Genomic DNA, 540177 nt, shown 5'->3' on the forward strand with positions numbered 1-540177 from the left:
GAGCTTGCTGACTGCACGATGAATCCACCACTCCAGTGGCCATTTTTCTTTTTTTCTTTTCCTTTGTTTTAACTTTATTTGATAAGATAGATAGAGATTGAGAGGGGAGGAGGAGATAGACATGGAAAGAAAAAGAGATATCTGAAGATCTGCTTCACCACTCATGAAGCTTCCCTCCCCCCCTGCAGGTGGGAAAGGGGGATTCAAACCCAGGTCCTCATACATGCTAATGTGGCACTTACCCAGGGGTGCCACTGCCCAGCCCCCATGTCAATTTCTAAAAATGCAAAGTGATATGACAGAGCAGGTCAATGGTCATTTGGGGAGGAAGGGGACAAAAGCATGAAGAAACAGCCAGGGTTTGGGATTTGACTTCCGGAGGCGGAGCTACGAGCAGCAGATCACTTTCTCTCCTCTCCTCTCCTCTCCCGGATCAACTAGGAATACCAAAGGAGACCACCCGGACCGAAACAAGACAGGACTAGAATGACCACAGAAACCCAGTAAATCACCCGTGAGTACAAACACACGTGGCTGGTGACAGAGAGGAGAGAGGGGCCTAAGGAGAGATTAAGTGACTGCTAACAGTTCGACAGTTTGTCAGTGGAGACACCACCTCCAGTCTGCTCCACCAACAAGGGGACAGCTGAAGGGAGGAAAGGACTCCCCAGAGACTCACCAAGTACAACTCTGAGTCTCCATTGCTACTACCCTCAGAATCTGGAGCAGCAACAGGAGGGACACCAGGGCACAGAGATCTAACCGGGAAACTCAGGAGAAGACCTATACCTCGGTGGCATAGCTGAAGGGCTATGAAAGTCTCTTTGCATAACCACTGGATTATCTCTGCCACACCCTGCTTTATCTCTTGGTCAGGAGTCATTGATTAAGCCAAGAAGCCTATTGATAGTTTAAAAGCCCTCAGGCTACCATAGCCTACAGGGGAAAAAAAAAAGGCTTTTACACCACTGAACTCCAACTCAGGGATTGAAAAAACTGTTAACTTATATAAAATGGTTAAAACAACAAGAAAAAATAATGGAGACTCGAACCAGGACAAGAGTCCAGCTAAAAGTCCTCCAGAGGGCGAAGCACAAAACAACGAGTTCAACATCCAAACATTAGCTAAGGAAATAATAACAGGAGTGAGTAAAGAATTTGAAAAAATTGTAATCAGAACTGCAGGAACAACAAATGAGAATATGGAAGAAAATTCTAATAATCGCATGGTTATTAGAGAGCTGAAAGCTGAAATTGCTGAGCTAAGAAGGCAACTAGCTGAACAAGCTAAAACAGTATCAGAGCAGGGCAACAAAATAGATGAACTCCAGAAAGCAGTAGAGGGCAGAGAGAATAGAATCAATGAGGCTGAAGACAGAATTAGCAAGATTGAGGATGAATTAGAGACAACTAAAAAAGAAGTAAGAGATCTCAAAAAGAGATTAAGAGATGCTGAAAACAACAACAGAGTCCTATGGGATGACTTCAAAAGAAACAATATACGCATTATTGGCTTACCAGAGGAAGAAAGAGAAGGGGAGGAAGAAAGCGTTCTCCAGGCCATAATAGCTGAAAATTTCTCTAGTCTAGACAACACCAAAGACATAAAGATTCAAGAAGCCCAGAGGGTCCCAAACAGAATTAACCCAGACCTAAAGACACCAAGACATGTCATACTTAGATTGGAAAGGAATAAGGATAAAGAAAGGATCCTCAAGGCTGCAAGAGAAAAACAAAGAGTCACCTACAAAGGAAAACCCATAAGATTAGCAGCGGACTTCTCCATACAAACACTACAGGCCAGAAGAGAATGGCAAGATATCTATCGAGTGCTCAATGAGAAAGGCTTTCAGCCAAGAATACTATATCCTGCTAGATTGTCATTCAGACTAGATGGAAGCATCAAAACCTTCTCAGACAAGCAACAGTTGAAGGAAGCAACCATCACCAAGCCTGCCTTGAAAGAAGTTCTGAAAGGTTTCCTATAAACAACCAGACCACCACAAATAGAACATATATCAAAACACTCTAAAACTCTACAAGAATGGCGTTAAAATATCTTCAATCTTTGATATCAATAAATGTGAATGGCCTGAATTCACCTATTAAAAGACACAGAGTAGGAAGATGGATCAGAAAACACAACCCAACAATATGTTGTCTACAGGAAACTCACCTAACGCAACAAGACAAACACAGACTTAAAGTGAAAGGATGGAAAACTATCATTCAAGCCAATGGCCCACAAAAAAGGGCAGGAACAGCTATTCTCATATCTGACATGATAAGACTTTAAAATAGATAAGATTAAAAAAGATAGGAATGGACACTACTTAATGCTCAGAGGATCAGTCAATCAAGAGGACTTAAAAATTATTAATATCTATGCACCCAATGAGAAGCCATCTAAATACATCAAACTTCTACTGAAAGAGCTACAGCAATATATTAACAGTAACACAATCATAGTAGGGGACTTCAACACCCCACTATCTCAACTTGACAGATCATCCAGGCAGAAAATCAGTAAAGACATAAGGGAGCTAAATGAAGAGATAGATAAACTAGAACTATTGGACATTTTCAGAGTCATTCATCCCAAGAAACTGGAATACACATTTTACTCAAATCCACATGGATCATTCTCAAGGATAGACCATATGTTAGGCCACAAAGACAGCATCAGCCTATTCAAGAGCACTGAAATCATCCCAAGCATCTTCTCAAACCACAGTGGAATTAAACTAACACTTAACAATCAACAAAAGATTAGTAACAGTGCCAAAATGTGGAAGCTCAACAGTACACTTCTTAACAACTTCTGGGTCAAAGAGGAAATCAAGGAAGAAATCAAAATGTTTCGAGAGTTCAATGAAAATGAAGACACAAGCTATCAAAATATTTGGGACACAGCTAAAGCAGTCCTAAGAGGGAAGTTCATAGCTATACAAGCACACATTAGGAAACAAGAAAAGGCACAAATAAACAGCCTGATTGCACATCTTAAAGACCTAGAAGAAGAACAACAAAGGAACCCTAAAGCAACCAGAAGGACAGAAATTAATAAAGTTAGGGCAGAAATAAATAACATTGAGAATAGGAAAACCATACAAAAGATCAATGAAAGTAAATGTTGGTTCTTCGAAAGAGTAAACAAAATCGACAAACCTTTAGCCAGACTCACAAAACAAAAAAGGGAGAAGACCCAAATAAATCGGATAGTAAATGAAAGAGGAGATATCACAACAGACACTGCAGAAATTCAACATATCATGCAAGGCTTCTATGAACAACTATATGCCACCAAGTTAGAGAACCTGGAAGAAATGAATGATTTCCTAGATACCTACCAACTTCCAAAACAAAGTAAAGAGGAAGTGGATAACATGAACAGGCCCATCACAGCTAATGAAATTGAAACAGTTATCAAAAATCTTCCCAATAATAAAAGTCCTGGACCAGATGGTTTTACAAATGAATTCTACAAAACCTTCAAAGAAGAACTAATACCTCTACCTTTAAAAGTCTTCCAGAAGATTGAAGACACTGGAATACTCCCTGCCAGCTTCTATGAAGCCAACATCACCCTGATACCAAAAGCAGACAGGGACAAAAAAAAATAAAATAAAATAAAATAAAAAAAAAAAGAAACAGCCAGGGTTTGGCAGCTATGTTCACAATCCTGGTTATATTAATGGCCTTCCAGAGTCCATATGTACATATGTATAGATTTGTCAAAGTTTATTAAACTGCATACTTGTTTTGCAGTGCTGAGCCTACACATGCATGACTCCACCACACCTAGACCAAAAGTTCTTTATATTTCAGAGAGAGAAAGAGATACCATAGCATCACTACACCATTCACAGAGCTTTCTCTAGTGTCATCTCTGGTGCTTCAGTATGGTACCAGGGCTTGAACCTAGGGCACAATAAGGCATGACACAACCAGGTGAGTTATACCCTAACCCTGAACTTTACACTTTTTAATGTGTCATCTTTTGTTGTCACTTATGCCTCAATAAAGTGGTTTTTCAAAATCAAACACTGTCAAGCTCATTTGTTCAGGTGGCTGAGGCGCCAGACCACAGCCCCAAGAGAGGGGCCACCAAACCACGCAGGCATGAGTTTGGCCCTGATGTAAAGGTGTTCTTAGAGTGTGACTCTCTCATAACACTTAGTTCAGCATTGAATCATACCTTACTCCAGACTTTTTTTTTTTAATGTTGGATAGGACAGAGAGAATTGAAGAGAGGAGGGGAAGACTGGGAGAGGGGGAGAGAAAGATAGACACCTGCAGACCTGCTTCACCACTTGTGAAGCTACTCCCCTGCAGGTGGGGAGCTGGGGGCTCGAACCAGGATCCTTACTCTAGTCCTTGTGCTTTGCGCCACCTGCGCTTAACCAGCCGCGCTACCGCCCGACTCCCTTATTCGACTTTTATTTGCTTTTAAAGAGCTGTACAAATAAGACCAGTGACATAACTCACTTGGATAGTGAACTGCTTTGTCATGTGCATGCTCCAAGTTTAAGCCTGGCCCCTACTGCATTGAAGGAAGCGAGAGGGGGTAGGGGAAGGAATAAATGAAGGAGTGCAAATATTTCAGTAGTCCTCTGAAACTTCTCAAGAACTATCTCCTTCATTTGACTGAAAGCCCCAGAGGCAAATGTTTGAGTCTCTCTCTGCCTTTGAGAAACCCAAGCCTGTCATGTTCACAAGCAAGAAAAGGGCCCTTACATTCTAAGTCTATTAGCTCAGGTATTTCAACACAGGCTTGGAGAGTGGGAGGGTAAGAGGCTGCTATGTGAGAGTGTCTTTTGTCTTAATATCATCCTGACATCTTGAAGATGATCTATGTTTTTTCTTACAAGCTGGGCCCAAGCTTGTCTTTGACAGAAACAAATAGCAGCTGGGGAAATAGCTGGGAGAGTGCAGGACTTGGATGCCTGACGCTTCAGTTTCAATCCCTGGCACTGTATGTCCTGGAAAGGTGCTGGCTTTTCTTACTTTCTGTCTCTCTCTCTTTCTCTCTCTCTCTCTCTCTCATTCCGTCACATGTACAATTCTATATTATCACATATGAAATAAATAAATTTTTGTGGTCCAGGAGGTGGCGCAGTGACTAAAGCATTAGACTCTCAATCATGAGGTCCATGAGTTCGATCCCTGGCAGCACATGTACCAAAGTGATGCCTGGTTCTTTCTCATGAATAAATAAATCTAAACTTAAAAAAAAAAAAAAAAAAAGAAAGAAAAGAAAGAAAGAAATTTTCAAAATTAAACAAATAAGAGGCCAGGTAGTGGCATACCCAACTAAATGTACTCATTACCATGTGCAAGGACCCTGGTTCAAGCCCCCAGTCCCCACCTGCAGGGGGAGTCCCTCCCTCCCTACCTCCCTATTTCCCCTTACCCTGTCAATTTCTCTATCAAATGAAATAAATTAAATGTTTTTTTAGAAATAAAAATAAATAAATGTAAAAGAATAAAAAATAGGTACTTTCTTCCCTTGATCAAGTTCAGTCATGCATCATACCAGCGTGAAAATGATATAATTTTAATTAGAGAAATATTCCTGACAAGCACACACAAAGAGGGAAGGATAAGATAATCATGACAGAACTGCAGGAATAAAGTATTAGATTTGAGTAGCCAAGAGGTGGCCACTCGGGAGAAAGAGGTTGCAAGTTCAATCCGTGACATTGCAAGTGTCTGTGCACTCTCCCCTCTCTCCTCCTTCTCCTTACCCCCTCCCAAGAAAAATAAATAAATCTTTCTTAAAAATAAAAGGTTATGGTTGAAAGCACCAGCACATTCCTTCATGTCTGTATACTTCTTTCTCACCACCCAAGCAAAGTCTGGTGACAGTTACATATGTAAGACTTACACAAGCAGCATCACAATGTGTATACCTTCCTGCAGTATTTTTTTCTGATGAATATGACATCTAAAACTCTTCTTAGATAATGCAATTGTTGAAGTCACTGTTGGTGCCCCTCTCCATTCCTAGGACCAACCTCTGATTTTCACAGCTCTGGAAAAAAAACTCAGAGCGCCTACCCAGGACCACCTTGCCTTTTCTTCTCCACTGCTGCCTGCCAGCAGACAATGTGTGGGTGTCCAGAACAGCAGTTGGAAGAAAAGGGAACTGGGGGTTTTCCAGGTGACAGTGCCAGAGGCATTCTGGACACTTCTCAGGAGGTCCTGGCAGAGTCCAGTACCTAATTCCCACAGTGGCAACTTGGATAATGAATTCACCCTCATACTGGTTTCTCCTCCTTCTGTCTCACCTGCTGCATAGGATCCCTCTCCTCAAAACAATCTCCATTATTAAGTACATGACCTTGAGCCCAGTGCCTGTTTATTCATTTTTAGTGCTCTGTATTTCATTTTTAATGGCATGATTTATTTTAAAAAGATATGCCTTCAATGGAAGAATGAACCCAGGACCTTGCATACACGCCATACTCTTGAGCTACCTCCGGCCTGATCTTTTATAGTGTTTTTAGAGAGGGAGAAGGCAAGGGAGAAGCCTCAAAGCACTGTTCCACTATCCAGTGTTTCACTGGTGCTATCCATCGCGCTCCCATATGGTGTCGGATCAAAGCCAGGGCCTAAGGTATGGTAAGGCATGTGCTCTATCTGCTGAACTATATCCCCTGCTCCAGAAATTTAAGTGATCTGCTTCACCACTTGTAAAGCGACTCCCCTGCAGGTGGGCAGCGGGGGCTTGAACCAGGATCCTTCGGCCTGTCCTGTCCTTGTGCCTCATGCCACGTGAGCTTAACCCACTGCACTACCACCCGACTGCCAAAAATATATATTTTAAAATCTTGACCTTTTTAAAAATTAATTAATTAATTAATTTCCTTTTTGTTGCCCTTGTCTTTTTATTGTTGTTGTAGTTATTGTTGTTGTTATTGATGTTGTCATTGTTAAATAGGACAGAGAGAAATGGAGAGAGGAGGGGAAGACAAAGAGAGGGAGAGAAAGAGACACTTGCAGACCTGCTTCACCGCCTGTGAAATGACTTCCCTACAGGTGGGGAGCTGGAGGCTCGAACTGTGGAACTGTGATCCTTATGCCAGTCCTTGTGCTTTGCGTCACTTGCGCTTAACCCACTGCGCTACCGCCCAACTCCCCCAAAAACATTTTTTAAAGAGATTATCATGGAGTGATAGAATACAAAATTAAATATAGAATACAAAATTAAATATAGACTAAGTTACTAAGTATATAATGTGATATACACATATAGAGAGAGCATACAAGGAATGGTAATGATTCCACTGTTACCTGTGGAGAGTGAGAACTCTCTGCTATGGGTAATCACTGAGGAGTCAGTCTTAGGACAAATGAAACTGTGGGGGTAGGTAGCATAATGGTTATGCAAAGAGACTCTCATGCCTGAGGCTCTGAAGTCCCAGGTCCAATCTTCTACATCACCATAAGCCAGAGTTGAGCAGTGCTCTGGTAAATAAATAAATAGATAGGAATAAAATTCTAAAGGAGGCGGGGGAAGGACAAATGAAACCAAAAGCACTGAGACCCAAAATGGCCTGGGGCCTTCTGACATCCATCACGAAGCTTCTTGATGCCAGAAACCCACAATCCCCTTTGTCTGGGTTTGTGGACATGAGCCAATCCATTTCCTGGAATGTGAACCAAGACCTTGCACTGACAGGATTTTTACTGCCCCTCCTCTCCTTGAATGTGCTTCCTGTCATACAGTGTCTTAGGGGGTCACGGTACCATTTTTCCCAAGCCCTCTTCACTTCTAAACTAACTTCACATCTGACACCCCCTGCATCTATCTCATCATTACCATTCTACCGTGACCCTTCCCATCAGAAAAGTGTGTTAGCAAGCCTGGAATGCCTCACAAAATTGAGCTCGTTAAACCTCCACACCCACTCTTTCAGGTAACAACTATGATTACCCTCAGTTTACAGGTGAGAACACTGAGCCAGAGAAATCAGGCAGCTCAATCTACAGTCAAACAGCAAACCCTAAATTCAGCCCCAGAGCAGCCTGACTCTCAGGTCTTCACTCTTGACCATGCTTCCCTTCTCCAAGGGAGCAGGTGGTGCCCTGGGCCGGCACATGGATAAACAATCCCAGCTCAAAGAATACCATTCATTCCTGGAGGCCAATCTCAGGCGTTCCTGTGGCCCAGTTTTGGTGTGTAGAACTTTTGCAGAAACCACAGGACACGCCAATCACAGAAATAAAATTGGTTTTGTGAAGCATAAGTCAGGTTGCTTTGCTTTGTCTTAACTACTTATAATCAACATGAACTCCAAGAGAACTTGAAATTCTAGTCTGACTTTAGGAAAATAAGATTGGTTACCATTACATAAAAAGTTAACAATGGGGCAGGGGTAGATAGCATAATGGTTATGCAAAGCGACTCTCATGCCACCATAAGCCATAGTTGATCAGTGCTCCAGTTAAAAATAAGAATAATAAATAATAATAAGAGTTAAAGATGAACTATTGTCTTGTACTATAAGAACAACCACACAACATTAATATACTGAGAGTTTCTCTAAAATGGCTTCAGACTGAAATAGATTTTGTTGCTCATTTTAGAAAAAATATGGAGGGTCGAGTGGTAGCGCAGCGGGTTAAACGCACATGGCGTGAAGCGCAAGGACAGGCAGAAGGATCCTGGTTTCAGCCCCCCCCCCCCGCTGCCCACCTGCAGGGGGGTCGCTTCACAAGCAGTGAAACAGGTCTGCAGGTGTCTTGTCTTTCTCTCCCCCTCTCTGTCTTCCCCTCCTCTCTAGATTCCTCTCTATCCTATCCAACAACAACAGTAATGGCAACAATAGCAACAACAAGGGCAACAAAATGGGAAAAATGACCTCCAGGAGCAGTGGATTTGTAGTGCAGGCACCAAGCCCCAGCAATAACCCTAGAGGCAAAAAAAAAAAAAATCATATTGTTAAACTATCACTTTCCAGTATTTGCTTTTGTTTAATATTTTATTCTAACTAGAGCATTGCTCAGTTCTAGTTGTGCCAGGAACTGAAACAGGAAGGCATGAAAGTCTTTTGCATAACTGTTATGCTACCTTCCAGGCAAAAATAACGCTTTCTAAACACTTACTTGTGAAACACACACACACACACACACACACACACACACACACACACGACACAATAGTTTTGTGGTTTCCTTTCTGAAACTGAATATCTGCTCTGTCATTTCTTATACTCAATTTGCTCTGGTGATTGCCCCTCCTATCAGACCAGGAGCTCCCCAAGGTCAGTACCACACCCAAACTCCCTTTGTACTCTTAGCTCCTGGGACACAATAAAGACTAGAAGTATTTGCTCAGCAAAGCATCCTTCCACTCTATGGTCATGGTGGTACTGTCTCCTTGATCACAGAGAGGATGCTCTTCTCCCAACTCTTCATCTGTATGAATGGGTCAGACAGAAGCGGAACATGGGACTAGGTCACTCCAAATGCCTCTATGTTTTTGGCTAATTGTCCTTTTTAACCAAAAGAGGCCGTTTCCCGCTGGGAACAGGCAGCAGCTGGAGCTGGAATGTCACAGCACTATTTGAGGGTTATTTATGGTTACCTTCATTTACCTACTGGCACAGCTTTTCCATTATAATAATGGCACAACATCTCCTCTGCAAATACATTTGTTTTAAAAATGAGTCAGCAGTGGATGGGGGGAGATGTTAAGTGAACATGAACTAGAAACAGAAATAGGAAAAAGGCAAAGCTAATAAAGGTAGTTCCTTGATGAGGAAATGAAGTTTAGGGAACACAGATCTAGTCCAGTTCTCTCGTTTTAGAGATGGGGAAACAGGCTGAGAGGAGGAAGGTCCTCCCAAGGTCTCAGTGATATCAGAAGTAGATCTGGAAGAAAAGAAAGAAAAAGAAAAAAAAAAAGGTAGATCTGGGACTAATATCCAGGTCCAAAATCTTGCCACATGCAGTTTGCTCTAGGTCTTTCTTTTAGCCAGAGCACTGCTCAGTTCTGGTTTATGGTGGTGTCTGGGATTGAACCCAAGACATCAGAGCCTCAGGCATAAAATTAACTTACATAATCATTATCCTGTCTCCCCAGCCCTGCTCTGGGCCTTTCCCAGGACCAACATCAGGTCTCTAGAAGCCTTTCATGTCCACACCTGTTGATGTGACTGATTATGCCTGACTGATGGTCAAATTGAATAACTGACAAGCAAAAGTCATTGTTTAAATTTTTGCCTTGCCACATGGAAACAGTGCCTGGCCTGACTAATATCTTCCCATAGTTAAAATTAAAGATGTGTGTTACTCACTGGATCTAACACTACCACCACCACCAACTCTGCCTTTGGGAAAGGTTTTGGCTGCTCCCTACCCTACACCCCCCTCCCCACATACACACATATCAATAGCTGACCTAAAAATAATGCTTCCAAACAAGGCTGCAGCATTGGATATTTGGCCCAGTCATGAGCACAGCAGGCTACATATGTGCAAGGGGTAGGCAGCAGGTAGTTACAGAGGACATTGATGACAAAGACTAGGGCAACCCAGAGAAGACCTGGAAATAAAACCCTCCCTCCTGCTTCCCTCCCCTCACCTAGATCTGCAGCTGCCAGTCACTTCCTCAAGTCACCATGCCCAGAAACCCTGATCCTATTGGTACAGGATATGACCAAAGGTCCAGGTTCCAATCACTGCTATAAAAATACTGTCACAAGGTTGGACAAAGCAGGCTTCAGACCACACCCAAGACAGCAAAATTCCTGGTGAGTGGTAGATTCCAGACATGAAAGGGCAGGGGCTAGAAGAAAGAGAAATCGATGTCAAAAGTCCCTGGGGGTAGGTGTGGGGAGTAGGTCATAGTCCCCTTTGTTCCAAATTGAAAGTTACACAGGGGACTGGATGGTGGAACACTTGGTTGATCATGCACATTATCATGTACAAGGATCAGGAATCAAAAGCCCTCAGTCCCCATCTGCAGGGGGAAATTTCACATGGTGAAGCAGTGCTACAGGTATCTCTCTCACTCTTTATCCCTTCCCTCTCTATTTCTCTTGATCAGAGAGAGAAAAAGAAAGACTTCCCCTTCAGTTAAAGAGTCCTAGGGCCTCAAGAATGGCAGAGCATTAGCAGAACAGCTTTAGAAAGCAACATCATGCAAACACTAAGGTAGCAGAAGAAATCCATAAATCAATTCCTTTTACTATAGCAACAAAAACAACAAAATATCTAGGAATAAACCTAACCAAAGAAGCAAAAGAGTTGTATACTGAAAATTATGAGTCACTATTCAAGGAAATTGAAAAAGACACAAGGAAGTAGAGAGATATTCCATGTTCATGGGTTGGAAAAATTAACATCATCAAAATAAATACACTTCCCAGAGCCATATACAGATTTAATGCAATTCCCATGAAGATCCCAACCAATTTTTTTAGAAGAATAGAACAAAAGCTACAAATGTTCATCTGAAACTAGAAAAGACCTAGAATTGCTAAAACAATCTTGAGAAGAGCAGAACTAAAGACATTATACTCCCAGATCTTAAATTGTATTATATGGCCATTGTGATCAAAACTGCTTGGTACTGGAACATAAATAGACACAATGACCAGTGGAATAAAATTGAGAGCCCAGAAGTAAGCCCCCTACACTCATGGGCATTTAATCTTTGACAAGGTGCCCAGAATATTAAATGGGGAAAAGACAGTCAAATGGTGTTGGAAAAAAATGGGTTGAAACATGCAGAAGAATGAAGTTGAACCACTATATTTCACCAAACACAAAAGTAAATTCCAAATGGATCAAGGACTTGGATGTTAGACCAGTGACTATCAATTACTTAGAGGAAAGTATTGGCATAAGTCTTTTCCATATAAATTTTAAAAACATCTTCAATGAAATGAATCCAGTTACAAAGAAGATAAATTAAAAATAAACCAATGGACTACATCAAATTAAAGATTCTGCACAGCAAAAGAAACCACCACCCAAACAAAGAGATGTCCCACAGAATGGGAGAAGATCTTTACATGTCATATATCAGACAAGAGGCTAATAGCCAAAATATATAAAGAGCTCACCAAACTCAGCAACAAGAAAACTAATCACCCCATCCAAAAATGGGGAGAGGATATAAACAGAATATTCTCCATAGAAGAGATCCAAAAAGCCAGTAAACATATGAAAAAATGCTCCAAGTCAATGATTGTCAGAGAAATGCAAATAAAGACAACAATGAGATGCCACTTCACTCCTGTGAGAATATCATACATCAGAAAAGGTAGCAACAACAAATGTTAGAGAGGTTGTGGGAACAAAGGAACCCTCCTGCACTGCTGATGAGAATGTCAATTGGTCCAACCCCTGTGGAGAGCAGTCTGGTGAACTCTCAAAAGGCTAGAAGTGGACCTACCCTATGGCCCTGCAATTCCTCTCATGGAGATATATCCTAAGGAACCAAGCACACCCATCCATAGCAGCACAATTTGTAATAGCCAAAATCTGGAAGCAACAAAGGTGTTCAACTCAGATGAGTGGTTGAGCAAGTTGTAATATATATATATACACACACACACACACACACAATGGAATACTACTCAGCTATTAAAATGGTGAATTCACCTTCTCTACCCCCATCTTGGATGGAGCCTGACGATACCATGTTAAGTGAGATAAGTCAGAAACAGAAGGATGAGTATGAGATGATCTCACTCATAGACAGAAGTTGAAAAACATGATCAGAAAAGAAAACACTAAGCAGAACTTGGAGTTGGTGTCTTGCACCAAAGTAAAAGACTCTGGGATGGGGGGTGGGGCACAATTTGTGTCCTGGAATACGATGGCAGAGGAGGACCTAGTGGGGGTTGTAATGTTACATATGTACGAACTGTCGTAGTTTACTGTTGACTGTAAACCATTAATCCCTAATAAAGAAATTTAGAAAAATTAAAAAATAAATTATTCAAAAAAAATTTTACCACCTACTTATGCAGACATAGATAATACAAGTTCAGTTTGGAAAAAAGTGGGTATAATTAGCAAGTACAAACCTAACAGTAAAACAAAAATTATGTTAAAAAAAAAAAAAAAAACAGCATACTAAAAACTACCACATCACGGGAGTCGGGCTGTAGCGCAGCGGGTTAAGCGCAGGTGGCGCAAAGCACAAGGACCGGCATAAGGATCCCAGTTTGAACCCCGGCTCCCCACCTGCAGGGGAGTCGCTTCACAGGCGGTGAAGCAGGTCTGCAGGTGTCTATCTTTCTCTCCTCCTCTCTGTCCTCTCTCCATTTCTCTCTGTCCTATCCAACAACGACAACAATAATAACTACAACAATAAAACAACAAGGGCAACAAAAGGGAATAAATAAATAAAATAAATATTAAAAAAAAAAACAGTAAAAACTACCACATCACAAACCTCAATAGCAGCTAGCATACTGAACACTTTCTAGGGCCAGGCAGGTACTAAGGGCTTTCTTCACATGCACATTCTCTCTATACCTCAGATAGCTCAGTATGGCAGAGCACTGGACTGTTAAGATATTGCATATGGAAAATGGGCTTCAGGCTAGGGAAACAACACAATCCCCAGTACCACCATAAGCAATGCTTTGATCTTTCTCTGTCTCTGTCTCTCTCAGTAAAATAAAATGAATATAATACTTTTTAAAAGGGGAAGGAAGAGAAGGAGAAGGCAGCATTGACAACAACAGGCTTCCAAATATGAAACCAGCTGTGGGGGGGCAGAGGCAAAACTCGGACTGTAGAGCAAGCAAGTAACCTGGATGATGTTATAGATGTCCCCAAAAGAGCAAAGACAGATGGGAGTGAAAGGCATTCTCAGAGACAAGGAAGAATTAAAAACAGAAAGAAGGGGAGCCTGGTGGTAACACACCTGGTTTAGCGCATGTTACCCGTGTTCAAGCCCCACCTGTTAGGGAGAAGCTTCATGAGCATTTGAAGCAGGTCTGCAGGTATCTTTATTTCTCTCTCTGTCTCTCCCTTTCCTCTCAATTTCTCTCTAATGTAGGAAAAGGGAGCAGGGGCAGACAGAAGGAGCAAAGTAGTTTTTTAAAAATCATATCCACTCATCAACAGAAGTTGACTAAGAAGATCTGAAAGGGAAACTAAAAGCAGGACCTGATCAAATTGTAAGTAGGGCACCAAAGTAAAAACCCAGTGGTGAGGGGTAGACAGGCAGCTTCCTGGGCCAGTGGGGGGTGGGAGTGGGCGGGAGGGATGGGTCACAGACCTTTGGTGGTGGGAATGGTGTTTATGTACACTCCTAGCAAAACGTAGACATATAAATCAGTAGTTAATTAATATGAGAGGGGGAAAATCAATTGTATGTCTCAAAGTTTCTCAAAACACAAACTGAATCTTTTTAATATATAGGCTGTGTATTTGATATGCGGACTCTCTCAAAAGCCTAGACCAAGTAGATTAGAAGCATCCAATAGCACAGCTATATACAAGATACTGGATACTGACTGTACAGCAAACCATAACAAAAGGACTTTTCAAAGTTAACCCAATTAACAAATAATGTGATGATAACATTAACTATCGATTGTCTTTTTGAACCCTAAGACAGCAGGAACCTCACATCTCCACTATAGAGCCCCTACTTCCCCCAGTCCTGGAACCCTTGGATAGGGCCCACTTTCCCGTATGCGTCTCCCAATCCAAACCAAATAATATTGCATCCGCCGATCACAACCTAACGAATGCAACGATTGCCACCTCAACATGCTTCACCTCAGACTGTGTCCAGAGACTTCACGTGTGGAATGACAACCCTTCAGCTTCATTACTCGGGTGAGACCTTTCCTTTTATAGTACACTCTAATTTCATCTCAGGTAGTTCACTTTCTAACAAAGTCCCATAACCTAGATATACACCAGTTTCTGTGAGAGAGAGCTTATGTTTACACGTACCCATAAACTACTGCAAAATATATACCTGAAAGCAGAAGTACACTAGAGTTTGCACTTCCTCTCCACTATTCCAAGCTTGGGATCCATGATTGCTCAACAAATTGTTTGGCTTCGTATGTTAACTCTCTTTTCAATCACCAGGTTCCAGATGCCACCAGGATGCTGGCCAGGCTTCCCTGGATCGAAGAACCCACCAATGTGTCATGGAGCTCAGCTTCCCAGAGACACACCTTACTAGGGAAAGAGAGAGGCAGACTGGGAGTATGGACCGACCAGTCAACGTCCATGTTCAGTGGGGAAGCAATTACAGAAGCCAGACCTTCTACCTTCTGCAACCCTCAACGACCCTGGGTCCATGCTCCCAGAGGGCTAGAGAATGGGAAAGCTATCATGGGAGGGGGTGGGTTATGTAGATTGGGTGGTGGGAATTGTGTGGAGTTGTACCCCTCCTACCTTATGTTTTTGTTCATTAATCCTTTCTTAAATAAAAATTTTTTTAAAAAATAAATAAATAAAAATAAAAATCATATCCAGCAGCTAAGCAGGAAAAAGAGAAAGTAGAGCCTGTTTTCCATCCTCACAGGAAGCCTGGCTAGAAGACCCGGAAATGCTGCTGGCTTGAAGGCCCTACCTAACAGCTACTCAATAGCCCAGGCCTCTTGAAACAGCCCATTAAGTATGAGGAATCTAGTAAGGCCAGTGTCTGGGTGTGTTCCCACCCACCTCTCTCCCCTTCCAAGATAATTAAGTCACTTCTTCCTGTAGGTTTGAGGTGACCACCACAGGTCCAAGAATGAGGAGAGTAGGATGAGGAGAAAGGAGAACTGGTGCAAGTAGCATGAATTGTTAAGAGGGAGAAGGGGAAGGAAGGGAAAGATCAACATTCATAGGACACTTAGCATCTGTCAAGGACACAGCCAAGTGATTAACAAGCATTGTATCAACCTCCAACAAAACAAAGAGTGAAGATACTGTGAAAGTCTAAGATATTGAACCTCAGAGAGTTCAAGTCACTTGCCCAAGTCCTCCAGCATCTAAGGAGCAAGTGACTCTTATTCTCAACCCCCATCACAAAAAGTAATTCAATCTGTGTCCAGAAGTAGTTTCCATTCCATCTTGTTTGCTTCAGACATGGCCGAGTCAGAATGAGTCCGTGGGCCTGGTGGGTAGGGAACTGTTGAGGAAATGATATTCCCAAACAAAAACCAATGCCATGAGGACCATAAGGCTGCACAACAGTGTCAGACTTCTAAGTGTTCCACAGACAGGCAAGAGTAACCCAAAACACTCAACTATATTCTCTCAGGGATAAGTGTGAGATATATTTAAACTGTTAGTAGAGTCGAACAACTAAAAGGTAAGTTTCTATGCTGGCTTTACCATAAGCAAGGTCACAATAGTTACCAGATATTTTTTTTAATTTATTTATTTATTTATTTTTCTTTTGCCAGAGCACTCTTCATCTCTGGCTAATGATAGTGTCAGAGATGAAACTGGGAGTCTCAGGCATTTAAAAGAAGTCTTTTGAAGGTGGGGAGATAGCATCATGGTTATGCAAAAGGCTCATGTCTGAGACTCCAAGGTCCTAGATTCAATCCTGGCACCACCACAAACCACAGCTGAGAAGTGTTGTTTTTTTTTTGTTTGTTTGTTTGTTTTTTTGCTTCCAGGGTTATTGCTAGGACTCATTGCCTGAACTATGAATCCACTGCTCCTGGAGGTTACTTATTTCCTTTTGTTGCCCTTGTTGTTTATTACTGTTATTGTTATTATTGATGTCATCGTTGTTGGATAGGACAAAAAGAAATCGAGAGAAGATGGGAAGACAGAGAGGGGGAGAGAAAGATAGACACCTGCAGATCTGCTTCACTGTCTGTGAAGTGACCCCCATACAGGTGGGAAGCCGGGAGCTCGAATCAGGATCCTTAAGCCAGTCTTTGTGCTTCAAGCCATGTGCGCTTAACCTGCTGTGTTACCACCCAGCCCCCGAAAAGTGCTTTTTATCATAGCCACTATGCCAACTTCTCTGCCTAATAACTCTTTTTTTTTTAATTATCTTTATTTATTAGATAGAGACAGCCAGAAATTGAGAGGGAAGGGGGTGATAGAAAGGGAGAGAGAGACAGAGAGACACCTGCAGCCCTGCTTCACCTCTCATAAAGCTTTCCCCCTGCAAGTGGGGACCAGGGGCTTGAACCCAAGTCCTTGTGCACTATAATGTGTGCGCTTAACCAGGTGCGCCACCACCTGGCCCCGTAACCTTAATAATAAGCCCTGGTAATCCCAGTCAAAACTCATCCTAAAGACTTTTTAATTAATGGGTGAAGGGTAGATAGCATAATGGCTACCCAAAGACACTCTCATGCCTGAGGCTCTAAAGTCCCAGGTTCAATCCCCCGCACCACCATAAATCAGAGATAAGCAATGTCTGGTTAAAAAAAAAAAAAAAAAAGACTTTTAATTAAGAGATTGAAAGGAGCAGCCTGGGAGGTTTGCAGTGATTAGTGCTGGACTTATACATCCTGAATTTAATCCCCCACCTTCGTAAAAAAGTGATGCTCTAGTTCTTTCTCCTTGCATGCATGTGGGCACTTGTGCATACTCTTGTGCTCTCTCTCTCTCTCTCTCTCTTTAACAAATAAATATTTGAGAGAAAGGGGGAGAGAGGCCAAAAATAGCTGGAAACCCCACCTCCCAGAATACTATAGTTCATAAAACATACTCATACACAGGGAAGTTTGCTAACCATAGTGAGCCTCAACTAAGTTTCAATTGTAATGCTGGCCATAGCTCAGCAATAACTCAAGGGGTACTTTTGCTCCAATCATTAGGATATGCCCACAATGATTTTACAAAGCATTCCCAATCCATGATCTCTTTTTTTTTTTTTTGTTCCCTAAGTTTGCGGCTCCAAAGTCAATGTTCCACACCACCATAAGCTAGAGCTGAGCTTGCTGTGGTAAAATAAATAAATGTAAACTCCCAAAAAGCAGAGACCCAGGCAGCAGCACAGCAGGCTAAGCCCACGTGGCACAAAGCGCAAGGACTGTTATGTGGATCCGGGTTCAATCCCCTACGAGCGGGGGGGGGGGGGGGTCGATTTACAGGGGGGGGGGTCGATTTACAGGCAGTGAAGCAAGTCTGCAGGTGTCTAGCTTTCTCTGCCCCTCTGTCTTCCCCTCCTCTCTCGATTTCTCCTTCACTCTCAATTTCTAAATGTCTCTATCAAATAATAAAATAAAGAGATTTCCAAAAAAAATTTTTTAAACTCCCTAAAAGCAGAAAAAAATAGGTTGCTGTTTATGAAGAACTGCAAATGCAATTTTTAAATGTCAGAAGTACGTATCAGAAGTGAATTGTGAAAGACTTTACTAAACTGATGGCTGTGCTTCATTTAGGGAAGCAGTCGACCGAGAAGATAAGACTCCAAGCAAGGGTCTGAGTTGTACATTGCTCTACCCATCCCATTTCCTTATCTGTATAATGAGGATTACAACACGAACTACATCTCAGGGTTGCGATGAGGTTTCATCACTGAAGAGCATTTATTCAAACACCTGGAGCTGACATGCACTCAAGCTCTATGCTCACCATTATTAACAAAAACTCTTACTATGACTAGCTCGGCTCTCAGTGACTTTCTAGTTACATTCACCCTCTGAGCCCCACACTCATGACAACTAGGGAAAAGTCTTGTTCTCTAACAACTGGCGCAAATCACAGGTGTTCAGAGAATGGCAGTGGAGTGCTGAGTTCAATAGCTTCAGTCACTGTCTCAAAAGGAAACAACTCTGCCTGGATCCCCATATCACTATCGGCTGTGATACTGTGAATTTTGCATTTTTCAAAAGTAAATATTTTAGGGGCCAGATGGTGGTGCACCTGGTAAAGTATACAACTTAACATGCACAAGAACCCGGGTTCAAGCCCCCTGGTCCCCACCCTGCTTCCCAAGTGATGAAACAGTATTGCAGGTATCTCTCCTTCTTGATCTTCCCCCTCCCTCTCAATTTCTCTCTTTCTCTAGCCAAAACAAACAATATAAAATAATCTGAAAAAATAAATTTAAAAAAAAATGGGTTAATGGGTCTGTAGGAGAGCTCACTTGGATAGTGCACCTGCTTTTTCAGGTTCAAGTCCCATCCCAACTACAGGAAGAAGCTTTGGTACTGCAATGTCTTTCCCTATCTCCCTCTGTCTCTTTGTCTCTCATCTCTAGTTTTTAAATTTTTTTATTATCTTTATTTATTTATTTATTGGATAGAGACAGCCAGAAATTGAGAGGGTAATGTGTGTGCCTGCCAGGTGCGCCACCACCTGACCCAGAAATTGAGAGGGAAGGGGATGACAGAAAAGGGAAAGAGTAGCCTGGGAGGTTGCGCAGTGGATTCTTAACCATAAGGTCCAGAGTTCAATCCCCAGCAGCACATGTACCAGAGTAATGTCTGGTTCTTTCTCTCTCTCTGCCTGTATTTCTCAAGAATAAGTAAATAAATAATTTTTTAAAAAGAAAGAAAAGGAAGAGAGACAAAGAGATACCTGCCACACTGTTTCACCACTCACAAAGCTTTCCCCTTGCAAGTGGGGACTGGGGGCTTGAACCCAGATCCCAGATCCCAGATCTTGAACCCAGATCCTTGTGCACTGCAACATGTATTCTCAACCAGATGCACCACCACCTGGCCCGTCACTGTCTCTGTATGAAAAATAAAATTGGGAGTTGGGCAGTAGTGCAACGGTTAAGCGCACATAGCACGAAGCACAAGGACCAGCGTAAAGATCGCAGTTTGAGTCCCCGGCTCCCCACTTGCAGATAAGTCACTTCACAGGCATTGAAGCAGGTCTGCAGGTGTCTCTCTTTCTCTGTCTTCCCTCTGTCTTCCCCTCCTCTCTCCATTTCTCTCTGTCCTATCCAACAATGACAACATCAGTAGCAACAATAATAACTACTACAACAATAAAAAGCAAGAGCAACAAAAGGGAAAATAAATAAATATAAAAAAATTAAAAGAAAATTACTTCACAGCAATGAGGCCCCAGTGATGATGATGATAATAATAATAGTAATGATGGTAATGATTATAGCAAAATAAAATGCTTGAGGCTTCCTGTTAAAACAAGGGGGGAGAACCTGGGGTTGGAACAAGGCTGGGGGTGTCCAGGAGAGGGTGTCATACCAAACCTCAGGTGTGGCTCCCCAGGAATGTCAAACAAGAGTGCCAAGGAAATGAGACAGGAGAGGTGACTCTGCAGGAAACGTAAGGTGATACTGAGATCGCTTCTGGCCAAGGCCTCCCCAGCAAGTAGGCAGTGCCCAGGTGCCAGCCTGCCTCCTGCAGTGCAGCGAAGTGGACCAAGCCTAGCTCAGCCAGCTCAGCCTCTGAGAACACTGCATGGAGGGTTAGAAGACTCTTGGAGGCCCCCACTCCAGCAGCAGCATATCCATTTGTCTTCCTCCTGACAGGGGACCTTATCATCTGAGGCCCCCTGGGGGCAGGTCCCATCTCTTCAGCCACCAAGGGAGCAATTGCTCTGCTCCTGAGCAAGAAACACTGGGCCTAGTCACTGCTGCTCACAGGCTACAAACTGCCAAATAACCCTAGTTTCCTTGGAATCTGACAAAGCACTTCAGGGCATCAGGGTGATGCACACAAACAGGGCAGTGCCAGTGGAAACAGAATGTGCTGGAATTCATGGGGACAGCAGAGGCATCCTTTCAGACCCTAGCCTCCCCAGAGGTCTGCCTTGACCTGGAGCACACGCAGTGGAGAGCAATACCATTCCTGTTTGTAAAAGGAAAGCACAGGCCTGCATGTCTTTTTTCATCTCACAACCTGGACTTAAAGGTAGCAGGGTATTTACATAGCCCCAGCCACTGATCCCCACCCATATCCCTATAGGGCAAATGCCAGAATTCCACAGTCTTCCAAACAACCCCAACCTCTAAGGTAGCCTTTCTATCAGAACGGAAATTCCAGAAAAGTTGTCTGGCATGGCCAGAGCAGACCAGCCTTATGAAAATAACCGGGAAGGTGACCCATTTAGTCAAAAAGAGCTTTCAGATCTCCATGAGAAAAGGAATTCATGCCAGCATAAAGGGCCCTCACAGAGGGAGAACAGGAGTGCTGTGTTAACGCCCAGACTTTTCAACAGCCTGCCCTCACCCCGCCCCCACCCAGGGCTTTCTGGGGAAGCCCTGAACACCAAGAAGCTGCCCAAACCAGCTCTCTCCTGATCAAAGCGTGGGAGAAGATATGGGAAGGATACCAGTTCAGTTCTGGAACCCACAACCCAGTAATGGGGGAGGTGGGGAGGGGGCAGGACAGGACAGTGGGCCCATCCACAGGGCTCCTTAAATCTGAATGAGAGCTGCTGGGCTGCACTGGGAACACTAGTCACCTGTGCCAGGGCTGCCAGGCTGATCAAGGCTGAATGTCAGTCAGGAACTAAAGGCTCAGTAACTCACCAGCAAACACAGCCCAGCATACCCTCTTGCTGGTTAATGTTTAAGGTGGTGAGGTGAATTCATTTCTGCCAGATTACAGCTATGCCCAGGGCAGCTGTCACTAAGGCATAGCTGGATCTCTCTCTCTCTCTCCCCGACCGCCTCTCCCCCCCACTGTCTCTTTCTTTCTCTCTGCCTTTCTCTCTCTCTCTCTGACTGCCTGCCTCTTTCTCTCTGCCTTTCTCTCTCTCTCTCTCTCTCTATCTATCTATCTATCTCTCTCTCACACACACACACAAACACACATCTGATTTTAACCATGGACACTAGCTTCTCATAAGGCCCACCTTGCCCTGCAAAGTTAGTTGGTCCCTGCCATCCAGATCTATGGTAAAACCACTGCCTTAGGGAAACCAAACTAAACAAAGGTCAGGAAAGAACCAAAGAGAAAAGTCTCCTAACTATAGCTCCACAATGCTAGGGAAATAAGGCAAGTGGACCCCCAAAGAAGTTGCTTTGGAGAAGGTCACTTCAATTTCACTTTAATCAAGTACAGATGAACTAAAGTCATCAAGGAAAACAAAATCAAGCAAAACTCAGCTGGAGGCCAGTGAAATAGCTCACTCGGATAGTGAGTGTATTGTTTTGCTACATACTTGACCAAGCACTTACAGGATTGAATGAAGTTTTGAAGCTCTTTCATACTCTGTCTCCCAGTCTCTATTTAAAAAAAGATAAAAGAAAAAAAAAAAGGAGGAGATGGCATAATGATTATGCAAACAGACTGAGGCTCTGGGGGGCCCAGGTTCAATCCTCACACCCCCTGCACCACTATAAGCCAGAGTTGAATGTCTGCCTTGTCTGTTCATCTGTCCCTGTCTCCCTCTCTCTCTCTCTTTCTCTCTTTCTCTCTCTCTCTCATAAAAGTAAAATAAAACAACAAATCTTAAAAAAAAAAAAAAAGTAAATAAGAACAGCAGCCAGAGAGGCTGCTGAGCAATAAGACACAGGACTTGCATGTACATACAAGGCTCAGAGTTCCAGCCCTGGCACCACATGTGCCAGAGTGATGCTCCGGTCTTCTCTCACATTCTGATAAATAAACATGTTCTAAAGCCATAGTAGTAAAAAGTCTATCACTTAAATATACTATCAGTTTACAAGTACGACACTCAACTTTTCCAAAGAAATAACTTAACAGCTCAATACAGGCAGGCATTGTGCCTGGAATATGGAGTGAGAATGATTTGAGCCTATTTTCTCATCTGTAAAAAGGAAATGGGCAGAAAACTGCTCACTTTGCAGTGTTCACAATGAGAGTTGGAAAGCATGGAGGTGCTCAGGGCAAGGCCCGGAAGCAAGCAGTAGAGGAAAGCACAGATATTACATACAAAGAGGCATGTGCACTCCAGTACACAGGACATCATCAACATTCATTCTGTGAGTTTTTATTTTAACTAGAGCAGCACTCAGTTCTGGTTATGGGTACTGTCTGGCACTGAACCTGGGACCTCTCTGTACAATCATTGTGCTAACTCCCCAACCCCTGTGTACAATCTTGGAGCCAAGGAATTTGCAGGAGGACAGTATCTCCTTTAGGAACTCTCTACCTGTCCCAGGTTTGCATGGTGGGAGAGGGAGAAAGCCACATGATATGTCCAAATAACTCAAGTCTTACAGCAAATCTTGACTGATTAAAAAAACAAACTGCATCTTTGCCTAGAGGACAAGAAAACATTTTTTTTTCTTTTTTGTGGGACTTATTTATTTTCATAAGATAAACAGAGCTCTGCTCAAGTCCTGCATATAGTGGTACTGGGGCCTGAGGCATATACAAGTCTTGGAACAAGAAAATCTTTTTAAAAAAACATTTTTCTTCTGTTTTTTATAAAAATAATGATTCTCTTTTATTTTTGTTTCAATTGAGGCCAAAAAAAAAAACAAGGGCCAGGCAGTGGCGCACCTGGTTAAGCACTCACATTACAGTGTGCAAGGACCCAGGTTCAAGCCCCTGGTCCCCACCTCCAGGGGAAAAGCTTCAGGAGTGGTGAAGCAAGGCTGCAAGTATCTCTGTTTCTCTCCCTCTCTATCTCCCAGTCCCCTCTCAATTTCCCTCTGTCTTTATCTAACAATAAATAAATAAAACTATTAAAAAATAGATGGAACTGGAGATGATTATGCTTAGCAAAATAAGTAAAGAGATAAATGGATGATTTCATTCATATTGTTGTGGTTATTAATGTTGTTGTTGCCAGATAGGAAAGAGAGAAATGGAGAGAGGAGGGGAAGACAGAGAGGGGGAGAGAAAGAGAGACACCTGCAGACCTGCTTCACCGCTTGTGAAGCGACCCCCCCCACACAGGTGGAGAGCCGGGGGCTCAAACTGGGATCCTTACACCAGTCCTCAAGTTTCTAATCTAGAGACCTGAAATGCATGAATTTGCAAACGGGGTGGGGGGGTGGGGGGGCAGGCTGGGTGGCGGCACACTGGGTTAAGCACACAAAGCGCAAGGACGCACACAAGGATCCAGGTTCAAACCCCCACCTCCCTGCAGGGGGCTCACTTCACAAGTGGTGAAGGTCTGTAGGTGTCTTTCTCGCTCCCTCTCTGTCTTCCTCTCCCCTCTCAATTCCTTTCTGTCCTATCCAAAAAAAAAAAAAAAAAATCAAAGAAAAAAGATGGCCACAGGAGCAGTAGATTCATAGTCCAGGCACCAAGCCCCAGTGATAACCCTGGAGGCAAAATTAAAAAAAAAGGGGGGGGGGAGAAAGGGAGAAGCAAACAGTCTCTAAGATTTTGTGAAAACTAGTGGTTATCATTGAGAGGGTAGGGGCACAGAACTTTGGTGGTGGGTGTGGTGTGAAACTATGCCCTGCAGTCATAAAAATCACAAATGAAAAATGGCTTGAGAAAAAAAATAATTCAGGACACTAAGTGGAAATGATTAAAATTCCTACTAGTTCTCTCCTCTATGCTATATCTACCTACTCTCTCACCTGTCTTATCTCCCATGCCATAAAGAGAACCACTGGGTCTTCTTTTCCAAGAAGCTCTCACCTCAGAACATGAACCCAGTCCCCCATAAAAAATGAAACAGGAAAAAAAAAAGAAAAAAGAAATGAAACAGGACAACAAGGGCAACAAAAAGGGAAAATAAATAAATATTTTTTTAAAAAATGAAACAGGCACTTTGAAAAATACTAGGACCTGGAAGAACAGATTGCTGCTTATTATACAATAACCTAATCTGATGATTACTGAACATGTTTAATGAATAACTAGACTGACAAGAAAGAAAAATGGTTTCTACTAGATGTGGTGACCCCAGCAGGAGTTTGGGACTATTAGCATACAAATGACCTCACCCTGAGGAGGTGCTTCAGAGAAGGGAATGTATAAAAGCAAGGGACTTGGAGCACATGGCTCTCTTTGGCTGGCTGCTGCTGCTGCTGCTTCTAGTCAGAAGCTTCTTCTAGTCAGGTATCCACCATGGCTGCTTCTCCTGGGAACTGAACACGTGTGACTCTGCTAGCCGGTAAACTTTTAGACCCCTCTACAGCCATGAGCAACCTTTACCAGAGCTTATAATCGTTTATCTTATGGGACTCAACTTTGATAACCATATTCAGACTTTATAGACCTAGCATACGCTTAACCCTTGATGCTAAGTGCTTATTTTGCCTTTTACCTGTTCCACCCTAATAAACCGTGTATTGATTAAACCAGTCCCCAGCTCCCGCTGTGAATTCTTCTATATGCGCCACAAGCAGCCCCAACCCCCACACCTCTTTTTAAGTTAATTTACAACAACTAGAAAGGCAATTTTATTTACTAAAAGATCAGACTAGAGCCACTGTTTAGGTTGAAATGGATTCCCCTGAATTCATTCATCTGGTTCGTGGAAAAGGGCTATAAAAAAAGGTCCAGCTTCTTAAATGAAGATAATGAGAGAGAAGAATAAATGCAGAATAACAACATGGAAAAGGAAATGGAGAAACTCCAGGGGTTTCTAAAACAAGTATGTGTACCCCAAAATACATGAGATAATTCAGAAGAATATATCGGGGGAAATCTCTTTGAAAAAGTAATTAAGCCAGGCCAAAGAAACAGCTCATGTGGGATAGTGCACTGCTCTGCCAACTGTTCAAACCCAGGTTTGAGACCACCACCCACCCCTGCTTTGAAGAAAGCTTCGGTGCTGTGGTTGGTCTCATTCACTCTTTTTCTCTGCCTCTCTATCTCTATTATAGAAAGAAGAAAGTAAAAAAAGAAAGCTTTACTAATGTTTAAGATATAGTCTGGCAGTATATATCATATATACTCTGTGCTGATAGTTAATGTACTTGTAGAAGGTACATGAGGAAGAGGCACGCCCAAACCTCTTTTTTCTGACAGGAATGGTTGGACCTTTGAGAGATCTCCAGGTTGGATTACCTATCTCAGCTGCATTCACCTACCCCATGCTTCACTGGCTCATGGAAGACAACAGATTGGTAGCTTTTTGTGAGCCAGCCCCTGCCTATCTCTCCACCACCCCTCTCTGACTCTTACTCCTTGACCCCCACCTGACACATACTTTGCTCTGGTGCACAGCTGGCAAAGTGTTCATCTGTCTAACCCAAGGTGAGCATTAAGTATCAGTTTAATAGCCACATCCTCCACGAAGCCCTCCAGACTACCCACCTCAGTCTGGGAGAAAGTGCTCCTCCCTTTCTAAAGGACTTGTTTAGAAACTCAAACTCACAGCATGGGATGTAGGTAACAGTGACTGGGAGCTAGCTGCAAGAAGGGCAGAAGAATCTCAGGCATCAACCGAGATCTACTGAGTCAGACCTATATTTCTAAATGATGGCCCCAGGGGATTGCTTGTGCCTGAAGGTTTGGAGAGGACACTCCCTGTTTAATTGTCTCTCTGCACTGAGCAGTCTGAGTTTCGACAGGGACATGCTTCTCACTATTCTTGCAGCCTGAGCACCTAGTACAGGGTGTGGCTCACAATTTACCTTTCATAGGTTCACTGAATGAGGAAAGAAAGAAAATGCCACTTTCAGGGGTCGGGCTGTAGCGCAGCGGGTTAAGCGCACATGGCGCAAAACTCGAGGACTGGTGGAAGGATCCCAGTTGGAGCCCGGGCTCCCCACCTGCGGGGTGGGGTGTGGTGGCTTCACAAGCGGTGAAACAAGTCTGCAGGTGTCTCTCTTTCTCTCCCCCTCTCTGTCTTCCCCTCCTTTCTCCATTTCTCTCTGTCCTATCTGGCAACAACAACATTAATAACAATAATAACCACAACAGTGATAAAAACAAGGGCAACAAGAAAAATAAATAAATAAATAAATAAAATACATTTTAAAAAGTGGCACTTTCATGAAAGGTCCCAAACTGGAAGTCGGGCGGTAGCACAGCGGGTTAAGGGTTAAGCGCTAAGCGCATAGTGGCGCATAGTGCTAGGACCGGTGGAAGGATCCTGGTTTGAGCTCTGGCCCGTCCACCTGCATGAGAGTCGCTTCACAGGCGGTGAAGCAGGTCTGCAGGTGTCTGTCTTTCTCTCCCCCTATCTGTCTCCCCTACTCTCTCCATTTCTCTCTGTCCTATCCAACAATGACGTCAACAACAACCACAACAACAATGAAAAAAGAAAGAAAGAAGAAAGAAAGAAAGAAAGAAAGAAGAAAGAAAGAAAGAAAGAAAGAAAGAAAGAAAGAAAGAAAGAAAGAAAGATCCCAAACTGGAGAAGGGAATAGCTGACACATCAGGAGACAGAGACAGAAATGCATAAAAAAAAAAAATCTGTACTGGCCAAAGCATACATGGAAAACAAGACAAAGTCCTGAACTTAAGTATGAAAACCAAGGCCTGGGAGAGCACAAGACTTGAATGCTTGGGGTTCTGAGTTCAACCTCCTATCCATCCCAAGGATAGGAGTGACACTCTGACGTCTCTCTCTCTCTCGTGAAACTCCCTACTTCACATGAAATAATGGAATCTTTTATTTAAAAAGGTACAATAACATTCATGAAATGTCAGCATGGTACTATAACTTAACCTAATGAAATAATCCTCTCTGCAGCTCTATGCTAGAACTATCAGGTGCCTTCATTTTACAGGTGAGGAAAGTGAGATGCAGAAAGGACCAGGGGGCCAGCACAATGATTTGTGCAACAGATTTTCTTTTTTCTTCTTTTTTTTCAAATCTTCTATTTTTATTTTATTTATTATTGGATAGAGACAGAAAAATTGAGAGTGGAGGGGGAGGTAGAGAGGGAGAGAAACAGAGAAACACCTGCAGCCCTGCTTCACCACTTGTGAAGCTTTCCCCTGCAGGTGGGGACCAGTGTTTTAACCTGGGTCCTTGCACACTGTAATGTGTGCACTTAACCAGGTGCACCACCACCTGGCCCCGTGCAACAGATTTTCATGTCAAAAGTACGAGAGGTCCCAGGTTCAAACTTAGCACCACCATAAGCCAGACCTGAGCAGTACTATAGCATATATACATGTGTGGCATACATATGATACTATTTATACATGTCATAAAAGTCATTATCCATTTTTGCATGGAAAAACATAGAAAAGCGCATCATGACTTTTCTGACAGCCCAACACATGTGCGTGAGAGAGACAGGTAGATGGAGCACATGAGGGTTAGAATACTGGCTGCCAGGGGACCGGTGGTAGCGCAGTGGGGTTAAGTGCACAGTGGGGTTAAGTGCACGTGGTGCAAAGTGCAAGGAGTGGGGTAAGGATCCCGATTCCAACCCCCTGTTCGAGCCCCTAGCTCCCCACCTGCAGGGGGGGTTGCTTCACAGGTATTGAAGCAGGTCTGCAGGTGTCTCTCTGTCTTTCCCTCCTCTCTCCATTTCTCTGTCCTATCCAACAATAACAACAATAATAAAAAAAAAAAATTTTAAAAACAAAGGCAACAAAAGGGAAAATAAATAATAAAAAAAATAAAATAAAAAGAATGCTGGCTGCCTAACTTGGACCCATTCACTAAACCGTCTGGCTGCACCTACTTTAATATGTATGTATCATTTATTTATTTTAATGAGAGAGACACCAGAGCACTAATCAGCTCTGACTTATGGTGGTGCTAGGGATTGAACCTGGGAACTCAGAGCCTCAGGCATGAGGGAGTCTTCTGTATAAAGGCTGTTTCCCCAGCTCCCTGGCTGTACCTACTTTAGTTTACTAGATCGGGCATGTTCAGGGTCGCATAGCCATGAACTGTACCTACTTTAAAAAGTGTGCAGGAGCAAGGTGGTGGTGCACCTGGTTGAGCGCACACACTACAGTGAGCAACAACCCTGGCTCAAGCCCCTGGTCCCTACCTGCAGGTGGAAAGCTTCACAAGTGGTGACGCAGTGCTCCCTCTCTATCTCCCCCTTCATTCTTATTTCTTATTACTGGCTGTCTCTATTCAGAGACAATAAATAAAGATAATTTTAAAAATTGAAAGAAATGGTCCGGGAGGTGGCGCAGTGAATAAAGCATCAGACTCTCAAGCATGAGGTCCTGTGTTCAATCCCCGGCAGCACATGTACCAGAGTGATGTCTGGCTCTTTCTCTCTCCTATGTTTCTCATTAATAAATAAATAAATCTTTATAAAAATTGAAAGAAAAAAAGAAAGAAAAGAAAAAGAAAGAAAGAAAAGTGTGTGCTGACTCAAAGCCATTAACAGAGAAACAGGCTGGCCGGGGGGTACCCTGGCCATAGAACACTGCACACAGGCCCAGGGCTCTAGGCTTAAGCATCTGCTGTCCAGGGAGTCCAGGGAGTAAGGTAGCCATCTTGGACTGTTCCCACAGCTGCCCCTCTGACACCCACCATGGACTGCACAGCCTGGCCTCTGAAGGTGCAGGGCAGGGGGAGACCTCATCTGGTTCTGGTCCAGGCCCTCCTCCAGCAGAGGCTCTGCTGACGGGCACTCAGGCTCTGCAGGCTGCTGGAGGAGCTCCACGGAGGCCCAGCCACCATCTGGAAGTGATTTGGCTCAGAGATTCCTAAACAGGGTGGGAGGTTGGAAGGACCAGCCTCTGGAGCAGCTCTTGGAAACAAAGCGGGTGTGAATGGGCTCTGGAGGCAGCCCAAACGGAACCAGGGGTCACCCCCTTCCAAGAAGGGGGCTCGCTCTGGGTTGTCTGTGACGCTGGCTGTTACAGAGAGCAGAGTCAGCACTAGCCAGTCAAGTTCGTTTCTCCAAGGTGACACCAAGTGAAAAAAGCCTTTCTTCCAGTGTGCAAACCCTCTAGCTTGGTTTTTGAGAAGATGCCTGACTTATTGAACAAACACTAGTTGAGCACTTACTAGGTGCCACAGACTACTCTGAACACTTTAAAATACATTAATCTGTTTAATTTGTATAAGAACCTCTTTAAGGAGGTAGTGATTGTCCCCAATCCTGATAAGGAAACCAAGGCAGAGAGGCTTCTTAACAACTACTTAGTGGCAAGTGGCATCCTGTGCTTCAAAACCATTCTCCCACAACTTGTTGCTTTGTTGCTAAAGACCCACAACTTGATAGTTCTGAAAAAGCAAGCAACTTTGCTACTCCCAAAGCATTTTCTGCAGTCACACCTACAACCAAAGGGCCACACAGGCCACACTTGCAAGGTCCTGTCTCCACAGAATTTCGAATCATTTGCACAATTGGTGGAGGTGGGACAAAAGGAAGGAAAAGGAGCCTCTGGCACAGTGACCCACCACCCTGGAAACTCTGGTTACTGGCCTAAAGTCTGGGAAGCCAAAGACACACCCTGCCCACACTGGGTGCCTCAAATTAGCCCTGGGGTCAGGCTGCATCCTCTGAGGACAGCATGCCTTTTCCTCAAGGTTCAGACCAAAACATGCTGGCCAGACTGGCCAACAACCTTGACTATTCTCCCTGGGCCAGGAAATCCCTTTCTCTCCATGCTGGCTGGGGAAAACAAACTAAAGAAAAGTGCCAGCTCCTGGTGGAAAACCAGAAATAAATATGCTGAGGTCTCACTATGAATTGCCTAGGATCTAACGAGAAACTTTAGGGAACAGTCAGCTTTGGATGCCTCAGAGGGAGCCACATTAGACTCAGGCATGGCTGGCCAGGGTGGGCCATCAGGGATTCTAGGCAGAAAAGCCACTGACCTCCAGCAGCTTCTGCCCAGCTCATATCTCAGAGCCGGACACCTAAACACAGCACTAATAACCCTCATAGTGAAGATAGTTGGCGTACACAAAACACTGTGCCAGGGCCAGTGGGATAGCTCACTTGGACAGTGAGCAGCTTTGGTATTGTGCAGTCACTTTCTCTGGCTCTATCAAAAAAAAAAAAAAAAAAAAAAAAAGTAGGGATACAGCATAATGCTTATTCAAAAAGACTTTCATGCTGGAGGTTCCAAAGTCCCAAGTTCAATTCCCCACATCACCATAAACCAGAGCTAAGCAGTGCTCTGGTAAATAAATAAAATAAATGATAATAATAATAACATGCTCATTCAAAGCTAGCTCACCCCCCAGATGGTGAAGGAAAAGCACCAGCCAAGGTAGCAGGGAACCTATAAAAGGAAGAGCAGCAGGGCAGCCAAGCCTGTACAATCTCCTTGTCACAAGATGCAGACTAACTCAGCTCACAGGACACCATGGCACCACCACCACCCCACCAACCCCATCAGAGAACCCCAGGACCAAACCTGGAGCTCACTAAGACTCGGGACATCCCTGCTTTGTCCAAGGCCACAGGCTCACAGTGGGCTGAATGTCCAGCTGCCATCCTAACACTCGACTTGTAAAACCTAGTGTCACAGGGGCCCTCCAGTCGGAAGTGGGGGGGGAGGGGGTTTGTATGTACTTATTCTACTCCTGACACAGAAAGGTGTGTGAGCTGACGCTGCTCCATTTCAACAACAGGGTAGATCTGGGATCTAGTTACCATTGACTAGTGGTTGGCTGAAAGTTACTTTACTCCTAATTCTCACCTCTGTTGAGGAAGATAACAGTACTAATGGTGGCCACAGTAAAAATAGCAATGGTTTAAAGACTGTGGCCAGGATGAGGGTTTGCTGAAGCAGGTCACTCACTGTGCAGACCAATAATCCAAGATCTAACAGGGTGATCAACAGGACAAACAGGACACCCAGCCATGGTGGTGGGGGAGGGGGAGACCAGATTGAATGTTGCTGTCAACATAAGGCATTGGAAGCATGAGCAGTGAGAGCTGGAGCTGAAGTCCAGGCTGGATGTGACTTTTTTCCAGAAGGGTCATGACCCAGAACCACCCCAGGAGCAGAGGGGAGAGACCTCTGGTGCCACCACTCCCCTGGGAGTCCTGACACTTGGCAACTCTCGCTCCAGGTCTTTCCAGCTCTTTCCAGAAGCTGGAAAACCAGTTTGCAGTGAGATCTTTCTGGAGAGCAGCTAGGCAGCCAATGACCAGAGACCTAAATGGACCTCTGACCCAGGAAGGCCACTTCAGGGGAGAGGGTCCAAGAAATTATTTAAAAGGAAGAATAAACAACAAGGGCGACAAAAGGGAATAAATAAAAATTTTTTTTAATTAAAAAAAAAAAGGAAGAAAAAGACAGTAGAGCTTGGGGTGGCAAGAGAGCCACAGAAAAGACACTGTCAGCTGCCATCAGTCCCCCATAGAGACAGCAGAGGCTGACTAGTGTAAGTCAGGGAGAAAAGTGGTGGAGCGCAGAGAAGCAAGCCTGGGGCACTGACGGGAAGCCAGGCTGGGAGCACAGCAGCGTCCACACACAGTAGTAAATCACGCAGGCCAAGATTTGCTGGAGTGTGGTTTCATTTTTATTTTATTGTATTTTATTTTAGGAGATTTCATGTCATCTTTGGATATTTCTGGTTTACTTTAAGCATCTTTGTTCAGCTAATTAAATAAATACACATTTTTTAAACAAAGAAGGGATCCAAGTAGAGCCCAGCCAGGCCTGCAGATTACTCAGAGGGGAAGCTGGTTTCTGAAAAGTACAGAATCCCAGGATCTTCCTTCATCAGAACAGGAGCTAAGGCCCCAAAAGAAGAAACTTTTCCAGCACAGAAGCCACCCTTGGTGCCCAGAAGACAGAAACAGTCTACCTGCCAGGACAGGTGTGGGGGAAGGTTGGGGTGAGGCCTTAAGGGAAGCCCTTTCTGCTGGAGAAAGTCCCAGCAGTCACAGCCACCATCCTTTCTTCATGTCACAAGGGTCAGGAAGACAACTTGGACCCTGGTCTGGCGTACACACACACACAACACACACACACACACACACACACACACACACACACGCAGGTGCACACCCAGGCTGCCTTGAGGCTCTACACACACAATACTATGCACACCCCCCAGTAGCCTGCGACCCTTGTGCAAAACCCCAGTTCATCGCCCTCAGCTCCGGACCCAGAGGAGCCCAACACCAACTCCTTCCCCCTCTCAGGAAGACCCTGGTGTGGGGAGAACGGAGAGAGGAAAGTAAGGTCTCTTTTTAATTGTCACCCACTTCCTGCAATTCTCAGGGCTGGCCCCTGCCTACTGCCACGACCTAGGGCTAGCATCTGAACACTTAATAAAATGGGTTCAAGAACAGCCCCGCCCAGGACCGTGGAAGGGCCAAGAGAGTACTCAGGAGGCAGCCGGCCACACCTGCACACCGGGGTTCCCCGGGGGCAGCAGAGACCAGAGCTGCTGCCACCCCTAAATTAGAGCAGGAGAGCCGGCTCACCCCGAGGCGCTGGCCACACTAGGTTGGGAGCCGGCCGGACACAACCCCCGCTGCTCCCCCTCCACCTGGTACACCCATCCCGCCGTAGGGGGCCAGGCCCCAGGTCCCCGCCTGCACCTGGCGAAGGAGGTGGGGGCAGAGAGCGGTCGCTCCCCCAGGTCCCTCAGGCCTCCCTGGTGGTCGCCCAGCCAACGCCCACTGACCCAGCTGGCCCCAAACTGCGCGGCGGGTTCAAAACATCGACGGGGGACCTCTAACCAGGACTCGGGCCAGGTGGGCAGCTCCCCAGCCCCCCACCTCGGGCAGCCCAGGGCAAAGCAACGCCACATCATCACCTCTCCCCCTGCCCTCAGCATAGCCCCCCAAGATGCATAGTCGGGAGCACCGAAGGGGGTGGCCAAAGGTCCCAGCCCCTGGAAGGGCCCCCGCAGCCACGTCCCCATTCTTGGGGACCAGAGTCCGAGGGTCTCGGTGCCCAAACTCAGCCAGCTGCCTCTGGTCGTGATGGGGGCGCGTAGTGGGGTGCCCCAGCCCACCGCGGGGGACACAAACCGGTGGGGGGAACCGCACAGCGAGGAATCCCAGCCCACCACGTGGGCGCACAGGTGGGGGGGGGCGCGCAGCTGGGAGCCCCAGCTCACCCTGAGGGGTGCACAAACTGGGGGCGCACACCTGGGAGCCCCAGTCCATCCCGTGGGGCACTAACTGGGGATGTACAGCGCGGAGCCCCAGCCCACCACTGGGGGCGCGCACACAGGAGGGTGGTGTACTGCTGAGGTGCACAAACTGGGAGTGTACCCGCGGGAAGCGCACACTGGGGGGTGTAGCTCCAAGAGCCCCAGCCCAGGCGGGGGCGCACGAGCCGGGGCGGGGTGACCAGCCTCCGGGCCCGGACACTCACTCACCGATGGACACGAGCTTAATGCTCTCGCGGTCCAAGAACTCGAGTGCCACCGACACATTCTCGAGCTGCATCTGGCGGAAGGTGGGCCGCTGGTGGTACTTGCGGTACATGCGCTTCTGGCTGAGCACCTCCAGCAGCGCAATGAGCCGCAGCCCGTCGCTCAGGTCGGTCTGCAGGTTCCCGATACGCTTGTTCACGCACTTGAGGTGCTCGTTGCACCAGCGCGTGAATGTGTTCTGCTGAATCTTCTTCCACGGGGCGTCCTCCGCCAGGTCCTTCTCGGTGACCGGCATCCTGGCGGCGGAGAGGCGATGCGCAGCGAACTGCCGGGATCTGGCTGAGATGGGAGGCCCAAGCGCCGGGGAGCGAGAACCAAAGCGCACGGGGAGCGGGGATCGAACTCGCTGCTAACAGAACCGCGGCCGGAGCTGCTCTGCGGTCGCCAACCCCTAGCCACGCGAGGCGTCTGGCTCCGCGCCTGCGCACCGTGACGGCCCGCCCTTGAAGCCCCGCCCCCTCTGGGCCTTCCTGAGGGAGTTACTACTGCGCCACGCTCGCCCCCTAGCGGCCGAAGAAGCCACTGCATGTCTTGAAGGCCTGGGTGCAGGCACGCTGAGTGCTCTCACCTCCTGGGCAGTATGTAGTTGGCAGGGAGACTGGGTTGCTTAAGGTCACCCCACAGAGTGAGGGGCCGTGCAGAGACAGGAGACTGGACAGAATAGACGGGAACTACAGAGTGGATCTGGAGAAGCGTTGGCAGGGGGCGTTGCTCGCAAATGAGATTCACTGGGGGTTTTCATTAAGCTCCTTCGATGGTTGACCCTAGAGGACACTGATCTTTTTTTAAAAAATTTATTTATTTTCCCTTTTGTTGCCCTTGTTTTTTATTGTTATTATTGATGTAGTCGTTGCTGGATAGGACAGAGAGAAATAGAGACAGGAGGGGAAGACAGAGAGGGGGAGAGAAAGACACCTACAGACCTGCTTCACTGCCTGTGAAGCGACTCCCCTACAGGTGGGGAGCCGGGGACTCGAACCGGGGTCCTTACGCTTTGCGCCATGTGTGCTTAACCCCCTGCGCTACCGCCCGACTCCCAACACAGATCATTTTACCATTCATAATAGTCAAACCCATATGGGGCCAATAAAATAGTTCACCTGTATAGTGCACCTGCTTTGTCATTTGTATGACCCATGACAAAGCCTGGCCCTTACTGCACTGGAAGAAGCTTTGGTACTGTGATGTTTTTCCTTTTTTTTTCTCTCTCTCTGTCTCTATCTTTCTCTCTCTACCTGGAGAAAAAAAAAAAGGCCTGCAGTGGTGAAGCCCTGGCAATAACAAAAAAATTGAACTCATATGAATTATAATGTTATCAATAGTATTTAGTGAGATCCTGCTGTGTACAGTGCCCTTCTAATGCCTATCAACAAGTGGTAAGCAAGGTGAATTTAATCTTTCACCTAGAGGAGTTAATAAGTGAATAAGGGGAAAGTACCAGTCAGCTACCATGCACAAATGAAGAGTGGTGACAGACATGAACCATAGTGCTTGTCATGTCAGTTTCCTATTGATATGAAAAATCACTAAAAAAAAAAAAAAAATCTGTTAAAAGAAAAGAAAAAGAAAGAAGGGGAATTGGGTGGTAGCGCAGCAAGTTAAGTGAGGGGCGCAAAGTGCAAGGACGGGCTCAAGGATCCCAGTTCGAGCCCTCGGCTCCCCACCTGTAGGGGAGTCGCTTCACAGGCAGTGAAGCAGCTCTGCAGGTGTCTATATCTCTCTCCCCCTCTCTGTCTTCCCCTCCTCTCTCCATTTCTCTCTGACTTATATAACAATGATGACATCAATAACAACAATAAGAATTACAACAACAAAGAAAAATAAGTGCAGCAAAAGGAAAAATAAATAAACAAATGTTTTTTTTAAAAAAGATAAGAAAAAAGAAAGAAAGCAATACTGGGGCTGGGGAGATAGCCTGGTGATTATACAAAGATCCCAGGCTCAATCCCCAGCACCACCATAAGCCAGTGTGCAACCCAGCTTTGAGACTGGCCTCACTGTATTGAAGAAATCTTTGGCACTGTAGTCTTTCTCTCTCTCTCCATCTTTGTCTCTGAAAAAGTCACCCAGGAGCAGTTAAGTCCTAGTGATTACAAAATAAAATATAAATAAATAAATAATAAAAGCAGGGTGATAGTACTGTGGAAAGGCATAGGACGTGCATGCCAGAGGCCTCAGCTTCAACCCCCAGCACCACCATAATCCAGAGATGAGCAGTGTTCTGATCTCAATCTCTGTCTTTGTCTCTGTCTCCCTCTTTTATGAAAAGTTACAAAAAAAAAAAACTTCATCATTTAGCCCTATAGATTAGATGTTTCATTGAACTATATCAAGGTATAGGCAGGATGCATTCCTTTCCGAAGACTCTTAAGAAGAGTACATTTCCTTGCCTTGTCCAGTTTCTAGAATTTATAGAATTTCTGTAATTTCTCTTTTTTTTAATGATTTATTGAGGATACAGTTATGGACAAGACAGTTGTTACATGGATATGCTTTTTAAAAATTTTTTATTATTTATTTTCCCTTTTGTTGCCCTTGTTTTATTGTTGTATAGTTATTATTGTTGTTATTGATGTCATCATTGTTGGATAGGACAGAGAGAAATGGAGAGAGGAGGGGAAAACAGAGAGGAGGAGAGAGAGAGAGATACCTGCAGACCTGCTTCACCACCTGTGAAGCAACCCCCCTACAGGTGGAGAGCCGGGGGCTCGAACCAGGATCCTTGAGCTGGTCCTTGAGCTTTACGCCACGCGCTTAACTTGCTGCGCTACCACCTGACTCCCCTTCTTTCTTTTTTCTTTTCTTTTAAGAGATTTTTTTTTTAGTGATTTTTCATATCAATAGGAAACTGATCCTTAGGCCGGTCCTTGTGCTTCACACCACGTGCACTTAACCCACTGCGCTACTGCCCAACTCCCTGGAATTTCTTTTTTTTTTTTTATTGTTGTAGTTATTATTGTTGTTGTCGTTGTTGGATAGGACAGAGTATGGTCTCTCCCTCCATTTTCACAGGCTGATTCTTCACTACTCCATCCTCTCTCTGGTTCTCCAGTCACATCTTCCTTTCTTTTAAGAACACTTGTGATTACTTTGGGCCTACGTGATTAATCCAGGCTATTTTGACATTAGTTGAATACACAAAATGCACAAGTAGGCAGGGAGCAGCAGTAAGGGGAGACTGGGAACCTGAGTTCCTTAAGTCCAATGCCTTAACCACTCAATCATCCCAGTGACACAGGAACCTGAGTTCCTATGGTGGAGGGTAAAATATACTGTTATCTAGCTTGGGGAAATGTGGAAATCTACCTCTATGATAAAAACAATTCTTGTAAATCAACATTCCCCCAATAAAGAGATGCAGAAATTGCAAAAATAAATTAATTAAACATTTTAATCACTAGTAAAAAATTAGCTAAACTTGTTTGAACTTTTATATTTTTTATTAGTGATTGAATAGTGATTTACCAGATTACAAAGTAACAAGTGTATTGTTCCATACCACACCCACTACCAAAGTTCTGTGCCCTCCGCAACAATAACCATCATATGCACATTAGCAACTTAATCTTACCTACTAGCTTTATGCATTAATTCTGCCAGCTACCACAAAGGCCATGTGTTGAGCACCTGCTCTGTACTCAGCCAGGTTCTGTGTAAGGTGATAGGACTCAGTAGAGCCGAAATAACTTGAAGAGCCGCACCTGGCATTTACTGAGTATTTGTCCTGCCTGATCCCAAGAACTGTGCTTTGCAAAGACCTCGCTATTGGCCCCATTTGACAAAAGTTCATTGAGAGTTTAGGTGACTATGTCTGCAGAGCCCACTCAGAGCTGGAACCCAGTTCTATAAGTCAAGTCATGGTGCCCTGGGTCCAAGAGTGGGTATCTAAGCCAGGCTTGGGGAGGGAGGGCGAGGAAGGTAGGATTCTAACCTAGGACTGGAGTAGGACAGGGTGGAGGTCATCCAGCCAAGTGATTGTCCAGGAGACCCAGAAGATGTATGGTGTAAGGAGCTGTAGCAGGTCATTTGTGTACAACCCTAAAGTGTTTCATTCAACAGACTACATTGCTCACTGGAAATGTCCAAGAGTCTGGGAAAAGGACATAGTACCTGGCCTAGCCTTGCCCCAGGCCTAAAGCAGGGATGCAGTAAATTTAGAGGGTTCATTCCTCTGCTAAATAACAAATTCCAGAGTTTGTATTCCCCTTAAGGGCCCTCATGCTGTCCCTAGCCTGGGCCTCACCTTTAAGACATGATCTGAGCTCAGCTTCACTTGAGGCAGTGGAGATAACCTTAGCCTCCTGCTTGCTCAAGTCTCCAGGCTCCTCCCACTTTCCTCCACCCAAACTCATCCATCAAAACTTGGCGGCCAGAGTCTCAATCCCCAGGGGACCTCCTCCCTGGGCAAGGGAGACTGGCACCAATATGATCCACTCAGTTCAAATGGGTAACTGAACTGAGACACCCCCATACCTAGGGTGAGTCTGGCAGACATAGGTTCATGGGACAGCAAGGGGATTCCAGAGCCATGATGGAGGAGGGTGGCCAATGGCTTCAAGGACAAGGAGAGGAAGCAGATAAAGTCTTCAGGTGGTTCTTTACCAATATTTGATCAAAGATAAGGGTCAAACAACTCCAGTAGGGATTTCTGCAGGGAACACTGTAGCAAGCACATTACACACTTTTGCCTGACATGCCATCACTTAACAAATACCCAATCTCTGTTTTCTTTTTTTTTTCTTTTAGGGGAGGTGAGCCAGGAATCAAACCCAGAACCTCATAACTGCAAAGCTTGTGCTCAGCCAAGTAGCCACACCCCTGGCTCTACTTTCTAAACAGTACCTAGACTCCTCTGAGCTCTTAGCAGAGCTGCCCAGAATGGAAGGGTGTGAAGAGGGACAAGCATGAGCTTGGAGGCAAATTCTGACTATCCTGGCTTCATGGCCTTGAACGAAGATCGCTTGAGACCACAAGACAAGACTAGGACTGCTTTGGGAATCCACCAAGTCACCAGTGAGTGAAAGAGAGACACCTGCAACACTGCTTCACTACTTGTGAAGATTCCCCTCCCCCAACCCAGGAGGCCAAGGTCTTGAACCTGGGTCCTTCCTCATTGTAGCATGTGCACTCTACCAAAGGCACCATTGCCCAGCCCCACGAAACTATTCTCTCTCTCTTAAAATAATTTTATTGGGAGTTGGGCAGTAGCTCAGCAGGTTAAGCGCAGGTGGCACAAAGCGCAAGGACCAGTGTAAGGATCCTTGTTCGAGCCCCTGGCTCCCCCCCTGCAGAGGAGTTGCTTCACAAGGGGTCAGGCAGGTCTGCAGGTGTCTCTTTCTCTCCCCCTCTCTGTCTTTCCCTCCTCTCTCCATTTATCTTTGTCCTATCTGACAACAATAATAACTACAACAATAAAAAGCAACAAGGGCAACAAAAGGAAATAAACAAATAAATATTAAAAAATAACAATTTTATTTATTATTGGATAGAGTCAGAGAGAAATTGGGGGGGGGAGAGAGACAGAGAGACACTTGCAGCACTGCTTCACCAGCTGTGAAGCTTCCCGCCTACAGGTGGGCATCAGGGGCTTGACTCAGGTCCTTGCACACTGTAATGTGTTCGATTAACCATGTGCACCACCACCTGGCTCCCAAAGCTTCGCTCTCAACGCGCATGTGCTGATGTCCCCCATCCTACTCCTCTGTTACTACCTGATAAACCAAGTTAATCAACTGGAGACCCACACAGACTGGAGGCCCTCACAAAAGCCCTGATGTCAGGATCCCCATCCCATATGTGAAACCCATCTCTACCTTCTTCAAGAACCCAACTCTGTAGAACAGGTCCCAGGTAAACCTCCATTCTGTGGTTTCTTGGCACTCTGGGACCCACTACAAAGTTTACAAGTATAAACTATATGCTGTAACAGTAACAACACAAACTTCTGTTTCTTTTTTTTTAAATATTTATTTTATTTATTCCCTTTTGTTGCCCTTGTTTTATTGTTGTAGTTATTATTGTTGTTGTCATTGTTGGATAGGACAGAGAGAAATGGAGAGAGGAGGGGAAGACAGAGAGGAGAGAAAGATAGACACCTGCAGACCTGCTTCACCGCCTGTGAAGCAACTCCCCTGCGGGTGGGGAGCCGGGGTTCGAACTGGGATCCTTATGCCGGTCCTTGTGCTTTGCGCCACCTGCGCTTAACCCGCTGCGCTACAGCCCGACTCCCAAACTTCTGTTTCTTAACTGTTATCTCGTGTGTGTGTGTGTGTGTGTGTGTGTGTGTGTGTGTGTGTGTGTGTGTGTGTGTGTGTGTGTGTATGAGTGTGTGTGTGTGCTGGCCTTCTGGGGAGTGGGAGGAGGGTTGCTGGGGGAGTGGGCATCCTCAGAAATGGTTGTCAAAGGTAAATGTTTTGAAGGCCAGCGATCCCAGCAGCCATCCCCATCCACTCTGAGTTAAGGGGGTAATAAAGTAAAATGAAATGAAAAATAGAGGGCAGAGAAAATAGCATCATCGTTATGTAAAAAGGCTTTCATGCTTGAGGTTCTGTGGCCACAGGCTCAATCCTCAGCACCACCATAAGCCAGAGCTGAGCAATGCTCTGGTCTCTCCCTCCCTCTGTATCTTTAGTCTGTATGCCTCTCCCTTTCATTAAAACAAAAATCAGTAAAATAATAGAAAGGAAGAAAGAAGGAAGGAAAGAAGGAAAAAAGGAAGGAAGGGAGGAAGGAAGGAAGGAAGAAAGGAAGGAAAAAGGGTCAGGGGGCCAGGTGGTAGCACACCTGGTTGAGCACACATGTTAAAATACACAAGGACTGGGGTTCGAGCCCCTAGTCCCCACCTGCAGGGGGAAAGCTTCCCAAGTGGTGAAGCAGGTCTGCGGGTGTCTCGCTTTCTCTCTCCCTCTCTATCTCCCCCTTGCCTCTTGATTTCTGGCTGTCTTTATCCAATAAATAAGTAAAGATAATAAAAAAGTTTTTTTTTTTAAAGGATCATTTGAGAGTGTTGGAACTTCGCAGGAATGAAGGCGGTGGTCACCATTCACTGGACATCTGTGAGTGCTCACTCACCAGAGCCGGATATGGGCCTGTGCAGGCCAGGACTCTTCCCTTTAGGCTTTTCGACTGAGCCAGGCCCACACCCTACCCCAGTCTAGCTGAAAAATCACACATACACACACACACAAACACACACACACACACACACACACACACACACACACACACGTATATGACTGGGCCCTCTCCCCCATCCCCTCTGGCCTTGGTTTCTTTGGGAGATTCAGGTTAGTATTATTCTCCCAATTTGTCAGCCCAGGGTTTGAAATCTTGGAGGTGTTTGTCACCACTCACTGAGCTGCCACAAAGGTGGCTGAGGTTAAGTGGCCTGGGTCACTCTGTGAGTCTCAGGTTCAGAGCTCAGCTCTGTATCTTCTTACACTAAGACCTGCAGCCCAGCGATCCTTCTGCAGAAGCAGAGACATGTGTCAAGTGCTTTCTGTGCCGCTGGCCAGCTGAGTTGCCACTGAGCTCTAGCCTGGCTTCTCCAGTCAGTCCACACAGCTTAGGCTCAGATGCGGCCCTTGGACACCCAGAGTCAGAAGACATAGTTTCACAAGCTCTGAGAGTGACTCATGTGCTCATTAAAGCTGATAAGCACTGTTACAGCACTTCTAGCCTTCAACACTTTTTAAAAGAAGAATGTGATGATTGGGGGCTGGGAATGTGGGCTCAGTGGTGTAGCACGAGTCTTACGTGGGTGAGGCCCTGGGTTAATTCCTAAGCACATAAAGTTGTGGGGCAGTGATTTCGAAAGAAGAAAAAGAATGTGACAGATTGGCCTGTGAAATATTGATAGGTCGCTTGGACACTGTGCTGCTTTGCCATGTGCAGGACCCAAGTGCTATGGTCTCTCTCTCTCTCTCTCTCTCCCTCTCCTTCCCCCCCATCTCTGCCTCCCTCTATCAAAAATAAAATCAAATAAAATGAAAACTATAATTTTTGTGTATGTAAGAAATCCTTTATTTTGAAAAGATGTGTGTGTGTGTACATGCGTATGTGTCATTTTTTTTTTTTACCAGTATTGTTCTGCTTAGGTCATGAAGTCTTTTCTGCATAATTATAAATAATATGCTATCATTTTTTCTTTTCTTTTTTTTCCTCCGGGGTTATTGCTGGGGCTCAGTGCTGGCACTACAAATCTGCTGTTCCTGGTGGCCATTGTTTCCACTTTATTGGAAAACACAGAGAGAAATTGAGAGAGGAGGGGAAGAAAGAGAGGGAGAGAGATAGACACCTGCAGACTTGCTTCACAGCTTGTGAAACATTCTACCCACCCACCCCAGCCCCCCACAAGTGGGGTGTTGGGGGGGCTCAGACCTGGATCCTTGCACAGGTCCTTGTGCTTAGTACTGTGTGCACTTAACTGAGTGCACCACCACTAGGTCCCCTTAATATGCTATCTCATCTAAGCAAGAAATGATTTTATTGACAGAAAATTAGTCTTTCCATACTTCTGCCTTAGTAAGTTTTGAATGCCTGTTTTTACACTATTAAGTCAAAGGAAGGCCAGATTACTACTAGCCTGTCCAGGCTGTATGTCTCAGTTGTTTGGGTTTTTTTTTTAATATTTATTTATTTATTTCCTTTTGTTGCCCTTGTTGTTTTATTGTTGTAGTTATTATTGTTGTTGTTATTGATGTCATTGTTGTTGGATAAGACAAAGAGAAATGGGAAGAGGAGGGGAAGACAGAGGGGGGAGAGAAAGATAGACACCTGCAGACCTGCTTCACCGCTTGTGAAGCAACCCCCTGCAGGCGGGGAGCCGGGGGGCTCAAACCAGGATCCTTATGCTGGTTCTTGTGCTTTGCACCACCTGTGCTTAACCTACTGCACTACCGCCAGACTCCCTCAGTTGGTTTCTTAATATCCATAGTAACAACAGCAGTAATACAGAGACCCTTGCAAGGATTGATAGGAAACAGCCAGGGTAACCCCTAGGATACAGAATCACAACTTTCACTTTCTACCTAAACAACTTTAAGGTTTTTCTGCTGTTTTTTTTTTTTTTTTCCTCCTCCAGGGTTATTGCTGGGCTCGGTGCCCGCACCATGAATCCACCGCTCCTGGAGGCCATTTTTTTTTTCCCCTTTTGTTGCCCTTGTTGTAGCTTCGTTGTGGCTATTATTATTGCCCTTGTTGACGCAATTCGTTGTTGGATAGGACAGAGAGAAATGGAGAGAGGAGGGGAAGACAGAGAAGGGGAGAGAAAGATAGACACCTGCAGACCTGCTTCACCACCTGTGAAGCGACTCCCCTGCAGGTGGGGATCCGGGGGCTCGAACGGTTTTTCTGCTGTTTTTAAACAGGCCCTTTTGGGGAGGATTGTAAAAGGGTGATCCCCCCCACACACACACACACACACATACACACACCTCTCCCTTAAGAAAGCAGTTTCCTTAAAAGCCTAGTGCTAGGGAAGCAGCATAATGCTTATACAAAGAATCTGAGGTTCCAATGTCCCAGGTTTTATCCCTAGTACCACCATAAACCAGAGTTGTAGTAATCTCACAAAAATAAATAAATAAATAAATAATAGTATAACTACCATATGATCCAGCCATTCCACTACTAGGTAAATGCTCAAGGAAAATTAAGACATTTGTCAATAAAAAAGACTTGCATCAGTTACAAAAGCCAGTCTTCCCACCATCTGCACTCCCTAAAAATCTTTGGTCCATACTCCCAGAAGGATAAAGACTAGGGACCCTTCCAGTGGAGGGGACACTGTATAGAACTCTGGTTTTGGGAATTGTATGGAATTGTACCCTCTTACACCACAATCTTGTCAATCACTATTAGATCACTAATAAAATTAAAATTTTAAAAAGACTTGCTCTTTAATGTTTATACCATCTTCATTTGTAATTGCGCTAAATAGGAACCACCCCAGAGTTCCATTAACAAGGAATTAGAAAAGCATGGTTGGGAATCTGCGGCAGCGGGTTAAGCGCAGGTGGCACAAAGCGCAAGCCCCAGCATAAGGATCCTGGTTCGAGCCCCTGGCTCCCCACCTAAAGGTGAGTCTCTTCACAATCAGTGAAGCAGGTCTGCAGGTGTCTCTCTTTCTCTCCCCCTCTCTGTCTTCCCCTCCTCTCTCCATTTCTCTCTGCCCTATCCAACAATGACGACATCAATAACAACAACAATAAAACAAGAGCAACAAAAATGGAATAAATAAATACTAAAAAATAAATAGATAAACAAAAATCAAAAAAAGAACAGCATGGTCACACAGGCATGGGGTAGTTAATCCTCAGCAATACACACAGGGGGCTGAGAATACACAGAACCTCAAAATAATTGTGCTAGGGAAAAGGAGCCATGATAGTGTAGGATAGCATGCATATTCTGTGACTCTATATATACAGAACTCTAGAAAATGCAAACTAGTGAGGTGGGTAGAGGGCAGCAGACCAGGCAGTATCTAGGGCTGGAGGACTGGCTGGGGAGGAGTGAGAGGGGCTGATTATTAGAGTATGAAGAAGAAGGAGGAGGAGGAGAAGGAGGAGAAGGAGGAGAAAAAGAGAGAGAGAGAATGCAAGCAAATCTACTTTAGTTTTATGGGCAGAAAAAAGTAGTAAAGAGGACCAGGGAGATAGCATACAAAAAGGTTCTGAAGACTTTTTGAAGGTTCAATCCTCAGCATCTTCATAAGCCAGAGCTGAGCAGTGCTCTGGTAGAAGAAAAAAAAAAAGTATAAAGATAAATTCAAAGGCACACCCACAAAACAATGTGTGTCCTTCCACTTCATAACATATTAGTCTTCTAAGTCTCCCTACCTATCATTGCAGAGAAAGGACTATGCTTTTTACTTAGGTTTGTTTAAGGCTATCCCTTCCTTACCCTTTTGTCCCCTACTAAGTGAAACTCTGCTGAAAGGGCATCAGATAAGGTTTCGTACACACAGCCTCTCCCTGCACAGGTTCCAGACTACAGAGAATGTGATGACATGTTTACTTGGAGTAGACTTTGGCCAGTAAGTACACTCTCAACTCTGCAGCAGACTCGGCCCCTGAAAAGAGACAGGCCCTTAGCACTTCCCAGAGGCCAGCCTCCCTGTGAGCGCTTTGTGCAGGTCTTCAATGTGTGTGGGGCTGGGGAGGAGAGTAATGGGGGGGGATGGCAGGGCGCAGATGCTTTTCCCTTGGTCTCCCCAGAGCCCAGACTGGGAACACTGGAAGCCATAGAAACTGGTGGAGAAGGAGCAAATGAACAGTTAGAATATGGTTGGCCAGAACTACTAACTATCTACAAAAAGGAGACCCTTCCCAACTCTTCGTATGAACTATTCCAGCCTTTAGGTTCATGATAGTCAACAATTTTTTTGGCTTTATATGTTAACCCTTTTTTCAGCCACCAGGTTCCAGATGCTAGCTAACATGATGTGAATCTAACTTCCCTGGGCAGACAACCCCACCAATGTGTCCTAGATCCCCGATTCCCCAGAGCCCTGCCCCACTAGGGAGAGAGATAGGCTGGGAGTATGGATCGACCTGCCAATGCCCATGTTCAGTGGAAAAGCAATTACAGAAGCCAGACCTTCCACTACATACTCCCAGAGGGATAAAGAATAGGGAAGCTATCAGGGGATGGGATGGGATACAGAGTTCTGGTGGTGGGAATTGTATGGAGTTGTACCCCTCTCATCCTATGGTTTTTGTCAGTGTTTCCTTTTTATAAGTAAGAATTAAAAAAGAATGTGGTTGGCCAAGGGAAAGTGACTAGCTCACTTGATAGTGTTCTGATTTGCTAAGTGCATGATTCAGGTTTGAACTGGCCCCCACTTCACTGAAAGAAACTTTGGTGCTCTCTGCCTCTTTTTCCACTCTTATAAAATAATAGTAAGGAGTCCGGCTGTAGCGCAGCAGGTTAAGCACATGTGGCGCAAAGCACAAGGACTGGCTTAACGATCCCAGTTTGAGCCCCCGGTTCCCCACCTACAGGGGAGTCACTTTGAAATTGGTGAAGCAGGTCTGCAGGTATCTATCTTTCTCTCCCCCTCTCTGTCTTCCCTTCCTCTCTCCATTTCTCTCTGTCCTATCCAACAATGGTGACATCAATAACAATAATAACCACAACAATAAAACAACAAGGGCAACAAAAGGGAATAAATAAATAATAATAGTAATAATAATAGAGGGCCTGGTGATGCTACCCCCAGTTTTGTGCACATGTTACCATGAACAAGGATCAGGGTCCAAGCTCCCAAATTCCACCTTTAGGGGGAAGCTTCACAAGCATTGAAGCAGTGCTGCAGGTGTCTCTCTTTCTCTCTCTCCCTCTTCCCTCTCAATACCCTAACCCTAATCCTAACCTCTCTGTCCTAGCAAATAAATAAAAGAAATAAATAAAATAGCTGTTGGTAGTGGTGGGCTCATGCATACACTGAGCCCCAGTAATAACCCTGATAGAAATAAAAAAATTAAATTAAATAAAGTAAGGGAAAAAAATAACATAATAATGCATTTTTACCAAGCCTGAGGAGGTCTCTGAGCCCCCCTGTCCTCCAGGTGTGAGAGATTTGCTTGACTTTCTCTGCATTTCTCTTGGCCTAGTCATGTGACCCCAAGTTGTCCCATGACAGATGGAGTCCACTGGGGCCAGCTGACTTTCCAGAACACAGAACTGCCCCAGTGATAGCACAGATGACCATGCCAAGTACTGAACAGATGCTTGCTCTCTGCTGCCATATTTAATCATCATGTCTCTGAGGGAGGGAGGGAGGCCCAGAGAAGTCAAGCAAGCAGCCCAAAGGCCTTCTGGGAATAGGACTAGCTTCAGATCCCAGGCTCTGAACCCTGACACCAAACTCAGGAAGCCCATGGAAAGTTCAGGCATGAGAAAGATTCAGGACTCAGATCCAGATTCAGATTCCTGCTCTGAATCCAGGAGATAGCTCACTAAGGAGAATACATGCCTTCCAAGTTCCTATCTGCCTTTGACGAGGATGTGGGAATTAATGGTAACAGCCTCTTCATGTGGTTCTGAGCTGCTTCCAAAATATCATAGGTAGCAGGGACTGGGCACACAGCAGAGGATCAAGAACTGGTAGCTGTGGAGTTGGGTGGTAGCACAGTGGGTTAAGTGCACATGGTGCAAAGCGCAAGGACCGGCTTAAGGATACTGGTTCAAGCCCCTGGCTCCCCACCTGCAGGGGAGTTGCTTCACAGGCGGTGAAGCAGGTCTGCAGGTGTCTATCTTTTTCTCCCCATCTGTCTTCCCCTCCTCTCTCCATTTTTCTCTGTCCTATCCAACAACGACAACAACAATAATAACTATGACAATGAAACAATAAGGGCAACAATAGGAAATAAATAAATAAATATGTTTTTAAAACCTGGTAGCTGTCAACACCATTATCCAGAACTTAACATCATGATGTAAAGTTGTTTCTAGTGGCCTTGCTGAGTCATAGTTATGGATGTTCATGTGGTCATTCCTTATTCCCTCAACTCTATCCTCAAAAGTCCCCTTCTCTGTGAATCCTAAACCACCCACTGCATACACAGAAGTTTTCCTACCTCTTGCTTGGCAATAGCTTTGCCTTCTTTTGTGTTTTGCCTTTCTCTTTGACACACATCACCTCCTAGAATTTAGTTCATCATCTAGACTAACTATACAGTATTTCTCCTGTCTATATTGTCTTCCCAAACAATTCCCAGAACGTGCCTGGCACACAGTAAATACTGATGTTGAATGAGAAATTGAAACTTCAGTGGAGGTTTTATTTATCTTTTAATCCATTTAAAAGTTTTTTTAATTATCTTTATTTATTTATTGGATAGAGACAGCCAGAAATTGAGAGGGAAGGGGGTGATAGAGAAGGAGAGGGACAGAGAGATACCTGCAATATTACTTCAGCATTCAAGAAGCTTACCCCCTTCAGGTGGGGACTGAGGGCTCAAACCCGGGTCCCTGTACATTGTAACATGTGCATTCAACCAGGTGTACCACCACCCGGCTCCCTTCACTGGAGGCTTTAGATTGATATTCAAGTTCTGTTTCTCTCTAGTCTTGTAACATGAATCAAGTTGTTCAATTCCCAGGAGCCTCACTTTTCTTGGATTGAGAAAGAGCAATAATGTCTCTGTTCTGAATAGAATCAGAAGAGCCTAAGAGACAGGGGAAGCTGTACATGGAAGAAGACTCATCTCCAAACCCTCCAGTAAGAGTTGCTGAGTCTCTCCTCATGCCAGGCAGAATGCACCAGAAACCTGTGTCAACAGATGTGTCAACAGATACTTGCAATCTAGCTGGATAGTAACACTGATCATAACAATTTTATCAAGCCAGATACTTCACATTAATGGTCTTATGTAACACTAGGAATTGTGTGCCAGCAACAGCCCACCTTTATAGTCAAGGAAGCTGAAACAAGAAACAAGAACTGATTCCATGCCAAGGTATATACCCCAGAGATATAATGAAAACATATATGCACACAGAAGCATGCAAATGTTTGTAGAATCTTATTCATACTAGCTCAAACTGGAATGTCCATCAGTAGGTCTGTAGATAAGCAAAAATGTGATCTATTCATTCATACAATTGTTGGTATGCTTCTAAATTCTGCTTATAAGACCTTCTGTTTTGATCATCACATTATGTTCACTTGTATTACTTACGATGTGGTCTATTTACATAATCACTGTTTTACCTGGGTCCCGCCCTGCCTGCAGGGTATTGGTTTAATCCCCACTGGTTAGATGGAAGCTTTCTATGTTCTGTTTGCGCTCTTTTTTTTCCTCCGCCTCCTCTCCTAGTCATTTCCTTTCACTTGCCACTTCTGGTGAAGAGATGCATCAAAGGCGATGTATCTGATTAATAAACGAGATACTGCTTCCCAGCTCAGCCATGAGTCCCTGGTCTTCTCTCTCCTACCTGTGAAGCTAGCCCAGCCCGGCAACAATGAAATGTTATTCAGCCAAGCTAAGGATAATGGTTACTTAAAAAGCTTTCAAGCCTGAGGCTCTAGTAGTCCGGTTAAAAATAGAAGAGAGAACGGAATACTATTCAACCATAAAAAAGAACAAAATACTGACAAGTACTACAACTTAAAGGAACCTCAAAAACATGTAAACGAAAGAAGATGGGCATAAAAGTTACATACTGCTTGACATACTCTATATGATGCAGCCATAGTAAGCAAATCCATAGGAAAGGAAAGAAAGCAGAATGGAGGTTAGCACGACTGGGGTAGTGAGAATACGGGGTGACTATATAATGGACTTGGGGTGTTTGGCGATGTGATGAAAAATCTTTGTTAGGTAGAGAAAGCTGGTTTTTGTACAATAGTGTGAATGTACCACTGACTTGTTCACTAAAAATATTTCACTTTAAAAATAATATCACAAGCTTCTCTTCCCCCTGTCCCCTTCACCCCCCTACCCTCCACACACAAATGTCATCTACTCCCCTTTTAGAAGCAGAATCTTTAAAAACCCAAAGCTCCCTTACTACTAACAGTAATAAGACAAATTTCAGGCTCCTTCCCTTGTAATTACACCCTGAAGCTCTGAGCCTCTGCTCCCAGGGGAAGCCTTAGGGAGGGAGCTTTTTGTGGGGAAATTTGGCAGAGGATGGGGAGGGGAGGGCAGAGTTTTCACACATAATAATTATGTTAAAGACACAGTCTATATTACAAACAGAACCAGACCAACCCTCATTTCTCTGACACATTTGTGCTATAAACTAATGTTTAGCTTGGTCTGCAAATTCCAAGGGAAAGGAAGAAATAGGCTTATAGCCAGAATGTGGAAGAACACTCTGGATGGGAGAAGTTTTAGAAGTCCAAAGCTAGGGAGTCGGGCAGTAGCACACTTGGTTAAGCGCAGGTGGTGCAAAGCACAAGGACAGGCATAAGGAACCCGGTTCTACCCCCTGGCTCTCCACCTGCAGGGAGATCTCTTCAGAAGTGGTAAAGCAGATCTGCAGGGTCTATCTTTCTCTCCCCCTCTGTCTTCCCCTCCTCCCTCCATTTCTCTGTCCTATCCACCAACAATGACATCAATAGCAACAACAATAATAACTACAACAATAAAACAATAAGTGCAACAAAAGGGAATAAATAAATAAATATTCAAAAAAAGAAGTCCAAAGCCCAAGCCAAATAGACAATGAGCATCTTTCCATTCTAGACACAAAGATGTTTCAGTCTCAAAATAGCTCACCTGCATAGTATGCCTGATTTGCCACATGAGCTCCCCAAGCTTGATCCTGACCACCCCTGCCCCTCACTGAAGGAAGCTTTGGAGCTGTGGTGTCTTTCCCTCTCTTCTGTTTCTCTTTCTGTCTGAAAAAATCATCCTGTAGATGTGAAGCCCAGACCCTCCCCCCAAAAAAATTGAGACAGAAAGGGTGAAAGGACTGTTATAACTATGATATAAATAGTACTAATACTGAGCAGAACTAGAACCTAAACTTGGGCTGTATGGTCAGAGTTCTGTGATGTTATAAACTACAATATATATATATGTATATGTATATGTATATTAAGATATATATGTATATGTATATATATATATATATATGATAACAGGGGTATGATTGCATACCACTTCCACATTCTGTGCTTCCAGTCCCCTCCAATGGTAACCAACATATTTCTCCCCAGGTCATAAATATGAGTTGACTATATTGTTTTTTTCTTTTTTCAAGTTTATGCATTTCAATTCTCTATATTTCCCTTATGAATGAAATCATCCTTGCTGTAGCTGTCCTTCACATCCTTACTTACTACACTAAACATAAGCACTCTATTGATGATATGTTCCATGACTTTTTCTTTTTTTTGTATTTACAACACTAAAATTAGTGTTTTTTGAGCCACCTGCACTTAACCCGCTGCCCTACCGCCCGACTTCCCTTCAAATTAGTGTTTTTTTTACTCCATGGTTAACAGCTTTCCCTCCCTCCTCCAATTCTCAGTATAGGGTTTTTTTTTCCCCCACTATTACATTTTTTTGTAGTTCTGTAGTTTCCATTTTATTATTTTTAAGATATTTTTATTATTTTAGTTTATTTCCTTTTGTTGCCCTTGTTGTTTTATTGTTGTTGTTATTGATGTTGTTGTTGTTGGATAGGACAGAGAAATGGAGAGAGATGGGGAAGACAGAGAGGGGAAGAGAAAGATAGACACCTGCAGACTTGCTTTACCACTTGTGAAGTGACTCCCCTGCAGGTGGGGATACGGAGGTTTGAACCAGGATCCTTATGCCAGTCCTTGCGCTTCATTCCATGTGCACTTAACCCACTGCGCTACCGCGACTTCCTATTCTTTTTTTTTTTCAATTTTACACTTTCCAAATGAAATAAATATGTATATTTTATTTATTATTTTTTTACTTGAGCATTGATCAGCTCTGGTTTGTGACAGTTCTAGGGATTAAACATGGAGCCTTTGGTTCTTCTAAGCATAAAGTCTTTTTGTATAACCATTATACTATCTCCCCCAACTCTGAACCTCTTATATGGTAATTCCCCTAATCACGGTTAGTAGTTAAGCCCCCTTGAACTCCAGGATTATTTTATTTTATTTATGTGTTCATTTATTTATTTTATCAAGGATCCATCAGTTCTGTGCACCCTATATCCCACTATGGATTTCCCCCAGACCATGAGACTCCAAAGTTATCTTTGGAGTCCTGGTCAACTTTGCCTTGAGGGGAAAAGGGTACTCCTTCTAGGCATTTCCAGGCTTTCTCAGTTCTCTGTGGAGAGCTAGCTGACACTGGCTCCCTGCCTTCCTGCCACTGCTTTTCTGTTTACATGGGTAAAAGACGTCTATATTAAAAACCATATTAAACGCAACAAGTGCCACCCCAGCATTCTTCACTTCACACTGTGTCCAGAGACTTCAGGTGTGGAACGACAACCCTTCAGCTTCATTACTCGGGGGAGACCTTCCTTTCATAGTATTCTCTAATTCCATCCCAGGTGGTTCACTTCCTAGCAAAGTCCCAAAACCTAGATATAGACCAGGTTCCAGGAGATAGAGCATATGTTCACACATATCCATAAACTAGGGCAAATATATACCTGAAAGCAGTAGTACACTAGAGTTTGCAGTGAGTACCCCCCAACACTTCATCTCCACTATTCCAACCTTTAGGTCCATGATTGTTCAACAATTTGTTTGGCTTTGTATGTTAACTCTCTTTTCAGCCACCAGGTTTCAGATGCCATCAGGATGCCGGCCAGGCTTCCCTGGACTGAAGACCCCACCAATGTGTCCTGGAGCTCCGATTCTCCAGAGACCCACCCTACTAGGGAAAGAGAGAAGCAAACTGGGAGTGTGGATTGACTAGTCAATGCCCATGTTCAGCGGGGAAGCAATTACAGAAGCCAGACCTTCCAACTTCTGCAACCCGTGACCTTGGGTCCATACTCCCAGAGGGATAAAGAATGGGAAAGCTATCAGGGGATGGGATGGGATGTAGAGATCTGGTGGTGGGAATTGTGTTATGTTACTTATTTACTTCCTTGGAGGACATTTCCTTTGTTTCATTCCAAGAAGTACAATACACTATAAAGTATGAGGGACACTGATGGCAATAGCTGACATTTATTGAGTATTTCAGAAAGACATACTGTTTTAAACACTGTACATAATATAAATTTATTTAATGCTCATAAAAAGTCTGAGGGGAAGTTTTGTCATTTTAACTGCGGTGGTTGAAAAAAACTAAGGCACAGAGACATGATGACATTGACTCAAGGACACACAGCTTGCTGCGTATGGAGCAGTCACAATCCAGATCTAGGGGCTGGGTGGTGGTGCACCTGGTTGAGCACACGTGTTACACTGTGCAAGGACCCAGGTTCAAGCCCTTGGTCCCCACCTGCAGGGGAAAAGCTTCACAAGAGGTGAAGCAGGGCTGCAGGTGTCTCTTTGTCTCCCTATCTCCCCCTTCCTCTCAGTTTCTGGCTGTCTCTATCCAAAAAATAAATAAAGATTTAAAACAATTTTAAAATAGAAAAAAAATCCAGATCTAGTCAGACATCCTTCTTTATGTTCAAAGAATAAGGGGTCATTGTGGGTTGCAGGTGGAAGGTCTGACTTCTGTAATTGCAGGTGTCTGTCTTTCTCTCCCCACTCTGTCTTCACCATCTCTCTCCATTTCTCTCTGTCCTATCCAACAATGACATCAATAATAACTACAACAATAAAACAACAAGGGCACCAAAAGGGAATAAATAAATATGTATTTTTAAAAATTGGGTGGAAAGTGATCCAGGAGGTTGTGTAGTAGATAAAGTGTTAGACTGTCAAGCATGAAGTCCCTCATGATCCTGGCAGTGTATGTGCCAGAGTGATGCTCTGATTCTCTCTCTCCTCTCCCAAAATAAATAAATAAATAGACAAATAGTATTTTTGCAGTTGGGTGGAGGTGCACCAATAAGGCTCACGTTACAGTACACAAGGACCCAGGTTCAAGCCTGCAGTCTCCACTTGCAGAGAAAACTTCACAAGTAGTGAAGCAGTGTTGCAGGTAACCCCCCCCCCATCAACAGGTAGAAAAAGAAGGAAAAAAATGAATTAGGATGCTGCTCGAATTAAGGAAATGGGCACAAGAGAGCTCGTTACGTGCTCCCAGTCGCACAGGGAGTGAGAGCAGAGCTGGACCTCAAACCCAAACACTCTCAGTGCCTGTGCTCCTCCCACTGCCCCACACTACCTCTATCAGGATTCCCTCAGGTCCTGTGCTGTGGCCAGGATAGGTCATTTCAGTTCCTCTGGGGGCTCAGCCTTGCTTCTTGATCTCTGCACTCACTGCTCCTCTCTGCAGCACTGTTTCCTCAGAGTTACTCCCTCATCTCCCAGCTCAGCAAGAAGCAGCTCTTTCTTAGGAAGTCTGTCCCTGTCCTTCTCTGCACTTGCAGCAATGACCAGTTACTTAATATGTGCCCTGCCGGAGCCCTTGACACTGGGGTCCAAACCAGCTCAGAGATGCCTGACATAAATACTGTGAGACAGAACAACAACACAGGGGCTGGGTGGTGGCGCACCTGGTTGAGGGCACACATTACCATGCACAAAGACCTGGGTTCAAACTCCCTGTCCCTACGTGCAGAGAAGAAACTTCACAAGCTGTGGAGCAGGGCTATAGGTCTCTCTCTCTCTGTCTCTCTCTCTCTCCCTCTCTCTCTCCCTCTCCCCTCAATATCCCTTTTGCCTCCCAATTTTTCTCTGTTCTACTAGAAAACAAAGAAACAAAAAAGAACTTCAAAATATTAATTAAAAGAACAAAAATCAATGAAAAGAGCTCATGATTAGTTTCTCCAAGAGAAGATCAGGTGTGGGCAGAGCTGACTGGGAACAGGGGCAGGGAGGCAGGGGCAGGGTGAGAGAGGTGCCAGCTCACCTCCTCTAGCTCCCCTCTTCTCTTGGCTTGCTCTTCTGTCTTCAAGGCCCACAGGGTAGCCTCTCCAAGCCTCTTCCTCCCTGCCCCTCTGCCCTGTCACATAGTACCTTCTGCTTCAAACAGTTAAGGTAAGGCCACTCTCATAGGGACTGTTGCAATTATACCAAGCCACCTGGATAATCTAAATAAAAAATAGAGGCTGGGTGGTGGCATACCTGGTTGAGCACACATGTTGTAATGCACAAGGAGCCAGGTTCGAGCCCCCAGTCCCCACCTGCTAGGGAAAAGCTTTGCGAGTGATGAAGTAGTGCTGCAGGTATCTCTCTCTCTCTCTCTCTCCCTTCTCTACCAACCCCTTCCCTCTAGATTTCTGGCTATCTCTATCCAATACATAAAATAAAGATAATAAAAAAATTTAAAATAAGATTTTAAAAAAAACATAATTTCCCCACCCCCAGAACTATGACAGTGGCATCTGCAAAGTTTCTTGTACCACTGAGGGTGACAGGTACAGACTCAGGTCTTGCTAACCATAGGATGGGGGGGCTCCAGGTCATTGGGAGGCCTGCTTACCCTGGAACTTGCTGTGTGACTAAGAGGCCTTCCTTCCCCATGCCTTGGAAGGCAGAATTCAGGAGGGAAGGTGGTAGTGTGGGGAGCAAAAAGTAATCTGGGCTGCACTGGCTGGAGGTCAGGCTCAGGTGTGGGGATGCCTGGCTTCCTGCCCCAGCTCTGTCAGTTTCTAAAGTCTAAAATGGAGATGATAATGATCCTGGCCTTCTAGCACTGGCTGCTGAAGATCAAATGATTTAGAACATGTGAAATGTGAGCAGGTGCACTGTCATCCCAGCTGATCTGCTTTGCAAAAGGACTCCAAGCCCAGGACTCATGAAAGTCATTTATTTGGATCACATTATCTATCTATCTTATCTGTCTATCTCCCTATCTGTCTTTCTATCTATCTATCTACCTATCATCTTAACCCCAGCACTGCTCAGCTCTAGCTGAAGGTGGTGCCAGGGACTGAAATCTGGGACTCCAGAGCCTCAGGCATGAGAGTCTTTTGTAGAACTCTTATGCAAGTCATCTATTTGGGAAGTGATCTCAGGCAGCACTGACTAGTGGAACAGGCTAGGGAAGAAGCCCTAGAGGGCATGGAGATGGGGAACTTCCTATCATCTATGGGCTGAGGGAGAAAGGGCTTCCAGTTCATTCCAAGGCCTGCTGGCCTATTGCACATGTAAACAGAGTGTGGGGAGAGGGTTAAGTGCACATGGTGCAAAGTGGACGGACACCTGTGGGGGGGGGGTCACTTCACAGGCAGTGAAGCAGGTCTGCAGGTGTCTGTCTTTCGCTCCCTTTCTCTAGATTTCGCTCTGTCATATCCAACAACAACAATGATAAAAAAAAAAAAAGGGTAACAAAAAAAAGCAGAGTGCAGCATTGTGGCTACCTAGAAAGCTAGCTTGTGAAAGCCACTTACCCAGAGACTCAAAAGTCACTGGGCAAAAGATTCAGCTCTCAAAGCCAGAAGTAAGTTGCACTGGCTGAGGGTGTGAGCCGGCCCTGGGTATATACTCCAGGTGTTACATTAAGGCATATCTGCCTAGGAACCTCAATGCTGGTTCCAGTGTGCAGAGACTACAAGCAAAGTGGCACAAAGTATGTGTCTTTCTGCTTAGAAAATGGGCAAGCCCAGAACTTTGTCAGAGGACTGAGCCTTCAGTACCCGTCCAAGTAGCTAGAAGAGGCTCTTACCCAGTGCTGCCTATTACTTTGTCCAAAATCTAAGTGTCCTACAGGCTGAGGTGGAGACATTAACAGGCCCCACAGAGCAGGAAGGGGGGTTGGTGAGGCCTTGACGGCAGTATGTAAAAAGCCATTTGCAGCCAGGTCCAGAGGCTGCCAGGCATCTGAGGGTGAATTTCCTGTGAGACAGATCTGCCACGTGTCCAGGGACATTCAGGGAGGTGGAGTGTGTGAAGGCCCTAGCTGGGGTGGAAGGGTTAAAGGGTCAGGGCTGGGAGGAAGATGACCTTTTGAAAGAACACAGGCCACAAGACTGTGTAGGCCTGGGTGTAGTGCAGTCTTGGTGTGGCTTTTTGAGATAGTTCAGGCATGAATAACACTCAGAATGAGGGAGGAGGTACAGAGGGAATGTTCTAAGAGGCAGAGGCTGCTCTGCATAAGCTGTGGCTCCAGGCCTGGAGCTCCTCTCCCCCAGCAGTGAGGGAAGAAGGCTGCTACTCACCTCATAGGCCCATTAGTGGGCACTGTGGGGGTGGGGGGAGTGGGCCCAAAGCAGGTGCTTAGTACCCTGGGACATCGCCCCTCCTTTACCTCCCCAGTCCTCAATCTGCTATAAGTCCTCAAGGGGACTGACTGACAGAATACAGTCTCTCAGAGCTGGATTGACAGACCTTAACACCATTTAAGACTTCAAAAAGAAATGGATTTTGAAATGCTGTTCCAACCCTGGGACCCCAATCCACCTCAGGATCCATTGATAAGACCTCATCCATCCTCTTAAAGACAGAAGAGAAGAATTTGCTATCCTGTGTTAGTCCCCCTGAGTCAAGGAGCCAAACAGGCTAGGATTCTGATTTTGTCTCTGTCATTCACCAGCTTTGTGGCACTGGGCAAGTTACCTTACCTCTCTGGGCCTTCACCACCTTTCTCTCAGTAAGTGAGTTGATAGTAATGGTTCCCACTTGGTAGCATTTGCAGTGACTAAACAAATCAGTTTGAGGAAAATATTCAACACAGTGCTTGGTATAAATGAGACTGTTGATTCCTCCAGCTAATATGTACCAACTCATTGATTCTGAAAGGAGTCAGGTTGGTCTGGCCCAGCATGCCATGGTGGAGCTTGAGTTCTGACTAACTTTTTAGAGCCTCTCCTAGAAGAGCCTCTCCTAGAAGAACCTTTCCTAGAAGAGCCTCTTCTAGAAGTTCCGTAAGTCAGGAACTCTACTTGGTTTGTTGGTCTTTTGTTTGTATGTTTGTTTTTCTGGCACAGTCAGTCCACAAGTCCTGTAGAATGTTGATACTGAAAATATCACGGTTTTATAGATCCAGGAGCTGCAGGTAGAGGTGTCACTGGCATAATCATGGTTCCCTCGTAATGGCAGCATCCAACACATAGTGTCCAACATGTCTGTAATTCTCCTCTTCCTCCTCCTCCTCCCCTTCCTCCTTTTCCTCCTTTTTCATACTTTGTTTATGAGAGAGAGAATCAGAGCATCATTCTGGGATATAAGACGCTAGGGATTGAACTCAAGACTTCATGTTTGAGAGTCCCAACACTTTATTCACTACACTACTTCTCAGGCCACCAGTCTGCAATTCTTGAGAACCTTCAAGCTAACAGGCCTTGGGCTGGGTATCAGGATGGATAGAAGAATGTATGTATGTTTGTATGTATGTATGTATGTATGTATGTATGTATGTATGTATGTATGTATGTACATACGTATGTATGTATTGGTGAGTGGATGGATGCAAACATGTATGGATAGGTAGATGATTAGGTTCCTTGTAGAAAGGATAACTAATTAGATGAACAGGTAGGTGGGTGGATGAATTAATGAGCATGCGCCAGGCTGAAGGACAGTGTTTGGTCCTGTGGGGAGTGCCGAGGTGTGAGGCATCCACAGCTGTGTGGCCTCTAGCCTGACATTATAGGCCTGAAGAATCTATATCCTGTCCCTACCCTGGGCGGAGTATTTGCTCTCCTCTTATTTCCACACTATAGTTAGCATGCAAACACTCTCAATTAAGGAGGATAAATTCTAGAAAGTCAAACAGCCCTTCCCTCACTGACCAGGAAAAGTGTGATGGGGTCTTACCTGTGACCAGCTACAGGATCCTCAATATTGTGTCCCTTACCCCACTCCAAATTACCGTCCCATCTTTTACACACATTTTAAAATATGTAGCAAGACATTATGCTCACAAGTCTGCCATTTCATCTCAGGGATTAACAAATTCTGAACTTTATCTTCCTGAAAGATAGCATTCACCAAAATAGAAATCACATGTACTCTAGCCTCGTTCTATTCATTTGGCAGTTTACATTTCATGATACTAGCTATTATTTACTTTTGTACTTGCTGGAGGCTATGGCCAACCCCTTGCTATAGAGTAGTACAATAATCCACTAGCCCATTCCTCCTGGTCATACCGCTGGGTGGATTCTAAGTGCTCACTAACTCAAAAGAGTGGACAGTGTGGTCAACTTGCCACCTTTGTGTAAAAAGGGTACAGCAAAGTATGGATATGTACATGTATGATCATATAATGCCTCTGAAATGATTCAGAAGCAAGCAGTGCTGTTATTTGAGGGAACAGAGAGAAGGAGACATTGTTCATCTTGTATCCTTTGCACTCTATCCATTGTAAATCATCAAGTTTTAGTCTTAAAGTAAATTAAATCAACATTTTATTTATTTTTTTTTCTTTTTTAATATATTATTTATTTATTTACTCTTTTGTTGTCCTTGTTTTTCATTGTTGTTGTAGTTATTATTGTTATTGATGTTGTCGTTGTTAGATAGGACAGAGAGAAATGGAGAGAGGAGGGGAAGACAGAGAGAAAGATAAACACCTGCAGACCTGCTTCACTGCTTGTGAAGCGACTCCCCTGCAGGTGGTGAGCCGGGGGCTCGAACCAGGATCCTTATGCCGACCTTGTGCTTTGCGCCACCTGCGCTTAACCCGCTGAGCTACAGCCCGACTCCCTAAATCAACATTTTAATTCTTTAAACTTTTTCAAGAGGACAGAGAGAAATTGAGAGTGAAGGGGGAGATAGAGAGGGAGAGAGCACCTGGTTCAGTGCATGTACTACCAGACACAAGGACCTGGGTTGAAACTCCTGGTCCCCACTTGCAAGGAGGAAGCTTCACAAGCAGTGAAGCAGTGCTGCAGGTATCTCTCTGTCTCTCTCCCTTTTTATTTCCCTCCCACTCAATTTCTCTCTGTTCTATCAAATAAAATAAAGTTTTAAAAAATGTTTTAAAAAAATCTTAAAAAGAGAAAGGGAGAGAGGCAGAGAGCACTGCTTCACTGGTCATGAAGCTTCCCCCTGAGGTAGGAACCAGGGGCTTGAACCCAGGTCCTTACATATGGAAAGATGTGCTCTCTATCAGGTGTGCTACCGTCTGGACCTAAATTAATATAATAATAGTATTATTAATAATATATTAATTTATTTTTACCAGAGCTTTACTTAGTTCTGGCTTATGGTAGTATATGGGATTGAATCTGGGACCTCAGAGCCTCAGGCATGAAAGTCTGTTTGCATAAGCATTGTTATCTCCCCCACTCCCAAATAAATATTTTTAAAATCAAAGTGGAGCCAAGTTGCTGCCCTCCCTCACTGGAGGATGGCTTAGCTTTATTGACTTACATCTGAAGAGGAGAGTTTGGGAAGTTAAAAGCAGTAACTTTGGGAGCTGAGAGGTAGTGTACCGAGTTAAGTGCACATAATGTGAAGTACAAGAATTTCGGTTCTAGCCCCTGGCTTCCCACCTGCAGGGTGGGGAGTGTCACTTCACAAACAGGTGAAGCAGGTCTGTAGGTGTCTGTCTTTCTCCCCCCTCTGTCTTCCCCTCTCTCAAATTCTCTCTGTCCTATCCAACAACAACAATAAAAACAGAAATAACAACAATAACAATGGGGGGAAAATGGCCTCCAGTGGATTCATACTGCAGGCACTGAGACCCAGCAAAAAACCTGGAGGCAAAAAAAAAATTTTTTTTTAAATGGTGACTTCGAAGTGGATAAATCTCACAGACACCACCTGAATCAGAAGTTCAAGGTTAGTGTCACCTATGGTGACTAGTGGGTGTCAGGGACACCTGAGAGAATGTGATGAGAAGGGTACTTCTCTGTGGTGGTCTCCCTAGGAACCTATAACCCTAGTTGGAACCCTATAACCCAGATCTATAACCTTAATTTATAACCTATTACCTTGGTATATAGCCTAAAACCTAAATCCTTAACTTATATTTCACTTCTATAACCTACAACCATGATTAATAGCCTATAACCCTGATCCCACAATACTGATCTATAACCTATAACCCTGATATATAGCCTACAGCCCTGATCTATAACCTATAATCCTTATCTGTAACCTATAACCCAGATCTATAACCTATACCTTGATCTATAACCTACAACTTTGGTTTATAGCCTATAACCTGAATCCATAACTTAATAACTCATATTTATAATCTACAACCCTGGTCTATAATAAGGATCTATAACTTACAACCCTGATCTATAATATACAATCCATATCTATAACTTACAACATTGTTTTATAAATAACATATTTATTCATTTTTAAATATTTTATTTTAAAGAGAGAGACAGAAAAATGAGAGAACAGCGAGAAAGGAGAGAGAAAGAGAGAGATGCCAGAGCACTACTTAGCTCTGGCTTATGGTGGTGCTAGAGGTTGAAGCTGGGACCTCAGAGCCTTAAGTATGAAAGTCTTTTACATAACCATTGTGCTATCTTCACAGCCCTATTTATTTTTATTTTCTTGGACAGAGACAGAGAGAATTTGAAAGGGAAAAGGGGAGATAGAAAAGGAGAAAGATAAACACCTACAGCACTGCTTTAATCATGAAGTTTTCCCCCTGCAGGTAAGGGCAGGGGTTGTATTCAGACCCTTGGGCATAGAAACATGAGCGCTCAACCTAGTGCACCACTGCCTGGCCCCCTACAACCTTGTTTTGTAACCTCTTTCACCTGGAATGAAGCTGCATACTTCACCTAACAGCCCAGACTGGGCACATTCTACAGCTTACCAGTTTTCCTTTTCTGATCATGAAGCTCTGTCCCGGATTAGAGATGAGATATGACAATCAAATAACCTGTGCTTCTCTGGATCAAGTCTTGAAATAAAAAGAGGACATTAGTGGAAAAGCAGCTGAAATCCAAATCAAGTCTCAAGTTTCCTAATACCTTTTTCTGTAAATCTCTAATGATTCTAAAATAAAAGTTCATTTTTAAAAATGAAGTTTTAGGGGTTCAGGTGGTGGTAGACCTGGTAGAATTAACTGAATGTGTAAGAACCCAGGTTCAAGCTTGGTCTCCACAGCACTGAAGGAAACTTCAGTGCTATTGTCCCTCACTCTTTGTCTGTCTGTCTATCTGTCTGTCTGTGGGAGATAAAAACAAAGCATTTAACTTTACCATGAGCCTCTTGGAATGAGCCCCCCTCCCCACCCCAACTCTCCACCCCCCTCCATGAATGTGATGAGTCAAGGCAGGGCAGGGACAGTTCCCACATTTTCATCAATTCTGTTGATGAAGATCTGATTCAAGCCTGGTGTTTGCCTGGATTGGGTGAGGTTGTTTCAACAGGGAAAACGGTTTTTATAATGTAAATAAAGTACATTCCTTACTGTTGAGGTGTTGACTCATCTGTGCATTCATTCGGTATAGTGTCTGGGTTCTCTTTGGTGGAAGCAGGGCCATGCTGAAGGTGTCTGCAGGCTAAAGTTTTGGTGGCAGATATGCTACTGGCCAGCAATGTACCAATTCCAGTGGGACATATCTGTTGGTAAAATGGGATGATGATGTCTCTTATATGGAGCAGGTGAAAACATTTTACAACAACTATGAGATCCTGCTATAGGCTAAAATCAGGGTGCAAAATGTGAGATTAAGGATGGGAAAATGGGAGCCAGAAGGATAACACAGTGGTTATGTGGAAGACTTTCATGCCTAAGGTTCTGCCGTCCAAGGTTCAATCCCCAGCATCATCATAAACCAGAGCTGAGCAGCACTCTAGTTAAAAAAAGAGAAGGAGGGGGGTCAGGTGGTAGCGCAGCAGGTTAGGTGCACGTGGCACAGAGCACAAGGACCAGCATAAGGATTCCGGTTCGAGCCCCCCAGCTCTCCACCTGCAGGGGAGTGGCTTCACAGGTGGTAAAGCAGGTCTGCAGGTGTCTGTCTTTCTCTCCCCCCTCTGTCTTCCCTTCTTTTCTCCATTTCTCTCTGTCCTATCCAAAAATGAACTACATCAACAACAACAATAATAACCACTACAAGGTTACAACAAAGGCAACAAAAGTAGGGAAAATGGCCTCCAGGAGCAGTGGATTCATGATGCAGGCACTGGGCCCCAGCAATAACCCTGGAGGCAAAAAAAAAAAAAGGAGGAGGAATGACTATAGCCCAAAGCAGTTATCCTCAAGGTATGCTTTTGTGAGGAGGATGCCTCAAATTTATGTTTGAAATTCATGAAAATGTGACTATATAGTCTGTACAGGACACACACTTAGGGTTAGAGACAGCTTCATGTTCCTGAGATCCACACTGACAGAATTCTGTGCTTGCAAGTGTCCAGCACTGGATTTAATGGTCTATTGCCACCATCTTGAAATTCTTCATAGTTTCTGATCCAAGGCCCCAAGTCTGCATTTTACACCATGCCAACCCTGCTCTCAGTGTGTATGTGAAGGCAGCGTGTATGTGGAGTTTTTAGGGGCAGTAAGGAGCTATGAACTGGAAAGAAGGTATGAAACTGAGGCCTCAGGGTAAAGTGCTTAAAGATAAGGTGACATGGCAGGTATGGCTTTAAAGGAAGGCTGAGAACAAGGCTGTACTGGGAACATTGCCATTTTACAATTCCTAAGAAACCATCTATAAAACCCTCATTCCTGGGGGAGAGGTAGTTATGCAAAATGACTTTCATGCCTGAGGCTCTGAAGTTCCAGGTTTAATCCTTTATACCACCAAAAGCCAGAGATGAGCAGTGCTCTGGTAAAATAAATAAATAAAAATTAAATAAATAAAATCTTCATTCCTGCTGGAGTGGGCTGGAGTTCTGGGGAGTAAATGTGTACATATATCACTGCTATTCATGTCCTACCTACATCCTGATGCGGGAGGTGGGGCTCAGGAGCATTTCTTGGGTGCACATAGGATTCCAGCTACCATGTTGGGTGATTTCAGCAAAACTATATTATGAATAAGCGCCCCACCCCCTCCCTCTCTCCTCTCTCTCTCTTTCTGCCTCCAGGGTTATCACTGGGGCTCCATGCCTGCACTACAAATCCACTAATGCTGTGGATTTTTTTTTCTGATTTTTTTTAGATAGGACAGAGAGAAATTGAGAGGAAAGGAGGAGATAGAGAGGAAGAGAGAACAATAAACACCTGTAGAGCTCCTTCAACACTTATGAAGTGACACCCCTGCAGGCTGGGAGCCAGGGCCTGGAACCAGGATCGGGTCTTTGCACTTAGTACCATGTGCACTTAATCTCTCTCTCTCTCTCTCTCTCTCTCTCTCTCTCTCTCTCCTATTTCTTTGGGCTTCCAAATCCCAAATTTAGGAAGCAGGGCCAAGTTCTGGTTCAGAGCTCATGTCCTGTGGGAGCCCAAGGAAGAGAACGCTTGCTAACACGGAAAGCTCAGAGCTCACACTCAAGCCTCAGCCTTTTGCTTTGCACCTGAATGCTACCTGGCATCTGGTCAGACATTATCCCTGACAACCTCCATTGGGCCCCATGAGGGCCCTGCCCAGCTCCACCTCCTCATCTTTGCCCTCACCTGAAACTACCTCTCTCTAGATGTTCGGTCCATACCCTACCTAGTACCTGGGACCAAGGCCAGATGCAGGAAGGTCCATTGCCATCGCTGGCTCTCTGTGCCCACACAGCATGCTGGATGATGGACAGACAGGGTGCCTGGGGCTCTCTTTTAAGGCCTCAGTGTTCATTTTATAAAATAAAACAATTATTTATTATTAATTATTTTGAGAGGACAGAGAGAAATTGAGGGGGAGGGAGACATAGGGAAAAAGAGAGATACCTGCAGCACTGCTATACAGCTCATCAAGCTGCTTCACTGAAGGTGGAAGCTTCACTGGGAGCTTGAACCTGGGTCCTTATACATGGAATGTGTGTACTGAACTGGGTGTATCACTGCCTTGACCCTCAGGCCTCAGTGTTTTTTTTAAATACTGTTTTTTAAAATTTTTTTAAATTTATTTCCTTTTTGTTGCCCTCGTTGTTTTATTGTTGTTGTAGTTATTATTGCTGTTGATGTTGTTGCTGGATAGGATAGAGAGAAAGGGAGAGAGGAGGGCAAGACAGAGAGGGGGAGAAAAAGATAGACACCTGCAGATCTGCTTCACCGCCTGTGAAGCGACTCCCCTGCAGGTGGGGAGAATAATGTTTTTTTTTAATATTTATTTATACCCTTTTGTTGTTTTTTAATGTTGTAGTTATTGTTATTGTTGGATAGGACAGAGAGAAATGGAGAGAGGAGGGGAAGACAGAGAGGGAAAAAAAGATAGACACCTGCAGACCTGCCACTCCCAACTGTCCCTCCCTCAGACCTTGGGTAGGGCCCTACCACTCTTTTCTGTCCAGATGGTGGGCACTCACACCTCCTAAGAGGAATGTTCTTTTTTCTTCTTTTTTTCTAAGTTATACCATTGCAATGAAGCTCTCTCTCAGGTGAGCTATCTTGCCAGCCAGCCTCTATCCTTTGTCTTTAGGTTTCAGGTAACTACTTTTTCTTTCTTTTTTTGTTTTTTTTTTATGAGACAGATACAGAAAGACAGAGAACACTGCTCTCAGTTCTGGTTTATGGTGGTGCTGGGGACTGAATTAAGACTTCAGAGCCTCGGGCATGAAAGTCTTGTTTGCATAACCAATATGCAGTCTCCCCAACCCATGTAGCTACTATTTACTAAGCAAAACCCATACTCCAGACTCAACCTTCAATATCAAGATACAAATCCTCTGAATTTGAAGTCTTTATTATCTTTCTTTCAGAGGGTGTTGTGCTTAGCTAAATTACTGCTCAAGTCACACAGTAGGACACAAGTCTTCAAATAGGACAGTTGCTGCCACCTTCCCAAGAGAGAACAGGATGCAGACTTTGCAGGGAGGTGTGTCCCTGCCCACAACCTGCTCTGCCTCTTCCTGCCTGTCCTAGCTGACACCAGAGCCCAGATGTCGGCTCTGTCCCCCACTTCTCTCCTTAGTTAAGGTGGCTGTGAATTAGGGGAGCACAATGCCTGGAATTTGGTGTGGCCAGTCCTGCTGCGATGTGCTCTATGGGCAGACATACAATGTCAGAGAAGATGACTTAAATGCAGAGGCCAAAAGCTCTGGGCCTTACCCCTTCATGTTGTCTGGTTACTTGAGTGGCTCTGCATTCAAGTTCTAGATCCATCATTTCCTAACATGTGACATCAATTCCTTCTTATTGTGTTATTTATTTATTTTAACTTTTATGTACTTAATATATATATATGGAGAGAGAGAGACTACAGCATAGAAGCTTCCTTCAATGCTGTGGGGGCCAGGTTCAAACTTGGATCATGCACATGACAAAGCAGGCAAGCCATTTGAGCTATTTCATCTGCCTCTTCTTCTTTATTGTATTTGAAAATAAAACAACTCCCCAGTACCATCAAAAGCCAGAGTTAAGTAGTGAAGCAGAAGGAGGAGGAAGAGAAAGAAGAGGAGGAGGTAGAGGAGAAGGAGAAGAAACAACTTTGAAAAGGACTGGAGCACTACTCAGCTCTGGCTTTTGGTGCTGGGGATTAAACCTGGGATCTCAGACCTCAGGCATGAAAGTCTTGCCAAACCATTATGCTGTCTCCTCAGCCTTCCCTGCTCTGTTAAGCTCTGTTATGAGGACTTGGTGGGACAGTTGTCCCAGTTTTTGCATTCACTAATAAGTGGGGGCAGCAAAGATAGTGTGTCTACCATGTAACAGACTTGTGACTCCTTAAAACACATGTAACTTGTCATTACCCACATTTTCCATAAGCATCCAAATTTAGAGAGGTTAAGAAATCTACCTGAGGCCACACAGCTTGGGCAAAAGGTTTTGGCTCTGACTGGTGAGGGGCTTGGAGTGAGTGATGGGAACAAGAGTACTAAGTAGAGAGTAATGAAGTCCTTTGGAGGGACCTGAGTACCTGATGAAAGTTTGCAGAACCCCCTCAGAGGCAGATCCTTGCATAGTTATACCAGCTGGAAGGGAGAACACGGGAATGGCAAACTGTCTGAGGTGACTGTGTTCCCCCCATTTCTCTATCACTCGGGGCCTATTGTCCAACTTCAGTAGCTGGCATTTACTCTCTCTGAGCTGCCAGCACTTGCCTGGGGCACACAGAAGGCCTGAGCTCCCCCTCGAGGGGGCACAGGTGCTGGAATGTCACTCCCCCAGCTCCCTGATCCTCACTTGGTTTTGTTTACGTACTGCAGCCACTCAGTGCATATACACCACAGTCTGCATCTTCTGGGGGGTCTTGCAAACACACACACACACACACACACACACACACACACACACACACACATCTGTGCTTCCTGAAGTTTACTTCTGGGAACATTTCAGCCAGTGGTTCTCATATCAGAGAGCATTTTTACCCTCAGGGGTCTGGAAACTTTTTTTTTTTTTTAAATCAAAGCATTGCTCAACTCTGGTTTATGGTGGTGCTGGGGATTGAACCTGGGATTTTTGGACCTCAGGCATGAGTTTTCTTGCATAACCACTGTACTGTCTCTCCAGCCCCAGGGACATTTCTGATTGTCATGGTGAAGAGCAGGGAGATGCTACTAGCTTCTGAGGGGACATACAACTAGTCACAGGGCAGTCCCCACAACAAAGAACAATCTGTCCCCAAATGCTAATGATTCTTAGGTTGAAAATTCTCATCTTAACAGAGATACTGCGTGATCTTTTCCTAGTGATAACTCTGGCACCCACGACCTGGCAGGGTGTGGATAGGCTGGGTAGGTGAGAACTAGTCCTTGGAGCTCAGGCTTTTGCCATCTCTTCCTCCTTCCTTTCCACCTCCCAGCCATTCTATCTCAGTCCCTCTACAGGATCCATTGCAAGGCCAGGCAGGGCTGAGCCAATCAGAAGCTTTCTCCCATCAAAAACCCTCCTCAGGCCATGGTGATTGGTTTAGGGATGGCATTCAACTAAAGATAAAACAATCAAAGTTTACTCTGGGAATTTTCTGCCTGGTTCTTGCTACTAGTTGAGACTAAGGGGCCTGGGGGGTAGAATGGGGCCCTGTGTGGGACGTCAGAGCCCAGAAATGCTGCGGAGGCAGGGTCCTGACGACACAGATAGGGTTTGGTGACATGACTCAGAACCTTTCCTTTTATGGAGTTGCTGTTCTGTCTTGACTAACAGTCCTGTGTCTCCCACTGGGTTGGGAATTTCCTGCTCTTTTATCTCTGCTCCTCCCTCCTGCCTCCTCCCTCTTCCAAGGTTTGCCCTGTACCATATCACCCAAATACTCATCCATGAACTCAGATTGCTCACCGACTGTCTGGCCTATGAGACACACCAACCAATCTCTCACCACATCAAAGATGATGGGATTTCAACTGGGCAACACCGATGGGGTGGTGATCTGTTTTTACTTTTTCAAGGACCTGATGGACCTTTGGATAACGTCCAGGTATACCACAGAACGTCTGTGTCCAGTCTCCAGCTCTGCCCGGCATGCCTGCCTATTCTGGCTTTCCAAGTGCCATGTGTATGAATTTTGGGCTGGTCTTAGATTCTGAAATGGCTGTTTCCTGGCTGTGCCAACTTGAGCAAGTTACTTCCTCTCTCTGTTTCCATAGCATACTAGTAATAAGAACACCAGCTCTCCAGGGACATTACTGGAATGACAGACAATACAAGGAGAAGGCAAACCCCTTGGTCTATAATCTGGCCCCTCAGCTGTCAGCACATCTGGGGAATAATGATATTCAGAAACTATTTTCTGCTTGAACAATAAAGACGGGAGGAGGGTGGACAACTCCCTCCTTGCTAAGCCAGAATGAAGCCAGACACACTCCCAAGGGAACCCCCCACCCAAAGGCCAGCTGGTGCCTGGCAGTGTGGGGCCTGGTGTTTGCAGGCCACCCCTGGCACACCCAGCCCCCCACCCCTGTGAGTCAGCCCCACTCCTTAAGCAATAGCAATACCCACAAGTCACTTCCTGGCGGCCCCAAACAAAGGCCTTGGACCCACAGTCCAGGAACTAGCTCCTTATCTTGCCTCAGGACTGATAAGTGAGCTGGAGGGTCTGAGTCAGCCTGGAGGAGCAGTTTCAGGACTCTTCCCCAAACCCCCAACTCCCAAGCCTCCCAGCTCAGCCTGAGGGCTCAAAGCTCCTCTGGTCCCCTCCACCCCACTTCTCAAGCCCCAAAATCCAGCATCCCAGCAGGTCCACCACTAAACCCACCCTCAAATCCAGACAAAAACAGCTCAAATATTCTCTGCAGGAGGGACAGCAGGGCGTGAAGTGCAGTGCTCCCCATTTCTTATCAGAGGATAGTTCTTCAGGTGCCAGAGGGTGTGGGGCTAGTGCCAGGAAGTGAGTGAAAAAGAAGGGAAAGATGAAGGGAAGGGCTGTCAGGCCCCTCCCCAGAGCACTGAATGAGGAGGAGCTCTAGCTGCAGCCCCACTCTGCTTGCACCATTCTCTAGCCAACAGCTAGAGGCCTTCCTCCTTTCATCTGCTAATAGACCTTGTTCAAAACCCTTGTCTAGCTCCCCACTGTCCTTGGGGACAAGGTCATTTGCCCCTGACTCCCTTGGCCTCATTCCTCTGAGGGAGCTGCTCACAGTTCCTGGAAAGGAGGTTCTCATGCCTCCAGGCCTTGGAGACAGGGGTATCAGAACTTGCTGAGTGAGTGGCTGAGGGATTAAGGGAACACTTCCTGGGCAGGGTGACATTTGACCTACCCTAGTATTCTGGTAAGAATGAGTGTGTTAGGGAGCCAGGCAGTGGCATACCTGGTCGAACTCATGTGTTACTACATTCAAGGAACTGCCTTTAATCTTCCAGTCCCTGCCTGCAGGGGAGAAGCTACTCTCCCTCTCTAGCTCCCCTTTCCCTGTCAGTTTCTCTCTTTCCTATCAGAAAGGCAGAAAGAGAGAGAGAGAGAGAGAGAGAGAGAGGAGACCCAGGGGAGTCTCCCAAATACCAGCAGCTCCAATTCACCTAGCTTCTGCCCAGTGGAGGAGCCTGGCCACTCTGACCTGACACTGTCCCCTGGTCCCTGGTCCCCTCTGCACACAAGCTGAGACCATCATCTAACTAGGGTACCTGGCAGGTGGAGGAAAGTGTGCAAAGCATGAAGGTGATTGTGATAGTCTGAGCCAGGCCACCTCTCGGGGCTTTTGGGTCCAAGGAGAGAACCAGGGTTAGAGAGCTGGGGGTGGGGGTGGGGTGGGGGTGGGGGGACAGAGCCAGGCCAGGCCAAATTTTCCAATTATTCCTGGCCTCCAATTTGTTTCTCAGGGCTGGTGGGAGGAAATTCTCTGCACAAAGACCGGAGGTGCTCTGGGACAGAGGTGGACCTCATGGAGAGCCTGAGACTATCCACCCAAGGCTCCCTGGGAAGCAGAGACTCCATGCTGGCACCTCTTCCCCTTCCAGGAGCAGCAACGCAGGATGTCACAGAGGGCGAGACCCAGGCCTGGACAGAGTGGGGGCCTGCTTCAGATCACACAAAGCTTTGGACTTCCAATTCAGCTGCCTTACCCCCTTCCCCCTGCCCCCGCCCCAGCTTCTTTTTCTTAACATTCCCAACCACTGACTGAGTGCAATATGCCCAGAAAATAATAGTTTTTCACCAATTATAGGGTTTTTTTTTTTTTTTTACAAGAGCACTGTTCAGCATTGATTTACGGTGGTGCCAGGAATTGAACCTGGGACCTCTGAACCTCAAGCATGATAGTCTGTTACATAAAGTTCTGTACTATCTCTTCAGCCCTACTAATTGTGGGATTTTTAAAAAATATTTAATTTATTTACTCATGAACAATGATAGGAGAGAGAGAAAGAATCAGATATCACTCTGGTACATGTGCTGCCAGGGAATTGAACTTGGGACCTCATGCTTGAGAGTCCAAAGTCTTATCCACTGAGTCACCTCCTGGACCACTGTGGAGTTTTTTTTTTTAATAGATTTTTTAAATATTTATTTATTTATTTCCTTTTTGTTGCCCTTGTTTTATTGTTGTTGTCATTGTTAGATAAGACTGAGAGAAATGGAGAGAAGAGGGGAAGACAATGAGAGGGAGGGAAAATAGACACCTGCAGACCTGCTTCACCATCTGTGAAGTGACTCCCCTGCAGCTGGGGAGCCAGAGGTTCAAACCGGATCCTTATGCCAGTCCTTGCGTTTTGCGTCTCAGGCGCTTAACCCACTGTGCTACTACCCAACTCCCCTAATTGTGCTTTTATTACATTACATGACATTATTATTATTGTTGTTGTTGTTATATATATATATATTTTTTTTACCAGAGCATTGATCATCTTTGACTTATAGTGGTGTGGGGGATTAAACTTGAGACTTCGGAGCCTCAGACATGAGAGTTTCTGTGCATAACCATTCTGTTATCTATCCCCGGCCCTGGCATGACTTTACCAGTCTGCACTGCTTTATCTTGTTTTATTTTAGTTTATTTATTCTGGGTATAGGCAGAGAAAAATTGAGAGGGAAGGGGGAGATAGGGAGGACAAGAGAGAAATATCTGCAGCAAAACTTTACTACACATGACGCTTTCTCCCTAAAGGCAGGGACCAGGAAGGGGGAGTGCCTAACAGGGTCCTTGAACATAGTAATGTGTGCTCATCCAGGTGCACCAGCACCCAGCCCCTGCATTGTTTTTTTATTCAGAAAGAAATACACACAGAGACACACCACAGAACCTTCTACCGGAGCCATGCCCAGGACAAGGCACAAGAACCTTCTACCGGAGCCATGCCCAGGACAAGGAACCTTCTACCTGATGAGAGACCCTCCTGATTTTAAACAGCTCTATTGAAGAATAATTGACATGTCTTACCATTCACCCACAATAGATACATTTTTTGATAAGGAAACTTACACAGCAGTTCAACCAACACAAACCTGTTTTCAAACATTCCTTTTCCCCAAAATATTTGTATCATTTATTTAAAAAAAGCAAGTTTATTTATAAGAGAGAGAGGGAAAGAGAGAGAGAGAGAGAGAGAGAGAGAACCAGAGCATCACTCCTACATATGCAATATCAGGAATCAAACCCAGGAACTCATTTGTGAGTTCATTGCTCTAGCCACTGTGCCAGCACCTAGGTCACAGCACTTCTAACAGCTCTATTCCTCATCTGTGGTCAGTTCAGTCTTTAGTTCCAGGCAGTCACTGAGCACTTTTCTGACTCCATAATTTTACTTTTGTTAGAAATTCCCACCCTCAAAAAAGAAAGGGGGTGGTGGCAAATACTGAGAAGAACAGTGATTTCTCAAGGCCTGGATAGGGGGACACTCTGAGGGCAGGGAAGAGAGGGAAGTGCTCTGGGAGAGACCCCTGAGGCTCACAGTTGAACTCTGGGGACTCCCACAGCATCCCAGGGTAAAAGTGAGCCCTGGGCCAGGAAGAGCCTTGGTGGCCCAGGTCTTCACTCCTCAGACTGCAGCCCCAGTGCTTCTGCCCAGGACCCACCTGCACTCACTGTCACACCTGCAGGCTGCAGAAAGGAAGGGTGTTCAGGTGCAAATGGCGGTGCTAGGTGCAGGTAGGCTCTGCCAGGCTGGGTATGGAAGGCTGGTCTGGCATCTGCTCCAGCCTCTGCCCTGCCACCAGCTGGGCCCATGGAAGCTGCTGGCTCTGGCCAGCCAGTTCTCATTCTGGCTAGGGAGGCTCTTGTTTTCAAAGTTCACCTCTAGGTCTGCCAAGCTCAATATGGGTGATGGGTAGTAAAAAGGAAATTGCCAGTCACACTGATTTATAAGTGCTGAGGAAATCAACTTCCAAAGCAGACCTGGAGCATGCTACCACAAAGAAGCTCATTCATGGGGCTGGCAGGGTAGAGAGGCCAGGCTGGGGCAGCTGGTCTCTGCCTATTACCTAAGCAGGTGAAAAGCCCAGAGGCCTCCTGCCTACGGATCAGTAACTTGTTGTGTTTTCTTCTTTTTTCACTTTCATTTTATTCTTATATTTTATTTCTTACTGGGGCTCGGTGCCGGCACTACAAATCCACTGCTCCTAATGGTCATTCCCTGCCCCCCCCCCCCATTTTATTGGATAGGAGAGCAAGAAATTGAGAGTGGAGGAGGAGACAGGGAGAGAGGGGCCAGGTGGTGGTGCACCTGATAAAGTGCACATATTACAGTGCACAAGGATGCAAGTTCAAGCCCCTGGTCCCCACCTGCAAGGGAGAAAGTTTCATGAGTGGTGAAGCAGAGCTGCAGGTGTCTCTTTGTCTTTCTATCTCCTCCTCTGGTGGAGGTGATGTCATGGCTGCTGTCAGACAAAGTCTGAGCAAGCCAGGACCAAACTGAAACTATTCATCCCTTTTGTATAATGGCAGAGGTGACATCACGTCTGTTGCCAGACAAAGTCCAAACAGACTGGAATCTACTGCAGAGCAGGAAGTTCTAGACTAAACTGAAGATTTTTTTTTAAAATATTTAATTACTTCCTTTTTGTTGCCCTTGTTGTTGTTGTTTTTTATTGTTGTTGTAGTTATTATTGTTGTTGTTATTGATGCCGTCGATGTTGGATAGGACAGAGAGAAATGGAGAGAGGAGGGGGAAGACAGAGAGGGGGAGAGAAAGATAGACACCTACAGACCTGCTTCACCACCTGTGAAGTGATTCCCCTGCAGGTGGGGAGCCAGGGGTTCGAACAGGGATCCTTACGCCGGGCCGGTCCTTCTGCTTTGCGCCACGTGCGCTTAACCTGCTGTGCTACTGCCCAACTCCCCTGCTATTTGTTTTTAATTACATTGATAATTTGAGGACTTATTGGCTATATTTCAAATACACAAACATTACCTGGGGACAATAGAAGGAGATCCCTGGGGGAAGTACATAGTGACAACAATTATGGCAGTGAGTGTAACAAGACTAAAAATGGCCTATGAGCTGAAGCTGCTGTACCCATTGGGAGGCTTTCAGAAAAGGAGCTACTTATCACCACTACAACTTCTCAATCAGCTGGACTTAGACCAAAAGCCAGAATTATGGGTGGCTTATAGTATGAGTAGCAGACTGTGGTTTTCACCTAATTATATAAAGAGGCCCTATTGCTTACCCTCACCCACAACCCCCCTGCTTCCACTTAAAGGCATCCATGATGAATATAGAGGATATGTAGTTAAATAGCTGATGCTAGGATACGTGGGTAGAAGTTAGTAAACTTTCATTAGCTTAAAGTTAGTGAACTTTCATATATGTAAAGGTTAACCAGAAGAGAGCTGCCATGGTGTGTGCTTACTTTACAGCACAAGATTTCTTTAGGTGGATAGCCTATTATTATCTAGTTAGTCCCATCCAAGAATGGGTTAAGAAGAAAAGCTATTAGATTTAGCTCCAGGGAAAAATGTTTATTCATACAAAAGGTCAGAACAGGGAGATGGTCAAAACACAGATGGTCATTTCAAGGGAACTTTCAAGGGGAGATTTACCAGGAAACTTTCAAGGGAAAATTTAGGCTACTCCAGACCCAGGAAACTTTCAAGGGGAGATCAGGATGCCCCAGACCTAGGGAACCTTCTAAGGAAAATATACCTATAATAATAATAATGTTGTTTAAGGTTATTCTCGATGTTAATGAAAACAATCATATATGATGTCATCTGTATCCTTGATGTTAATGAAAACAGTCTTACATGATGTAAACTATATCCGGGCAAAAAATGTTTAAAAATAAAGCTCTGCAGAGAGATGGCAAAGACACTTCTCTCCTGCACCTAAAGCAGCTGATGTGTCACTCACCTCTTCATCACCGACTCCCCCTTTCCTTCAGGGACTCTGACTTACTTTTGCCAGGGCCAACTCCCAGCATCCCTCTCTTCTCAACTTTTCTCTGTCTCTATCCAAAAATAAAAATCAAATAAATAATATATATATTTAATATTTATTTATTCCCTTCTGTTGCCCTTGTTTTATTGTTATAGTTATTATTGTTGTTATTATTGATGTCGTTGTTGTTGGATAGGAGAGAAATGGAGAGAGGAAGGGAAGACAGAAAGGGGAAGAGAAAGACAGACACCTGCAGACCTGCTTCACCATCTGTGAAGTGACTCCCCTGCAGGTGGGGAGCTGGCGGCTTGAATCCAGATCATTATGCCAGTCCTTGTGTTTTGCGCCACGTGAGCTTAACCCCCTGTGCTACTGCCCGACTCCCAATAAATAATATTTTTTAAAAAAAGAGAGAGAGGCAAAGAGTAAAGTAAACACCTGCTGGTCTGCTTTGCTTCTTGTGAAGCTTCCCCCCTGCAGGCAGGGAGCTATAGGTTCAACCTGGATCCTGGCATGGGTCATTGCACTTATTACTATGTGAGCTTAACTATATATGCCACTACCCAGTCCCCTTATTCTATTTTATCTTATCTTATCTTATTTTATTTTATTTTATTTTATTTGAGAGAGAGAGAGGGAGGGGGAAAGGGTGAGGGAGAGAGAGATACCAGAGCACTGCCCAGCTCTGGCTTTTGGTAGTGCTGGGGAATGAACCTAGGATCTCAGCACCTCAAGCATGATTGTTTTTTGCATAACCACTATACTATCTCCACAGGCCTTTACTGTATTTTCTGGGGACTGGAGTCAGATCCTGTGTTGACTTATTCTTCTCTTTTACTCTGTTATATGTGGTATTGGGGATTAAAATAGGAGCTGCAGGAATGCAAGTTTGATGTTTTACCCGTTGTGTTTTTTCCTTTCTTTCTTTTTTATTTCTTTACTAGGGAATTAATGTTTTATAGTTGACAGTAAATAAAATAGTTTGTACATTCAACTTTTCCCAGTTTTCCACATAACAATACAATCCCCACTAGGTCCTCTGCCATCATGTTCCAGGACCTAAACCCTCCTCCCCACACCCCCAACACCAGAGTCTTTTACTTTGGTGCAATACACCAACTCCAGTCCAAGTTCTGCTTAGTGTTTTCTCCTCTGATGTTTTTTCCTATGAGTGACACCATCCCATATTCATCCTTCTGTTTCTGACTTATCTCAACATGATATCTTCAATCTCCATCCAAGATGGGCTGAAAATGGTGACATCACCATTTTTAATAGCTGAGTAGTATTCCATTGTGTATATACACCACAACTTACTCAGCCATTCATCTGTTGTTGGACATCTGGGTTGCTTCCAGGTTTTGTCTATTACTGTGCTGCTATGAACATAAGTATACACAAAACTTTTTGGATGGGTGTGTTGGGTTCCTTAGGATATATCCCAGGAGAGGAATTGCAGGATCGTAGGGTAAGTCCACTTCTAGCCTTCTAAGAGTTCTCTAGACTGGTTCTCCATAGTGGTTGGACCAACTGACATTCCCACCAGCAGCGCAGGAGGGTTCCTTTGTCTCCACAACCTCTCCAGCATTTGTTGCTACTACCTTTTCTGATGTATGATATTCTCACAGGAGTGAAGTGGCATCTCATTATTGTCTTTATTTGCATTTCTCTAACAATCAATGACTTGGAGCATTTTTTTCATGTTTGTTGGCCTATCAGATCTCTTCTATGGTGAATATTCTGTCCATGTCTTTTCCCCATTTTTGGATGGGGTCATTTGTTTTCTTGTTGAGTTTGGTGAGCTCTTTATATATTTTGGTTATTAGCCTCTTCTCTGATGTATGGAATGTAAAGATCTTCTCCCATTCTATGGGACATCTCTTTGTTTGGGTAGTGGTTTCTTTTTCTGTGCAGATGCTTTTTTTTTTTTTTTTTTAAATATTTTTATTTATTTTATTTTATTTTTTTATTTATTTATTTTCCCACCGCCCAATCTCCATATCCCACCCCCTCCCCCGACAGCTTTCCCATTCTCTATCCCTCTGGGAGCATGGACCCAGGGTCATTGAGGGTTGCAGAAGGTAGAAGGTCTGGCTTCTGTAATTGCTTCCTCGCTGAACATGGGCGTTGACTGGTCGGTCCATACTCCCAGTCTGCTTCTCTCTTTCCCTAGTAGGATGGGTCTCTGGGGAAGCTGAGCTCCAGGACACATTGGTGGTGTCTTCAATCCAGGGAAGTCTGGCCGGCATCCTGATGACACCTGGAACCTGGTGACTGAAAAGAGAGTTAACATACAAAGCCAAACAAATTGTTGAGCAATCATGGACCCAAAGCTTGGAAAAGTGGAAAGGTAGTATTAGGGAGGTACTCACTGCAAACTCTAGTATATTTCTGCTTTCTTACTTTGGTGCCATATGTGCAGATGCTTTTTAATTTGATGTAGTCTCATTGGTTTATTTTTGTTTTAGTCTTCTTTGTAAAGGTTAACTTATGAAAGAGGCTGAGAGAGAGAAAATGAGTGTGCTCAGGACTCAATGCCAGATCCATTGTCCTGTGTCCCTATTGCTACATTGATTTTTTCTGCAGTGAGTAGATGCAGGAGGGAAGCGGGGCTTTCCAGAGTATCTAGTAGGACAGTCTTCCTTATCCCAAAAGGAACAGAGCTATGAATGGGAGTGACTAGGATAATTCTAACACTTTTTTTTTTTTTTTAATCAGAGCACTGATCTGCTCTGGCTTACGTCAGTGCAGGGAGGATTGAACCTAGGACCTTGGAGCCTCAGGCATGAGAGTCTTTTTACATAACCATTATGGTACCTATCCCCCACTCCCACCCCGCACCCCACCCCACCCTACCCCACCCCACCCCCGTCCACAATGAACACTTTTCTAAGTACTGTCTTATGGGCTCTGGACTGTTATCACCCCAACTTCACAGATGAGGAAACTGAGCCCCCGAAAGATGCAGGCATGCCTAGGGCTAGTGAAGGAGTGGTAGTAGAGCTGGGAGTTGAGCCCTGGAGATTGGCCCCATTTACATTCAGCTGACTTCTCTGCCGGGAGATGCCCTGTCTTCCACCGAGTTTTACCAATTCTAGGGTGCCAAAAACTGAACGAGGATGACACCCACGTTGCCTGTGCCTCTACTCTTTCTAGCACTACCAAACCCCAGATGAAGCCAGGTGTGAGAAATGAGCCTGAGAAAGTAGCTGTTAAGGGTTATATTGAGGGGTGGGTGGGCGGTAATGCAGTGGGTAGTAGTGTAACGCAAGACTGATGCAAAAATCCCGGTTGGAGCCCCCAGCTCCCACCTGCAAGGGAGTCGTTTCACAGGCGGTGAAACAGGTCTGCAGGTATCTGTCCTTCTCCCCCCCCCCATCTTCCCCTCCTCTCTTGATTTCTCTCTGTCCTGTCCAACAACAACAATGGCAAAATGACAATAACAAGGGCAAAAAAATGGGGAAAATGGACTCCAGGAGCAGTGGATTTGTGCAGGCACCAAGCCCCAGAAATAACTCTGAAGGCAAAAAAAAAAAAAATTGAATTGTGGGGTTGAGGGAGATAGCATAAGGGTTATGCAAACAGACTCTCATGTCTGAGGCTCCAAAGTCCCGGGTTCAAACCCTGAACCACCATAAGCCAGAGCTAAATATGCTCTAGTTTAAACAAACAAACAAATTATGTACTCTGCACCCCACCCCTACCCAGGAGATGTTAAAGTCCTGACCCCTGGGTGAATGTGACCATATTTGGAAGCAGGTTCCTTGCAGATGTGATCATGCTTAGATGAAGTCACAGTGAATAGGGACAGCTCTAAATCCAGTGACTGGTGTCCTTATAAGGAGAGAAGTGCAGAAGCTCCCATGACACTTAGGGAAGAAGACTACGTGATTGCAGGCAGAGGCTGGAATGAGGTGTCTACAAGCCAAGGAACTCCAGGGACTGCCTACCAGCGCCAGGGAGAAAGAGCCAGGGCCTCCGGAAGGAAACAACCCTAATGACACCTCGATTCTGACTCTTGGCATCAGGAACTGAGAAAATCTGCTGTTTTAAGCCACCCAGCTGGTCATCAACTGCCAGGGCTAACCCAGCAACCAATTATAGTCCTCACCTTCTCCAATCTTAAACTGCACTGTCATTTTACTGGTCCTCTTATCAATAAGTAAAATAAAGTTTGTGGGGCTTGCAGAAGTGGCATAGCTCTCACATGGAGCAGATTCTGGGTCCCATCCTTGGCAGCACATGAGAGTAGTAAATGAATCTCCATGAAAGGTGGAGTCATGCTTTCACTTTCCTCTCCTTTTCTCTCCTTCCCTCTCCTCTCCTCTTCTTTCTTCCTCTCTTTCTCTCTCTTTCCTTCTTTTTCTCTTTCCTTCCTTCCCTTTTAAAAGGGGGAGTTGGGAGGTAGCGCAGTGGGTTAAGCACAGGTGGCACAAAGTGCAAGGACCTGAGTAAGGATCCCGGTTTGAGCCCCCGGCTCCCCACCTGTATTAGAGTCGCTTCACAAGCAGTGAAGCAGGTCTGCAGGTGTCTGTCTTCCCCTCTGTCTTCCCCTCCTCTCTCCATTTCTCTCTGTTCTATCCAACAACAACGACATCAATAACAACAACAATAATAACTACAACAATAAAAAAACAACAAGGGCAACAAAAGGGAATAAATAAAATCTTTAAAAAAGAAAGAACATTTTAAAAAATAATTATTTAAAAAATTTATTTATGTGGTCTGGGATGTGCCGCAGTAGATAAGGCACTGGACTCTGAAGCATGAGGTCCCAGATTCAATCCCCAGCAGCACATGTACCAGAGGAATATCTGGTTCTTTTTCTCTCTCCTCCTATCTTTCTCATAAGTAAATAAAATATTTTTTAAAATAAATATTTTATTTATTTATTTGATGAAGGGTGATATTGATAGGGAAGGGGGAGATAGAGTGTGAGAGAGGGGTTGGGTGGTGGTACACCTGCATACACATTACGATATGCCTGGGTTCAAGCACCCAGTTGCTTCCTGGAGGAGGAAGCTTTATGAGTTGTGAAACAGTGCTGCAGGTGTCTCTCCTTCTCTGTTTCTACCTCCCTTCTCAATTTTTCTCTGTCCTATCAAATAACAGTGCTTCTGGTGTGTCTCTCTTCCTTCCATGCTCAGTTTCTCTGTCTCTATCCAAAATAAATAAGATATTTTAAGAAATGAAGAGAGAGAGGGAGAGAGAAAACACTGCTTCATCATTCAGGAAGCTTCCCCTCCTGCAGGTTGGAAGCTCCAACAAGTTTGAACCCAAGTCTTTGCACGACGTAATGTGTACGCTCAAACAAGTGTGCCACCATCCAGTCCCCCTCTCCCACTCTAGCTCCCCTTTCCCTGTCAATTTCACTATCTTTATCAAATAAATAAAACATTTAAAAGAAGGAATGAAGGGGGAAAAAGAAGAGAAGAGGATAAGAAAGGAAAGGAAAGCAAAAACATGGCTCCACCCTTCAGGGTGACAATGTAACATGTAATGTCTACGCTACCAATTTCACCACCACCTGGCCCCACTTTCTCTTCCTCTCCCTCTGTCTCTCCCTTCCTCCCTTCATTCCTTCCTTCATTCCTCCCCTCCTTCCTTCCTTCCTTTCTAGCATTTCAGCTGTTTCTTTTTTTCAGGTAGAAAGGGAGAAATATAACTAAAATATGCCTACTAACTATCTACAAAACAGAGACCCCCAACTCTTCATCTGAACTACTCCAGCATTTAGGCTCATGATTAGCCAACAATTTTTTTTTGTTTTTCAAAGATTTTAAAATATTTATTTATTTATTTATTTATTTTTGTTGCCCTTGCTGTTTTATTTTTGTAGTTATTATTGTTGTTGCTATTAATGTCATTGTTGTTAGATAGGACAGAGAGAAATGGAGAGAGGAGGGGAAGACAGAGAGGGGGAGAGAAAGATAGACACCTGCAGACCTGCTTCACCGCTTGTGAATTGACTCCCTTGCAGGTGGGGAGCCAGGGGTTCAAACCGGGATTCTTATGCCAATCCTTGCGCTTTGTGCCACCTGCATTTAACCCGCTGTGCTACCACCTGACTCCTGATTAGCCAACAATTTGTTTGGCTTTATATGTTAACTCTTTTTTTAAGCCACCAGGTTCCAGATGCTAGCTAACATGATGCCAACTGGACTTCCCTGGGCAGACAACCCCACCAATATGTCCTGGAGCCTCGCTTCCCCAGAGCCCCACCCCACCAGGGAAAGAGAGAGACAGGCTGGGAGTATAAATCGACCTGTCAACGCCCATGTTCAGTGGGGAAGCAATTACAGAAGCCAGACCTTCCACCTTCTGCACCCTATAATGACCTTGGGTCCATACTCCCAGAGCGATAAAGAATAGGAAAGCTGGGAGTCGGGTGGTAGTGCAGCGGCTTAAGTACATGTGGAGCAAAGCGCAAGGAACTGAGTAAGGATCCGGGTTTGAGACCCCAGCTCCCCACCTGTAGGGGAGTCGCTTCATAGATGGTGAAGCAGGTCTGCAGGTGTCTTTCTTTCCCCCTCTTTGTCTTCCCCTCCTCTCTCCATTTCTCTCTGTCCTATCCAACAATGATGACATCAATAACAACAACAATATTATTGTTATTATTATTGTTATAACTGTAACAATACAACAAGGGCAACAAAAGGGAAAGTAAATAAATAAACATTAAAAAAAGAGTAGGAAAGCTATCAGGGGATGGGATTGGGATACAGAGTTCTGGTGGTGGGAATTGTGTGGAGTTGTACCCCTCTTATCCTATGGTTTTTGTCAGTGTTGCCTTTTTATAAATAAAAATTAAAATAGAAAAAGAAAGGGAGGAACAAAGACAGAGAGGAGAGACACCAACCACAGCACCAAAGCTCCCCACAACCACCACCACCACTGCAGTGAGGACTTGACTTCAACCTGTGCATGGCAAAGTTGGTACCTTCCCAGGTGAATGACCTCTATGACCCTGTGTCTGTTTCACTCTAAAATAACTGGTGTGTGTGTGTGTGTGTGTGTGTGTGTGTGTGTGTGTGTGTGTGTGTGGCAGGCGGTGGTATATGGGTTTAAGCGCACATAGCAGCAGCACAAGGACTAGCCTAAGGATCTCGGTTTTAGCCCCCAACACCCCACCTGCAGGTGGTTTGCTTCACAGGTGGAGAAACAGGTCTGCAGGTGTCTATCTTTCTCTCCCCCTCTGTCTTCCCCTCCACTCTCAATTTCTCTCTGTCCTATCCAATAAAATGGGGGGGAAGCCAGCAGGAGCAGTGGATTCATAGTGCAGGCACTAAGCCTCAGCAATAACCCCAAGGCAAAATAAATAAATAAATAAATAAATAAATAAATAAATAAATAAATGTGTGGGCAGGGAAGTGGTGCAGTTGATACAGTACTGGACTCTCAAGCATAAGTTCCTGATCCCCCATAGTACATGTGCTGAAGTGATGCTCTGGTTCTCTCTCCCTCTTTCATTTGTTTGTTTATTATTTTTTTACTATAGCACTGCTCAGCTCAGCTTTTGGTAGTGATTGAAGTCTCAGGCATGAGAGTCTCTTTGTGTAATTATTATGCTATCTCCCCTGCTCTCCCTCTTTCTCACAAATGTAATAAATAAATAAATAAATCTTGAACCAAAAATAATTAGAAGGTAGCTCACCTAGCAAAGTGTGTGAGGACTTGGGTTCAAGTCCCCTCTTCCCCCCTCCCTGCATCTCCATACTCCCACACCATACAAGAGCCCCAGGTATACATGGCACTTAGAGAATCTCCAAGAATGTTGAAGTTGTGCTGTGATATCTCTCCCCTCTGTCTCTTTTCCTTTCAGTTTCTCTCTTTGTCTGAACTCAAAAGGGAAAAAGAAATCTGCTGTGACAGGAGATGCCAGGGCACACGTGGTGTCAAGAATTAAACCTAAGCCTAGCCTTGATCATATATATATTAGTGAGAGAAAACCAAAGTTTGATCACTCTGGGATAAAAACTCAGGACTTCATGTTTACTAGTCCAGCACTCTGTCCACTGTGCTACCTCCCCAGCCACCAACCTTGATCCTTTTTGGCAGCCTCAGAGATGGAAGGCAAGAGAGGGGCAATGTGTTTCAGCCTAACCACATCTGAGGAGTAGAGAAAATACAGACCTGGGATGGGAGACGGCATAATGGTTATGCAAACAGTTTTCATGCCTGAGATGCTGAGCTCCCAGATTCAACCCCCAGCACCACCATAAACCAGAACTGAGCAGGGCAAATAAACAAACAAACCCAATCTAAGGGTGTTGTTCTCTCCTCAACTCTTTTGTGCAGTGACACAGAGCTGATCGTCACACAGCCCACCAAGGAGAGTAGATTAACAGAAAGAAGTGTGGGGGTCACAGGGAATGGGAGGCAGGGGTCCTCTCCCTTCATCCTATAGCTCCTCCAGGGCTGGAGTGAGATCTAGGAGATGCAGAGACCAGGTCTGAATCTCCTCATTGCTTCACTTACTCACTCACTGTATGGCAGGAGCAAGGATCTAAAGGCCAAGTGCCCTGAGTAGAAAATGATCACTATGCTGCTAGTACCCATGAGTCTTGAAACTTTACATCAGGCTCAACCTGACGCTGTTGACTGGCTACGGAAGAAGGGCAAACACTAGAAGAAGAATTAGTGGACTCAGGTGAGGAAGCACTTAGCACAGGGCCTGGCTTACATAGGAACTTCCCTAAAGGCAGCTCCCTTCACTTCCCTGAGGAAATCATTCTAGCAAGAGGAAAAAAACAACATAAGTCACCCCCCACAAAGAGAGAAAAAGATAAGGAAAGAAAGAGAAAAGAAAGTGGAAACCATGGACTGAGGGGATAGCAGAATAAATAAAGACTTTTATTTATTTTTATTTTGACAGGACAGAGAGAAATTGTGAGGGGCAAGGAAGACAGAGGAAGAGAGAGAGAGAGAGAGAGATCTGCACACATGATTCACCTTTTGTGAAGCTTCTCCCCTGTAGGTGGGGACCGGGGTTTGAACCTAGATCCTTGAACTTGACAATGTGTGCACTCAACCTGGTGTGCCAACACCCAGCCCCTGCAAAAGACTTTCGTGCCTGAGGTTCCAAGGTCCCAGGTTCATTCCCCAATACCACCATAAAGCAGAGCTGAGCAGTGCTCTAGTGTGTGTGTGTGTGTGTGTGTGTGTGTGTGTGTGTGTGTGTGTGTGTGTGTCTCTCATTAAAAGTAAATAAATGGGGGCCTGGCGGTGGCACAGCAGGTTAAACACACATGGCATGAAGCACAAGGATCAGCACACGGATCCCAGTTCAAGCCCCCAGCTCCCCACCTGCGGGGGGGGGGTGTGCCGATTCTTGGGCGGTATCTATCTTTTCTCCCCTTCTCTGTCTTCCCCTCCTCTTTTGGTTTCTCTCTGTCCTATTCAAAACAATGACAACAATAACAATAATAACAAGGACAACAAAAATGGGAAAAAATGACCTCCAAGAGCAGTGGATTCATAGTGCAGGCACCCAGCAATAACCCTGGAGTAAAAAAAATAATAATAATAAAAAGAAATAAATAAGAAAAATAAATAAATAATGAATATATATTAAAATGAAAACAATCTTTTAATCCAAAATAAATCTGCATTTCACTAACCCCATGACACATTTTTTTTTTTCTGTTCACATTTTAACATCTCAGTAAGCTAGATGTGTCTTACTAATCAATGACACCTTGGGGTCCAACTGGTAGCAGTTTCCCTTCAGGGTAGAATGTTAAGTAATGGTGTCTCACTCAGAGGCAGGTCAGACCTATTAAATGCTATCTAACATTCAGACATGCTCGCTGCACAAAGCGTAGATGCACAGAAACCTATGTAATAAAGGGGCCCTTGAATTCCTGTCTTCTGAGTGAACCAGCACCACCTGGTGCGGCTTGCTTTGTGTGAAAGTTCTCATTGCTATTTCTGTTCTCTTCAATTGCCCAGCAAATCTTCCCTCCCTAGGCCAGGCACCCACACCTCCCCCAGTTTACCAATGCCAGGGTAACACAAGACCCAGGATGGGAGCTACATGTCATAGATTTAAATTTCGAAATCAGATGCCTTCCCCACCCAGACCCCTGCCCAGCCCCATCTGGAGGTCACTGCCCAAGCCCCACCAGGAGATGTAGGACAGAGGGAGGTGGTACTGAAGCCTTTTAAAATGTATCTGCACTGTGAACTTCTTACTTATCCTGCTTGCAAGTGACAGGAATCAGGGAGGGGAAGGGCTTGAGGAGGGGAAGCAGTAGGGAATCAGAACATTCATCTTCTGCAATGAAAGGTCTTGTTTTTATATTTTTAAAGTTTATTTGACAAGGCAGAGTGAAATCAAAAAGGTGTGTGTGTGTGTGTGTGTGTGTGTCCATCCGAGATAGGGAGGGAGAGAGAAAGAAAAATACAGCACTGCTTCACTGTTCAGTGCTCCTTCCCCCCTGCAGGTGGGGACCAGTGGCTTGAACCCAGGTCCTTGTGAAAGACAGGCTTTTAAAGCCATGGTGTGATCTGGCAGATCTCTGTTCCATGTCCACATTACCAAACTGGGAAGGAAGAGGCAAGTCTTTGTGAACCCATGCTGACTCCATGAGCATGTGATGTGGATCTCAGGCCAGTAGTTTTGGGGAGCCACATTTTTCAAAGGGGAAGGTATAAGTGGCAAAGCTCATCTGACTTTCCCTCATGGAACTAACCTGGAATTTAGAAGAGTCTATTGAATACAAGCAAATACAGGACTCTTCCCCCAGTGCCCTAATGCCTTCTTCTTCTTCTTCTTCTTCTTCTTCTTCTTCTTCTTCTTCTTCTTCTTCTTCTTCTTCTTCTTCTTCTTTTCTTCTTCTTCTTCTTCTTCTTCTTCTTCTTTTTCTTCTTCTCCTTCTTCTTCTTCTTTAATATTTAGTCCCTTTTTTATTGCCCTTTTTTTTATTGTTGTAGTTATTATTGTTATTACTGATGTTGTCATTGTTGGATAGGACAGAGAGAAATGGAGAGAGGAGGGGAAGACAGAGAGAAGGAGAGAAAGATAGACACCTGCAGACTTGCTTCACTGCTTGTGAAGCTTGTCCTGGGGACTCGAACCGGGACACCAGTCCTTGCGCTTTGTACCACCTGCGCTTAATCTGCTGTGCTACCATCTGACTCCCTGCCCTGATGTCTCCTAAAGGGGTGCCCTCACACCTATCAACTACGCAAAATCTTGCTTTGCCAGCAAAGGGCAATGCAGGGTGAATCCTCAGTGGACTTCAATCCATTACAGCAGATTTGGGGAGTCAGAAGGAGGAAAGGAGGAATTCTCAGGGGAGGTTGGGGACCTAAGCCTCTATGATGAAGTCAAATGAGTTGGTTGAGGGTGAAATGAACTGATGACTATCCTGGGGAGATGTGAATATGTAGCCTTGTGACAAAACAACTCTGTAAATCAACATTTCCTCAATAAAGTGATAATGAGATTGAAAAAAAGAAAGAGAGAAAGACAGAGAAAGAAAGGAAGAAAGAAAGAGAAAGAAAGAAAGAAAGAAAGAAAGAAAGAAAGAAAGAAAGAAAGAAAGAAAGAAAGAAAGAAAGCTATTGTGCTTTCAGCTCATCTCCGCAGGGACCATCTGTGGACCACAACTCCAACAGAAGATTGAAAGAGAGACCAGGGGAGGCAGGAGGGGAAGCCACCAGCCTGACAGCCGACTGCCTATGAAAGAGCCGTCTGTCTGCCTGTCCTGCACGTCTGGAATTTTGTATGAAAACAATGAATGCTGGGAGGTGAAAGCCTGTTCCCCAAAGCAAGGTCACCACACACACCCTCCCCCACTTTATAAAAGACCTGCTTTGTTCCCAGCAAAGCCTGAGAGGAGCTGGGGGAATGGGCTGAGGTTTGCTGGCCTTCAGGTGTTAGGGGCTGGCAGGCCAACTCCTCAGAGGGGGCCAGCCTGCAGAAAAGCCAGGAGTCCAGCCAGAACCCAGGGTCTTGGCCTCCAACAGTCCTCATAACTGCTCTTCCTGCCTCTATAGTTCACAGGGTGCTTACTCAGACATTTTCTTCACAGAGGAAGTGCTTGGTGAAACACAAAGAATATAGGTTCCTTCAGCCACTCTCCTACTGCCTGAGGGGCTGGTACCACTGCATGCCAGAGCTGAGTCATATTCTGGTCCTCTCTTACCAAGAGAAGCCAAGTAGTATTATTACCACATTTTACAAATGAGGAAACCAAGTCTCCTTGTACAGGTCCCCTTTTACTCAGGTAGCAGTAGCAGAGCCAGAATCCTGTCTCCTTTAAAGTTCCCAGAGTGTGAGTCCCAGCAAATGTGATGTTCACTCCCCACAGGAGGCCTGAAGGAGGGACGAATGCCAGCTCTAAACTCAAATTATGGGTGATCCGCTTGGCTTCTTCAACCATCTCCTCACCCCATAAGCAGATGTTTATTTTATTTTAATTATTTTTAAAGTTAAAGGTAGATAGAAATTTAAAGGAAGAGGGAGAAAGAGACACACCTGCAGCATTGCTTCACTGCTCCTGAAGCTTTCTCTCTGGAGGTAGGGACCAGGGGCTTGAACCTGGATTTTTGCACATGATAACATGTGCGCTCTACCATGTGTGCCACCACCTGGACCCGATATTTGTTTTATAATCAGATGAAATGTATCTTCTTTGTGCCAACTACTGCTAAAAGAACAGTGGCGGGGGTGGGGGGCTAGGTACTCTTCTCGGGGATCTCTGAATCCCAGAATATGTGGAAGCCTGATTTCCAGAAAGATCTGGGGACCAATACTTCAGACCCTGACAGCAGGAAGTTAGGCCACAGCATAGACTACATTCAGGATTGCAACTCTTGACCCTTATGAGAAGCAGCAAGGATGGAATGGAGAGAAACTTTCCTCTATGTGTGCAGCTGTGTGCCTCCTTTCTTTACCAGATTCTGGGGCTGTGTGGGCATCAGAATGCTTCAAGGTGGACCAGGGAGATAGTACAGCGGTTTACTCAACAGGCTTCCATGCCTGAAACTTGGTGGTCCCAGGTTCAATCCCACGTATTATAACAAGTCAGAACTTAGCAGTACTCTGGTTAAAAAAGAAAAAAAAATTGGGGGTGGCCTGTGGCACATCAAGTAAAATGCACATGTCACCATGTGCAAGGACCCGGGTTCAAGCCCCACCTGTAGAGGGAAAGCATCATGAATGGTTTAGCAGGGTTGCAGGTATCTTTCTCCCACTTTGTCTTCTTCTCCCCTTCCATTTTCTCTTTGTCTCTACTTTAAAAAAAGAAAAGAAAGAAGAGCGACCAGGGGAGATGGATTTGTTGTGCAGCAAAGCCCAGCAACAATGTTGAAGGCAATAAAAAATTATTTTTAGGTGCTTTATGGACTGAGAATGGTTCACTTAACTGATGCCACCTTCCCCAAATTATGCTGAGCTCTGGAGCTGTGATGAGACGCAGAATGTCATTGAGAAACTACAGAGAGAGTTTTCCAAGAAGTCCATTGAGCTGCATGCTGAGTTGGCACGGGTTTCTATTACCTACAAGTTCTATTAATAGCTAGGGAGAAAGGAACACTGTGACAACAACGGGAGTAAACCCTTCAGATGGATGAGACTTCCTGGGCTCATCTCCCAGCTGTCGCTGTCAGTAAATAGTGTATCTCCTGGTAAAAAGTGAGAAAATCAAGAGCATGCCCTTATTTTTAGGAAATCAAGTTGACCCTTGAATAGTTGAAAACTGAAGTATAGCTTTAAAAAAAGTGACAGAACGGAGTTGGCAGCGCAGTGGGTTAAGCGCAGGTGCAAGGACCGGTGTAAAGATCCCGGTTCGAGCCCCCGGTTCCCCACTTGCAGCAGAGTTGTTTTACAGGCAGTGAAACAGGTCTGTAGGTGTCTATCTTTCTCTCCCCCCCCTGTCTTCCTCTCCTCTTTCTATTTCTCTCTGTCTATCTAACAATGACAACATCAATAACAACAATAATAACTAAAATAATAAACAAAAAACAAGGGCAACAAAAAGGAAAATAAATAAATATTTAAAATAATAATAAAAAAAGATTTGGGAAGTTCTGCTACTAGTTCAACCAAGCAAAGCACATGGGGGGGGGTGTTTGTGACAAAGAGATTAGTGACAGAGAACATCACTCTGTATCTTATGTACACAGAGCATGAAACTCTATGCATGTTCCCAAGTCCTGACTCTACCACCAAGTCATCTCCCGAGCTGCAACATTTGTGACTTGAAAGAAAAAATCTCAATCTCTTTCTCTCTTTCTTTCTTTCTTTCTTTTTTTTTTTTTTTATCAGTAAGCACACTTCCCCTAGCCACATGGCCTGAGATCAGACCAGACTGTTAGCAAGGACTTTTGAGGAAAGAATCTTCTACCCACAGAGCTGGTGATGCTCTAGACTCCTACAGTGCCCTCTGAGCACCAAGGCCAAGTCAAGCCAAGAACAGAGGGCAACCGGGTAAAATGGCTGGGGGAGACATTCAGAAGGAACACACAAACTGGGAGTTGGGCAGTAGCGCAGCGGGTTAAGCACAGGTGACACAAAGCTCAAGGACTGGCGTAAAGGAATACACAAGCAATCCTGCCTTCCAGCAAGGGGCAGGGTAGGGAGTTTGTGATCAGAGAAAACTGGGTTCCTGTCCAAGGGTTTTGACTTTATTCTTGGGCTGGTTTGTCTACTTCTTTTCCAAATTGCACATTTATTTTCAACTCGATCATGGCTCTGCTTAGGCCATCCTGTTCATCCTGTAGAGTGTTTTGATTGCACACAGTATCATCAACTGCTTGGCATTCCAGCAAATATCCAGAGAACCAAATCACTTGTAGGTCAATTTTTTAAAAGAATGATGTGTCTTATCTTTGAGGATTCATGAGATAAGCAGTGAATTAATGTGTGAGTCAAACAAATGATTTTCAAAGGTATGCCATATAACAGGACAGACACTAGTCATTATAAAGTCTCAGCTTCATCAAAACAAAATCAGGACACCTCATAGCATATAAACCACAGCACCTCACAAGAAGAGGTGCCTGTGTAATATGGAGCCTTCTTCATTGAAACACTTCACATGTCCACAAGAAGATTGGATAGGAAAAGAGGCAGTGTCTGGGCACAGGGTAAATGTCTCATGGTTTCAATTTCTTCCCAGCTGCAGTGGCATGAATGATAACACCTTCTCCTCCACCATTAGGTTATAGGGCACACTTGTTGGGGCATACACCTCCACTTTGGAATACAATGCTTCTCTGGGATGTGCAGGTTAAAAGGAATGCATAGGTTTATCTATCACACAGTCTTATGAGCAAATTGGCTCAACCCAGTCACTAACAACTAATTTTGATATGGCTTTAATTATTTTAGTAGCATCTGGAACTTGGTGGCTGAAAGGCACTAAGATGGAAAGCAGGACAAAATGTTTAACATACAGGTCCAAGAAGGATTCAGAGGACCTAGTGGGGGTTGTATTGTTATATGGGAAACTGGAGAATGTTATGCATGTACAAACTATTGTACTTACTGTTGAATGTAAGACATCAATTCCCCAATTAAAAAAAAAAGGAAAACAAAAAAAAAAGTTTAACAAACAGGAACCATAAAGTAGGAATAGAACAGATCAAAGTAGGGACCTTAGGGTGGAAGGAAGCTAGGAAGTCTATTTTAGGAATATTCCTAGGAGAACATATTTTAATAATCTTTGCTTGAGCTTGACAGCTAACATAGGGGTGGACCAGAAATATTGTCTGGGAAGAAGGTGTCAGAGTTGAAAGTAGGACTTGAAAGGATTAGGGAAGAAGTTGCTCACAAACTTAAAGAAAATATATAAATGCAATTAACTGCCTACCACATCAATCTAACAAGAGGCCCATATCCATTCATATTAAGCACTGGAGCCTGTACAACCTTCAAGTCCCTGTCACCCTGACCTCATATTTCATGATCATAGCTGGGAACATTCTAGGCAGCACTCACTTTAGAACCAGTATTCCTTGGGTGGTAGAGTAGGCTGAACCTGCCTTCCTTCAGAGAGTAGGGCATTTCCTACCATTACTAGTCCATATTGCGGGTATGGTTCTGAAGAAGCCACAAGAGGGCTTATGATGATCCCAATGGATGTGACCAGTGGATGTGCCAGGTTTATTTTTATGGTTGTTAATTTTCTTTCTTTTTTCTTTTAATTTTATTTATTTAATTTTTTTGAGAGAGATGCAGAGAGAGACACACACACAGAAAGAGAAACACCAGAGCACTGCTCAGCTCTGGTTTATGGTGGTGGGGGTGGGGGTGGGGGTTCTAACTTGGAATTTAGGAGCCTCAGGCATGAGAATCTGTTTGCATAACCATTATGCTGTCTCCCCACCCATTAATTTTATTTCTTTTGGTTTGAGTTCCCTGCCTGCAGGATTCCACTGCTCCAGGAAACTCTTTTTTTTTTTTTTTTAATCCAGATAGAGAGTGAGAGACAGAGAGCGATGGAGAGGCATCACAGCACTTTGCCACCACTCATAAAGCTTCCCAATTGTATGGTGCTCCCATGTGGTGCTAGGGGCTCAATGCTGGGTCCTTCTACATCGTAAAGTACCAGGTGAGCTATCTCCCTGATATAGGTATTTTCTAGATAACAAAGTTTCACTTAAAAAATCTTGTGGCTCAAAAAAAATATATTGTGGCTCAAAGTGAAACTTGGATTGAATGTGATATATTGCAGCAAAGCAAAGGGCTCTGGGAAAGAAGGGAGAGAGATGGGGTGGAAGGGGTATTAGGGTTCTTGTGCATGATGGTGGGAAACATTGGGAGTGAGAGTGTTTTGCAGATCTTGAGGAAATAAGTGTTTGTGCCCACATGGCAATAATTTTACTATAATAAACTATCAAACTATTAAAACCCCCTCCCAATAAAATGATTTGAAGAAAAAAAATCTTTTTAAAGATTTATCTTCCAGTGATAGTAGAGAAAGAGAACAGACCATTATTCTGGCATAGGTGATGCCTGGGATCGAAGTTGTGGCCTCATGTCTATAAGTCTAACATTCTAGCCACGAAACCACCTCCCAGGCTGTAACAAGCATGACAAATGACAACTCTAAACTAATAGCCTGCTGTTTACTAGAAGTCTGACTGATAGCATATACATCTGATTAACAGTCTGTATATGTATCATATATTATATTAATCTTAACATTTTTTATTATTTATTTTCCTTTTTGTTGCTCTTGTTTTATTGTTGTTGTAGTTATTATTGTTTTATTGTTGTTGTTGATGTCATCTTTGTTGGATAGGACACAGAGAAATGGAGAGAGGAGGGGAAGACAGAGAGGGGGAGAGAAAGTTAGATACCTGCAGATGGGCTTCACCACCTGTGAAGCAACTCCCCTGCAGGTGGGGAGCCGGGGGCTTGAACCGGGATCCTTATGCTGGTCCTTGCGCTTTGCGCCACCTGGACTTAACCCGCTGTGCTACTGCCTGACTCCCTCTTCTTTTTATTTTTAAATATTATTTATTTATTTTGGTTAGATGCAGAAATTAAGAAAAATGGGGGAGATAGAGAGGGAGAGAGACACACCTGAAGCACTGCTTTATCACTCATGAAGCTTCTCCCCTGCTGGTGGGGACTGGGGGCCTGAACCCAGGTCCCTGTGCACTCAGCCAGGTGTGTCACTACCCAGCCCTCTTGTATTCTTCTAATAAAGCACTCTAGAGAAAAAGAAAATTTTATTAAGCAAATCTGGGGCCACGTGGTGGTGCACTTCATTGAGTATACATACTACAGTGCGCAAGGACCAGGTTCAAGGCCCTGGTCCCCACCTGCAGGGGGACAGCTTTGCGAGTGGTGAAACAGGGCTGCAGGTGTCTCTCTCTCTCTATTTCCCCCTCCTCTCTCAATTTCTGGTTGTCTTTATCCAATGAATAAAGATTACTTAAAAAAAGGAAGATGGGGGAGTTGGTTGTAGTGCAGCGGGTTAAACGCATGTGGCGCTAAGTGCAAGCACCTGGCATAAGGATCCCGGTTCGAGCCCTGGCTCCCCACCTGCAGGGGAGTTGCTTCACAGGCGGTGAAACAGGTCTGTAGGTGTCTCTCTTTTTCTCCCCCTCTCTGTCTTCCCCTCCTTTCTCCATTTCTCTCTGTCCTATCCAACAATGAAGACAACAATAATAACTGCAACAATAAAACAAGAGCAACAAAAGGGAATAAATAAATAAATATTAAAAAAAAAAAAGAAAAGAAAGATGGGTCCTGAATCGGGGCAGCTTGGAATCAGCTTGGAATGTTCATGACCACAGAGTGTGAGCTCAGCTCTACAGGAATGCAGAGGTCACATAAGCTCCTAAGGTGAATATGGGCACCAGATCAGATCAAATCGATGGTGATTACAATCAACAATATTTATATACCTTTCCCATATTTGGGAGCTACTCTCTTCTGTGATCCAGCTTTCTGGTCCTTTTTTTCAGCCATGACATCATCTCCCAGATAATAACTTGGATCCACCTGCATATCAGATGTCAGACTCAGGAAAAAGTACAACAAAACAAATTGTATAGTCATCAGCCTTTTGGAATATAACTAAAATAGGCCTGCTAGCTATCTACAAAACGGAGACCCCAAATTTTCATCTACAATATTCCAGACTTTGGGTTCATGATTAGTCAACAATTTGTTTGGCTTTATATGTTAACTCTTTTTTCAGCCACCAAGTTCCAGATGCTAACATGCTGCCAACCAGACCTCCCTGGACAGACGGCCTCAAATGTCCTGGAGCCCCACTTCCCCAGAGCCCTGCCCCACTAGGGAAAGAGAGAGACAGGCTGGGAGTATGGATCAACCTGCCAATGCCCATGTTCAGTGGAGAAGCAATTACAGAAGCCAGACCTTCCACCTTTTGCACCCCATAATGACCCTGGGTCCATACTCCCAGAGGGATAAAGAATAGGAAAGCTATCAGGGGATGGGATGGGATACAGAGTTCTGGTGGTGGGAATTGTGTGGAGTTGTACCCCTCTTATCCTATGGTTTTTGTCAGTGTTTCCTTTTTATAAATAAAAATTAGGGGCTGGGGGAGTTGGGCAGTAGCGCAGCGGAGTAAGTGCAAGGACCAGCATAAGGATCCCGGTTGGAGCCCCCGGCTCCCCACCTGCAAAGGGAGTCGCTTCACAGACGGTGAAGCAGGTCTGCAGGTCTCTTTCTCCCCCCCTCTCTGCCTTCCCCTCCTCTCTCCATTCTCTCTGTCCTATCCAACAACAAAGACAGACAACATTAATAACTATAACAATAAAACAAGGGCAATAAAATGGGAATAAATAAATACATTTAAAAAATTAGAGGCTGGGTGGTGGTGCACTTGATTGAGCACACATGTTACAATGCACAAGGACCCAGGTTCAAAACCCTGGTCCCCACCTGCAGGGGGCAAGCTTCACGAGTGGTGGAGCAGTGCTGCAGATTTCTCTCTGCCTCTCTTCCTCTCTTCCCAACCCATGCCTCTTGATTTCTGGCTATCTCTATCCAATAAATACCTAAAGATAATAAATAGAAATTTTTTAAAAAGGGAAAAACAAAAACAAAGAAACAAGGAGTCAGCCAGGAACGGTGGAATCCCTGACACAGAACAAATAAATAAAATAAAGTCATACCAAATAAAAAACTTACAAAGAAAAAGAAGTATACACATGCTGAATTAACTAAGGAGTTTAGCCAAGGGTTTCAGAAAAACCAAGCAAAAGGTCCATGCTTCTCCTTGTGATAATACCCCCCAGGAACTGGAGAGGATTTTGATCATTATCCCTCTTCCCATGTTTTGCTCCGGACTCTCTTTAAGTTTCCTAGTATGGATTTGGACAAGTGTTTTGGTGATTAAAGGCTGCAGTAAATACTCAGAGACTGAGTTCAGAATCTTCACAAGGGACTGTAGGAGATAACATGGAGGAGGCGTTTGGGTACCTGGAAGCAAAGAGCTCGTGTTTAACAGGGAAGAGAAACCATGCAAGTTGATTCCTGGCATGGAAAGTACTTGGACTGTGGAATGTCATCTTCTTGATTCTCTAAGCTTAGTCTGCAATAATCCTCTCACTTCATTAGAGAAGAAACAAAAACATGCCAGACAGGTTTCTTTTGGTGGTAACCTGATTGCCTTCTTTCCACTCAAGCTTCTCAGTAGAGAACAACCATACAAATTTTAAATTAAAAAAATGAAACTAAATATTCTCCATACTATTAATGCTGTGATACATACTTTCCCCCCCAAAAGACCGTTAATCAATGGTTTCATTATATTCATTTTATTCATTATCTTTTTTTTTTTTACCCCTGCATGCCTGCACCCCACAGCTGGAACTCAGGGAATGCCCTCCCTCACTCATCAAGCCAGTAAGATTTGACACAGGATCAGAGGCAGCAAAACATATTCAGGAAGATGCCCTCCTCCCTTGAGAAACAAAGGTGTGACCCAACAGGAAACAATTCACCCTGTCTCTTCTTTGGATCCTTTGATGAAATCTGAGTGCTGACCTGGGTAACTAAGCTCTGGGTAACCAGACAACAGACATGCCCCCTCTGAACAGGGGACCCAAAGTATTGCTCTGTGGCATTTTGGGTGGGGGCCACAGGTATAACAGTGCATTGATCTTGGGCAGCTGGGACTCTAGACACCCTATCACCTTCAGCCCCTTTCTATGGCTTTCCTCTCCCTCAGTAGACAGGGACCTGGGAGTGGTCACAAGCTGTCTGCAGCTGCCTGAGTGAGGAGGAAGGAGAGAGGCCCAGCAGAGCTTCGAATTGCTGTCAGGGAGCTCAAATGTCAGCCCACAGATGGCCCTTGGCTGCTGACAAGCCTTGCTGTCAGCAGCAGTGGATATTAGCACCGCTAGATGCTAAGTGGCAGCTCCCAGACATGGCAGCTCCCAGACAGGAAGTTGAATCTGCTTCACTCACCCACCCAGTGGCCCTCTAACAACTAGAATCTCAGGTCCTGCAGGCATCTGACCATCAGGCCTTAAAAAGAAAAAAATTGTTTTTATTTATCTCTCTCTCTCCTCTCAGAATAAAATAAATATTCATTATCTTTATTTATCTATTGGAAAGAGACAGCCAGAAATTGAGAGGGAAGGTAGTGATATAGACAGACACCTGCAGCTCTGCTTCACCACTCACAAAGCTGTCTCCTTGCAGGTGGGGACAGGGGACTTGAACCCAGGTCTTCGCATACTGTAATGTGTGCACTTAGCCAGGTGCACCACCATCTGGTCATTCTGCTGTGCTACATTCTTAGATTGTTGAAAAGTATGTGCTTCTCTTCACTTCTGTTCAATTTATCTATATAGGTTATATGTTGTAATATTCATTGCCCAGAAGTATGTTTTATACCATACAGCTTTTTAAAAGAAGTAGAGATATTTTGTATATAAACCATACAGATTAAAGAATGTACTATGAAAAAAAAGAGAGATAAAGAAAAAGCAAGGATTTGGGGGTTTGGCAGTGGTGCACCCAGTTAAGCACTCATGCTACCATGTGCAAGTGCTCCCCTCTTCAATTTTTCTTTATCCTATCAGAATACAAAGGAAAAGGGGAAAAAATAAAGGAAAAAAATGGCTGCCTTGTGCAAACACTAAGCCCTCAAGTGATAACTGATGGAAGATGAAGAAGGAGGAGGGAGGGAGTGAGGGAGGGGAGGAGGAAGAGAGAGAGAGAGAGAAGGAGGGGAGGAAGAGGGAGAGAGGAGAGGGAGGGAGAAAGAATAGAAAAATGATTTTGGGGCAAAGGAAGTCCTAGGCAAAGTTCAGGGAGGCTCTTTGGGAGGGGCACAGAGAGGCTACCTAGAAGTGCCTCAATTGGGGGTCAGGCTGTAACACAACAGGTTAAGCGCACGTGGCACAAAGCACAAGGACCAGCATTGAGGACCCTGGTTGGAACCCCCGGCTCCCCACCTTCAGGGGAGTCGCTTCACAGGTGGTGAAGCAGGTCTGCAGGTGTCTATCTTTCTTTTCCCCTCTCTGTCTTATCCTCTTCTCTCCATTTCTCTCTGTCCTATCCAACAAGGAACTACATCAACAACAACAATAATAACCACAACAAGGCTATAACAACAAGGGCAACAAAGGGGGGGGGAATGGCCTCCAGGAGCAGTGGATTCATGGTGCAGGCACTGAGCCCCAGTAATAACCCTGGAGGCAAAAAGAAAAAAATAGTGCCTCAGTTGAGTCCTCCTGATAAATCCCTTTTTTTTACTGAAGCCAGCCTGTTGGGTCCACCCTGCAATGGGACAGACTGCACAGTCCAAGGGTCTAAAACCAGTTCTGTCTCAGCTGCTTTTCCCACTTGAAATTCTTTTTCTACCAAAGCCTGTTCTTTCTCTAGGTGGCTCTAGCCTCCATGAAACCTCTCACACACACCCACACTATTTTACCTTCCCCTTGGTATACCTTCCCTTCATATCCCCAGGAAGTCCAAACTATCCTTGAGGTATGCCTACAAAATCTTTTTTTTCTCAAGCTGCTCCCTGAAGCTGTCATTTGATCCTGAAAACGAGTTTCATCTGTTTAAGAAGGTTGCTGAGATGTTTGATGCTCCTCCAAGATGCAGGGACAGGAAGCTGTTCTGAACTGACCCATTCCATAATTCTTATGACTGGCTGTTCAGAGCCTTTCAGGGGGATGTTCTTGAAAACTCTTGCTCCAACAGACACTCAAAAGGAGGGCAGCCTTGTCACTGACAGGGACAATGAAGGGAACCAGGCTGTCTGGAACAGTCAGTTTGGGAAGGTGCACTCAGATCACTGCAGTTGTGGTGAAAGGAACTGAGCTCTGGGTAGCATAAAGAGCAGAACAATGACTTGAGCAGTGAGGAGATAAAAAGACTTACATGGCCGCTAACCTTGTGAGATTATGTGTCCCCCCTGTGCTCAACCCCTCTGTAGAGAGAGAGACTTACCTGGAGGGACTCATCTCATAGGTTAAGCTCTGCCAGGCTCCACCATCTCCTCACAATATTTCTACACCTTTCCCTATCTTTCTATCTAGTCACCGCATTAGGATGGGTCAATGTCTGTAAAAGACTCCATCTGTGACAGAGGAATAGTAGTGTGGGGGTGAGCAGAAACCTTTTGGGCATAAACCTGAATGATAAAACAAAACAGGGAGGGACAAGTAGGGGAGCAGTAAGAGCCAGTGTGATGTCAAGGGAAGGCTTGGTATGCAAAGGAAAGTTCCCTGTCTCTGGGGGGGGCAAGGGTTCGTAATGAGGGGGCATTTCCTGCCTCAAAGGGCAGGACCTGTAGGTGGGAGGGCATGGCCTGCCAAGCAGAGAGGCTACTTGGCATCATATAGTCCTCAAGGCAACAGTCTGCAAAGTCTATGAACTACTCAGGGTCAGTCTTTGAAAAGCCAGCAGCATGAAGGGAAGGAAGCTGCTGTAAAAATTGTGTAAAGTGTCCAAAGGGTAAACCAGCAAGTCCAATAGAAGTGTCATTCCAAAGTAGGCGACTAGGGTGAGAAATGGCAGGGGATGAAATGCTGCATGAAGAAGGTCAGCTGCTGGAATTCCGCTTTTCTATGGAGAGTGAGCAGGAACCGCCAAAACATGACAGGCAAAGCAGAAGCAGGAAGGACAGACAGGCAGTAAGAAAGGTCTGTCCTTGGAGTCTGTGAATCAGGTTCTTTAGATCACATCAGGTGACATCTAAGGTTTCAGGGGGTGTGCCACTGTAGTCGTGCCATCTAGTGGGTGATGTCAGAGTGTGCAGGGGTCCAGATGGTTTTTCCCGGGATTCCTGTGAAAGAAACACAAACAATCTGCTTCTCATGGTTAGCAGGGCATCTGATTTGAATTTATTATAGAAATAGAAGTTTGGTGCCTTAGCCAACTGAGTATTGGGCGATGTATCTTCCCTATTTATTTATTTATTATTATTATTTACTTAATTGAGCCTAGGCATTTGGTGGGTCTTCTCAACAGCCATTTGTCTTTGGGGGTAGTAAGAGATGTCCGTGGCATGGGTGATGTTATAGAGGGAAATATCTTTAAATTGTTGGCTGACAAAGGCAGGCCTATAGTGGCAAGACGAGATACATCAGTTAAGTATAGAAGAATATGTGAATGTTGTTAATTCACGTAAGTTGTATATGGAGGAACTTTTTATAGTTTAATACCTTACCATATGAACAGATGATTCTTCATGTGAAGGCTTGATAGCTGTAATCACTTACTTGTGAAGGAAAAAAAAAACTTGTAACAAGTTAGAGGTTTATTATAATTGATAGCTTGATGATTATAATTGGTTTAAGTATCTTTATGATTTTGTTTAAAGGTCATCTAATGTGACCTCTTGTTGCAGTCTCTACAGCAGGATCTTCAGACCAATTTTAGTTAAAATATATATTTTGATTTTTTAACTATTTTTACTTTGGACTGTAAACAGACTCAGGTTACTTAGAGAGTTAACGCATGTTAGTGAAAATGGTTTTAACATTTACAGTGCCAGATTGATGCCAGATCTGTTGTGGAGTAATTTCCACAAGATAGCTTACAGGGCACTTTTGGGGACCCTCCAAAAGTGCCCTGTATAGAGAATTTGTATTTTAGTTTTGGGGATTTATTGTCACATTAAATATTTAGACTTTACCTTAAATAGTTAGTTACTTTTAGAAAATTAATTTTACCTTGCCTGGTAGTAATGTAGCTTCAAGGTTACACTTTATTTTTTATTTACTTTTTATTTTATTTTATTTATTTATTTTTTAATATTTATTTTATTTATTCCCTTTGTTGCCCTTGTTGTTTTATTGTTGTAGTTATTGTTGTTGTCATTGTTGGATAGGACAGAGAGAAATGGAGAGAGGAGGGGAAGACAGAGAGGAGGAGAGAAAGATAGACACCTGCAGACCTGCTTCACCGCCTGTGAAGCGACTCCCCTGCAGGTGGGGAGCCGGGGCTTGAATCAGGATCCTTATGCCGGTCCTTGTGCTTTGTGCCACCTGCACTTAACCCGCTGTGCTACAGCCCGACTCCCTCAAGGTTACACTTTTAACCGTTAAGTTAATGTTTACCAAACTTGAAACATACCCATAAACATTTAGTTATAACACACTGGAGGAGAAAAACTTTTGTTATGAAAACATATCATTTTAAAAACAAATTTAGATCCGTCTTTACTCACACAGTTTAAGACTAAGCACATATATATACATATATATATATATATATATATATATATATATATATATATCAAGACTTATATATAAAAATCAAAAGAGAGAAAAAAAAAATTTTGGAATGTTTCTGGACATCTCCAGAAACCTTGGCTGCGTCCAGCATTTTTATATAAAGTCAATTAAGTTTTAGAGTACTCTGAGCAGATGGGTCATACAAAAATTTTAGTCATTCAACACACTCACTCACAAAACACAACTAGCCAGTCATAACATAAGACATCCAGAGAAGGGGTAGGAGAGAGGGCTCTGTGAGCCAGATTTTCCAGATTCCGCCATGTCGTATTATGGATCCTGGGATATATCCTGCATCTAGTCCTCTTGTAGTATTTCTTGTTCTTCAGGGATAGCAGTGCCATCATGTGGGTACTGTCGGACATGGCGGGCAGGAATCCAGACAGGTTTGGAGTAGTTCTGTGGGAAAACACATGTGAAAACCCTCCCAATGGTCAATAGGGGGTCAGGCCCTTTCCAAATTTTATCAAGTGGGTCTTTCCATTTGACCTTAATAGCTGGGAGGGTAGATGGTGTTGGCCAGTGAAGAATAATAGGAGGTAAGTCTGAGTTATTGTAAATATTAAAGAGATTTAATGTAGTTAAGGCTTTTGCTAGCTGGATATTGGGGGGGTACATTCCTCCTTTATCTTTGTTTAATTAAGCCTTAAGGGTTTGATGGGCCCCCTCGACAATGCCTTATCCCTGTGGATTATAGGGAATGCCTGTGGTATGAGTAATGTGCCAGATGGAACAAAAATCTTTAAATTGTTTGCTGGTAAACGCTGGTCCACGGTCAGTTTTCAGTTGAAGAGGTAAGCCCATTACAACAAAACAGGAGAGCATATGGCTTATAAGCTATTTAGAGCTTTCTCTGGTCTGAGCTGTCACCCACAAATTTAGAAAAGGTATCAATTGAGACAAACACATATTTTTGTTTGGTATGTGAGTGACATCGATTTGCCAAAGAGCATTGGCTGTTAAGCCTCGGGGGTTAACCCCAAGAGATTGAATAGCAGGTGTTTTTATGAGACTTGCACAGGAAGAATATGTAGCAAGGATATGTTTCAACTGTAGCAAAGAAACATCAGGAAATTGAGCTCAAAGACCTTTAAGATTAACATGGGTTAGGGAATGAAAATCAGCAGGATCAGAGACAGAGACTAGGATAGTTCCTGTGGAGGCAAGGTGGTCAGCTGCAGCATTCCTTTCAGACAGGGAACCAGGAAGAGGGCTGTGGGAACGAAGGTGTTGAATATACAGTGGTTGGGTTCGAGAACAGAGCGTAGAGGCGATTTGAATCAAGAGAGGGGAAAATGGGTTGTCATCAATTCTCACATAAGAATGAACAAGCCATGGAAGTAAGTTAACAGTGTACACACTGTCAGAAAAAAAGGTTGAAGGATTCTAGTACAGCTTTTAATGCAAGGAAAACAGCATAAAGTTCTTTGTATTGAGGGGAATTATCAGGAAGCTCAGTAAAGAGAGGTTTAGGGGATTGTTTGTCTGGGTAATATATAAGGGCAGCAGCTCCCTTTTTTCCACCATCAGTGAAGACTGTAGGAGCAGAGGGGATGGGATCTCGTGAGAAAAGTTTAGGTACTAGTAGAGGCAAAAGAGGTAAAGAAGCTATCAATTATTAGAAGGAAAATGGTTATCTATTTGTCCTGGAAACCCCATGAAGCTTATGGCAAAACAGGAATGATGGCGTATGAGCCACTCAGTATCTGTGAGAGTAAAGGGAAGAATAATTAAATCCAGTTCTTTCCCTAAGACCTGCACAGACCTATTTCTTCCTTGGCGAACCATGAATGCTAATGCATCTATCTCAGTGAGGAGTCTTGGAGCTCCGCCTACTGGTGTGTGAAGCCACTCGAGAACCCCATGGTTCTGCCACAGTGCCCCCACTACTGTGGGGTGGAGTTAAAGATTAGAAGGTTTACTGAAGAGGAGGGGGAGAATCGAACAAGGTGCATGTCCTGGAGGGCCTGGTTAACCCTTTCCAGTGCCAAGGAGGCCTCGAGAGTTAACATACATTTTGAAGAGGGCTGCTTGTTTCCTTTTAACAGGTCAAACAGTGGTTGGAGGCAGCTAGTAGGCAGATAGAGATACTGCCTAAGCCAATTTAAATTTCCAAGAAAACTTTGTAAAGAAGCAAGAGTAAGGTTAGAAGGAAAATTAACACTAGGTTTTAAGAGACGAATTTGCGTTAGAGAAATCTCTGAACCTAAGAAAGATATTGGAGGAATTAGCTGTATTTTCTCAGGAGCTACATTAAGGCCACTTTTCTTTAAGGCAGGAATCAGAAAATCACGTAGGGCACAGAGATCTGTATCTAATTCTCCCCATATTAAGACATCATCCATGTAGTGAAAAACATTAAGGCCCTTATGAATATATGGAAAAGGGGCAGATTTAACAGCCTCTTGACGAATTGTAGGACTATTGGCCATGCCCTGGGGCAGCACCACCCATTCAAATCTATTGGCAGGGCTGGTGCTATTAATAGAAGGAACAGAGAAGGCAAAACGTTTACAATCTTGCGGATGCAAGGGAATAGAGAAAAAACAATCTTGTATATCAATAGCTATGATTGGAATTCCCATGGGAATTGCAGAAGCAAGAGGCAAACCCCTTTGGGGGGAGCCCCAGACCTGCATGGTTTTATTTACCTGTTGTAGAGCCAGATGTTGTAGTGCGCAGGCCGCAGAGAAGAGAGAGAGGGTCCAGAGCGAAGAGGAAACACAAATCTTTATTCGCGCTGGCACCTCAGAGTTGGGTGTTAGAGAAGCAGGTTGGGCCACGTGGAGGTAGAGAAAATGGCCGCCTCACGCAGTAACCTTTCCTGCGTCTGAACACCAGAGTGGAGCGCTGGCAAGAGATTGAGGTGCGGAAAACGAAAGGTTTTTATAGGAGTAGCTTTCGCGAGAATGGGAAGGGGGAGGAGTAACCATAGCACTCCAGGATAGGATGATCACTCTCGTGAGAATGGGAGGGGGGAGGAGTAACCAGAGCACTCCAGATATTGCGGGGATATAGACAATGTCCTGAGGGCACAACATGGCTAAACAGGCACTCCGAGAATGTCCCAACTCTCGCGGGAACTAGCAGTAGCCTGAGGGGACAACATGGCAGATGTGAGTGCATTGGCACAATTTCCCAGCATTTACCGCATGGAGATCTTGGAGGAGGCGCCATTTTCCTGAGCGCTTTTTAATCACAAAGACAGGAGTATTCCATGGGCTTCTGGAATGACGAATGTGTCCCAAGGACAACTGCTCTCGGACGAGCTCTTTTAAAATTTCTAGCTTATCCCTAGGCAAAGGCCACTGTTCCACCCAGACAGGCTCATTAGAAAGCCAGTCTAAACAGGGATTTTGGTTATGAACAGTGGCAATTAGTATTGGGGGTGCTGATTAGATCTAGTCTCACAGGAGCGGGTGTTACACTCTGCAGAGGCATCTGTGGATATCATAACATCAAGACATTCCATAAGATCCCTGCCCAGTAGGTTGGTGCTAATATTAGCTACCAAAGGGCAGAAGTGTCCAGTAGTCCCTTCAGGGTCTTCCCACATGAGCGAATCTCTTGTGAGAAAGGCTTGGGTCAACCCTCCAACTCCGTGTAAACGGGGTCCTGGGAGGAGTTCCCAATTCTGGGGAACCTCTGCTTCCCTTAAAATCATCTTTTCTGCCCCCGTGTCAATCAAACATTTAAAAGGAATATTGCCAATCCTTACTGTCATTGTAGGGTGACCTCGTTCTAAAACAGGAGTGGTCCACAAAATATCAGGCCCCAAATTTGTACCATTCAGGGGTGTGCCATCTTTACTTGGACCAACAATCTCTCCTCCAATGAAAACCTTTCTGACATCTTGGACAAGGTGTTCGTGGCCTCTGGCTCCCTGACTGAAGGTGGGGTTGCCCTGACTGGAGGCGTGGTTGTCCTGACTGGAGGCATGGTTGTCCTAACTGGAGGCGGGGTCACGGCTTATCTGGACATTGGTTACGCCAATGCCCTTGGTGACCGCACTGAAAGCAGGCCCCATTTTGATTATGTGGGGTAACTGCCTAAGCCTGTGTCATAATGGGTGCCCCATAAAAGCCTGGTCTAGGTTCCTGTGTCGCTAAAATCCAATTATCTGGGTGTTGGTGCTTAAGACTGAGGCATGCCTGATGGAATTCTGGAATCATGCGATCCCAGACAATAGAACACAGACTTCAGGATTATAAATCTTTCTCTCTAAGTTTGACCGCACCCTGGCAATAAAGTTAGCTAGGGATTCATCGGTTTCTTGGTGAAGGGAGTTAATGGGGATTGAGGCCTCTCCTGTGGATGGGATTAACCTCTCCCATGCTTGCGCAGATGCGTACCTGTTCAGAATAACTGGTTGGAAACTTGGCTTCTGCCTGCTGAATTCCAGTTTCAAACTCTCCCGCTCCAAACAATGCATTAAAATTCCATTCTAGCTTTTTGTGACTATTTTTCTGGGATTGTTTTGAACATTCATCACAAAAACATGCCTCCCATTGCAGGTAGAGGGAGTCTGGGAGTGCAGCAAGAGCTAAGTCCCTCCAATCTTGGGGGGTATTAAGGTGCTGGAAAAAGCCTCGTAAAATGGACTTGGTCCATGGGGCATGAATTCGGTCCTCCTTCACTGCCTGCCTGAGTTCTCTGAATTATTTGGAGGAGTATGGATGCCACACCTAGGGTTTTGTTTATTGGGGGCCACATTTACTAGGAAGGTGTGGACTTGGTTTGATGACAAGGTATCAGTGGGGGAAGGAGTCACAGAAGTGGAAGCTGCTGGGGAAGTGGCTGCTGGAGAAACTGAACAGGTGTCTGCTGGAACAGAACTCTTGGGGCAAACTGCAGAGGAATTAGGGTGCTTAAGCGCCAAGAACATCTCTTTTAACTTTTGTATCTCAGCCTTAAGGTCTCTTAATTATGAGGTATCAGTGGGGGGAGGAGTCATGGAAGTGGAAGCCACTGGAGAAGTGGCTTCCGTAGAAACCAACCACGTGTCTGCCGAAACAGAAGTCTCGGGGCAAACTGCAGAAGGCTTAGGGTGTTTAAGTGCCGAGAGCATATCCTTTAACTCTTATATCTCTGCCTCAATGTCTCTTAACCTTTTGGCAGGGCGCCTTATACATGTCCCGAAAGTTGCAAACATAGCCAAGAGAACCCACGGTGCAGCTCCAATTAAAGCATCTCCAAGATAGAGAGCCTGTCCCATGAGAAAAGAATAGAGTGTTTGGGACGCCTCCTCGTAAAATGGAAGGAAACCCATGGTGGGGGGAAACGCGGGGCCGCAGAGTCAGGCCGCTGCCACTTACCTGTGTCTGGGCGGCTTTTCCGGACCTCAGGCTGGGCCACCCTGCGGGGCATGAGTTCGGGACACATTGGGCACCAGGTGTCACTTGTGGCAGCGGCACGCAGAAAAAGGAGGTTTGGAACAGAAAGGGAACTCAATCCTTTATTTGCACTGGCACCTCAGAGTTGGGTGAGAGAACAGCAGTTTGGCCCAAGTGGAGGTAGAAAAAATGGCCGCCTCGCGCAGCAACCTTCCCTGCGTCTAATCACCGAAGCGAAAGGCAGGCAAGAGAGAAAGGGGCAGAAGAAGGAGGGCTTTTATGGGAATAGCTCTCGCGAGAATGAGAAGGAGTAACCATAGCACTCCAGGGTAGGATAATAAGTCTTGTGAGAATGGGAAGGGGGAGGAGTAACCATAGCACTCCAGGGTAGGATAATAACTCTCGTGAGAATGGGAAGGGGGAGGAGTAACCAAAGCACTCCAACTATCGCGGGGAATCGACAGTACCCTGAGGGCACAACATGGCAGATGTGACTGCATCTGCACAATTTCCCAGCATCTTCCCCTTTCCTTATATCTAATGCCTGTTGAGGCAAGAAATGCCCCAGAGGCAAGAGAAGCCCACAGAGGCAGGAAATGTTCTTTAGCTGATAAGCCTTGCCCACATAGGCAAGAAACGCCCCCCTCAGGCCTTCCCTTGGCATGACACCGGTTCTTGTTGCTCGCTTACTTGTTCCTCCATATTTGTGCCAGTTTCTTTTTTTAAAAATGCCTGTACGATATAGGTTTCTGTTCACTCCACACTCCTGATACTAGGGTCAATTAGTTAAAAAGAAAAGGGGGGCTCTCTGTGCTCCTGCTCCTCGGAAGCTGTTTCTCTCTTCGCAGCGCCAGCCTCCTGAGACACCATGGTGAAGGTCGGCGTGAATGGATTTGGCCGCATCGGACGCCTGGTCACCTGGGTTGCATTTGACTCTGGAAAAGTGGAAATCATTGCCATCAATGACCTCTTCATCAACCTCAACTACATGGTCTACATGTTCCAGTATGACTCCACTCACGGCAAGTTCAAGGGCAGTGTCAAGGCAGAGAACGGGAAGCTTGTCATCAATGGAAAGCCCATCTCCATCTTCCAGGAGAGAGACCCCACCAACATCAAGTGGGATGATGCTGGTGCTGAGTATGTCCTGGAGTCTACTGGGGTCTTCACAACCATGGAGAAGGCTGGGGCTCACCTGAAGGGTAGTGCCAAGCGGGTGATCATCTCTGCCCCATCCGCCGATGCCCCCATGTTTGTGATGGGTGTGAACCATGAGAAGTATGACAATTCCCTCAAGATTGTCAGCAACGCTTCCTGAACCACCAACTGCCTGGCTCCACTTTCCAAGGTCATCCATGACAACTTTGGCATCGTCGAGGGACTCATGACCACAGTCCATGCCATCACTGCCACCCAGAAGACCATGGACAGCCCCTCTGGGAAGATGTGGCATGATGGCCGAGGGGCTGCCCAGAACATCATCCCTGCCTCCACCGGCACCGCCAAGGCTGTGGGCAAGGTCATCCCTGAGCTCAATGGGAAGCTCACTGGCATGGCCTTCCTTGTGCCCACTCCCAACGTGTCTCTGATGGATCTGACCTGCCGCCTGGAGAAAGCGGCCAAGTATGACGAAATCAAGAAGGTGGTGAAGCAGACTTCTGATGGCCCCCTCAAGGGCATCCTAGGCTACACCGAGGACCAGGTCGTCTCCTGTGACTTCAATAGTGACACCCATTCCTCCACCTTTGACGCTGGTGCGGGCATCGCCCTCAACGACCACTTTGTCAAGCTCATCTCCTGGTATGACAATGAGTTTGGCTACAGCAACCATGTAGTGGACCTGATGGCCTACATGGCCTCAAAGGAGTGAGCCCTCTGGATGGATCTGCCACCCCGGGGAGGGAAAGCAGCCCTTGCTTGCGGGAGGGGGTCCTTCCCCACTCATCCAACACCAAGGATCTCCTGGCCTCCAGATTCCATCCCAGACCCTCTGAAGGAGGGGAGGGGCTCAGAGAGTCCTGTATTATCACGTAACATCAATAAAGTGCACGATACCCTGGAAAAAAAAAAAAGGGGGAATTGTTGGTATGCTTCTGGTTCTGCTTCTGGGATCTCTTCTGTAACATTGGTTTGGTCTCACTCCCCCCACCTCCGGGAGATTTGGTTTAGCCCTTGCTAGTCTAGCACTTTTCTCTTCTCCCTGTCCCCTATCCTATATACTTCCTGGGTTCCGGACGCTGCCACCGGAGGAGAAAGATGGAGGAGCACATTGTGTGGTGATTAGGTTTTTGGACTGTTTGCCAGCTCGTGAATAAAGATTAAGCTGTGTTCTCAGCTCAGCCACGAGTTTCTGGTCATCTGTTACCCGCCCGTGAAGCCAGCCCGGCGAAAACAACAGGAGAGGTTGGCATCACAACTTATTTGGCAGAATATCTTGTCCTGAACTGACACAGAGTAATTTGTAGCCTTTATTTTTTTTAAAGATTTCTTTATTTATTGCATAGACAGCCAGAAACTGAGAGGGAAGGGTGCAGTTAGAGAGCCAGAGAGACACCTGTGGCCCTTCTTCACTTGCAAAACTTTTCCCATGCAGGTGGGGACCGGGGGCTCAAATCCAAATCTTTGAGCATTGTAACATGTGCTCAACCAGATGCACCACCACCTGCCCTGATTTGCAGCCTTTATTATCCCACTTCCTTAAATACTCATGACTCACTGCAGACAGTTTTTATTTTCTTTTTCTTTTCTTTTGCCTCCAGGGTTATCGCTGGGGTTTGGTGCCTGCACTATGAATCCACTGCTCCTGGAGGCTATTTTCCCCATTTTGTTGCCCTTGTTGTACTTGTTATTGTTGTTAACAGTTAAGTATTGCTATCTCATACCCCAGGCTCCAAAGTTCCAGGTTGAATTGCCACCCCCAACCCCCACCTCCAGAAGTCAGAACTGAGCAGTGCTTTGAGCAAAAAAAAAAAAAAAAGTAAATACATTTTCAGTTCGAAAACTCATCTAGCTCCCAAAATGTCATTATGAATTATAGGTCATTATTAGGTTCATCTGCTTCTTTGGTGTAGAATGCCTTTGATGAAATGGTGAAAGTAAGCAGTACCTGCATGCGTACTTTTTTTTTTTTTTTTGCTTCCAGGGTTATTGTTGGGGCAATAACCCTGCACTGTGCCTGCACCGTGAATACACTGCTCCTGGAGGCTAATTTTTCCCCCTTTTGTTGCCCTTGTTTAAGGCTGTTGTGGTTATTACTTATTGTTGTTATTGATGTCGTTGTTATTGGATAGGACAGAGATATGGAGAGAGGAGGGGAAGACAGAAAAGGGGAGAAAAGATAGACACCTGCAGACCTGCTTCATCTCTTGTGAAGTGACTCCCACCCCCTGCGGATGGGGAGCCAGGGGGGATCCTTACACTGCTCCCTGTGCTTTGCGCCATGTGTGCTTAACCCGCTGCGCTGCCGCCCGGCACCCACTGCGTGTAGTTTTTAAAAAATATTTATTTATTTATTCTCTTGTTTTATTGTTGTAGTTATTATTGTTGTTGGATAGAACAGAGAGAAATGGAGAGAGGAGGGAAAGACAGAGGGGGAGAGGAAGATAGACACCTCCTGCTTCACCGCCTGTGAAGTAACTTCCCTGCAGGTGGGGAGCTGGGGGATCAAACCAGGATCCCTACTCCGGTCCTTGCGCTTTGCACCACCCGTGCTTATGCCCCCTGCGCTACCGCCCAACTCTCGCATGTGTACTTTTTTTGGCCTCCAGGGTTATTGCCTGGGCTCGGTGCCTGCAGCATGAATCCACTGCTCCTGGAGGCCATTTTTTCCCTTTTGTTACCCGGTTGTTTTACCTTGTTGTGGTTATTATTATTGTTACTGATGTCGTTGTTGTTGGATAGGACAGAGAGAAATGGAGAACGGGAAGACAGAGAGGGGCAGAGAAAGATAGACACCTGTAGACCTGCTTCATCGCCTGTGAAGTGACTCTGTAGGTGGGGAGCCGCGGGCTTGAACCGGGATTGTTCCAACGGTACCCGCGCTTTGCGCCACGTGTGCTTAACCCACTGCACTACCGCCCGACCCCCCACGTTTTAAAAAAATATTTATTTATTCCCTTTTTGTTGCCTTTGTTGTTTTATTGTTGTAGTTATTATAGTCTGTCATCATTGTTGGATAGGATAGAGAAATGGAGAGAGGAGGGGAAGACAGAGAGGGGGAGAGAAAGATAGACACCTGTAGACCTGCTTCACCGCCTGTGAAGTGACTCCCCTGCAGGTGGGGAGCCGAGGGCTCCAACTGGGATCCTTACACCAGTCCTTGCGCTCTGTGCCACCTACGCTTAACCCGCTGCGCTACCGCCCAACTCCCGCGTGTGTACTTTATTATTATTATTTATTTAAGAAAGGAGACATTAACAAAACCGTAGGATAGGAGGGGTACAACTCCACACAATTCCATATCCCTTCCCCTCCCCAATAGCCTTCCCATTCTCTATCCCTCTGGGAGTATGGACCCAGGGTTGTTGTGGGTTGCAGGTGGAAGGTCTGGCTTCTATAATTGCTTCCCCGCTGAACATGGGTGTTGACTGGTCAATCCATACTTCCAGTCTGCCTCTCTCTTTCCCTAGTAGGGTGGGTCTCTGGGGAAGCAGAGCTCCAGGACACATTGGTGGGGTCTTCAGTCCAGGGAAGCGTGGCTGGCATCCTGATGGCATCTGGAACCTGGTGGCTGAAAAGAGAGTTAACATACAAAGCCAAACAAATTGTTGAACAATTATGGACCCAAAAGTTGGAATAGTGGAGACGAAGTGTTGGGGGGTACTCACTGCAAACTCTAGTGTATATATTTATATTTATAGTATATATATTCACTGTATATATTTATAGTATATATATTCACTGTATATATTTATAGTATATATATTCAGGCATATATTTTGCCCTAGGTTATGGATACGTGTGAACATATGCTCTAACTCACGGAACCTGGTCTATATCTAGGTTTTGGGACTTTGTTAGGAAGTGAACCACCTGGGATGGAATTAGAGAATACTATGAAAGGAAAGGTCTCACCCGCGTAATGAAGCTGAAGGGTTGTCATTCCACACCTGAAGTCTCTGGATATAGTCTGAGCTGAAGCCTGTTGAGGTGGCACTCGTTGCATTGATTAGGTTGCGATCAGCGGATGCAATATTATTTGATATGAATCGGGAGAAGCATGCGGGAAAGTGGGCCCTACCCTAAGGTTCCAGGACTGGGGGAAATATAGGCTCTTTAGTGGAAATGTGAGGTTCCTGTTGTCTTAGGGTTCAAGAAGACAATGGATAGTTATTGTTATCATCACATTATTTGGTAATTAAAGTAAAACAAAAAAGTGTTACTGCTTGGTAAAATGAAATGTTGGCACCCTTCTGTCTAAATCTGGCTTATAGCTTGGGACCACTGCTCCACATAGCAGTGATGGCCTAGCTGATACCTGTGAGCACAGGGCCTGAGGCCACTCTCCAGAGAAGACTGAAAGGTCAGGAGGCCAAGAGGAACATATATGCTCAACTCACTGAGCTCTTGAGCAGACTCAGAAACACTTGCACAACAGGAATTCCTTCTCATTTTCATAGCTTCTCCTGCCAAAGCTGCAGTTGTCTGGCATGTTGTCACACCCTGTCTGGGGCCTAGATGCTGAAAGTCTGTGTGTAATAAGGTCCTCTGTCCAGAAGAATGATGACATGTTAAGGGGAAAAAAAAAAGTTTAAAGATGGTATGAATGCATCCAAAACATCCATTATTTTAATTTTATTTTTTTGCCTCCAGGGTTATCACTAGGGCTGTGCCTCCACTACAAATCCACTGCTCCTGGAGGCTACTTTTGCTGCCCTTGTTGTTTATCATTGTTGTTGTTATTATTGTTGTTGTTGTTATTGCTATAGTTGTCGTTGGATAGGACAGAGAGAAATGGAGAGAAGAGGGGGAAGACGGGGGGAGGAGAGAAAGATAGACACCTTTAGACCTGCTTCACCACTTGTGAAGTGACCCTCCCTGCAGGTGGGGAGCCAGGGGCTCAAACCGGGATCCTTATGCCAGTCCTTGCACTTTGCACCACATGTGCTTAACCTGCTGCACTACTACACAACCTCCTTGTTTTATTTTTAATTTATTTGGGAGAACATAGAGAAGTTGAGAGGGAGATAGAGGAGAGAGATAGAGACACCTATAGCACTGCTTCGTGGCTTGTGAAGCTTCCCCCTGCAGATGGGGACTGGGGGCTTGAAACTAGGTCCTTGGAGTATGGTAATGTGTGCTTTCAACCAGATGTGCCACCACATGTCCCCTCAAAACATCCTTTAATGACAACACAATGCAGGGGTCAGGCTGTGGCACACCTGGTTGAGAGCATACTTTACATGTGCAAGGAACCAGGTTTAAGTCCCCTCCTCCTGCAGGAGGGAAGCTTCACAAGCAGTGAAGCAGTGCTGCAGGTTTCTTTCTCTCTCTTTGTCTCCCCCACCCCTCTCAATTTCTCTCTATCCTATCAAATAAAATAGTAAGAGAAAAAAAAAAAAGGAAAAAATGGCCACCAAGAGCAGTGAATTTGTAGTATTGGCAATAAGCCCAAGCAAAATTGGGTTACTTCATTTTTAACTGTAAAACAAGCCCCATATACAGTCTGCTTAATGGTAACAGACAGCAGTCTTTCTTTTAAATGCAAAGCAAGGAAGACAACATAGGAAACATCCATCATCCCAAACAAACCAATGTAACTTCTGCCACAGGTGCTTCCTTAGAAAAACAAAAACCATTCATTGTCATTAAAACTAATGGTCTTCCCTTATGTTTCTTGCTCTTCCTCCTCCTCCTCCTTCCTCACTTCTCTAGATTTCCTTTCCCATCCATCATCACAGAAACAAATATATGTAGTATTTATAGCATCACAAAGTATACCTTGCCTACACAGACAACATAAAATGGTTCTGCCTTTATTCAATATTGAGCTCTTATCAGTTGATACAGCCAAATCTATTCTTTTTTATTTTAAAGATTTGTATTTATTTTAACAAGGTGTACATGCACACGCACACATCCAGAGCACTGCTCAGCTCTGGCTTATGGTAGTGTTGGGGATTGAACCTGGGACTTCAAAGGTTTATGAAAGTCTTTTGCATAATCATTATGCTATCTCTTCAGCTCAGATTTGTATCAATATTTATTAACCTCATGAGAACCCAAAGCACTGCTCCAGCATATACAGAATTGGAGATCAAATCTGGGGCCTCAATTGTACAAATCCTATACTCTAACTGCTAAACCATGGCACCACCCCAGTCCATGAATTTCAACTGTTGTACAATATTCCATCATATAGCCACATTCAATTCATGTTTCCTAACTGCTAGGTACTAAGGTTGTTTCTAAGCTTCTGCTGTTCATTCATTGCTCTGGTGAGCAGGATCCTTACATTTCCCGTATGCATAAACACATTTCTTTAATATATGCAACTAGAAGAGATAATGGTTGGTCAAACTTTTTAAAAAATATTTATTTATTCCCTTTTTTTTGCCCCTGTTGGTTTTTTAAATTTTTTATTTATTAAAAGGAAACATTGACAAAACCATAGGATAAGAGGGGTACAACTTTTCACAATTCCCACCACCAGATCTCCGTATCCCAGCCCCTCCCCCGATAGCTTTCCTATTCTCTATCCCTCTGGGAGTATAGACCAAGGATCATTGTGGGATGCAGAAGGTTGAAGGTCTGGCTTCTGTAATTGCTTCCCCACTGAACATGGGCATTGACAAGTCAATCCATACTCCCAGCCTGTCTCTTTCTCCCTAGTGGGGAAGGGCTCTGGGGAAGCGGAACTCCAAGGCACATTGGTGGGGTTGTCTGGTAACATTTTTTGTTTTTTTTAAATTGTTGTAGCTATTATTGATGTCGTTGCTGCTGGATAGGGCAGAGAGGAATGGAGAGAGGAGGGGAAGAGAGAGAAGGGGAGAGAAAGATAGACCCCTGCAGACCTGCTTCACCGCCTGTGAGGCGACTCCCCTTCAGGTGGGGAGCCGGGGGCTCGAACCGGGATCCTTATACCGGTTCATTGCGCTTTGCACATGCGCTTAACCTGCTGTGCTACCACCTGACTCCCGGTCAAAGTTTTATACCTTTAAACCATGTTCAACTGTTCTCCCAAGTGACCATATCAAGCTATAACCCCACCCAAAAGGAATAATTCCTGTGTTTTATTATTATTTTAAAAATTAAAAAAAATTATTTATTCCCTTTTGTTGCCCTTGTTATTTTATTGTTGTTGTTATGATGTCGTCGTTGTTGGATAGGACAGAGAAATGTAGAGAGGAGGGGAAGACAGAGAGGGGGAGAGAAAGACAGACACCTGCAGACCTGCTTCACCACCTGTGAAGCGACTCCCCTGCAGGATCGCTCATGCCTGTACTTGAGCTTCACGCCACATGCGCTTAACCCACTGCACTACCGTCCGACTCCCAATTCCTGTTTTTCTATAGTTTCTTTGTTCATTCATTTTAATTGGAAAAAGCATATTGTTCTTGGGTATGTAGGCGCTGCACTCTACTACTGAGCTTTCTTGCTTCTATACCTTTGCTAACACTCGAGCACCTTAAACTGATTTTGTTTTGTTTTCTCCTTCCAGAGCACTGTTCAGCTCTGGCATATGCTGGTACTGGGAACTGAACCTGGGACCTTCCATACATCAGGCATTAAAGGCTTTTAAAAATTTATTATTATTATTTAACTTTTTTGCCCTTTTTGTTGTTGTAGTTATTATTGTTATTGATGCCATCGTTGTTAGATAGGACAGAGAGAAATAGAGAGAGAAGGGGAAGACAGGGAGGGGGAAAGACACCTGAAAACCTGCTTCACCACCTGCAGGTGGGGAGCTGGGGGCTCAAACCAGGATCTTTACGCAGGTCCTTGCTTCCCGCCATGTGTGCTTAACCTGCTGTGCTACCGCTCGACTCCCCATTAAAGGCTTTTATGCTAGCTCCTCAACCCCTTAAATTGCTCTGTGTGAACATTTATTTGAAATATCTCTTTTTAAAATTTATTTTATGGGAATTGGGCTGTAGCGCAGCAGGTTAAGTGCAGGTGGCGCGCAAAGCGCGAGGATCCTCATAAGGATCTGGGTTTGAGTCCCCAGCTCCCCACCTGCAGGGGAGTTGCTTCAAGGCGGTGAAGCAGGTCTGCAGGCGTCTGTCTGTCTTTCTCACCCCCTCTGTCTCCCCTCCTCTCTCCATTTCTCTCTGTCCTATCCAACAACGATGACATCAATAACAACAATAGTAACTACAACAATAAAACAAGGGCAACTAAAGGGAATAAATTTTTTAAATTATTATTATTTTTTTGCCTCCAGGGTTATTGCTGGGACTCGGTGCCTGCACTACGAATCCACTGCTCCTAGAGACTATTTTTTCCCTTTTGTTGCCCTTGTTAATATATATATATATATATTTTTAAAGCACAATATAAAGTAAAATAGGGCTAGGGAGACAGCATACTGGTTTGTACATATATAACATTCTCCAGTTTCCCATATAACAATACAACTCCCACTAGGACCTCTGAATCCTTCTTGGAGCTGTATTTTCCCCACCCACCCACCCCAGAGTCTTTTACTTTGGTGCGATAAGCCAATTCCACTTCAAGTTCTACTTGTGTTTTCTTTTCTGATCTTGTTTTTCAACTTCGGCCTGAGAGTGAGATCATCTCATATTCATCCTTCTGTTTCTGGCTTATTTCACTCATGATTTTTTTCAAGGTCCATCCAAAATCGGCTGAAAACGGTGAAGTCACCATTTTTTACAGCTGAGTAGTATTCCATTGTGTATATATACCACAACTTGCTCAGCCACTCATCTGTTGTTGGACACCTGGGTTGTTTCCAGGTTTTGGCTATTACAAATTGTGCCGCCAAGAACATATGTGTACACAGATCTTTTTGGATGGATATGTTGGGGTCCTTAGGATATATCCCAGGAGAGGAATTGCAGGATCATAGGGTAGGTCCATTTCTAGCCTTCTGAGAGTTCTCCAGACTGTTCTCCACAGAGGTTGGGCCAATTTACATTCCCACCAGCAGTGTAGGAGGGTTCCTTTGACCCACAACCTCTCCAGCATTTGCTGCTGTTACTTTTTCTGATGTATGACATTCTCACAGGAGTGAAGTGGTATCTCGTTGTTGTCTTTATTTGCATTTCTCTGACAGAGACTTAGAGCATTTTTTCATGTGTTTCTCGGCCTTTTGGATCTCTTCTGTGGTGAATATTCTGTCCATGTCCTCCCCCATTTCTGGATGGGGTTATTTGTTGTCTTGTTGTTGAGTCTGGCAAGCTCTTTATATATGTTGGTTATTAAACTCTTGTCTGATGTATGGCATGTAAAGACCTCCCATTCTGTCAGGGGTCTCTTGGTTTGGGTAGTGGTTTCTTTTGCCGTGAAGAAGCTTTTTAATTTGATGTAGTCCCATAGGTTTATACTTGCCTTAGTCTTCTTTGTAATTGGATTCGTTTCATTGAAGATGTCTTTAAAATTTATGTGGAAAAGAGTTCTGCCAATATTTTCTTCTAAGTTTCTGATAGTTTGTGGTCTAACATCCAAGTCCTTGATGCACATGGAATTTACTTTTGTATTTGGTGAAATACAGTGGTTCAGTTTCATTCTTCTGCATGTTTCAACCCATTGTTTCCAACACCATTTGTTGAAGAGACTCTGCTTTCCCCATTTAATAGTCTGGGCCCCTTTGTCAAAGATTAGATGTCCATAGGTGTGGGGCCTCATTTCTGGACTCTCAATTCTATTCTACTGGTCAGTGTGTCTATTCATGTTCCAGTACCAAGCAGTTTTGATGACAATGGCCCTATAATACAATTTGAGATCTAGAAGTGTGATGCCTCCGGTTCTATTCTTTTTTCTCAAGATTGTTTTGGCAATTCTAGGTCTTTTCTGGTTCCAGATAAACATTTGTAGCATTTGTTCTATTCTCCTAAAAAATGTGCTTGGGATCTTGATGGGGATAGCATTAAATTTGTAGATGGCTCTGGGTACTATATTCATTTTGATGATGTTAATTCTTCCAACCCATGAACATGGAATATCTTTCCACTTCTTTGTGTCTTTTTCAATTTCCTTGAGTAGTGACTCATAATTTTCAGTATACAAGTCTTTCACTTCTTTGGTTAGGTTTACTCCTATTTTATTGTTTTTGTTGCTATAGTAAAAGGAATTGATTTCTGGATTTCAATTTCTTCTAGCTTAGTGTTTGCATAGAGGAATGCCACTGACTTTTGAATGATAATTTTGTAGTCTGACACCTTACTGTATTGCCTGATGATTTCCAGAAGCTTCTTGCTGGATTCCTTAGGTTTTTCTGTGTATACTATCATATCATCTGCAAATAGGGAGAGTTTGACTTCTTCTCTTCCAATCTGTATCCCTTTAATTCCTTGCTCCTGCCTGATTGCTATGGCAAGAACTTCCAACACTATGTTGAATAGTAATGGTGATAGTGGGCAGCCCTGTCTAGTACCTGATCTCAGTGGAAATGCTTCTAGTTTTTCACCATTGAGTATGATGTTGGCTATAGGTTTGCTATATATAGATTCCACTATCTTGAGGAATTTTTCATCTATTCCCATTTTTTGTCATGTTTTGATCATAAAGGGATGTTGTATTTTGTCAAAGGCTTTCTCTGCATCTATTGATATGACCATGTGGTTTTTGGTCTTGCTTTTGTTGATGTGGTGGATCACATTGATTTACGTATATTAAACCAACCTTGCATGCCTGAGATAAACCCCACTTGGTTATGATGAAAAATCTTTTTAATATATTGCTGTATCCAGTTGGCTAGAATTTTGTTCAATATTTTAGCATCTATGTTCATCAGAGATATTGGTCTATAGTTTTCTTTTTTGGTTGTGTCCCTGTCTGCTTTCGGTATCAAGAGTGATGTTAGCTTCAGAGAAGCTGGCAGGGAGTATTCCAGTGTCTTCAGTCTTCTGGAAGACTTTTAAAAGTAGAGGTATTAGTTCTTCTTTGAAGGTTTTGTAGAATTCATTTGTAAAACCATCTGGTCCAGGACTTTTATTTTTGGGGAGATTTTTGATAACTGTTTCAATTTCATTGGCTGTGATGGGCCTGTTCATGTTATCCACTTCCTCTTTACTTAGTTTTGGAAGTTGGTAGGTATCTAGGAAATCATCCATTTCTTCCAGGTTCTCTAGCTTGGTGGCATATAGTTGTTCATAGAAGCCTCGCATGGTATGTTGAATTTCTGTGGTGTCTGTTGTGATATCTCCTCTTTCATTAACTATCCAATTTATTAGGGTCTTCTCCCTTTTTTGTTTTGTGAGTCTGGCTAAAGGTTTGTCGATTTTGTTCACTCTTTCGAAGAACCAACATTTACTTTCATTGATCTTTTGTATGGTTTTCTTATTCTCAATGTTATTGATTTCTGCCTAACTTTAGTGATTTTTGTCCTTCTGGTTGCTTTAGGGTTCCTTTGTTGATCTTCTTCTAGGTCTTTAAGATGTGCAATCAGGCTGTTTATTTGTGCTTTTTCTTGTTTCCTAATGTGTGCTTGTATAGCTATGAACTTCCCTCTCAGTACTGCCTTAGCTGTGTCCCAAATATTTTGATAACTTGTGTCTTCATTTTCATTGAAGTCTCGAAACATTTTGATTTCTTCCTTGATTTCCTCTTTGACCCAGAGGTTGTTAGTAAGTGTACTGTTGAGCTTCCACATTTTGGGACTATTACTAATCTTTTGTTGATTGTTAAGTGTTAGTTTCATTCCACTGTGGTCTGACAAGATGCTTGGGATGATTTCTATGCTCTTGAATTGGCTGATGCTGTCTTTGTGGCCTAACATATGGTCTATCCTTGAGAATGATTCATGTGGATTTGAGTAAAATGTGTATTCCAGTTTCTTGGGATGAATGACTCTGAAAATGTCCAATAGTTCTAGTTTATCTATCTCTTCATTTAGCTCCCTTATGTCTTTATTGATTTTCTGCCTGGATGATCTGTCAAGTTGAGAGAGAGGGGTGTTGAAGTCCCCTACTATAGACTGTGTTGTTATTAGTATATTGCTGTAGCTCTTTCAGTAGACGTTTGATGTATTTAGATGGCTTCTCATTGGGTGCATAGATGTTAATGATTGTTAAGTCCTCTTGATTGACTGATCCTCTGAGCATTAAGTAGTGTCCATTCCTATCTTTTTTAATCTTATTTATTTTAAAGTCTATCATGTCAGATATGAAAATAGCTGTTCCTGCCCCCCCTTTTTTTTTTGTTATGTTTAGAAGTTTCTATTTTAAGGGAGTGATTTTCTAATTTTTAATTTTTTTAAATATTTATTTTTTTATTCCCTTTTGTTGCCCTTGTTTATTGTTGTAATTATTATTGTTGTTGTCGTTGTTGGATAGGACAGAGAGAAATGGAGAGAGGAGGGGAAGACAGAGAGGAGGAGAGAAAGATAAGACACCTGCAGACCTGCTTCATCGCCTGTGAAGCAACTCCCCTGCAGGTGGGGAGCCGGGGTTCGAACCGGGATCCTTATGCTGGTCCTTGTGCTTTGCGCCACCTGCGCTTAACCCGCTGCGCTACAGCCTGACTCCCTCCTGCCCTTTTTTATGGGCCATTGGCTTGTATGATAATTTTCCATCCTTTCACTTTAAGTCTGTGTTTGTCTTGTTGAGTTAGGTGGGTTTCCTGTAGACAGCATATTGTTGGGTTGTATTTTCTGATCCATCTTCCTACTCTGTGCCTTTTAATAGGTGAATTCAGGCCATCGACATTTATTGATATCAAAGATTGAAGATATTTTAACGCCATTCTTGTAGAGTTTGAGAGTGTTCTGATATATGTCCTATTTATGATGGTCTGACTGTTTATAGAAGACCTTTCAGAACTTCTTTCAGGGCAGGCTTGGTGATACTTGATTCCTTCAACTGTTGCTTGTCTGAGAAGGTTTTGATGCCTCCATCTAGTCTGAATGACAGTCTAGCAGGATATAGTATTCTTGGTTGAAAGCCTTTCTCATTGAGCACTCGATAGATATCTTGCCATTCTCTTCTGGCCTGTAGTGTTTGTGTGGAGAAGTCTGCTGCTAATCTTATGGGTTTTCCTCTGTAGGTGACTCTTTTTCTCTTGCAGCCTTCAGGATCCTTTCTTTATTCTTATCCTTTCCATTCTAAAAATGATGTGTCTTGGTGTCTTTAAGTCTGGGTTAATTCTGCTTGGGGCCCCTCTGGGCTTCTTGAATCTTTATGTCTTTGATGTTGTTTAGACTAGAGAAGTTTTCAGCTATTATGGCCTGAAGAATGCTTTCTTTCTCTCCCTTTCTTCCTCTGGTAAGCCAATAATGCGTATATTGTTTCTTTTGAAGTCATCCCATAGGTCTCTGTTGTTGTTTTCAGCATCTCTTAATCTCTTTTTGAGATCTCTTACTTCTTTTTTTAGTTGTCTCTAATTCATCCTCGATCTTGCTAATCCTGTCTTCTGCATCACTGATTCTATTCTCTCTGCCCTCTACTGTTTTCTGGGGTTCAACTGTTTTGTTACCCTGTTCTGATACTGTTTTGGCTTGTTCAGCTAGTTGTGTTCTTAGCTCAGCTATTTCAGCTTTCAGCTCTCTAATAACCTTGAGATAGTGTTTTCTTCCAGAGTCTCATTTGTTGTTCCTGTATTTCTGACTACAATTCTTTCAAACTCTTTACTCACTCCTGTGATTATTTCCTTAGCTAATGTTTGGATGTTGAACTCGTTAGTTTGTGCTTCACCCTTTGGGGGGCTTTTAGCTGGACTGTTGTTCTGCTTAGTTTCTCCAATATTTCTTCTTGTTGGTTTACCCATTTTATGTATTATGTTATGGGTTACCTCTTTTAGTACTTTTCAAATTACTGATCACTATTTCCTGGATTGACTTGTGTCTAAGTAAGGTAATTAAAGGGTTCATAGTGATGGAAGTTAACAGTTGTTTCAATAGTTTTTGGAGCTCAGTGATTTAAAAGCCTCTTTTTTTTTTTTTTTTTTTTTTTACTTCTCTGTAGGCTATGGGAGCCTGAGGGCTTCTAAACTATAAGTAGGCTTCTTATCTTAATCACTGCCTCTTGACAAAGAGATAAGGCAGAGTGTGGCAGAGATAGTCCAGTGGTTATGCAAAGAGACATTCACAGCCCCACAGCTATGCCACCAAGGTATAGGTCTTCTCCTGAGTTTCCTGGTTAGATCTCTGTCCCCAGGTGTCCCTTCCTGCCGCTGCTCCAGATTCTGAGGGCAGTAGCAATGGAGACTCAGAGCTGCACTTGGAGAGTCTTCAGGGAGTCCTCTCCTCCCTTCAGCTGTCCCCTTGTTGGTGGAACAGACTGGAGGTGGTGTCTCAACTGATAAACCGCCAGACTGTTACCATCCACTTAGTCTCTCCCTAGGCTCCTCTCTGTCACCAGCCATGTGTGTTTGCACTCACCGGTGATTTGGTGGGTTCCTGTAGTTCTAGTCCTGTCTTGTTTCAGTCCCAGGTAGTCTCCTTTGGTATTCCTAGTTGATCCGGGAGAGAAGAGGAGAGGAGAGAAACAGATCTGCTGCTGCTCGTAGCCTCGCCTCCGGAAGTCTTAGAGTTCTACTTCTAACAGACTGTCCCCCATCCCCTTGTCTAATTTCAGATAGAGACAGAGCAGAAAAGACAGCAAGAGGAGATACTATGACACCACTTGACCATCCAGCAAGAGGAGACACCATGACACCACTTGACCATCCATCCATGGGGTTTCTGTTGGTGCTGTGCACAGTATTCCCAAGTAAATCCAGAATATCAAAGCTAGGTCCTCATGCATATTAAAATGTGCACTCTACTGTGTGAACTATGCCCTGGCCCCTATTCCCTCTAATTTATAGAGGAGGAACTGGAGAAGACAAATGCCTGACAAATGGTAAAGCCAAGATAACAATATGATCTGCTTAAATTCAAATACCACATTCTTTTCACTTCTAACCTAGTCCCCTGAAGGTAGCACCTTGAATAATTCTTAAATATATCATTATAGGGTTGTTCAAGTCTTAACTACTATGATTAAAATTTCTTAATGACTCTACCACTACCACTGAGTAATCCTACTTTAATCAACCTGGAAATGAATTGAGCAAAACTGGAAGTATTGCTTATGAATAGGCTCATTTATATTCTTGAGAAAAACTGGCACTAACTACAAAATCCCATTTATTTTATTTGAACAAAGTAAATATTGATATTAGACTTTACATTTAAAGAAACTTTTCTGGCCAAGTGAATCACATTTTAACAATAACTATAGTAAAAGGGGTAAAAATTAAAGCAGTAAGTTAAATAAAAGGATAATAAATTTTGAGGAAACAACTCAATGTTTTCTTTTAAACTCTGAAGAACAACAAACATATATAAACACACACACACACACACACACACATATGGTTGCATAAAATGTCATTTGGGTAAAAGACTTAACAATTCAATAGCATAATCAGCACTAAAAATTTCAATGATATTCAACTCAAAATGCACATGGAGAGTAAAGTTATTTTATTAAATCATGCACATCACGTGTGTTAGTGCAAATAGTTTAATCTGTACTCCAGAAATTCTATTGTACTTTATATCTTTACAAAATAGATTTAAAACAATTATTTACTTTAAAAAATGTAATTCTGAAGTTAAGCATTTCAGAACAATATTTGCAATAACCTATATACAAGAGGTACTGGGTACCACTGGCATATTAGCATTCTGTGGTGGAGTGGCTTCCTGCAACAGAAAATGATGAAATGAACTATATATGACAGCATTTTCTACAATTCATTTGTGACTAATTCCTCCATAAATCTAGTAATCCTCCCAATAACAAATCCCAAATATCTTAAAATATAACTTTCAATGTATAAACAATGACTGCCAAACATCACAAGGCAAATTATATCCTAAATTTCTATTTCAACATTTGGCTAGACCTGTGGATTGCCACAGAAAATTCAAACCAATTTACTGACATTCCCTCCTACTCTTCACTGACTGAAAATTTTTAACCATTTGATACTTTAGAATATTGACATAAATAAACTTTATTGACATACCTGTGGTGCTGCACAAAACCATACTAATCTCTCACTTCTGTGTTGTAAATTTTTAACATCAAACAGTGTTCAGGTGCTTCATTGTGCATGGAACACTATTATTCTTGGGAACAGTGCTCATTAACAGAATTTCCCAGTTAACAATAATAAAAAGAAAATAACCATTTGCATACCCAACCAGTAAATCTGTTGGTAGGTAACAACAGTTCACTTCCAACAATAATTAGCTTTGAAGTATCATAACCAAATTAAGTCAGTAAAAGCTTATCTAAAGAGATAATTCTTTCTTCAATTAAACATGCTTGGAGGAAGAGATGATAGAAAAAAATCATGCTTTCTAAAATGTTGTGTATGAGAAAGTAACCTGGCTTAAAAGAAAATATCTCTTTAAATACATGAGTTTTAATAAATTACATTCTAATTGACTCAACAGTTTGGTTTACTACACTGAAATTGTGTAATTACTATGCTTTTGCTCCCAGAAATACTTCAGTTTGCTCAAGAAAATACACACTCTCATGGAAAGTTTTTCAAAGTTGATGTCTTCCACATCGTCGAGTCACATTAAGGCTGAACAAGCGTGCACATATTCCCCCAAATTATCACCAGAACAGAATAGTTTCCAAGTGTATTTCTTAAAAAAAAAAAAAAAAATCCACACAAAGTTATCTCTAAGTCTTGTTCCCAATAGCTCAGTGGTTTTATAACAAGTAAAAATGGCGTAAATATGTAAAAAATATATATATATGCGTATATATTTCAAACTGATAGGCACTGAGCACACAGGGCCTCTCTTCCCATGTATGAATTGCTTGACTGGTTTGGGTAGTTATCAAATCAGAAAAATGAATGATCTGGCCACTATAATTCAGAGTAATATACCCATAAATTTAATGTTATAAATAATTTGGTGTACCAAGAAGCCTACTTTAGGCCACCATAATGTTCAGAATCTCAACACACTAATTTAAAAATTACATGAAAAATTGCAAGCAAGTTATTGCTTACAGTAGAATAAAGTCACAATTTATAGCCTCTTTATAGACAGAAACATCTTATATAATTTAAAGCAATGACCCTATAGCTGTGTTCTTGTACTTCTGCTGTTTTAAGAGGTAAAAAGGAAGAAAATGGTTGTTTGTCCCCAGCATGAATGTGGTGCCAGCTTCTAGAGGGAGGACGGTGTACAGACTCAAGAAACGTTCTCATGGAGAAGCTCTGGCAAGGCCTGGCACGTACAGTACAATGGCTGTCACCGCCACCAGGGCAGCCAACATGGGCATCCAGGGCCAGGGTTTCTGTGTGGAAAGAAACCAAGAATCAGTATCACATTCTTCCCCTCTGCTTTCATACCTATTAGCCCCTTGGTTCCAGAGAGTTCAGAATACTTAACAGAATATTAGAAAATCCTTAACTTTACAAAAAGAATACATGTTAGAAAGAAAAGAAGATGAGGGAGTGCAGTTGTGAGGAGAGCCCCAACAGCAGGAATTCTTTTAGTGGACCATTATGTGTAAGTCTGGTACATTAGGAAAGTCTTAGGGCAGCTTTTAAGTTTGTTACAGTTAAAGCCTATTAATGACCCCCCTGTGCTTAGCCTGTTCTATTTTCTCTGGTACCCCTACATCACAACTAACTGATATCATAGAAACCTGGATTATGTTTCTGCTAAAAATGCTTATTTCTTGATGAAAACCAGACTTGACGGTTGGGTTGGAGGGCATGGTGATCAAGCATAGACGGGCTGCTCCCAGTTAACTTTTAGAGGGCTTTGCAGTATCAAGTTGTTGTGAGTGATAGCTTTATTTTCACTAGAGAAAAGTCTCACTAGTCTTACTAGTGAGAGTCTTACTGAGACTGCTTTTCAAACAATATTCTAACATTGCAGGTCAGGGTTCATATGACACAGCAAAAGTTTATCTTCTTGTAAGTAAGTGCATACTTTGGGGATTGAGACCATGAGTCAATGGTCCACTATGTCAATCTTGTGTCTTTTCATATTTACAGTAAGTGTAAATAAGAACAAGTTGCAACAAAGAAACTATGCTAGAAAGAGAATAGGGAAGAAAGCTGGCTGAAAATTTCAAAGAGGCAAACTCTTCATTTCTCATTCAAATCTGGTTAAACATATAACTGGAAAGGGGATACTAATATTGTATCAATTCATAATTTACTCCAGTACTCTAGAGACAAAAGACTCAGTTAAAGGTAGCTTATTAACAAATGGTTAGGTTGGAATTAATTCATGGTTAGCATTACTACAAAGGAAACAAGACAAAATGTTATATGATTAGTTGATCATTCAGTTCATTCATGACAAAATACATGGCATACTAAATGAAGGGTTTGCATCAGGTAACAAAATACCTGCGTGGTTTGCCATGCACTATATTACAAATATGGCACAAACAGGTGACGGGGACAAACAGACAAGGACTCAACAGCAGTGCTTGTACCTTTCTCTACCACAATGGACCGAAACACCAAAACAGGAAAGCCAGGAATAGGCCGATGAATACGGCTGGGACAGGCTGTAATATGGAAGGCTAAAGAAGGGAAGGGACATTAAAATCATTTTATGCTATTAAAAATCAGATAAGATGATTTAGGCCCCAGAAGGGTTATGGGGGTGAAGCGGTGAGAAAGACTAAAGTATAGTATTCAAGTTTTACAGTGATTCAGATATTTTAAAGACATCTAACACAATCCAGATGTATAAGCTAGCACACAAGCAGTTTAATAGGAATAACTGAAGGGAATGGGCAATGTGATTGTCCCTAAGGCCCTATTAAAATGTAGCTAATTAAGGCAGAGCAATGACAGCACCTCACCAACTAAAACTCTGCTTGAGAGTAGATTTATTTTGCTCCATATCCAGAATCCAATCTTTAACACTGTGCTTGCTCCTTTGCAAATGGAGTTTATCTCTCTATACAATACCCCTACACATACTTTTTAAATAAAATATTTTGTTCCAGATAGCACTACATTTAAAGTTTAAAAATAAATGATTTGTGGTATGTGCTAAACCAAGCAAGAGATCTAACATAAGAATGATAAAAGTTTATTAAATAGACAGGCACCTGAGTCTCAGAGCTCCCAGGTATGTTATTAGAATATAATTATTTTATTTTATGATTTGTTTTTTTATTGCTACTAGGGTTATTGCTAGGGATTGGTGCCTGCACAATGAATCTTCCACTCCTGACAGTCCTTTATCCCCCCTTTATTTGATAGGACAGAGAGAAATTGAGAAGGGTGGGGGAGAAAAGGAGGGAGTGAGACAGAGAGACACCTGCAGTACTTGTTTCCCCCCTGCAAATGGAGACCAGGGGCCCTAACCCAGGTTCTTTAACACAATGGTGTGTGCTCTCAAATGAGTGTGCCCAGCCCCCAGAATATAATTTTTAAAATTGGAAAGAAATTACTATATCGATTGCTAATACATAGTAATATTTTAATATTATATGTCCAATATCAAGTAAAAGGAAATTCACCCATAAACTATTGGTATCATTATAAATAATAGCAAGGTTCTTAGTAGTATAGGGGGATTCATTCTGATTATGTTAGATGTCTTCAGAGGTTACTTCAGTAGAAAGTGGACTCAAATTCCAGAATTACAGGGATATGAACTAACATAAAATAAAAGCAGAGAGAAATTACCAAGCCATTAAGATCTGATTTCAGAAGAGTTTTATAATCTATATTCTTTAAATAAATACAATCTATTTTTCTTTAGAATAAAGCTTCCACATCCAACTTTATCAACTTCAAAAAGGCTTCCACCTAAGCAGTGAACTTTTTTTTTTTTTTAACTCAAAAATGCTTTCTAAAGCTAAAGCAAAGGACAGCTGGACATAACTCATAAGCATTCTGTGTGCAACTCTGTGTAACTGGATGGCCATGCAATGTTTTGTATTTGTGCTGCAAGTTAAGCAGAGTGCCTTCCTTCATAGGAAGTGTGTGACTCACACCAACTGCAGTGTCCAAGCCATGACAGGGGTCTGAAATAAGTCAGAGCACAACCAACCACACTGAACATCTATCAGTTAGGGCCCACAAAGGCAATGATAACCAAAACATACAAGACAACATTTATTTAGTATAACATCTTTTTAGAGACCATTTGTCTTTCCAGTAAATAAAAAGCAAACCAAACTAGTATGATTAAGCTCAATTCATACTCAAATGTTCTAATTTCTCTCTCTCTCCCTCTTTCTCTCTCTCTCTCTCTCTCTCTCACACACACACACACACACACACACACACACACACACGCCTCTATAGAAACTCACCAAATTTTATCTTAATAGTTAGAGGAGGCCAAAAAGACAGCAGTATTTAGGAATGTGCCCTAGTGAGAATATTATTAGTATAAAGAGAAAATCATAATTAAGTTTCTGTTCTTTGATACAGTCAACTGCTAAGGAGGTGGGTCCCTGATGGTATAAAACTTCATTTCCCAGAAAGGGAAGAAAAACAAGAGTCAGATGGCATTTTAGTGATAGAACTTCAGATCCATCTGGGGGAAGCTGATGGTCCCTAGGTAAATTAAGTTTCTTACAAACAAGGCTTATCCTTAAGGTAGTCTTCAGGCTCTTCTAAAGTTAAAGGGGCAAATTCTTGCTCAAATTTTTGACACATCATGATTCCATCAAAGAACATAATGAAAAAAAAAAAAAGAACATAATGAAAAGTTTAGTTCAGATGTACTAGAAGTCTCAATTTCTCAAATTTGTGATAAAGTCCTCTTTAAAAAAGTCAATTTTAGGGCTCTCACCTGTCTCTCAAACAAAACTAAGTCAAGCTTGCAAAGACTTACATTATTTCCTTTGTCTCGAAGCAGCTTCAAGTTGTCTTTACATTGTTTGAGCTCATCTGTGATAGACTGCTTTTCCTGCTCAGTCATTTCAAACTTCAACTTCAGTTCTGAGAGTACAGTCTGTGTCTTTTCATACTAAAGGCAAAGAAAAAAGAGTGTGCAGACTCAACATGCGTACGATGTTATGGTTCTAGTCAGGTTTAGTCACCTGCAACACCAGCCTTTTTTGTTTTGAGGATAAGAATCATTTGTACTAGTAATAAGTCTTTAATATTAACTTTATTCTATGTGAAATATTTCTGGGCCTGGAATTTTTTTAAAAAATGAAGAAAAGCCACTATTTTCTTATCGGTTTCTAATCTCAAAGGACTATTCTCCCCTGCCCTCTACTGATTTAGAAGAGAAAAGTAAAAGTTTAAACTGAGCAAAAGAAAGTAAGTGAAGAAAAACTCTATATACTAATTAAATGACATGGTTAGGAAGTCTGTTTTACATCCTGGTTAAGCAGTGTCAGTTAAGTTATATTGGTCTGGAAGTAAAAAATACCCATTGCCAATGGGCCTCCCTCTACCTAGCAATGTGAAGTATAATAGTGTATTGGAAAAGTGAATTTTCTAGGTAAATGAAATAAAGAAATATATCTAAGTACCAACTACCCTGATGAGGAATTTTTATCTCTGTAATTGAAACATAAATATCAATTAAAATAATTTAAATATTTGTTTTTGATAGATATTTTTCATAGTGAATCATGCTACTTTCTGCTCTGGAAAAGTTTACTCTATACAATGTGACGTTCAAATGCACTATCTACCCACTGGACATAGCTGAGGCCAACGTAAAACACAGTGTGATCTTCTGCTAATTTAATACCCTGAGAGGCAGGAATTCTAAATTGGTTTCATTTCTAGATAGCGCATCTTACATGCAAGTTGGACTCCCAGTCAAAGAGCAGAGACTGTTCTGCTGCTGGCTGTGCCTTTGCCTCGGCCTCTGCTGTCCTCCTATGCCATCTCTGAAGGTTTAGAAGGAAGACAGAAAGACAGGGACTGAGTACAAAATACATACACCATAGGTCTGGCATACCAGGAAAGTTCCTCTTCTCTAAACACAGCTCACAAGGATGAAAAGTCTCTCATTACTTCCTGCCTCTAGTCTAGAAATTCTTCAGGACACTTTCATATAATAATGCTTTTGAATAATGGGGTGATTAATTAGGAACTCATCATTATTCATTCTAAGATGTATAAAAGGATACACATATATAAAAACATTAGACAGAAAAGGTGGAGGTAGAGTATTAAATTTAGTAGAGAGATCACCAGAAAATAAGAACTTTTGGGTATAGAGGGAGGTAAAATATGAAAGAAACTCCTTGCTGCCTAACAGCACTGCCAGAACAAATCAAAAATAAATGCCAGGGAATGAATTAGGAAGTAAAATTCAGGAACATCTTGACAGATTTCCTTGGTGAGGCCTGTGGATATTCTTCCAGAAAACAGAAGATCCTCAGCAAGCTGCCAAAGCAAATTCAATGTACCTAGACTGGTCTTTGCACCTTAGAACACAATCAATTCACAATGATTTGATTCTTGAAGAAAATTAGAAGATGCTTAGCAGACTGATATTTGTTCTTATTTTAGTTTTCTGTCATTCTTATAGCCACCCCAGCCTTTTCACAAAAGTTTTAATCACTTCTCCATTCTAGAAGTTATGAAACAGAAGATGCACTATTTATGTATACATGTGAGAGGGATGGAAAAGACTGGTTCCAGGGATAGATGGATGGCAAAGTCAAATTTTCCTGAGTCAGTCTTTGCTATGAAAAGACTGTTTATGTCCAGTACTTCATGCATTCTTAAATTAGTGTGTGTTTTCTTTTTTAAGTCAATTACAAAGATGATGAAACACTGTTTTCTTCTAATACGGAAGATTACAATTTACTTTTCTCATGAACTTTTTATAGAATGCTTAAATAAAAGCTGTCACATATGTAAAATTTAAGTATATGAACAACAATCAGCTGCAGGCTTAGTTTCTACACCTTGCTTGGACTATCACCCTTGCTCTCTCTTACTTTTGAACTCAAGAGATGAGAAATAAACTCAGTTCTGAGTAAGAGCAAAAATCATCACCAACACCTGGGTTCTCCTTCACAAAAATAACTATATCTGAGTTTGTATAGCTTATATCTTGGCATATCACAGTGCTGAAAATGCATAATTAAGATACTGTCCACATTCTATCATAGAAGAGAAAGGAGAACATGGGGAAAGGTTGAGAAGAAATATATGTGCATTAATAAAAGATAGCAATTGATTTGCAGTGGATCACACAGATTAAGAACTTCATTAAAGAATATTCTTGTTATAGACTAGCACCCAACACATTGACATCTGGACAAACAGAAAGAGAAGCAATTTCACATTACAAAGGAGTATGATGACTACACATAATTTCACAATGGAAAACACTGAACAAGAAAATAGAAAAGAAACATATTGACAAGATCAGACATTTTTTTTTTAAATGTGCTGCATTTAATGCAATCCAAAGGCTATCAACAATTTAGGAGTTGTGACAACATGCCACTGCCATCTGTGGAAACAGAGCATTTTGCACTGATTACTCAGTGACTAAAAACAGGCAAGCAAATAATGCAACAAAATGGCTTAATGCATTCACAGTACATACAGTAGAATCAACTTCCAATCACAATATTCTTCCCAGATTTTGAAAGAATATAGCATATGGACTGGAAGGACACAAAGTGCTTACAGTATTATACACTAAGAGATTTACTTTGGCACAAAATCTGTGTTCCAACTAAATAAGATGAGATTTCTCTCAAAACATATGTCCTTAGCAAGAATATAAAATGAACATATTACAAAAGCAGTATGTCCACATATAAATTAAAAAATGTTACAGTTATTATTTTTTTTCTTTAGAAACAGACATGAAGACAGAACAACAGTAATTACTTTTCCAAGTTCAGGATACTACAAGGAAAGAAAATGCAAAGAAAAAGTGCACTGATTAAACAGATCTTATAAAACCAATTTTAGGAAAATTCATCAAAAGAAAAAGTTGTCTTCAACTTCTTTCAACTTATAATGAATCCTTTATTTCAGAGTCTACCACAGGGATAGTCCCTGACCAGTAGATGGCACTGCCTAATGCCTTCTCTATCCCTATGCTAATGCCTTCTCTATCCCTAAACTGGCTAGGAGTCAATGCAGGAAGCAGCATAAGGCCAGTAAGAATGAACAAAGCGCTGACTACCTTGACTGTCATTTTCAAGACTTTTGCTCAGGAGAGTGGGTGGGGGTTTCCACTCCAAAGTCAACCCTTTCCATCTTTAACATGATTAAAAAAAAAAAGTCATTTAAGTCAAGTTTTAAGCAAAATGACATGAAAAGTGAGCGTGCATATTTGTGAAGGAAGTGAGGGAAGTAAACAGTTCCAGAACATGGATATCCTACCTCGCTATGAGAGTATTAAGTGGCTTTTTAGATCAGCTGCATCTGAGTAGTTTAGATAGCATTATAATATAATCTAGTTTGATTTCCAAAGTATTCTAAATTAAATATGATATCACTTTTGAAAGACAATGAATTGATCCAATATAAAAGGCTTTTCATATATGTCAACAAACTAGCAGAGAAAAAAGTCTTAATGCAATTTTGCATAATCATGTTACTGAGAAAATCCTACTGATGGATTCTTTATATATGGACCTTGGGACACAGCTAAATATCATCAAGCAAAGATGTTCTAAGTATCAACTTTGTGACAGGTAATATGACTTTGACTTCCTATTACTTCTAACTAGCATGAATATTTGATTTGCTTTTGGCTTTGAGTCCAAGCATAATTGGGCTCATAATGTCTTTTCGCTTTACCTCTTTTTGTACATCCTTTGCTTGGTTTTCAGCCTTACAGAGAAGAGTTTTTAAATCAGCTGAATCCCGAAGATGCTGTTCTTTTAAGGATCCCACTTGATTCTCAAGCTCTTTCCTGGATATCTGAAGGATGCTGAGATCACTGGTAAGCTCTAAACTCTGCTGCTGAGAACTGCAATAAAAAACATAACAGATAGTTAATTCATGTAGACAACTATACACAGAAGTCCAATTTTATATACATTTCTTTTTTTCTTTAATTTTTACTAATTTATTATTGGACAGAGACAGAGAAAAATTGAGTAGAAAGGGAAGATAGAGGAGAGAGATAGAGAGACATCTGCAGTCCCGCTTTACACTCGTGAAGCTTTTCCCCTGCAGGTAGGGACCAGGGGCTTGAACCTGGGTCCTTGCACACTGTAATGTGTGCACTCCACCAGGTGCACCACCATTTGGTCCTTCGTATACATTTCTTAAAATAGGAATGAAGTGTTATTTCAGAGGAAGAAAGAAAAGCATTAACAAGAATAAGATATTTTCAATATATAAAAAGCACAGTACACTTAAAAAAGCTTAAAGTTGTGGCTTATTTCCAAGTCATCAAATATACAGAAAGACTAAAAATTTAAAACCAGAAGTAAAAAGTAATTGTGTATTTCTTTTTTTATTTTATTTTATTTTATTTTTTATTTTATTTATTCCCTTTTGTGGCCCTTGTTGTTTTATTGTTGTAGTTATTATTATTGCTGCTGTCATCGTTGTTGGATAGGACAGAGAGAAATGGAGAGAGGAGGGGAAGGCAGAGAGGAGGAGAGAAAGACAGACACCTGCAGACCTGCTTCACCGCCTGTGAAGCGACTCCCCTGCAGGTGGGGAGCCGGGGCTCGAACCGGGATCCTTATGCCGGTCCTTGTGCTTTGCGCCACCTGCGCTTAACCCGCTGCGCTACAGCCCGACTCCCTGTGTATTTCTTTATATCATAAAATATTAACTATATTTCTAATGAAGGGGACAGGAACACAGAATTTTGGTGGTGGGAATGGTAACTGTACACCTGTTATAATTTTGCAAACTAATATTAAATCACTAATGAAAGAGTGTAAAAATATTAACTACATCATAAAAAGATTCTATGTAGGTTTCCTACAGGAAAAGAACACCTCATATTTCAACTATTTTCTTCTATGTTTAAATATCTGTAAATAGGATGGGAGACAGAAATTCAAAGCCTACAAACTGCAGTCAACTCAAGTAAAGATAGATCTACTCAATTGAGAAGACATACCAGGTCAGGGGGAAAACATAGGACAAAGAACTAGGAGGTTGAATTCTTTTTATATATATATTTATTTTCCCTTTTTGTTGCCCTTGTTGTTTTTCATTGTTGTTGTTATTGATGTTGTTAGATAGGTCAGAGAGAAATGGAGAGAGGAGGGGAAGAAATGGAGAGAGGAGGGGAAGACAGATAGATACCTGCAGATGGGCTTCACTGCTTGTGAAGCGACTTCCCTGCGGAGCCGGGGGCTCGAACCGGGATCCTTAAGCCAGTCCTTGCGCTTTGCGCCACGAGCACTTAATCCGCTGCACTACCACCCAGCTCTTAGGAGGCTGAATTCTAATCACCTTTATATCCATGAATTCTGAACTTCAGTTCTACCTCAATTTATTTGTGGGAAGATGAGCATGTCACTTATCTGGTGCAACTGTATTCACTGAATAATAAGCATTTCATAGATTTATGTCAGGCACATCTTATAGAGACACAAGTCAACATAAGGAAAGTCTCAATGCCCAACAAGAGGGTTGAACAAGAGGGTTCAACAGTTTTGAAGGCGGTTTTTGGGCTTAAATCCTATGATTACTTTTATAGCACAGTGTAAAAAAAAAAATCCAGTTTACACCAGGAAAATAGCTTGACTGGCATGAAAAGGAATTCTTTTTTTTTTTAAATATTTCCTTTTGTTGCCCTTGTTGTTTTATTGTTATAGTTATTATTGTTGGATAGGACAGAGAGAAATGGAGAGAGGAGAGAAAGACAGAGAAGGGGAGAGAAAGATAGACACCTGCAGACCTGCTTCACCGCCTGTGAAGTGACTCCCCTGCAGGTGGGGAGCCGGGGGCTTGAACCGGGATCCTTATGCCGGCCATTGCCCTTTGCGTCAGCTGCATTTAACCCGCTGCACTACTGCCCGATGCCCATGAACAGGAATTCTTTGCTTAATTCCTTCTACTTCACAGACAAGAAAGAACAAAAGAACTGTAGAGCATACTATGTTAGAGAATCTGACTCCAATCTACAACAGAAATAGCTAGAGGAGGATAAGGCTTTCAAGATAACAGTTTTAAGTTCTTAGGATGGATCACAAAATTCAATACTCAATGCAATAACTGAGATACTATAAAGTGCTATAAGCAAATCCCATTTTGATCATATGCTTGCTAGGTTTTATTTCTTTCTCTTTTAAGCCAATAAAATTTTATCACTGACTATAGCACAACACTGTGACTGTAACATTGCTTTGATGGTATCCTTAAATATCACTTAAGGGGAGTCGGGCAGTAGCACAGCGGGTTAAGCACATGTGGCACAAAGCACAAGGACCGGTGGAAGGATCCCAGTTCGAGCCCCCAGGTCCTCACCTGCAGGAATTTTAACAACAATAAAACAAGGGCAACAAAAAGGAAAATAAATATAAAAAAATTTAAAAAGAAAAATAAGTAAATATCACTTAAGATCTTAAAAAGGCATGCCAAAATTTAAGAAAAATAACACATTAAAGAAGTTCTTGGGTGAGGTGGTGGAGTACTTGGTTGAGTGCACATGTTAAAATTCACAAGGACCCAGATTCAAGCCCCCAGTCCTCATCTGCAGTGGGAAAGCTTCACAAGTGGTGATGGAGTACTACAGGTATTTCTTTGTGTCTCCCTCTATCTCCCTGTCCTCTGAATTTCTGGCTGTCTCTATCCAATAAATAAGATTTAAAAAAAAGTTTTCTGTAAAAACTCCATCTCAATATATTTTCCTGTATTGTTTCAGAAATAACAAATTTATGATGCAATAAATAAAACTATTATTTTTTATTATTTAATTTATTTATTATTTATTCATTCCCTTTTGTTGTCCTTGTTGTTTTATTGTTGTTATTGATGTCATCATTGTTGGATAGGACAGAGAGAAATGGAGAGAGGAAGGGAAGACAGAGAGGGGGAAAGAAAGAGAGACACCTGTAGACCTGCTTCACCGCCTATGAAGCGACTTCCCTGCAGGTGGGGAGCCGAGGGCTCGAACCAGGATTATTATACCAGTCCTTGTACTTTGCACCACCTGCGCTTAACCCACTGCGCTACCGCTCAACTCCCATAAACAGAACTATTATTAACTCTTACAATTTATAGGTATATATACATCTTGGAGGCTGACAAATGGTCTATCATGATGTTATAAATAAATAACTGTATAGTTTTTATTACCAAATTAATGATATCACAAGTTATTGTGGTCCCCCAATCAGTTCTGTCAAATATATTTTCCAGTGCACTTGTTAAAGATGCCATGTATTTAAGTCAAAATGGTCAAAGAATAGCTTTTCAAAAAACAGTACAGAAGATTGCCATGTAAGCCTTATTCAGCCATACTAAGGCTGCTTCATTGAGTCTGGGAAAAAAAAATGGTACTAAAGAGTGAACGATTATAGTATTTAGTGGAAAGTTAATAAATTTAAAGAACAGTCAAATTAAGTTAAATTTGAGTCAGTTTTGGGGAAATTCTGACAGTGTTTAGGTTGATATAACACAAATCCAGAGTTACTGTTCACAAACAATTCAAAATAAAGGTTTATAATGGAAATGTTAACAAGTCATACTATTACAACAACACCAATGGTTTATTATACTACAACCAGGTTGTAGCTGATATGTACTTCTGATACTGACTGCTCAGAAAATTAAAGCTACAGAGTTATAAATATGAAGTACAAAAGCATGACTACAGCAAGCTAAACATTATAATTGTTAAAAAAAAAAAAAAAGAGATTTGATGTAACTTTTGTATTTATTTATTTTCCCTTTTGTTGCCCATGTATTTTTTTTTTTACTTTTTTAAAAAATATATTTATTTATTCCCTTTTGTTGCCCTTGTTGTTTTATTGTTGTGGTTATTGATGTCATCATTGTTGGCTAGGACAGAGAGAAATGGAGAAAGGAGAGGAAGACATAGAGGGGGAGTGGAAGACAGGGGGAGAGAAAGACACCTGCAGACCTGCTTCACCGCTTGTGAAGTGACTCCCCTGCAGGTGGGGAGCCAGGGGCTCAAACCGGGATCCTTATGCCGGTCCTTGTGATCTGCACCACCTGCGCTTAACCCAATGAGCTACCTACTGGCTCCCTAAAGCCTGTTTTCTAAAGAAAATAAACATGATTTAAAAAAAAATTTTAACACACACACTCACACTAGACCACCACTCCAGCACATGCTCTGCTTGGGATAGAACTCAGGACTTCACACAGTCAAGTCCTGTTCTTTACACCTCCCTAATAACTTGACTATTGAGTACCTTCCATAACAGAAATGTATCACCTTTATATGCTAAATTGAATACAAACATTACTTAAAGTATGGAATGGCTCAATTCTTTAAGGAAGAAATAATTTTAAAACTCTACAGTAAATGTTGCTGAGAAAACAAGACTCCATTAAAGTTGCTGGGGGTGATAGAGGGGAAGAAAAACAAGGTACTAGATAACAGAAAAATTTGATCAATCTTAGAGAATTCTTGACCTTATATATTATCATAGCTCTGAAACTCAGAGCAAAATTCCTATCTTTCAAATGCATAAATTCCTTATTCTAGTCATTTCCTTATTAGTAAGAGATCATGAGTATGAAAAACAAACAAATAAACAAACCAAAAATATTAGTGTTTGAAATTTATTATTATTATTTATAGGACAAGCTCAATTACTAATTGTAGACCTTTGTTACTTGTTTGTTTAGGAGCTTTGGAGGAACACTGAATGAATTTGTGGTCCATGAAGACACCAGAAGGAAAATAAATGTAGGTTGACTGTGGGAGCAGAAACAAAATGGCAAAATATTCATTTAGTATGGCTAGTTTGTCCCCAAACCAAACAAACCTAACTGAACATTTTGCTCCAAAAAGGTAATTAAGTGTCAACATTTAATTTAGGAGAAATTGAAGACAAAAATATTTGAAGCTAAAAAGGAAATCCTTGCATACTTGTGCAATTCTTTTTCTTGTCGCTGAAGTTCTGATGATAGCAAAACATTTTCCTTTTTTAGAGAATGGCATTCAGTTTCCAACACATTCCATTCCTTTCTCAGTTGCTCTAGTTCACCTAAAATAGTTCCAAAACCAGTCATTAACATAAGAACATACTTTCTATAATTATTGAGAAGATAAAGAACATACATTTCCCCTTTAAAACATGCAATTTTTACATGATTATCCTTTATTATCTTGTGTCTATACCTCAGGGAAGGTCCACCACCTTAAATTTGAGTAAAAAATTTTACCCACTTTTATAAGATTACAAATCTTTGACAAAGTTTAAGTAAAAAAATAAAAGTTAGATAATAAGTTTATGATAGAACTGAAATTATATTTACCTGCAGACATTTATCTACAGATATGATTAATATTTATAGTCCCAATATAAAAACACTGCTTTATAGAAGCAATGGCTATCAAGAGAATAGCCAGAATGGCTTATCTTGTTCAAGTTTACCGTCAAGAATTAAGAACTTTATGTAAAATTCATTTGCTCACTCTGTAGCCTTGTCGCTTCCTCTTTCTGCTGGTCCTCGCACTGCTGACATCTCTGCTGAAAACTATTTTGCAAACTCGTGATCTCTTTCTCATATTCAGATGCTGCTTTCCGCCACCGATCAAGCTCAGCTCGCACCTTCTTAAGTTCTTCTTGTAAAGAGGCAATGTCAGTGTCCCGTTCAGAGGCAACCTTTTCTGCTGCTTGATGAAGAAGCAAAATCTCATCTCGGGCACTAAGTAATTCAATTCGAGTGCTTGTGATTTCACTGTCCTTCTGCTCCCGGAGATTCTCAGTATCCAAGTGTAACCTCTGCAGTTGGGCTACAAGAGCGCGCGCGCGCGCACACACACACACACACACACACACACACACACACATTAACCATTTTATTAGAAATAAAAGAAGTGTCCAGTTACTACACAGCACAGGTTGCTGGAGATGTTTGTTGCTTTTGATTAAACTACACAAGCAATCTATAAAGATGTCAACAATAAGGAAGTGAGAAAAAGTCAAAATGGTCTCTACTACCCCCACCCCAAACACACACATGAATAAGTTCCAAATGTTCATTTGGAACTTATTCATCTAGATTTGTCTATGCATTTATGTGTGTGTACACATAATACATAAGCATTATTCTCTACCCTACTAGAGATGATCATCTTAAATACTATAAATAATAGTTTATAAAGCAATTCTCATTTTATTTGATTAGGCTGGATTCCTAGACACAGATTGTTTGATCAAATGGTAAGTATTAGTAAAATCTGATGTTCTTGATTCTATGTGCTATTCAAATTCCTTAAAGAACTAGTCAATTCCTTAATGCTTTTTCACAACTTCTTTAAAATTTTCTTCAGTCATTGTCAGTCTATCTTTACTGAATATCATATATTTATTTTATTATCACTGATATTTTCCATTACACTATATATCTCACACCTACTTTACTCCCAATCCTAGTAAATACGGAAGTACTGACTACATCAATGGATTGCTAAAATGAATGACTTTTACTTAGTCAAAGAGTTATATTTTTAGGAATATGGTCTTGTGCTCTCTTGACTTGAACTAGATATAATTTGTACAGATCTATACTGGTTCAAAAATAACAAACTAGCGTGGTTACTAGAAAATGAGAAAATTTAGGTAGATAAATTTCCCTAGGTATAAAATAGTTAATTAAAGTAAGAGGATTTAGGACTGGAAGAGGGAGGACTTATCCCATAAGTAAAGATTAAATAAAATATTAAGAGGTCAGATGGTATACCTATTTGAGTGTACATGTTACCATATGTAAAGAAAGACCTAAGTTCATGGCCCCACGCCCCATCTGCTAGGAAGTAAGCTTCATAAACAATGAAGCAGGTCTGCAGGTCTCTCTTTCTCTTCCCCACACCCCCTTAACTTCTCTCTATCTTATCAAATAAAAGGGTAGGGGGGAGCTGGCCACTGGGAGTGGCTAATTCATCACAAAAGAATCAGGCCCCAGCAATAACTCTGGTAGCAATAAAATAAAAATGAAATATTAAGTGTGTAAGAAGCACACAGTGTTTATAAAGGCTCAAAAAAAAAAAATCCTACATAGATCAGATGACTATGGTTTGTGGATAGAGTCCTGAAATAGACATGCTAGCACTAGGGCACTCGATGCTTAATTAAGATTGCTTTAAGACAAAAGCAGTACTATGGTATTATAGACCTCTAGAGAAAAAAAATGTCTATACAAAGTACAGGATGGATATAGATTTAAATCAGATTTATAGAAACTAATGGATGGGCCAAGTGGTGGCACACCTGGTTGAATATACACATTATAGTATGCAAGGACCCAGATCTAAGCCCTTGGTCCCCACCTGCAAGGGGAACCTTCATAAAGAGTGAAGCAGTGCCATAGGTATCTCTTTCTCTATCTCTCTTTCCTTCTTAAATTTCTTTCTGTCTCTATCTAAGACAAATAAATAACAGTTTTTTTAAAAAAGGAACTAATGAATAATGACATTAAACTATAATATGCTGACAGTTTTCAACTTAAAAACAAATGCCACCTGTCCCAGTAGTTTTAGTTTGACTATAACATAACTAAAACTTACAAGTAATTCAAGTGGCCCATTCAAAAACAATATGCCCAAAGACTGCCTTTTCTCTGGAAAAATATCATAGATATTATTCCATGTCTTCACATTTCTTCTGAATTTGCTTTGAGCTTCTTTAACATGTGATCACTAATATTTTCTCTATTTACCTCTCCAACTAAAAGTTTAAAATAGCACTGGTATCATTGTGACAATGAAAACTAATTTTACTTTAGGAATTTTACAGTGATGTATGGAAAACAAAGACCGCTCTTGGAATATTTAACAGTTTCAGTCCCATAAAACCAGGAGTTTCAGTTAAAAGAAAATTCTTGACAGCAGGGGTCTTTACAGCCATTTTTGTAATGACCCTGCAATAGCCTGCACAAAGAAAAAGCTAAGTAATATATCGGCAGGAAAAGCAGCCTGTATCAATGAAAGCAACAGAAAGACCACTGTCCTACTCCAAGTGTCATATATTTTGTTTCTGTGTAAGTATATTGTAAGTATTTAAAAAAAATGTCACCAAGTTTTGACACAGAACAGTTCAAATTTACTTGCTGCTCAAAGGCTGTCTTTGTAATTTTCACACAACCAAGAAGATATTTTGTCAAATCCATTATTTACATCCCTATTCTTCCCAATCTAAGTGTCCACTACTCTCTGTAACTTTGTGTTTTTTTAAAAAACCATCAAGAGCTCAGAGTCTAAGAAAGAACCAAAGCATGAAAAATGAGAAGCCTCTTTACTAGTTTTCTATTCCTTTTAAACCACAAAAGCAAAACCAGTTAATAAAAACTTCAAATAGCCTTGGGTGCTCCATACCTTGAAGAACTTGTATTTGTTTAGTGGATTCCTCTACTTGATTTCGATAGGCCTTTCTTTCTTCTTCCAAAAGAGCTGGAAAAATAAGGCAGTATATCTAATTTTATGAGTTAATGAAAGTATTTTGAATCGATCAGGTAAAAATTCCTAAGACATTCCTAAAGTTTAACAAGAAAATAAAAATTAGATAATATTAGTTGATTAGATAGAATTAGATAATTCAAAGATTTCAGAAGCACAAAACAATGGTATATAGTAAATGTATTAAATTGAGTAGTGGAGTGTTCTAGACTTTTGTATCACCAAAATCACATTCTGCAAACAAAAAGCATTACTGACAATTGTTAATCTGCACTTTGGGCTTAATTTTTTAAAAAAAAGACCTAAAAATCCTCATGTTTTATAACCAAGCATATAGTAGATACTAAGTAACTGCTGTTTGGCAAATATTTTTTTTATTATTCTTTAATAAATTACCTTGGATCCTCCAAAAGGTTCAAGCTAGTGAACACAAACTCAAATTTCTTCAAAAAGCAGAAAAGTATTTAAAAAAAAAAAAAAGTACAAGTAGTTTTAAGTCTCCTTGGAATGTGAATCTTCCTCTTGGCCAGTAAACTCATCTTAAAGAACAGAGGCATTTACTTTCTTTTTCTAGTTACTAATTGACTACAACCTGCTATTTGCTGTGTATGATACAGAAAAGTAAGCTCTAGAGAACAGCATATACTCCACTAGGCTATGACAGTACAGATAAGTTAGCAACTACTGGGTAGTCAGAAAAGTCATGACTCATTTTTTTTAATATTATTTTTTTATTTATTTTCCTTTTTTTTGTTGCCCTTGTTTTTATCATTGTTGTGGTTATTATTATTGTTGTTATTGATGTTGTTGCCAGGTAGGACAGAGAGAAATGGAGAAAGGAGGGGAAGACAGAGAGGGAGAGAAAGATAAGACACCTGCTTCACCGCTTGTGAAGCGACCCCCTTGCAGGTGGGGAGCCAGGGGATCCTTACACCAGTCCTTGAGTTTCGCTCCACGTGAGCTTAACCGCTGTGCTACAGCCCGAACCCCGTTATGACACATTTTTTATAGAAAAATACATGGTGACTTTTCTGACAATCCATAGAAGAAAAGTAGTTGGGCATTAAAAGATATACCATAACTTTGTCTTGTTCTTCCCAGTTTCTGATGAACACACTATAAAAATCAAAGAATATAAATTTCCCTTATCTGAGTAGCTAAGATTACATGTAATGGGAAAGTAGAAATGTATACACTGTTAGTATGAAGTGGAAGGACCTGCACAAGGATCCTAGTTCAAGCACCTGGCTCCCAACTTGCAGGGTGGGAGGGTCACTTCACAAGCAGTGAAGCAGGTCTGTAGGTGTCTTTCTTTCTCCCCCACCTCCATCTTCCCCTCTCCTCTCTCCATTTCTCTCTGTCCTATCCAACAGCGACATCAATAGCAACAACAATAATAGCTACAACAATAAAAAAAAAAAAAAAGGGAAACAAAAGGGAAAATAAATAAATAAATATTTTTTAAAAAACTTAAAAAAAAAAAAGCAAATGTCTCAAATCACACACCTAACAAAACTGTAGATCTTAAATAAGATAACATGTCTCTGGACTCTACATCTGGGGACCATTCAATCATGGTATGTTACTTCCTTTTCTCCTAAAAAATCAAAATAATCTTGATCTCACCTTGAAGTTCAAAGCATTTTTGTTTACTTGTTCTAGCTAGCTCCTGGGCTTCAATCAATTCCTTGCGAAGATGCTGAATTTCTTGTTTTGATTCAATTTCTGACTGTACACCCTGCAAGTCATCTGATAAAATATGTTCATTTTAAAAGCAAGAGTTAGTATTATAGTATAACTACAACCAAAGATTAGTAATTTGATGATTAGATACACATAGTTAAGCAACATAACACAAATGAGTTAAGTAACATTTAGAAGCAAATAATACTAAGCTTTTTAGTCATTTTACTCTGAAGAAGGAATACAAGTACAGTTAAATACATATTAGTAATTCATCACAACAGTAATATAAAATACATTAATATATACTACATTATATAATTCATGTAGAGTTTATATAAGGCTTCAAATTTAGCGATCTGGGAATAGTGCTATTTTTCTTTATCAATTTTGGTATTTCTTGATAATAAATTTAGAAATTTCACTTGGAACTTATCTGGAAATGGAAAAAAGAAATAAACTTCTCTCCCTCCAGCCATTTTTTTAAAAAAATTATCTTTATTTATTTGATAGAAACAGTCAGAAATTGAGAGAGAAGGGAGAGTTAGAGAGAGAGAGAGAGAGAGACACCTGTAGCACTTCTCCACCACTTGCAAAGTTTTCCCCTTGAATGTGGGTACCAGGGGCTTGAACCTAGGTCCTTGTGCACTGTAACATGTATACTCAACACCACCTCGCCCCTGCCATTTTTTATTTGTGATTAATAATGGTTACATGATGATAAGATTTAGTTCCACATCAAATCCACCACCAAAGTTCTGTACCCACCCTTCCAACAATAACCACTACAGTTCTCTAATCTTATAGAGAGTTTAAAAACAAACTTTCTGTAAGAAAAAGTATTTCTGGGCCGGTAAAATAGCATACTTGGACGGTGCACTGCTTTGTGACCCAGGATTGAGACACTGAAAAAAGCTTCAGTGATGAGTTCGCTCCCGAAACCCTCATCCATATCTAAACTGGTCATTATACAGGAATTCTAAGGAATATTTGGAGGGAAGTATTGAAATGTCTAAGTATATGTATATATTTTTAATTTTTTCTTTATTAATTTTAATGAGAGACCAAAACCTGATCACCACTCCACCATATGCAGTGCTGAAGGTGCCAGGGGATGAAACGCAGGACCTTACACATGCACTCTACTAGGTGACATAGCTTCAGTTCTGAAATGTTAACATTTCAAGAATCTGAATGAAGAGTATATAGATGGGGAGTTGGGTGGTAGCACAGCAGGTTAAGCGCATGTGGTGCAAAGTGCAAGGACCAGCATTAAGGATCCCAGTTTGAGCCCACAGCTCCCCACCTGCAGGGGAGTCACTTCACATGTGGTGAAGCAGCTCTGCAGGTGTCTAACTTTCTCACACCTTCTCTGTTTTCCCCATCTCTCTCCATTTCTCTCTGTCCTATTTAACAATGATGACATCAATAACTACAACAACAATAAAAAACGAGGGCAACAAAAAGGGAAAATAAAAATTAAAAAAAGAACACCTTCAAAAAAAAAGAGTATATAGAAGTCTTCTGGTTCTAAAACTTTTCTGTAAGTGAAATAATATTAAAAAGCTAGAGTGTTCTACATATATGTGCATATAAGTAAAGATGATGTCATGGAACATTGACTATTGAATCTAGGTAGTAGACATATATGACAGTTTGAAGTACTCTTTGACTTTCTTCATGTCTGAAATTATAATTTAAAAAGGTCTCTTGCAGAAGTCAGGCAGTAGCGCAGCGGGTTAAGCGCATGTGGCACAAAGTGCAAGGACTGGTGTGAGGATCCTGGTTCGAGCCCCTAGCTCTCCACCTGCAGGGGGATCGCTTCACAGGCGGTGAAACAGGTCTGCAGGTGTCTATCTTTCTCTCTTCTCTGTCTTCCCTGCCTCTCTCCATTTCTCTTTGTCCTATCCAACAACGATGACATCAACAACAATAACTACAACAACAAAAACAACAAGGGCAAAAGGAAACAAATAATTTTTTTTTTTAAAAAAAAGGTCTCTTGCAACACTAACACTAATGCCAACTATCTTCGAACAACTTATAACCACTTAAACCTAAATTCCATCATTAACTTATCTTGTCCTTCTGCATCCTACAACATTGTGAAACCAGAGCAATTCTCTCAGATCAAGAACCTGCAGATTCCCTATTATATCAAGTTCAGATACCTTTATCTGACTTTTAAAGTTTTCTCTAATTCAGTTATGATTTATTTTCCATTACTAATAAATTCAGATCTTATATTCTCTTTATAGCGAGTCCATGGATGCTTTCCTCACTTAGCTTTGCTCATCCATTCTCCTTGAATTTTATTTATTTGTTCATTTTTTGATAGACAATAATTGAGAGGGAAAGGGGAGAGAGACACCTGTATCCCTGCTTGACTAAATGTGAAGCTTCCCCATTATACTAGTTGCCTTCTTCTTCTTCCTCCTCCTCCCCTCCTCTTTTTTAAATACTTTATTTATTAATAAGAAAGATAGGAGGAGAGAAAGAAAGAACCAGATATCACTCTGGTACATGTTTTGTTGGGGACTGAACTCAGGACCTCATGCTTGAGAACTCAATGCTTTATCCACTGTACTATTTCCTAGACCACTATGCTGGGATTCTATAGGGGAATCAGAACATATGGTTACCTTTCATGGTTAACATAAGACAAATTAAAATCATCACCTTCCTTATCAGAAAAAAAAAATCTTCTTGTAAAAATAAACATTTTGATTAATAATACCATCATCCTTTTAGTCATTCAGGATCATATGTTAGATTTATATCTGACTTTCATTTCTTTTTTATATTCAGTTTCTCATGCTTATGGATTTACAATGAGATACTACAGGTTAGGTGATAAAGAAAGGAGAAGATCCTGAGCTAATTATTTTTCTCTTGTTTAAATTGCCATAGCAATCACCCTAGCTAAATGATTATTTAGCCTCCTAGCTGAGTGCCTCACTTCCAGTCTCTATCTGTCCATCCATCCATCCATCCATCCTCCCACCCACCCATCTCCTATAGATATAGATCTGATCATGAAACTTCTGTCTTAGAAGCCACTTAATTTTTTCAGTTACAGAACATCAAAGTCATTTAGTGAATTTTAAACTTGTCACACTAATGTTGTCTAGTTTGTCTCCACTATTTATTTTGTCTGAAAGGTTATCTTAAACTTTTATTTTTACTTGTTGGTATAATCAGGGCCTTATACATACAAATTGCACAGCTCCAGGCCACTTTCACAGAGGCAATGAGGAGATAAGGCAGTTGCTAAGCTTCCTCCACTGCCATAGCATCTTTCATGTGGTGCTGGGGTTTAAACCTGGGTCATGTGCATGGCAGTGTAGGCTCCTTACCCAGTGAGCTCTACCTTCAGTCCCTTAAGCTTCTCTTCTTATAGTTCTACTCAAAGGGGGGGTGGGGGGGTGGGGGGAGTGGGGGAGTACCCATCTACAGATATGTAACCTCTGAAAGACAACAACTAAAAATATAAAAAGGAACAATAATAGTGTCACACTGGAAAAAGAACAGTTCCTTAATAACACTTATGTAGTAGACCTAAGCATGCAGGTGGGTCTAGAATCTTGACCAGTTTCAGTATAAGTTCTTTGTCACTGAAATACAGTATGACACACTTTCAGGTTTATATGAAATGATACTTTTCCCGTGAAGTTCAAACTATCTTTCTTCCAAAACAAGCAAATGAAAAATAGTCATATGCCCTATTTTACCTTTCACCTAATGACGTCAAGCACCAAGAAGCAACTTACTGTCTGTACTTCTCTTATCATTGATTTTAGTAGAAACAGTCATTACAGATCTTGAAGCCACTGGATTGCCTGACACACTTCCCCAAAGAAAGCATGCATGAGTTAGATGTTACCTGAACTAAATTTTGGTTTGTTTTTTTTAACCTTTTTCTGGTTTCAAGCATGTAAAAATCTGTTGTCTGTACCATGATCTTTATTTCAATTCCAGAAGTTGCTTGAAGCAAATGATTGGTTGAAAATTATTACTATTTCAAGAAACACTACTATTTTTTAAAATTTTTATTTATTATTGGATAGAGACAGAGAAAAATCGAGAGGGGAGAAGGAGACAGAGATGGATAGATGCCTACAGACCAGCTTCACCACTTGTGAAGCTTTCCCTCTGCAGGTGGGGACCAGGGGATTGAACCCAGTCCTTGTGCACTGTAGTACACTGTAGTGTGCCACCGCCTGGCCCCCCAACACTACTATTTCTATCATTGTTTTACTGCCATCTTATCGTGAATAGTTACTTTATTTTCCTAGCCATAGATGACTAGCTGACAAAAGGTAACATATGGTAACTCAAAAAGCAGACATAAGGTTTAGTAAGAAAAATGAAGGAGTTACTTAAATGCTGCTTCTTTCTAGAGCTCCAAAGGCTAGTAATACAATGGCCTAATAATATATATTACCACTAAAGAGAATTTAGTTATCTTACTGAAACTCATTACAGACTACAAAGCATAACTAGATATAACAACATATAATCAACCCATCAGAAACCTAGTAAATGTCAGTGATTACACTACAGGACTATTAACTAGAAATGAGAATATTTCAGGGAGTCAGGCAGTAGCGCAACGGGTTAAGCACACGTGGCACAAAGCGCAAGGACTGGCTTAAGGATCCCAGTTCGAGACCCCACCTGCAGGGGAGTCACTTCACAGGCGGTGAAGTAGGTCTGCAGGTTATCTGTCTTTCTCTCCCCTTCTCTCTCCATTTCTCTATCCTATCCAACAATGGCATCAGTAATAACTATAACAATAAAAAACAACAAGGGTAACAAAAGGAAATAAGTAAATATTAAAAAAAAATGAAAATGTTTGCAGATAGATATCATGAGGAGATGAAAACTGTACCTATGTATCAGTAACTGTACTTTACCACTATCCTTCCCAATAAAATGATAAAAAAGTAGAAGGAAATAAAGATAAAAAAATAAATTAACTAGAAAGATGAGTACCAGATCATCTCACTCATGGAATGAAAGAAGCAAAGACAGTAAAGGTAAAACTTGAACTGGGGGGGGGGCCTGAGGTCCTGTTTCATGATGAATAAAGATTTAGATTCGGGGAGAGATTGTCTTCCAGTCACCTAACACAAGAAAATGAGTTTGTACCTATGTGTCAACAATTATACTATAAACCATTAACCCTTCAATAAAGTGTGTGTGGGAGTCGGGCGGTAGCGCAGCGGGTTAGTACATGGCGCAAAGCGCCAAGGTTCCACATAAGTATCCTGGTTTCAGCCCCGGGCTCCCCACCTACAGGAGAGTTGCTTCACAAGCGGTGAAACAGGTCTGTAGGTGTCTATCTTTCTCTCCCCCTCTGTCTTCCCCTCCTCTCTCCATTTCTCTCTGTCCTATCCAACAACAAAGATAACAATAGCAACTACAACAGTAAAACAACAAGGGCAACAAAAGGGAATAATTATTTTAAAAATAAAAGTGTGTGTGTGTGTGTGTGTGTGTGTCGGGATTAAACAGCTCTCTGAAAAGGAAAACAAGTGTATTAAACTACCACTTAATACTGGATGATCTCACAAGTGGAACTTAAGAAACAAAGACAGAAAGGAAAAGCACATGGTGAAACCTAGACTGAATATGGTGTATTGCACCAAAACAAGGGACTCTGGGCAAAGGAGGGGTGGGGATGGGGAGGGCACTCGGGTCTTAGTGCATGATAGTAGAAAAGAACTCAAAAGGTAAGAATGTTTTGCAGATATCTATTATGGGGAGATGAAAAACCTATGTACCTCTGTTTCAATAGCTGTACTGTAACCATTATCCCTCCCAATAAAATGATGAAAATTAGAAGAAAATAATAAAGATAAAAGAATAAATAACATTTAGGATTATGGTAACTGCCTCTTCAGCATAAAATCTCTAGAAAAATATGCTTAGAAGCTGGGAATATGTATTGTAGGGTGAGGGAGATCAGAAAATAGGCAAGTTTATAACTACTATCAAATGATAACACAACAAACTGGAGATTCTTTGAAGAAAATTAATAGTTTTACCTTATTCTAATCTATGTTAAATATAGTAATAAGTTCTATCAGAGACGCCAGGACACACACACACACACACACCAAACCTGCATCTTCTACTACTTTGTCCTTCATAACTGTGATCAATTTGAATTATTTTAAGCTTAAATATTTTTTGAAGCATTCAACATAGAATCATTTAACTTTTATTTTCTGTTACTTTCAGAAGCTATCATAGTTAAAACTTGGAACTTCAATTAACAAGTAGAACTAAAGGTGACTCTTAAAACTCGGTTCAAATTATAATAAAATATATTAAAGTACCTTTCAATAGAGACACTTTAGCAAGTGGTTCATTTAGGTCTTGCTCATCCATTTGGGCGTCTACAATGAGGGAAAAAATATGATCATGAATTCTACTCCGATCTACTAGAAAACTATTATTATCAAAATAAATCATTGCAATTAAACAGCTACTACATTTAAATAGTAGTTTTAACAATATGTCCAAGATTTAAAAGAGTGACTTGGTAAATGGAAACAGTGTTTTCCCCCAAACCCAAACTCTGAAATCTCCACCCTCATTAACCTGCATACCCAAATAGCTCAGTAAGTAACATTAATACCTGCAGATTTATAAACATCAGACTAACTAAAATTTACCAGTAGTTTTCAAAGAAAGCTAAACTCCCAAGTAAATTTTCTATGATGATGATGATAATAATAATAGTAATAATAATCTACTGCCTTTTAAAACTCTCTCTCTCTATATATATATATATATATATATGCATATATAAATGTATTTTACCTGTAGTGTCGTCACTACTTTTTTCCTTGCTTGGACTCAAAGTATCTGATAACTCAGATTCCTTTGCTTTTGCCTGGTTTTCTATGAAGAAAAAACAAAACAGTAGAATCTTGTCACATTTTAAATAACATTTTAAAAAACTGCTTCAAATATAAATATATATGTGTATTCTACGTCTACTGGTAACTAAAATACTTTCAAAATCAGCTGAGGTAAACGAATCTCTTACTTCTTTACATTCTAGTCCAAAATGGAATGCTGGTTATTACACACAGCTCATATTAAAGTAAAAGGGGGATTGTGCCTGCTGTGCAGAATGCTGAGGCTTTAGTTCAAGGTTATTCACTGTCAATTAGAAACAAAAATCAAGGGAGTCGGGCGGTAGTGCAGCAGGTTAAGCACAGGTGGCGCAAAGCGCAAGGACTGGCATAAGGATCCCGGTTCCCCCGGCTCCCCACCTGCAGAGGAATCACTTCACAGGTGGTGAAGCAGATCTGCAGGTGTCTATCTTTCTCTCCTCCTCTGTCTTCCCCATCTCCATTTTTCTCTGTCCTATCCAACAACAATGACATCAATAACAACAACAGTAATAACTACAACAATAAAACAACAAGGGCAACAAAAGGGAATAAAGAAAAAAAAAAGAAACAAAAATGAAGCAAGTTTTGAAAAAGTATTCAGAGAACTGCAACAAATAAAGTTAATTTCACAGGATAAGGCAGACAATGTATAAAAATGATGAAAGTAAGTAGCTCTATTATATAAAGACAGGAGTTAGGCTAAGTAGTAGTTATAATCATAATAAAACTAAAAGAAAAAGCACTTGTTACAACAGATCAAGAAAATATAACTGACCACACTGAGAAAAGGTCTATTTTTTTTTAAGTTTTGAAATTATTTGCGGATAGTATACTGCCTGATTTTAGTGAATTCCAAGCATACTTTTCAAAGAACAGCTCTCAAAATATCCTGTTAAATCCATTAATTTATTAATAAAGATTGGCAACTAATTATGTCCTAGATCCTCATCTATAATGATAAATTTGTGCATATACTATGGCATACACTGGAAAAGCATTTGTCGAAATGTTCATTTTACTGTTAATATTATAAAATCTCCCTTTGCCATCAGATTTCCCCCAGGCTTTACCCCTAAGGTCTTAGCTATAATATGGTCCTTGCATTAATTCACACATGAAGTCTATTTTAGTAAGGTCAGTCTTTTTACATGGCTGAGACATCCTAGGTTGTGATCTCAGCATTCTATTTGGTTTATTCACTTTGGTAGCTACAACTTAAACCCCGTCACTTCTGAAGGAGTCTTCACTTAGAGAGCATCCTTACATATACTCTATGTCATCTGATTTCCTTAGGAAAAGAAGTAGTGGTGGAATGTCCATTTACATTTTTGGTACATATTTCTATAAGCAGTACATTCAAGTGCATAACATGTAAAATAACTGTATATTTAGCAGTTCTATATGCTCATTAAAGAAATTAGATATACACACATAGAATGATATAAAAATTAAACATGATTAATTATAAAAGTATATGTAACAGGAATACTTGTTCATTATGAAACAAAAAATCTAAGATATATTTGAGTAAAAATAGTATCCGTTGAAGAAAGTATGATTATGATCTTCTTAAACAGCAAATAGGTACACATTAGTTATGGATTTTTAGTTGTATATATTTATTCATGTCTAGAAGAATCTACAAAAGAAATACTAAACAATATTTCTAGATATAGAACATGACATTTACTTTCTAACTTCACATAGCCATATACTGTAAAAAAGAAAAAAAAAAGAATCACTACAAATTGTAAACAACTACAACATGAGGCATTTTACATTTTAAAAGTAATCAGAAACATCCAAAACCACCACTTTTTACTAATTATTTTTATTCTCTGAATAATTTATTGGATAGAACCAAAGAGAAATCAAGAGGGAAGAGGGAGATAGAGAAGGAGAAAGAGCGACACCTACAGGACTATTTCACTAATTGTGAAAGGTTCCTCCAACTCCTGCAGGTGGTGTGTGTGTGTGGGGGGGGGGGGTTGAACTTGGGTTCTTGCACATTGTAATATGTGTGCACAACTGGGTGCACCACCAGTCAGCTCCTAAAAGTACTACTACTAGATATTTAACAAAATATCAAAATATGACTATCCCATGTAAAAACAACTCTAGAACTTGTAGTTGAACTTATGAAATGGGCAACAAATTCCAAAAAGAATTTTTTTTCTTACTATTTTGTTTTATAAAAATTTATCTTCGAAGACAAGGCCCTTAGCTTAGAGTTGAAGTCATGACTATGAAGGCTATTTGAAGTTAGAAAGTAAATGCCATGTTCCTCTATCTAGAAATAATGATTAGTATCTCTTTTGTAGATTCTTCTAGATGTGAATAAATATATACAACTATGGGAATACAATCTGTGACTTTGTGTATTCATCTCTGAATGTTCTACTTTAGATCACAAAGTTACAGTCTCAAGTAAGGGAGACTAATATACCTATATAAAAATGAAAAATTCTGGGGAAAGAGAAAGAAACATGAGAAAAATCAATACCCAATGATGATAATACTCAAGACAATTTCTTCAAGTTATTGATATAAAGCAGAATATGTTTTTAAAAGCATTACAGCTTAGAAGGAACTCTTCTATTTAGTGCGAGTATATTTGTGAAAAGGTGGGCCCACATTTTCCATTAAGATCTTAATAACCTGTATCTCCATGCGAACATGAATTTTTGCCTGTCTTGGTAACTGCTATATTCTGCACAGAATAGTACATAGTAGATGCTCCAAAAAGAGAATGATTGAAAGGAAAAGTCTATTTTGAGTAATGGAAGTTTCAGCAAGTCAAGTCCACTACTTCTGCATCCTGATATTATAGCTACTAAAACAGACAAACCACATCTACTAAAATAAAGTACAGAACATCACAAATGGGTGGTAGAGTACCTACTTTATGTCTGTCCATCTGCCAACATCTATTCTTGATGCAGCTATGATACAGCGAACAAACTTCTAACTAAAAACCACTACGGGGTGGTCTGGGAGGTACCAAAATAGGTAGCTAAGTATGTTTGCAAGTATGAGGATCCAGATCTGATCATATACCAGAGTGATCCTCTGGCTCATGTTCATAGAAAACTATGAAATTTATAAAAATAAATCATTATTGGGACTGGGAAATAGCTCACCTGGCAGAGCACACATTTACCAGATAAAAAAACTTGGGTTCTAGTTCCCAGTACTACATGGGAGCACCATGCATGGTACTATGCTTCATAGATGTGTTGCAGAAATCATCCCCAAACACAAGACCAGAGCCGGTTTTTGGTTAAAGAGAGGGGTTTATTACACCGGCGTGTATAGGAGACTCAGGATTATTGCAGGAAGTTCTCTCCATTACCTTGTCCAAGCACCCAGTTTTATTCTGTTACATTGCAGTTCCCCAGCCCCTCAAAGGGGGTGGAGGGAACAGATCAGATGGACTTATTTCATTATTTCAAAGTAAACAGGAAACAAAGGCAATCTTTCACATAGTTACAATACATGCAACTGATCCTTGGCCTTGGTGCAGGCAGAGATAGGGAAGCCTAGTATGTATCAGTCCCAGGCTAGCTGGATTCTTCCCTAGTTAGTCATCTTTATCTTCAAGCACTATAGCCTTGGCCTGCTGGCTTAGGTATGGAAGGGGAGGAGGGGTAGCAACTACAGCCACTGTTTTCATTGCTGTGAGGACAAGCACAAAGAAAACACAGACTTAGGCTATATGTCCCTACATCACAGAGGAAAAACAATTCTCTACCAGATATACAGATTAGAATATCTACATAGGGTAAATCAGGAAAGTGTGCACTGTGTTCATCTAGTTTCCTGTTTCAGATGGAGAAGCAGTGCTATGGTATCTGTCACTCTCTTTCCTCCCTCTGTCTCGATTTAAAACAGAAAGGCCCAGGGATCATGAAGACAAGAAGCCTTGGTGGTTAAAAGTAAAATTCACTACTAGCTGCTTTTTTCTGTATTAAGTAATCATTACAATAAACGTTGACAGTATGTAGAACTTAATGAAAGAACAGCTCCAAACCATTGTAAATTTTAGTACCAAAATTGTTCTAAGTTAGGAAATCAAGATGATAATTTTCATTGTTATATTTTGAGTAGGCATATCAATAGATAGGCAAAACAAACATGGTCAACGTCACATCACCTACTATGGGAACAATTACTTGGAAAGAAAAGATGACTGGAAAGAAAAGATGACTGGGACTAGGGTAGATGCTCAGTGAGTGGAATTCACCTTTCCTGAGTGGGGCTCTGGGTTTGATTCCTAGCACTATACCAGAGTTCCAAAGACAGAGATAGGTGAAACTCCATAGATGGCAGTGTTGTCTTGATGTCTCCCCCTTCTTGTTTCTTTCCCTTTCTCTCTTAAAAAGACTAACATTTGCTGCTGAACAACAGAACAGTGTTTCATATTTTATAACTACCATCTCATTAAATTCCCACAATAATCTTTTCAAATAACTTCAGTATCATTTGGAAAATAAGAAAGCAAACAAACTTAATGTCTTATTTTGTTGTTGTTGTTGCTTTAAGTAAGAAAGATACAGAGAACAATGCAGAGAGAACACCAGAGCACTGCTCAGCTCTGGTTTATGGTAGTGGTTGGGGTACATCACAATTAAGCTGTTTCCCAAGCCCAAGAAAGCAAACTAAATTAAGTTGCCTGAGGACAGGTAACTAGCTAGTGAATTCAATCTGGAGATGAATCCACTACTAAACGTGGAGATGAATACCAACTAAATTCTTTCTTCTATGTCCACCCCAAATCCTACTATAAACATGTAATGGCTGGAAGACGAGTTAGGCTAAAAACAGAAAGAATGCCTCAACCTACATTTTGCATTAAGTGAAATAAAACAGAAATACTAAGACTTGTTATAGCTGGCAATCAGCAGTTTCTAGCAACTGATATTCTCACTGCAGAATATAAAACATCTGCAAAAACATAACCAACAAAAGCATTTTAAAAAGTAAGATAATTAAAAATCTAATTTATTTCAGTTATCTAATTTGTTACCAGAATTAGTGTATTTCTCTGCATAGTAACTATTGAAATACTAGTAAAATGTTAACGACTAAGACAAAAATCTGAGTATATAATTTTTTTATTTAGAAAAATTTTTATTATCTTTATTTATTGGATAGAGACAGCCAGAAATCAAGAGGGAAGGGGGTAAAAGGGGGTGATAGAGAGGGAGAGAGACAGAGAGACACCTGTAGCACTGCTTCACCACTTGCAAAGCTTTCCCCCTGCAGGTGGAGACTGGGGACTCGAATCCAGGTCCTTGCGCATTGTAATTGTGAGCTCAACCAGGTGCGCCACTGCCCCACCTGAGTATATGAAATTAAAAAAATATAACTTGTAGCACTGCTTCACCACTCACAAAGTTTTCCCCCTGCAGGTGGGGACAGGGGGCTTGAACCTGGGTCCTGGTGCATTGCAACATGTGCACTCAATCAGGTGCAGCACCACCTGGCCCCATAGAAATTTGTGCATCTATTATTATTCATAAAGGATGTACTGTATTTATCTGTACAGATTCACTTGCTATAATTTAAGAATACTCTTAGTGATTGACACTTGTTTTCCTATGTAGTTTTTTTTTAATATTTATTTATTCCCTTTTGTTGCCCTTGTTCTATTGTTTTAGTTATTACTGTTGTCATCGTTGTTGGATAGGACAGAGAGAAATCGAGAGAGATAGGGAAGACAGGGAGAGAAAGATAGACACCTGCAGACCTGCTTCACCACTCCTGAAACGACCCTCTTGCAGGTGGGGAGACAGGGACTTGAACCACGATTCTTATGCTGGTCCTTGCACTTTGCGCCACCTGTGCTTAACCTACTACGCTACTGCCCAACTCCCCCTATTTAGTTTTTTAACAACACTGAAACTACCCTGCATGTTTGTCCATAATATTGTTCCTTAAGATGAAAATCCAAAAGTGAAACTATTGGATCAAAAAGCATGCTCTCTAAAAGCTTCAATACACAGTTTATACCAGGTTTCAAGGGTAATCAGTAAGACTGCAAAAATCTTTTTCAATAATGGCATTGCATAGCTTCAGACTAATACAATCTAATTCAGAATGCATTAAATAGAAGCACTAAAAGTAGCAAGCTACTTCTTTAATTAAAGAAAGCACTGATCCCCCCACCCAAGCTCTACTTCTATTTCAAAGCATTGGCCACTAAACTAATCTGAACAGGCATTTAAGCAGTGAAGTAAAAGCTATTTTAAAGTTTGTTCTCATCTCACTTTAATATGATGAAGTACATTGCCATATATACTAAAAATAGTTCACTGTTCTGAAACTCAATGCCTGTTTGCCAGAACAATATTAGTGATTCATATTCTATGCATTCTTTTCCCAAATATGGCATTTGCCTTGCATAAATCTTAGAATGAAAGTTAACAGATATTTGAAATAACTGTCCTTAAAAGAAAAAACAGGCAGTTATTTTCATAAAACAGAAACACTAATTATTACAAACTTTTATCTTTGTTTAGTAGAGCAAAATGGACTCCAATTTTAGTTTTTGTATCGGCATGTTATAATGAAAGTCCTAGAATAATAATGACTGTTTCACCAAATTTACTCACCCAACTTCCCTTTGTCTAAAAGTGATCTGACAGTAATGATGCTTTAAAACTTATATTTAGTCTGTGACAATTACAATGGAAATGAGTTAATAATAATAACAGCAACAAAAGAGGGGCAGAAAGAAAAAAATTAACAAAATAAACTGCTTTGGACAATTATGGGACTAGTCATTATAAAAAAACTTAAATGGCTATATACTTTTATTTAAATCAAATGCAGAATTTAGAAATTGCTGCATAAAAAAATTAATTAAAAAATTAATTAAATTAAATTAAAAAATTAAAAAATTGTCACAAGAAATGTTAAATGCATAATAACTCCCTAAGTAAAACGCTAAGCATTTTTTAAAGGTATTGTTTCATAAAAGATTTATACTGTGCTTGAAATTTTGAGATCAAAGCTGAATATAATGCTGGATATAAGACAGCAATTACAGCAGATCTTCAGCACCTGAAGAAACTTACTCCAAGTATTAATTTTCAAAACCTATATAATACCTATTTAAAAAGAAACTTTCAATTACATTATCCTTCTTAGATCTGAATTACCAACTATTTTACAGTATTATCAGATACAGTTAACTCAATGCCATTTTGTGAGCTATCAGAAATAAAATGTGACAACAGTATGATTTTTAAAATGTACATCAACCATCATCCAAAAGAGTAAAAAACTCAGACAATATTTCACAGAAACAGGAGAACAGACATACCTTTTGAAAGCTTTGTCTCTTCTACCACTTTGGTTAGATGCCCCTCGACAATCAGCTTCTCTGCCAAAGAAAATAAATGTTAGTAACAAAGCCCAAACAAAGCAGTACTCCTCTGAGCTGGGCACTGTAACACATTCCATGACCAAATTTAAAGATGATGGCATTACTCCCATGACTAGACTTGGGAACACGAACACACACACACTTAAAAGAGAACTAAAAGAACTTGAACTATAATAGAGCAGTCAGCTTAATAAAGAAATCTCAGGATAGGATGACAATATGCATTTTATTTTTATCTTGTTTTAGAAGTTAGATTTTTTTTTTTTTTTATATCAGAGCACTGTTCAGCTCTGGTTTATGGTGGTGCGGGGGGTTGAACCTGGGAAAAGTTAAATCATTTTTAAAAGGACTCAGGAGAAAAAAGTCTAAGAGGGTATTTTATTTAAATAAGGAGATAAAACAAATTATGTTTTTGAATAGTTAGCTACCCACTATTTATCCAATTCAGTATATGTTTCATTAAAATGAGCCCTTTTAGAAAAGCTAATATTGAAAAAAAAAACATTTTAAAGTGTTTTGTCTTATAGGGGGAATTATCTTTAAATATATAATGTAGATCTGAAGTCATACTTTCACACCCAACATTTCACTTAGTAGGATAGTTTATCTAGTTTGTATATTCCATATTTAACCCTGTGTGTCAGCTGGTTGTCTTCAACTTGCACTTCTATAGTCTGTGAAGTAATTTATCTATTCTTACTTTTCAACTTATTGAATTTGGCCTATAGCTACCACTAATCTACTCCTCGACAACCATAACCTCCTAAGTGACAAATCCCTTAGCTCCTTAACTTTCATTTTGTACAAGATCTTTGCTGTATATGACAAAGTCTCCTTTTAAAAAAATGAATAGAGAATTTTAAAACGCATCAGTCAACAAGACACTTATATGTCTTGTATATGTACTTTATAGTAAGCTGTTCTATACATTCTGATTTACTCCACCCCCTATTCCTACATTTAAACTCCTAGAAACAACTTTCAGCTGTTAACCATTTTTCTAATATTTACACTTATACTTCTAAATAATTTCTTGCTATTTTTTCCATTTGAGACATTTACTGAATCTCTTAGAGATGATTAGATTCTTATATTCTATATTAGTTACATTTCATTCATTTATAAATATTTGTTATGACTATTATTTACATTAGTTATGAAGTAGACCATGATCTTCTTTTACAATATTTTGTATTTTGTTTTGTTTGCGAGTCTACTTCACATACCACCCAAGTTCTTATAAAGCTAAAAAGCTCTCAATATTGTCAACTATCAGGTGAGCTAACCCATTATAGGTATCTCTCCCTCACCCAAGAACTTTACTCTTCCTACACTCTAGACATTATCCTTTGCAAATCTTCTCCCAGTTCCAAGGTCTTTCTGTTTTAATGTAATTTATTTTCTGATAATTTCCTGGAAAAGGTTAGATAGAAGATAAATGACAGGGCTGGGTGGTGATGCACCTGGTTAACTGTACATATCACCATGTACAAACTGCAGGGGGCATGCTTTATGAGCAGTGAAATAGGAATTTTGAAAGCATTTCTTAAAGTTTTCTAGTTTAAACTAGAGGGTAAGTGTAATGCCAATCTGGTTCCTATCCCTTAGTAAGCAGAAGAAAGACATTTTGTGTTCAGCAATGCCTGGTTTACCTGTCCATTTTGGTCACTCAGGAGAACTAAACAATCTAATTCCCTACCATGGAAAATGATTCATGACTGGTTCTAGCCAGGGCAGATTTTCAACACCTCTCTATTCCACTACCTCAGAACCATACTTGTAGGCAACAACATAAGATGATAAAGCCTGAGTTAGCTTAAATCCCTAAGTAAGAATGTGTTTGCTCCCTCACCATGAAATATGAATTTCATTTATGGATATGAATGAAAAATGCATGCAGAATTAAGCCACTAAGATTCCAAAATTTATAAGTACACAATAATTTGTTTTAATATGCCCTGTATGAGATTTTTTTTATTTCTCCATGGAAGTTTTCAGAATCACATCTTCATCCCTGTTATTCATAATCCCAGTATATGGTCTTTTTTTTATTTATTTATTTATTTATTTATTTATTTATTTATTTATTTACTTTACCTCCAGGGTTATCACTAAGGCTCGGTGTCTGCACCATGAATCCATTGCTCCTGGAGGCTAATTTTCCCCCTTTAGCTTCCCTTGTTTTATCGTTGTTTTGGTTATTATTGTTGTTGTTACTGGTGTCGTTGCTGTTGGATAGGACAGAGAGAAATGGAGAGAGGACGGGAAGACAGAGAGAGGGAGAGAAAGATAAGACACATGCAGACCTGCTTCACCGCTTGTGAAGTGACACCCCCTGCAGGTGAGGAGCAGGGGGCTAGAACTGGGATCCTTATGCCAGTCGTTGTGTTTTGCCCCATGTGCGCTTAACCCGCTGCGCCACCACCCAACTCTCGGGTTTTTTTTTTTAAGGTAGAATTCATGTAACATAATTAATTTAAATTAAAAAAAATTATTTACATTAAATAATTCACAAACCTCTATTAAGTTCTAAAACACTATCCCTCTTACTCATTAAGCATTCACTTCCGGGAGTTGGGCGGTAGCGCAGAGGGTTAAGTGTACGTGGCGCAAAGGACCGGCATAAGGATCCTGGTTTGAGCCCCCATGTCCCCACCTGTGTGTGGGGGGAGTTTGATTCACAAGCGGTGAAACAGGTCTGCAGGTGTGTATCTTTCTCTCCCCCTCTTCTGTCTTCTCCTCCTCTCTCTCCATTTCTCTCTGTCCTATCCAACAACAATGACATCAATAACAATAGTAACTACAACAATAAAACAAGGGAAACAAAAGGGAATAAATAAATATTTTACAAAATTTACTTCCTGGAGCTGGGTGGTGGTGCACCTGGCTGACTGCACACTTGTTACAATGCGCAAGGACCCCTGTTTGAGCATCCAGTCCCCACCTGCAGAGGGAATGCTTTGCAAGTAGTGAAGCAATGTTGCAGGTCTCTGTCTCTTCTTATCACCACCTTTCCTCTTGATTTCTAGCTGTCTCTATCGAATAATTAAAAAAAAGATAATAATAATAATAATAATAATAGAATTTACTTCCTAAGGGGGTGGGCAGTGAATACCTGGTAGAATGTGTTCATTACAGTGTGCAGGGTCCTGGGTTCAAGCCCCAGATCCCCATCTGCAGGGAAGAAGCTTCACAAAAGGTGGCTGGATCAGTGCAGATGTCTTCCCAACCCTTGTCAATTCTTTTTCCAAAACAGATTTTAAATTTTTTTTGAATAATTTATTTTGCATTATCAAATTTCCCCCTCCTCCACCACCAGCTATCATTTTTTTTGTTCTCTATGAATACCTTTCTGGGTTTTTCATATACGTACAATCACATAGAATGTGGCTTTTTGTATCTGGCTCAGTGTGTGGTCTTTTAAAATACATTATGTTGAATATCCAGTACAGTATTTCGGTTTAGAAACCATGATAATTTCTACTTCTTTATCTTATTTCACTGATAAGTTCTCTTTTCTTCTTCTCTTTAATTTTAAGGAACTAAAAATAATTTGTATTAGATTTCCAGAATAAATCACCCAATTTTCTTAAAATTCTCCTCCTTTATTTCTTAGGGGGAGGAGGGAAACCCTGTTTCTTTTTCATTGTTTTCTGGATTTCTTCTCAATGTCCTCTTCTAATCCCCCTATTGATTTTTTAAAAAAATCTAGTATCATATTTTTAGTCTTCAAGAATTTCAATTGCACTGATTCTTTAAAATTGTATCTTTATCTTGTTTCAATCACTAAACAGCTTTCTGAAAAAACTGTTTTAAAAAAATGTTTTCTACTTTGGACATTTTTTCCTCTGGTTATATTTTTTTTATTTAAGAAAGTATTAATTAACAAAACCATAGGGTAGGAGGGGTACAATTCCACACAATTCCCACCACCCAATCTCCATATCCCACCCCCTCCCCTGATAGCTTCCCCATTCTCTATCCCTCTGGGAGCATGGACCCAGGGTCATGGTGGGTTGCAGAAGGTAGAAAGTCTGGCTTCTGTAATTGCTTCCCCGCTGAACATGGGCGTTGACTGGTCGGTCCATACTCCCAGTCTGCCTCTCTCTTTCCCTAGTAGGGTGTGTCTCTGGGGAAGCGGAGCTCCAGGACACATTGGTGGGGTCTTCAATCCAGGGAAGCCTGGCTAGCAGTCCTATCCAACAGTGACATTAATAACAACAATAGTAACCATAACAACAATAGTAACCATAACCAACAACCTCGGTCCTATCCAACAGTGACATCAATAACAACAATAGTAACTATAACAATGATAAAATAAGGGCAACAAAAGGGAAAAAAATAGCCTCCAGGAGTAGTGGATTAAATAGCCTCCAAGAGCAATGGATTCATGTTGTAGGCACCAAGCCCCAGCAATAACCCTGGAAGCAAAATAAATAAATAAATAAAAAACATTTTGATATATCCTAGATTGGACAACTAACTACTCTAAGAACAAAGAAATAACATTTCTTTCAATGCATGTTTAAAAAATAGCTGACAGGGTTGGTCTGAAGACTTAAAAAAAAAGCAACCTTTTGAAACTCAATAGTTGCCCTATATGTATTGTATTTACTGTAGACTGTTAAACATTAATCCCCCAATAAAGAAATTAAAAAAAATAGTTGCCCTATAGTGGAGACATTAACTACTATGAGTAGGGAACCACAGTGTTTTATATTCTTGTCATAAATAAATCCAAGAAGTAAGGGATTTTTAAAATTAAATTTAAAAATCTGTTCCAAGCAGAATAAATAATGAGAATAACCCTGGGGCTGTTTAAGAGGCTGATTTCACAGAATGATGAAAAGCAAACAGTCACACTAGTAACACTGACTCAATGCATTGTTCCAAGTATGGCAATTTTGATGTGAGAGCAAATCCTAAGAGAAAGGAGGAGGGAATGAGAAAAACAGATAATGACATGAGTATAAATTCAAAATGGGGGAGAGAAATCTTTTAATGGGGAAAAGATAATAGTACAAGAAATATTATAATATTACAACACAACAGTAAAAGAAATATGGTGGTGCACCTGGTTGAACGCACATATTACAGTAGGGGCCAGGGGCTTGTACCCAAGTCCTTGTGAAACTTAACTTATGCACTCTACTGGACGTACCATGGCCCAGCCACTTAAAAATATTTCATGGTAATATATATATATATATATATATATATATATATATATATATATATATATATATATATATATTCACAGTTCTGGAGTTACACCAAAGGTTTTATTTTTAAAAATCTGTTCAAAACAACGCAACGATGGCCACCTCAACATGCTTCACTTCAGACTGTGTCCAGAGACTTCACGTGTGGAATGACAACCCTTCAGCTTCATTACTCGGGTGAGACCTTTCCTTTCATAGTATACTCTAATTTCATCTCAGGTGGCTCACTTTCTAACAAAGTCCCAAAACCTAGATATACACCAGTTTCTGTGAGAGAGCATATGGTTCACACGTATCCATAAACTACTGCAAAATATATACCTGAAAGCAGAAGTACACTAGAGTTTGCAGTGAGTACCCCCCTAACACTTCCTCTCCACTATTCCAACCTTTGGGTCCATGATTGCTCAACAATTGGTTTGGTTTTGTATGTTAACTCTCTTTTCAGTCACCAGGTTCCAGATGTCATCAGGATGCCGGCCAGGCTTCCCTGGACTGACGACCCCACCAATGTGTCCTGGAGCTCCGCTTCCCCAGAGACACACCCTAATATAGAAAGAGAGAGGGAGTATGGACCTACCAGTCAACGCCCATGTTCAGCGGGGAAGCAATTACAGAAGCCAGATCTTCCACCTTCTACAACCCACAATGACCCTGGGTCCATGCTCCCAGAGGGATAGAGAGTGGGAAAGCTATCAGGGGAGGGGGTGGGATATGGAGACTGGGTGGCGGGAATTGTGTGGAGTTGTACCCCTCCTACCCTATGGTTTTGTTAATTTATCCTTTCTTAAAAAAAAAAAAATCTGTTCAAAAATCCAATCAATGTAAGTTTTTTTTTTCCTCCTAGCCTTTTGTATAAAACCAAAACCATCATCCTTTCAAAATCCTAGTTCTGTCTACTTTACCTTAGAATGCCAACAATGATCTCCTATTACACTTCCCATTCCTTACTTATGCATTTGTGTATCTACATCATCATTCATGAGGTAAGTAGTGAAGGAATGAACATTCCCCATTAACAGATGGAAAAACTGAGACTTAAAAAAAAAAAAAGAAAGAAACCATTTGAAGTGAACCCCAGATTCTTGCCATCTAGCTAGGCTCTTTTTTTCTCAATCAGTCATCCCACCAGGCACTTTAGAGGCTTTTCATGGTAGCTTATCCGGGAATACCTCTCCTTACTGCTTTGGCCTGAGGTAGAAAAGTGGCCTTCCAGTTCCCTCCCAATTCATCTGAGAGTTTCAGCTACTTGCTTCAATTCAACAAATGATCACTGGTCCATCTCTGACAAGCACTAGAATAGATTATGGGGTCTGGGATATAGCACTCTAGGGTTCTCTATGCTACCTTGAATATAATTAAATACAGCAGCTTGGTAGAATAATAGACGCAGAATTGGACTCTCAAGCATGGGGTGCCCTATTTGATCCCTGTCCTCATATATGTCAGAGTGATGCTTTGTTCTCTCCTACCCCCACGCCCATCTCTTTCCTATTTCTCAAAGTCTCACTAAGGGTAGACTTTGGCAACCAGATTAGATTGCTTTTACTAATTGTCTTCCACAATTAGGAGAACTAGTACAAAGCTTACTTATATAAGACAGAGGCTGAAGTAGCAGTACAGAGAAAAATCATGGCATCTTTTAAAAGTAACTTTTACATTTAAGAAGAAATTGGGGATTTGGGGATGAATGCTGTTATACACTTGAGGGGAAAATAACCAGAAAAAATAAAGGTCACATTTTTGATGGGGAGAAAAAAAAAAGTTTTACCATAAAAGGAAAATAAATTGAAATGTGTTCCAACTCACTGAAACCCATCAAAATCACTTTGTAAATAGAACAGCCATATCATTCTTTTATTGTTCCTAACACATATGCAAAAAATGTAAATATAAAAAAGCTAGACACGAAGAATCTTATGAGTTAAATTGCTTTCTTTCTAATGTTTAAAGTACAATGTAAAGTTATACTATGCAAGCACAGTAAATAATAAAAGTTAAACATAACAACGCTACTTAAAAGACCCAACAAAGAGCTGGGGAGATAGTATAATGGCTATGCAAAAAGCCTTTCTTGGTAGGGCCAGGTGGTGGTGCACTTGGTTACATGCATACACTGCTAGGTTCAAGCCCCTGGTCCTCACCTACAGGGGGAAGTTTCACAAGTGGTGAAACAGAGCTGCAGGTGTCTCTCTGTCTCTCTCCTTTTCTCTCTCCCCCTGTCCTCTCAATTTCTCTATCTCTATCCAATAATAATAGTAAAAATTTTTTAAAAATTAAAAAAAACAAAGGCCTTTCTTGGTTGAGGTTCTAGGTTCAATCCTCAGCACTAATATAAGCCAGAGCTGAACAGTGGTCTATTAAAATAAATAAATACATAAATAAATGGCCAAAACATGACAATGAATCACTGCTCCTAGTATATACATGTCATGTTCAAGATCATATATCAGTTAAGATGGCTATAAATGAAAATAACTGTAAAAGTATTTATTTATGGTTGTCAAAAAACAATACAAAACTGTGTCAAAAGTTCACTAAAGGGGCTCGGTGGTGGCACATCCACATCCAAGTACCCTGTGCAAGGAACTGGACTCAAGCCCTTAGTACCCTATGTGCAAGGCAGGGGGAAGATCCACAAGCCGTGAAGCAGTGCTATATGTGTCTCTCTCCCTATCTCCCGTTTCCCCCTATGTCTTAATCATAAATAAATTTTTTTTTTAAAAGATTTTATTTATTTATTGATGAGAAAGAACCAGACATCACTCTGGTACATGTGCTGCCAGGGCTTGAACTCAGGACTTCACGCTTGAGAGACCAGTACTTTATCCACTGCACCACCTCCCGGACCACCATAAATAAATATTTTTAAAATAAATATTTTTAAAAAGAGTCCACTAGGGAGTCGGGCGGTGGTGCAGTGGGTTAAGCAAACGTGGCACAAAGCTCAAGGACCAGCAGAAGGATCCTGGTTCAAGCCCCTGGCTCCCCACCTGTAGGGAAATCGCTTCACAAGCGGTGAAGCAGGTCTGCAGGTGTCTCTCTTTCTCTCCCCCTCTTTGTCTTCCCCTGCTCTCTCCCTTTCTCTCTGTCCTATCCAACAACGACATCAATAACAACAATAAGAACTACAACAATAAAACAAGGGCAACAAAAGAGAATAAATATTAAAAAAAGAAAAAAAGAGTCCACTAAAGTAAGATTTTGCTGGCTTTGCCTTACCACAAGATATATTAAACACAATTTTTAATATAATGGAAACTTGTCATAAGATAATTAACTGTTCCTTTGACAAGAAATCAAGCAGAGGTAACCTGAATTCCTGTGCCAACTTCCTAAAAGCATGAGCTTTAATAATCAGAAAATAGCAAAACACATGGATGCTAACTAAGATTAGCTTTTTTCTTTTGAGGGGGAGGTTAATGTACAATACAGCTGTTGGCACATGGGTACGATTTGTTACTTCATCAAGACAGGTGTCTGCTAAACACTCCCAAGTTAGGTCATTGTGTACCAGGACCTGAGATATATATTTTTTTAATGTATTTATTAATGGGGTGTGTGTGTGATATCAGGAATTAAACAGGAGAATTCATGTTTGACAGTTCAATGCTTTTTTAAAAATTTAATTTATTTAGTTTATTTCTCTAGACAATTTCCTTTTTTAAAATATTTATTTATTCCCTTTTATTGCCCTTGTTTTGTTGTTGTAGTTATTGTTGTTATTGATGTCATTGTTGTTGGATAGGGCAGAGAGAAATGGAGAGAGGAGGGGAAGACAGAGAGGGGGAGAGAAAGATAAGACACCTACAGACCTGCTTCACCGCCTGCAGGTGGGGAGCAGGGGACTCGAACCTGGATCCTTATGCCGGTCCTTGCGCTTTGCGCCACGTGCGCTTAACCCGCTGTGTTACCGCCCAACTCCCTATTTAGTTTATTTTTGAGAAGGATGCAGAGAAAGAAAGACACAGAGAGAAATACCAGAGCACTGCTCAGCTCTGGCTTACGGTGGTGCGGGAGATTGAACCTGAGGCATGACAGTGTGTTTGCATAACCATTATGCTATCTATCTACCCCCGCCCCCCCCCAACAGTTCAATGCTTTATCCATTCCATCATCTCCTAGGCTGAAGCATTTTAAAGTTTCTAATTTTCCTTAAAACAAAAAATCTCCTAAAATTGTTGAATAAAATTTCAGTTTTTCTTAAGATATCTCCAGAGAGTACATTTGATCAAAAAATTAATTTATGAGCATAAACCATTTCTTACAAAAATAGAACAGGAAAAGAAAAACAACAGCAAAATGTCTGATAGGAAATAGTTATAGTACAGATATATATATATACACACATATATATATGGCTTTAACTGTCACTAATAAGATCGAGATTTACAACCTTTCAAAGTAAGTCAGTAACTACATGATTTTCAAGAGGTAATTCTAAATGTTTTTGTTTAGAATTCAAGCCAACCTACCTATTGCTTTTTAACTAATGTTAAAGATAGCCTGGATGGTGGTATACCTGGATGAATGCAAGGATCCAGGTTTGAGCTCCTGCTCCAGCTTCGATTTTCCCCTTTCCCTCCTCCTCTCTCAATTTCTCTCTGTTATCAAACAAAATAGAGGGGGGTGGGGGGGGTAAGAAATGGCCTCACTGGAAGCAGTGGGTTTATAGTGTTGGCACAGGGCCCAAGTTATAATCCTGGTGGTGGCAATTAAAAATAAATAAGTAAATAAAGCCTTATAAAATATATTAAGAGTAGGTGAAAAGTCTTCCCTCTCAAGTCTATCAAATAAAATAAAGTTAAAAAGCTTAAAAAAAAAACCTTAAAAATGAATCAAAACACTGCTTTTGTGACTTCACATAATAATTTAAGAAATTTTCAAGAAAACAAACAAAAAATAAAACCCTTAAAGTCCCTAACTGTGGGGGCCAGGTGGTGGCGCACCTGGTTGAATGTACATGATACTATGTGCTAGGACCTGGGTTCAAGCCCTTGGTCCCCCTTGAAAACTTTCCAAGTGGTTAAGTAGTGCTGCAGGTGTGTCTCTTTCTCTCTCCCTCTCTAAATCCCCCTTTCCTCTCAATGCCTGCCTGTTTCTAGCCAATAAATAAATAAAAATAATTTTAAAAATTAGAAAAAAAAAAAACCCTACCTGTGATAAGAGTTTAAATAAAATAGCTTATGCATTCTTTTTTCCCTGCTCAACAATGATATTTAATTAACAAGCTTGCAACTTCCTTTTTTTCCTTTGCACTTTATAGTCAATATAAATTTTCACCTCTGCCTGTGAAAGCAAGTAGAACAGAAATGCCACTTTTCTGAAGAGAGAAAAAACAAGCAGCATGGAAAGGATCGCTGCTATCTGAAGATGGCCCTTAGTGCACTTCTACTAGAACAAACACATTGAGATCCTCATTATTTTTTTCTCAATTATTTTTCAATTTTAGCCCCTGACTTCATTAAAATCAGTGTGAAAAATACTATGTACTCACTCTGGCATTCTTTGAATTGATGAATAAAAGTGCAGTTCCCAACACTCTTTGAAAGCAAGTGTTCTAATAAAGAAAGAAACACCTTTAAAGATAGAGTTAGTTGCTGTTTTGGAAAACTAACAGCAAAGAAAGGAAATAAGAAATATATCAATGAGGTAATTCTGAGTCAGATTAATAAAAGTTTAGTATATTCTAGTACTAATAGGCATATTTTATAGTTAAATAAAATTATATGACTAGATACTGCATTTACATGATCATTAGTTTGTAGCCTTAGTTAGCTTTTAAAGGGACAGTTTTTACCCAAATAGTCAAAAACAAAAACCATAGATAATGCTTTAAAAAACATTTCCATTTTGAAAAGAAACTTTTCTCCACAATAGCTTAAGACATGTCTATAATAATTCAATATTTTATATTTGCCCTTACTGAGTTAAATTCCAAATGGCTGTCCACTAATAATCTATAAAATAGTCCCTTCTCAAAATTACTCACCTTAGTTAATGGGCAAAATATATAAAACCATACTTTTGTAACACCATAACATAATGTCTTATATTCTTTAAAGAAACCAATAATATTAAAAATGTTTGTATTTTCACTTCATAAATAGTCTTCTCTTTGAAGTCACTAAGTCTATAAATAATAGGTTATACCACTGATTATCTTTGCCAAGCTGATTAAAAACAATGACACTTAATTTTATTTTGCTAATTTTTTTTTTTGTTGGTCTCCAGGGTTATTGCTGGGGCTTGGTGCCTGCACTACAAATCCACTATTCTCAGAGGCTATTTTTTCCCTTTTGTAGCCCTTGTTTATTGTTGTTGTTATTGCTATCATTGGAAAGGACAGAGAGAAATGGAGTGAGGAGGGGAAGACAGAGACACCTGCAAACCTGCTTCACGACTTGTGAAGTGATCCCCTTGAAGGTGGGGAGCCAGGGACCGGAACCAAGATCCTTAGGCTGAATCCTTGTGTTTTACGCCATGTGCACTTAACCCACTGCGCTACCGCCTGGCCCTGCTATTTTTTTTTTTTTAATGAGTGATTTAATACTGGCTTATAAGACTGTAAGATTACAGGGGAACAGTTCCAATTTGCACTCAATGACTACAAATTTTTTAAAGAAGAACTTGGTGAATGATACTACTCAAGTCAAACAGAATTTGGTGGTTGTTGCTTTGGTGAAAAAGATAAAAATCAAACAACAGTGGTTTAAAAGCTTTGCCTCTTAGAACAATCTTCATTGGGAGTCAGGCAGTGGCACACCTGGTAGAGAGCACAAAGTACAATGTGGAAGGACCCAGATTCAATGCCCTAGTCCCAACTTGCAGGGGATGGAAGCTTCATAAGTGATGAAGCACTGCTATAGGTATCTCTCTCTATCTCTCTCCCCCCTTCTCTCAATTTCTCTGTCCTATCAAACAAACAAGTAAATAAAAATGAAAAAATATGACTATTAAAAATTATCTTTATTTACACTGATTCAGAGAGTTAAACGCTGAACATCTACCAAACATAGAGTTGTTCAAAACTACCAAATATGGTTAGAGATTTTTCACTTGGGGATGGGGGATGGTGGCGCCCCTGATTAAGCATCCATGTTATAGTGCACAAGGACATGGGTTCAAGCCCCCAGTTATAACCTGCAGGGGTAAAGCCTTTCAAGTGGCATAGCAGTGTTGCAGGTGTCTATCACCCCCTTCACTTTCAATTTCTAACAATCTCTATCAAATAAATAAAAACTAAATAAAATAAATTTAATAAAAAGAGAGAGGACCATAGAAAAATGGAATGTATATGGAGAGAGAGAGATCGAGATTGTTCAATGACTAGAGTGCATACCTTGCCATGTGTGTAGGCCAAGTTTGAGCCCTAGCACCACATAGGAAATGCTAGAGTGCCTCCCTTTTTCTCCCCCTCCCCCCACAATGAAAAAGTGGCCAGGGAGCGGTGAAGTCACACATGTGTGAAGCCCTGGCTCAGAAGAGGAGGGAAAAAACCCTACCAAAGAGATTTTGTAAATTTAAGCGTTAGAAATATATGTATTTCAGCTGCGTGGGGTGTGCTGACACCTATTCTGGGGAAATGTGAAATGGGAATCTTGTGACAATAAGTGTCTTTTAAGCAACATTTCCTCAATGGTGGTTTGGTTGGGGATGGGGGGGGGGTGACAACCCTGTATTCTAGAGCTGAAGATAAGGTGTGTGCGTCACCACCCATAAGGTCCTAGTTCAAGCCCTAGTACCACATGGGTAGTTCTTTGGCACCAACAGAAACTCTAGTGCTGTAGTATCCCTCTCTTTTTCTGTCTATCTGAATAAAAACAGTGGCCCAGAGTAGTGAAATTGCACATGTAGGAGGTTTTGACTCAAAAAAATACATATATGTGTAAAGTACATAATAACTATCTGAAAGGTATGATAATACACATACAAAAAAAATATTAAAGAGGATATGAGTCAGTATCTCTGTAAAAGATCCCTTTCTCTTCTCCATCTCATTCACTTCTTTTGACAGCCTTATTGATAGACTTCATTTCATGCTCCAACCTATAGTTATACTTTCATTTCTTAAGATATATTTAAATTATACTTATTGGAAAGACAAAAAAATGGTTCAAGGGAGATAACACAATGGTTATACCAAGAGACTTTCCTGCCTGAGGCTCCAAAATCCCAGTTCAATTTCTTCAGCACTCCCCTCTTCCCAACCCCAAGCAATGCTCTGGAAAATATAAGTAAATAAACAAACAAATAAAAATAAAATATGAAGTCTGTACTTATAGTACCAACATTAGATATAAGTAATTTCAAGATGGGATTTATAGGAAATTTTTAGGGATTTATGCCCAATGTGGTCTATCTTTACACAATTTTACTTATACTCTAAAAATTCCTTCTAGGCCTAAACAACACTTTTGAAAACATAGTCTTCTTGCTTTACATGACTATCTTAATGAGAAAACTGCCAATATAAACATCAAAGGAAAGTCATTTTCCTGTCTTCCATTCTCTTCCCCATACTGTCTCTATCTATACATAAATTAAATATATTAGCCTGCCTTATTTCAGACTGTAACTCTGTCTAAACTATAACATTCAGAAATGAATGCACAAGGCAGATTGGACTCCTGCAGGCTTTTATTGTCAACAACTTCACTTCCAAGCAAATGTTTCGGTATTACTGCCTTCTACTAGAAATAAGAAAGAAAAAAACAAAATGGGGGTCGGGCGGTAAGCGCAGTAGGTTAAGTGCACGTGGCGCAAAGCGCAAGGACCGTCCCCTGTCAAAGCCCCAGGCTCCCCACCTACAGGGGAGTCGCTTCACAGATGGTGAAGCAGGCCTACAGGTGTCTATCTTTCTCTACTCCTCTCTGTCTTCCCCTCCTCTCTTCATTTTTCTCTGTCCTATCCAACAATGAACTACATCAACAACAATAATAACCACAGCAAGCCTACAACAAGGGCAGCAAAAGGGGTAAAAAAAATATATGGGTAGGGAGTCGGGTGGTAGCGCAGCGGGTTAAGTGCAGGTGGCGCAAAGCCCAAGGACCGGCATAAGGATCCCGGTTCGAGCCCCCGGCTCCCCACCTGCAGGGGAGTCGCTTCACAGGCGGTGAAGCAGGTCTGCAGGTGTCTGTCTTTCTCTCCCCCTCTCTGTCTTCCCCTCCTCTCTCCATTTCTCTCTGTCCTATCCAACAATGAACAACATCAACAACAACAACAATAATAACTACATCAATAAAAAAAAAGCAACATGGGCAACAAAAAGGGAATAAATAAATAAATAAATATTTTTAAAAATATATATATGGGTAATTCATTGCCCATTTCACAAGTTAAATCACATATTTTGGTGGAATTGTTACTTTTAATATTAAATGGATGGCTGCTTCGTCCATTTTTGTCTTCTCTCTCTCTCTCTCTCTCTTTACTGGTGAGATAACAGTACAGTGAATGTTTTGCAGGCACAAAGTACTGTGTTCAGTCTCCGGTACCACATTAAAAAACTATCTGAGCAAAGTCAAATGAAGATAAATCTTTGGATTAGGACTACAGAACTGAGGTTATCAAAGGGGGTTGATTTCCCAAGATGTGTATGTTGGTGGAGTGATATTAGTACCTTTGTGGTGAGTGTGAAGAGGTGTGTAATTGTACTTCTAAAATATTTATAGTCTTAGAAGCCAAAGTTACCTCAAAAACAAATTAAAACAAGTAAATCTTATCTAATGGTACTTTATGGCTATGGACTTTGGTAATAATGAAATCTATATTTGTTACTGTACCATACATAGTTCAAAATACACTCATCTTAGTCCCAAATACACTTTAACAATATCTTGATGTAATGAAGCTTTTGTACTATTCAATTCCTTTAATGATAGTCACCCTCAAAATACTCAATTTATCGCCATTAAAAGCCAAAATACATCAGCAAATAAAAAAGGTAATTATAGTACAGAATACCTGAAAGTATCTAAAATATCTTAGTTTTTTTTAAGTACTTTATTTTCCTTTTTTATTGTCCTTGTTTTTATTGTTGTAGTTATTGTTGTTGTTATTGATGTTGTTGTTGCCAGGTAGGACAGAGAGAAATGGAGAGAGGAGGGGAAGACAGAGAGGGGGAGAGAAAGATACGACACCTGCAGACCTGCTTCACCACCTATAAAGTGATCCCCCTGCAGGTGAGGAGCTGGGTTTACGCCAGTACTTGCACTTCATGCCATGTGTGCTTAACCCACTGAGCTACAGCCTGACCCCCCAATACCTTAGTTTTATATCAAGGAGTTTTCCCTTTTTTAATTTTAATTTTTAATTTTATTTATTATTGGATAGGGAAAGAGACAGATACCTACAGCCCTACTTTACCACTCATGAAGTTTTCCCCCAGCAGGTGGGGACCAGGGGCTTAAAACTGGGTCCCTGCATACTGTAGTGTATTCACTTAACCAGGTGTAGCACCACCTGGCCCCTTCAAGGAGTTTTTTATATAATTATTCTTATCTAATTCAACTGAAATTGGCAAAACAAACAAACGAAAATCAACTAAACAGTAACTGGACAAATCTAAATAGTATATAACTGATTCAGTATTTATAAGTTCACTATCAATCAAAGAAGTAGAAATGTTCCCAGTCTGAGTTAACACTAACATTATAAATGTAGTCTCAAATCATATGGGTGATCAATAAGAATAAATACAAGGCTGGAAAGATAGCATAATAGACTTTCATGTCTTGGGTTTGTAGGTGCCAGGTTTAGTCTCAGGAGCCATCATGGGCCAGAGCTGAACAATGCTCTTTAAAAAAGAAAAAAGAAAAAATAGATAGATAGATAGATAGATAGATAGATAGATAGATAGATAGATAGATATTAAAATATAGGTGCTGCAGTATGGAAGGTGATAGAGCATCAGACTAGTAAGTCTGAGGTCCAGGGCAACACATATGCCAGTTATGCTCCTTTGACTCTCCTCCCCTCTTCCTGTTTCTAATATATATATATATATATTCCAGCAGGGGAAGATAGCATAATGGTTATGCAAAGAGACACTCATGCCTGAGGCTTCAAAGTCTCAGATTCAATTCTAAGCTAGAATTGAGCAGTACTCTGGAAAAAAGTAATAATCATTTAAAAAAATTTTTCCCAGAAAAAGGGGCAAAAAAGCAAAACAATGCAAGAGAAAATATAACTGAATTTAAGAATAAGGGTTTAGAAGATGAGGATCCACCATTATAATGTTTGCTAAATATATTTAATAAATGTAAGTTAGTAATTTTGGGTCAATGAATATAAACTACACCTTTAAAAATTCTCAAATTAAAATCAATCCAACTAGAATATTTAAATGTCAATGTATCTTATTAAACAGGATAGTCAAATTAACAACTGCTAATTAAACTTTTTATTAATTTAGAATATTAAGAAATTAGCTCTTGGCCCTGTATCTCACATAACATTTATCTGAGTCTATTTCATCAGTTACTGACTATAAAACAAAAAAAAATAACCAAGATAAAATTAAAAGCACCTCCTGACTTCATCAGAGTTTGATTGCTGCCGAAGCACTATAAAGATATCCCCTGATACATGGAAAAAATAGTAAGTTCTGGTTATCAATCTTAACATCTTGCTATAAAAACTAACTTCTATATAAAACTTCTCTACAGAAACAAAGGTGAGAAGCACAAAGATTTATAAACATAGAAAATAGCTTTATTTACTCTGTTCTCCATGTAATCAGGCATGTAGCTGGTACTCAGTGTTATATGGACAGGAAAGGGAGAGACTGAAGGAATATAGGTCACTGGAGAAAAAGTACTCCACATAGTATTAGGAAAACCAAAATTAAACATACATCATATGGCAAGAAATGACTCAAGCTATACAAAAACAAGGGTCATTATAACAATAACAAATGATTTTCCAAATGACAAAATTAAAGAATCCTATTTTCTATTGGGTGAAACAGACCAGAGAATGCAGTTTTTATATCTACAAGCTCAGTGAGTTGTTAATCTCCCGGCCCCTCTATGTGAGGAATCAGGGTACAAATGTTTAAAATAAGGATCACTTGTGCCCAGAAAGTAATGCATGATAGAAGAAAATAGTACTGTGGTTCCTTGAAAAATACTGTGGTGAAATAAAAAGCTAATGCTGAAGATGAGATTTATCATTTGCTTATTATTTTGGATAACTGAATTTTATATATTACAAGGGATATCTGACATAGATTACAGAACTAATAACAACAAAATAAAAAGTGGCTTTAAAAAATAAAGTTAAAAAAAAGAAAGAAAATTCAATTGTCTCTGAACAGCATGCTTTTTATTACCAATATGTAAAACTGACCTATCTTGTTTAAATAGCAAAAAGATATCATGAAAAATATTTTAAATTTTTTACACTACCTTTTTCTGTGCTCCCATTTATTTTAGGTAAGAAGTCATCAACTTGTATCCCTAGGATTAAGACAGTGTATCATTGTCTGATCAAAGAAAGTATTACTTTAAAACTGGTCTTACCTGTAACAAGGATATTTCGCCTTCTTACTAATATTAAGACATATTGACCACTTTAAATTTACTTTTACAGGAAGGGTTCAATCTATCATATGTCTATCAACTCTGTTAAAATATGATTAGGCAGTTGTTCAATAAGTGTCTAAAGTGTTCTTGTATTTTATTTTTTTATTATTATTTTTTTACGTAAATATCTCCAATTATAATGTTTTAGATGCAGACATTTCATTCAGTGCAAAGACTAAACAATGGTGCCCACTGGTGGCAATCAGGTGTATTTTTAAAGAAAGATATTTGGCCAAGTACAGATCATACCTAGTAGTAATAAGTAAAATATCCCTGTTAAAAAAATAAGTAGCCAATTTAAGAGAGTGAACATCAGGTTTGTGATAAAGTTCTGCTTTAAGTAAGAAATTTGGTGACACCTACCTAAGCTGCTGCAATCTTTAAGAGTTTTCTCCTGAAGATGTTCTAACCGTACTGTAAATAAAAGTCCAAGAAAAAGATATTTCACAGATAAAAATGAAAAATAATGAAATCAAATCAATCTCTGGGTTAGTTAACTCACCTTGTAAAGCAGTTAGCCTTTCATTGGTGAAGTCATTATCAGCTTGCAAAGCTTCAATTTTTGCTTGGAGTTCCTGTTCTTTTTCTTCCATTTCATCTATTTTATGTTGTAATTCCTTTTTTTCAGCCTGTCCCTTCTGTTGTATTTCTTCTTGTTTTCCTTCTGCTACCTGTTGGGAAAGGAAAAGGAAAGTTTGGGTATTTCAGAAAACCTAACTAATCCACTAATACATTTATTTGCCCAAACCCCCAAGGAGAAAATTCACTAAAGAACATCTTTGTGAAAGTCAAAATGATGCAAAAAGTAATCTGTACTGAGGTTGTGTACACAAATATCTAGGAATTGCTATGCACCTCAATATACATCAATATAAAGGGGTCAAAATTTAAACTTTCAATCACTAAGGAAGAAAAGGTTTTCCACTAAAATTACTGTTGTTTCAGTTAGTCTGCAATTTCTAAAACATAGTTTATTCTAAAATTTTTTTTAAATTATATTAAATGATGGCTAGAAGAACTTTTCAGAACAATTTTTCTTTTTTCCTTTTTTTTTTTTGTCTCCAGGGTTATCGCTGGGGCTAGGTGTCCGCACTACAAATGCACTGCTCCTGGAGGCCATTTTTCCCCTTTTGTTGCCCTTCTTGTTGTCATTATTATTACTGTCGTTGCTATTGTTGTTGTTGGATAGGACAGAGAGAAATGGAGAGAGGAGGGGAAGACAGACAGAGGGACAGACATCTGCAGACCTGCTTTACCACTTGTGAAGTGACCTCCCTGCAGGTGGGGAGCCAGGGGCTCGAACTGAGATCCTTACACTGGTCCTTGCACTTCGCGCCATGTGCACCTAACTCACTGAGCTACTGCCTGGCCCCAATAATTTTTTCTTTTTAAAAATATAATCGTTTTAAAAGAATTTTTATACGTATTTATTTATTTTCCCTTTTGTTGTCCTTGTTGCTGTTTTTATATTGTTGTTGTAGTTATTGATGTCTTCGCTGTTAAATAGTACAGAGAGAAATGGAGAGAGAAGAGAAAGAAAGACACCTGCAGACCTGCTTAACCACCTGTGAAGCAACTCCCCTGCAGGTGGGGAGTTGGGGGTTCGAACTGGGATCCTTATGCCAGTCCTTGGACTTGGTGCCACGTGCGCTTAACCCACTGTGCTACTGCCGGACTCCCTAAAAATATAATCTTTATTAATGATTTATTAATGGGCTATACAACTGTAGGAGTGCCTTCGGGGTTCTGTGACCCCTCCAAAACAAATTTTCTTTAAAAGACCCTCAAAGTAATTTTTAAGTTGTTTATATAGAGGTCAAATTATTTTTTATGTTTCTCCAGTGTCTGGAAGATGTGTAATACTAAAGCTCCTAGATCAATTTTTTTTCAATCTTTTAAAATTCTAAATAGAGAAAGACAAAAATAGAGAAACAGAAAGACAGTGAATAAGATGAGACATCAAATAATTATTCCATGATTCATGGAATTCTATTTGCTGCTCACAAAGATGCTGGGAATTGAAACTAGGACCTCACACATGTAGGCAGCCACTCTACCACTAAGCCACTTGCTGGGCTTTTTTTTTTTTTTCTTTTGCACCATGCTTATTTTTGGGGCTTGGTGCTTGCAACACTTCACTGTTCTCAGGTGCTTTTTTTTTTTTTCTTCTTCCCCTTTCCTCCTTTTTAAGACTTTTCTTTCCTTTTCTCTTCTTTCTGATAGAAGGCAAAAAAAAAATCTCTTGAGAGACAGAGGAGAAACAGAGAGGTAGGGGAGACAGAAAAAGAGAGACAGAAGAGAGAAAACTGCAGCACTGTTCCACCCCTCATGAAGCTTCCCTCCTGCAGGTCTTTGCATGTGGTAATCTATGAACTCTACAAGAGCAGACAGCCACCACCTGGCCCCCCACAACAACCTTCTAATCATGACCAGTCATTCATTGAGTGGAGGTGTGCTGTGTTCTGGGCTCTATCCAAAAACAAGCAAACAAACATACAAAGCAAATTCAAACAACAACAAATCTCTACTCACTCCAGTCATGATCTGAACTACATAAAGATAGCTCTTTTCAAGCTCATTTATAGCATTGCAAATGAGCAACTTAACAAATATCCTAAATGTCCTATATCTATAGGAAGCTGCAAAAGCAGCAGCTAATAGCATTGACAGAAACTACAAGTGTTCATACAGATCAAGGTTCTCTTCAGATTTGTTCCAGCACTAATATGGCCACATCCTGCCTGAAGAAAAGTAGATTTAAGTGTTTTTTGTTTTTGTTAATTTTGTTGCTTCTCATCATCTTCTTAAACATTAAATATCTACTTGCATCCAGGGAAAATATGTCAGGTTGTACAGACTTTTAATATTTATGACAATGGAGTTTAAGCTAAATAGAATACATGACTTGTTTTTATAATTTCAATTATTACTGAATTTTACATTAACAATTACTCAGCAATCCCTAAATTGCTGAGTGATGCAGTGTGCTATAATAACTGACATAATTTCAATTTGCTAAATACATACCTTTAATTTATCAGATAAATCTTTAATCTCATTAACTGCTCCATTATATTTGTTGGCTAATTCCCTTAATTCTTCCTGAGTCCGTTCATTCATTTCTCTCAGGTGGGTACATTCATCTTCAGTATTACTCAGACTTCGCTGCAATGTAAGTTTACACATAATTAGTTTAGAATAAATTCACATTCCAAATTCAATTTATAAAGAAGTCTAATGCTTTGCGTCATATTAAATCAACATTTATCCTAGACTTTAGAAAACTGAGTTAAACAATAAAGCTTTCAAGTTCTTTTATATACCTAAAAAACAAAGTACAGCCAAGAACTTGTAATTTTTAAAAGAGGCAGTTGGGGTAAAGACTATATACTGGGTTATCAGAAAAGTAATGACTTTTTTTTGCCTCTAGGGTTATTGCTGGGGCACAGTGCCAGCACTACAAATCCACTGCTCCTATAGGCTATTTTTTTCCCATTTTGTTGCCCTTGTAGTTGTTATAGCTGTTGTTGTTGGATAGGACAGAGAGAAATCGAGAGAGGAGGGGAAGACAGAGAGGAGGAGAGAAAGACAGACACCTGCAGACCTGCTTCACCACTTGCAAAGTGACCCCTCTGCAGGTGGGGAGCTGGGTGCTCAAACTGGGATCCTTACATTGGTCCTTGCACTTTGCACCATGTGTGTTAACCAGCTGCGCTACTGTCCAGCCCCAACATATTTTTCTATGTTTGCCCATTCAAAAAAAAAAAAAGTGTCATAATTATGCTTTCAAAAGACCACTGAGTATGAAGTTTAGCCTTGAAGAATTTTTTTCCCTTTTCTTTTTTTTTTTTTTTTTGCCTCCAGATTTACTGCTGGGGCACTGTGCTTGCATTGTGAATCCACTGCTCCTGGAGGCAATTTTTCCCCTTTTGTTGTGCTTGTTGTTCGTTGTTGTTGTTGTTACTGGATAGGATAGAAAGAAATGGAGAGAGATGGGGAAGACAGAGATGGGGAGAGAAAGATAGACACCTGCAGAATTGCTTCAGGGCTCATGAAGTGACTCTCTGCAGGTGGGGAGCCGGGGACTCGAACCAGGATCCTTATGCTGGTCCTTGAGCTTCGTGCCAATTATTCCTAGCTAAACAGCAACAGCCAAGTTTATTTTTTTATTCAAACTCAAATATCACTTTATTGTAGAAATACGGGTTCACAAGATTTTTGTTGTCATAAGGGTACACTTCCACATTTCTCTAACACAGGTGACAACACATTTTATCCTCAAACCCAAACCAACATCTTATTCCACTATAGGGACTTAAGTCCCCAAACTCCCCTTAGTGCTCCTCCCTCCCCAAATTTGCTGTGACTACAGTCTACTATAGTCTAATGAGGATTCACCCTGAACTGTCCTTTGTTTTGCTTCATAGATTCCATCTGTAAGTGAGATGATCAGAATGCCCAAGTTTAAAATGTCTTGGAATGCTAGAAGTTTTAGATTGGAACTCTGAAATCGTACTATTAGAATTCTTCAGTGGTCCAGAAGATGGTGCAATGGATAAAGCATTGGACTCTCAAGCTTAAGGTCTGAAGTTTGATCCCTGGCAGCACACATACCAGAGTGATGTCTGGTTTTTCCTTCTCTCTCCTATCTTTCTCATAAATAAATAAAATCTTTACAAAAAAAAAAAAATTCCTTAAACTGGAATACCTCAACTTCGGAAAGTTTTCTAACCACTTCAATTTTCTCCTGAAGAACCCGTCTCAGAGACTCTTTGGCTGTTGTCTCATAGTTGTGTTTATCCTCCTGTAATGCTATCAGTTCCTTCCGTAAACTATCTTCTGTTTGGTTCTAGGAGTAAAAGATATTTATAATTATATACAAGTTATATTTTTTAAAGTATTTATCACCAAGGGTACATTATGATACTCTTTAAAGTCCATATAAAAGTGTCCACAAACACAAAGTATCCTGGTCCTATTTACTAAGGGTCTACTTAAAATCTGCCACTAGCAAATCATGCCTTCACAAATATATTAATTCACACTTCTAAAATAAGAGTCATAGGAGATTGATCTCTTCTTAGAAATACACAAAATAAATTACCCTTCTATTTGTCATCTCTGCAAATCACAGAATTAACCTTTGTGAGCAAATATTTTATTATGTCAAAGGGGCCAAGCCTTTTAACATAACTTTTAAACCAAAAGAAATTAGAGAACCATAGAGAAAAATCTGGTTCCAGATTTAAGACAGAAAATGTACAAGATGAGCCTGGAGCATCTTGCCTGACATGACAAAAAGCTATAAAAGTCTGTTCAGTTTCTATTAAAAGTATTCAGTCTCTAATCTGACCATAGATGAAATAATTTATGGATCATTAAGAAAGAAAAATAGAGTAGGTCACCTACTCTTATAACTATATTTAGGAAAAAATATTTCATGCTCATTCCTCTGTGCATGATAAGCAATTTGTAAAAAAAAAAGGCGGGGGGGAACAACTTAGCCTGGTTTTCCTAAGTAAATTTTTTTCAGGCATATTCAAATAGTTCATGAACTGTTTCTCTTTACAGTAACAGATCAGCTGGCAAGTGAAGCAATGTGAAGCCAGTGAAGTAATTTATAAGCAACTATAAAATCATCATTTTTACAACCACTAATAATCAAAAGCAAAGACAATTGAAAACTATGGTGCCTCTGAAAGAAAATAATATAATCCATAAGTATTGCTCTGGGGGAAAAAACGTTGAACCTAAATTTGATCAATTCTGCATATCAATCTAATATGTGATATAGAAGGGAAGAATATCTAAAAATAATAATCCAAATTGAAGAAAATTGGAGGCTAAATGATGGCTCAGTTTCTCCAATAAATGTTAGCTGAAAAAAAGAGACCTATACATGCTTTAGCACATATACAAAATGACAAATAAATAAAAATATTTTTTCAAAAATCTATGCATTGTTCTTTACATACTTGAGGTTAATACCTACTTTGGAACATGCTTGCAATTGGTTTCCCATAACTTCTAACCGTGATAAGAGTCTATCTTCATCTATTAAAGCCTATAAAAGAAAAGATAATGTAAGAAATGTTGCTACAACCACAAATAGATGTAAAATTAATAAAGCTGACCAATATTTACTATAAAATACTAAATGTTCAGTATTTGTTCTTGGGGAAATAATTTTGCATTTACTTGCTAAAAAATTTTAGTCTGGGTTTACTCGGTATCTGAGGTAGTTTAAGTTATGCTTTGATGTTTCTTGCATTAAAGTAGCTGGAGTGACTCAAGAGGTGGAACTGTGGATAAAGCAAAAAGCTCCTGAGTTCAGTGCATGCATGACACTGCATATGTGAGAGTAGTGCTCTGGTTTCCTCTCTTCCTCTTTCATATATAAATAAATATACCAAAAAATAAAGATATTTTAAATATTATATATTAAAATATTTTTATATATTTATTTTTCCCTTTTGTTGTCCTTGTTGTTTTTATTGTTGTTGTAGTTATTATTGTTGTTATTGATGTTGTCACTGTTGGATAGGACAGAGAGAAATGGAGAAAGGAGGGGAGATAGAGATGGGGAGAGAAAGATAGACACCTGCAGACCTGCTTCACTGCCTGTGAAGCGACTTCCCTGCAGGTAGGGAGCTGGGGGCTCAAACTGGGATCCTTATGCTGGCCCTTGTGCTTCGTGCCATGTTCACATAACCCACTGTGCTACACCTGACCCCCAATATTATATACTTTTTAAAAAAAGGAATCTGGACCTGCCAGCTGGTATCTGAAGCCTCTTGGGTGATGGCCAGTAGTCGCTGAAGTGTGGCTAATTTCTGTTCCAACATCTGTTCCCGGTGTAAGGCCTCCTAATATTATAAATCAAAAAAGAGATTTCAATAAGTCGTAGTGATCCCTCTAAAGAGCAATTGATGATAATTATCAGTGTATCCTAGAATACTTATATCTCACTCTGAATCTTAATTGCTGAAAATGATAATTCTACTTCATAAAAAATATATAAGACTCATTATAGCTTCATATGTAGCTTTAGCTAAAAATTCCCTAAGAATAGAAAATAGATCAACTGCTTTTGTTTTATGTTTACTTATAATTCACAAAAGTTAAAAAGAAAACCAGAGTAGGAAAACTCAACAAATGTTTCAACTGCATTTTATACATATAAGAACAAAAAAAAAATTAAAGCACATGATCTCAGAACAAAGTCATAACAAAAATTGGGCAAAACATTATGAACAATAGGAAATGTCTTAGATATAAGAGCCAAAATATAGATAATTTCAGGCTTTCCTTTTAAAAAGGCAATACATACATATTTAAAGAGAGAGACTAGGGATGGAAAGAAAGGTGACACAGCTGGAGACATGCCTTGCCATGAGCATGACCTAGGTTACCAACACCACCTCAAGGTGGTGCTATGGTATGAGAGGAAGTTCTAGTGCTGTGATGCCTCTCCCTCCCTCTTTCCCCTTCTCTCACATGATCAGTCCTGAAAAAGCAGCCTGGTGCAGTGAAATCACACATGCATGAGGCCCCAGCTGCAAATTAAGTAATTAGAGAGACTGTTTGACTCTGTAACTTGTAATTTCATATGACATGATTCTCTGTATAGCATATGTAGGAATTAAATATGTCTTTTAAAAAAACAGCAAGAGCTCACAGATTTCCTAACCTCACCCTAAAAATCCCTATTCTCATCTGTTTTATTCCTTACTTCTGGTTCCTGTTTATTAAACATTTTGTCCTGCCTCATCTCTCACTGTCTTTTAGACACCGAGGTGCAGGTGCTACGATGATTCCATCCTGAACTCCCTAAGCAGACAACCTCATCAATGTCCCAGAACCTCACCTCTCCACAGCCCTACCCTACAGGTTGGGGGTATGGATCGACATGCCAACGCTCATGTCCAGCACAAAAGCAATTACAGAAGCCAGACTCCTACCTCCTGCACCCCCAAAAGAATTTTGGTCCATACTCCTACTGGGGAAGAAATGTTAGAGGAAGGTGACGGACTAGAGGGCTCTGAAGCCCAATTTCATCAGGACCCAGAGAGAGAAGAAAAAAGGAAAGACATTTAGAAGTAAAAAAAAAAAAAAGTAATAATATGTGTAGGTGTCACTTAAAAAGGCAGAGAAGGCAAAACCGTAGAACATATAGGCAGATAGAAGGTAGGCAGACAGACAGACACACACACACATAGATAATATAATAGTCAATCCATATCTGACCTGGGGAGAACCAATGCAGTTTCCAATGGAGGGAATGGAGATACAGAACTCTGGTGGTGGGAGTGGGGGAGTTGTGCTCATTATCTTCTAATTATGTAAATCAATATTAAATCATTAATAATAATAATAAAATTAATTACTTTTAAAGTAAAAGAAAATTTTTAATAAATCCAGGGAGGGGGGAGTGAGAGTTCAGCAAGTATTGATCCAACGTAATTAAGTGGTCAAGGAACTACTTAACTATTTGGCAATACCAAAGGAATACTTTTACAGAAAAAGTCACCAGCAAGTAGAGTCTTATCTTTAGCTCACTTGTTAACATTTGATAACTGTTAAGAGTGTCTCCGTCACTAGAAGTCAAGGTGGAAATACTCACACAGCACTCAGTTGTAGTTTTGACACAACTTCAATTTTGACTTTTTTCTATTCCTGTCATTATCCAAATAATACTTCCCTACTAATTATTGAGTGACCTAAACAAAGAGCTCATACTTCAAACACAGTAAACCTCCATTTATTGCTCTCTACATCCCTAATAAATAATGAGATGGGGAAATCAGGTCTATTTTGAGTGAGAGGTACTTTTTTTTAAGTATACATTAAAAAAATCTAATAAAAGCCATATTGTCTCATTACCCACAATAATGCTAGGCTTACACTTAAAAGTAACTACCAAATTTAAGTTTCTTAAATCCAAAAAAAATTACACCACTGCTACAAAAAACTTAACTTAGAAGCAAAAACACTCAACAACCACTAGATGGTGCAATTTTACTATTTTCATTCAGTTACATTTAGAGTTTCATAATTTCATGAACTATGGTCTGAACAGAAATCTCATACATTTGAGAATTTACCTTTTAGGACTAAAGCACGCAATGCTTCAACTCCAGTTTTTATGAAAAAGCTTTACAATTTACATCAGGACATTAGCAATTCAAAGTTATATACAGAAAAGACCGTGCAATACAATTTTCTCTCGAAGGAGTAGAAAAGAATAATGATACAAACTTTTAAAGACTCAACAAGAATGTTGGAAAGACTACTGGAGTAAGTTAAAAAGTTATATTGATGACCTGTTACCTTGGAAAATTGTTTCACCTATCTGAATCCCATTTTTCCTTACATGGAAAATGAAAGCTAAATTAAACTCACAATTTACTTCCACCTCTAAAATAAGAAAGTCAACTAGCATGCCTTCCTTCTGAATAGTAAACAGTCACTGTGCACTGTCTTTAAGTGTTTTGCATATACTAATCTCTATATTCTTAAAAACTCTGTGAGGTCTTTTATTTCCACACCATAGATGAGGGAAAAGATGCATAAAAGAAAAGTTACCTAACAGGACAAAAGTTAAAGCCATAGACACCTGCAGACCTGCTTCACCACTTGCGAAGCAACCCTCTGCAGGTGGGGAGTTCAGGGGCTCAAACAGGATCCTTGCACAGTCCTTGTGTTTTGAATTATGTGAGCTTAACCTAGTGTGTAACCACGCAACCCCATGGACTTATCATTTTAAATGAAAGGCAACTGAAGACCTATACAAGTAAAATTATTCACCTAATGTCAGAGTACTAAAGAAGTAACAGATCCAAAATAAAAACCTCAAGTCTTTAAATTTCTAATCCAGGGATTCCATTAACAACAATCCTTCACCAGAATAATAAAAACCAAATATAGTCCAACTCTGCCAAATCCAGGAAAAGTAAATAAATAGCACTTGCTTCCTTTTTAGATATTTGAATGCCTCTTTTAATATGATAGTAACCTCTCCTCAGGAGCCCATTCTAGTATCTGACCGACCAAGAAGCCATTCTATAGATCTAGCAGCACAATATAATGAATAAAAGCAGACTTTAAGGTTTAACTGGGTTCAAAACTCAGTTACACCACATTCTAGGTTTGTGATCCTGCATAAATGACTTAACCTTCCTGTTCCTCAGTAATTCCATGTGTGCAAAAGGGAACAAAAGCAAACAAATCCCTGTAGGGCTATTGTCTGTTGTGGGGATTAATTAAATTAATATAAGTAAAGTGCTAGACTAACCACTACCATAAAGTGGTATAGAAATTATCTGCTATAAAATTAGTCAAAATCTCCCCAGGTTTAATTTTTTTTAAGTCATCTATAAATACAGAACTATTTTAGAAATTCCTTTTGTCTATAGAAAAAAGTTCTTGTACAAAGTCTTATCTTTTCTAGATTCACCACTCACATTTTATAATTCTTTCTTTATAAATCATTTTAATCCATTTTTACTTTGAAAGTTATGTATTTCTTTTGTATTGTATCTCAGTAGCTGAGATAATTAGAAAAATCTAAGTTGTTTAATTTTTATTATTTTTAAAATTATTATCTTCATTTATTTATTGGATAGAGACAGCCAGAAATTGAGAGGAATGGAGAGACAGAGAAGGGAAGAGACAGAGACACCTGCAGCCTTGCTTCACCACTCCTGAAGTTTTCCCCCAGCAGATGGAGACCAGAGGTTTGAACTTGGGTCCTTTCTCACTGTAATGTGTGCGCTTAACCAGGTGCACCACTGCCTGGCCCAGTTGTTTAATTTTTAAGGACTAGGAATTTTCAAAATTTACTCTTACCTGTAGATACTGAGAGAGCTGAAAGAGTTCCTGAGAGTACATACTTGGAGTGTTAGCAGCAACCTAGAAACAAAAATGATAATACCATTGACAATTATGTAGTTATTAAAAATATTAAAGACAAAGTTCTTGAAATGCCTATTTCCTTAAATACGTAAAATAAAGCGGGAGCAGACAGCATAATGGTTATACAAAGAGACTCTCATGCCTAAGGCTCCAAAGTCCCAGCCAGATTCAATCCCCTGTACCACCATAAGCCAGAGCTGTTGAGTGTTCTGGTAAAATATATATATATATATATATAGTATATGTGTATGTAAAATAAAAATGATTTTTAAATTTAACCAGTTCCTTAAGTTTTCAGAATGTTTCTGTTTAAAATTTGTAGCTAATAGTTATATTATGCTAAACAGTTTGTAATTTAAAAGGAGGGTCTTAAGAAAACATTCCTTGATCAAGACAGACTTGCAGCACCAACACAATACAGCTTTATCTTAATCTAAAAAATAATACTTTTAACTCAACAGATCTACTTTATTTTCCCTCTTTTAAAATAAATTTATAAAGTTTTTCAATATGTGAGCAGGTCACAATCCATGTAAAAGTAGTCTCAGGAGACAGGAGCTATCTCACCTAGTAGCCTGGTAGACAGCACACCTTGTTATACATGAAACTATAGGTTTCAGCACCAGCACCATAGACAGTACTGGGAAAGTTTCATACATGGTGAAGTAGTACTGTGGGGTTTCTCCTTCTGTCTATTTCTTCTCTTTCCTTCTCTCATATGGAAACAGATAATGAAAAGTTTAGTTTGAGCACTGTCACAGCACAATAACCTGAGTTTATTCCTTGATGTCATGCAAAAAAAAAAAAAAGTTGTGTTTATTTGCATGTGTGTGTGTGCGGGAATATTGCTCTTCCCCTTTAAAAGTAGAGGTAAACTTTAAAAAGAAAAGGGGGGCAGCCAGTGGCAAACCAGTAAGGACCAAGGAAACTTCAAAAGCAGTGAAGCATATCTGCAGGTATCTTTCTCTCTTCCTCTCTATCTCCCCCAATCCTCTCAATTTCTCTCTGGAGAGAGAGAGAGAGAGAGAGAGAAAGGTAGGTTAGGTAGGTAGGTAGGTAGGTAGGTAGGTAGGTAGGTAGGTAGGTAGGTAGGTAGGTAGGTAGGAAGGAAGGAAGGAAGGAAGGAAAGAAGGAAGGGAGGAAGGGAGGGAGGGAAGGGAAAGGAAAGGAGAAAGGGAGGGAGGGAGGGAGGGAGAGAGGAAGGGAAAGGGAGGAAGGAAGGAAGGAAGGAAGGAAGGAAGGAAGGAAGGAAGGAAGGAAAGAAGGGAGGGAGGGAGGGAGGGAGGGAGGAGAAAAGACAAATAGCCACCGGGAATGGTAGATTTGTAGTGCTAGCACGGAGGCCCATAGATAACCCTGGTAGAAATAAAAGAAAAAAAAAAATAATAAAAATGTGGTCAGGGCTGGGTGGTGGCACACCTGGTTGAGCACACATATTACAATGCTCAAGGACCCAGGTTTAAGCCCCTGATCCCCACCTACAGGGGAGAAGCTTTGCAAGTGGCAAAGCAGGGCTGCAGGTGTCTCTGTCTCTTTCTCTCTCTGTCTCCCCCTCTCTTGACTTCTGGCTGTCTCTTTCCAATAAATAAATAAAGATAATAAAATAAACAAATAAATAAATGTGGTCTAAGAAATAGATCACTGGGAAGGTCATGTACATACAGTACATACACCAGATCCTGTTTAAGCAAAGAAAAAGAAAATAGACGGGGGGGGGGGGTAAAGAGGAGGAAAAAGAGGAGGAGGAAGGGGGTAGGGAACAGGGAAGAGAAAAAGAGGAAGGGAGGATGTTAATGGAAGGATGGGAAATAATGGTGTATAAACATGACAAATCAGTTAAACTGCTTAGAACTCAAAAACCATGGTATTATTCCATAAATAAATAAATAAATAAATGCACCAATGGGTTACAGTAACATCTATCCATGTCTCAATACTATCAAGCTTTACTGTGGTATTGAAATAGCATCCTTATTTTCTAAGCTCAGGTGGCACATTTTTATTAATATATAACTAGAAAAAATGGAAGTTGTATTTTTAAAAAAGTTGTAAACTGGAAAGTATATTATTTCTAAAATAACAGATCATTTTTATTTCAAAATAAATCTATTGGATAACACCAGTTTCTGATAAGTTTTCATTCTTTATATAAATGAGAAAGAAAAGTAAAATAGTAAGAAAACTCAAAATTCTCTCTAATGCCAAAAAATACGAAAGATGTCATTTTTTTTGGCCATTTAACAGTATCTATGGCTTTAACATATTATTTCTTTATTTTATATTTATTTTATTTATTTATTCCCTTTGTTGCCCTTGTTTTATTGTTGTAGTTATTATTGTTGTTGTCATTGTTGGATAGGACAGAGAGAAATGAAGAGAGGAGGGGAAGACAGAGAGAGGAGGAGAGAGAGATAGACACCTGCAGACCTGCTTCACCGCCTGTGAAGCGACTCCCCTGCAGGTGGGGAGCTGGGGGCTCAAACCGGGATCCTTATGCCGGTCCTTGTGCTTTGCGCCACCTGCGCTTAACCCGCTGCGTAACATATTATTTCTAAGCACAAAAAAGTATGTTTTTCTAAATAAGCAATTTATGCAGTTTTTGACTGAAACCATTTAAAATTAACCCTCAAGTAAAAAAAGCAGCATCAACTTTTATAAACCCATACATCTATGTGCAGATATGCAATGAGTTAACCTTTTCAGCGTATTTTAGTAACTATTTCTAAACAAAAATGTATTTCAAAACAAAAACAGTAACTTAAACTTATTTCTAGCTAAGCAAAAACTAACTCCATAGTAAACTATTTAAATAACAAAGACTTTTCCTTGAGAAACATCTAACCATTTTCTGGGTTTTAAAGATCAGAACTACAATGACTATGAAGCTATATGTACTCTATACATTTTGTTACAAAAGAAAATAATTTTGGGGTGCTAGCACACCTGGTTGAGCGCACATGTTACAATGTGAAAGGACTAGGGTTCGAGACCCCAGTCCCCACCTGCATGGGGAAAGCTTCTTGAGTGGTGAAGCAGAATTGCAGGTGTTTCTGTCTCCCTCCCTCTCTATTATTCCCTTGCCTCTCAATTTGTCTGTCTCTATCCAATAAATAAAGATAATTAAATTTTTAAATAAAAAAATTAAAGTTTTCAGATAAAGTCCATTAAAAACAAAAAGTAACATTTTTCAAGGCAACATAACTGAATTCACTAAGGAAAAAACATTAACAACTTACTTTGTCAACAGGACTTGGTAATGGCGCATGAATGACACTGAAAAGCAAAATTTAGAATTTTTATCTAATTTCCTAACAACAAAGGAAACAGCTTAAGGCACTACCAAAATTAACTTAAGTTCCAAAGCTGATATACTCATTAAAATAATGTGAATTATTTTTCAATCTTTCATAGCATTGCATAGAATTCTTAGAAAACAAAGTGCTAAATATATAAATTTATTTTCATATATTTTTCAAAGATTCACTACTTAATGAGAACTATAGCAAATTTCTTAGTTATATAAGACACTCTTTAAATTTATTTTCAACTTTGGAATGTATAAATTAAATCATTTTAAAATTAAATAGTCTATACAGAAAGTTTTTAATTATTTTTTTTATTGGACACTTGTTCTATTAGAGAACAACTTCAGTCAAACCAGTTGATTACCCTCAATATAGCCTGAAACATGGATGTAAACATGAAACTAAATTCAGTATAAGATTATAAAACTGAACACTAAACAGTGTTAATTGGTATTACTTGCTTTTTTGATTTTACAAATTAATGCTGACACAGTATTAATTACAGTACAGTGTACCAGATAAACATGCAGGCAAGAAGTGCTAATGACACAATTCAAATTCTGGCTCTAATCTGCCAGCTATGTAACCTTGGGCAAGTTACCTAACTACTACAGGTCCATTTCTTTATTCATAAAATGAAGATAATAAGCTTCACAGGGCTATTATAAGTATCAAATGTGTTTACATTAATAGGTCAAAACAGTACCTTGGACATGGTAGCACCATCCTCTGAGGACAGAGAAGCTAAGGAAGTGAAAAGTCCCTATCTAATAACATGTGTAAAATACTTTACATGAGTTAGGGTAGGAAGAGGGAGCAAGGAACAAAACTCTGAGCAAACAAAGCACCCATGGTCCTTATCATTACTAATAAATGATAACTGATAAATCATTACTGATAAATGATGTTACTAATCATTTCAAATTTTAGAGGCTACTCTGATGACAGTCAGTTTGAAGAATGACTGGATTAAGATAAGAGATTTAACTGGTTATGTGTTAGCTGCTGAGAATATGATCTTGCAACTATATTTAGTCCTGGTATCACCAACAGCCAGGGCTGAGCAGTGCTCTGGTATCTCTCTCATAAAAATCTATCTTTAAAAAAAAAAAAGAAAGACTGACTGAAATGGGGTTGGATAGTGTGCCTGTTTTGTCATGTGCACTACCCCAGTTCGAATTCACTCCCCCACTAATCTGTAGGAAGCTTCAGTACTTTATCTTAACTTTTCTCCCTGTCTTTTTCTGTCTGTAAAAGCAGTTCAGAGCAATGAAGCTCCAGCAATCACACACACACACACACAAATTACAATTCCGATACCACAATAATAACTGCAAACATCCTAAAACCTAAGTACTCACCTCCCTTCTGAGCACAGATGACATACTGTACATTACTTCTGTGACCATAAAATCATCTATGTATAACTGTATACATTATGTATAACTGTAGTTTATTTTTACTACTCCATAAAATGGAAAAGACATTGGCAGGTGGCTCAACTATGTAGAATACACAGGTTACCATGCATAAGGACAAGGGTTTAATGCCCAGGTCATCACATGGGTCATCTATAGCAGGAAGCTTCAGGAGCTGCAATGACTCTCCATTCTCTCACCCTCTCTCAAGGAAGGAAAAACATAAAGGCCACAAGGAATGATAGGGTTAGTTGTGCAGGTGCCAAACCTCAGAAACAATCATGATGGGGGGGAGGGGGAGTGAAACAAGGAGAAATTATCTCCTAGAGAGAACCATATGTGGCACCCCCCCCCCCTTAGATATAGGAAGATGGGAGAATGAACTTAGGAAAGTCTAAGCAGAAGGTCTCCAGCTTCCCAGGTTCAATCCCCAACACCCTAGTATCATCATAAGTGAGCAGTGCTCTGGTTTAAATACAACAAAAGGCTAATATTTACTATGTACTTATTATGCCAGATAAGATATTCTACATTTAAAGTATACAATGTTTAATCTTCTTCACAAGAGAATGATGTTCCTACTTAATAAATATTCATTTCTTTTTGTTTATTATTTATTTTGGACAGAGACAGAAGTTGAGAGAGAAAGAGAGAGACAGACAGGAAGAGAGAGACTCCTGCAATACTGCTTTACTGCTTATGAAGCACCACCCACCCAACCCCAAATTGGTGTGGATCAGGGGGCTTGAACCCAGGTCCTTACACGCTGTAATATGTGTGCTCAACCAGGTAAGCCACTACATGGCCCCTCACTTCATTTTCTTAAGTGAGAAAAGAGTTGAACTTTGAACCATACTTTCAGTCTGACCACTCAGATCTTTGTCCAGATGTACAGAACTGCCTAATCAATACTTATCTTCTAGGGGGCCAGGCGGTGGCGTACCTGGTTAAGCGCACACATTACAGTGCACAAGGTCCCAGGTTCAAGTACCTGGTCCCCACATGTAGGGGGAAAGCTTCACAAGTGGTGAAGCAGGGCTGCAGGTGTCTCTTTGTCTTCCTCTCCCTACCTCCCCAACTACTCTCAATTTCTATCTCTATCCAATAATATATAAATAAATATTTTAAAAAGCAAAAAAAAAAACCCTTATCTTCTCCAGAAAGTCAGCCAATCTATTTTAACAAAAACTTTAAAGACTTGTTTCATGTGAGATATTTATATAGAGTTTCACATGAAAAAGATAAAGAGAAAAGTTGAACACCACTCCACTACATAGGGTCCTGCAGTTTTAAACTGGAAGAGGTTGAGGCATATAAGTATACCGGAAGAGCTATTTCTTTGGCTACAAAACCTTAATGATGGTAATATTTAACCACATCAGGAAAATCAAACAAAACAAAGATCAAAAGCACAAGGGAACTATGGTGGAAGGAGATGACAACTTGGTGGTGAAGTTTGCTGACACTTATTTGGGGTGATGTGAAATTGTACTGCTATAATAACAGTTTTGTAAAACAAAACTTTCTCAAAATGATTTGGGGTGAGTGGAATAGGGGAAACAAGAAGGATAGAAACACACAATTTACTGAAATGCTTTCACAAACCCTACTAGATATTTACTGAGAACACAGAAACTGCTAAAAAAAACAACTTTTTTAACTTCACTGGGGGACTGTTATTAAATATAAACACTAAAGTCTTTAAGAAGCCACGTGCCATTGGTTGATTGTTACTCTGAGGGTTTTTTGTTTGTTTGTTTGTTTCCTCCAGGGTTATTGCTGGGGCTCAGTGCATGCACCATGAATCCACTTCTCCTGGAGGCCCCTTTTGTTGCCCTTGATGTTGTAGCCTTGCTGTGATCATTACTATCATCATTGATGTCGTTCGTTGTTGGATAGGACAGAGAGAAATCGAGAGATATGGAGAACACAGAAAGAGGGAGATAAAGAGAGACACCCGTAGACCTGCTTCACCGCATGTGAAGCGACTCCCCGACAGGTGGGCGACTCCCCGGCAGGTGCCGAGCCGGGGGCTTGAACCGAGGTCCCCATGCCTGTCCTCTCGCTTTGCGCCACGCCTGCCAAACCCGCTGTGCTACCGCCCAACCCCCCTGAGTTTTATTATCTTAACTCTTGACACATCGAAGTTGAGTCACATTAAAGTTTCCCAAGTTAGCTGATTTTTTAATAATAAAACTATAATTTAAAACAGGGGACAGACCAGGATGGTCCCTCTCAGCTTCTTTTTCCTTCTATCTTTACTAGTCACTAAACTACTTTGTCTTTATTTTTTCTCTCAATTTCCCACCTCATATCTTTGTGTCTGCTTCTGAAGAACAGACAGTAATTTATATTAGATATAGAAGAAAACTTACAGCATATTCAGGGCTTATGGCAAAATAAAAAATTACTAAGTTTAACAACTGTTTAACACTTCCAGTTCATAATGGCAATCTATGAAAAACACAAGGTCAAAATATACTTGTATCAATATTTAAATTTTTGAGTGATTTTTTTCCCTTTCAATATTATGTTCTCTTAGTGAACTTCCTACCAAAGTAGACTGCTAATCATGTCAACATCCTCAATGATATAATATATTCACAACAGGTTCAGAGGCTAGAAGTCCTAAGTTAAATGCAGGTCAAAGTGAAAAGTTATCATTCACCAACAGTTTATATACATACCTCAAATATTTTTTAAAGCAGCCATTGAAAAGTTAAATCTGAAAACAAAATAACCTCTGGCTCCACATATATTATTTACTAGAATTAACTATGAAAAAATTATTAAACCAAAGCATATATTCCAAAAGTACATTAGCATCTTTAACATTGTTAGAATAATCCTGAAAAACAATACATCATCATTCAAAACATTATTAACAGAAGTAATTGATATAAAAATTTCTTAGCACTAAGTTATACTCACTCTGAACGAAGTCGGGCTTCCATACCATCTGGTAGAAAAAGTTTTATTGTGGAAACAATACACCCATGGGTAACTGGTTAAAACAAATAAATAAGATGGGTAAAATAATTACTTAAAAGTATCACCCTCATAGTTCTCATATCTAAACATATTTTAATTCTCAAATATAGTAATACTAGGAAAGAAAATAATTGTGGTGGTTGAATGACAATGTTCATTCCCCTAGAGAAACTCATTCCTCTCCAACTGGAATCACAATTGCAATGCAGAATTAAAGAAAAAACTGTTTCAATAGGCGTCCTAACCTCCAGTGCTAGAAGAGTCAATAGTAAAAGGTCAGTTGAATATAAGCAAACACAACTGAAAGAGGAAAATGTACTTTCTCCCCTACTTGCTGTCATCAAATCTAGCTCCAACTATTCCTAAGTTTAAAAATTTAAAACTTATTCCTAGTTATCCTGCCACTCTAACCTATAACTCTTATTCATACCTCACAAAATTCTCAAATTCTGCATAATCTGGAATGTGTCCTTCAAGTTAGAAGAATGAGAAAAGCAAATGTAGACATGTAAAATTGCTTTTACAAATCTGAGTACCAGAGTTGTTTGCTAGAACTCAAGTCTGAGGTTCCCAGTTCAGTATTAAAATGACTTTGTTTAGCTAGTGTTGATTTCTTCTTCCAGCCCAAATATCTTTGTATAACACTACATAAGTTACTTTGTAGACAAATTCTCTGTTTCTTCTCACTCCTCCTTTTCCATCTGCAGGGTTTAAGACACAAAACGTTCCAAAAGCAACACCTGTAAAGTTTCTTTTTGTGTATGTTTTGTATGGGGGGGAGGGAATATATATATATATATATATATATATATATATATATATATATATATATATATATGAATATATATATATATATAGTGTGCGTATACTTTTTTTTCTGGTTTAAAGGTTGATGTTTTTTTCTTTGTCCTTCAGATATTGTCTAGATTTATTTACTAGACTAATGAAAAGCTAATGCAGAAGTGAAGCAAATGAAGAAAATACAGTGGTGATTACATATTTCTACATTTGTCAAAACATAATGAATCTTATGTTCTGGTCTTATAAGTAAATTATCCCTTAAAAAAAAAAAACTAGGGGGCTGAGCAGTAGTGCAGAGGGTTAAGCACACATGATGTGAAGTGCCAGGACCAGCATAAGGATCCCAGTTCAAGCCCCTGGCTCAGGGAGGCCGCTTCACAAGCGGTAAAGCATGTCTATCTTTCTCTCCCCTTGCCTTCCCCATCTCTCTCAATTTCTCTCTGTCCTGTCCAACAACAACAGCAATAACAACAATAACAGGATGACAACAACAATAACAACAAGGGCAACAAAATAATAATAATTTTTAACAAAACCGGACTCCAGGAGCAGTGGATTCATAATGTAGGCACTGAGGCACAGCAATAACCCTGGAGGCAAAAAAAAAAAAAAATTCAAAGGAAACAAAACACCTATCAGAAGACATCTACATACACCTCTGTTCATAACACAATGTCATAGGTAAAACTTGGGAGCTGCCCAGATGTTCAGCAACAGATGAGTGGCTAAGAAAATTGTGAAGTATTACTTAACTGCTAAAAATAAAGTCATATCCTTTGCCTCATCTTGGATGGACTTTGAAGACATCAAATTAAGTGAAATAAGCCAAAAATGAGAAGGACAAATACTGAATGATCTCACTTATAGGCAGGACCTATGTGTCAATGACTGCAGTGTAAACCATTAGCAACATCCCCACCCCCCATTTAAAATGAAAAAAAAGAGGGGGAAAAATCATGACTTTTAAGAATAGGGCTAAGTTCAGGTATGTAGCTCAGTGGTAGAGTACATTACTCATATGTAGAGGTCCTGGGTTTGACCCTTAGCACTCAGGTTAACGATTAATGATTACTCTGTCATCTGGAAATGTACATAAACTTACACATTTAGCTTCAATATTAATTTTCGTTAATTTTAAAGCTTTTTAAAATACATATTATTTATTCCCTTTTGTTGCCCTTGTTGTTTTACTGTTGTAGTTATGATTGATGTCATTGTTGTTGGATAGGACAGAGAGAAATGGAGAGAGGAGGGGAGAAAGATAGACACCTGCAGACCTGCTTCACCGTCTGTGAAGCGACTCCCCTGCAGGTGGGGAGCCGGAGGCTGGAACCGGGATCCTTATGCCGGTCCTTGGGCTTTGCGCCACCTGCGCTTAACACGATGTGCTACCGCCCGACTTCCTCATTAACTAATTTATTGTATGTAAAGTGCTAACACATATCAAGACCCTATGTAGGATAATCTTCTACACTCTGCTAAACACAGCAGTTATAGTCATTGGTCATGGAAATCTTTCATTACTTCAGGCCTCATCTTCTACTATTTCTATATTCTGCCATTATAGACATCCTATGCAAAACCACGCTGCCTGGATTTCCAAATACCCTTCACGTCACCATCCCTTGCCTTTTGCACAAGCTATCCTCTCTAAGATATCCTTTCTCCTTGCCTATATGGACAACTGCTACTTATTATTCCAGATTCAAACTATTACCTTCACCAAAGCTCAGTGAGCCTTCCCTACCTACTTATACAATTGCATATTGTGAATATTAATCATGTATTTAACTACCATGTCACCAATCAGACTTAACTTTGAGTGCAGTAAGGATTGGCTGCTTCTTGTTTGAGTATTCAGTAAAAGCTTATTAACATGTCAAAAACCATGTATGATTAATATTTTACAGCTTCTGTTATTCAGGGAGAAATGTCTTTCCCTGGTAAAACACAAGAAAAGGTCAGACTTATCTTAGCTCTATGGCTCCTCCAAGAATTTTTATAATAGGTTACAATAAATACAAGAGTACAATACAAAAGTCCAGCAACATTAGCAGCTTATGTTTAAACATTGGCAGAGTATGTTTACATAGATAATAAAAGTTGTTTTAAAAAAACTAGGTGCAGCAAGTTAGATAACTGCAGTGCTGTTACATCAACATTTCTGTTGTTCAGAATATTTCACACTCAGAAACTGAGATTATAGGAAATACATGGATAGTGGCACACCTGGTTGAGCATGCTATAGTGCACAAGGACCCAGCTTTGAGCCCCCCATGCCAGCCTGCAGGGGGAAAGCTTTCTGAGTGGCGAAGTAGTGTTGCAGGTTTCTCTCTGCCTCTCTCCCTTCTCTATCACCACCTTTTTTCTCAATTTTTGGCTGTCTCTATTCAATAAATAAAGATAATAGAAAAACATATGACATACAACATACCACTTATGCATTTATATATGGTAAATAAAAATGTGAAATATTAATGTATGGTATTATAGATAAAATACTTAGGAAAATACTTTTCTAAAGCATTCTCTGAAGCACTTCAAAATAATTTTTGTTCTCAGAATTCACTCTGAAACATCATCACTGTATGTTCTAAGATTCAAAGATAAAACTGATGTTATAGCACACACATTTCTTTATGGAGTGGTTCAGCAGTAGAGTGTGTAGGTTTTGCATATATGAAGCCCTAAGTTTGACAGCTCACATCCCATGAGAAAACAAAAAGACAGAAGTGGCGGATGGTGTTTTGGTGCTAGGGGAAGTGACTCAGCGAAAAGTGTGTTCTTGGGGTTCTAGCAAGACCCTTAGTACTGCATTAGAAGGGAGGGGAGGGCCGGACGGTGGTGCACCCAGTTAAGTGCACATATTACCATGTGCAGGTACTCGTGATTGAGCCTCCGCTCCCCATAGGCAGGGGACGCTGAACAACTGGTGTAGCAGGGCTGCAGTTGTCTTTCTCTCTCCCTACCTCCCCCACCCTTCTCAATTTCTCTCTGTCCTGTCAAATAAAAACAGAAAGGGAAATAGATAAACCATTTTTTAAAATTAAAAATCAAACTCATCTCATTAAAGAAAAAAATCGTTGTACCAAGGAGATCGATAGTACAATAATAGTGCACAGGACTTGCATACAAGGTGTCATGCTTCATCATCAGCTAAGCAGTACCCTGATTTAAAAAAAAAAAATGTGTCAGGTTTCATCATCAGCTAAGCAGTACCCTGATTTAAAAAAAAATGGAGTTTAGTTTGTTGTCTCTCAGAATTTATCCTATTTTTGAGATAATATATTGAGTAGTTGGAAAAAACATAACTTTTTTTTTTTTTAACCAGAGAATTGCTCAACTTTGGCTTATGGTGGTGCAGAGAACTGAACTGGGACTTTGGAGCCTCAGGCACGAGTCTCTTTGCATAACCATTATGTTATCTCCCTTGCCCCATGACATATTTTCCCATGCAAAAATATTTCATGACTTCCGAAAACCTAGTATTTATGGTCTCTAGTCATCTTTTTGTTATTCCCCCCTCGCTAAACAAATATCACTGAAGGACCCATGCTCATTCTGATAACCTTAAACACTGCTTAAGGTCCTGAGAGACTGAATATCTCAGACACGATATCTGGTTCTATCTCATCCCCACAACGTATAGAAAGGTCAATGCTACTTTATACTTGAGTAACTTGAATCATCTCTCTCTCTCTTTTTAGAATTTTTTTATTATCTTTATTTACTTATTGGATAGAGACAGCAAGAAATCGAGAGGGAAGGGGGTGCTAGAGAGGAAGAGAGATAGACACCTGCAGCACTGCTTTACCACTTGTGAAACTTTCCCCCTACAGATGGGGACCAGGGGGCTTGAACCTGGGTCCTTGTGCATTGTAACATGTGCACTCAACCAGATGGGCCACCACCCAGCCTGAATAATCTCTTGAACAACTGGTAGTATCACACTGAATAAGATGACAAACGTCCATGAAATGCTTTATTTACTTAGTTTCAATGTGGTTCTGGGAAATGAACCCAGGGCCTCATACATGTGCACAACCACTGAGCAGCCTCCCCAGACGAAGATTTTATTCTTTATTTGAAAAAGAGAAGAGAAAAGAGAAAGAGAGAGGCAGTAATAGAGTGAAAGGAAGAAGAAACACCCATAGCACTGTTCCACTTTCCCTGGATCTCCCCTGGTGCTATCATGATGCTCCCTGGAGCTCACTAAACCTAGGCCTCCAAATATAGGAATGTGAGTTGTCTCCCAGGCCCTCTAAGGAATGCTTTACATATTAAGACCTAACATTTTCAAATTACCATATGATTGCAACCTAAGATATTGCCAAACTTTCATTACAGAATGTTTTGCTTCAGAAAGCAAATGATTCAAAGATGTTTCTACTTTTTGTTAGAAAAGGGGCAGGGAAATATAGCTGAGTACACAAGTACTTTTTAAAATTCTAAATTTATTTAAACTGATATTCTTATCATTTTGTCTTCATTTGTGGGCCAGAGTTCAACTATGAAAAGCTTTCCCTCTCTAGACACTTTTTTAAAAAAAGAATTTATCTATTTATTCACAAGAAAGACAGGAGGAGAGAAAGAACCAGACATCACTCTGGCACATGTGCTGCCAGGGATTGAACTCAGGATCTTATGGTTAAGAATCCAGTGCTTTATCAACTGTGCCACCTCCCAGACCACAACAAACTTGTTTATTTTAGGGATAATTCCTATACAAAATAGAACATAAATGATTTAGTCTTTTCTACAGAATTTTTAGAGTTAGAATTTATACATGAATTTTTTTAGAATTATACATGAATTTTCAAAGTACTTCCAAAGGTGATAAAATGGTTTTTTTTCCTTTTTTCTTAGTATCACTAAGTCCACAGATGTAAATATATTTTGAACACTTCAATTGCTATTATGACTACTTGATAGCAAAACTGTCCCATTTTGGATCACTTAGAACTCTATTTTAATTACTAAGCCCTTTTGATAGAACCCCAGTAGTCTTCAATAAATTTGTTGCTTTCTGAAATAACAAATACAATTCTGCAGGTGGGGAGCCAGGGGCTCGAACCGGGATCCTTAACGCTTTGTGCCACATGCGTTTAAACCACTGCACCACCGCCCGACCCCCCAATAAGTATTGATTCTTAGGTTTGAGAACTTATTGACTACAAAGTAATAATCTGGGAATGATGTAATCAGAAACAAAACTGATTACAATTAGGTCTTTGTTCTTTAGTAGAGTTTTAAAATAATATTGTAGGGGGGAAAAACTGGGGGCGGGGATAAGGGAAGCAAAGGCAATGGTGCACTTGGTTGAATACACATGGTACAATGTGCAAGGACCCAGTCTCCATCTGCAGGGAGGAAGCTTTGCAAATGATGAAGCAGCACTGCAGGGTGGGTGGGTGGGTGGTGGTGGTGGTGGTGGATGTGTCTTGCCCATTCTCTTGATTTTTGTCTATACATTAATAATAAGTAAATAAATAAATATTGGGTTGTTGGAAAAGTCATTAGCTGTTTTTCTATGTAAAAATGTGTTGTGACCTTTCCAACAACCCAATATTTTTTAAAATTCAATAAAAGAAAAAACTGGAATTATCTAACATAACAAAAAGGACAGATTCACATATGCTAAAAGAGGTGCAAAACACCATAGAGATTTGGGATGTCATGGTAAGGGAGTCTTTATGAAAAGGAATTAAAAAATAATTCAAAAGACTGAATTAAAGGGAAAATAAAGAGAAAATCATGATCAGAGAAACATGTAAGTTATAAGAGCATGCACACCTAAGCAGTGTAGCTGGAGGTTTCTGAGTGGACTTGTGGCTTTCTTTCACCATCACTATAATAGAAATTACTATGTACATAGAAAAACAGCAGACAGGGAGTCAGGCGACAGCGCAGCGAGATAAGCGCAGGTGGTGCAAAGCACAAAGACTGGCATAAGGATCCTGGTTCAAACCCCCAGCTCCCCACAGGCAGGAGAGTCACTTCACAAGCAGTGAAACAAGTCTGCAGGTGTCTTTTTTTTTCTCTCTCTCTCTGTCTTCCCCTCCTCTCTCCATTTCTCTCTGTCCTATCCAACAACAATGACATCAATAATACTAATAACTACAACAATAAAACAAGGGCAATAAAAAGGGAATAAATAAATATTTTTAAAAATTTTTTTAAAAGAAAAAGAAAAACCAGCAGACAAACAACCTTGGAGCTGAAGTGAACAACAAAGGGGATAGGGGGAGCCTAGTATTTAAGTGACAAAGTGCACACACAACACACACAAAAATGTGCTCCCTGGTCAGTTTCACACCACCCCATCAGAACCCTGAGGCAGCCATCTGTCCCTCTGGGCTCTCCTCATTGTAAGCTGTTTCTATTGTTCCTACACTCCCAGGCACTTCATGGGAGGACCTGTGGCAAGAGAAGAAGTCCCAATACTGTGGTACCCATCCATCTCTCTATCACTACCTGATTGAAAAAGCAGTGAGTGGGCCGAAAGGTGGTATAGTGGATAAAGTGTTGGACTCTCAAGCATGAGGTCTTGAGTTCAATCCCTGTTACCACATGTACCTGAATGATTGATGCTCTGATTGTTTCTCTCTCTCCTCCTATCCCTGTCATTAAAAAATTAAAATAAAAGGGAGCTGGACGTTGGCACAGTGGGTTAAGTGCACGTGGTGCAAAGCGCAAGGACTGGTGTAAGGATCCCGGTTCAAGCCCCCGGCTCCCCACCTGTAGGGGAGTCGCTTCACAAGCGGTGAAGCAGGTCTGCAGGTGTCTGTCTTTCTCTGCCCCTCTCTGTCTTCCCCTCTTCTCTCCATTTCTCTCTGTCCTATCCTACAACAACGACATCAATAACCACAATGTTAAACAACACAGGCAACAAAGGGGAAAATAAAAATAAATATAAAAAATTAAAAGAAAATAGAAAAAAAGAAAAATCAGATGAAACCATAAAATTCCAGATGCACAAGGGTTCAGTTCCAGATTTAAAAAATACATATTAAAGGTGACAATAAACAGTACACCCAACAGTGTACACTTTACTAGGCATAAAAACCAGGCTTCAAATCCCTGAACAATATAGGAGCACCATGTGTGCCACCAAAAGCTCCATAGTAATGGAGTAGCACTGTGGAGTTTCTCCTTTCTCTGCCTCCCTCTTTCCCTTTCTGTTTCTGACTGAAGTTTAAAGGGAAAAGGAGGGAGGGAGGGAAGGGGAGCGAGGGAGAGGGAGAGATCTACTGGAAGCACTAAATTCATGAGGACCTGACAGCCAAAAGGAAATTTTTTTTTTTTTTTTTTTTTTTTGTGAGCTTTATGATAACCTATTTGGTCTTTTTAAAGAACCAGCCTTTGGGTTTGGGTTTATTCCTTCTAGATATTATTGTTTATCTCATCAACTTCTGCCTTTTATTTGTTTCTAGCTTTGTTCTATGGCTTATTCTAAATGCCAAATTTTTAAGATATATTAACAGGAGGGAGATCTCACTCTGGCACATGCCATACTTGAGATCAAATTCAGAACAATGTCCTTGTAAACTCTGTACTCTATTACTGCACCACCAACCTGGCCACAACATCATAACCTACCTACCTTTCTCTTTCTTCTTCTTTTTTTTAAAATCTATTTCCCCCACCTCCTCCAATACACACACCCATGGTTTCACAGCCCTAAAGCTTTCCTGAGAGTGGTAGGGGCCAGACTCAAACTCGGGTCACACATATAGCAAGGAAGGCCATTCCCCAGGTGAGCTATCTTACTGGCCCAAGATAATAAATTTTTATCTGAGTAAACGACAGATTGTATTTTGGCATTAAAATCTCCATTTCTGGGAGTCAGGCTGTAGCACAGCGGGTTAAGCGCAGGTGGCGCAAAGCACAAGGACCGGCGTAAGGATCCCGGTTTGAGCCCCCGGCTCCCCACCTGCAGGGGAGTCACTTCACAAGCAGTGAAGCAGGTCTGCAAGTATCTGTCTTTCTCTCCCCCCTCTGTCTTCCCCATCTCTCTCCATTTCTCGTTGTCCTATCCAACAACAATGACAATAATAACTACAACAATAAAACAACAAGGGCAACAAAAGGAAATCAATAAATAAGTATTTTTTTTAAAAAGTTTTTAAAAATTTCCATTTCTTTTTACCTAGTTTGCAGTTCCCTTTGTGATTTCTTCTTTGATTGGGGGGTGGGGTGGGGGTGGTTTAACCAAGAATGTATAGTTTCTCATAGAATCAATACTTTTTTTTCCCTAGCATATATTTAAGCAGGTAGTACTCAACTTGTAACACATCTGTACCTCAAGAACCCAAAGCAAACTTTTTTTCTTCTTCAACAGAGTTGAAGTTCTGACTTACTGTAGTATGAGGGATCAAATATGAGACTTCCAGTACCTCAGGCAAGAAAGTACATTGTGCTAAGCTGGCATTATCTCTCTAGCCTGGAAGCTAACTTTTTAAAGTCAACAACTACCAAAGGAAACATTTCATATAATAAAGAAACACTAATCTCCTAAAAGTTGGTACTGAGAAAGTTAAAATTTCAAAGATACCTGCAAGAATTTAATGCTGCTGAAACAATAATGCACTAATAATAACCCTGAATCTCAAGGCTGTTTTAGCTTTCAACAGTACTTTCAAAAGCTCTTTCAATAGCTAGATTTGGATGAAGAGTGGGAAGTTTAGAAAAAGCTGCCTTCTGTAACAGTCACCTCCTTAGACAATTACATATATGTTAGTATAGTAAAGGTTCTAAAAAACCCTGCTAAATTTTGGCTATATAATATCCAAATGTATTTGATGAACTCACTCTTTTGAATAGGTTGTTTACAAACACCTATTCTCTTTGGGAAATGTAAACAAAAAAGACAGGCATGGCTTAGGGAAAGGTGTAACCAGATTCTGTCTTCTCTGTGGGTTACTAGGATAACTGGGATATAATATCATTTGCAGAATGACTTGGCATTCAATGGGATATGATGTGATTCATTCAGCTATTATCTACTTACAGATATTAGAGCTCACAGCAATTGTTCTCAGTACAATAATACATAAAATGAATTCTCTTAGCATGGAGTACTCAGTGTTTTTGGAACAAAACATAAAATTTATTTTTTATATTTTATTTATTTATTTTTGGCTAGAGACAGAGAAATAGAGATGGGTTAGATGGAGACCAAGGCCTGTAGCACTGCTTTTTTTGTGAAGCTTCTCACCCTGAAGATGAAGGATGGGGCCTTTAACCCAGGTCCTTGTACTTTGTAACATGCATACTCTACTGAGTGTGCCATCACCTGGCTGCAATAAGCTTTCTTTTCTATTTTACAGCTTTAAGTAGAAAGTCTTAAGGCTTTGGCCCAAATTCAAATATTAAAAACTAATTCCCTTCCATACAATCTTGCAGTTGTAAGCAATTATGAAATAACTATATTATTAACATGTAGTAAAATAATTTTTTAAAAACTAACCCCCAGAGGAATCCAACAAAATTCAGTAAATCATAGGACTGGGGTAACAGCTCAACCTATGAAAACATCAACTTGCAATCCTAAAGCCCCTTGTGGTGCAGGTTCACTCCCTGGTACCATCTTATGCTAGAGTTGAACACTACTCTGATACTCCCTGTCACAATAAAATAAATGGCTTTTTAAAAAAAATATTTATTTTATTTATTTATTCACTTTTGTTGCCCTTGTTGTTTTAGTGTTGTAGTTATTATTGTTGTTGTCGTTGTTGGATAGGACAGAGAGAAATGGAGAGAGGAGGGGAAGACAGAGAGGGGGAGAGAAAGATAGACACTTGCAGACCTGCTTCACCGCCTGTGAAGCGACTCCCCTGCAGGTGGGGAGCCGGGGTTCGAACCGGGATCCTTATGCCGGTCCTTGTGCTTTGCGCCACCTGCGCTTAACCCTCTGCGCTACAGCCTGACTCCCGGCTTTTTTTTTTTAATCAGTAAAATAATACTGTAGTTGCATTACCAGTCTATAAACATATATATATATATATATATATATATATATATATATATATGCACACACATACCAACGTTATCATCCCCATCCTTCTTATGTCTACTATGCAAAATATCAAAGATTTATGACTTAGCATATCCCATGATGAGAGAAATTTTCCAATAGATTTCATTATCTTTATTAAACTAACACCTTTGAACTATATACTTTTGGTTCCTATTCATTGAGTTTTACAGCTCAGCTATACAATTTCATGGTCATAAAGTAGACAAGTGGCGTAGGTAAAGCAGAGAGGTTTCAGAATTGAGATAATTTACATCTAGCTGTGAGTCTTAATCCACAAACTGTGAGATATGAAACATTTGTGGTAGGTACTATTAGCTGCCTAGAAATTCTAAATTTTATCTGGGACAATAATGCATGCACAACAGGAATAGACAGATCAGAACTGGTGTATGCTGATCATGTATCTCTTGTTCCACTTTGCCAGGTAAATAACTTCCCAGGTTCCTTTGAAGTTAGAGCTATCTATGTGATTAACTATCTACCCTTGTGCCAGTGAGACAAAAGGAAAAATCTGCTGGGAGGATTCCATGTGACTATTCTTTTAAGGTAAAAACAGAGCCTCACAGGATGATACTTTGTCCCCACCTCATCCTTTTCACTTTGGGCACTGGGGTGAGAAAATTAGTGTCTATGACTAATAAAGAAGAGCCGATAACACAGTCTGGACCCATCTGTCTGCAGGCTTCTTGTTAACAATAAATACCCTTGGAGAGGCATACTGTCATTGCTGCTGTTTCCTGACACAGAAGTGTCTAACATTTTTATACCAGGATTAAGAAAAAAGTACTAACATCTCACAATAAAAAATTTTAGAAAATCAGTGAGAGACCTTTCAACACATAAAATGCTGTATATGCTTTTCCAACTATAAAATGTTTTGTAATATAAACTCATAGAAGTTTGAAATAAACAAACTTAAAAAAGACAAATAATAGGAAACTGATCCATACCCGTACCTTTCCGTGTGTTCTCCGTCACGTCTACCCCAAACTGGATAATGTCACCAGAAAGAATTTCACATGGTGGACTTTCTTCAGAGCCCCGACTCAATCTCTGGCTATTTATAAAGGTACCATTACTACTTTTAGTGTCTTGGAGATAAAACTGCAAAAAAATAAATAAATAAAAAGAGTCAAAGATTAATAGCAGTAATTCAACACCTACTTTTTTATTTTAAATACTTCCAATTTTGCAAACTACTGGAGGCAGATTTTTGTCTTCCTCTAGCAGTTCAAACCACTCAATTTGGTGAAGGGTCTCCTTCAATATAAATAAAATCAGAACCCTAAAATCAAGTGATTTAAAATCAAAGTAAAACCAATTTGGATTACAGTTTTTATATGTCTCAGGTTATTAAATATAAAATTAACATATGACAAAGGAGGGCTGGGTGGTGGCGCCTCTGGTTGAGCACGCATGTTACAATACTCAAGCACCCGGGTTTAAGGCCCCGGTCCCTACCTAAAGGGGGAAAGCTTCATAAGTGGTGAAGCAGGGCTGCAGCTGTCTCTCTGTCTTCCTATCTCCCTCTACTCTCTCGATTTCTGGCTGTCTCTATTCAATAAATAAACATAATTTAAAAAAAAAACATGACAGTGCAGCTCTAGTAAACTAAAAAATGTTCTCACACTCATAAACAACCCAAAGGTCCATCAACTGATGTATAAGCACACAAAATATAGAACATCCATATAATGTTACATAATTTGGCAATAAAAAGTTAATTAACGTGGCTGGTGGTGGTGCACTGGGTTAAGCGCATACAGTATGAAACACAAAGACCTGAGCAAGAATCCTTGTTCCAGCCCCCCTGACTCCCCACCTGTGGGGTGGAGTGGGGGGCACTCCACAAGCAGTGAAGTAGGTCTGCAGGTGTCTGTCTCTCTCCCTATCTCCTCCCTTCCCAATTTCTCTTCTGTCCTAGCCAATACAAGTTAATAATAATAAAATGCATCTCCCCAGACAATAACCTGGGTCATCCTGCATATTAGATGTCAGGCTCAGGAAAAACTAGTAAAGCTATGTGCCTTCTGGAATATACCTACTAGCTTTTTCCAAAACGGAGACCCTAAATCTTCACCTATAATATTCATGCCTTTAGGTTCATGAGTAGTCAGCAATTTGTTTTGCATTATATATGAACTCTTTTTCAGGTTCCAGATGATACCATGATGCCAACCCAACTTCCTTGGACAGAGGGCCCCACCATATGTCTTGGATCCCTGCCCGACTGAAAGAGAGAGGCAGGATAGGAGTATGGATCGACCTGCCAACACTCATGTTCAGCAGAGAAGCAATTACAGAAGCCAGAGCTTCCACCTTCTGCACCCCACAATGATCCTGAGTCCATACTCCCAGAGGGATAATGAATAGGAAAGCTATCAAGGGAGGGTATTAGATATGGAGCTCTGGGGGTGGGCAATGTGTGGAAATGTAGCCCTCTTATCCTATGGTCTTGTCAATATTTCATTTTATAAATAAAAAAATAATTTTAAAAAAATGAAAAACGGTCACCAGGAGCAATTGATTTGTATTGCAGGTGTCAAGCCTCAGCAATAACCCTGGAGGCATAAATAAATAAATAAATAAATAGTTAATTAAGTACTAGCTCAGACTACAACACATCTGAACCTGATGTTTGGTAAAATAGTCACAAAAGATATGATATAGCCACAAAAGATATAATTCCATTTATATGAAATAATCAGAATAAACTGACAAAAAAGCTTATTGAGGGAGTATGGGACTGAGGTTGAGGAAGTACACTTGCAAGGGGGGTTGCTTCACAAGCGGCGAAGGAGATCTGCAGGTCTATCTTTCTCCCTCCTTCTCTATTTCCCTGTCCATCTCAATTTCTCTCTGTACTATCCAGTAAAGTGGGAAAAAAAATTTTTGGCCAGGAGCAGTGGATTTTCAGTGCTATAGTAGCAGTTCTGGCCAAACTTTAAACAAACAAAAAAAAGTCAGACAAATTTGAAAAACATAGACTATGTCTACTCTGAGATAACACCATTCTATATAGATAATTCTGTAGAACCCACACACCTACACATGAACTATCAGTGCTAATAAGCAAATTCAGCCAAGTTCCAGCTTACAAAAAAAAAAAAAATCACAGAAGAAAATTAATCCTATTAGAAGAAAGTAATCCTACACAGAATAGCATGTAACAAAAAATATCTAGGGATATACTTAACCAAAAGATGCATAAGATTTGTATATTGAGGGAGTCAGGTGGTAGTGCAACAGGTTAATCGCAGGTGGTGCAAAGCGCAAGGACCGGCATAAGGATACCAGTTTGAGCCCCTGGCTCCCCACCTGCAGGGGAGTCGTTTCACAAGTGGTGAAGCAGATCTGCAGGTGTCTGTCTTTCTCTTTCCCTCTCTGTCTTCCCCTCCTCTCTCCATTTCTCTCTGTCCTATCCAACAACAATAAAAGTAATAACAACAATAATAACCACAACAATAAAACAACAAGGGCAACAAAAGGGAATACATAAAAAAAAATTCAAAAAAAAGATTTGTATGTTGAAAATTACAAAATATTATTGAAATAATTTAATTTATTGACTTATTAATTTACTGATCTATTGAATAGAGACAGAAATAAATCTAGAGGGAAGGGGGAAGATAGAGAGGGACAGGTAGAGAGACACCTGCAGCACCACCTTACTGCTCATGAAGCATTATGCCTGCAGGTGGGGAAAGAGATTTGAACCCGAATTCTTGCATGCTGTAATGTGTATGCTTAACCAGATGCAACACATCCAGCCTCCTGAAATAATTTTTAAAAGATTTAAAATAGAAAAATGATCCCAGGTATGCAAGACAGCTCACCTGCATAGCAAACCTGTTTTGTCACACACACACCCCATGTTCAAGTCCAGCCCCCACTTATGTAGAGGAAGCTTTGTTGTTGGGGTATCTTTCCTTCTGTCTATATGGAAAAAGCCTAGAACTGTGAAAATGCCAAGACAATAACAAAAACAAACAAAAAAATTATCTCATGTTCCTGGACTAAAAGACTTAATAGTGTTAATCAAAAGCAATCTAAGGGGCTGAGGAAACAGCAAAATGGTTATACAAAAGACTTTCATGCCACAGGTTCTGGGGTCCCAGGTTCAATCCCCAGCACTACCAAAAGCCAGACCTGAGTCCCTGAGCACTGTGAGTGCTTAAACAGGTGTGCCACTGCCCCTTCCCTCTCAATTTCTGTCCCTATCCAAAAAGATAAGCAAAAATATATATTATTTTTATTTATTTATTTTTTAAATATATTCTTACCAGAACACTGCTCATCTCTGGTTTGTGATGGTGCAGGGGACTGAACCTGGAACTTAGGCGCCTCAGGCTTAAGAGTTTCTTTGCATAACCATTATGCTATCTACTCCCATCCCCAACTTTTTTTTTCAAGTGATCTCCAAATTCAGTGGCATTCCTATCACAGTTCCCAGTCTTTAAAAATGAAAGTGTCAATCCTAAAACTTATAAGGAAATGTAAACTATTAAAAGTATCTTTTTTTTTCTTGTCTCCAGGGTTATCACTGGGGCTCAGTGCCTGCACTACGAATCCACTGCTCCTGGAGGCTATTTTTTCCCTTTTGTTGCCCTTGTTGTTTATCATTGTTGTTATTATTGCTGTCGTTGTTGTTGGGTAAGACAGAGAAATCAAGAGAAAAAGGAAAGACAGGAGGAGAGAAAGATAGACACCTGCAGACCTACTTCACCGCCTGTGAAGCAACTCCCCTGGAAGAAGGGAGCCGGGGGCTCGAACTGGTATCCTTACACTAGTCTTTGTGCTTTGCACCACCTGCACTTGACCTTTTTTTTGTTTTTTGTTTTTATGGTTAGTCTCAGCATTGGTCATTTAGCAATCAAAATCAAAGGCAGTGAACACCTGACAACCCCAACTTTTGAAGAATAGGCAAGAACTATGGGGCACCATCCATATACATAACTGACTGCAGGGTTGGAAGAAGAAGATGGCAGCAACTACACAAAATACCGAAATCCTAAAAATCCTACCAGTTTCTTTCTTCATTTTTTTTTTTTTTTTTTACCCTCCAGGGTTATGGCTAGGGCTCAATGCCTGCACTACAAATCCGCTGCTCCTGTGTTTTTTTTCTTTTTTCTTCCTTTTTGACTTGTTGGCTAGGACAGACAGAAACTGAAAGAGGACAGAGAAAGACAGACACCTGAAGATCTGCTTCACCACTTGTGAAGGGACCTCTCCTGCAGGCCTGCAGGTGGGGAGCCAGGAGCTGGAACTGGGATTCTTACATAGAACTTACATGAGCATTGTACTATGTACCTAGTGCACCACCTCTCGGCCCCTTCATGTTTGTTTTTTTTTAAATTTATTTTTATGCTGCACATGTTTGACTAGACTCCAGAGCTGCAATATAACAGAATCAGATAGTTCCTCATAGTTTAATAGTTACCACAGGGAGTTGGGCGGTAGCACAATGGGTTAAGTGCAATGGGTTAAGCGCAGTGGGTTAAGCGCAGATGGCGCAAAGCACAAGGACCGGCATAAGGATCTCGGTTCAAGCCCCCGGCTCCCTACCTGCAGGGAAGTCACTTCACAGGCGGTGAAGCAGGTCTGCAGGTGTCTATCTTTCTCTCCATCCCTGTGTCTTCCCCTCCTTTCTCAATTTCTGTCCTATCCAACAACAACAATAACTACAACAATAAAACAACAAGGGCAACAAAAGGGAATAAATAAAAGAGTTGCCACAGAGAAGATGCCAATTTCTGGAGCTTCTTCAATAGTTTCATGATGTCACTCCCCATTAGTCATATTTAGCCTACAAATACTTGCTTACACAAAACTAAAGAAATCTCAGACATATAAAAGCAACAATTTACTGATAGTCTTGCTATGTTCAGGCACTTCTGATCCCCACAACAACCAAACCAAGTAGGTATTACCGTCTCCAATTTACAGATTAAAAAGCTGCGACGTGGGTATATTAATTAGATCACCACTAGCATAGATCTGACACTGTTGTTCTGTCAAAAGCAATTCGAGCAGAAAGAATCAATTTCAACTCTAATGCTACCATTAACGTGGATCATGTTGTCTGTAGCATTTACTTAGCACCTGTCTTAAGGACATAGCACATCCATAAAATCAAATGCAGAGGGGGCCAGACAGTGGTGCACTTGGTTAAGCACACATATTACCATACACAAGGACCCAGTTGCAGTCCTCACACCCCACCTCTAATGGAGGTACTTCACGGGTGGTGAAGCAGGTCTGCAGGTGTCTATCTTTTTCTCCCCCTCTGTCTTCCCCTCCTCTCTCAATTTCTCTCTGTCCTATCCAACAATGACAGCAATGACAATAACAACAACAAGGGCAATAAAAATGGGGAAATAGGGCCTCCAGGAGTGGTGTATTTATAGTACAGGCACCAAGCCAGAGTGATAACCCTGGAGGAAGGAAAAATAAGTAAAATTAATTAATTAATTAAGGGACCAGGTGGTGGCCCACATGGTTGAGCGCACATGTTACAATGCACACGGACCCAGGTTCAAGCTCCTGGCCTCCACCTGTAGGGGCTTTGCAAGTGGTGAAGCAGTGCTGCAGGTGTCTTTCTCTTTGCTCTACCACCCCCTTCCTCTCAATTTCTGGTGTCCCTGTCCAATAAAAGTAAAGATAATTTTAAAATGCTTAAATAAATTAATTGATGGTAAACTCTGAATAAGCTCGTCACTAAAGACATTTACAAGTCCAACAAACATATGAAAAAAAAACTCTCAAAGTCATTGCTCATGAGAGAAATACAAAATCAATACAACTAAATTAACACCTTACACCTGTGAGAAATGTCATACATTAAAGGGTACAGAAGTACTAGAAAGGATATACAAAATCAATACAACTAAATTAACACCTCACACCTGTGAGAAATGTCATACATTAAAGGGTACAGAAGTACTAGAAAGGATATGGTGGAAAAGGAAGCTTTTCAACTATAGTTAGGAACGTATATTGGTTCAGCCACTGTGAGCAATAGTCTGGAGATTCCTCAAGAACACTGTAATCAATGGATCCAGAAATTCACCTCCTACGTATCTACTCAAAGAACACAAAAACACTTATCCAAAGAAGTATATGAACACAGATGTTCACAGCAGCACTATCTGCAATAGCCCAAATTTGGAAACAACCCAAATGTTCAATGACAGATAAGTGGTTAAGAAAGCTGTAGTATGTATATACAGTGGAATACTACTCAGCTGTAAGAAATGACAAAATCTTCTCTTTGGCTGTAACTTTGATGGAACTTGAAGGCATCATCTTAAGTGACATAAGCCAGAATGAGAAATACAAGTACCAGGTGATGTTAGTATAGATTTAACATAAGAAACAAATAAAGGGGGGTGCACTAGGTGAAACTTTGACTAGCTGTGGTCTGCTGTAGAAAATGCAAGGGCTCTAACTGGCAGAGACAAGAGTGAACAATGGCAGAGCCCCAGTGTACAATGGTGAAGGAAGATGCCAGCTGATGATAGACATGGCATGCAGACATCTATCACAAGGATAAAAGAAACTGTACACACGTGAGAACAGCTATCTTGCAAATCATTATTTCCTCCCAATAAAGTGACAGAAAGAAAGAAAGAAAGAAAGAAAGGAAGAAAGAAAGAAAGAAAACTAAGCATGAATTAAGTATTGAAAGACAAGTGAAACAGGTAGTCAGTTGCTAAGGAGGCATTTGTGAGGGTGGTGATCTGAATGATCTTCAAGGGGGAGGAAGAGGAGGAGGAATAGGTACTGCAGAACATTTATATATAGTTAATACCCAGCCTCAGAAGACAAAAGGGAAAAGTGGGGAAATACAACATAGAGCAAAGCTGTAAACAGTGTCATGCACAGTGGACCAAGGAGTGAGATGGCCTAGGGAAAAACTACTAGGAAAGAATTAGATGAAATTACTGTCTTTGGGAGATTATTTTAGTAGCTTAGATACAGCAGCTGTGTGTAGGATGGACTACAGCCAAGAGTCACTAGAAATAGAAGAGAATTGTATATTTTTGCCACCAACAATTTCTTAGAGTACATATAAATCTGCATATACACATTCAATGAGAATATAACTATTTATAGAGCCTTCTGGTTCTCTAACAAATCACATGTTTTAGAGGCTAGACTTTTTAAAGTTGTAGCACTGAAGGGAGAAATTAAAAGTTTTACTCATGGTGGCCAGGTGGTGGTGCACCCAGTTCAGCACACATATTACCAAGTGCTAGGACTGAGATTCGAGCCTCTGATGCCCACAAGCAGGAAGGACACTTCATGAGTGGTGAAGCAGGTCTATAGGTGTATCTCTCCTCTACCCTCCCCTCACTCCTCTCTCAATTTGTCTTATCAAATAAAAAATAGAAAGATGGGTGAAGAAGAGAAGGAAAGATGACTACCAGGAGCTGGGGGTCCATCAAATAAGAGATGACTTAGTGGGTAGAACACAGGACTTGCATATGTGGGGCATCAGGGTTGATTCCAGAATGGGATTTCTCTCTAACCTTCCCTCAAATTTTCCAGGATCTTTAAAAAGTATCATTTCAGGCACATTCACCATATTAATTTTTCCTCTTTATTTCTGATAGAAAAACAAAAATCTTATCCACTAAATAATGGCCTTGATTGGGCAGGAGAGATAGCATAAAGGTTATGCAAACAGACTCTCATGCCTGAGGCTCCTAAATCCCAGGTTCAATCCCCCGGACCACCATAAGCCAGAGCTGAGCAGTGCTCTGGTGTTTCTCTGTCTCTCTCCCTCTCTCTGCATTTCTCTCAAAAATAAAATAAATAAATTATTTAATAAATAAATAAATAAAAATGTTTGCCACAAAAAGAAATCATTGTGATCACCTCTGTAAGAAATACAGGACGCTCCCCACCTGCAGGGGAGTCATTTCACAGGCGGTGAAGCAGGTCTACAGGTGTCTGTCTTTCTCTCCCACTCTGTGTCTTCCCCTGCTCTCTCCATTTCTCTCTGTCCTATCCAACAACAACAACATCAACAACAGTAACATCAGTAACAACAACAATAATAACTACAACAAGGGCAACAAAAGGGAATAAATAAATAAGTATTTAAAAAAAGAAATACAGAACAGTGGTGCATTGCACCAAAGTAAAAGACTCTGGGGAGGGGGGAAGAGTATAGGTACAAAAAGGTGGGAGTTGTATTGTTATGTGGAAAATTGAGAAATGTTATTTATGCATGTACAAACTATTGTATTTACTGTCGAATGTAAAGCATTAATCCCCCAATAAAGAAATTAAAAAAGAAAAAAGAAAAAGAAAGAAATACAGAACGGGGTCAAGCGGTAGCGCAGTGAGTTGAGTGCACATGGTGTAAAGCTCACAGACTGGAGTAAGGATCCCAGTTTGAGCTATTGGCTCCCTACCTGCAAGGGGGTCACTTCACAAGCAGTGAAGCAGGTCTGCAGGTGTCTTTCTCTCCCCCCTGTCTCCCCTCCTCTCTCAATTCCTCTCTGTCCTATCCAATAAGGACATCAATAACACACCTCCAAAGATCAGGAAAACTGCAGCCAAGAATCTGTTACCATAAGGCCTGGGTTTGCTCCTTAGCACCAAATATGTCAGAGATACTCTGATGTCTCTTTCTCTCAACCTTTTTTTTTCCTGCCTCCAGGGTTATCCCTGGGGTTCCATGCCTGCACTAAGAATCCACTGCTCCTGGTGGCCTTTTTTTTTTTTTTTTTCCATTGTTGGAGAGGACAGAAATTGAGAGAAGAAGAAAGACAGAGAAGGGGAGAGAGAGACACCTGCTTCACCACTTGTGAAGAGGGCCCCCCTTCCCTGACCCCCACCCACAGATGGAGAGTGGTGATCCTTGCATGGGTCCTTGCGCTTCACACTATGTGTCCTTAACTGGGTGCACTACTGCCTAGTCCTCTAACTCCAGCTTTAAAAAAAAAAAAAAAAAAAAAAAAAAGATTAGCAAAACTAGCAATGCATAGGTTATCTAGATTTTTTAAAATATTTATTTTATTTATTTATTCCCTTTTGTTGCCCTTGTTGTTTTATTGTTGTAGTTATTATTGTTGTTGTCATTGTTGGATAGGACAGAGAGAAATGGAGAGAGGAGGGGAAGACAGAGAGGGGGAGAGAAAGACACCTGCAGACCTGCTTCACTGCCTGTGAAGCGACTCCCCTGCAGGTGGGAAGCCGGGGTTCGAACCGGTATCCTTATGCCGGTCCTTGTGCTTTGCGCCACCAGCGCTTAACCCGCTGCGCTGCAGCCCGACTCCCATCTAGATTTTTTTTTTAAGAAAAAAAAAACCCACACATAAAATAATTTAGTCAAACTCAGTGACACTGTTCAAATATGCAAACAGTACATCTGCTTTCAAAAAGTGCATCCATAGCTTTGAAAATGCTTAAGGGGCCAAAGATATAGCCTAGTGGTAGAGGGCATGTCTCCTGTGTATGAGGTCCCCGGGGAGGTAAACAAGGGAGGTGGGTAGCTAGGGAAGGACAGAGAGACGAGATGATCTTTTCCATTCTTTTAAGTACAATCACTGAGTTGGTTTATAATTTTTATGCTAAAAACACATTGGTCTTTATTCATGTCACTCCATTTTTTATTGACCATTCAACAAGAGATTAAAGTTCTCTTGGTTCTGACAATGCACACATTCACAGACAAGTTCTTTAAAAAGTGTGTAGCCCAGTAGCTGTAGTGCAGCGGGTTAAGCGCAGGTGGCGCAAAGCACAAGGACCGGCATAAGGATCCCGGTTTGAACCCCGGCTCCCCACCTGCAGGGGAGTCGCTTCACAAGCGGTGAAGCAGGTCTGCAGGTGTCTATCTTTCTCTTCTCCTCTCTGACTTCCCCTCCACTCTCCATTTCTCTCTGTCCTGTCCAACAACAATGACATCAATAATAACTACAACAATATAAAAAAAAAGGGCAACGAAAATGGAAAATACACATATAAATTTTAAAAAAAAGAAAATCAGGAATTGTGTATGACATCCCATTTTCTCAGTGATATTCCTAGTTCTTAATTAAAAAAAAAAAGTCTAAATAGAAACCAAGTATTTAAAATAAATGTTCCATGAGTATAATATTTACACTCATTCCATCTGCATAGCAATTTAGCCATCAGTCATGAATAGCAGAATAAATACATGAGTATTAGAAGTATAGAGTAGGCAGAGAAGACAATGCAGACATTGTGCACCAGACTTCCATGCCCAAGGTTCCAAAGTTCACAAGTTCATTCCTTGGCACTCTGGCCTCTCTGTTTCTCATAACATATTTTTCAGTAGGATGGAAAGTAAATTCATATACCTGACTCACATGAACATTAAATTATCAATACTAACTATAATAGACAAATTATTATATTAGTTATATTAAATATAAATGATATATTTCCTAAATATACACTGAAATAATAAATGTCATATAACTGGGGAAATTTTTTTTTTTGATAGGACAAAGAGAAGTTGAGAGAGGAAGGGAAGACAGGGAGTGAAAAAGATAGACACCTGCAGATATGCTTCACTGCTTATGAAGTGACAACCCCCCCCCACACACACTGCAGGTGGGGAGTGGAGGCTCCACTCCAACTGGGATCCTTAAGCGGGCCCTTGCACTTGGTACTATGTGTGCTTAACACAATGTGCCACCACCCAGCGGCCCCCCGATTTTTTTTTTTTTAATAAATTTGGTGAGCTGGGGAATCAGACAGCACAATGGCTAGGCAAAAGACTTTCATGACTGAGGCTCCAAGGTCCCAAATTCAATCTGCAAAAACAGAGTTGAGCAATGCTCTGATCTTTCTGTTATCAAAAATGAATAAATAAAAAATGTTAGAAGGAAGAAGAGGAACAGCAGCAGCTTAAAGCTAATACAAAGCAGTATCAATAATAAATATTACCAGAAATATGTAATGTTGATAATACCTCAGCCATCCAGTATGTCTCCTTTCCTACAAATTCTGGTTGAGAACAATCTCTCAACATCACACTGCCTTTTCCTGTTTCTCTAGTCCAAGTTATTGCCTAGAATACAAGCCTGATCACTCTGTATTCCTTTATAAGGACTACTGACCCTTTGGCTATCTTCAAAATCAAAATCATATCCCAGAGAAGGCATCAGTTTTTTCTAACCTTTCTAAATGACCCTGTCCACTGAACATGATTCCCTAATAGAGTCATAGATGGGACCTAAGAAACAAAGCAAGGGTAGCACAGGATGCAGCCTCAATGGACTGTGGTGTATTGCAAAGACCAGGGTGCACAAAAGAGGGTTGGTGAGCTAGTGGCCTGTGGTGGAGGAGGATGGTTTGTTGGCGGCTGAGGTGTACTAAGTGACATCTATCCTGGGGAATGCGGAACTGGACCGCTGTGACAACAGTTCTGTAAATCAACATTAAATAAAATAAATTAATTAATTAAATAAAGTGATACTAAAGTTGAAAATATTATCACACTTGGTAGAGCGGATGTGTTACAATGCTCAAGGACCCAGGTTCAAGTCCCACAGCCCTATATGTAGGAGAAAAGCTTCAATGGCAGGTTCTCTCTTTCTCCATTTCTATACTTCCTCCTCTTTCAATTTCTCTCTCTCCACTCAGTAAATAAATAAATCTACTGTCTACGCCATTCTTACTTTACTAATAATTCCTTAAATAAACCACAGGTCTTTTGAGTGTTTGCTTATGCTATTACTGGATGTAAAAAGCCCTTACTTCCACCCTCTCTCATCCTGTACTTGTTAAAAGCCTCCTTTTCTTTCTGAAGCCCAGGTTAAACATTTTAACAAGATTTCCGTCTCAGATAAATTTTTCTAAACTAAATAAGTACTTTAATCAAAGACATGAGATTTTAGTTCAAGTTAAGTAGTTAACTCCCAAACAACTATTCCCAAACCACACTGGAAAGCACTGTAATTCCCATCTTGTGTAACCGATGACTTATTCCCTATGAGAAAACTGTAACAGGTAAATGTTACAAATTTTTAATATATATAATTTATTTTGTTTTAATGAAATACAGTAAGAGGGGCCAGAGCCCTGCTCAGCTCTGGCTTATGGTGGTGTGAGGGAATAAACCTGGAGCTTGAGGCTCAGGCATGAAAGTCTTTTTGCATAACCATTATGATATCTCTCCCACTCACAAATTACTTTTCAATGTAGATTGAATAAATAAAAAATTCACTCTAGAATGAAAACTATATAAACATTTAATTTAACATAAAATAAGCCAAACTGAATCACACTACTCAAATAACAATACACCCCATAAGGGAAGAAGCACTAGTGAAAAGTTTGAATTCCAGTTCTATCAACTTCCAACTTACTATGTGACAAATAAATATGTTACTTGACCTGTCTAAACATCCCTTTTACTTACAAACTAAAAGGCATTTACAAATCCTGGTTTATAAATTGGGGACAGTATAAACACAAGCCTCAGAGAGTCTGTTGTAAAGATTACTGATTTAAAAATATTTTTGGGGGGTCGGGCGGTGGCGCAGTGGGTTAAGCGCATGTGGCGCAAAGGGCAGGGACTGGCGTAAGGATCCCGGTTCGAGCCCCCGGCTCCCCACCTGCAGGGGAGTCGCTTCACAGGCGGTGAAGCAGGTCTGCAGGTGTAGGTGTCTATCTTTCTCTCCCCTTCTCTGTCTTCCCCTCCTCTCTCCATTTCTCTCTGTCCTATCCAACAACGAATTGCGTCAACAAGGGCAATAATAATAATAACCACAACGAAGCTACAACAAGGGCAACAAAAGGGGGGAAAAAATGGCCTCCAGGAGCGGTGGATTTATGGTGCAGGCACCGAGTCCAGCAATAACCCTGGAGGAGGGAAAAAATATATATATATATTTTTTATTTTAATTAATTAATTCTCTGTTGTTGCCCTTGTTTTTTATTGTTGTAGTTATTGATGTCATCGTTGTTGGATAGGACAGACAGAAATGGAGAGAGGAGGGGAAGACAGAGAGGGGAAGAGAAAGAACACCTGCAGACCTGCTTCACTGCTTATGGAAGTGACTCCACTGCAGGTGAGGAGCCGGGGGCTGGAACCGGGATCCTTACACTGGCCCTTGCACTTTGCGTATTTTTTATTTTTTAAAAAAGAGCACTGCTCAGCTTTGGCTTATGGTGGTACAGGTGACTGAACCTGGGACTTTGAAGCCTCAGGCATGAGAGTTACTTTGCATAACCAATATGCTATCTACCCCCACCGGTTACTGATTTCAAGTAAGCACGGAGGGGTCAGGCGGTGTCACACTCAGCAGAGTGCACGTTGTCATGCACAATGACCCAGGTTCCAGCCCCTATCCCCACATGTGGGGCGGAGACACAACTGTATGACTGGTGAAGCAGGTGTGTCTGTCTCTCTCCCTCGGTACCTCCACCGCCCCTCTCAGTTTCTCTCTCTTCAATCAAATACAAAGAAAAGAAGGCAAAAGAGGGGAGAGGAATGGTCTCTGGGAGTGGTGAAACCCAGCCATAACACTGATGGCAGTAAAAAAATAATTAAGTCGGGCAGGCGCAGTGAGTTAAGCCCACATGGCGCAAAGCCCAAGGACCGGTTCTAGCGCCCCCCCCCCCCAGCCCCCGGCTCCCCACCTTCAGGGGAGTCGTTTCACAAGCGGTGAAGCAAGTCTGTTTCTCCCCCTCTGTCTTCCCCTCCTCTCTCCATTTCTCTATGTCCTATCCAACAACGACATCAATAACAACAACAATCAACACAACAATAAAACAAGGGCAACAAAAGGAAATAAATATTAAAATAAAATAATTAACTAAATTAAATTAGGCATGGAAAGCACTTAAGCACAATAGATGTACCTGCTAAACAAATTGCAATTATTAATAAATTCAGAGGATGAGCATAGCTAGTATCTCCAGAGAAATGATGCAAGATTTTCTTTATATGTTAAGATAGTTCAAAATAAAATTCTTGCCAATCAATTCAACAGTAAACAGCTGATAAAGATATAAATAGGTCTGTAACAGCTGAACTCAAACATGTACGTGTGTTAAAAATAGTATGTCATAACCTCATTACACATAAAAATGACTATAAATGACCACAACCTGTACACAGAAGGAAAGCAGCACAGAACAAAAAACAACTAAGAAAAATAAGAATTCCATATCACAGTATATATCAGGGGGCTGGGGAAATAGCATAATGGTTATGCAAAAGACTCTCCTGCCTGAGGCTCCAAGGTCCCAGGTTCAATCTCCAATACCACCTTAAGCCAGAGCTGAGTAGTGCTCTGGTATATCTCTCTATGCATCTCTCTCATTAAAATAACCAAATAAAATATTTTTAAAAAATAGGGAGATTGCGGGACAGTAGCGCAAATAGTACAAAGCAGACCCACACAAGGATCCAGGTTCGAGCCTCCAGCCCCCCACCTGCAGGGGGGGTTGCTTCATAAGTGGTGAAGCAGGTCTGCAGGTGTCTTTCTTTCTCTCCTCCTCTCTATCTTCCCCTCGTCTCTTGATTTCTCTCCGTCCTATCCAACAACAACAATAAAAGCAACAACAATGGAAAAGAGATGGCTGCCAGGAGCAGTGGATTCATAGTGCAGGCATCAAGCCTCAATGATAATCCTGAAGGGAGGGGAATATATATATATGGATCAGGGAATTCCCCAATCAGTTATATCAAGAGAAAATTACTATTCTCCTGAATCTGTTTTTTCATATATCTGTCTGTAATACTGCATACATTGCAAACTATTGCTCAATTAACAGTATGAACCAGCTTGTGAAAAACTAAGCCACTGATATTCGGCAAATGTCAGAACCCCATTTCTACACTAGAGTCCTACAGTACTCTAAGCCCCAAGTGACACAGCTGGAAACTGAATGAAGTCATGGAATATTTCTGACAGAAGGCCAAAACTCACTCAGTTCAAAACAGAAAGTGCTACTTGGAACATCTTATAAATGACAAAGTGAAGAGGGAAGGGTTTTCTCATTATATTCTCCTATTCTATGAGTTTCCCATTGAGAGAAATAAGTATATGAAGCTACGAAGAAGCATCTAACTCCAAAACTCTAGAGAGATCTAGTAGCTCGGAAGAAGGGCAATTAATAAAGTTGTCAATATCAGTTTGGCAAACAGTGTGACTAACAGTGATACTTGGAGGTTGGGCGCTGGCTTGCCTGGTTCTGACACAGGTGCAAGAACCAGGGTTCAGGACCCCAGACTGAACCTGCAGGGTAGAAGTTTCATGAGGAGTGGCACAGTGCTGCAAGTGTCTCGCCTCTCTTTTCTCTCTCTCTCTCTCTCTCTGCTGTCTCTCACTATCAAAAAAATTAAAAAGTAAAAAAGAAGGAGAAAAAATAGCTGCTAGGAATGCTGGAGATATGCAAGCACTGAACTCCATCAAAAACCCTGGTGGCAGGAGAAAAATAAAAAGTGATACTTGACCATAGTAATATAAAGAAACAACACTGATATAATTGGACATTAAAAGAACATACTGATACAAGGAGCCAGGTGGTGACATACCTAGTTAAGTGCATGAGAGAAGAATATACAAACACAGAACTTACCAGAAACAAAAGAAGTAAACATCAAGGAAAATAAAAGGAAAGAAACTGAATAAATTCAAAAGGGCTAGTAAAAACAATTATTGCCTTGAATACATGAAGAACAAACTTCAGAGATAAAATCACTGACTTCAGGAGTAAGATTAGGGACTTTTGAAATGTACTAAAGAGTTACACAGCTCACTTCCTTTTTGTTCTTTCAAAACATAGAATTCCATTCAGACTAGAATAGTCTTTACCTGGCCCACCATAGTTCTTCACTTGGGGGTATTCAAAGCCAGGAACCTAGTGTGATTATGATCTTCACAATTTCTGCCCATAAAACAACATTCTGAGACTGGAAAAGCATGTTCACTTTTCAACACAACACAATTCACACAGAAAATGATATTTGCACAGCACAAGATTTCCAAGACAGAGTACACAATGTGAATGAAAGAAGTCAGGGAAGACACAAAAGTTTTTAGACTTGAACAATTTAGAAAGATACAGTTACCTCTGTTTGAGCTGAAAACACTGACGGTGAAGTTTTTTTTTTTTACTGGTTTTGGGGTTTTTTTCAATTTATTTATTTTCCCTTTTGTTGCCCTTGTTTTTTTAATTGTTGTTGTAGCTATTATTGTTGTTATTGTTGATGTCATTGTTGTTGGATAGGACAGAGAGAAATGGAGAGAGGAAGGGGAAGGCAGAGAGGGGGAGAGAAAGATAGACACCTGCAGACCCATCTCACTGCCTGTGAAGCAACTCCCCTGCAGGTGGGGAGCCAGGGGCTCGAACGGGAATTCTTACTCTGGTGCTTGCACTTTGCGCCATGTGCACTCAACCTACTGCACTACTACCCGATTCCCCTATCGGTTTGTGGTTGTTTTTTGTTTTTTTTTTTACTAAGGTTTAGAATTGTGTCAAGAGCTCAGGTTTGGATATACTAAATTTGAGGTGTCTGTACTAGATATTAGGTGGAAATGTCATGAACGCAGTTAAACATATGTCTAGAGTCAGAGAAGAAATCTGGGTTTAAAAAATATTTTGCTATCATCAGCACATATAAGGAATTTAAAATAAATAGGAGGACTATTGAGGAAGTTTATCATTACAGTATGTAGTCTTGCATGCATGGGTTCAATCCCTGACACTACACATCATGGAGAAGTGCTCTAGTGTCTCACTAGTTCACAAACGAAATAATTTAAAATTTTTTAAAGATAAATGAGATCAAAAGACAGGATGAGAGCACTAATGGAGCAAGTGCAGACAGTCAAGAGGTCCAAGGGCAGATTCTTAGAGCAGTCCAGAGTTCACAGCTCAGGGAAAGGAAAACCAAACAGAAAACTTTTAAGCTGGTAAATAAAGCATGGAAATAAGAGAAAGTGGTACACCCTCAAAGTCAATGGTGTTTACATAGAAAATACGGGGGGGGGGGGGGCAGCGCAGGGTTAAGCACACATGGTGCAGCGCAAAGACCAGCATAAGATTCCCAGTTCGAGCCCCTGGCTCCCCACCTGCAGAGGGGTCACTTCACAGGTGATGACACAAGTCTGCAGGTGTCTTCCTTTCTCTCCCCCTCTCTATCTTCCCCTCCTCTCTCCATTTCTCTGTCCTATCCAACAACAACAGCAATGACAACAATAACAACAACGGTTAACAACAAGGGTAGCAAAATGGGAAAAATGGCCTCCAGGAGCAGTGGATTCGTAGTGCAGGCACCAAGCCCCAGTGAGAACCCTGGAGACTAAAATAAAATAAAATAAAATAAAATAAAATAAAATAAAATAAAATAAAATAAAATAAAATAAAACAAAGTCACTGATGGGGCAGGGGTAGATAGTATAATGTGAGATGCTAGATGCTAAAAATGATGCTAAAAACTCACCATCAGTGTTTTCAGCTCAAACAGAGGCAACTGTATCTTTCTAAATTGTAGAAATACAGTTTGTTTTTTACCAAAGCACAGATCAGCTCTGGCTTATGGTGGCGCAGAGGACTGAACCTGTGACTTTGGAGCCTCGGGCATGACAGTCTTTTTGCGTAATCATTATGCTATCTACAAGAGAGAAGATTAAGAAATCACAACTATTAGCCAAACCTAATAACTTTTTTGCTCTAAAGGGAAGCAAAGAAGTGAGCAGCAGCTAAGTGAGAAAGATCAAGAGGGGCAGGGATAGATAGCATAATGGTATGCAAAGAGACCCCCATGCCTGAGGCTCTGAAGTCCCAAATTCAATCCCCCATACCACCATAAGCTACAGTTGAGCAGTGCTCTGGTAGGGGAGAGAGGGAGGGGGAGGGGGAGGGGAGGGGAGGGGGAGAGGGGAGGGAGAGGGAGAGGGAACTTTTTAAGTAAGGGGGAAAAAGTGCTACTTCACATGCTAACATGTTTTATCCAAAAGAGGCAGGGCACATGGCCCAGCCTTGAGGATTCAGAAAAGGCTTCCTGAAGGAGTGTCCCAAGCTGAGTCATAAAGGCTGATTTAGAGTGAGTCAGGATGAGTATGGAAAGACTGAAACAGTATGAGCAAACAGAGGTATGAAATAGCAGTGGGTGGAACTGGAGGTAGGAGTGGCATGTGAAAGGCAAGCCTGAGAATCTCAGGAGGTAAAGCTGAAGAGGTAAGTAGTAGTTAAGCCGTATCAGACACTACAAGCTTTATAACATAGATGATATGGGAACATGGCACCATAGGGTTCATGTGTTCAAGCTAACTTTTCACTCAAGAGGGAAGCATTTGAGAGCTATCAGATTGAAGACTGAAAACACTAGCTGTAGGGCTATATGTATTGTGTCCTGAGACCAATTTCAAAAGGAGGTATATTAAGGCCTCCCTATGTCAACAAACAATTCTCAGGCACTAGGCAGGATGTCTATGAATGTCTATGAATTCAACTCTAACACTATTTAGCATCAGGTTCAACAGATTAAGTAAGGGGTGAGTCAGTCTTGTAACACCGTCTCCACTTCAGACACCAGTCATAAGACCAGGTTGCCACTCTACTTATGACCAAATGGCTACAGATGACAAGTTTTCTCAATCTGTTCCTCAGACTTCAGGTGCCCTACCAGATCTCTACCGGTGCTTCACAAGAGCAGGTTGTAAATCAGAGACCAGGAAACCTTCCTAATGTTCAATTAATTTGCTAGCACAGCACACAGAACTCAAGAAAGCTTACTAAATAACCAAACTATTACAAAGGCTGAAACTCAAGAGGAAGGTGGAAGAGCTGAATGGAAAAAGGCATGGAATGTCCATGTCCTCTCCAAATCGCCATATACACCCACCCAGGTACTCTCTGAAGTCCCTCCTTAAAACATTTTTTGTTTTTTGTTTGTTTGTTTGTTTTTGACTCCAGGGTTATCATTAGGGCTAGGTGCCTACACTATGAATCCACTGCTCCTAGAAGCCACTCTTCTCATTTTTGTTGCCCTTGTTGTTATTATTATTGTTGTTGTTGGATAGGACAGAGAGAAATGGAGAGAGGAGGGAAGACAGAGATAGGAGAGAAAGACACCTGCAGACCTGTTACACTGCTTGTGAAGTAACCCCCCTAAAGGTAGGGAGCCAGGGGCTTGAAACGGAATCCTTAGGCCAGTCTTCGCACTTCACTCCAGGTGCACTTAATCCACTGTGCTACCACCCAGTACCCTCTCCTTAAAACTTTTATAGACTTCATTACACAAGCATGATTGGTTAACTCACTGGCCACCAACTATTAAACTCAACTACCTGTCTGCCTTCACAGAAAGTGAGGTAGTGGAACTGCAATTTCCAACCACTAGTCACAAGGCTGTATTCCCTGGTAACCCCTGGTAACCTGTGTCCCCTGGTAACCCCTTTCAGATGCTTCTCCAAAGAAACAAACAAACAAAACCCTTTTCTGTACCCTTTTGCTAGGACAAAGGACAATTTTAACACTCAACACTTAGGAAATTTCAAGGCTTTGGGAGCTGTTTAAGTAAAGAATATAAATATATAAATAAATATATATATATATAAAACACATTTTAGTCATCTCAATGAACAAAAATTATTTATTAAAATTACATTATCACAGAAAAGGGGGAATAATAAATCCTAAGTAAGGTCAGTATTAGAAATGTGGGGAACCGGGAGTCAGGCGGTAGCACAGCGGATTAAGCGCACATGCACAAAGCGCAAGGACCAGAGTTAAGGATCCCGGTTCAAGCCCCCAGCTCCCCACCTGCATGGGAGTTGCTTCACAGTCAGTGAATTAGGTCTTCAGGTGTCTATCTTTCTCTCCCCCTCTCTGTCTTCCCCATCTCTCTCCATTTCTCTCTGTCCTATCCAACAACATCATCAACAATAATAAAAACAAGGACAACAAAAAGGAAATAAATATTTTTTAAAAAGAGAGAGAAATGTGGGGAAACAAACACACCCATCTAAAAAGATTTGTGTACATATATGTTCATAGCAGCACAATTTGTAATAGCCAAAAACTGGAAGCAACATGGGTGTCCAACAACAGATAAGTGGCTGAGTAAGCTGTGGTATATATACATAATGGAATACTACTCAGCTATTAAAAATGGTGATTTCACCATTTTCCGCCAATCTTGGATGGAGCCTGAAGAAATCATGTTAAGTCAGAAACAGAAGGATGAATATGGGATAATCTCATTTACAGGCTGAAGTTGAAAAATAAGATCAAAAGAGAAAACACTAAGCAGAACTTGGACAAGAGTTGGTGTATTGTACCAAAGTAAAAGACTCTGTCTGGGCTGAGGGGGGGACAGTTTCGAAGTCCTAGAACATGATGGCAGAGGATCTAGTGGGGATTTTATTGTTACGTGGAAAACTGGGAAATGTTATGCATGTATAAACTACTGTATTTACTGTCAAATGTAAAACATTAATCCCTCAATAAAGAAATTTAAAAAATATGTGGGGGGTCAGGCGGTAGCACAGCAGGTTAAGCATGCAAGGAGCGAAGTGCAAGGACTGGGATAAGGATCCCAGTTTGAGCCCCCAAGTCCCCACCTGCAGGGGAAGGGTCACTTCACAAGCGATGAAGCAGGTCTGCAGGTGTCTATCTTTCTCTCCCCCTCTGTCTTCCCCTTCTCTCTCCATTTCTTTCTGTCCTATCCAACAAAAACAATGACATCAATAGCAACAATATTAATAACCACAACAATGATAAAATAACAAGGGCAACAAAAGGAAAAAAAAAATAGCCTCTAGGAGCAGTGGGCTCATGGTGCAGGCACCAAGTCCCAGCAATAACTCTGGAGGCAAAAAATAATAATAATTTTTTTTTAATGTGGGGCTGGGTGGTAGTGCAGTAGGATAACATGGTGCAAAACAAAAGGACTGGTGTAAGGATCCTGGTTCAAGCCCCAGTTCCCTACCTGCAGAGGAATCACTTCATAAGCAGTGGAGCAGTTCTATAGGTATCTATCTTTCTCTTCCCTGCCTTCCCCATCTCTCTCACTTTCTCTCTGTCGTATCCAACAATAATAATAATAACATTGACAACAAAATGGGAAAAAATGGCCTACAGGAATAGTGGATTCATATTGCAGGAACTGGGCCCCAGCAATAACTCTGGAGGCAAGGAAGAGAGGGAGGGAGGGAAGAAAGGAGGAAGGAAGTGAGGAAGGAAGGGAGGGAAGGAGGGAGGAAAGGGACTTAGTGAGACATGCCAGTGCTCATTGTTGAAGGCATCACTTTCTAGTGGGTTACTACATCCAGAAGATGGTAATGGCATAGATGATATTGAAGGGGTGGGATGGCAAACTAAGTTTTGAGTGTATTGCTTCTAGAGGTGGTGTAGGATGTCCATGTGAGTAAATGTAAGCAGGACACTGGGTGAAATGTCAGGCCTTGGAACTTGAGTTATCTAATAGGCATCAATCAGCCTTTGAATGGTTACTAAAATTATTATAGCATACCAGGCAACCAAAAAAAAAAAAGAATATTCACAAGGAAAGCAATGATAGAACTTTTTAAAAAAATAGTTACTTATTTATTTATTCCCTTTTGTTGCCCTTGTTGTTTTATTGTTGTAGTTGTTGTTGAAACATAAGAGTGATAGGTATATCTGAAGTGGAGGACAAGGCCAAAGGCCCAGAATCCATTTTCAGAGCAATTTTAGCTGAGCACTTCCCTTACTTAGGAAACCCTCAGAACAGTCTCATTCAAGAGGCAGAATGCTGACCTACATTTATCAATACAAAAACACCAATGCCAAGGCACATTACTGTAAAACTATCAAAATTCAATGACAAGGAAAAAAATTTGCAGGCAGCTAGGGAAAGGAAATAAGGAAAAATCAATTGTTATTAAAGCTAGGTTAGTTGGGGGTTTGTTTTTTAAGCTAATCCAATGGTTAGCATCTATAGTAATACATTAGATCTTACTTTGCTTTGCAGACTTCTATGGTATATGAACATCTTCATATTCCTATTCTAAGCTCTTTCTAAGACTACAAGAAACCCCTTGCATTCTCTTTGGGGTCCTCATTTGTCCTAGTCCTGGAACCTCTAGGACTCTGCCCATACTTCTCGATATTTCTTCTCTCTGATTCCTTACTACCATGCCATCTATGGTAACATCAACCAAATCGCTCCTAGTGCTGCCATCCCACATTATGCCGCTACTGAATACTTATGGTGGACTGCAACCAGAGATATGGAGCCTGAGATATCAACCTCACAATTCTTCAAACCTAGTGAGATCTTTCCTAATACATGGGACTACCTACATCCACTTTAGAAGGCACACCATCTAACAAAGTTACAGATACTAGGTATGGGGTGGTGTATAGGGTACTGGGTATAGGTGTACATAAGCTAGGGGTAATTATATAACTCAAAGTAATAGTATTCAAGAGTCCTTGTTGATTAGACTTAGACCTAATAAACCTGAAATCCTAGTTGTAGTGCCTAAAGCACCATAAATTCTCTAATTGTTAGACTTAGACCAAATTAGCTTAGCAATCTAACAGAAAGGCCCAAAGAAGACAGAGCCTAAAAAACTAATTTTGGTTGGGATGAATAAATGACACTTATTGTTTAAACAACTGGGAGAAAATCTAAGGTCATCAGATAAAGAGAGGAGTACAAAAGTAGGATAAGGGCAAGAGATAGGCTATTTAGTAACAGCCCTTTTGGTCAATATCATACCACCTCACCATCTGGGGCCCTAGAGGGGGAACCTTTGGATTCTCACACAAATATGATAGGCCTAGACCTCTAATGGATCCCTCTCTGCACCACCACTGGGCACTTCTATCAGGAACGTCATCACAAGTCATCTGTGGGCCCTCTCAGGACCTTGCCCGGTAGGAACTGCCCCAGTCTCCGAAGGGCGGATGGGGTATCTCATCCTGCCAATCAAGGAAGACTGGTCCTGAAATGAGTGCAGCCTGCAATGTTCCCAGTTGTGACCATGAGCTGTGAGCTCAGACCAACAGGGGCTTAGAGGTTACACAGGCTCTTACGCTAAATATATATGGGTGCACTAGATCAGGTAGGTGAGCTAGTTAATTTATCTTTTAAATATTTTATTTATTTATTAATGAGAGGGATAGGAGAAGAGAAAGAACCAGACATCACTCTGGCACACATGTTGCCGAGGATCAAACTCGGGACCTTATGCCTGAGAGTGCCTTATCCACTGCACTACCTCCTAGACCACAGATAGTTAATTCTACCCACAGAATTTTTTTCAAGAATGGAAACTACTCTCTGCCCTAATCCAACTCTCTAGTCCTTTTCTCCATTCTGACACCATTTTCTCAGACAATGGTTTTATCCAACTTCATGGTAGCTATCAAACTCAAACAATAACTATCATAGTCATAGGCCCCTAGAAACATGCCTAAAATGGATTTCTGAGCTTCCTTCCAGCCTAAGATCCCTAATCTCATCTGCTCTGTTCCTACTTTTTTGGTTCCTGTTCATTAACCATTTTGTCTCACTTTATGTCCTGACACCTTCCTGATACCAAGTTGCAAACATGACCAGGATTCTATCCTGAATTCTCTGGGCAGATGACCTCATCAATGTGTCCTGGAACTTGACCTCTCCAGAGCCCTACCTCACTAGGGAAAGACAGAAACAAGCTGAGAGTATAGGTCAACTTGCCAACACCCAATTCCAGCAGAGAAGCCAGAACTCCTACCTTCTGCACCCCAAAAACAACTTTGATCCATATTCTCAGTGGGGGAGAAGTGACAGGAGGAAGAGGATAAGAGGGCTCTGAACTCCAGCTCCATCATGTCCCAGAAAGAGGGGATAAAAAGGAGAGAGGTGTTTGGATGTAGTAACAGGGTTATGTGTAGCTTGGAGAGGAAGAGAGGACTGAACCTGGATGAAAAAGGGGGAAAGTATGTACAAATGTAGACAGATAGTTGTAGAGATGATGGTTAGTCTATCCCAACCTTGGGAGAACTGTAGTGGTTTGCAATGGAGGGACTTGGGATTCCAAACTCTGGTGGTGGGAATGGTGCGGAATTATACCCCTGTTGACATGTAATTTGTAAATCAATATCCAATCACTAATAAAAAAATAAATTAAAAAAAGAAAGAAAAAGAAAAAACTGTCAGAATGGGGTAGATAGCATAATGGTTATGCAAAAAAAAACTCTCTTGCCAGAGGCTCCAAAGTCACAAGTTCAATCCTCTACACCAACATAAACCAGAGCTAAGAAGCACACTGGAGGGTGGTGGTGGTGGTGGTGGTGGTGGTGGTGGTGGTGGTGGTGGTGGTGGTGGTGGTGAGAATATGTCAAGTACAATAAACTGAAGAGGGTTTTTTTCCACTCTTTATCATTCCTGACCTCTTGCTTGTTATACAGTACATAAATTCAACTAACAATATATAACTCTTAGCCTTGAATAACAAAGAAAACTCCTTTTTTAAGTAGAAAAATATTAATACAAAACATTTATAAAAAATAAGTAGAATTTTATGTGGAAAAATAAAGCATAAAGTGAAAAAATAGAGCATAAATTAATTTCTGTTTCTTGATTTGGCTCTACCTTATCTACTCACCACTTTTTGGTATAGACAATTTATAAAACTAAAAGAATCACTTCCTCTTGGATGGCAATACAGCATTAACTGGGAGGGGCTTTTCTGAAGAACTCCACAAAGAACTTAAAAAAAAAAATCTAACAGGAAGCATATTTTCAAATGAATGCCTAAAGCAAAATAAGAGAAAAGATGTGGCAGAATTATTTATTCAAAAATAGGAAAGTTAATAGCATTTTTTTTTTGAGTGGCCTGGGAACTCCCAAAGTGTGAGTCATTGGATTAAAGAACAAGTGAATCCAGAATTTGGTCAAAGCAAGCTGGAAAAGCAGGATTTGGATCACAGCACTCTAGGCCAGGAAGAAAAAGCAGTGCTAGGTTAAGGCCTGCAGAGTCTAAGTGAGTCAGAGAGTAGGAGGGAAAGTACAACCAGACTCAACTTTAGCACACGGGAAAATCCTGCAGCTGTATCCTCAATTTTTGGTCTATTCCTTCAATTATTAATTTACCATAATTATGTTTTAATTATATTCAAGGACTATATAATGAACGTCACCTTAGAGTCTTGCTATTCTGAGTCAGGACAAATTTTGCCATGTTGTCTAGGCCAACATACAGACCAATATACAAAGCTAACATCATAATCCTGTCAGCACTAAATATTTTGGTTTTGATAACTGAATATAACAACATATTGGTAAATTATTTATATGGTGACCTACAAGGACAAGTATCTGCTTATTTGTTTCTCATATACATACTGAATTAACTACTGCTTGAATCTTTGGCCTCTTTATGTGCTGTAATCTTGATGGTCTTCTTTCACAACTCAATCCTCACAAATCTGTTGGTTCTTCAGAAAATAAGTTTATGTAACATTATAAACCCTTTATTGTCAATTTAACTATGTTCACAGTCTCTCCACTAGAAGTAAATTCTATCACAAGGAACCACTTTCTTTGCTCACTGACAAGAAGGAATTTCTCATCTACCATATCTTGCTAATTCAGATGGAGCAATTCTGGGATACTGTCTGTCTCCTGTTCTAATTTACAGTTCTCTTGCTATTTCTACTATCTAGTTACATTCTACATTTAAATACTAAACCTTTTTGAAGTGAGCCATGTTGACAAGCATCAATTTATTCAAACTCCAAGTAATGTTGATGTTAGTCTTCCTCTGTGAATCACAAACTTCTCTCTCTCTCTCTCTCTCTCTCTCTCCCCCTCTCCCTCTCTCCCTCTCTCCCTCTCCCCCTCTCTCCGTGTGTGTGTGTGTGTGTGTGTGTGTGTGTGTGTGTGTGTGTGTGTGTGTTGCCAGGGAATGAACTCAGGGGCTCATACAAGCATAATAACAAAGAAATCTCCCCAGACAAATCTTTATTCTAAGTTTTTGAGAGGCAGGAGAGACAGAGAGCAAGTTAAAAAAAAAAAAAAAAAAAGCAAAGGAGAAACACCATAGCACTGCTCTATCATCCAAAGTACCCTTAGTGCTGTACATGGTATTCCCATGTAGTGCTGGGGATCAAATCCAGGGTCTCATGTACTGAAAGGCATGTATTATGCCCACTGAACTATATCCTAACTATGAATCCAGTGCTCCTAGAGGCCATTTTTTGTTGCCCTTGTTGCTACTATTGTTATTGTTGTTGTTGTTGTTATTGTTGTTGAACAGGACAGAAATTGAGAGAGAAGGGAAAGATGGAGATGGGAAAAAAAGACTGACACCTGTAGACCTACTTCACTGCTTGTGAAGCGATTCCCCCGCAGGTGGAACATAAATATTCTTCATGGCATCTAGAGTGGTGAATCCTTTCTAGAAGGTTTCAATTTACCTTACCAGATCCATCAGATGAATCACTACACATAACTACCTATAGACATTAAATAATAAGAAAAATTAAATGAGACATGAACATCAAAATGACTCTTTGATCCATGACATGCAGAATGAAAGTTGTATTTATAAGAGGGCAATAAAATCTATCTCTTTGTACATCTGTATCAGAGCTCTTGTGTGACCAGGTGCATTACAACAAACAGCAATGTTTTGAAAGGAGTCCTTTTTTTCTGAGCAGTAGATCTCAACAGTGGGCTTGATTATTCAGTAAATCATGTTGTAAACAGATGTGCTATCATTTAAGCTGTTGTTCTATAGATAGAATAGAGTCAGCATAATTCTTGAGACCCTAAGATTTTTGTAATGGTAAATGAGCAATGATTTTAACTTAGTCAATATCTGTGCTAGTCCCTAGCGAAACTGTTAAGTCTGTCCTCTGAAACTCTGAAGCCAGCCACTGACTCCTCTCAAGCTATAAAAAAAACTACATGATGGGGCCAGGTGGTTGCACAGTGGGTTAAGTGCACATGGCACGAAGGACAAGGATCCCAGTGTGAGACCCTGGCTCCCCACCTGCAGGGGGGTCACCTCATAAGCCATAAGGCAGGACTGCAAGTGTCTTTCTCGCCCCCTCTCTGTCTTCCTCTCCTCTCCCCATTTCTCTCTGTCCTATCCAACAATGACAGCAAAAGAACAATAATAATAACAAGAGCAATAAAAAGGAACAAATAGCCTCCAGAAGCAGTGGATTTGTAGTGCAGACACCGAGCCCCAGCGATAACCCTAAAGGCAAAAAAAAAAAACAAACTACATGGCAATTTAAGGCTATATTATCTATACTGAAATCTGTACTTAATATAATCAATTTCATCAATGATCTTAGCTTGCTATAGTTTTTTCATTAACACATGTTGCTTCACTTGCACATACCTTATACAAACGTTTCTTCCCTTCAACCTTAGAAACCAACCTCTGCTAGCTTCAAACTTCTGCAGCTTCATCACTCTCAGCCTTCAAAGAATTAAACAGTTAGGTCTTTGCTCTCAGCTAGACTTTGGTTTAAGGAAACAGTGTAGCTGATTTGTTCTTCTAACAGTATCACTTAAACTTTCTCCCTATCAGTATATGGCTAGGAGTTGCTTTCTTCTCATTTGCATATTCACTGAAGCAGCACTTTGAATTTCTTTGTTTCTTTGCATTTAAAACTGGACTGCCTGGCTGTCTCAACTTTTTACATGGCTTCTATGCCAAACTTAAGAATTTCTAGTTTTCTATTTAAAGCAAGACAAAACTCATCCTTTTTCTCAGTAAATTTGAAACCATTGTAGAGTGATGATTGGCCTAATTCAACACTGTGTCTCAGGAGTAGAAAGATCTGAGGAAAGAGAGAGAAACTGGGGAATGGCTGGTCTGTGGACAGTCAGAACAAACACAATTATCTCTTGATTAATGGGCATATTTAGTGACTCACCAAAACGAATTGCAATAGTAACAAGAAAGATTACTGATCACGTAATAATGGACATAATAATAATTAAAAAGTATGAACTGTTGTGAGATCACTAAAATGTGATACAGAAACTAACCACGTTATTGGTAAAATGTTACACCTAAAATTGCCTATAAGCTTTCAATCTGTATAAAATACAACAATAATAATAAATATACATTTAAAAAGAAAAGAAGAGGAAGATAATATTTGCACAGTGTAATAAAACAAAGTGCGACAAGATGAGGTATGTCTGTACAATAGAAAAACTGACAGTGGTATGCCTGGTTAAGCACACACATTACAGTGTGCAAGGACCCAGGTTCAAGCCCCTGGTCCCCACCTTCAGGGGTAAGCTTCACAAGTGGTGAAGCAAGGCTGTAGGTGTCTCTCTGTCTCTCTCCTTCTCTATCTCCCCCTCCCCATTCAATTTCCCTCTGTCTATCCAATAATAAATACATATTTAGGAAAAGAAAAAAGAAAACTGACAGGTTTACTTGACTTTATACTTCGAGTTTACAATATGGCAGCTTGTGGAAACTAGCATTTATATTCACTTGTGACAATAAGAAAGAATGGAGAGCAGTAGCCAGCACCAATTACCACAAGGAAGACAACTTTATTCCAGGGCTAAGGACAGAAATTAAATTCTATGTGTCGGAGGCAACAGACTCCAACTGAGTACTACAGACACTGAGTATAAAGGACACCACACTGTATGTAACTCAAAGTTTACCATTATGAAGGATGCAGTACAAGAGTGGGAGAGAGAGTATAATGGTTATGCAAAAGACTTTCAAGCCTGAGGCTGGCTCCTAAGTTCCAGGTTCAGTCCCCAGCATCACCATAAACCAGAGATGTACAGTGTTCTGATAAAGAAAAAGAACCAAAAAAAAAAAAAGGGTGGGAGGGGTGAAGAATACAGCATGAAAAGGGGCCAGAAGGTAGCACACATGGTTAAGCACTCGCATTACAGTGTACAGGGATCCATGATGGTAAAATATACATAACACAAAAGTTGGGGCCAGGTGGTGGCACACCTGGTTAAGTACACACATTATAGTGCTCAAGGACTCAGGTTCAAGCCACTGGTCCCACTTGCAAGGGGAAAGCTTCATGAGTGACGAAGCAGGGCTGCAGGTGTCCTCTGTCTCTCTTACTCTCTACCTCTCCCTCTCTCAATTTCTTTATATTCCTATCCAATAATAAATAAATAAAAATACTATAAAAAGAAAAATAACACAGTATAAGCAATCCTGGAGTCAGCTGCCATTGGTAGAAAGAAATTTTATTCTTATTACTATAGCATGGCTTAGCTTACAGTGGTATAGGAAATTGAAACGGGTTTAGGAGCCTCAGGCATGAGAGTCTCAGCATTACCACTATGCTATCTCCCCCACTTTATAAAGAAACAGTGTATGAGGGAGTCAGGCGGTAGTGTAGCAGGTTAAGCACACATGGTGCAAAAGCACAAGAACCCGCATAAGGATCCTGGTTCATAAGGATCCTGGTTCGAGCCCACGGCTCCCCACCTGCAGGGGGGTTGATTCACAAGTGGTGAAGCAGGTCTGCAGGTCTTTCTTTCCCCCTCTCTGTCTTCCCCTCCTCTTTCGATTTCTCTCTGTCATATGCAACAACAACAGCAATGGCAACAATAATAATAACTACAACAACGATAAAACAAGGGCAACAAAAGGGGGGGGAGCCTCCAGGAGCAGTGGATTCATGGTGCAGGCACTAACCCTAGCAATAACCCTGGAAGCAAAAAAAAGAAACTGTAAGAAAAGAATCAATACTTCTCAAAGATAAGGACAGAGCCATATTGATAATGTTGAGTAATTAAAAGAAACAAATATTAAAGCAAGGAGGGGAGGTTTATGACCACAATTTAGTATGCTACCACTGATTCTGAACATGTTTGTAAGAATTAAGCTATTCCGGGGGTCAAGCGGTAGCTCAGCGGGTTAAGCTCACTGGCGCTAAGGGCATGTGGCACAATGCAAGGACCCACGGAAAGATCCCAGTTTGAGCCCCCGGCTCCCCACCTGCAGGGGAGTTGCTTCACAGGCGGTGAAGCAGGTCTGCAGATGTCTATCTTTCTCTCCCTCTGTCTTCCCCTCCTCTCTCCATTTCTCTCTGTCCTATCCACCAACTAAGGACATCAACCACAACAATAAGCCATAACAAGGCTACAACAACAAGGGCAACAAAAGGGGGAAAAAATGGCCTCCAGGAGTAGTGGATTCATGGTGCAGGCACTGTACCCAGCAATAACCCTGGGGGCAAAAAAAAAAAGAATTAAGCTATTCCATCCTCTACAGTGATTCACCTTTTAACATTCATAGTACAAAACTATGAATCAAGATTAAGTAGCTCATTTATAGGAAAATATTCAATTTGTTATTATGCCTTCAATGGAACCTTCATGGTTAACTTTAAAGAGACTTTGTGTGCTCCATTTTAAAAGAAACTGAAAAACAAAAAAATCTATAGTATGCTAATACTATGATACAAAATTAAATTTTTTAAGTTGAGGTGGTCTGGGAGGTGGCGCAGTGGATAAAGCATCGGACTCTCAAGCATGAGGACCTGAGTTCAAACCCCGGCAACACATGTATCAGATGGATCTCTGGTTCTTTCTCTTTCCTCCTATGTTTCTTATTAATAAATAAATAAAATGTAAAAAAAAAAAAATAAAGTTGGGGGGGAATGTAGTAGATTCAAAGCAGCAGCAGTAAAGGAAAAAGCAGGTCTTCTTTCTCCGTGTCTCACACTTTTCTAGCCCCTCCTCCACAAAAGCAAATATGTCACCAACTACTTCCATATTAAGTAATTTTTTTTAATGCACTGCCAAAGAATTAACCTAGCATCACAAAGAAGCAAGTTATGCATTCTACTGCTAAGTCACCTCTTGGCCTAATTTCTATTTATTTATTTATTTATTTATTTATAATAAAAAAGGGTGAAAGAAGAGGGAGAATGAAAACACACCATTATACCATTCAGAGTTCCACTTGTTTTTTGTTGTTATTCATGTGTCAGAGATTGAAATGAGATATATATATATGGAGTACATCTGGGGGCCAGGCAGCGGCACACCTGGTTAAGCACACACATTCCAGTGTGCAAGGACCCAGGTTCAAGGAACCCAGTATCCCATTGTGGGGGAAAAGGACAAGTTAGTGGTGAGTGTGGTATGCTGACACCAATAAGGGGGAGCTATGACATTGTACACCTGTGAAACTGTTTTGACAAATCAACATTTCCTCAATAAAGTGATATAAAAAATAAATAGACAAATACATCCTTAAAAAATACAATTCTGAGGTCCAGGAGGTGCCACAATGGATGCTCTCAAGCATCAAGCCCCAAGTTCAATCCCCACAGCACATGTACCAGGGTGATGTCTGGTTCTCTTTCTCTCCCTCTCCCTCTCTCTCTCTCTCCTATCTTTTAATAAATAAAATCTTTGAAAAAAAACAATTTCTAAAATAACAGAGCCAACCCCACCACCACTGAATCAATTACAAAGCTTTCTCAGATTAATATTATTGACAGAGCCCAAAGACATACAGCCTTTCTTCTGTTATGAGGGATGTTTTATGAACAAAGGTGATTACAATTAGAGGAAAATATTTCCTAGTATCTGTTAAAACCAACAAACTGTTTTACTTAACTGTGGCCATCCAACCATGGCAGCTTTTGATTCCTGACAATACTGTTTTTTACCAAATTATTCTCAAACACAGGAATGATGACCCCCACAATGGGTAGTCTACATAAAAAACCTGTAAGCCCATGCAAAGAAGGGGAGGGTGTCTGAAGACCTAAGTAGAAATATATTAAAATACAACTTTCAGTTTTAGTACTAGAAGAAAACAAATATCTCCACTATGGCTGCCAATATAAACTACATGATGTATTGAGATAAAACTTCCAAAGTGACTGAAGGGTTGAGTTCAAGTTACTAAAGATTTACTCATATATATAGTCAGTAAAAGAAAATACTACAATATTATAAATGTCATCAATTTCTGTAATCCCTGCACAGGGTTCCAAAGCCAAATTTCAGTATGGTAAATGATTCTGAAACTAAATTTTACATATTCAGATTTCTCTCTAAAAACATTTATATACATTACTTTTCTGGAATTAAATTAAATAACATCTTATTCATCAATCAAATTACACTAGAGATAAAGCTCTATAAATCTCTAGGTGAATTTATATTATTTGGCTAGCTTTTCATAGACTAAGATAGTAAATTAAGGTATAGAATTCACTTGATTTTTATGCCCTTTCTGAAATTTAAAGCTGACACATAAGTTGAGGAAAAATAGGCCAATTTAACAGCCAATTCAATTTAATTAGAAATTAAATACCACAGATTACTTCAAAACAAAAGGAATCATAAAGCAGTAACGCATAGGAATCCAAGTTTCACCCTTAGCACCACATATGCCAAAGCAGTGCTTTGCTTATCTCCTAATTTCTCTCCCTAATTCATTAAATTTAAAAAGAGCAGTTACCAGTGATTAGGAGGAGAATAAAAATGGAGTTACGGGCTGGGAAGACAGCAATTTGGTTATGCAAATAATTCTCACACCTGAGACTCCCAAGGTCCCAAATTCCATCCCTAGCACCAACATAAGCAGCACTCTGGTTTTACTCTATGTAATCTCTCTTTCTCATTAAAAAAAATTTTTTTGTGTGGTCCAGGAGGTGGCGCAGTGAATAAAGCACTGGACTCTCAAGCATGAGGTCCCAAGTTCAATCCCCAGCAGTACATGTACCAGAGTGATGTCTCATTCTTTCTCTCTCTCTTCCTATCTTTCTTTCTCATTCATAAATAAATAAATAAATAAATAAGATCTTTAAAATAAATTAATTAAATAATTTTTAATGAAGTTACTGCTTAGTAGGCACAAAGTTTCTACACAACACTGTAAATATATTTATGCTTTTTCCTTTTGTTTGTTGTCAGTAGGGCTTTGGCCGGTGCTCCGCTATGTTCCATCGCTGGGGAGCCAGAGACGACCCGAACTGCCCCTGCGGCTACAGTCAGACTATGACCCACATAGTCAACGACTGCCACCTCTCCAGATTCAAAGGAGGTCTCAAAACTTTACATCAGGCTCAACCTGACACTGTTGACTGGCTACGGAAGAAGGGCAAATGCTAGAAGAAGGGCTTTGCTGCTCTGAGTCAACGTTTTCAGACAAAAGACAAAGAGACTGAGGGGGAGACAACACAACACCAAAGCTTCCCCCAGTATCACAGTACTTTCCTGCAGTATACCAGGGACTCACACTGGGGTGTATGCATGAGACAGAGGACACTTGCAGCACTGCTTCACCACTTGTGAAGATTTCCCCCTGCAGGTGGGGACCAGTGGCTTGAACCTGAGTCCTTGAGCACTGTAATGTGTTTACTTAACCAGGTGCGCCACCACCTGGCCCCAACTTTTGTGTTATGTATATTTTACCATCATATTTAAAAAAGAATCACCAGAATAATCAACAGAATGGAAAAATATTTGCAAATTCATCTAGTAATGAAATTGTATCCAGAATATACAATGCAACAATAAAGAGATAAAAATTTGGGGGCTGGGAAGTGGCATGCCCAGTTAAGTACACATAGTACTAAGAGCAAGGATACAAGCAAGGACTCAGGTTCAAGCCCCCACTCCCCACCTGCAGGGGGAACGCTTCATGAACAGTGAAGTAGACTTGTAGGTATCTATCTTTCTCTCTCCCTTTCTGTCTCTTCCTCCCCTCTCAATTTCTCTCTGTCCTATCAAATGAAAAGAAAAGGGGGGGGAGGCTACCAGAAGAGGTAGGTCATAGTGCCAGCACCAAGCCCCAACAACTAAAGTCAAGTAAATAAATAAATAAATAAAGATTCCAATTTTAAAAGTGGAGAAAAGATGTGAACAGAGTTCTCATAAAATACACAAGTAGTGGGAGTCGGGTGGTAGCACAGCGGGTTAAGCGCACTTGGCACAAAGCACAAGGACCAGCGTGAGGATCCCAATTTGAGCCCCTGGCTCCCCACCTACAGGGAAGTCACTTCACTTCACAGGCAGTGAAGCAGGTCTGCAGGTGTCTGTCTTTCTCTCCCCCTCTGTCTTTCCCTCCTCTCTCCATTTCTCTCTGTCCTATCTAACAACAATGACATCAATAACAACAATAACTACAACAACAATGAAAAACAACAAGGGCAACAAAAGGGAAAATAAATATAAAAAAAATACACAAGTAGTAAGTTCTTGAAAAAGTGCTCAAACACAGTTGGCTACTAATGAAATGGAAATAAAGTGCATAATAAGTTAAAGTTTCATACTCATTAAATCATTATAATAAAAAAGAAAGATAGTAACAAGTACAGAACAGGAAGTGAAGACATTGAACTTTCACATTCCACTAGTGTGAATGTAAAAAAATATAATCACTTTGGAAAGCAGTTTAATGGCTCCTCAAAATGGTAAGTATGGTAGGGGGATTGGGGGGATACAAACAATTATACACACACATTACCAAGCACAAAACCCAGGGTTCAAGTCCCCACTCACCACCCGAAAGAGGGAAGCTTCACAAGCAGTAAAGCAGACCTGCAGGTGTCTCTCTCTTTCTCTCCTCTATCTCTCTCTCCCTGTCTCAATTTCTCTTTGTCCTAACAAATAAATTAGAAATAAAAGAGGGGGGCATGATAACTATGATGTTATCAGGAGAGCCAACACACTACTCCTAGTTATTTAATTAATCAAGAGAACTGAGAAAATACCATATGCCCACTGATACAAAACTTGTACATGTATATTCATAACATTATTCATGCTAACCAAAAAGGCAGAAACGCACAAATGCTCATTAAGTGATATACAAAAGATCTACATTCCTACAATGAAATAGTTAGCAATAAGACCTGAAGTAGTGATAAATGCTACAATATGGGTTAATCTAGAAGTCAGTATTCTTTTTGTTTTGTTTTATTTTTGGTGAAACTAGGGCCTCGCAAAATGTGTAATCTCACTGCTCTGGCCCACATTTTTCAGTCAGAAAGAGACAGAGAGGAGAGACAGTACAGTGCTGAAGCTTCCTCTACTGCTATAGTAGTACCTTTCATGTGGTACCAAGGGTTCAAATCTGAGTCTCAAGTATGGCAATGCAAGTACCTTGCCTGGTGAGCAATCTTAAGCCCATAAAAATACTATTCTGGGGGGCCAGGAGGTAGTGCAACAGATTAAGCACACATGGCACAAAGCACAAGGACTGTAGAAAGGATCCCGGTTTGAGCCCCCAACTCCCCACCTGCAGGGGGGTCACTTTACAGGTGGTGAAGCAGGTCTGCAGGTGTCTATCTTTCTCTCCCCCTCTGTCTTCCTCTCCTCTCTCAATTTCTCTCTGTCCTATCAACAACAACGACAGCAACAGCAATAATCATAATAATAACAAAAATAAACAACCATGGCAACAAAGAGCAAAAAATATCCTCCAGGAGCAGTGGATTCATGGTGCATGCACAGAGCCCCAGTGATAACCCTGAAGACAAAAAAAAGAAATACTATTCTAGTGAAGTCAGACATAAAAGGGCATATGTTATATAATTCCATTTAAATAAACTGTCCAGATAAGCAGGTGAATCTACAGAGAAAGAAAATAGATTGATCACTAGGAACTGAAAGAATAATGCTAATGACTATGAAATTTTCTTTGTGAAACAATGAAAATGAAAATGTCCTAGAATTAAACAGTGATAACGGCTTCACGACGTTGTGAAAATACTAGATACTACTAGAATGTACACAATAAAAATTTTATGATCAGTGTAAAATAATTAATAAATTCATGGTAAGAATACAAACTTTGAAATAAAGTATGTAGAAGTAATCATTTAAGACTGTGAATTTTGAAAAAGAATGGGGGAGAGGAAATCCAAAGTATAAAGGTTAAATCGTTATGAAAACCATAAACAATAGAAATAAAGATGTAGATGTCAAAACTGTCAAAAAATTAAGAGTACAATGCCATGCATAAAGTGTGAAGTTTTATTAAAATTCATACTGAGGAAGACAGAAAAGTGCGTTCCCAAGTACAGGAAATACAGAGAAAAACTACCAAAACTAAATCATTCAGTAACTCACCTAAAAAGGTTCTCTGATGACTTTAAGAAAAGATACATCTATGATCTAAAATTATAAAACTTGAAGGAGATATAGACAGAATCCAGCAAGTACAGGAAACTAATAATTAAAGGCATAGCTTGAGTTTAAGTACGACATTTGGGGTTTATATGATAGTATTGCCTTTGTAAAGAAAATGAAGAATTATAGATAAACCGCACTATGCTACAGCTTACTTCATTTGCCCTCAAAAGAAAGTTAAAAAAGAAAGATAATGGCGGGCATCGGGCGGTAGCGCAGTGGGTTAAGCGCACGTGAAGCAAAGCACAAGGACCAGCGGAAGAATCCCGGTTCAAGCCTCCAGCTCCCCATCTGCAGAGGAATCCCTTCACAGGTGATGAAGCAAGTCAACAGGTGTCTATCTTTCTCTCCCCCTCTCTCGATTTCTCTCTGTCCTATCCAACAACGAATGGCATCAACATCAACAACAATAATAACCACAACAAGGCTACAACAACAAGGGCAACAAAATGGGGGTAAAATGGCCTCCAGGAGCAGTGGATTCATGGTGCAGGCACTGAGCCCCAGCAATAACCCTGGAGGCAAAAAAAAAAAAAAAGAGGGAGTCGGCCAGTAGCACACGTGGTGCTAAGCTCAAGGACTGGTATGGATCCCGGTTAGAGCCTCCAGCTCCCCACCTGCAGGTGAGTTTCACAAGCGATGAAACAGGTCTGCAGGTGTCTTTTTCTCCCCCCTCTGTCTTGCCCTCCTCTCTCCCTTTCTCTCTGTCCTATCCAACAACGACGACATCAACAACAATAATAACTACAACAACAATAAAAAATAAAAACAAGGGCAACAAAAAGGGAAGGAAGGAAGAAAGGAAGGGAGAAAGAAAGAAAGAGAGACAGAGAGAGAGAGAGAGAGAGAGAGAGAGAAAGAAAGAAAGAAAGAAAGAAAGAAAGAGAAAGAGGGAGTCAGTCAGGTGGTAGCACAGTGGGTTAAGCACATGTGGCACAAAGCACAGAACCTGCATAAGGATCCCGGTTCGAGCCCCTGGCTCCCCACCTGCAGGGGAGTCACTTCACTGGCAGTGAAGCAGGTCTGCAGGTGTCTATCTTTCTCTCCCCCTCTCTGTCTTCCCCTCGTCTCTCTATTCTCTCTGTCCTATCCAACAACAACAATAATAACTACAACAACTACAATATCAATGAAAAACAACAAGGGCAACAAAAGGGAAAATAAATAAATATAAAAAATTATTTTAAAAATTTATAAAAAAAAAAGAAAGAAAGAAAAAGGGAAGATAATGGCATACTATACACTAAAATCTTGGCTCTATAAGGACAGAAGCTTTGCTTTGTTTAACTAGAGCTGTGTTCATTAGCTAAAAATGTGTTCAAATAATAATGACTAACTGAATCAATAATACTTTCAAACTATAAAATATTGTGCATGTATTTTACTAATTCAGATCAGAATTAGGGAATTCCGTGGTCCAGGAGGTGGCACAGTGGCTAAGGCACTAGACTCTCAAGCATGAGGTCCTGAGTTCAATTCCCAGCAGCACATGTACCAGAGTGATGTCTGGTTCTTTCTCTCTCTCTCTCTCTCTCTCTCTCTCTCTCCTATATTTCTCATTAATAAATAAATAAAATCTTTCCTAAAAAAAAAAAAAAGAATTAGGGAATTCTACAGCTCTGGATGTGAAACCTCAATTTCACATTAAAAATAAAATGAAAATACTTAAAATAAATTAAATAAATTTTTAAAATCACAGATGCCTGAGATCTGAAACTAGAGTTTCAGGGATTGTGCAGGTAGAACACAGAATTTACAAACATGAAGCCTACGTTTCATTCCAAGCATCATATAACCCAGAGAGAAGCAGAGCTTCAGTTGATCTATCTGTTTCTCTTCCTCTCTCTCATATACACACATAAACAAAGTAAATAATTTTTAAGTAAAACCAGTTTCAGGAAAAAAAAATAAAATTTTCAAAATAATCATACTAAGGAACCTGCAAAGTGTGCTTGTATTGCTAAATATTTAAACATCTTGAAAATTTCCTTTACTTTTTATATTGTCAACATAAGGATAGATATAAATGAGTCCACACACTTCTAAAGAGTTAAGGGGCCAGGTGGTGGCACACCAGGTTAAGTGCACAGTAGTACAAAGCATAAGAACCCAGGTAAGGATCCCAGTTCAGGACCCAGGCTACAGGGGATGGTGGTGTGGGGTGTTTGCTTCACAACTGGTAAAGAAGGTCTGCAGGTGTCTGTCTTTCTCTCTCCCTATCTTCCCCTCCTCTCTCAATTTATCACTGTCCTACCAAATGGGGGAAAAATGGCCACCAGGAGCAGTGAGTGGATTTGTAGTACAGGCACGGAGCACCAGTGATAAACCTGGAAGCAAAAAAAAGTTAACTGTATTTAAATGGTGAAAGAATAACTTAAGGCTGGGAGGTGGCACAGTAGATGAAGCACTGGACTCTCTAGCATGGGGTGCTAAGTTCAACCACCAGTGTTGCATATGCCAGTCTGATGCTCTGGTTCTCTCCTCTCATAAATAAACAAATCTTTAAAAAAATAAAATAAAGTGGTCCAAGAGGTGGCGCAGTGGATAAAATGTTGGTCTCTCAAGCATGAGGTCCTGAGTTCAATACCCAGCAGCACATGTACCAGAGTGATGTCTGGTTCTTTCTCCCTCTCTCTCTCTCTCTCTCTCTCTCTCTCTCTCTCTCCCTCTCCTATCCCTCTCATTAATAAATAAATTAAATATTTCAAAAAAATAAGATAAAACTAAATATTCTTACAACTCATCATGCATCATGGTGCAGATAAACTAAAGTTAAAATAATAGTAACAGAATTGAGGTAAAAATCCCCCAACTTAGTGCAAACTGATCTAACAATACCACCCCCAGGCATTAATCCAATGGACACTCAAGCTAGTGCTTACAAGGGACATATGCACCCCTATGTTCATAGTTGTTTTATTCATAATAACCACAAGAGTGGAAGCAGCCTAAATGCCCATCAACAGATGAGCGACCCAAACTGCCCCTGCGGCTACAGACAGACTATGACCCACATAGTCAACGACTGCCACCTCTCCAGATTCAAAGGAGGTCTCGAAACTTTACATCAGGCTCAACCTGACACTGTTGACTGGCTACGGAAGAAGGGCAAATGCTAGAAGAAGAACAGATGAGTGGCTAAAGAAGTTATGGGATATATATTCCATGGAATACTATGCAATCAAAGAAAATGGTATTGTTTCCTCTGGGACAAAATGAATACAACTGGAGGTGACTGTGTTTAGCAAGATAAGTAAGAGATGAAAGACCAGATGGTTTCATTCATATGTGGAAACTAGAGTTCTGATTCACACAAACTTGCCCCCCCCGCAAAAAAAAAAAAAAACCAACCACAAGACTTGTGAGAACTATAGTGGTTACCTTTGGAAGGATGGGGATATAGAACTTTGGTGGTGCAGAAGTGTACATTGTATATAGTCTTACAATCTTGTAGTATAATGTTAATAACAAATTTAAAAGTATTTTAAAAAATCCTCCACCTTGCAGTCTGGGAAGTGGCACAGTGGATAAAGCATTAGATTCTCAAATATGAAATCCTGAGTTCAATCCCCAGTAGCACATGTACTAGAGTGATATCTGGTTATTTATCTCTCCTAACTTTCTCATTAATAAATAAAATAAAATAAAATAAAAACTTTTTTTAAAAATCCCCCCACCTTAAAAGAATTCAGTTCAGTACAATAGTCAAGGGGAAAATTTTTTCTATACCTGTTATAAGTAATAGCATCAATGCAAATAAAACAAAAAGTCATATTTTAAAAAAAAAATCTCACGGGGGGACAGTAGAGAGTGGGGTAAGCGCACATGTCACAAAGCGCAAGGACTGGCATAAGGACCCTGGTTTGAACCCCTGGCTCCCCACCTGCAGGGGGATCGCTTCACAAATAGTGAAGCAGTTCTGCAGGTGTCTACCTCCCCCCCCATCTTTCCCTCGTCTCTCAACTTCTCTCTGTCCTATCCAGCAACAAGAAGAAGAAGAAAGGCAACAAAAATGAAAAAAAATAGCCTCTAGCAGCAGTGGATTTGTAATGCAGGCACAGAGCCCCAGCAATTACCCTGGAGGCCAAAAAAAATCTCACAAAGGAGGTCACATTTAAATTGTTTTGTTGGGGGCCAGGTAGTGGTGTACCTGGTTAAGTGTACACATTACAGTGCACAAGGACCCAGGTTCAAGCCCTTGGTCCCCACCCAAAGGAGGAAAGCTTCACGAGTGGTAAAGCAGTTCTGCAGGCGTCTCTCTGTCTCTTTCCCTCTCAATTTCTCCCCCACCTCTCTCAATTTCTCTGTCTCTATCCAATAATAAATAAACAACTGTAATACAAATAAATAAAATAAAGTTTTGTCATTGTTTGTCATAGCTCATACGTTCTATTTACCCTCCTTGTAAATCTGTGAGTTAGTCAGTGTTAGAAATTGTCCATCTGTTTTGACATGTCATTGTATTTTCTTTCCATTAAAAATTATTGTATGAAACGTTGATTCTCGTATATGGTGGTGTCAAAAACTGAACCTAGGACTCCTGGAGTTTCTGGCATGTATTACAGCTCCAGGCCAACTCAATCAAACAGACAGAGAGATACAGAGCTAGAGAGGGAGAAAGAGAGAGCAGGTGGTGGCGGACCTGGTTAAGCACACCCACTGCAGTGCACAAGGACTCAGGTTCAAGACTCTAGTCCCTACCTGCAGAAGGAAAGCTTCAAGAGTAGTGAAGTAGAGCTGCAGGTGTCTTTCTGTCTCTCACCCTCTCTACCTCCCCCTCAATTTTTCTGTCTCTATCCAATAAATAATTTTTTTTTTTAAAGAGAGATGAAAGGATACCACAACACCAAAGCTTCCTCCAGTACAATGGGGGCAAGGATCAAACCAGAGTACTGTACATGACAAAACAGAAGACTATCCAAGAGAGTTATTATATTTTGCTGGCGTAGACACATAAGCATGTAATCAATGTAGTTATTACAAAAATGTGTTCTTTAAATAAATTATATTGTTAAAATAATGATGTCATCAGCTCATTTCACCTCATTTTTCTTTATAAACAATATATCTGCAGGAAACAGAGATGCCACTGAAATTATAGTTCACATTCAAACAATTTTCTTTAAGAAGACAGGTCACTATATAGCATCCTGGTATATTTAATCTCATTTTAAAACTATTTTAGATTTACCTATACTATGGACTTTATTTGAATCTAAAATATCAAGCAAATTTGAGATGAAACATTGATTTGCAGGGGTGGGGATGGTAGATAGTATAATGGTTATGCAAAGAAACTCTCATGCTGAGGCTCCAAAGTCCAAGGATCAATTCCCCAACTCCCCCCCTCCCATCCGCACCACCATAAACCAGAGCTGAGCAGTGTGCTCTGGCTGAAAAAAAAAAAAGTGGGGGGGGGGGGGTCGGGCAGTAGCGCAGAGGGTTAAGAGCACATGGCACAAAGCATAAGGGACCAGTGTAAGGATCCTGGTTGGAGTCCCTGGCTCCCCACCTGCAGGGGAGTCACTTCACAAGTGGTGAAGCAGGTATGCAGGTGTCTATCTTTCTCTCCCCCCTATCTTCCCCCCTCCTCTCTCCATTTCTCTCTGTCCTATCCAACAACGACATTGATAACAACAATAATAATCACAACAATGATAATTAAAAAAAAAAAAAAACACCAAGGGCAACAAAAACCCTCCTAGAGGCAAAAAAAAAAGAAAGTAAGAAACATTACTTTGCATTCCACTAGTAAAACAGTTACTTCATAATATAAATCAGTTTCAACAGTAAAGTCTATAACTGGTTAAATATGAGATATCTATTGCTCATTAAAGTTAAAAATTTTCACTACTTAATCAAAAAACTTAAATGCACTGCCAAAACACTGAAGCAATTATTTGCAATTTTTGTTGATATATGAGCTCATTTGGCAGTTTTCTGAAGACTAGTAAAAATATTTAAATGAACTTTCAAATAATTAGAAACTTAGAAAACTAATCATACCTCTTTCTTTCAGTTCTCAAAACTTTTTTCAAGATCCTGAGATATATATACTCTTCAGCATTTTATCTTAGTAGCAGAGCTGGATTTACAATAAGGAAGTGACAGTGCAGATTCTGGGTTTTGACATACATGCTTTACACTAGAAAACATTGTGCAAGTATAACTAAGGTGGCTCAAACCTATAAAGCATGCTAAATAAAATGGTACTTTCTCTTAAAGAATGCTACCATCATGTTACACCAAGCCAAATTACACAAGTCACTCTCAAAAAAAAAAAAAAAAACTTCCCTTATCTCTCTGCTCAAAATAAGTTTTTTAAATCTAACATTCATTTTATACATGCATGCATATACATATATATGTATGTATGTGTGTATGTATGTATTTACATATATATATACATACATATGTATACCCCCCATTCCAGGAACTAAAGTCTTTGTTTAATCATTCAGTTGGAGAGACACCACAACACCAGAGTTTCTCCTATAGTGCTAGGATTCAAACTTAGGCACATACATGACAAGTCCATACTCTTACCTACTGAGCTGAGCTATCTTAGTGTCAGATAAGATAGCTACCTTTTCTTTTTTAGATTTATTTGTGGCTAGCACTGAAGGAGAAACTCTGGTGTTGTGCTGTCTATATCCAATACAAATAATCTTTTTTTTAAAAAGTGACTTTTAAGTACTAATACCAATTACTTTCTCAAAAACTATTCTCTCTTGCAACTCATTAATAATTGAATCATTCTTTGTCCTCCTACTTCTCTGGCTCTTCTTCCTAACTTGCTTTCTTTTTTCCTGCCAGTTATTCAAATGCTGATCATCTACAGTGTTGTTCCCTTGCCTCAATTTTTCTAGAAATGTATAAATTTCCTTGGGGAAGTACTTTTTAAGCCTTTACTATACTGGCTGATGACCGCTAAGTCTGTCTCCATCCAAATGATTTGGTTATAGGTACTTCTTTCTAACTGTTCTTTCTACAATATAATTTTTACTGGGCTTCCTTACAACACAATTGCAATGTCTTCCACACTATCATCAATACTGCTGCTCAAAAAATAAAAAGTCTAACTATGATTTTATTACTTTAAATCTTTCAGAATTCCTTCCCACCTGTCTTAAAAGAAAAAAGCAGCATGACATTAAAATTCTTCATATCTTGGACATTAAAATTCTTCATATCTTGGTTCTGAACTACCTATTCCTCCTCATCTTTAGACCACTCCTGCATATGATGTTACATAAAGTCAATATAAAAGCTTCTCAAACCAAGGACCAAATGATGGTGCACACACTGCAGAGCACAAGGGCCCAGATTCAAGGCCCTGGTCCTTACCTGCAGGGACAAAGACTCCCGAGTGGTGAAGTAGAGATGCAAATATCTGTCTCTCTCCCTCTCCTCTCAATTTCTGTCTCTATCCAATAATAAAAGAGAGAGAGAGAGAGAGGGAGTCGGGCAGTAGTGCAGCGGGTTAAGCAAAGGCAGCACAAAGTGCAAGGACTAGTGTAAGGATCCCGGTTCAAGCCCCTGGCTCCCAACCTGCCCCGGAGTCGTTTCACAGGCAGTCAAGTGGGTCTGCAGGTGTCTTTCTCTCCCCCTCTGTCTTCCTCATCTCTCTCCATTTCTCTCTGTCCTATCCAACAACAACGACATCAATAACAACAACAATAATAACTACAATAAAACAACAAGGACAACAAAAGGGAATAAATTTTTTAAAAATTTAAAAATTTAAAAAAAAAAGAAAGAAGTTTCTCAAACCAACCATTTTCCATTTTTACTCTACATTTCTGTCACTCGTGCTATTGTTAATGTGCTCCTGAAACAAACTTCCCTTCACTTACATGCTAAAATCCTGCTTTGTTTTTTTTGTTTGTTTGTTTAACAGAGTACTGCTCAGCTCTGGCTTATGGTGGTGCTGGGGACTGATATGACATTATCTCCATAACCAATTCTGTTCTTCTTTATTGATCTGTTTCAAGGCTGGGAGATTCGTTACACAGTATGCACATACCATACAACACCATACCATACCATACCATACCATACCATACCATACCATACCATACCATACCATACCATACCATACCATACCATACCATACCATTCCTGAAATTAGGAATTTAAGTACAAGTACCATAGTGGAGTGTCACAACAGTGTAGGAGCTCCATGATTGGTGAAGCAGTACTGTGATGTCTCTCCTTTCTTAGACTTTCTTTTTTTTAAATATTTATTTATTATTCCCTTTTGATGTCCTTGTTTTATTGTTGTAGTTATTATTGTTACTGATGTCATTGCTGTTGGATAGGACAAAGAGAAATGGAGAGAGAAGGGGAAGACAGAGAAGGGGAGAGAAAAACCGACACCTGCAGACCTGCTTCACAGCCTGTGAAGCGACTCCTCTACAATATATCTTCTATCTACTTTATCATACCTATTCATTTGCTTTGGTTTGAACTACATCTACATCAGTTATATTTTCACATAAAACACCAAAAATGGATTAATTCATAGGGCTGAACATCAGCACATTTAAAATAGTGACAAATTAAATAACATTTACGTATTGTGTAGCTCTTTATTATTTGCTGTGCGGCATGCTTGATACCTGACAGAGACACAAGGGTAAAGGAAACACCCTGCGGGGGGCTTGAACCAGGATCCTCATGCCAGTTCTTGCACTTTGCGCTACGTTTGCTTAACCCGCTGCGCTACCGTACAACTCCCCTCTCTCAGACTTTCTTTGCATAAAATTGCATTAATAAGAATGGAGTGGAAGCCAGGCGGTGGCACAGCAGGTTAAGCACACATGACAGAAAGGGCAACAAAAAGGGAAAATAAATTTTTAAACATAAATAAATAAAATAATGGGGTAAGAGGGGTGCAGCCAGGGTAGTGATAGGATACAGCATGTGCAAGGCCCAACAGCCTCCCAAAAATATGACTTGTTTGAAATGCCACTAATTCCTGCCTCACCAATTGGTCATTCCACCAGCAGTATTTTTTTTATTTTTTTTAATTTAATTTTATTTATTTATTTCCCCTTTTGTTGCCCTTGTTGTCTTTTTTATTGTTGTTGTAGTTATTGTTGTTGTTATTGATGTCATTGTTAGGACAGAGAGAAATGGAGAGAGGAGGGGAAGACAGAGAGGGGGAGAGAAAGACAGACACCTGCAGACCTGCTTCACCGCCTGTGAAGCGACTCCCCTGCAGGTGGGGAGCCGGGGGCTTGAACCATGATCCTTACGCTGGTCCTTGCGCTTTGCGCCACGTGTGCTTAACCCACTGCGCTACCGCCCGACTCCCAGTATTTTTTTTTTTAAGATGTCTTTATTTATGAGAGCAAGAGAACCAGAGCATCACTCTGGCATATGTGATACTAGCAAACTCAGAACTTCATGCATACAAGTTTAGGGTTCTATGCACTGTGCCACCTCCCAGGCTACCATCCTCAACAGTTTTAATGCAATTTGTTTGAATTTGCATCTCTTAGCAAGTATTTCACTGCACTGTAATTATCTGTGTAAATATCCCTAAAAGCAGGGTGTTAACCTTTACCCTTGTCTCTGTCAGTTATCAAGCATGCTGCACAGCAAATAATAAAGAGCTACTTAGTACGAAAATGTTATTTAATTTGTCACTATTTTAAATGTGCTGATGTTCAGCCCTATGAATTAATCCATTTTTGGTGTTTTATGTGAAAATATAACTGATGTAGATATAGTTCAAACCAAAGCAAATGAATAGGTATGATAAAGTAGATAGAAGATATATTGTAAGGAGTAGGGCGGTAGCGGAGCAGGTTAAGCACATGTGGCGCAAAGAGTAAGGATCCCCATTCGAGCCCCCGGCTCCCCACCTGCAGGGAATTTGCTTCACAAGCAATGAAGCAGGTATACAGGTGTCTATCTTTCTCTCCCCCCTCTGTCTTCCTCCTCCTCTCTCCATTTCTCTCTGTCCTATCCAACAACGACGACATCAGTAACTACAACAACAGCAAAAAGGGCAACAAAAAAAGGGAATAAATAAATATATAAAAAAGAAATTTAAAAAATAAAAATAAAAGACATATTGTAAACACATGTACACACATACAAGCAAACAGTATTTATGACTAAACCCCATAACTCACTGTTAGGTGTCAGTCAACAAATGATAGCAAACAGTGTATCAACAATATAGTAGTCTCCCATAAACAGAACAATACTACAGCAGTCAAGGAGTGGCACTTAGGTAGATCACAAGACTTGATGAATGTTGCCTAGGTTTGATCCCCAGAGTCATACATACCAGAGTAAAATTCTTGCTCCCTCCCTCCCAGCTTACCTCATAAAGTAAATAAGAATAAAACGTCTTCAAAAGGGGCCAAGTGGTGGTTCACTTCGTTGAGTGCACATGTTACAAGGACCCAGGTTCAAGCCCCCGTCTACACTTCCAGGGGGAGAGGCTTCACAAGTGGTTAATCTGGGCTACCGGTATATTTTTCTGTCTCTGTCTCTCTCCCTTTTCCTCTCTCCTTCTCTCCCTCTCTACTTCCCTTCCTCTCTCAACTTCTGTCTCTAACCAAATTAATACATAAATATTTAAATGTTTTTAAAAATGTGACTTAATTTTTTCATCTCTTAGAAAGAAAAAAGCCATTTACCTTATGAGTATTAGAATGTTCACAAGGGGCTAGAAAGCAACTTTCTGTCTCCTAATATACATTATTTGAGAGCTCCCAAAGTTATGTAATTTTTGCTTGTATGTGCTACTGAGTACAGCAAAATGTATCATGATTGTATTCAATTATTACACTGCTTTCCCTATGTGAATATTAATTACATTTCCCTGTGCAATTTCATCACACTTGGTCATGTCACTTGCTTTAGCCAATGGAATGTGAATGAAAATGACAGATGCCATCTCTGAGCAGAAGCTTTTTAAATACAATTTCCTGATTTTACATAGCACTTTTCTTTCTACCACCAGAGTATATCCCAGATTGGAACTGTACCTTCAGCCTGGACTCCAGAAATAAAAACTGAATAGAACTGTTATCTACCTAAATATGAAACACAATCAAGAAGCAAATCTTTGTTACTATTAGGCACTGAGGCATTGGAATTATTTATTACTGAATTAGGTGGTATTCTTCCATTATATCATAACATACAGGTATATGCAACTACAAAAAAAATATTGTACTTAAAAAAAAAAAAAAAAACAATGGTGGGGGAGATAGCATAATGGTTATGCAAGCAGACTCTCAAGCCAGAGCTGAGCAGTGTTCTGGTATATATATATGTAGTACTATACTTAGTGACTTCTTTTTGTTTTATTCAAATAAACTTGTGATTTCAAAATTGCCAGACATCTGTCTACCTCTAGCACCTGTCAGGAGACTAATAAATGTTTACTGAAAAAACTATAACCCATCAAATATTTTCCTATAAATGAAGCTATAGTTACTGAAATTTTTTTTTCATGTCAGACAGATAAACAAGTTTTATGGGTGGCACATCTCACGCAGCTGTGTGACAAACCAATTGTCATGCTTATGAACTACAAAAGGATCCCTGAAATTTTGTAAAATGCTGTACAAAAGTAACTTACATGGTAGAGAAAACCCAAAGCAATCTTATTTATTACCTACTAATCTGAAATATTTCTCTAATGGGTTCAGTAATGTATTTATCAAAGATTTTAACAGTACTCCTTTACTTATAACTTACTTGATAACCAGAAAAGAAATGTAAAAGCAGATGTCCAATTTGATCACTGTAAAATTCATATGACTTCTCAAAGATTCATATTTACATATGCTTAGTTATTTCATTTCTGAACACTTCCTATAGGAATGACCTGCTCCAAAAAACATATATATCCACATTACAAAAAATGCATATATCAGTAATTCATTGTTGTTGTTCCTACTGAGGTTTCACATCACCAGGAAAGTCTTTTCAGAGAAAAATAAAGACAGCAGGGGCTGGGTGCTAGCTCAGTGGGTTAAGCGCACATGGTGAGAAGCCCAGCGTAAGGATCCCAGTTCTGAGACCCAGCTCCCCACCTGTAGAAGGGTCGCTTCACAGGTGGTGAAGCAGGTCTGCAGGTGTCTTTCTCTCCCCGTCTTCTCCTCCTCTCTCAATTTCTCTCTGTCCTATCCAACAACAATGACAGCAATAACAACAATAATAATGAAAACAAAGACAATAAACAAAAAGGGGAAAAATAGCCTCCAGGAGCAGTGGATTCCTAGTGCAGGCACCGAGCCCCAGTGATAATCCTGGAAGCGGAAGGAAGGAAGGAAGGAAGGAAGGAAGGAAGGAAGGAAGGAAGGAAGGAAGGAAGGAAGGAAGGAAGCCAGGAGGTGGTGTAGTGTATAAAGTGTTGGACTCTCAAGAATGAGGCCCTGAGTCTGATCTCCCACATCACTTGTGCAACCTGAAGAAGGAAAGAGAAAGACACTACCTAAGCTTCCCCAAACCTGTGGAGGCTTGGCTAGAACCTGGGTTGTGAACAAGACAAAGCAGGCACACTATCCATGTGAGCTATTTTGCCAACTCTAACTTGGTAGTTTTAAAACATGATAGTCACCCCGCATTGGGGAAAAGGAAAAAAAAAAATGTAGCCTCTACTGCCATCAAGTATACAACTCATTAAGTAACAACCAAGTCATTAAGAAAAGATCAGGTCTTTTACTATGTTTATGGTATGAGAATATATATCAGTATATAATGACTTCAGAAATTTTTCTTTTTCTTTCTCATTTTCTGCCTCCAGGGTTATTGCTGGGGCTCAGTACCTGCACTATGAATCCACTGCTCCTGGAGGCCATTTTTCCCATTTTGTTACCCTTGTTATTATTGTTGCCATTGTTGTTGTTGGATAGGACAGAAAGAAATCAAGAGAGGAGAGGAAGACAGAGAGGGAGAGAGAAAAATAAACACCCGTAGACCTGCTTCACCACTTGTGAAGTAACCCCCCTGCAGGTGGGGAGCCAGGGGCTTGAACTTGGATCCTTACAAAGGTCTGTGCATTAGAAATTTTTCTACCCAAAATGATCTGGGTATAAAAGGTGTTAATGTCATTTTAAAAAATCATTTTCTAAAATACTCATTCCTTTAAAGTATCAGAAAACTATGGCATGCCTTTGACAAGTATAATGACTAATCTTTTAATGACTATAATGACTAATCTTTTGTATGAATTTTATACAAATTAAGAATCATAACTCAAATTCTCTAAAATGAAATGCTTGTCTGCTAAGTGTTGATAGCATTTCATCTCAAGCAAGAGTACATACATTAAGTATCACATACAGTAATAGGAATAAAAACTTTAGCATTAAATCAATATTAGATTTTCAATATTTATAATTTTCCTAATACCTGTACTATTCTTATCCCAAAGCAACTAAAACTATCACAGCACTTCAAAATGAGTTATCTATTCATTATAAAGGCAAATTTCACTATGATAATACCTATACAGGCATTTACAAACTTCACAAACCAAATCTTGCCAGAAGATTTTCTATGTATTTTTCTTCATTTTTTCATTGAGTTTGTTATCACAATCTGAATAGGAAAATAAATCTGTCAAAGTTGTCATTTTACTCAACTAAATACAAATGTATGCCTAAATTAACATATTTTCACTTCTCTGTATTCCATTAAAATAGTTTAGTCATGACTCCAATTCAATCTTCATAGCTATTTAGCTATTAAAAGTATACAGATTTTTCAAGATATGAATAATTCATAAGTATTAAATCATAATCTCTGGGCAATTTGACCCAGGAATTAATGTATTTTAAAAACCCCAGATGATTTGGTGCATTGCACCAAAGTAAAGACCTCAGTGGGGGTCAGAGGCTTACAGGTCCTGGTACATGATGTTGGTGGAGGAGGATGAGAAGGGGATAGAGGAGTTGGAGTGTTTTGCAGAAAACTGAGAAATTTTACACATGTACCAACAACTGTATTTACTGTTAACTGTGAACAATTAATACCCTGACTCTGTTAACTTCCAGGTTTGTATTTCCCAGAATACATCATCCTTTTTCAGGCTTTTTTTTTTTTTTACCTTAAACACATACTGTTCTCTAAAGCTGGAATGCCCTGCTTCCCCCCCCCACCCCCCCCACCCCCGTTAGCAAAGCCCTACTCACTCTTCAAATAGTAGCTTAAAAACAACTTTCTCTCTGAGTCCCTTTTTATCTCTTCCATAGTTTCAGTTCCCAAACCTGGGGGAAGAAATAAATCACTCCCGGGAGTTGGGCGGTAGCTCAGTGGGTTAAGCGCATGTGGCGCAAAGCACAAGGACAGGGATGAGAATCCCGGTTCGAGCCCCCAGCTCCCCACCTGCAGGGGAACCACTTCACAGGCCGTGAAGCAGGTGTCTATCTTTCTCTCCCCCCTGTCTTCCCCTCCTCCCTCCATTTCTCTCTGTCCTATCAAACAACAATGACATCAACAACAATAACTACCACAACAATAAAAAAAAGGGCAACAAAAAGGAAATAAATAAAGAAAAGAAAAAAATTAAAAAAAAAAAAGAAAGAAATCACTACCTCAGCTCCCTGGAAACAACGATTCACTGATACTTCTATTTTCAGTACTACTTACTGGCCAGTACTTTACACTGCAAGCATTAGATAGCAGATACTGGTTGAAAGCCAGAAATGTATATGCTCATACATTATCTTTCTTTGGTGGAAGAGCATGCCAGGGAGCAAAAGAAGGGCCTGACAGATGCAAAGCATGCATTCTACCACTGGGCTACATCCTGATAGTCAATTACAACGAAATGAATACTTTCTTCTAGTTAGACAGCACCATTCCATCTATATTTTACCACTTTCTATGTGCCTGAATATGTAAAAGATTCCCTGGTGAGTAAAATTAAAATTGTAATTTTCCCAGATTCTGATTGGGAACTTTGTTTTATGTGGGGCCAGGGAATAAACTCAGAGCCTCACGAATACCCACTACCACTAAATTGTTTCCCAGACCCCAATTTTTCATTCTTTCAACAGAGAGACAGAAGATGTTTCTCATGTTTCAGGATGTATTAGTATTTCATTGTTTTTGTTGCCAAATTATATGCCATTGCTACACAGAAACTTATTCATTAATCAGCTAATAGCCATTTGAGTTGTTTCTACATTTTTGATACTATGAATAGTGTACTATGAGCAGTCATACCAGTTTTTATGTGAGCATATGTTTTCATTTCTCTTGAGTATATACTTAGGATTGTATATACTAGGTTATATAATAACACTTTTTACTATGCAAGCCTTTCTCAAAAATTCAAAACCATACTTTTTCTTTATTCTGCAAGCATAACTACCATATCTATACTGGTAACATCTAAGACACTTTTATATTCTATCCCTGAACTTTAGAAAAGGAAGAAACTTTATAACTGCACCTAACCTAGTACAGCTAGCATTTCTATAGTTTAAATCCAAAGAGGCAAAAATCCAAATATGATTTCCTAGCTATAGGGAACTATATAGCTATACTTCACTTAATATATATATACATACACACCCTATTTTAAAATATAAATATACATCCTATTTAAAACTTAAAGCAACCTCCAACTAAACTAAAATTAAGAAATCATCCAGTGTGCCTAGTCCTCTAACAGATCCCGCTCTACCATCACTGGTCACTTCTATCAGGAACATTATCATAAGCCTTCTTGTGGGCCTCTCCAGGACCTTGCCCTCACTATAGAGTATAGTATAGTAGGGACTGCCCCACACTCCAAAGGGAGACTGGGTCTGCCTACTCTGCCACTCAAGGAAAAGTGGTCCTAAAAGGAGTGCAGCCTATAGTGTTCCTAGCTGTGACCATGGACTCAGACTGACAGGGACTTGGAGGTTATACAGGCTCCTGTGTTAAATACGAACATATATATGCCCTAGTCAGACTGATGGGGTAAACAGCTAATAGTATTTATAAACTTTCCTCATGTTTGGTTCGGGAGCTAGCTCTGCCCTAATCCAGCTTTCCAGCCTTTTCTCAATTCTCACACCATCTTCCCAGACAATATTTTTAATACACCTGCACGTTAGCAATCAGGCTCAGGCAAAAATCACTAATGCCATGGGCCACATGAAACATGCCTAAAATAGACTTCCTAGTTTCTTCCCACATGATGACCCCTAATTTAATCTGCTCTATTCCTACCTTTGGGTACCTGTTTATTCCAAGAAATTGCCTACTTTATACCATCTTTCAGCCACCAAGTTGCAGATCCTACCATGATTCCATCCTGATTTCCCCAGGCAGATGATCTCACCAATATGTCCTGAAGTCTCACCTCTACAAAGCCCTACCCCACTAGGGAAAGACAGAAACAGGCTAGGGGTATGGATCAACTTACCAATATTCATATCCAGTGGAGAAGCAATTACAGAAAGCAGACCTTCTACTTTCTACAATTCCCAAAAAAAAATCTGATCCCGGGGGTCGGGCGGTGGTGCAATGGGTTAAGTGCATGTGGCGCAAAGCGCAGGGACCGGCGTAAGGATCCCGGTTCGAGCCCCCGGCTCCCCACCTGCAGGGGAGTCGCTTCACAGGCGGTGAGGCAGGTCTGCAGGTGTCTATCTTTCTCTCCCCCTCTCTGTCTTCCCCTCCTCTCTCCATTTCTCTCTGTCCTATCCAACAACGAACAACATCAACAATGGCAATAATAATAACCACGAGGCTACAACAACAAGGGCAACAAAAGGGGGAAAAAATGGCCTCCAGGAGCGGTGGATTCATGGTGCAGGCACCAAGCCCAGCAATAACCCTGGAGGGGAAAAAAAAAAAAATCTGGTCCATACTCCCAGGGGAATAAAGAATAGGGAAGCTTCCAGTGGAGAGGATGGGACACAGAATTCTAGTGGTGAGAATTGTATGGAATTGTACCCGTTATCTTACAATCTTGCTAATCATTATTAAATCACTAATAAAAAAATTTAAAGAAAGGAATCATCCAAGGGCCTGTAAGACAATGCAAAAGGTAGGATACCAGCCCTGCAATATGTGTGCTCCAGGTTTAAAGCTCTAGCACACCACATGAGAGTATTACTGTACTGGGTGAAGCTCTGGGAATACAGTGTCTCTTTCTATCTGAAAAAGTCTGCCCAAAACAGTGGAATCACAGTGGAAAACACCTGCATCACAAAGATGAACAAAAAAGATCCAATAAAAGAAAACAAGAGTATCAGCTGAGGACATAGCATAATGGTTATACAAAAAGACTCTCAGGAGCCAGGTGGTGGCGAACCTGGTTAAGTTCACCTTACAACATGCAAGACCTGGGTTCAAGCCCCTAGTTCTCACCTGCAGGGGGAAAGTTTTGCAAGTGGTGAAACAGGGCTGCAGGTGTCTCTTTTTCTCTCTCCCTCTCTCCACCTCCTCCATCCCCCCTCCTCTCAATTTCTGGTTATCTCTATCAAATAAAGATAATTTAAAAAATAAATAAAGTACTTTAATGCTTAAGGTACCAAAGATTCCAGACTCAATCCCCTGCATGACCCATAATCCAGAGATGAGATGTGTTCTGGTTAAAATAGAAAAATTACAAATAAGTTTAATACGTTATAGTAAAAGAATAGTGATGTTTTGCTATCTTTACATGTAGAGCTATTTTTTATTGAATTTGTAAAATTTTAGGTGATTAATAACTATTATTTGTAACTGATTTTCAATTAAAACTTGAAACTGATTTACTATCAAAACATCAGAGTTGGCAGGCTGAAGGCTTATATTACAGTGTTTTCTTTTGATCTGTTGCTTACTAACAGGTTGGGGATAGTAATAATGACTATTGGTGCTGGCGTAGAGAGTGTGCATTCTGCAATGAGAGGACAGGAGCTCAAATTCTGAATCCCACCCCTACCTGTTTTCCTACACAAACATCTATACGTCTCTAAACCTTGGCTTCTCTCACCTGTAGATGAAGAGTACTACCTACTTCAACAGTCTGTTGTAAAGATTTAAGTGAGGCAATGCTCAAAAAAACCTTGACATATTGGGAGTGCTCATCAAGTGTACACAATACCATGCTCAAGGACATGGATTCAAATCCCCATCCCAATCTGTGTGGGTGGGGTCCACTTCAATGAATGGTGAAGCAGTGCTACAGGTGTCTCTTTCCCTGTCCTCTATCTTCCCCTTCCACCCTTTCATCTGTTTGTCTGTGTTTAACCACAAATTAATGGTAGGGGCAGGATAACATGTTAAAAAAATGTTTAACATACCATACTGCTAACTCACTGGGCTATTCGTTTCACAGCAAATTTGAATGTTGGTCATAAATTAGAGCACACTTCTAATAAAGTTACCTGACATCATCAACTACAAAGCACTTCTTTTTCCTTTTCAGCACCAGGTCTTTTGCATGTGCAATTTCAGCATTCTTCGGCCAACTTTTTTCACTCTATTTAAGTGAGAGACAAAGGGAAAAACACCACAGCATAGGAGCTTCTCCCAGTGTCATGGCTCTTCCATGTTGTGCCAGGGCTTAACCGCAGGTCTCACACAAGATAAGGCACATGCCCTACTATGTGAGCTATCTTCTAGTCACTAAAAAGTACATTTTAAATTATGATAAATCATTTATATAAGTTTCACAAGAACAGAAACCTGTCCTTTATATGCATAACTAAATAAGTAAATGCACCAAAAAAAGTTGTTAAAAAATATATCAAGGACCGGCATTAGGATCCCAGTTCTAGCCCCCGGCTCCCCACCTGTGGGGGGGGGGGGGTCACTTCACAAGTGATGAAGCAGGTCTGCAGGTATCAATCTTTTTCTCCCTATCTCCATATTCCCCTCCTCCCTCGATTTCTCTCTGTCATATCCAACAACAACAATAACAAGGGCATCAACAAGGGCAACAAAATGGGGAAAATGGCCTCCAGGAGCAGTGGATTCGTAGTGCAGGCACCAAAACCCAAGCCCCGAGGCCCAGCAATAATCCTGGAGGAAAAAAAAAAAAAGTATAAGCATAAAAGAATTGATACAATACACATAAATAAAAAAAGTAAGGGGGAGGGAGTCAGGCAGTAGCACAGCGGGTTAAGCGCAAGTGGCACAAAGTGAAAGGACTGGCATAAGGATCCCAGTTCGAACCCCTGGCTCCCCACCTACAGAGGATTCTCTTCACAAGCAGTGAAGCAGGTCTGCAGTTGTCTGTCTTTCTCTCCCCCTCTGTGTTCCCCTTCTCTCTCCATTTCTCTGTCCTATCCAACAACGACAACATCAATAATAACAATAACTATAGCAATAAAAAAAAGACAACAAAAAAGGGAATAATAAATAAATATTTAAAAAAAAGTAAGGGGGCTGTGCAGTAGTGCAGTGGGTTAAGTGCACATGGCACAAAGCACAAGAATTGGTGTAAGGATCCTGGTTCCAGCCCCCAACTCCCCACCTGCAGGGGGATCACTTCACAAGCAGTGAAGCAGGTCTATCTTTCTTTCCCCCTCTATCTTCCCCTCTTCTCTCGATTTCTCTCTATCCTATCCAACAACGGTAATAATAACAAAGACAACAAGAATGAGAGGGGGGAAAAAAGTAATACTTGTGTCATAAATTTAAAATCTAAGCAAATTGTGTATTTGACAAAAGATATAATACTGATCACTAAAAATGTCCATGTTGTCAAAGACCTATATAAATTTTACTTCTTTTTCCTCTTTTCATATATCAGCTATCCTCTCACAGCCCCCTCCTCTCTTTTTAATGAGCCCAGGGCTTCATATATACGTGATAACACTAGTGAGTGACCTCCCTGGGCCAATTTTCTCATTCTTTATTCTAGCGGGAGAGAGAGAAGACAGAGAAAGACCTTGAGAAGAGACACCACAGCACTGCTCCACCATTCATGGTATCCACGTGTGATGCCTAAGCTTGAACCCAGGAGTTCTTACATGGCAAAGTGCATTATCTACTGAGTGAGCTAGCTAGCATCCCCAGCTGAGCTATGTCTCAATTCCTTAGCTATTCTCTTTAATAAAGAATAAAAAAAAAAATGGGGGTTGGGCTGTAGCACAGCGAGTTAAGCACACATGGCACGAAATTTGAGGACCAGCCTAAGGATCCTGATTCGAGCCCCAAGCCACCCACCTTCAGGGACGTCGCTTCACAAGCGGTGAAGCAGTATGCAGGTGTCTTTTCTCCCCATCTCTGTCTTCACCTCCTTTCTCCACTTCTCTGTCCTATCTGGCAACAACATCAGTAACAACAATAATAACAAACCATAACAATGATAAAAAACAAGGGCAACAAAAAAGGAAAATAAAAATATTTTTTAAAAAAAGAATAAAAAATTATGTAGCAAACAAATTTTTCTAAGGTTGTTTCATTCATTTTCATAAACAACCAAATGCAAATCAGTACTCTGAATTCAATTCTAAGAAAACTGTGCTTATTGCCAGAAATACTCAAGGTATATTTTCAAAATGCTAGTTGGCTCAGAGAAATCATTAACTCAAGTTTACTAAGTCTGTCATATGACAAGCATTTTTGTTATGTACCCAGAAAAAAATAGTTTAGATTACCTTTCAAGAACACAACAGATAGATTTTCATTATAATATCTATACATTTTACAGCTGGCTTTTATTGGGTAAAAGAGGTGGGGCAAATACAGCTTCTGGTTCTAACTCCCCAGTTACTAACAGATGATCTTAAACAACCTCTAAATATAAAATACTTCTTGGATAAAAAGGAATCACCCTAAAGACTCTGCCTTTACACTTTAACGAGACAGTACTGTACAAATCAAGTAAAATAAGCACTTTAAATATTAAAAATCCCTTTAAAAAACATATTATTTTGCATATAACAGATCAAATTAGTATCACCAATGATAGTACCTATAATCCTCACTTAATGAAATGTCTTGAACACTGAAATTCTTACCAAATAATGACATATAAAGACAACTGAGGGGGTGAAGTAGATAGCATAATGGTTATATAAAAAGACTTTCATACCTGAGACTCCAAGGTCCCAGGTTCAATCCCCTGCACCACCATAAGCCAGAGCTGAGCAGTGCTCTGGTAATAAATAAATAAAGCCAACTGAGTCCAGTATCTCAAATTGAGAACTAACTCAAATGGTCATCTACCCTTGAATGAACCATCTCAGAGTTTGCAAAAATACACCACCGTACACATTTCACTCATTCAAATATTTATATAGTGCCAATTCCCTTATTCTCACAAGCTCACATCTGGCAGGAAAATAATAATCCGCATCATACGTATTTTGTTGTCTGAGTCTTATAATGAAATTATATACAAAGTTCTATGGGAATGTAGAGGAAGAAGCAATTAATTCTCAGTAAGTTAGGGACAGTTTCGCTTTAAACTTGGCCTTAAGGGATGAAGGGGAAAGATCATTCTGAATGACAAAACATTTAAAAAGGCACTTGTTCTTGCAACAGTGACATAGTTACTGCACAGAGTTAGGAATAAAAGGAAAAAGAAAAACAGAAAATGGTAGGAAGTGGAAGATATATATGTTGAAGGGGGTTGTACATCATGCTAAAAATTAACAACCAAGATTTTTGAGCAGAAGTGTAAACTGTTTCAAGTGGCAGTCAGAGAAACATAAGCAGAAAAGAACATTTCAGCAGCTAACAAATGTTACCATTTCTCTTGATTTAAGTAACTGACAAACATTAAGAATCAATCTCATGGAGGCTAGGGCGATAGCAGACTGGTTATGCAGTAGACTTTCATGCCTGAGGCCCTATGGTCCCAGGTTCAATCTCTATGATCCTGGGGGACAGAGGGGGGTATGGGGGGGGAGGGGAGGTGTGTGTGTGTGTGTGTGTGTGTGTGTGTGTGTGTTTGTCTCTTTCATGCCTGAGGCCCTATGGTCCCTGGGGGGAGGGTGTGTGTGTGTGGTGTGTGTTGTGTATGTCTCTTTCATGCCTGAGGCCCTATGGTCAGTGTGTGTGTGTTCATATCTCTCATTAAAATAAACAAATAATTAGCACCTAAACCCAAGGGCCACTATTTATTGTAATAGTGGTTCAAACACAGGTGCTAACAGCAAAGGGTACCTCGTCACCTTTGGAGGACTTGCTATGCCCTTCAAAGTGAACTTAGAGGTTCTACACACCTCCTGGGATTGTATTAAGTAGATCAGCAGTGGAAATTGAGGACTGTGGCCCACACTATCCACCCACAGACTCCCACCTCCTACACGGGGCATTTGGAAGTAATCAGCATTATATCATCGTTGGATAGGACAGAAATGGAGAGAGGAGGGGAAGATGGAGAGAAAGATAGGGTACATGCATGCAAAGCGCAAGGACCAGCGTAAGGATCCCGGTTGAGCCCCTGGCTCCCCACCTGCAGGTGAGTTGCTTCACAAGTGGTGAAGCAGGTATGCAGGTGTCTATCTTTCTCTCCCCCTCTCTGTCTTCCCCTCCTCTCTCCATTTCTCTCTGTCCTATCCAACAACAATGACATCAATAATAACTACAACAATAAAACAACAAGGGCAACAAAAGTGAATAAATAAAAATTTTTTAAAATTCTCACAATCTTTTCCCTTAAAACACAATGACAGATACCCTCCTCCTGATTTAAGAGGATGAACTAAACTCTAGCACGAGCACCACTTGAGAAATCAAACAGGAGTCTGAGAAGATAAAGGTTATTATTATCCTGAGGAAAGTCAAATAACTAAGTAGGAAAAAGTGTGTTAAAGGTGTGTGAGAGGTTGGAAGGGGGAAGAGTGGTTACTGTTGCTTGAGCTTCATCACTCCAGACTGACAGAAAGAGAAACATAGATGAAAAAACAGAGGAAAAGGCAAAGACACTACACCGAAGCTTCCCCTAAAGTGGTAGGGACTGGGGGTTGGGCAGTAGCACAGCGGGTTAAACACATGTGGCGCAAAGCACAAGGACCATGTAAGGATCCTGGTTCGAGCCCCTGGCTCCCCACCTGCAGGGGAGTCGCTTCACAGGTGGTGAAGCAGGTCTGCAGGTGTCTTATCTTTCTCTCCCCCTCTCTGTCTTCCACCTTCTCTCTGTCCTATCCAATAACGAACGACATCAACAACAACAATAATTACAACAAGGGCAACCAAGGGGGGGAAAATGGCCTCCAAGAGCACCAGCAATAACCCTAGAGGCAAAAAAAAAAAAAAAATGGTAGGGACCAATCTCAAACCTGGCTGGAGCACATGGCATGTCAGGCACCTCACCTGGTGAATTCTCTTGCTGTTCTGTATACCACTTGTATTTCTAATAATGGAAAAATAATAAATTATTTCATAAATTTTCCCACTGTTCTAGAAAGTAGCACAGAAGGAAATGAATAAGTGTTTTAGATACATGACCTGACATTCTGAATGTGTTTACATTAATGTGCCGTAAACATAACAAGGGCTGCTGAGGAACTATGCCAGATGAGCAATATTCTAACCTATCAATCTTGTGAGCGGGTGGGTGTTTTGTGTCTTTAAAAAATAGTAAGTTCCCCCAATAAAGAAGTAAAAAAAATAATAAGAATAAGTTGAGGGCTGGGTGGTAGCACAGTGAGTTAAGCACACATGGCAAGAAGTTCAAGGAGCGGCATAAGGATCCTGGTTTGAGCCCACAGCTCCCCACCGGCGGGGGGGTGGGGGGGTGGGGGGGTGGGGGTGTTGCTTTTCAAGAATCTATCTTTCTCTCCCTGTCTTCCCCTCCTCTCTTGATTTCTCTGTCCAACAACAGCAATAACAATAAGAATAAATAGGGGGAAAAAATGCCCTTCAGGAGCAGTGGATTCGTGGTGCAGGCAATAAGTCCCAGCAATAACCCTAGAGGCAAAATAATAATAAGTCAAATCAATTACTTTCTCACAAAAGCCAGCACCTCTAAATGTTATTTTTCTTCTTTTTTAAAATTTTTTTAAAATATTTATTTATTTTCCCTTTTGTTACCCATGTTGTTTTTTATTGTTGTTGTAGTTATTATTGTTGTTGTTATTGATGTCATCGTTGGATAGGACAGAAAGAAATGGAGAGGAGGGGAAGATAGAGAGGGGGAGAGAAAGATAGACACCCGCAGACCTGCTTCACCGCCTGTGAAGCGACTCCCCTGCAGGTGGTGATCCGGGGGCTCTAACCCGGATCCTTACTCCAGTCCTTGCGCTTCGGGCCACCTGCGCTTAACCAGGTACGCTACCGCCCGACTCCCGTTTTTTTCTTTTTTTTTCTTTTTTTTTGCCTCCAGAGTTATCACGGGGGCTCAGTGCCTATACACTATGAATCCACTGCTCCTGGAGGCCATTTTTCCCCTTTTTTGTTGCACTTGTTATTGTTATTACTGCCATTGTTGGATAGGACAGAAAGAAATCGAGAGAGGAAAGGAAGACAGACAAGGAAAGATAGACACCTGCAGACCTGTTTCACCGCTTGTAAAGTATCCCCCTACAGGTGGGGAGCCGGGGTCTCAAACCAGGATCCTTGAGCAGGGTCCTTGCATTTTGCACCATGTGCACTTAACCCACTGCACTACGGCCCAGCCCCCTATTTTTCATCTCTCTCTCTCTCTCTCTCTCTCTCTCACACACACACACACACACACACACACACACTCAATCAATCAATCATTCTCCCAAAATCTGGATCAAGAATCTCTACAAATATATGGAAGAAGGAACAAATTACCTTGGCTGTCAAATTCTGGAGATTCTTTGCCCAATGACATCCTTGTAATGTCCTTGGAATTTGTCTCTTCATCCCTGTTCTTATTCCTTTACTGAGCAATTCCTTTTTACCCAAAATTCATTTCTCTATGTATCTACATATTGCCATATTTAAAAAGTTCTGTGGTTTAGTTCAATATGCATCTCACCCATAAGAACATCTCATTCCTAAAACCATCCCTTAAATTTTCAATCTACACAGAGCCTCTCTCTCCATTTCTAATAGACAAGTTAACAAGCATGTCTTTTTCATTTTCTGGTATTTAATCATATCCATTACTATTTGATCTGTGCCCTTACAAAATTACATCAGAAATTGTTGCAAAACCTTGGAGTAGCAAGGTGATTAAAGCTTGGGTTCTACACTGTAGGATCGAGTCAGAATACAGGGAATCAGGCGGTAGCGCAGCGTTAAGCGCAGGCGGTGCAAAGCACAAGGACCAGCATAAGAATCCCAGTTCAAGCCCCTGGCTCCCCACCTGCAGGGGAGTCACTTCACAGGCGGTGAAGCAGGTCTGCAGGTGTCTATCTTTCTCTCCTCCTCTCTGTCTTCCCCTCCTCTCTCCATTTCTCTCTGTCCTATCCAACAATGACAACATCAACAATAATAACTATAACAGCAATAAAAACAACAAGGGCAATAAAAAGGAAATAAATAAATAAATATTGAAAAAAAAGAAGTCAGAATACCTTAGTTCAAATTCCTTCTCTACTATTTAGGAGCTTTATGAACCTGAGTGAGCCCAATTTCTCTGTGCCTTTGTTTCCTCACTGTTCAGTGAGAAGTGCCTTTGTTTCCTCACTGTTCAGTGAGAAAAGTGAGTCCCTATCTTGAATTAAATAAGTTAAATTAAGTAAGTCCCTATCTTGCATTAAATAAGTTAACATGTGAAGCATTTAGAATAGGGCATGGTACACAGTGCACAAGTACTAGTTAAACTGACAACTATCCATGTCTTCCTTACACCAGGCTATTCAATGTACTGGTATTCATCACTCTTGAATTTTGTTGTCAGTGCTTTGCACGAAATTCTCTCTGGCTTTCCTAGCCCAAGGGTCCTTAGACTGATCATCAAGGCACTTCACAGCTGGTACCACAAGAGCCTTTTTCAGTTACTTATCTACTTTACACAAAACAATAGGAATCAGATACATAATGTAAAGTCCCTCTCCAAGATCTAACAACTACAAAGCAAGGAACACTATAAAAACATTATACAGAACAAATGGTCAGCCAAAGTAATTCTCCCAAAAGAACTCTAAAGTCAACAAAATAAAAAAAAAGTTTGCTTGAGAAGATACTGACAGAAGGAGATTCTTGTAGATTCTTGTTTTGTACAAAGGAATCTGCTGGGAGTAAATATTGATATTAGCCCAGTTTCGTTATAAGACAATTACAGCAAAAATCCTTAAACTGGAAAATTTAACAAAGAAAAAGCAATAATATTTATTAAAATGTGGACTGTGGGTTTTCTTTGAAATAGTGTACCTCAGATATGTGGCCATAATATATGCTCAATAAAAGCCCACAGTCTGTTCAAACCTAAATTTTAAACAGTTAATTCCTAACTAAATTTGACCACAGGTCTGACAGGTTGTTCTAACTAGATTAGAAGGTAAAGTAACTATATTTAGAAGGTAATGATCTCATATACAGATTGTATTTTAGATAATAAAGAGGGAATGGTGGATGCAGTGAAAATGGCAGGAATAAGCTGTATAACCTTTAACAGGTAAGCTTTTCTAATAACAAATTCCATTTAAATGTTAACATATCATCTCAACATATGCAATGAGCATGTACTACTGACTTATTCTTAAATCATCTCAAGGTAACTTATAGTAGGGATTGTAGTAGAGCCATGAAAAGCACTATTCACATAATCACTGTTTTTCAGGCAAGTAAAAGGGAAAAAAAAATCTGAGTTTTCTCTGAGTATTGCATCAAGTAAAGAACATGCATTTTCAGAGTATATACTTTGAGCAAACCTATTCATTATCTAATTAAGTTGTTCCTAACTGTGGCCCAGGGACATAAAAACTGTAGAAGCTACTTGAATTAAGTTTCTGAGTAAAGAAAAAATGAGTTCAATGAATATTCATTTTAAAAGATCATGAATAATCTATGAAATCTCTGCGGGATCCAAATTTTAATTTCCAGAGAGAAAAAAAAAGGAGGGGGGCTATTCCACAAGTAATGAGCATCCTGTGTTGCACAGGAAATTTTACTTTTCAGTTTTTATCTTACACAAAAAGTAGGGGATAGGTAGAATTATGCAATCACATAGCACTTGGGCAATCTTTTCCCCTTTCTTTAAAAGATCATTTCTATAATTCCTTCATTTAGAAGACATATACTGCCTTCTCTGTTTTGAGATTCAGGTTTGATTTCAAAATACTAGTATTAAAAATTTAAATTATTCTTTTAAAAAAAACTTAACCACTTCACTCTGAGCAAAGGAGCAAAAAGTCATGAGGTGAAACCTGAGATATTCTTATTAGTCTTACATAACTTTAAGTTGGAACTGACTGTAACTAATCTAAAACCTTTTAAGCACAAAGATGATACTCTGCACACACATGAAGAGCATGTTTTGAAAACTAAAAGGGCAATAGTTTTTCTTTTGCATTAAAATATAACCATTACCAGTACAGGAAATTAGGGTGCGGCAATATGAAAATACTAAAATGGTCACATTTAAAATGAAGAGCATTATATCCATCCTATCAACCTCTAGGTAATAACAAAAGCAGATAAGGTTGGGGGGGGACATAGCATAATACTTATGTAAAAAGATTTCCATGCCTGAGGTTGTGATGTCCCAGGTTCAGTTCCCTGCACCACCATAAACCAGAGCTGTGCAGTGCTTAGCTAAAGAAAGGAAAAGTTTAAAAAAAAAAAAAAAAAGAGGGAAAGAAGTGGCGAGATTTCAGAAAATAAATTTCCTGATACTGTTTTAATTATTCCCTCTGCTTGTTTGCATTAAGTATGATGTATTAAGTATAAATGCTGCGAAAATAACAACAAAAAAAAGATATTTTAAGACAGAAAGATAATATATTGGCAAGGGGAGATAGTATGCAAAGATACTCTCATCCCTGAGGCTCTCAAATCCCAGATTCAATCCCCAGCACCACCATCAACTAGAGTTGAGCACTACCTTTGATTAATTAATTGCAAATTACTTCTTTCAGGGTAAATACCCATCAAAAACATAAATTTACAGAAACATTTGACCTTACTAGAAAGGCCTTGGTCTGAACCCCACTAAAAACTACCTGTTAACCACACCTCACCACTGAGACACTTGAACCCCTGTGTAATCCCAGCCACAGATTCCCTGAATCACTTTGGAAACCACCGCATGTTTAATCAAGCACTAAACTGCATATTCGCCTTACCAGAAAAGACTGAAAGCAAGAAGCCAAGCTTCACTGTCTAGTTTTCTGAAAGGGATTGGCGTATGGGATTTCACTGGGAATGACCACTTAATCAAGATGCCATCACCCTCCCGGGGCATCTCATTACAAACCCTTCTGTTTTCCATTCAACCACCTCAATTAAATTTCCACTGGGACCAAAATCACACAGAGAAAGTTGGTTCAGTGGCCTGGCTGTAAGTCTCTTCTGGGTGCAAAAGCCTGAGATCAGGCGGACAGTGGGCAGAAGAAGAGGGCAAAGGGACGTGAAAGAGTAAAAGGCTGCCAGGCGACGCGGTGACATTACCTTGCCCGTCTTGTGATCAAACCATACGAGAGCATGGTTCCTGGACAGCACTTTGCAGTCAAAGGTGGCGTTATTCTGCGCTGGTCGGCAGCGAGCCACCGAGCGGCCGATTTTGATGGGCTCGTCCAGGTAGACATGTCGCTCCTGAAACGGGTGCGAGTTCGGGCGGCAAGTGAAGATGGCCAAGGCTGACGGCATCGAGGACAGGCTGGGGGTGTCTCTCCGACCAGAGACAAAGAGGAGTTCCACCAGATCAGGAAGGCCCTTCGCAAGCCTACATACACCCCCTACCCCCCCAGAATTTGTAAATTACAACAGGCTGCGCATGGTCTATGCATAACCAGCGAACATCAACAACTCTTCTCTTGGGTAGGAAGCCGAGCCAAAGCAAGCCCCATCACCTCCTGCACAACGCAGCAGCGCCAAGCCCCCGACCCGCAGCTTTCAGTCCATCTTCCCTGGAGGTGAAAGGCTCACACATAGGACAGCGACGGCCAAGAAAACTCCTGGAAGACAGTTTGGGGACTGAAGGTATCCAAGCAGATGAGTCACGCTCCGATGCTCCCGTTTTGTTTGGGATCGCGGCCGCTGGGCCCCCTCGGTGGCGGAAACGTTGCGGCACTGCAGCATGAAGGAAGGGTCGGTTCCGCGCGGCCGGGGCAAGAGGGAGCCGGGCTCCTCCGGGCAGACACCGCCGGGGCCTCGCGGCTGCAGCGCCGAAAGACGAAGCGGGAGGCCGGAGGGTCTAGACAGACAGCAGGACAGTCTGCATGGCCCCTGCAGCGCGGAAGCCGCCCCGGAGCGGGTGCGGGGTCCCCGGCCAGGCGCGAGGCGGAGCGGCTGGGGAGCTGCGGGGGCGCGGGCGGCGGTCCGGCCCCGACTCCCGGGCACCTGACCGGCGTCCCCGCGACCAGGGCGGGGAATTGGCTCCGCGGGCCGGTGAGGACAGAGCGCGGGCGACCCCCGGAAGGCTGCGGTGGCCGGGGCTCTGGCCTCGGGAAGTTAGTCCCCGGACGCTTGGGCTCCCGGCTGCTGATGCCGCTGCTCAGCACCGCGGCCGCCGGCGCTCAGGGTCGCCCCCGCGAGGGTCGCATCTCAGGGACAGCAGCCGCAGCTCCCGGCGGGCGAGAAGGGGGGGAGGGAGGCCGGCCGGGAGGTGAGGAGAGAGGCCTGGAGGCCCTGGGCTGGCTTCGCCGCAGCCTCCTCAACTCGCGGCCCACGGGACACGCTCAGGCTGTGCCCGACGACGCAGGAAACTTTCCGACCTGGCGGGGAAAATACCAAAACAAACGGCCGTCAGGCGCCGGTGCCCGCCCGCCGCAGCCCTCGACCCCTTCAACCCGCCCGCCGCCAGCCCGAGCGGCTGGCCCAGTCTTCGGCCGACCTCTGCGCCCACAGGCTGCGAACATACAGCGTCGGGAAGCCTCAAGGAGTCCAACCTCCCTTGCTGCTGCCGCTGCCTCCTCCGCCTCAGCTTACCTTGCCAGCGCCGGCCGCCATAGTGACTCTGACTGAAACCTACCCGGTGCACCACCACGGGAACGCGCACCCTTCAAGGGCCCTCCTACTCCTCTCCCGCGCCGTAGGCCGGCGCGTCACGTGGTCGACGCCGTGGTAGCCATGATGGTCAAGGGCAAGAAAGAGGGCACGCTAATTTTTAACAAGGCTCAGGACGCCATATTACTTAAGGGCCGCAAACCTCAAACCCTGGGACCATCGTTACGACCATTTTGGTTAAGGGCAAGAAAACATTTGCCCCTTTGAAAGTGTATGAAACAAAACATGACAGCTTCCTACGTTACCATCTAGGTAATTAGGAGACAAATTTTTGTAAATTTTATTGATTATAGTTTTCGTTAAAAGTACCAATGAGCAAAGACAACAGATACATCCAAAGGAGATGTTCATTAGCAGCCATCTTAGTTGTGGGCAATACAGTCCCGGAGAGTCACCTTAGGTGTTACCAACCAGATTCTCACAAGTCTAAAAATTTGCCTTTGCGATGAGAAGGTTCATCCTCTCCCGGTTAAAGTAATCGTTGTCTTTCAGGCCAGGAGTAAAACTCTCATAGTTTTGTATTTCATTCTGAAAACAGGTTATCTCATATGTCCACCAAGGCTCTAACACAAACTGTACCCTGGAGATAATATGACTTCAGAAAGTTTAAATGCATGGTGCTTCCAGAGAAAGGTTGAATTATATCTAACTTGAGGAAAACGGAAGTATTGCCCCCATTTTTTAAGGTAGGTGAAAGAAACCACAACATCAAATCTTTCAGGGCACTGGGGACCGGCTCACAGCTGTGTCACATCACATGGCAAAACAGCACACTATCCAAGTGAACTAGTTTGCTGGCTTTCTAAAAAACAAAAATAAAAAAGCTGATGGGAAGGAATCTTAATAATTTAGAATCAATAGTGGCAGCATTCTGATCTCTTTAACAGCAGAGCCCACTACCCTGTCACCTTGAACACATTTTCTTATCTCCTTTAACCTTGGAGATAGCACTTAACTCACCTGTTTTGTGAAAATTTGAGATGGTAAATTCATGCTGCTCAATAAAGTTTTTTTTTTTTTTCCTTTTCTTTACTAGAGCACTGCTCAGCTCTAGTCTGGGGTGGTGCTAGAGGTTGAGCCAGTGACATTGGAGACTCAGCTTGGAAGTGTTTTTGCATAATCATGCTATCTCCCCTGCCCTCCAAAAAATAACTATTATTCGTTATTCATATTTATATACAAAATTTATAGCCTTATCCTAAACTCTGTGCTGAGCCCTGGGGACACAAAAGTCTGAGAGCAAAATCTCAAACCCTGCCGCTGAGCACACACCTGAGCATTGTGGGATAGGACCGGAAATTGGGGAGTGACATACACAGGTACAAAGAACTTCATTTTGTTGTGATCATGACTAAGATAAAGTCAATCACTAGGAGCTAGATGGCTCAAGGACCAAATAGCCAGGAGGTGGGTACACCCAGTTAAGCATACATATTAGAGTGGGAAAGAACCCAGGTTCAAGCCCCTGGTCCCCACCTGCAGGGGGAAAGCTTCACGAGTGGTAAAGCTGTGCTGCAGGTGTCTCTCTGTCTCTCTCCCTCTCAATCTCCTCCCTCCCTTCTCAATTTCTCTGTCTCTATCCAATAATATATATATACAAAGAAAAAGGAATCAGGGACTAGTTTCCCTAAAGGGTAGCTAACCTGAATAAAAGACAATAAGGGGGCTGGAGAGACAGCATACTGGTTATACAGAAGACTTTTATGCCTGAAGCTCTGAGGTCCCAAGTTCAGTCCCCAGTACCACCATAAATCAGAGCTGAGCAGCCTGGGCTTTCTCTTTGTGTCTTTCTCTGTATCTCTGTCTCTCTCAATAAAATACTTAAAAATAAATAAAATGTAAGAATATAGAAGAATAGATTTGGGCTCTCCATTTTGCGAAAAGTTAGGAAGTCTATTTTAGGTATATCCCAAGGGGCCCATGACTACTGATTCTTGCTTGAGCCCAACAGCTAACATGCAGGTGAGCTAAAAGTACTGTCTGGGGAAAGCAACTATTTTGAGAAGCCCTGAAAATGCTCACAGTTTAGACAATGACATAGTGAGATCCTTGTTGTGATGAGTATATCAGAAATAATTGTGACATGCAGAATAATTTGACCTGAGACTTGAAAGAATGCTTGAAGATAATAGGTGCTTAAAGATAGCTCACTGAATAGGGCAGGTGTCTTGTCATACTTGGGGTCTAGTTCCACCAGAGATGGGAGGAGGTATCGAAGAAGGGGATACAGGAATGTTTAGGAGGCCTCTTGGTAGTGCACCCAGTCAATCTCATATCATGCCAAGTGCAAGGACTGCGCAAGGAACTCCACTTGCCTCGAGGGGTTGCTTTACTAATATAGTGACATGTGTGATCTACTAGGTGTGCCACGACTCTGTCGCTAGGGTGACATTTCCATGTTATTGCTTTCTCTTGCCTTTTAAACTTTTTTAAATTTTTTTAAATTATCTTTATTTATTTATTGGATACAGATAGCCAGAAATTGAGAAGGGAGGGGTACATAGAGAGGAGAAGAGACAGAAAGACACCTGCAACACTGCTTCACTGCTCACAAAGCTTTCCCCTGCAGGTGGAAACTGGGGGCTTGAACCTGTGTCCATGTGCATTGTAACATGTGAGCTTAACCACCACCCAGCCTTGCCTTTTAAAGTTTTGACTTTATAATGGACTGGTGACTATTATCATTACTGCGATTTATTCTACCTTTCAAAGAAAATATGAGAATTACAAAATTAGTACATCATGAAAGACAGGTAACTATAAATATTTCATATATGCAGGGGGCAAGTCTGTAAATTCAAATAATCTGCAAACCTACCTCACTGATAATAATCTAACTGGACTTTAACCAATGACATGGGATATAATGAATTATGGAACACTCATGCAACTACTTAATTAGAGTATCTGGATAGCAAATATAGGTGAGCACTCTAATTAAAGAGGCCTGGAATAGTCAAAGATTAAAATTGAGAGTATGTAATATTTTTAATGGAGCACTCCAGCTTATTAAACTGAAGTTTGATCCTCTTCCCAATAAAGAAAGTTGTTCTGGTTGGGAAATTCTAATGAGCGGAAATACCCTTTCATTTCCCAGGTGCTCAGGGTGGAGTGGCCCAGACATTCCAGAGATACTGCTCATCTATTTCAGGCTTCCTGGTGCATAGGCAAATAGTATAGAAATAATTACCTTAAGACAAGTAAAGAATTTTTTTTTCCATTTAATAATGCTTTTCTTTCTTTTTTAAAAAAGTTTATTTATTTATTTATATTTTTCCCCTCTTGTTGCCCTTGTTGTTTATCGTCATTGTTGTTATTGATGTCATCGTTGTTGGATAGGACAGAGAGAAATGGAGAGAGGAGGGGAAGACAGAGAGGGAGAGAGAAAGATAGACACCTGCAGAACTGCTTCACCACCTGTGAAGAGACTCCCCTGCAGGTGGGAAGCCGGGGGGGGGGGGGGGGGAGGATCGAACCGGGATCCTGATGCCAGTCCTTGTGCTTTACACCAGGACTTGTGTGCTTAACCCGCTGTGCCACTGCCTGGCTCCCTTAGCAATGCTTTTCTATGAAAAAAATAAAACAAGAGAATCTGAGTAGTAACTGTCAAAAGGATCCTGGACAAGTACTTTTATTCCCTTATGATATGGCTAGCACTCAGGAGTTTGTGTATTTATCATGTGGTAGACACTGTTCTCATGATATCTTTGTGTGGAGAACAATTTCAGAATTCTTTTGGCATTTCCAGCCTATCTATATCTTGGAAGGATGCTTTATCCTTCCAGGTCATAGCAGTCCCAACTCCTCTCTCTCTCTCTCTCTCTCTCTCTCTTTCTCTCTCCTCACCAGGTTTGTCACTGGGGCTCAGAGCTAGTATAAAAATCCACTGTAGTATAAATCCACTGTAGTATAAAAAGCCATTTTTTCTTTCTATTTTATTTGATAGGTCAGAGAGAAATCGAGAGGGGAAGGGGAGATAGAGGAGAGAGAAAGACACCTGCAGACCTGCTTAACCTCTTCTGAAGCACCCCTCCTGAACATCTGAAGCAGGGGCTCAACCTGGCTCCTTGCATATGGTAACATACCTCCTCTTTCTTTTCATCTTTAATTCTTGTCTTTTTTTTTTTTTTTTTGTAACAGAAGACTGCTCACCTCTGGCTTGTGATGGTACAAAGGATTTAGAGCCTCAAGCATGAGAGCCACCCCCTTTCTTTTTCCTTATCCTTCTCCTCCTGCTCCCCCTCTGTTTTTGCCTTCAGGGTTATCACTGGGCTAAGGGCCTACATGACACAGCCATTCCTGGTGGCCATTTCTTTTTCTTCTTCTTCTTTTCTTTTTTTAAACCACAGCACTACTCAACTCTGGTGTATGGTAGTGCAGGGATTGAACCTGGGACTTTGGAGCCTCTGGCATGAGAGAACCTTTTTTTTAAGTTTTTTTTCTTTTTTTTTAATATTTATTTATTAATTCTCTTTTGTTGCCCTTGTTTTATTGTTGGAGTTATTATTGTTGTTATTGATATCGTTGTTGTTGGATAGAACAGAGAGAAATAAAGAGAGGAGGGGAAGACAGAGAGAGGAAGAGAAAGACACCTGCAGGCCAGATTCACCAGTTGTGAAGCGACTCCCCTGCAGGTGGGGAGCCCGGGGCTTGAACCGGGATCCTCACGCTGGTCCTTGCGCTTTGCTCCACGTGCACTTAACCCGCTGCACTACCGCCAGACTCCCTTTATTTATTTATTTTTAAGATTTTATTTATTTGTTCATGAGAAAGATAAGAGAAGATAGAGAAAGAATTAGACATCATTCTGGTACATGTGCTGTCAGGTACCGAACTAGGGACCTCATGCTTGAGAGTCCAGCATTTTACCCACTGTACCTCCTCCTGGACCATGCATTCCTTCTCTCTTCCTCCTTCTTTTCCTCCTCCATCTCCTTCTTTCTGTTTTCTTTCTCCCTTCCTTCTTTCTTCTGTTATTATTGTTATTATTATTATTATTTTGTAGAGCATGAGAGACTAAGTAAGAGGTGGGCAAAGAGAAGGAGAAACACCTGCAACCTTGCCCTACTACTTGTGAAGATTCCCCCCTGTGGTGGGGATCAGGGGCTTGTTGTCTTCATGCCTGGTAACATGCTCTACTGGGTGCACCACTGTCCATTTTTTTCTTGAAAAAAAAAAGAAAGCCTATTTTATTTGTCTAACATGAATTTTAAAAGATATTATAGTAGAACTAGACATAAAGAGACGTTCTGTTTTCATATTTATGAACAATCAATATTAGTCCCATTGGTCAGATTTAGATGTCTGATTCTAAACTAGCATACTATATTTAAATACATGTTTACTTTATTTGTTTTTTAATCTTTATTGATTTTTGTTGGATTAATAAAGCAACACATATTTATTGCTTATATCCAAATAAGCAAAAGAAAAAAAATCTGTTCTAATCTTACCAAAAATTTTGAGTCTCAAGCTGATACCATAAATGGTATTTAACTGTATCCTTCCAGATAATTTTTCTTTTCTTAAAATACATTAATTAGGGAGTCAGGCTGTAGCACAGCGGGTTAAGCACAAGTGGCAGTGAAGCCCAAGGACATACGTTAAGGATCCGGTTCCAGCCCGTGGCTCCCCACCTGCATCATGTGGATCTCTCTCTCTCTGTCTTTCTGTTTGTGTCTTTCTCTTTCTTTCTTATATAGCACTTTTTTTTTTTTTTTGCCTCCAAGGTTATCACTGAGGCTCCATTCTGGCACTACAAATCCACTGCTCCTGGTGGCTATTTTTTTCCATTTTATCTGATAGTACAGAGAGAAATTGAGAGGGAAAGGGAAGCAACTCCCCTGCAGGTGGGGATCTGGGGGCTCAAACTGGGATCCTTGTACTTCATACTATGTGCACTTAACCCGATGCACCATCACCCAGGCCCCCCCCCCCAACAAATTCTTAAATATATATATATATAGTATTGAAACAGCCAGAGAGGTGGTATAGTAGATGGGGAGTTGGACTTTTTTTTTTTCTCTCTCCAGGGTTATTGCTGGGCTCGGTGCCTGCACCATGAATCCACCACTCCTGGAGGCCAGTTTTTCCCTTTTTGTTGCCCTTGTTCTTGTAGCCTCGTTGTGGCTATTATTATTGCCATTGTTGATGTTGCTCGTTGTTGGATAGGACAGAGAGAAATGGAGAGAGGAGGGGAAGACAGAGAGGGGGAGAGAAAGACAGACACCTGCAGACCTGCCTCACCGCCAGTGAAGCGACTCCCCTGTAGGTGGGGAGCCGGGGGCTCGAACCGGGATCCTTACGCTGGTCCTTGCGCTTTGTGCCACCATGCGCTTAACCCACTGCGCCACCGCCCGACCCCCGGGGTGTTGGACTTCCAAATGTGGAGTACTGGAGTCAGGTGGTAGCGCAGCAAGTTAAGCACACACGGTGCAAAGCGCACATATGGGCTTAAGGATACCGGTTTGAGCCTCCCCCCCTCTCCACCTACAGGGGGGTCGCTTAACAGGCAGTGAAGCAGGTCTGCAGGTGTCTATCTTTCTCTCCCCCTCTCTGTCTTCCCCTCCTCCATTTCTCTCTGTCTTATCAACAACAACGACATCAGTAACAGCAATATTATTAATAACAGCAATGATAAAACAACTAGGGCAACAAAAGGGGGAAAAATAGCCTTCAGGAGCAGTGGATTTGTGGTCCAGGCACTGAACCCCAGCAATAACTCTGGAGGCAAAAAAAAAAAAATGTGGAGTCCTGAGTTAGATCCCCAGCACTACAAGGGGCAGAGTAGTGTGCTCTGGTTCTCTCCATCTCTCTTTCTCTCTCTCTCTTTCCCTCTCTGTGTCTCCTTTTCTCTCTCTCATTAGTAAATAAATAAATCTTTAAGGAAAAAATAATGCCAAAATCTACATAATGTTAATTATATAAAATAATATGTAACTATGTACAATATGTAATTATTTTTCAGATATTAACTAATTACTAAATTTCAAAGAAAGAAAACCTTCTTAACATGAGCTTGGAAACCTTTCTACAGACAAATATGTATTTATGGAGATTTTTTTTTCCCCGAGTGCCGATTCAGCCTGCACTGTCTAATGTCATTATGTAGACAGTGTGTTCTGGCATCTGTGTGAGTTCCTGCTCCATGTCCTCCCAGGAGGGTCAGGAACAGATTGTCCGGAAAGACAAAGAGTTGGAATCTTCACTTCCTGTTGGCCACTGTCCTGGACTCAGGAAGGCAAGGAGCCCATCCAGGGCTATTGCACTCAAGTTAGATCTGATTTCTTCACTCTCATTGCCCAGATGGAGTAGCTTGAGGCGATGGAGTAAAAAATCATTGCTGGCTAAGAAAGGGCCCCATCTTTCTGAAGACACTTCTGAGATCTGCAAGCAATAGAAAGGTTACTCTGCTTTTCCAGGAACAGTCTTATAGAAGTGTGAAAACAGGGTGTCATAGTTAAACTAGCAGCAGAGCAAGGAGCCCGAAATGCAAGTCCAAAGTAAGCTCTGAGGAAGAGTATAACTAGTACCAATCTTTTTTTTTTTTAATCAACCTAAATCACAGTTCTATTTGGCCAGTGTTTCTAGTTAGTTTCGTGGTTTCTTTCTTTTTTCTTTCCTTCATTTCCCCCCAGACAACTGCTCAGCTCTGGCTTATGGTGGTGCAAGGGGTTGAACCTGACTTCGGAGCCTCCCTTGGACATGAGAATCTATTCCCATAACCATTATGCTATCTCCCAGCAGTATTCCCCACCTCCACACCACCCACACCACCCACACACATGCCCCTAAGTCTACTGTTATTGACTTATGTGGTATTTTTCGCAAACAACAGAATTACACCTGGCTGACCTAAGCCTAAAGGCATTTTTGGAAAGACATGGAATAAATTAAAAAACACAAGTTTTTTGGTCCCAGAGGTGATGCAGTGGATAAAACATTAGACTTTTAGGTGTGAGGTTCTGAGTTCAATCCCCAGCAGTGCATGTGCCAGAGTGATGCCTGGTTCTTTCTCTCTCTCCTTCTATTTTCCTCATTAATAAATAAAATCTTAGAAAGAAAGACCTGTTTAACTGTTTTTAACTCTGATATTCAAAGCCCCAGGGAAACAGTGACCTACCCATTTTAGGACTAGAAGGGCAAGGCACTTGGAAGGTTAGTCACTAACTCTGTATCCTAAGAAGAATGGTCTCTTAAGGATGGTGACAGAGAGAAAGAGAAGGACTGTAAATGTTTTCCATATCAGTGTATCAGCTCCTTCACTGAAAGGAAAATTATAAGTTTTTGTGTTTATGATTTTTTTGTGTGTTTGTGTTTATCTTTTTTTTTTTTTTTTACCAAGTACTGCTCAGCTCTGGTTTATGGGCTTGAACCTAAGACCTCTGAACCTCAGACATGAACATTTTTGCATAACCACTATGCTACTTCCCCACCACAAAAATTAGTCTTGTGTGGTCCAGGAGGTGGCTCAGTGGATAAAGCACTGGGCTCTCAAGCAAGAGGCCCCTAGTTCAACCCCTGGCAGCACATGTACCAGAGTGATGTCTGGTTCTTTCTCTCTTTCTTCCTATCTTTCTCACTAATAAATAAAAAAAAAATTTTTTAAATTAGTCTTAAGTCCTTTAGCAAAGAGATATAGTTGCCTGCAGAATCCTGGTAGGTAACTATTTGTTTATTTATTTAGTTAGTTATTCACTTATCTATTTTATTTGCCTCCAGGGTTTTTGCTGGGGCTCAGTGCCAGCACTATGAATCCACTGCTTCTGGTGGCCATTTTTTCCATTTTATGTTAGATAGGACAGAGATAAATTGAGAGAGGAGGGAGAGATAGAGAAGGGGAGAGAAAGACACCTGCAGACCTGTTTCACCAATTGTCAAGTGACACCCCTCCAGGTGGGGAGCTGGGGGCTCAAACCTGGATCTTTGCGAGGGTCCTTACACTTCTTACTGTGTGTGCTTAACCCAGCCCCCACAAGTAAGTTTTTATGTGACTTTAAACAAATTTTAAATCCCCTCTGAGCCACAGCTTCATCATTTACAAAATTGATTTAAGCCTGGAGAGAAAGCCCGATGAGTAGAATGCCTACCCGGTCACATTTATTTGACACTTTGGACCAGGTGATCCTCATGGTGTCTTGAGTAGGAAGAGTCAGAAAAAAGGGTATCTTCTCTTCCCAGATACTACTGGATAATGTGACCTTGGTGCTTACTAATGCTGGGTTTCCATGTGCGTAAAATAAAGGAGTAAAACTGTACACCTTTAGGTTCCTTCTCACCCTTAAAGTTCATGATTATTGCATAAAAGTATAAATGAGAATAGCCAGGTCAACCTTTCTCCCCAAATTAGAGGGATAGTCTAGTTTTAGAAGAGGAAATAAATACTGAAGTATTAAGGGATAAAGAGGCATTATCCATGAATCCTCAAATAATTTAAGGAAAAATAAACATATATATATATATGGAAAGGGAGAGAGAGATGAAGAAAGGGAGGCCTAAGGGGGTGTGGCCAAATGTTTAAAAATAGTGAACTTGAACAAAGCATGTGTAGGAGGTTTTTCTTTTTCTTCTATTCTTGAAGCTTTTCTCTGTTAACAATTTCAAATGAAGTTTTAAAAGGTCAGTGGGGAAGGGCAAAAGGAAATCTGTTCCTCCCCTTTTGTGTCTAAAGCCTTTTGATGGATTCTTAGTGTGATAAATGAATAGTTGTATGTCCATGTGCTAGATCCAAACTTGAGGGGAAGTTTTTAGTGCCAAGCCATAGACTCCACAATGAGTCTTCACTATTAATGTCACAAAGCACCCCTGTGGACCTGGGAGACACTGGATAAGGCCAAGCAAGCTATTTATTCCTCCTGAGGAATCTATGTGGGTGGAGACTTCCTGTTGGCTTTTGTGATTTTTTTTGTTTGTTTTACTATTTGATTGTATTGAAATATTTCAGGCAGAGCATACAGACACTTAATAATTTGCACTTTTAATATTCCTCAATAGGCAGGGGAGATAGCATATTGGTTATGCAAAAAACCTTCCATACCTATGGCTCTAAAGTCACAGGTTAAATCTACCCACAACATCCGTAAACCAGAGCTGTGTAGTGTTCTGGTTAAAAATAAAATAAATAAGGGCTGAGGAGACAGCGTAATGGTTACGGAAAAAAAAAAAACTTTCATGCCTGAGGTTTTGAGGCCCCAGGATCAATCCCTACCACCACCATAGGCTAGAGCTGCACAATGTTCTTGTTTCTCTCTCTTACTCTCTGTTTCTCTCTGTGTGTGTGTACATATTTCTCATCAAAATAAATACATAAAAATAAACAAATAACCAAAATAATAAGACTCCTCTATATCCAAACAAATGTTTCCATCAAGTACTTACAAACTTGTTTGGAAGCCCAATGTTACTACTTTCACAAAGTCATGCTTTGTTCCAAGAAGATTTCAGTTTCTCAAGAGGGGTATTCATTATAGGATCATTAACATCATATTGGAACCAACCAGAGGGTCAGCAAATGGAGTAATGGAGGGGTGGGGAATTTCCAGTCCATGAGCAGAACATTCATCTTGCCCTGCCAAGACAACTGTAAGTGAAATTTAATAAATCTAAGCTTTTTTTTAAAAAAAAAACTTTTTAAATTTTTTGTTTTATTTACTTATTTATTATTGGATAGAGACAGAGAGAAATTAAGGGGAAGGAAAGACAGAGCAGGAGAGAGACAGAGAAACACTTGCAGCACTGCTTCACCACTTGTGAAGCTTTCCCCCTGCAGGTGGGGGCCAGGGGCTTGAAACCTGGATCTTTGCACACTGTAATGTGTGTGTGCTTAACCAGTTCCTCCTGACCCCTCAAGGAGCTTTTTCCTTTTTTTTTTTTTTCATAGAAGTATCAAGCACTAATTTTAAGTTGATAGTTTTATACGGTCTGAAAAATTACATTATAAAAATCCAGATCAAGGGCCAGGCAGTGATGCATGCACCTGGTAGAGTACAGTTTCCCACCTCTTCAAAATGTGTTGCCAGTCCTCCATTCCTCACCAAAACATCAATATCCCTCTACCAGCGACCTGGGAAGTAATACAGTGGATAAAATATTATAATTTCAGGTATGAGGTCACTAGTGCCATCCCCAACACCCTATGTGTCAGCTGCTGCTCTGATCCTTTCTTTCTATAAATACATAAAGAATAAACAAATAAATAATCTTTACCCCCCAAAAAAAATTCCCTCTGCCAAAGACCACTAATCCCCACATTCCTGCAACTCACTATCCTCACCCCAAATCCTCTTCATAACCTCAGTTTTGCAGTCTGAGACCAAAAGCTTGTCTTCATTTGATTTTGCTTATTCCTTTGCTTTGTTTCTTCATTTCTCTCATATGAGGGAGAACATTCAGTATTTTCCTTTTGTTATATGAGTCTTTCGTTTTCCTTGTAGGGTTGGCTTAGTGGTAGGGATTCCTTTAAATGCTGCTTCTCCGAAAAGATCTTTATCACTCTTCAAACCTGATAAGTGACCTAGGTGGATATTCTTGGGTGGAGGTCTTTGCCATTCAAAACTATGAATATGTGCTGCCAGGCTTTTTTAGCCTTTAGCAATTTGGTTAAGAAATAGTTTTATGGGAGTGCCCTTATATGCTACTCTTTGCTTTTTCTCTGGGTACCTTTAGTATTCTCTATCTATGATCTTTGCCATTTTAATTTTTATGTGCCATAATAAACTTAGGTTTGATTTATGTTTCCTGGAGCTTTGTAGAACTTTTTGTATCTGGAAACCTATCTCCTTCAATTTGGAAAAACAACTAATCCCTTTGGACTTTATTTAGTAACAGATGTCTGGGATTTATTTATTTATTTATTTATTTATTTTAAATATTTATTTTATTTATTTATTCCCTTTTGTTGCCCTTGTTTTATTGTTGTAGTTATTATTGTTGTTGTCGTTGTTGGATAGGACAGAGAGAAATGGAGAGAGGAGGGGAAGACAGAGAGGAGGAGAGAAAGATAGACACCTGCAGACCTGCTTCACCGCCTGTGAAGCGACTCCCCTGCACGTGGGGAGCCGGGGTTCGAACCGGGATCCTTATGCCGGTCTTTGTGCTTTGCGCCACCTGCACTTAACCCACTGCGCTACAGCCCGACTCCCTGGGATTTATTTTGACAGTTCCAATAATAAGAGAGATAAATGTGTAGTTTGTGGAAAGAGTAGATAGATAAGGATATAATGAAGAAAATATAATAAGATGCTAATACAGGGTAGGGGGTATAGCATAAAGATTATGCAAAAAGACTCCTATGCTTGAAGCTTCAAATTCTCAGCTTCAGTCCCCTCCACCACTGTAAGACAGAGACGAGCAGTGCTCTGGTTAAAAAAATAATAATAATGAGGCCAGGTGGTTGCATCCTGGTTGAATGCACACATTACAGTGCGCAAAGGCCTGGGTTCAAGCATCCAACTCCCACCTGCAGGGGGGATGTTTCATGAGCAGTGAAACAGTGCTACAGATGTCTCTCTGTCACTCTCCCTCCTAATATCCCCCAACTTTCAATTTCTCTCTGTCTCTGTAAAAAAAAAAAAAGTTAATACAGCGTGCTTTGCAAACCCAAGGCCCCAGTTTCCATCCCTAGCATTACATATAGCCAGAGCAGTATTCTGGAGTCTTTCTTTTTTCACTGACTAAGACAAATACATAAATTTTTTAAAATACCAATGTTGGGGACCATGCAGTGACTCACTGGATTAAGCGCATGTATTTCTTTCTTTCTTTCTATCTATCTATCTATCTATCTATCTACCTATCTACCTATCCCTTCCTATCTCAATTTCTCTGTCTTATCAAATAAAATAAAAAGGGGAAAATGGCCAGCATAAAGGCATAAAAAAGTCAATATAGACTCATAGATTGTAGGAAGTAAACATACATATATACACTATTAAATGCTTGTATTTTTTAAACTATTTTTCTTTATTGAAGACTATTGGTTTACAGTCAACAGTAAAATATAGTAGTTTGTTGTTGTTTTCGCCGGGCTGGCTTCACGGGCGGGTAACAGATGACCAGGGACTCATGGCTGAGCTGTACGCAGTGTCTCTTTATTCATGCAGGACGCAGTACAATCTATACCAAGCTAAGCTAAACTAAACTACTACAAACAATCTTGTCCTTATAAATATACTAGCCCAGTAGGGTGGGAACAGGATGCAATGCAGAGAGGGTGGAGAGAAAAGTGACTGGTGAAAATCAGGGTATGACAAGGAGAGGGGGCGGAGCAGGCAAGAATTCTATCACTGAACCACCAATGCCCTGGAGGGAGGGTGGTGCTTGTTAACAGCGGTTATGTAAATAGAATGAAGTGGTTATGTAAATAGAATAGTGTTAAGCAGGGGGGATTAAACCAAATGAAACAGAAGAGGTTTTTAGAAGCATATGTGTAATTTTCTCAGTTTTCCACATAACAATTCAACCCCCTCTAGCTCCTCCTCTACCATCATGTTCTAGGACTTGAACCCTCCCCCCAACCACAGAGTCTTTATTACTTTGGTGCAATACACCAAACCCAGTCCAAGTTCTGCTTTATGTTTTCTTATTTTTCAACTTCATTATTATTATTATTATTGATTTAGTAAAGATCGACAAGATTGTGGGATAAGAGGGATACAATTTCCTACAATTCCCACCACCAGAATGTCATCTCCCATCCCCTCCATTGGAAGTTTCTCTATTCTTTAACCCTCTGGGAGTATGGACCAAAGGTGCCTTTATTTTTTCAGCTTAAAATGTTTCATGATGGGGGCTGGGTGGTAGTAGCAGCAGGGTAAGCACATGCTGTGAAGCACAGAGACCAGCACAAGGATCTCGGTTCAAGCCCTCAGTTCTCCACCTGTGGGGGGCGGGTGTTGCTTCACAAGCGATGAGGTGGGTCTGCAAGTGTCTATGTTTCTCTCCCCCTCTCTGTCTTCTCCTCCTCTCTTTATTTCTCTCTGTCCTATCCAACAACAACAACAGCAATAAAAATAATAATAACAACAACAAGGGCAACAAAAATGGAAAAAAATGGCCTTCAGTAGCAGTGGATTCATAGGGCAGGCACCAAGTCCCAGCAATAACCCTGGAGGCAAAAAAAAAAAGTTTCATGATAAAATATTGAGCAAGAATAGCAGCAAAGGAAGTGACTTTGCAGGTAAAGAGCATTCCTTACATGAGCATTACCTCTCCCTTAAATTGGATGTGTAACATGTGTGGCAGAATTTTTGATTTCCTTTACTGAGTATTTCACAGGAATGGTGCCATTTTTTTTCTTTGTATATAACTATCTAATTCTTTGAAATTAATACAATGATCTTTATGTCCAATGCCTTAGTGTGGTTCAGCACATAATATTCCAAGAACAGCAATAACAATAATAACAACAACAGGGGCAACAAAAATGGAAAAAAATGGCCTTCAGGAGCAGTGGATTCATAGGGCAGGCACCGAGCCCCAGCGATAACCCTGGAGGCAAAAAAAAAAAAAATGTTTCATGATAAAATATTGAGCAAGAATAGCAGCCAAGGAAGTAACTTAACAGGTAAAGAGTGTTCCTTACATGAAGGCTCTGGGCTGGATCTCCAGCAATGCAAGTGAGAATTGAAATACATAATTTTAAAATAATGAAAAAAAATGCACATACCAAGATAAAGAAGCAGAGGCAGAGAGTGAGAGTGAAAAAGACTACAGCACCAAAGCTTCCTTCAGTGCAGAAAGAGTCACACTCAAACCTGGGTCATATACGTGGCAAAGAAGCTATTTTGCCCACCCAGTTTTTTATTTCTATAAAGAAATGTTTTTTATGACATGAACATGTAGGCTGTTCTTTGTGTATTCACTACTCATTGCAGAGTTGAGAAGACTATATACTGAGCAATAGGGAGAGCTATGATAGTGAATAATGAGAGTATATAGGCTTATTGCCCTCAGTCAGTACTGGAGGAGAGGGGCCTGTGGATGGATGAGAATAGAAAGTGCTTGGCCCAGCATGCCATGGTGTGGATTGGCAAGCCCCACCTGTGGTGCTATTTAAAGACTAAAGATCTCAGCCATCACAAATTAGACTGATGACAGAGTATGTTGTACTTTGGTTTTTGTAGGACAAAGGGCAAGAGAACATCAGCTCATGGCTCATGGCGACACAGTTTCCAGAAGACCTAGGTTTGTGCCATTCTGAGGGTAACTTTAGACTGTGGACCTCTCAGAGTAGCCACAGCTAAGAGTGATGTAAGTCACCCCATACACTTTTTCTCTGATAACCCCAAGTGTTCTGTGAAGACATAATAATTCCCATAGCCTGACTTCACTTGTGCTCTTGGGCTTCTTTCACTTTCTTGGAAAAATACCAATCATTTCCCAAAACCAAGGATAGAAGAGATGGGCTGGAGGAGGCAGCAGGTAGTTCTCCTGGTATAGCACATACTTTATCATGCATAAGGACAGGGGTTGTAGACCTTACCCACTATAGGTTTCCATGGGGCAGGTTTCAAGAGCAGTGAAAGAGTATTGTAGTGTCTCTTCTCTCTCTGTCTCCCTCCCTCTATGAAAAAAGAGTCCTTTGGGAATGGAGAAATCATGCAGGGGTGGAGCACCCCATGATAATCCTGGTGGCAAAAAAAGAAAAAAACATTTACTTGTTTCACTACTTTTAGTATCAAATGAACTATGTCTCATTTCTGTATCACTGATTAAATTTTTAATTAGATTTTGTTCTTGTTTAATTCACCAGTTTTCCAATAAATGACAATCAGTTTCATAATCTTTTACTTCCACCTATGTTTTTCCTCGTGTGTGTGTGTGTGTGTGTGTGTGTGTGTGTGTGTGTGTGTGTAAATAAAAGAAAATCAAACCTCTCCCTTAAATTGGATGTGTAACATGTGTGGCAGAATTCTTGATTTCCTTTACTTAGTATTGCACAGGCATGATGCCATTTTTTATTTCTTTGTATATAACCATCTAATTCTTTGAAATTGGTTTTCAGTTAATACAATGATCTTTATGTCCAATGCCTTAGTGTGGTTCAGTACATAATATTCCAAGAACAGAAATTCATATCTATTCACCTGAATGGACCTGATCTACTTATCTAAGAACTATGTATTTACAAATATCATATTCAGTGTCCATGGCACTAGCATATCAAGGACTAAAGGGTTAAAGATAAAGTAGATTGCAGGTCATATAATTTTGGAATCAACTTGGGAAGAGTTCTTGTAAGAAATGTGCTAAATAAAATTCCAGACTCTAAATAATAACTTTTTCTAAGTTAAGTTCAAAGCTGTTTCAACTATTCCTGCCTAACAATAGTTACTATAAGTGGAATCCATATTATTTTACTTGTGGAGATAATTGTGATTTAAAAAAAATTACCACATTATTTTATTTTACTTTTGTTTCCAGGGTTATTGCTGGGGCTTGGTGCCTGCACATTGAATCCACTGCTCCTGGGGGCTATTTATTTTCCCCTTTGTTGCCCTTGTTTTATTTATCATTGTAGTTATTATTGTTGTTGTTACTGATGTCATTGTTGTTGGGCAGGACAGAGAGAAATGGAGAGAGGTAGGGTAGACAGAAAGGGAGAGAGAAAGATCGACACCTGCAGACCTGCTTCACTGCCTATGAAGTGACCCTCCTGCAGGTGGGGAGCCTGGGGCTTGAACCGGGAACCTTATGCCTGACCTTGCACTTTGGGCTTTGCACCATGTGCACTTAACCTGCTGTGCTACCACCTGACCACCTATTTTTTATTTTTTTAAAGATTTTATTTATTTATTAATGAGAAAGATAGGAGAAGAGAGAGAAAGAACCAGACATCACTCTGGTACATGTGCTGCTAGGGATTGACCTCGGGATCTCATGCTTGAGAGTCCAATGCTTTACCCACTGCGCCATTTCCCAGACCACACCACTTTATTTTTTGTTAACAGGAAAGTCCATGAAAAGTATGTGACCGGGGGTTGGACGCTCCCTTCACAAGTGGTGAAGCAGGTCTACAGGTGTCTTTCTTTCTCTCCCCCTCTGTCTTCCCCTCCTCTCTCAATTTTTCTCTGTCCTATCCAACAACAACAGCAATGGCAACAATAACAACAACAAGGATAACAAGATCAATAAAATGGGGGAAATGGCCTCCAGGAGCAGTGGATTCTTAGTGCAAGCACTGAGTCTCAGCAATAACCCTAGAGGCAAAAAAAAAAAAAAAAAAAAAGAAGAAGAAAAGAAAGAAAGAAAAGTATGTGACCAGGGAAGTGGCTCAGCTGTAGAGCACAGGACTTGTATGCAGCATGCATGAGGTCTCAGGCTTAATCCCTGCCACTATATATCTCTATTATTCACTCTTTTTCATTCATAAAAGAAAATTTTAAGCCCATGAAAAGTAATGTGAAAAGTAATGTGATGTTGCTGAGTATTTTTATCAGAATGCTTAGTGGTTAACATATAGAGACACTTTAATGTACTTAACTTTTTTCAGCATTTGATTGATGTAAATAGAGGTTTAATAAACATTTTCTTTCTTTTTCAATTTTTAAAATTTTATTTATTTATTTATTTATTTATTTACATTTACCAGAGCACTGATCAGCTCTGGTTTATGGTGGTGCAGGGGATTGAACCTGGCACTTTGGAGCCTCAGGCATGACAGTCTCTTTGCACAACTGTTATGCTATCTAACCCCGCCCTAATAAACATTTTCTAAGGTACAAAATATCTAAGGGCTGGCAAGATAATTCACTGGGGGGGGGCACCTGATTCATCATGTGCATGACCTTTGCTTAAGCCTAGCTGCCGCCTCACTAGAGGAAGTTTAGTTGTTGTGGTGTCTTTCCCACTCTTTCCCTTTGTCTATTTCTCTCTTATTTTATTTATTTTTGCCTCCAGGGTTATCACTGGGGCTCAGTGCCTGCACTGTAAATCCACTGCTCCTGGTGGCCATTTTTTTCTACCCCCTAACCCCATGTCATTTCATTTGATAGAACAGAGAAAAATTGAGAGGGAAGGGGAGACAGAGTAGAAGGGAGGGGAAATAGAGAGGGAGAGAGAAAGAGACACCTGTAAACCTGTTTCACAACTTGTGAAGTGTTTCTGCTACAGATGGGGAGGCAGCACAGGCTTGAAGCAGGACCTTACATGGTTCTTTGCACTTAGACTACCTGTGCTTAACCAGGTGCACTACAGCCAGCCCCTCTATCTCTCATTTTCTTAAAAAGTTGAATTGATAAGTGATACCCTAGCACATTTACAAGTTTTGTTGTAAACTGTCATTATAAATCTAATGAAAATTTTAAGTTAAGCTTTAAATTAAAGATGGGCAATATAGCTCACTTGAATAGTGTGTTGCTTTGTTTTGTGTGCTGTTGGTATGCTTCTAGTTCTGCTTCTGGGATCCCTTCTGTTACATTGCTTGAAGTTGTTGTCTATTTACATGGTCATTCTGTTACATTGGTTTGGTCTCACTCCCCCTGCCTCCGGGAGATTTTGGTTTAGTCCTTGTGAGTTCTTGCTTCTTCCTTCTCCCCGCCCCCTATCCTATGTACTTCCTTGGTTCCTGACTCTTCAGCCTCAGGATAGAGAGGCAGGACAGAAGTGGGTTGTGATGAGATTAGATTAGATTAGATTAGTTTTTTGAACTGTTCGCTAGTGAGTAAAGAAATACTGCTTCTCTGCTCAGCCATGTGTCCCTGGTCGTCTGTCTCCTGCCCACGAAGCTAGCCCAGCATTCTGGCACCCTGAACTTTGACAATGTGCAATCCAGTATTTGAGCCCAATTAAAGTTTAATCTCTTTAAACCTCAACTCTTTTAATTAGAAAATAGCAACAAATCAGCAACAAATGGCAACTCCATCCAGCACTTTGATGAGGTTTAAAAAAAAAATGCATCTGGCTCCTCTCAGTCTCTCACTCCCTCTCTAATTTTGCTTCCTGAACTTTCTAAATAGGCCTGGAATTTGACTACTTCTTCCACCTCCACAGCTTCCACCTTGTACCAGCTTCCTGTCTGACCTGGATTTCTGCAATGTTCTTCCCAACTATGCCCCAGACAAGCCACTAGCCCATATTTGTTTTACTAGAATTCAATGATAGTTTACTAAAGTTAACAGCCTCAGGCATAAATATCATTTTGCATAACTATTATGCTGTCTCCTCAGCAAAATAATTTGTTTACCAAAGCAACCAATAACCCATATATTTTAGAAAGGACTGTAGCAGTGTTTCTTTCTTTCTTTTTTAATATTTTATTTGTTATTGCAAAGAGACAGAGAGAAATTGAGAGGGGAGGGAGAGATAGAGTGGGAGAAAGACAGTGAGACACCTGCAGTCCTGTTTCACCAATTGTGAAGCTTTCCCCCTGCAGGTGGGGACCAGGGGCTTGAACCTGGGTCCTTGAGCACTGTAATGTGTGTGCTTAACCAGGTGCACCACCGCCTGGTCCCCTGAGTAACAGTGTTTCTAACACAGAGGGAAAGGCAAGCATTTTTTCTTTTTTTTTTTCTTTCTTTTTTTATTCTCAGTTTTCTTTATCTTTATTTATTTATTGGATAGAGACAGCCAAAAATCGAGAGGGAAGAACGTGATAGAGAGGGAGGGAGACAGAGAGACACCTGGAGCCCTGCTTCACCACTTTTAAAGCTTTTTCCCTGCAGGTGGAGACCAGGGGCTTGAACCTGGGTTCTTGCATAGGGTAACATGTGCTCTCAACCAGGTGCTCCACACCTGCCCCACCCCCTTCTCTCTCTCTCTCTCTCTCTTCTCCTTTTCTTTCTTTTCCACTAAGATTATCACTGGGGCTCACTGCCTGTGGCACTATGAATTTGAGGCTCCCAACAATGGCCATTTCTTTTTTTTTTTTTTTCTTCCCCAGAGCACTTGAACCTGGGACTTTGGAGCCTCAAGCAAGAGAATCTCTTTGAATAACCATTATGCTATCTACTCCCACCCAAGCAGCCTCTTTTTCTTTCTTTTTCTGCTTTTTTCTTTGTCTCTCTTTCATCTGAAGTGGGGATGATAAAGAGGGAGAAAGATAGACACTTGCAGCACTGCTTCACTGCTCATGAAGCTTCCCTTTGCAAGTGGGGAGCAGGGGCTTGAATCCAGGGTCCTTGAACATAGTAATATGTGTGTTCAACTAGGTGCACCATTGCCCAGCCCCAGGTAAACATCTTAAACTAGCCTATAGAGTCCTTTTATATTTGGCACCATTTTTCTGACCTCAATTTCAGCCATTTTCCTCCATATTTACTTTCCCCTTGCCCAAACAGGTTGAACATTCCTCCTGCATGTTTCTGTGCCTTCAGCCATGCTCACTAGTATTAGTTGTCTTCATCCAGGAATTTGTTCAAACAACTACTACTAGAAGTATTACCTTGCAATGATTTGTTTTTCTCCATAGTGCTAATCTCTGACATTATATATTTACTTAATTTATTTATGTCCTTCAAACGTGTAATGTAAGGACTGAAAGATAGCTTGGTAGAGTACCTACCTTGCCTTGCCCTGGGAAAACATGGGAGCATATAGTGAATATGGACAGCACCAGGAATTCTATGAATAGTGAATGGTGTTAGAGTGTCTCTCCTTTCTTTGTGTCTATTTATCTCACCCCCTTTCTCAAAAATTGAGACTGAAAGACTACTCAGCCTGAGTTTTTTCTTTGGCTCAACGCCCTCTCTCTCTTTCTCTCTCTCTCTCTCTTACCTTAGTGTAAGTTGTTTTGTTTTTGTTTTTTCCAGAGCACTGCAATAGCCCTGGCTTATGGTGATATGGTAGACTGAATTTGGGATCTTGGAGCCTCAGGCATGAAAGTCGTTTTGCATAATTATTTTGCTGTCTCCCCAGCCCAAAGTGTAAGCTTTTTGAAGTAAGGGAAATTCTTACTTAGTTTTTGAGTTCATAGAGTAGGATATCGTAGAGGCACAATAAATATTTGGTGGATGAGTGAATGAACAACCACAATAAACTGGCATCTTTCATTATTGGAGTGGGAGGTTATTCTGATAATTTAGTACCTACTGAATAATAATGTCTATATGGAAGCTGCTGTTCTACAACATTATATTGTTATGTTTAAACTAGTCTCTGAAGAATGCATTACAAAATGGGGGTGCACTCCAGCAAAGAACTGCCCACCAGAGGAAATGTTCTGGAAGCAGATATGCCCTATGGTTTTGTTAATTTATCCTTTCTTAAATAAAAAATAAATTAAAAAAAAAGAAAGTAGGTGAGAAGCAATATGTTAACTCTTTTTTCAGCCACCAAGTTCCAGATGCTAAGATGATGCCAGCCAGACTTCCCTGGGCAGATGACCCCACCAATGTGTCCTAGAGCCCCACTTCCCCAGGACCCTGACCTACTAGGGAAAGAGAGAGGCAGGCTGGGAGTATGCATTGACCTACTAATGCCCATGTTCAGCGGGGAAGCAATTACAGAAGCCAGACCTTCTACTTTCTGCACCCCATAATGACCCTGAGTCCATACTCTCAGAGAGATAAAGAATAGGAAAGCTATCAGGGGAGGGGATGGGATACAGAATTCTGGTGGTGGGAATTGTATAGAGTTGTACCCCTCTTATCCTATATTTTTTTGTCAGTGTTTCCTTTTCATAAATAAAAATTTTTTTTTTAAGAATTTGGTGTTAAACCAGAAGGAAAAAAAAAAGAAAAGTAAGTAGGTGAGAAAACCAGGTATTTTCAGAGAAGACAGCATAGTGGTTATGGAAAAGGACATTCATGCCTGAAATTCCAAATGCCCAGGTTCAATCCCTGAGCCACCAAAACCCAGTGCTGAGCAGTGCTTAGGTTAAACAATAAAATTAAAATACTTAAAAAGGCAAGGGAGGTGTAGATAGTCTGGGAGGGGGCACATATGGAGAAAATCAAAGTTATAACTCTTGTCCCCAATAGTGGGGGAGCCACCCAGGACTTTCAGTTGAGACAGATAAGATCTTTAGTTTTGAACCATGTGTGTATGTGTATCTGGTGTTGGAAAGTCACATTTTCTAGATTTTAGGAGATGGGTTTATTTATTAGAAAAAAAAAACTTAGAACAATGAATTTCCATAAGAAATGTTGATAGTCTTTTTTTTTAGCAAGATATATAGGCTGATAGGACCTGCCCTATGACTTTCTTTTAAAAAAATTAAAAAATGTATTTATTTATTCCCTTTTGTTGCCCTTGTTTTATTGCTGTAGTTATAATTATTGTTGTTGTTGATGTCATTGTTGTTGGATAGGACAGAGAGAAATGGAGAGAAGAGGGGAAGACAGAGGGGGAGAGAAAGACAGACACCTGCAGACCTGCTTCACCGCTTGTGAAGCAACACAAGGTGGGGAGCTAGGCGCTTAACCTGCTGCACTACTGCTCAACTCCCACCTATGACTTTCTTTAAGACTCTCTCTCTCTCTTTTTTTTTTTTTGCCTCCAGGTTTATTGCTGGGACTTGGTGCTTGCACTCTGAATCCAGTGCTCCTGGAGGCCATCTTTTTTCCCCCCATTGTTGTTGTTGCTATTATTGTTGTTGAATAGGACAGAGAGAAATTGAGAGAGGAGGGTAAGATAGAGAGGAGGAGAGAAAGATAGGCACCTGAAGACCTGCTTCCCCACTTGTGGAGAGAACCCCCCTCCCCATCTGTAGGTGGGGAGCCGGGCATTAAAACCGGGATCCTTGCACCAGTCCTTGTGCTTCTCACTATGTGTGCTTAACCCAGTGCAGTACTTCACAGCCTCAAGACTCCTCTTTTATACAGATAGCAAATGTATTCCATGTTGTAGTGGGGAGTGAGGGTGAGAGACTGAAAGAGCCTGGTGATTCACTCTAAACCATTCTGAGTTGCTATCTGTTGCCTAATTCATGATTCTAACTTGCTTAACCTTTGGATTAAGTCTTCTTCAGGTTTTGACTGTGTTTCATGCCTGGATTTTCCACTTATTGTATAATTTCTGACCATATCTCTCTTTATGATGTAATCCACTTTCAATTAATATCTTGACATTCAAAGTGGAAACAGCAGCATTGACACCACCTGGAAACTTTTTAGAGCTGTAGATTGCTCAGGACCCATCCAGTCTTACTAAATTGAAATCTGCATTTTAATGCCAGAGGCCTCGGAGACTCTAAAGACCTGTACTTAATTCTTGGTACCATCATTTTCCAGAAATGAGCATTGCTCTGATCTCTCCCTCTCTCATTAACAATAAGTAAGTTATATAAAGTAAAAAGAAGTCCAGGTCAAGGAGATAGCTCAGTCTTCTAGAGAGCCAATTTGCAAGCCTGAGACTACAAAGTTCCCAGCTACTATTCCAGGTCCCAGAATACCATTTTATGCCAGAGTTAAGTAAGCAGTGTTCTGTTTCTCTTTATCTCTCACTTTTTTATATTCTCTCACATAATAAGTACATCCTTTAAAAGTATTGCAAATAAGTGAAAATAGAATCTGAATTTTAATAATATTCCTAGTTATTTGATTAGTTACACTTAAGGACTACTATTTGGGGTGTAGGGGCATTCAGGTCCTGGTGCACAATGGTGGAGGAGGACCTAGGTGTGGTTTAGAGTGTTTTGCAGAAAATTGAGAAATTTCAAAACAACAAGGGCAACTAAAGGAGGGAAAAAGCAAAATTTTAAAAAAGAAAGTCTCCCAGTCCTGGAACCTTAGGGTGGAGCCCAGTTTCCTACATGCTGCTCTCAATTCAAATCAAATAATATTGCATCCGCTGATCACAATCTAATCAACGCAACGAGTGCCACCACAACATGCTTCACTTCAGACTGTGTCCAGAGACTTCAGGTGTGGAATGACAACCCTTCAGCTTCATCACTCGGGTGAGACCTTTCCTTTCATAGTATTCTCTAATTCCATCCCAGGTGGTCCACTCCCCAGTAAAGTCCCCAAACCTAGATATAGTCCAGGTCCCCTGAGATAGAGCATAGGTTCACATGTGCCCATAAACTAGGGGGAAAATATATACTTGAAAGCAAAAGTACACAAGAGCATGCAGGGAATACCCCCCAACACCTCATCTGCACTATTCCAGTCTTTAGGTCCATGATTGTTCAACAGTTTGTTTGGCTTTGTATGTTAACTCTCTTTTCAGCCACCAGGTTCCAGATGCCAACAAGATGCTGACCAGACTTCCCTGGACGACCCCATCAATGTGTACTGGAGCTCCGCTTCCCCAGAGCCCCACTCTACTAGGGAAAAAGAGAGGCAGACTGGGAGTATGGATCGACCAGTCAACGCCCATGTTCAGCAGGCAAGCAATTATAGAAGCCAGACCTTCCACCCTCTGCAACCCACAGCGACCCTGGATCCATACTCCCAGAGAGATAGAGAATGGAAAGGCTATCAGGGGAGGGGATGGGATATGGAGATTGGGTTATGGGAATCACAATTGTGGAACTGTACCCCTCTTATTCTATTTTGTTAATGTCTCCTTTCTTAAATAAAATTTAAAAATTTTAAAAATTAAAAAAAAGAAAATTGAGAAATTTTATACATGTACCAACAACTGTATTTATTATTAGCTATAGATAATTAATTTCCCTTAATAAAAAAAAAATTCAGTGGTCTGGGAGGTGGCACAGTGATAAAGCCTTGGACTCTAAAGCATGAGGTCCTGAGTTTGATCCCCCACAGTACATGTGCCAGAGTGATGTCTGGTTCTTTCTCCTCCTGTTTTTCTCATAAATAAATAAAATCTTAAGAAAAAAATTGGAAAAAAAAAGAACCATTGCTTGGGTAGGCAAAATAATTTACCTGGATTCTGTACCTGCTTTACTTTGTTTGTGACCCAGGTTCAACCTAGGCTCAGCGCTAGGCTCAGCTCTCTCTCTCTCTCTCTGTGCATGTCTCTGAAAAAGTTCACCCACAAAGGTAAAAAACCCAGTGACGATGACAACAAAACAGTATTCTTAAAAATTGTGTGTGAGAGACAGAGAAAATGACTCAAGTCCTAGCCCACCATTTAAAAAATAAAGCTTATTTTAAAAATAAAATAAATAATATTATCATTATTATCATTATCATTATTGTTATTATCATTATCATTATTATGTTTTGGGGTTTTTTTTGCCTCCAGGGTTATTCCTGGGGCTCGGTGCCTGCACTACAAATCCACTGCTCTTAGAGGCCATTTTTCCCCTTTTGTTGTCCTTGTTAATGGTTGTTGTTCTTATTGCTATCACTGTTGTTGGATAGGACAGAGAGAAATTGAGAGAGGAGAGGAAGACAGAGAGGAGAGAGAGAAAGATAGACACCTGCAGACCTGCTTCACTGCTTGTGAAGCAGCCCCCCTGCAGGTCAGAAAACAGGCTCGAACCAGGATCCTTATGCCAGTCCCTGCACTTTGTGCCATGTGTTCTTAGCCTGCTGCGCTACCGCTCAGCTCCTTATTATTATGCTTTTATCAGAGCACTGCTCAACTCTGATTTATGGTGGTGTGGGGGATTGAACCTCAGACTTTGGAGCATGAGAGTCTCTTTACATAACCATTGTGCTATCTACCCCCACCCACTCCATTTATAATAATGTCCTATATGTTTTTCTCTTTCTTGCTTCTATACAGTGACTGGGATAGAACCCATGCAGGGTCTCATGCACACATGGTATATGCTCTGCTGCTGAGCCACCTCCTCAGCCAAAGAAGCAGCATTCTTCAGCATCCCTTAACACTGGTAGCACCAGTGTCCCTCAGGAACCACTTCTTGTCTCTCACATGCAGAGTTAGAGAAGTCAGGGGCCAGACAGTAAGGTGCACCCAGTTTAGTGCACATAATACTCTGCACAAGAACCTGGGTTGGAGTCCCACTCCCCACCTGCATCGGGGATGCTTCATAAGCATTGAAGCAGGTCTGCAGGTGTCTATCTTACTCTCCACTACTCTATCTCCCTTGCCCCTCTCAATTTCTTTCTGTCCTACGAAATAGAACAGGGAAAAAAAAAAAAAAAAGAAAGAGGGCTGGGTGATGGCGCACTGGGTTAAGCGCAGGTAGTATGAAGCGCAAGGTCCCTCTCAAGGATCCCACTTCAAGCCTTGGCTCCCCACCTGCAGAGGGGATGCTTCACAAGCAGTTCTTCTTCTTCTAGCGTTTGCCCTTCTTCCGTAGCCAGTCAACAGTGTCAGGTTGAGCCTGATGTAAAGTTTCGAGACCTCCTTTGAATCTGGAGAGGTGGCAGTCGTTGACTATGTGGGTCATAGTCTGTCTGTAGCCGCAGGGGCAGTTCGGGTCGTCTCTGGCTCCCCAGCGATGGAATATAGCGGCGCACCGGCCATGGCCTGTTCGATAGCGATTGAGGAGGGCCCAATCATAACGTGCTAGGTCAAAGCCGGGTTGACGCTTGCAGGGGTCTGTGATGAGGTGTTTGTTCTTTACCTCAGCTGACTGCCAACTCTGTTTCCAAGAGACTGGAACAGAGAAGTTCAGTGTAGGCATAGGGGACCAGATTGGATGACGAGATGTCAAGCGTTGGACAGGGTGGGCGAAGATATCCGCTATATTGGCAGGTCCAGTCGAGCGTAGACGTGGGAAATGAACTTAGATGATGCCGCATCCCAACGAATATCTGGCGGGGCGATGTTGCTAAGAACTGGCAGCCATGGAACCGGGGTAGAATGGATGGTTCCAGAAATTATCCTCATGGAGGAATATAATTTGGAATCGACCAAGTGGACATGGGGGCTACGGAACCATACTGGGGCACAGTATTTTGCAGTGGAATAGCATAATGCCAGAGATGATGATCGTAGTGTGGAAGCGCTCGCGCCCCATGAGGAGCTGGCCAGTCTTGCAATGATGTTATTCCTCGCGCCCACCTTTGCTGCAGTTTTCACAAGCAGTGAAGCAGATCTGCTGGTGTCTGTCTGTCTGTCTATCTATCTACCTATCTACTTATCTATCTATCTATCTATCTATCTATCCCTTCAATTTCTCTCTGTCCTATCCAATAAAAATGGAAAAAATGGCCTACAGGAGTAGTGGATTCGAAGTGCAGGCACAGAGCCTCAAGCCCTGAGCCCCAGCAATAATCCTGGAGGCAAAAAAAAAAAAAAAGGAAAAAACTGACAGCTGGAGTGGTAGATTTATAGCACTGGCACTGAAGCCCAGCAATAACCCTTGAAGAAAAGAGAAAGAGAAGTCAGAGGGCCAGGTGGTGGCATCCTCTGTAGAGTGCACACATCATCATGCTCAAGGACCAATGCTCAGGCCCCTGTTCCTTACTCCAGAGGAGAAGCATCACAAGTGGTAAATCAGTGCTAGAGTTGTCTTTCTCTTTCCCTTGGTATCCCCCCATTCCATCTTGATTTCTGATTGTCTTTATATAATACATGAATATAAAGATATTTTTAAAAGGAAGAAGTCAGTACCTGCACACACTTAGGAGAACAGCAACAACAAGTCCCAGGTTGCCACTTCTACTTCTGACTAAATGATCACATGGTATACAATAAATGACTCACAGGAACCAGGAAGACACTTCAGTCACTATTACCAATGGATTACAAAAGATGTGCAGAAAAAGTCAAATGAAAGTGACACAGAGAACAAAGTATGGGAGGAAAAGTCACTCAGTCTCCACTCTCTCCAGGCATGTCATCCTCCTAGCCCACCATGTGTTCAGTAACCAAGACTCTCCCCAAACCCCCACATTTAGGAGTCTGTATGGAGGTTTCATAACACAGTGTGACTGAGTAAACCAGATGGTGACTAACTCAAGCTCTAGCCCCTCTTCTCTTCCTGGAGATCAAGGAAAGGGATTGAGAAATCCAACTCCCTAATCTTGCCTTGGGTTTTATGGACCAATCTCCATCCACAAGGCGTCTGGGTCCTGCAGCAACCAGTCTTATCATTAGCATATGAAGGACAGTTTTATCACTCCACATATTCCAAGGGTTCTTAGGGAGCTGTGTGCTAGGAACCTGGGGCCAAGGCCAAATATTTATTTTTATTGTATCACTCAGCTCTAGCCAACAAAAATACCAGTCTAGTCAGATCCCTCTAAAGTGGGCCTTCCCCACCCCCAATAATCTGCATCCTATCACAATGTTTATGTCTTCACACTCATAATTCATGTTCCTTTGTTTACTTACGTTATTTTTACCTGTTTCCTCCAATAAGCTGTAACTTTGCTGCCATGGCAGTTGTGTCTGTTTTGCTCATTTAAAAAAAATTATTTATTTATTCTCTTTTGTTGCCCTTATTTTATTGTTGTAGTTATTGATGTCATCATTATTGGATAGGACAGAGAGAAATGGAGAGAGGAGGGGAAGACAGAGAGGGGGAGAGAAAGACAGACACCTGCAGACCTGCTTTACCGATTGTGAAGCAACTCCCCTGCAGGTGAAGAGCCAGGGGCTCAAACCCGGATCCTTACATAGGTCCTTGCACTTTGCACCACCTGTGCTTAATCTGCTGTGCTACTGCCTGACTCCCTCTTTTTTTTTTTTTTTTAAGATTTTATTTATTTATGAGAAAGACAGGAGGGGAGAGAAAGAACCAGACATCACTCTGGCACATGTGCTGCTGGGGATTGAATTTGGGACCCCATGCTTGAAAGTTCAAAGCTTTATCACTGCGCCACCTCCTGGACCACCGTTTTGCTCATTTTTGTAACTTCAGCAAGTTATCAAAGAGTATTTATGAGTAGAACATCAGAACACATATTTTTAAAAGTGAATGAAGCTCTAAAGTACATATTAATGCTTGGCCAAAAGAAAAAAAAATCCAATAAACAAGTCTGACTCTTGGAAATTATATTCAATGTACTTATACTCCCCCCACCTCCAATTTATTGTGGTTAAATGTACATAATAATATTTAACAATATGACCATTTTAAAGCACATATCCAGTTCAGTGGCAGCAAGTCTAGTTACACCACTTTGCAACTATCATCATTATCTCAAGAACACTTTCATCACTCCAAACTGAAACTCTGTGCCCATGAAATAACTGTTCTTCCTAGTCTCTTTTTTTTTTTTTTTTTTAATTTTTTATTTAAGAAAGGATTAGTGAACAAAGGCATAAGGTAGGAGGGGTACAACTCCACACAATTCCCACCACCCAATCCCCATCTTCCTAGTCTCTAACAACCTCCGTTCTACATTCTTCTCTGAGATGACTACTCAAGGGACCTCAGATGAGTAAAATCATACAATATTTATCACAAAGTGTCTGCTTTATTTAATTTAGCCTATCTCTAAGATTCATCTGTTTTATACTGGCACCACAATGCTTTGATAATTCTAGTTCTAGTAAGGTTTAAAATTAGGGAGTATAAGGGGGTCGGGCAGTAGTGCAGTGAGTTAAGCACATGGCGCAAAGCACAAAGACTGGCATAAGGATCCCAGTTGGAGCCCCCACCTGCAGGAGGATAGCTTCCCAAGCAGTGAGACAAGTCTGCAGGTGTCTATCTTTCTCTCCCTCTCTCTGTCTTCCCCCTCCTCTCTCAATTTCTCTCTGTCCTAGCCAACAAAAATGACAGCAATGACAACAACAATAATAATAATAACAATGATAAACAACAAGGACAACAAAAGGGAAAAAATAGTCTCCAGCCGCAGTGGATTCGTAGTGCAGGCACCGAGCCCCAGCAGTAACCCTGGAGACAAAAGAAAAAAAAAAAAAGAAAATACTACTAGTCTTCTGCCTCCATTTTTCTTTAAAACCAAAATGAAAACTCACTTGCTTAAATGATTTGTTGATATTTCTGTCTCACTAACGTGGAATGCACTACTCCTGGAGGTCTTTTATTTTTTCTTCTTTCTTTCTTTCTTTCTTTCTTTCTTTTTAATTGAATTGGACAGAGAAAAATTGAGATGGGAGAGGGAGAAAGACATCTGCAGACCTGCTTCACCACTTATGAAGTGTCCCCACCCCCTTGCAGGTGGGGAGCAGTTGTTAGAACCTCAGTCCTTATGCATGGTAATATGTGCACTTAACCTTGTGTGCCACCCCCAGCCCCTCCCATAGTTGTTTCTAATGAACTAGCTTCTGTAAATTATTATCTAATATTTATTTATTTATGAGAGAGAGGGAGAGAGAGAGAGAGAGACAGAACCAGAACAGTTTGCTGCATGTGACGCCAAGGATCAAACTCAGGACTTCATGCTTGAGAATTCAACACTTTATCCACACTAGGCCACTTCTTTGTAAATCTTTTTTTTTTTTTTTTTTTGCCTCCAGGGTTACTGCTGGGACTGAATGCCTGCACTATGAATTCATTGCTCCTGGAAGCTATTTTTTCCTTTTGTTGCCCTTGTTGTTTATTGTTGTTGTTGTCTTTGTAAATTCTTGACAAATAGGTACTAGAAACAGCTGTCCTAGTTTATAATTCTTGTGTTCCTTTTATTTTTCCTAGACAAAATTCTTATAGTAAAGTTTGAATTTGCAGGACCCTAGTCTTTTGGGCATGCCTAGCTGGTGAATCAGTCAAGAAAGACTTCCTAGATTAAATTTAACTTGGACAATCCTTTTAATTTCAGTTATCACACTTCATTACATCGTCCAGAAAACAGAAAAGAATTAAAGTGTCCAAAATAAGTTGCTTAGAATTTTTCTCAGGCAGAGCTGCTGCACATTCAAGACATATATATATAGTCAATGGGCAAAACACCATGACATAAAGTTGGAGTCACATTCTTTTTTTGTTGTTGTTGTTGTTATTTTTTTATATTTATTTATTTTCCCTTTTGTTGCCCTTGTTGTTTTATTGTTGTAGTTATTGATGTCGTCATTGTTGGACAGGACAGAGAGAAAGACAGTGAGGGGAGAGAAAGATAGACACCTGCAGACCTGCATCACTGCCTGTGAAGCGAGTCCCCTGCAGGTGGGGAACCAGGGGCTCAAACCGGGATACTCACGCAGGTCCTTGCACTTTGCGCCACGTGCGTTTAACCAGCTGTACTACCAACTGACTCCCTGGAGTCACATTCTGATGACTGGGGGAGAGTCTTGCTCTTTTACTTTTGCAAATGATATAAAGAGAGTTGTGCCTATTTTAGTGTGGTCTAAGGGAGTTTCTCTACATTTTAGTTTGTGCTGAAAAAAAAATATTATAGCTTGAGAAATGTCTTGGTCTTTTTGCTTTTCTTTTAAAAGAGGCCGGGTGGGATAGTAAGAAAGAATGCTGGACTGTTTCTAAGGAGGTCTGGCTTTTAGCAGAATTTTACCTCTGACTTGCAATGGGAACAAAGTCCCTGGCTCCTGCAGCTACAATTTCCTTAACCATATGTTGAAATAGTGGCTGGATCTCTCAGAACTTTAATGATACTGCGACATTGGGGCAGGCAAGACAGATCACCTCGTAGGGTGCCTGCCCTCCCAAGTGCACAACCCAGGTTTGAGTCTCCACCATACCATATGTGCTTACCACGTATGGGGAAGCTTTCATGCTGTAGTGTCTTTACCTCTTTGTTTATCTCTCTCTACATATGTATCTGAAAAAAAAGTTGGACTTGGGCAGTGAAATTACATATATGAAGCCCTGGTGATACCCTGCCCCCCAATTACAGAACTTTTTATATTTTCCTTAGATACTATTCCTTTCTCTATCTTCCTCCCTTCCTTTCTTTCATTCTTTCTCTCTTCATTTCTTTTCTATTTCATTCTTTCTTTTTCTTCTTCCTCTTCCTCTCCTCCTCTTCTTTCTTCTTTTTTTTAAAATTTTTATTTATTTATTTATTTATTTATTCCTTTTGTTGCCCTTGTTGTTTTATTGTTGTAGTTATTATTGATGTCATTGTTGTTGGATAGGACAGGGAGAAATGGAGAGAGGAGGGGAAGACAGAGAGGGGGAGAGAAAGACAGACACCTGCAGACCTGCTTCACCGCCTGTGAAGTGACTCCCCTGCAGGTGGGGAGCCGGGGGCTTGAACCGGGATCCTTCCGTTGGTCCTTGTGCTTAGCGCCACCTGCGCTTAACCCGCTGCGCTACCGCCCGACTCCCCTCTTCTTTCTTCTTTTTTTTTTTTCTTCCCTGTTTCTCTAGGACTTTACTAGGGTTCATGCCTACACAACTCCACCACTCTTGGGGGTATTGGTATATGTATTTTTTCCAGATACAGGGTGCAAGACAGACACAGAGAGAGAAGGAGAAGGAAGTCACAAGAGCACTACTCCACTGCTCATGAAGCATCCCTTTTTCATAGTGCTCCCATGTGGTGGCCAATTGCTCAAACTTTGGCCCTTGTGCATGGCAAAATGTATGTATTCTACCTGCTGAGCTATCTTCCAACTATAGGTAATGTTTTATGTTATTCATTAGATCTCAGATAATAATTTATAAGTGTTATTTACATTAATCCTTTGCTTTGTGAAACTATAAGGATCTAGAAAGCATGTAAGATTCATTGTACAAAAAAAATTCAATGAAAGGGCAACAAAAGGGAATAAATAAATATTTTTTAAAAAAGATTCAATGTACTATCCTCACAATTTGTCACTGTAACTCAGCAGTTAAAGGAATGTTTGAAGGGAGGAAGGAAGATGAGTTGAAGTATCTGTTTTTGTTTTGAAATAAATTTTGAAAGATAATTGCTATTTATTTCCTGTGTGGTAGAAAACATATAGCTAGGTGATAATGGTTATTATAGTAATGGTATTTCCTCCATTTGGTTCCTTTTTAAGTTTTTTTTTTTTTGCCTCCAGGGTTATTGCTGCGGTTCAGTGCCTGCAAGAGGCCAATTTTCTTGCCCTTGCTCTTATAGCTATTATTCTTAGATAGGACAGAGAGAAATGGAGAGAGGAGGGGAAGACAGAGAGGGGGAGAGAAAGATAGACACCTGCAGACCTGCTTCACTGCTTGTGAAGTGACCCCCCCTGCAGGTGGGAGGCAGGGGCTGGAACTGGGGTCTTTACACTTGTCCTTGAGCTTTGTGCCATGTGCGCTTGACACATCCCCTTTTTAATTGTTTTAAGTATAGAGACAGAAAGGCAAAGAGAGAGAATGTATGAAAAGACCATAGCACCAAAACTTCCTTCAGTGCTCTGAGGGTTGTGTTCGAATGTGGATGTGCATGTTTGAAAACACTATTCAAGTAAGCTATTTCACTGGCTCACCCCTCTCCCTATTTGGTTCTGTTAAAAAAAAATTGTGGCCCTGAGAGATTGTGCAGCCGATGGAGTTCAGGACTTACACTCATGAGATCCTGAGTTTGATCCCTGTCACCACATGTGTCAGAGGGATTGAGTCTCTGGTCCTCACTCTCTTCATCTTTCCTAAATAAATAAATAAATAAATAAATTTTTAAATAATAATATGTATATTACTGTAGTAAGTAAAACCCCAGGGTCTAAGAGACAGCTCACCCAATAAAGTTTGACCCCCAGCATCACATATGTCAGAATGGTGCTCTGGTTCTCTCTCTTTTTCATTAATAAATAATAATAATAATTGGTATTATTATTTTGCAACCAGGGTTATCTCTGTGTCTCGGTGCCTGCACTACGAATCCACCACTCCTGGCAGCCATTTTTTTCTTTCTATTTTTATTTGACAGGACAAAGAGAAATTGAGAGAGGAGGGTAGATAAAGAGGGAGAGAAAAAGATAGACACCTGCAGGCCTGCTTCACCACTCATGAAGTGTCCTCCCTGTAGGTGGGGTTTGGGGGCTTGAACCTGGGTCCTTATTTATGGTGATATGTGCACCTAACTGGATGCGACACTGCCTGGCCCCCTTAATAAGTAAATCTTTAAAAAATAAATTTAAAAAGGGAGAGGGTTAGTCTGCTAAGAGAATTAGAATCATCCAGTTATAAAGATTTGGTACAAAAAAAAGTTAATCAAGTAAAACCCCAGAAGTAATGCACTAGATTAATATTTTCTTATACTGATTTATTTTATTTTTATTAGTGATTTACAAAATAAAGATAAAATTTCACACTGTTCATACAAGCAGAGTTCTGTGTCTACATTCCTTCCATTGGAAACTGCAGTGATCCTCTCAAGGTCACATATAGCTGGACTATTATTTCTATAACTATGTCTATCTCTATGTCTCTCCCCCTATTTTTTCTATGGCCTTGCCTTCTCTTCCATTTTAAGTCACAGCTATACTTATTAATACTTCTGAATGTCTTTCCTTTTTTCCTCTTCACTCTTTGCTTCCTGGCAGAATTGAGTTTCAGAGGGCCAGGCCGTAGCGCAGCAGGTTAAGCGAACGTGGCACAAAGCGCAAGGACCAGCAGAAGGATCCCAGTTTGAGCCCCTGGCTCCCCACCTGCAGGGGAGTCGCTTCACAAGCGTGAAGCAAGTCTGCAGGTGTCTATCTTCTCTCCCCCTTTCTGTCTTCCCCTCTTCTCTACATTTCTCTCTGTCCTATCCAACAACAATGAGAACAATTATAGTAACAACAACACCAATAAGCAACAAGGGCAACAAAGGGGAAAAAATTACCTCCAGGAGCAGTGGATTTGTAGTGCAGCCACTGAGCCCCAGCAATAACCCTGAAGGCAAAAAAAAAAAAAAAAAAAAAAGAATTTAGTTTCAGAGCTCTCTAGTCACATTTCTCCCCCTCTGAGAGTATGAACCAAAATTCTTTTTTTGTCTTTTATAAAAAGGAAACATTGACTACACTGTAGGTTAAGAGGGGTACAACTCCACACAATTCCCACCACCAGATCCCCGTATCCCATCCCCTCCCCTGACAGCTTTACTATTCTTTAACCCTCTGGGAGTATGGACCCAAGGTCATTGTGGGATGCAGAAGGTAGAAGGTCTGGCTTCTGTAACTGCTTCCCTGCTGAACATGAGTGTTGACAGGTCAATCCATACTCCTAGCCAGCTTCTCTCTTTCCCTAGTAGGGTGGGGCTCCGGGGTCACGGAGCTCCAGGACACATTGGTGGGGTTGTCTATCCAGGGAAGTCTGGTTGTCATCATGCTAACATCTGGAACCTGATGGTTGAAAAGAGAGTTAACATACAAAGCCAAACAAGTTGTTGACCAATCATGGAACTAGAGGCTGGAATAGTGCAGATGAAGAGTTGGGGGTGGGGGGCTCTCCATTTTGTAGGTAGCTAGTGGGCATATTTTAGTTAAATTCCAAAGGGCTTGTGGCTATACTAGTGTTTTTTGTTTTGTTTTTGCCTGAACCTGAAATCTGATATGCAGGTGGATCCTAATTATTGTCTGGGGAGGTGATGTCATGGTTGACAGAAGGACCAGAAAGCTGAATCAGGGAAGAGAGTAGCTCCCAAATATGGAACTACAAAACCTAAATGCACCAATCACAGACAAAGAAATTGAAACAGTTATTAAGAATTTTCCCAACAACAAAAGACCTGGACCAGGTGGCTTCACAAACGAATTCTACAAAACCTTCAGTAAACAGTTAATACCTATACTTCTAAAGCTTTTCCACAAGATCGAAGAAAGAGGAACACTCCCTTCCCTTCCACCTTTTATGAAACCAATTATCACCCTGATACCAAAAGCAGATAGGGACACAAGAAAAAAGGAAAATGACAGACCAATATCTCTGATGAACATAGATGCCAAAATATAAAACAAGATCCTGGCCAACCAGATACAGCAGTGTATCAAAAAGATTGTTCATCATGACCAAGTGGGATTTATCCCAGGAATGCAAGGCTAATTCAACATATTTAAATCAATCAATGTCATTCACCACATCAATAAAAGCAAAACCAAAACCACATGATTATCTCAATAGATGCAGAGAAAGCCTTTGACAAAATCCAACACCCATTCATGCTCAAAACACTACAAAAAATGGGAATAGATGGGAAATTCCTCAAGATAGTGGAGTCCATATATAGCAAACCTACAGCCAACATCATACTTAGTGGACAGAAACTGAAAGCATTCCCCCTCAGAACCAAAATTCTGTTTGGAGTGCAGAAGGTAGGAATTCTGGCTTCAGTAATTGCTTCTCTGCTGGACATGGGTATTAGCAGGTTGATTCATAACCCTTTAAAAAATTTTTTTATTGGGGATTAATGGTTTACAGTCAACAGTAAATACAATAGTTTGCACATGTGTAACATTTCTCAGTTTTCCACTTTTCTATTCAGCCCTCACTAGGTGCTCCTCTGCCACCATGTTCCAGGACCTGAACCCTCCCCCACAACCCTCACCCTAGAGGGTTACTTTGGTGCAATATACCAACTCTTGTCCAAGTTCTGCTTTGTGTTTTCCCTTCTTTTCTTACTTATTTCTTTATTTTAGTATTTTTCTTATTTTTTTTCTTCCAGGGTTATTACTGGGGCTTGTGCCTGCACCACAAATCCACTGCTCCTAGAGGCTATTTTTCTCCTTTTTGTTGTCCTTGTTGTTTTATCGTTGTTGTGGTTATTATTGTTGTTGTTATTGATGTTGTTGTTGTTGGATAGGAAAGAGAGAAATCGAGAGAGGAGGGGAAGATAGAGAGGGGGAGAGAAAGATAGAAACCTGCAAACCTGCTTCACTGCCTGTGAAGCAACCCCCCTGTAGGTGGGGAGCCGGGGGCTCTAACCGGGTTCCTTACTCTGGTCCTTGCACCATGTGTGCTTAACCCATTACGCTATCACCAGGCCCCCTACATGTAACTATTAATCAGGGCTGTGGATCATTTGATGATCCAGCTTAACTAGCTTTAATTAAAAAAGAACATTTATTTGGCTTAGACATCCAAAATGTTCAGGTTGAATCCAGGGATGAGTAATGCCATATGGATTTAGTCTTCTCTTATCTTTCCTTCCTTCCTCTCTTTCTTTCTTCATTTCTTTCTTTCTTTCTTTCTTTCTTTCTTTCTTTCTTTCTTTCTTTCTTTCTTCCTTCCTTCCTTCCTTCCTTCCTTCCTTCCTTCCTTTTCTGTTAACTCTCTCCTAGGGGCAGATCTTCATTTATGGCACTTAGGCTACAGAAAGCAACAAGCAGAATGAGAATCTAGCTTTCAGCAGTCATTGTATGAGACAATGTTTTCTTCAGCATCGTTCTAGTGACTCAGAATTGAGTTGCTTTGTTAGTCATGTCTGTACGCATCACAGTGAATAGGAGGCACTGATTGACAAGACCTGAGTTATGTGCCCATGCTGCAGTCCAAAGGTAGTGCTTACTTTCTCCCCAAATCTCCTGCGAATGATAGTGAGGTGATTCTCCAGTGGGAGATGGGGAACTTTTAACCAAATGACAGTCCCGGAGGTGATGGGTGAGTAGGAGCAGTGAGTATCATAAGGAAACAACTTTTAGTTCTATGAAATAAAGCTTTTTGAAAACCTACTTTTCTATCAAAATAGTTAAGGCTGAGGAGATAGCTCACCTGGTAAAACACACACACAGTACCATGTGTGAGGGCCTGGTCAAACAACTGGCACCACATGGGAACATCAGGTAAGGCAGTGTTTCATGGGCAGTGGAGCAGTGCTGTGGTATCTCTCCTTTTCTCTCCTATGTCTATCTGTTGGTCCTTCTCTTTCTATATCTTAAATTTAAAAAGAAAGAAAAGAGTTCAGGGTCAATATGATAACTCACCTGGGAAAGCGTCTGTTTTGCCATATAAACAACAGCCCAGGCTCAAACTGCACCTCCATGAATAGAGGGAAGCTTTGGTGCTATGAATCTCTCTCTCTCTCTCTTTCAGTTTTTCCTTTTTTAAAATTTATTTTCCCTTTTGTTGCCCTTGTTGTTGTTTTTTATTGTTGTTGTGGTTATTGTTGTTATTGATGTCATCGTTGTTGGATAGGATGGAGAGAAATGGAGAGAGGAAGGGAATACAGAGAGGGGAGAGAAAAAGAGACACCTGAAGCCCTGCTTCACTGCCTGTGAATTGACTCCCCTGCAGGTGGGGAGCTGGGGGCTTGAGCTGGAATCCTTAGGCCAGTCCTTGCACTTGTGCCACCTGCGCTTAACCCGCTGCACTACCACCGACTCCCCAGTTTTTCCTTTTTTATCTGAAAGAAGTTGGCTTTGAGAGGCAAAATCCCAGTGATGAAAAGAAAAAAAAAAAAAAAAGGAGAGGTGGTCTGGGAGGTGATGCAGTGGATGAGGCATTGGACTCTCAAGCATGAGGTCCTAAGTTCAATCCCCGGCAGCACATGTACCAGAGTGATGTCTGGCTCTTTCTCTCTCCTTCTATGTTTCTCATTAATAAATAAATAAAAATCTTTAAAAAGAGAAAAAAAGAAGAGGGATACAGAAGCAGTAGAATCACACAGGTTTGAAGTCCTGGCAACAAATAATAATAACAATAACAACAACATTAGATATCAACCCTAAACACAAATTCATTTGAAACTTTTATCTGTCATTTGAACTTTCTGGTGTAGTGTTCTTTGTATATTGTAGCTTCTTTTACACAGTGACAAGAATTGAACCCAGGGCCTCACAGATGTTCTCTGTCATTTTTTTCTTAGGTTTTTATTTTTTTTTAATTTATTTATTGTGGAATTAATGTTTTACATCGAAAGTAAATACAATAGTTTGTACATGCATAACATTTCTCAGTTTTCCATATAACAATACAACCCCCACTAGGTCCTCTGTCATCCTTTTTTGTTCTCTGTCATTGAGTCACCTCTCAATCTATTTTTTTTTAACTGAAAGTTAGGAGCAGAGAGATAACAAAGCATTGATGCACCATCTATAAAATTCGATTCATAGGTGCCAGGCAGTGATGCACCTGATTAAATGCTTTGGTCCCCACCTTTAGGAGGAAAGCTTCACAAGTGGTGATACAGTTCTACAGGTGTCTTTCTGTCTCTCTCCTTTTCTATCTTCCTCTCCCTACTCAATCTCTCTCTGTCTCTATCCAATAATAAATAAACAAATAAATAAAAATAATAAAAAATAAAAATTCCATTCATATCTTCTGTTGGGTCGCTAACATAGTGTGCTCCACCCACATAGCTACCTCACTGGCCCTTGTACACTGTGAAAGTCTTTATGTAAAAGCTCTCTCATGTCAGTTATGAATTATGCTTGACTGAAGATGACCAAATCTGTCTACAGAGGCTTAAAATGATAAGGGTTAATTTAAAAAATTTTTTATTGGTGGGATTAATTTTTTATAGTCAAAAGTAAATGCATTTGTTGTTACATGTGTAAAAATATCTTAGTTTTCTGCTAAACGCCATAACCACCCACCTAGGTCCTCTTCCACCATCATGCACCAGGACCTGAAAGCCTTTCCCACCCAGAGTCCTTTACTTTGGTGCAATAAAACAAAGGGGTTAATTTAAGTCCTAGAAGCCAGTTGCTGCTGGCATTGGTTCGCTACTTAGTAGATATGAGTTTCTTGATATTTTTATGGTCCTAATATAACTGCCAGAATTTTGGCCTTCAGATCTAGGTAGGCAATGGGGAAAAAAAGCAGAGAAGTACAAAAGATCAAGAACTTCTGTGTTTATTGATTTACTGGGTTTGCTTTTTAAAGAGTACAACCAGATGCTCCAGTCAATGCTTTTGCATTTATCTTACTCTTAATATGGTCACATAGATATTTTTTCAAGGCTGAGAAATATAATCTTTTAGTTGTTCTCAAATTTTGCCTCAGATTAAACCAGGTTGCTTTAATAAGGACAAGAAGGGTTGTGGATATTGAATACTTGCCTTAATTAGCTCTCACTGTTTTACCAATTGGATAATGTGCTGTTTTGCCATGTGTACAACCCAAGTTTGAGTCCAGCCTTCACTGTATTGAAGGAAACTTCTGTGTTGTGGTTTCTTTCTTTCTTTCTTTCTTTTTTTAATATTTATTTATTTATTCCTTTTTGTTGCCCTTGTTGTTTTATTGTTGTTGTAGTTATTATTGTTGTTGTTGTTGATGTCATTGTTGCTGGATAGGACAGAGAGAAATGGAGAGAGGAGGGGAAGACAGAGATGGGGAGAGAAAGATAGACACCTGCAGACCTGCTTCACCACCTGCAGGTGGGGAGCCGGGGACTCAAACCTGGATCATTACGCCAGTCCTTGCACTTTGCACCATGTGCGCTTAACCTGCTGTGCTACTGCCCGACTCCCCTGTGTTGTGGTTTCTTTCCCTCTCTTCCTGCCTCTCTGTTTCACTCTATCTGAAAAAGTCAGTCAGGACCTGTACAGACCCAGAAAGTCAACCAAAACAAACAAACAAGCAAACACCTATAGTATGTGATTTAAACACCGTAGACATTTGTATTTCATAGCTCTGGAGGCTGGAAAGCTCAAGATTAAGGTCATAGCTGATTCAGCTCCCAGTAGAATATTCTTTTCCTGCTTTGAAAATGGGCTCTTCCTTGTCGAGTCTTTGCATGGCAAAAACTGAGGTGCAAGCAGTGTGGAAGACACACTCTGGTCTCTATCTCTTCTTAAGGATGCTAAACGTATCATGGAGTGTCACCTCTCCTCTCCCAGCTTCAAACACTGACACATGAGGGTCCCATATGTGAATCTGGGGAGGGAGGGGGAGGACACAAACATTCAGTTCATAATATTCCATTGCTGAACTATCTTAATTCAATGTCTCCTATTTTATTTGTAAGCAAAGTAAAGCAAGTCCTCTAGTAAAGCTGCTTCATTTAACATCATTTCACTATAGTAATTAAGGCACTGTTTTAGTTATATTTGATGTAAAGTATGGTTTCTAAGAAACTATTGATTTACTGTAAGTACTTACTGTACATTTATTTAATCCTATCAACCTCAGAAGTCTGAACTCATTCTATGTCAACTCTAAAGTCTAAAGTTCAAAGTCTCATCTAAGCATCACTTAAAATCAAATATAAGTGAAGCAGAAGGTATGATTTACCCTGAGACAAAAAATAAAAAATCCAGGCATTATATAGCTTGGCCAAACTGATACATAAAGTTAACTAGCTGTTTAGGTGGGAAAGTGTTCCACCAATGTTTTCCTCTAAGTATTTAATAGTTTCTGGGCTAACATCCATGTCATTGATCCATTTGGAGTTGATTTTTGTTTCTAGTGAGATAAGGTGGTTCAGGTTCATTCTTCTGCATGTTTCGACCCAGTTTTCCCAACACCATTTATTGAAGAGAGCCTCCTTCCTCCATTTATACTTTGGGCCCCCTTATCAAAGATTAGATGTCCATAGGTGTGGGGGTTTAGTTCTGGGCCTTCAATTCTGTTCCACTGGTCTGTGTGCCCATTTTTGTTCCAGTACCAGGCTGTTTTGATGATGATCTCAAAATATAGTTTGAGATCTGGGAGTGTGATGCCTCCATTTCTGTTTCTTTTCCTCAAGAATGTTTTGGCGATTCTAGGTGTTTTCTGGTTCAAGATAAATGATTGTAGTTTTTGTTCTATTCTCTTAAAGAAGCTTGGTGGAACTTTGATGGGTATTGCATTAAACTTGTATATGGCTCTGGGGAAAATATTCATTTTGATGATATTTGTTCTTCCAATCCATGAGCATGGGATGTCTATTTCTTGGTATCAGTTTCTATTTCCTTGAAGAGTGACTCATAGTTTTCAGTATACAAGTCTTTCACTTCATTGGTCAGCTTTATTCCTAGGTATTTTATTGATTTTGCTGCAACAGTGAATGGGAGTGATTTCTGGATATCTTCTTCAGATTTAGTGTTTTTGTAGCCTGACACCTTGCTATATTGCCTAATAACTTCCAGTAGTTTTCTGTTGGATTCTTTAGGTTTTTCTATGTATACTATCATATCATCCGCAAATAGTGAGAGCTTGACTTCTTCCCTTCCAAACTGTATTCCTTTGATTTCTTTCTCTTGCCTGATTGCTATGGCAAGAACTTCCAATACTATGTTGAAGAGTAGTGGTGATAATGGACAGCCCTGTCTAGTCCCCGATCTGAGGGGGAATGCTTTCAGCTTCTGTCCATTGAGTATGATGTTAGCTGTAGGTTTGCTATATATGGACTCCACTATTTTGAGGAATTTCCCATCTATTCCCATTTTTTGTAGTGTTTTGAGCATGAATGGGTGTTGGATTTTGTCAAAGGCTTTCTCTGCATCTATTGAGATAATCATGTGGTGTGGAGGACCCTCCAACACTTTTTTTTTTTTTTCAGCCACCAGGTTCCAGATGCTAGAATGCCAACCAGACTTCCCTGGACAGAAGATCCCATCGATATCCTGGAGCTCTGCTTCCCTAGAGCCCCACCCTACTAGGAAAGGGAGAGGCAGGCTGGGAGTATGGATCGAACAGTCAATGCCCGTGTTCAGCGGGGAAGCAATTATAAAAGCCAGATCTTCCACCTTTTGCATCCCACAATGACCTTGGGTCCATACTCCCAGAGGGATAAAGAATAGAAAAGCTATCAGGGGAGGGGATGGGATACGGAGATCTGGTGGTGGGAATTGTGTGGAGTTGTACCCCTCTTATCCTATGGTTTTGTTTATGTCTCCTATTTAAAGTAAATTTAAAAAAAAGAATGAAAAAAATTAACTAACAAAGTAGCATAGTACTTTTTATTATAACAAGTATATTAGTGAAATCATTGTTATTTCTTTTCTTTCTACTTCAGTTGTTTTCTTGTTATAGAAAAAGCTCTTTATTACATGGGCTTTAAATAGTTGAATATGTATAAAGTTTAATTTTCCTTGTAGGAAAAAATCTATCCTTTCAGAAAAAATTCTTAATAGATGTTGGTGTTTTTATTATTACAAAGACACTTTGGCATCTTTATTATTATATTTATATAGTAATGTAAAAACAAGATCCATGTAAAAACAGGATCATTCAGAGTGTGTGTGTGTGTGTGTGTGTGTGTGTGTTTCCCAGAGCACTGCTCAGTTCTGGCTTATGGTAGTACTGTGGATTGAACCTGAGACCCCTAGAACCCTCAGGCATAATGTTGTTTGCATACCATTTATGCTATTTCCCAGCCCATTCATTATTGGTGTGTGTCTTTTTTTTTTTTTTTTTGCCATCAGGCTTATCACTGCAGCTCAATGTTGGCACTACAGATCCACCACTCTCAGCAATCTTTTTTAAGATTTTATTTATTTATTAATGAGAGAGATAGGAGGAGAGAGAGAATTAGATATCACTCAGGTACATGTGCTGCCAGGGATTGAATTTAGGACCTCACGCTTGAGAATCCAAAGCTTTATCCATTGCGCCACCTCCCTTACCACAGTCTTTTTTTTTTTTTTTTTCTATTTTATTTGATAGAACAATTGATAGAAATTTGAGAGGAGAGGGTGTGTTAAAGAGGAAGAGAGTGGTCTGGGAGATGGTACAGTGGATAAAGCACTGGAGTCTCAAACATGAAGTCCCGAGTTTAATCCCCAGCAGCACATGTGCCAGAGCGATGTCTGGTTTTTTCTCTCTCTCCTCCGGACTTTCTCATTAGTAAACACATGAAATCTTGAGAGAGAGAGAGAGAAATAGAGAGAGAGAGATAGCATAATGGTTATGCAAAGAGACTCTCATGCCTGAGGCTCCAAAGACCCAGGTTCAATCCCCTGTACCATCATGAACTAGAGCTGATCATAGCTCATAGCTGCAGACCTGCTTCACTGCTTGTGAAGCACCCTCCTTCCCCACTCCCGGCTGCAAGTAGGAGCAGAGGTTCAAACCTAGGTCCTTGAGCATGGTAGTGTGTGTGCTCAGTTGGGTGTATCCCAATGTTTTGTTTTGTAACCAATATTTTTCTATGTCAAATATATACTTTGAACATTTAACATTTTCCTGCCACAAATTATTCTTTTTGACATTTTATTTTTTTAATTTTTTTTGTTTTTTATATTTATTTTTCTATTCCCTTTTGTTGTCCTTGTTTAAATTATTTTAAAATTTATTTATTTATTTCCTTTTGTTGCCCTTGTTGTTTTATTGTTGTAGTTATTATTGTTGTTGTTACTGATATCATTGTTGGACAGGACAGAGAGAAATTGAGTGAGGAGGGGAAGACAGAGAGGAGGAGAGAAAGATAGAAACTGAATACTTGCTTCACCATCTGTGAAGCAACTCCCCTGCAGGTGGGGAGCCAGGAGGTCAAAGGAGGATCCTTAAGGCAGTCCTTGGGCTTCGTGCCATATGAGGCTTAACCCGCTACGCTACCACTCAACTCCCTCTTTTTTGACATTTTAAATGAGTACACAGTAATCTATTAAACTAGATATGTGGTTATTTTTCAGTCAGTTCCCTATTGTTAAACATTTACGTGGTTTTCACTATTCTAAGCACCTCTACTAGCCTGTAGGTATATCTTTTTTTTGCTCATTTTTCTTTCTTTTTTAAAATTTCTTTATTGGGGGATGTTGTTAAAATTTCGTAGGCTCTTGCCGGCCGGGTTGGCTTCGCGGTGGTGAACAGAGACGCAGAGACAACGGCTGGGCAGGGAAGCTGTATTTCTTTATTCAGGAACAACGATTCACAAACTAAGACAAACTAATCACCAAACAGAACTCTGCTGTCTCTTTGCGGCGGCGCAAGCACACTCTTGAACTCAGGAACTCTCCAACTCTGGAACTCTGGAACTCTCATACTGGGGAACCCTCTGAAACTCTGGCACTCTCGAACTCAGGAACCCTCTCTCGGGGTTCCTTACTCTGGAACTCTCGTACTCGGGAACCCCCTGAAACTCTGGCACACTGTGGAACTCTCTCTTACTCTGTAACCCTGAAACTATCGAACTCAGGAACCCAGGAACTCTGTCACTCTGGAACTCTGGCACTCAGGAACTCAGGAACCCTCTCCTGGGGTTCCTTGGGGCGGGGCCAAGCGGGCCGCGAAATCAACTGGACTGATCCAACTCTCTTGGCGGGGGAGGGCTAGAACAAACCAATGCAAAGCATACGACAGGGGGATTTGACAGTGAATACAATAGTTTGTATATGCATAAAATTTCTCAATTTTCCACATAACAATATAATCCCCACTAGGTCCTCTGTCATCCTTTTCTAGGACCTGTACTTTCACCCCACCCACCCCAGAGTCTTTTACTTTGGTGCAATACACCAACTCAGGTTCTACTTGTGTTTTCTCTTCTGATCTTGTTTTTCAACTTCTGCCTGTGAGTGAGATTCATCCCATATTCATCCTTCTGTTTCTGACTTATCTCACTTAACATGATTTCTTTAAGCTTCATCCAAGATGAGCTAAAAACGGTGAATTCACCATTTTCAATAGCTGAGTAGTTTTCCATTGTGTATATATACCACAACTTGCTCAGCCACTCATCTGTTGTTGGGCACCTGTGTTGCTTCCAGGTTTTGGCTATTACAAATTTATTTTCCCTTTTTGTTGCCCTTGTTTGTTTGTTTTTATTGTTGTTGTAGTTATTATTGTTGTTACTGATGTCGTCATTGTTGGATAGGACAGAAAGAAATGGAGAGAGGAGGGGAAAACAGAGGAGGAGAGAAAGATTGACACCTGCAGACCTGCTTCACTGCCTGTGAAGCGACTCCCCTGGGGAGCCTGTTGCTCAAACTGGGATCCTTAAGGAGGCTCAAACCGAGATCCTTAAACTGGTCCTTGTGCCACCTGCTTAATCCGCTGCACTACCGCCCAACTCCCCTGTAGGTATATCTCAGTTACAAAAGCAATGCATATGTTCTGTAACTAAAGCAGCACAGTACTGTCTGAAAGAAAATGCAAAGTTCCCTAATTTCGTGCCTCAGCACTTCTCTTTCTCATCAGTCCTATTTTCCATGAAGTAACCACAGCTAACAGTTTATTGTGAATCCTTGTAACCTTTCTCTGACTCGTTTTTCCCATGTTCTTTCCATTTTGTTTTCTGTTCCTTTCATGAGCAGCCTCAAGCAGTATCTTCATTCTTCTTATGAGTTGTTTAGTTTCTGAAACTTGAGAAACATATCTGTTAGAACTATATGTAAATTTAGGCAACACCATCTAAGAGGAAACTTTGTTATTTTTTCTATTTTGCGTTTTGACTACCAGTCTTATTAGGTCAGACACTTGAGAAAGTAACTTCCAAATAAATGAGGTGTTACTATGCTTACAAAGTTTTCATAAGCTAGGAGTGAATTATGTTCTGTGTTGACTTTTTTATGTGTTCACACAATGAACAATGAAAGAATCTTCTCTGTAAAGTAGGGAAACAGCAGTTAGAGGTGTGTGTGTGTGTGTGTGTGTGTGTGTGTGTATCAACTCATTCATTAAATATTTATTAAGTGGGGAGTCGGGTGGTAGCACAGCAGGTTAAGCGCACACGGTGCAAAGCACAAGGATGTAAGGATCCAGGTTCGAGCCCCTGGATCCCCACCTGCAGGGGAGTCACTTCACAAATGGTGAAACAGGTCTGCAGGTGTCTGTCTTTCGTTCCCCTTCTCTGTCTTCCCCTCTTCTCTCCATTTCTCTCTGTCCTATCCAACAATGATGGCATCAATAACAACAACAATAAGAACTACAATAATAAAACAAGAGCAACAAAAGGGAATAAACATTTAAAATAAAAATAAATAAATATTTACTAAGTGACTGTCCTTTGCCAGGCACTGTATAAATATTCAGAATGTAAGCTGTGAAGACAAAGTTCTTTATAAAGTTTAAAAAATATATTTTATTTACTTTTACTGAAAGAGAGATACCGAGAGAGAGAGAGAGACAGAGAGACAGAGAGGAAGAGAGGATGCTTTTTAACGTTTTCACAAACATTATTTACAAAGTGTCTACCTGTGGCTCGGTTAGTGATGCAGTGGATAAAGCACTGGACTCTCAAAGATGAGGCTGAGTTTGATTCTTGACACATTGCAAGGGTGATATTCTGGTTCTCTCTCTCCTATCTGTGTATAATTAATAAGTAAATCATAAAAACAATAGAAAGGAGCTGGGGAGACAACATAATGGTTATGCAAGACTTTCATATCTGAGGTCCCAGGTTCAATGTCCAGCACCACCATAAGCCAGAACTGAACAGTGCTGTGATCTATCTACCTTTCATTTAAAAATTAAAAATAAATAAATAAATAAAATGTTTTTTAAAATAGACTATTCTAGCAATGTGTTTTATTATTGTCATTGCCTAGATTAAAGATAGGGGACCTTTTTCTGCCAAGGGTCATTTGGATAGTTACATCACTCACCACGAGTCATACACAGTTATCAACTTAAAAACTTAGCACCTGTGGTCTGGGAGGTGGTGCAGTGGATAAAGCATTGGATTCTCAACCATGAGGTCCTGAGTTCAATCCCTGGCAGCATGTGTACTAGAATGATGTCTGGTTCCTTCTCTCTCTCCTATCTTTCTCATGAATAAATAAATAAATTCTTTAAAAAATTTAGCACTCAATGTTGCTATGAATAAAAGTCCAAGGTGTATTGAATTTGGAGGTCTGGATGTGGTTGCCTTGGCAGGACCAAATCAAATGATTTCTTTTCATTTAGTTTTTCTTTTTTTTTAATGCTTTCTGTACAGTCTGCAGACTGAATGTTCTCCATTCCTGGATTAGATCCTTCCTTCAGGCCTGTTGCTGTTAGTTCAGTAACACAGGTACTTGAGCTTCTAAGTGGTTCTCTTGTATTTTGTTTTGCTATCATAAGTACAGTCTTGCCCCAGCAGATGCACAAGGGCTAAAGGAATTTCCTCTGCCTTGTCCAAGTAGGTAGATATTTAGGTGCATATGAACTCTCCTCGGGACCTTTGGGTAAAACTAAGCCCCAAAACTTGACATGGAAATTCACACTATTTTTTAAAGCTCACTGTTTCTTTTTTCTGTTTTCCTTCTCCTTTGTTTTTAAACTATGAAAATTGCTGAGATGCCAGGAGTCTGGTTAGTGATGAATAGGGAAGATTGAAATGCATTTAATCCTGTGCTCATTACTGTTGGCAATATTAGAAGACCAGAGCAATCATGGATCTAGTCATACTCTTGGCTGAAACAACCTGGCCTGACTTAACTGTTCTTCACATGGAAAGAAAAATAAATAAATAAATAAATAAATAAATAAATAATACCTCAAGACTGTAGTGACAATAAATGCCACCTGAGTCAGTGATGTCACCTGGCTGCCAAAACAAGCAAATGTGATCTGAGCAAGCATTAAGAGAAGACTGGTGGCTGGGATAAGTAATGTAATAGTCCCAGCATGCATGGTGCATGGCAGTGGTCAGGTCACACCTGGGGGATGGGGTTTCCTCCTGAGAGTCACATTGTAGGAGTGGTGTCGACAAGTTGGAACTTGCCCAAGTCGGGCAGGCGGATGATGAATGGACTAGAAACTCCATCTTCTGAGAACCAGTTTAAGGAACAGAAGGATGTGGGATAACAATTTTCAGTGATTCAAGGGTTCTTATTTAGTTGGACTTTTGTATGTGTAATCTAAACTCGCATGACTTACATCATGGGAGTATATTGAAAAATGCATAATCTTTTCTTCACCAAATAATCTTTCTCATCTTTCTGAACTTCTAGAAAATAAGTTTTACAGAACAGTGCCTTTTCTTTCACAAGGTATGTTAGGAAAGAGGCTGACTAATGTGTATGAGGACATTCATAAGGAGTTTAGGAGGTCTGAAGAGATGACCTATTTCAAGATCCATTCATATTGGAAGGTTCTAGTGACAGAACACTAAAAAGAAAGGAAGCATTAGTGCTTTCCTCCCTAGATCCCATGCAAATATTAACTGCAGACTACATTAAAACTGATAATCAGGGCTCATTTGGATAGTTCACTGTGCTTAGCCCAGATTTAGCCCTGTTCCCACCACATTGAAGAAAGCTTCAGAGGTTCCATTGTGTAACAGTTAACACTCTGGACTCTGAAGAAAGTTTCAGTGCTGTGGTTCTCTCTCTCTCTCTTCTCTCTCTCTGATTTTCTATGTTTATCTAAAATGTTTTAAAAATAAAATAATAAAATAAAATTGATAATCAAGGGCCCAGGTAGTGACTCACCAGTTATCATTTCTGAGGCCCTGTGTTTAATCCCTGGAATTATGTGGACGTACTATGAACAGAAAATGGTAGAAAGGTGCTTTGGTGTTTTTCCTTCTCTCTTCTCCCTGCTAGTATTTGTTCCTAAACATCATATTAAAAAATGACAATCAACATGATGGTGAAGGAGGACCTAGTAAGGGTTGTATTGTTATATGGAAAACTGGGAAATTTTATGCATGTACAAACCATTGTATTTTACTGTTGACTGTAAACCATTAATCTTCCAATAAAAAAATGAAAAGAAAAATGACAATAAGTGGTCAGGGAGGTGGTGCAGTGGATAAAGTATTAGACTGTCAAGCATGAGGTCTCAAGTTTGATCCCTGGCAGTGCATGTACCAAAGTGATGTCTGGTTCTTTTTCTTTCTTTCCTCATATCTCTATCATTAATAAATAAATAGCACTGGGCTACATCTAATTGAAAAGTTCCTACACAGCAAAAGAAACCACCACCCAAACAAACTCATTACAGAATGGGAGAAGATCTTTACATGCTACACATCAGACAAAAGGTTAATAATCAAAATATATAAAGAACTCACCAAACTCAGCAGCAGCAGCAGCAGCAACAACTACAACAAAATGACTCCATCCAAAATTGGGGAGAAGATATGAACAGAATATTCACCAGATAAGAGATCTAAAAGGACAACAGGCATATGAAAAACTGCTGAATCAGAGAAATGTATATAAGGACAACAATGAGATACCACTTTATTCCTGTGAGAATGCCATACATCAAAATGTATTGTAACAACTAATGCTAGAGAACTTGTGAAGGCAAGGAAGCTCTCCTGCACTGCTCATGGGAATATAAGTTGGTCCAACTGCTATGGGGAGCAGTCTGGAGAACTCTCAGAAAGCTAGAAATAGACCTATCCCATGACCTTGTAAACCCTCTTCTGGAGATATATACTAAGGAATCACACACACCTATCCAAAAAAGATCTGTGTAGGGAGTCTGAAGGTAGCACAGCGGGTTAAGTGTATGTGGCACGAAACTCAAGGACCTGCGTAAGGATACCGGTTCAAGCCCCTGGCTCCCCACCAGCAGGGCATTTGATTCACAGGAGGTGAAGCAGGTCTGCAGGTGTCTATCTTTCTCTCCCCTCTCTGTTTTCCCCTCCTCTCTCTATTTCTATCTGTCCTATCCAACAACAATGACGACACCAATAACAACAACAATAATAACTACTACAACAACAATAAAAAATAACAAGGTCAACCAAAGGGAAAATTAATTAATTAATTTAAAAAATAAATAAAAAGATCTGTGTATACCTATGTTCAACAGCACAATTTGTAATAACCAAAGAAAGTGGTGGAAGAAAAAACCTAGGTGTCTAACAACAGATGAGTTGCTATGAATATATCTATATCTATCTATCTATCTATCTATCTAGATAGATAGATAGATAGATATAGATATATGATACTCAGCTATTAAGAATGATGAATTCACCTTTACCTCATCTTGTATGGAGCTTGAAGGAATCATGTTAAGTGAGATAAGCCAGAAATAGAAGGATGAATATGGGATGATCAGAAGGGAGGTTAGATAGCAGACTGGTTATGCAAAGGGACTCTCAAGCCTGAGGCTCCAAGTCCCAGGTTGTATAAGTACCATGTGCTAACCGACTGTGTCACTGGAGCTCCAAGTCCCAGGTTCAATTCCTGTACTCATTCATGGACAGAAGTTGAGAAATAAGAATTTGGGCTGGGTTTTATGTACTATACCAAAGTAAAGGACTCACACGTATGTGTGTGGAGACTTTCAAGTCCCGGAGCATGATGGTAGAGGTAAGACCTAGGCTGGGTACAAGAGTGTTTTGCAGAAAACTGAGAAATTTTACACATGTACCAACAACTGTATATACTGTATATTATTAATTCTGCCAATAAAAATAAACAGGTGAAATTAATAATAAAAAGGGGATACTAATGCTCTAAATAAACATCCTAAAGATGTGAGGACAATGTTTGTCCAGTAGAGTACATTTTATTGGGCAGTGCTACAAAATCCTTAGGAGTCTCAGGGTTCTTGTCTATAAAGTGGGAATAATAATAGGATCTGCCTTTTTGAACTCTTTACAGGATTAGAAAAGATTATGTGTGCAAAAACATGAACAATATTCTTCTTCTTCTTCTTCTTCTTCCTCTTCTTGTTCTTTTTATAAAAAATATGCTTAGGACTAGAGAGGTAGCTCATTATGTAGGGTTGCATGTGGCCCAAGTTTAAATCTGGGCACCATATGGTAATAATGCAGGAGGCTCTGATGTTTTGTTGTCACTCTGCCTCTCTCTGTTATACTATCTAAATGAAAAATTTGGCCAGGAAGTGATAAAATTACATAATTTACTATTTACCTACCATTCATGAGGACACAGGTTAAAAAAAATTCCCTGAAAGCAGTGCAATCATGTGTACAAGAGGTCACAGCAGATCCCAAAAAATGTGAATTATTTATTTATTTATTTTTACCCATTTGCCGATCTGGGTATGATTATGTTTCTTTTCTTTTTTTTTTCCCTCGCAGCCATCTTTTTCCCATTGTTGTTGTTGCTGCTGATGTTGTTGGATAAGACAGAGAGAAATTGAGAGAGGAGGGGAAGACAGAATGAGGAGAGAAAGATAGACACCTGCAGACCTGCTTCACCACCTGTGAAGTGACTCCCCTGCTGGTGGGGAGCTGGAGGCTCCAACCAGGAACCTTACTCTGGTCCTTGTGCTTCGTGCCACGTGCGCTTACCCTGCTGCGCTACCGCCTGACTCCCATGATTGTATTTATTTGCTTTTACTGTGAGGTTCATACTCAGCAAAAGGTAGCTGTTGTATAAATCTTAGTAGCATCATGTTGGATCAATAATCCGTAGCAGTTCATGGGACCAAGTGTCTCCTGAGTGGCCAGAACAGTGTTTGTCCTGAAGAATACAAAGCTGCCTGTCACTAGGATTTTGCTGACAAAGTGATCGATCCATAGTTCGGTTTGGAAGCCAACATGGTGTCCAGACAGGCCTGGAGAGATTATGTGTGTTGGATGAGTCACAGGCACCAGGGAAAGAAAGATGGGAGTGGAGAGAGTACAGCTCAGTGAAGGTACAAGTCTGAATCAGCAGACTGCCCCGAGTGAACTGTAAACCTGATCAAAGTTGTAATACTTGCTGGACTAGTAATGCAATCCTTCAGAACCTCAGCTTCTTTATCTATAAATATAAAGAGAAAGAATGTCAATTCCTTACTAACCATGCTGTGAAGATTCAATGAGACCACATTAATAAGGTACTATCTCCTCTGGCAAAGACTGTGTTCACGAACTGTAACCTTTATTGGTATGTTTTAATAATGTAAGCATACTTTGTTATTATTAATCATGTGGTTACAAACATAATTCTTTAAAATTTTATTTATTTATCACTTGTTGGTAGAAACTGAGATGGAAAGAAGAGATAGGGAGAAAGAGAAAGTGAAAGAGGGAGAGAGGGAGGGAGGGAGAGAGGGACAGAGAGAGAGAGAAAGTCCTGCAGCACAGCTAAGCAGCTCATGAAGCTTTCCTTGTGCAGTTTGTTGAGCACTGTAACATGTACTCAGTCAGGTGTGCCACCACCTGGCCCCCAAGCACAATTCTTTCTCTGGAAATAAGACTGTGAATGGGCGGGTCAAACAGTTACACCATTGCAGTCTTAAAAAAAAAAAGCTTACTGGCTTATTGAATGAGAGAAAGAAGAGAAAGACACCAGAGCACTGTTTTTTATTTTTTAATTTTTTTTTAATGAGGGACTTAATTTACAAGCTTGTATGGGGTAAATCGGTTTTTTTAAAGTGGTAATAGGGATAGAACCTGTGGCCTCTATTGCCTCAGGCATAGAAGCTGAGCTGTAACAGGTTTAGCTGCCTGCAGGACCCACAATTTCTGTCTGAAAGTATTCCACAGTTCAGTGCAGGGCCAGCTTCAACTCCCCACCGCCGCGCGCTGCCATTGGCTCTCCGCGCCGAGCAGCTCCCAGGATCACGTGGGCCACGGCCCCACCCCTCAGAGACAGTCCCCCGCGGGGATGGCGGTCGCGCGTGCGCAGAGACGAGCGCTCGCTGCGGCGCGGTCCGCAGCGGAGGGGGCGCGAACAGCCTGGGGCGGCGGATGGATCCGCGGGGCCTGACAGGCTTGGGGCCCAGCTCCCGTGGGCAGTTGGGCGAGGCGGCGGTGGCGGCCGCGGAGGAACCGGAGGCGCCCGCGGCGGCGGCGGTGGTGGTGGCGGCGGGCGCCACTCCGGAGGAGCAAGAGGAGGATGAGGGCCGCAATCGGGGCCTGCTGCGTTGGGATGGCTTCTCCGCCTGGCTGCACTGCGTGTGCGTGGTGGGCTTCGACCTGGAGCTGGGCCAGGCCGTGGAGGTGAGGCTGCGCTGCCTCGTTCCGCGGCCCCGGCGGGGCCTCGGGGCGGCCGGAGCGGCTTCGGGAGCATGTGACCCGGGGGCCCCGGGACCTGCACCGCTGGCGCCCAGCATCCGGGCGTGGCCACCTCTTCGGAGCGCTCCCCTCGGGAGGGCCCGCGCTGCGGTTCAGGGTGAAAAGTTCTCCAGGCTCCTCCTAAATACTTGTCCGTGTAATTTTTTTTTTTTTTAACCCGGAGTTATGCAATAACAAATGAAGAGCGGCGCCGGGAGAAGCCTGCAGGCAGGAGGCCGGTATTTTTTTTTTAAATCGAGCAAGAACAATGCCCCGACAGATGGTGAACTCTATCGCCTGTCTTCCAGCAGCCCGCTTCTTCCGAGGACGGGGTTGTTCTGAGCTCCTCGGACCCCGGCTGCTCCCCCCCGCCCCCAGCCCCGCAGTACTTTTTCTTCCCTTAAGTCTGCAGTTTGTTGATGTTGCTTCTGTGGTTCTGAGCACTGGTATGGAGATGAATTGAAGGGAAAAGCGTTGGTTGTGGATCTGTCAACGCTTTCATCTCGTGTCGGACGGACCTTTTTGGACAGCCCTGGGGATCGCGTGTGTTCTTGACTTGGGTCTGATTAGATTTATCAGCACCTGGCGGTGCAGGGAATTGGAGCCGGGACCTCCAGTCCCCACACCTCTGACCTGCAGGCATGACAGTCTGATGTACAAACCACTGTGTTAGCTTCCCAACTCCATAGAGTTTTTCTGTGTTACATAAGAAGCTGCTTGTCTTTTGTGTCCAAGAAAAAAGAGCTTACTTTGTTTTGGTGGCGAATATAGGCTTTAGTGATTCATTCTGACTTGAGTGGCATGAGTTGACTGGAAAGTAGCTTTTTTTCCCTTAATATTTATTTATTTGAAAGAGAAAAAATACACAGATACCAGAGCACTGCCGGGCACCAGCTTGTGGTGATGCTGGGGATTGAATCTGGGGACCTCAGGGCCTCAGGCATGAAATCCTTTTGCATAATCAGTGTTTCCCCAGCCCAATTAGCTCTTTCTTAGTATGAAGCTAACTTTTGTGTTCCACCTTTCCGTTCTGTTTTGTCATTATCCATTCTAGTAGCCCTTGAGCTTCCATAGAGAGTCTTACGCTGGTTACTAGGCGTGCAAATATTACCGACAGTGCTGGGGGTCAGGCGGTAGGTAGCACAGCAGCGCAGCAGATTAAGCGCAAGTGGCGCAAAGCACAAGGGCCAGGTAAGAATCCCGGTTCGAGCCCCGCCCCCCCCCTCCCCACCTGCAGGGGAGTCGCTTCACAGGCAGTGAAGCAGGTCTGCAGGTGTCTTTCTCTCCCCCTCTCTGCCTTCCCCTCCTCTCTCCATTTCTCTCTGTCCTATCCAACAGCGACGACATCAACAACAACAACAATAATTACAACAACGATAAAACAACCAGGGCAACAAAAGGGCAAAAGATAGCCTCCAAGAGAAGTGGATTCATGGCACAGGCACTGAGCCCCAGCAATAACTATGGAGGCAAAAAAATAAAAATAAGACAGTGCTGTACTCTGTATTTGTATAGTGACGCTATAATTTAGAGGCGAGCTAAGCATTAATCACAGTTGGAGGTAGGACCAGATGTAGTATCTGATATACACTGGTATTCAGTATTTGTTGTTAAAACCAGTGAACATGTGAGCAACTCTTTACCTTATTGACGGAAACAACAGTTCCCAAAGACTTTTGAGGCAAAGATTTATAAGCCATCTATTATTTACACTGATTTTTAAAAATTATTAATATTGCCTTACAAAATTATAGAATTTCAGGGGTATAGTTCCTTACTTATACATGTGTACAGCTCACTGTACCTACCACCAAAGTTATTGACCCTTCCCTTCCTGATAACCACCATAGTTTTACAAAGTCTAAGAGACTGTTTAATATTTTAGTCCTATATATATATATATATATATATATATATATATATATATATATTCCCTTTTGTTGCCCTTGTTTTATTGTTGTAGTTATTATTGTTATTGATGTCATCATTGTTGGATAGGACAGAGAGAAATGGAAAGAGGAGGGGAAGACAGAGAGGGGGAGAGAAAGACACCTGCAGACCTGTTTCACCACTTGTGAAGTGACTCCCAAGCAGGTGGGGATCCAGGGGCTTGAACCTGGATGCTTAACCCGCTGCGCTACCGCCTAACTCCCCTATTTTTATATTAAAAAAAAATTTTTTTTGCCTCCAGGGTTATCACTGGGACTCGGTGCCTACACTACAGATCCACTGCTCCTGAAGGTCATTTTTTCCTTTCTTTCAGGACAGAGAAATCGAGAGAGGAGAGGAAAACAGGGAGGGGCGGAGATAGACACCTGCAGATCTGCTTCACCGCTTGTGAAGCGACCCCTACAGCTGGGGAGCCGGGCTTGAACCGGGCCTTGAACCGGGACCATATGTCAGTCCTTGCGCTTTGCGCCATGTGTATGTAACCTAGTGCACCACTGCCCGGACCCTATTTGTTTTATTTTATCTTATTTTATTAATTTTTTTTTACTTTATTGGGGGATTAGTGGTTTACAGTCAACAGTAAAATACATTAGTTTGTGGGAGTCGGGCGGTAGTGCAGTGGATTAAATGCACGTGGCACAAAGCACAAGGACAAGGCATGAGGATCCCAGTTCTAGCCCCCGGTTCCCCACCTGCAAGAAAGTCGCTTCACAGGGAGTGAAGCAGGTCTGCAGGTCTCTTCGTTCTCTGTTTTCCCCTCCTCTCTCCATTTCTCTCTGTCGTATCCAACAACGACGACATAAATAACAATAAAACAACAAGGGCAACAAAAAGGGAATAAATAAACAAGTATTTTTTAAAAAGATAAAAAAAGATAAAAAAAACATTAGTTTGTACATGTGTAACATTTCTCTTGACCCATTTGGAATTTACTTTTGTGTATGGTGAAATACAGTGCTTCAATTTCCATTCACTTTTTTAAAAAATATATTTTTATTATGTTTATTTATTTATTGGATAGAGACAGTTAGAAATGGAGAGGGGGAGACAGAAAAGGAAAAAGACACCTGCAGCCCTGCTTTACCACTTGCAAAGCTTTCCCCTTGCAGGTGGGGACCAGGGCTCAGACCTAAATCCTTGGGCATTGTAGTATTGTAGCATGTGTGCTTAACCAGGTGAGCCACTACTCTGCCCCTCCTTTACTTTTTTTGAAAGTTTGCACTAGTTGTCTACATGCTACATAGTAGCAAAACCATCCAGTAGTTCTTTTGTGTCTTTACTTGTTTGACTTAGCATAATTATCTCGTTTTATTTTGTATCCAGAGACTACATTATTAATTTTTAATTGCAGGATAGTGTATCACGGAGTATATGGCCCACCATTTCTTTGCCCAGTCATTCATGGACATATAAGTGAATTCCATTACTTTGAGTATTGTGCTTGGCAGGATGTGCGCCTAATCCAGTGTGCCACCGCCCAGCTCCTCTATGTTGGGTATTGTGAATAGTGTAGCTGTGAACTTAGGGATGGGCATATCCTTTCCAATTATTGTTTTCATGTGCTTTTTGATATATATCTAGGAGTGCAGTATTGCTGGGCCATAAGATATTTTCATCTGTGTTTAAGGATTCCCCATACTGTTTTCCAAAGGGGCTGCACTAGTGTGCATTCCCATCAACAGTGTAACAGAATTCCTGTTTCTCCACATCCTCACCGACACTTGTTTCCAGTCTTTTTGTTGTAGACCAAACTTATAGGTGTGAGCTGTTATTTCATTGTGGTTTTAATTTGCAGTAGTAAGTGATGTGGAATATATATATGCCTTCTCTTTGTCTTCTTTGGGGAAGTTCTATTCATATCCTTTGCCCACTTTTAAAAAAAAATTTTATTTATAAAATGGAAATATTGGAAAGACTATAGGATAAAAGGGGTATATTTCCACTTAATTCCCACCACCAGAATTCCATATCCAATCCCCTCCCTTGATAACTTTCCTATTCTTTATCCATCTGGGAGTATGGACCCAGGATCATTATGAGGTACAGAAGGTGGAAGGTCTCTTTGCCTACGTTTTGTTATTGTGTTGGTTGTTTCTTGAGATGTATGGTGCTTTTTTTTTTCTTCTTTGCTTTATTTTCTTTATTTATTTTATTGCCACTATGGTTGTTGCTGTGGCTTGGTGCTTGCACTATGAATCCACTGCTCCTAGGAGATATTTTCCCTCTTTCTTTCTTTCTTTCTTTCTTTCTTCTCTTTCTTTCTCTTTCTCTTTCTCTTTCTCTTTCTCTTTCTCTTTCTTTCTCTTTCTCTTTCTTTCTTTCTTTCTTTCTCTTTCTTTCTTTCTTTCTTTCTTTCTTCTTTTCTTCTTCTATGTGATAGGACAGAGAGAAATAGAAAGGAGAGGGGAGATAGAAGTGGAGAGAAAGACACTTCTAGACTTCCTTCACTGCTTATGAAGTGTTCTCACCTGCATATGGGGAGCTGGGGCTCAAACCTGGGTCCTTTCACATGGCAATGTATGTGTTCAACCCAGTGCACTACTGCCTTACATGTATGTGTGTGTATTTAATATGAGTCCCTTGTCAGATGTATAATGTACAAATATATTCTCCCAGTTGCTTGGTTGCCCTTTTTATACTCGAAGTTTCTTTTGGTGTGTAGAAGCTTTTTAATTTCATATACTCTCATCTTCTTATTCTTACTTTAGTTTCCCTGTCAGTGCAGTTAAGTCTCCAAATATGTCTATAACATTAAGGTCCTAAAATATGTCACCTATGTTTTCTTCTTTGTGTTTTATAGCTTCAGGTCTAACTTCTAAGTCTACTATATTTTGAGTTAATTGTGATGTAAGGTGTTAGGTGATTAACTTCTTGTGGATCCTATTGCCGAGTACCATTTGTTAAAGAGATACATTTTTTTGATCCCACTGTATGATTTTTGGCTCCTTTGTCATATATTAGAAATTCATATATGTGTACATTTATTTCTGGGCTCTTTATTCTATTCCATTGGTCCAAATGCCTGTTTTTGCTCCACCAGCACACAGTTGTATTGTTCTGTAGTATAGTTTAAAATCAAGGATCATGATGCCTCCACCCCCCCCCCATATCTCAGAATTGCTTTGGCTATTCATGGTCTCTTGTGGCTCTATGCAAGTTTTAGGATACTTTATTCAGTTTCCTTGATATGAATTGCATTTAAATTTAAATTGCTTTATGTAAGCTGACCATCTTAACAATATTTATTCTTCTGATCCATGAACACAGGACAGTCTTTAATTCTTTTAACAATGCCCTATAGTACTCATTTAAAAATTTTGTTGTTACCCACCTGCAGGGGAGTTGCTTCACAGGCGGTGAAGCAGGTCTGCAGGTGTCTATCTTTCTCTCCTCCTCTCTGTCTTCCCCTCCTCTCTCCATTTCTCTCTGTCCTATCCAACAACGACGACAACAACAATAATAACTACAACAATAAAACAAGGGCAACAAAAGGGAATAAATAAATAAAATAAAATATTTAAAAAAATTTTTGTTCTTAAATTTAAGGCATTTCATCTTTTTGTACATTTGTTAATGGAATAACATCCTTTATTCCCCTTTCTTTTGATTCATTGTGCATAGAGTGGCACAGTTTGGGACTGGTGAAATAGCTCATTTGGGTAGTGTGCTACTTTGTTATGTGAATGACCCAGGTTCAAGTCCATCTCCCACAGCTTTGACAGAAGCGTCCGTGCTGTGGTCTCTTTCTCTCTCTGCCCTTCTGCCTTCCTGTCTGTATCTAATAAAAAAAAAAAAGGAAGGAAGGAAGTCATAAGCTTATGTGTATTGATTTTGTATCATACCAATTACCTGAATTTATTGTTTCTAATATTTTTTGGTGGTATATTGACATATTAACCTGAAGTTCTATGTAAAACAGAATTTACTAATGTAAAAGTTTTCTATTGCATTTAGTTAGTTGCATTTTTCAAAAGATATATTTATTCATATATATTACTTCTTATGTATGTGAGAGAGAGAGAGAAAGAAAGGGAGAGAAAAGAAAGGAAAGAGAGAAAGACCAGAGCACCATACAGTTCTGGCATACACAGTATGAGGGGTTAAACCTAGGACCTCAAGCGTATAATGTCTACACTTTAATGCTGAGCTAGCTTCTAGCGCTGACTATGTATGATATGTATATACATATATATGTATATATATTTACTTATTTGCTGCAAGGGTTTATTGCTGGGGCTTGGTGCTGGCACAATGAATCTACTGTTCCTGGCAATCCTTTTTTAATTTTTTTTCTATTTCTATTTTTTACTTGACAGGACAGAGAGAAATTGAGGGGGGAGGGGAGACAGAGAGGGGGAGAGACACCTGCAGAACTGCTTCATCAGTCATGAAGCATTCCCCCTGCAGGTGGTGGGGAACAGAGGCTTGAACCCTGGTCCTTACACATGGTGATATGTGTGCTTAACTAAGTGGTCGGGTGCGCCACTGCCTGGCTTGCTTTTGTTTTTAAGCTTCTAATTTATTTATTTATTTAAATTATCTTTATTTATGGGATAGAGACAGCCAGAACCGAGAAAATATGGGGAGCTAGAGAGGGAGCAAGAAAGACAGACCTGCTTCACCACTTGCAAAGCTTTCCCCCTACAGGTGGGGACTGGGGGCTTGAACCTGGGTCATTGTGCACTCTAACATGTGTGCTCAAACAGGTGCACCACCACCTGGCCTTCTTTTTGTCTTTTTACCAGAGCATTGATCAGCTCTGTCTTATGGTGATGTGGGGGATTGAACCTGGCACTTGGGAACCTCAGTCATAAAAGTTTCTTTGTATAGCCATTATGCTATCTAACCCCCTCCTGTATTTTTTATTTTATTTTTATTTGATTTTTTTTCCCCCTCCAGGGTTATCACTGGGACTGGGTGCCGACACTATGAATCTACTGTTCCTGGAGGCCAATTTTTCCATTTTGTTGTAATCATCGTTGTTGGATAGGATAGAAATCGAGAGAGGAGGGAAGACAGAATGGGAGAGAAAGATACCTGCAGACCTGCTTCACTGCTTGTGAAGTGACCCCCTCCCTGCAGGTGGGGAGCCAGGGCTCAAACCAGGATCCTTATGAGGGTCCTTGCATTTCGTGCCATGTGTGCTTAACCCACTGTCCTACTGCCTGCTCCTGTGTTTGTTTGTTTGTTCATACAATGGAAACACTGACAAGACCATAGGATATAGTATAACAGGGGTATAATTCCCACCACCATAACTCCATCTCCCATCTCCTCCCCTGATAGCTTTCCTATTCTTTAACCCTGTGGGAGTATGGACCCAGGGTCATTATGGGGTATAGGAGGTGGAAGGTCTGGCTTCCGTAATTGCTTCCCTGCTGAAGACAGATGTTGACAGGTTGATTAATACTCCCAGCCTGTCTTTCTCTTTCCCTAGTGGGGCAGGCCTCTGAAGAAGTTTGGTTCCAGGACATATTGGTGGGGTTGTCTCCCCAGGGAAGTCTGGTTGGCATCATGGTAGCATCTGGAACCTGGTGGCTGAAAAAAAGTTAACATATAAAGCCATACAAATTGTTGATTAATCATGAACCTAAAGGATGGAATATTGCAGATGAATATTTGGGGTCTCCGTTTTGGAAATAGCTAGTATGTCTATTTTAGGTATATTTCAAAGGGCCCATGACTTTATTAGTTTTTGCCTGAGTCTGACATCTGATATGCAGGTGGACCCAAGTTATTGTCTGGGGAGATGATGTCATGGCTGGAAAAAAGGCTAGAAAGCTGGATCAGGGAAGAGAGTAGCTCCCAAATATGGGAAAAGTATATAAATATTGTTGACTGTAAATCCCATTGATTTGATCTGGGGCCCATATTCAGCATAGGAGCCTATGTAACCTCTATATCCCTGTAGGTCCAAACTTGCATTCTGTGGTCATCAGTAAGAACATTGAGTTGCACCAATTTCAGGACCCATCTTCAGGTGGTAGATAAGAGTATGTTATCCAAACTCCTTTGGAGGATGGAACATTCTCTACCATTGTTGATCCACATTGAGGGCAAGGTCCTGTGGGAGCCCTCAAAAGTGTCCATTATGTTGTTCCTGATGGATATGACATTTAGGCTGCTTTCACATGTTGGCTGTTGTGAATATTGTAACAGTGAACGTAGAGATGCACATACCTCTTCAAATTAGTGTTTGAGTGTCCACTAGATAAATGCCTAAGAGTGGTATTGCTGGATCATAAGCTAATTCAATTTTATTTGTTTAAGAACTGTCTGTACAGTTTTCCAAAGGGACTGTACCAGTTTGCATTCCCACCAGCAATGTAGCAGAGTCTCTTTTTCTCCACTACCTGTACAATACCTGTCATTTCCTGTTTTGTTGATGTAAACCATTCTCTCAGGTGTGAGATGATATCTCAATGAAGTTTATTTGCATTTCTCTAATGACTAGTGGAGCATTTTTTCATGTGTCTGTGGGCCATGTATATCTCTTTTTTAGAAAGCTGTTCTTTGGCATTTTTTTATTGGGTTTTACTTCTTTTGTAGATCTGTGCCAATTTTGTATAGATGCTTGATATCAATTGCTTGTCAGTTGTGTGATGTACAAATATCTTCTCCCATTTACTGGGTTGCTTGGTTATCCTTGTGTAGTTTGCTTTTGATTGTATAGAAGTTTTTTTAGGGGGGCTGGGCAGTAGTGCAGTGGGTTAATAAGCACACATGGCGCAAAGCGCAAGGACCGGCTTAAGGATTCTGGTTTAAGCCCCGATCTCCACCTGAAGGGGGGTTGCAGTGAAGCAGATCTGCAGGTGTCTTTCTCTCCTCTTGTCTTCGCCTCCTCTCTCAATTTCTCTCTGTCTTATTCAACAACAACAACTATAACAACAATAACAACCCCAGAGAGGGCAACAAAATGGGAAAAATAGCCTCCAGGAGCAGTGGATTCATAGTGCAGGCACTGAGTCCCAGCGATAACCCTGAAGGCAAAAAAAAAACAAACAGTTTTTTTAGTTTCATGTAATCCCATCTACGTACTTTTATTTTCATATCCTTTTTAAAATTTATTATTGAATAGAAATAGAGATAAACTGAGAGAGGAAGAGGAGCTAGAGAGGGAGAGAGACAGAGAAACCTGCAGTCCTGCTTCACCACTAGGGAAGCTTTCCCCCTGTAAGTGGGACCAGGGACTTGAACCTCGGGTCCTTGTGCTCTGTAATGTGAGTCCTTAACCAGGTGTGCCACTGCCTGGTCCCTTGTTTTCATTTCCCATGCCCATGAGTGTACAGTTATATTTTTGATATGGAGATTCTGCAAAATTTCACTGATGTTCTTTTCTTCTATAAAATTCAGAATTTCTGGTCCAATGCCCTGGTCTTTGACCTGTTTTGATTTGGTTTTGAAGTATGGTGTTAGGTGGTGGTCTAGTTTCACTTTTCTGCATGTTATTGTCCAGTTTTCCCAGCACCATCTGTTGACGGGACCTTCTTTACCCCACTGAATGGTTTTTACCCCTTTGTCATATATTAGGTGGCTGTATATATGTTGGCTCATTTCTGCCAGCCCCACTTTGTCAAGTAGGGATTTTTTTCCCCCCTTTAATAAATAAAAATCTAATATGATACTCCAGTCGTGAGTTTGGCTCAGTAGGATGTGTGTGTGTGTGTGTGTGTGTGTGTGTGTGTGTGTGTATGTGTGTGTATTTGGTCATAAACAACAGAAACTATGCTGAAACAGAAGGAGAAGTTACTGTAAAGCTACATAGGTATATTAGTATTCCAGGTAAAAACTTAGACTTCAGAAAATAATTGAGCCTAGAATAAGGTAACTTTTTTTGCTTATGCTCGTGTTTTGAACATTTTTTTCCTCATGTTTCATGTTCCTTTTAAACTAACCTCCTTGGGGTCGGGTGGTGGCACACCTGGTAGAGCGCAACATCAGGGCACAAGGAAGTCCCTGGCTCCCACCTGTGGGGAGGGGAAGCTTCACAAGTGGTGAAGCAGGGCTGCAGGTGTTTCTCCCCCCTCTCGATCTCCCCCATTCCTCCTGATTTCTCTGTCTCTATTGAATAAAGAAAATGTTAAATAATAATAATAATAAAACTGATCTCCTCTGTTTCTCTGACCTTTATATTGAAAAAGCTACTCTTTTCAGCCACTTCAATGAAGAGAGTTTAGGACAAACACCAGAGGAAGTTACTCAGGCTTACTTTGGGGTAGATTCTGATACAGTCAGCTGATGACCAGCAAAGTAGTCTATGTTGTATGAAGTGTTTGTTTTTACCAGAACACTGCTCAGCTCTGGTTTATGGTGGTGCTGGGGATTGAATTTGGGACCTCTGGTGCCTCAGGCATGAAGGTCTTTTGCATAATCATTATGCTATTTCCCCAGCCCCATTGCATGAAATGTTTACCAAAGGCCCTTCCTAAGTGGAGAGTTGAAAGGACCTTTTGTATTGGGAAGAGATTACAGAAAGTGTAGGCTAAGGGACATGTGCTTAGCTTCTTCCTTTTCCTCTGAAGTGTTAGCACCACATAGAATCCAAGCATTCTCTGGGAATAGGATTTTAAGTCCCCTGGGATTATATACTCTCATTTTTACATTTGAAATTACCTGAGTAGATAAAGCTTTTTTTTAACTTAAAAAAAGACTTTATTTATTTATTTATTTATTTATTTATTAATGAGAAAGACAAGATACGAGAGAGAGAAAGAACCAGACATCATTCTGGTACATGTGCTGCCGGGGATTAAACTCACACTTGATCCACTGAGCCACTTCCCAGACTATAATAGTCTTAATTATCTGCATCCAGGATTCCCTTATTTATGTTAGTTTTCCTCTAGTTGAGTAATAATATCCTCATTGTTGAAAACCTGGCAAGAAAGAAAATTATAAACACTGGAAAACACAACTCATAATTCTAGAGGCAATTACTACTGATTTGTATTTAACATCCTGCTGCTTTCTCTCCCCCCCCCCCTTGTATAATTTTGTATCTCTTCAGGATTAGTTTGTTAGGAATAGAAACCCTCTTAAATATGCAGCTGAGGGGGGTGGCTCATTGGTAAAAACAGTCCCTACTACTACATATGGTAAAATGATCCTCTGTTTCTCTTTCTCACTCTTTTCTTTTTCTTTGCCTCCAGGGTTATCACTGGGGATCAGTACTATGAATCCACTGCTTCTGCTGGCCATTATTTTTCCATTGTTGTTGTTGCTGCTCTTGTTGTTGCTATTGTTGTTGGACAGGACAGAGAGAAATTGAGAGAGGAGGGGAAGACAGAGAGGGAAAGAGAAAGACACCTGTAGACCTACACCCCCTACAGGTGGGGAGCTGGGGCTTGAACCCAGATTCTTTCCCGGGGTCCCATGCTTCCTACTATGTGTGCTTAACCTGGTGTGCTACCACCTGCCCCCTTTCTTTTATTAGTGATTTAAGATTGATTCGCAAACTTACATGTCAACAGAGGTATAATTCCACACCGTTCCCAACCACCAGAATTCTGAATCCCTAATCCCTCGATTGCAAACCACTGAGGTTCTCCCAAGGTTTAATCCCTCGATTGCAAACCACTGAGGTTCTCCCAAGGTTGCAAACATGGGCTATCATCCCCTACAACCATCTGTCTAGATTTGTATATAATTGCCCCCTTTTTCTTCCCTGTTTATCCTCTCCCCCATCACCCCCTCCCTGCAGCCACTCATGCCTATTACTACATCCAAATGTTTCTCCCCCTTCTTCCTTTCTCTATGGGTGCTGATCAAGCTGGAGTTCAAAGCCCTCTTATCCTCTTCCTCCTAACTTTTATCACTTCTCCCCCACTAGGAGTATGCATCAAGATTGTTTTTAGGGTGCAGAAGGTAGGAGTTCTGGCTTCTGTAATTACTTCTCTGCTGGACATGGCCATTGGCAATTTGATCTATAACCCAGCCTGTTTCTTATTTATTAATTTATTTCTTGATTTCCTCCCTCCCTTCCTTCCTTCCTTCCTTCCTTCCTTCCTTCCTTCCTTCCTTCCTTCCTTTCTTTTTTCTTCCAGGATTATTGCTGGGGCTCTGTAGTGATTTGTAGTGCTGGGGGCACTACAAATCCACTGCTACTGGAGGCTATTTTTTCCCTTTTGTTGCCCTTGCTGTTGTTGCTGTCATTGTTGGATAGGTCAGAGAGAACTGAAGAGAGGAAGGGAAGACAGAGGGGGGAGAGAAAGATAGACACCTGCAGACCTGCTTCCCGGCTTGTGAAGTGACCCATCTATAGGTGGGGAGCCTGCTTGACCTGGGATCCTTGCTCTGGTCCTTGTGCTTTGCACCCACTGCACTTAACCCACCGCACTACCACCCGACCTCTGCCTAGCCTGTTTCTATCTTTCCCTAGTGGGGTAGGGCTCTGTAGAGGCGAGGTTCCAGAACACGTTGGGTGAGGTCGTCTGCCCAGAGAAGTCAGGATGGAATCATGGTAGCATCTGCAACTTGGTATCTGAGGCTGCAGGTGTTTTAGCTGTACTTGATGAATTCTATGTGGGTCTTTTATATGTATTTGTTGTTTTGGGGGGAGAACTGATCTGGGCCCTGTTGTTCCATGGTCATGCCTCCTAGAAGTCCATCACTCTCTTTAAATAAATATTTTACACAAAAAATGTATTTATTTATTAGAGGGAGGGCCAGAGTGTCACTGGTGTGTGTGATGCTGGGGATTGAGCTCAGGATTTCATACATGAGAGTTCACTTTACTTATTTATTTATTTATTTATTTGCCTCATGGGTTATTGCTGGTGCTCAGTGCCTCCACCGTGAATCCACTGTTCCTGGAGGCTCTTTTTTCCTTTTGTTGCCTTTGTTGTATCGTTGTTGTGGTTATTATTATTGTTTGTTGTTATTGTTGTTGGATAGGACAGAGAGAAATGAAGAAAGGAGGGGAAGACAGAGAGGAGGAGAGATAGACACCTGCAGACCTGATTCATGCCTGTGAAGCAACCCCCCTGCAGGTGGGGAGCCGGGGGCTCGAACCAGGATCCTTACTCTGTTCTTGTGCTTTGCGCCACGTGCACTTAACCTGCTGTGCTACCACCCGACCCCTAATTAATTAATTAATTAATTAATTAATCAGTTAATTAATTGACGTATCACTAGGGCTCCATGCCGGCACTATGAATCCACTGCTCCTGACAGCCGTCTTTCTCTCTCTCTCTCTCTCTCTCTCCTTTCCTTCCTTCCTTCCTTCCTTCCTTCCTTCCTTCCTTCTTTCCTTCCTTCCTTCCTTTCTTTCATTGGATAGGACAGAGAGAAATTGAAAGGGGAGGAGGAGATAGGGAGAGAGACTGAGACACCTGTAGACGTGTTTTACCGCTTGTGAAGCAACCACCCTTGGAGGTGTGCTCTTAACTTGGTGTGCCACTGCCTGTTCCCCAAGAGTTCATTTTATTCATTTGCCATGCCCTTTCCAGGCCACTAAGTTATTAATTTATTTTTATTTTTATTTATTTATTCCCTTTTGTTGCCCTTGTTGAAGTTATTAAAATTTAAAGGTGTGTGTGGGAGAAAGACTAGGAGGTAAGTTGCTCAGTAGAGCACACACTTTACTATGCATGAAGACCCAAGTCAAGTGTAGCATTGGATGGGAACATTGTGCATGCACCGAGGGGAATCTTCATGAACAGTGGAGGGGTGCTGTGGTGTTTCTCCTCTCTCTCCTCCTCCCCTGTTCCCCTCTCTATTCAAAATTGAAAAAAAAAAAGAGTCTGTCAGTAGCAGTGCAGGTACACAGTTGTAAAACCTCCACCCTCAAAAGAAAAAAGAATGAAGCTCTCAAATTTAATAAAGAATTTAATTTCAAGGAATCTCTTACAACCCAGTAGCAGGAAACAGGGATGAAAAACTCAGGGGATTTGGAAAGCCCCAAGATTTTGCTGCTGCTGTTGCTACTGCTACTGCTCTTTCTCCTCCTCCTCCTTCCTTTGTTTTTAACAGGGGACGTTTGGATATTAAAACACCATTTGCAGACCATAGAGGGTTATCAACTTAGAAATGAGCACATAGGGAGTTGGGCAGTAGCGCAGTGGGTTAAGTGCATGTGGCACAAAGCACAAGGACAGGCATAAGGATCCCAGTTCAAGCCCCCGGCTTCCCAACTGCAGGGGCATCGCTTCACAGTCAGTGAAGCAGGTCTGTAGGTCTCTTTCTCTCCCCCTTTCTGTCTTCCCCTCCTCTCTCCATTTCTCTCTGTCCTATGTAACAATGACAACATTAATAGCAACAACTAAAAAAAAAAAACAAGGGCAACAAAAGGGAAAATAAATAATTAGAAAAAATGTGAATATGTCAAAAAAAAAAAGAAAGAAATGAGTACATAATGTTGCTATGAGAGAAAGCTCCTAGAGGGCCAGACAATAGCACACCTATTAAATGTACACAATACCATGTACTAGGATCATGTTTAAACACCTGGTTCCCACTTGCAGGGATGAAGCTTCTCAAATAGTGGAGCAGTGCAGTAGGTATCTCTCTTTTCCCCTCTTTATCTTCCTCTTTCCTTTCAATTTCTATCAAAAACAAAAAAGAAAGAATAAAAAACATAAGGAAAAAAGTCTACTGAGAAAAAATAGACACCTGCAGACCTGCTTCACCGCCTGTGAAGTGACCCACCTGCAAGTGGAGAGCCGGGGGCTCAAACCGGGATCCTTACGCCGGTCCTTGCGCTTTGCCCCATGTGCGCTTAACCTGCTGTGCTACTGTGGATGAGAATGTAAATTGGTTTAGCCCTTATGAATAATAGCCTGGATATTCCTCAAAACATTAGAAATGGACCTTTCAAATGATCTGGGAATTCTTCTACAGATTTATTTAAAGAACACAAAAACACATATCTAAAGAGATCTTCACAGCAGCACTATTTGCAACAGTCAAAATTTAGAAACAATACAAACATCCAACAACAGATGAGTAGTTAAGAAAATAGTAGTATTAAATAATGGAAAACTACTCAGCTGTAAGAAGTGATGCAATCTTCTCTTTGGCTGCACCTTGAATAAAACTTGAAGGACCAGTGTTATAAGTCAGAAGAAGGATGAATAGAAGGAACAGTGTTATAAGTCAGAAGAAGGACGAATATCAGATGACCTCTTTCATAAGTGAGGAAATAAACTGGGTAAAGGAAGAGGTGTATGGATAGAGGTTACCATTTATGGGAGATGAGAGTGGGTGATAACTAAAAGAATATAAGGATAACATACTAATAAATGTGACTTTATAAGAAAATTTAAATGACATCAGTACCCTGAACATCCTCCTATCATAACTAACTCATTGTTGAATTACCTACCTTTACTGTTAGATTGTAAGCTCAGTGAAGACAGGGATGATCAAGGCTTTATTTCTAGAACATATTGGTATTTGAATGATTTTTTTTTTTTTTTTTTTGCCTCTAGGATTAGTGCTGAAACTCTGTGCCTGCAATAATCCTGGTGGGAAACAAACAAAAAATAAAAGGCTTTAAAAAAATTTTTTTTAAATTTTTGTTTACAGGGTTATTGCTGGGGCTCTGTGCCTGCACTACAAAATCCACTGCTCCTGGAGGCTATTTTTCCCCCTTTTGTTGCCCTTGTTTATCGTTGTTACTGCAGGTAACAGCCAGGGTCTCAAACCGGGATCTTTAAGCCGGTCCTTGCAATTTGTGCCATGTCCGCTTAACCTACTGAGCTACCGCCCTGCCCCCAAAGGCTCTTTTTTTACCCACATCCTAGCCAGCACCTGTTATTTTTGTCATTTTTCATATATGACATTCTTATGGGTTGTGAAGTGTTGCCTTGTTGTCTTAATTTACACTACTCTGATAATAACTTTGAGCATTTTTTTTTCCAATTTCTATTTGTGATTAATAGTTTACAAGATTGTAAGATTATAGGGTATAGTTCCACACTACACTCACCACCAAAGTTCTGTATCCTCACCTTTCCACCTCTCAAAGATAACCACCATAGTTCTCCCAAGTCTTAAAAACAGTTTGCTCTGAGCATTTTTTTATAAAGCCTATTGACCATCTAAATACCATCTTTGTTGGAAGAGTCTATTTTGTCCTTTCCCTATTATTATTTTTTTTTGCTGATTTTTTGTCAGCTCTTTATGTATTTTGATTATTAGCCATCTGCCTATGATATGCAAAAATCCTACCATTTAGTAGGGTGTATTATTGTTTTAGTGATGATTCCTTTGTTGTAAACAATTTTGAAGAATAGTCCACCACCTGATCATAGCCATGTTGTATTTTAGATATACTTACCAATGTTTATAATATTTATTCAGTAGATATGTCTCACACAGTTTAACTTATTTTCTTTCCAGGTAATTTATCCTCAACATTCCAAACTAACTGATAAAGAAGTAAGTAAAAATACTGCTCTGTATACTCCACTATTTCTGTTTTTATAAGTGTGTGTGTATGTGTATCAGCATATATAGCTTTTGTTTTCTTTTTCAGAAAACCAATATTTGCTATTTGTCTTTTCCAGATTCAAATTCAGGTAACTATTTTTCACCTAGTGTTTTTGTTGGAATATTTATTTTAACTAAAAGTACATTCTAGCATATGATTATACACTTAATATTTGAAGATTGACTAAAGTAGTATATTAGAATGAAAACTCAGTTTCAAGCTAGTAGAGTGGTGATTTTGATTTTTAGTTTAATGTTGCCTAGTCATACCTTGTTGATTTTATTTAGCTCAACTTTTAAAGTAACTTGTGATGGTATGAAACGTCAAGGAGCAATAAATAATTAAAATAATGAAGAGATTGAAAATTAGTGATATGGAGGATACGTAGCTTAGTGATTTACTTTTAGTTCAGGATTTGGGAGTTTGCCAAGAACTCTGTAAAAGCAGTGAATTAAAGAAAAACTTTTGGTTTTGAGCATGGCCATCAATTATTTGCAATCGTTTATATTCCAAGGGTTTGGAATAATGTTTGATATATGGAAACCATCATATAGATGTTTGCTAGTATTATTAAGTTCGGTTTTCATGACCTTTTTGAAACGCTTTGTGTGGTCCTAGTGATTCAAATTTTTCAGGTTACTTCTGTGCTTCATTTTCATAACAGCTCTTCAGGCTTATAGTGGCCAGAACATTGAGTTTCTCAGACCACACACAATTAGAGCACTGTGAAGCAAAGACCAGCCCCTTTTCCATTTGTGGTTATTTCTAATATTCTGTTAATTTAGTTAATCTGTTTTGGGTGATGGATTTTAAAATATGTAATATATGTTTTTTCTTTTCTTTTTTATCCTTAGTCTCTGTCTTGTTTTGTTTTTTTTTAATCTATTTATTGGATAGAGACAGCCAGAAATTAAGAGGGAAGGGCGTGAGAGAGAGGGAGAGAGACAAAGAACACTGCTTCACCACTCACAAAGCTTTCCCCTGCAGGTGGGTACTGTGGGCTTGAACCTGGGTCCTTGCACATTGTAACATGTGCACTCAACCATGTGTGCCACCAGCCAGCCCCTTCTTAGTCTTTCTTAAAAGTTTTTAAAATTGTTTTTGATTACTTATTGAATAGAAATAAAAATCAAGAGGAAAGGGGAAGTTAGGGAGAGAGAGGGTGGGGGAAGATAGCTTAATGGTTATGCAAAGAGACTCTCATGCCTGAGACTCCAAGGTCCCAGGCTCAATCCCTTTCACCACCATAAACCAGAGCTGAGCAGAGCTCGGGTAAAAGAAAGAAAGGAAAGAAAGGAGGGAGTTGGCATTAGCACAGCGGGTTAAGTGCAGGTGGCGGAAAGTGCAAAGGCAGGCATAAGGATACAGGTTAGAGCCCCTGGCTCCCCACTTGCAGGGGGGGTCACTTCACAAGTGGTGAAGCAGGTCTGCAATTGTTTATCTTTCTCTTCCCCCTCTCTGTCTTCCCCTCCTTTCTCGATTTCTCACTGTCCTATCCAACAATAACGACAGCAATAATAACAACAACAACGATAAACAACAAGGGCAACAAAAGGGAAAAATAGCCTCCAGGAGCAATGGATTCGTAGTACAGGCACTGAGCCCCAGCAATAACCCTGGAGTTAAGGAAGGAAGGAAGGAGGGAAGGGAGAAAAAGAAAAAAAATTCTGGGGGCTGAGTGCACTAGTTATAATGTGCAAGGACCCAGGTTTGAGACCCAGTCCCCACTTGCAGAGAGTAAGCTTTGCAAGTGGTAAAGTAGTGCTTGCAGGTGTTTCTCTGCAATGTTTCTTCCCTATGTTCTCTTCTTTTGATTTCTGGCTGTCTCTAACAAATAAATAAAAATAATTTTAAAAATTTAAAGGATTATAATAGCATCTTATAGGAATTTTATTTAGAAAATATAAATTAATTTAAAAAATAAAATAAAATAAGACAGAAAGAAAACAACTTCTATTAGTGGTCTGGGAGGTGGTGCAGTGGATAAAGCACTGGACTCTCAAGTATGAGGTCCCAAGTTCAAACCCTAGGAGCACATGTATCAGAGTAATGTCTGGTTCTTTCTTTCTCTTCCTGTCTCATTAATAAATAAATAAAATTTCTCTTAAAAAAAGGGATTTATCCTTGTTTCAGTAAACATTTTTTTTTCTTGTAAGCTCTGCATGTACACTTCTGAATATAATCAGTATTGGGCTGGATTTCCAGGATACAGGGTAAGCTGAGTTGTATGGATTGCAGTATGAATGGACTTTATTTGATTGGAGACCCAGTAGATTATATTGTATTTTTCTCTTTCTGTTTTCTCATCTTCTCTTCGCCTCTCAGTTTCTTTCTGATCTATCAAATAAAATACAAAGAAACAAAAGGAAAGAAGAGAAAAGAAAAAAGAAAGAAAGAAATGTCATTTCATTCTAAGACCTTTCACATCAATTTAAGAACAAAGAACAGTAAGGGAAAACATTCAGTGAAACTTGGACTGGGTGTGGTGGGTTGTTCCAAAGCAAAGGATGCTGGGGAAGGAGGGAAAGAGACAGGATGAATGGGACATTGTGATCCTATTGTGTCTCCTATATGCCACTCAGGGGGAGATGAGAGGTTGTGCCTGTATGTTAAAAACTATACTGTTAACTATACCTATTAACCCCACCCCCCCAATAAAATAAAAAAGGAAGTCTCACATCAGAGAGAGGACACAGAGCAACACTCTGATACAGGCAATATATGGTCAAAATGGGAGCCTAATACATGCAGCCTGGAAGGAGGTGACATAGTGGTTAAAAGCATTGGGCTCTCAGTTGTATGTTAACTATCAAGCTCAACTAAAAAATTACTAAATTCATTGGCCCCTAAGAATATACCTAAAATAGACTTCCTAGTTTCTCTTCACCCTAAGATCTTTATTCTCATCTGCTCTATTCCTACTTTTGGTTCCTGTTTTTTTTTTCTTTGCTTCCAGTGTTATTGCTGGGATTTGGTGTCTGCACTATAAGTCCAATTTTTTTTTTTTTGAGAGGACAGAAAGAAATTGAGAGGGGGAGGAGAAAGTAGAGAGGAAGATAGATATCTACAGACCCGATTCACTGCTTGTGAAGCGACCTTCTACAGGTGGGGAGCCGGGGCTCAAACTGGGATCCTTATGCAGGTCCTCATGCTTTGTTACTATGTGCATTTAACCCAGTGCACCACCACCTGGTCCCCAGTTCTGTTTTATATCTTACTGCCTTTCAGCCACCAAGTTGCAGATGCTACTATGATACCATCCTGACTTCCCTGGACAGATTACCTCACCAGTATGTCCTGAAACCTCACTTTTCAAGAGCCATACCCCACTAGGGAAAGATAGAAATAGGATGTGGTATGGATCGACCTGCCAACGCTCATGTCCAGTGAAGAAGCAGTTACAGAAGCTGGAGCTCCTTCCTTTTGCACCCCCAAAAGAACTTTGTTCCATACCCCCAGAGGGGGAGAAGTGCTAGGGAAAGATGACTAGAGGGCTCTGAACTCCAATTCCATAAAAACCTGGAGAGAGAAGAGGAAAAGAGGAAGCACATTTAGAAGTAGTTAACAGGTGTAGGTGTGACTTAGGAAGAGAAAGTAGGATCATAGAAAAAAAACAGTAGTTATAGAAATAATAGGCAACCCATACCTGTGACCTTTAGAGGACTATTGCAGTTTCTAATGGAGGGGGTGGGAAAACAGAACTTTGGTGGTGGAGACAGTGTGGAATTATACCCCTGTTATCTCAATTTTGTAAATCAATGTTAAATCACTAAAAAAAAGCATTGGATTCTCAAGCACGAGGTCCTGCTTTCAGTACAATTGTAGGTCATTTGTTTAAGTGCTAAAAGTGACTTTAGACATCTTTTTGATGCCCCTTAAGTATGTTGAGAACCTCAGGTTAAGTGACTTGAAGGCTAATTGAGACAGGGAGGTAGCATACCTGGTAGAGCACATGAATACTGTACTGTTCACTAGACCCTATGTTCAACCCCCAACATCGGCTCACCATGGATGACACCAAGGGAGCTCCATGAATGGTGTCGTGGTTGTGTGGTATCTCTTCTTTTCCTGGAGTTCTCCTTTTCTCCCCTCTCCCTTTCAAAAATATGGAAAATTAGGGCCTTAGTAGTATTATACCTGCATGAGACCTGAGTTAATTCTCTGACATCATATAAATTTAATAAGACTGTTAATAGACTTAAGACTAGATACCATTGATTGTGGTTTCTTTTCCTTAGATCAAAATTTTTTTTCTACTGTCATACTTATTTAATCAGCTTTTATATGTTATCATTAGAGTTTCAGTCTTTTGTTATATAGACTAATAGAATAGCTCATACTAACAGTATGATTATATTAATTGAGGATTAGGTAGATAGCATAATGGTTATGCAAGAGACCTTCATGCTTGAGGTTCCTGGGTCCCAGGTTTGATTACCTGTGACTACAATAAGCCAGAGCTGTGCAGTACTCTGGTTTAAAATAAAAAGGGGAGGAGTAGGAAAAATATATTATTGATGAGGCTATGAGGTGTTAAGATTGTTCTGCTCTTCCTAAGTATCATTTTCTGTGAGGCAAATATAAAAAGTATGGTTGTCAGTTTACAGTGTCAGAGAACAAAGGTCTTGTAAGATAGGGAGTTGATATTTCTCTCTCTTTTTTTTTTTTCCTCCAGGACTTGATGCCTGCACCATGAACCCACTGTGGCCATTTTTTTTTTTTCAAATTTTTGGATAGGACAGAGAGAAATTGAGAGGGGAGGGAAAGATAGAAAGATAGACACTGGGAGTCGGGTGGTAGCACAGCTGCTTAAGCTCACGTGGCGCAAAGCGCAAGGACCTGAGGTAGGGATCCGGGTTCAAGCCCCCGGCTGCACCTGCAGGGGAGGTGCTTCACAGGCCGTGAAGCAGGTCTGCATGTGTCAATCTTTCTCTCTCCCTCTCTGTCTTCCCCTCCTATCTCCATTTCTTTCTGTCCTATCCAACAACGACAACATCAATAACAACAATAACTACAATAACAATAAAAAACAACGGGCAACAAAAGGTAAAATAAATAAAATATATTTTTAAAAAAAGACACCTGCAGGTCTGCTTTACCCCCTTATGCTTTATGTGTGCATAACTGGGTTTGCCACCACTGGGCCCCCATAGACTTGATATTTATTTTTTTAAACCTTTTTAAAAATTTTATTTATTTTCCCTTTTGTTGCCCTTGTTTTTTATTGTGTCGTTATTATTGTTGTTGTCATTATTAGATAGGACAGAGAGAAATAGAGGAGGAGAAGACAGAGGGGGAGAGAAAGTCTACACCTGTAGACTTGCTTCACCGCCTGTGAAGTGACTCCCCTGTAGGTGGGGAGTTGGGGGCTGGAATCAGGATCCTTACCCCGTCCTTGCGCTTCATGCCACGTGCACTTAACCCACTGCGCTACCACCTGACTCCCCAGACTTGGTATTTCTTTATTAACCTTCTGTGTATGACGTGACAAACCTGAATCAAGATGAGAACTGTTTATCTTAGTTTAAAAGAGCATTGTGGCTAAAATCTCTTTGTCCTGGTGCACTGGCTCTCTCTGACCAATCCGTACAGCTTGTGTACAGCAGGTCACTGGAATGTTCTCCCAGCATGGCTGCCATTTGGGTATGAGCCAGGTGGGTAGGACTGGAAGGCTGTAGGAGCTTCATTATTTCCCTCCTACAGTGCTTCAGCATTCCTTGCATTTTGCAGATGCTGTACATCTTTCTTAAAATTCATTGCCTTTTCCAACGTTATGCTAGAGCAGTGCTCTGGTCTTATCAGTCTCCTCCCTCTCTTCTATCTCTCTCTCTTTTTGAAATATTTGTTTTATTTTATTTATTATTGGATAGAGACAGAGATAAATTGAGGGTAAGTGAGAGATAGAGAGGAAGAGAGACACCTGAAGCCCTGCTTCACCACTCCTGAAGCTTTCCCCTGCAAGTGGGGACCATGGGCTTGAACTTGGGACCTTTTGCACTGTAATGTTTGAACTTAACCAGGTGTGCCACCGCCTGCCCACCCCCTTATTCTCTTTCTTTTATAGTCAGTCTTAATAAAGAAAATTGATTTGAAGGGTTCTGGGAGGATTTGTGGGAAGCATAGATCTACTGACATAGAAAGGTCATGGAATATAGTAGCTAAATAAAGCAAAGAAACTTGCAGAGAAAAGAAAGCAGTAATTCAATTGTCTCTTAGACTGTAAACTATGGTGGTTCTCAGGGTCAGGAGATGGAGGCACAGGAACTTTGGTGGCAAGGCTAGTGAGCTGGCTGTCACTTGTGAAACTATACTTCTGGAGTCTTAGAGTTTTGGAAAGCAATGCTAAGTCAGTAGTAAAAAATTAAAAGAATATAAGCATTTCTATGTATAGTAGTAAAATATTGAGCATACTTATAAGTGCTAAGTACAGTGAGTTGGAATAACTGGATGACAAATTACTTCATGTCCTTTACTTTCATAGTTGTTTTGTTTGTAATTATTACATGAGAACTTAGGTAAACTAATTTTTGAAAGATTGTAAGTTTAAAAAATTCATTTTTAATTAAAATATTAAGCCTAGTAATGGAGTTCTTTTATGGTGTTTCTTTCTAAAAACAAGAACAAAAAACACTTTGTCACTGTGAAATATAAAACATACAAAATCAAGAAATAGAATTTTGCCAGAACTTCATAAAATCTCATGTCCTAGGAGTCGGGCAGGTTAAGTGCATGTGACACGAAGCACAAGGACTGACACCAGCATAAGGATCCCAGTTTGAGCCCCTGGCTCCCCACCTGCAGGGGAGTTGCTTCACAGGCAGTGAAACAGGTCTGCAGGTGTCCATCTTTCTCTCCCCCTCTCTATCTTCCCCTCCTCTCTTCATTCTTTCTCTCTTATCCAAAGTGATGATGACAACAGCAACAATAACAACAACAACAACAACAACAAAAAAGGGCAACAAAAGGGAAAATAAATAAATAAATAAATAAATATATTTTAAAAAATCTCATGTCCCTCCTAAATACTACTCAGTATTTCCCTTTGCACCTCCAAGTAGAACCACTGTTTTGACTCAGCAGTAGGTTCCTTACTTTCTTTATACTTAAATTTTTGCCTGTTGAAAAGAAATCTTGCGGGACCAGGCAGTGGTGCACCTTGTTAAGCACACATTACAGTGTGCACGGACACAGGTTCAAGCCCTGGTCCTCACCTGCAAGGGGAAAGTTTCACGAGTGGTGAAGTAGGGCTATAGGTGTCTGTCTGTCTCTCTCACTCACTGTCTCCTGCTCACCTCTCAGTTTCTCTTTGTCTCTATCCAATAATAAATAAATTAAAATTAATAAAAGGAAATCAATATAAATGGATTCAAACAGTATGTATTCTTTCGTATTTGACTTCATTCATTATGAATCAACATCACAAGCTGTTTTAAAAAAATTTAGTTGTGTGGCAAAAGTGGAACAGGAAAGGACTTGAGAGTTAAGTGTAGGTTTTTCTAATGATTTTGAAAAGATGACTTGGTTAAGTCACTGGATTGCCTCCATTTTACTTTAAGCTTGATAAAATGGGTTAAAATAGTTTATAGAACTCTACTTCAGTTCTAACACATGATAAAATTGGAAAAATAGGTGTTATGCTGTGCTATCTGTAATTTCTCAAATTTTTGTTTTCATTAGGTTGTCTTGGAGATACCCAGTTTTGTTTTAGATTTCGACAGTCTTCTGGGAGGAGGGTATCACTGCATTGTCTCCTGGATCAATTTGACAAAGATTTACCAGTTTACTTAAAGGTTGGAAAATTAGTAATAAAATAATATTCGTTGGAGAGAAAGCTTTGGGGCGAGGAGATAGCTTGCCTAGTAGAGCACATACTTTACTGGTACCATGGGGAGCACAGTGCATGGCACCTGGGATTACTTTATGACTAGTGGAGTGGTATTATGGTATCTCTTCCTTTCTCTCTCCCCCTTTGTGTCTCCTTTCCTGTATCTTCCTCCCTCTCAATCTGAAATTAAAAGGAAAAAAAGAAAGTGTGCTGATAGCCATGGAATTGTGTTGGCACAAAGCCCAGGCACAGAAGGAAGGGAGCAAAACCTTACAACTTTGTGATTCAGTTACCTTTTATATCATTTAGGAAAATGTGGGGCAGGGGAGACAGCATATTGGTTATGCAAAAGACATTGCTACCTGACACTATGAAGTCACAGGTTCAGTTCCCTGAACCACTATAAGCCAGAGCTGAGAAGTGCTCGAGTAAAAAGGAGAAGAAAGAAAGAAAGAGAGAAAGGAGAGAAAGAAAGGAGAGAAAGAAAGAACCTAGCAATGTTTTTATTTTATTTCTGTAATATGCAGCTGAAGTTCCCAAGTGAACCTGATTCATAAGGATTTAGCATGTGAATGAAAGAGACTTTATAAAGTCTTTATAAAGCTAATAGTCTTAAGACATATCAGGGACTGGGTAGTGGTGCACCTAGTCGAGTGCATATATTACCATGCGCAGGTAACTGGGTTGGGTTCAAGCTCCCAGTCCCCATCTGGGGGGGAAGCTTCCTGAGATATGAAACAGTGCTACAGGTGTCTCTCCATATTACCTCATCTCTCAATTGCTCTGTCCCATCACATTAGAAATAATAAATATTAAAAAGAGACATATGCAATGCCAATGTGAGTTATAGAAATTAATTAGAATGGCCAGAAAATAGCTCACTTCGTAAGACATATGCCTTCACATATGTGCATTCACCCCACCATGTACCATGCACTGGGGGAAATTCCAGTGCTATTGTCTCTCTCTTTTTCTCTCCTATCTTTCTCATTAATAAATAAAATCTGTAAACAAAATGAAAATAAAAGTTAATGGTTGTGGTTTGGGAGGTGGTACAGTGGATAAAGCACTGGACTCTCAAGCATGAGGTCCAGAGTTCAATCCCCAACAGCACATGTACTAGAATAATTCTCTAGTTCTATTTCCTTTCTCTTCCTATGTCTCTCATTAATAAATAAAATTTTTTTTTAAAGTTAATGGTTGGGGGTCGGGTGGTAGTACAGCGGGTTAAGCGTACATGGCACAAAGTGCAAGGAACAGTATAAGGATCCTGGTTTGATCCTCCAGCTCCCCACTTGCAGAGGAGTTGCTTCACAGGTAGTGAAGCAGGTCTGCAGGTATCTGTCTTTCTCTCCCCCTCTCTGTCTTCCCCTCCTCTCTCCATTTCTCTCTGCCCTATCCAACAACAAACACCATCATCAACAACAATAATAACCACAACAAGGCTATAACAACAAGGGCAACAAAAGGGGGAAAAATGGCCTCCAAGAGCAGTGGATTCATGGTACAGGCACTAAGCCCCAGCAATAACCTTGGAGGCAAAAAAAAAAAAAAAGTTAATGGTTGTAAAAAAAAAAGTTAATGATAGTACTTCTTCCTTTTCCTCAATTTTATGCCTTCCAAAATTAGATATTTACTTTTCCAATTTCCAACTTGTTTCCTTTCTACACGTCATATTTTAGCCAAATTAAACTATGTGTTTTTCCCCGAGATTGTTTTTTGTCACTGTGAATTTTTATTCAGGTTCTTTTTTTTAATTTCTTTATTGGGGAATTAATGTTTTACATTTGACAGTAAATACAAAAATTTGTACTTGCATAACATTTCCCAGTTTTCCATATAACGATACAACCCCCACTAGGTCCTCTATTATCTTTTTTGGACCTGTATTATCCTCTCCTTTATTCAGGTTCTTAATCCTCTATTCTTAGAATATTTTAGTCTTAAATCATGTCCATTCTTTAATGACCAATTCAAAAGCAATAGTTTCTATTAAAACTTGACTGATCGGGAGTCGGGCGGTAGCACCCGGGGTTAAGCGCACTAGGCGTCAAGCGCAAGGATCGGTGTAAGGATCCCGTTTCTCCCCGGCTCCTCACCTGTCGCTCCACAGGTGGTGAAGCACGTCTGCAGGTGTCTTAACTTTCTTTTCCCGTCTTCCCCTCCTCTCTCCATTCTCTCTGTCCTATCTAACAACGACGACATCAATAACAACAACAATAATAACTACAACAATAAAAAACAAGGGCAACAAAAGGGACAATAAATAAGTAAATATAAAATTTTTAAAAAAATTTTAAATTTGACTGATCTTCATATACAGAGATAATCTCTTCCCTTTGGGCCTTTTGAAATATTTTTTGCTTTTTTCATGGTGCCTTCCATCTTACACAATGGTGACTTTTTTGTGCTTTTTTTTTTTAATCTTTTTTTAAAAATTTTTATTTATAAAAAGGAAACATTGACAAAACCATAGGATAAGAGGGGTACAACTTCGCACAATTCCCGCCACCAGACCTCCGTATCCCATCCCTTCCCCTGATAGCTTTCCTATTCTTTATCCCTCTGTAAGTTCATTGTGGGATGCAGAAGGTTGAAGGTCTGGTTTCTGTAATTGCTTCCCCGCTGAACATGGGCGTTGACAGGTCGATCCATATTCCCATCCTGTCTCTCTCTTCCCCTAGTGGGGAAGGGCTCTGGGGAAGCGGAGCTCCAAGGTACATTGGTGGGGTTGTCTGTCCAGGGAAGTCTGGTTGCGCCCTGCTATCATCTGGGAACCTGGTGGCTGAAAATAGAGTTAACATACAAAGCCAAACAAATTGTTTACCAGTCATGGACCTAAAGGCTGAATAGTGCAGATGAAGTGTTGGGGGGTCCTCCATTTTGTCAATAGCTAGTAGGCATATTTTAGTTATATTTCAAAGGGCCTGTAGCTATACTAGTGTTTTTTGTTTGTTTTGCTTTTTTTCCCTGAGCCTGAAATCTGATATGCAGGAGGATCCAAGTTATTATCTAGGATTTTGTGCTTTTCTTATCCCTCTTAGACTGTTATTGCCTTAAGGAGTTGGGTCTTATGCATTTTTTTAATCTTTTCATCACAATATATTATTCAAAGTAGGTGGTTATTAAATATTTGCTTAAAAGAAAAATAAATAAGGAATAAGGCCAAAGTTTATTTCATTTTGATGTGAAACTTATTTAAGTTTTGGAAGATGCAATTACTTTTCAAATATGTTGACCAATGTGTTAATGTGTCATTACTGTTATGTATGTAGGAATACAGCCATGTAAATTTATACTGGCATTACATTTTTTCCTGTCTTGAATTTTTTTTCCATTTTATGCATGGAAGTGTTTGATGTGAAATAGAGACAAGGTATGTGTATGTAAAAGAGAGGGGAGAGAAGTCAGAGCACCATTTCAGTACATGTAATGTCTGGGATTGAATAGGAGACCTCAGACATGTGATCCAATGCTCTGTGAGTTGAGGTACTTTCCTAACTGCCATTTTGAAATTTAATTAATTAATTAATTAGTTTATTTATTTTGATTTTTTGTCCCCAGGGTTATTGCTGGGGCTCGGTACCTGTTCTATGAATCCACTTCTCCTGGAGGCTATATTTTCCCTTTTGTTGCCTTTGTTGTTTATCGTTGTTGCTGTTATTATTGTTGTTGTTATTGCTATTGTTGTTGAATAGGATAGAGAAATTGAGAGAGGAGGGGAAGACAGAAAGAGTGAGAGAAAGATAGATATCTGCAGACCTGCTTAACCACTTGTGAAGCGACCCCCCTGTAAGTGGGCACCTGGGGGCCTCAAACCGGGATCCTTAAGACAGTCCTTGTGCTTTGTGCCATGTGCGCTTAACCTGCTGAGCTGCTACCTGGTCTCCTTGAAATTTTATTTTAGGATACTTCATTTTAAAAAAAATTATTATCTTTATTTATTTACTGCATAGAGACAGCCAGAAATTGAGAGGGAATGGGTTGATTGAGAGGGAGAGAGACAGAGAGACACCTGCAGAACTGCTTTACCACTTGAAACACTTTCCCCCTGCAGATGGGGACCAGGGTCTCAAACCTGTTTGCTTGTGCATTGTAACATGTGTGCTCAACCAGGTGCGCCAGCCACCCAGGCTAGCCCCTAGGATACTTCATTTTGTAAAGACTAATTCTAAAATTGTAAGCAGGATTTTATTTGTCATTTGAGTTGCTGCTGGGGCTCAGCATCTTTATGACTCCACTGCTCCTGATGACCATTTTTTGGAGACACTCTCCCACTAAAGGTTCTCCCATGTCCTGATGCTCAAACCCAGATCTCCTTGTGTATATCTTAACATCTCAGTTTGGGTTTCTAAAGGAACTTGATGTTACTACTAAAGAATTGCAATATATAAATTGTTATGTCACTTCCTTTATAGAAGGATCCTGCTTATTTTTATGGATATGTGTATTTCCGACAAGTTCGAGATAAAACTCTAAAAAGAGGCTACTTTCAAAAGGTAATTTTCTTTTTTATATTATTTTTTAAATTTACTTATTAAATAGAGACAGAAGTTGAGAGGGAAGGGGAAGAGAGGGAGAGACAGACACACAAAGAACTGCCTCACTACTTGTGAAGCTTCCCTCCTGCAGGTGGGGACTAAGGGCTTGAACCTGGGTCCTTGAGCATTGTAACATGTGCACACAACCAGGTACACCACCACATGGTCCCTAAAAGATAATTTTCTCATACACTAATATAAAAATATTTTTATGATGTGGTTAGGAAAGTAGACATTTTGGAATGAAACCCTTAAATTCTTTGATATTTTATCTTTTTTTTTTTTTTAACCAGAGCACTACTTAACTCTGGTTTGTTGTGTTGCCAGGAATTGAACCTGGGACCTCAGAGCTTCAGACATGGAAGTTGTTAACATAATCATTATGTTAACTCCCTGGCCTTTTATCTTTTTTTTTTTTTTTTAAGATTTATTTATGAGAAAGACAAAGAGAACCAGAGCATCACCGTAGCACATATGATACCAGGGATAGGATCTCATGTTTGAGAGTGCAATGCTTTATCCACTGCATCATCTCCCTGGTCATGATATTTTATCTTTAAACATACTAAAAAATGCATATATTTGCTTGTTTAGACTATGGACTCCTTACCTTAGATGTTTGACTAACAGTAAATTTTGCTTTTCCTACTATTTCTGTGCTAGATTCCTGACAATACTTTGTAGTTATTGTATGAAACTGCTAAAAACCAAAAGAGGCCATTTATTTTCACATTTTAAAGTAAGAAATGGAATAAACAGACTGTAATATTGTTACAATTAATAAAAACCTATAGGGGATGCACGGGTAGATAGCATAATTGTTATGCAAACGGGCTCTCATGCATGAGGCTCCAAAGTCCCAGGTTCAATCCCCTGCACCACCACAAGCCAGAGCTGAGCAGTGCTCTGGTTAAAAAAAGGGGGGGGGGACCTATAGGGGGCTGGGTGGTGGCACACCTGGTTAAGTGCACATGCTACCATGTACAAGGACCCGGGTTCCAGCCCCTGGTCCCCACGTGTAGGGGGAAAGTTTCACAATCAGTGCTGCAGGTGTCTGTCTGTTTCTCTCTCCTTCCCTCCCCCCCATTTTATCTCTGTTCTATCAAATTAAATAAATGAAGTTTAAAAAAATAATTTTGTTTTTTTTTGTTGTCAGGGTTATTACTAGAGCTTGGTTTCAGCACTTGATGAGTCTACCACTCCTGGTGGCCCTTTGTTTTTTTCTTTTTTTCCTTCTCTCTCTCTCTTTCTTTCTTCCTCCTTTATTTTATTTGATAGGACAGAGAAATTGAAAGGGTGTGGGAGAGAAGGAGAAAGACACCTGCAGACCTGTTCCACCACTCATAAAGCATCCTTCCTGTAGGTGCGGAGCAGAGGCTTAAGCCTGGGTCTTTGAACATAGTAATATGTATGCTTAACCAGATGCACTATCACCTGGCTCTATAAAAAAAATCTTGGGGGCCAGGCAGTAGTGCAGTGGGTTAAGTGCACCTGGTGCAAAGCGCCAGTCAGGCTCAAGGATTCTGGTTTGACCTCCGAGGTCCCCACCTGCAGGGGAGTCACTTCGCAAGCAGTGAAACAGATCTGCAAGTGTCTATCTTTCTCTCCCCTTTTCTGTCTTCCCCATCTCTTTCAATTTCTCTCTGTCCTATCCGACAACAACAGCAACAACAATGGAAAAAATATGGCTGCCAGGAGCAGTGGATTTGTAGTGAAAGCACTGAGCCCCAGTGATAATCCTGGAGGCAAAATAATAATAATATAAAATAGGGGGCTGGGCGGTGGCACACCAGGTTAAACACACATATCACTATGTGCAAGGACTCAGGTTCAAGCCCTAACTCCCCACCTGCGGGGGAGGGGGGGATGCTTCACAAGTGGTGAAGCTGATCTGTGGGTGCCTTTCTCTCCCTCCTCCAATTCCCTTCTCTCAATTTCTCTCTGTCCTGTCAAAAATAGAAAGGAAAAAAAATGGCTACCAGGAGCAGTGAATTTGTAGTGCTGGCACTGAGCCCCAATAATAACCCTGGTAATAAAAAAATTAGATTAATTAAAGTGTACAGTGTCTTTTTTTAAACAGCTAGTTAATACAGTTTAGCAGCATCTTAGTATACTGTTTTGTTTCACTCTAAATGTGTAATCTTTTCTTTCTTAATCACTTTTTAAAAAATATTTATTCCCTTTTGTTGCCCATGTTGTTTTATTGTTGTAGTTATTGATGTCATCATTGTTGGGTAGGACAGAGAGAAATGGAGAGAGGAGGGGAAGACAGAGAGGGGGAGAGAAAGAAAGACACCTGTGAAGCGACTCCCCTGCAGGTGGAGAGCTGGGGGCTCAAACTGGGATCCTTAAGCTGGTCCTTGTGCTTTGTGGTACGTGCACTTAACCCACTGTGCTACTGCCTGACTCCCCTGTTTGTTTGTTTTTGTGCCACCATGGTTATCTGTTCTGGCACTATGAATCCACCAATCCTGGCATTCATTTTTCCTTGTTTTTGTTTTCATTTTCTTTCTTTTATACTTGACAGGACAAGACAGAGAAAAATTGAAAAGGGAAGGGGATAGGGAGAGAAAAACACCTGTAGACCTGCTTCACTGCTCATGAAGCACCTCTCTGCAGGTGGGGAGCAGGGCTCAAACTGGCTCTTGTGCATGTTAATATATGAGTTTACCTGGTGCTCCAGTGCCTGGCCCCCAACAATTATTAGTTTTTAATAAATTATGACCAACAGGAAACCACTTGTTTTTACTTCTTGTAAGCACAATGTGTCCTGACCTCTAATTGATGCTTACAGGTAGATAGAAAGCAGTTTTTGAGAAAAAAAAAAAAAAATATATATATATATTAAACTTAATGTAGCCTATATTTGAAATAATCAAAGTATAACAATTTTAAACTGTGTAACTGGGACAGTTGAATTTTTAAATGTTATTCTTAATTTTTTTAGATAAAAAATTATTTTGTTATGAGAACCAGTGCACTGATCAGCCTTGGTATAAGGTATTGCCAGGGAGTGTATTCTCTTCGTCATGCAAGTAGGGGCTTTAACAGACTAAGCTAGTTCCCCAGCCTGGCAGTTGAACTTTAAGAGTCATAGGTCTTAGCTTGAAAAAGTATCACAATATATTCTTTCTTTAACAGAAATAATCTGACTAATTCTTGAGATACTGCTTTGCTAACCACAATAGTTGCTAGGTTTTAGAATTTATCTTTGGCATTAGTCTGTTTATAGAAAATTCATTTTGCTAGAGAACAGGAAAATCTGTGAATATGCCTTAAGCTCATAAAATGTTGTAATGCAAGATAAAACTCTTTGCATTCTGTAACTATAGTCTTACTTTGCTTTTTAACCACTCACTATAAAAACCCCTTTTTAAATCAAAATTCATACTTTGTTAAATTTAACTTAATTATTAATTAATTATGCAAGAAATTAGTAACTTAAATCATACTTATTAGGACATTAAAAGTAGCAATATTTCTTTTTTTCTCTACAGTCCTTGGTTTTGATCAGCAAACTGCCCTATATTCACTTTTTCCATACTGTGCTCAAACAGATAGCACCAGAATATTTTGAAAAGAGTGAACCTTATTTGGAAGCAGGTAAGTTAAAAGCATTGTTTGAGGGGTTGAGGAAGGGACTCAGTGGCAGAGTACTTGCCTTGTATGCATAAGCCCATGGGCTCCTTCATCCCTGCCATCAAGTGAGAGTAACAATGCAAGCAGAACTTCATAGGGAGAGGAACATCTCGCTTTATCCATCCCTCATTAAGGAAAAATATGGAACAGGGCTGGGAGATAGCTCACCTCGTAGAGTGCACATTTTATCATAGATGAGGACATAGGTTGAGTCCCTGCTACCACATGGGATCACCACGCATGGCACCACAGAATTCTTCACAAACAGGAACAATGCAGTGGAGTAGCTCCTTTCTCTTTCTTTCTCACTTTATTTTTTGTCTCTTATCTGGATGACGAGAAAATTAATTTGTTGCTTTAAAAAAACTAGTAACCAGGGCAAAGCAGTGGCATACTTGGTTAAGTGCTTACATTAAAGTGTGTTAAGGACACAGGTTCAAGCCTCTGGTCCCCACTAACCAGGGGAAAGATGCTTCACTAGTGGCGAAGCGAGACTGTAGATGTCTCTTTATCGCTCTGTCCTTCTCTACTTCCCCCTCTATCTATTAATAATTAAATAAAAATATTTTTAAAATGTTAACCAGTGGGAGTCGGGCTGTAGCGCAGCGGGCTAAGCGCAGGTGGCGCAAAGCACAAAGACCGGCATAAGGATCCCGGTTCGAACCCCAGCTCCCCACCTGCAGGGGAGTCGCTTCACAGGTGGTGAAGCAGGTCTGCAGGTGTCTATCTTTCTCTCCTCCTCTCTGTCTTCCCCTCCTCTCTCCATTTCTCTCTGTCCTATCCAACAACGACAACAACAATAATAACTACAACAATAAAACAACAAGGGCAACAAAAGGGAATAAATAAATAAAATAAATTTTTAAAAAATGTTAACCAGTTTATATCCTAGAGCATAGGTAGATTTCTGGTAAAATGTAAGGTATTTCCAATAATTTTACCCTTCATCTCCTATTCTTCCCTGTATATTTTTATAATCTGTAGAAAATAGGAATTTCTAATGTATTTTTTTCACTTGTACTAAGAAAATTTTATTTATTTCTTTTTTAGTTTGTCATGATGTTGATCGATGGCCTGCCCCAGTGCCAGGGAAAACATTAGACCTTCCTATTATGGGGATGGTAATGAAGGTAATAGATTATATTTTATTTGTTTTCTTTAAGAAAGCTGTAGAGAACAACTGTATGCCACCAAGCTAGAGAACCTGGAAGAAATGAATGATTTCCTAGATACCTACCAACTTCCAAAACTAAGTAAAGAGGAAGTGGATAACATGAACAGGCCCATCACAGCTAATGAAATTGAAACAGTTATCAAAAATCTCCCCAAAAATAAAAGTCCTAGACCAGATGGTTTTACAAATGAATTCTACAAAACCTTCAAAGAAGAACTAATACCTCTACTTTTAAAAGTCTTCCAGAAGAGTGAAGACACTGGAATACTCCCTGCCAGCTTCTATGAAGCCAGCATCACCCTGATACCAAAAGCAGACAGGGACACAACCAAAAAAGAAAACTACAGACCAATATCTCTGATGAACATAGATGCTAAAATATTGAACAAAATTCTAGCCAACCGGATAGAGCAGTATATCAAAAAGATAGTTCATCATGACCAAGTGGGATTTATCCCAGGCATGCAAGGTTGGTTTAATATACGTAAATCAATCAATGTGATCCAGCACATCAACAAAAGCAAGACCAAAAACCACATGGTCATATCAATAGATGCAGAGAAAGCCTTTGACAAAATACTACATCCCTTTATGATCAAAACACTACAAAAAGTGGGAATAGATGGAAAATTCCTCAAGATAGTGGAATCTATATATAGCAAACCTACAGCCACCATCATACTCAATGGTGAAAAACTGGAATCATTTCCCCTCAGATCAGGTACTAGACAGGGCTGCCCACTATCACCATTACTATTCAACATAGTGTTGGAAGTTCTTGCCATAGCAATCAGGCAGGAGCAAGGAATTAAAGGCATACAGATTGGAAGAGAAGAAGTCAAACTCTCCTTATTTGCAGATGACATGATAGTATACATGGAAAAACCTAAGGAATCCAGCAAGAAGCTTTTGGAAATCATTAGGCAATACAGTAAGGTGTCAGGCTATAAAATTAACATTCAAAAGTCAGTGGCATTCCTCTATGCAAACACTAAGTTAGAAGAAATTGAAATCCAGAAATCAGTTCCTTTTTCTATAGCAGCAAAAACAATAAAATATCTAGGAGTAAACCTAACCAAAGAAGTGAAAAACTTGTATACTGAAAATTATGAGTCACTACTCAAAGAAATTGAAAAAGACACAAAGAAATGGAAAGATATTCCATGTTCATGGGTTGGAAGAATTAACATCATCAAAATGAATATATTACTCAGAGCCATCTACAAATTTAATGCTATCCCCATCAAGATCCCAAGCACATTTTTTAGGAGAATAGAAAAAATGCTACAAATGTTTATCTGGAACCAGAAAAGACCTAGAATTGCCAAAACAGTCTTGGGAAAAAAGAACAGAACCAGAGGCATCACACTCCCAGATCTCAAACTATATTATAGGGCCATTGTCATCAAAACTGCTTGGTACTGGAACATGAACAGACACACTGACCAGTGGAATAGAATTGAGAGCCCAGAAATGAGGCCCCACACGTATGGACATCTAATCTTTGACAAAGGGGCCCAGACTATTACATGGGGAAAGCAGAGTCTCTTCAACAAATGGTGTTGGAAACAATGGGTTGAAACATGCAGAAGAATGAAACTGAATCACTGTATTTGACCAAATACAAAAGTAAATTCCAAGTGGATCAAGGACTTGGATGTTAGACCAGAAACTATCAGATACTTAGAGGAAAATATTGGCAGAACTTTTTTCCGCATAAATTTTAAAGACATTTTCAATGAAACGAATCCAATTACAAAGAAGACTAAGGCAAGCATAAACCTATGGGACTACATCAAATTAAAAAGCTTCTTCACAGCAAAAGAAACCACTACCCAAACCAAGAGACCACTCACAGAATGGGAGAAGATCTTTACATGCCATACATCAGATAAGAGTTTAATAACCAATATATATAAAGAGCTTGCCAGACTCAACAACAGGACAACAAATAACCCCACCCAAAAATGGGGGGAGGACTTGGACAGAATATTCACCACAGAAGAGATCCAAAAGGCCGAGAAACACATGAAAAAATGCTCCAAGTCTCTGTCAGAAATGCAAATAAAGACAACAATGAGATATCACTTCACTCCTGTGAGAATGTCATACATCAGAAAAGGTAACAGCAGCAAATGCTGGAGAGGGTGTGGGGTCAAAGGAACCCTCCTGCACTGCTGGTGGGAATGTAAATTGGTCCAACCTCTGTGGAGAACAGTCTGGAGAACTCTCAGAAGGCTAGAAATGGACCTACCCTATGACCCTGCAATTCCCCTCCTGGGGATATATCCTAAGGAACCCAACACATCCATCCAAAAAGATCTGTGTACACATATGTTCTTGGCGGCACAATTTGTAATAGCCAAAACCTGGAAGCAACCCAGGTGTCCAACAACAGATGAGTGGCTGAGCAAGTTGTGGTATATATACACAATGGAATACTACTCAGCTGAAAAAAATGGTGACTTCACCGTTTTCAGCCAATCTTGGATGGACCTTGAAAAAATCATGTTGAGTGAAATAAGTCAGAAACAGAAGGATGAATATGGGATGATCTCACTCTCAGGCCGAAGTTGAAAAACAAGACCAGAAAAGAAAACACAAGTCGAACCTGAAATGGAATTGGAGTATTACACCAAAGTAAAAGACTCTGGGGTGGGTGTGTGGGTGGGGAGAATACAGGTCCATGAAAAATGATGAATGAAATAGTGGGGGTTGTATTGTTAAATGGGAATCTGGGGAATGTTACGCATGTTCAAACTATTGTATTTACTGTTGAATGTAAAGCATTAATTCCCCAATAAAGAAATAAATTATTAAAAAAAAAAAAAGAAAGAAAGCTGTAGAAAGTTCATACATGAATTGTGCTTTCTAACTTCACAATAGCTTTCAATCTTATTACTGTTTTTACTTGTTTGTCTTTGATGTGAGAAGTCACAGAAACATTGCAATTCATTCTACTGAACCATTAGTCACAACTCCAGCATTATGTTTCTTTTTGTAGAATTTGCATTATTGGTGGCACATCTTTGGACTTTAGTTTATTTTAGTACACTCTTTTTAATTTTTCATGTGGGTTTTTTTTTTTGTTTGTTTGTTTTACTATATCAGTTCTGGCTTATGTTGGTGTAGGGAATTGAACCTGGCTCAGGTATGAGTCTCTTTGCATAAATATTATGCTGTATAGCTCACAGAGTTTTATTATTAGTAGTAGTATTTTTGCCACCAGGATTATCACTGGGGCTCCATGCCTACACAATTCCTCCACTCCTGGTGGATTCTTTTTTATGTGTTTGTTTTAATAGAGGGTAGGAGTGAGAGAAAAGGACAGATACCATAGAACTACTCCAACTGCTAGTGAAATATCCCTATCAGGTGCTTCAACATGGTGACTGAGGACTCTAAGCCGTGTCCTCACACATGGGAAAGGGTGTACTCTATGAGTGAGCTATCTCTCAATGCCCCCTTTCTAGAATTTTGCGCCTCTGAGACTCCACAGAGATGGATGGGATCCAGAAACAGAACACTTGTAGGAGTCAGTATAAAATAGTAAAAATTAAAAGAAATTAGGATAGTTTTTACTTGTTAACATTTATCTTAACATATAATGTGAAAACAAATGTGTTTATGCCAAGGTAGTGTTTTCTGTTAAGAATTTTTTTTTTAATATTGAAAGCATTTTCTTTCAGGCCATGTATGAATATGTTCCAAGTGCTGTTACAATTTATTTTCAAGTTGGATTTAATTTTGGCAGTGTTCTCTGTCTTTAGTCATGCCCTTTTCTGTGTGATCTGCTTCCCCACACCCGCTTCATTCCTGGGAAATCATCAAAAGTAGTACTCATAGCTGTGGATTGAAAATTTTCATGGTTTCCTGAGATTTGTACCATAGTTGGGATAGCTTGAAAGGGTGTGTTTGGGTGTGTGTGAAGTAATGAAGCAAAGATTGGAACAAAAAACAGGAAAGCAGTATGATACTGATGTCCTTTTTTTGTTTTGTTTTGTTTTACATTTGCTTCTCAGTAGATTGGTGATTTCTATGTGTATGAAAGTTTAGAGGCATTGGCTAATTTACCTTCTGCTGTAATTAAAATTAAGTATGACTTAATCTTCTGATCTGAGATAAATATTTTTATAGGCATTATATGTTTTAGGCATTGCTGGGTGTACCTTTTTGGAAACAAAATAGAGTGTTACTGTCACTTTACTGTAGTGAGACCCACAAGTTTTATTGTTGTTATTGTTTTTTTTTTTTGTAATAGCCAGATTGCATTTCTTCTCTTTCTCTTAAGGTACGGATTCCTACATGCTATGACAAGCCTGGAACAACACAAATGGTGCAGATGACTCAACAGGTAGTGTGGTATCGTAATAAGAGAATCTAGTACATGTCATCTGTTCGTCTTAAACTTTTAAGTGTAGAGTTTCTTAGGTTTATGATTTATTTCTGAATATTACTGAAACATTCCAATAAAATTCCTGAGTTTCTAAGATTTTCCTTATCTGGAAGACATAAGATGATACCTTATAATAAGAGCAAGGGGGATGTTGTTTTTTTCTGCTCTCATCTTTGGAGAGTCTCAGCAGATTTCTCTCTTTAGAAAACTACCTCAATAAAATTTACTTTTAGGTTGCCTTTTGCTTTTTCTAAAGCTATATGCATTCATGGTTGAACTTTTTGTTTTGTTTGAAATGCTTTGAGTTGACTAAAAATTTAAAACAATAAGAAAAGTTATTTACCTGTTGTATTTAGGTAAGACTGGTAAAACTTTTTAGGGAGTATTGTTAAACATCCCCCCACCTTTTTTTTTTTTTTCTTTTCCTGTGTCTGTTCCTATAGAGATATGCTCTTGCTTTTTTTTTTTTTTAACCTCCAGGGTTAACCCTGGGGCTTGATGCCTGCAATACCAATCCACTGCTCTTGGCAGCCATCTTTTTTCCATTTTTGTTATTGTTGTTGGATAGGACAGAGAGAAATTAAGAGGAGGGGAAGACAGAGGGAGAGAGAAAGGCACCTGCAGACCTGCTTGCTTCACCACTTGTGAAGTGACCACCCTGCAAGTGGGGAGCTGGGATTTCCAAACAGGATCCTTCTGCAGGTTCATGCACTTCACACTATGTACACTTAACCTGGTGCACTACCACCTGGCCCTGTTTTTGCATTTATTTATTTATTTATTTATTTATTTATTTATTTGAGAGAAAGCTAGAGGGAAAGAGACTAGAACATTACTTTGGTACATAGATAAAATAAATTTACTTGGGACTGGCTAAATAGAACACTTGGGTAGTGTGCTGCTTTGCCATTTGTGCTACCCAGGTTCAAGTCCAGCCCCCACCTCACTGAAGGAAGGGTCAGTACTGTGGCTGGCTGGCTGGCTCTCTATCTCAAAAAGGATAAACAATCATCCTCTGCAATACCCTCAGCTAGAGCTGGGTAGTGCTCTAGGAAAAAAAAAAGAAGAAGAAGAAGGAGGAAGAGAAGAAGGAGAAAAGATAGTCTATGTAAATTTTAGTGACAACTTTTTTTCCCTGTCTCTTAGGCAGACACACAGATATCTGTTATTTTGCCTACTGTTCATGAGGTGGATCTTTTCAGGTAAATAATAATAATAAATTTTGCTAACTATCTTTTACTTCCTCTTGCATTGTGATTTTATTGTCAATTTCTTTACAAAAATCAACATTCTTATATAAGATATAGGAAAAACTTAAAGAAAATAATTATTGTGCTTCATATGAGATAAATCAATGGCTCATCTTCTGACTGTGTGCTATGAGTTTTAACATTTAGAGAAATTTGAATATGTTTTGGGAACTACATGATATAAATTGTTTTTTGTTTGGTTTGGTGTGAAAACGGTATTGTAATGATTTAACAAAATGCTCTTTTCTTTTAAAGATATACTTTAAAGTATTTTGGGCTGGCATGTTTTGAGATTTGTGGCAATTTTTTTTTCTTAGAGAATTTATTTATTATGAGGGCCAGGTGGTACCATACCTGGTTAAGTGCACACATTACAATGCACAAGGACCTGGGTTCAAGCCCCTGTCCCCAGGTGTCTGCAGGTGTCTCTCTCTCTTTTCTATCACCCTCTCAATTTCTCTCTGTCTCTATCCAATAGTAAACTAAAAATATTAAACACAAAGAATTTATTTACTACCTATGGGGAGGGGGATTGATTTGTGTAAACTAGAGAAAGAAATAAGCCAGAGCACCACTCTGGTTCTTGCGGTGCTGGGAATCCAACTGATAACCTCAGGCTTACAAGCCTCATGCTCTACCAGTTGACCTATTTTTCTGGCTGTTTGTTTTATTTTAAAATAATCTAGTAAGAAAAATAAAATGGAGGGGTAGGTGGTGGCACACCTGGTTGAGTGCACATATTATAGTGCACAAGGAGCTGGGTTCGAGCCTCTTGTCACCATCTGTAGGACAAAAGCTTCACAAGTGGTGAAGCAGTGCTGCAGGTGTCTCTCTGTCTTCTCTCTCTATCTCCCCTTCCTCTCAATTTCTGGCTGTCTCTATCAAATGAATAAAGATTTAAAAAAGAAAAGAAAAAGAAGAAAAATATGTTAAAGAAAAGTAACAATATATTAATTGTTGAATCTAAATGATGTGTTTAGGGAATTCTTACAATGTTGTCTGTATTTCTCTGAATGTTTGAGATTTTTCAAAATACAAAATAAAAAGAAATGATTTGGGGGCCAGGCAGTGGTGCACTCGCTTCTGCAGAAGGACCCACAAAAGGATTGGAGTTCTAGCCTGGCTTCCCACCTGCGGTGGCCACACTTCACCATCGGTGAAGCAGATCTGCATGTGTTTCTATTTCTCTCTCCCACTCTGTCTACCCATTCCCTGTCCGTTTCTCTCTGTTTTGTCAAATAAAATAGGAGAAGGGGGAGTGGCCACCAGGAGCCACTGCTGATTTGTAGTGCAGGCAACTGAATCCCTGTGAGACTTTAGCAATTGAAAAGAAAGATGGAAAAAGTATCAGTGTTCATGCTTACCTCATAACAGCTAATCAGAATCTTTGAAGGGCTGGCAAAATAACATGAATAGTGCACCAGCTTTGCCATGTGTGTGAGCCAGGCCCAGCCCCCCACTGCAAGCTTTGCTGCCATAGTATCTTTATCTACCCCTCTGTCTGTCATAAAATTTAAAAAAATAATATTTTAACTAATGCCTAAGTTCTAATTCCTGTGTGGTTGTGGTATGTAGTCCAGCTTGAGAAAGCACTGCTGTAAATGAGTAATTGCTAAATACTATTACTATATGTGATGAAGAGTCATATAAAAGACTTAGCATAGACATTTTTATTTGACTTTTTGTTTGTTGACTTGTAAAATTTTATAGAATACTACTTTAAAGGCTTAACAGTTTTATCTTTATTCCTATTTAAAAAAAAAATTATTACCAGGAGTGAACCTATGGTCTTTTAATCTCAGGCATTAAAGTCTGTTGCATGATTAGTTTCCTATGCTGTATTTCTTTTTCATATGTGGCCCTAGCATAGTTCAGTAAGTAATCCTACAGCAAGCTATTTACCCAATAATGTTTAAAGCATGTGTCTACACAAGACCTCTACTCAAATGTTTTGAAAGGCTTATTCATATTAGCCTAAAACTGGAAACAACTCACATGTCTATTGATTGATAAATGGATAAACAAAATGTAGCACCTGCTGGATGTGTAATACTACTCATCAGTAAAAAGAATGAACAGTTGATATAATGAACAATATTGCTGATTCTTAAAAGCATTATGTAAAGTGAAAAACACCAGATTATTCTAAACTGCTTAGTAATTTTTTCAATTTCCATGGTATTCTGGAAAAGGGTTTTGTCAGTAGGGACAGAAATAAAATCAGTGATTGCCTGGTGGGGTAGATTCATAATAAGAGGTGGAAGGAATTTTGGAGGGTGATGGGTCTGGTCTATTATTGATGACAAATGCAAATATTACTGTATGTAAACTTAAAACTATACTTTAAATTTTTCTATTGATTTTCTTTAATTTTTTTATTTCTTTATTGAGGGATTATGTTTTACATAATACAACCCACACTATCTCCTCTGTCATACATTTTGGACCTGTACTCTCCCCTACCCACCCCAGAGTCTTTTACTTTGTTTTAATACAGCAACCTAGTTCAGGTTCTACTTGTGTTTTCTCTTCTGATCTTGTTTTTCAACTTCTGCCTGAGAGTGAGATCATCCCATATTCATCCTTCTGTTTCTGATTTATTTCACTTAACAGGATTTCTTCAAGCTCCATCCAAGGTAGGCTGAATACGGTGAAGTAACGATTTTTAATAGCTGAGTAGTATTCCATTATGTATATATACCACAACACAATGCTCAGCTATTCATCTGTTGTTGGACACCTGGGTTGCTTCCAGGTTTTGGCTATTACAAATTGTGTTGCTATGAGCATAGGTATACAAAAATCTTTTTGGATGGGTGTGTTGGGTTCCTTAGGATATATCCCCAGGAGAGGAATTGCAGGGTCGTAGGGTAGGTCCATTTCTAGCCTTCTGAGAGTTCACTAAACTGATCTCCACAGAGGTTGGACCAATTGACATTCCCATCAGCAGTGAAGGAGAGTTCCTTTGACCATACAACCTCTCCAACATTTGCTGCTGCTACATATTCTGATGTATGACATTGTCACAGGAGTGAAGTGATATCTCATTGTTGTCTTTATTTGCATTTCTCAGACAATCAAAGACTCTCAGCATTTTTTCATGTGCTTCTCAGTTTTTTGGGTCTCTTCTGTGGTGAATATTCTGTCCATGCCCTCTCCCCATTTTTTACAGGGTCATTTGTTTTCTTGTTATTGATTTTGGCAAGCTCTTTATATATTTAGGTTATTAAACTCTTGTCTGATGTATGGCATGTAAAGATCTTCTCCCATTCTGTGAGGGGTCTCTTAGTTTGGGTAGTGGTTTCTTTTGCTGGGAAGAAGCTTTTTAATTTGATGAAGTCCCATAGGTTTATACCTCCCTTAGTCTTCTTTGTAATTGGATTCATTTCATTGACGATGTCTTTAAAATTTATGCGGAAAAGAGTTCTGCCAATATTTTCCTCTAAGTATCTGATAGTTTCTGGTCTAACATCCAAGTCCTTGATCCACTTGGAATTTACTTTTGTGTTTGGTGAAATATAGTGGTTCACTTTCATTCTTTTGTATGTTTCAACCCATTTTTTTTCCAACACAATTTGTTGAAGAGACTCTACTTTCCCTATTTAATAGTCTGGGCACCTTTGTCAAAGATTAGATGTCCATAGGTGTGGGGGCTTACTTCTGGGCTCTCAATTCTATTCCACTGGTCAGTGTGTATATTCATGTTCCAGTACCAAGCAGTTTTGATGACAGTGACCTATAATACAATTTGAGATCTGGGAGGGTGAAGCCTCCAGTTCTGTTCTTTCTTCTCAAGATTGTTTTGGCAATTCTAGGTCTTTTATGGTTCCAGATAAACATTTATAGCATTTGTTCTATTCTCCTAAAAAATGTACTTGTGATCTTGATGGGGATAGCATTAAATTTGTAGATGGCTCTGGGTAGTATATTCATTTTAATGATGTTTATTCTTCCAACCCATGAACATGGAATATTTTTCCACTTCTTTGTGTCTTTTTCAAGTTCCTAGAGTAGTGATTCATAATTTTTAGTATACAAGTTTTTCACGACTTTGGTTAGGTTTATTCCTACATATTTTATTGTTTTGTTGCTATAGTAAAAGGAATTAATTTCTGGATTTCATCTTCTTCTAACTTAGTGTTTGCATAGAGGAATGCCACTGACTTTTGAATGTTAATTTTGTAGCCTGACACCTTACTGTATTGCCTGATGATTTCCAAAAGCTTCTTGCTGGATTCCTTAGGTTTTTCCATGTATACTATCATGTCATCTGCAAATAAGGAGAGTTTGACTTCTTCTCTTCCAATCTGTATGCCTTTAATTCCTTGCTCCTGCCTGATTGCTATGGCAAGAACTTCCAACACTATGTTGAATAGTAATGGTGATAGTGGGCAGCCCTGTCTAGTACCTGATCTGAGGGGAAATGATTCCAGTTTTTCACCATTGAGTATGATGGTGGCTGTAGGTTTGCTATATATAGACTCCACTATCTTGAGGAATTTTCCATCTATTCCCACTTTTTGTAGTGTTTTGATCATAAAGGGATGTAGTATTTTGTCAAAGGCTTTCTCTGCATCTATTGATATGACCATGTGGTTTTTGGTCTTGCTTTTGTTGATGTGCTGGATCACATTGATTGATTTACGTATATTAAACCAACCTTGCATGCCTGGGATAAATCCCACTTGGTCATGATGAACTATCTTTTTGATATACTGCTCTATCCGGTTGGCTAGAATTTTGTTCAATATTTTAGCATCTATGTTCATCAGAGATATTGGTCTGTAGTTTTCTTTTTTGGTTGTGTCCCTGTCTGCTTTTGGTATCAGGGTGATGTTGGCTTCATAGAAGCTGGCAGGGAGTATTCCAGTGTCTTCACTCTTCTGGAAGACTTTTAAAAGTAGAGGTATTAGTTCTTCTTTGAAGGTTTTGTAGAATTCATTTGTAAAACCATCTGGTCTAGGACTTTTATTTTTGGGGAGATTTTTGATAACTGTTTCAATTTCATTAGCTGTGATGGGCCTGTTCATGTTATCCACTTCCTCTTTACTTAGTTTTGGAAGTTGGTAGGTATCTAGGAAATCGTCCATTTCTTCCAGGTTCTCTAGCTTGGTGGCATATAGTTGTTCATAGAAGCCTCGCATGATATGTTGAATTTCTGCAGTGTCTGTTGTGATATCTCCTCTTTCATTTGCTATCCGATTTATTTGGGTCTTCTCCCTTTTTTGTTTTGTGAATCTGGCTAAAAGTTTGTCGATTTTGTTTATTCTTTCGAAGAACCAACATTTACTTTCGTTGATCTTTTGTATGGTTTTCCTATTCTCAATGTTATTTATTTCTGCCCTAACTTTAGTGATTTCTATCCTTCTGGTTGCTTTAGGGTTCCTTTGTTGTTGTTCTTCTAGGTCTTTAAGATGTGCAATCAGGCTGTTTATTTGTGGTTTTTCTTGTTTCCTAATGTGTGCTTATATAGCTATGAACTTCCCTCTTAGGACTGCTTTAGCTGTGTCCCAAATATTTTGATAGCTTGTGTCTTCATTTTCATTGAAGTCTTGAAACACTTTGATTTCTTCCTTGATTTCCTCTTTGACCCAGAAGTTGTTAAGAAGTGTACTGTTGAGCTTCCACATTTTGGCACTGTTACTAATCTTTTGTTGATTGTTAAGTGTTAGTTTAATTCCACTATGGTCTGAGAAGATGCTTGGGATGATTTCAATGCTCTTGAATTGGCTGATGCTGTCTTTGTGGCCTAATATATGGTCTATCCTTGAGAATGACCCATGTGGATTTGAGTAGAATGTATATTCCAATTTCTTGGGATGAATGACTCTGAAAATGTCCAATAGTTCTAGTTTATCTATCTCTTCATTTAGCTCCCTTATGTCTTTATTGATTTTCTGTCTGGATGATCTGTCAAGTTGAGAGAGTGGGGTGTTGAAGTCCCCTACTATGACTGTGTTGCTGTTAATATATTGCTGTAGCTCTTTCAGTAGAAGTTTGATATATTTAGATGGCTTCTCATTGGGTGCCTAGATGTTAATAATTGTTAAGTCCTCTTGATTGACTGATCCTCTGAACATTAAGTAGTGTCCATTCCTATCTTTTTAAATCTTATCTATTTTAAAGTCTATCATGTCAGATATGAGAATAGCTGCTCCTGCCCTTTTTTGTGGGCCATTGGCTTGAATGATAGTTTTCCATCCTTTCACTTTAAGTCTGTGTTTGTCTTGTTGAGTTAGGTGGGTTTCCTGTAGACAGCATATTGTTGGCTTGTATTTTCTGATCCATCTTCCTACTCTGTGTCTTTTAATAGTTGAATTCAGGCCATTGACATTTATTGATATCAAAGATTGAAGATATTTTAACCCCATTCTTGTAGAGTTTTAGAGTGATTTGCTATTTGTCCTATTTGTGGTGGTCTGGTTGTTTATAGGAGACCTTTCAGAACTTCTTTCGGGGCAGGCTTGCTGATGGTTGATTCCTTCAACTATTGCTTGTCTGAGAAGGTTTTGATGCCTCCATCTAGTCTGAATGACAGTCTAGCAGGATATAGTATTCTTGGCTGAAAGCCTTTCTCATTGAGCACTCGATAGATATCTTGCCATTCTCTTCTGGCCTGTAGTGTTTGTATGGAGAAGTCTGCTACTAATCTTATGGGTTTTCCTTTGTAGGTGACTCTTTGTTTTTCTCTTGCGGTCTTCAGGATCCTTTCTTTATCCTTATTCCTTTCCATTCTAAGTATGATATGTCTTGGTGTCTTTAGGTCTGGGTTAATTCTGTTTGGGACCCTCTGGGCTTCTTGAATTTTTATGTCTTTGATGTTGTCTAGACTAGAGTAGTTTTCAACTACTATTTCCTGGAAAATTCTTTCTTCGTCTCCTTCTCTTTCTTCCTCTGGTATGCCAATAATGCGTATATTGTTTCTTTTGAAGTCATCCCATAGGACTCTGTTGTTGTTTTCAGCATCTCTTAATCTCTTTTTGAGATCTCTTACTTCTTTTTTAGTTGTCTCTAATTCATCCTCAATCTTGCTAAGTCTGTCTTCAGCCTCATTAATTCTATTCTCTCTGCCCTCTACTGTTTTCTGGAGTTCATCTATTTTGTTGCACTGCTCTGATACTGTTTTAGCTTGTTCAGCTAGTTGCATTCTTAACTCAGCAATTTCAGCTTTCAGCTCTCTAATAACCATGAGATAATTAGTATTTTATTCCATATTCTCATTTGTTGTTCCTGCATTTCTGATTACAATTTTTTCAAATTCTTTACTCGCTCCTGTTATTATTTCCTTAGCTAATGTTTGGATGTTGAACTCGTTATTTTGTGCTTCACCCTCTGGAGGACTTTTAGCTGGACTCTTGTCCTGGTTTGATTCTCCAGTATTTTTTCTTGTTGTTTTAACCATTTTATATATTATGTTATGAGTTCCCTTTATCAGTACTTTTCAAATTATTGATCACTATTGCCTGGATTGACTTGTGTCTAAGTAAGTTAATTAAAGGGTTCACAGTGGTGGAAGTTAACAGTTATTTCAATCCCTGAGTTGGAGCTCAGTGGTTTAAAAGCCTCTTTTTTTTTTTTTTCCCTTCCCTGTAGGCTATGGGAGCCTGAGGGCTTTTAAACTATCAATAGGCTTCTTTGCCTGATCACTGACTCCTGACCAAGAGATAAAGCAGGGTGTGGCAGAGATAATCCAGTGGTTATGCAAAGAGACTTTCACAGCCCCTCAGCTATGCCACGGAGGTATAGGTCTTCTGAGTTTCCTGGTTAGATCTCTGTCTCCTGGTGTCCCTTCCTGTTGCTGCTCCAGATTAGATGATTTACTGGGTTCCTGTGGTCATTCTAGTCCTGTCTTGTTTCGGTCCCGGGTGGTCTCCTTTGGTATTCCTAGTTGATCTGGGAAAGGACAGGAGAGGAGAGAAAGTGATCTGCTGCTCGTATCTCCACCTCCAGAAGTTGAATCCTGACCATGTGGTTTTTGGTCTTGCTTTTGTTGATGTGGTAGATCATGTTGATTGCTTTACGTATATTAAACCAACTTTGCATGCCTGGGATAAAACCCACTTGGTCATGATGAATAATCTTTTTAATATTTTAATGAAAATTATTAATTATTAAAATTTTAATATTTTAATATGCTGCTGTATCTAGTTGGCTAGAATTTTGTTCAATATTTCAGCATCTATGTTCATCAGAGATACTGGTCTGTAGTTTTCTTTTTTGGTTGTGTCCCTGTCTGCTTTTGGTATCAGAGTGATGTTGGCTCCATAGTAACTGGAAGGGAGTATTCCGGTGTCTTCAATCTTCTGAAGACTTATAAGTAGAGGTATTAGTTCTTCTTTGAAGGTTTTGTAGAATTCATTTGTAAAACCATCTGGTCCAGGACTTTTATTCTTGGGAAGGTTTTTGATAACTGTTTCAGTTTCATTGGCTGTGATGGGCCTGTTCATATTATCTAGTTCTTCTTTATTTAATTTTGGAAGTTGGTAGGTATCTAGGAAATCATCCATTTCTTCCAGGTTCTCTAGCTTGGTGGCATATAGTTGTTTATAGAAGCCTTACATATGTTGAATTTCTGTGGTATCTGTTGTGATAGCTCCTCTTTCATTTACAATCTGATTTATTTGAGTCTTCTCCCTTTTCTGTTTTGTGAGTCTGGCTAAAGGTTTGTCAATTTTGTTCACTCTTCCAAAAAACCAATATTAACTTTCGTTGATCTTTTGTACGGTTTTCTTATTTTCAATGTTATTGATTTCTGCTCTAACTTTAGTGATTTCTTTCCTTCTGGTTGCTTTACAGTTCCTTTGTTCTTCTTCTTCTAGGTCTTTAAGGTGTGCAATCAGGCTGTTTATTTGTGCTTTTTCTTGTTTCCTAATGTGTGCTTGTCTGGCTATGAATTTCCATCTCAGTACTGCCTTAGTTGTGTCCCAAATATTTTGCTAGCTTGTGTCTTCATTTTCCTTGAACTCTTAATGAAAAACATTTTGATTTCTTCCTTTATTTCCTCTTTGACCCAGTAGTTGTTAAGTAGTATACTGTTGAGCTTCCACATTTTGGGGCTATTACTAATCTTTTGTTGATTGTTAAGTGTTGGTTTAATTTCACTGTGGTCTGAGAAGATGTTGGGATGATTTCAATGTTCTTGAATTTGCTGATGTTGTCTTTGTAGCCTAACATATGGTCTGTTCTTGAGAATGACCCATTTGGACTTGAGTAGAATGTGTATTCAAGTTTCTTGGGGTGAATGATTCTGAAAATGTCCAATAGTTTTACATTATCCCTCTCCTCATTTAGCTCTCTCATTTCTTTATTGATTTTCTGCCTGGATGATCTGTCAAGCTGAGAGAGTGGGGTTTTGAAGTCCCCTTCTATGACTGTATTGCTGTTAATATATTGCTGTAGCTCTTTCAGTTGATGTTTGATGTCTTTAGATGGCTTCTTATTAGGTGCATAGATGTTAATAATTGTTGATTTTTATTTTTATTTTTATATTATTTATTTTCCCTTTTGTTGCTCTTGTTTTTTATTGTTGTTGTAGTTATTGTTGTTACTGATGTCATCGTTGTTAGATAGGACAGAGAGAAATGGAGAGAGGAGGGGAGACAGGAGGGGAGAGAAAGATAGATACCTGCAGACCTGCTTTACCGCCTGTGAAGTGACTCTCCTGCAGGTGGGGAGCCGGGGGTTCGAACCATGATCCTTACATTAGTCCTTGTACCACCTGCACTTAACCTGCTGTGCTACTGCCCGTCTCCTGAACCTTTATGTCTTTTATGTTGTCTAGACTGGAGAAGTTCTTAGCTATTATGTCCTGAAGAATGCTTTCTTACCTTCCCTGTCTTTCTTCCTCTGGTAAGCCAATAATGCATACATTATTTGTTTTGAAGTCATCCCATACGTCTCTGCCTCTGTTGTTGTTTTCAGTATCTCTTAATCTCTTTTTGAGATCTCTTCTTTTTTAGTTGTCTCTTTTTTTAGTTGTCCTTGATCTTGCTAATTCTGTCTTCAGCCTCATTGATTCTATTCTCTCTTCCCTCTACTGTTTTCTGGAGTTCATCTATTTTGTTACCCTGTTCTGATACTGTTTTAGCTTGTTCAAGTAGTTGTGTCCTTAGCTCAGCTATTTCAGCTTTCATCTCTCTAATAACCTTGAGATAATTAGTGTTTTCTTCCGGAATCTCATTTGTTGTTTCTGCATTTCTGATGACAGTTCTTTCAAACTCTTTGCTCATTCCTGTGATTATTTCTTTAACTAGTGTTTGGATGTTGACTTCATTATTTTGTGCTTCACCCTTTGGGGGGGGCTTTTATCTGGACTCTTGTCCTGGTTCATTTCTCCAATATTTCTTCTTGTTGTTTTAACCATTCTATATAATATACCTCTCTCAATATATAATATATTACCTCTCTCAGTACTTTTCAAATTACTAATCACTCTTACCTGGATTGACTTTTGTCTAAGTAAGGTACTTAAAGAATTCACAGTTGTGGAAATTAACAGTTGTTTCAATATTATTTCAATCCCTGAGTTGGAACACAGTGGCTGTTAAAGCCTCTTATGTTCTTTTTTTTCCCTGAAGGCTATGGGTGGGGGGAGAGGGCTTTTAAACTATAAGTAGGCTTCTTAGCTTAATCACTGACTCCTGACCAAGAGATAAAGCAAGGTGTGGGAGAGATAGTACAGTGGTTATGCAAAGAGACTCTCATACCCCAAGGATCCAAAGCTTCGGACTCAATTCAGCTTCTCTGCCAAGCCGGGCAGCACTGCTGGCCCCTGTGAGTTTCTAAACAACTCCTGTTTATAGTCTGTAGTTTCTGAGGCAATTATTCACCATGATCTCATCAGAAGAACAATGTGGAAAGACTCCCACTATACAGTCCCAATGCTAGGCCACCAAGGTTGCCCAATCTCTCCTTAGGCTCCTCTCTGTCCACAAGCCACATGTGTTTGCACTCACCAGTGATTTGGTGGGTTCCTGAAGTCATTCTAGTCCTGCCTTGTTGTGGTCCCAGGTGATCTCCTTTGGTATTCCTAGTTGACCCGGATTTTCTTTAAATCTAAAAACTAAATGTAGCAGTTATCATTTAAAAAAGCAAAGTGTTCCCAAAATAAATGAATAAATTTCAAACTCAAAATCTCTTAGGAGGATGCATATATTCAGTTTTGGTACTTAATTCACTCAGTACTTTTGAACTAGTGGATAAATTTTTAACACTTTTTCTTAAAATAGAGATTGAATTAACACTTTTGTTTACAGTTACCTTTTTCAGTGATCTTTTTTGGCAATTATGTTCTTCTGCCTTTAGCATAATTTGATGTTTGTATTTTTATCCTGAATATGAGTTACATATTATTACCTTCAGAGTTGGGCAAGTTAGATTTTTTTGTTACTCTAGAAATGAGAAAAACAAGTTGAAAAATAAAAATTTTAATAAATTTATTTTTAATTCTTTATCATCTTTATTTATTTATGGGATAGAGACAGCCAGAAATTGAGAGGTGGAGGGGAGATAGAGAAGGAGAGAGACAGAGAGACACCCGCAGACTTGCTTCAGCACTTGCAAAGCTTTCCCCCTGCAGGTGGGGACCAGGGGCTCGAACCCGAGTCCTTGTGCACTGTAACATGTGCACTCAACCAGGTGCACCACCACCCAGCCCCGAAAAATAAAAAGTTTATACAGAAGTTGTACACTATTCCAAGCAAGACCTCATGCATTTAAGTCCAGTGCTCTAGCCACTACTACTGTGCCACTTTTTTTTTTTTTTTTTAACCAGAGCACTGCTCACTTCTGGCTTAGGGGTGATATGGGGGACTTAACCTGGGACTTTGGAGCCTCAGTCATGAGAGTCTTTTCACAACCATTATACTATCTATACCCTCCCTTTCTTTTTTTTTTCCTAAAGCCACCAGGTTTGATGTTGGGGCTCAAGTGCCAGTATGACAAATCTACCACTCTCGATGGCTTTTTTTTTAATTGGATAGAACAGAGAGAAATTGAGAAGGAAAGGAGGAGAGATAGAAAGAGAGAAAGATAGACACCTGTAGACCTGATTCACCACTCCTGAAGTGTCCCTCCTGCAGGCGAGGAACAGGAGCTTGAACCCAGGCCTTTGAGCTTAGTATTATGTGTGCTTAACTGGGTGAGCCAGCACCCACCCAATCTTATTTTTATTTCTTATTGACATTAGGGTTATCACTGGGTCTCTGTGCTTGTATGACAAATCCACTACTCCTAATAGTCATTTAAGTCCCCTCCCTCCCCCTGCTTTTTTTTGGTAGGACAGAGGGAAGTTAAAAATGAAGGGGAAGGGGAGTCGGGTTGTAGCGCAGTGGTTAAGCACAGGTGGCGCAAAGTCCAGGGACTAATTTAAGGATCCCAGTTCGAGTCCTGGCTCCCCACCTGCAGGGGAGTCACTTTACAAGCGGTGAAGCAGGTCTGCAGGTGTCTTTCTCTCCCCCTCTGTCTTCCCCCTCCTCTCTTCATTTCTCTCTGTCCTATCAACAACGATAACAATAAAACAACAAGGGCAACAAAAGGGAATAAATAAATAAAATATTTTTTAAAAATGAAGGGGAAGGTAGGAAGAGAGATACCTGCAGCATTACTCCACCACTCATAAAGCTTCCCCCCTTCTAGGTGGGGGCAGAGGCTTGAACAATAAAACAAGGGCAACAAAAGGGAATAAATAAATAAATAAATAAATAAAATATTTTTTTTTAAATGAAGGGGAAGGTAGGAAGAGAGATACCTGCAGCATTACTGCACCACTCATAAAGCTTCCCCCCTTCTAGGTGGGTTCAGAGGCTTGAACATGGGTCCTTGCACATGGGTGCACTCAACTGGGTGTGCCACTGCCTAGCCCCAAGGTGGTTATTTATTTATTTTTTAAATCTCTCAGTTTCAGTTTATCTGGGATTTACTTATGATTCGATTCAAACTGCATCTTTGAGAGAGGTAGCCTAGTTTGGCTTGCTTTATTATAATGGTGTCCACTTGTCCACTTAGTGTGGTACCCTCCAAGTTTCTCCACTGATAAGATTTTTTTCTTTTCATAATTATTTAATGGGAAGTTATTTTGAAACTACATGTATTAGTTACTTAGAGGTTTGAAAGAATAATTATTGACAGTCTCTGAGGGTTAGGATTATTTTTCTTAAGATTTACTTGCTAATTAATGAGGAGTAGGAGGAGAGAGAACTAGAGCATCTCTCTGGCACATATATTTGCAGGGATGGAAGTCAGTACCTCATGCTTGAGAGTCAAACACTTTTTCACTGTGCCACCTCCCTGGTTGTCTGTGGGTTAGGAATCTTTATAATTGCTTAGATGGATGGTTTCGCATCTCCTAAGAAATTGGAGTCAAGATGCTAGCAGTGGCTTTTGGTCAGTTAGACTAGTTGATCTTGAGCATCTGCTTCTCTGGAAGGCTTATTGACTTGGCTGTTGTCTGGTGAGCATAATTCCTTATGAGTATTGACAAGAGGCTTCATTTTAAGCCCCATGGACCTCTCCATAAGGCTGCTTGAAAGTCCTTATAACATGGCAGCTAACTATACCCAGAGGAGGTGATGTGAAAAAAGGCTGAAAGCCAAATAGCTTATAATCAACCTTCATTGTTGTGCATTGTACAGGACATCTGTCCTGGGAGATAGATTAACCAGTAGAGTACATACCTTGTCAGGTTAAAGTTCCAGCAAAACATGGGAGCACTGAAGAACTGGCAAAGGTGCCAATTCTGTGATGTCTTTCTCTATGGGTCTCTCATTTGAAATAAGAGGAAAAGTTGGCCTGGAAACAGTGAAATTGTACATGTATGAGGAACAGCACCAGGGGAGAAAAAGTTATGCATTAGGGGAGTCGGGCGGTAGTGCAGTGGGTTAAGCGCACATGGTGCAAAGTGCAAGGACCGGTGTAAGGATCTGGGTTCGAGCCCCCAGCTCCCCACCTGCAGGGGAGTCACTTCACAAGCGGTGAAGCAGGTCTGCAGGTCTATCTTTCTCTCCCTCTCACTGTCTTCCCCCCCCTCTCCATTTCTCTCTGTCCTATCCAACAATGACCACAACAATAATAATAACAATAAAAAACAAGGGCAACAAAAGGGAATAAATAAATAAATAAATAAGCTATGCATTGCCCCATTCCTGTATTCTATTCATTGCAGGAGAGTTACTTATCTTGCCTGTACCTAAGTGAGGGAGAATTAGGCTCCATGTCTTAAATGGAGAGTCAGAATTTATACATGTTTTATTTTTTAAAAGAATTTATTTATTTATTCATGAGAAATATTGGAGGAAAGGGGAGTCGGACAGTAGCACAGTGGGTTAAGTGCATGTGGCGCAAAGCGCAAGGACTGGCATAAGGATCCCTGTTCGAGCCCCGGCTCCCCACCTGCAGGGGAGTAGCTTCACAAGTGGTGAAGCAGGTCTGCAGATGTCTGTCTTTCTCTCCCTCTCTCTGTCTTCCCCTCCTCTCTCCATTTCTCTCTGTTTTATCCAACAACGACGACATCAATAACAATAATAACTACAACAACAATGAAAAACAACAAAGGCAACAAAAAGGAAAATAAATAAATAAATATAAAAAATTAGAAAAAAAGAAATATAGGAGGAAAGAAAGAACCAGACATCACTTTGGTACCTGTGCTGCCAGGGATCGAACTCGGGACCTCATAGTTGAGAATTCAAAGCTTTATCCACTGCACCACCTCCCAGACCACTTTATAGATGTTTAAAATCACCATTGGATTTATTTTTTTTATTTTATTGTTGGATAGAGAGAGAGAGAAATTGAGAGGGGAGGAGATAGAGAGGCATACCTACAGCACTGCTTCACCACTCATGAAGCTTCCCCCTGCAGGTGGGGACCAGGGGATTGAACCCAGGTCCTTGCACATTGTAGTGTGTGCACTTAACCAGGTGTGCCTCTGACTAGTCCCTCACCATTGGATTTATAACAGTATGAACTGTTGCTTTCTCTTTTATGCAAAAAGCAATTAAAATCCATTATATTTGTTGAGATGTGTGAAATGTCCCCAGATCAGGCAGTGAAAATCCACTTTTTTTTTTTTTTGCCTCCGGGGTTATTGCTGGGGCTCAGTGCCTGTACCATGAATCCACTGCTCCTGGAGGCCATTTTTTCCCCTTTTGTTGCCCTTGTTGTTTTAGCTTTGTTGTGGTTATTATTATTGTTGTTGATGTCGTTGTTGGATAGGACAAAGAGAAATGGAGAGAGGAGGGGAGATGGGGTAGGGAGAGAAAGATAGACACCTGCAGACCAGAAAGAAAAAAAAATGAAAGTCAAGGCAGGACTATTGAAAAAATGGGGGAAAATATATGTATGTCTATATGTTTATCTCTATCTGTATCTATAGATAGTTATAAAATCAGCCCATGCCTGTGACCCAGAGAGAACTGCAGTTTATAGTGGAGGGCATTATACCCCTATTATCTTATAATCTTGTAAATCAATATTAAATCACCAATAAAAATGTTAAAATAGGGGGTCGGGCGGTGGCGCAGTGGGTTAAGCGCATGTGGCGCAAAGCACAGGGACCGGCGTAAGGATCCCGGTTCGAGCCCCCGGCTCCCCACCTGCAGGGGAGTCGCTTCACAGGCGGTGAAGCAGGTCTGCAGGTGTCTATCTTTCTCTCCCCTTCTCTGGCTTCCCCTCCTCTCTCCATTTCTCTCTGTCCTATCCAACAACGAACAACATCAACAATGGCAATAATAATAACGAGGCTACAACAACAAGGGCAACAAAAGGGGGGAAAAAAGGCCTCCAGGAGCGGTGGATTCATGGTGCAGGCACCGAGCCCAGCAATAACCCTGGAGGAAAATAAATAAAATTAAAAAATCACTATGTATATCAGATAAAGAGAAAGCTAGAGAATATTTATCAATCTGTAATTTTTAGAATGGTTAGTCTCTATAGGAACTACAAACAAGCTGGATTGGATAAATAACATTATTTATTTCTTTTGTATAAATACCTTGTAGGTGTTTCTGCCCAGTTTTTCTTCACAGTCAGATGCTTTGGGAGCTAGTACTGTTGGGGGAACCTCTTGTAGTCATGGCACCATCACCGTCAGAATCATCAGAAACTGTATTGGCACTTGTTAAGTGAGTATATTTGGACCATAATTGTGGCATTTGCAGCTGTTTCTTTTCTGTGATAAGTTTGCATATTCATTTTATTAGTCTATACAATAGTCATGAAAGAAGGTTGTACTCATTATCACACCATTTTATTGGTTCAGGCTTCTTGATGAATACTGGAACTGTGTTTTAGTCTTTTCCAAGTAACAGGCATATTTTCCCACTTACTTTAAGTTGACCAGTACTAGCTATATTAATGATCAGTGCCAAATGAAAGGTATTTTCTTTTTTTTTAAGATTTTATTTATTAATGAGAAAGATAGGAGGAGAGAGAGAAAGAACCAGATATCATGTGCTGCTGGGGATTGAACTCAGGACTTCATGCTTGAGAGTCCAGTGCTTTATCCACTGCACCATCTCTCAGACCACGAAAGGTATTTTCTTAGTAGGTGACTAAACCAGAATTTCATTCACCCAATCATCTGCCTCAGGTTGAGGTTTCCTGCAGTATTCTACCACACATTACATCTTTACATTTTTATTTCTAGCTTATTCAATGGACATTGCCATTTGTTGAAATAAATTACCTCCCCGGGGATTACTATATCTGTATGTATGTGTATGTGTATATGTATGTAGTTAAAGAATTTACTTTATTCATGAGAAAGATAGGAAGAAAGAGAGAAAGAACCAGACATCACTCTAGTACATGTGCTGCCAGAGATTAAATTTGGGAACTTCCTGGCTTAAAATCTAATGCTCTATCCACTGCACCACCTCCTGGACCACCCCCTAGGGGTTTTATTGTATAGATTTCTTTATATAATAATTTATTTATTTGAGTAGAGACAGAAAAATTGAGAGGGGAATCGGGAGATAGAGGGGGAGAGACAGCAAGACACCTGCAGCACTACTTCACCATTTGTGAAGCTTCCCCTGCAGGTGGGGTCTTAAGCCTGGGTCCTTGTGTGTTGTATGTACACTCAGCCAGGTCTGCCACCACATGGCCCCCTAGATTTCTTTTTTCTTTTATATTTTTTAATTTATTTTCCTTTTTGTTGCCCTTGTTTTTTATTATTGTTGTAGTTATTATTGTTGTTATTGATGCCGTCATTGTTAGATAGGACAGAGAGAAATGGAGAGAGGAGGGGAAGACAGAGAGGGGGAGAGAGATATAGACACCTGCAGACCTGCTTCACCGCCTGTGAAGTGACTCCCATGTAGGTGGGGAGCCAAGGCCTTGAACTGGCATCCTTATGCCAGTCTTTGCACTTCGCACCATCTGTGCTTAACCTGCTGCACTACTGCCTGAGTCCCCCTAGATTTCTTATTGTTATTGAGTAGGACATTTAATTTCTGTTCTTTGCATTACACATTCTTCTTTCTCCACAGCTGTATTTCTCCATTGAAGTACTTCAGTGATTTCCGACCTTATTTCACAATTCATGATAGCGAGTTCAAAGAATATACTACCCGTACTCAAGCCCCGTGAGTAAACGATAACTTTTATTGTTTAAGTTTTATTTTTATAGCTAATATTATGTAGAATTATTTTTGCTAACACTTTTTTTCCCCTTTATTTCTCTCTTTATTTTTACCAGAGTACTGCTCATCTCTGGCTTATGGTGGTGTGGGTGATTGAACCTGGGACTTCTGAAGCCTCATGACTGAGAGCCTCTTTGCATAACCATTATCCTATCTACCCTTGCCCTTGGTAACAATTTAAAAGTTTAAATTCTGATGTTGTTGCAAAAGAGGTTTGAGATGACATTTCATAATTCAGAAGTCAATACCTTAGGGCTGAGAAGATAGCATAATGCTTATTCAAAAAGACTTTCATGCCAAAGGCATCAAAGGTCCCAAGTTCAAGCCCCAGTACCACCATAAGCCAGAGCTAAACTGTGCTCTGATAAAAGAAAGAAAAAGTGTATCTTATTTTTCCCCTTAATGATTTTATTTTTATTAGTAGAAGCTATATTCATTAAGAGCCTTATATTTGTACTTTAAATTCTGTCTTCTCATCTTTACTTCAGGATCTCTTACAATATCATTGTTTTTCTTTGTGATATATATATATAGGTCCTCTGTCAATTTAGCATATAAACTTGAAAATTCTTCCCAATCTATGAAAGGCAAAATTTAAATTAATTTCTCCTTTAGGTCTTGCCTCATTGCTCACCTTTTCATAGATTATTATTATTATTATTATTATTATTTTGCCTCCAGGGTTATTGCTGGGACTCAGTTATATGAATCCACTGCTCCTAGAGGCCATTTTCCCCATTTTGTTGCCCTTGTTGTTACCCTTGTTGTTGTTGTTATTATTATTGTTGTCATTGCTATTGTTGTTGCTAGATAGGACAGAGAAATTGAGAGAGATGGGGAAGACAGAGGGGGAGAGAAAGACAGACACCTGCAGACCTGCTTCACCGCCTGTGAAGGCACCCCACCTCTTATGTGGGGAGCTGGGAGCTCGAACCGGGATCCTTATGCTGGTTCTTGCACTTTGAGCCATGTGCACTTAACCCACTGCGCTACTGCCCAACCCACACTAATTTCTATCTTTAAGTGGAAGCCAGTATAACTCAAGAAATAGGAAAAGGCTTGAGACTAGAGGAGAAAAGAGGGAGACAGATTGGGTGGTGATGCATCTGGTCGAGTGCACATGTTATATTGTGCAAGGACCTGTATTCAAGCCCCTGGTCCCCATCTGCAAAGGGAAGGCTTCCCAAGTGGTAAAGCAGTGCTGCAGGTGTCTTTCTATCTCCCCCCTTCTCAACTTCTGATTGTCTCTATCCAATAAGTAAAGACAGTAAAATTTTTTTTTCTTTTTTTATTTAATTTTTTATTTATAAAAAGAAAACATTTTTATTTATAAAAAGAAAACATTTATAAAAAGAAAACATTATAAAAAGAAAACATTTATAAAAAGAAAAATTTTTTTATTTATAAAAAGAAAACATTTTATTTATAAAAAGAAAAATTTTTTATTTATAAAAAGAAAACATTTTATTTATAAAAAGAAAACAAAACCATAGGATAAGAGGGGTACAGCTTTTTACAATTCCCACCACCAGATCTCCACATACCAACCCCTCCCCTGATAGCTTTCCTACTCTGGGAGTATGGACCCAAGATCATTGTGGGATGCAGAAGGTTGAAGGTCTGGCTTCTGTAATTGCTTCCCTGCTGAACATGGGCGTCGACAGGTTGATCTATACTCCCAGCCTGTCTCTCTCTTTCCCTAGTGGGGAAGGGCTCTGGGGAAGCAGAGCTCCAGGACACATTGGTGGGGTTGTCTGTCCAGGGAAGTCTGATGGCATCCTGCTAGCATCTGGAACCTGGTGGCTGAAAAAAGAGTTAATATACAAAGCCAAACAAATTGTTGGACAATCATGGACCTAAAGGCTGGAATAGTGCAGGTGAAGCATTGGGAGGTCCTCCATTTTGTAGATAGCTAGTAGGCATATTTTAGTTATATTTCAAAGGGCCTGTAGCTATACTAGTGTTGTTGTTTTTTTCTGAGCCTGAAATCTGATATGCAGGTCAATCCTAATTATTGTCTGGGGAGATGATGTCATGGCTGGGAAAAAGACCAGAAAGCTGGATCAGGGAAGAGAGTAACTCCCTAATATGGGAAAGAGGTAAAAATATTACTGTAAACCCCATCAATTCGATGGGATCTGGGGCCCATAATCAGTTTAGGAGCCTGTGTGGCCTCTATTTCCCTCTAGATCTGAGCTCACATTCTGTGGTCATGAGTAGGAACATTCCATGCTGCTCAATATTGACCCATCTTCCTCAGGTGTAGCATAGGGTATGTTGTCCAGCCTCCCTTCGGAGGATGGAACATTCTCTACCATTGTTGATCCAGGTTGAGGGCAAGGTCCTATGAGGGCCCACAAAGGGGTCTATTTTGTTGTTTAAAAAATAAGGAAATAATTCAGTTTGAACACATTTAGTTGGGGAGAGGCTCAGTAGGTGAAACAGTCAATTTTCAAGGATAAGATTCCCATTTGGATCTCCAGCACCAGAGTGATGCTCTAGTTTTCACTCTTCCTCATTCATTCTCACCCCCACCTCTCTCTTTCTCTCTTCCTCTATCTTTCTCTTTCCCTCCTTCTCACCTGTCTTTTCATTTTATGTGCTTAGTAATAAACATTGTGCTAGGCCTATAATTAATATGTAATGCATTGAGTTAAGGGTAATAAATCACTCAAAAGAAATTATAAATTCTTTTTTCACTGATGGGACATTTTATCTTTTTCTCACTTTATTTTTGTTTTGCTTTTATGTAGGCCCCCAGTCATATTAGGAGTAACCAACCCTTTTTTTGCTAAAACTCTCCAACACTGGCCGCACATTATTCGAATAGGAGACCTAAAACCTGCAGGTAAAGTATATAAATGCATGTTTCTGTCTTTAGTGTATAGTGTGCCCAAGAAAGTTTATTTCTTCATCTCTTCTTTATTTTAAAAAATTCTATTATGTCGGGCTGGAACTCAAGGTTTTTCCCCATACTGTCTACTAGTAAGCCACATCCCAGGCCCAGTTGTTTATTTTATATTTTTATGAGCGAGGAAAGGAGAGGCACAAAAGAAAAGCTTCTAAATTCATGGATTTCTATTTGCCTTTGTCCTTGGTATTTTCATGTGGTGCCAGAGATAGAACCAAGGAGCTTTCACATAAAGGCATGTACTTTCCTTGCTGAGTTACCTTGTCTTACCCTTTTTTTTTTTTTTAAGATAGAAAAGCATAGAAATTTTCTTCATTGTAGTGGAGGTCAGGCTTGAACCAGATCACACACATAGCAAAGCAGTATACTATCTAAGTGAGCTTTTTGGCTGGCTTCCACTTACTTTTTTAAATTATGTTTATGACAACCTTCTTTGAGACAACCTGAATAGCATACTTTACAGAATAGTATAAATTCCCATGGAAATATATGAGTTTGTACTTGTGTGAGTTATCATGACTGTCCTCATCCCCCCAAAAATCACAATGTATAAATAATGAATGAGTTATAGCAAAATGAAACCTCATAAGTGTGATTATATATAAATATATGTGTATATGTAATATATGTATATATATTTGTATATGTAATATCTGTGCTTATATGTGTATATGTAATATATGTATCTATATGTATATACATATGTGGGTTTCCAACAGTTCATAATAGCTATTAATTTTTTTTTAAATGAATGTATAAAAATGTATATATGAACATATGAAAAGCATAAAAATGGATTTTGAGGTTGGGAATTTTGTTAACTTAGGATGACAAGTTTTGCACTGCACCCCCAAAGTTTTTGCCCCCCCATAACCTCCAGGTCTCACCAAGTTTTAGAGCACTTGACTATGCCTCTTTTTTAAATATTTTATTTTATTTATTGGATAGAGACAAAAGAAGGGAAGGGAGATAGAGAGGGAGAAAGACAGACACCTGCAGCACTGCTTCACTGCTTATGAAGCTTTTCCCCTGCATATGGGGATGGGGGATTGAACCTGGATTCTTGGGCATCATAACATGTGTGCACCACTGCTGGCCCCTCCTCTCTCTTTTTTCCTCAAGTTCATATGTTTTAATTATCTATATTCCACAGAAAAGAGTGAAACCATTCAGTAGTTGCCTTTACCTCTTTACTTCACTAAGCACAATCACTTTCATCCTAGAATGACAACTTAATGGTGCCTCTGATAGTTCGCACTGGACATTCCTGGATTTATCACTGAAGTAGTTGAGATGTGAGGTATTGAGAATATTTTAATTTAATTATTTACTACTATTAATATTTTTATCACTAAGACTTCATCACTCCTGTCTATAACTTTTTCCAATAGAAGACAGATTGAGAGTGCAGTGATGACTCCACAGTTCTGATGCTTTCCCAATGTGGAAGGGCCTGGGCTTGAACCTGAGCGATATGCCTGGGAGACTAGGCACCTTCTCAGATGAGCCATCTTTTTTTTTTTTAATACCTTGAAAAATTATTTACTCATTAAAATGAGAGAGGGAGAGTGAGGATCAGAATATCACTATATCACATGAGATTAAACTTGGGACCTCATGCCCTTAAATCCATTGCTTTTAGGCAGTGAGCTACCTTCCAGGTTGCAGTGTGTGTGTATTCATCTCCATGGCTCCACTGCTGTGGTTGACTTTTTCATACAGAGAGATAGAGAGAAGGAAAAACACCACAGAGCTGAAGCTTCCTCCAGTGTGCTAGAGGCCAGGCCAAATACTTGAGCTGGACACACTAGCTTTTTCCTTTTTCTTTCTCTCTTTCTTTCTCCTCTCTCTTTCTTTCTTTCTTTGTTTCCCTGCCAAGACTTCACAGGAGGTTCACACTTGTACAATTCCACTGCTCCTGGTGAAACCTGTCTTTCTCTCTGTGTGTCTGTCTCTTTCTCTCTTTCAAATAGAGTATGAAAGGCAGAGAAATACCACAACACTGATCCACTTCTTATGAAACTTTCCCTTAGCATAGTGCTTTGATGTGATGGCCAGAGTGTCAAACCTGGATCCTCACATTGATAAAGTTTGTGCTCTACCAGTTGAAGCAAAGCTTATCCCTCGGCATCTGAGAACTTTTTTTATTAACTTATTTTATTAACTAATTTATTAACTTATTTTCATGTTTCTTTTTTCTTTTTCTTTTTAATTTTTATTTATAAAAAGGAAACACTGACAAAAACCATAGGATAAGAGGGGTACAACTCCACACAATTCCCACCACCAGAACTCCGTATCTCATCCCCTCCCCTGATAGTTTTCCTATTCTTTATCCCTCTGGGAGTGTGGACCCAGGTTCATTATGAGGTGCAAAAGGTGGAAGGTCTGGCTACTTTTTCTTTTAACTAGTGTACTGCTCAGTTCTGCCTTACAGTAGTGTTAGGAATTTAATCTGGGATCTCAGACCTTCTGGCATGAAAGTTTTTTGTATAACCACTGTGCTATCTCACTCATCTAATAATATATATATTTTAATTTCTTTATTGGGAAATTAATGTTTTACATTCATTTTATTTACAGTAAATACAATAGTTTGTACATGAATAACATTTTCCAGTTTTCCACATAACAATACAATCCCTACTAGATCCTCTGTCATCGTTTTTGGACCTGTATTTTCCCCCACACCCACCCCAGAGTTTTTTACTTTGGTGCAATACGCCAATTCCAGTTCAGGTTCTACTTCTGTTTTCTCTTCTGATCTTGTTTTTCAACTTCTGCCCGAGAGTGAGATCATCCCATATTCATCCTTCTTCATCCAATAATATTTGTTAATAATTGTGTAATGTGGGAATCGGGAGGTAGCATAGCAGGTTAAGCACACGTGGTGCAAAGCACAAGGACCGGCATAAGGATCCTGGTTAAAGCCCAGCTCCCCACCTGCAGGGGAGTCACTTCACAGGCGGTGAACCAGGTCTGCAGATGTCTATCTTTCTCTTGTCTCTGTCTTCCCCTCCTCTCTCCATTTCTCTGTCCTATCCAACAACGACGACATCAATAACAACAGTAATAACTACAACAACAGTAAAAAACAAGGGCAACAAAAGGGAAAGTAAATAAATAAATATTTTTAAAAAATTTTTAAATAATAATAATTGTATGATGTGAGAACTACAAATGTAACTGTAAACTATAAACTGTAAATGCCCCTTATATCATTAGTATCCTTTCTGATGATTTTTTAAAAAAGATTTTATTTATTTATTAATGAGAAAGATAGGAGGAGAGAGAAAGAACCAGACATCATTCTGGCACATATGCTGCCTGGCATCGAACTCAGGACCTCATGCTTAAGAGTCCAAAGCTTTATCACTGCGCCACCTCCTGGACCACCTGATGATTCTTTTAACCATTTCTATTTATGTGGTCCGGGAGGTGGCGCAGTGATAAGACTTTGGACTCCCAACCATGAGTTCCTGAGTTTGATCCCCCACAGCACATGTGCCAAAGTGATGTCTGTTCTTTCTCTCTTCTCCTATCTTTCTCATTAATAAATAAATAAAATCTTTTATAAAAACTAATAAATTTCTATTTATTTCATGTTAGATAGCTATAAGGAGTTTCACATTAATGTGGGGAGAAGAGAGTGCAAACACCACTCCAGTACATGCAGTACTAGGTCTCAAACCAAGAGCCTCAAGCATGAGAGTCCTATCAATTGAGCTATTTCAATGGCTGATTATTGATTTTTCAAAGTGTTCACTATGAAAAGATTTCCTTCTTTTTAAAAATGTTTTATTTGGGAGTTGGGCGGTAGCGCAGTAGGTTAAGCACATGCAAGAACCAGGTAAGGATCCCGGTTGGAGATCCCAGCTCCCCACCTACAGGGGGGTCGCTTCACAGGTGGTGAAGCAGGTCTGCAGGTGTCTGTCTTTCTCTCCTGTCTTCCTCTCCTCTCTATTTCTCTCTGTCCTATCCAACAACAATGATGACATCAATAACAACAATAATAACTAACAATAAAAAACAACAAGGGCAACAAAAAGGAGTAGGTAAATAAATATTTTTAAATGTTTTATTTATAAACACAGAAATGAAATGGAAGGGGAGATAGAGAGGGGGAGAGAGAGAGAGAGACATCTGCAGCACTGCTTCACCACTTGTGAAACTTCCTCCTCAGGTAGGGACTGGGGGCTTGAACCCAGTTCTTTGTACATGGTGACATGTGCGCTCAACCAAGTATACCACCACCCAGCCCCTGAAAAGCTTTCTTGACTCTTAATTTAATCCGACTTTTACCTTCATAATTTTCTCCTATTAATCTAGACTGATTATTTATGGTATAATAGACTACACACTACACTACACTACTGCTTACTGTCTTTTTCCAATGAAAATTGTCTTTCTGTTGGGATATAATAGAACTTTTGCATAAAATTATTAAAGTAGCATGGATTGAGAAATCTGCATTATTAAGAAACTGCCAGACTGTTTCCCAAAGTGATCTAGCAGTGTATGATGGTTCCTATTCACAATTTTGTTAGTTATTGTTACTTTTTATTACTACAAGTTTGGTTAACCCGTCTCCTGTCCCTGTTTAGCATGTTCTGCATTTCTCTTTATAGTTTAGTAGTTAAGAGTAAGGTTCTGGAATTGAACTGACTTGTTTCTTTCTTTACTTTTTTATTTCTTATTTATTTATTTTTAATTTATTTATTTATTCATAAGAGAGAAAGAGAGAACCAGATATCACTCTGGTACATATGCTGCCAGGAATTGAACTCAGGATCTCATGGTTGAGAAGCTGATGCTTTATCTCCTGGGCCACTTATTTTATTTGTTTGTTTGTTTGTTTGTTTGTAGGACAGAAAGAAATTGAGAGGGAGGAAAGGGGGAGATATAGAGAAGGAAAGGGAGAAACCTGCAGCACAGCTTCACTTGTGAAGCTTTTTCCCTGCAGATGGAAACCATAGGCTTGAACCCAAGTCCTTGCATACTGTAACATGGATACTCAACTGAATGTGCCCAGCCTCAAGAACTTCCTTGTTTTATATCCTGAGTGTACTTGGACATGATATTCATTTGTGTCTATTTATCTACCTGTCTAAAAAGGGCATTGAGTGGTCAGAATGGTTGTTGGCAATAAATAACTGGTATCGGTAGTTTCCAGGTAAGTGCCAATTAAGTTCATTTATTTACTCTCTTCATCTGAGAAATGGGCATGATAAAGTATACTTTTATTGTGATGAGCATATGTGATGATTTTTATGGTGTTTCTAGACCAGAATCTGGCATAAATACGGACTAAATGATGGCTATTTTTTACCCTTATCATTACCTGCAACTCTAAGCAAAATGTTTTGTAGAATTCTGGATTTGATTTTTTTTTTTTTTCCCTAAAAGCTCTTCCCTCCACCCCCCAGGAGAACTTTTTATTTTTCTTGTGAGACTACTTAAATATTACCTCCTTGAGATCTGGGAAGTGGGTAGAGCATTGAACTCTAATTCATGATGTCCTGAGTTCAATCCCCAACATCTTATCTGGTTCTTCATCACCTCCTTTTGGAAGGAATCCTTTTTTTTTTTTTTCCCCACTCTGGTTTATGGTGGTGTGGGGGATTGAACCTGGGACTTTGGAGCCTCAGGCATGAGAGTCTCATTGCATAACCACTGTGCTATCTACCCCTGCCCATCATCCATCATTGTTTTTATTTTTTTTTAATTTCTAATTTTTTATTTATAAAAAAGAAACATTGACAAAACCGTAGGGTAAGAGGGGTACAACTCCACACAGTTCCCATCATCAGAACTCTGTAGCCCATCCCCTCCCCTGATAACTTTCTTATTCTTTATCCCTCTGGGACTATGGACCCAGGTTCATTATGGGGTGCAGAAGGTTGAAGGTCTGGCTTCTGTAATTGCTTCCCCACTGAAAATGGGCGTTGACAAGTCGATCCATGTTGGGCTAGCGTCACGGGAGCGAGAGATAACCCAGGAACCAAGTTTGTGGTGGTAGCAATACAAATCTTTATTCATATGTGCACCCCAGAGTCTGGCGTGTAGGCACCTGGTTAAAACCACATGAAGCCAAAAACGCAATGGCCGGGGTCACCTCCCCCTGCACGCCCGCCCCCCCTTCTCCCCTCCGACAGGATTCTGAAGAGCCAAACCAGACCCAGGAAGTGGCTTCACCATCCATACATAGTTAGGAGAGGGGCTGGAAAGATAGAACCTTCCTAGCAACCGTTGCTAGGGATTCAAAAGGCGGAGATTAGCAATACCCTGCAGGGATTTAGGAAGGAGACCTTTAATCATTTGTAAAACTAGGCAAGAGATTGATATGTAAATAATAAAGGGATGGGCCATTAGTAGCAGGAATGTAGGGTGCTTTGGGGGACAGGGAGAGGATGGATGTTCCCTCAAATCAAGCCCTGTCAAGCTCAACCACATGCTCACAATTTCCCAACAGATCCATACTCCCAGCCTGCTTTCTCTTTACCTAGTGGGGCAGGGCTCTGGGGAAGCAGGGCTCCAAGACACATTGGTGGGGTTGTCTGTCTGTTCAGGGAAATCAGGTTGGCATCATGGTGGCATCTGGAACCTGGTAGCTGAAAAGAGAGTTAACATATAAAGCCAAAAAAGTTGTTGAGTAATCATGAACCTAAAGACTGGAATAGTGCAGATGAAGAGTTGTATCATTGTTTTCTATATATGATGATGGCTTTACTATGACATAAAGATTCGGAGCTAAGGGACTGGGTGGTGTCACATTTGGATGAGAGCACATGTTACCATGCTCAAAGACCCTGGGAAAGCTTTGTAAGTAGTGAAATAGGGCTGCAGATGTCTTTTTATTATTATTTATTTTTAATTAATTTATTTATTCCCTTTTGTTGCCCTTGTTTTATTGTTGTGATTATTACTGTTGTTGTTATTGATGTCATCGTTGTTGGATAGGACACAGAGAAATGGAGAAAGGAGGGGAAGACAGAGAGGGGGAGAGAAAGATAGACACCTGCAGACCTGCTTCACCGCCTGTGAAGCTACACCCCTACAGATGGGGAGCTGGGGGCTCCAACTTTGCCAGTTGTGCTTAGCGCCACGTGCATTTAACCTGCTATGCTACCGCCTGATTTCCTGCAGATGTCTTTTTTTCTTCTTCTCTATCTCCCCTCTCAATTACTCTCTGTCTATCCAATAAATAAATAAATACATATTCTGAACTACAGTACCTTCTTCTCAATGAAACTTCTATTTGGAAACTTTCGAGTTAGGGAACTTATAAAAATTTATCCTGATGTTAATATCGGCCTAACATCCAGATGGATATATGTCTACCCTTCCAAAAGAAAGACTTTGGTAAAATCAAAACAAGTGCAGTGTACATTTTAAATTACTCTTTGCCGTAACAGATCTGCCTTTACTAGGGAAAGGGGAAAAGAAGTTAAGGAGCATTGAATATGATACCATTTTGTAATTGCTGTTGTTAGTAGGACATGTTGTTGATTCAAATAAATTTTGATCAACCATAGTTATTTTTCAGTGATGGCTCTTATCTACTAATTAACTAATATCTCAGATAAAATAGTATATAGCATGTTTTAATTCTATAAGGGAAAATGGGTTTTAAACCAAAATATTTTGAGTCTTGAATTATATAATCTCTAGATTATTTTTCAGCTCTTATGCAAGACAGAAAGAGAGAGAGGGAGAGAGGAGAGAGAGGAAATGTGGGTAAGGAAAAAGAAGAAGACTGCTGGGACTCGGGTGGTAGCGTAGGTGGTGCAAAGCATAAGGACCAGCATAAGGATCCCGGTCGATCCACTGGCTCCCCACATGTGGGGGAGTCGCTTGACAAGCATTGAAGCAGGTATGCAGGTGTCTATTTTTCTCTCCCCCTCTGTCTTCCCTTCCTCTCTCCATTTCTCTCTGTCCTAGCCAACAACAACGATATGAATAACAATAACTATAACAATAAACCAACAAAGGCAGCAAGAGGGAATAAATAAATAAATATTTTTTAAAAAAGAAAAAAAGATTTAAAGAAAAGAAAAAGAGGAAGACTAACTATCTAGCTGCATATATATATATATATCCATTTTTCTTTTTTTAAAAATTTTTATTAGCTTTATTTATTGGATAGAGACAGCCAGAAATTGAGAGGGAGGAGGTGATAGCGAGGGTAAGAGACAGACACCTGCAGCACAACTTCACCACTTGCAAATCTTTCCCCCTACAGATGAGGACCGGGGCTTCGATCCGAGGTCCATGTGCACTCAACCAGGTGCGCCACCACCCGGCCCCATATGCCAATTTTTCTATGGCTCTGCCTTCTCTTCCTTTCTAAGTCACACCTACTATTTTTGAGTGTCCTTTCTTTCTCCCCCCATCCTCTTTTTTTCTCTTCGGGTCCTGATGGAATTGGATTTCAGAGCCCTCTGGTCATCTTCCCCTAACATTTAACCTTCTGGGATTATGGACCTTTATGGGGTACAGAAGGTGGGCTTCTATAATTGCTTCTCTGCTAGACATGGGTGTTGGCAATTCAATCCATGTCCCCAGCCTGTTTCTATCTTTCCCTAGTGGAGTAGGGCTCTGGAGAGGTGAGGTTCTGGGACACACTGGTGAGGTCATCTGCCCAGGGAATTGATGAAATGTAGCACCTGCAACTTAGTAGCTAAAAGGTGGTAAGATATAAAGCAGAAGTGGTCTGGGAGGTGGCGCAGTAGATAAAACATCAACACCCATGTTTAGCGGGGAAGCAATTACAGAAGCCAGACCTTCTACCTTCTGCATCCCACAATAACCTTGGGTCCATACTCCCAGAGGGTTAAAGAATAGCAAAGCTATCAGGAGGGGATGGGATACGGAGTTCTGGTGGTGGGAATTGTGTGGAGTTGTACCTCTCTTATCCTATGGTTTTGTCAGTGTTTCCTTTTTATAAAAAACAAAACAACAACAACAAATATTGAACTCTCAAGCATGAGGTCCTGAGTTCAATCTTGGCAGCACATGTACCAGAATATAAAGTCTGGTTCTCTCCTTTTCTTTCCCTCTTTTTCCCTCTTCTTTCCTTCCCTTCTCTTCCCTTCCCTTCCCTTCCCTTCCCTTCCCTTCCCTTCCCTTCCCTTTTCCCTCTCTCACTCTCTTGCTCTCTCGCTCTCTCTCTTGCTTTTCCTATCCCTCTCATTAATAAACAAAATATTTAAAAAAGATATAAAGCAGAACAAAATGTTTAAAAACAGGAACCAAAAAAAAAAAAGTAGGAATAGAGGTTTTAGGGTGAAAAGAAGCTAAGAAATCTATTTCAGGTATGTTCTTAAGGGCCCATGACTTTGGTAATTTTTGCTTTAGCTTAATAGCTAACATGTAGGTGGACTAAAAATATTGTCTGGGAAGATGGTGTCAGAGTTGAGAATAGGACTAAAAAGTTGGATCAGGGCAGAGAGTAGCTCCCAAACTCGAAGGAAATACATTAATATAGTTAACTGTTTACCCCTTCAATCTGATCCAGTGACTGTATATATTCATATTTAACACAGGAACCTGTATAACCTATGAGTCCCTGTCAGTTTGTGTTCACAGTCTGTTGTCACAGCTGAGAACATTCTAGGCTGCATTCATTTCAACCAGTTTTCCTCTTGGAACACGTTTCTGCCAATTGAAAGGGTTGTTTAGATTGTAGCTTAGCTTGACTTCAAAAACCAAGACTATGTACCATGTGACAATAAAAGCCCTGTAAATCAACATTTCTTCAATAAAATGATATTGGAATTGAAAAAGAAAAACCAGGGCTAGTATATGTTACACAAGTTATTCACAGAAGCTCAGGAGCCTTGTCCATTTGTAGCCCAGATGGGTGGCTGAGGCATGCACTATCACCACCCAGTGGCAGTGCAAGCCCCTACAACACAAAAGTAGAACTTGGGGAAGTGTCAGGAAAATCGTTGAATATCAGCATACCAATTTAGGAGTTGCTTTCAGTTCCACTTAGTCTTAAAGTATGTTAATCATAATTGCCATGTGAAATTTCTGTTTAATGTATATGATATAAAAATTTTAAATTAAGAGTCAATAAAAGGACATTTTTAAGGGTTGGAGTGATAACATAATGGCTATGTAGAAGGTTTTTACACCCGAGGCTCGAGCTGAGCAATACTCTGGTTTAAAAAAAAGAAGGAAAGAAGAATAAATAAATAAATAAATAAATGGAAAATTTTAAGTAATGACAGATACAAAAGATCAAATGGGGGTGGGTGGGCAGTGGCTCATCTGGTTCAGCACACATTACAGTGTTACAGTGAGCACACGTGTTACCTGCTTTGTAAGTGGTATAGTAGTCTGGCCATCTCCCTATCTCATTCTTCTCTCACTTTCTCTATTTCCAATAAAACAAGATCAAATAGCCATGTTACATAATTTACACAAACTGTTTCTATAATGCAATTATAATCCAGTGTTCCCTTGATTCAGTTGTAAAGTACCAGGAATAAACTTTCAGTATTAATTGATGTTAGAAATACTTTAGCTCTGCAACCCAGGAGGTATAGCACAATAGATAAAATATGTTGAACTCTCAAGCATGGTGTGCTAAAGTTCAGTTCCTAGCAAGGCATATGCCAGAGCAATCCTTTTGTTCCATCTCCTTTTCTTAAGAGAATACTTTAGCTACAGCAACCTTAAGTCAGTAGATTATTAACCTTATAAAATTCCAGTGAAAGGGGTACGGGCGATAGCACAGCGAGTTAAGTGCACATGACATGAAGAGCAAGGATTGGCATAAGGATCCTGGTTTGAGGCCCCAGTTCCCCACCTGAAGGGGGGGTTACTTCACAAGCAGTGAAGCAGGTCTGCAGGTGTCTATCTTTCTTTCCTCCTCTCTATCTTCCCCTCTTCTCTTGATTTCTCTTTGTCTTATCCAACAACAATATTAACAGTGAGGGCAACAAAAATGTCCTCCAGGATCAATGGATTTGTAGTACAGGCACCGAGCCCCAGCGATAACCCTGGAGGCAAAAAAATAAATTCCGGTGAAATACAAATACTTAATAAAATTGTTTTCTGCTTATCTCTGGCTTATGTTGGTTCCAGGGAAAGATCCTAGAGTCTCTCTTATAAACAAACCACAGAGGTTTGGATAGTAAAAACAGCAGTTTTATTAGGTTCTTGGAAACTGCAATAGCAGCTTGACAGTCATGTCTTAGGACTGATAAATAAAACTACATTACACTGAGAATCGGTGAAAGAGCACAAGTCCTAACAGCAGCTTCCATCATAGGTCCATTCTCCAGCAGCTTCCCAAGTGTTCTTTCCCAGAAAGCATCTTTCCAAGAGAGATTTACTTCTGTAAGTCGCCTCTTATGTAGCTTCTGATCTCAAGTTATTACAGTCTTCATTTTGCATTGTTTCATTGTATGCTAATGCTAAGCTTGCTCACATGGTCCTGATGTCCTCTTTGTGGACTCTTGACAAGTAACAGGCATAATGAATCACATATTCCCAACATATCCCAACTTTTTGTATAAGAATGGACAGAGACACAGAATCTTTATGGGTATAGGTGAATAGGCCAGCCTTCTGAGTTACTAGAGTTTTATGGTTTATTTTTTTAATTGGATAGAGACAGAGAATTTGAGAGGAAAGGAGGAGGTAGAGAGGGAAGGACAGAGAGACAACTGCTGTTCTGCTTCACCACTTGTGAAACCTCCCCCCTGTATGTGGGGACCAGGGGCTTGAACCTGGGTCCTTGTGCACTCAAGTGTATACACTTAACCAGTTGCACTGCTGTCTGGCTCCGTGTTACTAGGGTTTACTCTGAAAGCCCTGACCTTGTCCCAAAGGTGCGGACTTTAAATGGAGTATTAGATAAAGGCTTTCTATTAATGTGGAGATCTGTTGCTGTGTTTATCTGTGTTTAAACCCAGATACAGCCAAATAGCTCTGGAGGCCAGGAGCAGAAATCAGATAGCCCTGAACTCAGGTGATTCCTAGGTGGTGATCATGCCATATCCAAGATGTTGAAGTCCTGCAATAAAAGCTTGTGGTGTTCTTGCAAGGAGTTTGCAGAGGAATAGTAAAACTATTTTTAAAAGGCAGAAAGAGTAACAAATATGCTCTTAACAATACCAATATGTGGAAATTTAGTCCAGTAAACCACCAATTTAACCATAATACCAGATCATCTAAATTATTGATTGTCATATTTCTTGTTTCAGACTTCAGTCTGTAAAATTATACGCCCCATGAAGGTGCCTCTGAACATCTTCCCTAGACTAGGAATAATTGAAGTGAATTTGGGTAATACTCGTAGACTGATATTCCATGTCACAGCTTAACTTACTGCTCATTCACAAAGCCTGCTAGTGTTCTCTCAACCAGGAGGCTTCAGCCTCAAGGGCATCAAGTCTCTGTAGAATTTGTTGATGGGGGCTGGGTGGTCATGCACCAGTTAAGCAAACACATTACCATGTGCAAGGACCCAAGCTTCACTTTCCCCCTGCAGGTGGGGGCCAGGGGCTTGAACCTGAGTCCTTGTGCACTATACTGTATGCACTTAATCAGGTGCACCACCACCTGTGACTCCTCCCCCCACCCCCAGATTTCTCTCTGTCCTGTACGTTGTTGTGTCAAGGATTTGAACTTGGACTAAGTACATGGTAAGGCAAGCATCCTACCATGTAAACTATCTTACCTGTCCCAAGAAGTCAGATTTCCAGTGAAATTTTAACTATTTCATAGATAGTTCAAGGAACTACATATTTTCTTGATTAATAATTAACCGTATTAACTGCTCCAGAAAATATACTCAATATTTTACATGCATGATTTCTTTTAGAGACAGAGAAGTAAAATGCTTAAGTGAAAGAGACCAGAGCACCAAGCTTCCTTTAGTGTGGTAGGGACAAGGGTTGAACCTGGGAAGGTTAATCCAAAATAGAAAGGAAAAAATGGCTGGTGGGAGTAATGCCAGCACCGAGCCCCAACAATAACCCTGGTGGCAATAAAAAGAGTTTCTTGGGGAGTCAGGCGGTACTGCAGCGGGTTAATCGCACATGGCACAAAGCGCAAGGACCAGCGTAAAGATCCCTGTTCGAGCCCCTGGCTCCCCACCTGCAAAGGAGTCACTTCACAGGTAGTGAAGCAAGTGTGCAGGTGTCTATCTTTCTCTCCCCCTTTCTGTCTTCCCCATCTCTGTCCATTTCTCTCTGTCCTATCCAACAACAACGACATCAATAATAACTAGAACAATAAAACAAGGGCAACAAAAGGGAATAAATAAATATTAAAAAAAATTTTTAAAGAGCTTCTTGATCAATTATCATTTGCGCTAACATCTCAGAGGTAGTATTTTGAAAATACTCATTCATCTGATGCAGTGTTTGCTACGTATTGAATAGGTCAATAGCAGTTAAAGTTGTAGCAGCAACTGTTGTAATGGGAATTATTGGTGCTATTAATAATCCTAAAATCATTTACTTTTTAAAAAATTATTATTTATTTTTTAAAGTCAACATCTTTTCTTTTTTTAAATATTTATTTACTTATTTATTCCTTTTTTTTTTGCCCTTGTTTTTTTATTGTTGTAGTTATTATTGTTGTTGTCGTTGTTGGATAGGACAGAGAGAAATGGAGAGAGGAGGGGAAGACAGAGAGGGGGAGAGAAAGATAGACACCTGCAGACCTGCTTCACTCCCTGTGAAGCGACTCCCCTGCAGGTGGGGAGCCGGGGCTCGAACCGGGAGCTTTATGCCGGTCCTTGCACTTTGCACCACCTGCGCTTAACCCGCTGTGCTATAGCCCGACTCCCCAAAATCATTTACTTCTATGGATATCTTTTAAAACTGTAGTGATTTGAACCAGGGCAGAGGTACCTGCCCATTCACAGGTTAAATTAAGAGGAAATTAAGCTGTAGCTCTCTGTTTCAGTATGGATAAATATGATTTGTTTTGGGATATGTAATACTGTGCTGTGTGATACAGGGAGTATGCCAAGTATGCTTTGCTGGAAGAATGACATTGAATGTAGGGTATATTCCTTTGCTGAAAGAGGAAGAATTAAAAAGTGAGACTTTAGCAGTCTTTTGAATCATAACAAAAATAGACTCACATATTCTGGTGCTTCACAGGTGAAAGGTTTTTTTTTTCCTTCCAGTGTTATCACTGGGGCTCGGTGCCAGCACTATGAATCCTGTGCTCCTGGCGGCCAGTTTTCATTTCATTTTATTTTATTTTTGTTGGATAGGCTAAAGAGAAATTGAGAGGGGAAGGGAAGACAGAGAGGGAGAGACAGATACCTGAAGACCAGCTTCACAGCTTGTCAAGTGACTCCCCCTACAGGTGGGATTCAACTTAAATTTTTTTTAATAGTTTATACATGCATAACATTTCTCAGTTTTCCACAAAACAGTACAACCCCCACTAGGTCCTCTGTCATCCTCAAAAGTTTTATTGTGCTACCAATGACACTATTTCCCAAACCCTCTAAGAATGTTAGCGATGTATGTTTTGTTTTGTTTTAGGTGAAATTCCTAAGCAAGTTAAGGTGAAAAAATTGAAAAACCTGAAGACTTTGGATTCTAAACCTGGTATTGACTTTTATTAATTTCACAATGTATACTTTTCTGGGCACGTGGGTCTTCCTGTTTACCTATTTTCTTTACTTCTTAGGAGTTTATACATCTTATAAGGCATATCTAAATAGAGATGAAGAGATCATAAAACAATTACAAAAGGTAATTATTTGTTCATACTATTAATTTAAATTTCTTGATTCTTGGGGAGGTGGCTTAGCATATAGAGTATAGGATTTGCATATGTGAGGCCCTCGTTTCAGTCCCCAGTACTACATACACAAGAGTGGTGCTCTGAACTCTCAATTTCTCTGTCTCTCTCATGAACTACCATTTTCAAAATAAATTTCTTGTTCCAGGATACCATATCCAGTTAGAAAATAACTAGTTTTATCTCTATGTATGCTATATATATATATATAGTTATAATAATATGAACCAAAGCTTCAAAAAAATCAGAATAAAGTGACAATAATAGCCTTGAAATATGTGACTGCAGCTATGAACTAGTGCTGATATTCCTAGAAATGTGGGAGTTACAATAAAAATGTTATGAACTGGGGAATAGGGCAGTAACAGCGGGTTAAGCACACGTGGTGCAAAGAGCAAGGACTGGCATAAAGATCCAGGTTCGAGACCCCTGCTCCCCACCTGCAGGGGAGTCACTTCACAAGCAGTGAAGCAGGTCTGCAGGTGTCTTTCTCTCCCCCCACTGTCTTCCCCTCCTCACTCCATTTCTCTCTGTCCTATATAACAACAATAATAATAACTACAACAACAATAAAAACAAGGGCAACAAAAAAGGGAAAATAAATAAATAAAAACGATAACCAAAAAAAAAAAAAGAACCTTAAAAAAATGTCATGAACTCTGGGGGTTGGGCAGTGGTGCATTGGTTAAGTGCACATTGTAGAAAGCCCAAGGACCCGCTCAAGGATCCCAATTCAAACCCCTGGCTCCCCATCTGTAAGGGGAAAGCTTCACAAGCAGTGAAGCAAATCTGCAGGTGTCTATCTTTCTCTCCCTCTCTGTCTCCCCTACCCCCTCAATTTCTCTGTCCTACTCAATAAAAAGAGAGAGAAAAAAATGGCGCCAGAAGCAGTGGATTCATAATGCCAGCACCAAGCTCCCAGGATAAGTCTGGAGGAAAAAAACTGTAGCGCAGCGGTTAACTGCAGGTGGTGCAAAACACAAGGACTGGCTTAAGGCTCCCCACCTGCAGGGGAGTTGCTTCACTGGCGGTGAAGCAGGTCTGCAGGTGTCTATCTTTCTCTGCCCCTCTCTGTTTTCCCCTCCTTTCTCCATTTCTCTCTGTCCTATCCAACAATGAAGATATCAATAACAATAAGTACAATAAAAAATAACAAGGGCAACAAAAAGGGAAAATGAATAAATAACTATTTAAAAAAATTTTTAATGGTTATGGACGCTACATTGAGGTAGCTTATGGGTATTTAATGGTAGGAGTTAATTGGCATTTTTGGGGACATGTAAATAATTAATACTAAGTATGAAATAAGAATAGCCTTCATTTTGAAGTTACATATGCAAGTATGGGTTGAATATATATCTATGTTTTGCTGTTAGTATTTGTTTCACAAGATATTGCACATTGAGCTTCAGATTAAATTACTTCAAAATGAGTTTCAGAGGGTTTTGTGTGTGTGTGTGTTAAGTAAAAAATATGCATATTTACCAAAAGTAAAATATGTAAAAATTGTATTTATATTTTATTTATATTAAAATATGTATATTCAGTTGAACTTCTATAGTTACCCATTGCTTCCTATTTCTTGACACTAGAATGTAGGTTTTCATTGTTTCCTTTTTAAGGGTGTACAACAGAAACGTCCTTCTGAGGCTCAAAGCGTCATTCTCAGACGTTATTTTTTGGAACTGACACAAAGCTTCATTATTCCTTTAGTAAGTTAACACACAGATTTACTTAATTTAATCATTTAATCTAAAGGTATATGATTGCTTTTCCCATCCAAAACTTTATCTTACATTGTATGTTTTGCTTGCTCATGTGTTAAATGATTTAAAATTAAAAATTTTTTCAAGAGACCTGGATTCTATATTCTTTTATTGTGTTACTTTGGTAAGTTACTTTTCTCTGACCTCAATTTCTTTTTTTTTTTTTTTTGACCTCAATTTCTATATCTATAAAATATAGCTAATCCTACACTTCCCCAAATTATTTTAAATGTTGGTTTAAATTTTAAATGAGATAATTGTCATGAAATATAAAAACTTTATTTTTTGTACCTTTAAAAATGATTATTCTAGAGTTTCTGTTGTAATTATTTTATTGAATACTTTTGATATCATATCCATGAGATTGTGAATCCAAAACAGGGACCTTTTTTGTCTTGTTTATTAACTTCTTCCTTAGTCCAGGGCTGGCAAAAAAAAAACAAAAAAACACGAAACCCCCACTTAGTGTACTGCTTTGCCATGTGTGTGACCCAGGCACTCTGGTTCAAACCTGGTCCCCACTGCATGGAAGGAAGCTACAGTGCTGTGGTCTCACTCTTGCTCTTGCTCTTGCTCTCACTCACTGTAGTTTTTCGTGTTTGTTTTTGTCTTTGCCAGTATATTGTTCAGCTCTGGTTTATAGAAGTCAAAGGTTTGAACCTGAGAGCTCAGAACGTTAGTCATGAAAGTCATTTGTGTAATAGACACATTCTCTTCCCAGCCCTCCCTGTAGTTTTTTTTTTTAATAAATCTTTTTTAATTTTTATTTATTTATTCCTTTTTGTTGCCCTTGTTGATTTATTGTTGTAGTTATTATTGTTGTTATTGATGTCATCATTGTTGGATAGGGCAGAGAGAAATGGAGAGAGGAGGGGAAGACAGAGAGGGGGAGAGAAAGATAGACACCTGCAGACCTGCTTCACTGCCTGTGAAGCGACTCCCCTGCAGGTGGGGAGGGGGTGGCTCGAACCCGGATCCTTATGCATCCGTCCATTAACGCTTTGCACCATGTGTGCTTAACCCGCTGCACTACCGCCCAACTCCCCTCCCTGTAGTTTTTAATGTACCCTATCTGAATATTATATAGGATAATATGGAGATCTTTACTAACATGTTGGAAGTAGTCTTTGGAGTTTAAATGTCAGTTTTAAATTCAGTTTTGAGACTTACATTTTTTAAAATTTTATTTATAAAAAGAAAACACTGACAAAACCATAGGGCAAGAGGGGTACAACTCCACACAGAGACATTATTTTAAGTAAATTAACTAAACTGTAGTATCTAAGAGCATGGGTTGAAGTCAAGTTGATTTGAATTCAAGTTCAAGACATGTGGCCTTAGACAAGTTGCTTAGTTTAGTTTTTCTTATTGTTGTTGTTGCTTGTTTTGTTTTTCCAAGCTGGGCCCTTGCACTTTTAAATTTCACTACTCCCAGGCCGCATTTTCATTCAGATACAGATGCAGAGAGGACATCATAGCACTGAAGCTTCCTTCCATACTGTAGCACCTCTCATTTGGCACTGGAGCTTGAACCTGCAGAATTCATGGCACAATATGTGTCCTATAGAGTGAGCTCTCTTTGGTCCGGCTTAGTCTTTTGAAATTTAATATAATGGCAGCTCAAAAGAGATCATGCAGGCTGGGGAGATAGCATAATGGTTATGCAAAAAGACTTTCATGCCCAAGGCTTCAAGGTCCCAGCAGGTTCAACCCCCAGTAACACTATAATCCAAAGCCTCCCAGTGCTCTGATTTAAAAAAAAAAAAAAAAAAGTGGGGGGGGCAGAATATCTCATGTGGATAGTTCTCTGCTTTGCTATGTGCCCTTCCAGCTTCAACCCTTGTCCCTACCACACTAAAGGAAGCTTGGTGCTCTGGTCTCTTTCACTTACTCATTCTACTTCTCTGTCTCTATCTAAAAGAAATCATGCATGTAAAGTATTGAGTATATTTTCTGGAGCAGTTAATATGGTTAATTATTAATCAAGAAAATATGTAGTTCCTTGAACTATTTAAGAAATAGTTAAAATTTTACTGGAAATCTGACTTCTTGGGACAGGTAAGATAGTTTACCTGGTAGAATGCTTGCCTTACCATGTACTTAGTCCAAGTTCAAACTCTTGACACACCCAACAAAGTAAGACAGCGCTGGGGAAAGCTCCATTGCTGTGGTCTATGTCTGTCTATCTGTCTGTCTAGCTGAAAAAGTTAGCCCAGAGTGATGAAATCAAGTATGCATGAGACCCCCTCAGCAAGCCAAGGAAAATCTGACTTCTCAGGGAGCTGGGAAGTGGTGCACCTTGTCTAGTGCACATGTTGCCATATGCAAAGATCTGAGTTCTTTTTGGGACCGGGAGATGGTGCACCTGGTTAAGGGCACATGTTATTATGTATAAGGGACCCAGTTTGAGCCCCTAGTCCCTACCTGCAGGGGGCAAGTTTCACAATTAGTGAAGCATGGCTGTAGGTGTCTCTCTCCCTCTCCATTTCCCACTCTCTCTCCCCTTCTCAATTTCTGACTGTCTCTATCCAATAAATAAAGATAATTTAAATAAATAAATAAAGTTTTCTTTTCTTTTTTGTTTAAGATTTTATTTATCTGGGCCAGGTGGTGGCACATCTGGTTGAGCACACACTTTGCAATGCTTTGTTATAAGCCTCTGGTCCCTACCTGTAGAGAGGGAAGCTTAACAAGTGGTGAAGCAATACTGCAGGTGTCTCTGTCTCCCTCTTTGTCTTCCCTTTTCCTTTTAACTTCTCTCTGTATCCAATAAATAAATAAATAAAAATTTAAAAATATTTAGAATATTTATATAGGAGAGAAAGAAGAAGAGAACTATATCATTCAGTTATATGCACTGCAAGAATTCAAACTTGGGACCTCATTCTTGAAAGTCCAAAACTTTATCCACTGCACTACTTCCCCAACTGCTCTAAATTTTTCTATATATAATCATGGGGCGTGATGGCAGAATTAATGCCCATTGAAAACACATAATGGAAAACTTGGAAACCCATTTCTCTTGAAACATTTAGAAAGCTTTTGTCTCAGGGGTACATTTCACATCTCCCTGAAATATGTGCCAGAACAACTCACCTACCACCAAAGTGCCCTTTCCCTTCAATGTAGGACATTGGGCCCCTCTACCACTCTCTAATTCCTTCCGTCTCATCCCACTACTGACCCTGTACCTGCAGGCATAGGCCAAGGTTGTTTTTTTTTTTTAATTTTTATTTACTTATTATTGGAGAGAGACAGAGAAATTGAGGGGGGTAGAAATAGAGAGCAAGAGAGACAGAGAGACACCTCCAACCCTGCTTCACCACTCTTGAAGTCCCCCCCTTCCCCGCAGGTGGGGACCAGGGGCTTGAACCTGGGTCTTTGTGCACTGTAGTGAGGTTAAGGGTTTTATATATGTTTCACCTTTTCTGTGCCCTTGCTTTGTAAAACCTATTACTTTTAGTTGGACTGCTTAAGCATTGTTTAAGTTTCTCTGGGAAAGGATAATTAAGATCAATTAACTTTTTTTTTTCCTTTTGGTTTTAGGAAAGATACGTGGCAAGCCTGATGCCTTTGAAAAAAAGTATTTCTCCATGGAAGGTATAACTATATTTAAATTTCTATTTGCATTATATAGTGGTAATTAGCTTCTAATTAGTGGTAATTAGCTATTTCTAATTATTAAAAATAGTTTTGTGGGTTTTTTGTTTGTTTTTGTTTTTAGAGTCCACCCCAGTTGAGACAGTTCCTCCCAGAAGAATTTATGAGAACACTTGAGAAAACAGGACCTCAGTTGACGTCCAGAATAAAAGGCGATTGGATTGGACTTTACCGGTCAGTCTCTCTTTTCTTTCTTCCCATCTGAGGAGCTTGATTTTTTTTTTAAATTTTTTATTTAAGGAAGGATTAATGAACAAAAACATAAGGTAGGAGGGGTACAACTCCACACAATTCCCACCACCCAATCTCCATAACCCACCCCCTCCCATGATAGCTTTCCCATTCTCTAGCCCTCTGGGAGCATAGACCCAGGGTGGAGCTTGATTTTTAAACAAAATAAAACAAAAAATGAATGTAAATTTATATTCTTTTAGTCATGGAAGGTTTGTATTCTTTCCAAAATTTCATTTTTTATATGGCTCTCCAAGCCATGAGTTGAAAAGGCACAAAAGAAAGTCATAATCAAACTTTTTTTTTTAATTACTTTAAATAGGCATTTTCTAAAATCTCCAAATTTTGATGGTTGGTTTAAGACTCGGCGGAAGGAAATGACCCAGAAATTGGAGGCACTCCATCTGGAAGCTCTTTGTGAAGAGGTTTGAAAATAGCATGTTTATGTGATGACTAGCAATGCTGAAAGAACTATCCTTTAGAATCTGGTGGATTGGGATTTGGGTGGTAGGACAGCAGGTTAAGCTAAGGTGGCACAAAATGCAAGGACTGGCTTAAGGATCCTAGTTTGAGTCCCCGGCTCCCCACCTGCAGGGGAGACGCTTCACAAGCAGTGAAGCAGGTCTCAGGTATCTCTCTTTCTCTCCCCCTGTCTTTCCCTTCTCTCCCCATTTCTCTCTGTCCTATCTGACAATGACAACATCAATAACAACAACAATGAAACAAGGGCAACAAAAGGGAATAAATGAATATTAAAAAAAAAAAAAGAATCTGGTGGATTATACCCAAATCCACTACTTTACAAACAGAAATAGTTAACTTTTGTAAGTCATGTTCTATGTACCATAGACCGTGTGGGTGCTTTATATGGATAATGGACTTTATTTTTACTTTTATTTTTTGTCACAAGGCTTATTACTGAGGTTCAGTGCCTGCATTATTTCACATCTCTTGGTGACCACGTCTTTTTTTTTGATAGTGGGTAAAAGATAGAGCTGTATATAGGGAGAGACAGGAGAGACATCTGCAGCACTGCTCTGCTACTCGTGAAGCTTCCCTCCTGTAGGTGAAGGCTTGAACCCAGGTCCTTGTAAATGGTGGTATGGGTGCACTACTGGGCGAGCTATGACTCAGGTGCTGAGTAATGGATTTTAATCTTCACAATTCACTGAAATAGGTGTGTTATGGACTATCCATGGACTATAAATTGATTTGCTTCAGACCATGTCACTGACCCTCCTTGTCCATCTCCCTCCCCTCAAAATTTCTCTCTGTCATATCAAATTAAGAAGAAAAAAAAGAGGAAGTTGGGCTGTAGTCCAGCGGGTTAAGAGCAGGTGATTCAAAGCACAAGGACTGGCGTAAGGATCCCTTTTGAACCCCCGGCTCCCCACCTACAGGGTGAAGCAGGTTTCCCCCCTCTGTCTTCCCCTCCTCTCTCCATTTCTTTCTGTCCTATCCAACAATGACGACATCAATAATAACTACAATAATAAAACAACAAGGGCAACAAAAGGGAATAAGTAAATTAAATAAATATTTTAAAAAAATTTTTAAAGGAAGAAAAAAGAAAAAGGAATGACTGCTGGTAGTGGTGGATATTCTTTTGCAGACAGTGAGCACAGTGATAACCCTAGTGGAAAAAAGAATATTATTAAAATATTATGTACATAATTATTCTTTAATTCCACATCTGAGTGAAATATCCTGTATTCCCTCTGTCCTTCTTTCCTATAGCCTCCCCTAATGAAGCAGAGTGATTTAAAGATTATTTTCAGTATGTACTTATATTTTTAGTATAGTATTGTATATTTTTCTAGGACTTGCTTCTCTGGAGCCAGAAACACTCAGAAGTGGAAACAGTGGACCTTGTATTGAAGTTAAAAAGTAAACTGGTATGTTACAAAAAAGTTAAAAATTAAGTCAGCTTTTCTGTCAAGATACTTTTTTCAAAAAAAAAGATTTATCTGTTTATCTGTTTATGAGAGAGACTGACAACAAACCAGAGAATCCTTTGGCACATGCAATATCAAGGATTAAACTCAGAACCTCATGCTGGAGAGCCCAATATTCATCACTGTATCACCTCCTGGGCTGCAGGAGGTGACTGTCCTTGATGTTTCACAGAAATAACTTTTTATTTTTAATGAAAAAATTTATTTATTAATGAGAAAGTAAATCAGAACATCACTCTGGCACATGCAGTGCTAGGGTTTCAACTCAGGGCTTTATACTTGAGAGTCCAACACTTCACCTCTTCTCAATTACACACAGAAGTAACTTTTTAAATAAGAAAATTTAATAGTTGTAAACCTATGGCAAAACTGACAAAACACTTGGTAATTCAAGTAGATCATAATGATTCCATACTATTAAAAACTTTTTATACAGTAATAACTTTATAAGAAAATTTTGTCACTTATATATAATAGTATATGATATATAGGTATTAACTACAAATTGATGATATAGAACTCCGTTACTGACTTTGGCAATGTATTATTTAAGTAGCATATTCTTTATTACTGTTTTTATTTTGTATTTTTTTCTCTCTAAAATTTACTCACTTATTAATGAGAGTGAAAGAGAACAAGAACATTACTGTGGCACTTAAGATGCCAGGCATCAAACTCAGGATTTCGTGCCTGAAAGTCCAGTACTTGACTCACTTCAATACCTTCTGGGCTGCCTTTTCTTTTTCTTTTTTACAACTTCATAAATTCTTGTCTGAATCATTAAATTTGACTATTAAAAGTGCTTACTGGTGGTCCAGGAGGTGGCACAGTGGGTAAAGCAATGGACTCTCAAGCATGAGGTCCTGAGTTCAATCCCTGGCCACACATGTACCAGAGTGATATCTGGCTCTTTCTCTCTCCTCTTGTCTTTCTCATTAATAAATAAATAAAATTTTTTTTTTAAACAAGTGCTTACTGGGCTTGAGAGGTGATGGAGTGGATAAAGTATTGGATTCTCAAGCATGAGTCTCTGAGTTTGATGCCCAACACCAAGTGTGCTACAATGATGCTCTGGTTCTCTCTCTACCTTTTATTCTTTCTCTCTTTCTGTTTCATAAATAAATAGTTTATTTTGAGAATATAATGTATTTAAAAAAATTTTTTTAAAGATTTTATTTATTTATGAGAAAGATAGGGGGAGAGAGAAAGAACCAGACATCATATGTGCTGCTGGGGATCAAACTCAGGACCTCATGCTTGAGAATCCAAAGCTTTATCACTGCACCACCTCCCGGACCATGAGAATATAATGTATTAATGTAGATCCTGAGGATAACTTAAATGCTTCCTTAAATGTTCCTTACATAGATGCAGGCTGATCGAGAGCTTTTACCTGTGAAACCTGACACTGTGGAAAAGCTACGGATGCACATAGATGCAATTATCTTAGCATTGCCAGAGGACCTGCAAGGCATACTGCTTAAAACAGGCATGACGTGATGTTGCCAGAAATCTCCAGCCAAGAGGAATTGTGCACCATGAAGCAGACTGACATTTCAAAGATGCACAAAAGAGACATTGGGAGTGAAAAACAACCATGATGCACATACGGGGTGAAAAGACTGCTGTATTTACGAATCGTTTTAGTGCATTGTTTTTAAAAGTGTGTATCTGTGGGGGTTTCAACTTAATACTGAAACACAAAAGGCATATATTTTTTAATCACGTTATAAAGTGCTCTTATGAGAGACCTGTGGGGCCATCAGTATAAGTGTTTCCAAACTGCAGTGCTGGCATTGCAAATATTTTTTTAAATTGGTTTTTTTTAATTGGTGCTGCTTTGCCCAATCATGTTAAACCTCAGGGGATATAAAATTAACATTCACACTGGCTGTCTTCTTAAAAAGAAGGAAAAAACTGAACTATCATTATGAGTTGTAATTAATGCTTTTGTAGTGCCTTCATTGTCCTACATGTTTCATAAAATCCAGCTGCTAGTTTTGAAGCTTTTGATTACAATATATAATTTTATAAGGCATTATTTTTACTTTTTTTTTTTTTTTTTTTCAGATCTAGGGCCTCATACATGTGTGATTTCACCACTCCCAGGAGACTGATTTTTTCAGAGGGAGAGGGAGAAGGAGAGGGAAAGAGAAAAAAGAACAGCCCCAGAGCTTCCTCCAGTGCCATGGTACTTCCATGTGGTTCCAGGGCTTGAACTTGGGCCACAGGCATGGCAAAGTATATGCTCTACTGTGTGGGTTATATTTCCAGGCCTTATATGATAATATTTTGAATAATCATTGCTAAAAAAAAATTTTCTTGCCTCACATCATGTTTACCTGAAGCAGCATGGTGTTTTTTGTTTGTTTGTTTTTTCCTTCACTTGTCCTAGAAGTTTCACTTCATTGTTTTCTGTTTTGTTTTCAAATTTAATCTTATCAGTTTATCTAAAAACTAAGTCCTTCATATTAATTATGTGTTCATTTCCTCTTACCCTTTATTAATTGGACCTGTGTAAGTTAAGTAGCTAGATGTTTTTCAAAGATTTCTAGTTGTAAATGTCATAATGGACTCTTTTGAAATTGAACTATTCATATTCTAAAGGCACTCAAGCCTTTTGAAAGTCATTTGAGTAATGTTAAGATTGATTTCCAATATTATTTCCCCTCAAAACACTTTCCCAATGTTTAACATGGGAACTTTTTTCTGAATCACTGTTCTAACTAGGCTTCCTTTCTTTCTCTCTCTCCCTCCCACTTCCCTTTTCTCCCTCCTTCTTTTTTGTCATTGTTGTGTTTGTGTCTGTTTTGTTTAAGTACATTACTTTGCCAAAAATAGAAGATAAAGGTTTGATAAAGCTTTTTATTTTATGTTTAATAGCTGTGTCCTATATACAGTACAGAAACCACTATTAAAAATGGGCACATATGATGTAGCACATATGTAAATAGCTATGTCTTAAGTTACTCTTAGTAACCAAATTTAGTTAGATGTATTTGTAAAAGCAATGTCTTCAGAAACTATCTCTTGCTTTCTGTTAATATAATTATAAAGGGCACACCTGACCCCCAGAAAGGCTCCTTGTAACTGTGGTTTTATACTCAAAATGTGCCCTTTTCTTATAGAAATAGACTGTTAAAGCATACCTCAAAGTCATAGTATATGCATTTGAAAAAAATCATTTGCCTTGGATCATAAGAATTATTTTGTGAAACAACAGTTGTCCTTGTGGAAAAGGGGTGACTATTTTTATATATGCTAAAGTATTTCATATCTTTCTGGGAACCCTTACTTAGGTATAAATGATCATCTTATTTTTCAAAAAGGTGTATTTTAATAATCTTAAAATTTATATGCAGTTTTTGACCAGGATTTGAAAGTTGTTAGTGTCATATCAAGGATCTTTTAAATTATACCACTACAAGATATATCATTTTATTTTGCACAGCTAAGGCATAGCAAAGGATGTCGATTAATAGTTTCTTCATATATGTTATACTTAACTAAAATTTAATACTTGTTGAAAGCCATTTAATACTTACCCAGTTTATTAATTTCAAATTATGTACTGAAAAAAATAACAAAGTTGCATTGGTAACATGAGAAAGATTGGTAACTTTTTGGGGGGAGGGTTGTAGTTTAAAGAATTATCTCTGAATTTTTTAAGCTGACATTGTTAATTACAATTAAAAAAAAAAACACCTACCATTTAATGTTTATCTTCACCAGCATCAGAAGGAATCTCTACCTTCAGGGTATTATGTAATGCATAGTGCCTTCTGTTGTGAGTGAAAAAGAGACTTTATGAAGGCATTTATGGTCATTACCAAAAATTGTATTAAAGGCCTTGGATTTTAAAGTGTGTATTTTGTCTTGCTTCAAAGTAATGTTGGAATACTTGGGGGGGAGGGGACAAACAGGAATTGAGAAACCCAGGATGTCATGCAATGGATAAAGAGTTGGACCTTCAATTATAAGGTCTTAAGTTCAACCTCTGGCATCTAATGTTTCTTTTTTTTTCTCTCTCTCTTCTCTCCCTCCCTCTCTCTCACTCTCACTAAATAAATTCTTTAAAAAATGTATTGGAAAAACAACAATGGCAACAAAAGGGGGAAAAGGCCATATTAAAATATTTTTTAAAATGCATTGTAAGGTGGCCAGGGAGGTGGCACAGTGGAAAAAGTATTGGACTCTCAAGCATGATGTCCCAAGTTCAATCCCTGGCAGCACACATACCAGAGTTATGTCTGGTTTGCTCTTTCCTCCTATCTTTCTCATGAATAAATAAATAAAATCTTTTTTAAAATGCATAGGAAATAAAATTTCTGTTTTATGATATTCTATTTAGTTCCTTGCCTTTTTTCTTTAATTCATAGTCATCAATTTCCTTTCTTCTTTCCTTTTTTTTTTTAATATTTATTTTATTTATTTATTCCCTTTTGTTGCCCTTGTTGTTTTATTGTTGTAGTTATTGTTGTTGTCGTTGTTGGATAGGACAGAGAGAAATGGAGAGAGGGAGGGGAAGACAGAGAGGAGGAGAGAAAGATAGACACCTGCAGACCTGCTTCACCGCCTGTGAAGTGACTCCCCTGCAGGTGGGGAGCCGGGGTTCGAACCGGGATCCTTATGCCGGTCTTTGTGCTTTGCGCCACCTGCGCTTAGCCCGCTGTACTACAGCCCGACTCCCTCTTCTTTCCTTCTTTCCTTCCTCCCTCCTTTCCTTCCTTCCTTCATTTCACCAGAGCACTATTCAGCTCTGCCTTATGGTGGAGCTGCGGGGATTAAACCATATTTCTTTTTCTTTCTTTTTTTTTTTTTTTTTAACCAGAGCATTGCTCAACTCTGGTTTATGGTGATGTAGGGGATTGAACCTGGGACCTCAGAGCCTCAGGCATCAGAGTCTCTTTGCATAACCATTATGCTATCTACCCCCACCCCACCTGTTTATTTTTTTTTATTTAAGAAAGGAGACATTAACAAAACTGTAGGATAGGAGGGATACAACTCCACACAATTCCCACCACCAGATCTCCATATCCCATCCCCTCCCCTGATAGCTTTCCTATTCTCTATCCCTCTGGGAGTATGGACCCAGGGTCGTTGTGGGTTGCAGAAGGTAGAAGGTCTGGCTTCTGTAATTGCTTCCCCGCTGAACATGGGCATTGACTGGTCAATCCATACTCCCAGTCTGCCTCTCTCTTTCCCTAGGAGGATGGGTCTCTGGGAAGTGGGGCTCCAGGACACATTGGTGGGGTCATCAATCTAGGGAAGTCTGGTCGGCATCATGCTGGCATCTGGAACTTGGTGGCTGAAAAGAGAGTTAACATACAAAGCCAAACAAATTGTTGACCAATCATGGACCTAAAGGCTGGAATAGTGCAGATGAAGAGTTGGGGGGCCCTCCATTTTGTAGATAGCTAGTGGGCAGACTTGCTTCACCACTCATGAAGCTTTCCCCCTACAGGTGGGGACCAGGGACTTGAACCCTGGTTCTTGAGCACTGTAATTTGTGCGCTTAACCTGGTGCACCACCACCTGGCCCCCTTAGTTTTTTTTTTTAAATATGTATTTATTCCCTTTTGTTGCCCTTGTTTTATTGTTGTAGTTATTGTTGATATTGATGTTGATGTTGTTGGATAGGACAGAGAAAAATGGAGAGGGGAGGGGAAGACAGAGAGGAGGAGAGAAAGATAGACACCTGCAGACCTGCTTCATGGCCTGTGAAGGGAGTTCCCTGCAGGTAGGGAGCCAGGGGCTCAAACCGGGATCCTTGCGCCAGTCCTTGCGCTTCGCACTGCGTGCGCTTAACCCACTGCGCTACTGCCTGACTCCCCTTAGTTTTCTTTAAAAAAAAAGATTTATGGGGGCCAGCTGGTGGTGCACCTGGTTGAGCGCACATGTCGCAATGCAAAAGGACCCAGGTTCAAGCCCCCAGTCCCCACCTGTAGGGGAAAGCTTTCCGAGTGGTGAAGCAGGGCAGCAGGTGTCTCTGTTTCTCTATCTCCCCTACCTTCTCTATTTCTGGCTGTCTCTACCCTGTAAGTAAAGATAATACAAATAATTTGAAAAAAAAAGATTAGTAGTAAAAAAAAAGATTTATTTATTCCTCTGGGGTATGGACCAAAATTCTTTATGGAGTGCAGAGCATGGACATTGGCAGGTTGAACCATACCCATCGCCTGTTTTTTCTTTCCCTAGTGGGACAGGGATCTGGGAAGGTGAAGTTCCAGGATATATTGATGATGTCATTTGCCTAGGGAAGTCAGGATGACATGGTGGTAGCATCTGCAACTTAGTGTCTGAAAAGTAGCAAGATATAAAGTAGGACAAATTGTTTAATACTGAGGAACCTAAAGGTAAGAATAAACATATGGAACTAATGGTCTTTGTGTGGGAAGAAGCTAGGAAGTGTATTTTAGTTATATTCCAAGGGGTCCAGACTAGTAATTTTTGCCTGAGCCTGATGGATACCATGCAGGCAGGCTAAAAGTACTGTCTGGGAAGATGGTGTCAGAGTTGAGAATAGGACTAGAAAGCTGGATCAGGGCAGAGAGTAGCTCCCAAATATGAGGAAAGTATATAAATACCATTAACCCCCAGAGGGATAAAGAATAGGAAACTTTGTTCAACAATTTGTTTGGATTTATGTGCTAACTCTCTTTTCAACCACCACGTTTCAGATGCTAACATGATGCCAACCAGACTTCCCTGGACAGACAACCCCACCAATGTGTCCTGGAGCCCCGCTTCGCCAGAGACCCATCCTACTAGGGAAAGAGAGGCAGACTGGGAGTATGGATTGACCAGTCAATGCCCATGTTCAGCAGGGAAGCAATTACAGAAGCCAGACCTTCCACCTTCTGCATTCCACAATGACCTTGGGTCCATACTCCCAGAAGGATAAAGAATAGGAAAGCTATCGGGAGGGGATGGGATACGGAGATCTGGTGGTAGGAATTGTATGGAGTTGTACCCCTCTTATCCTATGGTTTTATCAATGTTTCCTTTTTATAAATAAAAAAAAAAAAGAATAGGAAACTTTCCAATGGAGGGGATGGGATATGTATGGAACTCTGATGGTGGGCATTATGTGGAATTATACCCTTCTTCCTACAATCTTGGTGATGGTTGTTAAATAACTAATATATATATAGCCAAACTTGAACCTAGGTTATGCACATGACAAAGCAGCACACTATCCAAGTGAGCTATTTTGCCCTAAGTAGGATTCTTTTATAATGTATTTACCTTCTTTGAAGCTTTGAAATATATAAATTTTTATTTTTAATTAATTAATTAATTGCTTCCAGGGTTATTGCTGGGGCTTGGTGCCAGCACTGCGAATCCACTGCTCCTGGAGGCCACTTTTTCTCCATTTTTGTTGCCCGTGTTGTTATTACTGTTATTGATGTAGTTGTTGTTGGATAGAACAGAGAGAAATGGAGGAGGGGAACAGAGGGGGAGAGGATAGACACCTGCAGGCCTGCTTCACCAGTTGTGAAGCGATTCCCCCCCCTGCAGGTGGGGATCCAGGGTCTTGAACCAGGATCCTTATGCTAGTCTTTGTGCTTCACTCCATATGCGCTTAACCCGCTGTGCCGCCTGACCCCCATAAATATATAATTTATTATATCATAAAACAAGTCCAAAATAAATATATGGTGAGAAAAAAAAAAAGAAAGAAAAAAAGGAAAAGATGTCGGGCATTAAGCCAGCTCCCCCTGCTCCACCCTGCATTGCTGATACTATGGCCTATTTATATAATCATTGTTGTGACTGAAAGATCCCCACCCATTCCATTCTTTTGATCTATCTTCTTCGAGACCCTCCCTGCCTGCAGGGTAACATTAAAACCATCGCAACAGTTGCTAAGGAAGTTTATACCTTCCCAGCCCACTTTTACCTTTCTCCACCCCCTTTCCTAGCCATTTCCCTTTCAAACTTGCCACTTCTGGTTCTATCCTATAAAAGCATTGTCTCTGATCAATAAAGGCTGCATTACCTCACGCCACATGTTTGGTTCCTGAGTCATCTGTCTCCCACATTGCTGAGTGAGTAGCAGCCCAGGCTGGCTCCAGTCGAATTCTCTCCAACCCAGAAGAGTACACGCCCGGGGAAGAGGCACCCCCCATGCTAGCCTGGCAAAAAGAGAACCAAAGATGAGTATGGGATGATCCCACTCATCAACAGAAGTTAAGAAAGAAGATCAGAAAGGGAAACTAAAAGCAGGATCTGACTAAATTGAAAATAGGGCACCAAAATAAAAACCCTGTGGTGAGGAGGAGGGTGGACATGCGGCTTCCTGGGCTGGCTGGGGTCGGGGAGGGGTGGGTGGGTGAGATGGGACATAATCTTTTGGTGGTGGGAATGGTGTTTATGTATACACCTATTAAATTGTAGTCATATAAAAATCACTAATTAATATGAGAGGGGGAAAATTGATTGTATGTTTAACAAAGGGACTTTTCAAAGTTAACCCAATTACCAAATAATGTGATGATAAGAATAACTATCCATTGTCTTCTTGAACCCTAAGATAGCAGAAACCTCACATTTCCACTATAGAGCCTAAATTTCCCCCAGTCCTGGGACCCTAGGGTATGGCCCACTTTCCTGTATGCTTCTCCCAATTCTTATCAAATAATATTGCATCCGCTGATTGCAACCTAATCAACGCAACGAGTACCACCCTAGCATGCTTCACTTCAGACTGTGTCCAGAGACTTCAGGTGTGGAATGACAACCCTTCAGCTTCATCACTCGGGTGAGACCTTTCCTTTCATAGTATTCACTAATTCCATCCCAGGTGGTTCACTTCCTAACAAAGTCCCAAAACCTAGATATAGACCAGGTTACAGGAGATAGAGCATATGTTCACACGTATCCATAAACCAGGGCAAATATATACCTGAAAGCAGTAGTAGTACACTAGATTTTGCAGTGAGTACCCCCCAACACTTCATCTCCACTATTCCAACCTTTGGGTCCAAGACTCTTCAACAATTTGTTTGGCTTTGTATGTTAACTCTCTTTTCAGCCCCCAGGTTCCAGATGCCATCAGGATGCTGGCCAGGCTTCCCTGGACTGAAGACCCCACCAATGTGTCCTGGAGCTCCACTTCCCCAGAGACCCACCCTACTAGGGAAAGAGAAAGGCAGACTGGGAGTATGGATCGACCAATCAATGCCCATGTTCAGTGGGGAAGCAATTACAGAAGCCAGACCTTCCACCTTCTGCAACCCACAACAACCCTGGGTTCATGCTCCCAGAGGGATAGAGAATGGGAAAGCTATTGGGGAGGGGATGGAATATGGAGATTGGGTAGCAGGAATTCTGTGTTGTACCCCCCTCCCCATCCTATGATTTTGTTAATGTCTCCTTTCTTAAATAAATAATAATAAAAAAAAAGAGAACCAGAATATCACTTAAGCACATGTGATGCCAAGGATCAAACTTGGGACCTCATGCTTGAGAGCTGAAAACCTTATGTCCTGTGTCACCTCTTGGGCTACTGTCTCTCACTGTCTCATATTAAAAAAGGGTGAGGGGCAGGGAGGAGTGTGGTCTAGAGAGAGGGATGTCATTGGAGGGGATAGGATAGTACAGGCACAGAGCCCCAGTGACCAACAACAAAATTTGTTTATATGCAACAAATGCATTTAAAGTGTGTTTGATAATTTTGACATTTGAACACACTCACTAAACCATTCACATAGTCAAGATAAGAGATTAGTTATCCTTAAAGTTCCTCATCTTTCTGTTCACTCCTTGTCACTGGCCCTGCTTCCCAAACATGCAATAATCTGTTTTGTCAGTAGTTCGTGTTTTCAGAATTATAAAAGAATTGAACCATAGAATATATATATATACTTAGGAGAAAATAGCCATATATATATGATTCCACTTATGTGAACTTTTGTTAATGTGTACATTCAACTGGATGTGCCACTGCCAGCCCCCTATGTGAACTTTTGGAAATGGCTACATCAATGACAACAAATCTGTATAGTAGGCAAAAGGCTGGAGATGAGGGAAGTGGATGAATACAGGAGTATGAGAGTGACCTGGGAGGTGTGCAGTTTGTAAAGCATGTGACTTGCAAGCAAGAGGTCTCAAATTTGATCCCTGGCATCCATGTGCCAGAGTGATACTCTGGTTGATTCTGTCTCTTTCTCTCACTAATATTTTTGTTTCTTTTGTTTTCTACTGGGGTTATTGCTGGGCTTCCAGTGACCTTTGCATAACCACTGATGGTGGCCTCCCTCCCCCCATATAGAGACAAACAGGAATAGAGAAGGGGAAGGAGAGACAGAGATAGATCCCTCCACTACTCCTGAAGCTTTCTCTCTTTAGGTGGGGACCAAGGGCTTGAGCTCAAATCTTTATTTATGGTTATGTGTGTGCTCAACTGCATATGCCACTTTCCCAGCCCCATAAATAAATCTTTATAAAAAAGTGTATGGGGGGGGGGCAGGTGGTGGTGCATCTTTTTGAGTGTACCTCTTACAATGCACAGCGACCCAGGTTCAAGCCCCTGGTCCCCGGCTACAGAAGGGAAGCTTCACAAGTGGTGAAACAGTGCTGCAGGTGTCTCTCTGTCTATCTCCCCCTTCCCTCTCAATTTCTGATTGTCTCTGTCAAATAATAAATATAATTAAAATATTTAAAAAAAGAGTATGGGGGGGTTGGGTGGTAGCACAGTGGGTTAAGCGCATATGTGCAAAGCCCAAGGACTGGCGCAAGGACCCTAGTTCGAGTCCCTGGCTCCCCACCTTCAGGGGGGTTGCTTCACAAGTGGTGAAGCAGGTCTGCAGGTGTCTGTCTTTCTCTCCCTCTCTCTGTCTTTCCCTCCTCTCTCAATTTCTCTCTGTCCTATCCAACAATGACAGCAAAAACAACAATATTAATAACAATTATGATAAACAAGGGCAACAAAAGGGAAAAAATATTCTCCAGGAGAAGTGGATGCATCCAAGCCCCAGAAATAACTGTGGAGGCAAAAAAAAGAGTATGGGGAGCCAGTCAGTGGCACACCTGGTTAAATGCACATGGTACAGTGCACAAGGATCCGGGTTCGAGCCCCCGTCCCCACTTGCAAGGGGAAAGTTTTGTGAGTGGTGAAGCAGTGCTGCATGTTTCTGTGTCTCTCTCCCCCTTCCTTCTCAATTTCTGGGTGTCTTTACACAATAAATAAAGATAATTTTTAAAAAATTTTTTTATTTAAGAAAGGATTAGTGAACAAAAACATAAGGTAGGAGGGAAATAAAGATAATTTAATAAAAAATACCAAAAAACCAAACTAAAACAAAACATTAAAAACAGAGTGCGAGGTAACTTCTGGGGGGTAATAAAAATGACTGGTACTGGAGTTATTCTACTGCTTCACTGCTACACACATTTGTTAAGACTTACTGAATTGTATACAAACCGATAGACTTTATTACATGTAAATTATATCTCAATTATTTATCTTAAAGAGATATTTATATGAGAGGGAGTGAGGAAAAGAGAAAGAGAACACAAGAACCAGAGCATCACTTTGGCACACATGATGCCTTGTATAAAAATCAAGACCTCGGGAGTCTGGCGGTAGCACAGCGGGTTAAGCGCAGGTGGCGCAAAGCAAGGACCGGCATAAGGATTCCCTGGCTCCCCACCTGCAGGGGAGTCACTTCACAGGTGGTGAGCAGGTCTGCAGGTGTCTTATCTTTCTCTCTCCCTCTCTGTCTTCTCCTCCCCTCTCCATTTCTCTCTGTCCTATCCAACAACAACGACATCAATAATAACTACAACAATAAAACAAGGGCTAAAAAAGGGAATAAATATTCGGATTCAAGCCCCTGGTCCCCACCTGCAGGGGGAAAGCTTCACGAGTGGTGAAGCAGGACTGCAGGTGTCTGTCTCTCTCCATCTCTATCTTCCCTTCCCCTCAATTTCTTTCTAGCCAATAATAAAGTTTTTAAAAAAGAATTAAAAATATTTTTTAAAAAGTCTTTATAAAAAATCAAGACCTCGTGCTTGAGAGTTCAATGTTTTTTTTTGTCTTTTTTTTCAATTTTTTATTGTTATTAATGTCGTTGTTGTTGGGTAGGACAGAGAGAAATGGAGAGAGGGGAAGACAGAGAGAGGAGAGAAAGACAGACACCTGAAGTCCTGCTTCTGTGAAGCCACTCACCTGCAGGTAGGGAGTCCGGGCTCCAACCGGGATCCCTCCCCTGGTCCTTGTGCTTTGCGCCACCTGCGCTTAACCCGCTGCGCTACCGCCCGACTTTCGAGAGTTCAAAGTTTTACCCACAGTATTAATTCATTAATTCATGGGCTGCTCAATAATGTATATAAAGTACAAATAGATCTTTATTTTGTTGTAGGTTTTTTTTTTTTCCTGCTGTTTTTTTGCCTCTAGCGTCATTGCTGGGGCTCGGTGCCTGCACTACGAATCCACGGTTCCTGGAGGCCATTTTCTCCCATTTTGTTGTCCTTGTTGTTGCTGCTGCTGTTGTTATAATAGAGAAAAATCTAGAGAGGAGAAGACAGAGAGGGGGAAAGATTGACACCTGTAGAACAACTTCACTGCCCTGAGGTGAACCCCCTGTAAGTGGGGAATTCGGAGCTCGAACCCGGATCCTTTCGCTCGCTGCTCCTTGCGCTTCGCGCCATGTGCATTTTAACCCACTGCGCTACAGCCCGACTCCCTCAAGTGAGCTATTTTATGACCCTTCATTTTGTTTAAGTTTTATATATTAATAGAATGAGGAGGGGGGGACCAGAGCATCATTCTGGTACATGCAATGCTGGAAACTGAACTCAGGACCTCATGCTTAATAGTCTAATGCTTTATCTACTGTGCCACCTCCCCAGCTGCAAAGCTTTTTTATTCCTCCAAAACCAGGTTCCATCACTGCCTGGGACGTTTACCACTCCAGAGAAGTTAAGCAACTGTCACTACTGAATTCTACTGTAAGGTTCTTTACACACACACAAACACACCAGAGTACCTACATTTTTATTTCATTTAATTTTTTAATTTTTTTTTGCCATTGCCTGGGCTTGGTGCCTACACCACGAATCCACTGCTCCTGGAGGCCATTTTTTTCCCATTTGTTACACTGGTTGTTTTACCATTGTTGTGGTTATTATTATCGTTGTTATTGATGTCGTTGTTGGACAGGACAGAGAGAAATGGAGGAGAGAGGAGGGGAAGACAGAGAGGGGGAGAGAAAGACAGACACCTGCAGACCTGCTTCATCGCATGTGAAATGACTCCCCTGTAGGTGGGGAGCCGGGGGCTCCAACCGGGATCTTTACGCCATCCTTGACTTTGCACCACCTGCGCTTAACCCGCTGAGCTACAGCCCGACTCCCAACGCCTACATTTTTAAGAATATATATTTTGTTATATATATATATGTGTATATATATATATATATAGAGAGAGAGAGAGAGAGACACACACACACACTGACTAGAGCACTGCATAGCCCTGGCATTTGGTGTTGCTGGGGACTGAACCTGGGACCTCAGAGCCTCAGGCATGAAAAGTCTTTTGCATAACCATTATGCTGTCTTCTCAGCCCCAAATCTATATTTTTATATTACTTTATAGTACTTTGTCACACTTTAGTTTCTTTCCACTACAATAAAAGGCACAGAGGAGGTAGCATACTAGTTGTGCAAAAAAAAAAAAAAATTTCACCGAATCAGGCGGAAGCTCAGCGGGTTAAGCGCACGTGGTGCAAAGCGCAGGACTGGTTTGAGCCCCTGGCTCCCCACCTGCAGGGAAGTCACTTCACAGATGGTGAAGCAGGTCTGCAGGTATCTATATTTCTCTCCCCTTCTTCCCCTCCTCTCTCCATTTCTCTCTGTCCTATCTAACAACAATGGCATCAATAACAATAATAACTACAACAATAAAACAAGGGCAAGAAAAGGGAATACATATATAAAAGTTTAAGAAATACTCTCTCCCCCAACAACGTAAAAAAAAGAAAAAAAACTCTTGCCTGAGGACCTAAAGTTTGGGGTTCAGTTCCCTGCACCACCACATATGTCAGAGCTGAGCAGTGCAATGAATGCATCATCACCCACTGCACCACCTCCCAGGCCACTCCATCTCTATTTTGGATGTGTCAAGTGCAAGAAATAAAGTAGAATATAGACAGTCTAGTCTTGCCTCCTGAGAGCTTTCACACAAATGGGGAAAATGGAAGAAGCTGCTCTTGGAGCTATAGTAACAAGTTTATTTATTTATTCGATCAATGCAAAACAGAGGTATTTTATAATGGAGTTAATTTTTAAAAATTAAATATATATATATATATATATATTTGGTACTCAAAAGATTTGTTTTATTATAGTACATGGTTGGGGACTTATGGGGAGGGGGGAGATATAGCAGGCAACAGTTGTCCTAATCACCATCTGATGCCCATCCCGATGATCATGAATGTGCTAAAGTTGCCGTTCTCTGCATCTTGGTTTTCCCGATGCCGCCCAGAAGCTCCCGACCCCGCATTCCGAGCCTTAGACAAGAAAAAGTGCCGAAGAGCGCGCCGGCCGCCATGCCCATGGCGCAGCCCATCACAAAGCCCATCTCCATGCGGTCGAAGCAGCTTGGCTGGGACTGTCCGTAGGGACCCACGGCCACAGGCATCTCGCTAGCGGCTTCGGTATTATTAAATTTTATTTTTTTACTTATTAAATAGACATGGTCACAAATTGAGAGGGAAAAGGGAGGTAGATAGGAAGAGAGATGGAGAGACACCAGCAGACTTACTTCATCACCCACAAAACTTCCCCCCTGCAGGTGGGGGCTGGGACAAACCGGGTCCTCGTGCATTATAACATGTGTGCTCAATCTGGTACGCCAATACCCGGCCCCAGGGAGTTAATTTTTTTTTTTAGGAATTCATTTTCCTATGCGGCACAGAGAAATGTACCTAGAATAATTAAAAAACAAATTCTACAGGAGGTAAAGTAGTTCACTTGGACAGTACACTGCCTCATTATGTGCACGACCGATTCAAACCTGGTCCCCCACCCCACACCTATTGGTACTGTGCTCTTTTCCATGCTGTCTAAAAACTAAAACTCTACATTTTTAGGGAGAAATATAAGAGAGAAAAGTAAATACGGTGTTAAGGGATTTAATTTGGGGGGGCCGGGGAAGAGTTAAACGTTAAGCAAATCTGAAGGATGGATAGATGAGCTCTATGGCAAGAACTGAGGTGGGGCTGCTATTTAACCTTAACCTGCACCAGCAGTATAGAGGAAGTATTGGGAAGGAAGCTAAAATTACGGGGCATTTGATTACTTTTTAAATACATCTTTTTACTTTTTTAATACACTTATTAAACCTTAGTCTTTAACTAGGAAACACTTTAGAATCCGTTTTTTTCTTTCTTTCTAGTTTTATTAGGATAGATACCTGCAGACCTGTTTCACTGCTCGTGAATGGACTCCGCTGCAGGTGGGAAGTGAGGGGCGGGGGTTGCTGAAAGCGGATCCTTGAGCTCAGCACTATGTGTGCGTAACCTGGTGCGCCACCGCCTTGTCCCTGAATCATAAATATTTTTCAAGTGGAGATCTTCCAACTTCATCAGTTAGAAGGGATACAATCTCCATGCTGCTTCTAGAAAAAGAGAAGCTACAAGAAAAGTAGGCCTCCTTCACTGGCTTCTTTTAAAAAGCTGACCTTTCTCTAAGCTCTTTTTCTCTCGGTATTCGACTAGGGTTCTTCACTAAGACCCAGCGTGGAGGTTATTGTCAACAGTCTCTGCCTGCACGTCGACTATCTATTCATTAGAACTAGTCTTGGGGCGCGGGTAGACAGCATATTGGTTAAGCAAAGAGACTCGCATGCCTGAGGCTCCAAAGCCCCAAGTTCAACCAACTCCCCCTACACACACACATACACCACCCTAAGCCAGAGCTGAGCAAAGCTCTGGTAAAAATAAACAAACTGGTCCCCCCTCCTAGCGTCCGGTTCTTGAGTGAAACGTGTACCTTCTTGAGGCTGGGGAATCCCCCAATACACACTAACTCTTACGACGTACAAAGGACAGAAACAGCAGAGAGGCACAAAAGTCACCCAGAATGTACGACTCATAAATCCGGAAGCGAGGACCGCAATCGCCAGGATGTATTCTTCCGGGTGGAAGCATCTGTCTTCCATTCTGATTGGAAGTGAGGCAACGAGGCATTGTGGGACTTTTCCGCTTCCCTCTACGCATGCGCTCATTGCCTCGTCGAGTCCGAGAGCCACGTCCGGGAGGTGACGGTGGCCACGTCATTCACGTCAGTGAAGTGTACCAGTCCCTTGCGTACGCAGGCGCAGTGGTGTGAGCAGCACCGGAAGCGCCGGGGGATGGGGTGGCGGTGACGCGATTCTGTCCGCGTTGGAGGGGCTGGGCAGCTGCTGGAGTCGCCGCGGCTGCCTCGTGACGTGGCACAGCCAGAGACTTAACACCGGAGCCGGAGCTGCCCCGCCAGTTGTCGACCGGGTCGTCACTCCGTTACTTCGTGTCTCGGAGCCGCGACCAAAGAGTCCATTTGCGAACCGTGCCTGCCGCGCCCATTCTGCCCCGGCTTGTCTCCAGCGTCGTCTCGCTCAGTTTGCACGAAGCGTGGAACGAGAAGGCCCGGGGACGCCCCACAAGCCTCCTTACTGCTCCTGCCTATCGCCTGTGCCACCACCGCCATGGGCCTCACCATCTCTTCCCTGTTCTCGCGCCTCTTCGGCAAGAAGCAGATGCGCATTTTGATGGGTGAGCGAGGGCCAGCGAGCCGTGGCAGGGCTGGGGGCGGGGGCCGGAGCACCCCGGCTTCCTTGGGGTGGCGGTGGGGGCGGCCTCAGGGCGGTTTTCCAGCCTCCTGCCGCGGTGGGGGAGGGGCGGCGGGCCGGGGTCCGAAGGAATTGCTGAAGGCGAACAATGGGGCGGCGGGTGGGCTGTGGCCCCACTTCTGTGCAGGAAGCTAGACGGGGTCGCCGTCGAGGTCCCACGCTCCCGGGTGTCTCTCCCGGGTCTCAACGCCGCCCCGGGGCTACTGGGTGGAGAAGTGGGGCGAAGCGGGCTCCAGGGCCTGGCAGAGCCAGGTAGGGGGTAGGTCGGGCGCCTCCGTCTTCCCCGCCTCCAGGCCGCACCAGCAGGGGCGGGAGGTGACCGGGCCTCATGGGCTGGCTGCCACGGGGACTGGGAGACTCGGGAGCGGCCCCCCCCCCCCGCCTCCTAAAGTTGGCGTCGCGCTAGACTCCGCTGCTCGCTTCTCTGCCTTTCCCTGACTGCTCCCCCCCCCCCCCCGCGATCGAGTGGCACCATTAAAAAAAATTGCTGTCCTCTCTCTGGCCTTCTAGCGGTGTTTTCCAGCCACCTAACGTTTAATGGAAATAAGCCTCTGAAAGCCGAGAGCAGAGTTCCAGCAACTGTGCATCCTGTCGCGGCACCCGAGGCTACCCTTTTGCTCAGTGCTAATTGTCAAAGGTGCTTTCGGGGACTACGTTTAGAAAGTAGGCTTTTTAAAAAGGTGGGGGTCATCCTTAGACTAAGCCAGTTGTGTGTGTGTGTGGGGGGGTCATCATTTGGGTGAAGGGAGTAGTAGCCCCTCTCCATTGTGGCGTGAGCTCATCCCCCTCCACAACCTGCCTATCCACCCACCCACCCAACCAAGGTGAAACTTGTTGGTTCATGAGCTTGGTTTATCGGCTCTGCGGGGAGAAAAGTTTTATTTTCGAGTTCTACGACCAATCGAAAGTTTTCCAGAGCAAGACTCAGTAATGTTACAAGGTGTATGACAGTTTCACTTCTCTGTGCATCGAGCTCCTTCAATTCTTGAAAAAGTTGTAATGATTCTTTCACAAGCATAAATGCAAACATTTTCTGGATGCTCTTTAAATTTATTTTTATTAGCGATTTGGTAATGGTTTTACAAAGCTGGGAGAATTCAGGCATGTAGTTTGACATCCCAACCACCACTAGAGTTCAGTACCTTCCCACTCCCATTTATTTAAAAGGAAAGTGAGTTAGGAAGCTAAACTTTAAAAGTGAAAAATTGAATTCTCAAAAGGTCTGAAGTCATTGGGAGAACTTTGGACTGTAATAAAATCAGTTTACTGTCTGTTTTTTAAAGAGCTTACTAGTACATTGTTGTCTTCCTGAAAATGCCTGTTGGTCTGTGTACTGAGTTTCTGTAAATTTCTATTTTTCTGTTTAGCGTGGCCAGAAGTTTCAGACTGAGAAGGCGTAGTTAATGCTGTAAATGACCTTTCTATATTTGCTAAGTGAGGGGAGCATTTTTTTCTATTTCATTAATTTCCCCAATTAGTAATTGAAAGAAAATGGAAGATGGGAGTTTAAGTTTTTGTGCTTGTGGACTAGTGAGATAGCTGCTTTGGGAGGACACCTGCTTTGTCAAGATTGCAACCCAGGTTCAAGCCAGTGTTACATGGGAGGCACAGTTTTGTGTTTACTTTCTCTCTTTTTGCATCAGTGCTTTACTCCTACACAGTTCAACTTCTCCCAGGAGACAGACAGACAGACAGACATACATACATAGGCACACAGTCTTGTGTCTCCATACAAAGAAAGGTACCTGCAGACTTGCCAACTGCTCATAAAGCTTACCCCCTATTATTTTTAACTATTTAAAAATATATTTATTTCCTTTTGTTGCTCTTGTTGTTTCATTGTTGTAGTTACTATTATTGTTGTTATTGATGTCGCTGTTGTTGGGTAGGACAGAAATGGAGAGAGGAAGGGAAGATGGGGAGAGAAAGACACCTGCAGACCTTCTTCACTGCCTGTGAAGTGACCCCCCTGCAGGTGGGGAGCCGGGGGCTTGAACCATGATCCTTACTCCAGTCCTTGCACTTTGTGCTATGTGCACTTAACCTGCTGCGCTACCGCCGACTCCCTATTTTTAACTTTTTACTTTTCATCAGCATTGCTCAGCTCTGGCTTACAGTGGTGCTGGGGATTGAGCCTAGGATCTTAGAGCCTCAGGCTTGAAAGTCTTTTGCATAGTCATTATGCTATCTTCCAGGCCTCTATTTTGATTTTTTTATTTTTAAAGATTTTTTTATTATTATTGATGAGAACTATAGGAGGAGAGAAACAACCAGACATCACTCTGGTACATGTACTGCTGTGGATCGATCTTGAGACCTCATGTTTGAGAATCCAGTGTTTCTGACTGAGCCACTGCCACCCAGCCATTTAAGTATTGTCTATTTATTATGAGAGGATTAGAGCACTGTTCAGCTGTAGTGTAAGGGTCAGGATGGTACCAGGAATTGACTCTGCTGCCTTGAGGGTTATTTATTTTATTGGGTGGAGACAGAAATTGAGAGGGGATAGGGAGAGGAAGAGAGACACCTGCATCACTGCTTCTCCACTTAGGAAGCTTCCCCTTTGCTGGTGGTGATGAAGGCTTGAACCTTGGTCCTTGAAGACTACAACATGTGTGCTCAATGGGGTGTACCACCATACTGCCCCTGGACTTCTTTCAGGCATGCAAGTTGCTGTTAGGACATATCCTCAGCCTCCCCTGCCCCCTTCTTTTTAAAATAAGGATAGAGAAGTGCAGAGTGAAGGGGTCAGATGGTAGCGTAGTGGGTTAAGTGCACATGGCGTGAAGCACAAGTACTGGGGTAAGGATCCCGGTCCAAGCTCCTGGCTCCCCACCTGCAGGGGAATTGATTCACAAACTGTGAAGCAGGTCTGCAGGTATCTGTCTTTCTCGCTCCCTCTCTGTCTTCCCCTCCTCTCTCCATTTCTTTTTGTCCTATCTAATAATGAGGACATCAACAATAATAACTACAACAACAGTAAAACAAGAGCAACAAAAGGGAAAAAAAACAAAACAGTGCAGAGTGAGAGACCACATCACTGAAGCTGCTTTCAGTGCAGTGGGGGCTGGGCTCAAACCTGGGTCATGTGATGGCAAAGTAATGCATTATCCAAATGAGCTGTTTGACCAGTCTTCCCCAGCCTTAATTAATTAATTAATTTATTTATTTATTACCAGAGCATTGCTCAGCTCTGGTTCTTGGTGGTTTGGGGGATTGAACCTGGGACATTGGAGCCTCATGCTTGAGTGTGTCTTTGTATAACCATTCTGCTATTTACCACCTGTCCCTCATCCCCTTTAATTGGTTCTCATGGAAACGTTACTGAACATGGAAACAGTAGAAAAGGCAAAAATCGGGAGTCAGGCGGTAGCATAGGGTAAGTGCACGTGGCTGGAAGCATGAGGACCGGCATAAGGATCCCGGTTCAAGCCCCTGGCTCCCCACCGGCAGGGGAGTCACTTTACAAGCGGGTCTGCAGGTGTCTGTCTTTCTCTCCTCCTCTCTGTCTTCCCCTCCTCTCTTCATTTCTCTCTATCCTATCCAACAACGACAACACCAATAACAATAACTACAAAAACAATGAAAAACAAGGGCAACAAAAGGGAAAATAAATACATTTTTTTTAGATTTTTAAAAATTATTTATTTATTTATTTATTTTCCCTTTTGTTGCCCTTGTTGTCTTTTTTAATTGTTGTTGTAGTTGTTGTTGTTATTGATGTGGTTGTTATTGGATAGGACAGAGAGAAATGGAGAGAGGAGGGGAAAACAGAGGGAGGAGAGAAAGATAGACACCTGCAGACCTGCTTCACCGCCTGTGAAGCGACTCCCCTGCAGGTGGGGAGCTGGGGGCTGGAACCCGGATCCTTATGCCGGTCCTTGCGCTTTGTGCCACCTGCGCTTAACCCACTGCGCTACCGCCCGACTCCCATAAATACAATTTTTAAAAAGTTATATAAAAAAAGAAAAGGCAAAAATCTACAGTTTTGTGACAGAAGTTGATATGGCTACCCTTAGATGCATTGTTTTGCAATATTGCAATGTCTATCAGAGACCTTGATCATAGGCAGATTTTACTGAAATACTGGATAAAAGCAAAATCTAGGATTACAATTTTTGAGCCTGGTAACTTCAGTTTTAGTTTTGATGGTCAAAATTCTAAGGAATTAGAAGAAATATTATGGTGGTATATAACATAAAATTCATCTCTTTAAACTATGATTTTTAGCTTGTCCACAAAGTTGTGTCACTATCACTGGCTTAATTCTAGATAATTTTCTTTCTTTTTTTTAATATTTATTTATTCCCTTTTGTGCCCTTGTTTTGTTATTATTGATGTCATTGTTGTTGGATAGGACAGAGAGAAATCGAGAGAGGAGGGGGAAACAGGGAGAGAAAGACACCTGTAAACCTCTTCATTGCTTGTGAAGCGACTCCCCTGCAGGTACTGGGAGCTGGGGGCTCCGGGATCCTTATGCTGGTCCTTGTGCTTCGCGCCACGTCCGCTTAACCCGCTGCACTACTGCCCGACTCTCCTCTAGATCATTTTCATGAATGAATTGAAACTCCATATCTATTGGCAATCACTATCTGGTCACTATTTCCATGGGTTTGTCTCTTGCAGCTTTTTCATACAATAGATTCATAGTTTGTGACCTTTTGTGTTTAGTTTCACTTGGCATGTTTTTAAAGTATACATGTATTTGTACTTTATTATTTTTTATGGCTAAATAATGATTCCTTTGTATGAATTACATTTATTCACTCATCAGTAGATGTAAATTTGATTGTTTTCAATTTTTGTCTTAGTTTTTTCCATTAATTTATTTTGGATAGAGACAGAAATTGAGAGGGAAGGGGAGGTAGAGAGGGAGACAAACACTTTCAGCCTGCTTCTTTACTCATGAGGCTTCCCTCCAGTAGATGTGGGATGGGGGCTTGAACCCAGGTCCTTGCACACTATAATATATGTGCTCAACTAGGTCCTTCACCACCTAGCCCTCATCTACTTCTTGTCTCATGAATAATGATTCTATAAACATTCATGAATAAGGGTTTTTTTTAGAACTCTTAAAAAATTTTTTTAATCTTTATTTGCTGGATAGAGACAGAAATTGAGAGGGAAGGGGTGATAGAGAGGGAGGGAGAGAGAGACACACCTGCAGCACTGCTTCACCACTTGTGAAGCTTTCCCCCTGCAGCTAGGGGCCAGGGGCTTGAACCTGGGTCTTTGTGCACTGTAACATGTGCTCTCAACCAGGTGCGCCACCACCTGGCCTCCTCATGAATAAGTTTTTATGTAAGTATGCTTTTCATTCTCTTCAGTGAATATTGAGGTCATGTGTGAATCATGTTTAACATTTGAGATACTAACAAACTTTTTCCTTTTTGTATTTATTTATTTGTTGAATAAAAACAGCCAGAAATTGAGAGGAAATGGGGTAAGAGAGAGACACACACTGGCAGCCCTGCTTCATCACTTGCAAAGCTTCCCACTGCAAGTGGAGATCAGGGGCTTGAACCCAGGTCTTTGTTCATTGTAACATATGTGCTCAACTAGGTGTGCCACCACCCAGCCCCCAAAACAACTTTTTTTCCCTCTTTTTACCAGAGCACTGATCAGCTCTGGTTTATGGTGGTGTGGGGGGATTGAACCTGGGGCTTAAGAGAGCCTCAGGCATGAGAGTCATTTTGCATAACCATTATGCTATCTACCCCCCCAGACTTTTTTCAAAGTAGCTATTTTTCATTGCTTTCAACTATGTGTGAGGACTTCTTCATAAAATCTAGAATTTTCAGTACCTATTCTGTTCTGTGATTCAGGGGTCATGTTTGAATCTTATAATGCCGCATCTAAAAAGTGAAGGGTTAGAATTCAATCACAAAAATGTAGGCAATTACCTGATATTGGCTTGAAACACTGTAAGAATTTAAGTTCGTTTTTTCTGTGTATGTGTGTGTGTGTGTGTGTGTGTGTGTGTGTGTGTGTTTTGTGTGTGTCTCTTCACTGGAGTACAGTTTCCTGCACATTAACTTCTCCACTCCTGGTGGGCTGACTTTTGCTTCCTCCTTCCCTTCTCTCTTTCTCTGATAGAGACAGAAACACAGAGGGAGAGGGAGGGAGAGAAAGATACCCACAGCACTGCTCTACTCTTATTGAAGCATCTCACCTGCAGGTGGGGATGAGGGCTTGAACTCAGATCATTTAGGGTAACTTGTGTTCCATTGGGTGTGCCACCCCTGGTCCTTAAGTTAGTTTTAAATTAATATAAGCTGTGTTTTAAACATCTTGTAAAAGTTTGAAAGGAAAGAAAATGTGGCGAGAGAGAGGGAGGGGAGAGAGGAGAGATGAGTGTGTCAAGACTACCACTCTAGTACTGGCCGCATTGAAGATAGAATCAGGAGCTTTGGGAGTCGGGAGGTAGTGTAGCGGGTTAAGTGCATGTGGTGCAAAGTGCAAGGACCGGCATAAGGATCCCGGTTCGAGCCCCTGACTCTCCACCTATAGGGGAGTCGCTTCACAAGCGGCAAAGCAGATCTGCAGGTGTCTTATCTTTCTCTCTCCCTCTCTGTCTTCTCCTCTCTCCATTTCTCTCTGTCCTATCCAGTAACGACATCAATAACAACAACAGTAACTACAACAATAATTACAATAATAAAAAGGGCAACAAAAAGGGAATAAATAAATAAATATTAAAAAAAGAAGAATCAAGAGCTTCAGGCATGTAAGTTCCTTGCTCTCGCAGTTGAACTATTTTCCCAGCCAAAAGAATAATGCTGGTTTTTTTAAAGAGAGAAAATCAAGACCACACTAGAACAATAGAGTACTTATTACAGAGGCAGTAGAGAACAAAATAAATGTTGATTTTAAATATGAATCTTTCAAAAAGCACATTGTGTGCCAAAGTCTTTGTAAATAGAAGATCAGTAACCGAAAACCTTACTGAATGTATCATTATTCTAAGAACACCATATTTGGTCACTTGAATTTACACTACCAGACTTTGAAATCAGTTCAACCACAGATTAAAGGAGACTTTTAAAAATACTTAAAGTATGACTTAGCACGTGAAATCAGTGCTTTTAAGTTAAAAAGAGAAATCAGGGAGTCGGGCGGTAGCGCAGCGGTTAAGCGCAGGTTGGCGCAAAGCACAAGGACCGGCATAAGGGTCTCGGTTCAAGCCCCCGGCTCCCCACCTGCAGGGGAGTTGCTTCACAAGCGGTGAAGCAGGTCTGCAGGTGTCTTATCTTTCTCTCTCCCTGTCTCCCCCTCCTCTCTCGACATTTCTCTCTGTCCTATCCAACAACGAAGGCATCAATAACAACAATAATGACTACAACAATAAAACAAGGGCAAAAACAAAGGGAAAATAAATTAATTTTTTTTTTTTAAAAGAGAAATCATCGCCTCACTTCTCTCATTTACACTCTGCAGAAGCAAGTCTAACTTATTTCTTTAAATAGTCCAAAACAGAACAGAAGGCTACCGGCAATTCAGAAAATCTACCCTATCTGAAATTTTAGCCATCTGAAAATAAGATTTTTTGTGCCCCCCCCCAAAGTAGAGATGATTGGATTCTAGCCTGTGTAGGAGATAATTTCTTGCAGCCATAATTTGGTGTTTGTACTTTTTAATGTTTGGCAGTGATTTTGAGGATAGTTTTGTCATAATGTTAATTTGGTAAAAGTGCCAGTCTGATTTAGGAGAACAAGCAATTCTGGTATACCTTTCATTATTGTGACTTGGTGGCGGGGGAGTGGGAAGGAGGGAGGACTTTACAGATTAGATTTACTTAGGCTAGTTGACAAGTGGTTATAGTTTTATGGAGAAATTGCAAAATATTGCAGCATTGGATTTCACAAGTGGCAAAGCAGTCCTGCAGGTGTCTGTCTTTCTCTCCCTCTTACTGTCTTCCTCTCCCCTCTCAATTTCTCGCTGTCCTTTCCAATAAAATGGGGTGGGGGGAGCCAGCAGGAGCAGTGGATACATAATTCAGGCACTGAGCCCCATCGATAACCCTGGAGGAAAAGAAAAGAAAAATATCTAGGGAGTCGGGCTGTAGTGCAGCGGGCATAAGGATCCTGGTTTGAACCCCGGCTCCCCACCTGCAGGGGAGTCGCTTCACAGGCGGTGAAGCAGGTCTGCAGGTGTCTATCTTTCTCTCCTCCTCTCTGTCTTCCCCTCCCTCTCTCCATTTCTCTCTCTGTCCTATCCAACAACGACAACAACAATAATAGCTACAACAATAAAACAAGGGCAACAAAAGGGAATAAATAAATTAAATAAATATAAAAAAAATATCTAATGACTAAATTACTACAAAATTGCTAGACTAACATCTTTCTTTGAGTAAAAGATCTATGTAATGTGCTTTAATGCTAGGGTTGGGGATTTAATGTAATGGTTATGCAAAAAGATTTTCATGGGAAATATGACCTCCAGAAGCAGTGGATTCCTAGTGTAGCAGGCTCTGAGCCTTAGTGATAACCCTGGAGGCAAGAAAGGAAAAAAAAAGTTCTGTAAAAGAAAAAGAAGTAATTTTTTTTTCTTTTTTCCATCAGGGTTTATCCTTGGGACGCTGTACCTGCACAACTCCACTGCCCCTGCATTGAACAGAACACCTCACCTTTGTTGTTAATGTTGTTATTATTATTATTATTACCACCACCAGAGCACTGCTCAGCTCTGGTTTATGGTGGTGGAGGGGATTGAACCTGGGACTTTGGAGCCTCAGCCATGAAAGTCTTTGCATAACCATTATGCTATCTATCTCCCCTACATCCTTTATTCTTTTTTTTTAATATTTATTTATTTATTTCCTTTTGTTGCCCTTGTTGTTTTATTGTTGTAGTTGTAATTGATGTCATTGTTGTTGGATAGTACAGAGAGAAATCGAGAGGAGGGGAAAACAGAGAAGGGGGGAGAAAGATAGACACCTGCAGACCTGCTTCACTGCTTGTGAAGCAATTCCCTTGCAGGTGGGGAGCCGGGGGCTCGAACCAGGATCCTTACGCCGGCCCTTTTGCTTTGCGCCATCTGCACTTAACCCACTGTGCTACTGCCCCATTCCCCTTTTATTCTTTTTATGTTTAGGAGGAGAGACACTAGTACTGCTCTGCCTTCTGTGAAGTTTCCCCAGGCAGTTGTTCCCATGTGGTTTCAGGGAGGCTAAAACCCAGGTACTCTATATGATAAAGTATGCACTAGACTTGGTGAACTATTTCGAGATACCCCCCCCCCCCATAACTCTATCTAACATTTTATTTCACATAAGACAGATTTTAATCTATGTTTTTTAACATTTTATTTTCATTTTTACATATATATATATATATATATTTGATAAGATAGAAATTGAGTGGGGAAGGGGAGATAGGGAGAAAGAAAGATACTGCAGGACTACTTCACTACTTGTGAAGTTTGGTCCCTGCAGATAGGAACTATCGGCATGAACCCTGGTCCTTGTTCATAGTAATGTGTGCACTCAACAATTAAGCCACCACCTAACCCCTAATTTTTGTGAAAATAGTATATGTTTATATACTATAATATATAATATTATATATTATAAATTATTATATATTATATGTATAATATAATATAATAGTATATGAAGAATATTAGGCATATAAGCAAGAACAAAACTTCAGCCAAAAATGAGATTACTGACATGCCTTTTTTGTTTGCTTTTGTTTTGGATTGATTTTGGCCAAGGTACTACTCAGCTCTGATTGTTACTTATGCCAGGGGATTGAAACGAGGACCTCAGTGCCTCAGACAAAGAAAGTTATTTGTCAAGCCAGGCAGTGGTGCACACCTTACCATGTGCTAGGACCAACAGAGCCCCTATTACACCCCTGCAAGGGCTATGCTTCATGAGTGGTAGAGCAGGTCTGTAGGTATCTTCCTCTCTACTTCTCCTTTCAACATCTCTCTGTCCTATCAAAAAAAAAAAAAGCCACTATGAGTGGTAGATTCATAGTGCCAACTCACCAAACCCCAGTGGTAAAACCCTAGTAGCAATAAACATAAAAAAATAGGGGGTAGGGCGGCAGTGCAGTGGTTTAAGCGCACATCACGCAAAGTGCAAGGACTGGTGTAAGGATCCCGGTTCGAGCCCCCAGATTCCCACCTGCAGGGGGGTCGCTTCATGGGCGGTGAAGAAGGTCTGCAGGTGTCTATCTTTCTCTCCCCGTGTCTTCCCCTTCTCTCTGTCTTATCCAACAACAGTAACAACAGCAACAATGATACAACAAGGGCTACAAAAGAGAAAAAAAATGGCTTCCAGGAGCAGTGGATTCGTGGTGCAGGCACCAAGCCCCAGCAATAACCCTGGATGCAAAAAAATTAAATAAATAATAATGCTAGTAGCAATTTAAAAACATTCGTGTAAGACAAACCCACTACTTCCAGCAACCTTTCTTCTTTTTCTAATAGAGACAGAAATAGGAAAGCTGGTTGGTGGAGGGGAAAACAGAAAGACATCTGCAGCACTGCTCCACTGCTTATCAAGCTTTCCCCTGCAGGTAGGAACTAGGGGTTTGAACCTGGGTCCTTGATCAGGGCAACATATGCTCTGTACCAGGTACACCACTGCCTTTCCCAGCCCAATTAATTCTCTGCAGGGGGATGAACTAAGGCGCATTGTGTATTTATGATGAGAAACATAATTTGTTTAGCAGTGACAAGGATAAGAACTAATGAAATTCCTGAGTTTCTAGAGAAATTTAAAAGCTATCTTGGGGTGGGGTGGTTGCACAAATGCTATAGTGCACAAGGATCCAGGTTCAGACCCCCAGCCCCCACGTACAGGGGGAAGCTTCCTGAGCAGTTAAACAGGGATACAAGTCTGTCTCTCTCCTTCCCTCTTAGTTTCTGTCTCTTACCAATAAATCATTTTAAATTAAGGGGGTCGGGCGGTGGCGCAGTGGGTTAAGTGCATGTGGCACAAAGCGCAGGGACCGGTGTAAGGATCCTGGTTCGAGCCCCTGGCTCCCCACCTGCAGGGGAGTCGCTTCACAGGCGGTGAAGCAGGTGTGCATGTGTCTATCTTTCTCTCCCTCTCTCTGTCTTCCCCTCCTCTCTCCATTTCTCTCTGTCCTATCCAACAACGAACAACATCAACAATGGCAATAATAATAACCACAACGAGGCTACAACAACAAGGTCAACAAAAGGAGGCAAAAATGGCCTCTCCAGGAGCGGTGGATTCATGGTGCAGGCACCAAGCCCAGCAATGACCCTGGAGGAAAAAAAAAATTAAATTAAAAGCTATCCCTAGCAGAGTATAGAGCAAAAAAGGCTATGTGAGTTATAAGGAGCCTGGTGTTCTTAGAATAATATGTTCACTGAGGTTTTTAGTTACTGATATTCCATTTACATAGGCTTTGACAGACAATATGCTTTTGAGCCCTGGAATTTATTTATTTATTTATTTAATGATAGAGCTAGTAGATCATATTTCTCAACTCTGATATGAGTTTTCTGGTTATTAAACTTGTGCCTTTGTGCATACAAGTGCATTCTGTGTTACAATGCAGAGCTCTCGTCTAGGCCTACTTTTTTTTTTTTAATTTAAGAAAGGATTAATTAACAAAACCATAGGGTAGGAGGGGTACAACTCCACACAATTCCCACCACCCAATCTCCATATCCCACCCCCTCCCCTGATAGCTTTCCCATTCTCCATCCCTCTGGGAGCATGGACCCAGGGTCATTATGGGTTGCAGAAGGTAGAAGGTCTGGCTTCTGTAATTGCTTCCCCACTGAACATGGGTGTTGACTGGTCGGTCCATACTCCCAGTCTGCCTCTCTCTTTCCCTAGTAGGGTGTGTCTCTGGGGAAGCTGAGCTCCAGGACATATTGGTGGGGTCTTCAATCCAGGGAAGCCTATAGGCCTACATTTTCTAACCTTTGTTTTTATTTATTTATTTTTTTACCAGAGATCTGCACAGTTATGGCTTATGGCAGAATTAATCTGGGACTTCAGAGTCTCAGGCATGAAAGTTTTTGCATAATCATTATGCTATCTTTCTTGTCCTCTTGACATATATATATGTGTGTGTGTGTGTGTGTGTGTGTGTGTGTGTGTGTGTGTGTGTGTATATAATTTATTTGTTGGAAAGGTAGAAGGAGAGAGAGTAAGAACCAGACATCACTCAAGTACATGTGCTTCCAGGGATTGGACTCAGGACCTCATGCTTGAGAGTTTTAATGCTTTATCCACTGTGCCAACACCCAGACCACTGTCCTCTTTTTTTTGTTTGTTTTTTTGTTTTACCAGAGCACTGACCAGTTCTGCTTTTGGTGGTGGTGGGAGGGGTGGGGTGGGGATTGAACCTGGGACTTGTCCTCTTGTTTTTTATAAGTCCTCTGATTCATTTTACAATTTGTGTTTTAAAAAGATGTTAGTGGTTTATGGAAGGATTTAATTAATGCCTTAAGGATTTGCATTACAGATGTTGGACTGACTGGTTCAGTCCTCTTTTATAGCTAGCTTCTCTGTCCTCTGTTTTCTGAAGTGACCTGATTAAAGGTACTCAGTTATTTTGTAGCAAAGCAGACCTAGGAAGTAGAACTTGACTTATCCAGGTACTCTTCACTTGCTGTCTCTGTAGGGCTTGAACGAAGTGCAAAGACCTTCTCCAGAAATTGTGGTCTCTGAACTAGGTAACTTCATTTCAAACTCACTTGTGCTTTGAACAGCTAACACTACTGTTAACCCACAAATTTGTCATACAGTATTTATTAGTGTTTACTTTTGATATATATTTAAATCTATAATGTCTCTTTCTAGTTGGACTGGATGCTGCTGGCAAGACAACCATTCTGTATAAATTGAAGTTAGGGGAGATAGTCACCACCATTCCTACCATTGGTAAGAAACTTTACAGATAATTTATATTATAGTATATTTTACATAAAACAAATGAATACAGTATAATTAAACTTTTTGGTAAGGCTTTTCTTTTTAAAAAAAATATTTTTTGGTGGGCTGGGCAGTAGCACAGTGGGTTAAGTGCACATGGGACAAAGCGCAAGGACTGGCATAAGGATCCTGGTTCAAGCCCCGGCTCCTCACCTGCACAGGGTTGTTTCACAGGTTTGCAGGTGTCTATCTTTCTCTCCCCCTCTGTCTTCCTCCTTTCTCCATTTCTCTCTGTCCTGTCCAACAACAATAGCAATGACAATAACAACAAGGGCAACAAAATGGAAAAATGGCCGCCAGGACCAGTGGATTCATGGTACAGGCACCGAGTCCCAGCGATAACCCTAGAGACAAAAAAAAAAAAAAATTGGGTGGGGGGGGGGCAGTGCAGGGGGTAGTACAGTGGGTTATCCGTACCTGGCACAAAGCACAAGGACCTGTGTAAGAATCCTGGTTTGAGCCCCTGGCTCCCCACCTGTGGGGAGGGGGGCGCGGCTCTCTTCGCAGGTGGTGAAGCAGGTCTGCAGGTGTCTTATCTTTCTCTCCCCGTCTTCCTCTCCGTTCTTGATTTCTTTCTGTCCTATCCAACAACAGCAGCAATGGCAACAATAACAGCAACATCAAGAGCAACTAAATACAAATAATGGCCTCCAGGAGCAGTGGATTCACTGAGCCCCAGCAATAACTCTGGAGGTTATAATATATATATATATTATTGGTTACTGGATAGAGACAGAAATTGAGATGGGGGAGATAGGGAACTAGACACCTATAGCCCTGCTTCACCACTTCTGAAGCTTTCCCCCTGCAGGTAGGGGCCAGTCCTTGTGCACTGTAGTGTGAGCACTTAACCAGATGCATCACTGCCTGGCTCCAAGACTTTGATTTTTAAAGCAATTGTAGTTTCATAGATTGAGAGGACAGAATAGATTACCTGTATGCCCCTCATACACACATGGATTTAGCTTCTGCCATTGTCATCCTCACAGAGTAGTAAATTTATTATGACTGTTACACTGACTTGAACACATCATAGTCACCCAAAGTCCATCGTTTATTTAGAATTCACTTCTCATGTACATTCTGTTTGTAGACAAATCAATATACAGTGTTACATATTAGATTCCATAGTGTCTTAGGCTTTCTAGTTTGTTGCTTATCTAGTAGGACTTTGTAAAAACAATTCTAAAATAATTGGAAGTTTATTTTCTTAATGACATTGTATAATAATCTTTAAAAAAAATTTTTTTTATTATCTTTATTTATTGGATAGAGATAGCCAGAGATCGAGGGGGGAGGGGAGATAGAGAGGGAGAGAGACAGAGATACCTGCAGACCTGCTTCACCACTAGTGAAGCTCTCTCCCTGCAGGTGGGGGCCAGGGGCTCGAACCTGGGTCCTTGTGCACTGTAATGTGTGCACTTAACCAGGTGTGCCACCGCCTGGCCCCCATGTATAACAATTTTTATGTTTCTTTGTAGGTTTCAATGTGGAGACAGTAGAATATAAGAACATTTGTTTCACAGTGTGGGATGTTGGTGGTCAAGATAAAATTAGACCTCTTTGGAGGCATTACTTTCAAAACACCCAGGTAAGGAATAAATACATTTTAGTAACTACTATTATTCCTTCTCTATAGTATGTGTCAGTATATAGTATTTACTTGACCTTGCCTCTTGCTGTATGAGTAGGCATTCTTCTTATCACTACTTCCATATTCTTCAGTGTACTCTGACTCATGACATTGAGGGCCAAGTTAGGGAGAATGGGCAAGCTGATAAGGATCATATCCTAAAACTTATTTTGAAAGATTGATGGTGGATAGGGGGTATAAGGCATTAACATGGCTCTCAAGATTGATTGAGACATCTCATCACTTGTTCTTTTTGTTTTTTTAGTTTAGAAAGTTAGATTCTTATAATTTTATGTGATTGAAATTTTTTATTTTATTTTATTTTCCCTCCAGGATTATTGCTGGGCTCAGTACCTGCACCATGAATTCACCGCTCCTGGAGGCCATTTTTCCCCCTTTTTGTTGCCCTTGTTGTAGCCTTGTTGTGGTTATTATTATTGCCATTGTTGATGTTGTTCGTTGTTGGATAGGACAGAAATGGAGAGAGAAGGGGAAGACAGAGGGGGAGAGAAAGACACATGCAGACCTGCTTCACCACCTGTGAAGCGACTCCCCTGCAGGTGGGGAGCCGGGGGATCAAACGGGGATCCTTACCCCGGTCCCTGCGCTTTGCACCACATGTGCTTAACCCACTGTGCCACCGCCCGACCCCCTATTTTATTTTTCTTGAGGCCAGAGCACTGTTCAGCTCTGGATTACAGTGATGCTGGGGACTGAACTTGGGCCCTCAGTGCCTCAGGCATGAAAGTCTTTTTTGCACAACCATTCTATAGTCTTCCAAGCTGTGGTTTTTTTTTTGTTTTTTTTTAATCTTTATTTATTGGATAGAGACAATCAGAAATCGAGAGGGTAGGGCAGATAGAGAGGGAGAGAGACAGAGAGACACCTGCAGCCCTGCTTCACCACTTGCAAAGCTTTCCATCTGCAGGTGGGGACCGGGGGCTCGAACCCGGGTCCTTGTGCACTGCAACATGTGCGCTCAACGAGGTGCGCCACCACCCAGCCCCCGTTTTTTTTTTTTTATGATTTATTTATTATTGGATAGAGACATAAATTGAAAGAACAGGGGTAGATAGAGAGGAAAAGGGACAGATACTTGTAGCCCTACTTCACCACTCATAAAGCTTTCCCCTAGTAGGTGAGGGGGCGGGGCATTGAACCACCTGGGTCCTTGTGCAATGAAAGGTGTGCACTTAACCAGATAAAAGTAACTCTAAAAAATTAAAAGTAGGGAGCCAGGTTGTGGCATAGCGGGTTATGTGCATATGATGGAAAGTGCATGGATCCACATCAGGATCCTGGTTCCAGCTCCCAGCTCTCCACCTGCAGAGGGGTTCACTTCACAGGTGGTGAAGCAGGTCTGTAGGTGTCTTTCTCTCTGCTTCTCTGTCTTCACCTCCTCTTTCAATTTCTCTCTGTCCTATCCAACAACAATGGCAGCAATTACAATGATGACAAAAAACAAGGACAACAAAAGGGAAAAAAATTAAAAGTAGGCACTCGCCTGGTTGAGCACACATGTTATAATGCACAAAGACCCAGGCTCGAGTCCCCAGTCCCCACCTGCAGGGGGAAAGCTTTGAAAGTGGTGAAGTAGGGCTGCAGATGTCTCTGTCTTCCTCTTCTCTCTTGATTTCTGGCTGTCTCAAGTAAATAAATAAATTAATTAATTAAAAAATTAAGTAGGTCTGCTATGTAGATATGCAAGATCATATTATCATGTAGTGTGTTTAATTCTGACACGGGAAAAACAGTGATTCTATAGAGCAGGAGTTCGCAAATTTGATTGCATGTTACAATCACCTGAGGAGCTTCAACAATCCAAAAGTCCTCATAATCCCCAGACCAGTCTAGAATCTTTGGGGCTGTAAACTAGGCATCAGTAGTGCTTCTCAGATTTTGTGCATATGGTCACCTAGGTTAAAATAGAGACTGATGGGAGTCAGGCGGTAGCACAGCAGGTTAAGTGCATGTGACACGAAGTGCAAGGACCAGCATAAGGATCCCAGTTCGAACCCCCGGCTCCCCACTTGCAGTGGAGTCACTTCACAGGTGGTGAAACAGGTCTGCACGTATCTTTCTTTTCCTCCTCTCTTGTCTTCCCCTCCTCTCACCATTTCTCTCTGTCCTATCCAACAACGATGACATCAATAACAACAAAAATTACAACAATAAAACAACAAGGGCAACAATAGGAAATAAATAAATTTTAAAAATTAAAAAAATAATTGATATTGATATAGCAGGGCCGTACTGATATAGTAGGGCCATACTGAGTAAAGCCTAAGATTCAACATTTCCAGCAAGTTCTCAGGGGGTAGTGCTAGGGCTACTGATTTGGGACTTTTGAATAGTAAAGCACCAGTACAGGTTTTTTAATACCATTGTTGCCATTTTAGACTGAATAATTCTTTGTTCTTGGGTGAGGGGAGGGCTCTTCTTTTTACAGCATGTAGCTGCTATATTCTAGGAATTAGACTCCTAATCCTTCTATTGGCATTCAGAAATGTTATCATATATTGCAGGATTTATTCCCTCTGGAGAGCTACCACTGTATTGTAGCTTTCATGTAAGAGCAAACTGAAGCTTGACTTACCTAAAACTGGAGAGTTGGTTTTTGTTTTACCCTTCCTTTTGACCATTTATTATGATTTCTAATAAGTGTGAAGTTTCTCACCAGTTTGTGTTCATCACACTGTACTTGGCACTTTCTGAAAGCAAAGTATGATGATATACAAATACTTCGTATTTTGTAAGATTTGCAGGTGTCATTTTTGGTTTTCAGTTCATATTGCTTTATATACAAGTGAGGTGTATTGCCACCAGGTGGAATAACCAGATTTAAGTAGTATGTCATAACAGTGATAATCTCTTTAAAAATTAGAATTTTTTTATTCATTAATCTGGCTATAGTTAGAGAAGATTTTGATATGAGAAACATGTTGAAAAATTCAGTCATATCATTTAATTAAGGGAACAAGTAAAATATTTTTCAAGTAAAATAAGCTGCGACGGGGCCAGGCAATGGTGCACCTGTTAAGCACACACATTATAGTGTACAAGGACCCAGGTTCAAGTCCCTGGTTTCTGTCTGTACAGGGAAGGAAGCTTTACTAGTGGTGAAGCAGTTATTGGTGTCTGTCTCTTTCCCTCTCTTCCCTTCCCCCATCCCTCTAAATAAAAATATTTAAAAATTAAAAGCCTTGGGAATCGGGTGGTGGCACAGTGGGTTAAGCGCACGTGGCGCAAAGCACAAGGACTGGCTTAAGGGTCCCGGTTCAAGGCCCCGGCTCCTCACCTGCGGGGTCGTTGCTTCACAGGCAGTAAAGCAGGTCTGCAGATGTCCTATCTTTCTCTCCCCCCATCTTCCCTTCCTCTCTCCATTTCTGTCTGTCCTATGCAACAACGACATCAATAACAATAAAAAACAAGGGCAACAAAAGAATAAATAAAAAAATTTTTTTTAATTCTTGCCAGATGGTAGCGCAGCAGGTTAAGTGCATATGGTGTGAAGTGCAAGGACTGGGTATAAGGATCCTGGTTTGAGCTCTCGGCTCACCACCTGCAGGTGGGTTGCTTCACAAGCAGTGAAGCAGATCTGCAGGTGTCTCTCTTTCTCTCCCCCCTCTTGTATTCCCCCTCCTCTCAGTTTCTCTCTGTCCTCTTCAATAACAACAGTAATAATAACAACAATAAACAAGGGCAACAAAAGGGGAAAAATGGCCTTCAGGAGCAGTGGATTCATAGTGCAGGCACAAGCCCTGGAGGCAAAATAAATAAATATATGCCTTAAACCTTACAATTCTAGTGGGGTGGTAGTGCAGCGGGTTAAGCGCAGGTGGCGCAAAGCGCAAGGACTGGCATAAGGATCCCAGTTCAAGCCCCCAGCTACCCACCTGCAGGGGAGTTGCTTCACAAGTGGTGAAGCAGGTCTGCAGGTGTCTATCTTTCTCTTCCCCTCTGTCTTCCCCTCCTCTCAATTTCTGTCTGTTCTATCCAACAACAATGACATCAATCATAACTACAACAATAAAAAACAAGGGCAACAAAAGGGAATAAATAATAAATAAAAAATATTTTAAAAAACAATTCTTTATTGAGGCTGTTTAGTCATATTCTTAGAATTGTTTAGAATGCCTTATAATTTCCCTTGAGTTGTTACATCTATTCTAGCCCTTTTGGACCACCTCAGAGTTAAGAGTCTAAGTACCTTTTCCTAGGGAGCTTATATGTGCTGGAAAAATTTTTTAGTGTTACTATTAATATTACAACTAAGGCTTTTATTTTATCTCTCCCCTTTTTTCTTTCCATATATGAGATTGAATTTCATGTGAGACAGAAGCCAGGGCACCATTCTGGTACATGCTGTATAGGAAATAAAGTTAGAACCTTGGGCATACAAGTCTTGTGCTCAGTCAGTTGAATTATTTTCCCTGCTACCATAACTAGTCATATAGCTAGCTTTTCAAGCAATCCTGACATAGTTATTTTACTACAAAGTTTAAAGGGAATTTATTATGCTAGCTAACCATGCTTTTAGTTTATGTTAACAGTCTAGAATAGTGCTTATTATAGTAAAATCTTCATTAGAAACTTAAGATTTGTTTATGAGAAGGAGAGAGGTAATCAGTGCATTACTCTAGCACTTGTGATACTAGTGACTAAATTTGCAACCTCATACTTGAGAAGCCAACCCATCAACTACTGGGTCGTGATTAGGTCATTCTTGCTAATTCTGTTCTTCAGTAATTAAGTAAATATTTGGCGTTCTCAGTAATCTTTTCCTATAGTTTGGTCAAATTTGTTTTTATAATCCTAACTTTTCTGCACCTGAGTCTAGGCTCTCACAAGGAGAAAATGGATTTTATTGCTAACATAAATTGAAACATAAAAGTATAGTCAGTAAAACCATATTAAGGGTTACATAGTATAAAGAAACAATATTGGTTAAAGAATAGGAAGGCTATCAAGGGAGGGGATGGGATGCAGAGCTCTGGTGGTGGGAATTATCTGGAGTTGTACCCGTCTTATCCTAAGGTTTTGTCAGTGTTTCCTTTTTATAAATAAAAGAAACATAATATTATTTGTAATGCTGTACCAAGAAATTAGTATATGTGGTATAACCAAATTGTCGCTGCAGCTCATTTAAAAAAAAAAAAAATCCTGGGGCCAGGTGGTGGTGCACCTGGTTAAGCACATATATTATAATGCACAAGGACCCAGGTTCAAGCCCCTGGTCCCCACCTGTAGGAGGAAAGCTTCATGAGGTGAAGCAAGGCTGCAGATGTCTCTTGTCTCTCTCATCTCCCTCTCAACTTCTCTCTGTTTCTATAAATAAATAAACAAACAAATAAATAAGTCCTATGTGGATATAGAGAAAAGATAGTGTGAGAGAGACCAAAGCATCATCCCACCATCAGTGGAGTACCCTGTGATGCTCCTATGGGGTGTCAGGGGTGAAACCCAGGGCATCATGCACATTGAGTGCTTTAAGAAAGGAATGTGTTCTGCCTACTGTGCCAACTCCCAGAATCACATTTATTATTTCTTTAAATAAAATTATATATATATTTAAAATTATTATTATAGGATAAAAACAGCTAGAATTTAGAGGAAATGGGGAGCTAGAGAGGGAGAGAGACAGAGACACCTGTAGCCCTGCTTCATCACTTGTAAAGTTTCCTCCTACAGGTGGGGAGTACTTGAACCTGGGACCTTTTTATTTATTATTGGATAGAGTCACAGAGAGAAATTGAGAGGGGAGAGGAAGATAGAGAGGGAGAGAGACACCTGCAGCCATGCTTCATCATTCATGAAGCTTTGAACCAGAGTCTTTGTGCATTGTAATGTTTGCGCTTAACTAAGTGTGCCACCACTTGGCCCCTATCTTTCTCCCTATGTATCTCCCCATTCCTCTTGAATTCTGGCTGTCTATCCGATAAATAAATAAAGATAATAAAAAACTTAAAAAAAAAAAAAAAGAAAAAGAATTGGTGGTCCGGGAGGTAGCACAGTGCATAAAAGCACTGCATTCTCAACCATAAGGTCACTTGTTCAATCCCTGGCAGCACATGTACCAGAGTGATATCTGCTTCTTTCTCTATCTTTCTCATGAGTAAATAAATTCTTTAAAAGAATTGGCTGGGGAGATAGTACGATGGTTATACAAAAGACTGTCATGCCTAAGGCTCTGAAGTCTCAGGTTCAGTCCCCAGCACCACCATAAGCCAGAACCAAGCAGTGTTCTGGTCTTTGTTTATCTCTCTCTCTCTCTCTTTCTCTGTATCTCTTTCTCACTAAAATAAAGTGAGAAAATTTTTCTTATTTTACAAAATTTAAAATATTTTTTAAAAAAATTGAAAATATCTTTCTTTAAAATTGTTTTCTTCTTTTCATTTGATAAGATACAGAGAAATTGGGAGATTGAGGGGGAGAAGGAGAGACCTGCAGCACTGTTTCACCATTTGTAAAACTTCCCCTGCAGGTGGGGACTGGGCCTTTTTGTTAAGAATGTTTTACTGTTACCAAGTGAACCTTAGATTTTTTTTTTTTTTGGTCTTCTCTTTGTGGTGGTGGTCTTTGTCTTCTTTATATTTCTCTTTATTACATATGAGAAACAGAATTTTACATTAGACAGAAAGAACCAGAGTGCTACCTGAGTTATGTGATGTTGCTGATTGAACCTGGAATTTCAGGTGTGCAAGACTGATATTTTCTATCACGACATCAACAATAACTACAATAGTAAAACAAGGGCAACAAAAGGGATTAAATACATAATTTTTTTTTTTAAGTATGTTCTTTTGATGTTATAGTGATAAGGTAAAGCCACAGATAGTGCTTAGATTTGCTTTCAGGAGACCCAAGGTATCTTTGTAATATGTAACTCTTGATATGGTTTTACTGCCTATACTTTTATGTTTATGTTTCATATTTGTGTCCTTTCAATTGTAACTATTGTATAATTTTCCCCCAGGGTCTTATTTTTGTGGTAGATAGCAATGATCGTGAAAGAATTCAGGAAGGAGCAGATGTGCTGCAGAAAATGGTATGAATACTTAAGAATATTCTTATTTCTAAGATAGGTTCTTTTTGTGTTTCTGGGATGGTGATAATTAGTGATTGCTACATTTAAAGTATTTATTTTATGGTACAGAGACATTAGAACACTGCTTTGGCAATACATGCAGGATAATACTAGGGATTTGAACCCAGGGTTCCCAAATACCCAACAAGCTTTTGCCCTGAATACAGTGAATTTAAACTGTGATGAGATTATACAAATTAACTTTTTTAAGAAACAGAAGCAACCTTGAAAAACTATTAGCATAAGTTCTTAAAAATATACATAAAAGATGCAGAAGATACTCTAGCTTTGAGTCTGAACCCTTATACTTCATGTGAACACCATGGATAACTATGAAAGAGGTAAGAGTGTATGTGTGTGTGTAGAAAGAAAAATTGACCACGTATGTGTGTAGAATGGAAAATTGGCCCTGTGTGTGTGTACAGAAAGAAAAATTGGCCCAGGAGGCTTCTCAATAGTGTTCATGGTACATTGTATATGAGACTGCATTCATTCCTTGGTGCACATTGAAAAGCAAAATACCATAAAAACACACGTGCACGTACTTACATACATGAATAAGCTGGGGAGGACTGCTTTATTTTAAAACTTTCCATGTTTTGTTTTTCTGGAGTTGGGGCCCATTTCACCTAATACTTTTTCATTTCAAAAGAGAGACACTATAGCACCTGAGTTCTAATTCATTACATTTTGATAGATAAGTATAGTGATAGATTAATGCTTTCATTAATTCATACTGTTAATTCTGAGTCCCTGTGCAGGTGCACACTCCAAAACCCACCATTCAAGGGGAAGAAGTAAAGCTCATTTATAATGTAGAAATCAGTGACTTTTAGAATACAGAATTGTATTAACTACCACCCAAATCTAGTTTTAGACTATTTTCATCACCCAGGACTTTAGCTTTTGTTCCCCATTTCTTCACCTGTCACACACTGCCAGCCTTGACAACAAATAGTCTACTTTTGCTCTACATTTCCCTGTTATAGATAGTCATATATTGTCAGAAAATCATGACCCATTTTTGCATAGAAAAAGGGCCAGGTGGTTAAGCTACATATCACCAAGCACAAGAACCCAGATTCGAGTCACGGCTCCCCACCTGCAGGGCTTCTGTGGTGAATCTGGTCTGCAGGTATCTTTCTCTCCCTCTCTCTTCCCTTCTTCTCTCAATCTCTCTCTGTCCTATCTAATAAAAATTAGAAAGAGGGGCCAGGCAGTGGTGCACCTGATTAAGTGCATACATTACAGTGGCAAGGACCCAGGTTCAAGCCCCTGGTCTCTACCTGCAGGGGTAAAGCTTCATGAATGGTGAAACAGGGCTGCAGGTCAGTCTTGGTTGGTCGGTCAGTCGGTCGGTCTCTCTCTCTATCTACACCTGCCTACCTACCTACCTACCTACCAGAGCACTGAACCTGAGACTTTGGAGCCTCAGGCATGAGATTCTGTTTGCATAACCACTATGCTGTCTACCTTCAGCCCTCTGTATACCTCCCTTCCCTCTCAATTTCTATCTCTATTTAGTAATACAGACATACACACACTTTAAATTAGAAAGGAAAAAAAAAAGGATAAAATGGCCACCAGGAGTGGTAGATTCATAGTGCGGGTATTGAGCCTAGTGGGGGAAAAAAAGAAAGAAAAATACATTTGACTTTTCCTATAGCCCAGTAAGTAGAACCATATATAGTCTTTTGTTACATTTTGTTTTCACTTAGCACAGCTTTTGAAGGTTTTTCCATGTTGTATCATGTATACCTCATTCCTATTGCCTTCTACTTTTAATAGTAGTCATAGTTTTTATTATACCACTTATGTCTTGATCACAGTACTGTTGTCACACTATTGATTGGTTCAGCTGCCTGGAAAGTTCAAGAAAGATAAAAAGGATATAAGTCCAAAAGGATTCCTTATCAAGATACATTTTACTATTAAGTACTATAGTATCCTGTCATAAGTATTTATTTTTATTGTATGGGTTGTCAGAGAAGGCATGACACATTTTTGCACAGAAAAAAATGTCACGACTTTTGTGACAATTCATTATTGGTCCTTACCACTCGTAGTGGTTGATCATGAAGATTGAATGACTTACCTGGAGTGTAGTATGATTGGTCTGGAAAAAAGCACTCTTGCTTTACATGAAGGTATATGTTTATTTGCTCTGGGTTTTAAAACTGAAGGAAACCCCCAGGGATGTGACTCTGTAAGTAGAGTATATGCTTTACAATCCTGAGACCCTGAGTTGATCACTGGCACTGCATATGACCAGAGAAATGCTCTATCCTTTCTCATTAAATAAATTGTTTAAAACACTGAATGAAATGAGATTTTAGTGCTAAAAAATATATGGACAGTGTAGAGAAATTGGGTTGATGCTTAATGTGGGATATATTATGTAGATATATACACACATAGGAGGACAGTGTTTTATCCAGTAGTTTTAGTAAAGGGATTGCAGTTTATTTGTTGTTTATATCTTGTCTTTTATTTCCAGCTTGAGGAAGATGAATTGCAAGAAGCAGTATTGTTGCTTTTTGCAAACAAACAGGATTTGCCAAATGCTATGGCCATCAGTGAAATGACAGATAAACTAGGTCTTCAGTCTCTTCGTAACAGAACAGTAAGTATTTGGAGGTCATATTAACCTATTAAAGCAAGTATTCCATTTAGATATTAACTGCCTTTCAATGAGATTGAGTACATTGCTTTTTAAAATGTTCTCTTATTTATATAAAAAACAAACCTTGTCACTTAAATGTTGTGTTCAGTTTTTCTTACTAAACTATAGAAATGATCCTTGAGGGGGCCAGATGAACCCTGTAGAGTAGACACATTACTATGGGCAAAGACCTGTTTTTTTAAAAAAAATATTTATTTATTAATGAGAAAAATAGGAGGAGAGAGAGCAGGAACCAGACATCACTCTGGTACATGTGTCGCTGTGGATTGAACTTAGGACCTCATGCTTGAGAGTACAGTGCTTTATCCACTGTGCCACCTCCTGGACCACAAGACCTGGGTTTAAGTCCCTGGTGCCCACTTGCAGGGATATGTTTCACAAGTGGTGAGCAGTATTGCAGGTCCCTCCTCTCCTCCCACTGTATTTCTCTCCTCAATTTCTCTCTGTCCTATCTAAAGAAAGAAAAAATAGTGGTCCTGGAGGTGGTGCAAAAGCATTGGCCTCTCATGCACAAGGCCCAACTTCAATCCCCAGCAGCACGTGTACCAAAGTAATGTCTGGTTCTTTCTCTCTCTGGTTATCTTCCTGAGTAAATAAAATCTTAAAGAGAGAAAGAAAGTCATATAGCATAAAACTACTGGGGGCTGGGCAGTAGTGCACCGGGTTGAGCAAGCATGTTAAGGATCCCGGTTCGAGCCCCCGACTTCAGACTTGCAGTGGGGTCACTTCACAAGCAGTGAAGCAGGTCTGCAGGTGTCTTCCCCCCCACCTGTCTTTCCCTCTGTTGATTTCTCTCTGTCCTATCCAGCAGCAACAGTGGCAATAACAATGGCAACAAACTGGAAAAAATGGCCTCCAGGCGTAGTGGATTTGTAGTTCACGTACCAAGCCCCATCAATAACCCTGGAGGCAAAAAAAACCTTAGAAAAATCCTAGGCAAGGTGGTCAGGCGGTAGCATAGCCGGTTGAGTGCACATGGTGTGAAGCACAAGGACCGGCTTAAGGATCCTGGTTTGAGCCCCTGGCTCCCCACCTGCAGGGGGATCTTCCTAACAAGCTGTGAAGCAGGTCTGCAGATGTCTATGCTCGCCCGCACCCCCTCCCCCCATCTCCCCTTCTCTCAATTTCTCTCTGTCCTATCCCACAACATCATCACTGGCAACAATAACGACAACAAGGGCAACAAAATGGGGAAAAATGGCTTCTAGAAGCAGTGGATTTGTGGTGCAGGCACCAAACCCCAATGATAACCCTGGAGGCAAAAAAAAAAAAAAAAAAAAAATCCTAGGCAGAGGACCTAGTGGGGGTTGTATTATCTGGAAAACTGGGAAATGTTATGCCTGCACAAACTATTGTATTTATTGTGGACTATAAAACATCCCCCAATTAAAAATAAAAGAAGCAAAAGTTACCCAATAAAAAAGTGTGCCAACAACACCAAAAAGTCCTCTGAAGTATTGTCTTTTATAGTCTTTGAGTTTTACTTAAAAGTATGGTCATATCTTCTGTATTTCTTAATTTTACTGCTTTGTTAATTTCTTCAAGATAGTATTTGTAAAGAGATAAAAATATAGTACTTGAGAAGAATTATAAAATCTGAAGATTATTGATAGTCTTAATATATTTTAAATCTACAAGGAATGTTTTGTTCAGTTTTGTTATTAACATTGGAGTTTTCCTATGAATTTATAACTCGACTAAATAATATTCCTGAGTGGGAAGGGTAAAGTAATTTTCTAGTTAAATACTGATTATACATGTAGTCTTAAAGAGAACCAGACCATCACCCTTAGTACATGCAATGCCAGGGATTAAACTTGGGACTTCAGGCTCTTAGATTCCACAGTCTAGGCACTGCTCTACCTCCCAGGCTACTGGTATATTAATGTATAGCCTTATGTTAATCGGTTATTTTCTTCTTTTGTGTTTTTCAGTGGTATGTTCAAGCCACATGTGCTACACAAGGAACTGGTCTGTATGAAGGACTTGACTGGCTGTCGAATGAGCTTTCAAAACGTTAAATGAAGGTGGATATCTAACCAAGGACATATTTGATAGAATTGGCCTAGGCTTGTTACAACAAAATTAGTTTGCATCTTGGTTATTAAACAGTATCTGGGACTGGTTTGGGCAGAATCTTACAGCATTTAAACTTATTTTGTTGCCAATTATTATTTACCAAGTATAATGTTGCTGTTCAGCAGTATTCTTGGTTTTAAAGAAATTCTCCTTAGCTTTGGAAAAAATATCCCCTCTTAACTTGCCTATCCTTTGCCTAAATGCCTGGGCATCACTGTTGTGACAACTTCAAATAAATTTGTTTTCCATGTTTTTGAGCCCACAACAAATAATGTTTTGAACTTAAGCCATTGCTACAGTACTGAAACCTTTGTCATTCCTGGGACAGTCTGCTGTTTTGAAAGTGTAGCATTCCATTTGTATTTATTTTTATTCCTTGCCAAAAAGACTTTCTACTATTGCTAGTACCAGTGAAGGAAATGCTCCAAAAACACTATTTAGATTTCTTGCACTGAGAAACTCATTTCCCCCTCCTCTTATTGATTCCTGGATTTTATCAGTCAAGCTTAACCTTGATGTGGTTTGGATTTGGTGGCTAATGAGTTCTGTGCTGGTTGCAAAGAGTTATATTGAGGTGATTTTTAAAACTCAGCAGATTGTCTTTCTCTATATTGTATCTTTTTTATGTTGCATGTTGCTTTTCGTATCAGCCTGGCTCTTTGCCTAGTATATGATAGTTCTGATGTTTTATTGTTTATTGGTGAACATACCTTCTTTATGAGTTTTTGAAAAACTCATCAAACTCAATACATTTTCTTCATAACCTGTTTGGAATTATTCCTAATAAAATGATAAAATAATATAACTGTGTTCTCTTTTGAGTTTCTTAAGAGATTTGAAATAGGTCTTCTAATTTAGCAAAGTTATTAAGCACATTTTATACTGTGAACCCTAATGCAGATTTCAGTTTGTTTATGATGCTTACATTAAGATTTTTTTTTTTTTGCTATCATGTTTGCAATAGAGAACAGCTTCAGCATTTTAGTTTTCTTTAATAAAATGAGAATTTTGGTACTGCACATTTCTAAAGTCAAATCAGACTTGAAAAGCTATGATATAATGAACTGGCCCAAAGCATGTAATTAACAACTAGTTAAGGGGGTGGGGGCAAAGGGCTGGAGAGACAGCACAGTGGTTATACAAAACAACTATGATGCTCCTGAGGCTTGAGCTCCTGGGTGCAGTGTTAGCACTACCATAATCTATAAGCAGTGCTCTGGTTTAAAAGAAGAAGAAAGAAAGGTAGGCAGCTCTAGGTATTATTTGTATGACTGAATTAGAGATCAGGAACCTGGTACACACATTAAGTGTACACATTACTATGTGCAAGGACCCAGGTTTGAGCCCCTGCTCCCCACCACTGGTGCCTTTTGTGCCTTTCTCTCTACCTATCTTCCCTCTTCCCTTTCAGTTTTTCTCTATCTTTTCAAACAAAATAGAACAAAAAAATTACAGAGACTGTCAGTAATGCTGCTTTTGTATATTCATAGGTATTGGGTTGCTGGGAAAATCCTAACATATGTTTTTTCTTTTTTTTTTTTTTATTGCCTCCAGGGTTATTGCTGGGATTCGGTGCCTGCACCTCGAATCCACTGCTCCTGGAGACTTTTTTTTTTTCCCTTTTGGTTGTCCTTGTTATTTAATGTTGTTGTGGTTATTATTATTGTTATTCATGTCATTATTGGATAGGACAGAGAAATGGAGAGAGGAGGGGACGACGAGGAGAGAAAGATAAGACACCTGCAGACCTGCTTCACCACCTGTGAAGTGACCCCCCTGCAGGTAGGGAGCCTGGGACTCAAACCAGGATCCTTATGCCAGTCCTTGCACTTTGTGCCATGTGCGCTTAACCTGTTGCACCACCACCTGACCCTCCATATATTTGTTTTTCTATGTAAAAAATGAATCAGGCCTTTTCTGATGACTCAGTGTTTAGCTTAAAAATTTTAGGCCTTATATGAAAGCTGCATATAACTGATTCTTTTGTCAATATGTCAATAGGACAAAGGTATAGACCTTATTGACCACATCTGTTGAATATTACTCACCTTGGAGGGGTCCTTGTAAGGATCCAGGTTTGAGCTTCCAATTTCTCACTTGTGGGGATGGGGGTGGGGAGTGCTCCACAAGTGGTGAAGCAGGTCTGTGGGTGTCTGTCTCCCTTTTTTTTTTTTTGTAGTTATTGTTTTTATTGATGTTGTTGGATAGGACAGAGAGAAATGGAGAGAGGAGGGGAAGAGACAGAGGGGAGAGAAAAATAGACACCTGCAGACCTGCTTCACTGCCTGTGAAGCGACTCCCCTGCAGGTGGGGAGCCAAGGGACTTGAACTAGAATCCTTAAACCAGTCCTTGCACTTCGAGCTACGTGTGCTTAACCCGCTGCACTACCGCCTGACTCCCCTGTCTCCCATTCTATCTCCCTATCTCTCAGTTTCTATCATATCTAATAAAATGGGAGGGGGGTGTCCTCCAGTAGCAGTGGATTCATAGTGCTGGCCCCAAGTCCCAGCAATTGGTAACCTTGGAGGCCAAAAAAAAAAAAAAAATCAAAACCAAATACATGGTTGTATTGTGTGAGGGGGTGAGGGTGGGGGCAAACAGAGGTTGGGGAGACAGATCTCTTGGATTTTACTCCTATTTCAGAGGCAGTGAAGGAGAGAAACCACAGCACTGAAATTTCTTTTAATGTGAAGACCAGGTGGGAAATCAACGTATGAGCTACTTTGCCAGTCTAATATTTTTTCTTTATTGGGGAATTAATGCTTAACAGTTGACAGTAAATACAGTAGTTTGTACATGCATAAGATTTCTCAGTTTTCACACAACAACAACCCCCACTAGGTCCTCTGCATCCTGTTCCAGGATCTGAATTCTTCCCCCACCCCCCAAGAGTGTTTTACTTTGGTGCAATACACCAACTACAGTCCAAGTGCTGCTTAATGCTCTCATCTTATTTTTCAACTTCTGCCTGTGACTGAGATCATCTCATATTCATCCTTCTGTTTCTGACATATTTCACTTAACGTGATTTCTTCAAACTTCATCCAAGATGGGCTGAAAATGGTGAAATCACCATTTTTAATACCTGAGGTAGTATTCCATTGTGTATATATACCACATCTTTCTCAGCCACTCATTGCTGTTGGACACCCGGGTTGTTTCCAGGTTTTGGCTATCACAAATTGTGCTGCTATGAACATAGGTATACACAGATCTTTTTGGATAGGTATGTTTGGTTCCTTAGGATACTTTTTTTTACTGTGACACTGGTGGTTGTGCAGGGCATACTGTTGAACAATGTAAGCATGAGGTTCTGTGTTTAGCCATCAATATCTTGTGCCAAGATGATCCTCTGCTCCACATATTCCCTCCCCCTTACAGACTTTTTTTTTTGTTGCCACCAGAGTTTTTACTGGACCTCAGTGCCTGCATAGCTCCATTATTCTCAACTGCTTTTTTTTTTTAATGGTGAGAGACAGAAAATGAGACATCTATAACACTGCTCCCCTGCTCATTAAGTTTCTCCATTGTAGGTGGGGCCTGGTCCTCAAATGGTAATATATACTGAGTGAGCCACCACCTGGTCCCCCAAATAAATTTCAAAATAGATTGATTTATAAGTGAGAAGAAATTAGAGCATCACTTTGGCACATGGAATGCAGGGACCTCATGCTTGAGAATTCAACACTATCTACTGTACTACCTCTCAAGCCTTTTTTTTTTTTTTTTTTTTTTTTGGTAAAATAAAAAATAGAAAGTATTGACAAAACCATAGGGTCAGAGGGGTAATGTTCCATACATTTCCCACCAGCAGAGTTCTGAATCCCATCCCTTCCACAGGAAGCTTTCCTATTCTTTATCTCTCTGGGAGTATGGACCCAGGATCATTATGGGGTGCAAAAGGTAGAAGGTCTGGAAGGTACTGCAGTGGATGAAACATTGTATTCTCAAGCATGAGGTCTTGAATTTAATCTCTGGCAGCACATGTACCAGAGTGATGTCCAGTTCTTTCTCTTCTAGCTTCAAGCAGAATCTCACTGAGTTTGGAGTAAGGCACCAAAGTAAAAAAATCTCTGAGTGGAGTGTGAGGGTAGATGTTCAGCTTCACTTGCAGGGGGAGGCACACAGATCTTTGGTGGTGGGAATGGTGTTAATATACACTCCTAATAGCTTACAATCTCACACATAACTAATTAATATGAGAGGGAAAATGGATTGAAGGTCTCAAACTTTTTGGTCCCTAAACCATAGGCTGAGTATATATTCCTTCAATCTAAGCACTTAAGACTTCAAATTGGAAATCAGATTGAATTTTAACAGTGGGCTCAAATTGTTAATACATCTCTAATGATGACTTGTTCTTTGGAATATTGTCTCCAAAAGTCTTAGACAAGGGATAACAGAAGCAACTGGTGGCATTACTTTATAAGATACAGCTATATATAAATAGCATAAAAGGTCATAAATTATGATGAAGTTAGTATGATACAGAAAATCCTAACGGAGAGTTGAGCGGTAGCGCAGTGGGTAAGCGCATGTGGCACAAAGTGCAAGAACCGGCTTAAGGATCCCGGTTCGAGCCCCCGGCTCCTCACCTGCAGGGGGGTCACTTCACAGGCTGCGAAGCAGGTCTGCAGGTGTCTGTCTTTCTCTCCTCCCTCTGCCTTCCCCTGCTGTCTCCATTTCTGTCTGTCCTATCCAACAACAACAATAATAACTACAACAAAAAAAAGCAACAACGGCCAATGGCAACAAAAGGGAATATATATATACAGATATATATATTCCTAACAATGGAATTTTCAAAGTTAACCCAAATATAGCAATAACTATTGCCTTCTTAACCCCTAAGACAGCAGGAACCTTCCTCTTTCTCTATAAAGTCCATACATCTCCCAGTCCTGGAACCTCTAAGGTGGGGCTCACTTTTCTGCTTGCTTCTCTCAAGTCATACCAACTGATACTGCATCTCCTGATTCCAACCTAATCAATGCAACCAGTATCACCTCAGCATGGTACACTTTGGACTGTGTCCAGAGAAGTCATATGTGGAATGTCAACCCTTCAGCTTCATTACTCTGGTGAGATCCTTCCTAGCTCATAGGACTCCTTAACTCAGTTTAGAGTGGCGCACTTCTTAACAAAACCTCAAAACCTAGATATAGACCAGGGCCCATGAGATAGGGCATATACACATGTATCCATAAGTTAGGGGAAAATATATACCTTAGAGAAAAGTGCACAATAATTTGCAGTGAGTCAAAAAATGAAGAAAAGTAGAAAGAACTAAAAAGACACCTTAAAGTACCAAATGAAATAGCTTCTACTTAGACCTAGTACCCTCCTCACCTACCTCCTATTACATGTGCCCCAATCACTTCAAAGCTAACCAAGTCAACAAAGTAAGGACTATAAAAGCTGAATAGGGGCAAGAGACTGGCATACTTTAACAATGACTCTAGTCAAAACCAGGCCTCCCCATCACCTGGGGCCCTAGTCAGGGAGTCCTGGGGTTCCCACACAGACATGATGGGCCTAGACTTCTAGCAGATCCCTCTAGCCACTGTCACTGGTCATCTCCATCAGGAACAACATAATGTACCCCTTTAGACTCTATAGACCTTTCCCTCAATGTAGATCAATAATAGTAGGGAATGTTCCATTCTCTGAGGGGAGGTTAGATAACATATTCTACCCACTTACCTGAGGAAGATGGGTCCTTCAATTAGTGCAGCCTGGAATGTTCCTAGCTGTGATCACAGAATGTGAGCCCAGACCTACAAGGATGCAGAGGTTACATAGGCTTCTGTGCTGAATATGGGCCCCAGATCAAACCAGTGGGCTTTACAGTTTATATTTATATACTTCCTCCGTATTTGGGAGCTACTGTCTTCCCTGATTCAGCTTCCTGGTTCTTTTTCCAACTGTGAGACCAGCCCCCCCAAAACAATAGCTCAAGTCACTTGCATATAGGATGTCAGGCTCAGGCAAAAACTAATAAAGTCATGGGCCCTCTGGGATATACCTAAGACAGATTTATTAGCTTTTTCCAAAATGGAGACCTCAGTTTTCATCTGCAATATTCATGCCTTTAGGTTCATGATTAGTCAACAATTTGTTCTGCTTTATATCTTAACTCTTTTTCAATCACCAGCTACCAGATGCTATCGTGATGCCAACCTGACTTCCTTGGGCAGACGAGCTTACCATGTGTCTTGGAGTCCCACCTCTTCAGATCCCTGCTCCACTAGGGAAAGAGAGGGATAGGCTGGGAGCATGGATCTACCTGCCAATGCCCACGTTCAGTGGGGAAGTAATTACAGAAGCCAGACCTTTCACCTTCTGCACCCCACAATGATCCTGGGTCCATACTCCCAGAAAGATGAAGAATAGAGAAGCTATCAAGGGAGGGGATTGGATATGGAGCTCTGAGGGTTGGCAATGGACCCATCTTATCCTATGGTCTTGTCAATGTTTCTTTTTAAAATATTTATTCCCTTTTATTGCCCTTGTTTTATTGTTGTAGTTATTATTGTTGTTGATGTCATCATTGTTGGATAGGACAGAGAGAAATGGAGAGAGGAGGGGAAGATGGGGAGAGAAAGACACCTGCAGACCTGCTTCATTGCATGAGAAGTGCTTAACCACCTGACTCCCTAATGTTTACATTTTATAAATAAAATAACAAAAGTGAAAAATGGTCACCAGGAGCAATTGATTTGTATTGCTGGTGCCAAGCCCCAGCGATAACCCTGGAGACATAAATAATGTTTCCATTTTATAAATAAAATAATTTAAAAAATATTGAAGGCCAGCAAAATAGCTCACTTGGATAATGTGCTGCTATGGTGTGTTCACAACTCAGGTTTGAGCTTGGCTCCTACCACATTGAAGGAAACTAGTGCTTTGGTGATATTTCTCTGCCTTTCTGCCTTTAGCTAACAAAGAGTGGGGCCTGGGCAGTGACACACCCAACTGAGCACACATTACAGTGTGCAAGGACATGGATTCATGTATCACCTGTCTCCACCTACAGGGAGGAATCTTTAGAAGAGGTGAAGCAGTGTTGCAGGTATCTCTATTTCTCCCTCACCCCTCTCAATTTCACTATCTGTGCAATAAAAGGAAAGGGAAATAAAAGGAAAAGGAAAATTTGGCAAATTTTACATAATTATTATTTTATCAGAGCACTGCTCACTCAGCTCTGGCTATGGCAATGCCACAAGATTGAACCTGGGTCCTGGAAGGCTAAGGCATGGAAATCTTTTCATATAACCATTATTGCTATATCCCTGTCCTTAGCATTTTTTAAAATATTTATTTTCCCTTTTGTTGCTCTAGTTTTATTGTTGTTATTTTTGTTGTTAGATAGGACAGAGAGAAATAGAGGAGGGGGAGACAGGGAGAGAAAGATAGATACCTGCAGACCTGCTTCACCGCCTGTAAAGCAACTCCCCTGCAGGTGGGGAACTGGGGGCTCGAACTGGGATCCTTACGTCAGTCCTTGTGCTTTGCGCTACCTGTGCTTAACCCTCTGCACTGCCATCTGACTCGGCATATGTTTTTTACTCTAAGGAAAAAAAAAAAATATATATATATATATTTTAATCTTTATTTATTTGATAGAGACAGCCAGAAATGGAGAGGAAAGGGGGAGATAGAGATAGGAGACAGAGAGACACCTGCAGCACTGCTTCACCCCTTGTGAAGCTTTCCCCCTGCAAGTGGGGACCGGGGGCTTGAACCCTGGTCCTTGCGCACTATAATGTGCGCTCAACCAGGTGCGCCACCACCCAGCCCCGGAAATATTTTTTTAAGCCCTGCTTGTGATAGGTGTTTTTTGTTTATTTAAAATTTTTTAATAATATTTTTATTTATTATTGTATAAGTTGAGAGGGGCGGGGAGATAGAGAGGGAGAGAGACACCTGCAGCACTGCTTCATCACTTCTGAAGCTTTCCTTCTATAGGTGAGGACCAGGGGTTTGAACCTGGGTCCTTGTGCACTGTAATGTGTGCACTGAACCAGGTGTGCCACTGTCTGGCCCCCTTGTTTAAGATTTATCTGTTGGAGGGAGGCAGGCGGTAGCACAGCAGGTTAAGCACACATGGCGCAAAGCGCACAGACTGGAGTAAGTATCCTGGTTCAAACCCCTGGCTTACCACCTGCAGGGGGTTGTTTCACAAGCAGTGAAGCAGGTCTACAGGCATCTATCTTTCTACTCCTCTCTATCTTCCCCTGGTCTCTTCATTTCTCTGTCCAAATAACGAGAGCAATGGCAACACTAATAATAACGATAAACAACAAAGGCAACAAAAGGGGAAAATTGGCCACTAGGAGCAGTGGATTTGTAGTGCAGGCACTGAGCCCCAGCAATAACCCTGGAGGCAAAAAAAAGATTAGACTGGGGTGGGTGTGGGGGAAGGTTCAGGTCCTGGAACATGATGGCAGAGGACCTAGTGGGGTTTGTATTGTTAATGTGGAAAAGTGGGAAATGTTAATGCATGTACAAACTATTTTATTTATTGTCAACTGTAAAACACTAATCCCCCAATAAAGAAATAAAAAAAAAAGATTTATCAATTGGGACCAGGCAATCGTACACTCTATTGAGCACATACATTAGCATGTGCAAGGACCTAGCTTCTAGGTTCATACCTCTGGTCTCCAACTCCAGGGTGGAAGTTTGAGTGGTGAAGCAGTGCTGTAGTTGTGATCACTTTCACTTCCTACCTATTTAAAATTTTATATTATTTAAAAAAAAAATTTATTGCTACTAAAGTTATTGCTGGGACTTGGAGCTAGCTAGCTAGCACTAACTATCACTCACACTCTATCCCAGTGGCTACCCCACTCCCTATTTAGAAGATGGGGGAAATAAGAGAAAGATAAACACCTGCAGATCTGCTTCACCGATCATGAAGTGTTTCCCCTGCAGGTAGGGGACTTGAACCTGGGTCCTTGCACATGGTAACATGTGCACTCAAGCAGGTTATGCCACCGCCTGGCCCCCTTTCCTGTCTGTTTCTATACAGAAAAAGAAAAGAATATACAAGGTAGACTGTCATTGGCACATGTGCTGCTGGGGATCAAACTTAGGACCACATACTTGAGAATCCCAACACTATATCCACTGCTATCCATTTTGTTAACATTGTATAAGAAATGTAGACTTAAAATAGTTATCAGTAAATTGACATGCTCAGTGCTCTTACAAAACATTTGACATCAAGATTACTCACTGAAACACAAATGTTAAATTCAGTGTTGATCAATCAATAAAAGGCTTCTGTGACCTCCCCTATTTATACACAACTGTTGATTATAGTCCTAAAGTGAAAAGTACTTGCAAGTAATTGTTAACTTTATTAAGAGAGAAACTGAAGAGGAATTGTCTGACGTCAGCATCAGTGAGGCTAGGGCCATTGTCTGTCTATTTTCTATCACTCTGAACAGGTTTTTTTTTTTTTGCTCCATAGTATTCCCTATTTTGTCTTAACTTACTTGCTGTATGTGATGTAATATCTGGACATTTTGTTGCATATCTATTTCCATGGTTTTTTTCCTTTATATATTTTCAATTGAAAATAAAGTGAGATTTATTTATTTTTTACTAGAGCACTGCTCAGCTCTGCCTTACGGTGGTGCTGGGGACTGAACGTGGATTTTGGAGCCTCAGGCATGAGAGTCTCTTTGCATAGCCATTATGCTATCTATCCCGCCCCAAGAGAAATCTGTTACAATATCATCCCTCATTTTATTTTATTTTATTTATTTATATTTTTTTAAAGAGACTTTTTAAAAAAATATTTTATTTTATTTTATTTATTTATTCCCTTTTGTTGCCCTTGTTGTTTTATTGTTGTAGTTATTATTGTTGTTGTCGTCATTGTTGGATAGGACAGAGAAACGGAGAGAGGAGGGGAAGACAGAGAGGGGGAGAGAAAGACAGACATCTGCAGACCAGCTTCACCGCCTGTGAAGCGACGCCCCTGCAAGTGGGGAGCCGGGGTTCGAACCGGGATCCTTATGCCGGTCCTTGTGCTTTGCGCCACCTGCGCTTAACCCGCTGCACTACAGCCCGACTCCCTATTTTATTTTATTTTTACTTATTCCCTTTTTGTTGCCCTTGTTTTATTGTTGTTGTTATTGATGTCATCATTGTTGGATAGGACAGATAGAAATGGAGAGAGCAGGGGAAGACAGAGAGGGGGAGAGAAAGATATAGACACCTGTAGACCTGCTTCACCGCCTGTGAAGCGACTCCCCTGCAGGTGGGGAGCCGGGGGCTTGAACCGGGATTTTTACCCTGGTTCTTGTGCTTTGTGCCACGTGCACTTAACCTGATGCACTACCATACAACATCCATCACCCCTCATTTCTTCAGAACTATTTTAGAGGCAAACCTTGTTAAGTCTGTGCTTATTTAAATAATCTAAATAAACTGACTTGACTCATTTAGTTGAATTGCACTCAACTCAGCCACTGTCTGCCCAATAATAGCTGGACCGTGAGAATGGTGTTTTAGAGATACATAAATTACCTCTTTAGAACATAAAATGCTTATTATTATTGTCCATCAGGGAAATGCAAATCAGAACCACAATGAGATGCCACTTCACATTAGAATAGCTATAATAAGGAGTCGGGCGGTAGCGCAGCGGGTTAAGCGCACATGCTGCAAAGCGCAAGGACTGGAGTAAGGATCCCAGTTGGAGCCCTTGGCTCCCCACCTACAGGGGAGTCACTTTACAGGTGGTGAAGCAGGTTTGCAGGTGTTTATCTTTCTCTCCCCCTCTCTGCATTTCTCTCTATCCTATCCAGTAACGACAACATTAATAACTACAATAAAAAGGGTGACAGAAGGTAGTAAGTAAATATTAAAAAAAAAATAGCTAGTAGGGGCCGGGCAGGTGGTGGCACACCTAGTAGAGTACATACATTACTGCCAGTCCCTGTTCAGGGCGCCATTTGCTGGTCTGGGCTAGCTTCGCGTGCGAGAGACAGACGACCAGGGACTCATGGCTGAGCTGGGAACGCAGTTCAGTCTTTATTGACTAGTGGGGAGGCAGTTCAACAATCTAATCTCTTCTAAATCTCTCTTCATTAGGAAGCCCTGTCTTTTATGTCTCCTGAGGCGGAAGTGTCAGGAAGAGGAAGTACGTAGGATAGCGGGCGCGAACCAGTGGGAATTAAACCAGTGAAAACGATGATTATGTAAATAGACCACAGCCTGAAGCTATGTAACAGAAGGGGTCTTAGAAGAAGAATTTAGAAGCATACCAACACATTACATTACCAAGTTCAAGCCATCAGTCCCCACTTGCTGGGATCTTCCTGCTTCATGGGCACTGGAACAATACTGCAAGTGTCTTTTGTCTTTACCTTTCTCTCCATTTCTATCACAAAGAAAAAACAGTGGCCATTGGGTGTGGTAGAGTTATCCTGCTGGCGTGGAGTGCCAGAGATAACCCTGGTTATGAGTAATAAATTTTTAAAGGTAACATATATATTTTATATGTATAATTTTTTTCTAGAGTACTGCTCAGTTCTGATGGTAGTATCTGGGGTTGAACCAGGGACTTTGGAGCCTCAGGCATGAAAATTTTTTGAATAATCATTATCTTTCTGGTCTGAATATGAATTTTGACAGTCTAGTGTTAGCAGAATTAATTCAGCAGACAGCCCCTAGTTTAACATCAATCAAGTCAGTCAATTGAAGTAAAAGGTTTAGTACCTTGCTGTCCTTCATTCCGTGGGTTAGAGCCTTGGCACCACATGAAGCACCACTGATGGCAATGGGGAAAGCTCTGTTGATGGTCAAGCAATGCTGTGGTATTTTTCTTTATTTTTGGATAGAGATGAAGGGGCGGTAGACACCTGTAGTACTGCTTCACAGTTCATGAAGCTTCTCACCCTACAGGTGGGGACCAGGGCCTTGAACCCAGATCCTTACACACTATAACATGTGCACTCTACTAGCTGTGCCACCATCTGGTCTGTGTTTCTCCTCTGTCTCTTCCTCTCATACAATGAACAAATTGACCTAGAGAGGCTATTCAGTGGTAGTATTACACATGTGCAGTGCCCTGGATTCCATCCCCAGCTGCATTAAAAATAGGATGGGGAAAACAACATAATGCTTATGCAAAAAGACATTCATGCCTGAGGCTCCAAAGTTCTGACTCAGCCCCACACACAACCCCCCCACAAACCAGGGCAGAGTAGTGCTCTGGTCTATTTATTTATTTATATTTTTTACTTTATTTTTTTATTGTTGTAGTTATTATTGTTGTTGTCATTGTTGGATAGGACAGAGAGAAATGGAGAGAGGAGGGGAAGACAGAGAGGAGGAAAGATAGACACCTGCAGACCTGCTTCACCGCCTGTGAAGCGACTCCCCTGCAGGTGGGGAGCCGGGGTTTGAACCAGGATCCTTATGACGGTCCTTGTGCTTTGCGCCACCTGCGCTTAACCCGCTGCGCTACAGCCCGACTCCCTCTGGTCTATTTATTAAAAACTATAAAAAGTAAAGTTGTAGCATAATGGAATAATTACTCAGCTGCTGTAAGAAATGATGAAACTGGGGGCCAGGCAGTGGCGTACTAGGTTAAGCGCACATAGAACAAAATGCAAGGACCTGCACAAGGAACCCCGTTGAAGCCCCTGGTCCCCCACTTGCAGGGCAGCAGAAGTCATTTAACAAGTGGCAAAGTGGGTGTTCAGGTGTCTTTCTCTCCCCCTGTCTTCCCTACCCCTCTCAATTTCTCTTTGTCTTATTCAATAAAATGGAAAAAATGACCTCCAGAAGCAATGGATTCTCACAGTGTAGGCATGGAACCCCAGTGATAACCCTGGAGGCAAGAAAAACAAGAAATGATGAAATCTGTTTTGTTACAACTTCAGTGGAACCTGAAAGAATTATATTAAGTGAAATAAGGCAGAAAGAGGATAAGTACTGGATGATTTCTCATAGGTTAGGGCATAAACATTTATTTAGATATGGGGGCAATTCCAAGTACTCTAAAGGAGAGGCAGGAAGATGAACTGTGGTGGAAGAAGAGGGTACTTGTTGGTTGAGGGTGGTGTGATGGGAAATAAGAAATTGTACACCAGGGAGTCGGGCTGTAGTGCAGCGGGTTAAGCGCAGTGGCGCAAAGCACAAGGATAATCCGGCATAAGGATCCGGGTTCGAACCCTGGCTCCCCACCTGCAGGGGAGTCACTTCACAGGTGGTGAAGCAGGTCTGCAGGTGTCTATCTTTCTCTCCTCCTCTGCCTTACCCTCCTATCTCCATTTCTCTCTGTCCTATCCAACAACGATGACAACAACAATAATAACTACAACAATAAAATAACAAGGGCAACAAAAGGGAATAAATAAATAAAATATTAAAAAAAATAAAAAAGAAATTGTACACCTATGATAAGTTTGTAAATAAAAAAAATAGCGTTTCTTACAACAATTAAAAACAAGGGCAACAAAAGGGAAAATAAATATAAAAAATTTAAAAAAGCATTTCTGAATACTGTAGTCTCATGATTACAAGGAAAATTTGAGGCTATTAATAAATTTAAGGCTATTAAGTAGTGTTTCCTATCGTTGGACTCTAGTCACTTCTAACATCTGAGTAAAAGAGAATTGACCAAAACATATATGTAATCACTATAATATTCTATTGTGTTGTCAGAAAAGTCAAAGTATTTTTCCATTTTTAGAATATTTTTTTATTAGAGATATAGGAAGAGAGAAAGGGAACCAGAGCATCACCGTGGCACATGTGCTGCCAGGGATTGAACTCAGAACCTCATGCTTATAAGTCCAGTGCTTTAGTCACTGTGCCACCTCTGGAGGGACCACATGTTTTTCCATTTCTCAAAGCAAAAATGCATCATGACTTTTCCAACCCAGTATATGCCAGTGTGCTTAAATGCTTATATGTAATAGGACCACAGTTTCATCAGTAGGTATTACATATAAGGATTCAGGGCGCGGAATTAAAAAATACATTTATGCTTTCACAAAGAGTAGTTAGCAGTGTATAGAGTTAAGAGAAGACAAGCCAAAAGATAGACTGGAGAAGATATGGAATGTCTGGTAAGTGCTTAGAGACTTTTTTTTAAAAGTTTTTTTTTAAATACTTTATTAATTTATTATTGGACAGAGACAGAAATTGAGAGGGGAGAGGGATATAGAGAGGGAGAGAGACAGAGAGACATCTGCAGCCCTGCTTCACCACTCATGAAGCCTTCCCCTGTAGATGGGGACCAGGGACTCGAACCTGGGTCCTTGCACATTGTAACATGTGCGCTCAACCAGGTGTGCCACCATCCAGCCCTCCTGTATACCTTTTTCATGAACAGGAGGAAGTCATATTAAAAAGTTTTTCTTAAATTTTTTTGCTTATAAACTTTTTGCCTTAAAGTTTTGCTGAGTCCTATGAATATATTTGTTTGAAAGCAAAGAACGTTCGTTTTTTTCCTAAAAAAATGAAAAAATTATTTTTTGCAGGGGAATCGGATTCGTTTTAATATACTGTGCATTTATAAGCTGATGTAACAATGCTTTTTTTTCTTTTTTTTTAGGAAGGCGCTTTATACTATCAATAGCTTTTTCTAGTTAAGATTCCAAGAAACAGGAGTCAGGCAGTAGCTTAGCAGGTTAATCGCATGTGGCGCAAAGTGCAAGGACCAGACTAAGGATCCTGGTTCGAGTCCCTGGCTCCCCACCTGCAGGGGAGTCACTTCATAAGCGGTGAAGCAGGTCTGCAGGTGTCTTTCTCTACCCGTCATCCTCTCTCTCCTATCTAACAATGATGACATCAATAACAACAGCAATAATAACAACAATAAAACAAGGGCAACAAAAGGTAAAATATAAAAAAAATTAAAAAGATTCCAAGAAACTGCTACCTTAAATTTTCTCTTCAGGTACTTTTTTTTTTTTTTTTTTTTGCCTCCAGGGTTATTGCTGGGGCTCAGTACCTGCACCATGAATCCACTGCTCTTGGAGGCCATTTTTTTCCTCCTTCTTGTTGGAGCCTTGTTGTGGCCATTATTGTTGTTGATGTTGTTCGTTCTTGGATAGGACAGAGAGAAATGGAGAGAGGTGGGGAAGACAAGAGAGGGGGAGAGAAAAATAGACACCTGCAGACCTGCTTCACCGCTTATGAAGTGACTCCCCTGCAGGGTGGGGAGCTGGGGTCTTGAACTGGGAGCCTTATGCTGGTCCTTGTGCTTTGTGCCACGTGCACTTAAAACTGCTGCGCTATCGCCTGACCCCCAAGTACTTTTAAAGTACTTCAAAGTTTGATTGGAAGTGCAGGTAAAGCCCTCTTATTTTCAAACCCGTAAACTGAGTTAACAATGCATTGGATAGTGAACAAAATATCAAACCAGCTACTTTATCAAAAGAACAAGTTCTTAAGGTATGGCATTTGGTTAAATATTAAAGAATGTGGAACAAAGACTTAACTGGAAAACCAGAGCTCTTTTTGAGGTGGGTGAATTTTTTTAAAAAAATATTTTATTTATTAATGAGAAAGGAGGAGAGAGAAAGAACCAGACTTCACTCTGACATATGTGCTGCCGGGGATTGAACTAAGGACCTCATGCTTGAGAGTCCAATGCTTTATCCACTGCGTCACCTCCCAGGCCATGAGGTGGGTGAACTTTTAAAGAAAAAATTTAAACTTTATTTCAGAGAGAAATTGAAAGGGGGAGGGGAGAGAGATACTTGCGCCATTGTTTCACCATTTGTGAAGCTTTCCCCCTAGAGGGGTCCTTGTGCATGGTAACATGTGCATTTAACCAGGTGTGCAACTGCCCTGGCCCCAAGGTTGGTGGATTTTTAAGCTAGGAGTTAAATAAAGAAATATGTGAGGGGTCAGGCGGTGGCACACCTCATTAAGCATGCACATTACAATGCACAAGGACAAAGGCTGGAGCCCTTGGTCCCCACCTGCAAGGGGGAAAGCTTCATGAGTGATGAAGCAGGGCTGCAGGTGTCTCTCTCCCCTCCTATCTCCCCCTTCCCATTTGATTTCTGTCTCTATCCAATAATAAATATATTAAAAAGCATTATTTGATAACATGGTTATCCTAAACATGAAGAGTGACATCTAAAGCATTATAAAGTATAGTAATTCAGTTAGAATAGCTAAGAAAAAAATCACAATAGGCTGGACAGTTTGGCTTCACTTAATTTTTTTTTTTACAGTATATGAAATATATAGTTTTCCTGTATTTCAAACTGAAATGTCTATAAAAAGAACAATTTCAGAAGTTCTCAAAAACCCCACTACTTCCATTTCTTATTTATAAAAATCAACAATAGTGACAACACAAATATGTTCAATGGTTCACTGAAAATTTCAAGTGTCCATTAGTAGGAAGTTTCTTATTAAGTTTAGCTTCTCATAAAGTTTTTTGTGCTATATTCTCTTATACATATGGTCAAATATCCTGTTAATGATTTAAGAGCATTTTCATAGGCAAAGGTAAAGAGAATGGGATCAAGATGACTATATTGTCATTTCCTTTGAATATTAAATTGTGCTTTCATCCTAAAAGTTGAAATAAGCTGCAGTGAGATATAAAGATCTATTTGCATGATGCTGAATGCTAAAATCTTCAAAATGAAAATAGAAGATATTAAGTGAAAAATGAAAGATGAGAAGCAGTAACTGTTTGGTGGCTTGCCAAGTAGAATGTGCAAGGACTAGGGTTCAAGTCCCTTGAGCCCATTTGTAGGGAGGAACTTCATGATTATTGGAACAAATGTCCCTATCTCTCATGCTCTATATATAAAAAAAAAAGACATACAAAAATAAAGACAACCACCTAGAACTGTGGAATTGTGTAGGCACCAAGCCTTGGCGATAACCCTGCTGGCATGAAAAAAGTGATGAATCTGCTGTGAACTTCTAAAAGCACTAATAGTGATGATATATTTTAATCTTTTGCTACAGCTCTGAAATTGTATCTCCTAGCCAGGGCTGAGGAGATAACATAATGGTTACACTAACAGACTTTCATGCTTGAGGTTCTAAGGTCCCAGGTTCGACCCCTGGCACCACGTTAATCTAAAGGTAAGCAGACCTCTGGTAAAAAACAAAACAAAAAAAACAAACAAAAAAACTGAGGTAGAGATAGACACTACTGTTTATTCTCTCCATGTATGAGAACTTAGACCTCTTGCACCTTAATTTCTGTGTACCTCCTCTATTATATAAACACAATTCAATCTGAAACATGTTATGGTAGAAAAATTACAGGATCATTCAACTGGCACTTTGAAAATTCTTAATTACTAGCTTTAAAAAAGTACTTATAAAACATTCAAAAATTTTAATTCAACTTTCTTCCTACTAGCATAAATATATGTTTTTCTTCCAAGTGTAGAAAAAAAGGGTGGAGAAACTATATTATCCAAACATCATGAACAATCGTAATGAAGACACTGGGACATTAACTAGTGGGTAAGAACATTTTACCATTGTGTCTAGTTTTCCTTTTTGAAGGTTACATGTATATTTTGATTCGTATTAACTTTCCTACTAAAGTAGACATAAATCTCAAACAGACATTGATTTCCATTTTAAATCACACACAAGTGCTATGTGATCAGAAGGATGGGAAACACTAGGTAAGGCCTGGTGGGTAGTAACTTCTTCATGACTAGGTAATGGAATCACTTGTTCAACCTCTAAAGCATTCAAGTCAATGAAGATGTAATCCAGACATCCATGAAAGCCACCAACATAATTTGTGTAAGCAGGTTCGCCACAAGCACTTTTCAGTTTGAAAAAATGGTTAAGAGACATGTTGCATCGTTCTTCTTCCCCATTGGAAATCCAGTCTTCATGATCCTCTGAAATGTTGCCACTGATAGCAAACTGATACATTCCTGTTGATGGGGTACTATTAAAGTCACCACAAAATATAACTGGTAGACCAGGATACAGATCACAGGAGACATGTCTAATGTGAGCCAAGGCTACTGCCATTTGGATGAGACGAATGTACCCACCTATAAAAAAAAAAATCATTTTAAAAGTTACCGTTAAGTTAAAAAACACATGTGTAAGTTTACAAACTACAGTATTTAGGTGACATCTAAGGTACATATTTGTGAGGAGTGGGTAAGGGCATAAATGTGATCAAAGGTACCATTACAAGATAAGGAATGACATAATGTACAAATTGATGACTATATTTACCACTATATATTTAAAATTTGCTAGGTTGACAAGACAGCTCACCTGGGAAGGCACCTGCCATGCACACAACCCAGGCTCAAATTTAGCCGTCTACACCAGGGGGACCTGTTTCTCTTTCTATCTGAAAAAGTCAGCTGGAATGATAAAACTGCTAAATGTAGATCCTGGAAGTAATTATAAGGAAAAGACTTTAAAAAAAGTTTTTTTTTTTAAATTTCTTTATTGAGGGATTAATGTTTTATATTCGACAGTAAATACAATAGTTTGTACATGCATAACATTTCTCAGTTTTCCACATAACCTTGTTTTCTTTTCATGAGTGAGAAAGACTAGAACACCCCTCAGCTCTGCCATATGGTGGGTGATGCCAGAGACTGAACCTAGAGCCTCAGACATTCAAGTTCTGTGCAATAATATTAAGCCAACTCTCCAATACTGAAAAAAGACCTTTTTATTAGTATCTGTACAAGGTGATACATGTTAAACATATGAAATTATTTTGTAATATATGTAAGTCAGGTCACTATGCAGTAACCTTAAATTATGCAGTGCTGTAGGTGAATTATAACTCTAGAAAAAAAAGCTATATACATATATTTGTGTAATGTAACTTTACCTTAAGTCAGCATGTTTTTTTTTTTGCCACTAGGGTTATCAGTGGGACTGTGTGTCTTCATTTTTTTACCTTTTTTAAAATCTTCATTTATTGGCTAGAAAGAGCCAGAAATCAAGAGAGAAGAGGAAGATAGAGAGGGACAGAGGACGGGGCCAGGCGGTAGCGCAGCAGGTTAAGTGCACGTGGCGTAAAGTGCAAGGACCAGCAGTAAGGATCCCAATTCGAGCCCCCAGCTCCCCCACAAGTAGGGCTCGATTCACAAGCAGTGAAACAGGTCTGCAGGTTTCTATCTTTCTCTCCTTGTCATCCCCTCCTCTCTCAATTTCTCTCCAGCGTATCCAACAGCAAGGACAGCAATAACAATGATAAACAACAAAAGGGAAAAAATGGCCTCCAGGAGCAGTGGATTGGTAGTGCAGGCACCGAGCCCCAGCAATAACACTGGAGGCAAAAAAAAAAGAGGCAGAGAGACACCTCCAACATTGCTTCACCACCTGCATTGTAACGTGTGCTCAACCAGGTGTGCCACCACCCAGCCCCTATTTTTTAAAATTTTTATTTGATAGGACAGAGAAAAATTGAGAGGGGTGGGAGAGGTAGAGAGGGAGACCCCTGAAGACCTTCTTCACCATTTGTCAAGTGTCCCCCAGCAGGTGAGGAGTGGGGGCTTGAATCTGGGTCACTGCACATAGTGACATGTGTGCTAAATGAGGTGCACCACTGTCCAGCCCCCAAGTCAACATGTTTAAGTCATTTGTGAAAATCATTAATGCCTTACCTTTGGGATGCCAGTAGAGATGGGTATTAGCAACACATATCTTTTTAGAAGAATCTTTCGTAGACTGAAGAACAGAAACCTGAAATAAAGTGCCAGGAGTTCAGTTGGTATCTGCCAATCTCCTGAATTTTTTTTTCAATATTTATTATCTTTTGTTGCCCTTGTTTTATTGTTGTAGTTATGATTGATGTCATTGTTGTTGGATAGGACAGAGAGAAATGGAGAGAGGAGGGGAAGACAGAGGGGGAGAGAAAGATAGACATCCTTATGCTGGTCCTTGTGCTTTGCGCCGCCTGTGCTTAACTCACCGCTTGACTCCCTCTCCTGAATGTTTTTTTAAATTACTTATTTTTGTCTCCAGGGTTATTGCTAGGGCTTGCTGCCTGCACTACGAATCCACTGCTCCTGGAAGCTATTCCCCCCGCTTTGTTGCCCTTGTTATTATTGCTGTTGTTACTGCTGCTGCTGTTGTTAGATAGGACAGAGAAATGGAGAGAGGAGAGGAAGACTGAGGGGGGAGAGAAAGACACCTGCAGACCTGCTTCACTGCCTGTGAAGCGACTTCCCTGTAGGTGGGGAGCTGGGGGATCAAACTGGGATCCCTATGCTGGTCCTTGCCGCTTTGCTCCATTTGCGCTTAACCCGCTGTGCAACCGCCCAGTCCCTTTAATTTTTTTTTTTAAATCTTTATTTATCGGATAGACAGTCAGAAATCAAGAGGAAAGGAGGTGTCAGAGAGGAAGAAAGACAGAGACACCTCCACACTGCTTCACTACTCACAAAGCTTTTCCCCTTAAATTTTAGGAAGTTTTAGAATTACTACATGAATAGTACTCAGTGTAACATGCTTTTAGTAATACTGCAACACATACAGGTAGTATGAAAATAATGTATTTTTGATGATAACACTGAGGTTGGAGACAGTGCTTGTAAGTGTTAATTACCAGTTTTGGAGCAGATATGGGTTTGAATACTCACCCTAGCGCTTGTCGGCATGTCCTGGATAGAGATGCTTTTTTCCTTTTTCTTTTTGTATTTTAAAGATTTTATTTATTAATGAGAAATGATAGGAGGGGAGAGAGAACCAGACATCACTCTGGTACATGTGCTTTGGGTACTGAACTCAGAATCTCATGCTTGAAAGCACAATGTTTTATGTGGTGCGAAGAAGGACCAGCATAAGGATCCCGATTCAAGCCCCCGGCTCCCCACCTGCAGGGGAGTTGCTTTACAGGTGGTGAAGCAGGTCTGCAGGTGTCTATCTTTCTCTCCCTTTCCCTGCCTTCCCCTTCTCTCTCTATTTCTGTCCTATCCAACAACAATGACATCAATAATAACTACAACAATAAAACAACAATGGCAACAAAAGGGAAAATAAATAAATAGTTAAAAAAAAAGAAAGTACCAGACCACAAGATACTTTTTTTAAGCCAGTTTCCTTATCAGTACATTTAGAGAAAGTATATCAGATGGCTCAAGAGGTGGTGGTTGTTTGAGTTCAATTAAAATAAAAAGTTACTCTTACTATGAACAAAACAAATTATCCCAAAACTCAAATTTATTTATTTTTTTAAAATTTTGTTGTCAAACAAACACTCCTTAGAGTTGACTACTGTTGCACTATCTCCCTGGTCCTACAAAAACAAACAAAAAGCTGGACAGCACATAATGAAAACTTTTTAAAAGGAAAATAGCTCAAACAAATAGCAGTTAACACTCACCCTATTTCAGTGATGATGGAATATGTAATTAACTGGCTAAGATTCCCATTCCCACACTTGTGTGAAAGTAACTTATTCATGTACAAGTGATTTGACAAAGAGTATATGGCACCTTACTATAATATTCTGAAATCCTGTACACAATCTGGTCACAGAAGTTTAAATATTTGGTATATGGAATGCTTGATAAATTCCCTGGATAAATAAATCTGTCCATTTCACCATTTATAAAACAGGAAGGGGGGGCCGCAGGGTGGCTGCACACCTGGCTAAGCGCATGTATTACAATGCGCAAGGACCTGGGTTCGAGCCCCAGTCCCCCCCTGCAGGGGGAAAGCTTTATGAGAGGTGAAGCAGGGCTGCAGGTGTCTCTCTGTCTCTCTCCCTCTCTGTCACCCTCTTCCCTCTTGATTTCTGGCTGTCTCTATCCAATAAATAGATAATTAAAAAAATTTAAAAAAGAATAACATCTATAAGATGAAAACAGTAGGATTGTAAAGTAGTGACAGAAAAACATATTTTATTAATTTACTTTTAATGAGATGATATAGAGAAAAGAGGAGGGGAGGGACAAACCCCCCCTCCCCCCCAGCATGGCTCAGCTCTGGCCTGTAGTGGTGGAGCCTTGGGCAAGAAAGTCCTTTTGCATAATTGTTATGCTGTCTCCTCAGCTCAATAGTAACATTTTATGGAGCACCTCTAAAACATACTAGCCACATTCTAAGTACTTCAAAACGTGTCATTGTGGTGCTTGGCAAGAAGAAAGAAAATATTAGCTGTTACTATCATTTTTTTGCATTTTGTACATGTCTCCCAGCAGAGTAAAGCACTATGAAAATCCTGTTTGGGGAGGCGGAGCTACGAGCAGTAGATGGCTTTCTCTCCTCTCCTCTCCTCTCCCGGATCAACTAGGAATACCAAAGGAGACCACCCGGACCGAAACAAGACAGGACTAGAATGACCACAGAAACCCAGTAAATCACCCGTGAGTACAAACACGCGTGGCTGGTGACAGAGAGGAGAGAGGGGCCTAAGGAGAGATTAAGTGACTGCTAACAGTTCAACAGTTTGTCAGTGGAGACACCACCTCCAGTCTGCTCCACCAACAAGGGGACAGCTGAAGGGAGGAAAGGACTCCCCAGAGACTCACCAAGTGCAACTCTTTCTTCATTGCTACTACCCTCAGAATCTGGAGCAGCAACAGGGAGGGACACCAGGGTACAGAGATCTAACCGGGAAACTCAGAAGAAGACCTATACCTCGGTGGCATAGCTGAGGGGCTGTGAAAGTCTCTTTGCATAACCACTGGATTATCTCTGCCACACCCTGCTTTATCTCTTGATCAGGAGCCAGTGATTAAGCTAAGAAGCCTATTGATAGTTTAAAAGCCCTCAGGCTCCCATAGCCTACAGGGGAAAAAAAAAAAAAGGCTTTTACACCACTGAACTCCAACTCAGGGATTGAAAAAACTGTTAACTTATATAAAATGGTTAAAACAACAAGAAAAAATATTGGAGACTCGAACCAGGACAAGAGTCCAGCTAAAAGTCCTCTAGAGGGTGAAGCACAAAACAACGAGTTCAACATCAAAACATTAGCCAAGGAAATAATAACAGGAGTGAGTAAAGAATTTGAAAAAATTGTAATCAGAAATGCAGGAACAACAAATGAGAATATGGAAGAAAATTCTAATAATCTCATGGTTATTAGAGAGCTGAAAGCTGAAATCGCTGAGCTAAGAAGGCAACTAGCTGAACAAGCTAAAACAGTATCAGAGCAGGGCAACAAAATAGATGAACTCCAGAAAGCAGTAGAGGGCAGAGAGAATAGAATCAATGAGGCTGAAGACAGAATTAGCAAGATTGAGGATGAATTAGAGACAACTAAAAAAGAAGTAAGAGATATCAAAAAGAGATTAAGAGATACTGAAAACAACAACAGAGTCCTATGGGATGACTTCAAAAGAAACAATATACGCATTATTGGCTTACCAGGGAAAGAAAGAGAAGGGGAGGCAGAAAGCATTCTCCAGGCCATAATAGCTGAAAATTTCTCTAGTCTAGACATAAAGATTCAAGAAGCCCAGAGGGTCCCAAACAGAATTAACCCAGACCTAAAGACACCAAGACATATCATACTTAGATTGGAAAGGAATAAGGATAAAGAAAGGATCCTCAAGGCTGCAAGAGAAAAAGAGTCACCTACAAAGGAAAACCCATAAGATTAGCAGCAGACTTCTCCATACAAACACTACAGGCCAGAAGAGAATTGCAAGATATCTATCAAGTGCTCAATGAGAAAGGCTTTCAGCCAAGAATACTATATCCTGCTAGATTGTCATTCAGACTAGATGGAAGCATCAAAACCTTCTCAGACAAGCAACAGTTGAAGGAAGCAACCATCACCAAGCCTGCCCTGAAAGAAGTTCTGAAAGGTCTCCTATGAACAACCAGACCACCACAAATAGGACATATATCAAAACACTCTAAAACTCTACAAGAATGGCATTAAAATATCTTCAATCTTTGATATCAATAAATGTCAATGGCCTGAATTCACCTATTAAAAGACACAGAGTAGGAAGATGGATCAGAAAACACAACCCAACAATATGTTGTCTACAGGAAACTCACCTAACGCAACAAGACAAACACAGACTTAAAGTGAAAGGATGGAAAACTATCATTCAAGCCAATGGCCCACAAAAAAGGGCAGGAGCAGCTATTCTCATATCTGACATGATAGACTTTAAAATAGATAAGATTAAAAAAGGTAGGAATGGACACTACTTAATGCTCAGAGGATCAGTCAATCAAGAGGACTTAACAATTATTGATATCTATGCACCCAATGAGAAACCATCTAAATACATCAAACTTCTACTGAAAGAGCTACAGCAATATATTAACAGTAACACAATCATAGTAGGGGACTTCAACACCCCACTATCTCAACTTGACAGATCATCCAGGAAGAAAATCAGTAAAGACATAAGGGAGCTAAATGAAGAGATAGATAAACTAGAACTATTGGACATTTTCAGAGTCATTCATCCCAAGAAACTGGAATACACATTTTACTCAAATCCACATGGGTCATTCTCAAGGATAGACCATATGTTAGGCCACAAAGACAGCATCAGCCTATTCAAGAGCACTGAAATCATCCCAAACATCTTCTCAGACCACAGTGGAATGAAACTAACACTTAGCAATCAACAAAAGATTAGTAACAGTCCCAAAATGTGGAAGCTCAACAGTACACTTCTTAACAACTTCTGGGTCAAAGAGGAAATCAAGGAAGAAATCAAAATGTTTCGAGAATTCAATGAAAATGAAGACACAAGCTATCAAAATATTTGGGACACAGCTAAAGCAGTCCTAAGAGGGAAGTTCATAGCTATTCAAGCACACATTAGGAAACAAGAAAAGGCACAAATAAACAGCCTGATTGCACATCTTAAAGACCTAGAAGAAGAACAACAAAGGAATCCTAAAGCAACCAGAAGGACAGAAATTACTAAAGTTAGGGCAGAAATAAATAACATTGAGAATAGGAAAACCATACAAAAGATCAATGAAAGTAAATGTTGGTTCTTCGAAAGAGTAAATAAAATCGACAAACCTTTAGCCAGACTCACAAAACAAAAAAGAGAGAAGACCCAAATAAATCGGATAGTAAATAAAAAAAAAAAAAGAAAAAAAAAGAAAAAGAAAATCCTGTTTGCCTTGTAGGCAGTCTGCAGCATGCCTGGCATACTAGAGGTGCTAAATATTTGCTCAATGAATGAAAGGAGCAAACATTTATTTTATTTCATTTGCCTCCAGGGTTATCGCTGGGGCTCGGTGCCTGCACTAGAATCCACTGCTCCTGGTGGCCACTCCTCCCATTTTTGTTGCCCTTATTGTTATTGCCGTTGTTGTTGTTGGATAAGACAGAGAAATGGAGAGAGGAGTGGAAGACAGAGGAGGGAGAGAACGACACCTGCAGACCTGCTTCACCGGCTGAGATGCGACCCACCTTGCAGGTGGGGAGCTGGGGGCTCGAACCGGGATCCTTACGCCGGTCCTTTGTGCTTCTCACTATGTGCGCCCAATCTACTCTGCGCTACCGCCCTGCCCCCAAACTTTCTATTTTTAATACTATTTTAAATTTTATTTATTAATTGAGATGGACAGCGTGAAATTGAGAGGGAAGATGAGATAGGGAGAGGGGAAGCGAGACACCGGCAGACCTGCTTCACCGCTTGTGAAGTGTCGCCCCTGCGGTGGGCGGCAGCCCGGGCCCCGGTGCGCTGAACCCGTGAGCCCCCAGCCGCAAACTTCCCGGGAACGTCTCACTCAGTTATAAGCACCGCGTCTCGGTCCTTCAGAAAACCTGCGTGAGGGACCAGAGCGGTGGCATCACCTCACCTGAAGGACAGAGGATCTCTGGAGCACCTTCTCCTGCGCCAATGGGTTCAAACCGAGTTTCTCCAGCAGCTCTTTGTGAAGCGCGTCCGACGCCAGGGCTTCGTGGAAAGAAATGTCGTGCTGGCTAAGTAGGCGGAACTTGGACGTGCGGTAGAAAGTGGCGAGGCCTTCGTGCTGCTTGATTCGGAACACGCCCTCCAGCCCAAAGGCCTCGAGAGCCGGCACCAGGCTGTCGGTGAACACGCAGCGGTCCACCTCCTGCAGGCAGATGAGGTCTGCGTTGTAGCCCGTCAGCTCCTTCTGGATGAGGTTCTGGCGGTAGTCGAGCTCTAGGGCGTAGGGCGCACAGTACGGATACAGGACCGTCCTCGAGAACTCGGTCTGGGCGTACGTGTCGGCCAAGAGGTTGTAGGAGACGGCGCGGATCAGCTCGTCGCCGCTCACTCGCTTGGTGTAGAGATGCCGGTGGTCGAAGGTGCAGGTGCCCGGCCCGGCCTCCACGGGACCGCTCTCCAGCTCCCTGCTCGTCCCCACGCGCTGCCCGTCGCCTGGGGTGCAGTGAAGCTTGAGCCGCAGGCCGACGTCCGCATTGGACGGGGTGTAGACGCGCTCGTTGACACCCGTCTCGGTCCAGCCGGGCGAGGGCGGTGGGCGGGACAGGGACGAGGGTCCCCCAACCTCGGATTCCGCCGCCTCGGGCCTGGCTTGCCGGTACCAGCGGAAAACAGAGCTGGCGTGATCCCCAAACTCCAGGCTGAGTTTGGGGCACACCGGGAAGCCCGCCATGATGTAGCGCGGCAGCTGCAGCTCCGTGAAGGTGGGCGGGTTGCGCTCCACCTTGTACTTGACATCGCCGATCTGCAGCACCGCGCCGTCCTGCCAGGCGTCCACGTTGAGCACATCGTCGGCCACCGGCTCCTCCCGGTAGTACAGCTTCACGACCGGCTCACAAGCAGCCGCCGGCTCGGGACCAGGCCCGGCCCCGGCGCAGGGCCCGCCGCCGCTCGCGTTGGCCCGGTTCTTCTTGCTCTTCTTGGCCGCCGCTTTTGCGTGGCCCTTGAGGGCGTTGGTGGCAATCCGGCTGAGCGCCCGACCCAGCGGCTCGCTCTGGTCACGCTGCATGTTCTTGTGGCTGCCGTCGGCCAGCGCGAACGACAGGCTGAGTTTCGGCTCCGAGGGCACACAGCGCACGACAGCGCGCTCCATCGTGCCCGCCGCCGCCGCCTCCGCCCGGCTGCACTGCTCCACCGCCGTGCGGATCCCAAGAAGAGCGGCGCGGGCTCCCGGGAGCCTCCACATGAACCTGGCGGCCAGCGGCTCACGAGCCTCGCAGCCCAGTGCCGACCGAGCGTCCCGTGGAAAGAGCCGTCGCGGAAGCGGGCGCCGCACTCATTCAGTCTCGCGACTTCCGGCAGGCGCGCGAAGAGAGCCAGCCGGGTGCTCCCTTCCCGCATTTTCGTCAGGCTCGCTCCTTGGCTCCTGTTTCCCACAACCCTGCTCGTTTCTAATAGAGCCTAGCTGGATTTTAATCTTTAGGTAGAATTATAGGAGTAAAAAATGGAAAAGCAGTTTTAGAAGCGCCAAAGGGAAATATTATACTCCCTGGTTTAGCGAAAGTGCGGCTAGGGGACGGAAGGTCGGGCGAGCAGAGACGGAAGTGGTGGCGTGAGGTCACGGTTTCGTTTCTGGGAAGGAGGTAGGCGCCCTGCCTCGAAACAGCCCCACCTGCTTTTTCCACACGCTGAGACGTGTCTCCGTGACAGCCTCGCTCGGGGCGTCGAGAGACTGCGTGGCCTGCACCGCGCCCGCCCACTTTCGAGCAGGTCCGGCTTCGGGGCGCCGAGCCTCTGTGGTGGTTAATAGCGAACGTTAGGCAACAGTTGTTCTTGAGGTGGCGAGAATTATGTAGAAAGAGGCTGGGCTGTGAGAGTCAGAGCAGGGCCGCGCCCGCCGGCAGAGTAGCTGCGTGGAGAGCCGCGCGCAGGGGGTGATGAGCACTCCGCGGAGCCAGCGCTGCTGGGGAATGGTGGCAGGAGACGCGGCTTCAGAAGGCCAAACCCAGTATATATTTTTAATTTTTAATGTTCTATTTATCTTTGGACGGTGACAGAAATCGAGAGGGAAGAGGGAGATAAAGGAGAGAGACACCTGCTACACTGCTTCACCCTTGGCAAAGCTTGCCCACCTAGCCCCGCAGTATTCTTCAGTTGTATCCATCCATCCATCCATCCATCCATCCATCCATCCATCCATCCATCCATCCATTCATCCTTCTTTCCATATATTCTTCCTTCCTGCTTTCCTTACCCCCCTCTCTCTTTCCTCCCTCCTTCCCCCTCCCTTGCTTTTTGTAGTCCCCCCTCCATTTGTCAGTGACTTGGCAAAGTTGTACACACTTACAAACTTTCAGATGTGTAATTTCACAACCATACAAGGTTTCAGTGTAAGTCACCACACCTTCCAGCAAAGTTTTCTACTCCCCCCAGCACCATAATCATCATAGCTCTCAACAACGTCCAAGAGATAGTTACTTTTTTTTTTGCAGCTTCATTTGTTTTAGTTATCTGTATAGTTTCTATACCGTATTTAAAAAAATATTTATTCCCTTTTGTTTCCCTTGTTTTATTATAGTTTTTATTGTTGTCGTTGGATAGGACAGAGAGAAATGGAGAGAGAAGGGGAAGACAGAGAAGGGGAGAGAAACACCTACAGACCTGCTTCACCACCTGTGAAGCGACTCCCTTGTGGGTGGGGAGCCGGAGGCTTGAACCAGGATCCTTACGTGGGTCCTTGGGCTTTTCGCCACCTCCACTTAATCCGTTTTACCGCCCGACCCCCACCATATATATATATATATTTCAGTTACTATATTCGTTAGCTGTATGATTTCTCTCTTTTATGCAGGGCCTTTTGTGGCTTCATTCTTCTGATGCTTCTAGAAGAATTTTTTTGCTTTTAAAATATAGTTTTTGGGGAGTCAGGCGGTAGCGCAGCGGGTTAATCGCTGCGGCGCGAAGCGCAAGGACTGGAGTAAGGGTCCTGGTTCGAGATCCCGGCTCCCCACCTGCAGGGGCGTCACTTCACAGGTGGTGAAGCAGGTCTGCAGGTGTCTGTCTTTCTCTCCCCCTCTGTCTTCCCCTCCTTTCTCCTCCATTTCTCTCTGTCCTATCCAATAACAACGACATCAGTAACAACAACAACAACAATAACTACAACAGTAAAACAAGGGCAACAAAAGGGAATAATAAATACATTAAAATATTAAAAAATAAAATTATTTTTAACTTATTTTTTTCTTTTTAAAATATTTTTTATTTGTTTATTCATGAAGATAGGAGAGAGAGAACCAGACAACACTGGTACATGTGCTGCCAGGCAGTGAACTCAGGACCTCCTGCTTGAGAATCCATGGCTATATCCACTGTGCCACCTCCTGGACCACCTTAATTTTTTTCCCCTTTTAACTTTTTTACCAGAGCACTGCTCAGCTCTGGCTTATGGTGGTGCTGGGGGTTGAACCTGGGACTACAGAGCCTCAAGCATGAATATTATTTTCTTTTGCATAAATATTATTCTCTCTCTCCAGCCCTTGCTTTTAAAATTAATAAAGGGTGTATAGCAGGCAATGGGGCCCTCTTGCTAGCTGGCTGTGCTTTGGGAAGTCTATGGGTTACTTGCTGGTTGGAGATGTCCTCCTTGCTTGCTTGTAATCAGGTGTGTGCTGGTAGGGACTGGATCTACTCTGCCAGGAATAAGCATTCTTGACAAATGTCTTTCAGCCTCAGCTAGCTCAGCTATTTGTTAGAGATAGAAGGAGGTAATTTTCTCAGTAATTTTCTCTCAGAATTTCTCCTCAGTAATTTTCTCTCAGAAACTATTACTAAGAAGTGTGAATTCTAAAATGATGTATACCAGCTACTAACAGTAATATTATAAGAGGTAGTCAAACAATAGGCATGTGAAAAAATGCTCAAAATCACAGATCACCAGAAATTCAAGTTAAGACAATGAGATACCATCTGACCCGACCCCACCCCCACCGGTGAGAATGTCACACATCAAAAAGGACAGAAACAAGTGCTGGGGAGGATGTGAAGGAAAAGGAACTATGTGGTCTGGGAGGTAGTGCAGTGGATAAAGCACTGGACTCTCAAGCATGAGGTCCTGAGTTTAGTCCCTGGCAGCACATGTACAAAGTGATGTCTGGTTTTTTCACTGTCCTATCTTTCTTACTAGTAAATACATAATATTAAAAAGGAGAAAGAAAAACTATTTTATATAGTTGATGGGATGGTCCAGCTCCTGTAGAAAACAACCTGAAGATTTCTCAAAACATTTAGAATTAGATCTTTCATATGATGTGGCCCAGCAATTTCTCTCCTAGGCATCTATATAAAGAACACAAAACCACCTGTTTGAAGAGATACATACATGCCTGTGTTCATGGTAACACTATCTGTAATAGCTCAAACTTGGAAACAACCCAAGTATCCAACAACAGATTGATTAAGCAAGTTGTATATATGCATGATGGAATATTATGCAGCTGTAAAAACAATTTAATCTTATTTGCTAAAACATGGATGGAACTTGAAGGAAGCATGTTGACAGAAATAAGGCAAAAAGAGCAGGACAGTTACCAGATAATATCACTCGTAGGTGGGAACTGAGGAAAAAAGCAAAGGACAATATAAGGTGAAGACTCAATGAACTATTATTGAAGCAGATCTGGAGACTCATAGTGGGGAAGGTTGAAGGAGTGTTTAGTGTTCTGTGCTAAAAGAGGGTGATGGCTTGGTGGAGAGTGTATCCCCAAAATACCCCTATTTTGGGAATATGTGGACCTTTGACAAAAATTCCATAAATCAATGTTTGCCTAATAAAGTGTTTTGAAGACAAATTAAGTAGAGCTGGGTGGTAGTGCACCTGGCTGTGCGCACCTTTTACAATCAGCAAGGACCTGGGTTCAAGCCCTGGTTCTCATCTGAGGAGGAAGGCTTCACAAGTGGTGAAATAGTGCTACAGGTGTCTCTCTTGTCTCTTTCCATATCTCCCCCATCCTCTTAATTTCTGGCTATCTCTATTCAATAAATAAATAAATATAATAAAAAATTAAAAATAAATAAAAAGCAAAATTTTTAAAAAAGTGACCAAAATGGCACTTGCTGGTGACTCTGACTTGGTTTATACCATATAGTTTTTTCTTTTTATTTATTTTTAATTTATTATTATTATTATTTTGCTACCAGAGTTATTGCTGGGGCTGGGTGCCTGAACTACAAATCCACTGCTCCTGGCAGCCATTTTTTTCTTTCTATTTTTATTTGACATGACAGAAAAATTGAGAGGGAAGGGGAGATAGGAGAGAAAGACACCTGCAGACCACCTTCACCGCTCATGAAGCGTTCCCTCTGCAGATGGGGACCAGGGACTTGAATCCAGGTCCTTGAGCATGGTGATATTTGTGCCATTGCCTAGCCCCCATTCTTTTTATTTTTAAATATTTATTTATCTTTCCTTTTGTTGTTGTAGTATTATTGTTGTTATTGATGTCATCATTGTTGGGACAGAGAGAAATGGAGAGAGGAGGGGAAGACATAGAGGGGGAAAGAAGGATAGACACCTGCAGACCTGCTTCACTTGTGAAGCAACTCCTTTGCAGGTGGGGAGCCAGGGGCTCCAACCAGGATCCTTACTTCGGTCCTTGTGCTTCACGCCATGTGCGCTTAACCCACTGCACTACCGTCCAACTCCCGCCCCCATTCTTTTTAAAATCTCATTTTTAGAAAGAGTAAGAGTGAGACAGAACACATGGACTTCTCATTTTGTCTTGTTACTTTCATGTGCTATTGTGATTAGAACTCAGGGTCTCATACATGCAAGCAGCCACTCTAGCACTGACACCTCCCCAACTTCATATACCTTCTTGCCCCTCATTCCAGTGTTGCCAGTACAGGACTGTAGGATTAGGATGCTGTGGTTATGCACAGCCCTCTGCTCCCCAGATTAAAGTTGCACAGTTTAGAAATAACTTTCTAATAACAGCTTATTGCCTTGCATTGGGGTTTCTTTCTTGGCAAGAATGTTTCTGTTTCCTCTTTGACTAGACATTCTTTTTCCTTTGCTGTGGAAGCTTTATTCACTCAGGTTTGAGGATTTTTGTTTACTTTTTAATTTAAATTAATTTTTTAAAAATTTATTGTGTAGAGACAGCCAGAAATTGAGAGGAGGGAGGTAGACAGGGAGAGAGACAGAGAGACACCTGCAAGCATTGCTACACTTGCAAAGCTTTCCCCCTGCAGGTGGGGACCAGGGCTTGAACCCGGGTCTTTGTGCACTGTAATATGTGCGCTCAACCAGGTGTGCCACCACCTAGCCCCAAGAATTTTTGTTTAAAGTGTAGCTTTGCTGTGATGGAAACGGAGGTAAAAACATAGATTCTCCCAATCCGGCCATATTGGTCCCACCCTTCCTGAACTATATTCTTAAAGCCTGAGTATAGCTTTATAAGTTTTAAAAATTATAGTTATGCAGTTTTAATTTGAGTTGGGAAAATATGAATCAAAACTATACCTTCCATGATACAGGAAGACATGGCTGATAGAAAGCATTTTATTTTATTTTATTTCTTTTTTTTTATTGGGGAATTAATGTTTTACATTCAACAGTAAGTACAATAGTTTATACATGCATAAAATTTCCCAGTTTCCCATATAACAATACAACCCCCACTAGGACCTCTGAATCCTTCTTGGACCTGTATTCTCGCCACCCACCCACCCCAGAGTCTTTACTTTGGTGCAATATGCCAATTTCATTTCAGGTTCTATTTGTGTTTAATTTTTTTTTTAAAAGATAGGGAAGATCTTTTTTATTATTATTATTATTTTTATTTATTCCCTTTTGTTGCCCTTGTTGTTTTATTGTTGTAGTTATCATTGCTGTCGTTGTTGTTGGATAGAACAGAGAGAAATGGAGAGAGGGGAAGACAGAGAAGGGGAGAGAAAGATAGACACCTGCAGACCTGCTTCACTGCTTGTGAAGTGACTCCCCTGCAGGTGGGGAGTCGGGGCTCGAACCAGGAGCCTTATGCTGGTGCTTGTGCTTTGTGCCACCTGCGCTTAACCCGCTGCACTACAGCCCGACTCCCCCTACTTGTGTTTTCTTTTCTGATCTTGTTTTTCAACTTCTGCCTGAGAATGAGATCATCCCATATTCATCCTTCTGTTTCTGACTTATTTCACTCAACATGATTTTTTCAAGGTCCATCCAAGATCAGCTGAAAACGGTGAAGTCACCATTTTTTACAGCTGAGCAGTATTCCATTGTGTATATATACCACAACTTGCTCAACCACTCATCTGTTGTTGAACACCTGGGTTGCTTCCAGGTTCTGGCTATTACAAATTGTGCTGCCTAGAACACATGTGTACACAGATCTTTTTGGATGGATGTGTTGGGTTCCTTAGGATATATCCCCAGGAGAGGAATTGCAGGATCATAGGTTAGGTCCATTTCTAGCTTTCTGAGAATTCTCCAGACTGTTCTCCACAGAGGTTGGACCAGTTGACATTCCCACCAGCAGTGTAGGAGGGTTCCTTTGACCCCACACCCTCTCCAGCATTTGCTGCTGTTTCCTTTTCTGATGTATGACATTCTTTTCTGATGTATGACATTCATTCATAGGAGTGAAGTGGTATCTCATTGTTGTATTTATTTGCATTTCTCTGACAATCAGAGACTTGGAACATTTTTTCATGTGTTTCTCTGCCTTTTGGATCTCTTCTGTGGTGAATATTCTGTCCTCCCCTCATTTTTGGATGGGGTTATTTGTTGTCTTGTTGATGAGTTTGGCAAGCTCTTTATATATTTTGGTTATTAGCCTCTTGTCTGATGTATGGCATGTAAAGATCTTCTCCCATTCTGTGAGGGGTCTCTTGGTTTGGGTAGTGGTTTCTTTTGCTGTGAGAAGCTTTTTAATTTGCTGTAGTCCCATAGGTTTATACTTGCCTTAGTCTTCTTTGTAATTGGATTTGTCTCATTGAAGATGTCTTTAAAATTTATGTGGAAAAGAGTTCCGCCAATATTTTCCTCTAAGTATCTGATAGTTTGTGGTCTAACATCTGTTGTTGTGCGTGGGGCGTGGAGAAGAGAGAGAGGAGGTCCGGAGCGAAGAGGGAACACAAATCTTTATTTGCTCTGGCACCTCAGAGTTGGGTGCTAGAGAAACAGGTTGGGCCACGTGGAGGTAGTGAAAATGGCCGGCCTCACGCAGTAACCTTTCCTGCGAACACCGAAGTGAAGCACTGGCAAGAGAGTGAGGTGCAGAAGAAGAAGGGCTTTTATAGGAGTAGCTTTCATGAGAATGGGAAGGGGGAGGAGTAACCATAACACTCCAGGATAGGATAATAATTCTCTTGAGAAGGGGAGGGGGGAGGAGTAACCAAAGCACTCCAAATATCGCGGGGATATAGACAATGCCCTGAGGGCACAACATGGCTGAACAGGCACTCTGAGAATGTCCCAACTCTCGCCGGAACTAGCAGTAGCCTGAGGGGGCAACATGGCAGATGTGACTGCATCGGCACAATTTCCCAGCAAACATCCAAGTCTTTGATCCACTTGGAATTTACTTTTCTATTTGGTGAAATACAGTGGTTCAGTTTGATTCTTCTGCATGTTTCAACCCATTGTTTCCAACACCATTTGTTGAAGAGACTCTGCTTTCCCCATTTAATAGTTTGAGCCCCTTTGCCAAAGATTAGATGTCCATAGGTGTGGGGGCTCACTTCTGGGCTCTCAATTCTATTCCACTAGTCAGTGTGTCTATTCATGTTCCAGTACCAAGCAGTTTTGATGACAATGGCCCTATAATACAGTTTGAGATCTGGGAGTATGATGCCTCCGGTTCTGTTCTTTTTTCTCAAGATTGTTTTGGCAATTCTAGATCTTTTCTGGTTCCAGATAAACATTTGTAGCATTTGTTCTATTCTCCTAAAAAATGTGCTTGGGATCTTGATGGGGATAGCATTAAATTTGTAGATGGCTCTGGGTAGTATATTCATTTATTAATTCTTCCAACCCATGAACATGGAATATCTTTCCACTTCTTTGTGTTTTTTTCTATTTCCTTGAGTAGTGACTAATAATTTTCAGTATACAAGTCTTTCACTTATTTGGTTAGGTTTACTCCTAGATGTTTTATTGTTTTTGTTGCTATAGTAAAAGGAATTGATTTCTGGATTTCAATTTCTTCTACCTTAGTGTTTGCATAGAGGAATGCCACTGACTTTTGAATGTTAATTTTGTAGCCTGACACCTTACTGTATTGCCTGATGATTTCCAAAAGCTTCTTGCTGGATTCCTTAGGTTTTTCTGTGTATACTCTCATGTCATCTGCAAGTAGGGAGAGTTTGACTTCTTCTCTTCCAATCTGTATCCCTTTAATTCCTTTCTCCTGTCTGATTGCTATGGCAAGAACTTCCAACACTATGTTGAATAGTAATGGTGATAGTGGGCAGCCCTGTCTAGTACCTGATCTGAGCGGAAATGCTTCCAGTTTTTCACCTTTGAGTATGATGTTGGCTATAGGTTTGCTATATATAGACTCCACTATCTTCAGGAATTTTCCATCTATTCCCATTTTTTGTAGTGTTTTGATCATAAAGGGATGTTGTATTTTGTCAAAGGCTTTCTCTGCATCTATTGATATGACCATGTGGTTTTTGGTCTTGCTTTTGTTGATGTGCTGGATCACACTGATTGATTTACGTATATTAAACCAACCTTGCATGCCTGGGATAAACCCCACTTGGTCATGATGAACAATCTTTTTAATATACTGCTGTATCCGGTTGGCTAGAATTTTGTTCAATATTTTAGCATCTATGTTCATCAGAGATATTGGTCTGTAGTTTTCTTTTTTGGTTGTGTCCCTGTCTGCTTTTGGTATCAGGGTGATGTTGGCTTCATAGAAGCTAGCAGGGAGTATTCCAGTGTCTTCAATCTTCTGGAAGACTTTTAAAAGTAGAGGTAGTAGTTCTTCTTTGAAGGTTTTGTAGAACTCATTTGTAAAACCATCTGGCCCAGAACTTTTATTTTTGGGAAGATTTTTGATAACTGTTTAAATTTCATTAGCTGTGATGGGCCTGTTCATGTTATCCACTTCCTCTTTACTTAGTTTTGGAAGTTGTTAGGTATCCAGGAAATCATCCATTTCTTCCAGGTTCTCTAGCTTGGTGGCATATAGCTGTTCATAGAAGCCTCGCATGATATGTTGAATTTCTGCAGTGTCTGTTGTGATATCTCCTCTTTCATTTGCTATCCGATTTATTTGGGTCTTCTCCCTTTTTTGTTTTGTGAGTCTGGCTAAAGGTTTGTCAATTTTGTTCACTCTTTCGAAAAGCCAACATTTACTTTCGTTGATCTTTTGTATGGTTTCCTTATTCTGAATGTTATTTATTTCTGCCCTAACTTTAATGATCTGTCTTTCTGGTGGCTTTAGGTTTCCTTTGTTCTTCTTTTTCTAGGTGTTTAAGATGTGCAGTCAGGCTGTTTATTTGTGCTTTTTCTTGTTTCCTAATGTGTGCTTGTATAGCTATGAACTTCCCTCTCATTACTGCCTTAGCTGTGTCCCAAATATTTTGATAGCTTGTGTCTTCATTTTCATTGAAGTCTCGAAACACTTTGATTTCTTCCTTGATTTCCTCTTTGACCCAGAGGTTGTTAAGAAGTGTACTGTTGAGCTTCCACATTTTGGGACTATTACTAATCTTTTGTTGATTGCTAAGTATTAGTTTCATTCCACTGTGGTCTGAGAAGATGCTTGGGATGATTTCAATGCTCTTGAATTTGCTGATGCTGTCTTTGTGGCCTTAACATATGGTCTATCCTTGAGAATGACCCATGTGGATTATCTGGATGATCTGTCAAGTTGAGAGAGTGGGGTGTTGAAGTCCCCTACTATGACTGTGTTGCTGTTAATATATTGCTGTAGCTCTTTCAGTAGAAGTTTGATGTATTTAGATGGCTTCTCATTGGGTGCCTAGATGTTAATAATTGTTAAGTCCTCTTGATTGACTGATCCTCTGAGCATTAAGTAGTGTCCATTCCTATCTTTTTTAATCTTATCTATTTTAAAGTCTATCATGTCAGATATGAGAATAGCTGCTCCTGCCCTTTTTTGTAGGCCATTGGCTTGTATGATAGTTTCCCATCCTTTCACTTTAAGTCTGTGTTTGTCTTGTTGAGTTAGGTGGGTTTCCTGTAGACAGCATATTGTTGGCTTGTATTTTCTGATCCATCTTCCTACTTTAAAAAATTTTTTTTTATATTTATTTTTTCCCTTTTGTTGTCCTTGTTGTTTTATTGTTGTAGTTATTATTGTTGTTGTTGTTGTTGGATAGGACAGAGAGAAATGGAGAGAGGGAGGGGAAGACAGAGAGGAGGAGAGAAAGATAGACACCTGCAGACCTGCTTCGCTGCCTGTGAAGCGACTCCCCTGCAGGTGGGGAGCCAGGGTTCGCACCGGGATCCTTATGCCGGTCTTTGTGCTTTGGAGCTCAGTGATTTAAAAGCCTCTTTTTAAATTTTTTTTCTTCTCTGTAGAAGCCTAAGGGCTTCTAACTATAAGTAGGCTTCCTAGCTTAATCACTGACTCCTGACCAAGAGATAAGGCAGGGTGTGGCAGAGATAGTCCAGTGGTTATGCAAATAGACTTTCACAGCCCCACAGCTATGCCAAGGAGGTATAGGTCTTCTCCTGAGTTTCCTGGTTAGATCTCTGTCCCCAGGTGTTCCTCCCTGCCGCTGCTCCAGATTTTGAGGGCAGTAGCAATGGAGACTCAGGGTTGCACTTGCTGAGTTTCCGGGGAGTCCTCTCCTCCCGTCAGCTGTACCCTTGTTGGTGGAACAGACTGGAGGTGGTGTCTCAACTAATAGACCGTCGGACTGTTACCAGCCACTTAGTCTCTCCCTAGGCTCCTCTCTGTCACCAGCCACATGTGTTTGCACTCACCAGTGACTTGGTGGGTTCCTGTAGTCGTTCTAGTTCTGTCTTGTTTCGGTCCCAGGTGGTCTCCTTTGGTATTCCTAGTTGATCCAGGAGAGGAGAGGAGAGAAACAGGATAGAAAGCATTTTATTCATCCATTCTCACTTCATACCAAATAATAGAAGCTAACTTTCACTAATCAAAAGCTATTGTTGGGGGCTGGTTGGTGTCACACCCGGTAGAGTACATGCATTACTATGTGCAAAGACAGATAACTGGGTAAAGAGGTTTTGGTATATATACTCTATGGAATACTACTCTGCTGTAAAAAGATGATATTGTATTATTTGGGACAAAATGGATAGAACTAGAGGTGATTACATTTAGTAAAAAGGTGAAAGATAATTACTGGATAGTTTCACTCCTGAAATCTAGAGAATTGAAACATATGAGCTTGCAAAAGAAAAAAATAAGTAAACTGTCTCTAAGACTTAATGAGAACTATAGTATTTATTGTGGGGATGATGGGAGCACAGACCTATGGTGGTGGGTGCTGTGTAGAACTATGCCCTATAATATTCTAACTTTGTAAACCAATGTTAATCACAAATGCAAAGTGCCTTGGGGGAAATTGGGCTGTCCTATGGTAGAAAAGGATGATGATTAGGTGGAGAGTGTGGCATGCTAATACCTCCCTTGGGGAGATGTGGGACTGTCCCTCTGGCTTCCACCCCCCCCCCACCAGTGGTAATAGCAATCCTGTAAACCAACATTTCCTTAGTAAAGAGATAAAAAAATGAGTTGTTGGTTTTGTGTTGCTATTGATTATAATGAGGTATCAGAAAACCACATGTGCGTGTTTTTGGGGTCCTCTGGAGTGCCGGGGTGCAGAGTTTCCTTCATGTCTCAGGGTTGGGAAATAAAAATCACACTGTTAGTAGCACCATGAGGTTCTGTGAAATGTCTCTCACGTGTGTCTCCTCCTAAATCTCCAATCTCCCTAATTCCTCTAATGTCTCTTAAGTCTCTAATGTCTTTCTCTCAGGCTCATTGTCTCTCTACTGGGTATGTGTGCATATAGCATTATCAGGTATGTTTACTCTGCAAATCCTGACCTTAGCCCAAGGATAGGCCATAATTCAGGGGTATCAGGTAAGACAGGCTTCACCTTGGGAGAGCTACGGCAGCATCGTGGAGGGACTGGGGACGCAGAACTCTAGTGGTGAGAATGATGTGGAGTTATATATCCCTGTTATTTCATAATTTTGTAAATCAACATTAAATCACTAATAAAAATGTTGGAGAGGATGTGGTGGAAAAGGAATGCTTCTGCTCTACTGGTAGGAGTATAAATTGGTCCAGCCCTTGTGGAAAACAGTATGGAGATTTCTCAGAATACTAGGAATGGACTTAGTTATTTCTATATATAACTATGACTTAGTTATTTCTCTCCTGGGGTTTTATCCAAAGGAAAAAAAAACACCTATCAGAAGATATTTATATATTGATAGCAGCACAATTTGTAATAGCCACAACCTGGAAACAACCCAGGTGTCCAACAACAGATGAGTGGACAAAATATTGTGGTCTATTTACACTATGGAATACTATTCAGCTGTTAAAAAAACGATGAAGTTATCTCCTTTGGATCCTCTTGGACGAAACTTGAAGGCATTATGTTAAGTGAGATGAGCCAAAAAGAGAAGGATAAATACTAAATGCTCTTACTTATAAGCAGGACTTAACAAACAGGGACAGGGAAGAAGAAAACAAGTTGAAATGTGGCCTGGACATGGGATATTGCAACAAAGCAAAGGACTCTGGGGGAGGGAGGGGAGGAATAAAACTATGGGGCTCATGCATAATGAAATTGTATGCATGTGCCAATGACATTGTAAAGTATTAACCCCCCCATTTAAAAAATATGAGTTGGGGGCCAGGTGGTGGTGCACCTGGTTGAGCGCACATATAACAGTGTTCAAGGACCTGGGTTCAAGCCCCCAGTCCCCACTTGCAGGGGGAAAGCTTTGCGAGAGGTGAAGCAGGTGTCTCCCTCTCTATCTCTCCATTCTTCTCAATTTCTGGCTGTCTCTATCCAATAAATAAAGATAATAAAAAAGCATATATGGGGTCAAAAAAGTTGTACAACAAGAAATTGAACTATGACAGCCTACAGTGTATCTTCATTGCCGACTTTCTAATAAAGGATTTTTTTTTAAAGGACAGGCTTCATGTTAGCCTGAAGGTCTCTTGATCACTATATGTGTTTACCTGGTATGGTCAAAACATTCCTGGGGACTGGGACAGAACTACAGAGATAACAAAGTATCTATTATATCGGATATAATCATGGCTTTTAGTAATTAAGAAAAGATCTTTACATACCATATATCAGACAAAAGAGAATAACTAAAATATATAAAGAGCTCACAAGACTCAGCAGCAGCAACAACCACAAAAATTACCCTATTAAAAAGTGGGGAGAGGATATGAACAAAATATTCATGAAGCAGAGATAATAAAAGGCCAACAGACATATGAAAAAATGTTCTAAGTCATTGCTAGAGGAATGCAAATAAAGACAATAGGGAGATACCACTTCATTCCTATGAGCATGTTGTACATCAGAAAGGATAGTAACAACAAATGCTGGAGAAGTTATGGGTAAAGGAACCCTCCACTGCTGATGGTAATGTAAATTGGTTCAACTCCTGTATAGAGCAGTCTGGAGAACTCTCAGAATGCTAGAAATGGACCTACCCTATGGCCCTGCAATTCTTCTCCTGGAAATAAATAATAAGGAATCAAACATACCCATCCAAAAAAAGATCTCTGTATACCTATATTCATAACAGCACAATTTGTAATAGCTGTAACTTAGGTGTCTGACAACAGATGAGTGGCAGAGTAAGTTGTGATATATATATATTACTCAGCTATTAAGAATGATAAATATAAGCGCAGGTGGCACAAAATGCAAGGACCCGTGTAAGGATCCCAGTTTGAGCCCCCAGCTCCCCACCTGCAGGGGAGTCGCTTCACAAGTGGTGAAGCAGGTCTGCAGGTGTCTATCTTTCAGTCCCCCTCTCTTCCCCTCCTCTCTCCATTTCTCTCTGTCCTATCCAACAACAACAACATCAATAACAACATTAATAGCTACAAACTATTTTTTTTTTTTTGAGGTCTCAAAACTTTTTTTTTTATTTAAGAAAGGATTAATTAACAAAACCATAGGGTAGGAGGGGTACAACTCCACACAATTCCCACCGCCCAATCTCCATATCTCACCCCCTCCCCTGATAGCTTTCCCATTCTCTATCCCTCTGGGAGCATGGACCCAGGGTCATTGTGGGTTGCAGAAGGTAGAAGGTCTGGCTTCTGTAATTGCTTCCTCGCTGAACATGGGCGTTGACTGGTCGGTCCATACTCCCAGTCTGCCTCTCTCTTTCCCTAGTAGGATGGGTCTTTGGGGAAGCTGAGCTCCAGGACACATTGGTGGTGTCTTCAATCCAGGGAAGTCTGGCCGGCATCCTGATGACACCTGGAACCTGGTGACTGAAAAGAGAGTTAACATACAAAGCCAAACAAATTGTTGAGCAATCATGGACCCAAAGCTTGGAAAAGTGGAGAGGAAGTATTAGGGAGGTACTCACTGCAAACTCTAGTATACTTCTGCTTTCTTACTTTGGTGCCATACTCCAAACTCAGTCAATTTCTGCTTTGCGTTTCTACTTTTTTTTTTTTACATGCATAACATTCCCCAGATTCCCATTTAGCAATACAACCCCCACTATTTCATTCATCATTTTTTATTATTTTATTAATAACAATAAAAACAAGGGCAACAAAAGGGAATAAGTAAATATTTAAAAAAAACTTTAAAAAAAAGAATGATTAATTGACTTTCTTCACCTCATTTTGGATGTTAAGTGAGGTAAGCCAGGAAGAGAAGAATGAATGTGGGACAATCTCCCTCATAGACAGAAACTGAAAAGGACAACACAAAGCAGAACTTGGACTGGATTTGCACCAAACTAAAGGACTGGATTTGCACCAAACTAAAGGACTCTGAAGAGGCAGGGGACTTTTAGGTCCTGGTGAATGATGGTGGAGGAGGACATGGGTGGCATAAGAGTGTTTTGCAGAAAGTTGAATGTTTTGCAGAAAGCTGATAAATTTTACACGTGTACCAGCAACTGTGTTTACTTTCAACCATTAGTCCCCCCCAATTTAAAAAAAGTAGCTCATCAGAGCTTATAATCAGGGGTTCTCTGTCAATGAGATCTTTATATATTCTGGATATTAAACCATTATCAGTTATTTGATTAGAAATATTTTCCTATTCTTTAGATGGTCTTTCATTTTGTTGATTATTTTGTTATGCAAATGTATGTGACATTTGTGAACGTTATTATCACTTAAGTGGAATATGCTTTGTGAAGCCTCAAATAGCATTTTGTATTTCTCACAAAGTTATATCTTAATCTTTGATTTTGCCAAGAATTTCTTGAGGAAAAAAGTTCTGTATAAACACATAGCAACAAAATAAACTTATTGCTGAGTAGTTATAGTATATATATGAAGTTACTGTGGAGATACTTAAAAGACAACACACCTTTTTATAAGAAAGTGTTTACATAAATCTCATTTTCCAACATCTAAATTTCCAGTCTAGCATTTTCCCACTGTGCAAATCCTGATAACTATGTCAAGGGGAAGAAGTGACGGGGCTGGGGGGGGGCAGTCCCTCTGATCCTTTTGATTGATTTGAGTAATGTGTTGTTATGATTTGTAACCCTAATCCACAGTAGCTGAGCAACGGTCTCTCCAGGCAACTTGTACCCATTCTTTCCAGTTGCCTACAGTTTCCTTAGAGACAACCTTGTTTCTACACTTCAGGGGAGACCAACTCTAAAAGCTGGTAGGGTTTAGGAGGTTTCATTCCTCATTTTCTCTTTTTCTTTTCACCAAAGGAGAAACTCACTAAACTTTTCTCTCGTATCTGCTTCACTGGGGAGTAATGAAAATCAGACAGGTACTTTCTTGTCTTGAATTTTTCACTGTGCCCTTCCTGGCTGGCGATTGCTAATTGAGAGGCCCTTCTCCCCAGCCCACATACCATTTTTCAAGGCAGGAATTGCCATTATATGTGGGGATCTGCAGTAAATGCAGGTGATATCACAGATAATTGTTTGGCATTGAGTTGGCATTTTAGATTTATATCAAACATGTCTATTTTTGCTTGATCATTTAGTATCACTTGCTTGGAAGGAAGGAAAGAAGACCAAAACAATAAATAATGTTGATGTTTAAATAATTACCAATGATTGTTAAGTGAGCTATTAGAATGAGAAGTTAGAATGAGAAGGACCAATACCAAATGATCTCAGTGATAGGTGGAATTTAAGAAGCAAGGACAGTAAAGAAAAAATTTAAGGTAAAACTTGGACTGGATGTTGTATATTGCACTAAAGTCAAGGACTCTGGGGAAGGGGGGGAGAGAGGTAAGCTGGAGAGGCTCTGGGGCCCTGTATCTGATGGGGAGGGGGACTTAGGTTGGGAGAGTGTCTTGCAGATATCTATCATGGGGAGATGAGAGGTTGTATAGATATGTAACTGTATTGTGAATCATCAACTTCATCCTCCAATAAGGTATAAAAAATACTAATGTTAATTATCAGCCTTGGAGGAGGGTGATAATAATTCAGTAACTGGATTTTGTAGTTGTCATGTTTTGTATCTTAGGGAGGAACATTGAACCCAGAATTTTAGAACCATAAGAATGTTTAGAGAGTATTTCACTTTTAAATTTTCATCCATGAGAAAACTGAAGTCCTAAGAGAGAAGTAACTGGCTTTTAAAAATAAAATAAAAAAATACAGTTGGGGGGTGGGAGAGCTAGAACAGGAATTCCTGCCCTTTTTATCTCACCTGCCATTCTGGAGATTAATACTTAGGATTTTAGTTTTGGTATGATATGCTATGAATATTTCCAGGCTTGTTTTTACTGTAATACTGACTTTATGGACTTTTTCTTTTCAGAGTATAGAGTACTTTAATCTCTCCAAAGGTTAAAAGGGCAGACTAAGATGTCAGACAAAGATGAAGATAAAATTGCTATTTCAGCGGAAAAGGAGGCTCTAAACTTGAAGTTACCTCCCATTGTCCGCCCCCGTGAAGACATAGGTGTTGACACACCAGCACAAACCAAGCTGCTGAAGCACAGGAAATTCAAGGACCAGCAGAAGACAATTAATCAATTAGTGTAAGTAGCAAATAATTCTTGCTTGTGGGAGCTGGGCGGTAGCGCAAAGCGCAAGGGCTAGCCTAAGGATCCTGGTTAGGATCGAGCTTCTGGCTCCCCACCTGCAGGGGAGTGGCTTCACAGGCGGTGAAGCAGATCTACAGGTGTCTCTGTCTCCTCCCGTTTTCCCATCCTCTCTCGATTTCTCTCTGTCCTATCCAACAATAACAATAACAATAACAACTACAAGGGTAATAAAATGGGAAAATTGGCCTCCAGGAGCAGTGGATTAGTAGTGCAGGCAATGAGCCCCAGTCATAACCCTGGAGGCACACACACACACACACACAAAATTGTTGCTTAAAATTCCACTGAAATGAATGGTCATATTTTCAAAAAAAATCCTTGAAAGTAAGAAAAAAGAAAAGAAAAAGTTGGACCTCTACAAATAGCATTGCATTTGAACAAATACTTAATAAAATATTATGATACTAATTGTATTTATTATTTTTTTCTATAAAAGTAGAAAATAGTCTAACATCTTCCTCCTCCACTTCTAATTTAGTTAAAATTAAAAAATGAGTTAGGGAGGGCCAAGCAGTGGCACACCTGGTTAAGTGCACTACACTGTGCAAGGATGCAGGTTCAAGCCCCTGGTCCCCACCTGCATCGGGAAAGTTTCACAAATGGTGAAACAGGACTGCAGGTGTCTCTCTCACTTTCTAACTCCCCCTCCTCTCTCAATTTCTCTGTGTCTATCCAATAATAAATAAATAAATAAATAAATAAATAAATGAGTTAAGGACCAGCTAATAAAGGCTGTGATAAGGGTGATTCAGCTGAATTAAACAGTTGCTGAGAATTTCTTGGGTACCTTACTGTGCTGGGCTCTGAGGAGAAATAAGAAAATCAGATCTGTCTCACCTGTAAGATTCCAACCCAATAGTGAGGAATTTCTGCTTCTCTTTCTGTCTTTTCCCCTTCTTGGTTTGTCTCATTTATACATGCTTTTGCAACCTAACCAATTTTATTGGCTGTTGCATTGTTGAAGATCAAGTTGCTGAAAATTTAATAATCTACAATGTGCTGGTTTTTCTTTTCTTACAGTTAGACATTTCTGCTAACTATATAGCTTTTTAGATTAAAATCTTACTAGCTATTAAATAATCTACTCATATTTAGACCCATGTTTATAAAGTTTATTTACCAATGCCAGTGTATGTATAGACTCTTGACTCCCTTAATTTCCAAGATGCTACTCAATCTATCAGCTGATTTAGAGAATAGGAATTAGGGTTCCTCAGGAACCTTTGGAGATTCTTACTTTCATTGTATCACATTGCTTAGTTGAATTACGTGCAGTTACATAAATATACTTTTTTTCTTTACAGCATAGTGAAAAATGAATTTCACAACTGTTGCATGAAAGTTTTTTTCACTTTTTTTGTCTGCTGAGTACTTACACAAATTCTTCAAGGCTTAGTTTATGGGCCTCCTCTTCTGGAAAGCCTTCTCCCAGACTTCTTCATGCATCCTCCTTTCTAACTTCCTAACTCTTTTTACATGTTTCTATTACATCAGTTTATTCCACTACTACACAGACCACAGGCATCATGCTTGTTATGGGGGAAACAACAGGGAGAACAACATAAAGAACTATCTTTAAAAAGTTAATATTTTGGTGGAAGAAGATAATACACATAAAAAGAAAAGGTTCTGTTAAGTACTATGTGGAAAAAAGATAGTTATAAAATGACAAGGGAGTTGTTCCTAGGAATATCACAGGGAAGATCTAAATAGAGAACTAAAGAATGTCATTTAAATAAATATTGGAATTGTATTCTAGCAGAGAGGATGATCATGAGCATGAGAGTGTGCAATAAGGATGCTTGGTGCACTCAGTTATTATTTCATTTCATTTTATTTTTTTGTCTCCAGGGTTACTGCTGGGGCTTGGTGCCTGCACCACAAATCCACTACTCCTGGAGGCCATTTTTTCCCTTTTGTTGCCCTGATTGTTTTATTGTTGTTGTAGTTATTATTATTGCTATTATTGATGTCATTGTTGTTGGATAGGACAGACAGAAATGGAGAGAGGAGGGGAAGACAGAGAGGAGGAGAGAAAGATAGACACCTGCAGACCTGCTTCACTGCCTGTGAAGCGACTTCCCTACAGGTGAGGAACCGGGGGCTTGAACTGGGATCCTTAAGCTGGTCGTTGCACTTTGTGCCACATGCGCTTAACCTGCTGCGCTACCGCCCAACCCCCAGTGCACTAAGTTTTTAAAGAAACGTTTCTTTATGAGAGGTAGGTAGGTAGGTAGGTAGTGAGAGAGAGAGAGAGAGAGAGAGAGAGAGAGGAGGGAAGAGAGAAGAGGGAAGAGAGAAGAGAGAGATACCAACTGAGACCGGAACATCAGTGGCAAATGCAGTGCCGGGGATTAAATTTACGACCTTATGCCTGAGAGTCTAACACTGTGCCACCCCCCCCCCCCGGTAACAAAATTGAATGCTTTTAATATCACTAGAGTATCACAAATCTGGATGAGAGTGTTTTCAGGTGAAGATAGAGAGAAAGTTGGGGGAAGATTGTGAGAATTTTTTTTTTTGGGCTATGATAGAAATTTGGGCATTATGTTACGTGCAGTGGATTTTAGTTTAAATTGGGGTGTTATATACAATGTGTATTTAAAAGTATTACTATGGCCATTAGGATAGATAGAAACAGGCAGAGAGGAAGAGGACAAGTGTAGAAGGAAAAAAGGAGACTGGTAGGATGCTTTTGTAGTTGGATAGATAAGAATATTTTTCTAGTTGGGCGATAGTAGAGCTGGTTAAGCGCAGGTGGCACAAAGTGCAAGGACATGCGTTAAGGATCCCGGTTTGAGCCCTCGGAGCTCCTCCTGCAGGGGGGTCGCTTCACAAGCGGTGAAGCAGATTTGCAGGTGTCTTATCTTTCTCTTCTGTCTTCCCCTCCTCTCTCCATTTCTCCCTGTCCTATCCAACAACAACGACATCATGTGCACTCAACCAGGTGTGCCACCACCTGGCCCAAGTATTTGATAGTTTCTGGTCTAACATCCAGGTCCATGATCCATTTGGAGTTTACTTTTGTTTCTGGTGAGATATAGTGGTTCAGTTTCATTCCAAATTATATTCCTCCATGAGGATAATTTCTGGAACCATCCATTCCACCCCGGTTCCATGGCTGCCAGTTCTTAGCAACATCGCCCCGCCAGATATTCATTGGGATGCGGCATCATCTAAGTTCATTTCCCACGTCTACGCTCGACCGGACCTGCCAATATACGCGGATATCTTTGCCCACCCTGTTCAACGCTTGACGTCTCGTCACCCAATCTGGTCTCCTACGCCTACACTGAACTTCTCTGTTCCAGACTCTTGGAAACAGAGTTGGCAGTCAGCTGAGGTAAAGAACAAACACCTCATCACAGACCCCTGCAAGCGTCAACCCGGTTTTGACCTAGCACGTTATGATTGGGCCCTCCTCAATCGCTATCGAACAGGCCATGGCCGGTGCGCCGCTATGTTCCATCGCTGGGGAGCCAGAGATGACCCGAACTGCCCCTGCGGCTACAGACAGACTATGACCCACATAGTCAACGACTGCCACCTCTCCAGATTCAAAGGAGGTCTCGAAACTTTACATCAGGCTCAACCTGACGCTGTTGACTGGCTACGGAAGAAGGGCAAACGCTAGAAGAAGAAGTTTCATTCGTCTGCACATTTCAACCCAAATTTCCTAGCATCATTTATTGAAGAGACTCTCCTCTCTCTATTTATAGTTTGGGCCTCCTTATGAAAAATTAGATGTCCATAGGTGTGGGATTTACTTTTTGAGCTTTCAGTTCTGTTCTATTGATCTGTGTATCTATTTTTGTTCTAGTACTAGGCAGTTTTGATTATGATTGCCTTATACCATATTTTGAGATCCATTTCTGTTTCTTTTTTTCAAGATTGTTTTGGTGATTCTAGGTGTTTTCTGGTTCCAGATAAAAGTTTGTAATTCTTGTTCTATTCTCTTACAGAAAATTGAAAAAAAAATAAATAAAGAAAATTGGTGGGAACTTGATGAGTATTGCATTAAATTTGTATATGGCTCTGGGTGAATATTCATTTTGATGATGTTAATTCTTCCAGTCCATAAGCATGGGATATCTTTCCACTTCTTTCTATTTCCTTGATTAGCAAACAGTCTTATATCTCTTAACTATACATTTCAGGATTGATGAAGCCAAAAGAAATTTAGATAAAACACTAGAAAAAAGAATACCTTTATTACCAGCACCAGATTATCCTTCAACTGTAAGTTCCTGTTTTTTTTCTAGTTTTCCCTCTTTAATTTTTAGTGATTAAAGCCAATCTCAGTATAACTAATATTTTAAAATGACAAGTATATTTAAAATTTATAGTTTAAGATTTTAAATTGCTTTAAGTATCTCCTTTAATTATGTCTTACTTGTTTTTTGACAGATGAACAGTGAAATTAAGAGAAAAGGAGTGAGTTCAATTTCTTTATTTCTTGTTTTGAAAATGTTCAAAAGTTATTGCAAAGTACTTTCCTCTGAAAACATTTGTTAAATTCTAGTCAGGAGAATAAAATTTAGAAAAAATTAAATTTTTTTTTCTGCTCAGAAACACATATCATGAATGACTAGATGAATCTTAGGAGTTATATTTTTTGGTGTATTGTACCAAAATAAAGGATTCTGGGGGAGGGGCAGGGAGCTTTCAGGTCCTGGTACATGATGGTGGAGGAAGACCTAGACTGGGGGTGAGAGTGTTTTACAGAAAATAGAGAAATTTTACACATGTACCATCAACTGTATTTACTGTAAACCATTAATCCTCCAATAAAAGAGTTATATTTTTGTTAGCATTGGTTATTTGATGTTTAGTTATAAATATTTTAGTTCTCCAGAGAACAAAGGAAAACATTCAAGGTGCTATATATATAGGAAATGCACCTATTTCTCTTTTTCACTAGGGCTATGATTTGTTTCCTAGTATTCATACTTATTTTTTTCTGAAGATTTATTTATTTGCCACCAGGGTTATTGCTGGGGCTCAGTGCTGGCACTAGGAACCCATTGCTTCTGGCGGCCATTCCCCCCTCCCCTTTTTTTCTTTTTGCATCCAGGGTTATCGCTGGGGCTCGGTGCCTGCACTATGAATCCACTGCTCCTGGAGGCTATGTTTCCCCTTTTATTATTATTTATTTATTTATATTCCTTTTTGTTGCCCTTGTTTTTTATTGTAGTTATTATTGTGATTGCTGTCGTTGTTGTTGGATAGGACAGAGAGAAATCAAGAGAGGAGGGGAAGACAGAGAGAGGGAGAGAAAGATAGACACCTGTAGACCAGATTCACCACTGGTGAAGCGACCCCCTGCAGGTGGGGAGCCGGGGCTCAAACCGGGATCCTTACACCAATCCTTGCGCTTAGTGCCATGTGAGCTTAATCCGCTGTGCTACCGCATGCCCCCCCTTTTATTTCTACATTATTAGATAGGACAGAGGGAAATTGAGAGGGGAGGGGAAGATTGAGAGGAAGAGAGAAAAAAGGACACCTGAAGACCTGCAGGTGGGGAGTGAGGGCTCAAACCTAGGTCCTTGTGAATGGCAACGTGTGCTCAACTGGGTGCATTCCCACCAGCCCCCAAGATAGATTTGTTTGTTTGTTTGTTTATTTATTTATTTACATGAGAGAAAAGGAGGAGGTGAGGAGGAGGAGGAGGGAGGACCAAAGTATCACTCTGGCATATTAGATGCCCAGGATTGATATCCAGGGATTCTCAATCCAGGGATCCTCAAAGTTGAGAGTCTAATCCTTTATCCACTTTGCTACCTCCCAGACTGTGATAATTACTCATTGAAGACCTACTGTGTGCTAGCTACACTGTAGGTACTTGACATTAAACAATAGTTACAGTGAGAATGGTATAGCTTATGCCTTGGGTTTAATTCTGCTAACACCACAACAGAGCATCATGAATGGCACTGATGAAATGGCGCTAAAGTGTCTTTCCTCTCTGTTCTTTTCTTTTTGCCCTGCCCCCTGCACCAAACTGTTCTAACTAGAAAGACTTTATAGAAGATTTAATGTCTGTAGATTTTTGTTTCTCAGGGATTTAAAATTTCTTTTTTTTAAATTTGTGATTACAGGGTTACAAGACTATAAGATTACAGTGTATAGTTCCATACCATACCCACCACAAAAGTTTTGTACCCCTCTCATCCCACCTCCCAAAGATAACCACTATAGTTCTCACAAGCTTTAGAAACTACTTGCTCTTTTTTAAATTTCAGAGTAGTATTCCATGGAATATATATTCCATAGCTTCTTTAGTCATTCAACTGTTGATGACATTCAGGTTGCTTCCACTCTTTGGCTGTTGTGAATAATGTAGCTGTGAACATAGGGGTACATAGGCTTATGTCCCTATGAATTAGTAATTGAGTGTCCTTTGGGTAAATGTCCAAGAGTGGTATTGCTGTATCATAAGGTACTTCCATTTTTATTTGTTTAAAGACTGTCCATACAGTCTTCCAAAGGGGCTGCACCAGTTTGCATTTCCATCAGCAATGTAGCAGAGTTTTTCTTTTTCTCTACAACCTATCCAACACCTGTCATTTCCTGATTTATTGATGTAAGCCATTCTGTCAGGTGTGAGATGGTATCCTATTGTAGTTTTAATTTGCATTTCTTTAATGATAAGTGGAGCATTTTTTTGTGTGTCTGTGCCTCATGTGTATCTCTTCTTTTAAAAAAAACTGGTTCTTTCGTTCATTTATTTGTCCTTTTTATTGGGGGAATTAATAGTTTACAATAAACAGTAAATACAGTTGTTGGTACACATGTAAAATTGCTGTTTTCTACAAAAAAGTCTGACCCACTGCCTAGGTCCTCCTCTATCATCATGCATCAGGGCCTGTAAACCTCCTCCCCACTCCTGCCTTGCCCCTGAGTCCTTTACATTGGTGCAGTGGTCCTTATTATTATTTTAAAAATATTTATTTATTTATTCCCTTTTGTTTCCCTAGTTGTTTTATTGTTGTAGTTATTGTTGTTGTTGTAACTGATGTTGTCGTTGTTAGGACAGAGAGAAGTGGAGAGAGGAGGGGAAGACATAGGGGGAGAGAAAGATAAACACCTGCAGACTTGCTTCACTTCCTGTGAAGCGACTCCCTTACAGGTGGATATATATATATATATATATATATATATATATATATATATATATACCATTAATTTTGAGAGAAACTGAAATTTGCATGATGTTAAATTATCTTTTCCAAAGCTTTACCGAAAAGGCACTGTTTCTCTATTTTCATGCATATTTTTGTTTTACTACTCATAGGTATAGAATAATTTATGAAATTATGCTGCTGTTGTACCAGAATTTCCAAGAGAGTAAAAATTGTGTTTTTTTCAGTTGATTATTGTAACCTCAGAATTCATAACAATGCCTAAATATTTATTGAGTTAATGGAAGTTTATTGGATGGAGAAAGAGTTAAACAATGGATTATTAATTGGTGAGAAGTTATCAATGAAAATATAAAATGGTTTCTTTGTAGGTCATACTTTTATGTATTTTAGTTCTGAAAACATACTATCTGTAAGAATGCTTTTATTTTGAAAAAATGTCTTGAGATGACAGCTTGAGAGTATCATTGAAATGATAAACCACTTAAACACATTTTTTCCTTATTATGTTCTCAGTTCAACTATTGTTTTATGAAGAAATGTGTTGAAAGTAATCCTATAGTACCTATTCAGCAGGAATGGGTGGATCACATGTTAATGCTGATACCTGAGTCTTTAAAAGAAGGAAAAGAAAGAGAAGAACTTATGGACAATCTCATAAATGAGGTATCAAGTGACTTTGAGAAAAGCATGAAGAGATATATGGGTAAGTAGTATTTAGCACAATGCTGATTCTTTTTTACTTTGCTTCCCTGTCCCTCCTAGTCAAATGTAGGACTTGAAGAATATGCATAAAGGATTGTAAACATTACATTTGTTATAATTTATTATTATTTTTAATGTGACATCAAGGAATGAACTGAGGGATTCATAAATGTGTAATACCACAGAGCTTCCTATTATTCATTCATTTTTTTTATCAGAACACTCATTGGCTGTTTTTTTTTTCTTAATTTTTTATTTATAAAAAGGAAACACTGACTAAACCATAGGATAATAGGGGTATAACTCCACACAATTCCCACCAACAGAACTCTGTATCCCATCCCCTCCTCTGATAGTTTTCCTATTCTTTAACCCTCTGGTAGTATGGACCCAAGATCATTGTGGGATGCAGAAGGTGGAAGGTCTGGCTTCTGTAATTGCTTCCCTGCTGAACATGGGTGTTGACAGGTCGTTCTATACTCCCAGCCTGTCTCTCTTTCCCTAGTGGGGAAAGGCTCTGGGGAAGCGGAGCTCCAGGACACATTGGTGGAGTTGTCTGTCCAGGGGAAGTCTGTTTGGCATCATGCTAGCATCTGGAACCTGGTGGCTGAAAAGCGAGTTAACATATAAAGCCAAACAAACTGTTGACCAGTCATGGACCTAAAGGCTGGAATAGTGCAGATGAAGAGTTGGGGGGGGGGTCCTCCATTTTGTAGATAGTTAGTAGTCATATTTTAGTTATATTCCAAAGGGCCTGTGGCAATACTAGCTTTCTTTCTTTTTCTTTTTTTTCCCCTGAGCCTGAAATCTGATATGCAAGTGGATCTAAGTTATTGTCTTTGGAGATGATGTCATGGCTGGAAAAAGGACCAGAAAGTTGCATCAGGGAAGAGAGTAGCTCCCTAATATGGGAAAGGTGCATAAACACTGTTGACTGTAAACCCCATCGATTTGATGTGATTTGGGCCCCATATTCAGCTTAGGTGCCTATGTGGCCTCTGCATCTCTGCAGATCTGAGCTCACATTCTGTGATCATGAGTAGGAACATTCCAAGCTGCCCCAATATCGACCCATCTTCCTCAGGTGTAGCATAGAGTATGTTGATCAGCTCTGGTTTAAGGTGGTATGGGAGGCTGAACCTGAGACTTTGGAGCCTCAGGCATGAAAGTCTCTTTGCATAACCATTATGCTATCTACCTCTGCTCTCCTCATTCTTTATTAAAAGATAGAGGGAAGGAAAGACACCTCAGCACTGCTTCATCATCCAGATAGCTTTCCCAGTTTTGTTCATAGTATTCCCATGTGTTGGGACTCAAAACACAAAGCCTGAAACTCTGCATGACAGTGCTCTACCCAGTATTGCTTTCCTTTGGCCTTTTTATTTTATTTTATTTATAGTGAGACACAGAGAGATAGAGTGAGAGAAAAACAGAGACACACTGGCATGGCTGCTCCACCACTTGCTGCTTCCAGCTTCCCCCTCTGCAGGTGGGAACCAGGTGTTTGAATCCATGTCCTCATGCATAGTAACATATGTGCTTTACTATGTGTGTTACCAGCTGGACCCACTTTAATTTAACCTTGTTGTGAATTTATAACATAGTCAAAAATCTTTGTAATTTAAGGGCATATATTGTCATTTATGTGCTTAATAGTTTTTTATTTTGTCTTTTTAAATTATCTTTATATTGGATAGAGACAACCAGATATTGAGAGGGTAGAGGGAGAAAGACAGAGAGACACCTTCAGCACTGCTTTACCACTCACAAAGCTTTCCCCCTGCAGGTGGGAACTGGGGGCTCGAACCTGGATCCTTGTGCATACTAACATGTGTGCTCAACCAGGTGCACCACCACCTGGTCCCTCATTTTTTATTTATAATTGTAGTTATACTAACAGGATTATAATGACATATTTTTCAAATTTATTGGTTTTTTTTTTTTTTTTTTTTTGCCTCCAGGGTTATTGCTGGGGCTCAGTGCCTGCACCATGAATCCACTGCTCCTGGAGGTCATTTCCCCCCTTTTGTTGCCCTTGTTGTGGTTCTTACTGTTGTTGTTGGACAGGACAGAGAGAAATGGAGAGAGAAGGGGAAGACAGAGGGGGGGAGAGAAAGACACCTGCAGGCCTGCTTCACCGCTTGTGAAGCAAATCCCCTGCAGGTGGGGGAGCCAGGAGTTCAAATCAGGATCCTTAAGTGGGTCCTTGCGCTTTGCGCCACATGTGCTTAATCTGCTGCACTACCACTCGACTCCCAATTTCTTGTTTTTTAAAAAATATTAAAAAAATTTGTTATTAATAGTTTGTTTTAAGATTATAAGATTACATGTATAGTTCCACAACACATCTACCACCAATGTTCTGTATCCCTACTTTCCAGCCTCCCAACAATAACCACCATAGTTCTCACAATTACTTTCTTACAATAAGTTCTTACAGTTACTTGCTTCTGTTTTCTTTGGATTTTTTTTGTTTTTGGTAAGCTCATGTAAATCGCATCTCTAGATTCTAATCTGAGTGAAACCATCTAGTAGTTGTCTTTCATCTCTTTACTTATTTTACTGAGCATAATTACCTCCAGTTCCATTCATTTTGTCCCTAAGAACACAATATCATCTTTTCTGATCACAGAGTAATATTCCACGGAATATATATATCTTATAACTTCTTTAACCAGTCATCTCTTGATGGGCATTTAAGTTGCTTCCACTCTTTGGCTATTGTGAGAAATGCAGCTATGAACACGGGTGCATATGTCCCTTCTAATTAGTGTTTTAATGTCCACTGGATAAATGTCCAAGGATGGTATTGCTGGATCATAAGGTACTTCCATTTTTATTGTCTAAGGACTGTTCATACAGTCTTCCAACGGTGCTGTACTAGTTTGCTTTCCCACCAGCAATGTAGAGTTCCCTTTTCCCTCTCCGGCACCTACCATTTCCTAGTTTGGTGATATAACCCATTTTCTAAGATGTGAGATGGTATCTCAGTATAGTTAAAAAAATTTTTTTTCTTTATTGGGGAGATTAATTATTTACAGTCAACAATAAAATACAGTAGTTTTTATATGTATAACATTTCCCGGTTTTCCATATAACAATACAACCCCCAGTAGGTCCTCTGCCATCATGTTCTAGGACCTTAACCGTTCTCCCCACCCCCCAGAGTCTTTTACTTTGGTGCAATACACTCCAGTCCTGGTTCTGCTTTGTGTTTTCCTTTCTGTTCTTATTTTTCAACTTCTGTGTATGAGTGAGATCATCCCATATTCATCCTTTTCTTTTTGGCTTAATCTTACTTAATATGATTCCTTCAAGCTCCACCCAAGATGAGGTGAAGAAAGTGAAATGACCATTTTAAACAGCTGAGTAATATCTCATTGTGTATATGTACTACAACTTACTTAGCACTCATCTGTTGTTGGACACCTGTGTTGCTTCCAGGCTTTGGCTATTATAAATTATGCTACTATGAACATAGGTATACACAAATCTTTTTGAATGGGTGTGTTTGCCTCCTTATGATATATCCCCAGGAGAGGAATTGCAGGGTCATAGGGTAGGTCCATTTCTAGCCTTCTGAGAGTTCTCCAGACTGCTTTCCACAGGGGTTGGACCAATTTACATTCCTACCAGTAATGCAGGAGGGTTCCTTTGTCCTTACAACCTCTCCAACATTTGCTGCTGCTACTTTTCTGATGTATGACATTGTCACAGGAGTGAAGTGGTATCTCATTGTTGTCTTCATTTGCATTTCTCTGACCATCAATGACTTGGAGCAATTTTTCATATGTTTGTTGGCCTTTTGGATCTATTATTTGGTAAATGTTCTGTTAATATCCTCTTCCACACTTTTGGGTAGGGTCATTTATTTCCTTGTTGCTGAGTTTGGTGAGCTCTTTGTATATTTTGGTTATTAAACTCTTATCTGATATATGACATAAAAAGATATACCCCCATTCTGTGGAGAGTTCTCTTTGTTTGGGTGGTGATTTCTTTTGCTGTGCAGAAGCTTTTTAATTTGGTGTAGTTCTGTTGGTTTACTTTTGTTTTAGTCTTCTTTGTATTTGGATTCTTATGACTGAGGTTGCCTATGATATTTAGATGGAAAAGAGTTCTGCCAATATTTTCTTTTGAATATTTGATAGTTTCTGGTCTAACATCCAAGTCCTTGATCCAATTGGAATTTAATTTTGTGTTTGGTGAAATGGTGAAACAGTGGTTCAGTTTCATTCTTCTGCATGTCTGAACCCAATTTTTCTAACACCATTTCTTGAAGAGACTGTCCTTTTCTCATTTAATAGTCTGGGCACTTTTGTCAAAGATTAAATGTCCATAGGTGTTGGGGCTTATTTTTGGGCTCTCAATTCTATTCCACTGTTCAGTGTGTCTATTTTATGTTCCGGTACTAACTGTTATAATGGCCCTATAAGACAATATGACAACTGGGAGTGTGATGCCTCTAATTCTGTTCTATCTTCTCAAGATTTGTTTTGGTAATTCTAGGTATTTTCTGGTTCCAGATAAACATTTTTAACTTTTGTTCTACTCTCCTATAAAAGTTGGGTGGGATATAAATGGGGATTGTTCAGTGTAGATTTATTTGCATTTCTCTAATGATAAGTGAAGTGGAACATTTCTTTTTGTGTCTATGGGCCATTTGTATCTCTTCTTTAGATAGCTGTTTAGCTTTTTGGCCCACCTTTTTTTCATAATTTTTTAAAATCTTTATTTATTAGCTAGAGACAGTCAGAAGTTGAGAGGGAAGGGAGTGATAGAGAGGGAGAGAGACAGAGAGACACCTGCAGCACTGCTTCACCACTTGTGAAACTTTCCCCCTGCAGGTGTGTACCAGGGGCTCGAACCTGAGTCCTTGCACACTGTAATACATGCACTCAACCAGGTGCGCCACCATCTGGCCCTGGCCCACTTTTTTATTGCATTGTTTTTGTTTCTTTTTAAAAATTTATTTATTGGGGGATTAATGATTATGGGCCCAGCATGCTTCCACTGTGCTACTCTGCTTCACGCGGATTAATGATTTATAGTCTTCTCCCATTTACTTGGTTGCCTGGTTATCCTTGTTTTATTTGCTTCAGATGTGTAGAAGCACTTCAGTTTCATGTAATCCCATTTATTTACTCTTGTTTTCATTTCTCATGACCAGGGGGTTCAATCATCAAATATATCTTTGATGTGAAGGTCCTGCAAAGTTTCTTTTAAAATTTTTTAAAAATTAATTAATTAATTTTCCCTTTTGTTGCCTTTGTTTTTTAAATTGTTGTTGTAGTTATTATTGTTGTAGTTATTGATGTCGTCTTTGTTAGATAGGACAGAGAGAAATGGAGAGAGGAGGGGAAGACAGAGAGGGCGAGAGAAAGATAGACACCTGCATACCTGCTTCACCACCTGTGAAGTGATTCCCCTGCAGGTGGGGAGTCAGGGTCTTGAACCTGGATCCTTAAGCTGGTCCTTATGCTTTGTGCCACGTGCACTTAACCCGCTGTGCTACTGCCTGGCTCCCTCCTGCAAAGTTTCACCAACATTTCTTCTATAACATTTAGAGTTTCTGGTCTAATAGCTAGATCTTTAACCCATTCTGATTTGACCTTGGTGTATGATGTTAGGTGGTGGTCTAGTTTCACTTTTCTAAATGTGACTACCCAATTTTTTCAGCACATTCTGTTGAAGAGAACCTCTTTACCTCATTGAATGCTTTTTATTTTTTTTAAAGGATTTTTTTTTTTTTTTATTCATGAGAAAGGAAGGAGGAGAGAAAGAAAGAACCAGACATCACTCTGGTACATGTGTTGAACTCAGGACCTGATGTTTGAGAATCCAATGCATTATCCACTGAGCTACCACCTGGGCCACCTCATTGAATGCTTTTGGCCCCTTTGTCACATATTAGTTGGTTGTATATGTGTAGACTCATTTCTGGGCTTTGATTCTGCTCCATTGATTCAAGTGTCCATTTTTATTCCAGTACCATACTGTTTTGATTACTACTGCTTTGTAGTAACTGAAGTTGGGGAGCATAAAGATTTTTCTGAGAAAGAAGTGCTTTGGCAATTTGTGGCCTTTTGTGGTTCCACATTTTTTAAAAAATTTATTTAAGAAAGGAGACATTAACAAAACGAAGGATAGGAGGGGTACAACTCCACACAATTACCACCACCCAGTCTCCACATCCCATCCCCTCCCTGATAGCTTTCCCATTCTCTATCCCTCTGGGAGTATGGACCCAGGGTTATTGTGGGTTGCAGAAGGTGGAAGGTCTGGCTTCTGTAATTGCTTCCCCGCTGAACATGGGCGTTGACTGGTCGATCCATGCTCCCAATCTGCCTCTCTCTTTCCCTAGTAGGGTGGGGCTCTGGGGAAGTGGGGCTCCAGGACACATTGGTGGGGTCGTCAGTCCAGGGAAGTCTGGTTGGCATCATGCTGGCATCCAGAACCTGGTGGCTGAAAAGAGAGTTAACATACAAAGCCAAACAAATTGTTGAACAATCATGGACCTTAAGGCTGGAATAGTGCAGATGAAGTGTTGGGGGGAACTCACAGCAGACTCTTGTGTACTTCTGCTTTCAGGTATATATTTTGCCCTGGTTTATGGACACATGTGAACATATGCTCTATCTCAGGGGACCTGGTCTACATCTAGGTTTGGGGACTTTATTGGAGAGTGGACCACCTGGAATGGAATTAGAGAATACTATGAAAGGAAAGATCTCACCCAAGTGATGAATCTGAAGGGTTGTCATTCCACACCTGAAGTCTCTGGACACAGTCTGAAGTGAAGCATGTGGGGGTGGCACTTACTGCGTTGATTAGGTTGTGATTGGAAGATGCAATATTATTTGATATGAATTGAATGTTAATTTTGTAGCCTGACACCTTACTGTATTGCCTGATGATTTACAAAAGCTTCTTGCTGGATTCCTTAGGTTTTTCTATGTATACTATCATGTCATCTGCAAATAGGGAGAGTTTGACTTCTTCTAATCTGTATGCCTTTAATTCCTTGATATGAATTGAGAGAAGCATGTAGGAAAGTGCGCCCCACCCTAAGATTCCAGGACTGGGGGAAATACAGGGTCTATTGTGGAAATGTGAGGTTCCTGCTGTCTTAGGGTTCAAGAAGACAATGGATAGTTATTGTTATCAACACATTATTTGGTAATTGGGTTAACTTTGAAAAGTCCCTTTGTTAGGGTTTGCTGTATAATACCCAGCATCTTGTATCTAGTTGTGCCACCAGTTGCTTCTGTTCTACCTGGTCTAGACTTTTGAGAGAATCAGCATATCAAAGACTCAGCCTATGTATTAAAAAGACTCAGTCTGTGTTTTAAAAAGTTCGAGACAAATGATCAAATTTTCCCCTCTCATATTAATTACATAGTGTTATATATGACTACACTTTAATAGGAGTGTACATAAACACTATTTCCACCACCAAAAGACTGTGTCCCATTCCCCCCCCGCTGCCTCTGGAAGCTGAATGTCCACCCTCCCCCTCACCACAGGGTTTTTACTTTGGTGCCCTACTCCACACATTTTTTTGACAAGTTGTTCAATTTTCTTTAAAAATGCCATTGGGGGAGTCAAGCAGTAGTGCAGCGGGTTAAGCGCAGGTGGCACAAAGCACAAGGGCCAGCATAAGGATCCCAGTTTGAGCCCCTGGCTCCCCACCTTCACAAGTGGTGAAGCAGGTCTGCAGGTGTCTTTCTCTCCCCCTCTCTGTCTCCCCTCCTGTTGTTAAAATTTGGAGGCTCCAGCTGGCCGGGCTAGCTTCACGGGTGGGTAACAGAGACAACCAGAGACATACGGCTGGGCAGGGAAGCTGTATTTCTTTATTCAGGAACAACGATTCATAAACTAAACCAAACTAATCACCAAACAGAACTCTGCTGCCTCTTTGCCCCGCGACGGTGCCAAGCACTCTCTAACTCTGCAACTCTCCAACTCTCCAACTCTGGAACTCTCTCGGGGTTCTTGGGGCGGGGCCAAGTGGGCCCGCGAAATTAGCAGGACTGACCCAATTTTCTTGGTGGGGGAGAGCTAGAACAACCCAATGTAAAGCATACAACAATTCCCCCTTTTTTTTTTAACTAAATGACCACAGTATCAGGGGTGTGGGGTGAACAGAAACCTCTATCATACAGGCATTTTTAAAAAAGAAACTGGCACAAACATGGAGAAACATGTAAGCAAGTAACAAGAACCAGTGTGCTGCCAAGGGAAGGCCTGAGGGGGCTATGTTTTGTCTCTGTGGGCAAAACTTTATCAGCTTAAAAAAAACATTTCTTGCCTCTGGGGGGCGTACTTGCCTCGACAGGCATTTGCATGGGGGTGGGGAACGGCCTAGAGTCCCAAAGGCAGCTGGCTGCAATTCACTTACTATGAAACAAAACTTATTAGCATAACCATAGCGCAATCTAACGTTTCTAATAGAGAAGGAATTTGAGACTTTTACATATCAACAATGTCTTTTTAACTTTTGTTACACCCATTTAAGATGGAGATGTAACCTAGGTGTGTGCAGGAAATGAAACCTCTGGCATGAGAATAATTAGCATAGCCATTGTGCGATCTACCCTTTCTAATAGAGAAGGTAATCGAGAGTTTTACATATCAACAAGTCTATTTAACCTTTTGTTATACCCATTCAAGATGGAGGCACACCCTAGGTGTGCGCAGGTCTTTAGACCAACTTAGTTAAAATATATTGATTGTTAACTAATTTTTACCTCAGACTTTAAATGTAAGTTAATTTTATCTTTATGAGAATTACGTTGGAAACCTTTTCATTTAACTTTGACTAGTAAGAATTTAGCCTTAAAGTTATTGTTTACCAAACTTTAAACATACACATAAACATGGTCATTAATGCACAAGGAGAGAAACCTTTGTTATGAAGACATGTCATTTCAAACACGAATTTAGATATGTACTGTCTTAGTTGTTGGGGGGGTGCGTTGTCCAGTGGTGGTCTCTTGGGCAGCTTCACTTCTAGGAATTGCAGGTTGTGATCTCTGCACAAATCTCTGCGTACTCCAGCTTGTCTGCCTTCAGACTGGACCGGCAGCTGGAGATCTCATGTGCCCAGTTTTGGCAGGGAGCCCGGGGGTCCGGGAGGTCCAGGATCGTTCCAGAATTCATAGCATGAGGGCGGGCAGGCCAGCCTTGTAGAAGGCATGGGCCTAGGTGCCCAGGGGTGGCGGCCATGATAGGCTACTGCGGCCCTGCCCCATGGCCCTGCCATGTCTGCTGCCCTGTTCGCAGTGGCCGAGCAGCGTGGAGGGATCACACGTCTAGTGCCCTGTGCCACGCGGTGGAGAGCCGGCTCCTGTGGGCTGGCCTGTGTGCTGGCATTGGGCTCCTGCGTGGTGGCATCAGGCTCCTGCGTGTTGGCATCGGGCTCCTGTGTGGTGGCATCGGGCTCCTGCGTGTTGGCATCGGGCTCCTGTGTGGTGGCATCGGGCTCCTGCGTGTTGGCATCGGGCTCCTGTGTGGTGGCGTCGGCCTCCTGCGGGCTGCGGGGCTGCGGGGCTGCAGGGCTGCGGGCGCGGTGCGCGGGGTTGAATGGGCGCAGCCGGCTGGCTGGCTGTTTAACCAGGTGGAAACAGCAGCTCTGCGCCTTGCCTCCCGCCCGCTGGCTCCTCCCGCTGGCTGTTCTGAGTTCGCCCGAGTGAGTGGAAACCACAGAGTGGTCCAGAGATAAATGTTCCAGAAACAGCAAAATTGTCTCGTGAAGAAAGAGCAGAGGCCTTTGGAGATCTCTTCACAAGCAGAAGAGAAGGCCATAGTACATAGGTAGCCAAATTGTCTTTACTTATCTGAGAGATGCGCAGGTCAGGTCCACGTGGGCGCCATTTGTTGTTAAAATTCGGAGGCTCCAGCTGGCCGGGCTAGCTTCACGGGTGGGTAACAGAGACGACCAGAGACATACGGCTGGGCAGGGAAGCTGTATTTCTTTATTCAGGAACAACGATTCATAAACTAAACCAAACTAATCACCAAACAGAACTCTGCTGCCTCTTTGCCCCGCGACGGCGCCAAGCACTCTCTAACTCTGCAACTCTCCAACTCTCCAACTCTGGAACTCTCTCGGGGTTCTTGGGGCGGGGCCAAGCGGGCCCGCGAAATTAGCAGGACTGACCCAATTTTCTTGGCGGGGGAGAGCTAGAACAACCCAATGTAAAGCATACGACACCCTCCTCTCTCTGTTTCTCTTGGTTATCCAACAACGAAGACACCAATAACATCAACAATAATAGCTACAACAATAAAAAAACAAGGACAACAAAAGGGAATAAATAAATAAATATTAAAAGATGTCATTGGAGTTTTAGTAGGGATTATATTGTAATTATATATTGCTTTTGGTAGAATGGCCATCTTAACGTGTTTATTCTTCAGTCAAGGAACAAGGAATTTCCTTTCACTTCTGTGTGTCCTTCTCTATTTCTTTTAGCAATGTCCTATAGTTTTCATGGTAAAGGTCCTTCATCTTCTTTGTGAAATTCACCCCAAGTTATTTTATCTTTTTGGTCTCAATTGTAAATAGTATTGAGTCTTTTATTTCCCTTTCCTCTGACTTTTTGCTTGTTCACAGAAATGCCACAGGTTCATGTGAATTGATTTTGTATCCTGCTACTTTACTGAATTCATTAATTATTTCCAGTAGTTTTTTGGTAGAGTCTTTGGGGTTCTCTAGATATAATATATCATGTCATCAGCAAATAGTGATAGTTTGATTTCTTCTTTTTCCAATCTGTATGCCTTTGATATCTCTTCCTTGTCTGGTTGCAGTGGCAAGGATTTTGATAATTATAATGAATAACAGTGGAGATAGTGGACATCCTTGTCTGCTTTCTGATTTTAGGGGGAAAGCTCTCAGCTTTTCCCCATTGAGAACGACATTAGCTGTGGGTTTATCTGTGTGTCTTTATTATGTTGAGGAATTGTCCTTCTGTTCCCAGATTCTGGAGGGTCTTTATCATAAATGGATGCTGGATATTTTCTATAAGAAAATATTAATGTGCTTGAGGGAGATTTGATAGGGATTTGACCTTTGCAATTTTTATTAGAATAATTTTTAAGTCATGCCAGTGACCTTTGGACTTATATAATGCAAAACAAGTTAGTCTGAGAGTTGTGGTTTATTGTTAAGCTGTTTAACTTATATAATGCAAACAAAAAAATGAAAGCTTATAAAATAAATGTAGTTCTGGGGAAGATACTCAGGGCCTGAGGCTTGTAAATGTGTGGTACCAATGCAATTTTCTTCACCTCTTCCTCTCCCCCTCCTCCTCATTATTATTATTATTTTACCAGAACACTGCTCAGCTTTGGCTTACGGTGGTGTGGGAGATTGAATGTGAGACTTTGGGGCCTCAAAATGAGTTTCTTTGCATAACCATTATGCTATCTCCCCTGCTCTCTGCTCTTTATCTTTATGTTTTAATTATATTTTTACATAGGGAGTGAAAAATAGGGAGGGATAGAGAGAGACAGAGAAGGAAAGACATCACAGCTCTGTTCCACCACTTGTGAAACTCCTGCTTTCCATGAGCTCCTATGTGGTGGCCTAGGGCTGGAACCTGGGCCCTCTTATAACGTGCACTTTACTGGGTGAGTCACCACCCAACACCACTGTTCTTTATTTTTTAGAAAGAAAAAATGGAGATCAATATATAAGAGAAAAGGGAGAGATAGCACAGAATCACCCCATGATTCACGAAGCTCTCCCAGTAGTGTTCTTACTATTCCTATGTGGTGCTGGAGCTTGATCTCAGGTTTCTGTGCCTTGCACTTGACTGGGTGAGTTGTCACCTAGTCCCAAAGCTGAGAACTTATTAAAACCTAACTCTGTCTGAATTTACCTCCAATGTAAAATCAACATAGTTCGAGAATTCTTATTCAAAAAAGGATTTTCCACACATAATTTTAATGCATAATTAACCACACAAATTTATAAATTTTGATGTGAGTGTATCTTGCAAGGGTTTTCAAGAAGTATTAACATATATATGTGTTTTAGTCAAGAGTGTTCTCGTGAAACCACCAGTTAAATGGCTTGAAGACGATGGTGGTCCTTTACCTGAATCACCTCTGTGAGTAAATTTAAAGTAGTATTTTATCTAGATTTTGATAACAGGTTGGAAATGAATTGGTGTTACATTCAAGACTATAATGGTGAGGTTCAAAAGTATTTTTAACACAGCCAAAAAAATAGTACTACTCTTTTTCTCTCTACAGTTGATTTTCTGCTTGCCCAATTGATGCCTACATAACTGGGGAAATCTATATGAATTTATAGGTCAAGTTGGCCATATGCCAGATAAATTTCTCTGTTAATTGTCCCAGGGTAATTGAGCCAGAGCACTGTGGAAGGTAGCAGGGCATTCATGCCTGTCTCATAGCCTGCTATCTCTGTTCTATATGAAGATAATGTACTTTGAAGATACTGATATGATTTTATTAATTTATTTTCTGATGTGCTTTGATTACATATGTATCTCCTAAAGTTTCTATTATTGATTAGATTTCCTTCTCAGTTGCCAGTATTCTAACTTTAATACCAATTCTAGCCTTAAACACTGTCTCCTAAGATTTAGAGTGTATTATTTAAATCCTGTTTAATATGATGTTTTGTTTTTTCCAGAGGCCTGGATTATTCTAATCCTTGGCATTCAACCTATTTGCAAACAAGAAGTCAAATATCAGAGCATTTGCACATTGTTCATCCAACTATGAAAATGTTACTGGACCTTGGTTATACGACATTTGCTAATACAATTTTGATGGATTTGACAGGAATTCGGTAACGCCTTGTATTTATGAATTAACACTTAAACATCTGATTAAGTCTCTATTTTAAAAAAATGAAGAGGTTAATGCTTTACAGTGGGTTCATTACATGCATACAATTTCATTATGTATCAGGCCCCCAAAGTTTTCTCCCTCTCCCCCACTTTTCCTTTCCTTCCCACAGTCCTTTGCTTTAGTACATCAGTATTTTAAAACTGATTGATAGATCTTCAGAACATTTGATTAGAATTAATGATTTTTTAGAATGTATCATTTATATCAAGATCAATGTCTATCATTTGCTTTAAATAATTTAATTTTTTTCTCATAAATAGAGATAAAGGTCCAATTGACTGTGAATCACTGAAAAACGATTTATCAATACAAGCTAGAAAGTCAGAAGAGAAGATAATGAACACATGGTATCCAAAGGTCATAAATCTCTTTACCAAGAAGGAGGCACTAGAAGGCATTAAACCTGAACAAGTGGATTCATTTTATAACTGTGTTTCTATACTTATGTCAAATCAGGTAAATATTAGCTACTTCATTTACATATGTATTTTAAAGTAATTTTTATATGGTATTGTGCCGGGCTAGCATGAGGGTGTTTCTTCCCGGGCATGTGCTCTCTGGGTTGGAGAGAACTCGACCAGAGCCAACCTGGGCTGCTGCTTACTCAGGGACTCGGGAGAGAGACAAGGAACTCGTGGTGGAGTGGGAACGCAATGTGTCTTTATTGATCAGAGACAATGCTTTTATATATTTAGAACTGGAAGTGGCAAGTCGGAAAAGGAAATGGCTAGGGAAGGAGGTGGAGAAAAGGAAAGTGCAGGAAGGTAGAAAGCTTCCGTAGCAACTGTTGCAAAAGTTTTAACCGGTGGAATTAAGTAATACCCTGCAGGCAGGGTGCTTCTCGAGGAAGAAAGAAGATATATCAGGCAAAACAATGATTATATAAATAGGCCATAGTGTCAGCAATGGAGGATGGAGCAGGGGGGCTGCCCGACAGTATTGGTAATGAACCCAGAGCCTTGTGCATGTGTGACACTGAGCTACCTCACAGACTAATCTCTATCTATCTATCTATCTATCTATCTATCTATCTATCTATCTAATCTATCTATCATCTATCTATCTATCTATCATCTATCTATATTTAACTTCTTTATTAGGGGATTAATGGTTTATAGTCAACAGTAAAGTTTTTAAATTTATTATCTTCATTTATTGTAAAGAGACAGCCAGAAATCAAGAGAGAAGGAGGTGATAGGGAAAAAGACAAACACCTGCAGCACTGCTTCACCACTCTCAAAGCTTTCCCTCTGCAGGTGAGGACTGGGGGCTTTAACCCAGGCCTTTGCACACTGTAATGTGTGCACTTAACCAGGTGCACCACCACCAGGTCCCTTTATTTATATTTTGGAGAGAGACCAAAACACTGGATAAGTACCCATAAGTAAAATAGTTGCATCAGATGACATTTCTATCCTTAATTAATTTTTAATCTTTCTTTAATTAATTAATTAATTTTGCCATCAGGACTATTACTAGGGTTTGATGCTGGCACTGTGAATCTAGTGCTCCCAGTAGCCATTTTCTCCTTTATTTTTTTATTAGATAGCACAGAGAAACACTGAGAGGGGTGGGTGAGACAGAGGGGGAGAGAGAAAGACTATTGAAGACTTGCTTCACCACTTGTGAAGCTGCCCTCCCTATCCCGCCCCACAGGTGTGTAGTGGGGGCTTGAACCCTAGTTCATGTACATGGTAACATGTGGGCTTAACCTAGTGTGCTACTGCTTAGCCTCTATCCTTAATTTTTGAGGAATTTCCATGTTGTCTTTATATGATAGAATTTTATTTATTTATTTATAAACATTTTATTTATTTATTTATGAGAAAGGAGAGAAGAAAGACCAAGACATCACTTAGGTACATGTGCTGCCGGGGATTGAACTCAGGACCTTGTGGTTGAGAGTCTAGTGATTTATCCACTACACTATCTCCTGGACCATCATGATGGAATTTTATATTCCTACCAGTAGTTATGCAGGTTTCCTTATTTAATTTATTTACTCCCTTTTTGTTGCCATTGTTGTAGTTATTATTGTTATTATTGATGTTGTTGTTGTTGGATAGGACAGAGAGAAATGGAGAGAGGAGGGAAAGACAGAGCAGGGGAGAGAAAGATAGACACCTGCAGACCTGCTTCACTGCTTGTGAAGTGACCCCCCTGCAGGGTGGGAGCTAGGGTCTTGAACCGGGATTCTTTTTTTTTTTTTTTTTTTTACAATGAATGCTTTCTTTTTAAAATTTTTTTAAAATTTCTTTATTGGGGAATTAATGTTTTATATTCGACAGTAAATAATTTGTACATGCATAATATTTCCCAGTGTTCCATATAACAATACAACCCCCACTAGGTCCTCTGCCATCCTTCTTGGATATGTATTCTCTCCACCCAACCACCCTAGGGTCTTTTACTTTGGTGCAATATGCCAATTCCAGTTCAGGTTCTACTTGTGTTTTCTCTTCTGATCTTGTTTTTCAATTTCTGCCTGAGAGTGAGGTCATCCCATATTCATCCTTCTATTTCTGACTTATTTCACTGAACATGAATTTTTCTTTTTTAAAAATATTTTAAAATTATCTTTATTTTTATTTATTTATTGGATAGAGACAGCCAGAAATCAAGAGGGAAGGGGGAGATAAAGAGGGAGAAAGACAGAGAGACACCTGTAGCTCTGCTTCACCACTTATGAAGCTTTCCCCTGAAGGTGGGGACGAGGGGCTCGAACCTGGGACCTCACACACTGTAACGTGTGCTCAACTAGGTGCACCACCACCTGGCCCCTTTAACATGAATTTTTCAAGGTCCATCCAAGATCAGCTGCAAACGGTGAAGTCACCATTTTTATAGCTGAGTAGTATTCAAGATCTATGTACATATGTGTACATAGATCTTTTTGGATGGGTGTGTTGGGTTCCTCAGGTTATATCCCCAGGAGAGGAATTGCAGGATCATAGGGTAGGTCCATTTATAGCTTTCTGAGAGTTCTCCTGACTGTTCTCCACAGAGGTTGGACCAATTTTTATTCCCACCAGCAGTGCAGGAGTCAAACCAGGATTCTTACTCTGGTTCTTGAGCTTTGCGCCATGTGCGCTTAACCCACTGCACTACCACCTGACACCCATTTCTTAATTTTTAGATAATAGTCATTTCCCCCCCACTTCAGCCAAGGTTATTTCTGGGGCTTTGTGTCTACACCATTTCACCACTCTTGGTGAGTATTTGTTTTGTTTTGAAGATAAAGGGTGAGAGACAGAGAGGGAGAGAGAGACAAAGAAGATATATACCAGGGGCCAGGTGGTAGCGCACCTGGTTGAGTGCACATGTTACAATGCACAAGGACCCAGGTTCGAGCCCCCAGTCCCTACCTGCAGGGGGAAAGCTTTGCAAGTGGTGAAGCTGTAGTGCAGGTGTCTCTCTGTCTCTCCCTCTCTATCACCCCCTTCCCTCTTGATTTCTGGCTGTCTCTATGCAATAAAATAAAGATAATAAAAAATCAAAAAAAAAAAAAAAAGAAGGTAAATACCATAGCACTGTTCATGAAGTTTACCTCTGCCCCTCAGGTGCTCCCATGTGATAAATGGGAGCTCAAACCCTGGTCCTAATGCGTGGTAAAGTGTATGCTCTAATGGATGGGCTACCTTCCAGCCTGCAATAATAGCCATACTCACAGGCATAAGGTGATATATCATTGTGATTTTTTATTTATATTTCCCTAATAATGAGTAATGTTGAACATTTTTTTCATGAGCCTATTTTCATCAGTCTTTTCTTTTTAACTTAATTTTGTCATCTCTGGGACTTCATTGACTTTTTCAGTTAGAGAGACAGAGATAGAGGGAAAGACACCACAGCACTAAAGCTTCTTCCAGTATATCTTGAACATGGGTACACTATTGAGGTGACTTTTTGGAGATGTGTCTATTCAGATTCCTTACCTTTCTTTTTGGACAAAACTTTTATTTCTATTTGATGTCTGTCTTGGGACAGAACTGGACAGTGATTGAAAAGCTGACTGTAGTCTGCAGGGTCAGGCCTGCCTTGACATGGGTGGGTTTAGAAGGATGACTCATTGGTCATGAGGCCCTGAGACTCCTTTCTTGACAGGTGAGTGGTTTTTTTTTTTCAAATTCATATATATATATATATATATATATATATATTCCTCCAGGGGCTTGGTGCCAGCACTGCATATCCACTGCTCCTAGAGGCTATTTTCCCCATTTTGTTGCCCTTGTTGTGTTGCTGTAGCTGTTACTGTTGTTGGATAGGACAGAGAGAAGTCGAGAGAGGAGGGGAAGACAGAAAGGGGGAGATAAAGAGACACCTGCAGACCTGCTTCACCACCCATGAAGTGACACCCCTGCAGGTGGGGCCTGGGGCCTCAAACCAGGATCCTTACACTGGGCCTTGCACTTTGTGCTTTGTGCCATGTGCGCTTAACCCGCTGCACTACCACCCAGGCCCTATAATTTTTATTTTTATTATTGCCACCAGGGTTATTGCTAGGGCTCAATGCTGATAAAAGTAATTTTTTTTCCTATTTTTACTTGACAGAGCAGAGAAATTGAGAGGGGAATGGAGGTAGAGAGGGAGAGAGAAAGCTAGACACCTCCTTCACCACTCACGAAGCATCCCCCTTCAGGTGGGGAGTGGGGGCTTGAACCTAAGTCCTTGTGCATAGTGATATGTGTGCTTAACTGGGTTGCAGCACTGCCCGGCACCCAGAGGGTGAGTGTTTTCAGGAGGCGCTTGCCTCTGTGGCCAGTCTGCACGGGGTAGTCAGGAATTTGTGCATTTTCTGGTCTCTGCCCATTTTATTTTTAAATATTTACTTTATTTATTACATATAGGAAAATTGAGAGAGAAAGAAGAGATAGAGATAGAGAGAGAGAGAGAGAGAGGAGAGAGACGGACTTCTGGCATATGTGGCACCAGGGATTGAACTAGGAACCTCAAGTATTCAAGTTCAGTGGGCTAACAGCTGTGGTTTTTTCCCCCCAGCCCATTAAAATATTTGTTGATTGATTTACCAGAGCATTCCTCAGCTCTTGGCTTATGGTACTGCTGGGAATTGAACCTGGGTGATCAAAGCCTCAGCTATGAAAGTCACTTGCATACAATTATGCTATATCTCCAGCCCTCAGCACATTTTTCTTGTCCTGTCTTTTCTTGTCTTTTCTCTTCCTCTCACTGACTGCCCCCCAACTCTCCTTTTTACCAGAGAGCACTACTCAGCTCTGGCTTATGGTGGTGCTGGGGATTGAACATCCTTTGCCCATTTTAAAATAGGCTTTTTGTAGTTGTTCAGTTTTATGAGCTCTGTATATTTTGGATGTTAACTTCTTGTCAGATGAGTGATTTGCAAATACTTTCTCCCATTGAGTAGGCCATCTTTTTGTTGTGATGTTGCTTTTCTTTGCTACATGGAAGATTTTTTAGTTTAATCTAATTTGCTTGTTTTTTCCTCTTGCTTCCCTTGATGTTTAGTATTTATGTTGATCCCCTATTTTGTGAATAGTGCAGCTATGAGCTTAGGGGTGAATACTTTTGAATTAGTGTGTTTATGTTCTTTGGATATATGCCTAAGAAAAGTATTGTTGAGTCATAAGGTATTTCTATTATTTATTTATCTATCTATCTTTGCCTCCAGGGTTATATCTGGGGCTTGATGCCTGCACTACAAATCCCCTTCTCCTGGAGGCTACTTTTTTCCATTATATTGCCCTTGTTGTTGCCTTTGTTTTCTTATTGTTATTATTGCCATTGATGTTGTTGTTGAGACAACAGAACAGAGAGAAATAGAGAGAGGAAGGGAGACAGAGAGGTGGAAAGAAATATAGACACTTGCCAACCTGCTTCACTGCTTGAGAAGCACCCCCTCCCACAGGTGGGGAGCCGGGGGCTCAAACCAGGATTCTTACTCTGATCCTTGTGCTTTGCACCACATGTGCTTAACTCTGTGCTACTGCCCGAATCCCCACTGTGATTTTCTTTTCTTTTCTTTTTTTTAGACATGTTTTTTAAAAAAATTTTTTAAAATTATCTTTATTTATTGGATAGAGAGTCAGAAATTGAGAGGGTAGGGGAGATAGAGAGGGAGAGAGAAAGAGAGACACCTGCAGCCCTGCTTCACCACTTGACCACTTGCAAAGCTTTCTTTCTACAGGTGGGGACCAGGGGGCTGGAACTGGGGTCCTTGTGCACTGTAACATCTGTGCTCAACCAGGTGCGCCACCACCCTGTCCCCCTGTGATTTTCTTATTTTCTTTTCTATTAGGTAGGACAGAGAGAAATTGAAAGGAGAGAGGAAGGGAGAGAGGAAGAGAAACCGGGGTTCAAACATAGGGGTCTTGCACATGGTGACATGTGCGTTCAGATGTGCAGCACTGCCTGCCGTCACCCTGACCCCTGTAGATTTTTCATGGTTCTTGATGACTTGATCCTCCGCTTGGTGTATTAAGTGAATACCTTTATTATTTAGGTATTGCTTTATTAATTTTGATTCTAACAATTCACCAGGTTGGTAGTAGTAGGCTATTCGTTCAGCTTCCAGCAGATGGCGTTGTAGATAAGTTTTTCTTCTCTTTCAGCCAGCATCTCTGGCTGTGCCAGGCTGTGCTGCTATTTTTGGAATTGTCTGGGGGAGATGGTGTCAGGGTTGGAAATAGGACTAGAAAGCTGTATCAGGGAAGAGAGTAGCTCCCAAATCTGGGAAAATTGAATTCTGTGGTCATAGCAAGGAACGTTCTAGGCTGCACCCATTGCCAAACCCATCTTCCTCGAGTGGTAGAGGATTTTAGTCCAACCTCCCTTCTAAGAATGGGGCAGTCTCTGCCTACCATTGTTGATCTAAATTGAAGCAAGGTCCGATGAGGGCCCACATAGGGGTCCATTATGTTGTTCCTGATGGAGGTGACCAGTGACAGTGGAGAGAGGGATCTGTTAGAGGTCTAGGCCCATCATGTCTGTGTGGGAATCCAGGGATTCCCTGACTAGGGCCCTGGGAGATGAGGTGGTCAGGTAGTAAGCCAAAGAGCCATCATTAAAGTATGGTGGTGTCTTGCCCTTATCCATCTTTTGTAGTCCTTACTTTGTCTGACAAGGTTAGCCTTGGAGTGATTGAGGGAAGTGAAATAGGAAGAAGTTGAGGAAAGTATCTAGGTCTAAGTTGAAACTACTTAATTAAGTACTTTATATTGTCTTTTTTAGGTCTTTCTTCTTGCTTGATACACTTACTGGGTCACTGCAAACTACTGTGTACTTTTGCCTTAAGGTATATATTTTCCTCTAACTTAAGGATACATATACACATGTGCTCTGTCTCTTAGGCCCTGGTTTATATCTATGTGTTGGGGCTTAGTTAGGAAATGCACTACATAAAATGGAATTAAGAAGTCCTGTGAGCTAGGAATGGTCTCACCAGAGTACTGGAGCTGAAGAGTTGCCATCACAGGCCTGTTGTCTGTGGACACAGCCCAAAGTGAAACATGTTGGGTTGGTACTGGTTGCATTGATTAGGTTGAGATCAGCAGATGCAGTATCAGTTGGTATGGGTCAAGAGAAGCATGCAGGAAAGTGAGCCACACCCCAAAGGTTCCAGGATTGGGAGAAATATGGGTTTTATAGAGGATGGGGAGGGTTCCTACTTTCTTAGGGTTAAGAAGGCATTAGATAGTTATTGTTATAACTAAGTTATTTGGAAATTTGGTGGACTTTGAAAATCCCATTATTAGGATTTTCTGTATTGTACAAGACCTCACCATGATTTATGTCATTTAGTGCTATTTACATATAGTTCTATCTAATATAGTGACTCATTTGGTTGCTTCAGAAAGTGGCTTCTAAGGAGTTTCTTTAAGTAAGCTGACAAACTCAGCAATAATTAATGCTAGAATCTCCTACCATGAGTATTTGGATTTGTTATTTAAATCCATTAAAATTTTATACTTCCTGGAGGCATAGATTTTGTTTTAGTTTTTTAATTTATTTTTTTATTGGGGGATTAATTTTTTACTTTTTTTTCTTTCCCAGAGTCTTTTACTTTGGTGCAATACACCAATTCCAGTTCAGGTTCTACTTGTGTTTTCTCTTATGATCTTGTTTTTCAATTTCTGCCTGAGAGTGAGATCATCCCATATTATCCTTCTGTTTCTGACTTATTTCATTTAACATGAATTTTTCGAGGTCCATCCAAGTTTGGCTGAATACGGTGAAGCTACCTTTTTTTAATAGCTGAGTAGTATTCCATTGTGTATATATACCACAACTTGCTCAGCCATTCACCTGTTGTTGAACACCTGGGTTGCTTCCAGGTTTTGGCTGTTACAAATTGTGGTGCCAAGAACATATGTGTACATAGATCTTTTTGGATGGTTGTGTTAGGCTCCTTAGGATATATCCCCAAGAGAGGAATTGCAGGGTCATAGGGTAGGCCCATTTCTAGCCTTCTGAGAATTCTCCAGACTGTTTTCCACAGGGGTTGGACCAATTTATATTCCTACCAGCAGTGCAGGAGGGTTCCTTTGACCCAAAACCTCTCCAGCATTTGCTGCTGCTACCTTATCTGATGTATGACATTGTCACAGGGTGAAGTGATAGCTCATTGTTGTCTTTATTTGCATTTCTCTGACAGTCAAAGACTTGGATCATTTTTTCATGTGTTTCTCGGCCTTTTGGATCTCTTCTGTGATAAATATTGTGTTCATATCCTCCCTCATTTTTGGATAGGGTTATTTGTTTTCTTGTTGTTGAGTTGTTAAGCTCTTTATATATGTTGGTTATTAAACTCTTGTCTGGTGTATGGCATGTAAAGATCTCCCATTCTGTGAGGGGTCTCTTGGTTTGGGTAGTGGTTTCTTTTGCTGTGAAGAAGCTTTTTAATTTGATGTAGTCCCATAGGTTTATGCTTGCCTTAGTTTTCTTTGTAATTGGATTTGTTTCATTGAAGATGTCTTTAAAATTTATGTGGAAAAGAGTTCTGCCAATATTTTCCTCTAAGTATCTGATAGTTTGTGGTCTAACATCCAAGTCCTTGATCCACTTGGAATTTACTTTTGTATTTGGTGAAAAATAGTGGTTCAGTTTCATTCTTTTGTAAGTTTCAACCCATTTTTTCCAACACCATTTGTTGAAGAGACTCTGCTTTCCCCATTGAATAGTCTGGGCACCTTTGTCAAAAATTAGATGTCCATAGGTGTGGGGGCTTATTTCTGGGCTCACAGTTCTATTCCACTGGTCAGTGTGTCTATTCATGTTCCAGTACCAAGCAGCTTTGATGACAGTGGCCCTATAATACAGTTTGAGATCTGGGAGTATGATGCCTCTAGTTCTCAAGATTGTTTTGGCAATTCTAGGTCTTTTCTGGTTCCAGATAAACATTTGTAGCATTTGTTCTATTCTCCTAAAAAATGTGCTTGGGATCTTGATGGAGATAACATTAAGTTTGTAGATGGCTCTGGGTAGTATATTCATTTTGATGATGCTAAATCTTCGAACCCATGAGCATGGAATATCTTTCCACTTCTTTGTGTCTTTTTCAATTTCCTTGAGTAGTAGTGACTCATAATTTTCAGTATACAAGTCTTTCACTTCTTTGGTTAGGTTTATTCCTAGATGTTTTATTTTTTTTTTGTTGCTATAGTAAAAGGAATTGATTTCTGGATTTCAACTTCTTCTACCTTAGTGTTAGTATAGAGAAATGTCACTGACTTTTGAATGTTAATTTTGTAGCGTGACACCTTACTGTATTGCCTGATGATTTACAAAAGCTTCTTGCTGGATTCCTTAGGTTTTTCTATGTATACTATCATGTCATCTGCAAATAAGGAGAGTTTGACTTCTTCTCTTCCAATCTACAGATTTAATTTAATTTAATTTAATTTAATTTAATTCCTTGCTCATGTCTGATTGCTATGGCAAGAACTTCCAACACTATATTGAATAGTAATGGTGATCGTGGGCAGCCCTGTCTAGTACCTGATCTGAGCGGAAATGCTTCCAGTTTTTCACCATTAAGTATAATGTTGGCTGTAGGTTTGCTATATATAGACTCTATCTTCAGGAATTTTCCATCTATTCCCATTTTTTGTAGTGTTTTGATCATAAAGGGATGCTGTATTTTGTCAAAGGCTTTCTCTGCATCTATTGATATGACCATGTGGTTTTTGTTCTTGCTTTTGTTTATGTAGTAGATTACGTTGATTGATTTACATATATTAAACCAACCTTGCATGCCTGGTATAAACCCCACTTGGTTATGATGAACAATCTTTTTATTATACTGCTATATCCGGTTGGCTAGAATTTTGTTCAATATTTTAGCATCTATGTTCATCAGAGATATTGGTCTGTAGTTTTGTGAGTCTGGCTAAAGGTTTGTTGATTTTGTTCACTCTTTCGAGGAACCAACATTTACTTTCGTTGATCTTTTGTATTGTTTTCTTATTCTCAATGTTATTTATTTCTGCCCTAAGTTTAGTGATTTCTGTCCTTCTGGTTGCTTTAGGGTTCCTTTGTTCTTCTTCTTCTAGGTCTTTAAGATGTGCAATCAGGCTGTTTATTTGTGCTTTTTCTTGTTTCCTAATTTGTGTTTGTATGGCTATGAACTTCCCTCTCAGTACTGCCTTAGCTGTGTCCCAAATATTTTGATAGCTTGTGTCTTCATGTTCATTGAACTCTCCAAACATTTTCATTTCTTCATTTATTTCCTCTTTGACCCAATAGTTGTTAAGTAGTATACTGCTGAGCTTCTACATTTTGGGACTATTACTAATCTTTACATGTAAGTTTTTTAAAAAAATATTTTTATATTTATTTATTTTCTCTTTTGTTGCCTTTGTTATTTTTTATTGTTGTTGTAGTTGTTATCGATATAGTCATTGTTAGATAGGACAGAGAGAAATGGAGAGAGGAGTGGAAGACAGAGAGGGGGAGAGAAAGACCTGCTTCACCGCTTGTGAAGTGACCCCCCTGCAGGTGGGGAGCCAGGGGCTCGAACCGGGATCCTTACGCCGATCCTTGCACTTTGTGCTACCTGCACTTAAGCCGCTGTGCTACTGCCTGATTCCCAGAACTATTATTAATCTTTTTTTGATTGTTAAGTGTTAGTTTAATTCCACTGTGGTCTGAGAAGATGCTTGGGATGATTTCAATGCTCTTGAATTTGCTGATGCTGTCTTTTTGGCCTATGTAGACTTGAGTAGAATGTGTATTCCAGTTTCTTGGGGTGAATGATTCTGAAAATATCCAATAGTTCTAGTTTATCTATCTCCTCACTTAGCTCCCTCATTTCTTTATTGATTTTCTGTCTGGGTTATCTGTCAAGTTGAGAGAGTTGAGTGTTGAAGTCCCCTACTATGACTGTGTTGCTGTTAATAATATTGCTGTAGCTCTTTCAGTAGATGTTTGATGTATTTAGATAGCTTCTCATTGGGTGCATAGATGTAAATTGTTAAATCCTCTTGATTGACGGATCCTCTGATCATTTAGTGTCCATCCCTATCTTTTAAATTTTGTTTATGTTAAAGTCTATCATGTCAGATATGAAAAATAGCTGTTACTGATCTTTTTTTGTGGGCCATTGGCTTGTATGATCATTTTCCATCCTTTCACTTTGAGTTTGTGCTTGTCTTGTTGAGTTAGGTAAGTTTTCTATAGACAGCATATTGTTGGGTTATGTTTTCTGATTCATCTTCCTACTCTGTGCCTTTTAATAGATGAATTCAGGCCATTGACATTTATTAATATCAAAGATTGAAGATATTTTAACACCAGTATTGTAGATTTTTAGAGTGTTCTGATATATGGCCTATTTATGGTGGTCTGACTGTTTATAGGAGACCTTTCAGAACTTCTTTTAGGGCAGGCTTGGTGATAGTTAACTCTTTCTTTTTAATAATTATTTTTTTAAAATTTATTCTCTTTTTTGTTGCCCTCTTTTTTATTGTTGTATTTATTGATGTCATTACTGTTGGATAGAGAGAAATGGAGAGAGGAGGGGAAGACAGAAAGGAGGAGTGAAAGATAGACACCTGCAGACCTGCTTCAGCGCCTATGAAGCGACTCCACTGCAGGTGGGGAGCCAGGGGCTCGAACCGGAATCCTTATGCTAGTCCTTGCACTTTTCACCATATGCACTTAACTCGCTGTGCTACCACCTGACTCCCAATAGTTAACTCTTTCAACTGTTGCTCGTCTAAGGTTTCTATGCTTCCATCTAGTCTAAATGACAGTCTAGCAGGATACAATTATCTTGGTTGGAATCCTTTCTCATTGAATACTTGATAGATATCTTGCCATTCTCTTTTGGCCTGTAGTGTTTGTGTGGAGAAGTCTGCTGCTAATCTTACGGGTTTTCCTCTGTAGGTGACTCTTTGTTTTTCCCTTGCTGCTTTCAGGATCCTTTCTTTATTCTTATTCCTTTCCATTCTAAATCTGATGTTTCTTGGTGTCTTTAAGTCTGGGTTAATTCTGTTTGGGACCCTCTGGGCTTCTTGAATATTTATGTCTTTTATGTTGTCTAGACTAGAAAAGTTCTCAGCTATTATGTCCTGAAGAATGCTTTCTTCCCCTCCCTCACTTTCTTTCTCTGGTAAGCCAATAATGCGTATATTATTTCTTTTGAAGTCATTCCAGGCAGTCAGGCAGTAGCACTGCAGGTTAAGTGCACATGGTTTGAAGTTATTCAATATGTCTCTGTTGTTGTTTTCAGTATCTCTTAATTTCTTTTTGTGATCTCTTACTTATTTTTTAGTTGTCTCTAATTTATCCTTGATCTTGCTAATTCTTTCTTCAGCCTCATTTATTCTATTCTCTCTCCTGTACTGTTTTCTGTAGTTCATCTATTTTGTTACCCTGTTCTGATACTGTTTTAGCTTGTTCAGCTAGTTGTGTTCTTAGCTCAGCCATTTCAGCTTTCAGCTCTCTTGAGATCATTAGTGTTTTCTTCCAGAGTCTTATTTGTTGTTTCTGCATTTCTGATGACAATTTTTTCAAAGTCTTTACTCACTTCTGTGACTATTTCCTTAAGTAGTGTTTGGATGTTGACCTTGTTATTTCGTGCTTCTACCTTTGGGGGGATTTTATCTGGACTCTTGTCCTGGTTCATTTCTTCAATATTTCTTCTTGTTGGTTTAACCATTCTTTATTATTATTATTATTAATTCTTCATTTCTTTTTTTTAATATTTATTTTATTTATTCCCTTTTGTTGCCCTTGTTGTTTTATTGTTGTAGTTATTATTGTTGTTGTCGTCGTTGTTGGATAGGACAGAGAGAAATGAAGAGAGGAGGGGAAGACAGAGAGGAGGAGAGAAAGATAGACACCTGCAGACCTGCTTCACCACCTGTGAAGTGACTCCCCTGCAGGTGGGGAGCCGGGGTTCGAACCGGGATCCTTATGCCGGTCCTTGTGCTTTGCGCCACCTGCGCTTAATCCGCTGTGCTACAGCCCGACTCCCCGTTTAACCATTGTATATATAGTATTTATGAGGTTCCTCTCTTAGTACTTTTCAAATTACTGATCACTCTTCCCTTGATTGACTTATGTCTAAGTTAGGTACTTAAAGAGTTCACAGTTGTGGAAATTAATAGTTGTTTCAATATTATTTCAATCCCTGAGATGGAGCACAGTGGCTGTTAAAGCCTCTTTTGTTCTTTTTCTTCCCTGTAGGATATTGGAGCCTGAAGGCTTTTAAACTATAAGTAGGCTTCTTAGCTTAATCACTGACTTCTGACCAAGAAATAAAGCAGGGTGGGCGAGAGATAGCACAGTGGTTATGCAAAGAGACCCTCCCACCCCAAGAATCCAAAGCTCCAGGCTCAGTTCAGCTTCTCTGCGAAGCCAGGCAGCACTGCTGGGCCCTGTGAGTTTCTAAACAACTCCTGTTTATAGTCTGTAGTTTATGAGGCAATTATTCACCATGTTCTCACCAGTAGAACAATGTGAAAAGGCTCGCATTGTACGGTTTCACTGCTAGGGCACCAAGGTGTAGTTCTTCTCCTGACCTTCCTTGTCAGTTCTCTTTTCCCAGTTGTCAGCATAGGGCCTCCCCCATGCTGCTCCAGATTCTGAGGGCAGTAGTAGTGGAGACTCACAGTGCATTTGGTGAGTCTTAGGGGAGTTCTCTCCTCCCTTCAGCAGTCTTTTTGTTGGTAAAACAGACTGGAGGTGTGTCTCAACTGGTAAATTGCTAGACTGTTACCAGCCATTCTATGTCTCCTTAGGCTCCTCTCTGTCCACGAGCCACACGTGTTCGCTCTCACCGGTGATTTGGTGGGTTCCTGAAGTCGTTCTAGTTCTGCCTTGTTGTGGTCCAGGTGATCTCCTTTGGTATTCCTAGTTGACCCAGGAGAGGAGAGGAGAGAAACACAGCTGCTGCTGCTCTATAGCCCTGTCTCCCAGATTAATATTTTGCAATTGATAGTATATACAGTAGTTTATATATACATTACATTTCCCAGTTTTCCATATAACAGTATAACCCCCACTAGGTCCTCTGCCATCATGTTCCAGGACCTAAACCATTCCCGCCACCCACCGCAGAGTCTTTTTTACTTTAGTGCAATACACCAACTTCATTCCAAGTTCTGCTTAATGTTTTCTTTTCTGATCTTGTCTGTCAGATTCTGCCTATGAGGGAGATCATTCCATATTCATCCTTCATTAATGTAGACATTCGTTTTTAAAATTCTACTTAACCATTAAAAAATTTTTTTTTGCATTGTCTTTATTTATTTATTGGACAGAGACAGCCAGAAATCAAGATGGAAGGGAGTGATAGAGAGTGAGAGAGACAGACACTTGCAGCACTGCTTCACCAATTGTGAAGCTTTCCCCCTGCAGGTGGGGACTGGGGGATTGAGCCTGGGTCCATGAGCACTGTAACATGTGTGCTCAACCAGGTGTGCCAGCACTCAGTCCCTTTTTGATCATTTTTCATCCATCATCTATTTATTTATTTTACCAGCACACTGATCAGCTCTGGCTTATGGTGGTGTGGGAGATTGATCCTGGGACTTTGGAGCCTCAGGCATGAGAGACTCTTTATATAATTATTATGTCTTATACCTCTTAATCATTTTTAAGGAGAGAAAACACCTGAACATCACTCTGGCACAAGGATGCCAGGGGCTGAATTTGGGACCTCATGCTTGGGAGTCCAACACTTAAATCACTGTGGAAGCTCATAGGCTGCTAGACATTTACTTTTATGGTATTGGAAATACATGCAGTGTTAAAAATATTAGCAAATTTACATAGTTTAGATAATTTATTTGACCTCGTTTTGAGCTGTGGCTTAAAATTTTTAAATTATTTTATATATTGGATAGAGACAGAGAAATTCAGAGGGAAGGGGAGATAGAAAGGGAGAGAGGAAGAGAGAGACACTTGCAGCCCTGCTTCACCACTGGTGAAGCTGGGAGTTTGAACCTGGATCCTTGCACATTGTAACATGTGCACTCAGCCAAATGCATCACCACCTGGCCCCAAGCTGTGGCTTTTTAAAACACCAACACTGTTTCTGACTATTTTTTTATTTGGTTTAAAAATCCTGCCTTTAGAATTGTATGGAATTGAACCCCTCTTATCCCACAATCTTGTTGGTCATTATTAAATCACTAATAAAAAGGGAAAATATATTATAAATGTAGACAGGTAGTTGTAGAAATAATAGTTAACCGGAGCTGGGCAGTAGCGTAGTGGGATAAGCACACATGCTGTGAAGTGCAAGGCCAGAGTAAGGATCCCGGTTTGAGCCCCCGGTTTCCCACCTGCAGGGGGTCGCTTCACAAGCGGTGAAACAGGTCTGCAGGTTACTATCTTTTTCTCCCCCTCTCTGTCTTTCCCTCTTCTCTCGATTTCTCTTTGTCCTATCTGACAATGACAGCAATAACAACAACAACAACAATAATAACAATGATAAACAACAAGGGCAACAAAAGGGAAAAAATAGCTTCCAGAAGCAGTGGATTCACAGTGTAGCCACCAAGCCCCAGCAGTAACCCTGGAGGCAAAAAAGAAAGAAAGAACAAAAGGAAGAAAGAAATAAAGGAAGAAAGAAAGAGAGAAAGAAAGAATAGTTAACCTATATCTGCAACCTTAGGAGAACTGCTATAGCTTCCAATGGAGAGAATGGGGATTAAGAACTCTGGTGGTGGGAATGGTGCAGAGTTGAACCCCTATTCTCTTGCAGTTTTATAAATCAATATTAAATTACTAATACAATTTTTATTTTTATTTATTTATTTATTTACTTATTTACTTTTTTATATTTTATTTTTTTATTTAAGAAAGGATTAATTAACAAAACCATAGGGTAGGAGGGGTACAATTCCACACAATTCCCACCACCCAATCTCCATTTCCCACCCCCTCCCCTGATAGCTTTCCCATTCTCTATCCCTCTGGGAGCATTGACCCAGGGTCATTGTGGGTTGCAGAAGGTAGAAGGTCTGGCTTCTGTAATTGCTTCCCCGCTGAACATGGGCGTTGACTGGTCGGTCCATACTCCCAGTCTGCCTCTCTCTTTCCCTAGTAGGGTGGGTCTCTGGGGAAGCGGAGCTCCAGGACACATTGGTGGGGTCTTCAGTCTGGGGAAGCCTGGCCAACATCCTGATGACATCTGGAACCTGGTAACTGAAAAGAGAGTTAACATACGAAGCCAAACAAATTGTTGAGCAATCATGGACCCAAAGCTTGGAATAGAGGAGAGGAAGTGTTAGGGGGGTACTCACTGCAAACTCTAGTGCACTTCTGCTTTCAGGCATATATTTTGCAGTAGTTTACGGATACGTGTGAACATAGGTTCTCTCTCACAGAAACTGGTGTATATCTAGGTTTTGGGACTTTGTTAGAAAGTGAACCACCTGAGATGAAATTAGAGTATACTATGAAAGGAAAGCTCTCACCCGAGTAATGAAGTTGAAGGGTTGTCATTCCACACGTGAAGTCTCTGGACACAGTCTGAAGTGAAGCATGTTGAGGTGGCAATCGTTGTGTTGGTTAGGTTGTGATCTTCACATGCCATACATCAGACAAGAAACTAATCACCAAAATATATAAAGAGCTCAGCAAACTTAGCACCAAAAAAGCAAATGAACCCATTCAAAAATGGGCAGAGGATATGAACAAAACATTCACCTCAGAGGAGATCCAAAAGGCTAACAAACATATGAAAAACTGCTCTAGGTCACTGATTGTCAGAGAAATTCAAATTAAGACAACACTAAGATACCACCTCACTCCTGTAAGAATGGCATACATCCAAAAGGACAGCAGCAACAAATGATGGAGAGGTTGTGGGGACAGAGGAAGCCTTTTACATTGCTGGTGGGAATGTAAATCGGTCCAGCCTCTGTGGAGAGCAGTCTGGAAAACTCTCAGAAGGCTAGACATGGACCTTCCATATGATCCACTAATACAATTATTAAAAGGAAAAATCCTGCCTTTAAAAGAAATTCAGAAAATTTGCCTGACATATTTTGACATTCTAAGAAATTTATATAAGTATTGAATAAGCCAGTGCTTATTATATAATTTATTTATTACATATATTATATAATTTATATAAGTATTATATAAGCCAGTGCTTCAATATAAGGAAGTTACTGTTCTGAAATAAAGCAATTTTTTTGAACTTCAATATCATTTTATTAAAATGTTTATTTACATGGTTGATGTTACAATAAAGCAAACTTTATTTTCCTTGCCAAAAAGAAAATAATGTGTTCAATGAAGATATTTCTCAAGACTTTATACATTGATAGAACTATGACTATTGACACAAGTTCATTGGTTTTAATAAAAGGTTGAACCTGTTCTTTATAAAGTAATAGTAATTTATGATATCATGCAGCTAAAGGATATCTTAAAGAGAACTGTAGAGGGTTTTGTAAAACTCTTTGACCAAGAAGATCAAGAAAGGCTTCCGATATTTAAAATGGAACTGACATTTGATGATGATAAAATGGAATTTTATCCTACCATTCAAGATTTGGAAGATGTTGTTTTGGGTTTGGTAGAGAGAATTGCTGAAGTTCTGCAGGTATTCCATCCTTCTTATCCATCATATGATTCTTTTTCAGAATTTAAAGCTGAATTGAAATACAAAGAAGTGTATAGGTACATATGATATTACAGCTGTTTTGTAAAAAAGATTTGTTACCTATTTATTTATTAAAATGAGAGGGAAACAGAGTTAGCACTCTGGCATATGCGATGCCAGTGATTGAATTTGGGACTACATGCTTGCAAGTCAAGCACTCTACCTACTACCCAACCCCCTGCACTGGGTTCTTCCTTTTTTTTTTTTGCCCCCAAGGTTAACACTGAGGCTTGGTGCTGGCACAATGAATCCGCTGTTCCTGTGGCCATTTATTTTATTATTTTATTTTATTGGATAGGACAGAGAAATTGAGAGAGGGGGAGAGAAAGATAGACATCTGCAGACCTGCTTCACCACTTGTGAAACAACTCCCCCTGCAGGTGGGGAGCCAGGGGCTGGAACCCGGATCCTTGTGGGGGTGCTTAGGCTTGGTACTAGGTGCGCTTAACCAGGTGCGCTACTGCCCAGCCACCTGTTTAGGTTCTTTAAAAATTTTTTTTAATTTAACTTACCAGCAACAGAGAGACATGAGATCCTGGTTCTGCTCAGCTCTGGCTTATGGTGGTTCTGGGGATTGAACATGGGACCTTGGAGTGTCAGGCATGAAATACTTTAACATAAACATTATGCTATTTCCTCGTTCCTTTTTGTTTGATTTCTGTCCTTCAAATTATTTTCACTTAGAAGGTATTTTCTTTTTTAAAAAAATTTGTTTAGCTGGAGATGATGTTTTCCTTCATAGGATTTTTTTTTTTTTTTTTGCCTCCATGTTATTGTTAGGGCTCAGTGCCTGCATCACGAATCCACTGTTCCTGGAAGACATTTTTTCATTTTGTTGCCCTTGCTGTTGTTACTGCTGTTGTTGGATAGGACAGAGAGAAATCAAGGGAGGAGAGGAAGACAGAGAGGTGGAGTGAGGGATAGACAGCTGCAGACCTGCTTCACCATTTGTGAAGCTACCCCTCTGCGGGTGAGGAGCCCAGGGCTCCAACTGGGATCCTTTTGGTTGTCCATGCGCTTCACTCCATGTGTGCTTAACCCTCTGTGCCACCACCCGGACCCTCTTCATAGGACTTTTATTGTGGTTAAGAATTGATATATCTGCTCCGCCCCCCCCCCCAGCTGAACTATGAGCTCTTAAAGAAAAGATTCGTATCATATTTGGCATTTATAGGACATTTTAGTTATAATCACAGTTACTTTATAGTTAATAAATATGTGCTAATTGATGGAAAGCTAATACAGTGTAAGGTTTTTAAAAAATGTTTTATTTATTTTATTTTTGAGAGAGATGCAGAGAGAGAGACACACAGATAGAAACACCAGAGCAGTGCTCAGCTCTGGCTTATGGTGGTGTGGGGAATTGAACCTAGGACTTTGGAGCCTCAGGTATGAGAGTCTGTTTGCATAACCATTATGCTATCTCCCCTGCCCACAGCTTGTTTTATGCAAATGGTATGATTTCATATTATCATTTTATTTCTAGATGTATTATGAGAAAAAACAACATTGCTCTGTACGATGCCAAGGAGTGAACTTGGTACCTCATGCATACAAGTACTGTACTCTACTGTTGCACCATCTCAGTGGCCACTTCATTTTTGCTGACTGAGCCAGGTCCTCACATTGGGATAATTTCACTGCTCTGGGCTGCCATATATATTTGACAGGAGAGAGAAAGAGAGATAGAGACCTCCACAACCTCATAGCTTTCTCTAGTACCATAACATTTCCTGTGTGGTGCTGGGGCCTGAACATGGACTATATTCATAATAAGACATGTGCCCTACCTGTTGAGCTACCTCTGGCCTTCCCTGACCACTTTAAATCATCACTTCACAACAAGTTATCTTTTCTTTATCATTGAAATGTGAAAATATAGTATAAAATCTATGTAGAAATCAATTCAGGCAATTGTTTCATAAATTGTCATGTTTATTTATATTAGAATGTCCAAACAGTATCTTCTTGGCTATCAGAAGCTCCAACAACTGTAAATCTTGACACAGAGCTTCCAGAACATGTGATACAGTGGGCTCTGAACACACTGAAGGAGGCAATAGATCGTAACTTGGAAGGTGCAAGAAATCACTATGAGACATACGGTATATGTGATATATACTATAACCTTCTTATTAAAGAATGGCATTTTATTTTTTGTAGAATTTGATCATATATTTGGTTGTCTGGGGGCTCTCCTGAAAGAGTTTGGAAAGTCAGAACTGATCATAGCCATGACTTCTGGCAGAGTCAGGATCAGGTCCAAGAAATTTGGATTTTTTTTTTCTTTTTTGTCTAACACAAAGAGAGACTATTAGCTGATATTATTGGATAAAAGGAAGAAACACAATTGCTGGAATAAGGCAAAAGCCAAATCAAGGGTAATACAAGGTGATTTCAGAGACTAGTTTCGAAGAAGCTGCATCTTAATTTTATGTTCTCATCAATTGCAGTGTGGAGTCAGAATGAATAGTTGTTATTTGATGTTCTTTTAACCAAAACCTCCTGCTAATAGGCTTATCTAAACTTGTAAGTTACTTTTTAAAGATTTCTTGTTTTTTCTGAGAGAGAAATGAAAGAGGGAAAATGAGAGAGATATTAGAGCACAGCTCAGCTCCAGCATATGCAGTGCGGGGGATCAAACTTCGACCTCAGACTTGTGCAAGTCCTGTACTCTACTACTGAGTTATCTCCATGGCAAAACTTTTTGTGTATTCCTATTTCATTTGTTTATTTATTGGATGACTATATTAAGAAATACCACACGAGTACATTTCTACATCTTCCCAAGATAGGTGTCAGTTCACCTTTCTCTTGTGCACCATCTTTCTACTTCACCATTTGCCACCAAGTTGGCACAACTTTCAAGTTATTTTGAGATTGGTATGTATACACCTTATTATCTTCATTTAAAAATGTCTGTGTTTTACTTGATTTGTTTGTTAAATCTAGTTTTATGCGTATCCTGTTAATATGTGTTAGCACTCTATTAATAAACAATGTCTAATTGAGTAGACTACTTCCTCCATTATCACATGAAAAAGCACTTTATATTTCTTGAAAGGCATTATTGTGACTTAAATTATTCACTTTCAGTTGATAGGTATAATTGGCTCCTAGATGGGACTGCTGATAAGCTGATAGAGACTTTTCAGGCAGAAAATCATACTTTTGATGATTATACAGAGGTAAGTGGTAATTCTGGTATACATTAGTGCTTGCCGGATTTCTTTTAAAAATTGAGATATTTTATTCTAGTAAATAAATGCTTAATTTTAAATTAGTAGAGGGGCCAGGAGGTGGCACACTTGCTTGCACATATTATCATACACAAGGACCCAGGCTCAAGTCCCTAGTCCCCACCTTCAGGAGGGAAAGCTTCCTGAGCACTAAAGGAGTGCTAAGTTGCTTTTCTGTCTCTCTCCCTCTCTTTTCCCTCTCAGTTATCTAATAAATAAATAAATAAACAAATATCTTTAAAAGGAATTAAATCAGTAGAACTTTTTATCCAAAACATCATTTTATTAAACTTGTATGTTCATCACATAATTTCAATTGCTACTCATTAATTCAGTGATTCAGTGAGTTTTTTTAATTTTATCATACTCAGACACCTACCAATATTTTGGTGATACAAATAAAGAATAGATACACATGGGGCTGGGTGGTGGTGCACCTGGTTGAGTGTACATTACAATGCACAAGGGCCCAGGTTCAAGCCCCTGATTCCCACCTGCAGGGGGAAAGCTTTACAAGTGGTGAAGCAATGTTGCAGATGTCTCTTCATCTCTTTTCCTCTCTATATCCCCCTTCCTCTAGATTGCTGGCTGTCTCTATCAAATAAATAAAAATAATAAAAAATTAAAAAAGAAAAGATATATATTATCCTCAGAGTTTATATTTGGGAGCTGGGTGGGGGTGCATCTGGTTGTGCACACATGTTACAATGCACAAGGACCTGGGTTTGAGCCCCCAGTCCCTACCTGCAGGGAGAAAGCTTTGTGAGTGGTAAAACAGGGCTGCAGGTTTCTCTCTTCCACTTTATTATCCCCTTCCCTCTCAGTTTCTGGCTCTCTCTAATAAATAAGATAATAAAAACATTGATACTTGACTTGGAGGCCAGACATAGGATAACAACTACAACATATTGATATATGTATATATTTTTAAGATTTTATTTGTTTATTGGTGAGAAAGATAGGAAGAGAGAGAAAGAACCAGACATCACTCTGGTACATGTGCTGCTAGGGATCTAACTACAGACCTCATGCTTCAGAGTCCAGTGCTTTATCCACTGTGCTACCTCTCGGACCATACATATTGATATTTTTAATGGAATCAAAAGATGGCCAATGGAATAAAGAGATGGACAGTGTTGTTGTGGACACTCAAAAGAGGAAATGACTGCTTTTGCTTTGGAAAATCATTGAGTTTCTTGAAGAAGAGAAAAGTGAGTTAGGTTTTGAAGTAGAAGTTTATAGATGGATTTCATTCTCTTGTCTGATTGCTATGGCAAGACTTTCCAATACTATGTTGAAGAGTAATGGTGATAGTGGACAGCCCTGTCTAGTCCCCAAGCTGAGGGGGAATGCTTTCAGCTTCTGTCCATTGAGTATGATGTTGGCTGTAGGTTTGCTATATATGGACTCCACTATCTTGAGGAATTTCCCATCTATTCCCATTTTTTGTAGTGTTTTGAGCATGAATGGGTGTTGGATTTTGTCAAAGGCTTTCTCTGCATCTATTGAGATAATCATGTGGTTTTTGGTTTTGTTTTTATTGATGTGGTGAATGACATTGATAGACTTATATTCGTTGAACCAGCCTTGCATTCCTGGGATAAATCCCACTTGGTTGTGATGAACAATCTTTTTGATACACTGCTGTATTTGGTTGGCCAGGATCTTTTTTAATATCTTGGTATCTATGTTCATCAGAGATACTGGTCTATAGTTTTCATTTTTTTGTTATGTCCCTATCTGTTTTTGGTATCAGGGTGATGTTGGCTTCATAGAAGGTGGAAGGGAGTATTCCTGTTTCTTCGATCTTGTGGAAGAGCTTTAGAAGTATAGGTATTAACTGTTTCCTGAAAGTTTTGTAGAATTCATTTGTGAAGCCATCTGGTCCAGGACTTTTGTTGTTGTTGAGATTCTTTTTTTTTTTTTTTTTTTACATTTTATTTATTTCCCCTTTTGTTGCCCTTGTTGTTTAACATTGTTTTGGTTATTGATGTCGTTGTTGTTGGATAGGACAGAGAGAAATGGAGAGAGGAGGGGAAGACAGAGGGGGAGAGAAAGATAGACACCTGCAGACCTGCTTCACCACTTGTGAAGTGACTCCCCTGCAGGTGGGGAGCCAGGGGCTCGAACTGGGATCCTTAAGCTAGTCTTTGTGCTTTGCGCCACGTGTGCTTAATCCGTTGTGCCACCGCCCGACTTCCGTAGGGGAGATTCTTTTTTTTTTAATTTATTTTTTATTTAAGAAAGGATTAATTAACAAAACCATAGGGTAGGAGGGGTACAATTCCATACAATTCCCACCACCCAATCTCCATTTCCCACCCCCTCCCCTGATAGCTTTCCCATTCTCTATCCCTCTGGGAGCATGGACCCAGGGTCATTGTGGGTTGCAGAAGGTAGAAGGTAGAAGGTCTGGCTTTTGTAACAGCTTCCCCGCTGAACATGGGCGTTGACTGGTCAGTCCATACTCCCAGTCTGCCTCTCTCTTTCCCTAGTAGGGTGGGTCTCTGGGGAAGCGGAGCTCCAGGACACATTGGTGGGGTCTTCAGTCTGGGGAAGCCTGGCCGGCATCCTGATGACATCTGGAACCTGGTAACTGAAAAGAGAGTTAACATACGAAGCCAAACAAATTGTTGAGCAATCATGGACCCAAATCTTGGAATAGTGGAGAGGAAATGTTAGGGGGGTACTCACTGCAAGATCTAGTGCACTTCTGCTTTCAGGTATATATTTTGCACTTGTTTATGGATAAGTGTGAACATAAGCTCTCTCTCACAGAACCTGGTGTATATCTAGGTTTTGGGACTTTGTTAGAAGCTTGCAGTGAGTACCCCCCAGTATCTTGTAAATAGCTGTGCCACTGGTTGCCTCTGATCTACTTGGTCTAGGCTTTTGAGAGAGTCTGCATATCAAATACACAGCCTATATATATATATTTAATTTTTTTAAATATTTATTTTATTTATTTATTCCCTTTTGTTGCCCTTGTTGTTTTATTGTTGTAGTTATTGTTGTTGTCGTTGTTGGATAGGACAGAGAGAAATGGAGAGAGGAGGGGAAGACAGAGAGGAGGAGAGAAAGATAGACACCTGCAGACCTGCTTCACCACCTGTGAAGCGACTCCCCTGCAGGTGGGGAGCCGGGGTTCGAACCGGGATCCTTATGCCGGTCCTTGTGTTTTGCGCCACCTGCGCTTAACCTGCTGCGCTACACCCCCGACTCCCACACAGCCTATATATTAAGAAGACTCAGTCTGTGTTTTAAAAACTTCGAGGCATATAATTAATTTTCCCCCTCTCATATTAATTAACTAGTGATTTATATGGCTACACTTTACTAGGAGTGTACATAAACACCATTCCCACCACCAAAAGACTGTGTCCCATCCCACCCACCCACCTCCACCCCCCATTGGCCCAGGAAGCCCACTCACCACAGGGTTTTTACTTTAGTGCCCTACTTTCAATTTAGTCAGATCCTGCTTTTAGTTTCCCTTTCTGATCTTCTTTCTCAACTTCTGTTGATGAGTGGAATCATTCCATACTCATCTTTATCTTTCTGACTTAGCTTACTTAACGTAATTCCTTCTAGCTCTGTCCAAGATGGGTCAGAGAAGGTGGGTTCATTGTTCTTGATAGCTGTATAATATTCCATTGTGTATATATACCACAGCTTTCTCAGCCACTCATCTGTTGTTGGGCACCTGGGTTGCTTCCAGGTTTTAGCTATTATGAATTGTGCTGCTATGAACATAGGAGTACATACCTCTTTTTGGTTGGGTGTTCTGGAGTCCTTGGGGTAGATTCCCCAGGAGAGGAATTACTGGATCATATGGGAGATCCATGTCTAGCCTTGTGAGAGTATTCCAGACTGCTCTCAACAGAGGCTGGACCAATTTACATTCCCACCAGCAATGCAAAAGGGTCCCTCTGTCCCCACAGCCTCTCCAGCATTTGTTGCTGCTGTTCTTTTTGATGTATGCCATTCTTACAGGAGTGAGGTGGTATCTCAATGTTGTCTTAATTTGCATTTCTCTGACAATCAGCGACCTGGAGAAGTTTTTCATGTGTTTGTTAGCCTTTTGGATCTCCTCTGAGGTGAATGTTTTGTTCATATCCTCTGCCCATTTTTGGATGGGGTCATTTGCTTTTTTGGTGATTAGTTTCTTGTCTGATGTATGGCATGTGAAGATCTTCTCCCATTCTGTGAGGGGTCTCTTTGTTTGTGTGCTAGTTTCTTTGGATGTGCAGAAGCTTTTCAATTTGATGTAGTCCCATTGGTTTGTTTCTGCTTTAGTCTTTCTTGCAATTGGGTTTATTTCATCAAAGATGTCCTTGAGGTGTAGGTGGGAAAGTGTTTTACCAATGTTTTCCTCTAAGTATTTGATTGTTTCTGGTCTAACATCCAGGTCTTTGATCCATTTGGAGTTGATTTTTATTTCTGGCGAGATAAAGTGGTTCAATTTCATTCTTCTGCATGTTACAACCCAGTTTCACCAGTACCATTTATTGAAGAGAGCCTTCTTCTTCCTTTTAATGCTTTGGGCCCCTTTATCAAAGATTAGATGTCCATAGATGTGGGAGGTGAGATTCTAAATGACAGTTTATTTCTTTGTCTGTGATTGGTGTATTTAGGTTTTGTAGTTCTTCTTGATTCAGTTTTGGAAGGGCATATGTTTCTAGCAATTCTTCCATTTATTCCAGATTCTCTAGCTTGGTGGTGTATAGTTCTTCATAGAAGTTTTGCATGATTTTCTGGATTTCTGTGGTGTCAGGTTGTGATATCTCCTCTATCATTTACAATTCTATTAATTTCAGTCTTCTCCCCTTTTTTTTAGTGAGTCTGACTAGTGGTTTGTCAATCTTGTTTAATTTTTCAAAGAACCAACATTTGGCTTCATTGATCTTTTGTATGGTCCTCTTATTTTTGATGTTGTTTATTTCTGCTCTAATTTTAGTGATTTCTGTCCTTCTGGTTGCTTTAGGATTCCTTTGTCTTCTTCCTCTAAGTCCTTGAGGTGTGCAATAAGGTTGTTTATTTGAGCTTTTTCTTGTTGTGTAATATGTGATTGTGTGGCTATGAGTTTCCCTCTCAGTACTGCTTTAGCTGTGTCCCAAATATTTTGATAGCTTGTGTCTACATTTTCTTTTGTTTCCAGGAACGTTTGAATTTCTTGCTTGAGTGTCTCTCTGACCCAGTGGCTCTTAAGCAGTATGTTGTTTAGTTTCCAAATTCTGTGTCTTTTAGTAATTTATGTTTGTTGTTAAATGTTAGCTTTACTCCACTGTGGTCTGAGAAGGTACTTGAGATGATTTCAGTGCTCTTGAATTTTGATGCTGTCTTTGTGGCCTGACATGTAGTCTGTCCTTGAATATGTGTTGTGTGGATTTGAAAAGAATGTGTATTCAAGTTTTTTTTTTTGGTTGAAGAACTCTGAAAATGTACAGGAGGTCTAGTCTGTCCATCTCTGCATTTAATTCTCTTGTTTCTTTGTTGATTCTCTGCTTCGTTGATCTGTCTAAGTGTGAGAGTGGGGTGTTAAAGTCTCCCACTATTATTATATTACTATTGATGTATTTTTGTAGTTCTTTC

At 40.7% G+C, this 540177-nt stretch overlaps 6 protein-coding genes, 1 long non-coding RNA gene, 1 other non-coding gene and 3 pseudogenes across 49 annotated transcripts in view; 6 read left to right on the forward strand and 5 right to left on the reverse strand.

Annotated features, from left to right (window-relative positions):
- Positions 1–53911, reverse strand: part of FLNB (filamin B) — a 196956-nt gene extending 143045 nt beyond the window's left edge. For 3 of the 5 annotated variants that reach the window (XM_007521190.3, XM_060203029.1, XM_007521187.3), the window contains exon 1: positions 33982–34423. In XM_007521190.3, coding sequence (XP_007521252.1) covers positions 33982–34273 — 292 coding nt within the window. In that variant the 5' untranslated portion in view covers positions 34274–34423. Of the gene's footprint in view, positions 1–33981; positions 34436–53777 lie in introns of those variants that run through there. The other 2 variants (XM_060203030.1, XM_007521188.3) reach the window with 2 other exon arrangements.
- A 51680-nt stretch (positions 53912–105591) lies between these two features.
- On the forward strand, positions 105592–106857 carry LOC103111837 (glyceraldehyde-3-phosphate dehydrogenase-like; annotated as a pseudogene). Its single transcript, XR_009552978.1, has one exon. The product of XR_009552978.1 is annotated as a glyceraldehyde-3-phosphate dehydrogenase-like (transcript).
- A 14495-nt stretch (positions 106858–121352) lies between these two features.
- SLMAP (sarcolemma associated protein) lies at positions 121353–269824 on the reverse strand. Of its 36 annotated transcripts, XM_060203033.1 has the most exons (26): positions 269695–269824; positions 268216–269480; positions 203627–203780; positions 191777–191849; positions 187359–187395; positions 184057–184119; positions 179979–180074; positions 179201–179272; positions 177917–178057; positions 176236–176373; positions 173711–173879; positions 173572–173622; positions 173032–173082; positions 166119–166181; positions 155334–155393; positions 147927–148007; positions 147440–147499; positions 141039–141161; positions 139332–139406; positions 136431–136751; positions 135882–135999; positions 130646–130817; positions 127666–127755; positions 126741–126875; positions 124372–124461; positions 121353–123213 (listed from the first exon to the last, which is right to left on the reverse strand). In XM_060203033.1, exons 2-25 carry the CDS (start codon positions 268411–268413, stop codon positions 124378–124380), a joined length of 2625 nt encoding a protein of 874 aa, XP_060059016.1. In that variant the 5' UTR covers positions 268414–269480; positions 269695–269824; the 3' UTR covers positions 121353–123213; positions 124372–124377. The 36 variants fall into 36 exon arrangements, with proteins under 36 accessions (XP_060059016.1, XP_060059023.1, XP_060059015.1 ...); XM_060203040.1 differs by lacking the exon at positions 127666–127755 and having other exon boundaries at positions 203633–203780; XM_060203032.1 differs by lacking the exon at positions 124372–124461 and having other exon boundaries at positions 203633–203780.
- LOC132542360 (small nucleolar RNA U13) lies at positions 251250–251338 on the reverse strand (annotated as a pseudogene).
- Positions 261777–261908, forward strand: LOC132542297 (small nucleolar RNA SNORA68). Its single transcript, XR_009553389.1, has one exon. It is a non-coding gene; the product is annotated as a small nucleolar RNA SNORA68 (small nucleolar RNA).
- A 15100-nt stretch (positions 269825–284924) lies between the features above and the next one.
- Positions 284925–294034, forward strand: LOC132541713 (uncharacterized). Its single transcript, XR_009552810.1, has 3 exons — positions 284925–284955; positions 292211–293608; positions 293881–294034. It is a non-coding gene; the product is annotated as an uncharacterized LOC132541713 (long non-coding RNA).
- Positions 294035–322579: 28545 nt separating this feature from the next.
- DENND6A (DENN domain containing 6A) lies at positions 322580–409047 on the forward strand. 2 transcript variants are annotated; one of them, XM_060203065.1, is made up of 20 exons: positions 322580–322976; positions 339321–339359; positions 339457–339499; positions 347089–347201; positions 351655–351735; positions 355275–355380; positions 356467–356546; positions 360882–360944; positions 362133–362188; positions 378235–378357; positions 379726–379821; positions 382632–382726; positions 397312–397377; positions 397460–397524; positions 399196–399285; positions 402886–402939; positions 403064–403173; positions 403553–403655; positions 405051–405125; positions 406554–409047. In XM_060203065.1, the coding sequence occupies exons 1-20, from the start codon at positions 322725–322727 to the stop codon at positions 406683–406685; spliced, it is 1842 nt and encodes a 613-aa protein (XP_060059048.1). In that variant the 5' UTR covers positions 322580–322724; the 3' UTR covers positions 406686–409047. The 2 variants fall into 2 exon arrangements, with proteins under 2 accessions (XP_060059048.1, XP_060059049.1); XM_060203066.1 differs by having other exon boundaries at positions 351658–351735.
- A 10537-nt stretch (positions 409048–419584) lies between these two features.
- On the reverse strand, positions 419585–421491 carry LOC132541880 (reactive oxygen species modulator 1-like; annotated as a pseudogene).
- Positions 421492–421584: 93 nt separating this feature from the next.
- Positions 421585–449246, forward strand: ARF4 (ADP ribosylation factor 4). The gene is made up of 6 exons (XM_007521184.3): positions 421585–421951; positions 434828–434908; positions 436441–436550; positions 443569–443640; positions 446177–446302; positions 448297–449246. Exons 1-6 carry the CDS (start codon positions 421885–421887, stop codon positions 448381–448383), a joined length of 543 nt encoding a protein of 180 aa, XP_007521246.1. The 5' UTR covers positions 421585–421884; the 3' UTR covers positions 448384–449246.
- Positions 449247–465580: 16334 nt separating this feature from the next.
- On the reverse strand, positions 465581–475618 carry PDE12 (phosphodiesterase 12). The gene is made up of 3 exons (XM_007521198.3): positions 474189–475618; positions 468056–468134; positions 465581–466471 (listed from the first exon to the last, which is right to left on the reverse strand). Exons 1-3 carry the CDS (start codon positions 475485–475487, stop codon positions 466017–466019), a joined length of 1833 nt encoding a protein of 610 aa, XP_007521260.1. The 5' UTR covers positions 475488–475618; the 3' UTR covers positions 465581–466016.
- A 15365-nt stretch (positions 475619–490983) lies between these two features.
- The window catches only part of DNAH12 (dynein axonemal heavy chain 12), a 273128-nt gene continuing 223934 nt past the window's right edge, over positions 490984–540177 (forward strand). The window contains exons 1-11 of the mRNA XM_060203068.1: positions 490984–491098; positions 492220–492442; positions 496666–496747; positions 496916–496942; positions 500167–500356; positions 512399–512471; positions 513023–513181; positions 513504–513699; positions 531098–531286; positions 533295–533451; positions 534443–534534. Coding sequence (XP_060059051.1) covers positions 492267–492442; positions 496666–496747; positions 496916–496942; positions 500167–500356; positions 512399–512471; positions 513023–513181; positions 513504–513699; positions 531098–531286; positions 533295–533451; positions 534443–534534 — 1341 coding nt within the window. The 5' untranslated portion in view covers positions 490984–491098; positions 492220–492266. The remainder of the gene's footprint in view (positions 491099–492219; positions 492443–496665; positions 496748–496915; positions 496943–500166; positions 500357–512398; positions 512472–513022; positions 513182–513503; positions 513700–531097; positions 531287–533294; positions 533452–534442; positions 534535–540177) is intronic.

The sequence above is a fragment of the Erinaceus europaeus genome, chromosome 12 (genome assembly GCF_950295315.1).
Source record: "Erinaceus europaeus chromosome 12, mEriEur2.1, whole genome shotgun sequence".
NCBI classification, from domain to species: domain Eukaryota; kingdom Metazoa; phylum Chordata; class Mammalia; order Eulipotyphla; family Erinaceidae; genus Erinaceus; species Erinaceus europaeus.

Bases quoted from the DNA above. Each gene is read 5' to 3' on its own strand.
- ARF4 (XM_007521184.3), top strand. From the start codon at position 421,885: ATGGGCCTCACCATCTCTTCCCTGTTCTCGCGCCTCTTCGGCAAGAAG. The intron at 434,909-436,440 runs GTAAGAAACTTT...GTTTCTTTGTAG, and splicing joins CACCACCATTCCTACCATTG to GTTTCAATGTGGAGACAGTA. The intron at 446,303-448,296 runs GTAAGTATTTGG...TGTGTTTTTCAG, and splicing joins AGTCTCTTCGTAACAGAACA to TGGTATGTTCAAGCCACATG.
- SLMAP (XM_060203031.1), bottom strand. From the start codon at position 268,413: ATGCCGTCAGCCTTGGCCATCTTCACTTGCCGCCCGAACTCGCACCCG. The intron at 176,374-177,916 runs GTATTCCAGTTT...CTTACATTGCAG, and splicing joins GAAAACTTTCCGAAGTTGAG to CGAAGTCTGAGTAATACTGA. The intron at 166,182-173,031 runs GTAGTGTAAAAA...TTTCTTTATTAG, and splicing joins AAATGGGAGCACAGAAAAAG to AACACTTGCTTTCAAAGAGT.
- PDE12 (XM_007521198.3), bottom strand. From the start codon at position 475,487: ATGTGGAGGCTCCCGGGAGCCCGCGCCGCTCTTCTTGGGATCCGCACG. The intron at 468,135-474,188 runs GTGAGGTGATGC...ACTTTATTTCAG, and splicing joins AGAGATCCTCTGTCCTTCAG to GTTTCTGTTCTTCAGTCTAC. The intron at 466,472-468,055 runs GTAAGGCATTAA...TTTTTTTTATAG, and splicing joins TCTCTACTGGCATCCCAAAG to GTGGGTACATTCGTCTCATC.
- DENND6A (XM_060203065.1), top strand. From the start codon at position 322,725: ATGGATCCGCGGGGCCTGACAGGCTTGGGGCCCAGCTCCCGTGGGCAG. The intron at 347,202-351,654 runs GTTGGAAAATTA...CTTCCTTTATAG, and splicing joins ATTTACCAGTTTACTTAAAG to AAGGATCCTGCTTATTTTTA. The intron at 356,547-360,881 runs GTAATAGATTAT...CTTTCTCTTAAG, and splicing joins TTATGGGGATGGTAATGAAG to GTACGGATTCCTACATGCTA.